Source organism: Lissotriton helveticus, chromosome 11 (genome assembly GCF_964261635.1).
Source record: "Lissotriton helveticus chromosome 11, aLisHel1.1, whole genome shotgun sequence".
Lineage (NCBI taxonomy): Eukaryota > Metazoa > Chordata > Amphibia > Caudata > Salamandridae > Lissotriton > Lissotriton helveticus.
Genome location: NC_136072.1, coordinates 481,306,704 through 481,883,419, shown reverse-complemented (window position 1 = coordinate 481,883,419; position 576,716 = coordinate 481,306,704).

Below are 576,716 nucleotides of genomic sequence, written 5' to 3'. Positions count from 1 at the left end.
AGTCAAACAGACGCCCCCACGCTGGGCTGAGGGGGTGGCTCTGCACTGCCGATTTGTGGCACTGCAGGATGCCCGAGGTCCCTGCAGGGGACCCCATAGGAGGGCAGACCCCGTAGTAGGGTCGTGGGGAGCCGACCGCCCATTCCGGTGGGTGGAGGTGGTGGGGGCGTGAACAACTGAGAGAAGGGGCGTCACCCTTGGGACAGTATATAGTGGTAGCCCCTCCCACCTCGCGCCCTCTTTGCTGCTGCCCCCCTCACTAGTCGGTCGCTCCTTAGGCTGCTCCTCGCCAGCCGTAGGGTCCTTAGGCCTCCCAGCCCCCTCCCATCCCCCGACGGACACGAGGCCCGCGCTCTTCAGCTCCTGTTAAGGTAAGCGGATCAGAAGGCCTCCCCCTGGGCCCCGTCCTTGGGTATAAACCGAGTCGACAGGGCTCCGTGGCTATGCCACGGGGAGTCTTGAGATCCGTGGAATGGCGTCGTGCGGGGTCTGTTGTGCGGGTCTGGGGCACCAGTGTGTCGATTGGCAGCGCGGTGCGGGGGCTAGACTCAGGGCTTAGGGACACCAGCCGGCACACATTCATGCGGCTGGCCTATACGGGGGCACCGGATGCGAGTGTTCGTCGGAGGGGACGACCGGAAGAGCACTGGAGCTCAGCGGCGGTAGCAGGCCGTATGAAAAAACCGGCGGTAGTTGCTTCACCAAGGATCAGGGGGCAGCCAGAGCGGTGAACCGCGGAGGAACGCAACATGCGACCTCCGCCGGCCCCACGACCGGCAGGGGCTCGAATAGGTTTGAATTAATACATTAGTGGCGCAGTCACAGCGGGAACCGGGGCGGAGCGCAACAGGCGATCGCCACCGGCACCACAATCGGCAAAGCCTTAGTAAGGTTAAGTGCATGAAGGAATTAAGAGTTCAAGGTCTGGGGGCAGTCCTAGCGGGAGGCGGCGGAGCGCAACATGTGGTCTCCGCCAGCACCACGATCGGCAGCAAGGTTCAAAAATGTGTTTGTAGCCGGCGCGCGGTGGGGCTGAGAAGGCAGCGCGCTCGAGCTATGATCGGAACGCCTTCAGGCACAGGGTCGGTTGGGCCAACTACAATTGGCCGGGTTAGGAAAAATCCTCGGCTTTATATTGCTCGTGACTGCCGTTCAGCTGCGTATAAAGAAATGTAGCGCTCGTGAGTAGTTTTGACCACGCTTACCGGCTCCTGTAGATGGCTGGCGTCAGAGGCAGGCTATCTTCACTTCACCGGCTTTCTATTTAGCTTCCGGTCGGCAAGCATTTCCTGCCGGCGCCCAGCGTACGCCGGAACATGCCGGTCAGGCGCCAGGAACCTGTTCTAGACCTGCCGGCCTGCTAAGTCACATCTCTTCTGGTGGCTTAAAGTACTCGGAAGGACCTGGGGCTTTTAGTTGTACTGTTGAGAAACCCCGTCACTGACCCGGTGGGTTGCCAGTTGGTACCTGGACCCGTTTCCAGCTTGTGTGACTAGCCGTCATGGAACTTGGGACTCGGCTCGGCGCAATAATAAAGAGCGTTAGTAGAGGCTGCAAATCGCAAGTGTGACGCTCACTCATTCTCACTCAGCACGCACTCTATCAGGAAGGGCAACACGTGGTGTGATTTATAGGGCGGAGTTTACGTAGCGATGCAGGCCAGATGGCTCGTTTTATCATGTACCTTTCCAGTGCTTCTTCGCAGGTGCGGGCTGAATATGGTGCAAAAGTACCAGTCCCCGGTCTGTGGGCACCGCGGGGCGCTCCCGCAGCATGGGTGCCTCGGCGAAGGCTCCAGATGCAGGGCATCATCGCCTACCCTAGCCTTGGCTGCAGCCTGCTGCCCTCGCTGTTCCTGAGATGTGGTGTTAGGGCCAGTGCTGCCGAGTTTGAAATAATTTGGGGCACCAAGTTCGAGTCTGGGAAGATCACCTAATTTCTAAGGCCGACAGCAATGAAGGGGACCTTCAGCAGGGTTAGAAACGGTCACATTAAGCACCCTAATATGGCAATGCATGGTTGTAGGAAGAAGGAAGGGGCGTAGCGGAGTTTACACGCCCGGGCCTCTACAAGGGGCAGGGGACCTCGTTCCCCCCCACCCCCCCTTTTGGGCCGAAAGCGGCGTGCAAAGGGGTTTCAATGGAATGCCTTTCACATGAGTTCGGGTACAGAAGGCCAAGCTGACAAGGCTTTTAATTCGTTTGTCTGCGGGACGGTGTGCAATGACAGGTTATGTGCTAACAAAATCGTTTGAAGCTATTCATTGTAGTCATGTTGCTTCGTCTTGGTACATGTATAATGCGTGTTCCCCATTTCAGGCAAACGGGGATAGACAATCCATTAAAAGCAGCAAGAGCACGGTACCACCCCCACAAGCATAAGGTAAGAAGGAAAAAGGTGGGGGGCGCCGAATTAAGGAAAAGGAGTCTCTGATAACGACAGGGGGGACCGGTGTTCATGGTCTGGTCTCCCGGGGTCCTCTGTAGGGACACTGGGTGGGGCAAAACTTAAATGATGTTTATATCAATCAATACAGGAGCGAGACACACAGTCGACGTCGCCGCACCGTATTCGTGGGATAGTGACACCCAAATTATACCCGAGGCCGCGTAGGTCAAAGTAAGTATGAGAAGGGTTAATAGAACGCCAGCAGTTAGAAGGAGGGTAAGGGTTCACGAATCCACGGGGGATTCGCTCAGATGGTCATTACTACTTTTTCTTGCAGGAGAGTAAGGCCACACAGGATGTCCGAACGGAGAACAGCTGGCGCAGGATCAGGGTCGGTTTCGGACGCACAAGCGGCACATGCGGCGATCTTCTTACAACTCGTGGAACGAATGGCCTGGCGTGGGCTACAGACTTGCTTAAGGCCAGCACATCAAACCCCTGTGGTAACAATGACATTATAGCGCTGGATGATGATGACACAGGTGGCGCAGGACACGCTAGAGCGTCTAAAAGGTTAAAGGTTCCTACGAACAAAGAATTCCCGCCTCCGGCGAAAAAGAAAGGCGGTGCAAAAACGACGGTTGCAGTAGTACATGAGGTGCCTGGTCCATCAAACATGCCTGTTCTCGGGCAACCGCCGGGGGAGTATGCCACTAGAAGCGATCTTGGTAAGATCATGTCCACCCTGGAAGTGTTTATGAAGGAGATGAGGGAAAGTGTGTCGTCTGGCGCTAGTGGGGGTGTAGTCCCTTCGAATGTATGGGGGAATGGGGCATCAACTCCTTGCTCAGTTGTAGCGGCCAGCGGGGAGCCAGAGGGCAGCGACCTGTCCAACCTGCCTTTCGCCCCGCCGGCACCTGTGCCAGCACTACCACCGTTACCTGCCACACCCTACATGTCACCAGAAGTACCAGCACAGCCAGTTCTACCGGCGCCACACCCATCGAACACGGTGCCCACCCCCCCGGCGGTGCCAATGCCTCCTTCGAATACAACGATTCCCCCCCACGACACCAGCTGCTTCTCCTACGCTGCCAAGCGATGTGTGGTAAATTAAATATTACCCTGGCATAATTTCTAGGCATTAACAATTAGCATGTATCAAATGAGAGGCAGAGAGTCCGTGGTGTCCAAGTTAAAAGGGCTTTATTCCAATAACTCGAGTTAAGGGAGAATCTGTTCCATCACCACTGAGGTTCAGGAAGGGTCTTCTAACATTATTACAAAGAACAACACATATATACATTTTTTCTTGTACATAGGGAGGAACGCTCCAGGCAGTGCAAGAAAGAAAGAGATAAGAGCATGTGGGCGTGCATGAGGGTGTACACTTGATGAGTCACAGGTGGGTGATAGGTGGGTGGCTACATAGAGGAGGAGTTACATGGCAGGCTGGAACTTTGCCCTACTTGTGCACGCAATTTGAGCATGACGTGCAATTGACGTGTAACTGGGAGGAGAGCTGACTTTCAGTCTAGTAAAGAGGCCTTCAGTGTCAGGGCGACCAGCACGTCTTGTAATATCTGATATCTTGAGTCCGGGGATGTTTTATCTGAAGCAAAGGTTGCTCATCACTAGAATCAGAAAAAGCATATATTTCTTCGTTCATTGCATGGGGGCTGTGAGCTTTCTATGGATGCAAGCACTGTAATTTACTTCAATGGAGACAGAGAGGCTAGGCCCTATCTTCCGCGGACGGGTTCTGTTTACCTTCCTCACTGGGCAGGAATGTGACTCTGTACAGCAGGCAGATAACTGTTATTCATAATACAGTCTTGGCAACCCTTGCTGGGTCTCTTTCGGCTGAGCTAGAAGTATACAAGGTCAGAGATACGTAACTGCAGCTTTCAGTGTGTCAGGAGTCATGAAAACCCTAATTCAGAAAGTGGCTCAGACTGATCCACAAAAAGGGTTCATTACGATATTTATTTAAAAGTGCACAATGCAAATACATGGGCCTTCATGTTAGCTTAACGTTTGGGAAACTTGATGACAGGCACCTTAATGCAGGACGTGATTGCAGAGGCCTTGTGACTCAAGCCACTAAGAGAAATATGCATGGGTGACATGCACATACATGTAACATAGGGTACACGTAGGGGGCATCTTGGTCAGGCAAAATTTCATTTTCCTCATTCCCTCCTTGTCCCCTACTTAACCCTTCAGGATACATCTATATTCATGAGACCGTATAGTTGATCATACAGCATCATTTGTTCGTCCTTAACCCTTTGTATACTTGGATGTGGAACACATGCAGTTGCACACAGGCCGCAAATGGCCGGGCCACACTGCAGACAGAGACAGCAACCAAATATCATAAATAGGATCATTCCTAGGAAGGACAACACTTTCCATCCCCAAGCAGATATCACACCCCAGAGCCAACTGGACCAAGTCCATGTGCCTGGGTCTTGATGTATGCCATGAGCAATCTTGTGGAGCCTTGTTATCGCTGCATACACAGATGGCGCGTTATTTGGGATGAAAACGCAACAACTAGATCGGATCACGCTACAAGCTCCGCCCCTATCCGCCAAGATGACGTCTAGAACGAGTCGATTTTGAAGAACAACAAGTCTCATAGCAGACTGTTCCTGGGTCAAGTTCGCCAGGGCAGATGCAGTCACATTCACTACTGCCTCAAGAGTCCTTGTTAACTTGCGTATCAGTTTACTGTTTTGGACGGGACCTATGAAGAAAAAGAATCCTTTGTTGAAATCTGTATATTGCTCCCAAGCTGTTTCAGTCTGATCAATCCCTGAAGCATCTGTCTCTCTCCTTACTCTAACATGTTCTAGTCGTGAATCTCTATGATAATGGGATGGGGCCAAGAATACAGGTGGCAATAAGAATGCTATATAACAAGTCCCACCCCAGTCTAAGGGCAGATGTACATAGGCTGTCTGACCGCAAATGAAATAGGTATGGCGTGATGTTTTGAAAGAAGAAAGTCCTTTATCATTAAACTCTACTACAACTTTACACTCGCTGTGTCCCATATGTACTGAGCCTTTCTTATTAACACATAAATCACCTTTTGCTGGTAGAACTGAAATAAACGGTGGACCTGTATATTGCTTGGGCTGAACGTTTAACATTATAAAATTAACGGATGCATTTCCCTGCTCGTACTCTTCATTCTCTAGATCGGTTCCCTTCCTTTGGGGAAATCCGTCTTTGTCTGGAAAACATGCTTCATTCATTACTTTATTCAGGTTTCCATATATCCAGCCACCTGGATAAGCTATGTACTTTCTATCTATTGAGGTCATTAAGGCAAACCATGCTCCACATGAACCATTGTGTGAGAACGGTAGAGGATAGAAGGGCAGAACTCCCTTCGCCCTTTGATAAGGTGGCAGTTGGCCACATACCCAGCAATCAGTCGCATTGCTGGTCTGGTGAGAATGGTGTAACATTTGAATAAAAGTATTGTTACGCAATGAAAGTCGATATGACAATTCATGAGGTGGCAGTTCACTAAATGTATGCTCTATGGTGCTGTTACTGGAAGAGTGTATATGTGAGGAAATAGGAAAGAAAACATGTAGTAATAAACTGACACAGATTATAACAATGCACAGAATAAAAAGAATGATCAAAGTAACTATACATCTACTGTGTACTAACTTGCAGTATTTTGCTTTCATCTTGTTTTTCTTACTATTCTCGTCTGTGATCTTATACATGTCAGAAATCTAGTCTAACCGATTCACCACCGAGTGGACTTAAACAATTAAACTACGTCTGACTTACTAGATCTCAACTTAGACCTATACTCCTGCTGTGGAGTCTTTTCTAGTAAAGGCGGCGCAGGCGGCGCAGGCGGCGCAAAGTCTGTATTGTCTTTAATGTTTTTATTCTTTTCAAAAGTTCCAGATTGTCCAAAGTATCTCTTGCAGTGATGAGCGTGAAGCCATCCCTTTCTTCCCTCTACTTTAATCGCAGTCCTCGTGGTCAGTAACACCAACTTCGGCGTCTTCCAACGTGGCTCAAGGGGGCTTGAACGATCAAAGTTCCTCACAAACACGAAATCACCAGGGACTATGGCATGTTCCTTGACCTGGGTGTTGTCAGGGAAGGCGGCAGCAACCTGTGAACGACAAGAAAGTAGTGCAGACATCAAGGAAGCCAGGTAATCTGTCAGCATGTTACTGTCAACATCAGTTATTCTTTTAGGCATAGGCGTACCCCACATATTTGGCGGTCTACCGAAGACTACTTCATACGGGGATAGGCCTGTTCTGGAATGAGCTACCATACGCATGTAAAAGAGGGCAACCGGTAAGGCTACCATCCAATCCACGCCTTTTTCTGCACATATCTTAGCAAGTTTTGTTTTGATTGTCTGATTATGTCTTTCTACAAGGCCTGCTGCTTCAGGGTGTCTTACACAATGGAATTTCCAAGTATATCCTAACAGAAGAGACACTTGTTTCATTAATTCAGAGGAGAATGGCTGACCGTTATCGGAATATACGACCCGAGGCAATCCATACCTGGGGAAGTACTCGCGCACTAATTGCCTGGCTGTTGTCACAGCAGTATAATCTGGAACTGGATATGCTTCTGTCCATCTAGATAGTGCACACACAACTACCAAGACATACTTGTAACCTCTACATCTGTTCATTTGGATATAATCCATCTGGAGGACCTCAAAAGGGTGGTCAGGAGGATGAAATCCGCCTTGTTCCACCGGAATGCCTTTACCTGGATTGAACTGGCAACAGATAATACATGTTCGTACTTTCTGCTTCGCTGCTGCACGCATGTGCTTGTTAAACCAGATATTCTGCAAGCTGTCTATCATTGCCTTTTCTCCCAAGTGTGCTGAACTATGTGCTGTGTTTATGATTACTTGTACCATAGAATCTGGAAGAAACCATGTACCTTTTCCCTTAGTCATCCAACCTTGGTCAGTCTGGACCCCTCCTTGTTCAGTCCATTTCTTTATCTCATCTGCAGTGGCATGTGTCTGTATGTCGAGTACATCTTGAGTGGGGTCCCTGACTGTCATACATGTTGTCAGTAATGGTACCTCTGTCCTTGTCGTGTCTGTTGGTGTCTGGGCTGTCTGGGCTGTAAGTTTAGCTGTTCGGTCTGCCAGGTCATTACCCTGGGAAATGGTGTCTGTAACTTTGGTGTGAGCTTTGCACTTCAGGATAGAAATGGCTGTAGGTAAATGTATTGCTTCCAACAGGGCTTGAATGAGCTGGCCGTGCTGGATCTTGGTCCCATGGGAGGTCAAAAAACCTCTCTCCCTCCATAAGACCCCGAAATCATGAACAACGCCAAAAGCATATTGTGAGTCAGTATAAATGTTTACTTTCAAGTGCTTAGCTCTTATGCAGGCTTGTGTCAGAGCGATGAGCTCTGCTGCTTGTGCTGATAGTGTGTCTATTTTCTGTGTCTCTATGACTTTAGTAGCAGTGGTCACAGCATATGCTGCTACTAATTCTCCTGCACTCGTTCTCATGCATGATCCATCTACATAGAGCGTTAAGTCTGGGTCTGGAAGTGCAATATCTGTCAGGTCTTGTCTTGGTTTCGTCACTATATTCATTACTTCCACACAGTCGTGTGGCGGTGCATTTACTGTACTTGAGGGCAAGAGTGTTGCAGGATTCAGAATATTACAACGTCTGATCTCTATGTGTGGTTGAAATAATGTCAGTTCATATCCTGTCAGTCTTGCTACAGTCAAATGTTGTGTCTGTGTCCTGTTTAAGAGAACCTCCACTGCATGTGGAACCTGTACTGTCAGAGGGTGACCCAACACTATCGAGTCACTTTGTCTGATGGCTAGGGCTGTTGCTGCAACTGATTTCAGGCACGCAGGCAGAGCCTGGGCCACTGGATCTAGTGTACTAGAAAAATAAGCGCAAGGCTTGTGTTTTCCTGCTTGATCTTGTGTGAGGACAGATAACGGTGTTCCATCTCGTTCAGTTACGAAAAGCATAAAAGGTTTACTGTAACTTGGAGTCGCTAAAACTGGCGCTTGACATAATGCTCTTTTTAATTCCTCAAATGCCTAGGTGTGTTCTTGTGTCCAAGGGAGGACAGTCGGAGTGGCTGCCTCCTGTGTAGTTAACTGTATGAGTGGTTTGGCTAGATAGGCATACTGGGGAATCCATTGCCTACAGTATGAAGTGAGGCCAATAAATGCACGTACTTCTTTCTGTGTCTTGGGCTGTGAAAGGTTAGCAATGATCTGTATACGTTCTCTTGTTAACTGTCTACCCTCCTTGGAAAGCAAGTGTCCAAGATACACCACTTGCTTTTCACAGAATTGCAACTTGGACGGGGACACCTTGTGCCCTTTGTCAGCCAGAAAATGTAAAACTGCCAGTGATGCATTCTCGCATTCTGGTTCTGATCGTGCTGTAATCAGGATGTCATCTACGTACTGAAGTAGCGCAGTGTTGGCAGGCATGTGAACACTGTCTAGCTGTCTTTTTAATGCTTGACTGTAAATGCTAGGGCTTTCTGTAAAACCTTGAGGAGCTCTTGTAAAGACAAAGCTATGCTCTTTTAAACTAAATCCAAAAAGGTATTGGCTATCTGGATGAATGGGTACACTAAAGAAAGCATTCTTCAAGTCTATGACAGTGAAGACTGTGGCCTCAGAATCAATAGCAGTCAATAATGAAGAAATGTCTGGCACCACTGGATATTGTGGTACTACACATTTGTTCAATTCTCGTAGGTCAATAATTAGTCGGTACACTGGCAGTACACTAGGGTCAGATCGTTTAAGGATAGGGATGACAGGCGAGTTACATACATTCGAGTCAGTCTCTACCACTACTCCTCGTGCAATAAGTTTGTCAACTAATTTCAATAAGGCTGTTTCGGCGTCAGGTGGTAACTTGTATTGTCTAATACGTGGAAGTACTACTCCTGCTTTGAGTGTGACATGGTGTGGCATTATGTCCATGTAACCTACGTCAGTCGGTCCTTGTGCCCATAGAGTCTGTGGCACATTCTTGAGTCTGTGGTCAAAATCAGTCAGTACATAATGACCTTTAAAATCACGTAAGAACAGGCATACTCCTTCTGGAGAGCAGCAGATAACTGCTCCTAGGTCTTTTAATGGCTTCATACCAAGTAAGTTTTCTGGACATGACTTAGTAAGTAGCAAGTCTGTGGTACGTGACAGTGGACCAACTCCTAGGGAAACTGGTTTCGATACTTCATTAACAATAGGCTTTCCTGAAAATCCCAGGGAAACATTCTGTGAGCCTGAGAGAGGTGCCCCTGGAACCTCGTCATGACTGATGGTAGTCCTGCTCGCCCCTGTGTCAATCAGAAATTTTCGGTCTTGTCCTAGTACACGACTATGTACATACGGACCCTCTTGATCTACAGGAACCTCAATAAGGGGCAAGCCTACTTCCCTCTCGAGGCTGTTTCATGAGAACTGTTGATACTCAGGATAGTCAGACTGTGTGTACTGATACATTTGTGGTGTGCCCTGTACAGGCGGTGGTGGAGGAAAATCCGCTACTGTTTGTTGTGTGTTCTGTTGCGTGCTATTCTGTCTAGGAGTGTACTGTCGTTCTTTTGTCTTGCCTGTAGCTATATTGTGTTTCAGAATAGTGCAGTCCTTTACAAAGTGACCTGGTTGTTTGCAATAATTACAGTTCCCCTTGACAGGTGTCGTGCTATGTTTGTTTGAATTCGCCAGTACCGTCTGGGCAACCAGCACTTTCATTTTTGTCTCTTTCATGCGTCTCTTTTCATGGTCCTGTTCTTCTCTAATCCTGTTCTGGTGATACTGTAACATCTGTAACATTTGTGAAGGGCTGTTTGCTTGCCAAGTACTCTCAACCTTCAGTACTCTATTCTTGATCTGGGGCAAGGAAATCTCAACTAATTTGCTCACAAAAAGATGTGGAAATGACTCACTACCTGGCTTAAGGCCACTATTAATAGTAAAGCATTTCTCAAACCTAGAATAGAAATCACTTGTGTCCTCGTCTTGCTTTTGTTTACAGGCTGAAATAGCATCCCAGTCTTCCTTTTTAGTAATCAATAATCTCGGCAAAACTTGTATCAGGAATTCAGGCAGCTCTTTAGCTTTTTCCCCAAGACCAACCCCTGGGGCCCTGCCTTTTTCTTCTGTTTCCAGTGCATCCCAACTTAACTTTTTTATCACCCACTTCCCAGTCTTTTTCCTTAAGCTTTTCATAAATCCCTGCAGGTAACAGTACTTTTAATAACTTCAGAATGTCAGCGTACGTATAATCTCCTATGCGGAGGATGTCTTTTAATTCTCGGTGAAACCCCCCTGGGTCTTTATCATGACAAGGCAACATCTTTTTCATTTCTAGGATTTCTAATTTCGTTAAGGGGGTGTAAACATACACCCGTTGTAACTCATTGGCCGCATTCCTGACGGGATGAACCTCTCGTAGGGGGTTCTGTCTGTCTATGTGTACGTCATGTCTACCGCGGTGTGAGACTGGGGGTATGCATGTAGTCAGAGAATCTATGTACTTATGTCGTTGATCCAGAATAACATTAATTAATTCGGTACCTAAACCTGTCCATCTGTCTAGTAAAATGTCGTCTAGTAATTTATGCAAGTGACCAGGATCAGAATATTGACTCTCATACAACGTTATCAAGTGTTGGACCATGTAAATACCAGCCAAACGCTGTTCGTTAGGTGGAAGGCTTAAGAAAGTCTGAGCCACTATATCACTGCTGTATATATTGGAATTGGACACCCACTGGGTGGCTGACCGGGCCAACTCTATTTCTTGTTGTGTGGGAGGTCGCTCGTTCCCTATCCATTGTTTCAGTGCTTTTTCAGTAGCCTGGAATAGAGCTTCAAGGGAATACCTTTCTTTTATAGCTGGCCCTTGTTTACGGTAATCAAGGCACTTGGGTCTGTCAAACTGTCGCGCTTTTCCTACATAATTAATCTTGCCTTTCGGATCCTGATGATCCTCTACCTCTTCCGCTGATGACTCGCCCTTCTCGTCAGACTCTTTTCTGTGTCTTTCTATTATTTCCTTTCGTATTTTCTTGTACATGGCATCTATCTGTCCCTGTTTATCATGTCTACCGGCATCTATGTGCTCGCTCCATTCTATCAAACCTTGTTTTACATCTCCGTCTCCTTCGTCTTGTTCACTGATCAGGCAGTTAATAATAAAACGTAGGATATAGTTCTTAACCCCTACCTTTCTTTGTGCCATGGCTTGTGCTATGCTATCTGGTCCCTCCCCCGTTCTAATGAAACGGTACATTTTATCTAGGTGTTCTTTCATGTCTGGTAATGTCTCTAGATATGCAACGGCTTGTCTTAGCCTACGTGAAATCACGACCATTGAACCTTTTCCTGGTTCTGGATCATATACACACAAAGGAATGGCTGCATCTACAGTAGGCACTCCTCCCACTGCCCCGGGACCTACGTCATCTTTTACTAGCTGCTGCTGAAGTGCTGGAGCTGATCTGCTGGTGGGGGTGGAGGGAAACCTCCATTAACGTAGTCCGGAAGGGAATCGTCTAGATACGAGGAAATGAACGCCTCCGATGCTGTCGGCTTTACTCTACGTTCTCTATATGGTACAGGTGGTGGCGTTCGCGACCTACTGGGTCTCTCTGAGGTGGTCACTCTAGCTAGTTCTTCTGAGAGGACGGGATAAATACCAGTAATGACGGCATTTCTTTCTCTATCAACCTGTTCTGTTTTGACCCGTTCCCCCTCCTCCCGCAATTCTTTTTCTTTGGCTTTTTCCCCTGCTTGTTTAGTTCTCTCTACTTTATTAAATTCTTTCTCTATTCTCCTATGTGACTCTTTGCGCCACAACTCGATGGCATCTTTCTGAGAGGGTCTTGATTTCTTTTTCCATAGCGCTTCCTCTACTCTCATAATGCATTCTGAATCCCATGTTCCTGAGATAGGCCATCTATACTTTTCCTCCAGGTCCTTTGTATAGTCTACCCATAAATCTAAAAACAAGATGGCGTCTAATCCATGCTTATTATACATATAATGACCAGGTGTGTCTCTAGGCGGGATGTTAACTGACTCTTCTAGTATACCTTTTCTGGTCCCTATCTGACGAAATTTGGAAAACAGTGGCATGTTGAAACCAACACAATGGAAATACAATACACAAAAATAGACTGAACCAATCAACAATCATTCACACTAAAACATCATAACATTAAAACAAACATGATCTAAACCAATACAGAGAACTAAACATGTACTTGAAAAACTATATGCACTGGGATACAGTACCACCATACCGGTCTCAAAAATGAGACACGTCTTTACCGTGCCCACGTTTTACCGTGGACCCGTCTTGACCGTGCTCGTGTGAACGAACCCGTCTTTACCGTTTTCACGAATAACGTGAACCTGTCTTTACCGTGCCCACGTTTTACCGTGGACCCGTCTTGACCGTGTTCATATAAAATGAACCCGTCTTGAAACTTTATGCATTCCCCATAGTGGTACTCACCGAGAAGCAAAACTTGAAACTTGAAGGCCTCGGACTTCTACGCATCTACGTCTACGTCTACGCATGCGCCTCGGAACGGGTGGACCTCTGGAAACCTCGGACCTTGCTCTCTCACAAGTCGGGCTCTGGTTGAGACGATCCGCAATCCTCACCGCCTCGTATGGATGCCTGGTCACAGTCCGTCCTCCTCCTGGGCCTGAGGGAGTAACGGGAAATCCCGATGGCGTGTACACTTTAAAGTCCGTCACGGCTGTAGAAGGGGGCAAAGCTGGACCTACAACTCCGGCGCGTGGGGAAAGGGATATGTCCCTATTCGGGCGCCAAATTAATGTGGTAAATTAAATATTACCCTGGCATAATTTCTAGGCATTAACAATTAGCATGTATCAAATGAGAGGCAGAGAGTCCGTGGTGTCCAAGTTAAAAGGGCTTTATTCCAATAACTCGAGTTAAGGGAGAATCTGTTCCATCACCACTGAGGTTCAGGAAGGGTCTTCTAACATTATTACAAAGAACAACACATATATAAATTTTTTCTTGTACATAGGGAGGAACGCTCCAGGCAGTGCAAGAAAGAAAGAGATAAGAGCATGTGGGCGTGCATGAGGGTGTACACTTGATGAGTCACAGGTGGGTGATAGGTGGGTGGCTACATAGAGGAGGAGTTACATGGCAGGCTGGAACTTTGCCCTACTTGTGCACGCAATTTGAGCATGACGTGCAATTGACGTGTAACTGGGAGGAGAGCTGACTTTCAGTCTAATAAAGAGGCCTCCAGTGTCAGGGCGACCAGCACGTCTTGTAATATCTGATATCTTGAGTCCGGGGATGTTTTATCTGAAGCAAAGGTTGCTCATCACTAGAATCAGAAAAAGCATATATTTCTTCGTTCATTGCATGGGGGCTGTGAGCTTTCTATGGATGCAAGCACTGTAATTTACTTCAATGGAGACAGAGAGGCTAGGCCCTATCTTCCGCGGACGGGTTCTGTTTACCTTCCTCACTGGGCAGGAATGTGACTCTGTACAGCAGGCAGATAACTGTTATTCATAATACAGTCTTGGCAACCCTTGCTGGGTCTCTTTCGGCTGAGCTAGAAGTATGCAAGGTCAGAGATACGTAACTGCAGCTTTCAGTGTGTCAGGAGTCATGAAAACCCTAATTCAGAAAGTGGCTCAGACTGAACCACAAAAAGGGTTCATTACGATATTTATTTAAAAGTGCACAATGCAAATACATGGGCCTTCATGTTAGCTTAACGTTTGGGAAACTTGATGACAGGCACCTTAATGCAGGACGTGATTGCAGAGGCCTTGTGACTCAAGCCACTAAGAGAAATATGCATGGGTGACATGCACATACATGTAACATAGGGTACACGTAGGGGGCATCTTGGTCAGGCAAAATTTCATTTTCCTCAGATGAAGAGGAGGTGGTGTTGGACGCTCCTTTATTGTCAGGCCGATCCTCTTTGTCCTGGGAGGTCCCGCTGGCAGCGAAGGAATTAATATGGAAACGGGAGTTCATCGATATTTTCTCACTACTTATGTTAGGTCAGCAAGGTGCGGACGGACGTAGGGCAGGGTTAAAAGAACATGACAAAAAAGTTCAATTTCAGCCCTGGCCAGAAAAGTCTATTGACACGTGGTTGGAAGCATTTGCGATATTGTCTTCTGTCATCATGGAGAAGTTTGCGGACCAGGGACCGGCTTTAGTCCAGTATGGGAGACTAATCCATAATGAGGCGAAAAAGTGGGGAGGGTAGGTTGGTTGGATTACGATAGGGAATTCAGGAAGAAAATGTCCAGATCGCCTAAGATGCGCTGGGACCACAAAGAAGTTCAGCTGTGGATGGACCATATGGGGTCCAGGGCGCTCCAAGGCGTAGCAACAAACAGTAAAGGGCAGGACGCGCAGGTAGTGGCAACTGAAAAGAGCAGCACAACGGTTCAGGCAGAGCAAAGGATTCCGCCCTTTCGGGGGGGCCAAAGGGGGAGGGGTCTAAGAAGGGGGGGCGGGAAGTCACCGGCGGGGTCATGCAGGTTGTTTAACAGCGGGCACTGCCACTGGGGGAGATCCTGCAAGTTTACACACACATGTAGCAACTGTGGCGGGCAACACCAGGCAGGAACATGCAGGACGCCCAAAGGACACAAGCAAGGTAGTCATCACGGGGGGAGGGGCGGGTCCTGGCATAATAAGTAACCCGGCGCCGTTAGAAACTAACCTCCCCGCCCCAAATCCACCCCCCTTACCGCTGCCCACCAAGCCATCTACAGCCCCGCACTGCCCAAGCACTGCCCCCCCCAGTCGGTTAGATACAAGGACCATCGCAGTGAAAGGGCCCTCACCAATAAAACTGGACCGACTAATTAGCCTGCTGAATAAATATCCCAATAGATTGGATGGGAGACTGCTCCTGGGAGGGTTTTCTGAAGGTTTTGTTATACCGTACATAGGGGCGCCTGTGGCACGAGACGCTGAGAATTTGCAATCAGCCAGGGACAATGCGGAGGTGGTGAGAGCAAAGGTTTTTAAGGAGTTAGAGCTGGGGAGGGTTGCTGGCCCATTTTCACAGCCACCGCTCGAAAACTTCGTGGCATCTCTCCTGGGGATAGTGCCCAAAAAGAGCCTGGGGCGTTCAGGCTGATACACCACCTGTCCTACCCTGAAGCCGAGTCGGTCAATCACAACTTAGAGGAAGGGGTGTGCTCCGTCTCGTACTGCTCATTCGATGTGGCCATGGACCTCATACGTAGGGCTGGCAAGGGGGCCTGGCTGGCGAAAGCTGACATTGAGTCGGCTTTTCGCCTCCTGCCAGTGCATCCCAGCAGCCAAAACTTGCTGGGTTTTAGGCTGGGCGATGAATATTACTATGACAAATGCATGCCCATGGGCTGCTCCATCTCATGCGCATTCTTTGAGGCCTTTAGCACCTTCCTACAGTGGGTACTCCAAGAGATGGATGGGGTTGAGAGCGTGACTCATTATCTCGATGACTTCCTTTTTGTAGGCAGAGCAGAAACACTAGACTGCGCGGAGGCGCTGGCGAAATTCCAAGAAATGACAAAATATCTGGGAGTGCCACTGGCTTCGGGGAAGACTGTGGGGCCAGCGCAAGTATTAGTTTTCCTAGGCGTAGAAATAGACACGAAGACAGGGGAGGCCAGGCTTCCAGCAGACAAAGTCACCGAACTGGCAGCTCAGATCAGAGTGGTACTGGGGCAAGATAAAGTGTCACTGGACGACATACAAAGCCTACATGGCAGACTAAGCTTCGCCACAAAAGTGATTCCAGCTGGGAGAGCATTTGCGCGTAGGTTAGCCAGGACAGCAGCAAAAATAAAACGCAGACACCATCAAGTGAGGCTGTGCTTGGGGGTCAAAGAAGACCTTAGGATGTGGGGGGACTTCCTTGAGCAGTTCAATGGCTCCGTGATATGGAGGGAACCCTGGACCAGCAGCCAGGAGCTGACGTTGTTTACTGACGCGTCAGGCAGGGAGGGTTTCGGCGCAATCCTCGACAGGGAGTGGTGCGCAGCGGAATGGCCCAATGCATGGAGGAAGAAAAAGATAACTGCCAACATAACGGTATTGGAACTCTTCCCAATTGTCGTGGCTTTCCACCTCTGGCCTGCCTTGTTAACTGCTAAAAGGGTGGTTCTGTGGTCCGACAACATGGCCGTGGTCCAGGCCATTAACACCCAGTCGGCCTCTTTTGCACTTGTGTTATGCTTACTTAGGGAACTAGTCAAAGTATGTCTGTACAATAACGTGGAATGTAGGGCTAGGCACATCCCAGGAGTACAAAATACGGCTGCTGACGCACTCTCACGTTTTCATTGGCAGCGGTTTCGAGAGGCTTGGCCGAGAGCGAGGGAAGAGATGACACCTTTCCGGGCTCAGCTCTGGCACCTGCTGCGGTGGCGCAGCGCATTAGAGAGCTAGGCGAGATGTCCCTGGCACCCCGGACCATGAGAAGATATCAGACTTACGTAAAAACATTTTGTGAAATCATGGGCCCTTGGGAGCAGGAGGCTTCAATACAGGTTGAAAGGGTGCAGGCATTCATGGTCTGGGCGAAAGATGAGGGGAAGAGCCACTCATGGATGGCCGGTCACCTGTCTGCTATCGGGCATCATGCCAGGCTGTTAGGTCAGAAGGACCCAACCACATTATTTGCAACCAGGGCGGCGCTCAAAGGCTGGGCAAGAGTGATGCCCAAACAAGCAGACCAAAGGGCCCCCATAGATTACGAGACATTAAGAAACATGCTAGATGCCCTTCCCACAGTCACCCACTCTGCTTATGAAGCATCCCTCTTCGCAGTGACATTCAGCCTAGCATTTTTTGGAGCATTTAGAATAGGTGAATTGGTGGCTCGCTCCAAGAAAGAGATGAATTCTAGGGCTCTGCTGATGAGGGACGTACGACTGACAGCGGAATCAGTAGAGATTTACTTACAATTCTCAAAGACAGACCAGGCAGGCAAGGGTAGAAACATTTCATTACAGCGCCTGGGCAACGACAGGTACTGCCCGGTGGCCCTGCTAGCTGCATTCTTGTCTTACCGTCCACATACAGAGGGGCTGCTATTGATACATTTAGACGGCTCCCCGGTCACGAAATATCATGTGGAGCACGTGATGCAGGGGTGCCTATTCTTAGCAGGCTACACGACAAAGGGGGCCAAGTTCAGCTCCCACTCTTTCAGGATAGGGGCGGCTACCACAGCATTCAGGGAAGGTCTTCCATCCGAGGCGATTAAGAGAGTAGGGCGTTGGGACTCCAACTGCTACAAAAGATATTTGAGACCATTGAGTGTAATACGCCCTGTTAGCAGAACTATGGTAGAGAACATGTAGACAAAGAAAGAATAAGTACGTAGGCCATGCTTAGGTGGCAGTTTAAGGTACAATGTGTGTTACAATTTCAGTTGCCACATTTTGGTGGTTGTTTTACTTTGCAGTGCTTTGAAGAGTTCAAATAAACTATAATCTTGCAACCTATTGTGTTTCATTGCAGGAACAGAGGTGTGGGTGATGGGGCACTCTTATGGCACAAGACTGGCGAGATGGGTGAATGCAAACACTTGGAAGCATGGCTTCACCAACACTAATATATCTTGGTTTGGCTTCCCCGGAATGCATTGGGCGGCACTTTTAGCGACGCTGCGTAGGACCTTGATGGAGAATAGGCGGCCGCCGAACATCCTAGTGGTGCACCTGGGGGGGAACGACCTGGTAACATTAGGCAAGAGGTGTTTGTTAGATGTAATGAGGAAAGACTTGAGCATTATGAGCAGTGAATTGGGACAATGCAGCGTATTATGGTCAGAAATATCTCCAAGAGCAATATGGCATGGGGCAAAATCGCAGGAGGCGCTAGAAGTTTCCCGTAGGCGCGTAAACGCAGCGATGCGTAAATTCAGCGAACAGTGAGGGGTAGGTTTCATCAGGCACGGCTTGCTGCACGCTAAATCCATTGGTTGCTGGGAATCTGACGGGATACATTTGTCCAAAGTAGGCATGGCAATATTCCTATTAGATCTAGGGGAGGCGTTAAAAACAGCCGGATGCAGATAGAGGAGGATAAAGGGCTAGGTAGTGGGGGCTCTGGGTGCAGCGGGTGCCACGCCCAGGGCTGTGGAAGAGGTACAAGGCGATCCCCATACAGGACAGGCGCAGGAACAGGACCTGAAGCCCCAGTGCGAAACGCACAGTGCTGAGTCATACATAATCCAAGGGGCCCTTCTTGGGGACTTGGTTTCGACGGCGCCCCGTTAGTCCTTAGGGCGGTTGTAAGCCTGAGCAACCGGGGGCTTGCCGATAACGCCCCGCCTGGATGGAGAAAGTGTGAGTTAACTCTCCCTTGTCCGGAGGGTGGGGTGGGTGGACGATAGGTCCGCCGGTGGGAGGATTTCCTCCCAGGTACCACACCGGTCTATGGCGCTGGTGTCCGCTTCTTTGGCTCAACTTCAGGCGCCCTGCAACAAGGGGTTGCGGGGTGTAGGGGGTCGCCTGTCAGTTAACCCATTCTGTTATTTGTACTACAAATAAACCTGCAACTTCTTCATCCCAACATGCTTGTCTGTGTGTCATTTGGTTTGGGGAGGTTGTGGGCAGAGGCGTACCGATGGAACTACTATGCAGGATGCCCGAGGTCCCTGCAGGGGACCCCATAGGAGGGCAGACCCCGTAGTAGGGTCGTGGGGAGCCGACCGCCCATTCCGGTGGGTGGAGGTGGTGGGGGCGTGAACAACTGAGGGAAGGGGCATCACCCTTGGGACAGTATATAGTGGTAGCCCCTCCTACTTCGCGCCCTCTTTGCTGCTGCCCCCCTCACTAGTCGGTCGCTCCTTAGGCTGCTCCTCGCCAGCCGTAGGGTCCTTAGGCCTCCCAGCCCCCTCCCATCCCCCGACGGACGCGAGGCCCGCGCTCTTCAGCTCCCCTCCCTGCTGCTTACCCGCTGAAAAGGGGGAAAGTGGGGAGGGGGGTTATTAACAATGTATTTATGTTTTCTAGGTTGCAGGAGGAGTTACAAGGCGATCCCCATGCAGGACAGGCGCAGGAACAGGACCTGAAGCCCCAGTGAGAAACGCACCGTGCTGAGTCATACATAATCCAGGGGGCCCTTCTTGGGGACTTGGTTTCGACGGTGCCCCGTTAGTCCTTAGGGCGGTTGTAAGCCTGAGCAACCGGGGGCTTGCCAATAACGCCCCGCCTGGATGGAGAAGGTGTGAGTTAACTCTCCCTTGTCCGGAGGGTGGGGTGGGTGGACGATAGGTCCGCCGGTGGGAGGATTTCCTCCCAGGTACCACACCGGGCTATGGCGCTGGTGTCCGCTTCTTTGGCTCAACTTCAGGCGCCCTGCAACAAGGGGTTGCGGGGTGTAGGGGGTCGCCTGTCAGTTAACCCATTCTGTTATTTGTACTACAAATAAACCTGCAACTTCTTCATCCCAACATGCTTGTCTGTGTGTCATTTGGTTTGGGGAGGTTGTGGGCAGAGGCGTACCGATGGAACTACTATGAATGGTGCAAAATGAGCCCGCACTTGGTCCGGACTTCGCCCAGGCACGCTCCGCACCGCAGGAGATGAGTGGGAAACACAGGAACAGCCCCTCCTCCTGTGGATCAGGGCTCCTGGGACTACACGTCCCCACCACCTCCACTGGCAGCAACAACAGGCAATCACCTTGTCTTTAGTGACTCTGGCCTGCATATGGTGCCCCCTTCATCACACACGTCCTGATGAGTCCCTGCCACTGGCAAGAGTCAAGATGCTGTCTACAACAACTGTAACAAACAAACTGATTCACAGCCCGAAGTAAGTTGGGATTCAGGCATTCAGGCATACATTGCCAGCAATTTTGAAAGAAACTTTGGTGTTGTTTCATTGTAGAAACACAAGGGCTTATTTATGAGCCCAGTGACTTCACTTTTTGTGATGTACCAGCAGGGTAAAAAAATGCACCATGTTGCATCATATTTACAAAGTGATGCATCTAGGAAGATGCGTCACTTTGTAAACTCCTGCACCACATTATACCTGCGCCAGGAATAATGTATGCAAGGTGGGCGTTTTGACGCAAGTAAGCCTCATAGAAGCGACGCAGTGAAATCTATAAGATTTCACTGCACCACTTCTAGGATGCAAATCCGTCAATATCTTACGCCTGACGCAGGCATATTTCACTTGGGACTTGCCCAGGTGTAATGACCCATTGCTGCAGTTGTGTCACTTTTGAGACACACTCTAGCAATGCGTCATTTTTGTGCCTACAGATACATCAGAAATACTGACGTATCTGTAACTCCTTGCGACATGATGCTTTATACTGTTAATATGACGCATCCTTGGTGTCGCAAGGAGGGCGCAATGAAAAGTGATGCATCACTGTTTTCTCGCAGCGATGCATCACTTTTCATAAATGAGGCCCACAATGTTTTGTTCTTTACTTTTTCTACATTTTCTCCTATTACTTTCTATATGTGCTTTTGTCTTTCTTCACTTGGGACACATTGCACACTTTTCTGAAGAGATTATTATTGCAATCTTTGCGGACTCTGTATTAAATCTTTCACATTTCAATGAGACCCAAGAGAACCACTGTCTGTTTTATAATGGAAGTGAATGCACTGAGCAAGAATGCTTAGCGAGCATGACACTTTCACTCCTACCCTTCCCACCGGGTATGAAGGATTAGAACAAAACAAAGCTTTTTGATACAGAAATGTCTACAGAAATTTGCTGAATAATTATATGTTTTACAGGAATTTTAAAGAAATTGTATATTCCATTTTTTTTCTCCATTTACAAGCTTTATTTCGTCATTATAGACCATAAAAGCAAAAGGTAAAATACATACATCTCAGGGCAGTAAAAACATCAATGAACATTTCCAAATATAACCAAGTACAAATGAGTTGATCAAATTTCATGGCAGTTGAAAAAAAGATATTAAAATTTAAGAAGGATAAAAACAATGATTTTATAAGGTAACAATGTAAAAACAGTGGGAGATAAAATGGGGACATTTATCAAGTACAGGGGGAGTTTAAAAACTTGTAGCGCCTGTGCCACATGGAGTTGAGAAAACGGGACACAGCAAAAACAATCGGAGGTAGAGTGTCAGTTCTCAAAACTCTAAAGACCTCCTGGCACTGCCTGTACCCCAAGTTCCTGCATAACGGTAGGAGCTAATACCTCCTGGGTGCATTATAGCCAGGACAAAAGAAGAAAACGTGAATGGCAATTTAATAGGTCTGTTAAAATTGAAAAGCTACCCCACTTAATTTCCACTTCTTTTCCTTTTTCCTTTTTTCATCTTCAATTTAACTTATCAGCTATACAATGTCACAAACAACCTAATTAAATGTGATATAATGTTAAAATGAAATCTTCCACTCACGTTACATAGACAGGTCTTACAGTCTTGACTAACACCTTATGCAGCTGCTCTAAATTTCATTAAGAGTAATAGAAGGATATCAAATTAAATTATAAAATGAACTGACATTACTCATGAAATAACTATCATATTAAAATGTCAGCTGGCACTAAAGAAACAATGCTATAAAACTAGCAAAAAGTTTTCCCAAACCAGCATGAATTATGAAATATCAACTTTTACTATTTTGGGAGTACACTTATTGTGTACCCAAATACCGAGTTTCTTTTTTAAATAGGCTCGTTTTATCCTCAAACATGAGCGTGTGATTTTCTGAAAGTGCACTATGTCCCCCACATACAATTTGTATCATTTTTGTAAATAAACCAAGTGTTGTTAAGCTCATGCTGTCCAGGAGTTGCCGGAGATCTGAAGTGTTAGCACAGTGGGCTATGCTCCATCCTTGGCATAGTGATAGTAGAGAGTTTGTACAAGAAAGCCTGTACCAGTGACTCATATCAAATATGTACTGGCATAAATACACAAGAGCTGTGCACTATTTTTAATATTTCTATTTCTATTCGTCATCTTAACAAATGCACTAAATCACTCTGTCATTTTAATCAAGTGCTTCGGTTCACTGACAGAATATCAACAACTAAAATATTCCCAAACCACAATATCCAGTTATAAATATAGATGTCAACATTTTTTACATCCTATAATTATAACGGTAAGTACTAAAACATGGGGAAAAATATTAATGCCATAAAAATAGTTGTACAAAATATAGTTTTTATATATATAAAATAAATTAATAAATATTGAATATATTAAAGAGTAAAATGCATTAAAATAAATAAATTAGATTTAAAATACATTTGAACAAATATAACAAAAAACGTAATTTTAAAACGTTAAACACATATATATATATATATATAGTGATAAATATATATAAACATGTATATATGTACTTTAAAACAATTAATAAACCAATAATTTTAATATATTTTTTAAAATATAAAATTAAACAACAATTTAACAAATAATTGTATATGTATACATAGAATACCATACAATCTATTAAAAATATTATATTACAAATTAAAACATTAAACTATTTAAAAATCTTTAAACTTACATTTCTCACCCCACTGCAACAGTAGGGAAAGTGTTGGATAGCGGAGGGGTAAAAATCACTATTCCCACTCGAATGAGTGCAACAGTAGGGAAAGTTTGTACAGCGTAGGGGTAAAAATCACTATTCCCACTCCAGTGAGTGCAACAGTAGGGAAAGTGTTGGATAGCGTAGGGGTAAAAATTACTATTCCCACTCCAATGAGTGCAACAGTAGGGAAAGTGTTGGCTAGCGGAGGGATAAAATGTATTATTCTCACTCCACTCAGTGCAACTGTAGGGAAAGTGTTGGATAGCGGAGGGGTACAAATTACTATTCCCTCTCCAATTAATGCAACAGTAGGCAAAGTTTTGGATAGCGGAGGGGTAAAAATTACTATTCCCACTCCAGTCAGTGCAACAGTAGGGAAAGTGTTGAATTGCAGAGGGGCAACATTTACTATTTTCACCCCAGTCAGTTCAAAATTAAAAACAAACAAAATATCATTAGCAAAGTAAAAAGGCTTTTTAAAAAAATGAATAAAAAATATAAATATGCTATAAAATAAAAACATATTTAATATTAAAAACACACAAAAAACATATCATACTGTTAAATACATATCACAAATACATACAAATATTATATTAAATAAAAAATTCAAACAAATCCATATTTTTATTTATAAATTAATAATTAACAAAAACATTAATATATTAAATATATTTAGTCTATTTACTTCCTACCTTATAACCCCACACAATCCATATAACAAAATGTATTTGCATAACATAATTCATTTTCAATTAAACAAATATTATTAATTAAAAAACAAGTTAAAACACATAACATGTAATTAACTGCCAAGCCTTTACACCTATAACCGACACAACCCACAACTAAAATTAAACTGTAAAAAATGAATTACACAATTAAAAACAAAATTCAATTAAATACCAAATTGTAATTAATTAAAAATAAATTACTTCCCACCCTTTACCCCTATAAACCCCACAACCCACACCTCAAATTAATTACGCAATTACCATAATAATTGTAAATTAATTAGTATTAATTAAAAACGAATTATTAATTAAACATACATTACTTCCCACACTTTACCCCTAAAAACCCCACAAACTGCACCTAACAGTTACCCCAAAAAACTAAAAAAACACTATGAAAATCATCAAATATCAATTAAATAATCTTAATAAATAAAAATATTAATTCATTTATCATAATTTAAGTACTTCCCACCATATTCCCCTATAAATCCATAACCCACCACAGAACTAAACAATGGAAAATGTTGACAAAATAAAATTTGGAACTACTAAAAATGTAACACATATATTATAAAACATTACCTACTCCTTATGCAAAAAAATACATCACATACATTTAAAATATGTACTAAAATACATAACACTAATTACAAAATTGATATTTCTTACCTTAATGTCGATATTCTTCACCACAATAGTCTTGCTGTCGATGTTTCGGTGTCATATATTTAAAACTCGATATTAGTGAAAGTCGACATTTCCAACTCGACATTTTGACTGAATACCCATCAGCAGTCAGCCCCTTATCCCTAAGTTCAGTCCCTTGCTTCCTTGCCTCGGTATTTCACCACATTTCATATTCTGCCATTGTTAGATCTGGGGGTCTCTAGTTAGCAGAGGTAGGTACCACTGTCCAAATAGGGACCCTTGCTTCTAGTCAGGGCAAGGAGATAACCCTCTGAGATAACCCCTGCTCACCCTCTAGGTAGCTTGGCACGAGCAGTCTAGGCTAACCAGAGGCAATGCGTAAAGTATTTGTACCAACACTCACAGTAACACAGTGAAAACACGACAAACTGACTCCACAACAGTTTAGAAAAATAAAGGTATTTTAATCTAAACTACACAAGACCAAAACGACAAAAATCCAACATACACAGTTCAAGAATATGGTTTCAAAAGAGTTCTTAAGGTTGCGTTAAAATTCTTTAGGTTGCAATGGAATTCTCTACGTTGCGATAGAATTCTCTACAGATGTGTGAAAAGTTCACAGTTGCGTCATGTTTACTCACAGTACCTTTAAGTTGCAACAAAGTTCCAAAAGCAGAAGCTGGTGCGGTGGAAAACAAGCGATGTGTTGCTCCTGAGACCCTGGGGAGGCGTTTGCGACAGCCCCGCTGCAGCAGTGGGCATGTTGCGACGAATCTGGTCTGTATGGGGAGGAAGGCCACTTGTATGGATTCCGGTTCGTAGGTTCCGTAGGAAGTCTGTTCTCGCAAAGGCGCGATGCAACAATCTCGGAGGGGCTGCGACGATCTCTGGGGCGACGATGCGCGGTCCAGCGGTGATCCTCTCTTTCGCAGCTCCTCGATGCAATGGTTCTGGGACGATGCTCGCAGCGACGTGATGCGGTCTGCAAGCAAGCGGTGCGGCGATCTCACCCAGCGACGACAGGCTCTGCGACGACACTCGCAGCGATGTTCGACTTTCCCGCACCGGTCTGGTGCGTCCCGCAAACGAAGGATGCAACGGCTCTGACAGCGGCGTCAGGCGCTGCGACGATCTCGGCCTTCGTAGCGGTGGGAAACTTCTCGCACTGTCGGGGATGCGCTCCGCAAGCGAGCGATGTGACACTTTTTAATTTCAAAAGTCTCTCAAGCTTAGTTTCAAGCTTCCCAGCACAGGTACAACTTCCAGAGGCCCCACAACTGGATCAAGCACGCTAGGAAGGACAGAACTCTCTCAGCAGAGTTCAGGGAAGCTGGGGGTGAAGTCATTTTGTTCCAGGGACTTGTGAACAGGGAGCCAGCTCTACTCAGGCCCTTGGAGATTCCTTCAAGACAGGGGACACAGCTCAGCAGCAAAGTCCTTCCCCTCTCCTTGGCAGCAAAGCAACAGGTCAGTCCAGCAGAGCAACAGCAGGACAGTCTTCCTTCTTCAGTTTCAGCTTTCTCCTTGGCAGAGGTTCCTTCTTGATTCCAGGATGATCTAATTTTCTGTTGTCAGGGGTCCTGTACTTATACCCGTAAAGTCTTTGTTCTCTCTGTGCATGTGGGCCCTGAGCCCGGTCTAAACCAGTTCTGGGTGTTTCCTGAGTACTTTGTTTTGCTGTCTTCTTCCTTCCTTTCAGAGTGAGGGGCAGGGTCGTCAGCCGCCCAGCAGGAGGTGGAGCCAGCATTGTGGAAGGCAGGCACAGCCCTATTCAGGCCCAGGTGCTTACTCCTCCCACCACTCCAGTTGCAAATGCAGTCATTCAGCCTAGGGCTGACTCAGCCAGCCTCCTGGGGAATCCCCAGCCCCTGTCACTCTCAAACCAGACAGTCAATACACAAACAGGCCCAGGCACACAGAAGGGTCAGACAAGAGAACAGCAACTTTCTAAAAGTGCTGTTCTCAAACACAGGATTTAAAAACAACCTTTCCTAAAAGATGTGTTATTAAATTCTGAGTTCAGGGATACTAGATACTTATGTCCTATCTTGTTCCTATGGGAAGAAATGCTGTTAACCACTGTAGCAGGCATCCCCCATGTTAATCTATGGAGCAAGATAGCCTTACAATAGTGAAAAACGAAAATGGCTGCCATTCACTATCAGAGCATGTCACCTGCACTAGTACATGCTCTACCTTTTACGTATGCTGCACCCTGCCCAGGGGGTACCTTGGGCCTTCCATAGGGGTGACTGATGCGCACAAAAAGGGAAGGGTTAAGCCTGGTCAGTGGGGACACTGACCAGGAGGACATGGCAGTTTCTAAACTGCACACAGGCACTGCAGTGTCAGGCCTGAGACACTATTTTATAGCTACTCCTGTGGGTGGCACAATCAGTGCTGCAGGCCCACTAGTAGCATTTGTCATCACCAGCCCTGGCACACCCAGTACACTTTACTAGGGACTTCATGGTGATACAAATACGCCAAACATGTATATCCAATCAGAATAACAATTTACACAGAGAGCATATGCACTTTAGCACTGATCAGCAGTGGTAAAGTGCGCAGAGTCCTATTGCCAACAGCCACGGTCAGGAAAAATGAGGGAGGTAGAAGCAAAAAGTTTGAGGATGACCCTGCAAGAAGGGCCAGTTCCAACAGCCATCATATGTCAATGATAGAAATCATATGACAGCTATGATTATCACAAGCCAGGAATTGCCATCAAATGGCGGAGTTGCTCATTGAAGTCTATGAATTGCCATTGTGGTAAGAGGATGGCCATCATATGCCAGTTACTCCAATTAGATGGCACAAATTGCTATCCTGCCACCATACATCAAGAACAGCTGAGCATACCTACCAATTCCATGACTCAAATCATATTTTGGGGATTGCCTTTACATATGAGGGATTGGCATCAGATGCCCACGATAGCCATCAAATGACAGCATGTACAATTTAAAACAGAGAATGCCATCACAAGCAAATAGTCGTCATCATAGGACAAGAAGCACCATCACAACCATGATATTAAACCTTACAGAGGTCTAAAGAAAACACTCCACTGTTCATAAAACAATATACCCCTACAAAAAACACATAGCACATTAAACTAATGTCCATCCAACACCAGGCATGTAATCAGGTTTAAAGGAATGATATGAATCTTAACAAAATGACATAATTTAAAGTACCTAATGCGCATGCAAATTATCTCAAACTGGACAATGCACATACTGATCTTCATATGGTACGTACCTAAATTGTTAAGCATTTCCAAGTACACACAGTAATCAACAATGACGGATATGACTCACAAACGTCTACAGTATAGCACCATATTAACATCCCCCACACTACTACATAACCATCATTATGATCATGATCTTTATTTCGGCTTGAAGAACCATAAAAGAAGATAAGAACAAGTACATTAATTTCAGAAATACGCAACAAAGTTGCAAACTCAATTTGCTACAATACAGTAAACTGGACTGGGATAAGTTCAAAAACAGATTACATCCTTTAGCACAATGGTTGATGAATCTAACAAAATACCCTCAATTATATATCTGCATAACAAAACAGAGTGCCAGAAAGCAAAAACCTCGAAAAATGACCCAAGTATCTCCAGATGGGTTCTCCATGCCATCCAGCAAACAAGAATAAAACCAATAGGAGGGGGCTCATATATAGTAGTTATCACCCAAAAATGTAAATGCTTAGTGCAGATTGTCACACAACACAATAGATTTAAGAGTTTATAGGATGTTTTATGCTAAAAACGATTTTTAAGATAATTAAAAACAAGATAAAACAATAGGTAAAACACAAAGAGCATAAACTGTTTTACAATCCCCTGGACTGAGCAGGTATAACTTTATACAATTTGAGACCTCCAGCCCCCTCTTAATGCTTCTCTTCAGGTGAACTAACAACAGTGGCACAAATGCACTTGGACCGCCATACCCAGGATGCCTGGAGGAATCTTGCAACTGCAAAAGCCACCAGCCTAGAGGTGTCAGATCTTAGGAGTCTGGTGGCAACCACGTAACTCCTTAAACCAAGGGATCTACACAGGGGTAATAGCCATTTTTTCCTCTGGGCATCATACACCGGGCAGAAGAATAAAAAGTGAGATTGGTCTTCTCAAGGCCCCTTACACGCCAGGCATTCTGTACTCTGGTAGCACGCATTTGCCCACTTAGCATGACAAGCCATAATGGGTAAAGACTGATATCTAAATTGTAAGAACAGAGTGAGAGTTCTTGGATGCTGTGTGTTAAAATAGACGTCTCGGAGTCCCAGACCCTCCTCATACTCAACATCTATATTCACCCCACATCCAAACAAAAGAAGACCCGAACAACTAATTACCTCACTAACAACATTAAAACTCACCTATCCAGATGCCAAAACCATTGTGTCGGGTGACTTCAATATGAATCTACAACACGCCAGGAGTAAGGGTAAAACGGAGGCCACACCAGCCCTAATACAACAGGACACATCTGGCAAAAACTGCGCGGCCCGCTTGAAAGACCTTTCAATGTGTGTACCCAATGGCCAATGTCTGACTGATCGGCCCGCAGCTTACACCAGGGTTACACAAAAAACATGCTCTACTATTGATTACACCTTTACGGATTATGATCTCCTCCCGTACATCGTGAACTTCCAGATAAAAGACAGGGCGGAGAGTGACCACCAGCCGCAATCCTTCACTTTATTAAAATCATTCACAACCCCCGAGAAATCAAAAGCGTTATTAACATTAACACACTGCTACAACTTAAAAGGACTCCGCTGGAATAAAGACAACATTGAAGATATTACAAGTACCTACACCAGTCTTTTGGAAAAACACAAATCTGAAACATTAACCATAGAAGCCTGGGAGTCTTTTATCAATGAAATCAATAAGAAATTCTCTAAAAAAGCCGACTTTTATAAAGCAGGATACAAAAAAGGGGCAGCCTGGTTCAATAATAGCCTGGGGAAACAAAAACAACTAAATAAATACATCAGACAACTACGATCTCAGGGACCAGAACGCCACCAGGAGCTCCTGCTTTTAATTGCAAAAACAAGAAAAAAGTTAAAAAAGGATATCAAATTTACCAAAAAAGAACATCAAGAACAAATGTGGGCGTAACTCCTTTATGCTTGTAGATTAGGGGACTCTCTTTTGGGAACAAATCAACCAACTAATCAATGGCCGGAACTGACATCATAATTCGGACATATTGGAGGCCACATGGAGAGCTCATATCAAATGCCTATACAATGAAACTATACCCCAATCGGCCCCTAATTGCTAATTACCATCAGGGAAGGAAGCTGGAGGTCAAGGCAAAGCCAACTATATAACGAATTATGAATGCCCTGATGATTTTATGCTGTTCCCGGAAATCCAAGTTCTGAAAATGATAAAAAATCTAAAAAACGAGGGAGCTCCAGGTCCGAAAGGACTACCAAACGCTCTGTTCCGGCATGGCCCTCCATTCTGGTCTGAAGTTCTGACTCCTCTTTTCTCCAAAGTCACAGCTAATAGTCTGATCCCCGAGTCCTGGAGAGGAAGCATCCTTAATCCAATCTATACATCAGGTTCCCGTTCACACCCCTCCAACTATAGGCTGACTGCGCTGATAGATGTGGAGGCAAAAATGCACGCATCTAATCTCCTTGTAGAGCTAGACGTTTTGGCCAGTCAAACAAACCTAATACCTCCCACGCAAACTGGATTTCGGGCTGGGATGGGCACCCTTACGAACATCTCTGCGGATACTCTTTTAGCCAATCAAGCCTTTGTAAAATCAAGGCTCTTGTATGCCTGCTTCGTAGACCTGAAAGCGGCTTTCGGTAAAGTTCCAAGAGCTTCCCTATGGGCAAAAATGCAAGCCTGGGGGGTCCCTCCAGGCTCCTGGATGCCATTATCAATCTGTATTCCCACACGTGGGTTCAAATCAAGAAAGGAGACAGGTCCAGCATAACCGGTAAGATTCCAACATCAAATGGGTTAAAACTAGGTTGCGTTTTAGCGCCGTGCCTGTTTAACATTTACATGTCAGATCTCAACAAGTGCCTCCAGTCTATCCCAGCTGACTCCCCAAAACTGGGCAAAATACAGACACCGTGCCCCCAATACGCAGATGACATTGTAGACGTGGCTTTTTTCACAATAATACCTCAGCTAGTTTCAGGAAGCCAATGCTTAGCGCCAGGACACCCAAGGGTAAGCGCGTGCTCTATAAGTGTTACTAACATAACATAACATAACGTATTGATATCACAAACACCAGTTGGCCTGCAGAAATTTATCACTGGACTAGAAGCTTATATCACCTTAAACCATCTTACAATCAATCATCAGAAGACAAAAGTCATGTGTTTCTCCAAACATAATTAAACATTGAATAGGCACTCCTTTTCCTGGAAACTGGGCGAACAACCACTGGCCTGTGTTACTTCCTACAAATATCTAGGCTTCTTGCTCGATGGCAAGCTCAATTTTAAGCTACACGTGGAACAAGGACGCACAAAAGTGAAACAATTGTTATTTGCCTTTAAAATCCTGAAGAAAAAGCTTATAGGTTGTTCTACCGGTCATCTGCTAAAAGTGATCTCCACAAAATTCCTACCTTCCATCTCGTATGGCTCAGAAATTTTGAACACTAAAGATGCTACTATATTAAATACAGCACAATTGACATTCTTTAAAAAACTGTTTTTTATACCTCCACATACCTCGCAGGAACAAATCCGTTTAGAATTCGGACTAAAAAATCAGATCATGGCCAGACAAGGTGCCCTAGTAAATTATTATTGGAGGATGAGGGAGTCAGAAGGCAACACCCCAGCCCACCGATGTTGGGTTGAGATTGAAAATCAAGGAAGACTAGGTAATTCGACCACGACAATTCTAAAGGAATCCTTTTACAGCTAGAGGAGGCTTGGTTAACACCATTAACGTATTCTCGTCTTAAAAACGTCGTGAACTCCGTAATCAAGCGGACCTCTTTGTCAACTGATAAAAATGAACTTCGCAAAAAAAATCACGCTTGGGCTGTGATACAGGCCTACCAGAGGATTAAGCCGCAGCAGTATCTGACCGAACACCTCTCCTACCATAAAAAGCATTACCTGATGTTGCTACGTATGGGATCATTCCCCTCAAAGGATTTGACCCCAAAATGGAAATTTACATGGCCATCCAAGAAATGCCGCCTCTGTCATCAAGGGGAGGAGTCACTATTACACTTACTATGCATATGCCCTATCCTACTGAAAATCCGTAAATCCATTCTTCGGGAGGTTTTTCGGAATGAACAAATAAAAACTTTCAGAGCTGCAGTCATCAGGTGTCCTGGAGGACTTTCGATTCCTCTCTCCTGCAGTGCTATAAAACTTTGGAAAATAGCTGCTAAGGAACTGGAAAAATTGATTTAAGCGAACCAGTTAACAAATAACCTACTGGCCGGCATTTAAAAAAAAATGTATTGAATTAGTCGTCACCTTTTTAACTGTGGTCACGTCTCACGCTTCTCACGCTTTAAAAAAAATTGTTCATTTAATGTATTGTGTTTTATGATGGTTTGCCATCCTTTTACGATTTTCTAACGAATCAATAAAACTATATTTGACTTGACTTGACCAGAGTGAGAGTGATCTCATCGATCGTATACTCATAGCTAGGTGACAACTTAAATTCCAGAAAATCTAGAGTCAAAGTGCCTCTACTGTAACCTATGACCTCTTTGTGTACCATATGCCAATAGGTCGATTTAATTAACATTTTGGAGCCAGAAGTGAGGGCCTCTGGTGCTTCCCAGAAACTTCCCAGACCCAACTTCCTAAACAATGACCTAATGTGCAGTAGCCACGGTGTCTGCTGGATGCGGGGAAGAACTAAAATAGCTTTGAGGGTGTATCTATAGGCATCCAAGCCAGGTGAAGTCCAAATCCTATGCAAATACAGTAATAGGCAAAGATCAACCTTCCCAAAAATTTTCCTGAATGCCAGATCTAAGTGTAGTGGGACCAATTGAGTGCTCTTTGGGAGAGTAAGTAGGTGCCTGATCAACCTATTCTGCATGACATAATTCCACATGTCATAACGCAACATAAAAATTTGATATAGAACTTGAACTGCATGAACACAAATGTGTCAGGCTTTTTCTCTGGAGCCCACAACTCTACCGGTCATCAAGCAATCTCATGGTGAGAATGCTATTGTGCGGACTAATCAGGCAACTGACTATTTGCCCTTTGACAAGCTGTGGATGAGCAGCTGCTGCCTACCTCAAGGGAGGTAGAATTAAGGACGTCTAGGTACAATACAACACACGCTTCACAGTTGCATTGAAGATATCCATATTCAATGACAGTTGTGTCTACACACTCGTGTAATATTAACATGGCCACAGTAAGAATACGGTTATGAGGCCATGCAAGATAAGGTGAAATGAAGGGCAGACACAATTAAAAAGTTAACTGATCACCTTTCATTTGATGAATTTATCTGGTTGTAATAAAGTGAAAACATCTGCAGGAAAGTAGTAATGTCCCCAACTGATTGTTTCTTTGAAGCACCAAGAAAATCGAGACTTATTTTAAATAGAATTCAAGGAAGGTCGAAATAATAATGACTTCATTGTTCTGAAAGCATCTGCATAATCAGTTCTGTCAAAATTTGTGTTACACCAAAGACGCTTTTCAAAATTGATGTTATCTCTTGAGGAAACTCAGGGCCTTCTTACGGGCTTTTTAATGAGTCTGGTGGTCCACGGCCTGCCAGACTTGTGAGGGCACAGTGATGGCAGTCTTCGGACTGTCCCATTACGACTAACCCTGGGCGAAGCACTACGCTACGCTCGCGGAGTTTGCAAAGTTTTTGCAACTTCGCACTACGCGAGCGGCGCGTAGCACAGTGCGAACATGCGTAGTGCAGCGTAGCGTAGTGCAGCGCTCATTTTTTGCTTGTTCGCGGTCCTGAACGTCATGTTCGCGACCGCGAGCAAGCAAAATGACATCCCGGCGAGATTCTCAACGCGAGGAGGTCAGGTTTCTCATTGTGAGTGGTTGCGCATGCTCGCGACCGCTCTCAATGAGAAACTACCTGTTCGCGTTGAGAAAGCTGCCGCTCGAGTAATAATCTACTCGAGCAGCAGAAAACTACAGCTCGCACTGTGCAAAATGCCGTTTTCAATGCTTGCACAGTGCCGGATGCTTGTCCGCACTGTGCAATCATTGAAAACGCATCTTGCACAGTGCGAACATGCTACTATGCAGCTCGCGTAGTGCTACATGAAGTTCGCGTAGTGCGAAGTGCACTTCGCGTAGCTTCGCGTAGCGCTACTTCGCGAACTATGCCCACTCTTAATTACGACCAGGGCATTCAGGCCATCCTGGGACCATCACAACTGCCAGAGATCCGGGATGGCGCGTTGAGGAAACAAAGGGGTTCCCTACAGTGCCTCCTTGGGCTTTACGCCATCAGGGGCAGCTCCTTTGCTATCGCAGAGGAGCGTCGCCCCACTGCTTTCAAGCAGTGTGAGAAGCTGAAAGGTAAAATGATAAGAACTTTCAGTTATTTTATTTTATGTTTCCTGCCTCTTTGTGGGTGGGTGGGTGGGCAGGGCTACTCTGCTCATGGAGCAGGGCTGGGGAGGAGTGGTTTGCCCACTCCAAAGTGCGCAATGACTGTTGCCCAAACCAGTCATGCACCCTTTCCCCGTTCTCCATGCAGGCTTCATAACAGCCTGCATGGAGAACATGCCCAGGCCCCCATTCCCTGGCTGAACGACCAACCAGGACAGCGCCCCCACGAGTCTAGCAGTCCGTGGACTACCAGACTCGTAATAAAGCTCTCAGAGTGTAGAAGAACTCAAACGTTAGAAGGTATGCTCTCTTGAATCTTTCATTGCCTCCTAGTGAGTACAATACATACATTATGCCTATGTATTGTAGAATACTGTTCCACAAGGGTGTTTCTGAAATGAGAGACATACTTTTAGAGGCCCAAAGTGTGGACACAGATTAAAACTGAAGACCTATTCTAAAGCATATCTAGTACATGCAAAAGAAAAGAGGCACACATTTTCTTACAGGAAATGTACACATTGGGATTGTTCTGTGAACAGTGACTCATTATATGTTTTACACTAACTATTATACCCTGAGATAAGGAAGCACTAGTGGTAATAAAATGGTGTTCCTGTGCTTCTGTCCAAAGCAAAACAAATATTTGTTGGAAAATATGATTGTCACTAGGATCTGGTGATTTGTTTATAGTTTTCTTTCATAAGAAACATTTCTACTTTGCGTATGTTTGAGGTCCCTTTTGTGTGAAAATGTGTTGAAAGGCAAAATAGAAAGATGGCACTGCTCCTGACTTGCATGCAATGCCAAATAATTTGTATTTTCGTCCTGCATATCGTATTGCAAAAAGCTACATTATTTGATCAGCCACTGCTGCATCATTTTGTAGTTTTGGTGTTTACTAAACATTACCGAAATATATTTACAGAATAAAATATACGTCTAATAATTGAAAATGCACAATACAGTACACAAGCAATGAAACGTAGTACAAGAAATGTATCTCTCAAACCGAGATCACTGGTTCTTTACACAATTTAATGCAAACACTAAATGAATTGAACACAAATGTTGGAGCAGTTCTGTGACGCGAGGCACAGCGCCACAAAGAATAAAGATATGAGAATGTTAAAGTTTGTATTAAAAGGTCCCGAAGCCTTAATAATTTCTGTTTTGTTGTTTGCCAATAAGGTTTCACTTCTACAAAAAAGGATATTTGATTTGAAAATATTGAAATGGTCAGCAATGTTCTCAAAATAGGTGACCAGGATCGTAAGCTTACTAAGATCAGTAAGTTTCAGAATGGAGAATTCACAATCCCCTACCAAAATAAACACCGTGTCACCAGTAAGAAAGCTAAGCTTACTGTTTGCGACTCTAATGTTCACGAACATCTAAAACAAAGCAAGACAGCTCAAAACAAATTGCAAACGATTGACAGTGTACCTAGTAGCCTGAAAAATGAGTGGATAGTCGCTCAAAGTTATAAAAGCATTTCTCCACAAGGAAAATGGTTTCCATGTCGAGAAAAAGAAGTTACATGTGCTAATTCTTGTCCGCTGTACTTACACTCACATATAGTCCGACCTGCGGACAATACTCAGGAGTAGATATAGGAAAATAGATTCATATGTTGATATGTACGATTTGCATTAATCTGCATACATATTCTAGTGATTTCCGCTGTTCCCTAACAGTCGGAAATCTCTGTAAAGTGTACATTTAAAAATCCAAAGATTTCTTTAATTTTTTGTCATATTTTTCTCCAAAGTATACATTAGGAGAATGAAGCTTTAGTCAGTTATAGAACTGGAGTATATGTTTTACACAGTGTCCTTTAAAAATGTGAATTACAGTGAAGTAAGAAGGAATGATACAATAATGGGTAACATCTGTTTGTAAAGCCAGCAAAATCATTCGAGGAAGTACAAAAAAAGCGATGCCAGTGACTCAGTCGCAGAAGAGAAAAGCAGGGTAATTTCTTCGGTTATTCCATCTCAACAAAGCCGGAGATACACTGTAATTGTCTCTAAGTGGGGATAACATCTTAAAATAGCATTATCCATTCTATTCCTTGTGCTGTTTTGATTAGTCTTTTGAAGTCAAAAACAAATGCACGAACGTCTGTCACTTTACAGCGCATAAGTGATGACAGAATTAAGTAAAGATGTAGTTATTCTCCAACAAACCAGTTTAGACATTTCAGTCCCACTTGTTCGCTTGTAATGAGGTGCACAGTATATTTCAGCAATCTCAGATATTATGAAGCCACCTGTGCTGCAAAGTATTCTGCATGATTCATTAGCCTTTGTCAAAAGTTAAGCATATTTCTATTTTTCTCACTTATCCTCTTAAAGGGCCCGTGTTATGATTTTCAATTTGCTTGTGTATTTCCACTAGTTTGGAGCAGAGCTTCACTTCTCATTCACTGCTTATGTTTATCTAAAACTATGAGGCATATTTACAAGCCCCTATCGCGACCAAAACGTCACTCTTCTCGATGTTGTGGTGGCGACAGGGGCTTCGATTTATTCACAAGGCGGGGTTAAGCCACATAACGCCTCCTTGTGAATTTGGCCCCCTTTCACTCTATACTTAGCATGAAAGCATTGGGCAATGGGCTTTGTGGCGGGTGTTCCACCGCAACGCCCATTGATTTTGATGCTGCCCCATATTTACAAGGGAGGCGTAAATATGAGGCAGTGCAAAAGTAAGACCAGGGAAAACCTGGTCTTACCCTGCAGCACACATAGAAACAGCAAAACGCCATTGATTGTTTATGTGCAGGAAGGTGTCCCTTTCTGCAGATAAAGAATCATTTAAAAAAATGAAGTTTTGCAAGTTCTATATGTGCTGCATTAAGCAGCACACATAGAAGTTTCAAAACGCCATTTCAGATTGTTTATGTGCAGGAGGTGACACCTTCCTGCATATAAACAATCATTCCCCTCAGCGCATGCACCCTTGCACCATGGGCCAAGCAGTACTTTGTTTGGTTAGTGGCAAGGCCTTTTGTTAAAAATTCAGATTGGCCTGTTAGGACTTTGTGGTGTGTGATGAGTGTGGTGACTGTTTAATTGTAGTTGGAATGTTTGTGATTGTATGTTTGAACAACAGGATTGTTAGTGATTGGAGAGAGTAGTGTGCAGTGGATATTTATTTGTTCTGTATCATATGTATGTATATATCCCCTATATGTTCGTCAAATGAAAAGTTTTGAATACTGAAAATAAAGGCTCCTAATAAGCATATGGGTGCTTGGTTTGGATATCCTTGCCCCACTCATTCAGTGGTTTGAAATTTCCATCAGTACTGGCAGCATATTTGGTTTTTTGAATTGGTGCTAGGCAGCTAAATTAGTGCAAGCGCAGGGGGAAACGTAAGGCTGCACCATATTCTTGTAAATACGGTTCAGCCCTGTCTTTCAGAAGTGGCGGATTGCAGCGTTTAGCCAAGGAGGCTAACATCCCCTGGCGTAGTATCCTCAGCAGTGCCAACAACCATGGGTGGTTGGTATACGCTGAGGCTCCTAAATGGAAGACAGACAGAGGTGCAACAATGAGTTACACACTTTCAGATTATACTATCTGACATTACCCACACAAAGTTAGGACGGATCACACTTACCTACAAGCTAGGCCCTCTCTGGTAGTGGATGTGACATGAGCTGGGATATGGTGCTGTTCTGCGGTATGAAGTAATCATGTGTAGATCCTGGGAACTGGGCAAAGACGTTTGAGATATGCAAATCCAGTAAGCAGACATCTTGCACGTAGACAGAATGGAAGTGCTTCCTGTTGCGATACACTTGTTCCCTGGCTTGTCGTGATACTAAGGCACGGGTACTAATAGCAGCCACGGCCCGTGGAGGGAGTTTCGGTGGGGTGGAGAGGCGGGGCGGGAGAGGGGCAGGGTGGGGGGGTGAGAAAAACCGGAGTATGGATAATTGAAGGTAAGTAAACAATTTAATTAATAAAACGAATTTCGTAGCGCACCCTGCATCACATTTTGCGATGCAGGGCATGCTACGAAATTCGTTTTATTTATTAAATTGTTTACTTACCTTCAATTATCCATACTCCGGTTTTTCTCACCCCCCACCCTGCCCCTCCACCGCCCCGCCTCTCCGCCCACCGAAACTCCCTCCACGGACCGTGGCTGACTAATAGTATGGCCCGCGGGTCGCCAGCGGCCCAACACACCTTCACTGGTGGCCCGCAGACCTTGCCTTGCAGATTCCACGGCCGGCTGTAAACACAGAAGATGGCAGCAGGAGCATATGTAGGGAATACCTATTTAATACGTATTCACTGCGTATGCTCCTGCGGCCGTCTTCTGTGCTTACTGCCGGCCTCTGTGACGTCATGGCACCTTCAGAAAGCTTCCCAAAAAGCACTTTAAAAGTCAGCTGTAAGTGCTTTCTCAGCTGACTTTTAAGGGCGTTTTGGGAAGCATCCTGTTTGGACAGAGACAAATAGAGACACAGAGACAGATAGAGGCAAAGAGACAGACAGAGGCAGAGAGACAGACAGAGACACAGAGACAGATAGAGACAGAAACAGACAGAGATAGAGACAGGGACAGGCAGAGACAGGGACAGACAGGGACAGACAGAGACAGGGTCAGCTAGAGACAGAGACAGATAGAGACAGATAGAGACAGGGACAGACAGAGACAGATAGAGGCAGAGACAGATAGAGGGACGCTCATACGGACAGGCAGAGGCTCACCTCATTTTGCAAGGACAGTTCTTCCCTCACGGCTTGCCGCTCCCGCTCCGCGGGAGCCGCTGCGCACAGGAGTGCGTTTGAAATCCACTGCACCTGGTCACTGGAGGCGGAGGCAGGGGCGCGAGGTAAGGCGTGGGCTGCGAGTGTGCAGGGACTCCAACATCCAGGAGTCCCTGCGAAGACCACAGATTGACCATCCGGTCCGCTCTCCCCGCCGGCCCGCCCCCCGCCCACCTGCGAGTGTAAAAGGCGCTTTCCCCTGCTAAACCCCTGGGACGCTCATACGGACAGGCAGAGGCTCACCTCATTTTGCAAGGACAGTTCTTCCCTCACGGCTTGCCGCTCCCGCTCCGCACAGGAGTGCGTTTGAAATCCACTGCACCTGGTCACTGGAGGCGGAGGCAGGGGCGCGAGGTAAGGCGTGGGCTGCGAGTGTGCAGGGACTCCAACATCCAGGAGTCCCTGCGAAGACCACGGATTGACCATCCGGTCCGCTCTCCCCGCCGGCCCGCCCCCCGCCCCCCGCCCACCTGCGAGTGTAAAAGGCGCTTTCCCCTGCTAAACCCCTGGGACGCTCATACGGACAGGCAGAGGCTCACCTCATTTTGCAAGGACAGTTCTTCCCTCACGGCTTGCCGCTCCCGCTCCGCGGGAGCCGCTGCGCACAGGAGTGCGTTTGAAATCCACTGCACCTGGTCACTGGAGGCGGAGGCAGGGGCGCGAGGTAAGGCGTGGGCTGCGAGTGTGCAGGGACTCCAACATCCAGGAGTCCCTGCGAAGACCACGGATTGACCATCCGGTCCGCTCTCCCCGCCGGCCCGCCCCCCGCCCACCTGCGAGTGTAAAAGGCGCTTTCCCCTGCTAAACCCCTGGGACGCTCATACGGACAGGCAGAGGCTCACCTCATTTTGCAAGGACAGTTCTTCCCTCACGGCTTGCCGCTCCCGCTCCGCGGGAGCCGCTGCGCACAGGAGTGCGTTTGAAATCCACTGCACCTGGTCACTGGAGGCGGAGGCAGGGGCGCGAGGTAAGGCGTGGGCTGCGAGTGTGCAGGGACTCCAACATCCAGGAGTCCCTGCGAAGACCACGGATTGACCATCCGGTCCGCTCTCCCCGCCGGCCCGCCCCCCGCCCACCTGCGAGTGTAAAAGGCGCTTTCCCCTGCTAAACCCCTGGGACGCTCATACGGACAGGCAGAGGCTCACCTCATTTTGCAAGGACAGTTCTTCCCTCACGGCTTGCCGCTCCCGCTCCGCGGGAGCCGCTGCGCACAGGAGTGCGTTTGAAATCCACTGCACCTGGTCACTGGAGGCGGAGGCAGGGGCGCGAGGTAAGGCGTGGGCTGCGAGTGTGCAGGGACTCCAACATCCAGGAGTCCCTGCGAAGACCACGGATTGACCATCCGGTCCGCTCTCCCCGCCGGCCCGCCCCCCGCCCACCTGCGAGTGTAAAAGGCGCTTTCCCCTGCTAAACCCCTGGGACGCTCATACGGACAGGCAGAGGCTCACCTCATTTTGCAAGGACAGTTCTTCCCTCACGGCTTGCCGCTCCCGCTCCGCGGGAGCCGCTGCGCACAGGAGTGCGTTTGAAATCCACTGCACCTGGTCACTGGAGGCGGAGGCAGGGGCGCGAGGTAAGGCGTGGGCTGCGAGTGTGCAGGGACTCCAACATCCAGGAGTCCCTGCGAAGACCACGGATTGACCATCCGGTCCGCTCTCCCCGCCGGCCCGCCCCCCGCCTATCACGCCCATTATATCTCGGCCCAACACTTCCGCAGCGCGGGACGCAGCGAAGACCGGGCAAAGAGCGGGCCGTTCTAGGCCGTTAGTGGCCGGAAGAGACCGGACCGGGCCCCCCCTCTAACGCCCCCGTTAAATTGCCCCATTATTCACCCCATTATGACTTCTAGAGCACTAAGGAGTAAGTCTGTGCAACAAGGCACAAGTACTTTGGAAAGATTTTTCCCCAAGGCGACCTCCCAAATCAGCAAGTGCCAATCACTCGCGGACTCTCATTGTGAGATGGGGCCTGAAAATGTGTTCCTGGACCCTGGGGATCCAGGTACTAATGATGTTAGTACACCCATTACCATGGACGCCACCCATATGTCTTTACTGGATAGCATTGACCAGACTATTGAGTCGGTGCTTCGACAGCTTAGAACTCCGGTATCGCAGAGGGACCAAGATTCGTCACGGCCATCGGGGACTTCTGACCATTTTGTTGCTCTGGATAACACGAGTCCAAACATGTTTGAAGCGGGCCAAGTGGCCCTGACAGCTGACCCCGCAGATAGTGGGGAGGCGCAGACCCTAAAAAGGAAAAGGCCTGCTGAACTAAAGAGGACAAAAAGGGCAAGAATGGTTACATCTGAATCATCACTCGAAGAAATCACAGATATTTCGGTCTCCCCAGAGCTTAGCGTATCTGGGTTTGGGTCGGGTCTTGTGGCCCCGACAGCCCCTGTGCTACCATCAGTGGCGGCGGGTCCATTTATCTTTGGTGGGGCATCCTTTAACAGCTCAGATATAGTAATTAGCTCACTTACAGCTATTATTAAGAATCTGTTAATCCCCATCTCAGCTAGATTAGAGGCTATAGAGAATCTACTTAAGTCTCGGGAAAATAACCACACTTGGAAAAGCCCTGATATAGCTATCAATGTCCCTATACCTACCGTGGAACCTCGTGGGAATAGTTCATCTCCATCCATAGTGTCCCAGGTTTCCAGTAGGGTAGTGCCCAGTGCAGATGGTGCGTCTACTTCTCAGTCGCGTACCTCGCTACCTCCAGCACCCAGGCCCCCTGTTCCGGCCCCAAGGCGATCCAAGTTACCACCTGCGCCGCAACTTGCGCCGCAGCTAAGGGAAACAGTTGGTCCTATAATTGCCCCGAGCGATGGTTTTGCCCTCCCCCCCGACAGACGTAGGATGGTCAATCTCCCCCCAGAAGCTGTTCCATATACGGCAATCATGGTGGGAGTTCCTGAGCTAACTAATGATGTTAGGGAGTCTCATGACTCCCTACGCAACAAGGTTATAAGTTGGCTCAGTATCAATAGACCGCTGCCCCCAAACTTGAAGGGTGAGGTCCTGATGGTAAGGCGGATCCCATGGATTGGTCCTACTATAAAGAACAGGACAGGGGACTGCATTGTCCTAAGTTTTAAGAGCCCACATGTTGCTAATTATATCTGCAACTGGCTTGTAAGGCCTGATAAGTCTAAAATAGAACTTGTACCCCTCTCTTATTTTTACCCTAGTGGTAGTAACATGGTGGGAGGGAGGGAGAAGAGGTGGACTAGGGTGGGCTTTGCTGTAGATGGCTCCCGCTACAGACCAAGGCACCCCCTACCAACACCTCAGACAAGCTTCATACATCAAAACAGGTTCTCCTGTTTGGACCAGGTCGATTGACCACAAGCCAGGATAGGCATGTCGGTCCCTGTGAGGACGGTGGACGATGTGCAAGGTTGTGTGGGACCTGGTGCGGATCCCTTGTTGGAACCAACCCGGCCCCACACCGACAATGAGCGAGGGGCTGACACGGATGCCAATCTGTGCCAAATGGGCTCATCACCTGACATCGGGCCTGCCCATACTTTGCAAGCAGGGACAGTGGTGCGGGCTGGCCCTTCCACCAACTCAGTTTGTGGAGCTGGCTTCCTAGACGTTGGTTTATCCGTGCTCCCCCCGCAAGCTCCTGCTGGAGCTCAGGGCACTCTGCCGCTTGACCCTGGATTGAGAATTCTCTCCTGGAACGTGGCAGGAATTGCGAACAAGGAAGGCTCTCCGGAATGGGATTGCTTGGTAGAGGGAGGCGATATACTCCTCTTCCAGGAGACTTGGGCGAGGGCCGCTCAATCCAGGAGAGGGTTTGAAATTTTCGAAATCCCTGCCAAATGGGCTGGTAGGGGGAGGCCATCTGGTGGCTTGGCAATCTGGATCGCGAGTCACATTGGGTGCCAGGCGGAGCAGGTCCACACGAATTCGCAGGACATCCAGTGTGTGCGGCTCATTTGGCCTGGCAAGACGCAGTGGGCCATTGTCAATGTCTACTCGCGTCCAGTGCCCTCGCTAAATGAATCACCTACCTTAAATGATTTGGCCTCCTTCTTGGGCCAACTTCCAGGTGATCTCAAGGTGGTGCTTGGAGGAGACTTCAATTGCCACTTTGAACCTCTGGAGGGACTACTGGATGGTGTCCTTACGGCCGAGGATGACCATTGGGGGGTCCCACCCTCAGCTTCTCCTCACCCTAAAGTCTGGTCCCCCCTAGCCTTACAACTTATGTCCCTTACCCTGAATTGCGCACTGAGGGCGTGTAATGGTCGTACTCCCTCCGATGCCCCCTCAGTGTGCACTTTCAACAGGAGGGGCCATGAGTCGAGGCTAGATTACATCATGGTGGACATTACTCTTTGGCCCAAAGTGCTTGACTTCAGGGTAATTAAGAGGTCAGACAGTGACCACAATGCCCTGTGCCTAAATATCCTGTGTCCTCTACCTAAGACGGATCTACCCCCAGTCGGTCTAGGGGACGATCCAGGGGACTTGACCATCACTACAAACAGGCGCCGGGTTAAGTGGGGAAAATTGGTGAACTCGGAAGAGTCCATCAAAAAACTATATGAGGCGGCCCTCCCCAGCTTCATGGAAGTGGATGCTCTCCTGAATGGACTGAGAACCCCAGATTTCCATGAGAAACTGGGAAATATTCACCAGGATTTAGTGAGGGACTTGGCCGAGGTCCTCCATCCGGAAGTCCCAATCCGAAAGAAAAGGACTCCTGTTCCCTCCTGGTATACCTCAGATTGCAGGGCCGTAAAATCTGAGCTCGTTGCAGCAATAAAAGAGGGGTCAGATAAGACTAAAGTATGCGACCTTAGAAAGCACTATAAATCGGTGCTGGCGGCTGCAAGGACCGAGTGGGACTGGAACCATTGGCAGGATCTTTATGATGCCCTTAAAGTAAGGGACTCCAGGAAATTCTGGGCCCTAGTAAATAATGGGTCAAGGGATCTTGGTAAAGCGATTGAGCCTAATATAGCCTCCGCGGTCTGGGAGGATCACTTTGGGGCTCTTTACCAAGAAACTAGTTCCTGCCCGGCTGCAGAGCTGCAACTGCCCTTGGGTATTCAGGAGGCTGGAATGGATCTATCCCTGGGGGAAGTGAAGCTCGCCCTAGAACGTTTAGCAGTGGGGAAGGCGCCAGGCTTGGATAGGTTACCCGGGGATCTATTTAGGCACCATCCGGACATCTGGGGCCCTTACCTTCTTATTCTTTTCAATGCTATTCTTGGAGGTATGGCGATTCCTGAGTCGTGGTTGGGGGCAGAGATCGTGCCCATCCATAAGAAGGGTTCTACTCTGCTCCCTTCCAACTACAGGCCTATAAGTCTTATAGATGTGCCCCAGAAGGTCTTTGCGCGCCTCATCTTGGATCATCTCCTGGACTGGGTCGAGGACAACGACATCATGAGCCCCCTTCAGGCTGGCTTCAGGAAGAACACGTCGACCATGGACCAAATCTTTCGCCTCCTTCTCCTGTATTGGAAGACGGTCACGCTAGAGGGAGGTCGACTGTACATGGTCTTCGTGGACCTGAGGTCAGCCTTCGACCTGGTCCCAAGGGGGAAGTTGTGGGAGGTTCTTCAGAAGCTAGGAGTTCCCCCCCACCTCCTCAGAATCATCATTAGGCTGCATAAGAACAACTTTGCGGTAGTGAGGTGTGGGAGGGATGGCAAGCCCTCGGGTAAATTCCCAGTCCGCCGAGGTGTCAGACAGGGCTGCGTTCTGGCTCCGACGCTGTTCTGTCTGTACATCAACAGTGTCATACAACACCTTGACGCTGTTGGGGACAATGATGCCCCGGTTTTGGCAGGAAGGAGGGTTCCGGCAATAATGTTTGCCGATGATACCCTCCTTCTTTCCAAATCCCCCATGGGGATCCAGAGGATTGTGGATGGTTTTGGCCACTTCTGTAGACAACATGGGTTGGAGGTGAACACGGATAAAACCAAGTTCATGATCTTCAACCCCCCTTCCAAGACCAGACCCAATCCAAAATTGGGGGGAACTAGCCTTGAAAGGGTCTCCACTTTTATATATCTGGGGGTTTCCCTACAAGAAAATCTGACATGGGACTCTCAGGTAGCAAGATCCAGGTTGAAACTTTCCCAGCTAACGGGCGCTCTCCTCAGGGTGTCCAATAGATCTACTTTTAAACCTGTTAGTCCGGCTCTTGAAATGTACAGGACCCAGGCGAAGGCAGCTGCCTTGTATGGCAGTGAGCTATGGGGTCACAAAGCTGGGAAGGCTATGGTAGGGGTGGAAAACTGTTTCTTTAGACGCTTACTTGCTCTCCCGCAGGGCACACCACTCCTCCCTCTAAGACTCGACCTGGGCATTCCGTCGATCACAGAGGACCTACGGTCGAAACCCATGAAGTTCTGGCACCGGGTATGGTCCACCGATGAGCTGCACCATTATAGGCAGGACCTTATACACATCATGAGGCTGGACGTTAATGATAAGATCCCTTGGTTGGCATACATCAAGTCGGAATGCTCTAGCCTGAAACTGCCTGACCTTTGGGACGATCCTGCTCAGGGCTGCAGAAGGATTTCACGCAAGTCCCTCGCTCAACTCTATAAGAATGAAAGCCTTGTTGATATGGCCAATGCACATGACAGCGGAACTCTGACGGGGCGTTTTTTAGCATCCAAAAATTCGTATGCCTTTGAACCTTTTATGGATTTTATTTACCCGCTTCTGGCGAGGAAATTGTTCCTGCAATGGAGGTTTGGCACGCTCCCTACTAAAGTTTTTACCTACAAATGGGCGTCAGGGGGCGACAAGCTTTGTCCATGCTGCAAAGCTAGGGATGAAGACGACCTGCACATAATGTTCTGTTGTTATGCCTATCGGAGCCCGAGGAGGCGCTGGTTAGCTCCACTATGCCGGAACCTGGGCTTCAGGAACTATTTACAGGCTTACAGGGTCCTGAAAACTAACACCCTGGGCCACATTGTGTTTGCGGTTTCTAAATTCCTAATGGCAGCATGGCTAATAAGGAAGAAAATGTCAGGTTAACTTATTTTACCTTGTACTTTCTAAACATTGCAGCCCAATTGGTTTTATTGTATATATTGTGTTTTATCTGTATGTATTTTTACTGCTTCTTTTATGGCCTATGTGGCCGAAATAAAGAATTTTTGGATTGGATTGGATAGAGGGAGAGACAGATAGAGACAGAGAGAGATAGATAGAGGCAGAGACAGATAGAGACAGAGGTAGAGACAGAGACAGATAGAGACAGGGAGAGACAGATGGAGACAGGGACAGCTAGAGGCAGGGAGAGGCAGGGACAGACACATCGAGGCGGAGACAGATAAAGACAGGCAGAGACAGGCAGAGGCAGAGACAGATAGAGACAGGGACAGACAGAGACAGATAGAGGCAGAGACAGATAGATGCAAAGACAGATAGAGACAGATAGAGATAGAGACAGACAGAGGCAGGGACAAAGAGAGAGAGAGACAGATAGAGGCAGAGACAGATTGAGGCAGAGACAGGTAGAGGCAGAGACAGGTAGAGGCAGAGACAGACAGAGATCGATAGAGGCAGAGATTGATAGAGGCAGAGACAGATAGACAGGGACAGACAGACAGAGACAGGGACAGAGAGACAGATAGGGGTAGAGACAGATAGAGAAAGAGACAGACTGAGACGGACAGAGATAGAGACAGAGATAGATGCTGGGACATATAGAGGTAGAGACAAATAGAGGCAGAGACAGATAGACACAGATATAGGCAGAGACAGACAGAGATAGAGATCGAGATAGAATCAGGGACAGACAGAGACAGACAGAGACCGATAGAGACAGGGACAGAGACGGATAGAGGCAGAGACAGGGGCAGACAGACAGAGAGACAGATGGAGAGACAGACAGAAAAACAGCAGAAGAGAGAGGGAGAAAGAGAGAGGGAGACGGAGAGAGGGAGACGGAGAGAGAGAGAGGGAGGGAGACAGAGGGATGGAGACAGAGGGAGGAGGGAGACGGAGGGAGACAGAGGGAGACGGACACAGGGAGACAGAGGGAAATTGACGCAGGGAGACAGAGGGAGACCGAAGCAGGGAGACAGAGGGAGACGGACGTAGGAGGACAGAGGGAGGAGGGATAAAGACAGAGGGAGACAGACAGAGGAAGGAGGGAGACAGCCTGAGGGAGAGAGACAGAGGAAGGAGGGAGACAGACAGAGAGGGACAGACAGGTAGAGGGAGAGAGAAAGGGAGAGAGAGGGAGGGAGAGAGAGGGAGGGAGACAGAGGGAGAGAGAGGGAGGGAGACGGAGAGAGAGAGAGGGAGGGAGACAGAGAGAGTGAGAGGGAGGGAGACAGAGAGAGAGAGGGAGGGAGACAGATGGAGACAGAGAGGGAGGGAGACAGAGAGGGAGGGAGACAGACAGAGGGAGACAGTGGAAGGGAGACAGAGGGCGGGAGACAGAGGGAGGGAGACAGATGGAGAGAGGGATAGAGAGAGATGTGTGTATGGTGTCTGGTGGCTCAGTGGACAAATGCACCCGCTGCAGGGGCCTGTGTTCAACCTCATAGTCCCAGTTTTTTTTGCTCTAGCCCCGCCCCCCCCACTGACCCCCACCCCCACCAGTGCGGCCCTCAGCTACAACCCACACTGTAAATTTGGCACCCCAGAGAAAGTTAGTGAGTACCCATGTACTAAGGCAAATGGGTGCCATCAATGGATCCAATGACATGTGGAATAGACCAAATCTACAGAAATCCATTTTCATAGCTGCTAAATCCTCACCTCTGGAGAACTCGATGTACCTGTCGACATGTCTCAACATTGCTGTAAGCACCTCTTGGTGTACACAACTGAACATTGCTTGTGACATCCCATCTGAAATAGCGCCAGTGAATTGAAAGGAACCTGTGGCCAGAAAATGCAATATTGACATGAGTGTTCCATTTGGTGTGATAGGTGTGCGATAAGTGATGTGAGGTAGGAGGTCAAGGTGCAACTGATGACATAAATCCGATGAAATTTCTGGATGATGTCTTTTTTTCATGATTATAAGGTCTGGAAATGGGCTGTACACTGGAGGCTGGCATCTCCTCCCCCTTTAAGGGTACCTATGTGAGGAGTTATAACCAAGTGGTACATTGGTCACAGTATCCAGTGTAAAATATATGAAGAATAAGCCTAAAGTCCTGTGACAAAGCATAACAGCTTTATGAACCATTACACATATTTCACATCATCATTGTCTACTCTTAAACATCCACCAATAATCCCCAATGTTGACTTCACTTGTCTGTGACAGAACTGTGCACATCATCCCTTCAGAAAAGTTAGATTTGCACAATATCAAGATTTTTTTTTACATTTCATGTGAAATACCCCCAACCCTTGTGGACAGAGCACCGCGCACATTTTGCCATATTCACAGTAATGCACTACACAGATGATGTTTTGTACTGGACATGACATGTGAAGGGAGTTTTTTAAATGTAAAAATTTTAGTCCTCATTTGTAGTGGTGGGGATGCACGTATACTTTTAAAATGGCGGAAGCCTGACCTCACATATAGGACATTTGGGACAACCACCGGTGGCAGACGTCACAGCCATAGGTTACCATTGGTGACAGTGACGATCACGGACCAATGGCTGTATGCGCCTATGCTGATGACGTACATGTATGCCGCGGTTTACAAAAAAACTCACTAGCCTCCTGACACTGTTGCTATCAACACCTCCTCCACTTTACCTGTTGTTTGTCACCTCTGGGAGCAATCATGCCAGACCAAGCAGGTGAGAGGGCTCGTCCATTCTGTCCAAAGGTGCTGCAGACCCTAGTTCAAAGAGGTCCTTCCTCTGCATGGCCAGCTCTATGGCCCACAAGAGGTACAGGTAGCTATATTAAATAAAAAATGTTACTCAGGTCGACTTCTTCCTTTCTGTTCCCCATGGTTACAATGTGGCTCTGTGTTACAGAGTGTAACCATATTGTGTTGTTTGGCTAAATGGAGTAGTCCCTACATAGGCCAATCATTTAATGGATTATGAGGCACTGTACCTTGTGGAGTGAACATCAGCATTGTAATGCCCAATAATCCCTATATTGTACTCTTGTAACATGCATAGATATGTGCATGTCAATATTTCATTGTACCTTTCATGACTTCCCACATCACATCATGGTATATGTGCAAAGATATGTATAGAGGTTACACCATGAGCTCTGTCTGCAAACTTTTAGGAGCATTTGAGGATGATGTTAGCCACGTGTACAGTCCCACAGATCACTCATCCCACATCAGGCATGGCACAACTGCTGCCTGTGAGGTAGCTATACCCCACAGACCCCTTCTGAGTGCCACACAACCTTATGGGCACATATTAGGTGGGCAGAAGATTCACTTTTTATGTATTGCATTGGTGGAAATGTGTTGTTCATGTGGGAGTAGTATGCTCACCCTGCAAAGAGCAAGGCCTGGCAATAAGTTGTGGGCAGTCTGGCCCATGGGCCAGGCTGGGGCAGTTACTGTGGCAAGACAACTGATGCACAGAGTAATCTCCCTGTAGACCTGCAGATCTATGGATGTTCCCAGAATTCACTTTTTACCACTAGTAGCCCTCATAGCTGTTACATGGACCATAGATGGGATGGTGACTGAGATAACCCCCTGACCTGATACTCTTTTCATTGACCCATATTGTTAATGTGTGGAGTTAACCTATGCCTCTCCACTTACACACACAGATCTGTTGTGACTTTCCTATAAGTCATGCTTCCACTGTACAGGCCTCTTGAACATCCAACACATGAACAGTGTAGATAGTTTGCAACCTTTCAATAGATTTTGAAATGTCATTTGTCAGTTTTGTCAGATTACATCCACCTACACAACACATGCAATGGTATGTTAAATGTCATCCCTGTTTCAGTGCCATATATGTCAAAAGGTGTGTTCTGTGATGGTGGTACATACCACACAAACGTATTGTATGAAGTATGATATCCCAGTAAGTAGTCCACATGTCCACACATCCCCCAGAGAGGAAGCTCTCAGTGACACACATGCCAGCCCTTTCATTGTGACTTTAAGGTGTGCACACTTCTGCTCTATGGACCACCTGCTTCAAGTCAATGGGCCTGGCAGTAAAGGTGCTCTGTACAATCATGGAAATGTAGTTTACCCTGTAGAAGATAAAAATGGTATGTTGTGTGTCATGGTACCTCACATCAAATTCCATGTAGATGGCCCTGGCCTACATGATGTTAGTGGGCTGAATCAGCCAGTGTAGGTCAGGACCAGAGTAGAGGTGAGTCAGCAGATGGCCACACAAGTGTGAATTCATGCTTTAGTAGTGCTTAGAATGCGACATTTCCACATGTATTGTGTTGACTCTTGATGAATATGTGTTTTAGGTGTCAACCATACAGATATCCTAACACTTCCAGTTACAATCTATTTCTACATCTAATGCATCCATACATGTCAACGCCCATCAGAAAAATGCCATTTGGAGAGCCATTGCCCAGAAGGTACGGACCCTGTGGGTCTTCAACCAGCATACTGCCTACTGCAGGAAGAGGTGGGAGGACCTGAGATGCTGGACTCAGAAGATCGTGGAGGTCCAGCTGGGGAAGTCCTCCCCACATCGGAAGGGGCACGCGCCTTGGCCCTGACCTCTCTAATAGCCCACATACGGTCTTGCATTTTCCGAGCTGTGCCGGAGAATTACAGAACGATGATGCCCTTTTGATGCGATTTATCACCATCTAAGACCCTTCTACAGTCATTGTGAGTTCAACCTTGGGTGGACCATTCCCTGAAGACCTTTCCTTCATTAATTATGGCTGTCCCTCCTGTCACCTTGTCCTGAGGAAGACCCTTTATGCTTATTAGTAAATCACGCATCCCATTGGATCGAAACGTCGATGTGCTCGTGACAATCCTGACCCTTGTTTCTCCGCCTCACGTGAAACGGAAATTCAAAATCCCAAGCGGTGCAGAGCTTTATGTACCAATGGTTGCATGTCCTTTGAATGATCAATTTCAGCGTTTTGTACAGCACTGCATATATTTTGTTCACATTTAGCACTTCGTTCGCACCTTTTTCACCATATCACTTGCGCCGTTGGAACAAAAATATATGTTCATGAACTTTGACAGCCTGTTAATGTCATTTTTGACACCATAAAATTATAAAAACATATGGATGTATCCTTAAATACAGACTTTGATTGATTTAATGCTGGTGTGTTTTTGCCTTGTTGTTGTTTTTTGATTGATTACTACTGAAAGGCTTGAGTATCGGTACTTGTTATTATTGATTATTGATCAGTAGACCTAGAAGTAATTCTGCACCCGACAGAACCAACATTTTCAACATTCCTGTACACCCAGGTTCAGAGGTGCACTGGGTCACCCCATTATACTAGATGCATATACTGGCAGTGGCCTACCGGGAGCTTGATGGGTAGTTGAGGGCCCAACAGCAGCTACAAGGGGGTGAGATCAAGCCAGAGTCATATATGTTACTTTGCCAACTTTGTGTGTTACAGTCAGACATTTTCCAAACAGTATTGGTAGTGGTCCATGTGCCACACAAAAGATGAGTCATTCTTTGTGTAGGTCTGGTAGTAGGTACCTAATGCTCTGCTTTTCCTATTGTCATTCTGACCAAGAAACCAGCAAAGTCCTGTCCACATCCATGTTTCTTTTTGTAGCAGACACCTGACCGAGTGAAGTGTTTAATCATCTCATATTGCTAGTTGTTCTGGATGACAATTTTACCACATGGGCAACTTGTCATCCTTGTGTGAGGAGTACTATTTCCTAACTACTATCTTTCATGTGATGGTGAGCCTATTACGTGGGAAATGACATGGAGTGGACAGTCCATGCTGTGACTGTGCAACAGTTGGCATTGGTAAGTACCGGTAATACACTGAAATGAGTATTCAAAAATCACTGGTGTCATCTGCATTAGTGCCTACATGTTGACCACTGTGAATTTGCAAACGGATGTTTCATCTGAGATAGTGTTTCACAACACTCATTCACTGACTGGTGATATGCACAAGGGAGTGAGATGTAGAACTGTGGCGATGTCTACACTGGCCCTTACAAGGCAATCTGAGTTTGCAATGTCAGAGAGTGCTGTGATGTGCCAGCCTATTGGGACTACAGTGATCCCACATCTTCATGTCATTTATATTCAGGGACACCCAAAACCTTCAAAGGTTTATTGGCTTTTAGTTGTACAATCTATAAATGGAGTTATCACCTGTATTAAGCAGGATTGGGGATGTTCAAGTGCTATATGAAGATTTGTGCTGTGTGAAATCCGAGTAACTAACGCCAAAATGTTTAGACCTCAAGATTTTCTGGCAACTTTATATGCTACATGTGAAACATAGCTAAACTACTTCTTTGCAGCTTTCATTAGACTTTTCAAGAAGTGTGCATATGATGTAATTTGGAGTCCAAAGCCTCATCAGTGTGCGATGAGCATTTACAGGGGACATGATGTCTGCCACAACACTAATTGATGGTAAATTGATGTTTTACTTGACCTTCATGACATCATGATGTGTTATGAGGTATAGGTAGATCTGTTGGACCCTGGGTCTTTTGTGAGCATTGTGTACATTTCAAATTGTATCTATCTCTTAGATTACATCAGTTTTACAATGATATGAGTCAAGTGCCAAGGCATGCAAGGTAATCAACTATATTAGTATGGACATGAGGATGAAGTGTAGCCAAATCCATCAATGCATTTGGGCATGTCTGGGGCATGGCATGAGTGGACCCAACTGTTTGCAGGTTATGTAGCATGCATCCATGAAAGTTGTATGATATGCGTACTTCATCAATGTTTTCTGTTGATTTGTGATGGTCAGTTCTGGAAACGCAGTCACAATAAATCCATGTTACAAGTTATTTCAGATACATTCAGGGCAAGTGAAGGAGAAGGGGCCAACGTCAGCGTGGACACAGCAGGACACAGTGGTTCTGGATGTGAGACCTCAGAGACAGAGGGACCCAGTGACCAGGAGGGAGTGAGGAGTGCCATGGAGGATAGCAGCTCAAGTTCGCCATCATCTGAGTCATCCTCCAGTGGACACTCCTGAGTGATGGTGGACCCCACAGGATTAGTACCACTTTCATTATTGTCTGCCATCCCCAGTTCCATCTCCACCCTCTCTGTTGTCCCCCAACAAGATAGCCAGTGCTCTCTCCTAAGAGGAGAGTCATCTCATTCACTCAAGGCACATCAGCTTCTGTCCCTGGTAGCTCTGCTGCCCTAAGTGAGGAGGCTATTGACTTCCAGAGGACCATCTCTGTGGGTCAGAATGCAGTCCTAAATGCCATCCAGGGGCCAGGCAACCAAATGACAGAGATGGTTGTCTACCTGAAAGGCATTCGCACTGCAATGAACGGCCTACAGAGTTCTTTTCAGGCTCTGGCCTCCTCCCTTACCTCAGTCTTCCACCCACCCCAAACTTTGATCCCACCTCCTGGCCCTTCCCCATCCAAATTCCCTATTTCCATTCCTGTCCCAAGCCATGAACACTTAAGCAAGCACACACGTAAACAGACACAAGCATCACAGACAAAGCATACAAAAAATAGGAACATGCAAGCACTCAGCAAACACTCACCCCTCACCCATCCCAGCATGCCCCAGGCACCACAGCAACAGACCCCTTCACCCCAACACCCATACCCCTGGATACTACATCAACAGACACAGACACTTCCACACCCACAACCATAACCACAGGCACAACAGCAACAGACACAGATCTCTCCACAACCATCCCCCCAAACACCACAGTAACAGACATAAACTCCTCCACACCCACAACCATACCCCCAGGCACCACAACAACGGACAGAGACCCCTCCACCCCCACAACCATACCCTTAGGCACCACAGCAACTGACGCAGACCCCTCCACACCCACAACCATACCCCCAGGCACCTCAGCAACTGACACAGACCCCTCCACATCCACAACCATACCCTCAGGCACCACATCAACAGACACAGGCTCCTCCCCAACACCCAGCATGTCCAGAGCACACAAAGGCAAAAACACAAACACTTCCAGTCACCCACACAACACACTCCCACAAAACAAACAAAGCAGACAGCACACACCGCTCATACTTCCACGGCCTTGACCTCCCAAACCAAACCCCATCCTGAGCATCCTACCTGTTTTCTCCATGAACATGTGTCATTTGCCCTTGCTTTTAGCCCTGTGGCACCCGAACCTACCCCTCCTAAAATCTCAAAGACCCCTCCCAAAGCCCAACCCATCTCTTCCACATCCCATTCCACCACAGAGAAACTGGATACCCACCTCACTGAACCCAGCCCAAAAACAAAAAAGACAAAAAAAAACTCCCAAAGCTCAACCCATCCCTTCCACATCCCACTTCACCCCAGAGAAACCAGATTACCACCCCACTGAAACCAGCACAAAACCCAAGAAAATATCTCCCATACCTAAACTCACCCCTCTCTAAAACACAGGCCCCCTCCTAAGTACCATGTCTAGGTGCTTGCTATGCCCAATTGATGCCCCTTTGTGAGGAAGTTCCCTTGCAGTGTCAGAAAGGGCAAGTTTGTTGGCACAGAATTGTGCTATGGCACACGAATCGTACATGGACTGGCCATTGGCCTTTGTTGGACATTATGACTATCAAAATTAAATTCATTCAATCTTATCCTAGTTTTGAAGACATTGGGTCTGCCAATACTTTTCTAATGATTTGATGTTATTATATAGTTAGTGATGTGTGACTACAGTTGTGTTTGTTTCATCCCCGATTGCTGATCCAGTTGATGTGGATAGTATCATGTGACCTTGGACCCAGTGCTGGAGTTACACAGGACAAGGGAAAAGTTGGATGGACGTTTATGTGGTATGAAAACCAAATGGGGCAGACATTACATCGGGTGACATGTTATGTGGGAAGTAATTCAGCTTGCCCTGGCCCCTGTCAACAACATTTAGGTTGCACTTCTCTCTAGGATGTAGGTTGGACATGTGTTGAAATTGTAGAAATTAAATATTTGTTTAACCACACATGGAGGCTGTTAAATTGACATACCTTTGTGGAGTTTTGAATGAAAATATGTCCATTTTCCAGTGTGTACCTTACATACTTTATCTAGATGTGTGAGAAATGCTCTTAGTGTTGTTTGCTTTCCTGACTTGCACTTGCACATTACCTACACATGCATGCACTTGGTTATGGTATTGGTTATCCTTTATATACCTCCATTCACAGGTCCTGTGCACATTGAGCTTTAAAACCATGTGCAAAATATACTGTGTCCCAGGGCTCCAGCCTTTCAGGGTTCCCCGTAATAGAGGCATACCTATTCAACAGAGAGTGTTTCCTTTGTGCCCTTAGAATGCTTCTCACACTAATTCTGTGAAATAACATTTACTCACATTGCCGTTTCATGTGGGTGATGTGTGAGAGTCCAGTACAGAGTTGCAGCAGAGAAGGTGTGTTTCACTTTAATGACACATCCATGCAGATGTATCTTTGACATCAAAACAGGTCCTGGGATGTGTGCAATGTGAGTGTGTCAGAGAGATGAATAGGTGTGATATTGATGAGGAGGTTCTGTTGTGTTACACAATTTAATGCTCAAATCACTATCAATGATTATGAGTTGTAAACACATGTCCATTTATGCACAATGTGCCCGTGCCGTAACAGTGATTTGTGGACTGGGGGATTATACAGATGTATTTGGATTATGCATTTAAATTAAACCCACACAGGTTCCCAGTAAATATGTTTGACAAACCCACCCCAGCATCCTTGCCCGGTCCATGGTGGAACATTGTTTTGCTGGAGAGACTATGGAAATAGGTAGTAGTATGATTTACCTTTGGTTGCATCTGCGACGGTGAGGGTTTGATATGTGATTAAGCAGTTACAGCAGCCGCTAGACGTGTATGATCAGTTTGATCGTGGCCAGGACAAGTACAGGTGAGTAGAGGTGAGTTTTTCCCTTATATATCTTTCTTTCCATCTGCTTAGATGTAGTGGTTGTACCGCCACGTTTATGCCGTCTGTAAGGCAACTAGTAATTAGGCCAGCAGTTGTACTGGAGGTCTGAGTTTCCGACAGACTCACTCGCCTATTCCGATGCAGTTAGATTTGCCTGGCAGTTGCGGTGGCACAACAGTGGTCTATCATTTATGTAACTGCATGTCACGTAATACGGCGGTCGGACCGCAAGCGGTGTGGCGGTCAGGCCGCCACTGGGTGTACGGCGGTCTTGGGACCACTAAACTCATAATCAGGCCGTTAGTGTTCATGACATATTTGTATTGAGGGGCGGCAAGATTATACCACCCAGCTCTATCAGAGTCAAAATTGTTTCAATTTGCCATGAAGAACATTCAGACACAGCACATACAAAACATAATGTGAAGATGTTATACTGGTGGCTTAGAGTGGATATCAAAAAAGAAAGGTTTGTAAGATCCTGTGTTGAGTGCAAGAGTGCCAACAAATCACAGAAAATCTTGAACCCTCCAATGTGTTCATTAGGGTGTCCTAATTTGCAATGGAAAGAAGTAGCGTGAGACATCATAGGACCTACTAAATGGCATGATGGTTCCTGCAAGTACATTTGGCATTTATGGATGGGTGCCGCTCGAGGCTGTGGACGGACACTGTCACTGGAGAGCTGGTCTTACCTTGTCCCTGGGAGCTAAAGCAACTCGTGTGGACGGCGGCAGGAAGAGCGGGGACTGCGAGTCCCAGGAACGCCGGCGGCTTGGTTGTCTGCCGCACCTGTGAGGACTCTTCCCCCTTGACCCCGCTTCCCCCTGTGAGCTTAAACCCGCGCCTCGCGGCCCCCGCTTCGCGGGAGCCGCTCGAGGCTGTGGACGGACACTGTCACTGGAGAGCTGGTCTTACCTTGTCCCTGGGAGCTAAAGCAACTCGTGTGGACGGCGGCAGGAAGAGCGGGGACTGCGAGTCCCAGGAACGCCAGCGGCTTGGTTGTCTGCCGCACCTGTGAGGACTCTTCCCCCTTGACCCCGCCTCCCCCTGTGAGCTTAAACCCGCGCCTCGCGGCCCCCACTTCGCGGGAGCCGCTCGAGGCTGTGGACGGACACTGTCACTGGAGAGCTGGTCTTACCTTGTCCCTGGGAGCTAAAGCAACTCGTGTGGACGGCGGCAGGAAGAGCGGGGACTGCGAGTCCCAGGAACGCCAGCGGCTTGGTTGTCTGCCGCACCTGTGAGGACTCTTCCCCCTTGATCCCGCCTCCCCCTGTGAGCTTAAACCCGCGCCTCGCGGCCCCCACTTCGCGGGAGCCGCTCGAGGCTGTGGACGGACACTGTCACTGGAGAGCTGGTCTTACCTTGTCCCTGGGAGCTAAAGCAACTCGTGTGGACGGCGGCAGGAAGAGCGGGGACTGCGAGTCCCAGGAACGCCAGCGGCTTGGTTGTCTGCCGCACCTGTGAGGACTCTTACCCCTTGACCCCGCCTCCTCCTGGGATCCGGGCAGGACCATTGGCTACAAGAAGAAGACAGCGTAACGCGCCACGCGGGACGCGCGCGGGCTAAGCCCGGGCAAAGGGCGGGCCGTTTGAGGCTGTTAGAGAACGGTAGAGACCGGACCGGGCCACTCCCCTAAGACCCTGTTTCCCTGGTTCTGTTCTCTGTCAATTTGGTCGACTATCAGTAAGACGTTCCATCATGGCCACCAGGGAAACTAGAAGCAAGGCTGCTTCCACTCTCTCCGGAACATTGGACAAATTTCTTTTCAAAGCTAATCTCGTATCTAATAAAGGTACCTCTGTATCCGAGGAAGGTGTTGATAGTACCTGCTTATCTTCGTCAGGTTTATTAACAAACACCAGTACACCGCTCCCGCTTGATGTGACCCACCTCTCCCTAATGGACAGTATTGACCAAACTATTGAGTCAGTCAATCAGTCAGTCAATAAGTCTTTATTTCGAATAAAAAATTCATAAAAGACAACCAAATACATGTATATAAAAACATTTCTCAAATTTGGTAAAATTGTACATTAAATCCCCCAATACATTAACAGTTAAAAGGGAAATGACTTAGATATAACCGTTTGGTAACATTAAGACAAATTGAAAGAACAATTTACAGTTTCTTGACGCGAATGAGCCACAGCCAGCCCAAAAATTTTGCAATACAAGTCACTGATTTTGTAGTTCGTAAATCTCTTAATTTAAGCAGGGCTGCCTGGCTACTTCTACAGTTGAGTGTTTCGCAAACTGGCTTCAACCATTTAAGTCTAGGTGATCTGTACACAGGACATGCAAAGAATATATGGCCTAGACTTTCTACCTGATCGGGACAAAAAGGGCATTTGTTGCTTTGGTTTTTTGCCCACTTTGCTGTAAAAAATTTGATAGGCAGAGTTCCCACTCGGAACTGGTGGTACAATTTGCAATCAAGTGTTTTGCCTATCAAGTCCCAATAAGGTTTGAGAAATGGGGATATCTTATGCATTAAAAACTGACCTGTTAGGTTGGTCATAGAGGAAAGTGTGATCAAAGCAGATTTTTTATCAGCCCAGTACAGGTCTCTAAGTCCCACTTTCGATGGGAAGATAGAGCTTTCTGGGTGCAGCCATAGCTCTGGGAGGCCCATAGAATATAATATTCGTTTAACCTCCCGTAGCCAAGGAATCTTCTGTGAACCCCATAGAGCCCTAACCTCACCTAGTTCTTGGGCAAACAAGCTAAGCTCTTGGCTCGTCCAGAGGCGGCGCCAAAGAGCTATAAGGCGGTATTGAGCCATCTCGTCCAGAGGTCTACAACCCAAATCTAGGAGCAATGGTGTTATGGGGGAAGATTGGGGGAGCCCCACTAGATTCCTAAGAAACTTATTCTGAGCACTAATAAGAGCCGGCAACCCTTTATGTCCCCAAATATCCGCACCATAAAGGGTGGCAGCATTCACCTTGGCCTCATATATTTTTAGCACCGGTGCGATGCGTTTTGTCAGGGTTTTTTTCTGCTCCTTTAACAGACATCCTGTGAGGCGGGCAAATTTAAGAGTTAACACCTCTAGCTGGGGTTTCCAGGTTAGTTGGTGGTCCAAAGTCACGCCCAAATAAGACATGACTTTAACCTGTTCTATTGGGACACCCTCTAATGTAAATGAACTGGAGATGGGTTTATTTTTGTTAAAAATCATAAATTTAGTCTTATCAGCATTGATCTGGAGGTCATTTATGGCACAAAATTCAGAAAATCTATTTAAAGCAGCCTGTAGGCCGCTTCGAGTCCTTGAAAGGAGCAGGGTGTCATCAGCGAATATTAACATGGGATACTTTGACCCCCCCAGGATAGGTGCATCAGTGTTAATGTCTTTAAAGAATGCGACTACCCGGTTAATAAACAGGAGAAACAAGGTAGGGGCCAGCACACAACCCTGCCGGACACCTCGTTCAACAGGGAAGCTAGTGGTCACCTGACCCTGATTGCCCCATCTTACACGTGCAAAGTTGTCCTCATGAAGGCGCCTGACCAGATCTAGTAGCTCGGGAGGAAGTTCCATATCTCTCAAGGCATCCCAGAGTTTAGCTCTGGGAACCAGGTCGAACGCCGACCGGAGGTCTACAAAAGCAGCGTAAATGATACCACCGCCCAGAAAGACTACCTTCCAATAGATCATGGTCAGACGAAACACCTGATCAAGGGTACTGGTGCCTGATCTAAACCCTGCCTGCATGGGGGAGAGTATGTTGTTTTGCTCCATCCACCCCTGGATTCTAGCAAGGGCCATTCGTGAGACCACTTTCTGCATGGTGTCGATCAAGCTAATGGGACGATAGTTTTTAGGTGAAGATCGATCCCCTTTCTTAAAAACCGGAATGATCTCAGCCCCTTTCCAGGACTGAGGTATCCTTTCCCCGGCTGTAATAGAGTTTGCTAGAATAGTTATGTAGGGGACCCACAAATCTAAGTTCAATTTAAAAAGGTCAGCTGGGATGGCATCAATGCCAGGTGCTTTCCCAGACTGGATCGAGCCTAGTGCATGCTCCGTATCCGATCTGCTAAAGATAAGTTTATCCCCATATGAGGCTGATATGGACCCTAATAAGGGACTTTCTGCCAACTGAGGGACATTTAGGTTAATGAATTGGGCAGAGAAAAATGTAACCCAATCTGCTGCAGAGACATGGTTTTCAGGGGATAGTGTGTCCGTACCCCTGCCCCGCCTAACTATCTCCCAGAACTTAGTTTGGTTGGAATTCTCACATGCATGGAGGAGGTCTAGCCAATATGAGTCGTCCCAATCTCTTTTTGCCTCCCAGATGGTACGTTTGTAAACCTGCCTTGCTGCCCTGATATCAAGTGTGTTTCTAGATTTAACAGCTGCAATAAGGGTGCCATGGGATTCTCTACATTTTGTGTTATACCAGCCCTTCGGTTGAATTGCCTTCTTTTTACGGCACGGCCTGGTAAGTAGTTCCTTGATGGCCGCAAAGCATGCCTCGTGGAGGTCAACATTGTGGGAATTGGGCGTGTCAATGGGGGAAGGTACTATCATTGTATCTTTAGTGTGTAGGACCAATTCTTCAATCTGATTAACAAGCTCAGGGTCAGCTGTCACTCTGGACCATTTGACCCGCCTTCTGTTGTCACATACGGTGAGGTCAGATGTGAGACAATCTGATTCCACCTGAGGGGGCCCTAGTCCTGGGACCATAAGTGACAGTGAGAGAGGATTATGATCACTCTCCGGCCTGGTGTCAATAGTCATATCTATTACTGAAGCCCAAGCTTCGATATTGATTAATATGTAATCAATACGACTAGTGCAGGACCCAATATCAAAAGTTGGCTTTCCCTCCTTATCAGAAAGGCTACGACCATTGACTGCACGGAGGCCCCATTCTAGGCAGAATCCAAGCCAATTAAGGGCAGCCTCTGTTCCCTTAACGCCCTTAATAATTGATAACGGGGGGATATTCCAAGTAAGATCTTCTTCTAAGCAGACATCCTCGGCAAGGTTCAGGATCGGTTCAAATGAGCAGTTCAAGTCGCCAGCCACTATTGTGAGCTGGTCGCTTTTGTGCTCATTTAAAAGATCTTCCAGATCATTAATGATAGGTTGTTTCCGACCACCCTGACAGCCTCTAGCATAGATATTGATGATGATTAGATCCGTGCAGTTCTCTTTGCTTAAGGATATGCAAAGAAGGTCTGGATTCGTCCCCTCTAATTCTCTAACAGTGAAACCCAAGTTTTTCCTTAGCCATATGGTAAGACCACCCGAAGCCCTGCCCTTCGTTCCCTGTACAGCTGGTTTATAGAAGTTTAGGTAGCCAGATCTAAACAATGGGGCAACTGACCAGGTTTCCTGGAAGAGGATGATATCATGGGATGAGATATAATCTACCCAATCATCATCTTCAAGGCGCCCCCGAAGCCCCGCTATATTCCATGAAGCTATTTTGATTTCATTTACAGAATTATTAGTGTGGCGGGTTACAGGATTATCGGTGTTACAAGTTACTGGTAGAGCTGGGATCGCGACCTCAATCAGGGGGGGGATAGTGGCATTAACAGGTGTTATCTGTTGTACAACTGGTAACGTGAGACAGGCTACACTAGCTCCTTTTGTGGAGTTCATATTAGGATCGGCCATCTTCCTTGTTGGATTGACCACCCCGAGTCAGTCGACCTCCTCAAGGCAACCAAACATATTAGATGTCGGAGCACCCTGCCACCAAGCACTGTGACTGGGTCCCCCAATTCTAAAACCCCTATTCCCAGACTTTTGTATTGTTGTCCATGCCCCACCCATCCTATGCTGATTCCTAGGGGGGTAAAAAAAAGTGAGGGGTCTGACTACAACAGTATGATCTTCTTTGCTAGGGGCCCATGAGGAGAGGTGCCGTGCAGTGTGGGGATCAGCAAAAGTCACCACAATGCAGTCACCCATGATAGATTTGTGGCTCGGCCCAACCCAAGGTTGAGTACATGGCTTCTCTGGTGGTTAGGGAGCTGTCTATTTGTTTCGAGCCAGTGTATTACCTTGTTCTTGAGGGACCAATGGTCCTCTTTCGCTAATGGGCCAAGGGTAGGTACACCGGCCAAAACTATAACATAAGGAGTAGCCTCCGGTGGTAAGTCGATATAGCCACCGCGGAAGTTGGGTCTGTTTGGATCAGGAGCAGGAGGTGGCTGGATATTAAAAGTTTGCTGGTTGGATTGCGGATCAGCTAGGGGCACTGGTTTAGGACGTACAGTGGTCTGCTGGGAATATGGGTCAGCCCCAGCACGAGAGACAGTGTGCTTAGGTTTAACTGGCGCTGAAACATCTTTAGCAGGGCCAGACCTAGCTTTTGGGGTGGTGATGATAATATTCCCAATTTGAGTGCGGGGTTTAGGTATAGGTACAGGTTTGGGCCCTAGGGAGGGAGGATCAGATGCTTCTACTTGTAACGGTTGTGGGGGTACCTCTCCCTGTGAAAATCTTGCTTCCATCTGCTTGAGACTAAGGCTGGCCAGTGTAACAATAGTCCTATCCATCTCAAGCAGATGATTTTCCATTCTGGAAAGTTTGAGTTCCAGGGGGGTAAGTAACTTCTTAATAGTGTCCCAGACCGTTTGTACGAATTCCTCATCGCCTCTCTTGTCCCTCCCGTCCTCACTCAATCTTCCCTCCCTTAAACCATCTTTGCTTAAGCCAGATAGGCATTCAACCTGTTCAACCCTCCCATTTCCCACCAGAACATGGTTAGTGACACTTGCATGCAGATCTATATAAGAGTTATCTGTGAGGGGTTTATCACTTGCTGCCTCTGAAACAGGTGCACCCAATTGTCGGCGGCAATTAAAAAACTGGGCTCTCGCAATTTTTGCCTTTTTACGGGCAAATGCAGATCTAGCCAGGTTTTTCTTTTGCCGCAGTGCCATTTTTTTAACATTTTTGTTATCCTTCGTAACCGCCCTAGGCATCTTACTAGTTTCTTGCGGCCTAACACCGGCTACACAATTGGGTGGCTCTTCCTCCTCCGGGGGATTTGGTGAAAGATCCTCTACTTGATCGCATGGTGACAAAAATGGGCGGTGATGTATATCTGCCTGTGTGAGCAAAGAGCGAGGGCCTACTGTGCGCTCTGGGGTGAGGGCAGAGGCAAATTTGCCTAATGAAGATTTCTTCGAAGAAGCAATGGTTAGGGACAATCTCCGAGCAGCATCCAACTCCAGGGAAACCCTATGTTGCATTTTTGTAATTTCGGCATCTATAGCCAAATTAGTCTTTGTTAAAAAGTCATCCAGAGTCCCATTAGATTTACTGGCCCCCCTAGCAGTGTTACTGCGTGTTACGCGTGTACACATAGTGGACCAGGTGAAGATAAGCCACAAATAGCAGAGTACACGCTGACCGCTAGTGATGGAGGTAGCAAAAGTGCAGCCAAGGGACGTGGCCCAGCCCAGCCCTCTAAGACCTCGAACGGCCCGCTCTTAGCCCGGTCTTCGCCCCGGTGCTGCGTCCCGCGCTGCGGGAGATTACGTCTATTATGTAGGAGGAATGTTAGGCGGGGGGCGGGCCAGCAGGGAGAGCGGACCATCAGCTGTTCCCCGGTCTCGCAGGGACTCCTGGTCACTGGAGTCCCTGCACGCTCGCAGCCCCGCCGAGCCTCTTACCCGGACCGCCTTGAAGGACCTCCTTAATGTCTGCTGTGCACACTGAGCCGATGCGGCACCCGCGAAGCGGGTGCGGCGAGGAGTGGAGCCGGTCTGCAGGGTACGCTTGTCCTGACACACACCGTCAGTTTCCCAGTGCCTCCGCGTTCGAAATAGAGTTAGTGTCCCACAGGTGCAGAGTGGAACACGCCTTTAACCAGCTACGATGGGCGGGGGGTGGGCCAGCAGGGAGAGCGGACCGTCAGCTGTTCCCCGGTCTCGCAGGGACTCCTGGTCACTGGAGTCCCTGCACGCTCGCAGCCCCGCCGAGCCTCTTACCCGGACCGCCTTGAAGGACCTCCTTAATGTCTGCTGTGCACACCGAGCCGATGCGGCACCCGCGAAGCGGGTGCGGCGAGGAGTGGAGCCGGTCTGCAGGGTACGCTTGTCCTGACACACACCGTCAGTTTCCCAGTGCCTCCGCGTTCGAAATAGAGTTAGTGTCCCACTATTGAGTCAGTTTTGCAACAACTCAGGACACCGTCATCTGCGCCAAGGGACAGAGGCACATCACGCACTACTAATGATGTAGAGGTTTCCTCTGTCACAGAGATTGCGCCGCCCGGGGATCAGGCGATGGTTGACAACCTGTCGATGCATACGGGTGATAGTGAGGATCCCGTAACTAAAAGGAAACGAGCCAGTAAGCCCAAAGGTGCTAAAAGGACCTAAATCGATCATGTAATACCCATTGTGGAGGAAAACTTGGGTGCACCTGAGTTTCTAAGCTTGGGAAAGAATGGGGCCACTCCAAGTGTTCAACCTATTGCATCTACACCTGTGTTCACACAGCCATTTGTATTTGGTGGGGTTGCCCCTAACACCTCAGATTCCCTTATTGCCTCACTCACCGCCGTCTTCAAAAGTCTTGTGAATCCTCTTATCCTCAAATTGGATTCAATAGAGTTGAGATTGACATCAATTGAGAGATTCAGTACGGGCATTGGAACACAGCCTGGGATTGCAGCACATTTCGATAGAACACAAGGGAGTGGTATGGGAGTCTCCTGTCCTCCCCTGTCAACTATGGTTAATGTTCCTTCAACGTTTATAGCTCCTACTGGGGAAAGAGTAACAATATCACAGTTCCCGATGCTCAAACCGCACCTGTACCACTCCCCAGGTCAGCGCCCCCGATCCCTCCCCCTAGAAGGTCAAAACAACCAGCTTTGGCCAGACCATACACCCAGGAGAGACCAACAAATGTGCTAGTTCACAGCTCTAATCTGCAGGATAGCCCCAAACCAAGGCGTATGGCAGTTAACCTGCCCCCCGAGGCGGTGGGCTATACTGTGATACTGACGGGGGTACCTGAGCTGGCCAACGGCGTAAAGGAGTCCTATGATTCCTTACGCAACAAGGTAATTAGCTGGCTTAATATCCAAAGGCCACTTCCATCTGATCTGAAGGGAGAAGTTCTTTTGGTTAGAAGGGTCCCGTGGATTGGGTATACTGCCAAGAAAACTGTGGGGGATTGTATAATTGTCAGCTTTAAGAGCCCCCAGGTTGTTACCTATAGTTGCAACTGGCTTGGCAACATAGGTAACACATCCATTGATTTGGTCCCCCTCTCGTATTTTTATCCTAATTCGTATAAGCCATCTTCGAGGAGGGACGACGGGTGGACACGGGTGAGTTTTGCTGTAGACGGGACTAGATACAGGCCCAGGCACACCGCCCATCCTACTATACTTAATTTCGCCCATCCAAACAGATTCAACTGCCTTGATGAGGTAGATTGACTTCGAAGGGGTTTTCCTCGCAATCTTGCTTAGTCAGCGTAGTTGAACCTTTAGGACAGGGGATGGGTGCTGTCGCGACTGACAATCCAAATAGAAAATTGAAGATTGTGGTTTGAAATTGCCTGGCCCAAGGGACCCTGCAGTGACCTGCTCTGTAAATCTAAATCAAACTGACAATGTTCAAACCCCCCAAGTTATCTGTGCTTCTAACATAGCAACTACTGTCCAACCCACCCAGGAAATAGAAGCACGGCGGCCCGCACTCCCAAATGCGGGCACTACACCCGATATACCTGATGGGTCCCTCTCTAAATCCATCTCTGAGACACCGAAGGTCCTCTCCTGGAATGTGGCAGGTATTGCAAATACATTACATACACCAGACTGAGAGCTCTTATTAGACTCTACTGATATCTGTCTCTTCCAGGAGACGTGGGCTAGGGACCCACTGACTAGAGTGGGTTTTGCAGTCTTCGAAATTCAGGCTAGGTGGAGTGGAAAGGGGAGACCTTCGGGGGGTCTAGCGATTTGGGTGGCCAGTCACATTGGATGTATTGCGGAAAGCATCCCTACGCTTTCGCAGGACATCCAGTGTGTACTTCTTAGGTGGCCCAATGCAGTAAAAATGGCTATTGTAAATGTCTATTCCCGTCCTGTCAGTGTAGCTAAGGAATCTCCCACCCTGGAAGACCTATCGTCTTTTCTGGGGTCACTGCCAAGTGACTACAAAATTGTGATGGGCGGAGATTTCAATTGCCACTTCGAACCTCTGGAAGGGTTAAAGGAGGGCGCCCTTACCTCTGAAGATGACTTCTGGGGTGTTCGACCCTGCTCATCTCCCCATCCCAGATCTTGGTCCCCACTCGCAGTGCAAATCATGTCCCTCACCTTGAACTATGCACTGAGGGCTTGTAACGGTCGTACCCCGTCAGACAGCCCCTCATTGTGTACCTTCAATAGGAAGGATCATGAATCGAGGTTTGATTACATTTTTGTCGACCTCGCTTTGTGGTCCAAGGTCCATGATTTCAGAGTATCCCTCAGAATCGATAGTGACCATAATGCTCTCCTATTGGATCTGAAACATCCCGCTCCTGTCCCTGAGTCACAACCTGCCAAACCCTATGACGATCTAGGTAACCTGGCTCTTAGTTCCAATAGGCGAAGGGTAAAATGGGGGGAAATTATAAGTTCAGATGAAAATATAAGAACATTTTTTGACATAGCTCTCCCGAAGTTTATAGAAATAGATGATCTAATTGAAGAGCCCAGATCCCAAGATTATAATAATAAATTGGCAACCATTCATGAAAATCTAGTGGGATCTTTAGCGGAGGTTTTCTATCCAGTGGCAGCCCCACGGCGCAAGCTGTCCCGAGCATCATCATGGTATAACTCATCCTGCAGAAAGGTTAAGTCAGAGTTAATTGCCTCCATTAAAGCGGGCGCAGACAGGACCACAGTCGCCAAATTTAGGAGTCAGTATAGGGAAGCCATGGTCTTGGCCAAAAAGGAGTGGGATTGGAACCACTGGCATGACCTCTCCTCTGCATTAGAAACCAGGGATTCGAAAAATGTTTGGACCCTGGTGAACAATGGCACGGGGGAGGTCAAAGCGGTAGTGGAACCCAACATCGCACCATCCGTATGGGAAGCCCACTACGGCAAGCTGTATCAAGATATTGAACAGCTCGCCTTTGAAGTGGCCCCTAGTGATACATCTATTTCCGCAGTTGGCCTAGAATTTACCTTTGGCGAGGTGGTTAGTGCAATAGAGAGATTGGCAATGGGGAAGGCCCCGGGATTAGATAGATTGCCCGGTGACCTTTTCAGACAACATCCTGAGATTTGGGGTCCGTACCTCCTTATTCTCTTTAATGCCATCTTCGGAGGTATGGAGATCCCCTGTACTTGGCTGGGAGCAGAGACAGTGCCAATTTATAAAAAGGGTTCCCCTCTTCTCCCAGCCAACTATAGGCCGATCAGCCTCATAGATGTCCCCCAAAAACTCTTCTCTCGTCTCCTTTTGGACCATCTCAATGATTGGATGGAGGAAAATTAAATCTTGAGTCCCCTCCAGGCTGGCTTAGGAAAAAACACGTCCACCATGAACCAGGTCTTCCGCCTCATCCTCCTGTATTGGAAAACGGTGAGGATTGAGGGGGGAAGGCTATACATGGTGTTCGTGGATCTGAGGTCAGCCTTTGATCTGGTTCCACGAAAAAAACTCTGGCAGGTCCTCAGGGAGTTGGGTGTCCCATCCCAATTGTTGCACGCCATAACTAGGCTCCATGATGGCAATTATGCGCAGGTTAGGTGTGGGAGGGATGGAGCGCTGTCATCAAGGTTTCCTGTTCTCAGAGGGGTAAGGCAGGGTTGTGTCTTGGCGCCAACCCTGTTCTGCCTCTTTGTCAACAGCGTCATATTTCACCTTGATAACGTTAAGGACAACGACGCCCCTCTTTTGGCCGGCAGGAGGGTGCCAGCTGTTATGTTTGCTGACGACACCCTCCTGCTTTCCAAAACTCCCCTGGGGATCCAAAGGATTCTAGATGGATTTGATCTTTTCTGTAGACAACATGGTCTAGAGATCAATACAGAGAAGACCAAGTTCATGATCTTCAATCCATCTACAAAAACCAGACCCAATCCCACTCTGGGTTCAGTCAGTCTAGAAAGGGTCACAACTTTCTAATACTTGGGGGTAACATTACACGAGAACCTATCCTGGAACCCCCAAATTGTAAGATCTCGGCTTAAGCTGTCTCAACTTTCCGGTGCAATTTTGAAGGTTGTAAATTCCTCAACCTTCAAACCAATAAGTCCGGCGCTGGAATTATATAAATCGCAGGCCAAAGCGGGCGCATCCTATGGCAGTGAGTTGTGGGGGCATCGAGCAGGCTCGGTTATTGCCAGCGTCGAAAACAACTTTCTCAGACGTCTTCTGGCCCTCCCCCGGAGTAAATCTCTGTTTCCCTTGAGACTGGACATGGGTTTACCATCTATCACTGCTGAGCTGGAGTCTAAACCAATAAGATTTTGGCATAGGCTTTGGTCCACCAGTGAGCTTGCCCAGTATAGGAGTGACCTTGCCCATGTAATGGACCTGAACCAACGAGACAAAATTCCCTGGCTGACCTTCGTAAAAAAAGAACTGTATCGGTTAAAATTACCTGAACTATGGGAGGCTCCTGAATCGGGTTGCCAAAGGCTCTCCCGTAAACGCTTAGCTCAGATCCACAAGGAGAAAAGCTTGGATCTTCTCCTGACCTCAACTAAACACGGCACCCTAACTGAACGTTTCCTACAATCCAAAAATTCATATGAATTCGAAGGTTTTATGGACATCATTTACCCCATTTTAGCCAGGAAGCTGTTTATACAGTGGAGGCTTGGCACTTTGCCAGTCAAAACCTTCACTTGCAATTGGCTTCACGTGGATGACAAAATCTGCCCAGGCTGCAACTCCCATGATGAAGATGAAACACATTTTCTCTTTTTTTGTCCTGCTTACCAGAGACCAAGGAAACACAGGTTGGTCCCCTTATGCAGGAATCTGGGTTTTAGGAGCCACATGCACGCGTACAGAGTATTAAGAACTAGTACCCTGCCCCACATAGTTTTCGCAGTGGCGAAATTTATCTTTGCTATGTGGCAGATCAGGAAAAAACTGTTAAATGCACAACTGTTGTAAATATGAAAATTGTTTCCATACCACGGACTGTGCTTCTGTTCACGCCATGAATTGTTTTCCCTAATTATGAATTGGTTTCTTTCCTTATCATGTTTTGAAAACCCTGGCAATCAGTTTTTATGATGTGTTATTATAATCGTTCTTCTTTTTAAATGTCTAAATGTATTTGCAATGCATCTTTTATGGTCTAGAGGACCGAAATAAAGAATTTTTGGATTGGATTGGATTAATGGATATGTATTCAAGATGGATGGAATTAGAAGTGGACACTGGTACAGTGATCAAAGTCCTGGAAAACTTTGTTTTAGAGTTTTCTGACATTTATTTTAAAGGACAATGGGATACAATTTAAATCTGAGGAAATTAAGAACTGTATTAAATTTGCAGGTATTGAGCACAGATTCGCAGCGTTATGTCATCCTATGGCGAATGGTGTTGTGGATAGAGTGAACAGATTGATTAAGGGTATTTTACAATTGGCTAATCAAGGAAGAACATGTTGGGATGCGGAATTGAGAAAAATGTTATGGACTTTTAGAGTTACTTCTCATGTTTCAGTGGGCGAGAGTCCATTTGGATTGATGAGAGAACGTGTACCACATTCCTCAGTGAATCCTGGTTGGATGAAAAGAAGGATGAAAATAGTTTGGTATGTAGAGGAAGTGAGAAAATGAATTCTAGCATCTCAGGAGAAGAATAAGTCATATTTTTATTCCAAACATGCAGCACGTCAGATGAATTCAAAAGTGGGCCAGTGGGACTTTGTCAAGTCATTTAGGAAGGTTGCTAAAGGAAGATGTAAATTTAGTTCGCCTAAACAGTTTGTGAAAGAAATGAACAATCCTGTGGAATTGGATAATGGCAATATTGTCATAAGAGTCGAATAGTTTTGGCAAAACATGACAGTGGTAAAGTTGAGGACATGAAGAACAGGATTTGGAATGATTTTGCAGACAAGGTTTGGTACTTCAGTATCTTACCTGAAGTGTCACGAGAAGAGAGCATTATTGACGAGGGACTCTATAATTAGTATGAGGATGGAAGTGTTCATTAGGGAGAGGGTGAGAATCATTGAAGTCAGAGAGTCAAAGTACCTGAGGATGTTGATATCAGTACATTAATGGGTGAAGAGAAGGGTAATGTTAGAACAAGCATCTTTGGTAGAAGCATCAAGAAAGCTAAGAATTTGAAGATTATAATTTTAGTATGTAAATATATCAAGCATTTATTGCTGAATATTAGTATTCTGTGTTTAGTATTTTGGTTTATTTTTTATTAAAGGGAAGGGATGTGTAGTAATGTGTTTAGATTATGTGTCATTGCAGAATATAGAGTGTAGAATGTCAGGATTGTCCTCTGTATTTAGGATGAGGGGTTGGAATATTGCGGGGAGTTGGAGAACTGGGAAAAGACTTGTATGTGTTACCTGCGTCCCACCTACGAGGTTATTCTGAATAAAGGACTTGAAATCACTGTTCATCATCACTACACTTTCCCTAAAACAAATACCACTTTGAGCAAGTGAAATGAACGTGAAATATTGCTCACATCAGTGTGACCATGAAAGTCAGTCCACTGTGGTGTCTCCTAAAAGGTTATTCTGATCCCTGGATATGTTGCATATTAATAGGTTCTTATGTTTTCCCTTGTTACTCTTGGTGTTGTACTTTTCCCCTTTCCATCACCGGTTTTTATGCGCATGGGCTCACACACTGGTTGTGGTATTTTCATGTAGGGCGTTTTGGGGCGTTTACCTCACATTGCCAGGATAATGACAAGGGGGTGCCCCAGGGATCAATCTTGAGGCCTACATTATTCAACTTATATGTATCCCCCCTAGCGCGAGTGATCAGGGATCATGGCTTTGATACTGTGTCCTATGCTGACGACACGCAGCTACTTATCACTTTGGGCCCTAACCCTAGCAACACCAAACTCAGATTCCAAAAGTGCATGATCTCAAATAAGGACTGGATGACTAACAACTTCCTAATGCTTAATGCCAGTAAAACCGAGATCGTGCTTTTCGGAAATGCCCACAAACATTGGACTGACGATTGGTGACCACCATCGCTGGGATCCTGTCCCCCTCTCAAGTCATCGGTTCGAAACTTGGGAGTGATAATTGACGACAAACTGTCTATGGCCAACCATGTTAACAAGATAGTGCATACAAGCTTCGGATTGATGCGAAACCTCAAGAACATTTTTAAATGGATCCCCCTCTCCTCGCGTATGCCTTTAGTCCAAGGCCTAATAATGAGCCCGCTGGACTATGGCAACACACTACTTGCATCCACCAATGAGAGTCTCCTGGCTAGACTCCAAGTCCTGCAAAACACCGCAGCCAGAATGGTGCTTGATTTCCCCCCCCCCCCCGCACACCCTCTGGGCCTAGTCTCAGAACACTTCACTGGCTCCCGATAAGAAAGCGCATTAAATTCAAAGTCTGCTGCCTAGTCCATAAAACCACAAATGGACATGGCCCTAAATACCTAGAGAAGAAACTTGTAAGCTATTGTCCGGCCAGAACCCTTCGGTTCACTAACAAGTCTCTCCTATTTGTCCCTAAAGTTCGCACTGTCAGAAACGGCGACAGGTCTTTCTCCAAATTAGCCCCTGATGCCTGGAATGCTCTCCCCCTCCACATTAGGACCGAGCCCAACCACTTGAAATTTCGAAAATTCTTAAAAGCATGGCTTTTCTAGCTTCCTGGCTCCGCAGTAACTCCTTTTCTCATCTGCAAGCGCTCTGAGACCTACGGGTGATTTATGCGCTATATAAACACAAATACAAAAATACAAATACAAATAGGACATGACGGTTGGAAGGGGGTTATTCTGAGGGAAGTGTACTTGTAAACGAAAATAAAGTGTTTCTTCTATTACCGGGATTACTGTTTTCTCTACACCACCACATCATCAGCGGCACTGAAGGGAGAGAGATCCCTGTCAGGCAGATGACGATTACGCTAAATGGCTTATGAAGGCCAATATTTGTCTAAATGTGTATGTTTGACAAATATATGCATATATAGACTTGACCTTAGTTTGCAGGCCCTCCAGGCCGCCAGAGGAGAACAAGTCACTGGTGAATTACTGTGTGGGAACTCTTTTTTTTCTGCAGCTACGTGCAGGCCTCTGCCCATTTCTAAGGGACACAAACACTACCCTAATAGGGTAGGTTTTCAGATGTACTGTACCGTAGAAGATATAGCTGACAATAGATATTGATTGGGCACATTTATTTTATACACACCTTCATTCCCATTCAGGTCTAAGGTTGGCATTATCTATTTTTGTCCAGACGAATTGCCGAAGATCCAGTTGTGCCACAATAGAAAGAAACATGTTGACTTTATTTTTCATACTTTAAGCTGTCAAGGGTCATTATTCCAAAGGACAGTGTTTATTTGTTGTTACTTGTAAGGGGACTACCTTATTAAACTAACTTCAGGACTCCTTAGACATTTTTAACAACACTGTTCCACCCTACTCTCACGATATCCTCACTTGCACTCATCATTACGGCAATCAAATCAGAATACCTCTGACAAAGAGCCCCTTCAAGGAGCCTGTTAGACACTGCAGCACAGGTCCAACAAGGAGCAGCCCAATCATGAAGCATGACACCCTTTTAGGTGTGTAAAGGCATTCACTTCTGATCAATACATCCCCTGATCCAGTTGACCAACCCCGACAAACAGCTTCTTCTCCCCCAATTTCCTCTCCCTGGAGGAACAGCATCCTTCTATGTTTAATCAGGGCAATGGGGGCAGCACCAAACCTACACTTGTGCTAGACTCACTCTAGGCCCTGCTGCTGGTCGGGGCATGAAAGAAAGCACTAATACACTCAGTCTTTGGCTGGGACTGAACCCAGGCCCGGTTCTAGTGGGTGGGCCGGGTGGGCCAGGCCCACCAAAACATGAGCCTGGCCCACCCAAACAGGAGCCTTGGCCCTCGCAGTGAAGGCTTGAAGGCAGGCGCGCAACAGCATTGGGCTCAATGGGCTGTCTGTGTGTGTGCCACAGCTTCCCGGGCGCACACACACATACAGTTTTTGAGATTATCACTGCCGCACCAGAGTACTTCACAGGTCTTTAAAAGACAATTTACATGTTAACGAGGCTTTGTTGATTTTTTCACCCCTTCATCTCCACATGGTGAAAGGCGACAAATCCTTTCTTTGACAACGCTAACCTTTGCCTACAGTTCTGCTGCGTGGATATTTCTTTTTCTATGCAGCGCAGGAGAAAATAAGTTTGTTTATTCCTATTCACCTTTCCTGGCCCCTGCAGCTGCTTATCACATCAGGCTGTGACACAAAGTTTAACTAATGGAGTAGTAGGTAAGAGAATGTGTTACTATTTGTTTTTCTTCTAAAAATCTGCACAGGCTCAGCAGGACACATACTTCGTGTTCACTTCATTTAAACAGGTTTTATCATTATCATGGCTGAGGCAGGACAACAATAAGACAATACAAAATGCCCAGATAACGCTGGTGATTATTGATCCTGCTGTAGAGCAATCATTTGTTTGTTAGCAGTTTTTTAAATGCAGATAAACTGTATTTTATGTGGAAGCTCAGTGGGTTACTGCCTTTGTCACAGACATCCTTGTGTTACTTGCAGTTCAGAAGTTACAATCCTAACATAGGGCAGTGACCAATGAACTGTCATCAAAGAGCTACATACAAACATGAATGGTATAGCTAGAACTTCGCTTTTTTTGTTTTGTGATATAGTTAGAACTTCCTCAGTCTTTCATTATTCTAATATTGGTAAAATGAGTATGTTTGGGCAGATATACATTTTTATCAGTAAAGCTGACCCCCATGGAATACTCTTTAAATCCTAAGGTTGTGTTTCCCCAGACCAAACCCTCTTAAAATATACTGCCCACCAGTATGGATGACACGTGATTCCTATACCTTGTAATCCTCAGTGGCTTATGTGTCATTCCCTGTAGACTAAATTTACATACTTGTATGATTCATTGTCTAATGTGTGCGTGGTGTAAAATACTGACACACACTACACTGATATGTGTAGCGCTGTAAAAAAAAGAAAATGCATATGAGAGAAGGACTACATAAAGATGAGGGGTACTGTTGGAGGGTGGCAGTGAGGGAATCCGAGGAGGAGGTAGAGGGAGGGGCTATGGAGCGATGAGGGGTACTGTTGGAGGGTGGCAGTGAGGGAATCCGGGTAAGAGGTCATGGGGTAGAGGGGGCGCAAGGGAGAGATGAGGGGCACTGGTGGAGGGTGGTAGTGAGGGAGTCTGAGGAGGAGGTCATGAGGGGGAGGGGCCACCGAGAGATGAGGGGCACTGGTGGAGGGTGGTAGTGAGGGAGTCTGAGGAGGAGGTCATGAGGGGGAGGGGCTACAGAGAGATGAGGGGCACTGGTGGAGGGTGGCAGTGAGGGAATCCGAGGTCAATAGGGGGGGCCATGGAGGGATGAGGGGCACTGTTGGAAGGTGGTAGTAAAGGTATTTACGGAGAAAGAGGTCAGAGGTGGGGCGCCAAAAAGGACTTTCGCACCAGCGCTAAAGCCGGCTCTGTCATGGCCTTTCTGTTTTTGTTTATTTACTTAGCAGTCGGGTCATAAGGGCTTCTGTGGAACATACTTTAAAGTGCGAGCTAATTATATTTACTGCTATATTCAATGTTTTAAGTTTGAAGGTGATTTACTAATGTTTTTACTGGGAAAAATTAAAGTGGAGCCCGATGGTGCCTGATATGGGGCTGGGACCCAAGGTCAGCTGTGAGATAAGGTGCACTGGAGGGGGGTGGTAGAAAGTGGATAATCAAGCCTGTAAGGGAGTGCGTTGCAGAGTCTGGGGTCAGGTGGAGATAGCAATGAAGAGGGATTCTCCCCGAAGGCTGTCACAGAGGGAGCCCGAGAAGTGTCACTTGCCTGATACTCCCATCTCAGAAACCTCCTCTTCCCATCAAAGGAACATTACATTGAAAAAACACTTTTTGAGAGTGATAATATTTAGAAAGAGATTTGGAAAAGAGTGTGTTTTACTGGGACTTGTAAGACTAAGAAGAGATAAAGGAGGGCCCTGAAGTAGGCCAACCCAGACATATATGCAACAAATCGAGCCTGCAGTGGCCCACCCAAATGCACCCTTGGCCCACCCAAATAGAAATTCCTGGAGCCGGTCCTGACGGGAACCACGAGCGGTTGGTCCCCATTTATTTATTTATCACCTTGGCTGTGCCGGCAGAGATTTTGCCTGCTGACGTCATGGCTCTTACAGGAGCCCGGGTGGCTCAGTACACTTAATATAATTTAAACAGAAAAACAGCATTGTTCATAAATCACAAAAGTGCTGTTATCTTACCACCCTAAAGTTTACCTCTCTCTCTCTTTCTCTCTCTCTCTCTCTCTTTGTCTCTATCCAACAACTATATACCTCGTTCTCCGTCATTTCCTTAGGTGTTTGTATTAATCTCTACTTTTTTCACCACTGTCCCTCATACATCTTCATGTCTGCCTATTTCTCGTTTGATATACATGTGTATTACCCCGCTTATATTGCGTGCCCTTACTTTCACCTTCTTTGTCTATTTCGCTTTTCTCGTTTTCCTGTTCATATCTCTAGTGTCTGTCTAATTCATCTCCTCCTAGTGTTGGTTTAATCCTTACTGGAGTCAATTTTTCCACTTTCTCTTTGTTTCCAACTCTCCCCAGTGCGGTTCACATTCTCCATCCAGTATGTTTACTGTCATTCTCCTTGTCATTCTCTTCTTCACAAGGTTTTTCAATTTATCTGGAAACTACTTTTTTGTTCTCTTTTTCTCATTTTCTCAACTGCTCGCAGCTTCTTTCACAGTTTCCTTATTTTTCTTCCTCTTCACGTAGAACCTCTAACTCACGCCTCTTTCCAAGAGTATCTTCCTCCTAATTTGTCCAGTGTCTATCTTTTCTATTTTCTTTCTTCTCCTTTACAGTTTATTATGTCCATCTGCTGCTTTCAATGATTACTCTCTTCACCTTCTCTTTCAACAACTTCTTTCACTTATGTTTCTTTCTCCAACTGCTTTCTCCATTACATATTTTTTCCATCTCTCTACCGTCTCTCTGAGTCTTATCCTGGTGCGAGTGTCTCTTTCATTCTCCTGTATCTCTCTCGAAGTTCTACTCTTTATACTGATTAATCATTTCAAAACAGTGCCTGTCTTCTAGAGTGCCTTTTTCTACCACCTCTCTACAATATTTGCCCAGCTCTTTCTGCTCATTCTCCCAGCAGTAGCCATTTTATGTCTCCGCGTCTTTCCAGTCACTCTCTGTCTTTGCAAGCCCCCTATTATTTATTTTCTCCTCCTCCTTGTAGTGTCTTGCAGGCAATAATGACAGACACTTACTTGAGGTTTACGGAGCTTTATTAACACACTCCTTACTCGGCCCTGCCCTTTCCTGTTCTTGCTCCTCCTCTTCTCCAGCCCCGTAACTCCACCCACACCCAACTACTAGACTGCTCACATCATTACATCTCCCCCTTTGTTAACAAATGAATGAACACTGACTTGCTTAGAGTTCTTCAATGAGTCTCTTGGGCTTTTGAATATTCCTTCGAGGTCGGAGACTCACGCCTGCATCTTCAGACGCAGCTTCTATATGAGTTTCAGGTCTCTGTACTGCACCCATTTGATTAGATCCCTCTGCATCTCGTTGATCTATTGTTCTATCAAGAGCCTCTTTCATGACAGGGGTACACTTTTGAAAATGTGAAACATTTCGGGTAATCTGTCTATTCTCAGACTCCGCAGTAATCATTGTACCCTTCTGCTGGGTAATGACCAAAGGTTCATCTTTGAATTTACAGTCCGTTTTCTTTAGCTGTTCTTGTGTAACCACCACACAATCTCCTGCGTGCAAAGATGGAGACTTTGCTCTCCTCCGAGTGTCGGCATAGGACTTCATTTTGCTCTTGCCGGCTCGATCAGCCAGCACCAGCTCTTGATGGACACGTGCCGGAGACACTGATCGCAAAGCTCCTTCCCATGTCGGGATCCGTGTTCTAATGGGTCGCCCCAGCATGAGAGTGGCAGGACACTTTCCTGTGGTAGCATGTGGTGTCGTTCGATATGCTCGCTGGACCTCATTGAGAGCCACTTGCAAATCCCTTTGGTCCAAGGTAGCTTGTTGAAATGTCTTTTTTAAGGTTGCCATGAATCTTTCAATAGTGCCATTGGCTTGTGGCCACAGAGGCGTGACCTTGCGATGCCGGACGTTGAGGTGTTTCGCGAACTCACTAAATTCATTTCCATTAAAAGGAGGACCATTGTCTGTCTTGAGTTCCTTGAGGACGCCCCAGGCAGCGAACACTTCATCTAGCACCACAATCGTGCTGGAGGCATTGGTGGAGGATACAAACTGTGCTATTGGAAACCTCGAGTATTCATCCATAATTGCCAGGACGTATTTGCCTGACTGGAGTGGTCCATAAAAGTCCATGGCAACTTCTTGCCACACCCCACTGGGTAGCTTGGTCATTTGAAGAGGAGCTGGGGAATCTCCGTGACTGACCAATTGACACTGGGGACAGTCCTTTAAGGTGAGCTCCACCAGTTGATCAAGCAATAGAAACCATACTCGCTCTCGGAGAGCTCTTTTGTCGCGACCACTCCACGATGGCCCTCGTGGGCTAGGTTAATAACACCATGATGTAACTGCCTCGGGATGACAATCCGATGATCTCTCAGTAGGAGCCCCTCTGAGGTGACAGATAACTCTTCACTGATATGCCTGAAAGCTTGCATCTCTTGGCAGACTTGAGGATCATTCTTTTCTTCCTCACTGTCATGTCTCCAGCGATGTGTTCGCAGTCGGCGCACCACTTTCTGAAGGATGTTGTCTTGTGCAGTGGCTTCCTGTATTGGAGAGGAGTTCTTCCTCCGGTGACTCATTTTTAGAGCATTCCTACGCGCATTACGCATAATTAGTTGTTGACTATGGACAAACTAAAGACTTTTGGGTTCTCAGAAGATCAATACAATAGACTTATGAACTTGAACCCAAGGATTGGTGGCTCTAAAGGGCTTAACAATACTAGCCACGAACAGCTAGTTAAGATCTTGAACTTAAAAAAGAAATTGATTAGAACAGAACTTAATGCAGAATTTTTGATTCATTATTTGAAAGAAGGAGTTATCCCGATAGGGCTACAAGTACGAAATGAGCCTGGTTTATTCATTGAGCACCCAAAATTCATAGAAACTTGGACACTGATTGCCAATCGATGTAGCCGAGATTGGCTTATATTAATTATAGAAACGGCCCAAGAAATTATTGAATTGGAAAAACAAGAAATAGAAAAACTTGAGGTAACATTAAAACAGTCCCCTGCATTAGAAGATGCTAAAAAGAAACTCGATGAAATTAATCTCGATGTAGAGAGATATAGGGAATACCTAACCAATAAGAAACTTAAAAAATTTAAGAAGGATGTTGAAAAGTACACAGAAGAGGGAGTGTATCCATACACACAGAAGGATTACTTTACAAATAAGAACGAACCCTGCTGGGAACGTCCTAACTATCAAAGACCGGTTTACTCTAGGAATAATAATAAACGCATTACTTTTTCCGAGAACTCTGGTTCCAGCAGCGAGGAGAAGATAGAGAGACCACAGGAAAATAGAGGCAGCTCTAATTTTGAATGGGAACCTTTTTTAGAGAGGCGACCGAACCGCGGGCAAAGGAACTTCAGAGGGTACAATCGCCCAGAGATGCCGCGGTACCATCAACCTCAAAACAGCTCCCGGGAGTACATAGCAACCCGGAGCAAACAATACTGGAGGTAGGCGAATTTCCAATTGTGAATCTCTCCAGTAAGGCCCTTAGTAGTGTAGAGCAAGAGGTGCTTCAAAAAGGTTTTAGTTTCGCCCCCACTAACATCCATTCCCTATTTAATATAGAAAGTGACCTTAAGATGTTTTTTAGGAAGATCCGGTTAAATAGATTTTTTCAAAATCGTAATTACGATCCCCCTCCCAGTGTCACAGGACTAAAACCTAAATCAACCTTTTTCCCTAGTATCCAACAACTGGACACAAATGTGGAAATATTCGAGAAAGTAGTAGATGTTGAGGTTAAAAACCTATTTGCTTCTTCCAACAATAAACGATTCAATAATAACCTGTCAAAAGAACAACGTGCAGCCCTCACTAGGTTACAAAACTGCAATGAATTAACCATCAAACCCGCAGATAAGGGAGGGGGTGTCGTCGTCTTTGACACTCAGAAATATGATAGTAAAATAAGAGACCTCCTGAGCGTAAAAGAACATTATGAAAAAACTAAAGTATTGGAACTTAGCAAGTTAAAAGGAGAAGTTGCTAGTCTCCTCAGTGAAGGTCGAGAGAATGGCCTTATCAGCGAAAATTAATATAAGTTTCTCTTGAACCAACACCCAGTGACCCCCGCCATTTATGGACTTCCAAAAATCCATAAAAATCTGGCTGATCCACCAATGAGACCCATCATTAGTGGGATTGGTTCTATATTAGAACCACTTAATCGTTATGTGGATTTTTTTCTACAGCCGATTGTGAAAAGACAAAGGTCTTATCTCAAGGACACCTCACATGCAATATCTGTATTCAAAGGTAGAGGGTTCAATAGGGTGAGCCAATTCTTGGTCACCCTAGATATTGAGGCCCTCTACACGAATATTCCTCAAAACGACACCCTTGAGGTCATTGCTTCGATCTTAGAAACAGAGGATTTGAGAGGAGGTGATAACAATGTCATCATGTCGTGCATTTATCTGATTCTAAAGAGAATTTTTTTTCTCTTTAAGGATGAACTTTACCTCCAGATTAAGGGAACCAGTATGGGGGCCACATGTGCCCCCAGCCTGGCCGGCCTAAACGTGGGTGACTTTGAGACGAGACACATATTCAACGAGGCTGCCCCGTTCTTTGAGAACATCTCTTGCTGGCACCACTACATTGATGACATCATCTTCATCTGGAGCGGTGCCAGCGAAGAGTTAGTCAGCTTCTTAGAATGGCTCAATCTAGGTGATCCGAATTTAAGATTCACCGGACACCATAGTAATTCCAGGGTGGAATTTTTAGATATCATCATCAAGGAGGAAAATGGGAGTCTTCTAGTTGAGCTTTTTACTAAGCCAACAGACAAAAATTCATTACTACACTACTCTAGTAATCATCCGAAGGCACAAAAGGACAACGTGCCCTTCGGAGAGTTTCTCAGACTGAGTAGAAACTGCTCCAATTTAGAGGATTTTTATAAACATTCTGAAGTCACCAAGAGGAAGTTAAAAGAAAGGGGTTACCCTAATAAACTGATTAAAAATTCTTTTAAACGTGCACGTTTCTACAATAGAGATAGCCTGTTAGATCAAAATAAAAAATGACCCAATACCAACATGGATAGAATAACCTTTTTGACCCAATATTCACATGTTAGTAACCAGATTAAAAACATAGTAAACAGGAACTGGCTTATTTTAAATTTCAATTCAGAAAACAAGCTTAGTAAACCCCTCTTTTCCTTTCGGAGAAACAAAACACTAAGGAATTGTCTTGTTCACACGTACAAACCTCAGAAAGAAACACAGCTCACACTGACAGGAACGATGGCATCAGGTAACTACAAGTGCGGGAATTGTTCTATTTGCCCCCACTGTATTGTCAACAACAGTTTCGAATACAATGGTAAAAAGCTAACCCCAAATACATTCAACAACTGTCCCAGCCAGAATGTAGTCTACCTGCTTGTCTGCCCCTGCAACTTAGGTTATGTAGGGGAGACAAGCAGAGAATTACGTACGCGTGTTTTAGAACACAAATCGGCTATTCGCACAAACAAGTGCAATGCGCCATTAACTGATCACTTTAGAGAATTGAACCATTCTTGTGAAGATTTGAGATGGTTCATTTTGGAAAAAATCAGAACAACTAGGCGAGGAAGAGATATTGATAAAATGAGGAAAACCCGAGAGCAATGGTATTTTTGCCATCTTAATACCATCCTTAAAGGTTTGAACACCAGAGAAGATTGGGCCAAGTGTATTTAGTGTATGCTGTATTTAGGGAGGTCCCCTACAACAAACCAACTTACAGCAACAACTTTCTCTTAGTGAAACAGGGTGTTTCTAAATAGAGCTGTGACTACCTATTGTGTATCCATTAAGTTGGGTTTTGGTTACCCCAGTATCATCCCTTTCCCTTTAGACATCGGGCCTATTGTTCAGATTTCTAGAGATAGGAGACCTTTCCCTTCTACATTTTATAGAAAGGTTTAAATAACAATTGAGAGATCTTGTATTGTAGGCCGAATGAAAATCGTACGGGGAAACTGCTGTTTCTCCTAACATATCATTCAGTGCGTGTCTTTCAATCTATAACGATGATCGAATCTAGATTGATTTTTATTTAGAAGTAACCTTACTCTGTTCGGTTGACACATTGACTAGTTAGTCGGATGTTGTACCCTTATTTATACTATCACCATTGCCCTTTAAATGGGTTTATGGCCTGGTGAGTTGCGCTGCATCGCCACGTTTGACTCCGTTCTGACGTGGCTGGAGAGGAGCGCTACATTGCGGACGAGAGAGGGAACTCTGCTAAACAAGCTTGTGAAACTTTTCCCTCGCTAGTCGGCGGACCGCTCAGAGGAGAGATTGATGATTCTCTGTATGCTAATAATTAGCTTTGGTAAAATCAACTCCGATAGGTACATTATTGAACCAATCCGAATCCCAGACATGGAAATTTAAACCGGGCGTGCTTGAATCATTATCGGTACACGCCACGGAAAACTTAGAAGCCGGGCTCTAAGATCCATTTAAAAAGGTAAGCTGAATTAGGAGAGCGTAAATTATTATAATGTCAAATTAGAGCTAGAGTACATGGCCTTCGTAAATATTTTGTTTTACAAGATACCGCTTTTATCTTTATAGCGGTTGATCTCTGCAACGAGTGACAGAGAAGCAATAGGGCTGCGCCCTTAACTGTCGAAATAGGAGCTTAACTTATGGCTCGATTTGTCAGCAAAGTCATCTCCTAACATCCGTCGATACAGGTATGCCTGTCCCCCTTTTGAATAGTGTTACTAAAGATAGACGGTGCAGGTGCTCGGCCACAGAAATAGTTTTAGACTGACTTCCTCATTATATATTTATTTACAGGTTATCCCCTGGTTTATGGTTAATAACACGAGACGCTTTAAATCGGTCTGTGTATGGCGATGTTATTTTAAATCAACAATCTATATACAACAACTTCGACCACATCAAGGTATTCACTCATGATTTCGCATAATAACAGATATAATTGGATAGTGATATAGGTTGTATATCATGTTCTGTTATCCCCTTATGTCCTCCATCTTAGGTCAGATACTCTGATTCCGGGCATTGCGCCGTATATCCGCAGATAGAGGGACGCATTTGGGAGCTTATTCAATTCCCATAACTGTTTACACAAGGGTAAGATATATTCCCTCAGCATTAGACGAATGAACTAAAACAGTACATTCATGAACATTTCTTCCCCATCAATAGAGGCTAGGTTCAAATATTTTAGCATGCATTCCTGAAATTAGTGTTAGCATGATTGGTCCTAGACAGACTTGTATAACCTAGTAGGCTTTAATTAAATGCTGTTCCAAGTTAGTGCAGACACCATGTATATAGGCTAATTGGGTCTCTATTGGGCTTCTCCCTGAATCATAATTATAAAGGATTGTTTTTATTCAATACATCTGAGGACTATGTTATTTTTGTGTTATTTAATCTCGATGTAAGAAAGGTCACAGATAGCATGTTTTAATTAAATGCAAATGGTTGTTAACAAATGTGATATGTGTAAGAGATCTAGAGACTCTTTCTAATCTATTGTATATTTATTTTAGGGAAATTTTAACGACCCCCTGGTCACGACAGACATTGTGCAAAGTCTTGATAAAGGTGGTCATAATCTTGGAAATCCACCGAAACGCGTCGACGCTTTCTTGTCCTGTATAATTCAAGACTCTGTCATCGTTGTCGATACATTGATTATTAGAGTACATAACATCGATGTTAGAAACCAGGAGTCCGAATATACGATTAGTATAGTACAATTTTATGTCTTACTGTTTCTGTCTTTGTGTACCAATTATGCGGGTCATAATTGAATGTTATGATTTGTTATGAAATGTTTTTATTTAGGTCCTAGCATAGTTTTGTCTAGTACCCACTGTATTTTATTGTATGTATACATAATAAATTGTGATCCTTTTCCTTATTAGTTTGTGGATTTGTATTACTGTTTTTAATTTAGGTATGAATTGTTTATGACATTTTATTTAAAGTTCAGTTCAAGGGAACGTCGCTTTCACATTCCTGTATCACTTCCAAAGGAACCGCCGGTGGCTGGGCTAGGCCCACTACAAAGTGTATGTATTCTTCAGCTATTGAAGGAGGTAAGACCTGGGATGCTTGAGGGTGTCGGGACATATAATCCGCAGGATTCGCTGCCTTTCCCGGTTTGTGTATTATTGTGTAGGTGTATTCCTGTAGGCGCAAACCCCACCGTTCAATTGGAGGTGGCATCTTGGCTCTGGGGTTTCCAAAGATGGTGACCAGTGCCTGGTGGTCAGTCACCATGGTGAAATGTTTGCCATAGATGAATACATGAAAATGCTTGCAGGCCCATACGACCGCAAGACTCTCTTTCTCGGGTTGGGAATAGGCCTTCTCGGTGTCCAATAGGCTGCGGCTGGCGTAAGCCACGATGTGTCGTTGGTCAGTGTCATTGTCATACTGAGCCAGGATTGCACACAGCCCCACTGGGCTAGCATCCACCGTTATCTCCGTCTTCCTCTTGGGGTTAAAGTATGCCAAATTGTCAGCTGATTCCACAGCCTGTTTAATTCCTTGAAAGGCCCTCTCACGCTGGGAGTTCCAAACAAACGGTTGTCCTTGCTTGGTGAGGGCTCGTAGTGGGTGACTAATGGTGGCGTAATCTTTTATGTATCTGGCACAATAGCTCGCCATGCCCAGAAAAGATCGGATGTCACTCACATCTTGAGGGCTCTTGGTAGCATTGAGCGCTGTCACTTTCTCAGGGTCGGGCTTCATCCCGGCTCCCGAGAACACATGTCCAAAGAATTTAAGAGTGGATTGATGGAACTCACACTTGTCCTTATTTAGGGTAAGGTTAGCTTCCAGGAGAGCATGGCATACTCGATCTAATGCTTGGTCATGTTCCTGTGTGTTCGACCCATACACCAAGATGTCATCACTGTAATTCAGTGAGTTTGGTATGTGTCTGATGGTCTGACGAATGACTTCTTGAAATATTTCTGCTGCAGAGGAGATACCAAAACTCAGCCGTTTGTATCGAAACAAACCCAGATGAGTGGCGAATGTTGTGATGTATAGCGACTTCTCATGTAGTTCCAACTGCTGGTACCCCTTGTTTAAATCAAGTTTGGAGAAAACTCTTGCTCCATTCAGTGCTGATATCATGTCACTCAGGTGCGGCCCTGGGTGACGCTTTCTTTCTGTGGCCGTATTGGGAAGCCTCATGTCCACACATAGACGCACCTTTTCGCGAGTGCCTTTCTTTGGGACAATAACGACCGTTGTTTTTAACTGTTTCAGTCAGGGATTGAACAGCGAAATCCCATGGGAACATGCCATTCATTAATACATTGACCACCCATCTTTATTGTCACCATCAGGAAAGTCTAGTTCGCTTGCCAGAAATGAAAGTTTTGACAATTAGATTGTTGCTCATTTCAACTAACTCAACGAAAGGGGCAAATATTGTAGACAGAACAGACACTTTTTGTATATAAATAGAAACAATTATGTCTGTGCAATGGCTGTTTTTTCCCCCTCCTCCCCCTTTTCGGCCTTCTAGTTGCTTCAGAGTTCAATCCTAAATTGGAAATGAAGTCTGAATCACTAGAAATATATATCTTTGACCAACAATTGTAAACACACCAACAACTTTGTGTTAAACAATACCATTCTCTTTTTATTAGTCCCTCTCCATTTTATACCACGGACCAATCCATGGGGTAAAAACTCAGATAATAGTGCCACGAAAGATCAGGATCCACAACAAAAGTTAGCTAGTCCATTAATTAAGTTCAGTCGCGATCCTTGCACCTCTTAGTAATGGACGCCATGGATCAATCGAAACAACAGAAGTGAGCTAGTCCGTCCTCTATTTTTAGCCTTTCAGTGACGGTAGTCCCACTTCTCTCTCTTGTGTCAAATAATACCATTTTTCAATTCCCCTTATATCAGTCCTACTGCATTTTCTAGCAGGGATCAGCCCATTTGGCATAAATTTAGACAATAGCGCATTATTGCGAAAGATTGGGACACACAATATAAGCTAGTCAGTACATTAATTATCTTCAGTCGCGATCCGTGCACCTTTTAGTAATGGATGCCATGGATCGTTCTAAAACAACAGAAATTAGTTAGTCCGTCATCTATCTCTAGCCTTTCAGCAATGGTAGTCCTACTTCTCCCTCTCGCAAAACAAACATCCCTCCAGCTGAAGGTGATTTGAATTAAAAATACCAATATAAAAGCGAGAGACCCACGGAGAAACCTCATCTACCATCTCCACCGGTCGAGACACAGGACGTAACCTGCGCAGTATCTCGAGGGAATCAAGGAGCCCTGCCGTTTATCCTCGGGTAAGTCTTGACAGATCGTCCCTGGCCATTGATTAACTTAACTCTAAAAGAATAAGAATATATCCTTTTTTTTCCTAAAACCATCCTCTGTGTGTTTCCCTATAGGCAGGGAGATCTTTTTAAAACATTTACTATTGACGATACGTCATCCTATCAAAACGCGAATCCTTGCAGTGCGAGTGAATAAAAGAGCCTGCTCCTTATCACTGGGTAAGTCAAATTTGACCCGCCTTGCCCCTTAACTTAAAACATCAATAGGGAATAAAAATAAGTCCTATTTTATATGTATATTTGTTTACAGGCAGGAATCTCTCTTATAGATATAAAATCAGTCACCAATGTGTGCACTTGTCAAGAGTCATCCATCGCTCTGAACAAAACGCGAATTTGTCGCATCTTTTTAAAGGATTTAAGGAGCTCTGCTGGCTTTTGCTGGGTAAGTTACAATGGACTCGCCTGATTCTTCCCTGTTTGGCCTCATAGTGAATTGACCGCCAGAACGTAACAGTATATCTTAACTCGAAAATTTGTCTGTTATTTTCCTAGGCAGGGAGATCTTTTAAAATATTTTATTGAATATAAACCAAGACGCCAGTCTGCATGTCTGCATATCTCTCCAAATGAGTGAAGGAGCCCTGTCGTCGAATGTCGAGTAAGTCCAACTTTGAAATATTGCATGACCTTAATGCATTCCTGTCTCAAATACAGGTTTGTCTCATAGTTATCTCTAATATCCCCTCTTTTAGGTAGGGAGGTCCTTCAATATACTATATTTGATCTAAACTACATTCGGGAGCCATCACTCAGCGTCATTAAAACGCCACCAACTACATCCTTTTGGAAAAAGAAAAAATAAATGTACTTTGACGCATAAATTGAGGGTAAGTTAGGTTGACTATACCCCTAATACGTATTGACATAGATATATGCCTTGTCTATCTGTAATCTCTCCAATAGGCAAGTTAAAATATGAGCCTGATGGGTCCAATTCTCTAATCCATAGTTTTAAATAAATAATCATGGTAAGGTGTGACTTTCTAAAGCCTCTAAAAGAAATATGTGCCCATTTGAAGAGAATTAATTATAATTTTTGAAATCTCTTCTAAGCTTTATCAAAGACTGCCTTGAAGTTTTATAAAGACAACAATACGATACGTCACATCAGCCGCACCGTATTAATCGCAGTGCACAATTACGTGTAAGTATTTATTTATCTGTTCTAACCATAATGACTGATATGTCTTAGGAAATACAGAATTAGGCTGTTAACTTCCTGTAACCACCTTGCATGTATAATAGAGAATAGTAAATACCCTTATAACTAACCATTATTCCACCGAAAGGAACTGAATGAGTAGGGAAATGAACAAAGGCAAAATAGGTCTACTAAATGCACTATGTTATTTAGTTATTTAGTAAAATGAAAGGGTTCACACTATGGCTGTATTGTTGATGATAAGTACAGTTGTTTTTAACTTGTCATATCATTAGTTGTAAATAATTGTATTTTTTGTATAACTTTTTTTATTTTTAGAATATCACGTGGCAACTCCAGAAGAAGGCGCTGGTCGCCGAAACGCGCGTAGAGAACCATTAGGCCACTCATTTCTTAATATTTGATTATATTTTGTCTCTTTTTGTTTTTTATTATGTATTAGTCATTGTATAAATTAATTTTATGCACTATGTCAGATTTATGAAATTTTCATTGTATTACAATTTCTTGCTTAACATATTTTTAAATTTGTTCTTTGTCACTGTTTATTGTGTTTTTAAATTGGAGAATAAAATTGTACTTTCAGAATAATTGCCAGCTTGTGTCCCTTCACATTAATCATTGTCCTCCATATCTTTAGTTGCCTAGGTTGTTTTTTGTCACATGACAATAACGACCGGTGACACCCAGGGTGTGGGACCGTCAGTTCTTTCAATAATGTCTGCTTTTAACAACTCCTGAATCTCATCTGCCACCGCTTGCTGGAGATGAAAAGGTACTCGCCTGGGATGTTGGGCAACAGGACGCACTTGTTCGTTACTGTGTAGTCAAATAAAACATTTGTTCATTTTTCCAAGCCCAGTGAATAACTTGGGGAACTTACTGATGATGTCCGGATCATCACTGACTCGGTATAAGATCTCAACCAACCGGAGGCGCTCCGCTGTAGGCAGACTGAGGAGACAATCAGCCTCTGGACCCTCAATGACATGAATATATGCAGGCACAGAGGTGGATTCGTGTTTGAGCGTCGTTGCAAATTTGCCCAGGCATGGAAGCAGTTTCTTCGCCATTCAGGTGAATACTCTGACATGTGCCGGACTCAGGAGGGGTGGTGGCTTCATTTTGTTGTATTCTGTCACGGGCATGTAATTTAGTGACGCTCCGCTGTCTAACACAAACTTGGTCGCATGTGTCCCCACTTTTATATCCAATGGGGGATATTTATTTAGCTGATCCGGGTTCGATACCATGCAGACATATTCATCCGTGTATTCTGACTCCAGAGATGTCGATCTCGATTCTCTCGACGGTGACCTTCTCGGCGACCTTCTCGTCCATTGGGATTTGCGAGACTCCCTGCTGGAGTGGGAAGAGCCAGAGGATGACATCGCTCTATCCTGTACAGCTTTCGCATGATGTCGCTTTGTATGTGGGCGAGACGACTTTGTAGCTTCACTCATTCTTTCTTTGCTATATACTCCACACATCACCTCAAAGTGATTTTTTCAACCGCACTTTCGGCATTGTTGACCCATTGCTGGACACACATCTACGTGTGGGAAGTCATACCCACATCGATAACATTTTCTTGAGCGATCTGGTTTTCTTGAGTGGTCTGATTTCTTGACTCTCCGGCCAGACTCATAGCATCCCCGTCCTTTGTATTGATGACGGGACGCCGGTCGGGACCTTCTCTGTCGCTCGTTTGATCTTCTGCGAGTGCTGTTGGATTGTATCCAATATGCTTGTTTTCTTCTCTCACTACGCCCCGTCTCCATTCTTTTGGCATGTTCCTCCGCTTGATCATGCACCCTTGTCATTTCCTCTATCTCATCGAGATTATGGCTTTTCCTTAGCAGCCGCTTTCGAAGTGTCTCTGAGTGACGACCTCAATGACTCGCAGTCGGATGGCATCCTCCGTTGAGAACGCGTCAAAGTTGCAATACTGAGACTGTCGGCGTAGCCTAGATATGAACGTGCTCATCATTTCCTCCTTGTCTTGACGGGCTTGGTGGAATACATATCTCTCACAATCCACATTTCTTTTGCGTATGAACTTTTTGTTTAAAGCATCTCGCACTTTGTCATATGTTCCTTTATCGTCTGTCGGCAACTCTTTAATCACTTTGCAGACTTCTTTTCCCACCAGATTGCGCAGTGCAATTGGTTTATCTCTGTCTCCCGTGACTTTTGATCCTTCAATATAATCCTCAAAGTCTTCTAGCCACTCCTGCCATCTGGGGCCCATGCTTCCGCCAGCCACCAGAGTCAGTGGTTCCGGGGGGCGCAGATGTGAATCTCCAGTCGCAACCGGGGCAGTTGCTGCTGCACCGCCACCATTTCGATGCGGTGAATTTGACATTTTTGTACTGGTGTATCAATGAGGCTTTTCCACTTGCTAGTGCTTGTTGTTCTTTGCCAGTGCTTGTTTGACTCTTTCCAATGCTTGTTTAGCATCTACCAATGCTTGTTTGCTTGCCTCTTGTCTTTACCAATGCTTGTTTTGCATTTACCAATGCTTGTTTGTTTGCTTTTTGTCTTCGTCAGTGCTTGCTTTGTATTTACCACTGCTTGTTTGCTTGCTTCTTGTCTTCGCCAATGCTTGTTTTGCATTTACCACTGCTTGTTCTGCATTTACCAGTGTTTATTTCGTGATGTCTTGTACTGCCTGACCTCAAAATGGCCGCTTGCAATCCGCACATAGAGGATGTCCTAATGGTTGCCTGTTTCCAAAATGGCCCCCGCTAAGGGAAATCTCGGTCCCCACGAGATTTCAGCTTCATTCATTCTCTTCAGGCTAATTCAGTCATCGGGACTCACCGATCGCCAGTCCTGCAGTCAGCAACACGGTGGCAGCGCTCCACACACCCCCTCTTGCTGGACCATCCAGGTAGGATCGAGGTGATCGGGGTGGGCTCCCGACTTCACTTCTTCACTCTCGGGCCATTTCCGACGCCATGCCAAGTTGCACGCATCTGGGGTGAGCCCCAAACTTTGGCACGAAGTAGCGCTCAGCTCTGATTCTTCTCAGCGCTCACTCAGGCTGGTCAGGCAGGGCTCCACGCGATCGACGAATCGCGGAGCTGATGCACTTACCGCTGGCCTTTGGCTTCAGGCGGCGGTTTCTCTGGGGGCACACGTGTCGCGACGGCGACCACGTCTCTCGTGCTGCCTGGGACAGGACGTTTCCTGTTAATCATTCAGGGATGGCAGATCACATCATCCCACCCTCGTCACCAGCTGTAGTGTCTTGCAGGCAATAATGACAGACACTTACTTGAGGTTTACGGAGCTTTATTAACACACTCCTTACTCATCCCTGTCCCTACTCTAACTGCCTTTTCCTGTTCTTGCTCCTCCTCTTCCTCCAGCCCCGTAACTCCACCCACACCCAACTACTAGACTGCTCACATCATTACACTCCTTTCAGTGTTTCTTTCACAGCCTCCCTTTCCCAAATGTATACTTCCCGTCCCTCGCAGAGATTTTTTTTCTCCATCTCTGACGAGTGCATTTTTTCCGTGTTTTTCACCCACCTCCCACACCCCCGCCATCTCCCACCCCATCCTACTCTCTCCGTTTCATCCTGCCTCTATCTAATTCTCTAGTCCCTCTGCTCTCTTCTCTCTACTCTGTTTTTGTGCTAGAGCCCGTAAATCACAGTACTGCTGCCTGTGTCAGCTGCTTTCACCACATATTGTTTTTTCTGGCACCGGAAAGACTTGCACCGGTACCTGAGCAGATATGCTGGAGAGATATTATGAGGGAAATGTCCAGGCTCAGGTTTGACCATCAAAAAACACATCCAATATGTACTGCAGACGAGTGCTCTGATACTACAGTGTGGCAAATAAAGCAGAAACTGTCGACAAGCAAAAGCTTCTTAAACATGAGCAGTAAACTAAGTAAGACATTTCTTGATCGTGGTCCTGCAACTCTAAGGTGAGTGATATTTTCCTCTGCTCACTGGTATGTGATAGAGTTGGTATGGGGATTCTTTGCATCGTGCTTGTGCCGTGGATTATCCAGCTGGGCTGCTCTGTCTACCTCATGCCAACAACTAGCGGAACCCGCTTCGCGGGTCCCGCGTCGTGGAGGAGGTCTGTGTGGGACTTGCTGAGACTACCAGGAGCCTAGGGGCAGCGCAGGGCTGCGAGCGATAGCGCGGGGACTCCATCTCCCAGGAGTCCCTGATTGGCCAATTCGAAACACCTGGCCCGCTCTCCCTGCTAGCCCCGCCCCCTGAGCACCGGTCACCTGAAAAACTCTCCCAGATTGCCGAGCGGTGGGGTTCTTTGCATCGTGCTTGTGCCGTGGATTATCCAGTTGGGCTGCTCTGTCTACTGTACGCCAACAACTAGCGGAACCCGCTTCGCGGGTCCCGCGTCGTGGAGGAGGTCTGTGTGGGACTTGCTGAGACTACCAGGAGCCTAGGGGCAGTGCAGGGCTGCGAGCGATAGCGCGGGGACTCCATCTCCCAGGAGTCCCTGCTTGGCCAATTCGAAACACCTGGCCCGCTCTCCCTGCTAGACCCGCACCCAGAGCGGACCCTATCCAATAAGATCAAGACCTACCACCGCTGCGTGGGAGCTCGCGGGAGCATCCCGGGACAAGGGCGGACCGTCTGTGGCCGTCAGGGGCTGCAGGAGGCTGGGCTGGGACCACTTTCTGACATCCAGCACCAAACTATCGGACTAGCCTGTGTAAAGGTATAGTGACTTGTTATCTTGAGGAGCTTTGCACACGGATATTATTACTAGTATTTTTCTGTTCCGTCTGCGGTCCAGTTGTGGTGTACGCGACCTTGCCTCATCCATGTGAACTACGACCGTCAAAATATGCCTTCACACCAATCTACACTGAATCCCCTTCCACCTACGGCAGGGGTTGTAATTTTGGGTACTCTAGACAAGTACTTTTCTAGGGCTACTTGTGAGATTGACAGAGAGATTGCCTTAGCTGAGAGACGTGCGGAGCGCAGGCAATCTATCGAGCGTCTCAAACTCCCCTTAGAGAAGTGGGCATCCCTAGGTTCCCTGGTGTCGGTTTCCTCTTCTCCACCTTTAACCGACCCCGACTTGATTATTTGTACACCCTTGGAAAAGCCCTACGAGACATCCCTGTCGCTCAGTCCTGTCAGGGGGGAGAGTATGTTCGATCCGGTTCCCTTGACCGGAAATTAGCTCTTGGCTCTCTGGGTTCTACTAACATTTCTCCCGTTATGCTTACCCAAAACACCACTTCTACTAACGAGGAATTTACTGCTTTACCAGTCGTGTTAGCCCAAGAAGTTTTCCAAAAACCCCCGCACTCAAAGGAAAAGGCTTACTAGTCCACGAAAAAGTCGTCATCCCAAACCCCTTAATAAAATTAGGAAACTTGGGTTAAGAGTGGGAGCATCTCAAAAGTCCAAAGGGGCGGTTCTAGGTTGTGATCAGGCTGATACGGGGGGGGTGTCTCCTGGAGAGACATTAGGTAAACCATGCGACACTCCCGCGAAGGTTCCTGCCGAGACCACATCCCCAGATATACCATTAATTGCCCAGATAGAGAAATTGATGAAATCTCTATTGACCCCTATTGTGGAACGAGTCAAAAGGTTAGCAGATCGTTTGGACAGCTTTGAACAAGTAACACTAGATAACTTTTACTCAACTAAATCCCTAATCAAATTACACTCTAGGACTGGGGCTGGTGATTTAGGGGGGGATCAAGTGGCTAGGGAAACCTCTACCATTCCTCAAGATCCGTCTAATGTAACGGGATTGGTTAGTGGGGTGCCTGTAACAGAGTCCCTTCCTCCTCCTGTTGCTATTGCCAAAGGGGGGCCTCGCAATCCAGGTCAAATCCACAAGAACACATCTCATTCACTAGACCAACCAAGGGCCAACAAAACACAACATAAGAAGCATGTAGAAGCTGAGGCAACTGATACAAATGTTACTGCTAAACCGAGGAATTTTGGCACTGGTAATTTTCATGAGTTAGCCCAATCCAGAATGCCCAGCACTATTTCTCCCCTCACTAGCCAGCCTGACACATTTCCTACCATAGTGCCCCGTAGAATACCTCCAATGAATCTCCCCCCAGACTGCCATCCCTTTGTTGCAATCCTTACCAATGTACCACCTTTGTTGGTTGGCCATCAAGAATCCTACCAGACGTTAAAAAATAAAACCATGCACTGGTTAAGGATTAATAGACCACTGCCCAGGGAAGTAGATGGGCTGATTCTGGGTGTCAGATGGGTAGGATGGGTAGGTTGTGGTCATAAGCGTTTTGAGGGGGACTGTGTGGTGGTTAACTTCAAGGACCCCAGGGTAGCTCAGCTAATTTCTAGCCAAAATTTAGGTACTAGTAGTGTAGGCATTGGAGTAGTTGATTTGACATTTTTCTATCCGAGACCAGTTGGCAAGCATTTTTGTACCATCCCGGACGACATAGGTTGGCATAACTTTGCTCTTTCCGGATACAACCCTTTCCCTGTGCCCTTTCAGCAAACTCCATGGCTGGGGACATACGGAAGGATCCCAGGTTATTGAAACGATACCTTTTGTGGGGTAGTTCCTCTGCCCCCGGGCCTGAGTCCTCGGTCGGATCCCAGTGTTTCGGTGACCACTAACACTAGTTGGATATCTTTCCCTATTGAGTGTGGTCCCCTGGCACAGGGTGTTAGTCCTGGCTGTGGGTCTAAGCAGGGAAACAGTGCCCCTCGTTCACCCCCTGAGGGGGAGTGGGTCTCAAACCTTGTATCCCAAGTAGAGCCACCTCTGGTTGTTCCTGTCATGAAGATTCTCAGCTGGAACGTTGCAGGGATTAAAAGGAAGCTGGCTGTTCCGGATTGGAACACCTTTGTGGAAGGTTACTCCATTTGCATCTTCCAAGAAACCTGGAGTAGGTAGCCTTGCCACAAGGTAGGATATTCATCCTTTTTCCTGCCAGCAGTACCATCCCCTTCCGGGAAAGGCCGCCCTTCTGGAGGTCTTCTTATATGGGTTGCCATTTCACTGTCAGATCATCCAGCGTGTGACTGATTCACTTGATCTTTTGAGCATATCCCTCAAAGGACCCAAGAGAGGGCTAGCCCCAGACATCTTCAATATCTATGTTAGGGGCACAAAGGGAGGTCTACTCTCGAATATAGTCACAGAGTTAGAATCCCTGTTAAGGAGGGGCTCTGATAGTTCACATGTTTTAGTTGCAGGAGATTTTAACTGCACGTTTGAGCCTCTTGGATTGGAGGACTTCTTGGGGACTGCTGACGATGACAATAGGAGAAGTATACCAGCTCTGACCTTACCTCCGATCAGAAGGTGGTCTCAAGTGGCGGTCCAAATCTACTCCTTAAACTTGGAATTCGATCTTAGGGCAGTGAATGGTAGGACGTCTCTGGATCTGTCTGGAGCGCACACCTACAATAGGGTGGACCACACGTCCAGAATAGACTATATCCTCCTCGACGTAAAATCTTGGGGCCACTTGCTGGATATGGAGGTTCTCCCCACAGTAGAGAGTGATCACAACCCGCTCTCCCTTGCTCTTCGTCCTTTTTGGACGGAGTACTTGGGGGTATATGCGTCCCCTTCAACGCTTGCCCATCAGGAGCTCCACCCCTCCAATTGCGGTAGGCGGTTAAAATGGAGTAATATTATCATGGACGAAGAGAAAGAGCTATCCATTTCAACAGTTCTGGTTACGGCCCAGTCAAAGTTAGCTGTATCTACGTTACCTCCTGAGGAGGTATCATCGCTTTTTTGTGCTACCACCAAGGCCCTGAGTGAACTTTTTTACCTTCCAAATAAGGCCTCTCATGCTGATATGGGTAAATATAGGCCGAACCCACATGGTTGGTTTACGAAAAAGTGTAGGGAGATGAAAAGCTCCTTGATTTGTGCTGTGAAGAGTAAGTCCTTGGCCGATATACGATTGGCAAGGAAAAACTATTCGCAGACTGTGCTTGCAGCAAAGAGAGAATGGGGGGATAGCTTCTGGGTGGATCTTAGGAAAGCAAGTTTGGAAAGGGATGCTAGAGGTTTCTGGAACCTCATAAGATCTAGGGACAGGCCAGACAGCACATTGATGACGTGCAACATCCCTGCCCAGAGCTGGTTTAATCACTTTTCATCCCTCTATGTTGCAGCCGAGCCACTTATTAATATTGCTCCTTTATTGGGGGGCTTGCCTAACGGGATTAGAGTACGTTCCCTTTACCGTTAGAGAGGTGATGGATGTAATCAAAACCCTGGTGCCGCTGAAAGCAGCAGGGCCTGATGGGATACTGGGAGATTTACTACGGACAAGCCCAATGGAGTGGGGGAATCTTGTTTCTTCACTGTTAAATGCCATTAGTGAGGGGGCGCCCGTTCCCGAATCCTGGAAGGGGGCAGAGGTTGTCCCGATATTCAAGAAGGGATGTCGGGACAACCCTGGCAACTATAGACCAATAAGCCTTATCGATTCCTCCCAAAAAGTGGCAGGGAAGGTGATCCTGAGAAGGATGCTCCAGTGGATGGATGGACGACAATAACATCTTGTCGGACCTCCAACCTGGGTTCCGCTCTGGCACTGGGACCATCGAGCAGGCCTTTAGATTGACTCTTCTCCATTGGAAGGTGGTGGTGCTGGGAGGGGGCAGTCTATATTTGGCTTTTATAGACCTAAAGACTGCCTTCGACCTGGTTCCAAGGGCGAAGTTATGGAAGGTCTTGCTAGACTTAGGGCTGCCCCGGTACATTCTTTCCCTATTGGTAAAACTACACGATGGCAATTTTGCACAGGTGCGTTGGGGTACGAAGGGTGAAAAAACTGAAAGGATCCCCATGGGAAGGGGCATCCGTCAGGGATGTGTTTTGGCGCCCACCCTCTTTTCGCTTTATGTAAATGGTGTGGTTGATCATCTGCTTAGAAATCCCTCGGACGCTCCTTCCTTGGCGGGCAAGCGGATCCCTACACTGCTTTTTGCAGATGACACTCTGCTTATTTCAAAGTCCCCCATGGGTCTTCAGAGCCTTTTAAATAGTTTTCAGCAGTCTGTCTGTTGAGAGGGCTGGTGATTAACACAGACAAAACTAAGTTCCTGGTTATGAACCCCCCCAAGAAACTTGGCAGACTCCCGACTTTGAATTCCGAGCCATTGGAGAGAGTTTCTGAGTTTGACTATCTGGGCATCCGCCTCAATGATTCCCTTTCCTGGAATTCACACATCCATAAAATGCTACTGGGCCACAAAAGGGTAGGAGGTACCTTACTTAAGAAACAATGCTCCTCATCCAGCAAACCCCTTGCCCCAGTTGTGGAAATATATAAAGCGAGAGGGGTTAGTGCCGCTCTATACGGGGCGGAGCTGTGGGGCACCTGCAACCTGGATCCACTAGCCAAATCAGAAAACAAATTCTTGAAAGATCTGATGGCTTTTCCATGGAGCACACCAACAGTGCCAGTGCTACTGGACTTAGGTTGCGGACCTATTAGGGACCAAGCACAACTTCGTCCCCAGCTCCTTTGGGCACGGTTATGGCAGGTGCCCGAATTAGTTTCTTATGCGGAGGCACTATCTGAGGTTGTGGCCATGGCAGGGTGGTCCAGGATTAAATGGCTGAGGGATATCAAAAGACTTTTAATGGAAATAGGGTTACCTGATGCATGGTCTATGAAAACTGCGCCACCTAAGGCTACTATCAAAAAGTTGTATTGGAACTGGGTCTCTGCAAAACTACATCATGACTCACGCCTCTGCAACGCATCTGTAGCCTTTGTTGGGATCAAGGATGTGGTAGCATACGAACCCTACTTAGACATTATCTCCATTCCGTTTGACTGCACCCTGTATTTCAAGTTTCGTGTGGGGATTCTACCAGTAGGTGAGGTAGTCACTCGCTGGAAGCGGCCTCATCAACAGCAACTTTCACCTTTTTGTACATCTTGTCCCTTTCGAATAGAGTCTGTAGCCCACATCTTCTTTGAATGTCCGGACTATTATGCTCCGAGGACTCGTTGGCTAAAACCACTTTGCAGACTCTTAGGCTTCCGCCAGTGTTTAGTGGCAATGCGTATTTTAATGACTGACACATCCCCTATGATTGTATGTGCTGTGTCAAAATTCTTAAAATGGGCTTGGTTGATTCGTAATTGAAGGCTTTCCTTATCAATTTAATCCTTGTTTTAACTTTCATTTTTTTCATGTTTTTACTCATTGTATTTAAATAGATTGTATATGAAAATTGTTGTAAACTGTATTTATGCAAGCTTTTATGGTATTTTTACCGAAATAAAGCCTATCAATCGATAGAGTTGGTTAAAAAAAGTGGCAGTAGTGTCACAGGTGATACGTGATACTTACTATGACCACAGGTTAGATTGAGAGAAAAAGCAGACCTGCTTGCCAAACACTTGTGAAAGATTTCCAAATCACCATGAAGAGCTCACAGATTGATTAACCTGTATAATGCTACGATTTTGTTACTCAGGTAAAATTACATAACATATGTAAATATAGTTGTTTTGTTTTTGCTTCACTATTTGAAGGAAATACCTTATTACAAGTAGTGATGTTAGGTAGATGCTCTTCTTAGTGAATGCGCTGCTAGTTTCTAGAGGATGTCAGGCGCTAGTGGGAAAAGCTGTAAAGTCCGATTTTTTATTTACTAAGTGAACTGGCCTCACACCCTGGTGCAGGTGTTCTAAAACGTATGCACAGGCATAGGTAGAGGCAAGGCAGACAGGGTTCATATATCCTGCTCTCTTGGTAGAGTCCTTTAGAGCCCATCTTGTGAGTCACTCCAATCAACCACATGGGTGAAGAGCAAGATGCTTGCTGGCTTTGACTGGTCCCTGTGCCTCCATTGGGTGATTACTGAGAACCAACGAACAACCAAATATGGATATGCACCTGATACTTATTCACGCATGTATGTAAATGTATGTACTTAGCCCAAATGGAGTGGCAATCGTGCAGTGAAAAATGAGTAACAGCCTAGAGGTACGACGAATGTTTGCCCCATAGAGGCAGGTTACAGATGAATTGTAATAGTGCAGGAGGATAATGCAAGTCTTGAGCTTATTTCAGAACTGCAGAGTTAGAGAGGTTCTGATGTCAGTGCAGAGAGGATGCTATTCCATATCCTGGGGGCTTAGTGGTAGAAGACCTGCCTTCTGTCGTTATCTTTTTTTGTATTTTGTGTCTCCTTTCTGGAGGTGTTCTGACTTCTGGTAGGGCAGTGTACACCCGAGGTGGGTAGTTTCCAGACCAAATATGTCATGGTATGGTTTCTGGGAGCCTGCAGCTTGTTTTGGAGAGGAGGCGGGCCTGGAGGGGGAACCGCTGTAGTTCCTTCATCTTTGGGATGATGTGTGCTTCGTCATTTAGTATGCCTTAGAGGGGTGCCAAAGTCATGCCTTTGAGCAGAACGTTGCCTCCGCCCAGGTGCACGAGGACCAAGGCTTCCATTGTTGATCTGTCAGACTTACTGCCAGGTCAGAAACTTACTCTTTCCTAACTTGTTTTGAGTGGGCAGCCTGCAAGTCTTTTACGTGCCGATTACAGCCTTGTCTTTTGTGAATCAGGGACATTGTATCGCTGATTAGTTCACAGTTTGTTGGACTAAAATCTCTTCACTGTCTAATTTCGGAATCAGGATTTAGGAAAATAGAATGTCTCCTAGAGTGCATATATCTATGATAAAAGCTAAAATACCTTTTTTTTTTATTTCTTGGTGTTCTTTATGACGTACACAGCCTCTAATGCAATTAGGCTCGCACCTTTTCAATGGCCAAATATACCCCGCAAATGTAGTTAACGCAGTTCCGCGTCGTTGATCATTTAAAAGCATTCAGTTCTATTTCTATGCAGCAGTGTGTGACCTCCCCATTTTTATCCACGAGACTCTCGCTTCTGCACGTGGTCAACATCAAGCAATTTGTCATGTCACTGCTTAGGGAGTCCCAGGGCTCCAGCTAGCAAATGAAGGTTTCATTTGAGGGTCCACAGGGGATCGGGGTGGCTGTCTTAGTCTCAAAGAAAGTTCTGATTAATGTGCGCGCGCCTGTGCGGACTGCTGCCCATATGTCCAGGAGGCTGGGCCGTGTGTATGGGAGAAGTGCGAAAGCACATAAGGACCAGGCAAGGGGACTGGAGCAGCAAATACATGCGCAGGGCTTCAAAGCCAACTGCAAATACTGAATCCGATTTCGACTTTGCTCATGATTCATTCATTTGGTGACTAAGCCACCACACACTTGCGTTCCACTTCCATTCTAATAACAAGGTCAGCTCATCATGGAGTTGCCATTCATTTCAATGGAAATTACAGTAAAAGTCTTCTAGTACCTTAGCATCCAAGTGGTTAAGACCGGAAAGCCTTGTAGCAGTGATGGAACTGGAACTATACCTTGTGGGCAGGAAGATGGAGAGGAAGGCAAAGTGACAGGGCCGATCCTTGGCACCGACCTATGAGCCACAAGCATATTGTAACAGCCATCATTGAAAGATAGGACGCTAAGAAACACGCACAAACGGATAACACCACATATCGAATGCAGCAAATACAACCCGGATAGTCAACCTGACCTCAGACTCGTTCAATTTGTCATAAATATTGCAGGATCAACTGCTAGTCAGGAACGATGATAGCACACCATTGCAATATAATTTTACATTCTTACAGGCATAAATACACCATTAGGTATACATATACATGAATGCCTTCCTCATGATGTCAGATGATCCCTCACAAATATTTTTTCATAGGAAAATAGACATGTATATTCACTGAAAAAACCATAGGTTTCAGGGGTGTTATAGTTAGCTGGACATTTCACTCATACAAAACCATTGAAATTCCTCCGTTATAATTAGTTGTACTAACTGTAACTCTCGCGCCCGCAATCCACTGGTGATTATGTCACATATTACATCATTCATGACATGGTCAGTGACATCACTGATGACATCACTGATGCCATCTCAAATGACATAACTGATGACATCATCCAGTGAATGTGGTTTGGTTCGATATTTAAATAAGTATTTCTATATATAGCAATCTGCATTGAAGACTGAGTGGATGTATAAGTGTCTGGGGGGAGGATTTAGTAGCATTAAAGTGTCTCACTAAATATATGGGATAGTGATTAAACTGTGTGCATATCTGTATCACTCTATCTCTTGTTGTGTAAACTACTACATACGTTGGTTACTAGCTATGCGAAAGTCTATATTAGATATTAAATACTTAAGTGAGTAATTGGATGGGATAGTGAATGTGTGTGTAATTGGGTGGGAGGTATGTGACTGTCCAAACATGTGTAAATAGTTGATTTAGTAGGTATTTGAGGTTAAGACTGTATGTGAGAACAGTTGTTTGGGTGAGTGAATCTATTTATGGATAAATATATTTCTCAATGATACATGTCCAACAAAGTAGAAATATAAAAGGCAGTTGCTGATATATATATATAAGTATACATAAGACTCAGTGATTGTATGAGTGACTGTATCGAAAACTGTATACTTGAACTAGTGATTTTATAACACACTAAGTAGGATTTCCTATCTATATGAATAGATAAAGGGGTTTTTGTATAAATATGTAGCTTAGTAAATATAAGTATGATCAATTATTTGCATAAGTGAGTAGGATGACTGCATAAGTGAATAGGATGTGTGCTGGTGTGTATTGTCGCTGTAGGTGTATAAGTATATTTAATAGTGTTCTATTGATCTTTGTTAGCATGTACGAGTGAGTATATAGGTAAGTGTTTACATGTGTGTGTAGATGTAGGAATCACTGAGTGAGTTTTTGGAAACTTGTATTGGTTTGTCAGTGGTTTCAAATATGGTACTCCATATTTTATAATGAGTGTTGAAAGGTTACACTAGTGTATGATGAGATGTATCAGATTGTCACATTGATGATACTATCAGTGATGTCATCAGTGATGTCATTTGAGATGGCATCAGTGATGTCATCAGTGATGTCACTGACCATGACATGAATGGTGTAATATGTGACATCATCACCAGTGGATTGCGGGCGCGAGAGTTACTATAACGGAGAAATTTCAATGGTTTTGTATGAGTGAAATGTCCAGCTAACTATGACACCCCTGAAACCTATGGTTTTTCAGTGAATTTCTAAGGTTTTTTAAATGCTAATTCCTAACTATAACCTGCTTTAAACCTATGGTTTTTTCATTGAATTTCGAAGGTTTTTTAAATGCTAATTCGTAACTATAACCTGCTTGAAACCTATGTTTTTTTTCAGTGAATTTCGAAGGTTTTTTAAATGACAATACCTACTTATAATGTTGACCACTTTCCCATATTTTCAACAAGTAACCAAATCTGCAATGCCACCTAACAATCAGGCAATAGTCCACTTACCACTAACAAATTAACATCAACTCACACCCATGTTTAAAGAGCAATATGTGATAGAGTTTTTAATTATACACTTCCCACACCCAACAAAATCAAAATACCCAGCGCCACGATCACCACAACCATACCCACGGACCCCTCCCCCCTACTACCTCAGGGCTGCACAAAACAGTACTTCAGACCTTTCCAAAATAATGTATCTTCTCAACAGTACACTAGCTCAATCTACAGAGATGTGGCAACCAAGTATGTATAAGGGAACGAACTCGAACATCAACAATAATGTACCCAACGCTAAGACTACCCGTGAAATATTATACACAATTCACTATAGAAATCAAAAACTTTTCAGTGTGTACATATACCATTGATACTAAGTATGGACGAATTTTGCGGATTTGCAGTCTGCGAAATCTCGCGAAATGGCAAAAAAAATCAGCGAGTTCGCGGGAAAATCCGGATTTGCACAAATATATAGTATAGAGTTCTGTTTCTACCGGCTAATCAGTAAGTGCTAGCTCGTTGGGTAAATGTATAGTGCTTTTCCTACACTGCAGCTGCGTAAAGGGCCAGAAGAGTTGTCTCCAGTGACCATGTGCGTCTGTAACTTTGCCACCGCGCCGAAAGGCGCCGAGGTCCCTCGAGTGAGCTGTCCATCATGCCTCTTGTTTACAAAGGGTCAGAGACCAATCAGAGCAGCAGATGAGAAGGAAGCAGCCTCCTGGTCACACAGGAAGTACATGGTGATTGGGCTTGAGAAACTCTTGGATGCAAAGACCTCCATCAAGGATTACATCTAATTGTAGACGGTAGATTTAGGGAGGAAGCACACCTGCCTAGCCTCGACCATGCTGTGCTCACTTGTTGTTTGGGCTGATTATAATGCGTTACTGAATTTGAGCTTTAACTCGGGCATGTGGAGAAAAAAAAAATCCGCCCGCGAGCGGATTTGCGGATTTTTCGGCAATTTCACGATATTCTCGGATTGCGAAATTGCCGAAAATCCACAAATTCCGCGAGCGGAACGGATTTTGCGCCCATACTTGATTTGATTTGATTTGATTGATTTGATTTTACATCTTGTAAAGCGCAGCGTATGCCCAAGGGCGTCTTGGCGCTGGAGCTACCTAGAAGCTAAAATTCCAACTGATTTGATTTTATCTGAACTTATTAGTTTTTAAACAGCCAGGTTTTCAGCAGACTTCTGAACAACATCAGGGAGTTGCTATTTTTAATCTCCAAGGGAAGGGAGTTCCATACCTTAGCAGTTCCAACAATAAAACTCCTCCCCCCAGCGTAACTGCTTGTACCTCGGGACTACCATTAAATGTGCCTGTGCTGATCTTAGATTTCTAGAAGGAGAGAATTTCCTGAGATGGGTTCTCAGATAAAGAGGCCCTTTCCCCTGTAGTGCCTTAAATGCAAGACACTGAGCCCTAAATACAATTCTCTTTCCCACTGGCAACCAGTGGAGATCCCTCAATCGATGTGTTACAGGTTCATGTTTAGGGATATCCAGGATTAATCTTGCTGCTGCATTCTGCATCCGTTGGAGCCTAAGTAGGAGCTGTGCCTGAAGTCCCACGTATAGAGCGTTTCCACAGTCCAATCGAGATATGGCCAATGCAGTGACCACCGTTTTTAAAGTATCCACAGGGATAAATGGACGGATCTTACAAATAATTTTTAAGATGCCCCAGAAGGTGGAGGTAAGCTTGTTAATTTGACCTTCAAATGTCAATCTTTGGGCAAATATTACCCCCAGGTTTCTAACCTTTGTGACTGGTGCTGGGCAGTCGCCCAGATCAGCCGGCCACCACCTGGGGGACCAGAAGGAGGTGTTAGACCCTAATCGCAAGACCTCTGTCTTGTCGCCGTTCAGTTTGAGGCAATTATTCTTCATCCACGTATTAATCTGTAGCATGCAGATATTAAAGCGGTCAGCCGTCTCATCAATGTTGTTGGATACTGAGATCCCCACCTGTGTATCATCGGCATATGATATGACTGAAAAGCCACATTGTCTAATGATTGCTGCCAGCGGGGCCACATAAATGTTAAAGAGAGTGGGACTCAGGGATGAACCCTGAGGCACCCCACATGGCAGCTTGAATGGTTTAGAAGCCATCCCATCCATTTCTACCAAAAATGTTCTGTTTGTTAAAAATGATGTCTGAAATTTGGTGGCACTATCTTGAAATCCCAGTTCCTCTAATCTACCAATCAGGATGTCATGGTTGACCGTGTCGAAGGCCGCCGATAGATCTAACAAAATCAAGGCGGCCTTCTTCCCTTCATTCATTGATACGTGTAGTGTACTGAATAGTGGATACAACCATATAATCTCAGACACTAGGGAATATTACAGTCATGTACCTGTATTCACCCCCCTCCTTTGAAACAAAAGCGGAGTGGGCTAGTCCAACGTAAACAACGTCAACGTAAGACTATAAATAATTAGGCTACGCCTTGGGCGTGGTTCACTTCTGCAAAGAGAAGAGACTGCGCCGCAGCGAAGGTCCCCACCCTGCCATGTGGCTGCCGCCATAACCGCCTGCTTCCTCAATACAGGCCGATTGCGAACTCAGCGCCACACCACCACAGACTTATGTCTGTATCGACTAGTGGTTTCCATCGACACTGCAGACAGCAGGGTTCACAACTTGAATTCAACTTTGGATGTAAATTTGTCTTCAGTATCTGTGCTGAGAACTGCCTTCAATCTATTCCGCGGTCAGTAGAGTTGACAACCTGATACCAGTTGCGCATCAGCACTACAGAAAACATTGAATTCAGTCTTGATTTATTTAAAACAGAGACAAATGCACTATATCCTCAGATTTTGTTAAAGTTTGAACAGTAGGAAATTCAGCTTTCATTGATTTAATATAGAGACAATTATGGACAGCATGCAAGTTAGCCTTGATTTATGAAAGGAAGAGTCAATTTTATTAATGGATGCCACAAAAGATGTTCATCTATGTCTGTACTAAGTACTACCTTCATGTGTACACTGCGAACAACAGAGTTCACCACATGATACCAGAAGCGGTGAAGCACTACAATCAACATTGAATTAATTCTCGATTTATTGAAGACAGAGACAATTCTACTGTGTCGTCAGATTTTGTTAACGTATGTGTCAAAAAAGCATTTGTCGATGTTTCTGGGGACTCTTGCCAAAATGTACTCTGCCGAAAACAGGGTTCACAACTTGAATTCAACTTTCCATCTACACTATGAACAGTAGGGAATTCAGCCTTGATTTATGTGATGTAGAGACAATTCTACTGTATATGTTGAGATTTTTTTTACATAAGTCACAAAAATCAATCGTCGATATCTGTGCTGACAACTGACTTCGACTACATTGTGAGGGCTCACGATTCAGGTGGAATGGCGATTGCACATGACTCATTCCAAAAACCAAGAGACATTGTACCAGTGCAACCCGCCCGAACCACGAATCATCGCAGGGTGCGCACACGCTGAGTGCTTCAGGTACCACTAACTCACTGCACCACAAGTCATCTCCACGTGACCTTATTAGGGCAGAATTCACTAGGCAAAAACATTGCTCCCAGTACGGCCTGCCCGGACTACGCATCATCGCAGGTTATGTATACGCTCAGTCCCAAAGGTACTACTAACTCAGTGCACCATAATCCATCGTCACATGGCTGTGTTCAAGCAGAATTCAAAAGAGAAAAGATATTGTTCAGAATGCGGCCCCCCTTTTACCACTCATCGTAGGGTACGTACAAGCTCAGCGCCAAAGGTACTACTAACTCAGTGCACCAGAAATCATTGCAAAGAAGAGTGAACAGTTTTATGTCACAGTGAGGCATACTGTCACTTTTAAATGGAATTCATGCAGAATTCAATTGACAAATTACTTCAATTACTGTGCCTCCCCCCTGACCACGCATCATCGCAGGGTACGTACAAGCTCAGCGCCAAAGGTACTACTAACTCAGTGCACCAGAAATCATCGCCACGTGACCGTATTGAATGAGATGACTTATTTAGGAGAAAATATATCAGTGTTTGGAGATATACTTCAACTTACTTCTGTGAATGGACAACCAATATTTACTAGAAAACTTGATTTTAAAGACTTTGCTACCAGTGCGTCCTGCTTGGACCACGCATCATCGCAGATTCCACAGAACTTTGTTGCTTTAGGTGCCACTAACTCTTTCCACCACTTATCATCGCTGTGTGCACATACACTAAATACCAATACTGTGCAGCTCTAATCAATGTCACGTAGTCGTGGGCTCTTGCTCACCGCTGCCTCCTGCCTACACTGCGGTCATCAGAGCTTACAATTAATTACACTGTTGATTTATTATTTGCAGACCACAATACCAAACTAAGTATATTATTTATCAAAACCTATACAATATCCCTTTATGCTTCCTTTAACAATTTTTTTTATATCACATATAGATTTTCTTGAATAAAAAAATTCACGCTGCAAGTGTAAAGGTACACTTAGGGCCTGATTCTGATGTGGGTTGGAAAGCTTTCCCACCCAGGGCCCAATTATGATGCGATTAGGAACATATGCTCCCATTGAAGTCAATGGGAGTCCAACCAAATCATATTGGGAAGCATCCGGATGCATTGTACTTCGTCGGTCGGACTGTCCCGATCCGAGTGGGTTGGAAACCATTTCCAACCCAATTCAGTCGGGAAGCATTTCCAACCCGAATCAGAATCAGCCCCTAAATGATAGTCTACACTGTGGATAGCATAGGTCACAATTTGAACCTCACTTTTTCTTCATTGGAAACCTGAATTTCTTTTTTGGAGACAAAAATGGCTACACCACTGGAAGAATCATCTGATTCTGATAATTTTGTTGCTGAAGAATTCATAACCATCAATAGCACTCTTTTGTCCTCCTCAAAATCCATACAATCCAGAATGCAACATTCAATTCTTTGAGTGCAACCCGTTCAGACCATGCATCATCGCAGGATGAGCACACGCTAAACACCAGACATACCACTAACTCAGTGCACCATAAATAATCACCACAAGCCTTTATGAACGCAAAATTCTGTAGTAGAAAAAAACTATCCCCAGTGCGGCCTATCCGGACCATGCATCATCGCAGGTTACGTATATGCTCAGTCCCAAAGGTACTACTACCTCAGTGCACCATAATTCATCACCACATGGCCGTATTCAGGTAGAATTTAACTGATTCTTCATTCATTATATATAAAGTGCAGTACCAAATAAAGTAACCTCCCTCAAACCTACACTAAATCGCCACTTGCCCTTACTAAGCCAGAATTCACAAGACAAAAAACATTACTATCAGTACGTCCTGCCCAGTCCACACATCATCGCAGGATCCACAGAACCTTGTTATTTCAGGTACCACTAACTCAGTGGAAACCAAAATAAGTATAACACCTATCAAAACCGAGACAATATCCCTTTAGTATGCTTCCTTCAATTTTTTTTTTATATCACTTATAGACTTAGTTGAATAATTAAATGCACGCTGCATACATGTTCGATCTTCCACTTCCACTATGATTGCTGATGATGCACTCCACCCAAAGATGTACAATGCGAACAGCAGGGTTTACAACTCCAATTCACCTTTGCATCTACATGATAGACAGTACGAAATTCAACCTTGATTTATTTAATGCTGAAACAATTTGTCACGGGGGTACAGGACAGGGCGAAGACTTTAACCCCTATTCGTTTCCACCCTGTGAACAGGACTCGTACAGTCCCTTTAACGTTGCCTGGGCTCTCCCAGAGGAGGAGACCTCCGGCTTGGCGTCACCAGCTTTCGACCACTCAGGGACCGAGGCGGCGCTCAAAGACAACCTCTAGGAAGAAGACGGCGCGAAAGCCGGACGGAGAACGGGAGTGGAGACGCCGGAGCCGAGCAGCTTCATCGAGGAGAGGTCACGCCATCAAGAGGACGAAGAAGACAGACAGCCCAGCGGAATCGACACGCCAGGAGGCCACCGTTATCATGAGCCGCCCCGCCGCACTTCTGGAGAAGTGTGGCTGGACAAGGTACGGGCCGGTTAAAGGGACTGTTTCTGTCACAGGGTGGGACGGGGTAGGGGAGGTTTGAGGGAGGTCACAGGGCCAGGTATGTCTGTGTTGTTGTCGTACCCACATCCCCGAGCACACTCAGCACTTGCCGATTGAACCAGATAAAGCTCGACAAACTGGTGGTAGTCCCTGGTGATTCCCTCACTCCCCGTCCCCCCTCTTCCACGCCCAGGACCCCAGAGCCCAACAGTAACCTCGGGGTTTTCTTCTTTTCTTTTTTTACATGGCCTTACTGGGGAACTCACGCTGATCGCCTGGCAGAGTACTGAAGGCACGACACCGAAACCGGGAAGGACTTTGGATCCAGTCTATTGTTTGTTCACTTTCGCCCCTCCCGAGAAGGAGACTGTTTATGTTTGAGTGGTGTTGCCCCTCCATATACGGGGGCTGTTTATTTTGACTGGTGTTCTTTTGAATGAAAAATAAAAGCACCACCAGCGAACTCTCACGAGTGGTCCCGCCTTTTGTTAATTTACGACCCCCCCCTCCTGCCTAGTTGACAAGTGGTGAGCCAGATAGGAGTCTTCCCGGTACAGTACCACCATCTGATACAGGATGGAGAGCCTTATTCAACAGATGAAGGAGGGTCAGGAAAAGCTCGAGTGGGCCATCGGGCAGACGTCAACACAAGCCGAAGCAGACTGTGCAACATTCACTACGGCAATACAGAATTAAGCCGACAGTCTGCTGAAACTAGCAGAAGGACAAACCCATCTCATGGCAGTTTTTGGGCAGGGAAAGACCACCGCCCCCCCTCCTGAAACCGTCGTGCCGCTACAAAAGTATACTCCTCGGGACGATCCGTTCGCCTTCTTTCTGAACTTTGAAAGGGCTGCCAGGGATAGCGCCTTTCTACCTTGCCCCTCTTTTAACAGGTGAGGCGCAAGCAGCATATCAAATGGTAAACAAAGATGGCACCACTGCCTATGCACTGGTGAAACAGTACATCCTAGACCGCCTGAGTGTTGACGAGGAAACACATAGGCTTAAGTTTCGGCAAGAACGGGGGACCCCCGGAGACCTCCCCAAAACGCTCTTTTATAGGTTAAAAGCAACAGCAGATTTGTGGCTCAAACCACAGGATTCAAGTATGGAAGAGGTGATGAACAAAATATACCTCGAACAATTCCTGGAAGCCTTGCCTTATGGGACCCAGCGTTGGTTAAAGCAACACGCTGGATTGACTCTTGAACATGCGATAGAAATGGCTACATGTTATGCCCGTGCCCAAGGTCGACCCCCCATAAAGGAACCGGAGAAAACCAACCGAAACATACCGGGAAAACAAGACAAGAAATTTATGAAAACCCCAGTGGAAACCCCACGACCTCGTTTCCCTCGACCTGAGTTTCCACCAGCTTCAGGTCCCCAATGCTATGATTGTGGGGAGTGGGGACACATAGCGCGCTATTGTCGGAAGAAAAAGGAAAAAGAAGAGGAACCCATGGACGTGAGCTACGCCCCCCGTTCTCTCCTGTATGCCCAGGAAACAGGGCTGGTGTTTTATGTGAGTGTGATCATTGATGGGAGGGTAGTAAAAGCATTGCTTGACTCTGGATGTAAACATTCAGTAGTACGGAAAGAGTTTGTCTCCCCTTCTTGTACTCTGCCAGGGAGAACCGTTCACATAAGATGTATCCATGGGGACATTAAGGAGTATCTTCTGGCCAAAATAACCCTTTGTAGTACCTCAGGAAAGGAGAGGGAGGTAGTGGTTGGGGTTTTAGCTGACCTTCCTGAACCGGTCATTATTGGGTTCTATTCAAGGACTTTTGAGCAGCGTTATTTCAGTGCATCCATCTGAGGATTGAGTAGTGGCACCACGGTTCCCACAATGCATCTGGGTGCAACATCGTTAAATTTGAACTGTGGTGGGTCACGTTAAGCACTTCCTCCCGTCATTGCCTCTGAGGAAGAAGACTACGGACTTCGAAACGCGTCAGGCTATATTTTGACGAGAGACTGCCTATGTTACTGCTGGTGTGATACGATCTATACCTAATAAATGAGGTTGTTTTACCTGGTGCTGCTTGCGTGCCGCTTGTCTTTGGGCATTCTTGGAGCGATATATATATATATATATATATATATATATATTATTCACAAAAAGCTCCACGCTTAAGGCAGCACTCCACGCTTTTTGAAATAAAAGGTTTTGTGAAACTTACCTTCGTGGAGTGCTGCCTTAAGCGTGGAGCTTTTTGTGAATATATATATATATATATATATATATATATATATATATATATATATATATCCCCTTCACGAGTGCTGGTGGTGGAGAAGCACTGTCAGCAGGCGGTCCGAGCCGGGCACCAGCAATCCCAATAAATTCTTTTCGCCAATCACATCTGTCAGAAATGATAGCCCGGACACTTCTTCTGTGCAAAAAATATAGATTTAATGGCAATAACAACGCGTTTCGGCGATTAAGCCTTGATCACGCTTACCATCTCGCCACACAAACTTCAATTTAAATCTACAAACCAGTGCAATTAACATAGAAAAAGGACTGTTCGGCAGGTGTGCTCAACACAGAAGTACCTGTGTCGGCCATCTTGGTATGTCTTAAACGCTAGAGTAGTAGCAATGAAACACATCTACATACATTATAGAGAAACAGATTTACATCTAATATTCAATGCAGACCCAGCATTCTGCCCAAGTGGGCAAGTCCCAATATACAGCAATATATAAATAGATATTGATGGTCGGAATAAAGATATAGCGCCCAAGTGGGCCAAAGCGCCACATACATATCTAAAGCCCCGCTGGGTAATCCAAGGCAATCAATATCAGAAGTGTGTATCAACAAGAAATGTTAAGTCTGGCCCCAGTGGGCATCCATAATAGATGTTGTTTTTCCTTCAACAGAAAAAGTTCTTCACACCAAGTCTACTCTGCCAAACATGTTCTAACAATCTGAAAGAAAAAAGAAGGTTAAAATTACTGGAAGACATTACTAACAAGTTTCAATGCCGCTTCTACTTTTACTGTAAATGTATTGCAAGTTCTTCATTAGAGTTCAGGCCACCGGGTATAGTACATTCGAAATCAATGATATAGGTAGATTCAACTTTTCTCAGAGAGAGTTCTTGATTTCCCCCTCTCATTCCCAAATCAATTTTGTCAATCACCACCATGCGAAGTTTTGTTTCATCACTAAAGTGGTGTGTCTGGAAATGTCGAGCAACAGGGTATGTTTTAGTTTTGTTCTTAATTGCACGCAGATGTTCCAAAACTCTTTTCGTGGCTGTGTGTTTACTACTTCCAACATACCACTTATTGCATGGACAGATTAAAATGTACACGCAATGTGTGGTGTCACAGGTCAGGTATTTTCTGATATAGAATTCCTTTCCCGTAGTTGGAACCACTAGTTTCTCACAATTGACACTCGCCCTGCATGCTTTACACCTTCTACAGCATTTATATCCCGTTCTGGTAGTGATGTTTCTAGTGAGTGTAACATGATTGTGGCTAAGTTCGTCTTTGAGGGATCTGCTTTTTCTGAAAGTAATCTGTGGATTACTTGCCAAATCAGACTTGAGGTGTTCATCATTCAATAAGACATGCCAATGCTTGTTGAATATAGTTCTTATCTCATTGGCTTGCCCACAGTAGGTGGTAATGAATCTTACATTTTTACTGCTTTCCGATTCTTTGGAAGTATACAGCAGATCATTTCTAGCCATTTTGTCAGCTCTTTCACATGCACTTTGAATGGTTTTACTGTTATACCCACGTTCCCTGAATCTGTCACACATCAATTGCTTTTCAGCTTCAAATGATTCTGTTGTACTACAGTTCCTTTTGGCCCTTAGCAATTCCCCATAGGGGATGCTTTGTATCAGGTTGCGGGGATGTGAGCTGTTGGCCCTCAGTATGCTATTGCCTGCCGTTTTCTTACGGTGTAAAGTAGTTTCAATGATGGAGCCATTGATGGTCACAGATATGTCAAGAAAATCAATTGTCTTTCTGCTATAATTGGCAGTAAATACAAGATTCAAATCATTCTGATTTAGTTTCTTGACAAAGTTAGTAGCAGTTTGCTCTGTGCCATTCCAAATAATAAAAATGTCATCAATATAGCGCAGCCACAGGGCAACCTGGTTGTTGAATTCTTCCAGTCGTCCGGCTACCTGCTCCTCCCACCAGCCCATGAAGATGTTAGCGTAGCTGGGGGCAAAGCAGGTACCCATCGCGGTGCCCTGTGACTGCCTGTAGATGTCCCCATCAAAAACAAAAAAATTATTGTTCAGGCAAAATTCGATCATTTGCACAATCATATTGGAATGATCAACCAAAGAGATAGACCGGGTCTTAAAAAAGTGTTTTATGGCATTCAAACCTAGTTGGTGCTTGATGCTAGTATACAAGCTACCAACATCCAAGGTGATAAGCATGTAATTGTCTTCCCATGGTATACCATTGATACTGGTCAAAAAGTGGGTACTGTCCCTGAGATATGATGGTAAAGCCAGGACATAAGGTCTCAAGAAATAGTCAATAAACCTTGACGTATTTTCTAGCAAGGAGCCAATTGAGGACACAATAGGTCTTCCAGGGGGGTCTATCTCATCCTTGTGGAGTTTGGGCAGTAGGTACAAAACCGGGATCCTTGGGTGTGGGCAATACAAAAAGTAAAACTCCTCCCACTCCAAAAGGCCCTTCTCTCTCCATTCGACTAGCAGCTCCCTGTATGTTACATTCGAGTTCAGCACCTCATTCATGCTCGATTTAGAATAACACAATACGTCCTGTAGTTGTCGAGTGCCCTCTGCTAGGTATTTTACTTTATTCAAAACCACCACATTGCCCCCTTTGTCTGATTGGCGAATGACAATACTGTCATCCGCCTTCAGACTGTCAATTGCTTGGATTTGTGTTTGTGACAAATTCCTACGATAGGAGGGAGTTTTATTGGGTCTCAGTTTTTTCAAGTCTGTTAAAACACCCTTTTCAAACAGCTCAATGGCTTCACATTGTATGTTAGGTAAGAATGTCGATTTAGGTTTAAATTCACTTCCCGGGTTAGAATCAGTATTGATCCCCCATTCATTCCAATTCGGGATCTCTTCAGTACATTGTGTATCACTGAGTAACACATTGCCCATCATTACATCCTCAATATTCAGATTACTCACAGTGTCTTGTGCTATGTTCGTCTTATTCCTTCCTGGTTTGGTGTTAAACCACTTCTTAAGTTTCAATTTCCTTGAGAAGAGGAACAAATCAATCCTGGTGCGAGCAAAGTTCATGTTGGTAGTTGGGCAAAAAGAAAGACCCAGAGAGAGTACATCCTGCTCATCTCTGGACAGAGGTCGTTGAGAGAGATTGATCACCGTCATTGTGTCTTCTGTTGTTTGCTGCCCCGTGTTTCCACTCCCATGGGGGCGCTCTCTGCGTTTTTTCCGCCTTGCTTTGGCTTTGCGGTTCCTCTCGTTTTTCCTCTGAATCCTCTGCCTCTGCCCCTTTGGGCGGCCTGCTCGTGGCCTTCTGTCCTTGTTTGATTGATTGCCTGAAACTGTAACAAAAAATTCTTCTGGGTTCTTTGGAGCTCCGGTGTTAACTCTTGGTTGAGGGCTGATAGAGAAGCATCCGATAGATTGTCATCCGAAATGTCGCTTTCACTGATTGATACCACAGGCATTAATGGTTGCTTTGGTTTGGCTCCACCCTTTGCAAAAAGGTGATCATATTTCTTGTGGAATGTGAGGGTACGACCCGCCTGATAATCCTTAAAGTCCCTTAAGAATTTTCTTTGCTTCTTGGCCGTTATCTCTTTCTCCAATTTTTCTAATTTGGCAGTTAGATTTTTCATGAACTCATCCAGTGCTTCTTTACTCACCAGAGCACCTAGTTCTTCTGTAATTCTATCAATTTCCGCCAAGATTTTCGCTCTGTCTTTTATGGCGTATTTGATAAGAATTCTCATCATAGTTAACGAGCAGGAGGCAGTATTCTCCGACCATTCTTCAAGCATCTCAATGTCAGGGTCTTCATAGGTGGGGATTGTGAATAACCTCAAGCCTCGAGGGACTCTCTTCACATCCACATAACGCTGTAAGCTTTCAGCCTCCCACCATTTATTGAGCTCCTTCTTGTATAGTTTTGGAACATCTGCGTGCAATTAAGAACAAAACTAAAACATACCCTGTTGCTCGACATTTCCAGACACACCACTTTAGTGATGAAACAAAACTTCGCATGGTGGTGATTGACAAAATTGATTTGGGAATGAGAGGGGGAAATCAAGAACTCTCTCTGAGAAAACTTGAATCTACCTATATCATTGATTTCGAATGTACTATACCCGGTGGCCTGAACTCTAATGAAGAACTTGCAATACATTTACAGTAAAAGTAGAAGCGGCATTGAAACTTGTTAGTAATGTCTTCCAGTAATTTTAACCTTCTTTTTTCTTTCAGATTGTTAGAACATGTTTGGCAGAGTAGACTTGGTGTGAAGAACTTTTTCTGTTGAAGGAAAAACAACATCTATTATGGATGCCCACTGGGGCCAGACTTAACATTTCTTGTTGATACACACTTCTGATATTGATTGCCTTGGATTACCCAGCGGGGCTTTAGATATGTATGTGGCGCTTTGGCCCACTTGGGCGCTATATCTTTATTCCGACCATCAATTTCTATTTATATATTGCTGTATATTGGGACTTGCCCACTTGGGCAGAATGCTGGGTCTGCACGGCGATAGTACCAGGGCTTAAACCTGCATGAAGTTTGAGTCGGAATCTGTAAAGCGGGGCAAGCAAAGCACGAGTGCAGAGCACCTTCCCACCAGGGTTTTATTGGATTAATAATTGGTATTGAGAAGCACACCCACATGGGTAATAACTTATGGGACTACAACATCCAGTAGCCTGAGGTGCAGCCGCGCCTACCGGGCGGGGTGTTTGAACCCTTTAATATGCGACATTGAAGCGCGCTTGCTCATTACTCATCAACATGCCACTGAAGAAAGGAGAACTATTCCTGAAACGCGTCTGGCGCTTGTATTTTTTCTGATGCCTGTACTTGGAGGCAGTGTTTGCTGGCAAGACATCGACTCTGAACAATAAAATAAACTTCGAGAAACTTTCCTGTGGCCCCTCTCGCTTTTGTGCTCCTGAACTGTGTTTATATATATATATATATATATATATGACCTACTGATGATAGCCAGTGGGTATATATAGTTAGGACCTAGCTACCATAGGAAATCCGCGAGGAATTTGCGTGTAATTTTCCAAAATTTAGGCCAGCTCCGCTCTGCTTCTTCCCTCGAAGTTTCGGGGGGATTCGTCATGCGGGGGTCGAGAAAAAAGGCGGGGTTCCCAAAACGTGTTTTCCCCATGTTAATTTCCATAGGACGAATAGACAAGGCTACAGCCCAAACCGCTGAATGGAATTACACCAAACTTTGCAAAATTGTAGGGACTGGTACGCAGATGTGCCTTTTCTATATTTAGTGAAAATTGCTCCAGTGGCTTTTATGAAAATTAACTTCACAAACACATATATATCTGGGCGGAGCCTAACCACACATCTCATCGTGAGATCTGATTGGCTTGTCAGCACTTCATCCAAGAAGTGTTGGCAGCCATCTTGGGACCAATATACATGATAGCACCTCATTAAAAAGCATTGTAGTTAATAGTTACATTATAAATCATTTGTTGATGGTACCATACTCATTTTAGGAATTGTGGTGTGTTCTAAGGTGATTTTACCATGTGAAAAAGCCTTCTGCTGGGATATCATGAATCATGTTTGAAAGAAAACTATTATCTCATGCTTTTCCCACAGTGGTTTGGAAGGGGATCTATAAGCTAAACTGAAAGCATATTTTCTGTAAATTCACATTATCTTTCTCAGTCATGTGAGAATGAAGTCTGACATTCTCAGTAAAACATGTACAACCAACAAGGACAGAGACTGTCAGTTGATTCCTTTGTGTTCTACTGCAGCCTCCTAGAGTGTTCTCAAGAACAACTGGAGCGCTAACAGTCCTACTTATTACAAAGCTATGGTATGGAATAAAGTGGTAACTCTTAAAACATTTAATTTAAAAAGGAACAAAATGAGGGGGTATATTTTGCCATAGAAAGTATGATTAGTGCTGCAGAAAGAAAAATTAGGGCACATTTTGAGTGACTTCTCAAATCCTCTTCTATTTCATTAAGAAATTCTGACATGCAGTCTCCCAAGATGGCCACCAGAGACAAAAGAGCCCAAATGTAGCCCAAATATCACCCAGATGTAGCCCAAGTATAGCCCAATGACAGAATGTCCCAGAGTGTTCTAAAAAACAACTAGAGCGCTAACAGTCTTACTTATGACAAAAGTATGGCACACCAGAAGCCACCTTGATTGGAATGAAGTGGTAAGTCTGAAAACATTTAATTTAAAAAGGAACAAAATGAGGGGGCTCATTTTGCCATAGAAAGTATGATTAGTGCTTCAGAAAGAAATATTAGGGCACATTTTGAGTGACTTCTCAAATCCTCTTCTATTTCATTAAACAAATTCTGACATGCAGACTGAAACATGCACTTTGAACACCAGCAGCAGACTTCCTTGGTGAGCAGTAGCTTTACTACAGTGATCTAATGAGCAACTAGAGTGCTAACATTCAGAATTTATGGCAAATGTGTGACACATCGGAATGCCTTCTTGATGGAACCAAGTAAACAAGCATTGAAAATAGATCTCGCCCTCGTTAAAGTTAAAGCCATTCTGTTTGTAATGAGGTGGCTTTTTAGCTTTGCTTTTATTAGTGTTTTTAAAACTTTCGTGTAAATAACATGCATATGTATGCATTGATGTAAATGTATGCATGCATTTATATTTGTATTTATATAGATATGCAGATTATATATGTTTATATATGTATGTATATATATATACACATACATATATATCAATGCATATGCATATATATGCATATATATATGTGTATATATATGTGTATATGTGTGCGTGTAGAGAGAGGTAGAGAGGTAGAGGTGTAGAGGTAGAGAGGTAGAGGTAGAGAGGTAGAGGTAGAGAGGTAGAGACTAGTAGAGAGAGGTAGAGAGGTAGAGAGTAGTAGAGTGAATAGTAGAGTGAGTAGTAGAGAGTGAGTAGTAGAGAGTGAGTAGTAGAGAGTGAGTAGTAGAGAGTAGTAGAGAGTAAGTAGTAGAGTGAGTAGTAGAGGGCAGTAGAGAGTGAGTAGCAGAGAGAGAATAGTAGAGAGTAGTAGAGAGTGAGAAGTAGAGAGTGAGTAGTAGAGAGTAGAGAGTAGTAGAGAGTGAGTAGTAGAGAGTAGTAGATAGTGAGTAGTAGGGAGTGAGTAGTAGAGAGAGAATAGTAGAGAGTAGTAGAGTAGTAGAGAATGAGTAGTAGAGAGTGAGTATTAGAGAGTAGTGGAGTAGTAGAGAGTAATTAGTAGAGAGTAGTGGAGAATATTCCAAAGTTTGGCACAGCACCACTTGCACAATAAGTCCAATCAAATCATATCACTTAGAGTCCTTATTAAAGCGCTGAATCTTGGGGTATATTCAAATGCTTTTATTTTCCTTAAGTTTATGTACCACAGCCAGCCAACGCGTTTCGTTCTGTACAACAGAACTTCTTCGGGCGTTCTTATTTCCTTCAAGTTATGTCGGTATCCTGTTGTCATATAACAAGATATTTCTTCCATATGTTAGACGAGACGTAAGTACATTCTTATTCAAAGTGACTAGGTATCAATTTTACCCACACAATTCGGGCAGACTTGAGTAATTTATAGCATCCTCAAAGTGAGTCTTTCAAAAATTCCAAAGTATAGGACATGATAATCCAAATCCAAATGTTTCTCAAGAAAAGTCATTTTCAATCGTTCGGAATATCGGCGTTTGGGCAGATATGACCCAGGGACCCCCAGTATGCAAGGGGAATTAGTCACCCCTCTGCAAACGCTCCAGTGGCCTGCGTTACAGAGAGGTGTAAAAAGGGGCATAGCCTCATTACACCTCTGTGCAATGCAGCCCCCTGGCGCATACTGGAGGTTCCAGGTGGGCTAGTTGGCCCCCAGGGACCCCCAGTATGCAAGGGGAATTAGTTCCCCCTCTTCAAACATGCACGGGGGCTGCGTTGCAGAGAGGTGTAAAAAGGGGCGTGGCTTCATTACACCTCTCTGCAATGCAGTCCCCTGGCGCATACTGGAGATTCCTGGTGGGCTTTCAGGTCTTATATAGTTAGGAATTAGCATTAAAAAAAACTTTGAAATTCACTGAAAAAAACATAGGTTTCAGGCCTTATATAGTTAGGAATTAGCATGTAAAACCCTTGCAAATTCACTGAAAAAACCATAGGTTTCAGGCCTTATATAGATAGGAATTAACATTTAAAAAACCTTTGAAATTCACTAAAAAAACATAGGTTTCAGGCCTTATATAGTTAGGAATTAGCATTTAAAAAACCTTTGAAATTCACTGAAAAAAGCATAGGTTTCAGGCCTTATATAGTTAGGAATTAGCATTTAAAAAACCTTTAAAATTCACTCAAAAAACTATAAGGTTTAGGGGTGTTATAGTTAGCTGGACATTTCACTTATACAAAACCAATGAAATTGCTCCTATATAGTTAGTTGTACTAACTATATTTCGCGCACCCGCAATCCACTGCTGATGATGTCACATATTACATCATTCATGACATGGTCAGTGACATCACTGATGACATCTCAAATGACATCACTGATGTCTTCCTCTTCACCATAAATTTGAAACCCTTAAAAAGCCGAAAAAGAATAAAAAAGTAAAAACACGCTCCAAGAAACCACGAAAAATGAAAGAAAGTGTAACAATATTAGTTTAATCAACTAATACACACTTTTCTTTTGAAAAAAAACGCATCCTTCTCCCAAACGTAACCGCGATAAACAGGAACCTGCAAAAAATATCAAAAACATACCCACCCACACAAAAACCCCCAAAGCATGCAATTAATAGAATAACGTCAATGTAAAACATAAAAGCAACACATATTTAATAACATAATAAACTAAACACACTAGGCCTAAAAAACTAACAACACCTCCGTAAAAGTACACCAAAAACATGACTAGATAACAAAAAGAACACTACAAACCTCCTAACTACACTTAAACATAAGTATTTTCTAACATATAATACTTAAAATTCACTTTACCTTGCTCAACACGCTGTAGCTTCCAACCGCGAGCTTCTCTAGTCCTGAATGAAGCAAAATAACATTACGCGTCTAGAAAATAGTCCCAGTGAAATAAAAATGGCTACTTAAATATATTAAATAAAAGGTTAAAAATGTAAAACATGGATTATACTTAACTGTAAATGTTACAAATATTTTTCTCTATGTTTAAAAATGCCTATGTAATTAATTACCCTTTGTAAATGAATAATAATAACTAATTACAAATGAATATTAATATTATTAATAATATGTTTTTCTTTATACAAAAAATATACAAAATACATATCAAGCATTTACAAATTGTAAAACAATACTTACCTGTTTTGAAAAAAAATGGATACAATAAAACAATGTAATAATTAATAATATTAATATATTTTATATATCAATATTAGTAATTAAATATTGAATGAAACACAATTAGAAGTTTCTTTTACTTAAACTGTTAATCATTGTGAAAAACAAAATCATTCTGTTGCAACATTTTTCTAACGTGAAATACATTGTATATATTTATAATAATCAAAAAATGTAATACTTGAATGCAAAAACTGTTATAAATGTTAACCAAATATATATGTTTTTTTCATTGATTATAAATACTTATGTTATAAAAAATTATAATGTTATCAAATATTGTTTATCTAAAACTTCAACATTAATAAAAAAATATGTTCATATTTTCTATATTTTGACTAATGTATAATCCATACTGTAAATAAAAAAAATTAAACTACTCCTCTCTACTTAATTCTACAAAAATAAAATATGTTTTCCCAATAAAATTTGTTTGTATTTACATTTTTGTGTAATAATATATAATAGTTTACTTACATGTTTTTAATCTACAAGTATAATTTAATTACGTACATTTTAAATTAATTTTTTTTCTCACTAAACTATAACACACTTAAGTAATATAAAAAAAGTATATAATAATTACACATAATATACATTTATATTATTCTATACTTTGTAAGTACACATATTAAATTATTTCTACAAATACCAATATACATTTTTTAAAACAAAAAGAAAAAATAGACACATTATAAAAATATAATTAAATATAATAAAAACTTTTAAAATATGTCCTACAGAAATACATATACTTTTTTATTTCCAAAACACTTAACTAAAAAGAACAAAATATAGTTGACACTAACCATATATCACTTACTCTTCATACTCCAGTTAGGTGAAAGTCAGGGAAGGTGCAGGAAACTGACCATATATAATTTACTATTCCCACTCCTGTTGGGTGAAAGTCAGGGAAAGTGCTGGACAGTGACCATATATAATTTACTATTCCCACTCCAGAATGGTGAAAGTCAGGGAAAGTGCAGGACAGTGACCATATATAAATTACTATTCCCACTCCAGTTAGTTGAAAGTCAGGGAAGGTGCTGAACACTGACCATATATAATTTACTATTCCCACTCCAGTTAGATGAAAGTCAGGGAAGGTGCTGGACACTGACCATATATAATTTACTATTCCCACTCCAGTGGGGTGAAAGTCAGAGAAGGTGCTGGACAGTGACCAAATATAATTTACTATTCCCACTCCAGTTAGGTGAAAGTCAGGGAAAGTGCTGGACAGTGACCATATATAAATTACTATTCAAACTCCAGTTACGTGAAAGTCAGGGAAGGTGCTGGACACTGACAATATATAAATTACTATTCCAGCTCCAGTTAGGTGAAAGTCAGGGAAGGTGCTGGACAGTGACCAAATATAATTTACTATTCCCACTCCAGTGGGGTGAAAGTCAGGGAAGGTGCTGGACACTGACCATATATAAATTACTATTCCAACTCCAGTTAGGTGAAAGTCTGGGAAAGTGCTGGGAAGTGACCATATATAAATTACTATTCCGACTCCAGTTAGGTGAAAGTCAGGGAAGGTGCTGAACACTGACCATATATAAATTACTATTCCAACTCCAGTTGGGTGAAAGTCAGGGAAGGTGCTGGACACTGACCATATATAATTTATTATGCCCACTCCAGTGGGGTGAACATCAGAGAACGTGCTGGACAGTGACCAAATATCATTTACTATTCCCACTCCAGTTAGGTGAAAGTCAGGGAAGGTGCTGGACACTGACCATATATAATTTACTATTCCCACTCCAGTGGGGTGAAAGTCAGAGAAGGTGCTCGACAGTGGCCAAATATAATGTACTATTCCCACTCCAGTTAGCTGAAAGTCAGGGAAAGTGCTGAACAGTGACCATATATAAATTACTATGCCAACTCCAGCTATGTGAAAGTCAGGGAAGGTGCTGGACACTGACCATATATAAATTAATATTCCAACTCCAGTTGGGTGAAAGTCAGGGAAGGTGCTAGACACTGACCATGTATAATTTACTATACCCACTCCAGTGAGGTGAAAGTCAGGGAAGGTGCTGGACACTGGCCATATCCAATTTACTATTCTAACTCAAATTTAATTAAAGTCAGGGAAGATACAATACACTAAACAGCATATTTATTTGAAAATAAATATATATTTTAAAAATAGATGAATTACTATTCCAACTCCAGTTGGGTGAGAGTCAGGGAAGGTGCTGGACACTGACCATATATAATTTACTATTCCCACTCCAGAAGGGTGAAAGTCAGGGAAAGTTCTGGACAGTGACCAAATATAATATACTATTCCCACTCCAGTTAGGTGAAAGTCAGGGAAGGTGCTGTCAACTGACCATATATAAATTACTATTCCAACTCCAGTTAGGTGAAAGTCAGGGAAGGTGCTGGACACTGACCATTTATAAATTACTATTCCAACTCCAGTTTGGTGAAAGTCAGGGAAGGTGCTAGACACTGACCATATATAAATTACCATTCCAACTCTAGTTGGGTGAAAGTCAGGGAAGGTGCTGGACACTGACCATATCCAATTTACTGTTCTAACCGAAATTTAATTAAAGTCAGGGAAGATACAATACACTAAACAGCATATTTATTTGAAAATAAATATATATTTTAAAAATAGATGTTTTGCTTAATTTTACTAACATGTAATAAAAATGTATATTTTATTAATACACATTATAGAAAACACCCTACATTAAGCACTAATAACACAACATCCCACTCCTAAAAAATAACTATAAATTAAAAAATGTAAACAAAAATTCTAAAAATAAAAATTCAAAATTACTAAAATAATTTCTAATTTTGAAAGAATTAGAATTTAAAATTTTAAATGTTATTCTAAATTAAAAACAAATATTTTTAAAACACTCCCCACCCTTATCCCCTAATAACCCAACATCCTGCTCCTCAAAAATAACTATAAATTCCAAAATTATAATACATTTTCCCCCCAAAAAGTGAAATTATAAAAATATTTTCTAATTTCAAAACAATTAGGAATTAAAATGTTATATAAAATTAAAAACAAATAATTTTAAAACACTCCCCACCCTTATTCCCTAATAACCCAACATCTCGTCCTTGAAAAATAACTATAAATTCCAAATTTAAAATACATTTTCCAAGGATAGAATTTCGAAAGTATAAAAACATTTCTAATTTCAAAACAATTAGAAATTACAATTTTAAATTTTATTCAAAATTAAAACCAAATATTTTTAAAACACTCCTCACCCTTATCCCCTAATAACCCAACATCCCACTCCTAAAAAATAACTATAAATTCCACAATTATAATAAAATTTCCCCCCCAAAATTTGGAAAATGTATAAAAATTCTAAGTTCAAATCAATTACAAATTAAAATTTAAAAATGTAATGCAAAATTAAAAGCAAATATTTTTAAAACACTCCTCACCCTTATCCCCTAATAACCCAACATCCCGCTCCTAAAACATATCCTAAAATACATTTTTAACAAAATGATTACATATATTAATACAATTAAAACAATTATAAATTAATATTTAAAAATAACTAATTTGATATTTACTAAATCGATATTTTTAACATTCTATATATTTAATTTCGATATTTTTAACAACACTAAACATTTGATAATATAGAAAAACGATATTATCAATTCAATATATTATGCTTCGATATTTATTACTTTAAAATGAAAGTGATATTTATAACATTGATATTCTTTTATTCGATATTATGGTAATATCGATGTTTTTACTTCGATATTACTTACATTGGATATTAAAAATTCGATATAATGACTACTTACCCCAGAGCACACCACCCAGAGCCCAAATGAGGATCCGCTAACGAGACCACCAACAAAAGGTCAGTTTGAGAATCTTGGCCAACGAGCAAGTGAAATAAGCCAATATATCAGCTTAGACTACTCTCTGGTGCATCCACACCTCTATCCCCACAGTGTCTGTTTCACCACGTCTGTGCCTCACTCTCCACTTCTGTTGTGTATGCAATTTGACTAAACCGTAGTATACCACGTCCCCAACTGTAATATCTTACTGCTGACTGATCATTGCCCTTATCAACTTATCAACTTTGGCCCTGTCAGTGATTTTTAGTAATGGAATCGACCTTTTCAGAAGCCTGCTTTACAAAGTTGTTGACTTTCAGCCCTCATTTCTGCACTCTTGTTTGTGATCATATTGAAGGTGCAATGTTGTGCGATGTTTTCGAGAGTTTCAACAACAGTTTCCTTAGATGTGCATGCCTCCTGGTATACTGGGTTCAAAGTGTGCTGTTCCTAGTTCACATTCCTCCTGGGGATGATGTGGACGCACATTGGTTATTTGAGGTTTTTACATGTTTTTTATAGAGACTGTTTGGAGAAGGTGCCTGTCTTTGAGTGTCAATAGAGCAATTAGAAGCTGTAGCTTTTGTTTGTCTTGCAAATCTGCCACTTCAAGAAATGTATTTAGCGTCTCCGGCCACCGTTCTACTTGTACCCCAACCTCCTTGCATTAGGGACAACCATATTTTAGGTAGGGGGAGAAGTCCGATGAGATTCTCTCTTCAAGTATAGAAATGTGGTGGGGCGCTGAGATGGCTATAGAGAACCATGCCTCTGAGTAGCCTCAGGTGATGCTGCCCGCTCTGCCCCCAGCAATGGTGAATTGTACCTTGGCGTTCTTCGAGTAAGACGCTGCAGGAAAGACGTTCGAAAAAAAAAAACTGCGAAAACACACGCCCTCACCGGCTCTCCTGCTGCGGGCTTCCCCCCGCTGGGGGATAACGTAACTGGATGTTTCACGCGAATGCAGCAGGGAAGTCGTTTGTGTGCTTTTCAGCAGAGAGATAGCAGGAAGCTGCATGGGAAGCAGTACGGTTTTGGACTTTGCCGCAGGGTTTCACAGGTCTCTCTACTAACCGCGGATCTGCTGGCTCCAAACGTCTTAAGGCGCTGGGGATGAAAAGAGTCGATAGCGCCAGGGTTTTATCTTGAAAGAAGATGCCTGAACTCTGAAATTCAAAAACAACTCCAACGCCAGGATAGACAGTAGAGAAGGACTGGGTGGTTCTTTGGCTGGATGCAGAGGAAGATGAAGAGGTGCTGAGGCATGGAGGTACGGAGTAGCAAAAGTTGGAAGAACGTGGGAGGCACTTGGTCTGATGTACATAATCTATGTGTATAGCCCCCTGGATTTTTGTGGAGACCTAGGAACAGTGGGTGCAGTCAGGGGACACCTGGATAGATTTAAGGGGAAATAAGAGGGCCGGAGAAAAATAAATAAATGAGTAAACATCTTAAACATTCTACTGCAGTCACCAAAGTTGACTCTGCAGCCTGGCTGATAGCCAAAACTCGCTTAGTCTAGGCAAAGGCAACCGCACAGATAGCTAGAAAGGAGCATAGTGCCAATCCCCATGGCTCAGATGTCAGCTTTGAAAGTTCAGAAGAAGGGATGCCCCCCTCTCTGTCCCAGAAATTGTTAGAATATGAGATTATAGTGGCACCTAATCTGATGGGTTTCCAGCATCATCAGCTAAACAACGACAAGATACCCCAGTTGTTGATGGTCACAAAAAGGAGTTAAAAGGTGCAAAGGAATTTCCTCTCTTCCTGAAAAAAGTGTCCCTACCACCTCCTCCCAGATCGATTACAAAAAAAGCAAATGTGCCACCAGAGACATCAGGCGATTTACAGGAAGGTTTAGCACAGGACCTGATAACATCACAGTGCTCCCAGCTGTGTGGACAGGCCCCATTTCCATCCCCTAAGAAAACCCCAGCAGTCCAGGACCAAGACTAGGGGGCTCCAACAGAACCATCAAATTTGGCAGTAAAGAGGGCTCTTAGCCTGACCCAGGTAATTATACTTCCGTCAGAAGGCAACAAGACGCCAGTAAGAGAGGCACAATATTCTCCACCATCACAGGATTTAGCCTAATCCCAGTCTCAACTCAGACCTCAGTCTCAGTCTCAGCCTCTGATATGGGGGATCCCGCCAGGTCACTCCTTCCTGGAAATGGAGAACTCATCCACTGAGAATCTGAACCAGGATGGGATGTCATCACAAATTAACTGTAGCAATGCGGGAGAAGCACCCTACACGCATCAGATGGACATAAGAAATATGTTCAACCTTATTCTGGAAGAGGTTAAGGAAATGAAAAAATCACAAAAACTCGAGATTGCCTCTTTACATCAACGGCTAGGCAAAATTGAAGCAGCAATGGCATGTCTCCTAATCAAATTGCAGGAAGCTGAAACCAGAATCTCATTGCTGGAAGACCAAATTAATGAGATGCCCGGGAAGGTAAACGAAGCAGCAAAAACAAAAGTTTTTGGGAGAACAAGTTAGAAGAACTCGAAAATCATTCCCGGAGGTCAAACCTTCGTATAGTGGAGGTCCTCGAAAGAATAACTATAAATTCCAAAATTATAATACATTTTCCCCCCAAAAAGTGAAATTATAAAAATATTTTCTAATTTCAAAACAATTAGGAATTAAAATGTTATATAAAATTAAAAACAAATAATTTTAAAACACTCCCCACCCTTATTCCCTAATAACCCAACATCTCGTCCTTGAAAAATAACTATAAATTCCAAATTTAAAATACATTTTCTAAGAATAGAATTTCGAAAGTATAAAAACATTTCTAATTTCAAAACAATTAGAAATTACAATTTTAAATTTTATTCAAAATTAAAACCAAATATTTTTAAAACACTCCTCACCCTTATCCCCTAATAACCCAACATCCCACTCCTAAAAAATAACTATAAATTCCACAATTATAATAAAATTTCCCCCCCAAAATTTGGAAAATGTATAAAAATTCTAAGTTCAAATCAATTACAAATTAAAATTAAAAAATGTAATGCAAAATTAAAAGCAAATATTTTTAAAACACTCCTCACCCTTATCCCCTAATAACCCAACATCCCGCTCCTAAAACATATCCTAAAATACATTTTTAACAAAATGATTACATATATTAATACAATTAAAACAATTATAAATTAATATTTAAAAATAACTAATTTGATATTTACTAAATCGATATTTTTAACATTCTATATATTTAATTTCGATATTTTTAACAACACTAAACATTTGATAATATAGAAAAACGATATTATCAATTCAATATATTATGCTTCGATATTTATTACTTTAAAATGAAAGTGATATTTATAACATTGATATTCTTTTATTCGGTATTATGGTAATATCGATGTTTTTACTTCGATATTACTTACATTGGATATTAAAAATTCGATATAATGACTACTTACCCCAGAGCACACCACCCAGAGCCCAAATGAGGATCCGCTAACGAGACCGCCAACAAAAGGTCAGTTTGAGAATCTTGGCCAACGAGCAAGTGAAATAAGCCAATATATCAGCTTAGACTACTCTCTGGTGCATCCACACCTCTATCCCCACAGTGTCTGTTTCACCACGTCTGTGCCTCACTCTCCACTTCTGTTGTGTATGCAATTTGACTAAACCGTAGTATACCACGTCCCCAACTGTAATATCTTACTGCTGACTGATCATTGCCCTTATCAACTTATCAACTTTGGCCCTGTCAGTGATTTTTAGTAATGGAATCGACCTTTTCAGAAGCCTGCTTTACAAAGTTGTTGACTTTCAGCCCTCATTTCTGCACTCTTGTTTGTGATCATATTGAAGGTGCAATGTTGTGCGATGTTTTCGAGAGTTTCAACAACAGTTTCCTTAGATGTGCATGCCTCCTGGTATACTGGGTTCAAAGTGTGCTGTTCCTAGTTCACATTCCTCCTGGGGATGATGTGGACGCACATTGGTTATTTTAGGTTTTTACATGTTTTTTATAGAGACTGTTTGGAGAAGGTGCCTGTCTTTGAGTGTCAATAGAGCAATTAGAAGCTGTAGCTTTTGTTTGTCTTGCAAATCTGCCACTTCAAGAAATGTATTTAGCGTCTCCGGCCACCGTTCTACTTGTACCCCAACCTCCTTGCATTAGGGACAACCATATTTTAGGTAGGGGGAGAAGTCCGATGAGATTCTCTCTTCAAGTATAGAAATGTGGTGGGGCGCTGAGATGGCTATAGAGAACCATGCCTCTGAGTAGCCTCAGGTGATGCTGCCCGCTCTGCCCCCAGCAATGGTGAATTGTACCTTGGCGTTCTTCGAGTAAGACGCTGCAGGAAAGACGTTCGAAAAAAAAAAACTGCGAAAACACACGCCCTCACCGGCTCTCCTGCTGCGGGCTTCCCCCCGCTGGGGGATAACGTAACTGGATGTTTCACGCGAATGCAGCAGGGAAGTCGTTTGTGTGCTTTTCAGCAGAGAGATAGCAGGAAGCTACATGGGAAGCAGTACGGTTTTGGACTTTGCCGCAGGGTTTCACAGGTCTCTCTACTAACCGCGGATCTGCTGGCTCCAAACGTCTTAAGGCGCTGGGGATGAAAAGAGTCGATAGCGCCAGGGTTTTATCTTGAAAGAAGATGCCTGAACTCTGAAATTCAAAAACAACTCCAACGCCAGGATAGACAGTAGAGAAGGACTGGGTGGTTCTTTGGCTGGATGCAGAGGAAGATGAAGAGGTGCTGAGGCATGGAGGTACGGAGTAGCAAAAGTTGGAAGAACGTGGGAGGCACTTGGTCTGATGTACATAATCTATGTGTATAGCCCCCTGGATTTTTGTGGAGACCTAGGAACAGTGGGTGCAGTCAGGGGACACCTGGATAGATTTGAGGGGAAATAAGAGGGCCGGAGAAAAATAAATAAATGAGTAAACATCTTAAACATTCTACTGCAGTCACCAAAGTTGACTCTGCAGCCTGGCTGATAGCCAAAACTCGCTTAGTCTAGGCAAAGGCAACCGCACAGATAGCTAGAAAGGAGCATAGTGCCAATCCCCATGGCTCAGATGTCAGCTTTGAAAGTTCAGAAGAAGGGATGCCCCCCTCTCTGTCCCAGAAATTGTTAGAATATGAGATTATAGTGGCACCTAATCTGATGGGTTTCCAGCATCATCAGCTAAACAACGACAAGATACCCCAGTTGTTGATGGTCACAAAAAGGAGTTAAAAGGTGCAAAGGAATTTCCTCTCTTCCTGAAAAAAGTGTCCCTACCACCTCCTCCCAGATCGATTACAAAAAAAGCAAATGTGCCACCAGAGACATCAGGCGATTTACAGGAAGGTTTAGCACAGGACCTGATAACATCACAGTGCTCCCAGCTGTGTGGACAGGCCCCATTTCCATCCCCTAAGAAAACCCCAGCAGTCCAGGACCAAGACTAGGGGGCTCCAACAGAACCATCAAATTTGGCAGTAAAGAGGGCTCTTAGCCTGACCCAGGTAATTATACTTCCGTCAGAAGGCAACAAGACGCCAGTAAGAGAGGCACAATATTCTCCACCATCACAGGATTTAGCCTAATCCCAGTCTCAACTCAGACCTCAGTCTCAGTCTCAGCCTCTGATATGGGGGATCCCGCCAGGTCACTCCTTCCTGGAAATGGAGAACTCATCCACTGAGAATCTGAACCAGGATGGGATGTCATCACAAATTAACTGTAGCAATGCGGGAGAAGCACCCTATACGCATCAGATGGACATAAGAAATATGTTCAACCTTATTCTGGAAGAGGTTAAGGAAATGAAAAAATCACAAAAACTCGAGATTGCCTCTTTACATCAACGGCTAGGCAAAATTGAAGCAGCAATGGCATGTCTCCTAATCAAATTGCAGGAAGCTGAAACCAGAATCTCATTGCTGGAAGACCAAATTAATGAGATGCCCGGGAAGGTAAACGAAGCAGCAAAAACAAAAGTTTTTGGGAGAACAAGTTAGAAGAACTCGAAAATCATTCCCGGAGGTCAAACCTTCGTATAGTGGAGGTCCTCGAAAGAATTGAAAGGACCCAAACTCTTCAATGGGTCAACATGTTTATTTAACAAAAATGTCTTCCCAAATTTTAAGGAGACTTAACTATTTCAAGGGCACATCAAGTTCCCGCTCACCCCTTCCCAAACTCAACGATACCACAAACAATTTTGCTGAACTTTGCAGACTTTCGTGTTCAGGAGCGTATTTTAACAAAGGCGATTCAGCAGAGACAGTTTGTTGTAAATGAAACCTCTGAATGCCGAATATTCTCTGACATGACAGATGTGGAAGTGCGCAGGCAAAAGGAATTTGTAAAGATTTTATATCTATTTAAAGCTCAGGGTGCCCAAGCTTCAATAGTACAACAGTCAAAGTTGTGGGTTTTCGTTAAGGGGAAGTTCCATCTATTCTCAAATTTGAAAGAGGCCCAGGTCCTACTGAAAGAAATTTCGGCTGGATCTAGAACCTTATTTAATACAAAAGAAAGGTTTTTTTTGTTGTTTTTTTTTTTGCTGGGGGCAGCAGGGTCACCTAGGGTGTGGCACCAAGACACCCAAGAGGTTAGCACGGTGGGTTGAAATGTGGCTAGTGTTTTTTTCTCCATATTTCTGTCAGGGGTTCCTCTTTTTCGGGGTGGGAGGGGTTGGGGGAAGGGCCATTAGCAGGAGCAGCAGCAAAAGGAGCAGACAGTGGTATATACAGGTACTTGTTTTTGAGCAAACAAGAAGCTTATTTAAGAATTGGAAATAGAAATCGCTAGTAAATGTAAGATTCTGTCAGTCAATGCCAATAGAATGTTCAACAAACAAAAATATGGCGGGCTCATTAGGTGGCTTGCCTCGTTTAAATCCCATGTCTTGTTTTTCAAAGAGACACATTTAAAAACTAATTCACCTAAATTTTGTTTACCTAGGGCATTTTTGGTCGCCTTTTTCGCATGAACAAATTCAAAGGGATCCACGGGGGAGATGGTTATGGGTAATGGCAAAGTTGAAGGGGAGGATCTTAAATTTCATAAATTATTATGGCACGGTTACAGATGATGCCTCAGGACTGGTCAAAATAATATGCTCCTGAGGGGGCCCTCCAGGCAGATCATTATCGGCGGGGATTTTAATTATATACAGGACCAAAGAAGGATACCTTAAATAAAAATAAAAACCAACTGAAACCAAATACCAAAATAATCTTTGAGGTTATCAGGCATGATTACCATCTAATAGATCCTTGGCGGAATATCAATCCCGATAAAAATAGCTTCACTTGTCATTTGCACCACTATCAGACTGCTTCCCGAATTGATTTCTTCCTAACATCAAGATCCCTTCTTGTTTTAAAGGCAGATATTGAGATCAACCCCTTCTCTGATCATGCGTATATAGGGCTTGAGCTTGAATTTGGGGAAGGGAGACGGGAGCGACCCAGGTGGCAGATGGAACGCCTCCTTCTCCAAGATCAAGAATGGGTTTTAGAGCACGGATCTCCAAATATTTTAAGATCAATGAGGAGACGGCTGGCCCCTTCACGGTTTGGGGGGGGTTTTAAGGCCGCAGCTCGAAGACAAATAATCTGCATTTTGGCAGTTTAGTAAATTTGAATTAATTGGGGGATATAAAATAAATCGAAACAAAACTGAAGTTCTTGTTCTGAATTCAGAGATAAACTTCCTCTCACCCTGTCTCAGGGTGCAAGCCGCAAAGCCAGACCCAATTAGATATGGGGGGATCTTTGTGACCAACCAATATCAACAGTTATATAATCTGAATTATGTTGGAATGCAAGTTAAAATAAAGAGAATATTAGAGCAGTGGCTTTTACTCTCTTTGACCTTGGTGGGAAGGGTATCACTTATTAAGATGTCCATACTTCTGTTACTCATTTTTCTATTTATTAAGGTAGCTATTAAAATACATTTGTTTTTTTTAAAGAAATTGAAACCCTGATTAGACAGTTTGTCTGGGGGGAAAAAGTACCAAGGGTTCAGCTCACATCACTACAACTAACGATTGAACAGGGAGGTCTGGCGTTACCCCATTTAAGAAATTACTACAATGCTGCTTTTTTGGATTTACTAGCAGGCTTATTGGGTTTAAATGGCTTTCAATATGACTTCTTTGTGAACAAAATGGTGCAGGAAACCAGTTCTCAGACTCCAATATTTTTAAAAACCTCCAAACTTCTGAAAAAACTAGATACAAGTCACTGAAGGACGATTCCATCAGACTTCAGTCTTTTTTTAAAGTGACGGGTTCCTCCGGGTTACTATACTTGAAATTGAGGGAATGTAAAAGTCTTGGCCTCCAAATTCAATCATGCCACTTGAAAAACTGGCAGGCTGTGGGATAGGGGATCTAAGATACTTTTCAATCCAGAATAGGCTGATCTCGTGGCAGGAGGTGCTGCTGAGGAATGGGAATCAGAGGAAGACAGCCTTTTTTGAATATCTACAAATTATTCATTTCGTTAAAAATTTGAATGGTGTTTTTGATACACCAAATAAACTTGTGATAGCCCTTTTTGGGTCTAAATTAAGTGGCGTAGGGAACTGGTATCATCTATGAAATAAGGGCCAACTCCCATTGATAGAGAACCATTTGGAAAGGGTGGCCCGTGAAACACAATGTACTTTTTCTATTAATGAATGGGATGCTCTATTTCATCGAGGAAGCAAGTCTCTGAGAGCAGCCAATTTTAAAAGAATGGTCATCCTATCCTGGTGGCTGGCCTACCTTACTCCGAAAGCACTAAAGAAAAGGTTTCCAGAAGCCGAAAATAGGTGCTTCCGAGGCGAGGCGGAAGGAGAAGGGGGCTGGGTCCATATTTTTTTTACATGTCCTAGGTTGGGATCTTTTTGGGAGGCAATCTTCTCGGCCCTAAACTGGGCTTTCGAAAAGAAGGTATTGCTGGAGCCCGAGGTTGCCCTCATAGGAATTTGTAGAGATTGAACAATTTTAACGGAAGCAACTTTCCTTTCTATTACTTGCTTGGTAGCCCGCTCCTTAATCCTCCAAAATTGGAGGTCTAGGGAGGTTCCCACTTACGACAAATGGTTGAACAAATTGGCTTTTGAAGAAGCCAACGCGAAACAGATGGGAGCTTCCAGTAACTTCAACAAGAATTGGAAGTTTTTAAGTAATTTGGAAAAAACGATAGAGGGATGGTACTACCTGGAATCTAGCATCTAACTGCTGTTTTATCATTCTTATAATGTTTGGAGGAATTAGAAATATGCTCTGTTAAGCACTTTAGTACTTTAATATCGCAACCTAGCATCTTTGCACTAGCACTTGCACTTTTTCTTTTGCACTTTGGTATTACATAACCTTCTATCGTTCTGTTTTAGATATTTGTGATCGCTGTGTTTTAAAAATGTTTTCCTGCGACCACTTTGCCATTGCTTTTAATTTGGAAAGATGAAGTTACCGTTTTTTGTGCCGATTAGTGCTAATGTTTGCTCATATGTTATTTAATGTTCTTGATGCTCTGCTCAATAAAACATTTTTTTTTAAAGTATAGAAATGTGGTAGTGGGGCTCTCTGCTCCTTTAAGTGTAATATTGTTGCTTACTGTGTGTGCCACACTATCTCCAAAACATGTCTGCATGGTATCTTTCTGTTGAGATTGCTTTACTCTGAGACTATCACAGAAGCCTGACAAATATTGTCACAGGTGTTAACACAGATCCATCTTAGTACTTTGTCACAATACCTTGTGCCATTTTATTTCCATCAACTGTTCTGAATGGGAGTTGTGCTTTCTTTACTCCTCTCAAGTTTTTTTTCAAAACCGTATTTATTGAGAGTTTAAGCAAGATTCGGTACAGCCCTCCACAGTCAGGAGGAGACTGTCAACAACAGACATGTAAAAGGCATAGCAGTGAACCCAGAGTTGTAGAAAAACATACCCTAATCCCCTCCCATCCCACCCATCCCCAAAAACGCCCTTCAACACCCCCCCCAGCTACCCACCCCTTATCCCACCCTAACCCAGTGCACGCGTTCACAGTGTAGCAACATGAGACGGAAAGCAAAGGCGGTGTCAGCCAACAGTCTAAGGTACGGGGTCCACATCAGGGGGCAACACATCATCAATATCAGCCGGGGGATCAAGGGCCAGACCCCTGTAGTCCGCCCATCTATTCCAAATTTTGTAATGTTTCCGGGGACACCCTCTGGCTTCAAAAACAGGTAGTTCTAGGCCCATAAGAAAGTCCAGTCCCGCTTTCCATGCACTAAGTGGGGGGGCACGTTCGCTCTTCCAGGCCTGGGCCAGATCTCGCTTGGCCACCACCAGTCCCAACAGCAGCAAGTGACGTTTGTAAGTGTTACCCCCTACATTCTCCAGGACATGAAGGAGACCCAGCCTAGGGGTACGGGGCAGGTCCCACCCCAACACCTCCGAAAGGCAGTTCCAAACCCCCGCCCAGAATCTGGTCAGCCTCCCACAGGACCACACGGTATGGAATAGCGTCCCCCTCTCATCACCGCACTCCTCTCAAGTTTTGAATACTTTTTAAATAGGTATGGTTATTTACCTATATATTCCAAATTATATGAAATTATGTCCAGAACCGTGCAGAAACAAGGTGTTGCACGCAGGAGGTGCCACCATCACTCAAATGAATAGTATTATGGGGCATATTATCAAGGGCGTTTATCTCCCTATTACCTAGCTGTCGCTAACACCAGTTAGCGACAGCTAGTAGGAGATAGCGACCATCTTGGGCCCCGCTTTGCATGTCAGTGAAATTTATCACTAATGACATGCAAAGTGGGCGTGCCAAGATGTTACCGATTGGAAACAGTCGCTAACATCGCTATCTCCTATTACCAACTTTTGGAGATATTCGCGCTAAGCGTGAATATCTCCAAAAGCTAACACCTGCCCCTGAGCAGTTCTTAGCCATGTTATCCAATGGTAGGTGGATAACATGGCTAAGAGCATTTTCTCGGTAATGCATGAATATCGCGGACTTTTCAGCAATATTCATGCATTTCTGACGATTTTTATCACTTAGGAGATAAACCTTGAAAATAGCAAGGTTCCTAAGCGATAAAAATCGCCGCAGCACGGCGATAAAAATATTGCCGCTAAGCCAACATAGCGATGATTATCGCTAGTTGTTGGTAATATGCCCTTATATTTGCTAACCTCAAGGGGATGGATGGCTGAGTGTACTTCTGGAATTCGTACTTGTGACTGGCAAATCATTTTATGGCCTAGAGGCATCTATCTTACTCAAAGTATGAAATTGGATCTGTCTATTAGTGACCCTTTCCTTTTCTATTTGCTTTGCAGTTATGTCAATTTTGCTTTGATTCACAAATTGAGTGATTGGTGTATTGACAGTGCATAGTGCTAGAAGCCAGAGGTACCTGTCTCCAGAGTGAAGAATGGAATCACCCTAAGTATTTTCGGGATTTAATTGTAGTTACTTGCCTAAGCTAGCCCTACTTCCTCTCTCCTTATGCCATGAGGCATAGGCACCTGGTGGCCTATTTACAGGCTGATTTGCGTTCCTCGTGGTGCAAGAGCGACGCTAACCTTGAGTCAGATTTATGAATTCAAACAAGGCCACTTTGCGTGACCCTGAATTGCTCCATAAATCTGGAGTAAGGCAATGCAGCAAAAATACTGCTTCGCCTTACTCTGCCCTGGGAATGCATTCCATGGGCGTTGAATGGGTGTCGCCATGCAACTCCTCTGGTTTTTTACAACTTCATAGATTTACCAGAACCCGTAATCTTGGGAATGTGCCAAAAAGATATGCCTTTCCAGGAGAGGCATAACGAGGAGGTATATCCTTATTACTCCTTGTTACTTCTGAGCGTGCTGCATTCTGCAGCACATATAGGTAGAAGAATATGCCGCTCAGGATTGTTTTTGTGCAGAAAACTGCACAAAAGCTACCCTGAAAACCAACCCATGCAAAGCGGGCACCCATGCAACATGGTGCAAGGGTGCCTGGCAAGAGTGCCTGCATTGGTGCTTGGCTGCCAAAAGGGCACCAGCGCAAAGGAAAGGGAATGTGTATTGCCTTAAATACAGCACATTCCTGCCCTTTCACGCAGTGCAGCATAGCAAGGTGACGTGCTACGATCCACTGCCTGATTGTGCTGCCACTGCATGACTTTTTTTTATAAATAGGTCCCCCACTGAGGAGAGTGCAGGGCCTCTCTCTCCCATGGAAGCACTTTGGAGCCTGCAATGCCTTCCATTGGGCTGCTGTCCCTCAGTGAGGCCGAGCAGGAGTGCTACTCGATGCTGCTTGCCAGGCGGAGGGGGGCAGGCAGAAGGACTGCAGCCGGGGGCAGCAAGTTTAGCGAGCTCTTCAGGTAAATGCAGCTCCCCGCAGACACTCTGCACCAGGTGGGAGCATGCTGTTGGCCAGGCATGATGCTGCCACATTCAGCTTCCTGTTGCTACTCAAGCCCCCTGCGAAGTAACCTCTCCAGCACAGCAGCATTACTACCCAAAACATAATCTGCCGCGGACCACATTACTTGCAATTACATATAATGACGTTTCATTTTTTAAAAAGTCTTTATATACGAGTTTCAAGTGCCTCGATTCCCATATTTCCAACTGCTTTGCATATTTGTTTATATTTTTCAATATAACCCAACAGGATTTTTTGCAAATCCTTATTTTACTTAAAATGTCTTCGCAGGTTGCTTACTTCACATATCTTCTCATGTAAATGTACAGGTAATTAGTTACATTTTCCATGTGCAGAGAATGCCTCACTGCTGCATTCACACCTTTCTGATGTTAAGCAGGACACAAATATATTTTGCTCTCTTCAAATATATCCTTGGCTCATTGTTTGGACGTGCATGTTTTGACCATACTTTCAAGATACCTGGCTGCAACACATGTAGGTTTCATAAGACAACTCAACAGTGCATCCCTGAGGGTTATTTTCAAAGTAGTTTGATACTTCTGGTCTGCATGGTCTACCAATCAGCCACGGCCAGCACAGGTAAGAGCAGTGGGTTGGGGTTTGAAGTCGATAGACAACGAGATAGGTAAAATAAAAAAATGTAACCACTTACCCTGCGCTCGCCGCATCGCCCACTCGGTGATGCGGTAAGTGCAAGGTAAGTGTTTTTAATTTTTTTTTATTTTAGCTATCCTGTTGTCTTTTGACTTCCCATCCCCTGCCCCACCCCACCGCCCACCACTCTTACCTGTGCCGGCTGAACCTGCTACAAACTTCAAGTTTGTTCACACTTACATTCATCTATGGATATTTTCATGCCCCAAACTTGTTTCAGATTGAATTCTATCAAAGGCATAGTAAATACGATTTCAGGGAACAATGGTGGAAGCACCCTCAAATTGATGTTGATGTAGGGGAAGAGTTTTCTATAACAGGAAATATTTTCTCCATGGATTAAAAAATTAATCGGTGCAAATAGACATTTGTATAATGTCTATATGCAAACATACTTATACATTAGCTCATTCCTTGCAGTCTGCAGGTGGTCCAGATTTTCAGGATTACAAATAGAATTTCTTGAAAAGTGGAAGAATGTCTAAAAATTGCTCCAAACATAAGATTAAGCGTACAGAATCAAATTTCCGACTTGCTAAACAGATCCTTTGGGATTCGAGCCCTGGAACTTTCAAATACCTTTTTTTGGATGCTGTTGACATTTAAGGTGTGTAGATTTTGGATCAAACAGTGGTGGCAGACCTCACTTTAGATGTAAACAGAAACAAATCTGCAGATTCAAAATAAATGGCAGTAGACTCAGTGGCTGACTATATGATATAAAACCACCGAGTTGAGGTGTCCAAGGGCTACATTAAGCACCTTAATTTCAATCACCATGGAATAATAAGTGGCCGCGGAGGCAAAGCACCAGGGCTAAGGAGGACCACCGGGTGTCTGCAGTGGAGGTAGGCTGCTGGAGCAAGGGGGAGGGGTGGGCCCGGGGGTGTTTTACCTTCCTCCTCCATCCTCTTCTCACAGTTTGGCTTGTCGCATATGGAAAAACCTATGTGCTTGATTAGCTGAGGCAGAATTGATTGGGTCAATAGAGAGCAAGGAGAGCAGGCACTCCATGTTTCAAAAGGATGGCGAGCGGCCAGTGGCATTGTTGCTTGTACGCCATTATTAATTTCTTCTCACCATCACTGATTGCAATGTATCTTCCTTGTCAGTGCCCCCACCCTCCCAACTTCTGTGAGGTGCGGTGCAGCAACGAGGGAGCAGAGGCCAGCTGGAGCACAGTGGGGGGCAATCTGGAAGAGGCCGGACCCGCATGGCTGGAGCCACCCAGTGGGAGCAAAAACCTTGGCAAATTTAAGAGGCTGCGAGGCAAATGGTAAACAGCTTGCACATGGCAGTGGGAGCTGCTCGCATCATATCATCAGCGGCCCCCAAACGCAGCAGTAGACACCACGCTACTGGTGGCTGCAGACAGGGTACAGAGGTGATGCCAGAGTCCATGCAGGGCAACAAAAGCAAAAAAGAAAACACAGGCTCAGAAGTAGCCCGAGCGGTGAGGGCACAAGCAATTAGCCCCCCTCATTCTGCATTGTTTACATTGCAAGCGGCATGATAACTGCAAAGTGAGCCTGCAGTTGACCAAGCCAGTGAAGGTGCCTGACACCTTGGTAGCTTTCCTGTGTTTAACATGATGGATGGCAAGAAAGGGGTAAGGAGCTGAAGCAAAGGAGAGGGGGCAGCCAGGAGGCAGTGCCAAAAAACAGATCTATGCAGGGCAGAGTAGGATGAGCTTGAGCAGGCAAACTGGTATGGTGATCATCAAGTGGCAGCAGGGAACTAGTTGAGGGAACCCAGACACAGGGAGCAGCTCAAGGGGAATGCGGAGCTGCAGCGCCTGATTCAAAAGGCGTTCCTGGTGGCGGGTTACCCTGCAGGGAGTTTTGATATCCATTCCTTCTGGATTTGGTGGCCAAAAATGTGGCAAGCCATGGTATGGGACAGCAAGAAATAAAAAGACTGGGCAGATGGTGGTTTGGTGCTCACTGGGCATCCTTCAGGCCAGACAGTTACTAAGGCCACATTTGTTCTCTGATTCCAGGAGTGGCTGATGGCACCCAGACGGTATGCCTGGTCTGGCACGCTTACATCACCAGGGTCCAACATTGGGAAAGCTTGCTGAAGAACACAAGTGTGATCTGGCTGGGTAGGCCGGGGTTGAAATGGGCTCAGCTCTTGTAATTAGTACCAGTGGCACTGGACGCGAGAGGGCCACCAGATATCATAGTGATTTATTTAGGGGTAATGGTCTTACAATGTTGGGCAGGTAGATGCTACTGGCGAACTTGCAAGCATATTTGTTAGAGATATGCAGGCTGGTGCAGCCCATGGAGATACTGTATTGGGAAATCGTTGCCCATTACTAGAGGTGAGGGGCCAAAGACCATGGTGCAGTTGAAAAGTCCAGAAGAAAGCTGTACATCTCAGGGTATGGGATGGGAGTCTGATAGTTATGGAATTATCAATTTGTGGATGCGAGATTACTATGTGGAGGACCGGGCTTACATCTCATGGGTTGGTATGGGCATGGTCCTTCTTAACATTGCATGGGCCCTGGAGATTATAGGTTGCTCAAAGTGATGAGTACAGGTCCTGAGTCTGCACTATTTAACCTGCCCAATAATTTCTGAAGGGTGACCATTAGGCCGGTAGGGGGTAAAGAGTTGTCAGCAAGGTAGTCCTTGGGATGCCTCATGGCAGAGATGCTGAATGGCAGCAAAGGAGCCCAAAGCAAAGGAGAGTGGCAAAGCAGGGATGGCCCATTCATGGTCAGAGAGGGACTTTCATGGCGCGCATCAGTAGCAAGGGAAGCCTCGATCTGAGCCACAAAAGATACAATGAACCATCACAATGGTGCAGAATAAAAAATGATTTATAACATAGTGGTTAAATACCATGGTCTAAGTGATAATGTCAAAGTGATGGTTTATGGTTTAATGATTGACGATGCAGCTACTAGACAAGAAGTAACATGATATGTTTGTGTACTTTTGACAGCTTTATGAGAACTATGACATTTAATGACTGAATAATTTGATGATGCTTAATACTTATGGCTTAACATGCTAGATAATATCAATAAACGGAGTCCTTTATCACCACTTGAAGTTGCTCTTCAGATTTAAGAATAGAAAGAGTCAAGGAAATTTGTACATTGCTAAGAAGGGACCCTCAGTGTTAGGGTGGCATGATCAAGGCAAGCTCGGAAGGATGTTAAATCCTAATGGTTCAGAACCAGATTTGATTGTAGATGATGGGGAGGAAATAGGCAAGGACATGTTGGGAACATTCTCTAATGTATTTTCTGGTAAAATTGGTAATATTACTAACTTTGAACATTGTATCAACTTTAAAGAGACTGCAAAACCGAAAATTCATAAAGCAGGGAATATCCATGTATTGGTAAAGGATGAGGTATTTTTAAGAACTAGATAAATTGTTACAGGCAGGGATTATTGAGGAAATTGATGCATCTGAATGGTTATTTCCAGTCGTGATCGCCAGACGGAGTAATGGCAAAATCAGATTATGCATAGATTTATGCTACCTCGATAATAACATTGTCATAGACAAATTTCCCTTGCCAAAATTATTGGATATGCTTGCTTCAGTGGATGGTGCTTGCTGGTTTACTTCCTTAATATCTGCAGGGTATCACCAATTCTCTTTACAGGAAAATTGTAAAAAAAATACACTGCATTCACCGCAACTATGGGGTTATGCACCAACTCTTTGGCAAGATCAAAAATGTAAAATGCTTCCAGGATGACATCTTGGTATATGGGACGTCCAAACAAGAGCATGAATTGTGGGTTAGAAATTATGTATGAGAGGAATCTTAGAGTTGAGTTTTCTAAATGCAAGTTTGCAAAAAGTTCAGTTTCATACCTGGGGCATGTAAAGAGTGAGAAATGAATTTCCCTTTAACCAGAATTAATTGAGGCCATTACTAAAGCACCAGCTAATTCCAACAAGGAGGAATTAAGATCCTTTTGGGGTTTTGCTGAGTTTTACTCCAAGTTTGTTAAGGGGTTTTCCAGCAAGATCTACAATTTAAGACAATTCTTAAAACAAAAGAATACATTTTGTTGGACTTCTTTGTGTCAGAAGGAATTTGAGGTAATCAAAAAAGACATTGCTAATGCTCTTTCCTCAAGAAACTTCGATCCAGAACTCGAAACTGCTGTTACGGTGGATGCAAGTAACAAAGGTTTAGGTGGTGTGTTGAACATTAGAAGACATCTGCGTCAGCATTTCCAGAATACCCTATTTGATGCTTGCATTATTTACCCTACATACTATATCATATTGCTATGATTATGAGGTTGCCGTTGCCTTTGAGCGCAACGTAAACCTTTCAATATTTTTTCGATGTTTGTGTCCAGGTTTTACTTTACGCTTCCAGTTAGGAGAAGATCAGCTGCCCATGTAAAAAACCACAGTACAGCGGTAGCCTTTCAAGGGATAAACTGTTGGTCTGATTCTAGTGCTTATCAAAATTATTTAATGTAGCACTATCCCCCATGCAAACAATGTTTCTTTCCATATTTTCATATCCCCAGATTATTGCATGCAGTCTCAAAAAGCTTTCTCTGAATTTCCATGAAAATTGACAATAACTTAAATCTATGAATTGTTGCTTCTCCTTTTCTTCCAAATGAAACTCTCCTTACTTCTTACGTTTCATCCTCTGCATACCTCTCCTCTATGAGGGCAGCCTACTCTGTCACATGTGTGTTTGCCTTAATGCCTATTATTATATTTCTATAAATTATCCAGAGGTCATTTTGAAGATCACCTTTCCTTTAAAGGTCATCCCCAGCTACCTAACAGTACACCTTCTCCTGAAGCTTCTATTAATACCACCAAACTTTTGCATCAATTCACATAACTTCATCCCGCTAAAGATCACACCTAACTCCTATTAAGTAGTCAGCTGGGAGGCATTTTAAATCAATGTATTTCTATTTTTTAATTGACGTCCTTTTTAATAATAATTGAATGAATGATTGTATCTGCTAATTTAATAGTTTTTACGAAATTATATACATAAAAAATATATAATAATGACAATAACAACAACAAAATAATAGCAATAACAATAACAACCATAGTATTACTAATAATAATAATAATACTAATAATAATACATTTATGGAAATATAGTTTATATTTATTCATTTTTCATTAATTTAGGATAGGGAATGAGTTTTCTAAAGTTTTACATTTTCTCTTCTCTTGCTTACACTGGAATTGAAATAATTCTGACCTCAGCTCCCAGACAGTGAGACAAAGTAAGAATAGGTGTGGGTAGGATAGGCCATCCCTCACTTGACGGGGTGGAGCTGTCACCTACCACACTAGTACATCACAAAGACTCTGCCTTGGCACATTCACAAAGGGTTTTACACTAGTCTTGTGTGCCCCCAGGCAAGCTAGGGTCAGGGCAGGAGGGAAGGGAAGGGAATTCCAGACGCCTCTGTAGGGGGACGATTCCAGAAGCTTCCCCCACTTCAAAAGGGCCATCATGTATAAGAAGTGGACCCTCTGGCCCAAGTCTTCAGTACACATCTGGACCTGTGGAAGACTCAGAAGGGCTGCAGTGCTGTTCTGCTCTAAGCAGAACAGTTAATCAGCTGCCCTGCAGCCCTGCTGCCTTAGTGAGAAGGACTGGACCTGCATATTGAGCCCAGGACCCCCAGAGTGACTCCTAGGGCTAGTTGGCTGAACTCCTGATCTGAATCTTAGGGACAGAAAAGGCTCCAGCCACACTGAACAGTGCACCCAGACGTTGCCTATTGTGAGTCCTGCCCCCCACAAGTTGTGCCATTCCTGTACTGGACCCTTGGAAGTGGGCCTGAAGATACTTTTCCAGCCCAACTGTGGTCCCAGTAGAACCAACACAGAGCAATGTATCGCCTCGCAGTTCCACATCAGAACTGTTTCTGTGCAACGCATCCCTGCACAATGCATCCCTGACACAGACAGGATAATGCAGCACCTCGGAACTGTTGCTGTGCAATGCATCCTTGATTTAGGACCTCACATCAAAGACCACAGCTCCTCTGAACGACTGTGCAATACACAGCCTCGACTCAGTGCCTTGCATCTCAGCCTCGTAGCTACTTGGAACCACTGCTGCACAACTCATCCTCAACACAAGGCTGGTCACTGTATCTGAACCACGCTCCATCACAGCCACCTATACAGCCATTCACACAACAAGTCAATCACTCAAACAGCCATTCAGATACCCACTCACTCACACAGTCACTACACCCCCCCTTACCCACCCATTCAGCCACTGACACACCTGCTCACTCACCAATACAGCCACTGACACAACTTCTCACTCACCCACACAGCTACTCACACACCCACTTACACACCCATACAACCACTTACAAACGCATTTACACAAGGCTAGAGTCACACAACCACTCACATAATATATGTTATAAGTAGTACCATCCAGTAGCAGTGCACCTAGTATACTAATTTAACTGTTGTAGTAGGTTAGTATATGTTTAACACCATAAACTCTTAAAACACTTTAACTCACTTGATGATGTCGTGAGTGATGTCACTGACCATGTCATGAGTGATGTAATATGTGAGGCCATAAGCAGGGCATTGTGGGGGCGTAAGTTATAGTTAACTCAGGTAACTATATCTGCTGAATTTCACTGGTTTTGTACAAGTGAAATCTGAGCCTAACTATAAAATCCCTGTAACCTTTGCTTTTTTCAGTGAATTTCTAAGGTATTTTTAATGTTATTTCCTAACTAGAATGTCCCTGTAACCATTGTTTTTTTTGGCCTCATTGCAGAGAAAAACCACCTCACAATCTCACGCACTGAATTTCTCTGGAGTAGTCCGAACTCCATGTGATAAAGGGATCACCATCGACGGATACAGAGATTTCAAATTGTGCCGCCCATGGAAATAGTTCTCCTTCCTTCACATTCAGCCTTTGACCCTTTCTCACCACCCTCAAAAGGGGGGAGCATAGAGGAAAATGAGATTTATAGAGGCATCAAGGCTTAATCATTGGACTCCTCTAACTTTGTCGACCTTTTCTTTATCAAACTTTCATCTTTCACACCGGTCCAGTATCGGAAGCCAAAAGTCACATTTAGTTGGACCCATCCTATCTAGGGAGGCTATGTGTTTAACAGAGAGAACCCAATTTTCAAATCTTGGAATATTAGCAGACACCCATAACTTACCATTGTTTTTTTATGTGAATTTCTATGTTTTTTTAACAAGTAGTCGTGTTTGCAGTGTGGTGGAGAAAGGGGGGCATGGCCTCAGCAATCACACTGTTAGGGACTTACTGGTGGCAACAGGAGTGTTTGTTGGCCCCCAAAAACCCTCACATTGAATGATACTTCATTCCCCACCTAGTAGAGCACCAGAAGGCGTGTTTCCATGGTGGAAAAAGGGAGCGTTTTCTCCAAAGACCTCTCAGCAATCCTGCTGACTGGGACTTAGTGGAGGTAACAGAGGGGTTCCTGGACCCAAGTACCCTCAGCATCCAAGGGGAGTTCATCCTGCAACAAGTAGTGTGCCAGAAGGCATCTTTGCAGAGTGGCGCTGAAACGGGGGCGGGCCTCCAATCACCTCTCTGTACCCCAGTGTGTTGGACTTACTGGAGGTAACATGAGGGGTTGTTGGCCCCCAAGAACCCTCTGGTGCCAAGGGGACTTCAAACCCTGACCAGCAGAGCACCAGGAGGCGCGTTTGCATGGTGGTGGAGAAAGGGGATGTGGCCTCACGCAGTCTGAGACTTACTGGAGGTAACAGAGGGGTTCCTGGCCCACAAGAACCCTCTTCAGCCAAAGGGAGTTCAGCCCCAATCAATTGTGGAGTAGTGCTGAAAGGGGGCAAGGCCTCCGGCGACTTGCCTGTCTGCCTTTTTTTATTTATATGGGGAAGGGGTTTTTGGGCCCCCCTTCTCTGGGCAAATTTCAGCCCCACGGACCCCGTCCCCCGGGGCCAGGCCTCTGTTGAATGGGAGAGGGAGGCTGTGCTATTTAAAATACTTAATGCTCTCGCTTGCTGAAAATAGAGCATTTGCTATGGAGGAGCTATAAAGCTACGGCCAAACTATGGCTGGCCATCTAAGGCTCCTTGGACGGGGTGGGCAGCCCCCTTATTTGATTTCTGCATTTGCCCACATTATTTTCAAGAAAAGCCCCAGGGTGTTGGTGGACCCCAGGGCCGGTGGGGTCCAACAGGCCCCCAGTTAAAAGTAAATAAGCCCCAGGGAGGTGGTGGTCGCAGGGCCAGCAGAGAGGCAATACTGGCCTCCCTACATTCATTTATGAAGGTGCCTCAGGCGGTGGTGGTCCCCGGGGCAGTATTGAGCCCCATGAGGGGGATCTTGTGCACCACTGTTCCTTATTACCAAAATGCCCCAGAACCTGGCCTACCATGGGGCTGAACACTAAGAAAGCGCAAGAGTCCATGGTTTGTTGGTTTAAATTAAAAATTACATTAGGATCAAAAACATTTAAAAAAAAGCTTTTTGGGCCATCCCTGTGGGACCTCCCCACAAAGATGAAACAGGGAAATTCCACCCTGCCCCTTTTCTTTAAAAAAAATGTTTTTATGGGACTCGGTTCAAGCCCAAGATGGCTGCCAACCCTTCCTGGTTTGAAGTTCTGGCCGGCAATCGAACCTCAGCAAGAGATCAGAAAGGGTTGCAGATCCTCTGTGTCCTTATACATACAATTGGAAATTACTTTAAATAACTCTGTAACTACTAAACAGATTTACACCAAATCACAAACATACAGTTCCCTGCACCCACATCCACCTTCCTGCCAAATTCTGTTCAGCAATTCGGACTGTAGCCGTGTCTAACATTTCCTATGGAAAATAACATGGGGGAAATGTGTTTTGAGAGCCCCCTTTTTCCCGGCCCCACTTGACGGATCACCCCGAACCCTTCAAGGCAGCAGCTGAAGTGAGTGGCAAACAAGTTTTAAAACTTTTATGAGGATTCATCAAGCGACGCTAAAGTTACTGGCAAATGTAAAAAACGCTCTTCAGATGGAACTACATCTTAACTATAACTACCTACTGGCGACCATTTTATATATATATATATATATATATATATATATACACTGAAAAAAACATAGGTTTCACACCAGTTATAGTTAGCTGGAAATTTTACTCGCATAAAACCATTGAAATTCCCACGTTATAGTTAGTTGGACTCACTATAACTTGCGCGTGCAATGCACTGCTGATGACGGCACATATTACATCACTATGACATGGTCAGTGACATCACTCATGACATCACTGATGACACCATCTAGAGAATGTGTGTCTTTCTGAAAAATAAATATGTGTTATATATGTATATGTAAAAGTTGATGGAAGAATAAATGTTTAAATAAGTGTCTAAATGGATGTTTTAAAAAAAAAAAAAATTGATTGGTTAACTGGCTTATTAAGTGTATCTTAGTGAATACATATATTAGTGACTAATGTTTAAATATTTAAATATTGTGGTATATAAATAAATAATACCGGATCTATTTTTAAATGAATGAATGAATAACAGATAGCTCAATAAAATAAGAGTCAAGATTCGAGGTAGTAGGAGTTTCTGCAGGTTTATTACAGCATAAGGACAGGATCAGGACAACCTGCATAGGATGACCCAGCAGCTGCTGGGGCTTGGTCTGGGATGAGCGCGCTAACTTTTAATAACAATGCATTGACTTATATACATAGCGCAAACACATAGCATTACATTGCAGTAGGCGTAGCAGTGGGTGGAGCAGAAAGCGTGACGCGTAGCAGTCGCGAAAGATAACAGTAAAAAGAGGTGTAACTGGGAGTATACTTAGACATGTGATGCAAACGTAACAGAATATGTCATGAATGGGGCGGAAACATTGGAGGGGGCTACCTAAGGAGCCGGGACCTCTAATCTAATGGTGCGCGAAAACTGGCAATGACGTGTTACTAGGAGAAGCTGGGGGCTACGAACTCTGTGCTAGGAGCAGAGACTAGAGTCTGGAGGGTCGGAGCGACATGTACCTAAACCCTATCTAGTATCTGATGTTTAGGGAACATGTTGATATAAACTAGAAGTCATGAGGGGAGAAGCTAACTTGACTCTAAGACTGGACCATGCATTATTCTACATGTAGTGCGTGATGAAGAATATTAAATGACCATTAAATACAGTATTTCTCTAACGTGGAGACGAGAAGGCTAGACAATGACGGAAACTATTGATGCAGTTCAGTAGCTTAGGAATGCAGAAGAGGAGGACTGAACTGATAGCTGGAATCATAACATACTCTTGGCAGACTCAGAGGCAGAGCCAAGCTGCACCGGGCACTGCGAGGCAGGAAGTAAGTGAAGGGTCGAGGATACAGGTGGGGGCTGTATCGCTCCTCAGCGAGGCTTTCAGGAGACAGGAGCTGAATCTGTGGTCCGGGCCCTGTTGAGGCCTAGAAACGGGGACTTTATAATGAAATAACGTGCACACTGGGAAACGTGGCAACATAACTTTACATAGGCCTGATATTCGTAGTATTCACGAGGACTGGAAACTAACATACTAGAGGTGGACACAACTGTAATTGTGTCATTAATCGGACATGGGGAATAACATATGCATATTGGTCATGCACACATAACATATGATGGATGAGGCGTAGGGACACAGAACATGGCAAAATTTACTTTTCCACATTCCCTCCTTGTCACTACGTTTCCATCAGGAAACATCAATATTCATGATACCATCTATCATTTCATACAGTACCATTTGCTCGTCTCGAATTGTCTTGGAACGGGATTTAGAACGGGGCTTGGGACTAGGAATACAAGAGGTAGCACACATGCTGCAAATCGCAGGGCCACATTGTATACAGAGGCAGCAGCTAAATATGATTGCTACTGCAATACCTAGAAAGGACAGGACTTTCCATCCCCATGCGGAAATTATATTCCAGAACCAACCGGACCATGTCCAGGTGCCTGGATCTTGATGTAACAGATGGGCAATTTTATGGAGTCTGGTTATAGCTGAATAAACAGACGGCGCGTTATTTGGAATGAAAATGCAGCAACTAGATCCGATGACTCTACAGGCCCCGCCCCTATCGGCCAGTATGACGTCAAGGACGAGACGATTTTGCAAAACGACAAATCTCATAGCAGATTGTTCTTCGGTTAAGTTACCTAGAGCAGAGGCAGTCTCATTTACTACAGCTTCAAGGGTTCTTGTTAACCTACGGATCAGTTTACTATTCTGGACAGGTCCTACAAAGAAGAAGAAACCTTTATTGAAATCTGTATACTGTTCTAGAGTAGTTTCAGTATAATCGACAATTGGGGACTCCCTTCTATGTCTAATGTGTACTAGATGTGTGTTTCTGTGATAATCAGATGGGGCTAGGAAAACAGGTGGCAGTAGGAAAGCAATATAACAGGTTCCCTCCCAATCGAGGGGCAGACGGACATATGCGGTCTGACCACAAATAAAATAAGAGTGACGTGAAGCTTTGAAAACAGATTTCCCACTGTCACTATACTGGATAACAGTAGTACATTCACTATGACCTATATGTATGGAACCATAACTACGGACACATAATTCGCCTTTGACTGGTAATACTGAAATAGCAGGTAAGTCTGGAGTAGTATCAGACTGAACATTCAGGACCATGAAATTCGACGAATAATTACCTAAATTATATACTTCATTTTCTAGATCTAAACCTATTCTGTGGGGGAAACCTTGCTTGTCTGGAAAACATGTACTGTTAAGAAAAGACATATCTGTTGAGGATGACGTTAACGTGGACCATGCTCCACACGAACCATTGTGTGAGAATGGATAAGGAAACAGTGGCAGAACTCCCTTCGGGGTCTGGAAAGGGGGGAGTCGACCACACACCCAACAATTAGTAGCATTGCTGGTCTGGTGTGAGTAATGTAACATACGGATAAATGTGTTGTTACGCATAGCGAGGCGGTAAGAATATTCGTGAGGAGGCAGAGCACTAAACGTGTGCTCTACTGTAGTATTAGCAGACATATTTACATGAGGAACTGGACAATACAGATAGAACGCATAGCTGGTGCAGGAAATCATTATGCTGATGAATAATATGAAACTCAGAAAAACGATACATCTGATTGAACTTCGACTGACTCTCTCACTATGGGGGTCTATTTTATACATGTCAGAAACAGTCTAACCGTTTCACCTAGGGGAGGACTTATACAATCAAACTGACTGACTTATTTTACTAGACCTGAGCTTTAACTTATACTCCTGCTGCGGAGTTTTCTCTAACAAGGGAGGGGTTGTAATAATGTCTTGTGCGGGACAGTCCTTAAGAGCAATGTTTTGACAGTCTTTCGAATCTTGGGAATCCTTGGAAATGTTCTTGGAGACTGGTTTCAATCCATTGAAAAGTTTTACATGAGAAAGATGGACCCACCCCTTCCTGCCTTCCAACTTGACGGCAGTACGGGTGGTCAAGAGGACCTGACGTGGCTCCTTCCAACGTGGTTCCAGCGGACTTGATCTGTCGAAATTTCTGATCATCACCAAGGAGCCTGGAACGATCTCGTGCGGTGCCACCTCGGTACTGTCTGGAAAGGCGGCAGCAACCTGTGAACGACATGAGTTGAGGGCAGACATCAAGGAAGCTAGGTAATCTGTCAGCATATTACATGAAACATCGGTAATACTTCGGGGTCTAGGAGTACCCCACATGTTAGGGGGGCGGCCGAATACGACCTCATACGGGGACAGACCTGATCTGGAATGTGCGACCATGCGCATATAAAACAGGGCAACTGGCAGAGCTACTAGCCAGTCCACACCTTTTTCCTTACAAACTTTAGCAATGCGGATTTTCAGGGTCTGATTATGTCTCTCTACGAGACCGGCTGCTTCAGGATGGCGTACACAATGGAACTTCCACTGGTACCCTAACAAAAGGGAAACGTGCTTCATGAGTTCGGATGAAAATGGCTGGCCGTTATCAGAATATACGACTCTAGGGAGTCCGTATCTAGGGAAGAATTCACGAACCAACTGCTTGGCAGTGGTCGCGGCTGTGTAATCTGGGACTGGATATGCTTCTGTCCACCTGGACAAAGCGCATACAACTACAAGGACATACTTGAAACCTCGACATCGCTCCATCTGAATATAATCCATCTGGAGGACCTCAAAAGGGTGGTCAGGGGGCTGGAAACCACCTTGTTCCACCGGGACACTTTTACCTGGATTAAACTGACAACATATCATACAGGTGCGGACTTTCTGCTTGGCTGCAGCTCGTAAATGCTTGTTGAACCAAATGTTCTGAATACTGTCTAACATAGCTTTTTCTCCTAAATGGGCTGGACTATGTGCGGTATTGATAATGACTTGAACCATAGAATCGGGGAGAAACCATGTGGCTCTACCCTTCGTTAACCATCCTTGATCTGTCTGGACCCCTCCTTGTTCAGACCATTTCTTGATTTCAGAGGGAGTAGCATGTAACTGGATATCTATGACATCTTGTGTAGGGTCCTTAACTGTCATGCAGGTAGTCAGATCTGGAGTATGTGTCTGATTAACTGGAATGTCTGGAGTCTGTGCTGTAAGCTTGGCTGTGCGGTCTGCTAGATCGTTACCTTGGGAAATAATGTCAGTAACTTTCGTATGTGCTTTGCATTTCATGATAGCAATGGATGTCGGTAAATGTATGGCATCTAACAGGGCTTGAATAAGGAGACCATGCTGAATCTTGGTTCCATGAGAAGTCATGAAACCTCTCTCCTGCCAGAGCACTCCGAAGTCGTGTACAACTCCGAATGCATAACGTGAATCTGTGTAAACATTAACTTTCAGGTTCTTGGCATGTATACAGGCTTGTGTCAGAGCGACTAGCTCTGCTGCTTGAGCGGACAGGGTATCAATACGGTGTGTTTCAATAACTTCAGTGTCAGTAGTCACTGCATACGCGGCGACTAGTTCTCCTGTACTAGTTCTCATACATGAACCATCCACATAAAGTGTCAAGTCGGAATCTGGTAACGGAATGTCTGTCAGGTCTTGTCTTGGCTTTGTCGTAATGTTAACTACTTCCACACAATCATGTGGGTCTGGGTGTGAACTAACTGATGGTAACAGTGTAGCAGGATTCAGGACGTTGCAGCGTCTAATTTCTATGTGTGGCTGGAACAGTGTCAATTCATAACCTGTTAAACGTGCAATTGTCAAGTGCTGTGTTTGTGTTCGGTTTAAAAGAACTTCTACTGAATGTGGAACTTGTACTGTCAGGGAATGCCCTAAAACTATGGAATCACTTTGTCTGATAGCTAGTGCTGTGGCTGCAACTGACTTGAGGCACGCAGGCAACGCCTGGGCGACTGGATCTAATGTGCTCGAAAAATAAGCACAGGGCTTGTATTGTCCTGCTTGATCTTGTGTGAGAACAGATAATGCTGTACCTTCGCGTTCAGTAACGAAAAGTGTAAAAGGCTTACTGTAGTTCGGTGTAGCTAGAACTGGGGCTTGACATAGGGCTTTCTTTAACTCGCTGAAACTAAGTGTATGGTCAGATGTCCAAGGGAGGACAGTCGATACGGCTGCCTCCTGTGTCGTTAACTGTATCAGTGGCTTGGCCAGAAATGCATACTGGGGAATCCATTGTCTACAATAAGAAGTAAGGCCGATAAAAGCACGTACCTCCTTCTGGGTTCTGGGCTGGGGAAGACTCGCTATTAACTGGATACGGTCTGGTGTCAACTGCCTACCCCTCTTGGACAGCAAGTGTCCTAAGTATATCACTTGCTGGACACAGAATTGAAGCTTCGAAGGTGACACCTTGTGCCCCATCTCGGCTAGAAAATACAGAACTGTAAGGGATGCTCGCTCGCAGTCACGTTCAGAACGGGCTGTGATCAGGAGATCATCGACATACTGGAGCAGGGCAGTGTCAGTTGGCATGTGAATGTTGTCTAATTGTCTCTTGAGTGCTTGACTGTAAATACTAGGACTTTCTGTGAAACCTTGAGGAGCGCGTGTAAACATATAGCTCCTTCCATTTAAACAAAATCCGAAAAGAAACTGGCTGTCTGGATGAATTGGAACACTAAAAAATGCATTCTTGAGGTCTATGACAGTGAAAAACATGGCTTCGGAATCAATGGCTGTTAACAGGGAAGAAATGTCTGGGACAACTGGGTACTGAGGAATAATACATTTATTAAGCTCTCGTAAATCAATCACTAGTCGATATACTGGGGGTGCATTCGGATCAGTACGTTTCATGACTGGAATGATCGGAGAATTACATACATTGGAGTCAGTTTCTACAACTACTCCTTGAGCCATGAGCTCGTCAATAATTTTGGATAAGGCTGCTACAGCCTCAGGTGGCAATCTGTACTGTCTGATTCGGGGTAACACTACACCTGGTTTGAGAGTCACACGATGGGGTGTGATTTGCATGTAACCTACATCAGTTGGACCTTGCGCCCATAAGTGCTGCGGAACATTAGACAATCTTGAATCAAAATCTCGTAATACATAGTGACCCTTAAAGTCACGTAGGAACAGACGTATTCCCTCTGGGGAACAGCAAATAACTGCACCTAATTCTTTCAGTGTCTTAATGCCTAATAGGTTTTCTGGACATGACTTAGTAAGTAACCGATCAGTAGTACGGGACAATGGACCTACTTCTAGAGTAACTGGCTTTGATATCTCATTAACTATTGGCTTTCCTGAAAATCCAAGGGAAACATTTCTTGAGCCTGAGAGCGGAGCCCCTGGAACTTCGGCATGATTAATTGTGGTCCTACTTGCCCCTGTATCGATCAAAAACTTTCTATCTTTCCCTAATACTTGACTGTGAACATAGGGACCTTCTTGATCTACAGGTATCTCGATGAGAGGCAAGCCTACCTCCCTCTCTAGGCTGTTTCATGAATATGACTGGTACTCTGGATACTCAGACTGTGCATACTGGTACATCTGCGATGTAACGTGCTGTGTTGCAGCAATAGGCTGCGGTACTGTAACTGTCTGTTGTGCATTCTGTGACTGAGGAATCTGTGAAACTTGTTCTTGTCTAGGCGGACGTGGTCTTTCTTTAGTCTTACCAGTAGCTATGTTATGTTTCAGAACTGCACACTCGTTTATAAAATGACCTGGCTGTTTACAATAATTGCAGTTCCCTTTAACGGGAGCTGCAGGATGACTGGCTTGATTCGGACCCCTCTTCTGACTGTCTTGAGGAACTGTTTGTGCAACTAGCACTTTCATTTTTGTGTCTTTCATACGTTTTCTTTCGTGTTCTTGCTCTTCTCTGATTCTATTCTGGTGGTACTGGAGCATCTGGAGCATCTGGGACGGGGTATTTGCTTGCCAGGTGCTTTCGACTTTCAAAACTCGATTTTTAATTTGTGGACTTGAATTCTCGACTAATTTGGTAACAAAAAGGTGAGGGTATGACTCACTACTTGTCTTGAGACCACTATTAATACTGAAACATTTCTCAAATCTAGAATAAAAATCACTAATATCTTCATCTTGTTTCTGTTTACAGGCTGAGATTGCATCCCAGTCTTCTTTTCTCGTTGTCAATAATCTGGGTAAAACTTGAATCAGTAATTCTGGTAATTCTTTACATTTATCTCCAAGACCGGTACCTGGTACTCGTGCCTTGTCTTCAGCTTCTAGAGCTGTCCAATCGATCTTTTTCTCTCCCACCTCCCATTCTTTTTCTTTTAACTTTTCATATACCCCTGCGGGTAACAGGACCTTTAACATTTTAATGATATCTGGGTAAGTGTATTCTCCCATACGGAGCATGTCTTTTAATTCTCTATGGAACCCTGCTGGATCTTTGTCATGACAGGGAATTAATTTCTTCATTTCAAGAAGTTCCATCTTTGATATTGGAGTGTATACAAACACTCGTTGCATTACGCCACCCGCCCCTTGGACTGGGTGGACTTCTCGTAACGGATTCTGTCTGTCTATGTAGAATGATTTACTTTCTGGGGGTGAGACATGAACAAAATGCGGGTTCAGGAACGTTCTATATTTGTGGCGCTGTTCTAGAATGACACTAATTAAATCGGTACCTAGACCTCTCCATCTATACTGGAGTAACTCGTTCAGGATATCATGCAACGGACCTGGATCAGAATGTTGACCCTCATACAGAGTAATGAGGTGTTGGATCATATACATACCCACCAGACGTTGCTCGGCTGGGGGCAGTTTCAGAAACATTTGTGCCACTATTTCGTCTGGAAAAGTGGTAGAATCAGTAATCCATCGGACTGCTGATCGGGCTAGTTCTTGTTCATGCATAGTACTTAATTCACTGTAACCGACTCGTGATTTCAGAATGTGATCGGTAACTTGAAATACTTGTTCTAGGGAACCTTGTTCTGGTGCTGGATGATGAAAAATAGACTTGTGTTCTAGGCGTAAATGGCGATCTGGAAATCTAGATTTTCCTACATACGCTATTCTGGCGGGATTCTCGTCCTCTTCTTCAGGATCAGAGATACTTTCTTTCTCGCTTACTTGTGCTGCTTTACGCTGTTCGTGTAACCTTATTATTTCTTTACGAATTTTCTTGTACATACTCTCCATGGCACCGACGGTCTTGTGCTTACCCTCGGCTATATTATCACTCCACCTTGTCAGGATTCTCATTTCGGCGGGATCTTTAGACGGGTAATCTTGTTCTCTTATTAGACAATTGATCAGGAACTTTAATATCATGAGCTGGATCTCGGCTTTCCTGTGAGACATAATCTCGCCAATACTTTCTGGATCATCCCCTGTACGGATGAAACGATATATTCTGTCTAGATCTTCTTTCATATTCGGTAAGGTGACTAGATACTCGGTCACTCTCCTTACACGTACGGAATATAAAACCATATTATACTCGCCTGGGACTGGATCATAGACACATTCGCCAAGGGCTTGTCTGATTTCTGTGACAGACTTATTACTTTTAGGAGTACGCTGTGATGCTTGGGCATGTAATTCGAGTGCTGATAAACGCTTGTGTGGCGGCGGGGTTTGAGGAAGACCTCCTCCCGCGGCCCCTAAACTGGAATCGTCGACTGACATTCTTCGTCCTGGCAGGGTCGGTAATTGTAACGTGGGCTGGACTTGTATGGCGGACTGGACCGGGGGTACCGTAACAGGTACTCCGGTGTCTGGAGGAGCGGGAAGTGCCTGGTTTACAGGGACTGGCGGAGCGCGAACAGGATTTGCATATTCGGGGACTGTGTCGTCCAAATAGGACGAAATAAAAATATCAGCTGCGGTCTGTTTGTGACGTAGCTTGGTCGGAACTAATGGCGGCGGGAAATTACTGGATGCCTCTGGGGTCGCTTTTGGCAAACCTTCGGCAAGGAGAGGATACATACCCTTAATGAGGGCATGCCTCTGTCTGTCTGACTGTTCGGTTTTGACTTGTTCACCTATCTCGATTAATTCTCTTTCTTGGGCTCGTTCCTGGGATTCTCTACTTAACTCTGACTTTCTGACTTCCTTTTCCGTTCTTCTATGAGCTTCCTTGCGCCATAACTCGATGGCATCTTTCTGTGACTGTCTGGCTTTCTTTTTCCATAATGCTTCTTCTACTCGCATGATACATTCGGCATCCCATGTACCCGATACGGGCCATCTATACTTTTCTTCTAACTGTTTGGTATACTCTACCCATAAATCTAGATACATTATGGTGCTTATGCCATGTTTCTGATACATAAAATGACCTGGACTGTCCCTAGGCGGGACAGGAACTGCTTCCTCTAATAGACCCTTTCTAGTTTTTAACTGACGTAATCTTGAAAAGAGCGGCATGGCTGGACTGTAATCTGGACACAATACAATACACAATGAAACACGGAATCACATCACACTCATACCACAACATTAAAATACATAAAGAACATTATGAAATAACAGTTTGAACAGAATATTACCTGGAATACTGAGAACAGAAACAGAACAGATTTTCTCGAGAACGGAACAGACTAGAGTTACTGGATGCACTGCTGTAACAGTACGGAACATACCGGTCCCACAAAGGGACGCATCAAGACCCGTATCCACCTAGGTGAACACTTCGTTTGTGAGTCTGGGCACCACCAACCCACGGACCAGGAGTCAATTTAGATTGGTCCTGTCTAGATACTACCCCAGCAATGGTACTCACCGGGCAGCACGGAACGGAAGGCCTCGGACGGGACTGGACTGCTACGACGACGAACTTCGGACTTCAGTTACGGGTGGGCCTCCGGATACCTCGGACCTTGGACTCTCGGCTTGGGCTCTGGTCGGGACTCGCCGCGTTCCTCCACCGTCTCGTTCGGATGCTGGACCGCCTCCTCCGTCTCCTCCGTGGGCCTGAGGGATACTTGAAGCAGAAATATCTGCACGTGGCCGGTATGGTTCCGTCACGGCTGCAGAGGGTCAGGGGGTCGGCGTGGCTTCACCGACGCGTGGGGAAAGGGCAAGTCCCTGTTCGGGCGCCATTATGTGGTATATAAATAAATAATACCGGATCTATTTTTAAATGAATGAATGAATAACAGATAGCTCAATAAAATAAGAGTCAAGATTCGAGGTAGTAGGAGTTTCTGCAGGTTTATTACAGCATAAGGACAGGATCAGGACAACCTGCATAGGATGACCCAGCAGCTGCTGGGGCTTGGTCTGGGATGAGCGCGCTAACTTTTAATAACAATGCATTGACTTATATACATAGCGCAAACACATAGCATTACATTGCAGTAGGCGTAGCAGTGGGTGGAGCAGAAAGCGTGACGCGTAGCAGTCGCGAAAGATAACAGTAAAAAGAGGTGTAACTGGGAGTATACTTAGACATGTGATGCAAACGTAACAGAATATGTCATGAATGGGGCGGAAACATTGGAGGGGGCTACCTAAGGAGCCGGGACCTCTAATCTAATGGTGCGCGAAAACTGGCAATGACGTGTTACTAGGAGAAGCTGGGGGCTACGAACTCTGTGCTAGGAGCAGAGACTAGAGTCTGGAGGGTCGGAGCGACATGTACCTAAACCCTATCTAGTATCTGATGTTTAGGGAACATGTTGATATAAACTAGAAGTCATGAGGGGAGAAGCTAACTTGACTCTAAGACTGGACCATGCATTATTCTACATGTAGTGCGTGATGAAGAATATTAAATGACCATTAAATACAGTATTTCTCTAACGTGGAGACGAGAAGGCTAGACAATGACGGAAACTATTGATGCAGTTCAGTAGCTTAGGAATGCAGAAGAGGAGGACTGAACTGATAGCTGGAATCATAACATACTCTTGGCAGACTCAGAGGCAGAGCCAAGCTGCACCGGGCACTGCGAGGCAGGAAGTAAGTGAAGGGTCGAGGATACAGGTGGGGGCTGTATCGCTCCTCAGCGAGGCTTTCAGGAGACAGGAGCTGAATCTGTGGTCCGGGCCCTGTTGAGGCCTAGAAACGGGGACTTTATAATGAAATAACGTGCACACTGGGAAACGTGGCAACATAACTTTACATAGGCCTGATATTCGTAGTATTCACGAGGACTGGAAACTAACATACTAGAGGTGGACACAACTGTAATTGTGTCATTAATCGGACATGGGGAATAACATATGCATATTGGTCATGCACACATAACATATGATGGATGAGGCGTAGGGACACAGAACATGGCAAAATTTACTTTTCCACATTATATGTATTAGTGTTTCACTTTGTGTATAAGTGGCTGTATGGATTGGTGAGTAGCTACATGTGTTTGTATATAGGTTATTAGATTTTTTTTTGTATCAGTATGACTGTCTGTATGGTTTGATGGGAGTATTACTTAGCACATAGATGCATGAATGACTGACTCTCTTTTTGTATGTGTTTTGAAGACAACATATGTGCAGGACTGTATGGGTGGATGAGTGTGTATATGTGTGTGTTAGTGAGTGAATGACTGTCTCACTAGTGTGTTTATCAGTAACTACATATGTTTTAATCTAGTATATGTGAATATTGATGTATATAAGTGAGTATATGTGAGAGTAAGAGATTGTAAGAGTTCCTGTTAAAATAAGTATGTGTTTCTATAAGTGATTGTTTAAGAGAGTAAGTATGTGTACGTTTCCTTAGAAGTAAGGTGGTAGTGTGTGTATAGCTGTATATGCAAATAAATGGATGTTCAATAGTTTATTTGCATGTGTGAGTATGTGTGTGAGTAACTTTTCTGACTGTCGGTGTGTAACAGGATGTATACGTGTATCACTACATATGATGAGTAAGTATATGTATAAGTGACTATATACAACTGTTGGTGGATGAGTGGATGTGTATATAGATGGTGGAATTACTGAATTGGTTGTTGTAACTGGTATGGGTATCTCCATTTTTTTGAACATTTTAGTTTCTATTTTTGAATATGTGTTTCAAGGGTTACATTACAGTGAAAGGAGGTCTGTCACTCTGTCACAAGGATGGTGTCATCAGTGATGTCATGAGTGATGTCACTGACCATGTCATAGTGATGTAATATGTGACGTCATCAGCAGTGCATTGCACGCGCAAGTTATCATGAGTCCAACTAACTATAACGTGGGAATTTCAATGGTTTTATGCGAGTAAAATTTCCAGCTAACTATAACTGGTGTGAAACCTATGGTTTTTTCAGTGAATTAATTAGGTTTTTTAAATGCTAATTCCTAACTATAACTGGTGTGAAACCTATGGTTTTTTCAGTGAATTTCAAAGGTTTTTTAATAGCAAACCTCTATAGGTATGAAATGTAATATTTTTTGTAATGAATTTTATATTGTATATTTTTGGAATTCAATTTTTTTTATGTATATATTTTCTCTTTTGTTCACCTTGGTGCGCTGCCGGTGCGCGTACCGATGCGCTCACCAGTAAGCGCCCCGGTGCGTGTACCGGTGAGCATCTTGTTAGCACTATTGTCGCGATCGAAAACATCATCGTAACGTATCGCGAAGCCGCGTGATGCGTCTTATGACGCACGGCGTAAGCGCATCCAGAAGCCCCTGAGCGCATACGACCGCGCTACGTAAGCGCACCCGGGCGCGCCCCGGGGTGCGTAGCGTAAGCGCGTCGGGTCATGTGACCTGAAAATAACACTTTTCATTGGTTCAGAACACTTTTGGTTTCCAAATGATGAAACATCGGGTCATGTGACCTGAAAATAACACTTTTCATTGGTTCAGAACAGTTTTGTTTTCCAAATGATGAAAGCCCCCACCTTTTTTCCTCATTCTCACTTTGTTGTTTGAGTGAGGAAGACCTGCTTCTATTGATAGAGAAATGGCTACAGTAGCAGCAGCAGCTGGAGCATCTGTACCACCACCACCACCACAAGGACCACCACAACATCACATTGGTGGTCAAGAAGAAGAGGAGGAGGAGGAGGAGGAGGAGGAGAGAAGGCAGTTCCTGCCTGAAGACAATACCCCATATAAACCTAGGGAGCACTTTATATGGGAGTTTTTGAAAATCCCAAGGGGTGCAAAGAAAGTAAACGCTGCAAAGGTGACCTGTCTCATCTGTGGCGCTGTACTATCCAGGGGGAACCCTGCAAAAAAATATTCATTTGGGAATCACACAATGATTCGCCACATGCAACGATTGCAGCCCAATAATTATTCTGCAGCAGAGGTGAGAGAACTGTGCAGAAACCTTCCCCAATCGTCTTCCAGAAGCTCAACTAGTAAAGAACCCACTCCATCGGGTCCAGAGGCAAGGCAGATGGTGCCAAACATACAAACCAAGTTTGGTAGATACAAAATCGTTTGTGTATTGTGTGGGAAAACAATTATGTATGGTGAGCAAAATATCACACTCATCAACCTTGCTGGTGATAACCACAAGTGCCCGAAGCAACCTTAATTTTTTCCTGATTTTTTTTTGCTCCAGTTGAGCCGTTTACAATTCCCTGTTTTTTGTTTCTCTCCATAAAAAATACAAATTTTTTTTTAAACTGTTCAGAAAAGCCAAAAAAAGTAAAAAATGTTCAAAAAAACAATAAAAAATATATAAAACAACAAAAAAATTTAAAAAACAGTTCTTTTTGCTACATTTTTTAAAAACTGTCATTCTTTCTTCTCCAGGGTACGCTCCCCGGTACGCTCCACGGTGCGCGTACCTGGCGCTCCACCCGCGAAAAACCTAGGGGGTCAGGGGGGGTCTACCCTGCCCCCTTTTAGTCATTTCCCCCTTTGTTTTTACCACCTCTTGTGTCTCGATCCTACCGAGACACAAGATGGCGGCCGCTCCGGACTGTTTGGAATGTTGACATACACCAGAGAGCCAATCAGCTTTCCGTTCGCGTACTCGCCTAGCGCGCCCGGTGCGCTCCCCGGTGCGCGTACCGGGGCGCGCTTATAGATATATATATTTTTTTGAACCTAAATTACTCAAAATCCACTGGAGCACATATCTGGAGACATAGCAAAGGCACATCGGGCTACCAGTCCCTACAATTTTGCCAAGTTTGGTGGGAATCCATTCAGCCGTTCGGGCTAAAAGTGAGTCCAACCGCCCTATGGAAATTAACATGGGGAAAACACGTTTTGGGACCCCCCTTTAATCTCGGTCCCCGTTTGACGAATCCCCCCCAAACTTTAAGGGAAGGAGCGGAGTGGAGCTGGCCATCTAATTTGAGAAATTCGCAAAAAATTCGTCCGCCGGCGCCAAAGTTATTCTCAATAGAATGTTGCGGATTTCCTACGGAAACTAGGTCCTAACTATAACTACCTACTGGCGACCGCCAGTAGGTAATAAATATATATATATATATATATATATATATATACACACACATACACACACACACACCCACACACATACACACACCACCGGACCCCAGTGAACCACTACCTCCCCGCCTCCCCTATACTGTATTGCTGTATTTAAAAAAGGAAGGGGGGCTGCACAGAAGCCTCTCATAGGGCTTTTAAAAGTCCTGTGGACCACCACCTCCCCGGGGCTTAATAAATCAAAATGGAGGGGGTCCATGCAGACCCCCGCCCCTGGTGACCACCACCTCTTCGAAGTCAACTAATTTATTTAAAATGAAGGAGGGGCCCACGAAGGACCACCACCTCCACAGGTCTAGCTCATACACAACAAAGGATGGGGGCCATGCAGCCCTCTTCCTGGAGTCAATTACTGGCCTGGGGACTGCCACCCCCTCAGGTCAGCTCCTGCTATGTCCTGGAGTCCTCAAACCTGGGACATAGCTGCTTGCTTTTGCTTTTTGTGACAGCTCCCACCAAGCAAAAGCAAACACTCTGCTTCCAGCAAGCAGCAAGCAGGAGCTGTCAAACCGCTTCCACTTGCTGAAAGTGGAATTAATCTATTTTCCTGCACACAGACATGCAGGCAGGGAAAAAGATGAAACTATTGCTCTCGCACGCTGGGAGTTGCATTCCAGCAGTTCCCTGCATGCAAGAGCAATGCCGGCTCCATCAAGAGGTGGGGAGCCAGCTGGAACTACAGGGGCCTTGAGGCTCCCCCTGCAGTCCTGTAACACATTGGGTGCCCTGAGTGAGACCAGGGCACCCAGTAACACATGGCCGGGTCCTGGGGAATAGGATACCCAGTACCGAAATCAGCCTGGGGAGGAACATTGCTGCACCCCTCTCAATTCAATTAAGGCTGGGCCCCAAGGGTGGAGTCCCCAGGGATGAAATTGGCCCAGGGAGGGGGGCCGCATGGCCCTGTCCCTAATTGAAAAAAGGCCTGGCCCATGGGGATGGGGTCCCTGAGGCTGAAAACAGGGCAGGGAGGCCACACAAAATAATGTGACAACTTCTCCCCTATTCAGTTAAGTCCGGGCCCCGGGGGACGGGTTCCTTGGAGCTGTATTCAGCCCAGGGAGGAGGGGCTGTGTGGCCCTTTCCCCATTCAATATATATATTTAAGGCCAGGCCCCGAAGGATTGGGTCCCTGGGGTCAAAATTTGCCTGGCGAGGTGGGGCTGGGTGGCACCCCTCCCGCATTCAATTAAGGCTGGTCCCCAGAAGACTGGGTCCCTGGGGCCAAAATCAGCCCGGAGAGGGGGGCCGGGGCTAGTCTGGCACTGATGCTTATTTCACAAAAATGTAACCTCAACAGTAAGCATTTACACATATAAACATAGCAGATGCCCACGTTGAAGCTCCGCTTCTGTAAAGGACATATTATCCTAACTCCTGAGCCTAGCAAGGCAAAGCAAGTGTGTTTTCTCCGCAATTCCATACTGAAAAATGATCTGAAATCCTATGTGGTTGTGACGTCAATGATCTATTAGAGAACAATCTGCATGTGGCTGTAAGGAGCGGGTTCTTTCTTGTCGTATTCTGGTGAGAGCAGAGTCCATAGATCTCCATTTAAATTGTTAGCAGTATGCAAATGTGTAAATCAACTGTATGCTACCCCATTTGGCCCTTCCCACCTTAGTAGTAGCCAAAGGTCTTCCTGCCTTTTGCCAGGATGATGAACATCTTAAGAAGCAGCCCCCAGCATGTTTTCCCGGTGATTTTGGTGAGGAGTTCTTGATGCGGAGGAATATGAGAACATCTCCACCAAGCAGAGATATACTTAATTCATATAATTAAGAGGAAGAACCCTTGTTTGGTGGAGATTTACATCTTTTTGTCTTCTCTAGAGGAGGATTCATGTTATCACATATTTCTGGATAAAGTCTCACCAGGAACAATTACATTGCCTAAAGTACACAAGGTCACTGGTTACATTTCCTTGTGCTCCATTTTACGGCTGTAGTGTTGAATACGTACTGAACATTTACACAAGGAAGTAGCACTTAGTAATTGACCAGTAGAAAAAACTTCACTTGGGTAGATATTTTTGCAAAACTATGGACTCTTGTTGGATAAAAGGCAGGTATGGCTTCTTTGTGGCCGAGTCACTCACACAGCTGACACACACACACATAGACACCACTCACATACTCAGGCACTCACAGAACCACTGAAAGACCCACTCAGACACACACACCCACTCAGATAAACTCAGACACTCACGCACCCACACACAGGCCCATACAGCCCCAAACACTGCCACTCAGACCCATTCAGACACACATACATTCACTTACAGACCGACTCAGATAATCATGCATCCACTTACAGGCCCATACAGTAACTCACACAGCCACACACATGCACAAATACTCCTACCCATACACTGTGCCATAGACTGATTAAGCCACAAAGAGACTGTCACATTCATGCATACAGCAATGCAGTCACTGACAAACCCATGCACTAACTGATACAGCTACTGACAGACACAGGCTCACAGGGTTACAACATCTGGAATACCCAGTCATACTCTGATGCAGAAACTAATAAACCTAGGCACATACTAATACAGCCAATGACACTCAGTCACATATTGATACAGCCACTTAAACATTCAGCCAAACACTGACACAGCATCTCAAACACCCATATAAGTACTGATACAGCCAGTAACACCCCCAATCCCACACTAATACAGACACTAATATAGCCAGCCAAACACACATCCAATAATGCACCCAGGAACATACTGATGCATTGACTGACACATCAAGGCATACACCAGCACAGACACTGGCATAGCCAGGCATACACCAAATCAGACACTGACACACCCAGCCAAACTCTAATGCATCGAATAGCACACCCAGGTATCCACTGATATATACACTGACACACCCAGAAAATTACCAATGCAGACACTGACATACCCAGGCATACAGCAGTGCAGACACTGACACATCCAGACAAACTCTAATGCTTCTAATAGCACACCCAAGCACTCAATGATGAATATACAGACACACCACGTACATACTAATGCATTCACTAACATACTAAGGCATACAGCAATGCAGACACTGACAAACCCAGGCAAACACTAATGCATCCAATAACTCACCCAGGCACACACCAATTCTTACATTGCCGTACCCAGGGACATATCAATGCATACACTGACACACCCAGGCATACAGCAGTGCAGACACTGACACCCGCATCCAAACAGAAATACATCCAATGAGACTCCCAGGCACACACTGATGCACACACTGACACACCAAGTCTCACACTGATATAGTCACTGACACATTAAAGTCCCATCATTTTTCTAGAAGGGTTTTTAACAGTTTAAAAAAAATGTATTTGTTGAACAAAAAGTGAAGAACTTAGTAAAAGGGTAAGATTGGGAAATGCAAAGAAGCAACTCACTTCAGTCATCATAAAACATGACGTGGTAATTGGAAGCAAAGAAAAATAAAAAACATAACAGCGATGCTTCTTCACTGTATTCAAATGTGCACCCACAGAGGATATTGATACAGCAACAAGCATGTGACACTTCGCACAGTGAGTAACATCTCACTCAATTTTTGGCAGGTAGCTTTTATTGCAATGACTGTAGATTATGATGGTTCTCCCAAGGGTGCTGTACAGGTGGGCTGTCCTGCTGCACTTGCTTTACCCGCATTATCCGGTTGTAGACACTTTTTCAAATTGCCTCCATAAGAAACTTGTACCATATGAATACTTCTTTGCAGTACCTCTCGATAACTGTTTGCCGCTAATATTGCACTGTACATATTTTGCTATTACCTCCTTTTCCCCAGAAGGTATTGTAAAGTGCTTCTAGACATCAACTTTCTTTTCTTCGAGGTGATATATCGCCTCCCTCATCCTCCATAGGTTGTGAATGTTCATCTTGAACTGAAGATGTAGCTTTAGTCATTCTCGGAAAGCAGAGCACCACTGGTTCTCAATCGTCTTTCTAGAGACTTCACTGGAGAACTACCTGTATTTGGGTGTGGTTATCCACAATGTACATGCGTGGTGTTCCAATATATTCAATCAAAAGGGAAGGTTTTTGAGTGTGATCTGCTGAATTCGCAAAACGGGTATGCAGATTCACAGATTCTTGAACCTTGTAAAATGGGTAACTTTCTTGAAATACAGATAGAGGATGCCTTATAAATACTTGTAAATATGCTCAAACTGATGTCACTAATGAAAATGGAGGGGTATACATATTTAATTTATTTTATAGAATTTTCAGCAAAGCTGCGGATTCATTCTGATTACATGATCGGGATTGAAAACCATAGAGTACCAGTCCCATTTATGTTTTTGGAGCTGCTGAGGTACTGTGGAGCAAATAAATAATTTGAAAAAAAGTTGTTTCATTACATTAACAAAAAATATAGATGTTTTACATTAAGTGTGATCTTTTCCTTTTAAAACATATATAACGTATATGTATAAAAAGAGAATGTAGTTCAAAGACAAAAAAACTGAATAAGAGAAAATAAAAATAAATTACAGTATACTTAGTATTAAAAATAAACCCTAGGAATTAACCCAAACAATCTGGAATATTACTGGGACATAATACTTTAGAAATAGAATTTGAAAAACCTTAGAAATTCATTGAAAACAACAAAGGTTACAGGGATATTATAGTTAGCCAATAGAATAAAAAAAAACTTAGAAATTCACTGACAAAACCAAGGGTCACAGGAACGTCTTAGGAAATAAAGTTAAAGAAAACTTAAAAAATGTATTGTAAAAAACAAAGTTTACAGCTATGTTATGGTTAGGCTTGGATTTCATGCACACAAAACAATTGAAATTCAGCCGTTAAAGCTACCCGAGCTAGCTGTAACTTATGCCCCACAATGCACTGCTTATGACCTTACATATTACATTACTCATGACATGGTAAGCGAGATCACTGATCACTTCACTGATGACATTTCAAATGACATTGCTCATGACATTATCCAGTGACTGTCAGTGTTTTAAAAAAGTTACTGAGTGTTCAATATATATACTAATGTGTATTGGTGAATCGGTGGGTGACTGTGCAAGTGAGTGATTGGGTGTGGATCACTGAAAGAATATCGACTACCACAATATCGAGTACCCAAAATATCGAGGTGAAAATATCTACTACAAAAATATCGAGTTTGTATGTACAAACAGGTAAGTACAAAAATATCGACTACAAAATATCGTTTACAAAAATATCGTTGTAAAAAATATCGACTTTACTAAAAACAATGTTTAATTACATTAATATAAAAAATTAATTACTAAAATATAATTAACAATACTTAAAATAACTTTTAATAATTAAATATTTAATGAAAGTAAAAAAAAATATATATTTTTAATCATATTTCTTAAAACATATATATATAGTAACAACATTTAATTAAATAATAGGCAATATTGTATATGTACCCCAAAAACCCAAAACTGACCCTGAACCCTAAAAATACCCCTTTACCCAAAAACTAAAAACTGACCCTGAACCCTAAAAATAACCCTTTACCCAAAAACTGAAAACTGACCCTGAACCCTAAAAATACCCCTTTACCCAAAAACTGAAAACTGACCCTGAACCCTAAAAATACCCCTTGACCCAAAAACTGAAAACTGACCCTGAACCCTAAAAATACCCCTTTACCCAAAAACTGAAAACTGACCCTGAACCCTAAAAATACCCCTTTACCCAAAAACTGAAAACTGACCCTGAACCCTAAAAATACCCCTTTACCCAAAAACTAAAAACTGACCCTGAACCCTAAAAATACCCCTTTACCCAAAAACTGAAAACTGACCCTGAACCCTAAAAATACCCCTTTACCCAAAAACTGAAAACTGACCCTGAACCCTAAAAATACCCCTTTACCCAAAAACTAAAAACTGACCCTGAACCCTAAAAATACCCCTTTACCCAAAAACTGAAAACTGACCCTGAACCCTAAAAATACCCCTTTACCCAAAAACTGAAAACTGACCCTGAACCCTAAAAATACCCCTTTACCCAAAAACTAAAAACTGACCCTGAACCCTAAAAATACCCCTTTCATTTAACATAATTAGCAATTAATCAATTAAATAAAATTAATTACCAATTACATTTTAATTAATTAACAAACATTTTTTAATTAACAATTAATTAAATATTACTACCAATTATTAAATTAACATATTTAATAAATTATAATTAAATTACTTCCCACCCTATTCCCCTATAAACCCACAACCCGCTAGAGAAAATACATTATTTTAATTGACATAATTAGCAATTAATCAATTAAATAAAATTAATTACCAATTAAATTTTAAATAATTAACATATATTATTTAATTACCAATTAATTAATTATTACTACCAATTAATAAATTTACATATTTAATTAATTATAATTAAATTACTTCCCACCCTATTCCCCTATAAACCCACAACCCGCTAGAGAAAATAAATTATTTTAATTGACATAATTAGCAATTAATCAATTAAATAAAATTAATTACCAATTAAATTTTAAATAATTAACATATATTATTTAATTACCAATTAATTAATTATTACTACCAATTAATAAATTTACATATTTAATTAATTATAATTAAATTACTTCCCACCCTATTCCCCTATAAACCCACAACCCGCTAGAGAAAATAAATTATTTTAATTGACATAATTAGCAATTAATCAATTAAATAAAATTAATTACCAATTAAATTTTAAATAATTAACATATATTATTTAATTACCAATTAATTAATTATTACTACCAATTAATAAATTTACATATTTAATTAATTATAATTAAATTACTTCCCACCCTATTCCCCTATAAACCCACAACCCGCTACAGAATTAAATTACACAATAATTAAAAAAATAATTAATTAAAAAAAATAATAAAATAAATTGACACTTTTCACACATATTATAACATAAACACACTATAAATAATTAAATATTATTTAAAAAACTATATTTTTTACTATCTAGATTATATACTTGGATATTTTCACTGTCTATATTATTTACAGTCGATATTACTTCACTTACCTTAAAAACGATATTTTGGCTGTCGATATTCTGTCTAGTCGATATTTTCTCCAAACGATATTTAAAACTCGATATTCTGTCCAGACGATATTTTGGAGTCGATATTATGTCTGTGCACCATTGGGTGTCTCATTGAATGTATGAGTGAGTGACTGGTTGTGTGAATTGCTGTATCAGTCTGTCAGTTGGTGTCTAAGTGGCTGCATGAATCTGTAAGTAGGTATGTGAGTGGCTGTATTGTGAGTGATTGGTTCTCGGAGTACCTATATGGTGTCTGTGTGTGTGGGTGAGAGGGTGCGTGACTGCCTGTATGGATGAGTGAGTGAGTGGGTGAGTCAGTGGCTGTATAATTTAGTGAGTATGTGTGTAAATGGTTGTATGGGTGAATGAGTGTGGGAGTGGATGTGTCAGTAGTATATGGGTAACTAGGTGACTGATGGGGTATAAGAGTGATTTTACGGTTAAGTGGGTGAATGCAAGAGTGGCTTTATGGGGTGAGTGTGTGCTTGTGCCATAGATGATTGAGTATGTGTTAGTATCTGTATGAGTAGGTGTGTGTGTTTGTGTGATTGTATGGGTTAAGAAGTAGCTGTGTGACTGACTGTATGGGTGAGTGAGTAGGTATGTGAGTAGCTCTATGGGTAACTGACTCAGTATGTGAGTGGCTGTATGGGTGTATGAGTGGGTTTGTCAGTGGCTGTATTAGTGAGTGAGTGGATGTATGAGTGGCTGTATGGGTAAGTGAGAAGCTGTGTGTGTAGATCTATGAATCAGTGACTTGGTGTGTAAGTACTGGTATGGGTCTGTGTTAGATTTGGGGGTCTCTAGTTGGCAGAGGTAGGTACCTTTGACCAAATAGGGACCCTTGCGTCTAGTCAGGGTAAGAGGCTAAACTCCTAAAATAACCTCTGCTCACCCCTTGGTGGCTTGGCATGAGCAGGCAGGCTTATCTCAGAGGCAGTGTGTAAAGAATTTGTGAACACATACAGTAATACAGTGACAACACTACAGCTGGACACCACACAGGTTTTATTATAAAAATAAGCATTTTTATATAGACTTAACACAAGACCAAATGACAAAAATCCACAGTACTGTACTCAAAAACAGACGTTGAAAGGGAAGTAAATAGCTCAGTTCTCTTAGATTGTAAATGCGACAATTTACTCTCAAAGTACCTGGGATGCGTAACGCAAAGAAAACAAAAGGGTTGCAGGGAAGGTGATGCGTCGGTTCCTTACACTCAGGGGAGTGCATGCATCGGTTCCTTACTGCTGTGCAGGGGAGTTGATGCGTCAGTTTCTTACTGCTCTCCGGTACAATGCGACAAGATGGCACCTCGATGCGATACTTCTCTCCGGTGGGATGCGACAAAATGGCGTCTCGGTTACGATGCAACAACACTGATCTTATGAGTCCGGCAACTCAATGATCTTTGAAGCCAATACAGGCCCTGTGACGTGCTTCTCCGGGAATGCGACGTCAACCTCTGCTGCAGCAGATCGCTTCTCCGGTGATGCGCCGTGCTTCGACGATGCAATGATGATAGCAGCAGCGGCAGTTCATTTCTTCGGCGATGTGACGACAGCTGCTGCGGCAGCGACATGCTTCTCATCGTTGCGTCGCGCTTCCAGCTCCCAGCAACACACAGTCTCTCAGAAGGCCCAGCACAACAGTAGGCACTTCAATTCCCAGCAAGGGAATTCAGGGGGAGCTGGTTGGTGAAGTCTTGTATCCCTGAGACTTCAGGCAGGAGACAAGCTCTAGGTCATGCCCTTGGAGATTCTTCTTCAAGTTGATGAAAAGCACACTCAGTCCTCTTCTCCTTTCTTTGGCAATGAAGCAACCACTGCAGGCCAACCCCCAAACACACAGCACAAGGGTAGTCTCTTTCTTCAGCTACCTGGTTCTTCTCCTCAACAAAGGTTTGTTTTGATTACCAGACGTGATATAAAGTTCTGGGGTCTGGGTCCCCCCTTTTAAACACCAAAATCCTCTGTCTCTGAAGGCAGAGAGTGTCTGTACCGAGTCCAAACCAGTTCTCGTCAGTCCTGGAGCACTTTGTTTACAGGACTCCTTCTTTCCTTTGACAGTGTGGGCCAGGGTCATCAGACACACCACAGGAGGTGAAGCCAGCAGTGTGGAAGGCAGGCACAGCCCCATTCAGGTCTCAGGTGCTCCCCTCCCACCACTCTACATGCAGATGGGTCTATTCCGCCCTGTGCTGACTCACCCTGTCTCCTGGAGCCCCCCAGCCCCTGTCACTCAAAAACTAGTCAAGGAATACACAACCTAGCAGAGGCAGGCTTAGATAGTTAGGCAAGAAAATACCTACTTTCTTAAAGTGGTATTTTCAAACACAGAATGTTAAAACCAACTTCACTAAAATATGTATTTTATCATTCTGAGTTCAGGCATACTAAATTCTACCTTGTTCCCTGAGTCAGTTCGGATTATAAGATGTTAAAATCATACTGGCCATTCTGGCCTATGGGGAACAGGTAGCCTTAAAATAGTGAAAACGAAAATGGCTGAAATTCACTATCAGGACATGCCACACATATCAGGGCATGTCCTACCTTTTACATACAATGCAAGGGCCTACCTTAGGGGTGACTAATATGTAGAACAGGGAAGGTATAGGGACAGGCAAGTGGGTCCACTTGCCCAGTAAGCATGGCAGTACCAGACTGCACACAGGCTCTGCAATGGCAGGCCTGAGACACCATTTGCAAACTGCTCCGGTGGGTGGCACAAGCAGTACTGCAAGCCCACCAGCAGCCTTTGATTTACAAGCCCTGGGCACACGCAATGCACTGTACTAGGGTCTGACAAGTAACGCAAATAAGCCAATCATGGAGTCACTAATCCATACATCAATTTAACATAGGGGGCACATGCGCTGTGGCATTGAATAGCAGTGGCACAGTGCCCAAAGCATCTAAAACCAGCAAAACATAAGAGGCAACAGCCAAATATGGAAGGGAGACCCACACCAGTGATGCCAGGTATAACAGTCTGTGAATGGGTTTGTGAAGGGTTGTTTGGGAGAGGGAGTGGGTGTATGAAAGGTTCTATGGGGTGTGAGTGGGTGCATTAGTGATTATGTGGATATGTCATCAGTGATCCCATTTGAGATGTCATCAGTGATGCCATCAGTTATGTCACTGACCATGTCATGAGTGATGTAATATGTGAGTTCATAGGCAGTGTATTGCAGGGGCGTGAGTTATAGTTAGCTCAGCTAACTATAACTGCTGAATCTCACTGGTTTTGTACGAGTGAGTGTTCTGAACCTAACTATAACGTCTCCCTAAACTTTGTATTTCTCAGTGAATAGTGAAAAGCGGTTGTCCGTAGCTAGTTATAGTTAGGACCATGTTTCCATAGGAAAAGTGTTTTTTGACTTGTCTATAACTTTGGCACTGTTTGATGAATATTCACGAAATTTCCCCCAAAATGTACTCCAGTATTTCTTGATGTATATGGAAAGTTTTGAAGCGATTCGCAAAGCGGGGGCTGAGACAATGGGGGTTTAAAAAAGGGTGCATTTGCAATGTTAATATTTATAGGAACCTGTCAACACGACTACAGCCCGCACCACTGAATGGAATTACACCAAATTTGGTAGAAAGGTAGATATTGTTCTGCGGATAGTTTTTTTTGTTTTTTGGTGCAAATCCATTCAATAGTTTTTGAGAAATATAAGAAGAAAATTATAGTGATATCTCTGGCTGCGGATATTACACACCGATTTTGTGATGAATCATGACTGAGTGTGTCAACAGAAATGCTCGGATTCTCTAGACGTAACCTAAACAGAAAGTTGCGGCTGCCACTTCATTGATTGGGAACAGTTCCCGGGGCTGAATATTTTTGTGCAAGCTAGCATAAGAGGTCAGGGTGTAGGTTCTCTGACCCCATGTTTGCAAAATGGGAGTGTTAGTGACACAAGTTATGGGTCCAAATTTGATTTTTTAATCATGTGCGATATTCTTGACAATGATGCAGCCACTAGCGCAGCCCCCACGTACCATCACAGGGACATTGCGACTATCACAAGGTCTTCGCAAAAATTGGTTGAACTATAAAGCAAAAAGTATTTATATCTGTATAGTATACTTATGCATCCAGTCACAGACCCACTCAGGACCTCAAGGCACCCACTAAAAGAGTTACTCTGAGAGTTATACACCCAGTCACAGACCCAGTGAAAGGCATATACATCCACTCACAGACCCACTCAAACACTTATGCATCCACTCATAGATCTAGTCACAAACTCATATATCTACTTACATACCCATTCAGACACTCATACACCCATTCACATTCTAACTCAGACACCCACACATCTACTCACATACCCACTAAGACACTCTTGCAGTCACTCAGTGACTCACTGAGAAACTTCTGTGCATACTCACATATGCACTCAACGACTCATACACCCACTCACAGACCTACTTAAAAACCTACGTGCTCACTCACATACCTACTTAAAGACTCACACATCCATTCATATACCAACGCAGACACTCATACACACACTCTCAACCCCACTCAGACACTGTTGCACCCACTCATAGATTTAGTAGGAGATCATGCACCTACTCATATACTCACTCAAAGACTTATATACCCAGTGAGAGACTCACTCAGAGACTCATGCGCCCACTTACATACCCACTTGAAAACTCATGCACCCACTCCTATATCCATATAGAGACTCATGCACTCACTCGCATACCCACTCTGACACTGATTCACTCACTCACATACTCATTCAGACACTTATGCACCCGGTCACAGATACACTCAGAGCCTATTACAGTGACTCACAGACAAACTCAAACACTCACACACCCATGCATACACCCACTTACAGACTTATGCACCCACTAATGAACCTACTCATAGACTCATACACCCACTCCGAGACCCACTCAGACACTTAAGCACTCATAGATCCAGTCACACACTCATGTACTCACTGACATACCCACTCAGACACTTATACTTCCATTTACATACCCACTCAGTCACTCACACCCCCACTCTTGTACCTACTCAAACACTCTTGTACCTACTCCCAGACTCACTCAAAGACTCATAAGTCTACTCACATACACACTCACAGACTTATATATCCACTCACAGATCCACTCAGAGACTTACGCACCCACTCACATAACCCAGTGAATCCTTAATACACACGGTTATAAATATATTGAGAGACTGATACATTTTTAATAGAGGTATTTAGATAGTGATTCTTCAAGTGTGATGGTTAGAATGAATTATATTGTTAGAATTTTTAAATGTGGTCTTGATTATTAAATTCCTGATTTTGCTTTGCATTTTTTGAAACGTATCTGTAATCGTCGTGGGTACCAACGTCACTGCGACTCACGGAAAATAAGTTATGGTGATGCTTTTTATAGAAACTCACTAGAAAAACATGATTTTGAACTGTACTGTAATAAATCTCTATCGCCAAAAATACTATATTATATGTGCATAAATGTGTTTTTTAGTTTGTAAAAAAGGCACGATCATTACGGTTACTGCCGTCATTGTGACTCCCGGCGTCACCACAAAAACGGAAAATAGGTTTTAAGATGGTTTCTATAGAAACACACTAGAAAAACATGGTTTTAGACAACCAAGCAATACATCCCTAGTATGTAAAATACTGTAATATGTGTGCACATATAAGTTTTACACTTTAGGCAGACTGTGTGATCGTCGCGATGCCCTGATTAACCGTGAAAATGGAAAATATGTCGTAGAGATGGTTTTCAAAGAAACTTAGTAAAAAACATGAGTTTAAATATGTTTTTTAAAGAACCATGGATATAGTTAGATGTGTAGTGCAATGTTTAGAATGGATTTTTTTAGTTCTCATTTTTGCATGTGCTGGTGGTCGTGGAATGTCAGCTTTTGTTTTGTGATTTTTCGACTTATTCACAACTATTGCAACATCGTTACGAAGATCCCCAAAAACTCAGAAAAGGAACTTTATAAAAAAATTAACAATATTTTGATTACTAGGGTGGCTACACATAAGACCAGATGCAGAGTTTCAAGTTACTTAGAAACACCCTGATACCTTTGTCTTTAAAATGCACTCCATCATTTCTATAAATTCCATGCATTTCAAAATGCAGGTTGTTGTTATAGATTGAGCCCATGTTATGGTCTCTAAGGAATTCAAAAACTGTTTTAGATACACGTTTCCTGGCTCTGTCAATCCATGGACAGAATTGATTAGACCACTTCCACTTTTGTCGTTGGCATATGTCAGAGTACACCAAGACAGAGTGAGGGAAAAGCATAACCAATTCAGTAAAGGTATCCTTCATTAGGATGATTTCCAGTCCTACCCCAGTCAATATGCCTAGGTAATTGCCACCACAGTGCACAATCATAATGTCATGTGCTAGTAAATCCACAATGCTTTTAAGCAAAAGCAGCAACTGAACACACTTTAGTCTGCCCAATCCAATTAGAGCCTACATTAGCCAAACCCAAGTCCCAGTCAATATTTCCCTTTCTTGCAAACTTACCTTCTAAGCAGACATTGCTGGGTCCCTCAATGTACACTCTAAGCCCTTTGAAGTGAAGCAGCAGTAGCAGACAGGAGAAGGCCAGAGCTGAATGAGGCATTTGGTACAATGAAAGGCAGTTAGATGCTTGTGTAGTGGTGATTTAAAAAAAATCATTTTATTGGATGCAGGGAATCTGTAGGTGAATACAAGTAGATAGTGTTTGAAAATTAATAGTAAATAGATGTTCATTGGTTCTGGTAAATAAAAAAACACAGACTTGGATATGCTTTACAGTATGTGCAGTAAACCACGCCTGCTGTTTCTATGGAGAATGTGCAGAGGGTGTATTGGGGGAAGGGTGTTAAAGAGACAGATATCACTTTTTTTATTTGGAGAGGTTTAGGGTGACTGTTTTAAAAGGGAGTTAAGATTCCCCAGTGAGAATTTTGCAATTAAGTATAGTATAGTGATAAAAATATGATAGTATAAAGGAAAGTAGGTTTCCGTCTCCTATTTTTAACGCGAATTCATCACGATCATTGCGATTATTCACAGAAAGGCATCCACTTTGGGCTACCTCTAAACAGTAGTGAAAGGGTTAACAGACATTAACCATTGAGAAATGCAGTTATGACAATGAAATATAAAAGGAAAGTTTTTATTTGGTGACTTTTGCAGTATCAGGCAATGCAGATTTCAGAAGGTTGCCATTTGTAGTTGCTTTGTATAAGAGTGGTGTGGAATTCTTGTGCTAAGGTTTTACAAAACCTGAGAGTATTGCATCTATCTAATAAAAGAAGATAAAGTGATTTTACCAACAAACCTAATATTCTGCTATGCCATTTCCATTTTTTATATATATAAAAAAAGATTGAGAAGGTATATTTCTATAATATATTGTAAAATAGCAGTCTGAGGTGCAGAGTAGTGTTTCTAAGGTTAGTTTACAACGTGCTTCCATTGACCTGCATGTTGCAGTTCTTCTCCATTACTCTATTGTGTAAGTGGTACAAAGAAAGAATGTATACTAATGGTTAAACATATATAATTATGTAGTGTAAGATGTGATAGTTTTACATAGGTATACATGTTGTTCTGCTTAAAACAAATGTATTTATTTGAATAGTGGGAGTTTTAGTCCTATTTGGTCCAATATAAAAGAGGACTAGAACAGTTACAATTGAATGTGTAAAGCATGCACTGTGGGAGTACATAAATTATGAATCTGTGAAAGGTTAAAGCTATTTTTACATACTCTTTAGTGTAGTTATTATTATTCAAAATGAGATGTGTAATATTATACTGCTAGACATAGTGAAACATGGGGTGTTTAAATATGGATTACAGTTAGTAGTGCATATTTGAACATTTTTGATTTTATTGCTGATGAATCTTATATTAAGAACGATACATTCTACAAAAGCGGTGCCTACAAAAGAATAGTATACAACACGCTAGGAAGAAGCCTTGAGGAAGCCCGAATAGGGTGAAACACGCGTCGTCTGTGGAGCATTGCCTTTTGAGAAATAAAATTTGAACTGTTGATATAACATGGCTCTCTGGGAATGACAAAGATTATTCCGAAAAAGAACATTGATTGAGAAAGAGTGCTAATCTGCACAGAGGATAAAAGTGATTACATGTGATGTGCACTGGTGTTTTGTTTTTGATATCTTGGACCTATTACAGTTGACCCTGTGCATACAGTCTTATTGCTAGGCTAACATTTACATTTAAAATTGCTAATGAAGGCATAAACTTCTCTTTTACCATGTGTGACTCACCAGTAAGGTAGGCTGCAGCTAGTTGATAGGGAGGTTGCTATATGCTCAAAAGGTAACACATGTACTGTGAAGTTTTAGTGAGCTACATGTGGTGCTAGACACCCATGTACCCAATTATATATCCAACCTGCCACCGACACTTCAATCTGAAATACCCAAGTAAAAAAGTAGACAGACACTAAAATACCCATACAGACTGTGACAGATGCAGGTCGTTGCTCACAAGGTTAAATAACATATTATTAACTTAGACACCTAAAAGGCAATTCTTGCATCCCCTTACAGACACTCCATTAATAGGACCATAGATGTCAGGAAGACAGGTAGTGATATACCAAGAAATGTACATAGATATGCAATGACACTCCCACATAGGGAGTGAGATACTCATTCAGATATCTGCTGAACAACTGGCAATATCAAGTCTACCATCCAGAGAAGTAGCCCTTCCATTAGGCGTCAGGACTATTACAGTCAAGGCTATGAATGTAGGCTTACTGCTAGTGCTATCTTCTGATTACAAAAAGTCCTATGCAATAACAAACAAGAACCTAAGAGGTCTAGAAGCCAAGCATCTTGCTGGCAAACACTGGCCGTTATATATCAATATGTCAGTGGGTGCTATAGTCACCATGTAACAGTATCTAAAAGATAGGAAGGGAGAGAGAGAGACACATGTGTGAAGAAAAAGAGTTGTGATGTCTAAGACTCAATTGGAACACTGATGAAACCAGATCCAGTACACATGGTTTGTGAATAACCATCAAACAAACCAGGTGATCGTTCCTATCATTTGGTAGTCCACCCTGTGACCTGGCGGGTCCTTCGATCATCTAGACCTCATGCCACACAGTCATAGTAAGTACTGTATATTGTCTACAGTGAATACTGAACTTCCAATTGTTGGTCTGATTGTGATGGTTAGTGAAAAGTAATAAGAAAACAGTGCAACATACTGTAAAGTGGTGAGTCTAAAATAGGGTGATATGTCTAAACAAACACTTTAATCGAGAACAGGCACATCCCCTAATTAAAAATAGGAACAGCGCAAACAACAGTATAGAACAAATGACTGTCGCAGTTCGGGCCAACATGTTTCTGCCTACCGGGCAACTCGTCCCTTGGCTTTCATCAGGGCCACTGCTCTACAATAGTTGCTACTGTTGTGTGTAAATGAAATCAAACATATAATCGGTGAAAAGATATACGTAGGAACGATACAACCTGTACCTACAGTTATATACACATCCTCCTTGTCAGTGGACGCTCAACGTGATCTGGAAAAACATATATGTGACATAATTTTGACGCACAAATGTCCTCTCAAATCTCTCTTATACATTTGATAAACAATTCAAAAAAGAAGAAAATATAATACAAATTAACTGCTCACCCAGCATGACAGGGGACTGGACCTCACCTCACCTGGACCGTGCTCAGGTATATGATGCCCGCACTGTGGAACAGAAAAATGCGAACAGGGGAAGGCATCAAAAACTCAATGCTTAATGTGAAGTCTAAAGATGTCTTATTGTATTCCCTGCTTTAGTACGTCACATCTTTCCGCCTATTAAACTCAATGGTGGAAGACAAAAACCGGAATCTGGCTAAGACCCCGTAAATTAATGTGAACACTCAAATTTAACTTTGTTCTAATCTAGTATATATACTCTGAGTAGTGCAGGTAATCTAAATATGTATATATACGTAGAATGAAACATATATATGTAAGATGATAGCTAACAACATATCCATAAACTAGCAGAATGCATGTGGTTATGGACAATAACCACTAGTACCACCGAATGGTGTATACGACATCTCACTTATTTGAAAGTCAGCATAATAAATCTAGATAGTGGGAAACTAGTATATTACCCTGACAGTAGCAAAGATAATGCAGTTTACTTTGTTGACCACTGTTAAGTGCCAAACTAACTCGATTTGTTGAACTCACCTCTCCGTCAGTGCCACCAAACTTGCCTGAGGCTTGGGGGAGGCACCGAACAGGAGAAGGTGTGGGTTTAAATTGAAAACAGCAAAGGGGACTACTTTATGTTTGTATTTGCCTTCACATTCCCCACTATTGTTGTGCCTCTGTATTAAATCCTACTAAAAAAGCCAGAGTGTAGGCAAAGACCCTGTCATTACTTCATGACAAATCGCCCCATATAGTTAAAACAATGGGAGCTTAATCGCAATGTTTAAATGGGTACCGAGCGCCCGTATCAATCCGCGGAACTACAGAATGACGTCATAGCGGCCATTTCTGTAGTTCCAGCGGTGCGAGTGCTCCGAGCTCGTTTTTAATCCAATAATCACAATCCTGATAAAGTAGGGTGGCCACTCCATCTTGGGGATCCACAATCGATTTTTCTGCTGTACTAAAGTGTCCTGCCCACCAACCAAAGACAGTGTTATTGGGAGAGGTGGGAATGAGAATAAAAGAACTACCAAATGACAACAAATCGGCCATTTTAGTAGTTCCTGTCATATGTAGTACAGTTAATGAGAGCTCTACCACAGGTAAAAATAGAAAGTGGACAGGATCTAGAGCCAGTGGTGCACAGATCGAAACCTGGTGTAAATTTTAAATTTTAAATCTTAAATTTTACTGGTCAGAAGGGGAACTATGTTATCTTGATCAGAACATGAATAGTAGAAAAAAACTATTCCTGAATTAAACAGAACACAGTCTCGTGGTGGGCACATCTCAAAAGTGTCTCCCTGTGTGTTGAAAGGAAATTAGACATGGCTTAAAGTACTCTTGTACTAACTCACCACTAATGAAGACTGTAGCTAGGCCAAAGAGCAAAATTCTAAGTGCTTAAAAGTTAACACTTGTACACTGAAGATTCAGGGCCAGATGTAGGTAATTTTTATTTACCGACCTCTTAAATACCGAGTCACACCGACTCGGTATTTAAGAGGTCGGAAAATAAAAATACCGAGATGTAGGTAATTGCAGATGTGCAATTACCGAATCGGAAACAGTCGGTAATTTCCGATGTGGTAAATACCGACCAGTTAATGCCCATGCATTCCTATGGGCTTTGAAGCCCATAGGATTGATTGGGCATATACCGGTCGGTATTTACCACATCGGAAAATACCGACTGTCACAAGGGTGCAGGGGGTGTCACTTTGACACCCTCTGGCACCCCCAAAAGAGGCTCGGGTGCCATGTGGCAGGCATACCTGCCCTAAGGGCAGGTCTGCCTGTCATATGGCATAGGTGTGCATGCACACATGTGCATGCACACCAGAAACGGTATTTTACCATCAAGTAGTATTTGATGGTAAAATACCGATGTGGTACTGCTTGTGGGACTCAGAAGAGTCCCACCTACATACCAATTGTCCGGAATCAGTAATGATACCGACTCGGTATTTTACATACTCGGTAAATTTACCTACCGGTAAATTTACCGAGTCTGTAAATTACAGGGACCTACATGTCAAATTGCTTTTACCGGGTGGTAACGGCCGAATTCGGCCGTTACCACCCGGTAAAAGCCTACCTACATCTGGCCCTCAGTGAGCTATATGCAGTCTTATAGACACAGATCCCAATTATATATTCACCCTGCCACCTAGATTTGAATCTCACATACCTAAGGAAAAAAGCAGAGAGAGACTGAAACAGCCACTCAGACTGTGACAGAAGCTCCTAAAGATTCACTCATATAGATAGGCACAACTGTTATTTATCTGGTTCTAATGGGGGTAGTTGCACATACACACAAATAACCCAGAAATAGCTCTTGCATCATGTCTCCGGCCTGGTACACTTGTGCATGCAGTTTTATGGCTAGGTCTACCTTTATATTTAAAAGTCCTAGAGAAGGCAAAAAGTGCAGTTTTACATTGCCTAACTCAACACTGAGGTAGGCTGCAGCTAGTCCATAGGGTAGGGTGGTATATGCTTAAAAGGTAGTACATGTACTGTGGAGTTTAAGTGAGCGCTATGCACTTCTAGAGACCTATGTGCCGAAATATATATCCACCCTGCTACCCATACTTCAATCTGACATACCTAAGTAGAAAGGCAGAGAGACACTAAAACACTCAGTGACGTACTAAGATAAGCATCTAAAGATTCACTCATGCAGACAGACAGAACTGATATGTATCAATTGCTAATGGAAGCAGTTCCACACAATTAAATAACCCAATACTCACTAACATAGCCAGAATGCAATCCATCCAGCCCTTGCAAACACATTTACAGAAGCAAAGATCTCAGAAAGAGAGGTACTCATATACTTAGAAATGTATATATACATGTACCCAAAGTCTCAGATAGGAACTCAAACTCTCATCCAGATATTTCCAAAGACATGACGCTATCAAATCTACCATGCAGAGAAGTAACCATTGCATTATGTGTCAGGCCTGATATAGTTGAGGTTGTGCATGCTGTTTTAATGTTAGGGCTGTTTTGACGCTTAAATCTTGGACAGAAGATATCAACTTTTCTAGTACTATATATAAGTGAGTACTAAGGTAGGGTGTAGCTAGGGCATAGTGTATGGAGTTGTGTGCCTAAAAGGTAAAACATGTAGTCTGAGTTTTAGTGAGCTATATACACTCCTAGAGACCCGAGTGCCCAATTAACTATCCACCCAAACTTTAATCTCACATACCTAAGTAGAAAAGCACAATAAACTCCAAGTCACCCCATGAGATAGGAAGAGAAGCAGCTAAATATTCACTCACATAGACAGTCAGAACTGAGATGTATTTTGCGCTAAGGAAGGTAATTGCATACTCACTAACATGATCCAATACTCAGATATACATCCAGGAGGAAATCCATGTAGCTTCTTAGAGACACTTTTAGAGAAGCAAATATTTCACAAAAAGAGAGATAGATTCAGTAATAAACTTATCTACATATAGAATGAGAGACCCAGTTTCGAACTGTGACACTCATTTAGATATCTAGTAAACTAATGACACTTTTAAGCCTTCCGTACATTTGTTATATCTTGGGTCCGCTATACTTGAGCTTGTACATGCAGTTTTACTGCTAGGTCTCTCTTGTCACTTAAATCCCATCCTAAACTGTTCTTCTGCTACGTATAAATTACCACTGAGGTACTGTACAGTTACGCTGTAGGAGAGGTTGACCTGTGTAGTCTGAAGAATCAATAAGCTATATGTGCCTATATAAAGTAAATGATTAAATAGTTTAAAAATGTAATGCGATACTATGTCATTAACTGATGAATGTATTTGAGTTTTTTTCATTTTTAGACATTAGTATCTAGTTAACTACAGAGAGTTACAATGCCATCAAAGTTATAGAAGAAAGAAACAGCAGCAACAATAGTATCTCATCAGAACTGAGAAACAAAAGGGAAAAATGAAGAAAAACTGGTGGAAGAGAAAATAATTGCTGGTAATAGGATAGCCAGAAACCGGTCCTTGGATTCTTGATTCCGGTCTCGGAAAGACATGGCTTGGTAGTTCAAACTGGACTGTTCCCATGAGGCACAGGGTCAGAGCTGATTTGCATATAGCCAGTGTCTAACCAAGGGTGGTGTGGAGTGCAAAAAAACGATGGATTTAGGCCCAGATCCTTGTACTGGGATGAATGTATGACATTGTTCTACATTCTGTCCATCAACTGTGTTTTTTGCAATTTTCACCCCGAGTGGGCTGGGTATGCTCAGACGTGAGTCCCAGGCTCTCCACACCACTGGAGTCAAGCTATCCAGGCTGATGAAGGCTGATAGCCAGAAACTGGTCCTTGGATGTTTGATTCCGGTCTGGGAAAGACATGGCTTGGTAGTTCGGACTGGACTGTTCTCATGAGGCACAGGGTCAGAGCTGATTTGCATATAGCCAGTGTCTAACCCAGGGTCGTGTGGAGTGCAAAAAAACGATGGATTTAGGCCCAGATCCTTGTACTGGGATGAATGTATGACATTGTTCTACATTCTGTCCATCAACTGTGTTTTTTGGTAATAGGATAAAGACATTTCTTAAAATAGTATGTACTCAATTGAAAATGTGGAGAATAGAGTTAATACACAATATATGACACACTCAGAAAGGTGAACAAATACATGGAAAGAAGACTGAAAAAAATGAGAAAAGGAAACACTTTTCTTAGGATAAAAAAGCAATTAAAAAAAACTAGATTTAGAATGTTTTGCAGCAGAGTGAGACAAAATGTAAGTAGAAGTCTGAAAAAGTATAAAAGAAGAAGAGAAGCAGTTAGACAGAAGGAACACAGCGAGGGAGTAGTTGATACGGCGTTGCTCTCAAAAGGAAGCTATTTGTTTTGATACTAAAGAGAATGAAAAAACTAGAAAAAATGCTATTGACAATCAAAAGACAACTGAGGAGGCACGATGGCGGCTGACTAGTCCGCCGATACAGCCTCTCCCTGACCAGTTTAACCACAATCTCCCATTTAGGACGCTACCGGAGCTGCCTTAGGTCAGAGCAAGATGATCTGGGCTGTCCACAGCCTGTTACTTACCCGGTTTTTGCGGCGGTTGTGGTGTCTGTCTCTGGAGCAATCCGTTTGACATGTCCTCTGCTCTCTGCCTTTGACTCCAGGACGAAAAGCCGCAATGACTCCAAAAGCCTCGAGAGGGTCTCGGATGGGCGCTCTGTCAGCTTGGTGATCCCTGGGATCTTTACAGCTGCTCCGCACACAGAGAGTGACCTCCAGCATCCAGCAGTACATACTGCTAAGCCAACAGTGGGTAGCTCCGAGAAGCTCTCTGCTGCAAGCTAAGAAACAGAATCCTGCACCCATATTCAGACTAAAACCCACCATCAAAAAATGACTCTACTGAAAGCCAATCCTGTAGTATCCTCTCTGCCAGCTGTGAAAGTTGTCAGCATCCCTTCAGAATCACATATAGACCTGAGCGCCTCACCAGGGGACTCTACTGACCAAGGCCATGGGTTCACTGGGCTTGAGGGTGATTCTCACACCAGGAAAGCTGAAGGAGGTTCATTTCCCCTATTCCAAGAACCCACCCTACCTGCCAAAGCAGTTTGTACTGATAGGGGCATGGCTGACCCTCAAGGTACAGGGCCCTTAACCTACAAAGAAAGATCTGAGGCCGCACTGATCTATCATGGGCAAAGCCATCAGGCCCAGGCTGGTCCAGGGAACGAGTTTGATCCTGGTGATACATTTTTCTCATTATTTGACCCTTCCAACTCATCTGGCGATGAAGAATCACACACTGCCAAGCCAAGTTTTGGAGAGTAACTCGCCTGTGAGTGGTTGGAGTGACTCAAGTAGCTTATATCTGGAGGAGGAACAGACTCCTGCGGTGGGCTCTGCTTTTTGCAGGATCTGTAAGAAATCTCAATCAGATGCAAGGGAGCAGCAGGGAGGGTACTCTATCATGGGATTACTAATTTTCCCTTGCGCTGGATGCTTCTGAAGAGTGCTTCCCATACCGACACAATCCAACTCAGCTGCTCAATAAGGGTGGAGGAAGTCTCGCTGAATGCCAAATATCAAAGTATTAAGGTACACCGTGAAGAGACAAGATCAGAAAGTCAGAGAACCCAGTCCGCTTGTCACGAAATGCAGACCGCCATCCACTGCATTGCAACATCTTGTTCTGAGTTTGCTGTACGGACAGAAGAGGCAGAAAACCGCTTCTCCACACTAGAAGATGAGCTGACGGCCCAAAGAACACTGACTGACTTGCTTAAATCCCAGAAGGATGACACCCAGTGGAAGCTCGCTAATTTAGAGAACTATCAGCAACAGAATGATTTCAGGACACCAGGATTCCAGAGGGCATTGAAGTCCCAGATGTCTGCAAGTTTGTGGTAGACCTTTTCTCAGGGGCCTTTCCAGAACTATCTCAATGGGTCTGGGATCGCGAAGTGCAGAAGGCTCATCGCTTCCCATTCAAAATCCGGGCTCGACCTGGTCAAGATGGTGTAAAACCAAGGGAGCTGTTAATTTCTTTGAATAACTTTCTTGCTTGTCAGGCACTGTACAGCCTCACAAGACCAGACAGGAAAAGGTCTAGGAAGGATCACAAGTTATTTGTGGGACCTGACTACTTTCAAGTTACTGCAGAGAAATGGTAGCAACTTAGACAGTTAATTTCAGCATTTCAGAATGAAGGGGCCCAGGTGTTTTTATGAAATCCTGCTAAGCTTAAGGTTGTCTTTAAAGAAAACAATTTTTCCTCTCTGAAATTAGAGCCAAAGAGTGCCTGGAGACCCTAGTGACTTAGGCAATGTGCTTGGTGGATGTATCCTAAACGGGGAACGGAATAATGTTTATATCTATTTCACTTTTTTTTGGTTGATCTCAGGTTATAATCAATATCATTTTGTGACTTCCATCACAACGAGCCTAAGTGGTTTGGTAGTCTCTATGGTTGGGTTTTGGGTGGGTGGCTCCACAGAGTGGGGAGAGGAAGGATGGAGTCTCGGGGGCATCAGGATGAATGGAAGGGGTGGTGTGGGATGGGGGGTTGGAGGGTAGACACAGAGTGTTCTGGGTGGGGTCAAAAGAATCCATTTCATGACAAGCAGTAAGCCAGAGAATGACGAATTGGTGTGCAGTGTTGTCATTTGGAAAAAATTGTCTGATGTTGCATCTTCTCTCGCTATATGTTTATGTTGTTCTAAGGAAGGGAGGAAGGGGACACTGTTCTCTTGATGTTTTAAATGAGGTCGGTAGATAGAATCCCCATTTGCTCTATCAATATATGTGGGCTTAATGCCAGAGCAAAAAGACATAGAGTAACGTTGGAATTAGGTACAATTCAGTCAGGCATCATCTATTTACAAGAAACCCAGGTCCCATGGGCAAAACACAGGGCTCTGTCTGAACTAGGATACACCCTTCGAGCCTGTACATTCCAGAGTATTTCGACCCGAGGTGTGGCCATTCTTAATAGACATTCTATTTCCTCTGCTGGAAGGGTTCTCTCAGACAGCTATGGTTGGCGGCTGATTGTAGAATGATGTATTGGCATAACAAAATGTACACTTTGCTCCGTATCTGTCTCAAATGTTGATGAGGTGCAAGTTTTTAATTTTCTAAACTTGGAGCTTGCATCCTGGCCAGCCCCTCTGATCTTGTGCAGATAATTGAAAATTCATTTAGAAGTGTCACACACTCGAATGACGGATCTATGATGTTACAACGCGTTATTTTACAACGCAGACCGTTACATCGCAATTTTTACAACGCAGGATCCATTACAACGCATGGCATTACAACGCATGGCATTACATCGCAGATGCTATTACAACGCATGGCATTACATCGTAAGTATAGGTAAGTATACCTTTTTAAAAAAAATGTAATTATTTTAATTTAATTAAATTATTTTAATTAAAATAATAGTAATTATTTATTTAAATTAATTTTAATAAAAAATGTAATTAATTTTATTTAATTAATATAATTAAATTAATTTAATTTAAATATTTTTTTGATTGTAATTAAAATAAATTATTTAAAATAATGTATTTAATTTAATTATTTTAATTAAGAAATGTAATTAATATAATATAATTAATTTTATTTAACTTAAAAACACCCCTGTACCCCAAAACCCAAACCCTGCCCTGAAACCTAAAAACACCCCTGTACCCCAAAACCCAAACCCTGCCCTGAAACCTAAAAACACTCCTGTACCCCAAAACCCAAACCCTGCCCTGAAACCTAAAAACACCCCTGTACCCCAAAACCCAAACCCTACCCCAAAACCCAAACCCTGCCCTGAAACCTAAAAACACCCCTGTACCCCAAAACCCAAACCCTACCCTGAAACCTAAAAACACCCCTGTACCCCAAAACCCAAACCCTACCCTGAAACCTAAAAACACCCCTGTACCCCAAAACCCAAACCCTACCCTGAAACCTAAAAACACCCCTGTACCCCAAAACCCAAACCCTACCCTGAAACCTAAAAACACCCCTGTACCCCAAAACCCAAACCCTGCCCTAAAACCTCAGTACACCTATACATATACTCCTATACTCATATTTATTTAAAAAATTACTTAAATTAATAAATTTAATTTATAATATTTAAAAACATAAATAAATATTTTTATTTATTTTTATTTATAATTAATATTAATTAAATCATTTATATAATATTAAATAAAATTAAAATAAATTATATACTTACCAATACTTACGATGTAATGGTATGCGTTGTAATAGCATCTGCGATGTAATGCCATGCGTTGTAATGCCATGCGTTGTAATGGATCCTGCGTTGTAATAGCTGCGTTGTAACAGCATTACGACGTAAAAGTTGCGTTGTAAGTGATACACACCCGAATGACAGCTGGAAGCTATACTGGTGGGAAACTTAAAGTTTACAGGGCACTACGGTGCCTAGTTATAGACCATGGCCTAATAGATGTTTAGGCAAAACACAGGCATCCTGATCCTAGGTTCACTTATTACTTGGTTCCGCAAAATAAACTGTATAGATGAGATTACCTTGTTATGTCTTCTACGCATGTGGCCGGGGCCAAGATAAACTCCTTTCTGAGAGTCTTTTCAGACCATAATCCTTTGATACTTGATATTGTGCTGGCAAACTTTATCAGACCTCGAGGCAGTTTTAGTTTTGATAGAAAGATGTTACTCGAGGCAACCTTTGTCAGCCACTTTAGATAGTGGTTAGTGCAGTTCTTACGATTTAATCACTATACAGCCGCCAGCCCGATTGTCTGGGATGCTTTAAAAGCCAGAAAAAAGGGGAAAAGTTCTTAGCTTCAGGTTGTCTCTGCAGAAGCAGAAAAAGAGAGCTATTCAGGAACTATTGGATGATCTAGCTCAGGCCGAATTTACGTTCCCTATGTGATTACAAAATAATCAGGATATCACAGAGGCATAGAAGTTGGTCATGGCATGCAAGGCTAAATTCAGCAAGCATTGGAGCTTGGAGGCCACGCTTAAATACTCACTATACAAAAGACAATGCTGTGAATATGGTGAGACAGATCAGGCAAAAAGAGGTGGGGAGGAGTATTGTAGTAATTAAGGCCCGTCTGGCAACCTAGTGGAAACACCCCTGGAGATTCTGTCTGTATTTAAGAATTTCTACAAAGAACTCTATACAGAAGGAATGGTACGCTTTAGAGAGGGCTACAAGGAACGGCTTGGTGATCTAGACAGTAGTAAGCTTATAGAGGCAGATCAAGCCCTTCTAGATGCCCCTTTTTCACCGGAGGAGATCTAGGAGGCCATCTGTTCATTGGCGCAGTGCAAGGCAGTCGGCCCTGATAAGCTTCTTCTCGAGTTTTGTAAAATATTTTTCTCAGAATTGTGAAATTATATGCTGAGTATGTTTCTAGCCACTCAGCATGGACTGGCTCCTCCTTCTTGAGATCAGACAAACATTGTTATTTTTAGAAAGAGGGACAAACCCCCCATGCTGCCAGGTTCATACAGACCTATATCTTTGCAGAACTGCCATGGCAAGATCTATGCCAAGATCTTTGCCAGTCACTTAGCAAAAGCTATCACCCCGCTCGTGTCATACAGACAACATGGCTTTATTCCAGGAAGAATCACGGTCAACCACATAAGACAGGTTGCGACACATTTTGATCTGGCCAACATACAGCAAGCTCCAATGTGTTTGATCCTATTAGATGCTGAGAAGGCATTAGACCGTGCCTCCTGGGACTTCCTCTGGGCAGTGACGTTCTGGTTAAGGTTTGGCAACAGGTTTAGAACAGCCGTTAAGGCTAGGTATAGAATGCTCACTGCCAAAATTTGTGTTATGGGTCTTCAATCAGATTCATTCTCTATTACTAGAGGTACAAGACAAGGGTGTCCCTGTCCCCCCTCCTATTTGCCCTATATATTGGCCCTTTCTTAAGGTTATTGGAATACAGGATGATTATCAAGACTATTTTTCACAGGCAAGAGGAGTTTTGGGCATTTGCATATGCCAATGACAAAGCTATTGCCACTCCAGAACAAGTATGGCACTAGATGAAATTGTGAGGGTAGCCAAACAGTTTGGATTCGTATCAGGCTATAAACTAAACGCAACTAAAACCCAGATTGTCTGTTCTGAACAAGCTTATACGGAGGATCCGAAGATGGACGATTAGGCAGTATACCTGGAGATTAAAATTAGACCTTGTCTCGATAAATTGGCAGAGGTTAATTGGTCCCCTCTCCTTGGGAAGATAAAAAGGGAGCTCAATAGAGGTGAATGTCTGCACCTATCACTGGTTGGTAGACGAAACACCATAAAAATTAGTATTCTGCCAAAAGTCTTGTATTTCTTCCAAGCATCCCTCTAGAACTTGAGAGAAATCAGCTTCAAAGACTACAGGCAATCTGCTCCAGTTTTATTTGGAGTTTTGAAAAAACCTCAAAGAGCCACAAAGTATATGACTCTCACTAACAATGGATGGGAAATTCCCAATTTTACACTGTACTACTGGGCTTCTCTTTTACAGAACATGGGTATTATAATGGGGGAGGATACGATAGACGTAGCTGAGGCCCCATCCATATATCAAATATTGCTGGGGGCTGCAGCAAAGGGATGCCTGCTGAAGAATTTGGAGCCTAGTTGCTACAAAAAAAATAGATTTAAGCTCTTGATAGCCGCCCACAAAGGGCTAATTTGTTATTACACAATAACTTCAGCCTCTTTAGTATTGCCCTCCATCTTTTGGGATACAGTGATGGGAAGATGGAGGTCCAAGGGGATAAGTAGACTAGAAAATATAACTCTAGGGGCATGATGATAAAGTATCCCCTAATCGAAGCAATTTGTATGAAAAACAGAATTGGGGTATTGTATAACATGCTTTTAGAAGTTCAATCAGATGACTTGGAGATTCAGAACCAAAAATGGAATTTAAGACTTAATCGGGAGGGAACCCTACTCCAGGATGCAATTGATATGGCAGATAAAATTTTGCTCTCAGTGAATCTTCAGGCCCAGCACTATAAAACTATCTTTAACCTGTATTTCACCTCTGCAATGATAGCTAAATGGGGAGGGCAAGCAGATGGAAAATGTAAATGCTGTAGGCTGAGATTCTTCATTTTTTACTTTTGTGCACGAAACTCAGACTGTTAATCGAGGGGATAGAGTTGTTTCTGACTGATACTATTGGTACACCTGTTACTTTTACACCCTCATTGATGTTGCCTGGTATAATAGACAAGATGTTGTCTAATCAATCATTATGGGAGGTACGGTATCTGCTATTCATAGCAGCTGCTGTTGCCCGATTATATATTACATCTAATTGGGTAAATAGAGCGCCTCTGTCTGTTGAAATGTGGAGGGCTAGATTTTTGGCAATTTATAATTTGGAGTATAGTCTCTATACCTGTAAGGGACACAAGAAACAACTCTTAGGGGAAAAAACCTTGTGGAAATTGGTTGTACGGGTGAATCAGCAGGAAATGTAGCTGTCATTATGAATCTGCCAGTTGTTTTTATTGATATGCTCCTTATCATCATGTTCGTTCATGTTGTCACTAAATTCCGACAACAGCTAATGAAATATTGTAGAGCTCCTTCTTCCCTATTATTCATTGTCAATGTCTGTGTGGCTTGCTTTCAATAACTCTTGTATTATTGTCCTTTCTTTTTCATGGAATGGCTTAATAATACTTTTTTTCTTTTAAGACAATGAAAAGACGAAGCCAAAAGAAAAGAATTGTGAATAAAACACACTTTTGCACAGTTTTTAGTGGTGAATTGATACATAATTTGCGTACTGAGCCTTTCTTTAATGAAGAAGGCTACTTGCAAGACAACACTTTGCAGTTGACGAATCTGGACGTTGTTATGAAATGAATAATGGTACTCCTATTCTAAAAGAAGTAATGGTAACTAGAAATGTAGAGGAAGGGTTTGTTGAAGAGGTGCAAGGAAGGTGTAGACCGACTCCTGTATAAAAACGTGATTGTAGTAGTGTCTGCAGTATTCAACAGCAATCAATTGATATATTGAGAAATTTCTTGTGTAACTTTTCAAGGAAAAGTCTAAAACAGAATATTTTGGCTTTGCAAGGTTTAGATCCATACAAACTGAGGAAGTATACTAATTTACAGGGACACTTACTAGCGTGTGTATCAAAGAAAGTGTGCCAAACCACCTTCCATCATTTAAGAATGTTAGGTGTACACCACTTAAAAATGCAAACGTTTGTTAGGAGGCTTTACTATGTGAAAACTCCTGGTCTATGTTTAGGAGAAATCAATAAAGTTCTTTTGCATGGTACTGTAATTGAGGAAGAAAACATTTGTAGTGATGTTCAGTTCTGTTTCTTTGGACCGGAACAGGAATGTAGGGAAAATGAAGAGTCGGTAAGAACAGGAGTTGCAGAACAACTGCAAGAAGTTGCAGAACCGGATGCTTGTTTCCGGTCCATGGAAGACATGGCTTGGCAGTTCGGGCTGGACTGTTCCCATGAGGCACAGGGTCAGACTGATTTGCATACAGCCATGTCTGAAATGGGGTGGCTGAGTGGGCTAAAGAATGGTAATGGATTAAACCCAGATCAGTTGACTGGGGGTAAGTGTTTGATTTGTTCAAACTCTCCGTCCATCATCCCCTTTTGTATCGCTTTGTTCGACCTAAGTGTGGCAGGGTATGCTCAGACGTGAGTCCCTTGCTCACTTGGCCACTGGATTCAAGATAGCCTGGCTGATGAGTATTATGAATCCGAAACCGGTCCCAGGATACTTGTTTCCGGTCCATGGAAGACATGGCTTGGCAGTGCAGGCTGGACTGTTCCCATGAGGCACAAGGTCATACTGATTTGCATATAGCCATGTCTGAAATGGGGTGGCTGAGTGGGCTAAAGAATGGTGATGGATTAAACCCAGATCAGATGACTGGGGGCGAGTGTTTGATTTGCTCAAACTCTCCGTCCATCATCCCCTTTTGTATCGCTAAATTATTGTGAGAGGCACATTAAAAAATATTAGGCATTGATCTAAAGACACCAGCAGAACTCTGCCCATTGGACCCTGCAAACATTTGAAGACATTTTAACCGCAGATTTTAAGGTATGATTGCTGTTATCTGCAATAAAACTAATCCACCTCTTGCTGAAGTGACTGATTGCTTTTGGCGCAAAGAAAATCAAGCCAGTGGTGCACCACATATTCACATGCTATTATGGGTAAAAGATGCCCCAAAGTTTGGAACAGACACTGATGAGTCTTTGTGGTCTTTCATAGAGCAGTATGTGACTTGCATCATCCCAAAGGAGAGTGTTGACAAAATGTTAAGACAACAAGCTCCATGATTCCAAAATCATAAGAGTGGGAAATACTGTTGTAAAAAGTATAGATGAAAAGGAACATTTTATACAAGGTGCCGTTTTGGATTTCTACGACCTGTAATCTCAGAAGGAAGAGTTAACAGCTTTTTGTTTGCAGTCAGACACACACTCACGCAGAAATCACCAAAGAACACATACATCACCAGAAGAGCAGAAGCTTCAAAATACGTCAATGACTACAATCCTGTCATTTTGAAGATGTGGAATATTAACATGGATCTACAGTTTGTTGCAGATAATTAAAATGCTGTTGCTCTGTATGTCAACTCTTATATAACAAAGTCAGAGAAAACCGAGATGAAGGAGATATGGGAGGAGATTTCAGCAGATAAGACTGTTACAAAGAAATTGTACAGTTTAGTTTGAAACTGTTTCTTACAGAGAGATAGGCTCTTATGAATGTGCAGACAAGTTAAGATCAGCTAGTTTTATTCTAAATCTAGAAGAGTTTTATGGGTGAATTTAGGGCTTGCTAATACTCGTAACAGAGTACTAAAGTCTTTTCCGGAGATCCAGTATCTTGCGGAATATGAGACTGCTGGATACGTACTGTTCGAGAAGGAGTACTCATCTAGAAAGGATGTATTTGTAAGAAATACTTCAACATTATACATACAGAAATATTGTCAGTGAAAACAAAGAAGAAGGAAAATTTGCTGTCAATGGATGTTTGTTTTGGTCGGACATAAAAAAAGAAACTTAAGCAACCATGGAAAGCTAAGTTGCCAAACACCAGACATAAGAGAGATTTTCTATTTAGCCCTGTTGCAGATGTTGAAGCTATGAAAAACTGAAAGCAAGCTACTTGGGGTATTTTGACTGTTATGAAGACTCATTCAACACTGTGAAAGACCCTAATTAGTGGTTGTCTTTTCAGTGTATCTTCAAATGTTGAGAGATGTGTTGAGATTGAACAAGAAGAAACAATTGCTGCTGAGATAGCAAGAGAGAGTTCTTAGAGCTGACAAAGTTCAGTACCTGGAAGTCAAGATACTCTAGGACAGCACTCATTCAAAATGAAGCTGCAGTAGCTATGAATGAGGTTGAAATGCAATGCTGCAAGCAAGACAGGAAACTGTGGATCCAGAACATCTAATACCGCAATTGAATACAGATCAGAAAGACATTTTTCATTAAGTAAAAGGTAAAATAGAAAATGGATTTCTGCATGAGAAAATAATGTGTGCATGTTCTACATATAAACCAGTTCTGTTGTACATTAGTGGTCAAGATGGAACTGGAAAAAGCTTTTTGATTAAAGAACTGAAAAGGTATCTACAGAAGACAACAGATTCTAATTTGTTGTGCATAGTTACTGCACCAACAGGGTTAGCTGCACATAATATTAAAGGAGTTATCCTTCATTGATTATTAATGCTGCCTGTTGAACACAACAACAAATTAGAATACAACAAATTATCTGTTGATGCTTGTCATGATTGATTAAGTCTGCATGGTATGTAAGCTAATGCTAGCTTTTATACCTTTAACACCTTGGCTGCTTGAGATATTTTCCTCCTGTGCTGGGCCATAATGATAATGGGTGTGGTCATGACAAGCTCAGCTCGTCATGAGCACCCTAGAGGTATACCTCATGACGAGCTGAGCTCGTCATGAGCATCAAAGGGGCTAAGAATGCAGCAAATATTAAAAAGTGACTACGGCGTGCTTTTTGGAGGAAAACATTTAATAGTCTTTGGCGACCTGCTACAACTAACTCCGGTCAAAGGACAACAGGTATTCAAGACACTACAACATAATGAAACTAAGAATTCACTGGAAAGTATTAGAAATGTAAACATTCCGGAAAACTTTGAAAACAAAGAGTTAATCAAAAATATGTGCCAAGCATCAGATATGCAATGCAGAGCTGTACTACAGGACATCAGAGTGGGAGTCCTCACAAAAGTAGGAAAGAGAGGATTACAAACCCATCTCATCAATAATCTGTTTTCAACTAACGTTTCAGCTGCTGAAGTAATGTATAATGTTGTTAAGGAGGAGAAGTCTATTGTTTGTTTAATGCCAACCCCTGAGGTGTGTAGTAAATTCAATGAGAAATTACCGCAACTGGAAAAAGAAGAGATCATCGAAATTAGAGCAAATAATAAAATGGAACATTAAGGAATTACAGTGCTACTAACAGAAAAACTGCAATCAAAATTGGATAGTTTAGAGTTTGTGCCAAAAACTGAAGAATTAGCTAACAGTTATATATCTATAAAAATTGTTGTGTAATCTTAGGTCGCAATTTAAATGTTGAAGAAAGTCTAGTGAATGGTGCAATGGGTAAAATTATGAAATGTATTAATTATCAAAACAGAAATAACGTGGAATAATTAGCCATAAAATGTGATGACGTTGGTGAAGTTAAGCAGATTGGTGGATTCGCTGTTCGTTTCCTACTTGTGAAAGACTATGTTCAGTGAAAGCAGTTCCCAGTGTCTTTAGCATATGCAATAACTATGCACAAAGTGCAAGGATTAAGTGTACATACAGCTCTTGTTAATATTAGTAGTATTGTATTCAAAGAAGGAATGTCATATGTAGCTTTGTCGCGAATTAGAACATTGTCTGATTTATTGCTGATTGATTTTGATGAGAAGAAAGTAAGTGCTGACATGATCTGTGTAAGGGAATATAATCAGTTAAGAGGTCAATATGCTCTTCATTTAGGCTAGTATCCTGTATTTAACCCGTTCCATGCTCGTGACGGAACCGCTCCGTCACGAGCCTCGGGTGGGCTGTGCTGGTGACGGAGTGGTTCTGCCACGCCCCGCTTGCCTCGCCTGCGCTGCATTGATTTCGCACCTGCGCTGCGCTTTCTATTGAGCAGGTGGGGCCATGACGGAACCGCTCTGTCACAAGCACAGCCCACCCGAGGCTCGTGACGGAGCGGTTCCGTCACGAGTACGGGAGCGCCGCGCGGCTCCCCTCCCCCCTATTGCTGCGGCGGTATAGCCGCCGCAGCTAAGGGGTTAAAAAATCAATAATGTGTCCAAAGCAGAAAATATTAAAGTAATCTATCAGAATTGTCCAGAAAGATGAAGAAAGCAGTAAATGACAAGGACCTAAGAAAGGAAAACTTCAACATAATGAGGTAATGGAAGGCTATCAATTTGATAATAAATCTGGAGTGAACTGTTATGCAAATGTAGTGTTAAATGCACTGGACCATTTGCCTCATTTTACAAATTCCATTGAAGAAAAAGAAGACAGAAGAATGTCTTCCGAACTATGTAGTTTACTTGAAGAATTAAGAAGTGACAGAACTATTATACATTCTGCTTCTGGAATAAGAAAATTTACAGATGAGTAGTATTTTCTCAAAATCTTCAGCAGGATGCTCAAGAATTTTAAATGGTAATCCTAGGACTATTAGAGGAAGAAGATGTGAATTACAATAAAATATTTAGTTTAAGCTATAAATAGAATAGGAGGGCAGCAGTCAAGAAGGAAACTCCAACGGGCGTCTAAGATTCCGGGGCTTCAACAGCACTCCCTCGGTAGAATTCAAGCAAGCGGCGCATAAATCACGGCAACACCTCCGGGGGAGCGGGGAACTCTCCTGCAGCTGGGACACTTGGGAAATCTTTCTGGCCCTTACCTGATGGTCTCCTGCGCTGCCTGACAGCCTGCCTTCCGCCTCCCGCCGCCGCACATCAACAGCTTTCCGTGTGGCCGCCGAGCTTCGCTCGTGCTTTGTTTGGGATGGAAGTGCTGCCTCTGACACTACAGTGGGGAACTGTAGCAACGTTGAACTGTGAACTCTGAACTGGACATCCACACACAGGTTGAGGACGGGACTGCGAGGACCAGCGTGCAGTGCGGCGTTCATCGGCCGAAGCTGGTCCTCTTCCCGCCCCTCCTTGCAGATTAAAAACGCCACGGAGAGCTCACCTGTTGGATGCCACTTGCTTGAATTCTACCGAGGGAGTGCTGTTGAAGCACCGGAATCTTAGACGCCCGTTGGAGTTTCCTTCTTGACTGCTGCCTACCTCTCACGGCCCCCACTTCGCAGGTGCCGCTCGTGCTTTGTTTGAGAAGGGAGTGCTGCCTCTGACACTACAGTGGGTAACTGTAGCAACGCTGAACTTCGAACTCTGAACTGGACACCCACACTCAGGTTTAGGACGGGACTGCGAGGAGTGCGGCGTTCATCGGCCGCAGCTGGTCCTCTTCCTGCCCCTCCCTCACTTCCCTCCATATTACAGCTAGTCACTTTGCGCACGCGGGACGTGTGCGGGACGTGCCCGTTCTAGCCCGTTACAGACTGTGTGGGACCAGACCGGGCCCCCCCTCTAACCCCCCCAGATTGCGAACTGTATGTATTCTTCAGCCTTTCTATATTGCAACTTTTTAAAATAGTTTTTTCAAACCACAGTGAGAGGGAGGAAAAATGGGCATACCGTGCATCCAAACATTGTGCCAAATGAGATCCTGGGACACAGAAGCCTAGAGATACTGGTTAATCCGGCGGGGGGAACAAACGGAAATGAAACTGATAGTCAACTCCTGATAAATATGGGAGAGGTACTTAAACGTTATCTTTCTCCGCTAGAAACCAGACTGTTACACATCGAAAAACAGTTAGCTGAACTGACAACCCCTTGCAAAAAATCCTCTAGTTGGTGGGGCACTAATGAAAGGAGGAAACAAACCAACTAATAGCAACTCAGCAACCCCACAAGTAAAAAAAACAGTGACTGTAGAGGTAAATGCTAAGTCGAAAACCCCTAACATAACTAAAAAGAACACTATAGAAAAGCCCAAAGAACCAACTGTGCAAATTAGCCAACAGGATAACATCCCCAAGGTCCCTGTGCCAAATTCGAATAGAGATTGGAACGGGGAAGCTTGCGATGGCAGATCTGCTGTTAACTTGCCCCCTGAGGCCAGCCCTTTACGGTGGTAATGACAGGTGTCCCTGAGCTGGCTAACCCTAGAGTGGAACCTACTTGGTCACTAATGAACAAGGTTCATCATTGGCTTAATGCGAACCGACCATTACCACCTTATGGGTCAAGTAAAATCTTAATGGCACGTAGGGCTCCCTGGGTGGGACATGGAATAAAAACAATTCAGGGCGATTGCATCCTGATTAGTTTCGAGTATCCTCATATGGTAGATCATATTTGTTTTGGGGGACCCTAGAAAAAAATGGAGGTATAGAAACAAAACGTCTCTCTTTCTTTTAGCTACCCAGAAATCGTTTTGGCACAGACTATGCAGGGAATTGGAAGGGACTGAACCATCAAGATAGGCGTTGTGATTGGGAGGAGTGGGGAGTCAATTTCAATAGAAAACCTACCAGGGAAGCAGCTTATGAAGGGAATTGGAATGGAAGGGGCCATCGAGTCAGGGGAGGAGACTGGGAGGAGTGGGGAGGTAATTTTAATAGATACCCTATCAGGGAGGCAGCTTATGGGGATAGCTGGAGAGGAATCCCGACTACAAACAGGTATAGTTGTTTAGAGATGGTCGACTGACCATCACCAACAAAGGGCCCCTCGACTGACAATTGTGATCAAATTGTCCCCACCTCCCCAGCGGCCAGTCCCTCAGTTACTGACCCACAACTCCTAAAAATTATCCATTGGAATATAGCGGGCCTTCGCCCCAAGGTTGAAGATGGAACCGCACTGAATTTTCTGCAGCAGTATAATGTGATTTGTCTGCAGGAGACATGGTCTACAACCGAGCTTCACCTGATAGGATTTAAGACATACTTCACGCCAGCAATGGTAGGAATCATGGGTAGGCCCAAAGGAGGACTGACCATTTTTATAGCCAATACGATACAAGCCCTGAAAATAACGGTAGTACAGCTGGATGTAAACTATCAGTTTCTCCGTCTCTCTTTTAATAACAAAGAGATTATCCTTCTCCTTAATTTTTATAACAACCTTTCGGAGGCACAGGTCTTGAAGGTCCTGCTCAACCTGCGAGATAAACTCTCGCAGCTCACACAGGATCATGGAAGCGGAGTAAGCGTAAGTATAGTATGGGGGGGGACTTTAACCTTCACTTCTGCCCACGAAGTAGTAGTCACATCTGTGGGTTGGTGGATGAATATGATAGCCCCATCCCCCACTTTAATCATTCTAGCCTCGGGTCGTTCCTGAATGAAGTTCTTACAACACTAGGTCTTATGATAGTGATGGAGCGAGATTTAGAAATGCATTCATTTCAGCTCGTGAAGTTACACTTCCATAATTAATTAATAATATTAATAATGTGTGCAGTGAGAAAACTAACCAACCTAGAATTAAAGTCACATTTTCATGAACACGCGGGAAATTAATATGTGTGCTCATAAACGTGCATTATGTTGCATTTTCATGTGTGTGGAAATAATGAATTCATTTTGTCTATTGTCATGTCAGAAACTAAATGCGGCTCTTTATTAATGGTATGTGCTTATTTCTGTGTGCTCATGTTTTGTTTTTCTGTCTTCAATGTTGCAAGAATCTGTTTGTTGCTTTATTTGCTTCTGCTAGGTAACATAGATTAATGGGTTAATAATTAGCAAAGGTGGGTGGGTAACAGAACAAACTTTATTTCTTGCATTAATTATTCTTGTGTGTTTGTTTATGCACTAGTTTATGGAAAAGAGGCTTGAGGCCTACTTCCTCTTAACGTGCAGTTGACAAAGTTCTGCTCAGAGAAAGCAAGAGCCCAGTGTGGAAAAATCCCTGCCAAGTTTTAAAAGGAGAAAAATACAAACGTGATTGTTCAGTGAACTGACTGTACTTTTGGTCAGTGTGGCCAAGGCCAGGAACCGGCAGAGAGATTGACAAGCTAAGGAAGTCGCGGACATTCTATTAAATGTTGCAAACCGGAGGAAGCTACGTGACTCGAAAAATAAAGGACAATAGAGTCTACGAAAGAGTCGGAACTGGGTTCTAAAGAATGTGATGACATTATGGTATGTCATTTGACAGCCAATCAGAATTCTGAATAGCAGAAAAGTATTTAATGTTTCGTAGATTAGTTAGTTAGAAAGGTATAAAAACTCTTCCCCCGGGAGGAAGAGCGCTGCTGTTTGCTGACACCAGTTGGGCGTATCGTGCTGTCGGACTTTTCTTGGAGCACGTAAGAAACCCTAGGGCTTTGATTTTTCCCTTATACTTAATGGAGTTAGTGTAGCTAGGGATTTAGGCTTAGGAGATGCCAAACTGTTATTTATATTTGAATTATGCTATTTGATTTGCTTGAAACTGTCATTACCTTTTTGCTAAAATCTCAAATAATAATGCTTGAATAAAAAGATTCTAATAAATAAAATGCACTTTCTTTAAATAATGGTTAATAAATAAGATTCTTAAACCACAAGCTGGCCTTGTAATTTATGAATTTTAGGTTACCATTAGCAGATCTATTTGCCTCAGTGGCTTAATTAATTATAGGGTTTGTTTAAGTATAATGAATATGTCCTACTGCAGTTGTATATACATGTATATATTTGTGAATAGGTTAATTAGGTCACATGATTCAGTTGCTCAGAATATGTCATGTTAGTTTATGGGCCTTGTGAATGATTTATGATTAATGGTGAGTATTGTGGAGTTGGGTAGCGTTGCTTATGGCATATTTTCTATAGGGGCGCTGGATCAATTAACTGGTAGCAGAGATACGGTTGCTATGGTAACCAACAATGTTACATGCTAATTACATAGGATCGATGTCTAACATATGTTGCAGTTTTGTCACTCGTTACATGTAGTCGAAAGATTTTTCCTGCAGTGTGAAAAATCCTAGTTGTACCGGTACAGAGTGGTGTGACATGAGTGAAGTTACACAGTGCATTTGATCTGTTTCAAAATAGTGGTATTATTATTATCACTAGTGTTGTGGTCGTACAACACGTGTTAGGGATATAGGTGTGCTAGGTAGAATGTATAGTGAGGATTGTCTATAAAATCGTAGCTCTGAGTATAGGGACAATGAGCCCGTTCTTAAACTCACTGTGAAAAGAGTAATGGAATATATCTAAGCTTGAGTGAAGGGTAAGGTAACGTTGTTTATTTTACTGGCGATTCAGGATTTCTGTGGTTGGTTAAAGTCCTGCCAAGATTTCATATGTGTGGTTAGGGAAAATTTCCGTTTGAAAGTGCGTAAATGATTTTGTAATTCCGTTCAAGTCAAACTTTGAATTGCTACTTTATGTGCATTCGGAGGGAAACAGGTTCGTTATTACTTGTTAGAAGGGTAGAATAAAAGTTTACTTTATCGGCGAATGTATATTCTGTGAGAGTAGCGTCGTCTATTCCACGAAAACAATACTTGTACGAATGAAAAACTGTCACTTTATTTAGCGAAACAGACAAATGGTTTGTTCTTTTGTCGTTATTAATTGAATCTCATTGAAAAAGCGTTCTTAAAATGGCGCTGTGAAAAGTTTTTGTGAAGGAGGATTGAGCTCTGGGAGTGAGACGCTAGAAGCCGCAGCGGCTGTGTACGTCACAGGGTCCGCGCTGTGATTGGTTAACATACGTCACAGCTAGCGCACTGATTGGTTCACGTGACTCTGACGGGCTGATAGTTGATTGGTTCATTGGGAAAGCAGTAATTCTATTGGTTGAGCAAGGTGGTGACGTGGCTTAACCTGATTGGTTTATTTGTGTGTTTCGCGCACGGATTGGCTGATTTAGCGGAACATCCAGAAAACATTTACGATCATTTTAAATTGAACAAATTTGATTAAAACATGAGTTATTATTATAAAAAAGAGGAGAAAAAGCTTACATTGCTTCAGAGGTTTAACATTTTTATTTCACCCGATAAGAAAATTGAAACATGAGGTGGAAAGTTACTTCATAAATACAAAACACCTGCAGCTTATATGGAAGGTGAATATGGTTATCATACTTGCCTTTGGTTTGATGCTTGGATGCAGTACACAAAAAATGACGGTGTTCTAGCTTGGCCAGAAGATGGTTCATTTAATATGAGGATTTTGAAAAATTTAAGAGAGAAAATGACAGCTCTTGTTCCGAAACCTAGACCAACACAATTTGAGGCTTTAGTTGAATGGGAGGATGAGATTTTTCAACTTCAGCGGGAGACAAGTGGTTTAATGAGACCTCCTAAATCATCAAATTATATAAGGGAAACTCATGAGGATAGAATGCGACGTTGGAGACAGGCAGATATGTGTGATGGTCTCTATACAATAAGAGAAATGGTTACAGAAATACCAGGTCAAAAGAAAACCCAGAAGAAATCAGAAGATCAGGTTTTAGAAGAAATTTATATAACTAATAAAAAGCAGACTCCTTTAAAATCAGCTTGTACATGGTCTACCCCGATGGTTTCTACAGGAACCACACCAAGTGCACCTCCATTAAATGATGAATCACCCAGATTATACCCGAATAATTCTGAATCTTTTGAAACTCCTGAAAGGTTGGAAACAAGAACAAATTCTAGCGTTTTTAATGAAAGCAGAAATTTACCTGAAACCCCAATGGGAAGAGAAGTTCCTAGAAATTCAATGGGAGCTGGTAGAGATGAGGAAGTTGCGAATGCTTCAGAATATTTACGATCAAAAGAGGAATTAATTCGACAAATAACTAAGGGCATGGAAGCAGTGACAGTTCCAGTAACGATTGGTCCTGTTCAACCTGTTTTTGATCAAGGGGAAATTAGGCAACCAGGTTTGACAATTCCATTAAATGCAGAAATCCAGAAAGTAGCTGAAAAATTCTACTCAGAATTAACTGAAATACATCGAGAAAAAACGATGATGCCTGATTTAACTTTTAACCCAGGTTCATTATGCAGAACACCAATGTGTGCAGAGTCAGATACTGAGTCTCCAGAGAAAGCAGATTCTACCTCAAAGCTTGATGTTGCGAGATTAAAAGCAGATTTAGAGGAGTTAATAATTGGCACAATTGGTCCTGACAGTTTGAAGCATTATCAAGATGATGAACTCTTGTTTATCTGCAAAAGCATTCAATGGAAAACTAAGAATAAATATGATCAATTGGAAGAATTGGCTGCTGAGTTAGAAATTGACTTGAACAGACAGAAGAATTTGACAAAACATTACAGGTTAGATTTCGCAGAAAAGGATATTGGGAATTTCAATACAATGGGAAGAATTATGCATATAAAATATTTGATTGTGTACATAAAAAAATTGGGTGACTTGAGTAAATGGAGAGTGAAGTGGACCAAAAGGAAGGAAGAAGAAAGGCAAGAAAGGTTGGCAAAGCAGTTCCCAATGAGAGAAATTGCGGGTGGTGGTTATGTTCATGTTCCCTGGTCAAGACAGGACATTTTGTTATTCACAAATGATTTCCCTCGGCTGAGAGAGAAGCCTGTGGAATGGTACCGACAGGTAGACAGATTCATCAAAGTTTCGAAAGTTCTGTGGATTGATCTGGATGGATTTTTTGACATTGTTGTCCCATCAGATCTTTGGACAGAATGCAAAATTGCTGTAAGTTGGCCCAAAGTAGAACCAGCCAGAGACAAGGAGACAGGTGCTTCAGCATCAGAGGTCATGAGTCTGTATGACAAAGTAATTTACTGGCTAAAACAGAAGATTCCCCCAAAAGAAGTAGATTGGGTAAAAATAGACAGAACAAACCAGGAGCCAAAAGAATCAGTTCATTCATTCTATGAAAGGTTATTGCTGGTTTTCAAGCAGTACAGTGGCTACGAAAAATTAAATGAAAAGGACATGAGCCACTTCATTTACAGATTTGTTTATGGTCTTAGACCTGAAATTGGTGAAATGATCAGGAACAATATTGTTGGGTGGCAATCAAACTCAGTTGATGATATTCTGAGAAAAGCAAAATACTGTAGTGATGAATTAGAAGCCAAGCAGAAGAAATTAAAGGAAAAAGCAATGTGGGCACAAGTGAAAGTGGCTGAACATCAAATAGCAAGCCTAGAAAATAAAAATGTGAATTTTAACCAGAATCAGGGTCAGGGAAAGTTTAAAGGAAGCTTTAACAAACCAAAATTTAATGTTAATATTGAAGAACTGAAGCAAAAATTGCCTTGTTTTAATTGCGGCGAGAATGGACACTGGAAGCGTGAGTGTAAAAACCCGCCCAGAAATTTTAAAAATGCATCATTAAACCCACAGATGCAGAACGATGTAAATCTGCAGCAACAGCTACACCACTGTGGTGGTGTTCAAAGGTTTAATTCAGAGACAGGATTCTGCGGTGGTGATCAGGTAATTAGAACACAAAGACCAAATTTGTCGAATGCTTCTGGACAATTTTTGTTGACAGAAAACCAAGGGAGGGATTCTGATGACTACTTATGACGGTGCCTGAGAGAGGGGGAAGAGTGTGTACTTGGAGCCACTCTTGAGGTTGACCAGTCTGGTCCATTTGTAAATGGTAAAGTGAATGATGTAGAAATCACTTTTCTTGTGGACACTGGTGCTCCCCATTCTACTGTTAGATCAGTGGAAATTGAAAACCTGCCTCTCTCTGGGGATACCATCCAAGTAGTTGGTGTAGCTAATCAGCAAATTAAAACAGATTTGACAGAGCCTGTGAAAATCGAGATTGGGAAATTCAAAGACAAACACAGATTTGCAGTCCTGTAAACTTGTTGGGAAGAGACATCCTATGGAAGATGAACTGCAAAATATATTGCTCACCGGAGGGTATTGAGCTTCAAACAATGGAGGAAGATGGGCTTTATAAATTAACAATGTTAATGGTTGAAGCAGAGAAAACGAAATTATTTCCTGTATTTGACAAAGAAAATTTGCCTGAAGAATTGAAAAAGACAGTCAAGTCAGAAATGTGGGATTTATCTGGAAGTGAGATGGGTTTGATGAAACATGTTGATCCGGTTAAAATTACAGTGAAGCAGGGTATAGATTTTCCAAACATTCCTCAGTACAAAATGAAGGCAGAAACGATTGAGGGTGTCATTCCTGTGATTGAAAAATTCATAAAGCAAGGTGTTTTAAAGGAAATTGGGAGTAGCCCTTGTAATTCACCGATCATGGGGATCAAAAAGCGAAAGGGAACGTACAGGATTGTTCAAGAACTGAGAAAGGTTAACCAGATAGTTGTTCCATGTTGCCCAGTTGTTCCAAATCCAGCAGTGATTCTTTACCAAATTCCACATGATGCAGAGTGGTACACTGTCATTGATCTTTGCAATGCGTTCTTTACTGTTCCATTGCATCCAGAGAGCCAGGAAATCTTTGCGTTCAGATTCCAAGGTCGCACATTAGCATGGTGCCGAATTCCTCTAGGGTATACAGAAAGTCCTTCTATCATTAATGAATTGTTAAAGAAATCATTGGAGAATCTAAATTTACCTGGAAGGTCAACATTGGTCCAGTACATTGACGTCCTTCTTGTTGCAGCAAAAACAAGAGATAACTGTGTTACAGATACTATTATCCTTTTGAATCATCTGGCAGATGAGGGACATAAAGTGTCACCTGCAAAATTGCAGTTTTGTAAACAAGAAGTAAAATATCTTGGTCACAGAATTGCAAAAGGAACAAGACAAGTAACAATTGAGAGAATTAAAATGATTCAGGGAAAGCAACCTCCAAGAACACAGAGACAGGACAGAATGTTTCTAGGAATGGTTGGCTATTGTCGTCAATGGATTAGTGGATTTTCGGTAATTGCGAAGCCACTGCAGAGACTGACAAAATCAGACATGAAAGATCCAATTGTCCTAACAGAAGTTGAGATGGAAGCTTTTGAAAAGCTAAAAAGAAGTTTGTGTGAAGCTCCAGCTCTGGGCATGCCAGACTATGAAAAGGATTTTGAGCTGTATTACAGTGAAAGAGAAGGATGTGCATTGTCTGTGTTGATACAGAGACATGGCAAATTGAGGAAACCAATTGCATACTTTTCAGCATTACTTGATCCAGTTGCAAAAGCATTACCAGGCTGCTTAAAAGCAGTTGCAGCAACAAGTGTGAGCCTTGAGCAAAGTGAAGGAATTATAATGGGATTTCCTGTAAAAGTCTATGTTCCTCATTCAGTTGAGATTCTCCTTACCAGAAGCAAAACGCAGCATTTAACAAGTAACAGACTCACTAAATATGAAAAAATTATCCTGGGATCAGATAATGTTTCAATAGCAAGATGTGTGAATATAAATCCTTCCACATTATTGCCTGATGGAATTGTAACAGAAATCAGAAATGAAAATGACATTGATCATGAGTGCTTGGATGTTTTGGAATATTGCACCAAGCCAAGGCAGGACATTAAAGATGTACCATTGCCTGTTTCAGATCATGTCTACTTTGTTGATGGTTCTTGTTTGAGAACAGAGGAGGGCTTTTTGAGAGCAGCCTACTCAGTCTGCACAGTTGCTGATGTTGTGGAAGCATCATGTCTTGAAGGAATTCGTTCAGCTCAAGTAGCAGAATCAATTGCTTTAATTCGTGCATGTGAAAGAGCAATAAATAAGAAAATTACCATAATTACTGATAGCCAGTATGGGTACGGAGTTGTGCATGATTATGGACAGCTCTGGTCTCAGAGAGGCTATTTGACATCAGCAGGTTCACCGATCAGAAATGCAAACCTAATTAAGAGATTAATCGATGGCATTCAATTACCAGAGAGAATTGCTATTGTGAAATGTGCAGCCCATAAGAAAGGGGAGGATTACATCACTAAAGGAAATGCTTACGCAGACGAGATCGCGAAGTACTGCGCAAGAAATGATTTTGCAATAAATCGGGAGAAGAATAATGAACATGCTTTGAGTTCATTAATGCTAACATCAATAGTTGAGACATGGCAGGGAGTGAAGGATTTACAAGATGAAGCTGATGATGAAGAGAAAAACACATGGTTGAGAGCAGAACGTAGACAGCGAGATGTGGATGGAGTTTGGACTTACAAAGATGGCAGAGTAGTTTTACCAAACTGCATGATTGCTGACATGGCCAGAATGTATCATGGCCTGGGACATATTGGAAGAGATTCAATGGTTTGACTTTTCAGAGAAACTAGGTTTAATACCAAATTCCGAACCATTGCGGAATCTCTTTGTCAGAGGTGTTTGAATTGCCGACAAATGAACCCGATCAGGAAAACCATTGTGGGAATGGGAACCATAGGACGGGAGGAGGGTCCATTCACCAGATTACAGTTGGATTTCATTGAGATGCCACAGCATAACAAATTGCACTATGTTTTGGTGTTTGTCTGTTTGTTTTCAAGATGAGTTGAAGCGTTTCCAACACGTGACAATGATGCAATTACTGTTGCAAAGTTACTTTTGAGAGAGATAATACCAAGGTACGGTTTCCCAGTGACTGTGGAGAGTGATCGAGGAAGGCATTTTGAAAACAGACAGTTAAAACTGATTTGTGAAGCCTTACACATTGAGCAGAAGTTGCATTGTGCATACAGACCAGAGGCATCTGGAGTTGTTGAGCAGATAAATGGAACGATTAAGAACAGAATTGCCAAAATGTGTTTGGCTACAGGCATAAAGTGGACAGATGCTCTTCCACTTGTTCTGATGACTTTAAGAAGTACACCAGATAAAAAGACAGGATTAAGCCCACATGATATTCTCATGGGCAGAGTCATGAGACAGGCATTCATACCAGTAGGGAAATTGTTGACCATTAATGATAGTGCAATTTTAGAATATTGCAGGAAACTGTCTGATGTGGTGACTTCTGTGTCTAATCAGGTGGGAACTGAAATACAGTCAAGAGACAAAGAGCAAGCTCATGATCTGTCACCGGGTGATTGGGTGAGAACAAAAGTTCACCGAAGAAGAAACTGTTTGGTACCAAGGTGGCAGAAGCCGAGACAAGTAATTCTTGTAACAACGAATGCAGTGAAGTGCAGAGGCATAAAAAGGTGGATACACGCGAGCCATACCATTCGTGTGCCTACACCTGAAAATTCTGATGAAGAATGTGATACCACAGCTGATTCAGAAGAAGAAGAACCTGAAAGAAATCCAGATTCTGAAGATCGACAAGCAGGTCGACATCTGGAAAATTCATCTGTGAATGGAAGCCTGAATGAAAAGGATTTGAAAATCATAGTTGTAGATTCTGAAAATGATGAAGATCTGCTAGAAAAAGAAGTAGCAGAAGAATCTGATCAAGTTCGGAATCAAGACCAGGAGAGTATTGAAAGGCAGGAAAGAAGCTCTGAAAGCAGGAACAAGAATTGTGAAACTGGGAAGTTGAAGGTAATAGAAGAAGAAGAAGAAGACGAATTGCCAAGGGCCAGTTACAAGGATAGAGTTCCTAACGGAGTGAAGTGGCCGAGTAAAGAAGAACCTGAGTCAAGAACTCGAATCTCTGATAGTGAATCTGAAGACAGTGATGAAGATTCTCAAATAAGAAAATTCAGAAAAAGAGCTTGGAGAACTGAATGGAATGTGACTGAACCTAAGAAAAAATTACTAAGACAAGGTGATAATTGGCCAAGTGAAAACGAAGGGCTGAAATTCAAATTGATAAATAAATCCAAGGAGCAGATTAATGAGATAACTAGTCAGGAAGATCCTGAAAAGAAAAGTGAGACCGGGAAGAAAATAGAAGTTATTTCTAGAAAAACAAAGAGAATGTTAAAGCCAAATCAAAAATACAAATCGCCTGAATGGACGTACATCATTATTCCACCTGTAGTTGAGGTGAATAGTAGCAGTCAGGAAGAAATTGAAAAAAATAGTGACAATGATTGAGGCATTTTTCTGTTAAAAATTTAGGGTTTTGTTTCTGGCGTAAGGCTGAAGAAATTGTGTCAGGTGACACAAGGTCGAAGAAATTGTGTTAGTTGGAAAACAAATTGTGACGCAAGGTCGAAGAAAAGCTGTTTGAAGGGTTTGGGTAAAATAAAAAAAAATAAAAAAAATTTGAAAAAGGGGTGGTGCTAAAAATGTTAGATATTTTTGACATTTTAAAATTTTTGTTTTCTTTTTCTCTTTACAAGCTTTGTGAAAATGCCTTATGTTTTTGTAAATAACAGCTCAAGATGCTCCATCTTTAAAAGATGCTGTAAGATGTCTCTGATATGTGTGCTCTTAATAATTCTGCTCTGGTTAGTTTTAGTTGTCATCTTTCCTTTCGGGATCGATAAGGAGATGTACAAGGTCAATATGACGAGCAAAGCTTCAGTTAAACAAGACAAACATAGTGCAACAAGCAAAGCTAATAAGGTTATTGATCACAGACCAGAGACTCGTCAAGATAGGTCTGTTGGTGATTTTTCTAGCAATACATTTTCAAGACTCCTGGCTGAATATGTTAAAGTTATGGAAGTCAAAGACTGCTACATCTGTGTGAAATTGCCTGCCTCTGTTTCAGAGGGAGTGACATATAATATGCTTCCTCTTACTTATGGCATAACCTGTAGTGTAATAGCTAGCTTATTTTATCAGACTGGACGTTTGGAGTATTACTATTCAAATTATGATGACATTTTTGCAAACCTGAAAATTGAGAAAGGCTTAAACAAGCACAAGCAAACGAAACAGATGAGGGAATTCTTTATAGTAACTAACAAACTTACCTACGAGTATGCTTTTAGAAATAATTTGACATGCAAATTGAGAGCTGAGGAAAAATCTTTCCTGAACCTTGTTGAGGAGAGAAGGGCAATCTATAAGAGAAATGAGACGGTCAAGCAGACCAAATCGAAATTCTGGCAGAAGGAGGATGAAAGACTAAATTGCAAATCTTTTGACAATGTTGCAATACACATGGACAAACCAATTAGTGGTAAGCTTTGCATTAGAAGAGATAACACGCTTTTTGATAATTATTTTGTTGGGGCTAGCAATTGTGACGACACTTACCAAATCATGGGGGGTTGGGGATTCAAAGGTGGTAGAGACCCAATTTTTCCTGGAATTTATTTTGTTTGTGGAGACAAAGCCTATTAGAACCTCCCAGACCATTGGAATGGGACGTGTTTTGTTGGACTTGTTTTTCCGAAAATATTTCATGTTGACAGAAATGCGGAAGGCTCATTTGAAATTAGTAATCATGTAAATAGGTTCAAAATAGAAAGTTTCTCAGAAATTTTGGGAGACATTTTTGAAGCGGTGATACCTTTGGTGGGTATTACTCTGAATGCAGGAAGAATCAGAAATTTGTCCACGATTGTTGACAGATTGTCAACTGATACAGCTGGTGGTTTCCAATTAGTGGATACCGAGGTTATTGCAATCAGATCTATGGTAATGCAAAACCGTCTTGCCCTGGACATACTCCTAGCAAAAGAGGGAGGAGTCTGTGGCATTTTACATGTCCAACATTGTTGTACATATATCCCTGATGAGAGTAGAAACATTGAGATGTACATCAAAAATATTACAGAGATGCATTCAGAAATTGTTTAGAAGAGGATGATTTTTCAGAACATTTATCCAAAAGATTACAGGCAATCAAAACCTGGTTTCAAGAGATTGGTGGTTCAATTCTTGGCAAGATTCTAACACCTTTATTTGTAATAGTTTTTGTGATACTTTTGTTAAAGATCAGTTGCATGTTACACAAGAGAAAGAAGTATCCGAGGGAAAAGAAGAAAATTTACAAGATTAGAAAGGAACAGGAGAAAGAGATGGAACTGGAAGAGTTTCGTGAAGCTCAATATGAAAGTTGCAAACAGACAGCTGAGACAAGTCTTTAGAAATACTAATACAGTTAAAACAAATCATGTTCATTTATAGAAAAATGTTGCTACATTTTTGGGTGTAGTTTGGTGATTTAGAAATCACCAGATGAGGGAGTTGATGGAGCGAGATTTAGAAATGCATTCACTGCAGCTCGTGAAGTTACACTCCATAATTAATTAATATTATTAATAATGTGTGCAGTGAGAAAACTAACCAACCTAGAATTAAAGTCACATTTTTATGAACACGCGGGAAATTAATATGTGTGCTCATAAACGTGCATTATGTTGCATTTTCATGTGTGTGGAAATAATGAATTAATTTTGTCCATTGTCATGTCAGAAACTAAATGTGGCTGTTTATTAATGGTATGTGCTTATTTCTGTGTGCTCATGTTTTGTTTTTCTGTCTTAAATGTTGCACGAATCTGTTTGTTGTTTTATTTTCTTCTGCTAGGTAACATAGATTAATGGGTTAATAATTATCAAAGGTAGGTGGGTAACAGAATGAACTTTATTTCTTGCATTAATTATTCTTTTGTGTTTGTTTATGCACTAGTTTCTGGAAAAGAGGCTTGAGGCCTAGTTCGTCTTAACGTGCAGTTGACAAAGTTCTGCTCAGAGAAAGCAAGAGCCCAGTGTGGAAAAATCCCTGCCAAGTTTTAAAAGGAGAAAAATACAAACGTGATTGTTCAGTGAACTGACTGTACTTTTGGTCAGTGTGGCCCAAGCCAGGAACCGGCAGAGAGATTGACAAGCTAAGGAAGTTGCGGATATTCTATTAAATGTTGCAAACCGGAGGAAGCTACGTGACTCGAAAAATAAAGGACAATAGACTCTAAGAAAGAGTCGGAACTGGGTTCTAAAGAATGTGATGACATTATGGTCTGTCATTTGACAGCCAATTAGAATTCTGAATAGCAGAAAAGTATTTAATTTTTCGTAGATTAGTTAGTTAGAAAGGTATAAAAACTCTTCCCTCGGGAGGAAGAGTGCTGCTGTTTGCTGACACCAGTTGGGCGTATCGTGCTGTCGGACTTTTCTTGGAGCACGTAAGAAACCCTAGGGCTTTGATTTTTCCCTTATACTTAATGGAGTTAGTGTAGCTAGGGATTTAGGGTTAGGAGATGCGAAACTGTTCTTTCCATTTGAATTATGCTATTTGATTTGCTTGAAACTGTCATTACCTTTTTGCTAAAATCTCAAATAATAATGCTTGAATAATAAGATTCTAATAAATAAAATGCACTTTCTTTAAATAATGGTTAATAAATAAGATTCTTAAACCACAAGCTGGCCGTGTTATTTATGAATTTTAGGTTAGCATTAGCAGATCTATTTGCCTCAGTGGCTTAATTAATTATAGGGTTTGTTTAAGTATAATGAATATGTCCTACTGCAGTTGTATATAAATGTATATATTTGTGAATAGGTTAATTAGGTCACATGATTCAGTTGCTCAGAATATGTCATGTTAGTTTATGGGCCTTGTGAATTTGTATGATTAATGGTGAGTATTGTGGAGTTGGGTAGCGTTGCTTATGGCATATTTTCTATAGGGGCGCTGGATCAATAGCCAATAAAGTGAACCCAGTTTTACATCAGTTTGAACCAACGTTCCTGGGGAGGGATCATGAAACAACAGTTGATTACATTTTAGTATCAAATGTCCTGGCTAACAGAGTCAGGAGTTTTGATGTGTTAGTCAACACATTAAGTGATCATTCTGCCCTTAGTCTCGATTTGTCCTTAATACATTCTCAGGCTTCCTCACAATGCATATTAAGTGCGCTAACTCAGAACACTCTGCATCTGGATAAGATAAATGGATATTCCCTAAAATGGGAAAAGGTGGATCCTGGGGATTTTACAGAAAAGGTGATAAGAGCAGCCTACCCATTTATTCTTAGGTGCCTAGATTTAGCAGCCTCAGAGGAGGAAGTATTAAATAATTTTGCGGTAATTCTAGTTAAAATCAAGGAATTACTGTTTTTAAAAATTCAAAGAGATGAACCCAGGAAAGTAGGGTGGTTCAATCACAGCTGTACGGTGGCGCACACAAAATTAAAACTGGCCTTGAATAAAACAAATAGAGACCAACAGACTATAATTGAATTTAGAAAAGAATATAACAGTGCACGTAAAAAGAGGAAGAGTGAACTAAAGCAAGCCTAATGAGATCAACTCCATAAGAGCTCTACAGAAAAAAACAGTGAGGCTTTTTGGAGAGTGGTAAAGTCCCCCTTTCTAGCAGATGAAAGTAACATCCCAAGAATTTAATTAGCGATCGAAGAATCAGCTTGGGTGGCCCACTTTTCCAAAATATTCCAGAAGGGCCCAAAACAGATAGGAACTGATGTAGTTGCAACTAGTAGCCTTTCTGCTATTTCATATCCCATTAAGTTAGAATTTGACATTTCTGAGGCGTTATTGGCACTAAATGCCAGCAAAAACGGGAAAGCCCCAGGACCCGATGGGGTCCCCGTAGACCTATTTAAATATAATACGGATCTTTGGGCCCCAATGTTGACCAAGGTGTTTTAGGCAGTTATGGAGAAGGGGCTGCTGGACTCCTGGACCAAATCCATCATGGTCCCCATATTTAAAAAGGGGGATCGGCAGGAGGTATCCTGCTATCGCCTTATCTCACTGCTGGATTCGTTGGGCAAAGTGGTGGGTAGAGTGGTGCTCGAGCGACTCCAGCAGTGGGCGGACGATGGTGGGATCCTCTCCGACCTTCAATTTGGGTTCAGGGAGGGCTTTGGTACCACAGAGCAAGCCCTGAACCTATCAATGTTGCTGGGTAAATACTTGCACGCAAAGCAGGGCAGGTTATACCTGGTTTACGTTGATTTGTCTGCCGCTTTTGATTGCGTCTCCCACGCGAAGCTCTGGTCTGTCCTGTTACATATGGGAGTTGATGTTCTCCTTGTAGATTTTTTGAGGGAATTATATTCTAAAGCCTCCGCGAGAGTACGATTTGGCGTAAAAGGTGAATTGTCCGCGTCTTTTGATGTAGAGCGTGGTGTCCGCCAAGGTTGTGTCCTGGCCCCCTTTCTGTTTTCACTATATACAAATGGCTTGGAGGTGGCAATGTTGAGGGGGTGTCAGGACCTACCGCAAGCAAACAAGCGTCCAATTCCAGCTCTGCTTTACGCGGATGACGCCGTAATATTGGCGCGTACTCCCTGCGAATTGCAGAAGGCTTTGGACAGGTATGCAGACTTCATGGGGAGTCTAGAATTACACATAAACATAAAAAAGACCTATGTAATGATAGCGGGCACAGGGAAAAAAGGGGTCAAAGACATATTTCTTGGTAAAGAAAAATTAGAAACTATGGCCCAGTATCCCTATTTAGGGATTTTAATTGATGACAAACTGAACTGGAAAGCCACAGTTGAGGCAAGAAAACACCTCCTCATGAGAGCTATTGTAGCACTCATAAATTTTTCCCAGAAGCTAGGTAAAAGGCCCCCAGTAGAACTGCTAAAAATCTACAAAGCAAAATGTCAGGCAATAGCCTTGTATGGGGCGGGTGTGTCGGGGCATGCGAACATCGGCACCTTGCAAGTGGTAGAGAACATATTTTTAAGATTCTTATTAGCGGCCTCAAAAAGTGTCTCTACGTTTGCATGCCATACGGAGTTGGGGATTCCTTACTTGGTGGATCTAGCAAAAATCCAACCGCTTTTATTACGGCGACGAATTTGGCTACCCGAAAAAAATCAGTTAACGAAGCAAATCATGGCAGACTCTATGTCATTAGATCGCTCACTTAAAAATAAATGGCTCTTGTATGTGAGAAACTTTTTGTTCGATCTAGGGCTAGGATCCTATTATAAAAGACCAATTGGTGAAATCTCGAAGAAAGACTTGAAAATCAGGGCATTGGGCCACTTAGAAGAACTACGGATTACATGTGAAGCAACAAAGGCTTCTGTCCAACATGCAATAGCAGTCCAGACTACCCTGTTAATCCAGCCATACTTAACATATGATTTTAAAATATTTGAGCGGCTTCTTTCAACGAGATTTAGGCTAAATATTTTCCACCGATTAGTCGCCTTCCCAGTGGAAAACACTTGGGATCCTATTCTCTCATACTGCCCTTGTGATGGAACTTCAGAGCAGTCAACTATACATATTGTCCTGTTTTGTAAGTTTTATCATGGCCATCGTAAGATCTGGTTGATACCGTTGTTAAAAGCATGGGGTATAAGTCGTTGTCGCCCAGCCATGTTGAGATTGCAGTTTTTAGAGTCTGAATGTGTTTCCAATCATATAGTAAACTTTTTGAAATGTATTTTTAAACACAGAAGAAATTTGTGATGAGCTCTTTAAATGTAGTAGAAATTTGTCAGAAGCCTTCTTAACCATGATATTGATGATTTTCTTTTTCTATGTAGTAAATAAGACGATTACGGATCCCCAATGATTTTATGGATAATGGCGTGCAAAGTGACTTGAAAATGTATTTGTATTTTAATGTTACTTTTATGGTTTTCTATTGTGTAAAACCGAATAAAGATGAATTCATTCATTCACAATAAAATATTTAGTTTAAGCAATAAATAGAATCATAACTATGAACATTGTGAATTCACCTCTATCACTGAAATCAATTCAGAACAATTCCTCTACTTGACATTACCAGATTTTAATGCTGTGGACTTTGAAAAATTAACCTAAAATGCCCATCAAGATATGACCTGCCAAACTGCAGATCAGAAGTTAGGTCTACGTTGTTTCTAGGAAGGTATGGAAAATATGTCATAGTCAGGCTTCAACGATGCAGAGTGGATGGAAGTTAATTAGAACTGAAATTATAAACTTTGTAGCTCGACAAATTTCCATTTCAAAAATAACTTTTACAACTATAGCATTAATATTTCATGAAGAAGTTAATATAATCTCTGGACACTGCACAGTACATTTAACATGTCAAACAGGATGTACAGAGTACAATGACATACAAGTGACATTCAAACCAAGGCTACCTAAGAGGTTACCAAACTCATATCTGCTATTACTAGAACCAAAGTTTTAAGGATAATTTAGGATAACAAAATGTGGAATTGTGTTCACATGCATATGGATTACGTGTTTCTGAGACATTATTCAGCCTATTAGGATATTGTCTACAGCAAGTTGTTAGAAAGAGTCTTTTTAACTGCGGGAAAGGAATTTATAAAACATTAAAGGGCTACATTCTGTTATTACAGATACAAACTAAATGGAGGTATTATAATACCAGCAGCCTTAAGTAGTATCTAATAAGTCTCTTCAACACTTAAAAAATGTCACTCTTTTTTTCTGCTACACAACTTCTACACACTACTGTGTATTATGTTTTTCGTACATGGAGAAAGAACATGTTAAACATTATCTGCAGCCGCGGCCAGCAGTGGGAGTACCTGCAGGGCGGTGACGTGGGGAGGGGGAGGTGCAGGGTGGGGGGTAGTAATGTATGGATTACAGAGCTTGCCAGGTAAGTAAACATTTAAATGAATAAAACGAATTTCCTTGAGTGCACTGCATCCCCAAATGCGATGCAGTGCGCGCAACAAAATTCATTTTATTTATTTAAATGTTTACTTGCCTGTAAAACTCCGTATCCATACATTACTACCCCCCACCCTGTCCTCCCCCTCCCCATGTCACCGCCCTGCAGGTACTCCCACTGCCGGCCGTGGCTGATTATTTGGCCTAACAGGATTAATGCTAACAAAAGAATATTTAAAATGGAAGACTATTTCATAATTGTTGGACAGTTTGTACTAGATATAAAAGTATCAGGAACAGTTTTAAGATATAGTTGCATTTGTTAAGGTAGCAAGTTATCAGCAAGCCACTATTGACAAAGTTGTAGTGAGTGGAATGCATTGTACCACATATTTGTAATGATGTACTGTGCACAATTGTTTTTTTTTTACAATCCATTGATTGTTTTTCACCACTGTTAGACTATGATGCTTCACACATACCTCTTTTGAAAGTGAAGAAGTATAAAAGCTGAAAACAGTAAAAAACAGTAAAACATTTTACTATGTTATATTAAAGTTTTACCAAAAGATTAGTGTATATTGTTTTGGTTGCCTAATTTTGAAAATGGAATCCTAATACATTTTTTCTGTTTATATTTTTTCACAGTGATGGCATGGCAGATCGGGTATATTATATGTGTCATGTCACTAATCTAGTGATGGATTCATCGAGTCACTAGTCATACTCATCCTATTACTGAAAAATTCACTTGTACACATGGAATGACCTAGGTAGTGCCCATATACGCAACCAATTATCCACACACTACATATGTAGTTCAAACACCCAGACACTACTGATGCACTCATAAAATCACTGAGCACTACTCATGCACTCATCCAAACCCCCATGTACACCCGTATGTAATCATCCAATCAACCAGGCACCGCACTTGCACTCATTCATTCACCTCAGCACTACACTTTACCTCATCCAATCACCCAGCCTCTACTCATGCACTCTTTCACAATCACCCAGGCACTGCACTTGCACTGATCTATTCACCCCAGCACTACACTTGCACTCATGCAATCACCCAGACTCTACTTAGGCACTCATCCATTCACCCAGACACTGCCCTTGCAGTCCTCCATTCACACAGGTACTACACTTGCATGTATCCATTCACCCCAGCACTACCCATGCAGTCATCCAAACACTCAGACACTGCTTATGCAATCATCCAATCACCCTGGCATTGCACGTGCACTCATCCATTCACCCCAGCACTCCACTTGCACTCATCCACTCACCCAGACTCTACTTATGCACTCATTTATTCACCCAGGCACTGCACTAGCACTTATCCATACACCAAGCCACTAAACTTGCAGTTATCCAGTCGCCCAGGGACTGCGCTTGTACTCATATATTCACCCAGTCACTGCACTTGCACTTATCCATTCACCCAGGCACTACAGTTTTTATTATCCATACACCTTGGCACTAGACTTGCACTTGCACTCATCCAGTCTTCCAGCCACTACTCAGGCACTCAACCAGTCACCCAGGTGATACCCATGGAGCCATCCAATTCACTCAGGCACTACCCATGCCATCATACCACCCAGCCACTACCTATGCACTAACCCATTCACCCAGGCACTGCAGTAGTAATCTATAAAAGAACACACTACACTTGCACTCATTAAGTCATCCAGGTAATACCAACAGCACTCATCTAATCATCCAGGCACAAACCATGCACTTATCCAATCACCCAGGCAGTGTACTTGCACTCATCCATTAACCCCAACACTACACTTGCACTCATCCAATCACCCAGACTCTACTCATGCACTCATCCATTCACCCAGGCACTAGACTTGAAGTCATCCAATCACCCGGTGCTCGGCTTGTAGTCATCTATTCACCCAGGCACTACACTTGCACTTATCCATTCAACCAGGTACTATACTTGCACTCATGAAATCAGTCATGCACTATACTTGCACTCATCCATTCACCCAGACACTACTCATCCAGTCACCCAGGCACTGCACTTGCACACATCCATTTTGAACTACAGTTGCACTCATCCAATCACCCAGACTCTACTCATGCACTCATCCATTCACCCAGGTACTGCACGTACACTCATTCATTCATCCAGGCACCACACTTGTCCTTATCAATTCACCCTGGCACTAGATTTACACTCATCCAATTACCCAGACACTGCAGTTGCGCTCATCTAATCTTCAAGCCACTACTCAGGTACACATGCAATCACCCCGGCGGTACACACGGAGCCCTCCATTCCCTCAGGCAATACCTATGTGGTCATGCAATAACCCAGGCACTGCACTTGCACTCATTCATTCACCAAGCCAGTGCACTTGCACTCATCCAATCATCCAGGCACAACACTTGCACTCACCCAGGACCTATTCCATTCACCCAAACACTGCACTTGTAGTCATCTATTCACCCATACAGTAGACTTGTACTCATTCAATCATCCTGGGAAAAACCATGCACTTGTCTAGTCACCCAGACACGACACGTGCACTTATCCAATCACCCACACTCTAGTCATGCAGTCCTCCATTCACCCAGGTACTGCACTTACACTCATCCATTCACCCAGCCACTATAGTTGCTGTCATTTAATCATCTAGGCACTGCACCTGTACTCATCCATTCACCTAGGCACTGCACTTGCACATTTCCATTCACCTTGGCACTAGACTTGCACTTATCCAATCACCCTGACACTGCACTTGCACTAATTCAATCTTCCAGTCACTATTCAGGCAATCATCCAATCACCTCGGCGGTACTCATTGAGTCATCCATTCACTCAGGCGCTACCTATGCAGTCATGCAATCACCCAGGCATTGAACTTGCACTTATCCATTCACACAGGGACTGCAGTTGAACTCATCTAATCATCTAAGCACTGCACTTGCATTCATACCATCTCACAGGTACTACCCATGTACTAATCCATTAACCCTGGCACTGCACTTGTAATCATTTATTCACCCACGAATTACACTTACACTCATTAAGTCACCCAGGCAATACCAAGGCACTCATCCAATCATTGTCGCACAACACATGCACTTATCCATTCACCCAGGCACTACACTTGCACTAAGCCATTCACCCAGTACTACAGTCCACTCACCCAATCACCCAGACTCTACTCATGCGCTCATCCATTCACCCAGGCACTGCGTGTGCACTCATCCATTTACCCAGTCAGCACACTTGCAATTATCCATCCATCCCAGCACTACAGCTGCACTCATCCACTCAGCCAGACTCCACTCATGCAATCATCCATTCAACCAGGTACTGCCCTTCCACTCATCCATTCACCCGGCACTACATTTGCAGTCATCCAATCACCCAGGCTCTGTGCTTGTATATATTAAGCCAGGCACTACACTTGCACTTATCCATTCGCCCAGGCACTGTACTTGCACTCATGCAATCATTCAGGCACTACACTTGCACTCATCCATTCACCCAGGCACTGCACTTGTTCTTATCCATTCAGCCTGGTACTAGATTTGCACTCATCCAATAACCCAGACACTGCACTTGCTCTCATTCAGTCTTCAAGCCATTACTCAGGCACTCCACCAATCACTTAGGAGGTACCCATGGAGTCATCCATTCACTCAGGCACTACCTATGTAGTCATGCAATCACCCAGGCACTGCACTTGCACTCATGCATTCACTGAGGCAGTGCACTTGTACTCATTCATTCACCCAGGCACTAGCCGTGCACTCATCTATTCACCCAGGCACTACACTTGCACTCATTCAATCACCCAGTCACTACCTAGACAGTCACCCAATCACCCAGGTTCTGCACATATACCCATTCAATCACTCAGGCAGGACTGATGCAGGCCTCTAAAAATATTCTGGCCCCTTGCAGATGCACTGATGCAATCATACAGGCATACTCTCATTCAGCATACTTTTTCTTTTTTTAACTGACATTTGGGGCCCGATTATGATGGCGGTCAGACTTTCGTCCAACCGCCATCCTCTCAGGAATGGGACCGCCTGACTAGCTGTCGGTGGTCCCACTACCAGTATTGTGATGCGACCGTTCTCTGAAGGCGGTCGCAATGTGTATATTTTGTACTGCTGCATGTGCAGCACATACCGCAATACAAAAAATAAAACGTTTTGCATATCTCTGCAGTATGTGATAGGCACCATGCGGTGCCTGCCACATGGTACAGGGATATGTAAGAGGGCACCATAGGTGCTAGCCAGGGCCCATATCAGAAGGCCAGGGGGGCCGCTACGGGCCCCCAAGTCACTTTTTGCCTGCCTTTTCATGACGGGTTAACCTCCATGAAACGGCCCGTGGAAAGGGACATTATAATCCCTACGGCAGTGCCTGAGCAGACACCGCCACTGTTCTAGGGATTGCAGTTCCTCCGACGGTCCGATGAGCTCAAGGAGCTCATCAGATCTGTTGTGGATGGTCTCTCCACCTGCCTCCCATCTGCCCGCCATCATAATGTGGCGGGCGGTGAAGCAGCGTTCGAATGCAGTGGGACTGCCACCGACAGCCTGACGGTGGCCTTTCCACTACCATCATAATTAGGCACTTGGCTCCAACAAGTACCTTTTTTTTTTAGAGTGTTAAATGCTTATATTTTTTTCAGGTTTTGGATGCTGAGGAAAATGTCCAAAAGTAGCATTTGTGATTCTTAGCAGCAGTGTGAATGGCTGTGATTGACTGCTCCCCCACACTCAATACTATTCTGCAGTTTATGCAGTTGGTTGCAACATGACTTAATTCAGGAGTCATATCTTTAGCAGTAGAGGTTACATCAGAAGGAACTTGCTGGCTAGGTGTGATTGATGGAGATGATGCAGAAGACGTTGCTTCTCTCTTTTTCTCTTGGTGCTCTCTTCAGGCGATTTCCATGGAAAGTTTTAAGATAGTACAACATTGATGTCGTCCCGCAAGAGTACTTTTTACTGGTACCTCTAAAGCGAGTTTTATCACATAGAGGCCTATTACAATGTTGGTCGTAAGGCTTCAGACCTTAGGTTTGATGCAGCCGGGCAGAATTGAAACTGGACTGTCATTCCAGCTGGCTTCCAATGGCAGTTGGAACCGGCACGTAATCCAAATGGAAGGCTGTTTTCGCAGTCTGGATTAGGAAGCATGATTTCCGACATGCTTTCAATGCCGGTCTTTCAAACAAGGAAACCCTTTCGGAAAGCGTGTTTGGGGGCCCCTAGCTGGGCCCTTTTTCCCTTGTGGCCTCCGGTTGGGGGCCAAGGGGGCACTGTTAATCCCTGCTCCCAGTAGCAGGGATTACCACAACCTTCCAGATCCCTATGGGAGCATGTACTACTGCTGGTTTACAGCTGTAATCCATGATTCCATAGGGAAATGCCAAAATGCGACAGAACAGTGTTCGGTTGCATCCATATCAGGTGGTCGGGACCGCTAAACGGAGGTCAGTGGGACCCATTTCCGAGACGTGTTGAGTGGATTTAAGTCCGCCTGACAACCTAATCGTCCCCTTTGTGTGCATTGACAAACTGCGCTATTGTTTCTGATTCTCCTGATGGGATTCTAAAAAAATCCCAGGCAATTCTGGATTTGTTTTGAGAAGCCCCCTCCTCTTCAGATTCTCCTGAATGAATCTCCTGAACTTCCTGCTGCTCCTGCTGGACTACATTTTCGCCCTCTCAAGGCTGAGTTGACATTTTTTCATTAAAAGACACAAAAAATGACTATTCTAGATGCAGCCACGAGCTCTATCTGAAATGTGCTGACAGAAAGACAAGAAAAGGTGAATGGATGTGTACTTCCTGCCACATGCATTAAAAGTGTAATATCAAATCATATTCTCTTCTGGTGAGGTCACATGATATTCGCAATGTCGGATATCATCGCGAATACCAGAAATTATAAAGAAAAAACTTTTCCTGTAAACTTTGTACACAAAAATAGGTGTCATTGATACAGGAAAAAACCTCTACTGCTCAAAACCCAATATAAAATGTTCAAATATGCATTAAACACTTTCTGAAAATCAAGCTCTAGTCATGAATACCAGATGCTTTGCGGCGTCCAATGACATAGCGAATTCTGGAAAATATTTTAAATTGCATTTTTAACATAAAAAGAATGGAAAGCATAAACTTTGTTTCTTTTTTTAGAAAACCTCTAGGATACAGCAAACTCCAGTTTATCTTAATATATGCAAATCTCAAATACTAAAAATGGCACAAGCATCACGGATGATGATGTCACCGTGGTGGCTAGTGAAACTGCAGAGGAGAAGAAAAAATCAGGAGCTCATTTGAACTGAAAATCCTAAAGATACAGCATTTTATAGAGTGAACTACAAAACCCCAAGTGATCATAACTATATCTGAAATTGATTAATGTATGTTTTACACTGTTTATAAATTCGCTACATTTCAAGACGTGGTCGCGACACTCACAACGGTGTTGCTCATATTTTAAAACCTAAACAAATAAGAACAAATAGGAAAAAATACAAGTCATACAAAAAAATTAAAGAGGGTCATTTACACATTTTCCAATAATAAATTTCAAACAAAATATTGGAGGCAGGCACATCTTCACCCCAAGATCTAGCCGCAACCAGACCCTGTTGCCAATAATCTGTTATTGAAAAAATGAAATAAAAAATGTGTAAAGTAATCAAATGTTATAATGAACAACACAAGTAAAAAAAAATTTAAAAATGACATTTAAATTCACTTGGAAAAAAGTTACATAAACGTTAAACTTAGCAGATATACATTTAAAAAAAAAAGGAAAATCACTAATCACTTAAAAAAACAAAGTGTACAAGGATGTTATACTTAGGTATTGGCATTAAAAGAAACTTAGAAATTCACTGAAAAAAATCAAACATTACAGAGATGTTATTTTGAGGAGTTACCATTTAAAAAACCTTACAATTTCTCTGAAAAAAACAAAACTTACAGGGATATTATAGTTAGGAAGTGGCATTTAAAATATTTTACAAATTCATTGAAAATACCAAAGGTTAAGGCTCCTCTAAGATCTGTTTAAATGCATCCCAGATCATAATATGGAATGCATTTAATTCATTTCTTAGCGGAGTCTTAATTAGCCTCGTAGCATTTAAGAATAAAGAGAAGAAAAGCAAATTAGCACAGTTAGAAGTTGACATACTAGAGAAACAAGGGAGGTTGAAGATAGTTTTTGACGAGGATGATCAGAACAAAATAAGGGAAAATATATTAAAAAGGAAACAAGAATTAGCTTCATATTTGGAAGACAGGGTGTGGAAGAGATGGCAGGTCAGTTCCCTATTAAGCTATGAATTCGGAGAAAATAGCGGTAAACTGTTAACATGGAAGCTGAAAACTGAGTCCAATAGAAATAAGATCTTGGCAATTTATAAAGTCAATATGAAGAAGACCTCTCCCCTTCACCCTCCCTTGTAGACATATATTTAAGTAAATCACAACTTTCGAAACTGGATGTTGACTCTAGAGAATCCTTAAATGCAGCTATTACAGTTGAAGAGGTCCTGCAAGTAATCAAGAGCTCGAAAAGAGTGAAAGCGGCCAGCCTGAAGCAATTCCCATTGAGATATATGTAGTTTTGAAAGAACTGTTGGCCCCAAAATTAGCAGATCTTTTTAACTCCATTTATCTAGAAGGTTCTCAGATCCCTAATACTTGGAATGAAGCAACTATTTGTTTGATATTAAAACCCGGGAAAGACCCTTTCAAATATGAGTCATATAGGCCCATCTCACTCCTCAATAATGATTATAAAATATTTACCCAGATTCTGGCACAAAGACTTGGGTCTTTTCCTAATAACTTAATCCATCTAGACCAGAAGGATTTCATGAGGGGGAGACAGTTAAGTGATCTGACTCACCAACTGATTGGTGCCATAGATATTGCAGCTCAGGAAAAAGTCCCCCTTGCGGTTTTTACATTCGATACAGCAAAAGCTTTCGACCGTGTAAATTGGTCATCCCTCCAGAAGGTTATCCACCATTTCGACCTAGGGGAGAATTTTTCAAAGGTCATCACAAATATAAATTCAGCCCTGGTAGGGAAAATACTCGTAAATGGAAGAGTTTCAAAAGGTTTTCAGATCAGAAGAGGCACAAAGCAGGGTTGCCCACTTTCTCCACACCTTTTCAATCTTTACATTGAACCTATAGCTAATATGATAAGATCTACTGAAGAAATCGTTCCTTTTAGTTTTAAGGGTTGGGCTCTGAAAGTGGCGTTATACGCTGATGATTTAATGCTCTACACGAGTAACTTGAACGAATCGCTGGTTAGCATGAATTGCGTATTATTGGACTTGGGAGGTTATCCGGTTATCAAATTAACCACCAAAAAATAGAAATTATGCATTGGAATATAACGCTATCCTTGACTGAGTCTAAAAATAAAATAAAATATTTGGGGATTGACGTTCCAAGAAGTATCGAAGATGTGGCACAAGTCAATCTTGACCTTAAAACTAAAGAAATGAGGAAACTGTTAAAATCATGGAGTAGTTTACATCTCACATTTTTGGGGAGATTAAACATCATCAAAATCAAAATGATTATCCTACCAAAGTTCACATTCATATTCAATGCAATCCCTTTGGAGTTCAATTCTGTGTGGATACGAAAGATACAGAGTGAAATCAGCTCCTTCATTTGGGCATCTAAAGGGGTAAGAACAGCCTGGAGAAAGCTTTGCCAAAAGAAAAGTAGGGCCCTGCTTTAGCCATATATTATAAAGCTTTTCCTTTTAAAAACATCAGAATTTTATTTCTTGCCCGGGAGTCATATCCCGCCTATTGGAAAGCTGTAACCGATCACGATCAATGTCTTTATAAATTCGGCCATCCCTAATACTTTAAAAAGATCAGACTGAAGGTATTAAGATCAGCATATAAAATGTGGTCAGAGATAAGGAAAGTGTGGAGGTTTTCGTATTATAGTCCTCTGGCCCCAATATGAAACTCGCCGGGCACTCCAGAATGCCTGAAAGACGCCCTAGCACAAAGACTTGGGTCTTTTCCTAATAACTTAATCCATCTAGACCAGAATGATTTCATGAGGGGGGGACAGTTAAGTGATCTGACTCACCAACTGATTGGTGCCATAGATATTGCAGCTCAGGAAAAAGTCCCCCTTGCGGTTTTTACATTCGATACAGCAAAAGCTTTCGACGTGTAAATTGGTCATCCCTCCAGAAGGTTATCCACCATTTCGACCTAGGGGAGAATTTTTCGAAGGTCATCACAAATATAAATTCAGCACTGGTAGGGAAAATACTCGTAAATGGAAGAGTTTCAAAAGGTTTTCAGATCAGAAGAGGCACAAAGCAGGGTTGCCCACTTTCTCCACACCTTTTCAATCTTTACATTGAACCTATAGCTAATATGATAAGATCTACTGAAGAAATCGTTCCTTTTAGTTTTAAGGGTTGGGCTCTGAAAGTGGCGTTATACGCTGATGATTTAATGCTCTACACGAGTAACTTGAACGAATCGCTGGTTAGCATGAATTGCGTATTATTGGACTTTGGGAGGTTATCCGGTTATCAAATTAACCACCAAAAAATAGAAATTATGCATTGGAATATAACGCTACCCTTGACTGAGTCTAAATATAAAATAAAATATTTGGGGATTGACGTTCCAAGAAGTATCGAAGATGTGGCACAAGTCAATCTTGACCTTAAAACTAAAGAAATGAGGAAACTGTTAAAATCATGGAGTAGTTTACGTCTCACATTTTTGGGGAGATTAAACATCATCAAAATCAAAATGATTATCCTACAAAAGTTCACATTCATATTCAATGCAATCCCTTTGGAGTTCAATTCTGTGTGGATACGAAAGATACAGAGTGAAATCAGCTCCTTCATTTGGGCATCTAAAGGGGTAAGAACAGCCTGGAGAAAGCTTTGCCAAAAGAAAAGTAGGGCCCTGCTTTAGCCATATATCATAAAGCTTTTCCTTTTAAAAACATCAGAATTTTATTTCTTGCCCGGGAGTCCTATCCCGCCTATTGGAAAGCTGTAACCGATCACGATCAATGTCTTTATAAATTCGGCCATCCCTAATACTTTAAAAAGATCAGACTGAAGGTATTAAGATCAGCATATAAAATGTGGTCAGAGATAAGGAAAGTGTGGAGGTTTTCGTATTATAGTCCTCTGGCCCCAATATGAAACTCGCCGGGCACTCCAGAATGCCTGAAAGACGCCCTAGCATGTCCTCTGAAAAAAGCAGGAATAGAGAGGTGGGGGGACCTTCTTGAAAACGGGAACCTTAAACAACTGGGACGTCTTAGCGGAAAGAACCAATAACGAATTATCAAGATTCAAATACTACCAAATGGCCAGTTGGACCAGAGGACAAGTAATATTACCGGACCCGGACAGTACGCTAGAGGAGAACCTACAAAAAAAAAACAATTGGAAAGAAAGTTTCATTCTGGTGCTGGCACTTGATTGAGGGAAATCAGGCCGACTTTGATACACCTGAAGACAGTTGGAAGAAAATCTTTCCGGATAAAGACGTGCAACATTCTTGGCAAGTATCTTGCACTTTTTTATGGCACATTATTGTTTCTGAACCTCTTAGGAGAAACCATCTTTTTACTTTGCATAGGTCGTAATGGACACCCGAAAAATTGTCCAAGATGAACACATAGATGATGAAAAAATGTCCAAAATGCGGAGAGATGAAGGCCAATGACATAGACATGCTTTTTACATGCACTCACCTTGACGTTTACTGGCATGCAGTCGGTAAGATTGTTGATAAAGCTCTAGATTTCAACGTCAAGGTAAGCTCTTTCACTATCACTTTTGCCATTTTAGACACTGCTGAATCTAGCATTAATTTAAATAAAAAGCAGAACCACTTGCTATTTATGTCTATGCTATTGGCTAGAAGAGAGCTGTGTAAAAATTGGATTCTACCATCACCTCCTGAAGTAGACGATTGGGTTAGGGCAATGAACAAATTCAGAAAGCTGGAAGAATTGAGAGGGAATAGTAAACGTACAAACTATTGGGAATTATGTGACAGGGTTAGGTGGTAGGGTAGGGAGGGAAGTCCAATGATTTAAACAAACATGATCAAGCAAGTTCTTTCTATGGTGGCACCCCGCTCACACAAACTCAATGGAACTTGCTGGTTCTTATGACATGGCTAATTTTCGCCTCTCTGGGTATTCACTCGTGCATGATTCGGAGGTGACCCTGTTGCCATTAGCATAAAGATCGTATAAATGAGGATTAAAAAAAAAAAACCTTACAAATTCTCTGAAAAAAACAAAACTTACAGGGATATTATAGTTAGGAAGTGGCATTTAAAATATTTTACAAATTCATTGAAAATACCAAAGGTTAAATGGAAGTTATAGTTAGGACTTGGCATTTAAAAAAACTTACAAATTCACTGGCAAAACCAAAGGTTACAGGGACATTATAGTTAGGCTCAGGTTTCACTCGTTATAAAACAGGGACATTTAGCAGTGAGTTATTTGAGCTAACTATAGCTCGTGGCTCCGCGATGCACTGCTTATGACCTCACATATTACATCACTCATGACATGGTCAGTGACATCACCGATGACATCACTAATGACATCTTAATGATATCACTGATGATATCATCCACAGAACCACTCACACACCCATTCACACCCCTATACAAACTCACATATACCCACTGCCATTCCCTCACAACCACTCATATACCATTTCACAGACCTGTACCTGTACTTACACTCCCACTTACTGATCCATAGATCTACACACACATCCACTCACTCACTGATACAGCCACTCATATACCCACTCGCTCATTGATATAGCCACTTATACTCCAATACAGCCACTCACACATCTAGCCATACAGACATACAAACACAAACACTCCCACTCATACACCAACATAGCCACACTGAGTCAGTCACCCATTCAGTCACTCACACACCTGCACACTCACCCATAGTCACTCATATAGCCACTCACTCAGTGATACAGTTTCTCACCCACCCACTCACTTACTCATACAGATACTAACACATGTACTTACTCTCTTATACAGTCACTGACACAACAGCACACTCACCCATACAGCCACTCTCACATTCACTCACTCACCCATACAGCCACTTACACATTGACACACTCATCCATACACCGCATATGCACCCACTTATTCACCTATATAGCAACTCACACACCACATCACTTACCTTTATAGCCTCTCACATATCCACATATCCACTTACTCACCCCTACACCACTGGCATTCATACATTCATACAACCACTCACACACCCACAAACTAGAGCCACTCAGACATCTACTCACACACAGATACACAGTCACTCACATAATATGTGTTACAAATAGTATTACTCTTTAGTAGTACACAAACTATACTTATTTAGGTTTTGCAGTATCTTAGTATATATCTTTAACACTCAGAATCTTTTAGAAAACACTCACACTCACTGGATGATGTCATCAGTGATATGATTTGAAATGGCATCAGTGATGTCACTGACCATGTCAGGAGGAGGGTAATATGTGATGTCATAAGTAGTGCATTGCAGGGGCATAGGTTATAGTTAGCTCAGGTAACTGTAACTGCTGAATGTCACTGGTGTTGTGCAAGTGAAATGTGAGCCTTAATATGACTTCACTGTAACTTTTGGTTTTTTCAGTGAATTTCTAAGTGTTTTATTTCTATTTCCTAACTATAACTTCCCCGTAACCTTTGTTTTTATAAGTGAACTTCTAAGGTTTTTCAAATTCTATGTCCTAACTACAATGTCCCTGTAACCTTTGTTTTTTTCAGCAAATTTCTAAAGTTTTTTAAATTAATTTTCCTACTTGTAACCTTGAAAATGAGTGTATGAGTGAGTACAAGAGTGCCTCAGTAGGTGTCTGACGGAGTATGTGAGTGTTTCAATAGGTGTGTGACTAGGTGTGTGTCTGAGTGGGTCTGGGACTACCTACATAAGTGCCTCACTGGGTGTGTGAGTGGGTGCATCACAGTCTGAGTGAGTCTCTGTCTGTTTGAGTAGATGTCTAGGTTGGTGCATGAGTGTCTGAGTAGGTCAGTGACTGGGTGCATGGGTTTTTGAGTGTATTTGACTCTGAGAGAAAAACCTATACCATGCCAATTGAAGCTTGCGGTGAGAAATCACAGACAGGGTGTGCACTAGTAGCCATCACCCGTTTTTGAAGGACTATTCCTTTAAATGGTTGAGAAGGTTGTATCAGTACTTTTCTACATTTTTCAGAGAATGGAGGAGTACACCCCTGTCAGTGCCATGAGATGTTTAAGTAAATGTGCTGGTATATAACTGCCTGCTATACTACCTCTATGGCTACCTGAATGTGTATGTAATTGGCTGCACAAATTCTTCAGTGACTGTGTTAGACAAATGTAAGTGTCACTGTAACTACCTTTGAGTCTGCTACATGCATAAATAGTTTCTGGTGAGTGACTGAATGTATTAGTACTTCTGTAGCTGTCACTGTAATTGAGATTGAGGCTCTATGCTTTTGTGAACATCTTTGTCAATTGTTTACGGATGGCATACTCTATATAGCACTTTGCATAGAGGCTTGCAAAGGCACAAGTAACATATTCAACTCAAAAGGACACCTGTCAATGTCTTTAGGACAAAACAGCATTGTGTCCTACCTACAGTATATATTGGAAGTGTGTTATGTGCACTAAAACATGGTTTTGACATTTCAGAAATACCTATTACATGCTTGTTGAAGCTTGCAGTGAGAGTGCATATACCGGGTCTGCACTAATGATCATCACCCATGTTTGAATACTATTTCTGTACATGGTTGAGAAGGCTGTGTCAGTATATGCCTACATAGCTGAGAACGTGTAGGGGTACACCTCTATCACTGCTATGATATTTTTAAGTAAATGTGCTGGTATGTAATTGCCTGCTGTAATACCTCTATGGCTGTCTAAATGTGTATGTAAGTGGTTGCACAAATACTTCAGTACCTGTGTTAGGCACAAGAGAGCTATGTAGCTGTCACTGCAACTACCTTTGAGTCTGCTGCATGAATAAATAGCTTCTGGTGAGTGACTGAATGTATAAGTGCTTCTGTAGCTGTCACTGTAAATGAAGGACAAGCTTTATGCTCTTGTGAACATGTATGTCAAATGTTTTAGGTATGACATACTCTATATAGCACTTGGAATAGAGGACTGCAAGTGCAAAGGTAACTTATTCTACTCAAAAGGACATATCTCAATCTCTTAAGTACGAAACATCATCCTTTATTGCATTGCTACAGCATATCTTAGAAGTGTATTATGTGCACTAAAACAAGGGTTTAATGCTTGAGAAAGACCTATAACATGCCAAGTGAACCCTGGAGTAAGAATACATAGCCGGGGTCCGCATTAGTAGTTATCACCTGTGATTCACAACTATTTATCTGCATGGTTTAGAAGGCTGTGCAGTACTTTCCTACATATGTTTGAGAGAGTAGCGGTACAACTGCATGAGTGCCGTAAGATGTTTAAGAAAATGTTCTGGTCTGTGACTGTGTTTTAGTAGCTCCACGGCTGTCTATATGTGTATGGACATGGCTGCACAAAAACTTCAGCACCTATGCAAGGGAATAGAGAGTTTTGAACGTGTGACTTCAACTACCTTTGAGCCTTCTGCATGCATAAGTAATTTCTAGTATGTGAATGAATGTATATGTGCTTCTGTAGCTGTCTAATTAGGTTGCAGAGAAGGTCTATGCTTTTTTGAACATTTATATCAGTTGCTTTAGGGGTGCAACGCTATGTAGTACTTCGCATAGGGGCCTACAAGGGCTCAAGTAAATTATTCAACTCAAAAGGACATCTGTCAATCTCTTAAGCACAAAACAGCGTCCTTTACTGCATGCATACAGCATATCTTAAAAGTGTGTATATGCACTGAAATGTGAGTTTGACACTTCACAAAGACCTATAACATGCCAAAGTGAAGCTTGCAGTGACAGTGCACAGACAGGGTCGGCACTAGTAGCCATCACCCATTATGAAATACAATATTTATTGTTGGTTGAGACGATTGTGTCAGTACTTGCCTACATATCTGAGAGAGTGTAGACGTACACCTCTATCAGTGCCATGGGATGTATAAGTAAATGTGCTGGAATGTAACTGCCTGCTATAATACCTATATGGCTGTCCAAATGTGTATGTAAGTGGCTGTAAAAATACTTCAGTGCCTGTGTTAGGCAATACAGAGCTACGTAGGTGTGACAGCAGCTACCTTTGAGTCTCCTTCATTTATTAAAAGCTTCTGGTGAGTGACTGAACATATATGTGCCCTATAGCTGTCTCAATAGCTAAAACAGAGGCTTTTCGTTTTTCTGAACATGTATGTCAGTTGCTTTAGGGATAGCATACTCTATGTAATAGGTGGCAGAGGGGCACCTAAGTGCACACGTAACTTCGTGAACTGAAAAGAACATCTCACATCTTTTGAGCACAAACCAGCATGCTTTAAAGCACACCTACAGAATATCTCACATGTGACTTGTGCATACTGAAACTTGGACTTAAGACTTGACAAGCAGCTTTTACATGGCAAATCAAGATACATGTGAAGGTGCACACACAGGGCCGGTACTACCACGCATCAGCCATGTTTCAAAGAGTATATCTCTATATGAATGAGAAGGTTGTGTCAGTTCTTGCCAACATATCTGAGAAATTGTAGGAGTACACCTGTAGCAGTACCATGAGATATTTAAGTAAGGGTGCCAGTATGTGACTGTCTATTTTAGTATCTCTATGACTCTCTAAATATCTATGTAAGTGGCTATAAACAAACACCTCATTCCCAGTGTTATGAAAAAGAGAGCAGTATAGATGTGACTACAGCTATGTTTGAATCTGCTGCATGCACAAGTAGTTTTCTGGGTAAGTGACTGAATGTATATATGCTTCTGTAGCTGTTTGACAAAGCAGTGTAACAGAACTACAACACCCAGAATTCCAAGAAAAACACCCTTTGAGAACAATACATCATATACACATATAAAATATTAACACATCATCTGATGCCTTGCTTACTAAAAGAAAAGTTTAATTCTTAATCTCCTGTTTTTACTACCAATCACACCATGTAGTAAGCAGCAAATGTACAACATACTAAATCAAAGCAACAGGTTGCGAACAAACTTCTCACACACCTAGTCTGCAACTCAGGCAAACTGTCAATCATTCTCATACACTCATCTGTTATTAAACATACAAAGCCAATCACAAAACCATTCATAAATTACCTCATAGAAGGTATGATTATGATGGCGGTGGGACCGCCACCATCAGTTCGCCGGTGGTGGTCCCACCGCCATCAGACCCTGAAGGACCACCTGCCGCAATATGAAGGCGGTACAAAAGGGGGTGGTGATGGACGGAGCATCTGAATCAATCAAACACTCACACTCAGTCAAAAGATCTGGGTTTAATCCACCACCGTTCGTTAGCCCACAATGCCACCCCAGATCAGACATGGCTATATGCAAATCAGTCTGACCCTGTGCCTCATGGGAACAGTCCAGCCCGAACTGCCAAGCCATGCCTTCCCTGGACCGGAAACAAGCTTCCGAGTACCGGTTTCTGGCATTACAGCCGTCTTCAGCCCGGCTTGCTTGAATCCAGTGGCAAAGTGAGCAAGGGACTCACGTCTGAGCATACCCTGCCACACTTATGGCGGCCAAAGCGGTACAAAAGGCGGGCAGATATAGGGCGGGTGGAGAGACTGACCACCATGCATCTCAGGGGATTAAGGAGCACGTTGGACTGTTAGAGGAATTGCATTCCCTACAACAATGGCAGTGCCTGATCAGGCACTGCAGTAGGGATTACAATGTCCCTTTCCATCAACTGTTTCAAGGCGGTTAACCTGCCATGAAAAGGCAGGCAGAAAGGTACTTAGGGGCCCGTAGCAGTCCCCTTTTCCCCGGGCCCTCCGATATAGAGGTGCCCCCTACATATCCCTGCACCATGTGGCAGGCACAGCATGGTGCCTGCCACATATTGCAGGGATATGTGAGATGTGTATATTTTGTACTGCGGCATGTGCTGCAGCCTGCAGCACAAGCCACAATACAAACTATACACATTGCGACCGCCATGAAGGCGGTTGCATTGTAATGTTTCCAGCACGACCGCTGACTACTAGTTCTGCTACTACTGGTTCTGCTTCCGTCATGGTGCCGGTCAGACGTAAGTCCTACCGTCATTGTAATGGAGCCCATAGTTCCAATATTTTCTCAAAAATATTTGATAATCTCTTCTAACATTCTCACATACACATATACCTTTTCAATAATGTTTCCCTCCATATTAAATGTAATACACATACCTGACAATGTACTTTGTGGATCAATTATTACTTTTTGGGTGTTATCAGAATGTAAAATCTAAGCATAAGAATGGCACATCACTCTCACACAAAGCAACCATTAATAGCAGTATTTTTTACTTTGCACCCTCTGATAGTGTGGAATGCTGCAAATAAAAAAAATATATTTTATTATTTTTATTTTGTCACTCCATTCCTGAATGGTTAGTATATGTTAACCCTTTCAAACACTTTCATAATGAAGCCCAATATGTGTGGGTGCTTTCTACACCTCTGACATTGGGCTATATACTTCAGCTACATTTGGGCTCTTTTATCTCAGATGGCCATTTTGGGAGACTTATTTCCTACGAAGCTCCCTAAACCCCTTGTTTACTGTAGTATCCTCAATAGATGTAATATTGTTCTTTTACAGACTAGGAGTCCCAGCATGCAACAAGAAAGGGAAATATATCGCACTGAGCGAGAGGTCCACTGAAGGCGGGACAATCAATTAATCTTGCAGCACTTAAGGCTAAACTGGAACTGCTTGAGAGGTAGCCATTTGTCAAGAGACCTTTGAAAAAGAGACAGCAGTCTTGAAACGTGTTAGGTCTGAATAACAATTACTGAAGAGCAATTGTGCAAGTTTACTCCCTTGGAACGGAAAAACCGGCTGGTTTAATTTACTGTGAGTGCTCCCCCAGAAGCTCTTGGGCGTTTGGTGGTCAATATATATATATTACCTACTGGCGGTCGCCAGTAGGTAGTTATAGTTAGGACCTAGTTTCCATAGGAAATCCGCAACATTCTATTGGGAATAACTTTGGCGCCGGTGGACGAATTTGCGCGAATTTCTCAAATTAGATGGCCCGCTCCGCTCCTTCCCTGAAAGTTTGGGGGGGATTCGTCAAGCGGGGGCCGAGATAAAAGCGGGGTCCCAAAACGTGTTTTCTCCATCTTAATTTCCATAGGGCGGTTGGACTCACTTTTAGCCTGAACGGCTGAATGGATTCCCACCAAACTTGGCAAAATTGTAGGGACTGGTAGCCCGATGTGCTTTTGCTATGTCTCAAGATATGTGCTCCAGAGGATTTTGAGTAATTTACGTTCAAAAAAAATATATATCTATGAGCGCTCCCCGGTACGCGCACCGGGGAGCGCACCGGGCGCGCTACGCGAGCACGCGAGCAGAAAGCTGATTGGCTTTTGGGTGTCTGTCAACATTCCAAACAGTCCGGAGCGGCCGCCATCTTGTGTCTCGGTAGGATTGAGACACAAGAGGTGGTAAAATCAAAGGGGGAAATGACCAAAAGGGGGCAGGGTAGACCCCCCTGGTCCCCTAGGTTTGATGTGTGGGCCATAAAAGGGCTTCGCGGGGCAAAACAAAAAATTTTTCTTCGATTTTCGTGGGGGGAGCGCCCGGTACGCGCACCGGGGAGCGTACCGGGGAGCGTACCTTGGAGAAAAAAGAATGACAGAGTTTCCAAAAAATGTAGCATTTTTTTATAAATTAGAGGTAGTTCTAAAAAGAACTGGTTTTTTTATTGTTTTTGTTGTTTTATTTATTTATTTTAATTTTTTTGAACATTTTTTACTTTTTTTGGCTTTTCTGAACAGTTTTATATTTTTTTGTATTTTTTATGGGGAGAAACAAAAAACAGGGAATTGTAAATGGCTAAGCTGGAGCAAAAAAAAACCAGGAAAAAATTAATGTTTCTTCGGGCACTTGTGGTGATCCCAAGCACGGGTGATCAGTGTAATGCTTTGCTCACCATAGCATATTGTCACTCCACAAAATATGCAAACGATTTTAAAATTGGAAAGCTTGGATTGAATGCAAGGGATCATCTCCCTTGCCTCTCGGCCCGATGGGGTGGGTTGGTTACTTTGGGAGGTGCTGGCAGAAGATTGGGCAGGGTTTCTGGCCAGTTCCTTGACCTCTGCCCTAGCATAGTTATTAGGGTGCCGGCGTTGCATGTGCCAAATCATGGTGTTGTTGCCAAAAGAGTATTTTTTGTTAGGGTTCCCCCTTGAAAGTTGAAAGCCACAGATTAAACAAGTCGCCTTTGGCGCATTAAGTTTCTTCTTGTCCTTTGGGATGGAAAAAAACTGCCAGATAAAGTGCTCCTTTGGCTTATATGGGGTAGTATCTTCTGGTAGCAACCTCCCCTCCTCCTCCTCCTCCTCCTCCTCTTCTTGTTCTCCACCACTGTGGTGTTGTGGTGGTGGTGGTGCAGATGCTCCTGCAGCTGCTGCTACTGTAGCCATTTTTCACAAAATAGGTACAGAGAGGTCTTTCAACAGGTCTTCCTCACTCAAAGTACAAAGTGAGAATGAGGAAAATAGGTGGTGGCTTTTATCATTTGGAAAACAAAACTGTCCTGAACCAATGAAAAGTGTTACTTCCAGGTCACATGACTCGGGCCTTCATCATTTGGAAACCAAAACTGATCTGAACCAATAATAAGTGTTATTTTCAGGTCACATGACCCGACGCGCTTACGCTACGCGCCCCGGGGTGCGCCCGGGGGCGTGTAGCGTAAGCGCGTCAGGACGCGCCCGGTGGCACTTACGTTGCGCGATCGTATACGTTCGGGCGCTTCCGGGTGCGTTTACGCCGTGCGTCATAAGACGCATCACGCGGCTACGCGATACGTCACAATGATGTTTTCGTTCGCGGCAATAGCGCTAACGGGACGCTCACCGGTACGCGCACCGGGGCGCGCCGTAACACTGCGCTCACCCGTGAGCGCATCGGTACGCGCCCCGGGAGCGCTCCGGGGCAAAAAATAAAAAATAAACATAAAAAAAATTGTATTACATAATTATACAATATAAAATTCATTATAAAAAATATTACATTTCATACCTATAGAGATTTGCTATTAAAAAACTTATGAAATTCACTGAAAAAACCATAGGTTTCACACTAGTTATAGTTAGGAATTAGCATTTAAAAAACCTAATAAATTCACTGAAAAAAACATAGGTTTCACACCAGTTATAGTTAGCTGGAAATTTTACTCGCATAAAACCATTGAAATTCCCACGTTATAGTTAGTTGGACTCACTATAACTTGCGCGTGCAATGCACTGCTGATGACGTCACATATTACATCACTCATGACATGGTCAGTGACATCACTCATGACATCACTGATGACACCATCCTTGTGACAGAGTGACAGACCTCCTTTCACTGTAATGTAACCCTTGAAACACATATTTAATAATAGAAACTAAAATTTTCAAAAAAATGGAGATACCCATACCAGTTACAACAACCAATTCAATAATTCCACCATCTATATACACATCCACTCATTCACCAACAGTTCTATATAGTCACTCATACATATACTCACTCATCATATGTAGTGATACACCTATTCATCCTGTTACACACCGACAGTCATCTAAAAAATAATCTGACACATACTCACACATGCAAATAAACTATTAAACATCCATTTATTTGCATATACAGCTATACACAAACTAGCAATTTACTTCTAAAGAAACTTACACATACTTACTCTCTTAAACAATCACTTATAGAAACACATACTAATTTAAACAGGAACTCTTACAATCTCTTACTCTCACATATACTCACTTATATACATCAATATTCACATATACTAGATTAAAACATATGTAGTTACTGATAAAGACACTAGTGAGACAGTCATTCACTCACTAACACACACATATACACACTCATCCACCCATACAGTCCTGCACATATGCCGTCTTTAAAACACATACAAAGAGAGAGTCAGTCATTCATGCATCTATGTGCTAGGTAATACCCCCACCAAACCATACAAACACTCATGCTGATACTAAGACAAACATCTAATAACCCATATACATACACATGTAGCTACTCACCAACCCATGCAGCCACTTATACACAAAGTGAAACACTAATACATATATTTAAATATTTAAACATTACTCACTAATATATGTATTCACTAAGATACACTTAATAAGCCAGTTAACCAATCAATTTAAAAAAAATCCATGTAAACACTTATTTAAACATTTATTCTTCCATCAACTTTTACATATACATATATAACACATATTTATTTTTCAGAAAGACACACATTCACTGGATGGTGTCATCAGTGATGTCATGAGTGATGTCACTGACCATGTCATGAGTGATGTAATATGTGACGTCATCAGCAGTGCATTGCACGCGCAAGTTATAGTGAGTCCAACTAACTATAACGTGGGAATTTCAATGGTTTTATGCGAGTGAAATTTCCAGCTAACTATAACTGGTGTGAAACCTATGGTTTTTTCAGTGAATATATGTATATTTATGCACATATACCTCCATCTCCAACATTGTTGGTGGAGTGGTGGAGGCCATCCATTCCCAATGTGGAGTGTTTTGGATTTATGAGCTCTCACATCTTCCAGAGAGTCATGTCGCTGGAATTTTTTTTAGATCACTTGCTGCTTGCACTTTTGGAATTTCTCCAAGAGGCAGAGACGGGATGTATTGCCTATTAAGTAAGAATAGTATTAGCTCTGTCATTTCTCTTCCCTTCTCAATGAGCAAATGATCAGTTAGACAGACGTGCTTTGATCTGACTGCTTCCATGTCCACCATTAGGACTGGATAACATGAGCTGTTGTCCCTGCCTTTATGTATAGTCTACGAGGGACCTACTTACTCTGACCAAGCTCTGGTTGGTACTGACAATGTTTCCAATTTCGAATTTTATTTGTGAGCCATGTTAGTTCTCTGCCACATCCAGCTTCCCCTGTGTAACAGCTTGTTTGTTTGGGATGGAGGAAGTCCTGTATGAGCTTTAATAGGTAGCCCTTCTGATTGATGACGAGCACTTCTGTTGTATCTCATTGGCCTTTGTGGCATGGCATATGGAATCAATGTTCAGCATTAGTTGCACAGACGCTTAATAAAAATTGCGCACAATTCTCATTTGACAAAAATCCCTCATCCATATACAATTTTTCTATTTCCTGTAGAAATGAAATATCTCATGAGTCAATAATGTTTTGTTACATTTTGTGATTTATGGTCTGCCAAGGTTGCTTCTCATGCCCGCATAATTTACAATAACTGTTGCACGGCAAGAAAGCTTTTAACTAAAATTGCTCTTGTTACCTTGGCTATAGAATCTGCCTCGGAGATCAAGGAACTGACTTTATTTGTTCTGGGTGAGATCTGTAGCAATGTTTTAAAACAAGCCGTGACATAAACTGTAATCTAAGTGTAAGGAAGAGCTCCTTTTGGAACAACAACATTTCAAGCAGAAGGGGGTGCTTAAGTCACATTATCAGTTCTGCCGCATTGTCTCATTTTGCGTTTACAGAACTTTATTGTTTGGAGATCGCATTGTTAAAGGATTGAAAGGAGATGAAAGCAAATGCAAAGGCCGAAAATTAGAAGGTAATGTTCAGAGAAATACATGGTTAGGGTGTTTAGACAAAGGAATAGAATGCACTCATATGGGGGGGGGGCGGGTGAAGTTGTGAAGCTTTTAGTTGCTGCCCTTGCAAATTACTACTAATATCTTTGTGCCTTCATGATTGCTGCTTTTACTCTTGTCACGCTTGAGTACAATTGTCGCTTTTGCACCAATTTACGCTGCACATATCCTTGTTTAACACAACAAAACCGTTCTTCTCGAGATGTACTTGTCTGAAAACAGGTCCTCATTCTCCTTAAGTGGATACCATTTTGCTATTTCCACATCCAGAATTACTTATACCAAGGGAATAGCTATTTCGAGGTGAGGGATACTGTTCCATTCCAAGTCTACCCCTACAAAATGGGTAGCAACTGCAGAAGTTGTTTACGTACTGATTCCTAATTTTTAGGATTATTTTCACGCCCTCACATTTCTTATGATTCAACCAGGTGAAATGTCCGCAAATGAAAAGACCAGAAACACAGTTTTACAGGTTGCTTCTACTCATGGTTTGCCTGATACCTCCTACAAACACAAAAATCATGATTACCTTCTGACACAGAAAGCCGGGCGCAGTGTTCTTTTCATGAGCTGTAACGTTTGTCCATAAAAATCCCTGACGAAGGGAGATCCCCAGAGAAGAATTCAGATAGGCTACATCTGGAGGGGAATATTTTGCATACGTTTGCTTGCTTGACTGGGTTCGATTGGTGTGTAAATGATCTTGTAATGTGTTGAAAATTATCTTACAAAGCGAAGGCTTTGTTCAGAAAAGGGTGAAGATAAACAGGGAAAATGAACACCTTTTTGTGATGGGTGAATATCAGGGGCCTCATTTATGAGGCCGTGCGTCACTTTTACGCCTCCGGTGCATCACTTTTACGCCGCCGGTGCGTCACTTTTTGTGACGCACCAGCAGCGTAAAAAATTTGCCTAATTGCACCATATTTTCAAAGTTACGCATCTAGGTAGATGCGTCACTTTGTAAACCCCTGCGCTACATTATACCTACGCCAGGTATAATGGGCCTTATTTTATGAAGGCCTTGCGCCACCGGTGCGTCACTTTTAAAATGGGAAAAAGTGACGCACCGGTGGCGCAAGGCCTTCATAAATTAGGCCCAATGTATGCAGGGTGGGCGTTCTGATACAAGACAGGGTCATAGAAGTGACGCAGTGAAATCTATAAGATTTCACTGCGCCGCTTCTAGGAAACAAATGCGTCAATTTCTTACGCCTACCTCACAGCAGGCGTAAGACTGATGCAGGCCCTTTCACATGGGGCTTGCCCCATGTGAAAGGACACACTCCAGCAATGCGTCACTTTTGCGCCATACAGATACGTCAGAAATACTGACGTATCTGTAACTCCTTGCGCAATGATGCATCATACTGTAAATATGACGCATCATTGGTCTCGCAAGGAGGGCGCAGTGAAAAGTGACGCATCGCTGTTTTCCCGCAGCGATGCGTCACTTTTCATAAATGAGGCCCAAGGAATTTAGTAACACTTCATTGGCAAAAACAAAATGCACAACAGCCCTAGACTGAATATTGTGATACATGGTTGGGACGTGCTGTTACATAATTCCAAGGAATTGAAAGGGTTCGGATTCACTAACCCAGACTTCAAATACTCTGCTGCAAGGATTGAATGCAGTGATGCAGGGAAAGAATTCGCTCATGAAAGCTAACAACATAGAGAAAAATAAACCATTGATATTAAGAAGGGAGGCAGTGAAATCAATTGATATGCGAATTGAATGCACTGAAAGCAGGATGAAATACATTGGTACAGGGAGAGAATGCAGTACTATAGGGACAAACGACAGTCATCCCAGTAATTTAGGGCCAGTTGTACAATCATTCAATTTTAGGATTTGTAACCTGTGGCATTTATCAGATCGCTAAACTATATGGGGCTTATTTACAAGCCCATTGTGCTGCCGGTGCAGCACTTTTATTGACGCACCGGCAGAGCAATGTGCTTCCCCACATTTACAAGGCCATGTAAAGGCACCCTGTGGGACTTTTCATGGTCTTGTAAATATGGTTCTCTTTCATGCATAACTCTGCGTGAAAGGGGTGTTCCATGGGTGTTCCCACGCAACAACATGGACCTTGACACATTCCCAGATTTACAACATTTTGTGTAAACCTAGGAATGTGTCAGAATTCTACGGGTGGGCGTAAGGAGGTGCAACAGCAGAAATACGATAATGTCTCTGTTTTTTCTCTGCACGCATAGAAAGAGGAAAATGCTTTTAATGAATGTTTTTGTGTAGGAAAGTGTCATACCTTCCTGCACAAAAACAATCATCCCCTCAGTGCAGGCACCCTTGCAAAATGACGCAAGGGTGTCTGCGTTGGTGCACAGCTGCTGTTTCTGCACAAGTGCTGGAGAAAAGAACAGGAATGCGCTTTAACTTGTAGATCTTTTATTTTGACGCTCTACAGTGCAGAAAAAAGGCTTGCTGCGCTGCCGTGCATCCAAATATTGTAAATGAAGCCCCATGGGTGTTGCTGTGGGTGTTCCCATGCAACATCTTGGACTTGAGACATTCCCAGATTTACAACATTTCGTAAACCTGGGAATGCGTCAGTCTCCTACGCCTCTCCAGGGGAGGCGTAAGGAGGGGCAACGAAGAGAAATACTTTTTATTTCTAATTGTTTTTTCCTCTTTCTATGTGTGCTAAGATGTCCCTTTCTGCACAAAAACAATCATCCCCTCAGTGTAGGCACCCTTGCAAAATGACCCTATGTATGTACGTAGGGTATGCAATGCAGAAATATTCGCAGTTGGCAAACAGGGAATCACAGACTGTGGGTCAGTAAATGTCACAAATTGTGATCAGCATCTTGGTAGTTACTGAGGACATCACTAAGTGAGACCCCTGCCACACCAGAACAAAGTTGAGTAGAACACTTCTAAAATGAACCAGGAAAGCTTAGTAAAATATCCACTTAGGGCACACCCCCCACACAGGAGGAACAGAGGCACCAGAAAGAAGATTTCTGACAAGGAGTTAGACATGCTATTATAGGGAGTATCAGTGCAACAAAATCATCTCTTTGGGAAGACAGCAACAAAAGTCCACAATTTAAGAATTACATATATATGAGATACAATTAAACCCATGTAAACGCTGTGGGAAATAACCAACACATTGAAGAGGTGAGAAAAAGATGGCATGACAGCAAGCTATACTTGGAACAAGGACAAGTGACCTCCAAAAACTGTTTGAGACATCTCTGGGTGGACAAAAAACAAGTCACTCACTCCAATAAGTGATTGGGCAATAGGCGACTGGTGTACACAGACATATTCTCTACTTCAGCATAGTGGGCTGTGTGCAGAACCTTCTCTGTGTAAATGGATCCATACACTGTGGTGCAAAACACATCACCACTTAACATGGATGTGACATTAAATTTAAGTGCATCTAATTTTTAGGTCTCGCCTATGCCGCGTGCATGAGCTGCATAGGAAAGAGACCTAATGCCATCGGCACAGCTTTGGGGGCAAAAACGTGCACGCGTTGCATTGCTTTCAATGGCAACGCATCCACATCTGGTGATTTCCTTGCGGGAGTGTGTGGCGCCATATGGTGGCGCCATATGGTCTCACGCTCCTGCAAGGGAATCGTGCAGGCCCCCTCCCCTGCTGCTTCACGAGGCGTGCTCTTGTTTGTAAGGGGCACGGCGGGAAGTCATTAAGCTGCGTACGTGCTGAGGACGACGAGCTGCAGTCTAGTTAACATTAGATGAGTAACTGTCTTATTTTTAATAAGCTTTGAGCATCATGACTCTTTTTAGTTGTTTCCAAACTATGACACTGTAGCGCGGTGGAGAAGGAGACAGGGCGACAGAGGGGCTTTTGGTGAACAGAATTTATTATTGGATTCAATTGTTTCAAAAGTTAAACACAAAAAAAAGAAAAAAGACTTAAGGGATCAATAAAGTTCTATCCCGAATAAAGGACCAGTTCCTCGCCCTAGGGTCAGTCTTTGTTCCCTTACGTCAGGGAACTTTGTCTTAGGCTCTCAGAGGGCTGAAGATGGCAGGGTGGCTCTCCGAAGGAGCTCCCGGAAACTCAGAAGGAAACAAACTGAAACGAAGATTTAGTAAGGAGGAACTCTGGAGAGAGCAATGCTGTAAGGGATAGGGAAGTGAGGGGGAATGTACATCAACCGACACCAGTGACAAGAAGCTTCCACTCTGTGGGCACTCAGTCTTGTGCAGGAAGCTCAGCTTCAGAACTCTTGCGGTCACACCCGTCCTCACCTCCTCGTCTCCCCCTTACCCCAAACGACCCCCAGTTGTCCCCGTCCTTCTGAAGCCACGACCCTCTGGGGCCATGGAGGGAAGCAGCGCGCTGCCGGAGAAGGTCTGGCTCCCTCTTTTCTGGCTCTGCCTCTGGGTAACCGTCTGCATCCGAGTCATCGGGTTCCGCTTCTGTTCCAGTAGGAGTCCAGGGGTCCAGGAATCCAGGACGGACAAGGACAGTCTGGGCGTCCCGTTCTCTTCTCGCCGCCTTCGGTACGTCCTCCGCGGGATTCCAACACGAACCTCTGCCTCTTAGAGGTGTTTCTCTTGTATGCCCTGGGTAGTCAGCTGATGAAGCCACGTGACTGGTTTGAAGGCTGGGTTGCCGGGGAAAGTTAAAGAGACAGTGTTCCACAGTCATGAAAGCTGGAGTCTGAAAACAAAGGAGAGGACATGGGGAAAGATAAGGAGGCGAGTGCTCATGTTATATTTCCAAAGAGGTTTCATCTGGAGGTACCTCCTAGTCACAAACACTGATCTCACAATTACTGGAGCTGCTTCTCTCAAGTATTTCTGAATCATACACTGTTTCGCCGACCTGTATTGTGTGGCCAGTCAGCTTCCTTTAAACGCAGAGCTGCCCAATCACCCAATGCCATATGAAAACGACTCTCACAGCCAGTGACTGTTTAGCTAACAGTCCTCTGCGTGCTGGAAGGTTTGAGCCTATACTCATAATTGTACAGGCAAAACTTCAAGTCCCAGAAAGCAAACCACCTCATATGCTGCACTTGTCCTTGACTACAGAATAAGACTTGCTTGAAGGTGTTACACAATGCATGGGGCAACTTGCCAGCTATGCAATACATTATATATTTTATGTTCGAACCAAGTTTGTTTTTCTTGATTCTCCAAACTGACACTGATGGTGCAGTGCTGCTTGATTGTTGCAAGGCAAATCTCAAACAATTGTGGTGGAAATGCCCAGTACTTTGCTTGATGCGCTCGGGGCAATGGAGCGCGGCGTAAGATAAAGGGAAAGAGGTGAGGAGTGCACAACTAATGTGAGAAACACTGGAAGAGTCATACTACGGCACAAGAAAGGATGATGGGAAAAGGTGGATGACTTTGTGTTTGTATTGTGACTTTTGGCAAACACTAACATGACAGTGGGACGGGCTGCGGACCATTGCCTCTGCGCTCCTTGTCCCAGCTTTTTTATTGTCAGTTCTATTTTCTTGTTTACGGGGCCTGGGTTTGTCTGCTTGAGTCCCATTCCCCAGCTGCGGTGTTCTTCGACACATGTGGTGGTTTCAAGCAGCCCTTGCGGCTTTAAAACCTAGTCCTTAAAACTGACAAATCCACTACTCCAAGTGATTGTACGATTTACTTTTGTTATGTGATCCCTGCATATGTTTCAAAGACAACATAACCAATTCAGTTTCTAGGGAAAGAGTAATCAGGCAGCAATATAATATTATTTCAATAAATCACCCGAAAAACAGCTTTTTGGGATTATGTTGGGCCTCATTTTATTTTCGTGAAATATGTTTCTCATACATCTATATTGTCTAAGTGCAAGGGGAGCAATGTGTGAGTGTTCAGGGTGTGCGAGGTGTGAGTGTGTGTGGGGTGAGAGGTGTGCAAGTGCAGGGTGAGTGGTCAGTTAGTGGTTTGTGAATAAAGGGTGAGCGATTTGTGAGCATGTGAGTGCAGAGGAAGAGCTGTGTCAATGGTGTGTGAGCACAGTGTGAATGGTGTGCACAAAGAGTGGCGTTCATGGGAGCTGTGCATGAGGGTCAGGAAAGCAATGTTTCTTCCGTGCATGACCACGTATATACTCTGCTGTCAATGCCTACAAATTATACAAATTGGTATTGGGCCTAATTTAATTGCTCCCAACACGCAACTTGCATGGATGACAGTACGCACACACAACCACACCCACAACTACACCCACACACACAATCAAAACCACACACAACCACACACACAACCACAACCACCCACAACCACACACACAGCCGCACACACAACCACACATACACACAACCATGCACTCAACCACCTACACACACAAACACACACAACCATACACACAACCACACACACACACAACCACACACACAACTACACACATAACCACAACAACACACAACCACACACAACCACACACAAAAACCCACCCAACCACACACAACCACACACACAACCACACACAACCACATACACAACCACACACACAACCACACACACAACCACACAAACACAGCCACACATACACAACCACAAACACAACCATACACACAACCACACACACAATCACAACCACAACAACGCACACAGAACCACACCCACACCCACAACCACACCCACACAACCACACACAACCACACACAAACAACCACACACACACACAACCACACACACATACAACCCCACACATAAACAAAACCACACAACCACAGACAACCACACACACACAACCACACCCAACCCCACACACACTCATAACCACACCCAACCCCACACACACAACCACACACAACCACACACACAACCACACACACACACAACCACACACACACAACCACACACACAACCACACACACACACACAACCACACACACACACAACCACACACACAACCACACACACACATCCACACATACACAACCACAAACACAACCATACACACAACCACACACACAATCACAACCACAACAACGCACACAGAACCACACCCACAACCACACCCACACAACCACAACCACACACAACCACACACACACAACCACACACACACACAATCATACACACATACAACCTCACACATAAACAAAACCACACAACCACACACACAACACACAACCACACACACACAACCACACCCAACCACACACACACACACAACCACACACACCCACACAACCACACACACAACCACACACACACACAACCACACACACAACCACACACACACAACCACACACACAACCACACACACACACACAACCACACCCATACACACCACACCCAACCACACACACAACCACACAAACACAACCACACACACAAAACCACAACCACACAGACAACCACCCACACACAACCACAACCACACACACAACCACACACACAACCAGACACGCAACTACACACACACAACCACACACACACAACCACAACCACACACACAACCACACATACAACCACAACCACACACAACACACACAACCACACATACAACCACACCCACAACCACACACACCCACAACCACCCAAACACACACACACAACCATACACAACCATACACACACAAAACCACACACACACAACCACACACACAACCACACACACAACCGCAACAAAAAGTTTTATGAAAAATTGACTATTTTAAAAATTCTGATTCCACGAGAATCCGTGTCCTCCTCAACACCCTGTTTTTTTGGCTGTCAGCTATGAAAAGGAGACCAATATTGCCCCCATTTTTATTATTCTGTATCCTCAGTTGAATTCTGGGGTGCTTTTTTAACTTGTCTCTAGTTCATTGCGAATCTTACAGTTACTAATTCAAATTGTGCTAGCTTTGGCTTATTTACAAGGCAAACTTTATCTCAATAAGTTGCTGTACCAAGCTGCAAGTCCGCTACGGAAGGCCATTTATTTGCTAATTATTTTCCACATAAGGTTGCAAGACCATAAAGTGGAGTATTCAAGATTTTGAATAGTTTCTTGTTTGAAGATGTTACTCTCTCCTGCGCACCCCACTCCTGTACTAAGTTTACGAGTAACCTGGCACCCGCCTTTCAGAGGTTCTTGCATCCACCCAAGTCTGGCCTGGCACTGGTGCGTCCCAGCCTGGCACACACCGGATGATGATCTTTGCACCTCTTTCTAGACCCCAGCTCACTACTGTTTGGAGTCTGTCACTCACCCCTCACCTCCCTGGCACTCACCCTTCACCCCTCAGGCCTGGCAGTCACTCCTTGCACCTGGCACTCACCCTTCCCCCTCTCTGGCACTCAGCATTGACTCTGCGTGACACTCAACTGTCACCTCCCTGACACTCACCCATGTCCCTCTTGGCATTCACTACTCACCCCCTTGGCACTCACCCTTCACCTCCATGGCACAAGCCCTTCATCCCCCTGGCCTGGCAGCTATCCTTCACCCCTTGCACTCACCCTTCCCCTCACTGGCACTCACCCTTGACCCTCCTGAGTCGTACGTCTCACCTCCATGGCACTCAACCTTCATCTCCCTGGCACTCACCCTTCATTCCCCTGATCTGGCAGTCAACCTTCTCCTCTGTGGCACTAGCCCTTCACCCCCCTGGTCTGGCAGCTACCCCTCACTCCTGGCACTCATACTTCCCCCTTCTCGGCACTCACCCTTCCCCTCCCTGGCACTCACCCATGACCCTCCTGACTCTTACGTCTCATCTCCCTGGCAGTCACTCCTCACCTCTCTGGCACTCATCCTTCACCACCATGGCCTGACAGTCACCCTTGTCCCTCCTGGCATTCACTCCTCACCTCCCTGCCACTCACCCTTGACCCTCCTGGCAGTAGCCCGGTTTCCCCCAACAACAAAAAATAACAATCATTGGCATAGCCAATAGCTCTCGCCTTTGGGACCTTATTAGTGTTTAGCCACGCAACAGTTGATGTTGTTGCACCAAGGATATAGTGCTGCATAACTAAATACTTAGAAGGTCCCAAAAGCGAGACCTATTGGCTATGCCAATGCTTGTTATCTGAAGAGAGCAGTGACATAGTTGTATTGCATCGTATTGTAGGATTTGAATATTGCTTTGTCTCTTACATTTATGCAATTGCCGTGGTGTGTCATATACATACTGTGTGGTGACATTAAGGAAAAGGATCATGATTATAAAGCTCAAACTACAAATACCTACTGAAGGTCATTTGTGCCCTGCATGTTCTGCTTACTATTCACAAACTCTAGTCACAACAGATGTATGCCCTCCCCTCTCATTGTTTGGCTACACTGTGCAGCCTAAACCACCACAAACCACAGCATAGTCTAGTGGTAGTCTACAGGAAAGGTTTTGTTGAATTTTGGGTGAGTTGCTATGGTTTGGACATGATTACCACTGCTTGGACTTCACAGTATTCTGCAAGTGTCCTTTGAGACTCATGCATCAGGATGTTTTGTACACTGGAGTTTCGCAATTTGGTAATCATTTACATTAGCATTTTGCGATGTTCCAAATTTTCAATTTGCAATGCAATTTTGGGAATTTTGGAATTCAGACCTTTAGTGCAACATGCTATTCTTGCAATTGAAAACTAGTTGGTGAGTGGGCTATGATTCACAAAGCATTCATACACCTGGTCCTACCTGTATTAGACTAAATGTATTTGACTGTGTGGAATGCCTTGCTATGCGAAAATATATGGGAATCCAATTCATTCTTCATTGCTCCTACGGGACTTTGTCATTAGGGAAAAGTGCATCTGGTTATCTTTTTCATTTGTCTGCGTTAGTGTATGGATATCAGCCATTCATACCCATGAACAATTCTAGGGGTCTTCTAAATGTGCATGAAGGGTGGCACATATCAGCATACTGAGAAAAGTTTATCATATAGATCTCTTTTCTCCTTATTTTCCTGACATAGGGTTTCCTTGGAAATGGAATATTTATTTTGTTGGCATAATTAAATGTGGAGAGATTTTTTAATCACCCTTCGACATAAACAAGCAGTTAAATAAGTGATTCTGATTTGTAAATTTATATTTCCCAGTGGCTCATTTTTGAAGGGAAAAGGCATGATCACAGTTTCTGAAATTTCCTCCTTAACGCATCAAAAGTGGAGATAGATGTAACACTCCATTCACAAGCTGGTGCAAACTGCTGACATCGCCAGTATTCCCGCAATAACTGCCCCAAAATGTATCCCGATGGTGGACACCACCAACTAATCCTAATGAGATGCAAAATAGACATTCCCGTGCAAAACACATGAAAAAACCACAACACCACTTTCACAACGAATTGCCAGATCTGCGAAGCGCAACAAAAACAGGTGATAAGCCGCAATAGCACCAGGGATTTAACACCTGCCTTTTGTTGGTGCTAAGCAGGACGGCTACCCACAGCATGAAAGGGAGGCCAGCCAAGAGCCACACCTGAAGACCCACAGATGCCATGGAGACAATGATGGTGCAGCTCCAATATACATGAGGGCCACAACACGCTGACAACTAGACAAGTGACCTGCACACCACCAGCGAGTATGCCTGCGACAGGTGGCTATGTGGGCCCCCCTCAGAGCATAAGCGGAGTGGTCTGGCCTGGCGTACGCCGGACCAGCGCAGGGCTTGCAACAATGACTCGGGGGCTCTGGGCATGGTTCAGTCCATGTCCGGAAAAGGAAGTGACTAATGCATATGTCTCTGTTGTAGTGTCCACAGCACCCGGAACACAATAGGCAATGTAGCACACTGTGACTTGCATCCCACTAGATGAGCATCATTGACATAGGGGAAATCACTGTCCCTACATTCATCCACACATTCATACATGAATGATGAAAGACATGACACAGCAGTGCGTTACTGGATGTTTATTGCATATCTAGTGGAGTTTTGCAGCTGGAGTGGTACAGGGCCATGCCAAGCACACTACACAAAACAGGCCCGTGGAGGGCTAATAACATTCACTATCTCCCCCATCCAAACGCACAGCTGAAATGGCCTGCTGGGCCTTCATCTAGGGATTCTAGTTTTCACCTTGTAATCCATAGTAATCCATATAGTAAACATTTTAGTTCATCTTAAATTCAACCTTTTCTCTCCACACGCAGAGTAGTTTTGCCAATTTCCACAGTTTCTAATGTTTAAGCTGGGCCATCCGAACCTCTTGCAAAAAAACACAAAAAGTGCAAATTCGTCTTAGGCAGTGCTGTTTATTTATAAACCCAATGCATTTCGGGCAGCTGGTGCCCTTCGTCAGGGGTCACTACAATACAAGTAAAACAGAACAATTATTAGTATTTCAACTTCTAACATAATCACTATTCCACAAGTAATTGTGCATTTATTCAGAAATGTTCCATACGATATAACATACTTCCCAATGTAGCGCTTTAAGATCTAAAACTGCCGAAATTCTCAACCATTTCCCAACTTGTTCTGTTTCCCACACCAATACTTACCCAAAACCTATTGTTTGGTATCTCCTCATTCTCTTATGTAAACAAGATCTTAATGTGGCTTCTAATTCATTCACAAATGCTTTAATATGTTGGTTCATCCGCCTGACTTGCAACTCTTTCACTCTCGCTCCTAACTATCCTAATGCACAAACTCAAACCAAACCAGTTATTAACCCAAATAACAACCGCACCCATATATTCTCTCCATTCATAAACCATATTCAACCTCCTTCTCCCCACAGTACTCATACTAATACCCCACGCTCACCTCACATTTAAACTCTGTCCCCCTGCTCACCTGGTTTAATTACTGATATCAACTCATAATCAACTGTGATTCCATTAATCCCTGTCCAAACACTCCGTTCTGATCCATAAACCGTTCACACTAATTTCACCCCCACATACCCAATCCGACTCCTTATGATGTTCCCCCATAATCCTAAACCAGATATCACCTCCCCTCTCACTCCCCAATAATCAACTCATTCACTCACCGCACCCCATAAAACAATCCCACAATCAGCTCTCGTACCGATACATTCCTAAAATGTTTTCCTATGTATGCACTCGCTCACGCTCGGCTCAAATGTCAACAATGTTATGCTTTCTGCACTACAATGCCACTGGTCCACACCTGCCACAGACGTTGCAAACAACCGGCCTCGTATTCTTCATCAAACAAAATGAGTAAACCCACCCTGGTTCCACCTCTTATTTAAATGTAGCTTTCCTTCCCCATTGGTCTACAATGCTTTACATTTCCCGCCAGAAGTATTACATCGTCGTGGACTCCATCCCCCACAAACCATTTCCGTTGTCAAAGCAGTCATCCAAACATCATAATCGCATAACTTTGTGGAAATTCAAGCTAATTATTCATCATATCTACACATTACACTGTCATTCGGTCCTCATGAAGGTTTACCAATTGATGTATTTACAACACTGTCTTGAAAGATGAACTACAAGTTGATTATTGGGGAGTGAGAGGGGAGGCGATATCTGGTTCAGGATTATGGGGAAACATTTTAAGGAGTCGGAGTGGGTATGTGGGGGTGAAATTTGAGTGAAGGGTTTATAGATCAGAACGGAGTGTTTGGACGGGGATGAATGGTATCACAGTTGATTATGAGTTGATATTGGTAATTAAACCAGTTGAGCAGGGGGACAGGTTTTAAATGTGAGGTGAGAGTGGGGTATTAGTATGAGTACTGTGGGGAGAAGGAGATTGAATGTGGTTTATGAATGGAGAGTATATATGGGTGAGGTTGGTATTTGGGTTAAAAATGGGTTTGGTTTGAATTTGTGCATGAGGATTGTTGGGAGTGAGAGTGAAAGAGTCCCACATCAGGTGGATGAAGCAACATATTAAAGCATTTGTAAATGAATTAGAAGCTACATTAAGATCATGTTTACATAAGAGAATGAGGAGATACCAAACAATGGGTTTGGGGGAAGTATTGGGGTGGGAAACAGAACAAGTTGGGAAATGGTTGAGAATTTCGGCAGTTTTAGGTCTTAAACCGCTACATTAGGAAGTATGTTATATCGTATGGAACATTTCTGAATAAATGCACAATTACTTGTGGAACTGTGATTATGTTAGAAGTCAAAATACTAATAGTTGTTCTGTTATACTTGTCATTATAGTGACCCCTGACGAAGGGCATCAGCGACCCGAAATGAATTGGGTTTATGAATAAACAGCACAGCCTAAGACAAGTTTGCATTTTCGTGTTTTTTTGCAAGAGGTTCGGATGGCCCAGCTTAAACATTAGAAACTGTGAAAATTGGCAAAACTACTCCGTGTGTGGAGGGAAAAGGTTGAATTTAAGATGAACTAACATGTTTAATATATGGATTACTATGGATTACAAGGTGAAAACTGGAAAGACTAGATGAGGATCCAGCAGGCCATTTCAGCTATGCGTTTGGACGGGAGAGATGGTGCCCCCGAGTAGTGAATGTTATTGAGCCAGGTGCCGTTTGGGCATGGCATCAGCTAAGCTGCACGCATTCAGTTTCAAGTTGGCTAAACAATTAGAAAAGAAGTAGAAGCCGGTGTCCGTCCCTACTTTTGAAAAGTCCCGTGGAGGGTCAGCAAGAGTCCATCTAGGATGATAAGTACTGCGGAAGAGGAAGGGTACAGTCTGCAGTCTGGTCGCCGTGTCATTGGTCATTAAACAAGATATGGCAGTCCATGTCGCGGTCCAAGAGGAGTGCAGCGGAGTGTATCGGGGGTCATTGGAAGGTCATGTGCGGCACCAAGCAGAAACAGGCCAGGTGGCAGAAATGAATGCTAGTGCCTCCTTCTGAACACAATCCCATTCACGTCCTCGGATGTGTGCTCTGTCCCACCTCTGGGTGTTGCAGTACTGGCTGTGGCACTGTGTGCCACTGACACATTAGGGGCCGGGGAGGATTGTTGGACGCACTGTGTGGCAGTGACACATCAGGTGCCGGAGTGGATACACCTGCTGCACTGTGAGGCACTGACACACCAGGGGGTGGAGATGTGGATGGTGAAGGAGCAGCAGCATTCATCAGTGCCATGCCTTGTGGCAGCAATGCCATTATGAGGATCTGCAGGGCATGGTAGATCCCAGCTAAATTTTGCTAATGTGCTCGTTGGCTGCCATTATTTCCTCCTCCATTTGCCCCATGTCCTCCATGAGCCTCTGCATGTGTGCCAGTTCACGGCTGGGATCGCTGGAACCACTCTAAGCAGGCAGATGTTCTCCTCTCTGCATCATGACTCCAGCGATGTCAGTCAGGGCTCGTTGGAGACCATGGAGCGGGCCGTGGGTGTCCGTTGGGGACTGGAGCTGGTCGCTGATGGGACCTAGACACCCAAGGATGGCGTCCAGTTTAGTAGCCATGATGTCGAACCCCGCCTGCACCTGCTCAGCTGTCTCCCTCTGGCCCTCCAGCACACGGCATTGGAAGGCCATGTGTTGTTCCTGGGGGTCTTGGGAGACTGCCGGGGCTGTGGGTGCCTCCTGCTGGGTGGTTTGGGTAGAAGGTGGGGACTCCTTGATGCAGCTGGGCTGCCCTGATCCTGGAGGTGAGTAGCGGATGATGTCAATGATGTCTTGGAGGACGTTGGTGTTGATACTGGGGGTGTCCTCCTCCTCATCAGTGAATAGTGCCTGGGACTGCTCTGCAGGAGATGTTGATGGTGCCCCTGCAATGTGAAGGGGAGATGGTGTATTACAATGTGTCCACATGTATGTAGCCACATGGTACATGTTGACATTCAGACAGTATGGCATTGTACATTGTGGCAGTCTGTAGATCAGGGCCATGACCCAGAGTCATTGTGGGTGTGTATTGTGCTCTGCTTGATTGTGCATGTGTGTCACCCGTCCCCCCAGTACGTGGTGGTCACACACCCTGTTACGGTTGTGTTTTGTCCTGTCGAGCAGTGTCCGGTCCCCTGAATCCGGCTATAGTCTCCACACTGGTGACTGTCGACACCAGCTCCTCCATGTCGTTCAGCACGAGCTGTGATGCTGGGCTCCTACCTCCAGTCTGCATTGCTGCCTTCTGGTTGGCCGCGAGTTTTTCCTTGGTCTTGCGCTTGATGTCAATCCATCGCCTCTTCACCTCGTCCATTGAACTCTTGTGCTCTCCGAAGGCATTCACCTTGTCCATGATGTCCCACCATATTCCATTTGTGGTGCCCAATGACACGTTGGAGGTAATGAACAGTTGTTGATGGTGTTCCATCACCTCCGTGATTAGGATCCTGTTTTCCTGCGGACTGAACTTCGTCTTCCTCTTCCTTTTGTCCTTGCCCTTCCCTGTCCCTGAGGTCCCAGGCTGGTCATCCGGGGTGCTTGTGGGGTTGCGCTCGTCCTCTACGCCTGCTCCGGCTGCCTCCATGGTGCTTCGTGTTGGTCAGTTTGTGTTTGAGTGTTTTTATCTACTTTTGTAGTGATTTTTCCCACCTGCCATGTGTGTATTGCAGGCCTGGCGCTGCTTATCGCTGATTTCCTCATCGCGCTTTGGCCCATCGCCTGTTTTTCGTGTTGAAGTTTGTGTTTTTATCTCTGTCCAGGTGGTTGTATCATGGACATTGGCCGCGGTTTCGGCAAACTATCATATGGTACCACCGTGTTGTGAATTCCACGTTGACACTGGGTTATTTTCCCGCGATAGGCTGCGATGTGGAAAGTTGCGTTACCATTTTTTGGTGATGTTTAGCACACGTTCTTGTGAATATACCGCTAAGACTCTTTGTAAATCCATGGTAAAATTGCTCACTCGAACTGGTCGCCTAACTTTCGCTGTGTTTTGGAATCTTCAACAAATCTGGGTGTCCAATAGAGACTTGGCTTGGTTTATGGTTTTCTGGTGAAAATAACGCATCAATAGGTAACCTAAAGATTATTTGTAGGTTTGGTGTGCTGCAAGATAGTGAGGCAGAGCTTCTTCACAAGTGGAGCAAATTTAGAACAGATTCTTCTTGAAAAGGTGTAGTCTGTAGTGTTCTTTTGTCTTTGTCTTTGACTTTCACTTACGGTAAGGGAAAGATTACTTTGCTGTGTTTATTTTTAGGTTACATTTTAAGGGTTGACCTTTTTCCATCTGTTATGTAGTTTTTCTGTTCATTTTCACCTGCTGTTATTTCCCATCTTTTTGTGTTCTGTGTGTGATTATTATTTTTTAATAGAGTTTTAAAGTTTGACATGGGTGTGGGATTATGGTCATTCCCGAAATAAGCAGTGCTCTTCGATGATAGATTTTGATGTTAACATTCATGCCAATAGACTCAATTCAGGCTGAAGACGATTATTGAAGCAAAACTTGGCTTTATTTTATCTGTCTTCTTCCTGAAATTGTCTCGGCTTCAATAGAAGTCATTGGGACACATATACGAACCCAGATGATGAGGTAGAAGGAGCCGTCCTGATTGGATCCCGGTAGACATTGCCCGGAGGTGTTCCTTCCTATCTGTGCAGGAGTGCTCTAGAGTAGTATATCTGTGAAGGACACAGAGTTGTGCACGGGGAAAGCTTGTTTTTATACTGATTTTGCATGGGAACTTTAAGGCTTTTTAAAATTCCTCCTGTTCAAATTCACCCTCATCTTGTTCCCAATCAGCCTTTAATTTCTGGAGAGCATCAAGGGAGTTATTGATTATTTTCCTATAGATGGTTACTTTTTTATTTAGAGGGTTCATCAGCAGCATTCTTCTATGGGGAAGCATCCTCCAGTGTTGTCCCTCGGAAGATGGGTTTGTGTAAGGCATGTCTGGCCAGCTGGTGTCCATAGCATTTTGTGGGTGCCAGTTGGTAGTCTTTGCTGAGAGTTTAAAAGAGAATTACATCCTCATTCGCCTATATGCAGCCCAGTTTTGAAAGTCCTATTATGTCCCATCTCATGAAGCCTGTTAGGTGTCACTGTCCAAAAGCGGTGCCTGCTCTGTAAGGGTCCCCTTCCAAACTAGGAATGCTGTTGCTTCTATCCAGACAGATACCACTGTGGCAGTGTGAAATGGCAGTGCTTTGGCTAGTAGGGTCCTATACAGTATTGTGGACTGCCCACTGGCCCCCTTTACATGTCCTACCAGACCGCAGGCTCAACTTAGGGTGCAAACATCCAGTCATTTATTATTCTCAGTTATGCCACCCAACAGTATTTTCGGATATCTGGTAGAGCTATACCTCCGTCATATATTCCCTTGGTCAACTTTTTAAGAGCAATGCGAAGTGGGTCTTCATTCCAAAGGAGTAGTCTTATTTCGGGGTCTCCTTTTTAGGTTTGAATCTTTTATTGATAATTTAAGTTTATGCATCAAACAGTGCCTTCTGCAGAAAGCCATGTAAAGCTGAGACATTCAGTAGGGCACATAGCAAAAAGCAAAATCCACTACCTCCCCTCCCCCACTCCCTCCCAGGTCTCACCCCAAAAGCTCTCTCAACCCATATCATAATTTTATCTCCTCAGGGCCTGTTTGGTATAGTGTTGGTGGGGCCAAATCAGGGCCTTTGGGCTGTAGTGCTCGGTGATGCAGGTGTTATGGGATCTTGTGAAGGCTCCGTGAGGTGTAGGATGTGGAGATATTTGGGGCATGTGAGTTCCCTCATTTCGGTGAAAAGTAGGGAGAGAAATAGGTGACGAAGGTCTGTGAAAGAAGCACAATTCCCCTGAAGTGAGAGAGTTATCAGTTCCATGCCCTGAACTTGCCACAGTTTGTGCAGCCACCCCTGGTGTGTGGGTATCCGATCTATGACCCAATGAGACTGTATATTTTGCAGTGCTGCTCCTAGAGCTATTCCCATTTGCCTGCCTTTTTGTGTTCTAAGGAGGAAATGTAAGCGTGTCGGGCAGACCCAAGACGACATACGCTGGAAAGCGGGGTATTTGCATATTGAAGTGTTTGTCTATATCATTTAAGATTTGTTCCCAATAGGAGGATATGATGAAACAGTCCCCTAGTAAGTGTGTCAGTGTGCCTTCTGAACCACAGTTCCTCCTACAATGGGAGAAGTGGTTGGGGTTGTATCTGTGTAATCTGGGGGGCTTAAGGTACCAATATACATTCTGCGCAGTATGTCATGCCTGGTAAAACATATTTCCCAATTCCTTCTGTGAGAGTGTTTACCCCAATTCTGTGTCCCAGCGCCATTGCCCTGCTGAGGGGGGTCACTGTTTCTGGGGGCATAGTAGGTGATAGAGTTCGGTGATAAGATGTGAGGTAGTCTTCTTGGTATGTAGCCATTTTTGTATATGTGGTGAGTGGTCTTCGGGCCCCTGGATGCACCATGGGGTGCATTACCCAGTGTCAACCTGGTAGAATTATACCTATTGAACTCTGGCATAGCGAGGTGGGAGCAGAGGACTTCAAAGGTCAGTGGGCCTTCCATATCAAAAAGGTGTCCTATTGACCTACACCCTTCTTTTATCCCAAAGTTTGAAAGTGGTCTGATCTAGCCCTGGGTTAAATTCCGTATTGTTTACTATTGGTGTGAGGGGTGATGAGAAGGAGGTGAGGCCATAACATGTTGCGGTGGAATCCCAGGGGCCTCATTTATGAGAATTGATGCATCGCTGCGTGAAAGCAGCGATGCGTCACTTCTCAGTGCGCACTCCTTGCGACATACCTGATGCGTCATATTTAATGTATGATGCATCATGTCGCAAGGAGTTACAGATACGTCAGTATTTCTGACGTATCTGTATGGCGCAAAAGTGACGCATTGCTGGAGAGTGCCACAAAAGTGACGCAACTCCAGCAATGCGTCCTTTCACATGGGGCCAGCCCCATGTGAAAGGGCCTGTGTCAGTCTTACGCCTGCTGTGAGGCAGGGGTAAGAAATTGACGCAACAGCATCCTAGAAGTGACGCAGTGAAATCCCATAGATTTCACTGCGTCACTTCTACGAGGCTTTTTGCGGAGGAACGCCCACCCTGCATACATTATACCTGACGCAGGTATAATGTAGCGCAGGGGTTTACAAAGTAACGCATCTGCTTAGATGCGTCACTTTGTAAATAGTGTGTAACAGAAGGCATGTTTTACGCTGCCGATGCGTCACAAAAAGTGACGCATCAGAAGCGCAAAACTGAGCAAGGCCTCATAAATGGAGTAGTGTGGCTCACTGGTTAGAGGCGGCAGACCCGGAAGCAGAAGTCGGCCCGGGACCAGGGTTCGATTCCCGTCGCGGCAGGGTCGTGGACCAGGGTCAGTGGACTCGATAATTCTCACCTCGGTGCCTACTCTAACTAGGGGTCCCACTCGGCAACTCTGGGCATTAGCTTGCCTAATCTCCACATCGGTCCCATCAACGCCGGGGATGTCTGGCTCTACATTGGGGATTTCCAGCAAGGACCATCCCACAGGGAAAGCCAGGATGGGTTCCCCAGCGGTATACAGCGCCAGGACACCGGCTGGCAACAGTGCGCTTTACAAGTATACACATTACAAGTATACAAATTATAAATAAGGCCCCAGGCCTTTAGTGTCTTGTGGGTGACTGGTGAGCCATGTAGTCCTGCTGGGTGTTGGGACGTGTGCAGAAAGGGAATGCCCCACAGTGTCCTTCTCGCAATTGCTCTTTCCATAAAGAGCCAATGTTTTTCTGATTCCCGACAGGACCATTCCAACAGGACACGAAGTTGGATGTTTTGTTAGTAACAGGCTATATCGGGAACTCCCAGTCCTCCCTCTCCAGGGGGCCTATAACAAAGCTCTTTGTTCATCGTGGGCTTTTTGGCAGCCCATACGAACCAAAAGAATTCCTGTTGGAGCGATTTAATAACTCCAGGAAGGGACCTCCACCGGAAGCGTTTGAAAGACGTCTAATATTTTGGGTAGCAAATTCATTTTAAGCACCGCAACTCAATCAAGTCAAGACAGGCCAAAAGGCTTCCAACTGCGTTGATCTTTGCAAACCCGGGAAAGGTGATGCTTATAATTCAGGGTAGCTGTACCTCACACAGTCATCATCAGTCTGCTCTGAAGTTGGCCTCCTGCACACGCCTGCCTACTGCCAGCCTCCCGCCCGCAGTATTAAATACCATTAAAAAACCTTAAATTACATTTAAAATAAACGTACCTTATCGGAGACGCATCTGTCTCTATCGCGCCTTCTTCTGGGAACTGCGCATGCGCGGGAGCCTGCACATGTGCATTCCTGGCGAGGAATGCGCTTGCGCGGGCTCCCACGCATGAGCAGTTCCCTGAAGAAGGTGCGATGGAGACGGATGCGCCGCCGATAAGGTAAGTTTATTTTAAATGTAATTTAACGCTTTTAAATGTTATTTACTACTGCGGGCGGGATGCGGGCGCCGCGTAACGGATCTATGCGGAGAGTGCGGTGATTGGTTCAATCTCCCTGCCTTTCTGCGTAAGTCCCTTACGCCACATAGGCCCACCTCTTATGGAGATTCCCTCTGAATCGGACCCTGGTGATCAGTGGGTTCTCCAGCACTCTATGGGCCATAGGCTCCATTTAATCCACAAACAACAGTGGGGAGATTGGGCACCCCTGCTTTGCACAGCAAGGGATCGGGAAACAATCGGAGTGGCCGTTCACTCACACCATAGCATGGGGTGGCTGTAGCAACTAATAGCCACTCACGAAAATGATCCCCCGTCCTGAACTGCGCGAGAGTGGCCTCCAGGTACTTCCAATGCACCCGGTCGAATGCTTTTTCAGAATCGACCAACAACACCACTCGCTCCGCCTTTTGATGTTGAACCTTGTCAAGGAGCTGCAGTAGCCTCCGCGTGTTATTACTGCATTGTCTAGTGACCACAAAGCCAGACTGATGCGGGTCCACCGATCCCGGCATCGTTGATCCTAGCCTAGCTGCTAGGATCCCTGTGAAAAGCTTTCAGTCAATGTTTGACAGAGACATCAGTCTGTAAGAGGCACAGTGTCGGGAGTCTTTGCCAGGTTTCAGGATTACATTACCATAAACATCGTGGGGGGCTGTCGGCAGAGTTGTCTATCACGTTGAAAAGCCTAGTGAGAACAGGAACTAGGTGCAAAAGGTCTTGTAGAAAGTGGTGCAAAACCCGTCGGGCCCGGAGATTTACGGGATTTTAGACGGGCTATAGCCATTACCACTTCCTCTCTACAAATCGGGCTATCGATGCTGGCTGCCTGTTTCTGTGATAATCTGGTAAGGGTTACCCCCTGTAGGTAAGTAAGAGAGGCTTGTTCTGAGAAGTGCTGGGATGTATATATAGTTTCGCGTAGAGATCCCAGAATGCTTGCATTATGTCTGCGTCTCTGGACCATTCATTGCCGGCCTCGTCAAATACAGTGTGGGCAGAGGCCACTTGATGTTGGGCGTGTAGTTTATTAGCCAGGAGACGCCCACATCTGTCTCCCCTTACATAAAATTAGGGTCACAGCCTGAGGGTAGCATATTTGTCTTTATCTAAATCTAGGCCAACGAGCTGCGAGCGTGCTGCTTCTAGTTGTTGCCAGACCCGAGAGGCCGCAGTCCGCTTGTGCATGCATTGTAACTCTTACAGTTGTTTAGTAAGGCCCTCTTTCTTGTCTCGTTGAATTTTGTTATCTGCTGCAATGAGTTCCCCTCTAGCGAATAGTTTGAGTGTTTCCCAGAACATAGTGATGGACATGTCAAGGGTGTCGTTAAAGGTCAGGAATTCTATGAATGCCTTATCAAGTTGCGGTATCACCTCTGGGCGATGTAAAAGTGTATGTTGGTCTGTCTGGATGGGGGATCGCCAGCTTGAGGGTCAGTGCGGCATGGTCGAAGTGGGAGCGGGGTTCAATCTCTGAAGTCAGTGTACACGACAGTAGTGATCGGGACCCAATAAAGTAATCCATTCTGGCATACATTTTGTGTGCATGCGAGTAGAATGTGTAATCTGTGGTTTGTGGATGTAGGGCACGCCAAATTTCCACCATTCCTAGGTCTTGCAGCCGCTCATTCCCTGCCTTTGAAAGAGCCCCTGCCTGCCCGTTCCACCTCGCTGATCGATCTAATTGATTATCAAAAACTGTGTTCATGTCTCCCCCTAATATGAGTTGCCTATCTGGTGAGGTTGTTAAGTCCATCACTCCCTGTCGTAAAATGCCTCCTGCTCCTCGTTGGGTGCTCATATGGAGCCAAGGGTATAAGATTGTGCATTAATGGTGTGTGAGAGGGCTAGAAGTCTACCCTTATTTCAACCAGTTTCATGCCTACCTTACCCCCAAAGGTGCGGAAAATGAGGATAGCGACTCCGGCTGTTTTGGCTGAGTGTGGGGAAAACTATTGATGCGGAAAAGCCCTCAATCTGAGTCTGTGCGTGTCTCTGGTGAGGAGGCGGGTTTCATGTACCAGGCATATTTGCGCTCCTGATTGTTCTAAATAAGATAAAATAGCCCTTCGCTTGATCGGGTTGTTCAGCCCCTTTACATTTAACGTCAGGATTTTAGTGTTTGCTAGCATGTGAATTTGGGCCGGAGTTGAGAGCTGAGCGGGTAGTCAATGTCTACCCAAGGGCCCCCATCTACGAACGTACCCAAGAAGTTAAGAAAACATACCATGTGCAAATCTGTGCCTAAGATTAAGGCTAAGAATTTGCGGAGCCCGGGGGTAGGGGAATAATAGAAAAGAACCTCAACAAATACACCCATAAGTCGGAGGTACAGCATCATGTAGTGAACTACAGTCCAGAGTATGAGCTCCAAGAAAAAGTGGACAATGAACGGGTACCAGTGGCCGGCATCTCCCTGCTCCCACTCAGGATCATCCCCAAGCAGTCATAACAGGAGAACCAAAAGGGGGGATTCTTAAAGGGTCCGCCGGTTCCTCTCACTTATTCCAGCGATTGTTCACCAGGGGATACCCTGTCAGGGTCGCCAGGAGTGATTGACATTCCTTGGCCATAGTGTCTGGGTTAGGGCGCCGATTGTGGGCTGGGGGTTTAATTGTCATCCACCCATGACCACTTCGGCGATTTGTATTCATCTTATTTTGTTGCGGTTCTTCCACCAAGTGGACCTCCATACCCAGGAACCTGAAGGCCTCAAACACTGTTCAGATTTGCTGGAGTTCTCCATTAAAGGGGAAGATTAATCGGAATGGGTGACCCGAAGAGTAGGAAATGCCAGCTGTTCTTGGGTGTGTGGTGATGGGCTGGAAAGCTTTGCATTTCAGCAGAGTCGAGGCAGCAGAGTCTTGGTAGAGAGTGGGTTTCTGGCCATTGTATTTAAATGCAGGATTGTCTCTGGCAGCGCATAGAATCTGCACTTATAGCTGAAAGCTATGGACACAGGTTAGGATGTCTGCTGGCGGGGCATGGGCAGCCCTCCGGGGCCCCACTCTGTGTGTGCAATCTAGTTTAGTGCGGAAGTCTGCTAGTTCCCCCAAAAGTGCACGGAAGAGCTCGGACACCATAACCTCGATGTTTGTGTCCTCCGACCCAGGCGCAATACCTCTAATGTGTATGTTGTTGCGCCGGGACCAGTTTTCGAGATCTTCAGTGTGCGCTTGGAGGTCGAGGCTCTGTTCACAGAGGCAGATGACCTCTTGTTGGAAGCCTTCTAATTCCTCATCCCTGCTGGACTCATGGTCTTCCAAAGTGTTGACTCTCTCCCCTAGTGAGACTAGGTTCCATCAAACTTCCCTGAGGTCTGCTGATAGGTCACGCTTCATGAAGGTGAGCTCCTCTTGGAGGGAGGCACAAAGCGACTCCAGGAAGGAATGGCTGACCGTCCCCTCCATTTTGTCGGCCCCCTCCACTTCTGTTGTGGGCTTCTGGGGAGGGGGTTTCAGATTGCGAATGGGTCGTCTTGAAGAGCTTATCCTTTACCCACCTGTCCTTCTTCCATCAGCCAGAAGCCATATCTGGGAACGTACCCCTTGTTTCTAGCGATGTTTCACCACTCCCTGTTGTGTGTAGGGTCGTTAGGCAGTGCGGTCCCGGGGATCTTGGGCTGCCTCATCTCTGATTATGTTGGGTGATTATCCTTGAGAATCAAGGCATTAGAATGGAGGGGCTGTAGTGGGGTCTGGCTCTTCCCAGAGCACCCCCTCAGTTCGATGCTTGGGGTTGGCTCACATTGGCCATCTTGGATTGTCCTATATCCTTCTCAGGCCTCATTGTCCCTGTCCGGTCGCCCGGGCCACCTTCACACCTCATCCGCAAGTGCTGCTTCCCTCTTCCCTTGCATGGGTGAGCGTCATGGATGCCTGAGGGGGCCTCTTCAGGGAGAGAGAGAATCCCATGCAGAAGTGTTGTAGGCCTCAGGGCCTTGCTGTGTACTCCGGACTCAATTTCAGACCCCTCCCTGCTGCTGCTCATCACCTCTCGCAATCACCATCCTGCGTTGGGAGCCTTGAAGGGCCCAAGTGACACCCCCAGGTGTCCGATCTGGGCCTTGCCTTTCGGTCCAATGACTTTGCCCGACTTTGCCCGACCTCAAGTTTCTAATTGAAACTGTGATTTCTGCCACCTCAATTTCAGCCTCTAGGTTCTTTTTGTTTTCTATTGAGAGGCTTGGTAGTTTTATGTCTCTCAGGAAGTCCCTTGTGTTCTCTGCAATTTGGGGGATTGAGAGGGCACGTATTGTGTCAGAGTGTTCCACAAATGCCTTTGCAATTTCCAAACTGTCTCTCACTCAAACCTTTTTTATTTTTAGTTTGCAGTTTCCAGTTCAGAGTTCAGTTCCTATATGCCAACCAGGCTATTAGCTTCTCTGATTTATAGCTCACCTCATAAAGTTTGTGTTGTAGGGATAAATATATCACTCTAGCATTATTCTACACCACGTCTTTATATTCTCTTGGTTTCAATTTACAACTGTGTCGCGTTTCACCCCAGCCCTGCTGTGTCTGGAGTTTTCCCCATACCACTGCTATTGCCTGACCTCATAGTACCATTTTGTAGGATTCCCATAGAGTGGCTGCTAAGTCGATCAACTCTGAGTATTCTTTATAGATGTGTTTCGTGGTACTCTTGAGTAGACCCACAGTGTCTTTATTTTTTCGATACCACGGGTCTATGGATCAGACTCTATTTGCGTCCTGCATCTTGAATGTGTTTCTCTCCATATCAGGGAGAGGTCTGAGATTCCTCACACTAGGTGCCTTGCCCCCGTAAACCTTGTCATATGTATGTCTTGTGTCAGGAAAGAGGCTAATCTGGAGGAGCTTTTTTGAGCTATTGGGTAGAACGTGCACTGCCTCTGTAGAGGTTTATGAGCCTATTTATTTTATTTATTTATTTATTTAATGTGATTTTATATAGCACGAACATTACCCGAAGGTGGCAGAGCACTTTACATGAGAACCAGTTGCGAATTATAAGGACTTGGGATTACACGAGTTACATAAAAGATACAAACAGAATAAAATTGCAAATGTACAAGTTGTAGAGTCACACAAGGAAGAGATACACACAGAAAAACTGCAAACGTACAAGTTGCAAGTCACTCAAGGAAGAGATACAAATGGATATACTCTAAGAGTCACATAGGAATGGTAGAGAGTACAGGTCTACTACATATACTAGTGGTTAGAGTTATCTCTGTATACATATATATACAAATAGTAGATTTCTCAGGTCAAAACCCAAAAAACCAGGAGAGCAGAGTTCCATTAAGTGGGGTCGGAGGGGGGACGTAGTCACAGCACCAAGGGAGGGTGGGAGGGATACAAGGGAATGGAAAAAAGGCAAATCAGAGGATCGTCAAGGGGGAAATGAGGTAAAAGGGTTAAAGGACGAGGGAATGGACAAGATGGCGGGTCAGGGTCCAGAGAAAAGCGGCCAAGAACAGCAGCAAAATGGCGGGCAGGACAAAAGTAAAGAAGTCCATTGGAGTGACCCAATAAGTATGAATCAAAGTGCCAAAAGAAGTCCGGGGGGTATACAGTCCAAAAATCAAAGACAGGAAGGGAAAGGAGGCATGCAGGCTCGAGTCCCCAGGAGCAACGTCGAGGACAGTCAGCCGGTCTTGGCTCCCGCATCCCCACACCTGGGAAAAGTTCACTGGGGTCTCCACAGCCGATGAAGAGGTGAGGGAAAAATCCAGGAAGATAGCCTGCATGGGGGGGGGGGAAGCGGGCGACAGTGAAACTGGCAGGTAGCCGGTGGGGGCAAAGCTGTGCCAAGGCTGGTGCCGCTCTCAACAGCGGTGATTTGGTCCGAGGCAGAAGCAGTGAACAGCAGCGGCAGCGGGACGTGGAATGTCCCGCTCCAATGTCCAGCTGGGTAGGGGACGGTCATGGGAGAACCCATGCCCGACTCCTCAATAGCCAAACCAGGCGGCTCCAACAGGAGTCCTAGTTCTCTACGGTCCCCTCTCTCATTGCCCACGCACGTGGGGTGTCCCAAGTCGCAGTATGGAACCCGGGGTCTGTGAAGCGTCTATCCTCCCACAAGATCCTCGGCACTCCCAGAATCAGCAGCCTGCTCCACCAGCAACGGCAAGTGGAATGTCACTGCAGCGTCTGCTCCACTCCCTGATCCCCTCACAGGAAGTCGAGGATCCTTGCCACTCGTGGGCGCCATCTTGGTGAACGCCGGGGTCCGTCCGTATTTGCGGCTCTCCTGATCGCAGGGACAATTCAGCAACCGTTGCAAAAACTGCCAATTTGTGCCCCGCGTGTTCAGCCCGCCGATGGAGTGCTTCATGGCAATCAACACGCGGGTCAGCCACAGCTGGAGGCTCAGGAGAGCAGCGCGGACTGGGAGCCGAGACAAGCCACATCCATCCGGCTCCCAGCCCATTCCGAATGTCTACCAAAGCCTACCAAATGTCAGCCAGTCTGACAGCTTCCAGGAAGTCTGGCAGGGGACTGGATGTTTTATGTGGCTCTTTCTCAGTTCCTCTGTCCAATTTTACATTACCTATGGCATTAAAGTCGCCCCCCCCAGGACCAGTATGTCCCTAGGCATAATAGTATGTCACACAGGTTCTGAAAGGCTATAGTGTTGAGCCGTGGTGAGATGTAAACTGAGCAGAGATTCAGGACAAGATCTTCCCAGAGTGATGTTTGTATCACAATTCTGCCCTTTTGGTCGACCATGTCCCCAGGGAGATGAATTGTGCCAACTATTTTTGGAGCAGTCCAACAACTCTCTAGTTGAATGTATAGCCTAAGTATGCTTGCATTGTGTAGCCATGTCTATCTGGTACTTTGCAGTGGTTCCCTTTCAAATGTGTGGATCATTATAATATTTGGGGCATGCCATTTGAGATACTGCAAGACAACCCCTCCCTTTTATGGTTTCCCAGACCATTGACATTCAAGGATAGGATTTTCAATGTATATGTGTGTGTCATGTCGCTTACGTGTCTAGTGGGTCTATGGCTATCTTCTGAACCAGCCTCATACAGAGGGATCTCTGAGGGATGACCACTATCTGACTAATATTTCTACTTCTTGTGATCAGTCGGTTACTATAAAGAACATGTTATAACCACAACTAAATGCACCCACTTGAAATAAGCCAAAACAATTCAACAAAAGAAAGGGGTGAGAGGTATTTACACCAAACCCTTCTCCTCCCAAGATATGCAAACACACGTCAACAAGGTTAGGCAATTATCATTGGTGAAATGCAGGGCCTTCACTCACACTGAAATGTGGCATGCTTCATCATGGGCTTCCCACACCCTGGACCAAAATGAGTCCATGGTGGGCTCAACCACAGATGTGGGAGCAAGGTTTTTATAAAACTCCATGTCAAACAGTAAAATAGAAAGTGAATAATTAAAACTACCTAGAGCTATATTAACATTCTAATTTATTAATGGATGCCCTGATAGTAATAAAAACCAAAAAGGAGACGATAACCGGGGATATTATTTACCCTGTCATCCCGTGAGATTGGTGAAGATGTTTCAGCCATCTTCAAATGTGCCCCAAAGGTCAGCAACCATCTTCAGGACCTAGAGTCTCAGGGTAGCGCAATAAAAGCCCCAAATACTGGAGGTTGTTCTTAGTTAGTCCTACTGTTCTCTGTAATGTACAATGAGGTTCTCTTAATAAACCTGTTGTATTAAAAAACAAGCAATTATTTAAAATTTTAAAATATACTCTCTTACATTATTGCACTCCTGAGAACACTGCTCTGTAAAGAAAAAGGACAAACAAAAACCATGTAAAGCCACAACAAAAGGGAAAACTAATTACATATAAATATATATCAAGTTATATAATGGCAAAAAACTACAGCCAAGTTACTGAACAATCAAACACATTTATGTGAGTGATAAAGTATGGCATTTCCAACCTTTTCCATCTTACTAACAGACGTGAGAATCAGCTTAATTACCCAGACGTGAATAAATCCATATCCCAAGTGAAGAAATGGTTCAACTCATTATGTCCTTGTCATTCTCGTGCTCAATTTATGCTAGGCATCAAATTAGAAACATTATTTTACCCAGGTGCTGTAGGACCATTGTCTAATCCGGGGAACCCAAGGGAGCGTCGACCTGTTGTCACACTCTGGGAAGACATGTGAGACATTATATCAAGTAGTCCATATGATAAGAAGCAACTAATGTCATTTGCATATCTATTGCCGGTACCCAAACTCCCTATGGAGAGATCCTGACTGCTCCAGCATTACTTATTTGCCTTAATTGTCTCAATCGTTCCAACACTGACGGTTACTCATGTAGTCAAATTTTGTCTCACCCTCTATACAATCACGTTATAGTCACTAGTATTAGGATTGCACCAAAGCCACCCATTCATAGAATGCAAATCTAGCGAGGCTAGAAAACAAACCCATAAAAACAATGTACTACCCCAAGAGCAAGACGCTGCCGTAATTACTGTGATTTTCTTTCCCCCCCCCGATCACACCCTTATATTCCAATAGACGATTTAACGCGGATGGCCCTATTCACTGTGAGGATGCATTATAACTTCACCACATGATCGATGCTCTGCACATTTACCAGAGAGTTCTCTGTATAAAGAAAAGGCATCACCAATATTACTTGCCAAACCATTTTGAGTAGTATTCGATAAACCAAAACCAACATTGCCCCTCTGTAACTCTCCCCTCCCTGCTCCCCTGCAATGCGGGCTTAAAACTGCCCGCCTCTCCAACTTACAAAGAGCCTGTCTCCCCACTGAGTTCATATCATTAACAGGTGGGCCAGGTGTGGGCTATTCTGCCACGACCCTCAGTCCAATCCCTCCAGTGTCATGCCATCATGACAGTTCTCCCAAAAGAATCATATGTCACAGCTCTGTGGTGTTTTCCCCGTGTGAGTTAAAGTAGCTTACTTTCCAGGATTCGGTGGCTTCTTCATCTCCCCTCCCCTCTGTATTTTAGGCTCTTACTGCCAAGCCCAAGGCGACCTCTCTAATCTCGTTGACATCATGGGATGATGGTTTGGAGTCTGGTGTGCATTCACGTTCTGTTTCTTCTCTGCCTCGTCGATTGTGTTCCTGTCTTCCCAGTCGACTCTTGGGTTGTTTGGCTGGGCACCAGGCTTCTAGCCAGTCCCACACCTCGTTTAGCATTCCAAAATGCCAGGTTTCAGAAAACTGAAACTGCGGTTCACCAACAACAGATACTCCACTACCACATACTCACCTGGGCCCATAAACTCACAGTTGTTAAACCCCTGGGGGGTCGAATTTTAGGCTCCTACTGCCAAGCCCAAGGCAACCTCTCTAATCTCGTTGACATCATGGGATGATGGTTTGGAGTCTGATGTGCATTCACGTTCTGTTTCTTCTCTGCCTCGTCGATTGTGTTCCTGTCTTCCCAGTCGACTCTTGGGTTGTTTGGCTGGGCACCAGGCTTCTAGCCAGTCCCACAACTCGTTTAGCATTCCAAAATGCCAGGTTTAAGAAAACTGAAACTGCGGTTCACCAACAACAGATACTCCACTACCACATACTCACCTGGGCCCATAAACTCACAGTTGTTAAACCGCTGGGGGGTCAAATTTTATAAAATTGCACAAACTGTTTAGGATTAGTTTATTCAATAGCTCTGTTGAATTTTCAACTAACCCTTCACAGATCAACAAGTTCTTTCCTCAGGTCGATGGACCATTGTTTTGAGGGGATTTTGAGGCCACTCGAGTAGAAAATCTACTCGAGCAGCAGCAAATCTACTCAAGAAATGGCCCTCTGACCATGGTCGTCAGTGACCGGGCACAATCCAAAATTGCACTAGGGGATGCCAAATCTCGCTCTAGCTCGCTTTTCTGGAGAATTGCAGAAATACATTCTGCCACACAGCGATTGGCAGAATTTGGCTGGAACTCCACGTTACAAGAGTCACTAGGAGTTGCCAAATTCCACCAATTCCATGGGCAGAATGGAAAATTCCACCCACCCTAATTCCAGACCGTTTTCATAGCTCCTCGTTCCTCAAATGGGGGTAGTTGTTGATATTCATCCCTTTACAGGGACTTCTTTACTTTGTTTTGCTTCCAAGATAGTGGAAGTTTTACTGTCACACATTTGGCTCTAGAGCGTCACTCATAACTGAGCTGAAAAATTGGCAGCTATGTCTTCGATCAGCAAGTTCTCATGCACCACAAGTAAATGAGGTACCAAGATATTTATATAACCCTTATGGACCTCACCTGTCAGGCAAGTCATTCCTTGTGCTGCTCCCTCTCTTTATTTTCATTACAGCAGGTTTTATTTCTTGAACTCTAATGGGTTATTCAGTGGTACTTGCATGTCTTCCTATATGAAGGACTGTGCAAGTATGCTGCAGTGGCATCAGGAGCTTTTCAGGAACTAGAAGTATATGGAACAAAATTAAACTACATGCGAATGCCCTGATCTGGGAGTTGGTGGACACCAAGTCCCCATCAATATTCTTAATCCTCACTAGGGCTTTCTGGCCTCTCAACCCTTGTAGTATTGCATGAAGACCCTGCTTGGGCACTTTCCCTCTCCATACTTCCTAGCTTCAATCTTCCTGCCCAAATATCTGACCTTTGTTTCTTGAAATAGGTCTAGTTTTTGTTCGATTGGATCCAGAGTTACACTGTAACCAATGATTTCATGTTCTTTGGTGAACAAAGCAAAAACAAGGAGATGATGGCTGGAGCGCTGAAACTTTTCAAACACTCACCCCCAGTCACAGATTTAGGTTGAATCCATCATCGTTTTTTAGCTCACTGCGCCACCCCAGTTCGAACACAGCTATATGAAAATCAGTCTTGACCCTTTGCCTCATTGGAACAGTCCAGCCTGAACTGTCAAGCCATGTCTTCTGTGGACCAGAAACAACCATCCTGGAACTGGTTTTGGGCTAGCAGCCCTCATCAGCCAGGCTATCTTGAATACAGTGGTAAAGTGAGCAAGGGACCCATGGCTGGGAATACCCTGCCAACTTATGGTGAACAAAGCAAACACAAGCAGATGATGGACAGAGCACTGAAACTTTTCAGACACTCACCCCCACTCACAGATCTGGGTTGAACCCATCATCGATCTTTAGCTCACTTCACCACCCCAGTTCAGACACAGCTATATGCAAATCAGTCTTGACCCTATGCCTCATGGGAACAGTCCAGCCCGAACTGCCAAGCCTTGTCTTCCCTGTACCGGAAACAAGCATCCTGGGACCAATTTCGCGCTAACAACCCTTATCAGTCAGGCTAGCTTGAATACAGTGGCAAAGTGAGCTAGGGACCCACGTCTCGGCATACCCTGCCAACTTAGGACGAAAAAAGCAAAAACAAGGAGATGATGGACAGTGTTTGAAAAGTTTCAGCACTCTGTCCATCCTGTCCTTGTGTTTGCTATGTTCTTTGGTAAGTCATTCATGTCAGCTTCCATCAATTGAAATTGTGCCCACAGTTTCTTCAGTACCCATTCTTCATGAGATATGTTATACAATAATATAACATGAGCGGTGAGGGCATGGCACGTGTGCATTAGTCACAATTTTAGATTATTTTCAATGTTTGATGTTGACACTCTACTCTCAGCGGTCCACCGCTGAAGGTCACTATTACAATACCCAAATGATTTCAGTGAAAGGAGCGTCTTACCAGTATCCCCAATTACATCAGTCCCAAATTTGACAAATGTCCAAAGAACAATCGGCAGGCCAGGTTCCAGTTTGTAGTAAAAATCTTTTACATTTAATTCCAGAATTCACAGAAAGACAAAATAATATTCATTATACAGCACTCCTTGACATCCTACGCGTTCTGTCCATTGCTGGACGTCATCAGGGCTAGTATAGATTCTGCACTCGATTGGTCCTTAATATAATAACATGTGTTATTCCTATTGATCTTAATTCATTACGCGTTTTGTCCGTTGCTGGACGTCATCAGACCTGCAAGAAAAAAATACATATCAACACTAATCTATACAATTATATTGTCACATATTTAACAAAGATATGAGATATGTAGTAACCACATGCAAACACCTTCAACACCTCCCATATATTAGTAATTTTTCCAACCAACCCACATAATGCTTAAAGAAGGCAATGATCTCCTCCCCAGGCGTTGATCTGAAAGATGCATCCATGAGACTATGGGCCAGATGTAGGTCGCCAAATACCGGTCGGTAACGGCCGAAATTCGGTAATTTCGGCCGTTTCCAACCGGTTTTTGGAATTTGAGATGTAGGTGCCAAAAAAGTTCCGAATCGGTAAATAAGAGTCGGTATAATTCCGATTCTTAATTCTCCGAATCCTTATTTACCGAGCTCTTATTTACCGAATCGGAAAATAAGAAATGGTAAAAAAGGGCCATTGAGATGTAGGAAAGGGAAAAAATACCGAATCCGATGAAATTCGGTATTTAAGAGTAGGTATTTACCATGGATTGAAAGCAGGTGGTAACCAGGTGCAGCCTTTAAAAAGTGGCCCAAAATGCAACAGTTCTGCAAGAATGGCGGCATTTTATGTCATTGCGAGGCGGCAACGGCTACAGGCAGCAGGAGAGAGGGTCTGGATGAGGGAGGAGCAGGTCTACAGGCAGAGGATCACCCTATTTCAACTGAAAGAGCCAGATATACTGCAGAGGTACAGGCTGCACCCCAGAACCATCCTGGCCTTGATTAGGGACCTCCACTATACCTGGATCACCCAACACCCAGGGCCCACTTTATCCCCCCCCCCATGTGCAGGTGCTCTGTAGCCTACACCTGCTTGCCTCTGGGAGCTGCCAGAGTGTGATTGCTGCAGTTGGTGGTGTGTCCCAGAGCTGCCTATCACGATTTTTCCGGAAGTTCCTGGAGGCCATGACGCAGAGAATGGAACATTACATCCGGTTCCCTGACACACCTGTGGAACTTGCAAAAACAAAAACTGATTTCTATCAACTGGCACACTTCCCTCACGTGATAGGCTGCATAGATGGCACCCACATTCCACTCTGTCCACCTGCAGCCACTGAACACATCTACAGAAACCGTAAGACAATGCACTCCATCAATGTGCAGGTGATATGCAATGCTTTCAACATCATCACAGACATAGTGGCCAAATTTCCAGGTAGTACCCATGACTCCTACATCTTCCAGAATAGTGGGATATACACACGGCTTGTTGCTGGAGAATTTGGTGATGGATATCTGCTAGGTAAACAACAGTGACACACCCTGATAGTCATGGCAGATGTATGTGTGATGCATATGTGACTAATGGTGCTCTATTTTCCCCCATAGGTGACAGTGCATATGCCCTGCGTTCCTTTGTGCTCACACCCTACCTCAATCCAACTACCAGGAGTGAGAGGCGTTATAATGTGGCTCACAGGTCAACTCGCAACATAGTGGAGCGCACATATGGCCTACTCAAAAGCAGGTACCGCTGCCTTCACAAGAGTGGAGGTGCACGGCAGTACACCCCCATCCTGTGCTGCAAGATAATAGTGACTTGTGCCATGTTGCACAATCTTGCCACCAAAGAAGGCACAGGGGTGGAGGTGACACACCACGAGGACATTGATGATGACCAAAAACAGGCAGAGCCCCAAGCAACAGGAGCAGCAGCAACAGATGGTAGATTGAGACGGGCAGAGATCACACGTCGATATTTCTAGGTAATGTATGACACAGAGACAGGTATTATTTATTATTTATTATTTATTATTTATTTATTATAGAGTTTTTGTATAGCGCGAACAAGACCTGTGGGTATCAGAGCGCTTAACATAGAGTAGGTGAAAACATAACATAAATATTGACAGTAAAAAGAGTCACAGATATGAGGTAGATGAAATGCAAACATTCTTGACACATGTGCTAGTGTTGATAAAAATGAGTTGCAGCTCCAATTGTATCAAAAGTAAAGTATATACACATAGGTGAGGTAGATAGTTATAAATCCCTGAGGGATGCGGTTATAAGGTCATCTAAAGATAACGTTTGGAGGTATAGTGTCTGAAGAGTGTAGTTTAATATTCACTACATCATGTAAAGAAATAAAAGCCATTGTCCATCAATGTCCGTGCCCATGACTGTGTGTGCTCAGTTGCCGTCACTGTGAGCAGTCCTGTGGAGTTCAGGCAATGTTCAATGCTTACCGCCACCCAATACATTGTGGGATTTACGTGGCTGGGTTTCCATTTCTTGGCTGGGGCCCGCCTCAGCATTGCTGCGCCTGAAGCTCCTGCGCACCTCTGGTACTGGTGTGCTGGAGCCACTCCTGCTGGTGGACCCTTCTGTCTTCTCCACACCCGTGTCACCAGCAGTGCCTGTTTGAGTGGTGAGCATATGCTCCATCGCAGAGGTCACTCTTCCCATGCCCCGTGTCAAGTCTGTGCAGCAGTGCACTATTGCATCCTGCATGGTTATTGAGCGGCGGCACAGTAGTGATGTTGATGTTGCAAATCGGTTAAGTGCCTTGGACTGCTGCCGCATACACTGCTGCTCCCTGCGACGCTCTAGATGGTCCCTGTCCAACTTATCAGACAGTACACCCATGTATGTTGAGATGTCTTACATCCCCTTGGCAATTGACTCCAGGCTACCAGCAATGTCGCCTATTCCCTTGTCTATGTGTGACAGTTTGTAGTTTATGCTGCGCACCTGCCTGTGCACGGCCAACATTGCCTTAGCTGCAGGCTCTGTACTTTCACCATTGCGGCCTCCAGGCCACAGAAGACGCTCTCTCCTTCCTGCCCCTCACCACCCTCACGTGCCCTCCTGCCAAGGACACTGGTACACGCAGCGCCTGCTGTAATCTGCGGCCTGGCCTTGTCAGCCACAGGTGCAATGGTTTGAATTTCGCCCTCTTCATCCTCCTCATCTGAGGTATCCAGGATCCTCAGAGGGGGCACATCAGGCCTACTTGCCCTTCCCTGCATGAACGACCTGGACGTTGGTGTTGGTGTAAGCGGTGTGGGTTCCAACGCAGGGGTTCCAAACAATAGGGAGGATTGCGGCACAGGTGTTGTGGCTCGCTCAGGTGTTGAGGCTTCCTGGGATGTGTTGTTGCCTCCTGCTACAGCGCTATGACCTTTGCTTTGTTTCTCTTTTTCTTTTCTGTTAGTTGCTGGTGCACTCTCCTCCCTTGCTGGTGCTGTACTGCTGTGAAAACATATGGACATAGGATCAATGGTGTTGTTCACCTGTGTGTACTTTTTAAATAAATTGTTTACACACATTTGCCTAGTGTACATTGTGAGCTTGGAGATGTGTGTGGCATGCCTTGCTGTATTGTATGGTGTATGCATTGCATGTATGTAACTATGACTAAGTCTCCCATGATGCATTGCTGGCCCCCAGTAAAAGCTGTTCAGGAGTGTAATGATTATACACAGTGGGGAACGGGTTCAGGGTAATGGGTTTGGATTAGGGTCCAAGCCTCTTACCTTGTTTCTTTGTTGCTCTTGCTGAACTGTCCAAGTCAACTATCCCATGGATGCATTCTGGCTCCAGGGTTGATTCCACTAACTCCTCCAGCTCAGTCAGTTTTGGTGCTTTGTTTCTACCACCTCCTGTCACACCAGCCTCCTTTGTATGGGCAGCAATCTTCTTCTTGGTCATGATGCGCAGGTCGTACCATCGTTTTTTTATGTCGTCTATCTCCCTGTGCGTCACCCCAATGGCATTGACCTTTGCCTGTATGCCAAGCCATATGTTTCTCTTAGCAGACTCTGCAACATGTAGAGACTGTTTGCCAAAAATGTGGGTGTAGTGACTCACAATTTCTTCCACAAGCACCTGCAGTTCTGCTGAGCTGAACTTCATTTTTCTTTTGCGCTCACCACCATCCTTTTGCCCTTCCTGAGACACCATTCTGTTTAACAGCTTTGCTCTGGATAGTCAGATCCTCTCACCTCTGCTCTGTTTTTTGTTCAGTTGCTCTGCACCTGCCTGGGTGTGGCCACTCCCAGGTACTGGGGAGGGGTGCTTCATTCTGATTGGTTGGTAACTCTGGGCCTTGGTTTTGGGGTGTGCAGGGTGTCCTTGATTGGTTAGCAGGCTCACATGTCAATTTCAAAACTGCAGATTCGGTATTTACCGAATCGGCATTTACCGATTCGGAAATTGCAGAATCGGTAAATCCCATTCATTCCTATGGGCCTGAAGGCCCATGTGAATGAATGTGAATTACCGATTCGGTAAATACCGATTGGATATTCCGAATGATACCGATTCAGTAACATTTAGCGAAATTTTATCTACATCCCGTTTTCCGATTCTAAAATACCGATTCGGTATCAGTCGGTATTTAAGAGTCGGAAAAAAGATTTACCTTCATCTGGCCCTAACTCTCTTGACACCATGTGTTCCCTAGGCACTGTAAGCAGAAGATTTTCATATTAGCCGATACTTCGACGTGATCAGAAAGTATTCTGGTGTAATCCCCACAGTATCATCTACACTCATTCAATCAATATATATCTTTATACTGTTACATACAAAACCATGAAAGCATGTATCTAGATCATAAAGGCAATATCATGAAAACAGTGCGTCCATAAAGTAATACATACAAATATAGCAGCATAATTAATCTTCCAGTACGCTCCTGAGGGTAATTTCAGCTCTTAAGAAACATAGGGGCATATGTACAAGCCACTATCACCACCACAACGTCACCTATATTGATGGTGTGGTGACAATAGGGCTGCGCCTTATGTACAAGGCAGTATTAAGCCACTTAACTTGGCTTAACGCTGCTTTGTACATAAGGCACCCTTTCACGCTATGATTAGCATGAAAGGGGAGTGCAGTGGGTGTTGTGGTGGGTGTTCCATCGCAACACCCATTGTATTTTACCCAGCCCCCTACGTACAAGGGTGGCATACATAGGACGCAGCACCAAAATTGAGGCCAGGAAAATTCTGGCCTTACATTGGCGAAATGAGGAGAAATGCGTTATTTGTCCTCGTTGTTGCTTTTTCCATGTGTGCTGCCTTGTGTGGCACACAAGTGGAAGTGGAGAAGTGTGGCTGTGGAGACGTGTGGCTCACTGGTTAGAGGAGGCAGACCTGGAAGCAGAGGTCAGCCCGGGACCTGGGTTCAATCCCCGGCTCGGCGGGGTCTTGAGTCCTAAAATGTCCATGGACTCGACAATTCTCGCTCCGGTGCCTACTCGATTCACGGGTTCACACTCTGCGACTCTGGGCAATAGCTTGCTTAATCTCCACAACGGCCCCTCGCGGCAGGATGCCTGGCTTTCACCATGCGGATACCCTGCTGGGGTTATCTCACAGGGGAATACCAGGACGGGTTCCCTAAGCAAGCGCTTAGAAACCGCTTAGTGATTTGCGCTATATAAATTCCTGTACATTTACATGAAGAAAGCAAAATGCCATGATTTGTTTATGTACAGGAAGGTGTCCCTTTTTTTACAGGAACAACCCTTTTTAAAAAATGCAATTTTGTAACTTTCATGTGTGCTGCATGAAACAGCACATGTGAAAGTTAGAAAATGGCATTTTAGGATTGTTTATGTGCATGAAGGGACACCTTCGACACATAACCAATCCACCCCTGCACACAGACACCCATGCACTCTGGTGCATGGGTGCCTGCGTCGGCGCTAAGTTGTTAAACCTAGCACCATCACACGGGGAAACGCAGGTCTGTGCCACATTCTTGTAAATATGGTGCAGCTTCTGTGTTTCCGAAGTGGCGGAGAGTGTCGTTAAGCCAAGGAGGCTAACGACACGCTCCGCCACTTCATTGTACATATCCCCCATACTATGTTAAAAAGACTAAGGTCATCAGGTAACATCCGTAGAAACAGAAAGGATGGGCAAACTTATAAAAAGCCTCTATCTTTAAGTAAAGGAACAATAAAAGTTCTCCGGGCACAGTATAGAATTTACAGAACAAAATAAAGTGCATCATGTCCTGCGGAGCCCTAGAGTTGCAGCCGCAGGTACCAAGGAATTTAAAGTTATGACAGCCTCTTGGGGGGGCGCTAAAGATATATGTAATAAACTAAATCTAAACCTAGTGAGCAAAAATCTTTCTCTGTAATTTTTCATCAATGCTAAATAGGGCTTCATATCATGGGTAGTAGTTACCTTAACGTACTTTCGGTCAAAGTGTTTGAACAGTTCAGGCTCCTCCCTTAACATTATGTTTGGTTCTAGGAAGTGGTCCTTTACCCATTGAGTATACCCTCTGGACTACAAAATAACTCCGCACTACCATCTTCTTGAATGAGTCCCTGATATACTAAAGCCAAGAGATTTTCAGAGCATAATCAAGTGACAGGCAATCCCTTAGTATTAAAAGATTCAAGCTCAGTTGCTCCTTGGCCCATACCCTGATCCATCACAACAAAGTATAAAGGACTTTCAGTTTACTAAGATACTTGACTCCCAACTCCTCATGCACGCAATACATGGATGTACTTTGGGGGACTGTGGACCAGGGGTAGGGGCGGACCGGAATAACAGGCGTGGAGGCCGGATGTATTTCGCTATTTTAGCTTTTTTATTATTGTCCAGTACCAGGGTAGCCAAAAAGGGGTTGCAAAGGGTGTGAGGCTGGATGCTTTGAAGTCTTTCCCGCAGAATCAGCTGGACAGGGTTGTTCTCAACTGGGTGGGCCGCCTGAGTGAAGAGGTCTTTGGGATGTCTTCTGGTCCACGGACGGGATCCGGTTTCGCCTCTGAGGGGGAAGAGAGAGAACACGGCGATTAGTCCTTTTGGTTTGGACCGTCGGAGTACTATCGCCAACACCCGGGTTGTGAGGGGACCAAAGAGAACGTGAGGACGGATATGGTAAGGGAGGGCACAGAGAAGGGGGAAAAAGAAAGGGGAAGGGGAAGAGCGTGCCGAGGTGAGGGAGGAGTGTAGGGGCTATGGTACAAAGGGCTAGGTGAAGTGACACGACTAACTATTATATACAGTGCAGAGGTGTTCTGTCAGTGATGGATACTTATGTACAGCTAGATTTACAACTATCTACAACTATCTACAGAGAGGCACGGAGAAAAGATAACAGTGTACTCACGTGCCCCGCCGCAACTCTCCAGCGAGTTGCGGCCGCTCTCCAGCAACCTCCTGAGGACTCCACCAATCTTCGGTCCAGACGTCCTCTTCTTCGCCTCCGCTCCTCGCACTCCTTTCGCTCTCCTCCTCCGGTTCTCTGCACGCTGTCTCCTGCCACGAGTCCACCGCCTGGAACGCTCTCCTCTCTTCGTCGTCGACTTTTCTCTGTGTCGGGCCGGTGCTGAAGGTGGGACTTCCGGGGTCACCGGAGATCGCTTCCGGTTCGTTGCGCGACCCTGCTGGTCGCTTCGTTTCCTGTAGGGAAAGAAAGAGAGGAAGAGTCCTGGTCGTCAGGGACGTGGGAGGGACGGGATCAGAGGTCGTGGCATCCCGGTTCGGGCGCCACCCGGTTACGGTGAGAGGCGCTCCCCTTCCACATCCCCTTTCCCTAGCTGTCTTTCTTGTGGGGGTGGTAGGTGGGGGATTACGGGAGAGATAGTCCGCATTGCCCTGTTCTGCCCCTTTTCGGTGCAAAGTTTTGAATCTGTAGGGTTGCAGGGATAGGAACCACCGAAGCACTCGGTCGTTGTGGCCCCTTTTTTTTCGGGCCATCCTTTCCAATGGAGCATGATCCGTATACAGGATAAATTCACGACCCTCCAGGTAATACCGAAGGCTTTCTACTGCCCATTTAATGGCCAGGGCCTCCTTTTCAACTACGGCATAATTCATTTTCCGAGGGAAGAGCTTTCTGCTGAGGTAGAGGATAGGCCTTTCCACCCTTGTTTGGTCCTTCTGGGACAGGACGGCTCCCAAACCCTGGTCTGAGGCATCAGTTTGTAGAATGAATGGCAGTGTATAATCGGGGCTGATCAGTACAGGTTTGGACACAAGGGACTGCTTGAGCCTGTTAAACACTTGCAATAAAAGGGGAGTGGGGTGTAGTAGCAGTGCTTCTGTTTTTGTGCTCTTTTTTAGTAGGTCTGTCAAAGGGACGGCGGTTTGGGAAAAGTTGGGGATGAACCTCCTATAGTAGCCTAACAGACCGAGGAAGGCACGGAGGTCTTTCTTTGTTTGTCGGAATGGTATTAGCTTGATTGGCCTTTTTTTTTATCCTGAGGTCTGATAACGCCCTCCCCAAGCAGATAACCCAGGTATTTAACGGTTTGGGCAGCAAGAGTGGTTTTGGTGGGGTTGATGGTAAATCCATTTTTCCCAAGGGACATTACTACTTGTTTCAAGTGAGACATATGCTCCTGCCAATCGTCACTATAGATGACGATGTCATCCAGGTAGGCTCCTGCATGTCGGGCATGGGGTTGCAGGACTATGTTCATGGCCCTCTGAAACGTCGCAGGGGCCCCATGAAGCCCAAAGGGCATTACCCTGAATTGAAACAGGCCATCCGGCGTAGAGTACGCCGTTTTTATCTTGTCTTCCTTTTTCAGGGGGATCTGCCAGTAACCCTTGCAGAGATCCAGGGTGCTGATATACCTGGCTTTGCCTATGCGTTCAACCATTTCTTCTACCCTTGTTGAAGGATAGGTATCGAAACTGGAGACTTTGTTAACCTCCCGAAAGTCTATGCAGAATCTCGTGGAGCCATCTGGTTTGGGGACAAGGACAATGGGCGAGTTCCAGCTACTGATGGAGGGTTCTATGATGCCCATTCGTAATATCTGGTTGGTTTCTTCTCTGATAACCGTCCGGCGTGCTTCAGGGACCCGGTAAGGCCGTTGTCTCACGGTTTTTCCAGGTTCCGTGGGGATGGCATGCTCAATGACGGTTGTGTGCCCTGGTACGGAGGAGAAGACCGCCTGTACTGGGGATAAGGCGAATCTTAGTTCTTGTTTATTGCTGTCGGGCAAATCAGGGTCCAGACAACACTCAAACGGCAGGGGTTTCTGGTCCCGTGTGCCGGCCAGGACAGGTCGAGGTCCCTCCCATTTCTTCAGGAGGTTTATGTGGTATATCTGGGTGTGATTGCGGTTATTGTCCAGCTCGACCTCGTACGTGACCGGAGTCACTCGTCTTAGGACGGGAAATGGCCCTTGCCACTGGCCTAGCAACTAGTGGTCGGAGGATGGAATGAGTAACATAACTAGGTCCCCGGGGACAAAGGACCGCGCCTTGGTTCCTCGGTCATACTGATATTTTTGGGTTGCCTGAGCGGTTACCATGTTTTGCCTTACTATCTCTCTGATTTGCCCTAAGTGTGTTTTAAGGTTTGCTACGTATTCAGGCAGAGGTCGGGTTTGGTCTGGCTCGGCCTCCCGAGCCATATCCAACAGGGTTCTGGGTGCCCGCCCATACAAGAGCTTGTAAGGGGAATAACCGGTACTGCTTTGGACTTTGCATCTTATAGCGAATAGGGCTAAGGGCAACATTTCTTCCCACCGGCGGCTCTCCAGGCCTAGTAGTTTCTTGAGGGTGGTTTTCAGGGTGGCATTATACCGTTCCACCAGCCCGTCGGTGGTAAGCAGAGGTCCTTATCTGTTTGATGCCCAGGTAGGAACATACCTGGCGTATAAGAGAGGAGACAAAAGGAGTACCTTGGTCAGTCAATATCTCACGGGGAAAACCTACCCGGGTGAAGATGGATATGAGAGCTTTAGCAATGTTCTGGGTGGTTGGGTGGCGTAAGGGGACGGCCTCGGGAAAACGGGGGGCATAGTCTACCAGGACAAGAGCATACCTACACCCACTTTTTGAGAGTAACATGGGGCCTATAAGGTCCATCCCTACCCTGCTGAAGGGGACATCGATGAGAGGGAGGGGTTGGAGGGGTACTTTAGGGGGCCGGTATCGGCTGTTCTTCTGGCACACAGGGCATTCACGACAGTATTGACTAACTTGTTTATATACACCAGGCCAGTAGAACTTTTCCAAAATGGTCTGTCCTGTTTTATCATCCCCGAAATGACCCCCTAACAAATGGCTATGAGCCAGGAACAGTACTTTGTCACGAAAGGGATTGGGAACGAGCAGCTGAGGGGGTTGTTGGGGTCCGCCTTTCCTGTACAGCAGACCGTTCTTCTTGAAGAAATGAGGTCATACTTGCAGCGGGTCTTCGTTCTCCAAGGCACGCCCCCATGCGTCCTGTAACACAGGGTCTTCTTGTTGGGCGGCACTTATTCCCGTTCGGTTTCCCAAGGATGATTGTCCAACTGGACAGGATAGGCTGTGGTGTGTGTCCTCTTCTCTTTCTTCTTTTGGCCCCGGGATTTCGGGGTTTTGGTTGTTGGCTCTACTGGGGGAGGGTTTCGAGAAAAAGGAGCCTCGGTCTACCACTTCTCTAAGGAGTCCGTAGCATCGTGGAGCAGATGGGGGAGACCGCTATAGTCGCTACCCAGGATGACTTGTTCTGGTATATTTGGTACCAGCCCCACTGTAAGCGGGCTTTCTTCATCCGTGGTGTGTTGTACTCGGATCCCGGTGGTGGGATACCTCTTTGTGTCACCGTGTACACATTGGATGTCCACTGTACCGGTCACAGGCCCAATAGGAGTTGGCATCTCCTGGGGTCTCAGGACACTTTTTCTGCAGCCTGAATCGGCGAGGGCCATCAACGGGTGGCCGTCGATCTTCACGGGACAACGGAAAGGAGGAGGACTGGCATCCGTGGCGAGACAAACATAGTTCCTGGCCAGCCCTACCTTCATGGGCTCTTCCTTCTGCGGGAAAAAGCGGGCAATATGTCCATGCCCTCCACAGTGGTAGCATTGAGGCCCGGGAGGATTGGGTCTAGGCAATACCGGGAAGGGGAACAAGGGAACAGGTTCAGGTTTTCGGGGTGCTGCAGGCCTTTGGGCGCGAGGGTGACTTCCATGGGGCATCCGGGGAGGGTGTTCGTCTTTCTTCTGGAATTCTTGTGCTCGACTGTAGGCGCTAGCAATCTTCACGGCGCTGTCCAGTGTTAAGCGGGCGTGTTGTTGCACCCATTTCTGGGTGGCGGGATGGAGAGAGGCCAGGAATTGCTCCAAATAGATTTTGGACAGAATGTCCTCCTTTGAGGCCATGGCAGGCTTCAACCAGCGGTTGGCCAGATCCTGGATGCGGAAAGACAAAGCCCGGGGTGTCTCCTGGGGTCCTTCGTGGGCTTGCCGCAGTCGAACCCTATACGTCTCCTCGTCGATACCTAGACGTTCCAGGATACAGGCCTTTATGTCCTGGTAAGGCGTTTGTCCCTGTACGTTGGCCTGTTGATAGGCCGCCTGCAGTTCCCCCGTTAGCAGAGGCCCCAAGTAGTGGCCCCAGCGATCGGCCGGCCAGGCAGCGGCTTGTGCCAGACGCTCAAAGTTTGTAAAGAAGAAATCCGGGTCTTCTCCCGGGACGTACTTTTGTAGAACTACAGAGGGCAGAGAGGCCACTGGTCTCTGCTGTCCCATGACGTCGGCTAGCCTCCCGAGGGCCTGATCCTGAACGTTGCCCTGATCCTTTAGGACGTCATGAAGCTGGCCTCGATCGTCTTCAGCCGTTTTGAGGAAGCGTTCCATCATCTTCCCTAATAGCTCCTGGCTTTCTGCCAGCTGTTTAACCACGGCCTCCATGCTTCCTGTAGATCCCACTTCTGACACCAAGTGTGGACCAGGGGTAGGGGCGGACCGTAATAACAGGCATGGAGGCCGGATGTATTTCGCTATTTTAGCTGTTTTATTATTGTCCAGTACCAGGGTAGCCAAAAAGGGGTTGAAAAGGGTGTGAGGCTGGATGCTTTGAAGTCTTTCCCACAGCGTCAGCTGGACAGGGTTGTTCTCAACTGGGCGGGCCGTCTGAGTGAAGAGGTCTTCGGGATGTCTTCTGGTCCACGGATGGGATCCGGTTTCGCCTCGGAGGGGGAAGAGAGAGAACAGGGCGGTTAGTCCTTTTGGTTTGGACCGTCGGAGTACTATCGCCAACACCCGGGTTGTGAGGGGACCAAAGAGAACGTGAGGACGGGGATGGTAAGGGAGGGCACAGAGAAGGGGGACAAAGAAAGGGGAAGGGGAAGAGCGTGCCGAGGTGAGGGAGGAGTGTAGGGGCTATGGTACAAAGGGCTAGGTGAAGTGACACGACTAACTATTATATACAGTGCAGAGGTGTTCTGTCAGTGATGGATACTTATGTACAGCTAGATTTACAACTATCTACAACTATCTACAGAGAGGCACGGAGAAAAGATAACAGTGTACTCACGTGCTCCGCCGCAACTCTCCAGCGAGTTGTGGCCGCTCTCCAGCAACCTCCTGAGGACTCCACCAATCTTCGGTCCAGACGTCCTCCTCTTCTTCGCCTCCGCTCCTCGCACACCTTTCGCTCTCCTCCTCCGGTTCTCTGCACGCTGTCTCCTGCCACAAGTCCGCCGCCTGGAACGCTCTCCTCTCTTCGTCGTCGGCTTTTCTCTGTGTCGGGCCGGTGCTGGGGGTGGGACTTCCGGGGTCACCAGAGATCGCTTCCGGTTCGTTGCGCGACCCTGCTGGTCGCTCCGTTTCCTGTAGGGAAAGAAAGAGAGGAGGAGTCCTGGTCATCAGGGACGCGGGAAGGATGGGATCAGAGGTCGTGGCATCCCTGTTCGGGCACCGCCCGGTTGAGGTGAGAGGCGCTCCCCTTCCACAGGGATACACAACAGACATCTAAGAAAATTATTTACTGCTTTCTAGGGTTACTTTATAGCCACATAACCGCAGATATCACTCTCATAGGATACCTAAGAGAAGCGCTTGGCCTGGGTCATCTTAACTAGTGCCTTAAGTGGCCTACTCCCCAATCTTGTTGCAAAGCTAAATACAGCTACATTGGTCCTATGAAGTTCCTCCTTCTTTGCTGTAATTAAGGGTTTCCAACTCATGTTGGAGTGAAACAATACCCCCAAATAAGGGAAAGCCTTAACCTACGCAAGAGCATATTTATTCACACTGAATATTTTAGATCTTGTTGAGTTAGAACCTAACACCATAATAAAAGATTTAGTCAAATTAACGGACAGGTCCAACTTACTCATAAACCCATTAAAGGATTTCAAAAGGCTTTACAGATCCTTAGCTGTCCATGCCATCAATACCCTGTCATCCGCATATAAATGTACTGGGAACAGTTGAGGCCGATATGGGGGCAAGATACCTTGATTTCTACTAAAAACTGTTCAAGCCCATGTATACAAAGAGAAAATAAAAAAGGGGCATGTATGCGCCCTTAGCGTACCCCTCTCCTCATTGTAAAATTGTTAGTGCATGTACAGTAATTCATGTATCTAACTGACGCTGTTGTGTTTGCTTGGAGGTTATGTAAGAAGTAGATTATATTAGGGTTTACTCTCATTCTCAAAAGAATGCTCTACAACAAATTGTAGAGCATTCAGCCAAAATCCAATGTAATGTCCATAAAGGTGAGAGGGACTGGCTCGGAGCGGGCAACAGTATATTTGTTTTTTAACGATATTGAGATTCAAGCATGGATCGATTTAAATGGTCTAAAGCCGTATTGTGAATCTCGAAATAATGTTGTTCTCCTCTGTCCAACAAGATAGTCTATTCAATAACACCTGTCTCAGGACCTTCACAACAGAATCAATAAGCAATATAGGTCTGTAACACTACAGGTTGTCTTTGTCGCCCTATTTAAAAGATGGCCCTTACAACTGCTGTGAACCAAGAGGAGCGAGGACCATCCCTGTCTGCCGCTTTCAAAATTAGAGTCGATGTGGGACACCAAAATTCCACATTGCTAATAAATAAGTCCAGAGGGATGCCATCAGGGCCTGGAGTCTTATGTCTAGTAATAACCATAATACCCTGGTTGATTTCTTCTAGTGTAAACTCAAGGTTCAACCTCTCCTGAGTTGAAATCCCTGACTTGGAGGACACAGAGGCAAGTGAACAATTGTATATACGCTTGAAGTGAATAACCCATTGACTGCCGGTAATATGGTGACATAAATAAAGGGCTCTATCTTTTGCAAAACGGGAATAGGTAATGATACTCCAAAACGCAGAACTATTTTTCCAGGTACTCGCTTGCATAAGACCGTCCAAAGCCGTTTCCCTAAAAGCCTTTTTACGCCTGTTAACTTCCTCCTTATATACATGCCAACAGATGGCTACCTGCCCACCATCTCTAGGTGTCCTTTTCAGGGCACACTTTAGGGCCCATAGGACCTTAGTACAACTGAAGTCAAACCACTTTGGGGCAGGTAAAGAGGGTTTACTAACTGGTGAGTATAATAGTTCAGCTTCTTTTTAGAAATGCTCCAGAAGGCAGTTAGAATCACATAATTTGAGGCATTAGGATCAAGGCAGGTTAAAAAGTCCTGGACGCAACTGTAAAACAGGTTGTGTTTAAAACGCTCATGCTCTACCATGGGCCATCTTAGGTGATTACCCTGACAATTTGGCCAAAGCTCAGCTTAAGCCTTCCCCGTTTTGCTAACAGCTGAACACAACCCACCCAGGGCAAGAGAGAGCTGGTTGTGATCACTAAACACATAGGGGGATATTCTGAAGAACACGTTAGAACTTTAGCAAAATTAGCTTAACGCAACTTCCAACATCGCAGTCTATTGTGGGAAAATTACGCCGTGTTAACTAAGTATTCACAACACGGGAGTACCATGCGATAGTCTCACGATAACGTGTCAATTGACCGCGTTCAAAAAAACGCAACGCCGCAAAATGCAAAACATGAACGCACAAAAAGCTGTGATGAGGCCAATCGCGATACAAAAATCTGCGAAAACCAGTGACAGGCCTGCAATTCACACTTGTCAGCTGGGAAACATCACCATAAAAGTAGGAAAAAAACAGACAAACAAATGCCAAACAAAAGTGAAGCATAATGGATTTTGCCGGAGCAAGTACAGAGGAGAATCAGAACCCCACAAGCCCCCCGGAGGACCTGCCTGGGACCTCGGGGTCAGGGAAGGCCAATGAGAAGAAGAGTAGGAAGAAGCACTTCAGTCTGCAGGAACACAGGATCCTGATAACGGAGGTGGTAGAACACCATAAACAACTGTTTGTCACCTCCTCTGTGTCATTGGCAACCAAAAATGGACTATGGCAGCCCATCATGGACAAGGTGAATGCAGTATGAGTGCTAAAGAAGACATGGAAGAGGTCAAGAGGTGCTTGAATGATGTCAAGTGCAAAACCAAGCTGAAACTCGCCAACAACTGGAAGGCAGCAATTCAGACTGGAGGTGGGAGTCCTGCGCCACAGAAGGAGCTGGACGATAAGGAGGAAATTGTGTCCACAGTCATCAGTGGGAAGACAGTGGCAGGAGTTGGGAGACCGGACACTGCTCAACATGATCGTACACAACCGCACCAGGGTGAGTAACGACCAGGGACTGGGGAGACGGGGGGAGATGGGCACAATGGCACACATGCACAATTGAGCAGAGTACATCTGTGGACAAACCAAGCCCCAGCCCCCATCTCCCAGCAAGAGACCAATGTATCCAAGTATGCATCATCTCAGCACTGTATCAGCACAGAAGTCAAAGGCACATCACATGAAATAGAGAAGGGGCAGCAAAATCAGAGATGCAGGGCCGACCCCCGAAATGCAGCACACACACATAACATGCAGAGCACATCAACACTGACAACAATGTGGTACAAAACGCAACACGTCCACAACAGAACACAGGACACAACTGGTGCCAACTGGTTGTAGACACTGGCCAATCACATTTGGCGTTGCAGGAAAATGTGAGTTGATAATGTACAAGCACAAACACACACATGTCATGTTGTTGAAATGTCCACTGTCCCCCATCAAATAGGCAGCACCTCCCAAGCAGCCACAATGTACAAAGTCATGCAGTCTGTATGAAAAGATGTACAATGCGACAACATACATGTGGACAAATTGTTAAACTGCATCACCCCTTCGCAGTGCAGAGGGACTATCAACACCTCCTGCAGAGCAGCCCGAACCTCTTTTCTCTGATGATGAAGAGGACCACAACAGTTTCGACTTCGAGGCCCTCCAACAGCTCGTGGACAGCCTCCGCAGCCCACTTCCAGGAGCTAGGAAGCCCAGCTGCATAGATGGGACCCCACCCCCTGCACAGACCACACAGAAGGCAGCACCCATCACCACGGCTGCCTCCCAGGACCCCCACGAAGAACACATGGCCTTCCAACGCCGTGTGTTGGGGTGCCAGGAGAATCTGGCTGAACAGGTGCGGGTAGGCTTCGACCACATGGCAGACAAACTAGATGCCATACGTGGGTGTCTCAGTCCCATCAGGGACCACTCCCAGTACCTAACGGACACCAACAGTCCTCTCCATGCACTCCAACAGACCATGACTGACGTTGCTGGAGCCCTAACTCAGAGAATAGAACGACTGTCCAGTCAGAGTGGCTCTAGCGATGTCACACAGGAGTTGGGAAATATGCGAAGGTTAATGGAGACCATGGAGCGGGCATATGTTGAAAGAACAGCTGCCACGGCTGCACACCAGCAAGTGATTGCTGGGTTCCTCAATGACCTCAAGACCATCCTCATGGCATTGCTGCCACAAGGCTTGGCGCTGATGCATGCTGCTGCTACCACTACATCCACATGTCCACCCCCTGAAGTGTCAGTGCCACACAGTGCGGCAGACATTCCACCCCCAGCTCCTGAGGTGTCACTGCCACACAGTGCAGTAGACAGAACACCACCAACCACACGTGAGGCACATGCAACAGCAGTGGACGAAGATGCGGATGAACCTACCTTTGTGGTATAAAAGACGCAGTAGCATTCTTCTCCGCCATATGGCTGGTTTCTGCTTGGTTCTGCCCTCTACATCATCACCTTCCCCTGTCCCCTGATGCACTCTGCGACACTCACCTTGGAACTCGACATGGACTGCCATATTCTTTTTGATGGCCAATGACACAGCAATCAGACTGCCGACTGAACTCTTCCTCTTCCTTTGGACTTGTAATTCCCTGAATGACTCTGGATGGCCCTCTACATGCCAAAATCTTCATGTGGGGTTTTCACGGCCGTGTACTGCTCCAGATGCAACACTCCACTGAATGTGCTTAACCCCTTAACTGCTGGGCCTTTTCCCCCCAGTGCTGAGTCCTTTTTTGGCTATTTGTAGTAGTTTGCGATTAGGCCTCTGTAACTTTTTTACCATATAAGGAATCCATGCCAAATTTGCGTCCTTTTCTTTCAACATCATGGGTATTCTAAAGGTACCCAGGGTTTGTGGATTCCCTTGGAGTGGTCCCAGAAATTAAGCAAAATACAGTGACATTTTTGTTTTTTTCAGAAAAATCGGAAAAACGGGCTGCAAATGAAAGCCTCTGAGTTTTTCCCTGCAAATGTTATCAAATAAGAGTTTGTGAGGCTGAAATCACCATTTTCCCAGCTTTTAGGGAATGACAATCTTTTGTAAGAGAACCAACATTTTTCACACAGTTTTGGCATTTTTCTGGGACATAGCCTATTTTTGCTATTTTTAGTGCTTTCAACCTCCTTCTAGTTAATGGTAAAAATGAGTATGAAAGCAATAATGGATCCTGGGAAGCTATACATTTTAGAAAAGTAGATACAATTTTGAATTCAGAAAGGGGTCATTTTTCTAAATTCATGAAGGTTTCTTTATAGAAACTAACAGTTAAATATTGGAAAAATTTAAAATTTGTTGGAAAACTTCTTGTAATTATGACAGCTCTTTAAAAGAAATATACAGTTACATTTGTTGGACCTTCCTGGTTGTGGGGATATATAGGACTTGTAGGTTCACCAAGAATCCGACGAACCCAGAGCCAAAAACTGAGCAGCAACTTGCAATGGTATTTTATTATGTACCGGGTATAGAGCAATTTTTCTGGGAAAATGGATACATAGAAAAATCGGTATGAAAGACACCTATGTATTTCTGAATTGGGTACAACTTATAGAGTTGAGATAGGCAAATTTGATGTCGCCTCCCTACGTTTGGGGCCCTTGCCAGTCACGGGTACTTGGGCCTCCCACAAAAGTGAGGCACCATTTTTATCGGAAGACCTGGGGGATCGCTGAGTGGTAGGAAATTTGTGTGAGTCCGGTGATGCTACACTTTCCCACACGAAAATGTGTGAAAAAAATTTTTTTTTCAGCTAAAATTGAAGTTTGTAAGGGATTCTGGGTAAGGGAACGTTGGGGGATCCACGCAAGCCATACCTCCTTGGAAGCCCCCGGGTTTCTACTTTTCAAAAATGTGTGGGTTTGGTAGGTTTTCCTAGATGGCCGTCGAGCAAGGGGCCAAAAACCCCGCTGACCCCCCTTGCGAAAGCAGGTGGTTTTGAGATGAGAAATTTGATGTCGCCTCCCTACGTTTGGGGCCCTTGCCTGTCGCGGGTACTTGAGCCTCCCACACAAGTGAGGCACCATTTTTATTGGAAGACCTGGGGGATCGCTGGGTGGTAGGAAATTTGAATGAGCCCCTTGATGCCACACTTTCCCACATGAAAATGTGTGAAAAAATTGATTTTTTCAGCTAAAATTGAAGTTTGCAAGGGATTCTGGGTAAGGGAACGTTGGGGGATCCACACATGCCAAACCTCCGTGGAAACCCCGGGTGTCTACTTTTAAAAAATGTATGGGTTAGATAGGTTTCCCTAGTTGGCCGCCGAGCACCAGGCCAAAAACCGAGGTGACCCCCTTTGCAAAACCAGGTTGGTTTGTGATAGTCAATTGTGAAGTTGCCTGAATACGTTTTTGGCCCTAGCCTGTCGTGGGTACTTGGGCCTCCCACACGAGTGAGGTACCATTTTTATCGGGAGAACTTGGGCAACACTGGGTGGTAGGAAATGCATGTCTGCCCGACGATGCCAAAACTTTCCCACACAAACATGTGTGGAAAAAGTTATTTTTTTTAACTAAATATGAGGCTAGCAGGGCATGTTAGGTTAAAAAAAAGCAGCAAGAGCCACGCAAGTCATTCACCTTTGTACTTCCCCCTTTGTCTACTACTCAAAAATGTAAAGGTTTGCCTAGGTGAGGTTTGAGGTAGGGCGGAAAGTCCCCTGCTACCCATTTTAACATAAAAAAATCTAACAAAAGGCCATTAAACCAACACAAATATAAATCTAACACTAATTTGATAAAGCAAATCCACCACTTACACTGATTGGTTTTAGCACCTCCAGAAACGCTGGCTTCAAAGCACAAATACTTAAAGTATTAAAATATTGAAGCCAAGCCTTCTGAAGGGGAGCCATAAAGCCACGTCATGGCACCAACCACTTTATGGTCCATTCACACACCATTCACACACCACACACAAGACTTCCATACCGCCAGCCACGGGCCCAAACAACCATATCACTTGCACTCACACAAACATACTGCCGCCATGCAAGGGCCCATCACATTCATATGCCACAAGACATAATGACTTTGACTGTATTTTACCACCTGTCACGTCTCAACATCGTTCTTCAAAAATGTTCCCGAACGCATGCCCAGTGAACCTATACTAATGGCTTCCATGACAGCCACACAAGGCTCAGGAAGACATGTCTTTCATTCACCTTTAGTGCACTCACTATGCTAAATCCAACTCCTTCCAGCTTGCGGATGCACGTTGGGGGTGCTCGAGTATGCCGCAAAGCCATGTCTCAAGCTGAGCAAGCATATCTACCTTTCAAACTAAGGCAAACATGCTGGAAATGTTCAAAAGATAACATCATAAACTATGAACGGAGGAATGTGAAACAAGGGTAGTCCGTGACAACGTAGCTTATGTCCAATAAACCGTTATGGGCAGTGACTGTAATGCACTTATCATACAGCAAACTGACCATCTACTAAGTTTTAATGGAGGATGAACATGGCAAGCAGCATTGACCCATAAGTGCTACAGGAAATTCAGTGTGAGTGTGGCAGCAATGGATTTCGATCCATGGGGAAGAAGCCAGAACGTGTATCTATACTACCTTTACTATCTGCCTTCTACCTTTGCAATATCCATCGGAAAGCATACCTACCATAGCTGTTCTAACCCGTTTGTGTCTGTCCTCAGAGTCCACACCAACCCTGTCAAATTGTTAAGAAACCCTATACTAATGCCTTCCATCTCTAGCTCCTTGAAGCTTGAGTGAACATTTCTCTCACGAGCTAACAATGCTCTCACAATGCTCTATCCAACTCCTTCCAGTTTGTTGATGCAAGTTGGGGGGTGCCCGAGTATTCCGCAAGGCCATATCTCGAGCTGAGCAGGCATATCTACCTTTGAAACTAAGGCAAACATGCTGGAATTTCCAAAAACTTCCTAAAGAGAGCATCATAAACTACAATGAATGGTTGAATGGGAAACCCAGGTACTCCATGACAACGTGGCATATGTTCTGTCCACCAGTATGTGCAGCATGGGGACTATAATGCACTTGTCAATTGGCGAACAGAACAACTACCACGTTCTGAAAACAGATAAAAGTGTGGCACACAGACGGTAGGTATCCATTCACACCAACTGAACGGTTAACCTATTGGCAGTTCCACCTCTGTCAATTTCCCAGTATTTTGCTTTAGTGTGATACAACATAAAGCAATTAGGAAAACATAAGGCGGGTTTACTTAGGCACTGAGGACAGTAAACACGAGTCTCCTCCCTCTTTCCCTGCATCGAGCACAATTTACAACAACGACATGGTCGCTCCTTTTTGCCTGTTGCACGAATTTTATCGGCAACGTGTCACTCCTAAGAGTGGTCTGCTTAATTCAGACACTCTGTTCATCACCACCCACTTTTCTGTATCGTTTTTGGCCACTATAGGTGTGGCAGGGTATACTCAGACATGAGTCCCTTTCTCACTGCTCCATCAGGATTCAAGCAAGCCGGGCCGAAGAGGCTGAAATGCCAGAAACCGGTCCCCGGTAGCTTGTCTCCTTTCTGGTGAAGAATTGGCTTGGTAGTTTGGTCTGCCCTGTTCCCATGATGCACTGGGCCAGGGACAGACTACTTTGCATATAGCCAGGTTCTGAGCTGGGATGGGGCAGTGAGATAAATAACGGTGATGGATCAAGCCCTGATCTTTGGACTGGGTAAGAGTGGTCTGCTTAATTCAGACACTCTGTTCATCACCACCCACTTTTCTGTATCGTTTTTGGCCACTATAGGTGTGGCAGGGTATACTCAGACATGAGTACCTTTCTCACTGCTCCATCAGGATTCAAGCAAGCCGGGCCGAAGAGGCTGAAATGCCAGAAACCGGTCCCCGGTAGCTTGTCTCCTTTCTGGTGAAGAATTGGCTTGGTAGTTTGGTCTGCCCTGTTCCCATGATGCACTGGGCCAGGGACAGACTACTTTGCATATAGCCAGGTTCTGAGCTGGGATGGGGCAGTGAGATAAATAACGGTGATGGATCAAGCCCTGATCTTTGGACTGGGTAAGAGTGGTCTGCTTAATTCAGACACTCTGTTCATCACCACCCACTTTTCTGTATCGTTTTTGGCCACTATAGGTGTGGCAGGGTATACTCAGACATGAGTCCCTTTCTCACTGCTCCATCAGGATTCAAGCAAGCCGGGCCGAAGAGGCTGAAATGCCAGAAACCGGTCCCCGGTAGCTTGTCTCCTTTCTGGTGAAGAATTGGCTTGGTAGTTTGGTCTGCCCTGTTCCCATGATGCACTGGGCCAGGGACAGACTACTTTGCATATAGCCAGGTTCTGAGCTGGGATGGGGCAGTGAGATAAATAACGGTGATGGATCAAGCCCTGATCTTTGGACTGGGTAAGAGTGGTCTGCTTAATTCAGACACTCTGTTCATCACCACCCACTTTTCTGTATCGTTTTTGGCCACTATAGGTGTGGCAGGGTATACTCAGACATGAGTCCCTTTCTCACTGCTCCATCAGGATTCAAGCAAGCCGGGCCGAAGAGGCTGAAATGCCAGAAACCGGTCCCCGGTAGCTTGTCTCCTTTCTGGTGAAGAATTGGCTTGGTAGTTTGGTCTGCCCTGTTCCCATGATGCACTGGGCCAGGGACAGACTACTTTGCATATAGCCAGGTTCTGAGCTGGGATGGGGCAGTGAGATAAATAACGGTGATGGATCAAGCCCTGATCTTTGGACTGGGTAAGAGTGGTCTGCTTAATTCAGACACTCTGTTCATCACCACCCACTTTTCTGTATCGTTTTTGGCCACTATAGGTGTGGCAGGGTATACTCAGACATGAGTCCCTTTCTCACTGCTCCATCAGGATTCAAGCAAGCCGGGCCGAAGAGGCTGAAATGCCAGAAACCGGTCCCCGGTAGCTTGTCTCCTTTCTGGTGAAGAATTGGCTTGGTAGTTTGGTCTGCCCTGTTCCCATGATGCACTGGGCCAGGGACAGACTACTTTGCATATAGCCAGGTTCTGAGCTGGGATGGGGCAGTGAGATAAATAACGGTGATGGATCAAGCCCTGATCTTTGGACTGGGTAAGAGTGGTCTGCTTAATTCAGACACTCTGTTCATCACCACCCACTTTTCTGTATCGTTTTTGGCCACTATAGGTGTGGCAGGGTATACTCAGACATGAGTCCCTTTCTCACTGCTCCATCAGGATTCAAGCAAGCCGGGCCGAAGAGGCTGAAATGCCAGAAACCGGTCCCCGGTAGCTTGTCTCCTTTCTGGTGAAGAATTGGCTTGGTAGTTTGGTCTGCCCTGTTCCCATGATGCACTGGGCCAGGGACAGACTACTTTGCATATAACCAGGTTCTGAGCTGGGATGGGGCAGTGAGATAAATAACGGTGATGGATCAAGCCCTGATCTTTGGACTGGGTAAGAGTGGTCTGCTTAATTCAGACACTCTGTTCATCACCACCCACTTTTCTGTATCGTTTTTGGCCACTATAGGTGTGGCAGGGTATACTCAGACATGAGTCCCTTTCTCACTGCTCCATCAGGATTCAAGCAAGCCGGGCCGAAGAGGCTGAAATGCCAGAAACCGGTCCCCGGTAGCTTGTCTCCTTTCTGGTGAAGAATTGGCTTGGTAGTTTGGTCTGCCCTGTTCCCATGATGCACTGGGCCAGGGACAGACTACTTTGCATATAGCCAGGTTCTGAGCTGGGATGGGGCAGTGAGATAAATAACGGTGATGGATCAAGCCCTGATCTTTGGACTGGGTAAGAGTGGTCTGCTTAATTCAGACACTCTGTTCATCACCACCCACTTTTCTGTATCGTTTTTGGCCACTATAGGTGTGGCAGGGTATACTCAGACATGAGTCCCTTTCTCACTGCTCCATCAGGATTCAAGCAAGCCGGGCCGAAGAGGCTGAAATGCCAGAAACCGGTCCCCGGTAGCTTGTCTCCTTTCTGGTGAAGAATTGGCTTGGTAGTTTGGTCTGCCCTGTTCCCATGATGCACTGGGCCAGGGACAGACTACTTTGCATATAGCCAGGTTCTGAGCTGGGATGGGGCAGTGAGATAAATAACGGTGATGGATCAAGCCCTGATCTTTGGACTGGGTAAGAGTGGTCTGCTTAATTCAGACACTCTGTTCATCACCACCCACTTTTCTGTATCGTTTTTGGCCACTATAGGTGTGGCAGGGTATACTCAGACATGAGTCCCTTTCTCACTGCTCCATCAGGATTCAAGCAAGCCGGGCCGAAGAGGCTGAAATGCCAGAAACCGGTCCCCGGTAGCTTGTCTCCTTTCTGGTGAAGAATTGGCTTGGTAGTTTGGTCTGCCCTGTTCCCATGATGCACTGGGCCAGGGACAGACTACTTTGCATATAGCCAGGTTCTGAGCTGGGATGGGGCAGTGAGATAAATAACGGTGATGGATCAAGCCCTGATCTTTGGACTGGGTAAGAGTGGTCTGCTTAATTCAGACACTCTGTTCATCACCACCCACTTTTCTGTATCGCTCCTGCAGCCTTGCCACGTCCTCCAGAATACATGAAGTGGAGGCTTCAGCTTCTGTAGCAGTAAGACTTTCAATCACAGACAACTGAAAGTCAAGGAAAGACATGAGTCTTCCTGCGGTGGTCTCACGATAAACAACATACGCATTGTATGTTGCCATCTGCATCAGGTGTGTTAACAGTTTCTTATACCAAGTGCGAGTTTTACGACTCGCATTGTATGGCTGAAGAACCTGGTAATTCTTGTCCACTCCGCCCATGTACTATTTGTAATCAAGTATACAGGTGGGCTTGTGGACTTCGGCCATCTGACCCCAAACCGTGACAGGGAAAGTGCTCTCAGCATGAATTGTAGTGAGCACATACACGTCACGCCAATCTGAGAACTTGACTGCGAGCAGTTCGTTGGAACGCAACTCAAGGCTCTGGCATTTCTGGAGCTTCTTGCAATTAAGCTCCTGTGGAAATCCTTTGCTGCGACAACAAACTGTACCGCAAGCCACAGTGCCAGCTTTGTAGAACTCACTGAACAGCTCTACTCCTGGATAGAAACTGTCCACATAAAGGTTATAACCTTTGTGAAGAAGTGGCTGGACAAGCTCCCATACAATCTTTCCTGTGACCCTAGCATGGGAGGGCAACCTACAGGGTTAAGAGTTGTGTCCTTCCCTGTCTACACTCTCATGCTGTACACATAGCCAGTCGAGCTCTCACACAGCATGTACAGCTTGATGCCATAGCGAGCGCGTTTGCTCAGAATGTACTGCCTAAACAGCAGCCGCCCTTTATGCAAGATCAAGGACTCATCAATGGCTATATTCTTTCCAGGAGTATAAACCTCTGAAAACCTGGCAGACAAATGATCCACGACAAGCCGAATTTCGAACAACCTGCCATGGTCTGGATGGTCCCGGGGCAATGCAGCAGAATTGTCATTGAAAAGCAGCATGCGCTGCAAAAGCAATAAACGATCTCTGCTCATGTATGGTGCAAAGATGGGGGTTAACCAAACCGTGCGAGTAGACCAGTAGGATAGCAAGGTTGGTTTATGCACTACCCCCATTTTAAGCGTGAGGCCTAAAAAATGTCTTCAACTCCCCTACAGAAGTGGGAGTCCTCTTGCGCACCCTAGAATGAGGCCCAAGAGGGTCTCCTTGCTCCATCAGAAATTGTTCGGCCCGCAAATTTGTTTGCTGCACAATTTCGTCTAGGAAGTCAACCCCAAAAAAGAGATGGAAGTAGTCAATTGGCAAAAAATTTGCTGTATCTACTTTACATCCAACATCGCCAGTGAAAGGTGGAATTTGGGGCTGAACTAAATTGGGAGGCTGCCAAGACAGCAGTCTGTCTGTGCTTGCAGCCGCACGTGCCTGCACTCTGGGTTGATGTAACCGGATACAGGTGTCCTGCTGCACAGACTGTGCTGGAAAAGGGACAGCACAACTGACATCGTCTCCTTCAGAATCGCTGGACGATGAGTCATCGGATTGAACTGCGCTGACTGAAAATTCACTCCCAGATTCGGCTCCATTGTCCTCTCCCTCAGATGCTGTCTCAGTATCTGCTGTATCAGTCTGTGATCCTGCCTCAGAGCTGGACTCCAGAGCCAGATTTAGGGCCTGGGTGGCATTCATCTAACAATGTGCCATCTCTTTTAGTGCCTTAACTATCCTTTTAAAACACTAACCTATGTAGAAGGCAGATAGATTGTTGGTTTTAAAGTGTAAGTGGGTGTGTGCGAGAGTAAAGTGTTTATATCAATAATGACGAAGTCACCTTACCTTTGCGAAATCAGTACGCTCTCCAAAAAGACTCAGAAAGAGAGAAAAAAGACACAGTATTACTTTACCTTGCCACATACCCATCATCGCAGCCTTTTAGCTCTGGTGGGAGCCAGTGCGACCATTATTTTGGTGCCAAGATGCCTACGTGTGCACGTGTGCTTTACAATTGCACACTATGACCACCTTTGATGCGCCCACTACCATTCTTGCAAACGTGCCCCTCATCTCTCCATAGCCCCTCTCTCACATACACTTAATCGGATACAAAGTGTTTCTACTGTGTGGCTTTACTAATCCACTTAGCTGACTACATAATACAGATCTGCAGCACTAAGAAATATCTCTGTATATATATATATATATATATATATATATATATATATATATTCACTAAAAAAAACATAGGTTTTACACACCTTATAGTTAGGAAGTAGCATTTACAAAACCTATGAGTTGGACTCACTATAACTTGCGCGTGTAATGCACTGCTGATGACATCACATATTACATCACTCATGACATCACTCATGACACCATCCAGTGAATGTGTGTTTTTCTGAAAAATAAATATTAGTGAATAATGTTTAAATTTTTAAATATATGTATTAGTGTTTCACTTTGTGTATAAGTAGCTACATGGGTTGGTGAGTAGGTACATGTGTATGTACATGGGTTATTAGATGTTTTATTAGTATCAGTATGAGTGTTTGTATTGTTTAGTGTGGGAATTACTTACAACATTGATGCATGAGTGACAGACTCTTTTTTTGTATGTATTTTGAAGACTACATATGTGCAGGACTGTATGGTTGCATAGTGTGTATATGTGTATGTTAGTGAGTAAATGACTGTCTCACTAGTGTTTTAAACAGTAACTACATATGTTTTAATCTAGAATATGTGAATATTGATGCATATAAGTGAGTATATGGGAGAGTAAGAGATTGTAAAAGTTCCTGTTTACATAAGTATGTGTTTCGAAAAGTGATTGTTTAAGAGAATAAATATGTGTAATTTTCAATAGAAGTAAGGTGGTAGTGTATGTATTGCTCTGTATGCGAAAAAATGGATGTTCAATAGTTTATTTGCATGTGTGAGTATGTGTGTGAGCAACTTTTGGATGACTGTCGGTGTGTAACAGGAAGTATAGGTGTATCACTTCATATGATGAGTGAGTATATGTATGAGTGACTATATAGAACTGTTGGTGAATGAGTGGGTGTGTATATAGATGGTGGAATTAGTGAATTGGTTGTAACTGGTATGGATATCTCTTTTTTTTGGAAAATTTTAGTTTCTTTTTTCTTTTTTTGAATGTTTTTCAAGGGTTACATTACACTGAAAGGACATCTATTACTCTGTCACAAGGATGGTGTCATCAGTGATCTCATGAGTGATGTCACTGACCATGTTATGAGTGATGTAATATGTGATGTCATCAGCAGTGCATTACACGCACAAGTTATAGTGAGTCCAACTAACTATAACGTGGAATTTCATTGGTTTTATATCAGTAAAATTTCCAGCTAACTATAACTGGTGTCAAACCTATGGTTTTTTCAGTGAATTTCATAGGTTTTGTAAATGCTACTTCCTAACTATAACGTGTGTAAAACCTATGGTTTTTTTAGTGAATTTCATAGGTTTTGTAAATGCTACTTCCTAACTATAACGTGTGTAAAACCTATGGTTTTTTCAGTGAATTTCATTGGTTTTTAAAATGCTAATTCAGAAATATCTCGTGTATGCAACCTATACTTTTGTCAATAAAGTTCTGGCAATATTTTTTTCGTAAACAAGCCGTTTTCTTCACTGTTCAAGTTGCATTGAGACTCCTTGTAGAGCGATACAGAATTAGAAAGTCTGCACCTTGCCTTTTTTTGAACGCATTAAAATTTGTCTGTAAATAAAAATAACCTTTCTAAACTTTCGTGCGCGACCCGGTGTGCGCACTCTCGGCAACAGTTCTCAATAAAATGGACAGCACATTTCCAGGCTTTCGTGCGCGACCGACTGCGCGCACCCGCCTATATATTTCGTGAAAACTTTGAACTTATTGAATTTCTTCATAGACCCATCAAAGAACTTATAGTACGTCAAAGAGACTAAACCTAGGCTTCTTTTTTAATATTATGAAAATTTTCATTAAATGGAGCCGAATGTCTTTTTAAACTTTCGTGCGTGACCGAATGTACACACCTTGGTATATATTTATTTATTTATTATTATTTTTTTGGTTCGTAAGAGTTTTAATAACCTTTGACATCATTACAAGCACTTCGCCTACAACCCGGAGGCCGGCTCCACTTCTATTCATATTCGTACATTATGACACACAGCTATTCAGCCGACAACCAGCGGTCCGGCAGCAATAGTATCGGATCATTCTATACAGCCAAAGAAGTATCAGTAGCCCGAAGTAATAACTCTCACTTTTGTATTTTATAAAACAACTTAAAACTTACGATACAATATAGTGGGATACAACCCATCAGTCTGTCCCATACATACAACCTGTTCACCTGCATTTCCGCTCTATCATTCGTGTGTGTTCCGAGTGTAAGTGCTGTCGGTCAGTAGACTGCCCCGCCTTTCAGGGTGCCAAAGAGCTCCTCACTACGCACATTCACCACCTTCAGTCATCCGAGTCCTCCCCATCTGAACTATCCCCTTCATCTTCTGTTAGAGGGTCACAAATGTCTCCCCGGTATTTATTCCAGGGTGTCCATACCGCATTCCATTTGCGTGGGTTAGCCCTCTTTTTGTATATCGCCCTTTCAGTTACCATAATCATATCCATGTTCTTGCACCATTGATCTAGTGTAGGTGTCCCGCCGCCCCCCATTTTTGTGCTACATCCCGCTTCGCCACCATGCAACCCACCGTCGTCCACACCCTCCCCTGGCGTGTGACGTCCGTCGGGCCCCATATGTGCAGCAGGGCCATACGGGGGTCCGGCACCAGTGTCGTGGCAAGCGTCTGCACGATGGTGCGCACTATGCGCCTCCAGTAGTCTGCAATTTGCGGGCACTCCCAGAGTGTGTGTAAGAAGGTACCCTCCCCACCACATCCCCTCAGACAGTTCGGGGTATCAGTTCTGTGTAGTTTGTATAGGGTTGTCCTAGTGAAGTATATGCGGTGGAGGACCTTTAGTTGGACCAGACGGAATCTCGCTGAGATGCCCGCCTCTCTGGGGGAGGCCAGTGCCTCATTCCATTCAGTGTCATCCATGTCCCCCAACTCACCCACCCACTTTTCTCGCAATTTAAGTAAGGGGTCCGGCAGGTTATGCAATTTCTTACGGTATGTGAGTGAGGTGGCGCCCGTGTGCATAAAATCTGTCAGCAGTCTATCTTCCAGCGGCGAAGATTCCGGTATTACAGTCCCCGCTGGTATCACTGCCATGAGTGCGTGCCGGATTTGGATATAGCGATATGTTTCAGTGGGGCCTAGTTGATACGTCTGTTGCAGTTGCGTGAACGGGATCACCCCACCCGCCGCCCACATGTCACCGACTGTTGAGATCCCTATGGTGTCCCATGCGTCAAATCCTTTGGATTGCCTCAGGCTGCCAAGCGCCCTGGTGTCCCACAAGGGCGTCATGTTAGTTATGACTCCCTTCCATTTAAGCTTCGCTTGTGCGCTGTGCCACAGTGTCACTGTGTGTTTTGTCGGCCCTATGAGCTTGGTCGCTTTCCCTCTATGATACAGCGGCGCAAGTAGACCTGGCATTCCCAATTGATGTCTGTCTGCCATGTAAGCAGGGTCATCCTGCGGGGCATGAAGCCATTGATTAACAACTTTTAATTGTGCCGCCCAATAATAAAGTTGCATGTGGGGCAGAGCTATCCCTCCATCGTACCAGCCCCTCGTGAGTTTAACATGCGCTATTCGGGGCGGGTGCTCGTCCCACAGCAGGCTATTCACCAGCGCTGTCACTTGTCGGGTATAATCCGCAGGTATCAGACTAGGGGCATTCTCTAACACATATAGGAAGCGGGGCAGCGCCAGCATTTTGAACAGCGCTGCTCTACCTAATAACGTCAGCGGAAGGGTATTCCAGTGTCTGACATCTCCCTTCAGTCTAGTCAATGGCGGCAGCAAGTTTTTCGCGTAGAAAACTGTGGTGTCACGCGTGACGTATATACCCAGGTACTTAAAGGATGAGCCCGCCGTTAGTAGGGGGCATCCATTCGGCAGCGTGGGGGGGGACCCCGCAACACATACATGACAGACTTGGTCCAGTTTATCCGATATCCCGATGTACGCCCGTGTTCCTCACAAATTGCCAGCAACGCAGGGATCCCGTCGTCGGGGTCCGTGAGGTAGAGTAACATATCGTCAGCGTATAGGGATACCCTGTCTTCCCATCCGCCTCCCCATACGATCCCCCGCAACAGTGTCGTGGCCCTAAGCATCACCGCGAGCGGTTCAAGAGCCAACGCAAAGAGTAATGGCGAGAGCGGGCATCCCTGCCTCGTCCCCCTGCTCAGAGGTATCTCACGGGAGATATGTCCATTCGCCGTCACTCGTGCCACTGGAGTTGTATACAGAAGTCTCACCCAGGCTACATATTTGGGGCCAAAGCCCATATGAGCCAGTACTGCAAGAAGGTATCCCCATTCCACCATATCAAATGCCATCCTAGCATCCAGGGATAGAATGACCGTCGGTGCAGTCAATAGCGAAGCACGGGCCATTGCTCCATGAACTCGACGGAGGTTCAGAGCTGTGCTTCTATGTGGCATAAAGCCTGATTGATCCGGGTGAATGAGTTGGGCAAGGTGCGGCATCAACCTGGTGGCTAGGAGTTTCGCTAGTATTTTAGCCTCTATATTGAGGAGTGAAATCGGGCGATAGGAGCCACATTCCTCCAGCGGTTTGCCAGGTTTTGGGATCGCCACGATGATGGCCTGTCGTTGATCATGGGGCAATACCCCCCTGGCCAGACTGTCCGTGTACATGGCTAACAGGTGTGGGCTGAGCGTGTCCGACATCACCTTACACCACTCAACCGGGATACCGTTAGGGCCCATAGCTTTCCCTGAGTTTATCATATTTATGGCTCCCTGAACTTCCTCCACTGTGAGGTCGGATTCGAGGTCTTCCACAGCATCCTGTGACAAGGTCGGCGTGGGCACATCGCGCAACGCTGCCTCCGCCATCTCCGTCGTGACCCTATCCTCAGGGGTATACACCTCCTGAAAGTGGTCCGCCAGCAGGTCCACTATCACCGCTGGTCGCGTGTGCAGCTCTCCATTCCTGTCCGCCAGTTGCAATATACTCCTGGCTCCTCCCCCCTTCCTTTCCAGCCATGCCAGTAGTTTACTTGCCTTGTCCCCCACATCATAAACTGTCTGTGTTGAAGCGGTTATGTGTTCTAGGGCCTTCTTCTTCAGGGGGTCAGTGTGGAGTTGTTCACTTAGCCGGAGGGAGTGTAGGGTGTCGGGGGACGGATCCTTCGTGTGTGCTGTGTGCGCCTCGGCCAGGCGGAGCTCCAAGTGTGCGGTTTCTAGTTCCTGTGTGCGCCTGTACCCACCGATAGTCGATATTGCTTGGCCCCTGAGGACAGCTTTATATGCTTCCCAAACGGTAGTGGGGGAGTCCACTGAATCCACGTTTTCAGCAAAATAGCTATGAGTTGCCTTTTTTAGTTCCTTTTTTATCGCTGGGACTGCTAAGTATCCCGGTCGTAACTGATACAATCGTCTATACACCCGTTCCTGACACGATAGTGTGAGGGTGAGGGGGGAGTGGTCAGATATACCCCTTGGTTTGATTTGAACTGCATCTATGCCAAGGCGACCCTCCCCTAAAGCAAAAAAGTAGTCAAAGCGCGAAAGGCTATTATGTGTCGCCGAGTAGTGTGTGTATTGTTGCTCACTGGGGTGCATCGCGCGCCACAAGTCTACCAATCCCTGTGAGTCCACAAACTCTCTGAATCGGGAGGCGACCGGGGCATTCTGTCGCACCGGGAATCTGTCCTGAGCGTTGTGCATTACCGCATTAAAGTCACCCCCCACAATCATGTCACCCTCCGGGAGCTCCAGTAGGAACTTCCCCAATGCAGGAAGCGTTATGTTGTGTAGTGCTGGGGGGATGTAGACCGATACTATGGTTAGTGGTTTACCCTCCCACTGGCCCCAGGCTGCCGCAAATCTGCCCTGAGCGTCCGTTTTTGTGGAGGTGAGTAAGAACGGTGACGATCTACGCATCAGAATCCCCGTCCCCCTCGAACCCGAGGTAAAGTCAGAATGTACCACCATGTGATATCCCTTCCTGTTCAGTGCCTGACTAGCTGTACCCACCAAGTGTGTCTCCTGCAGTAGCACCAATGCTGGTGCAGCCCTCTTGATGCTCTGCAGCACTAAGCCCCTCTTGATTTTGTCCCCCAGACCTCTTACATTCCAAGTCATAATCTGCAGCGGAGCCACCCGTGTCAGCTGATGGGGGTCTATCCCTGTATTGTATGCCTGTGCGTTGTTTGCCATGGTGCAATTCGAGGTGCAGCCGACCTGACCGCCACTATGTAAATCTTAATCATAAAGCGGGAAATGTCAGTGTCCTTGCGCAGAGCTATCTCACATTGTGTTCTTTCAGCCTGTGGTAAACATGCATCCATCCCCTGTATCGAAGCTTGTACTTTCTGTAGTAACTTAACAACAAATAACATCACCTGCACTGAGGTACAAACTATGTAACTCATCCCCTCTTGAATATCCCCCCTCCCTGCCCTCATGCCAAACGGACCCAAAACTGCCCGCCTCCCCAACCTAGCAGAGTGCTTAGCCCCTAAAGAAAACATGATACTTGCTCGTTGAGGGGAGGAGTGCCCCACGACCTGCGGCCCCTCGTACTCTCTGTGGGGGGGCCTGCACCCAATGTCCAAGGGCAGTCTCTCATGCTGCAGTTACTCATATTCACCATCTTGTATCCACCGGGTGATCATTATTCTAGCGCCGAAGCATCGTCCAGTCTGCCCGACTCATCTGACCGTTCTCCCTCCATGCGGTCAGGGGCCGGCGAGCCAGCGCGGCCCTTCTCTGCCTGTTCACCCTTTTTCCTGTTCCCCCTGCGGTTGTGGGCGGTCGGCCTCCATCCATCAAGCCATTCTCTCGCCGCCTCAGGATTGTCAAAGAACCAAGTCTTGTTTTCCGCTATGACTCGCAGTCTGGCCGGAAATATCATTCGAGTACGGAATCTCTCGGGCTCTCAGTTCCCTTTTAATATCCAGGAACGTTTTCCTTCGACGCGCGACCTCCGCGGTGTAGTCCGGAAAGAAGGCAAGCGTCGCATTCTGGATCTTGATCGGAGGGGATCTCCGTGCCGCCTGCAATATGGCGTCCCTGTCGCGGAAGTTGAACATGCGCGACAAAATGGATGTAGTAACTTAACAACAAATAACATCACCTGCACTGAGGTACAAACTATGTAACTCATCCCCTCTTGAATATCCCCCCTCCCTGCCCTCATGCCAAACGGACCCAAAACTGCGGTGTAGTCCGGAAAGAAGGCAAGCGTCGCATTCTGGATCTTGATCGGAGGGGATCTCCGTGCCGCCTGCAATATGGCGTCCCTGTCGCGGAAGTTGAACATGCGCGACAAAATGGGTCTTGGAGGGGCTCCCAGCCGCGGTCTGCCCCCTGGTACTCTGTGCGCTCTTTCCACCGAGAAGAACGTCGATAGACCCTTGGGCTTCAGCTCGGTTTTGATCAGTTCCTCAACAAATAAGTCCGTCGCTTCTGTGCCTTCCGATTCCGGAACTCCCAAAATTCTAATGTTGTTGCGTTGTGACCTCCCTTCCTGGTCGTCCAGCTTGTCTTTCAGCGCTCTGTTCTCTGCCTTGACACGTTCCATCGCCGTCTGTAGCTCCGACACATCCTCCACCAGCGATTTGGTAACTATCTCCAGCGAGCCCACCTTTTCCGAAACTTTGTGAAGATCCGCCCTCAGTAAGGTGATCTCTGTGGAGATGGAGCCCACCGTAGTCTGCACCTGTTGCAAAGTGCGCATCACATCGTCCAACGTCGCCTTCGAACCTCCGCTGGCTCCTTCCCCATGTGCTTGCCGGGTGGCCCGCACTCAGTTGGTGAGGACGCTCCCTTGTTGTAGGCATATTTCTCGAGGCGGGTCTGCGTCGCATTCCCTCTGGACCCCTTCCCAGCCATCACTCCGGAGAGGATCACGCGTGTGTGTTATGTCCGTGGCTGGTGACGCAATCTCAGAGATTGTGCAGTCTTGTGCCACCTGTTGCAGTCTTGCGACTTATGGCCCTACCTTGCTCCGGAGCCCAAGGGGGAGATAATGTGTGGAGCAGGCCAAGGTGTCCCGCGCAAGCACACCGGGTCGGGGATTGCAGTTAACTTACTTCCCCACGGTGTCCGATGCGTCTCACCGTTTCAATCAGGGGGTAAACGCCGTCTGTTAGGTGTCCACCGCGCCCGGCCTCCAGGCGCCCACTCCTGCGGTCCCCTCTCGCACTTCGTCCCCACACGGATGGGCAGATCTGCCCTGTTAGTCCCACGAGCCTCCGGGACCCAGCCGCCACTCTCGCCTCCCTCGACGGACACGCCGGGGGAGGTCAGCCAAGTGTTTCGATGGGGTGGGGGGGCTCTTACCCCAGACGTGGGCCCTTCGCCCGTCCGCTCTTCGCGGGATGTTCCTCACTCTTCAGGGCCTCAGGTCCCAGGCCACGCCGGCTCGCCAGCGCCCTTCACCCCTTTCCGCGCTTTCCCTTCGGCAATTATTGTAGGACCCAGCGGGTGTCGGGCACAGCAGGCGGAGCCCCAGCGGCGGCCCGGCCGTCCCTTTCGGCTTGCCTTGGTCCGTCTCTGCTCCGCAGTTCTCCGATCGGGCACTTTCGGTCCGGCTAGCCCTCACGCCTCGCACTTCCGGTCGGGGTGGCCCAGTACCTGCTCCCGCGGCTTCGGATCACTGATCAGGCCGCGCCGGTCACCAGTGCTCAGTCGGTCTTCCCGGTGTCGGATCTTCGCCGGAGTTGCAGCAGTCGATTCCGCCCGGTCTCGGGCTTCAGGCACTCCCCAACAGAGACGGGTAGTGTGTCGGATGAGAAGACGGATGGTCGGAGAGGCCGCTCTGGTCACGGAGCTAATCCTCTAAGCCGCCGCCATGCTTGGCTGCAAGCCACGCCCCCCCACACCTTGGTATTTTAAAAAAAAATCTAAAAGGTTTTATACTTTAACAATTGTATGCTTGAATCGAGCTCAGAAGATATATTAAATCCGGATATGTTTGGATTTACTCCTTTTCACGTTTTGAAACTTCGCTGAATTAGACCGCTACTTCCAATTGACGTACGTGACCAGATACTGTCACCGTGTACACGTCCTGAGACGCGCATGTGAAGTCATGTGACTTGAAAACAACACTTCCAATTGGTTCTTAGTAGTTTCTATTCTGCAATTTACACGGAGCACTCCACCCACTTCCCTCACTATCTTTTGTACTCTCAAAAGAGAACAACGTTCAACATCTTTCGGAAAACTTTGCTGAAATGGCTGCCGTTCCGCATTCATCTTCCGAATCTGAAGGAAATGAGCGACTACCTTTAAAAAGAAAAAAGGAATCTTTTATTTGGAAATTTTTCACTTATCCTGAAGAACAAAAGAAAGTGAATGCGCCAAAAGTTACCTGCACGATATGCAAATCGGTTCTCTCAAGAGGAAATCCAACAAAAAAATATTTCTTTTCCATACATACCATGGTGCGGCATGTCAAACAAGTGCACCCTGTGGAATTTGCACAGGCATCGACAAGAGCCCTGGCCACGCTATTCCATCAGAGGTGGCCAGCACATCTTCTGGTGGACGACCTGTATCTCCATTGAGTGCTGTGATGGACTTGAGACCATATCTTGCAAAGGTGCACATGAAATGCAACGAGTGTGGAGAAATTCTTCTGTACGGAGAGCAGAGCCTCATTCTTACTAAACTAAAAATTGAGAGTCATAAATGCCCCGAGAAAAGATAAATTTCTTCATTTCATTTTGATCCTGTGTCACACATGAAAATGTTGTTGCAAGTTTAAAAAATCAAAAACAACATAACACTTGTTTAAAAAAAAAAAAAAAAAAAAAAAAAGTTCTTTTCAGAACTAACTCATTGTACCAAAAAGAGCTCCAGGAGCATATTATAAAGAGGGTTTATCTCCGCTTTTTTGGCTTTCGTTCGTGCGCGACCGTGTGCGCGCACCCGCCTATATATTTCGTGAAAACTTTGCAATTGCAACTTATTAAATTTCTTCATAGACCCATCAAAGAACTTATACTACGTCAAAGACACTAAACCTAGGCTTCTTTTTTATTATTATGAAAATTTACATTAAATGGAGCCGAATGTCTTTTTAAACTTTCGTACGTGACCAAATGTAAACACCTTGGTATTTAAAAAAAAAATATAAAAGGTTTTATACTTTAACAATTGTATGCTTGAATCGAGCTCAGAAGATATATTAAATCCGGATATGTTTGGATTTACTCCTTTTCACGTTTTGAAACTTCGCTGAATTAGACCGCTACTTCCAAATGACGTACGTGACCAGATACTGTCACCGCGTACACGTCCTGAGACGCGCATGTGAAGTGATGTGACTTGAAAACAACACTTCCAATTGGTTCTTAGTAGTTTCTATTCTGCAATTTACATGCAGCACTCCACCCACTTCCCTCACTATGTTTTCTACTCTCAAAAGAGAACAACGTTCAACATCTTTCGGAAGACTTTCTTTTCACGCGATAATGTGAAATACTGAGATTGTTACAGGATTTTCTATCAGATATGTGTTCCCATTGCTGTTGAAGCACTAACACCGTGGAAAATTCCACCGATAGCAGTGATATTTTTAACGCCGAGCACCGGCGATTTTTATCACTTAGAAGCCTTCCTATTATGAAGGTTTATCTCCTAAGTCTCTGATTCTCAAACTGTGCAACGCGGCTCCCCTGTGTGCCGTAATGAGGTGCTAGGGGCGCCGCGCACACTCTAGTGTGACTAACCATCCATAAATTCCACGGACATCTCTACCCTGTTATCTGCAATTGTGAACATCAAAAGGAGCTGCGCTACGCCCCTGTGAGAGGCCTCACTCCCACTGCTGCAACGGCTTGGCAGTCCTCCAGATGCACAGGAACAGCCCCTCCGATCCATTGAAGTTCTCTGTCGTGAGAGGCCTCACTCCCACTGCTGCAACGGCTTGGCAGTCCTCCAGATGCACAGGAACAGCCCCTCCGATCCATTGAAGTTCTGTGTCGGTCTCAATACCACTTACGAAATGAAAATAAGCACTGAAGAATATTCAAGCATGTAGTACTCCTCCTGCTACAGCATACAGAATGCATTCTATTACCTATAAAAAAGTGAAACACCCACGCTACAATCATATAGAATACTTCCTCTAAAGAAGCCTGTGAATAACTTTAAAACATCAGGTTAACCTTTTTTTACTCTCTCATCATTGTTAAAGATAAGTATTTACAATACTATATTAAACAATGCCATGGTTGTTGCTTTTTAATTTTAAAAATCTTGCAATCTTTCACAAACCCAATACTCATGGCTTCTTTTTCGTGACAAAAATCTTGCAATATTACATACCTACATAGAATAACAGAAAAAACATAACACTACAAAGGCCGAACACTCTACTAAACGCGGATTTGTAACCTATGGGGCAGATTTATGTTAACTACTTCATACCCAGATATGCACCAGTTAATGTGCACCACAGTATGCTAGTGCTCCGTTACCCATGGTGTGCCACATTTGAAATGTGGCGCACCATGGTACAAAAACACCATACATGCGTAACACATCTGTGCTGAAAAAGTAATACATTGCTAGAGTTGCATCGCAAGTGTGATGCAGCTCCAGCAAGGCTCACCAATGCACTATATTCACAATGCTGCGTCAATACCTACGCCTGCTTCAAGCACATGCACAGTTTTGAAACAGCATGGGCCTGAAAGTCACTGAGTGAAATATCATGCATTACAGTCAGCCACTTTCAAGACACATTCCTTCAGAGGAACACTTACCGTTTATTAGAGGTAGATCGTCCGACTCCACCGGAGGACACCCCTAATAAAAAGGACATATATATAAAATGCGGACTAGCCGCTGTATCGTGCTAGCAAACTTTAACTTAAAAATCGTTAGAAAAAACAAAAGGAATCGAGCAAAATCAGTAGGCCACTGATAGGATCTCTTTTTGACCTCGCTAAAATAGAAACATTAGGAACAACCCCTCATGAGAAATATGAAACTAGTGAGAGAAACCGAGCTCGACGCCATGATGGCTGCAAGACAGCTCGGCTCCGCCGCCCACCCCGCCCAAAATAACGACAAACCCTATGCAAATATTATAAATATATACAACACACCAGCAAAGTAACAGGGTAAAACGTTTTATTAAATAACTATTTACATGGCAGCCTGCTGCAACATGAAAACAACACTTCCAATTGGTTCTTACTAGTTTCTATTCTGGAATTTACACGCAGCACTCCACCCACTTCCCTCACTATCTTTTGTACTCTCAAGAAAGAACAACGGCCTACATTTTTCGGAAGACTTTGGTGAAATGGCTACCGTATCTCATTCATCTTCCGAATCTGAACAAAATGATCGACTACCTTTAAGAAGAAAAAAAGAATCTTTCATCTGGCAATTTTTCACTTAACCTGAAGATGAAAAGAAAGTAAATGCCCCAAAAGTAACCTGCACGATATGTGACTCGTTTCTCTCAAGAGGAAATCCAACAAAAAAATATTCCTTTTCCATATATACCATGGTGCGGCATGTCAAACAAGTGCACCCTGTGCAATTTGCAGAGGCATCGACAAAAGCCCTGGCCACGCTATTACCATTAGAGGTGGCCAGCACATCTTCTGATCGACGACCTGTATCTCCATCGAGTGCAGAGATGGACTTGAGACATTTAACTATATATGGTCTGTAACCTATGGTTTTTTCAGTGAATTTTCAAGGTTTTGTAAATGCTAATTCCTAACTATATATGATCTATAACCTATGGTTTTTTCAGTGAATTTCAATGGTTTTTTAATAGAAAATATCAAAAGCTTTTTTGTGGAAAATGACTAAAATTAGGTATACATAAGCGGCGTTCATTTATGTTCACCACAGCCACTGTTGAAAGTAAAGTGAAAGTCGCGAAACAGTTGCCACGCCATCTAGTCCCTTTTAGGCCCCATCATGCACGTAAGTAACAGCCATTTTGTGTGTCATGCCCTCTCTGCCCACTGCCAATAGCCTATGATTGTTCGAAATTGGTTCTCTTTGGGTGATTCCCTATTCACAAATAAGCACAGAGTCGCAATACTCTGTTTAGTTTTTGCAGATAGTGAAGGATAGGTAGTGCAGACTTTTGTCCCCTTTGTAACCCGTCATGCCTATCTCTGCCCCGTTTGTTGGTAGTTGGTTCAACCCGGACCGTTTATGAGAGGTAGATCGTCCGACTCCACCGGAGGACACCCCTAATAAAAAGGACATATATATAAAATGCGGACTAGCCGCTGTATCGTGCTAGCAAACTATAACATAAAAATCGTTAGAAAAAACAAAAGGAATCGAGCAAAATTAGTAGGCCACTGATGGGATCTCTTTTTGACCTCGCTAAAATAGAAACATTAGGAACAACCCCTCATGAGAAATATGAAACTAGTGAGAGGAACCGAGCTCGATGCCATGATGGCTGCAAGACAGCTCGGCTCCGCCGCCCACCCAGCCCAAAATAACGACAAACCCTATGCAAATATTATAAATATATACAACACACCAACAAAGTAACAGGGTAAAACGTTTCATTAAATAACTATTTACATGGCAGCCTGCTGCAACATCGATCCAAATGCATGACGCTGTTCCTGTCGAGGTAGCATAGCTGGCGGCCTAGGGGTGGAGGACCGTTGTGCAAATACCTCGGGGACGACACCATGCGCCAAGGCTCGTCCCCAGTACATCCAGAGGTGATGTCCGACAAGTTGTGTGGGGGGATGCCTTGCTGATGCCGCCACCCCCGCCACCTTCTTGTTGCCTGATCCGGCCAGCTCAATCGATCGAGCATGAGACTCATGCACTCTGATCTCCTTGTCCTCAGTCAAGCATCAATAGTAAGATTTTCATAGGTGAGTGTAGGTTCATAGTTTTCCATCCACAGACTAAAAGCCTGGAGTGGGAGTGAAAAAACCATAACTAGGTAAGAAGGAACGCAGAGGCTGTAGGAAGGACTCTGGATATGCTTGGTCCCTGAGATGCTTCGATGTCACTGCCTTGCACAAATGGCATAAGTCCTGGATGTTGGGTGCCATAGTTGAGGGTTTGACCTAAAGACACGTCCTGCGGTGCCCTGGTCCAACCATCACATATACCTGCGCCAGGAGACGGCGTGGGGTGCACTGGAAGGGAGAGGCGGCGCAAACGAGCCTCCCCCACCTCCCCAGGTGGAGGTTTCTCAGCTACACCCCTAAAGACACATCCTGCTGTGCCCTGGTCCAACCATCACATATACCTGCACCAGGAGACGGCGTGGGGTGCACTGGAAGGGAGAGGCGGCGCGAACGAGCCTCCCCCACCTCCCCAGGTGGAGGTTTCTCAGCTACACCCCTAAAGACACGTCCTGCGGTGCCCTGGTCCAACCATCACATATACCTGCACCAGGAGACGGCGTGTGGTGCACTGGAAGGGAAAGGCGGCGCGAACGAGCCTCCCCCACCTCCCCAGGTGGAGGTTTCTCAGCTACACCCCAGCGCTTCAGTCGACAAGCTGAGTTGCGCCCGCTCCTGCGGCACATTGCCTCACTCGGCCAGCTGAATTACGCCTGCTCTTGCTATTACAGCATCTCACCTGCCATCCGGCTGAATTGCACCCACTCTTGCGATACAGCGACAGGCGGCTGCCACGGAGCTCAGGAAATGGTGGTCGGCTCCACAGACTTGGGCCTGGCCTGCAAGGATGGCTCTGGACAACCCTGGAACTCGGACGCTTGACTGCTAGGGCATGGGCCCCATTCCCAAAAGCGTCCCATCAGCCTTGAAGATTCCTCAAGAGTCACCGGGGCCCCCGACTCCCGCAGAGTTCCGGTGGGGAGCGACTGCCATGATTGCTCGCAGAATGGCCACGACGTAGCCACGGGGTGCTCTCATGCTGATGCCAGCTTCAGTCTGAAACATCCAGAAACACTGTGGACTACCAATTCGATCAGTTCCGGTGGAGCTCCAACGACGTATCGCGTTGTTGCATAATGCGTCATATGACACGCCGCGTTAGCATTATCTGAAAAGGTTGTTATTAAACGGAACTTTCAAAAAAGAAAGCAAATCTAATGATGGATGTTCCGTTTAATAACAACCTTTTCAGATAATGCCAACAGGTTGAAAGGAATATTGTGCCGAAACTGGCACATCTTAAAGACAGATCCCATCATCGGTACAGACATCCCAAGAAATCCTCTGGTAAACTTTAGGAGAACAAAATCCATCAAAGATTTACTGGTGCACAGTCACCTAGACGCCCCCACAACGAGGACAAACACTTTAGCAGAGATGAAGGGGTTCTTCCCCTGTGGCAAGTGCAAGGCCTGTGCTTACAGCAAAAGGGTCTTGGGCTTTGAACTTCCAGGTGTGAAGAAGAAGAAAAAGATTGGCTCCTTCATCACCTGCCAGACACCCTATGTGGTGTATTGTCTAACGTGCCCCTGCAATTTAAAATACATAGGGAGCACTATAAAAAGGGTGAAATTGAGAATCCTGGAGCACATGCGGGCTATAGCCAACAAGGACATGACATCACCTGTAGCCAAGCATTTTGCAATTAAACATCGAAGTAATAGGGATCTATTACAGTATTTTGGGGTGGACCAGGTACCAGAGCATGAAAGGGGTGGAAACCGGCTGTTGAAATTGAGGCGTCTTGAATCACGTTACATTATTGACCTGCAAACGAAAATTCCAATGGGCCTAAACAGTGGGGAAGAACTGGCCATCCACCTGGGTAAATAGACTATTTAAATGCCGGGGCCAACTAAATTAATTCAAGAGGAATCTGGTTCAACCTGAGGGGTCCTCAGGTATAACCTGGCGGCTTCTAGTGATAGGAGCCGCCAAAGCCGATCCACGGCAAGATTCTCAAGGAATGTTTCATTTATCAGGCAACACTACATCATTTTACTAATGGTCGAGCAAAGAGCCTAAACGTGTATACTTAGTATGTGATAAATTGCATTATGAAGTATAAAAGGATAATATGTATGTCATTAAGCTGCACACGTTTTTATGAATTTTTGTTCCCTAAGAAACGTCGCGGATTTGATTGTGTATTTGTTTAGCCGATTCACGGCAAGATTTTACCAAGTTTAAATTTACAAATGTAAAGTAATTTTGCCTGTAGAATAAGTATAAAATGTTTTGCTTGTTTTGCACATTCCAATATGGCGCCCGTAGACTGTGAACGGGTAGTCCTTTCTCAGTTTCCTCTTGAAATCACGCATTGCGTTTAAAATGGTTCCTGTGCAACATCTTTGTTGTCACATTGATAAAGGGCTTGACCCGAAATGCGTCTGTAAAGGAACAATAAAGGAAACACTGCAATATACCCCGCGAGTGCTGCTACTTCTTTCTCGGTTGGGAGAGGAGTTTTGGAGCAGGCATATTACATGGCGCACCAACCGTGTCTGCGGCACCCACCGCCAGAGCCCCGTCGTCATTGGTGCGAACAGGAGCGAGAATATATATATATATATATATATATATATATATATATATATATATATATATATATATATATATATATATGTATATATATATATATATATATATATATATATATATATATATATATATATATATATATATATATATATATATATATATATATATATATATATATATATAATTCACCAAGGTCTGCCCCTGTAGAAATGCCACACACAAAGGAGTTTTTGGTCCATATTTATTGCAGGTTTCCAAACAGAATTGGCTCCTTCCGCCAATGCTAATCTCATGCCATACGCGTTTCGGGCAGCAGGTCTGCCCTTGATCACTGGCTTGTAACAATCACAGCTATCTTGAGGATCTGCCTTGATAAGTGTAACAAGTCCCGCCTCAGTGGGCGTGCCACACTGGCCTTCTGGATCTTGTAGTTCCTCAAATATTAACCCCGGTGGGTGCCGTTGATAGTTACAACATTATTGTTCATTGTTACCCATGTGGGTTGCTCGGTCGTAGGAGACCTCATTCCTGCTGGCAATAAAACACCACAATTCAGGGCTCCTTGTCCCACTTCATCGTCGGGAAATCCGGCGTTGGAGGTCCGCTCTTCGAGCGGCGGGGCGTTTCCGCGGCTGAGCCAGCCGCAACAAAATAATTCACCAAGGTCTGCCCCTGTAGAAACGCCACACACAAAGGAGTTTTTGGTCCATATTTATTGCAGGTTTCCAAACAGAATTGGCTCCTTCCGCCAATGCTAATCTCATGCCATACGCGTTTCGGGCAGCAGGTCTGCCCTTGATCACTGGCTTGTAACGATCACAGCTATCTTGAGGATCTGCCTTGATAAGTGTAACAAGTCCCGCCTCAGTGGGCGTGCCACACTGGCCTTCTGGATCTTGTAGTTCCTCAAATATTAACCCCGGTGGGTGCCGTTGATAGTTACAACTTTATTGTTCATTGTTACCCATGTGGGTTGCTCGGTCATAGGAGACCTCATTCCTGCTGGCAATAAAACACCACAATTCAGGGCTCCTTGTCCCACTTCATCGTCGGGAAATCCGGCGTTGGAGGTCCGCTCTTCGAGCAGCGGGGCGTTTCCGCGGCTGGGCCAGCCGCAACAAAATAATTCACCAAGGTCTGCCCCTGTAGAAACGCCATACACAAAGGAGTTTTTGGTCCATATTTATTGCAGGTTTCCAAACAGAATTGGCTCCTTCCGCCAATGCTAATCTCATGCCATACGCGTTTCGGGCAGCAGGTCTGCCCTTGATCACTGGCTTGTAACGATCACAGCTATCTTGAGGATCTGCCTTGATAAGTGTAACAAGTCCCGCCTCAGTGGGCGTGCCACACTGGCCTTCTGGATCTTGTAGTTCCTCAAATATTAACCCCGGTGGGTGCCGTTGATAGTTACAATATTATTGTTCATTGTTACCCATGTGGGTTGCTCGGTCGTAGGAGACCTCATTCCTGCTGGCAATAAAACACCACAATTCAGGGCTCCTTGTCCCACTTCATCGTCGGGAAATCCGGCGTTGGAGGTCCGCTCTTCGAGCGGCGGGGCGTTTCCGCGGCTGGGCCAGCCGCAACAAAATAATTCACCAAGGTCTGCCCCTGTAGAAACGCCACACACAAAGGAGTTTTTGGTCCATATTTATTGCAGGTTTCCAAACAGAATTGTCTCCTTCCGCCAATGCTAATCTCATGCCATACGCGTTTCGGGCAGCAGGTCTGCCTTTGATCACTGGCTTGTAACGATCACAGCTATCTTGAGGATCTGCCTTTTCTCGTAATGATTCATGTGGATATATATATAGGTATATATACATTCAGAAACACAAAGGATGCTGCACTCCAGAGATTGGTTTCAGCATTGCTTTATTTTCACCACGACAGGTGGTGGTGAAAATAAAGCAACTATGAAACATGTCTCTGGAGTGCGGCATCATTTGTGTTTCAGAATTTCAATATTGGGTAAGGTTTCTACCCGTTGCTGCCTGCACCAAGTATTGAGCGGGCTGACGTTTTGAATTTATATATATATATGGACCAGGGCTTGGTTGCGATATCACCGCTTTACTATTCCAAATGAAAATCAAGCTATATTATAGCACAAAGGAAGCCCACCAATGACCACCTCTGCCATGGATTCCCTCACAAGTTCCATAGTGCCCCTCAAATCTCAATAACCACTGTGTTTCAGATTCATTTACTTTTATAGCAACACTCACACCAGTGTACCGTGTCAGAGCACTTTACACCACACACACATTGCACAGAGACATTTGTACATCAGTTTATAGGAAATGCTACATCATACAGGACATGGTGTATCATAAAGGCAATATAGTTTGAGTCCTTATTCTGGGAAAGCACGAAAAACAAAAGGGCACAGAAGCAGTAACCCACTAACCTCTTTACATATGCACTTTCCTATGGGCATGCCTATGGCTCTCTTGGAAGCCAATGGTGGACCCCACAGAAATGACCATATTTTCCTATATATATATTTTCATCATTGCCCCCACAGGGGGTCGGCCACTGAGCAGAAGGACCGACCCCCTGCCAATATCACTACCATCTTTCTTTACAACATTTTTTTTTTCAATATTTGAGGGGCGATCTTGCCCCCCAGGAAAATCCAGGCACATAAATTATCAAGTATGCCCCCATACTTTAAGGTAAGGTAAGGTAATTTTATTATGCATAGTTAATTAAAACCAGTGCAAACATTTTACAGAACAGGTTAAATATCATAAAAGAAGTTGTATCTTTAAAACGTCATTAAAAAAGCAAACAGTAAAAGCCCAATACAAAGTTCCAGATGCATTCCTTTAGGGTAAGAGCAGGTATCAATAAGTTCAAATTGGCGTCTATATGTTTTACTGTGTAATGTTTTTTGGCAGTTTCTGTTAAATTAGCGCTAGGAACTTTACATACCTGCAGTTTAGTTTTGTGTTTGCAGGGTTAAGACAAGCCAGTACTGCTTGCCTTCTAGTGCGAGTTCCTAACTGTTTAAGCTGGTCCTTTAAGAACAGCTGGCGTGCTGGCCTGAACTCTTGGCAGAGGCAAGTCATATGAAGTATGTCGCCCTTCTCTGTATTGCAGAAGGTGCAGGCATCGTGGCCATTGATCCTGAGCCATGGTGGAAAGTGCTCTCTAGTAGGCAAGACCCCTAGTCTGTATTTCAGTAACTTCAGTTTTATTGTCTTGGGATAACCCTGGCTGAAGTATGGTTGAGGTGTCAGGGATTTATATGTGTTTATGGTCATCCATGCATGGTTTCTTTTAGCAAATGACTCTTTATCCTCTAGTAGTGAAAGAGTTTTGACAGTTTTCCAAACCAGTTTTTTGAATGCTTTGTGTCCGAGTTGCATATCCCAGATCTCCGTTAGTTTGGTGGCCCCCAAGGCTGTCCTCAGGTAAGATCTTGCCTGAGATGCGTCCCTGCTTTGAATGTCTTGCCATAACAGCTCATTTAAAGTGTTAGTAGTAGCAGAACGAAGTTTATGGCAGCAAATGATGTAAGCTCCCTGTCTTGCAAGAGCTTGTTTTTGTAGTCTCTCCCACGTAGAGCCTCACTGCCATAGCAGATGGATGGTAGTAGCTTAGCCTGGATGATTTTCAGATAAGGAGTCAAAATTGGTCCTATTAGTTGGTTAGCTATGCTTTTTAAGGTGGCGGCAATACAAGATGCTCTCCTTTTCGCTTCCAGCTTTTGCTGTGAGAATGAACCGTCTTGGTCTAAGATGACTCCCAGATATTTATAGTCCGAGGCTGGCTCAATTTTTTGGCCGCCCAGAGTCCATATCTTCTGCGGTTTTTTGTGTATGTTTATTGACATAGTGCGATTTTTGCTCAAGTTTTTTTTTGTTTGTTTTCCATGGCATAACTATGCATTTGAATTAATAGTTGCTTGAGGCCGATGTAGGTATGGCTCAGTAGCACGACATCGTCTGCGTACAGAGGGTTGCTCAGGGATTTCCCTCCCAGCCTCGGGGAATGGGAATTGCAAGTGTTTAATATGCCTGGTAGATCCGCCATATACAAATTAAACAATATTGGGGCGAGCACACAACCTTGCTTAAGGCCTTTGGTGGTGCGGACTTTAGATGATAGATGTGTGCCGCCTCCTAGCTTCACCTGCACCCAGGTATCAGAATGGAGAAGCTTCAGCATGCTTAGCGTGGAATGCGGTATTCCCCATTGTGCCAGTTTCCACCAGAGTCTATCTCTATCAATGTTATCAAATGCCGCACTGAAATCAATGTAGCACATGTGCAGCGGCAATTTCCGTGTTTTAGCTGCGTCGATCATTAGTGAGATGGCCAGAATATTGGTAGTTGTTCCAGTGTTTTTCCGGAAGCCAGTCTGGTTTAAAGGTATAATCTCATTAGAGTCCGCCCATGAGACAATCTCCTCCAGGATTGTACCCGCAAAGTATTTTGCCTCGTTATCAAGAAGGGCTACTAGACGGTAGTTGTTTGGATCCGTTTTATCGCCTTTTTTGTATATGGGGACGATTGTCGACCCTCTCCAGGATTCTGGGATTTTATTTAGAAGTCTGACTTCCCAGAATAGCGGTTGCATGATAGTGGCCCATTCTGTGCTCTTTTCCTTGAATAAAGCTGGCGGTATGCCATTGGGACCTGGAGCGCCTTCTTTCCTGCCCTTGCGAATTTGTTTTGATATTAATGATATTTGCTGAGAGGCTGATGCGACCATGATATGTTCCGGTAGGCCTTGCTCCTTCTTAATCTGACACTCCGACGGGGGCGTTATGCAGTGGGGCTCTTTTTTGTTGGATTCTTGAGCTCCTGGCTGTTCCAGGTGATTGTTGAAATGGCTGGAAAGGTGGTTGATCCATGTCTGTTCCATGATGTGTGAGCCTGGTTCTTTATATTCTGGACGCAGAATCCTATTCACCGCTTGCCAAAAGCGTGCGCTATTACTGCTTTTGGTGTCAAATAGCAGTTTTGCCCATGTTTCGTTTTCAGCCTCTTGTTTTATGTTCCATTTTGTGCGTTTGAGTTCCGCTCTTTGTTTCCTCAGCTCTATCCGAAGGTATGAATTCTCAGCTGATGATCTTAGCTTCCGTAGAGTTGAGTTAATTTGTTTTTTATGTGACCTTAGTTGTGCTCTCTGACCTCTTTTTAAGTTGGATATGGTGCCCTTATTAGGAAGATTGCTTTTTTGGATGGGCTTGGTTGCCAGATCTCGTAGCAGAGACTCAGTGAATAGCTCCCAGTGTTGGATGTGCCCAACCTCATTGGATTGTAGTGTGTTATGTAATGTAAGGGCAGTTTCTGCCAGAGATGTTAGATTGGTTGGCGTGCATTTAAGTCTTTTTTGATTGATGGAACCCACAGGGGGTCGGCCACTGAGCAGAAGGACCGACCCCCTGCCAATATCACTACCATTTTTCTTTACAACATTTTTTTTTTCAATATTTGAGGGGCGATCTTGACCCCCAGGAAAATCCAGGCACATAAATTATCAAGTATGCCCCCATACTTGATTGCATGTCCCCCACAGGGGGTCGGCCAATGATCAGAAGGACCGACCCCCTGTCAATATCAGTACCATTGAGGGGGCGTGGCTAGCAGCCGACAGGAATGGTCGCTCTCTAACGCGGCTCCCGACCCCGTCCTGCTTATCCGCCGCATTTCATCCGTTCTCTGACCTGAGGTCCCCCCTACAGCCACGGGGGCCTCACAGCAGTCCTCAGTGCCAGCCCTGGAGCTGTGATTGTACTGGTTTTGTGCTGTAAGAAAAAGCGGAGCACATCTACTGGGTGAAGGTCCGGCTGGGGGCAAGATGGCGCCCGTATCGGAGCTCCGACTCCGCATCTGACCGTGCCCGCTGTTGCTGCCTTGTCCTGCGACGGAGCTGGGGAGCGGACCCTTCTCCGACGCACCGGAACCCTGCAAGTGCCTTTCTGGGCTGCCTGTGACTGATTGGCCGGTTCCTTGCCAGATCCACGCGGCCCGAACGGACACAGTGAGACTCCTCCTACGCTGGGGTCCGCCTACTCAACACCCCGGCTTCAGGGCCTGTAGCTGCGGGAGCTAGGTGCCTCTTCCCGAGTGGATCCCGACTGTGCCCCGACCAGCTGTATTGTACCGATCGCCGCAATTCTGCGACCTCCTACACCGGAGGTACGTCTGAGGCTGGGCTCCTGCTGAGACTCGGGGCGGCACCGATCCTCTGTTGTGTCCGGTTGCTCACTGCTGCGCCTGGCTGACACTTACTCCCTCCCGCTTTCCGGCTGCTGCGGGCTCGCGCATCCCTGGGCCCTCCTCACATCGCCCCGGGTGTGGGGCCTCTACTTACTGGCACGTGTTGTCTCCCGGTCTGCTCTTACCCCCTACAGGATCGGCCTGTGTGGCCTTGGGACTTCTGTGGCGATTTCGGAACCTAGACCCTGTGACTCTGCTCTGTGGCCACCGATCCTGGAAGGCATTGAGGCCTGTGCGCCGCGTTTGGGGGTGCTCCACTCTGAGACGACGCTGTGCCAGCACGCAACAGTGACCCAGGCGGTACCGCACTGGCAATTGTGGGCTGGGCGACTTGTTCGGCTGCCTTCCACCTGCAGCCCTAGACGCAACCTGACCCTCCTGGGTGCCCTCGAGAAGCTCCTGCGCCATTGCTAGCCCGGATTCGCCCTTTGCTGTGGTGCCATCTTCGGACTGGGTGGCCCCGAGCCGTCATAGCCCTGCAGCGTTTCCTGGCGCCTGCCCGGATCTCCTCCGTGCCTCTGCGCCACTCCTGAGCTCTACCCGTAGCCGCTGCTCGCTGGAAGCTCTGGGGCCTGCCATTCTTTGGGCACTGGTCTACCTGCCCTACTTGGACTAACAAGCCGAGTGTGTGCCGCCCCTCTTCCTTCATTGACCATATCTCCTGCCACACTCTGACTCCCCTTGGACCCTGCGCGCTGCATCCTTGACATCTTTATTCCCCATGGCGTCGTCAAAGGCGACCAGACCCTCCAACCAGAGGCAGCTCAACAAGAACTCCTGGGGCGCTAGGGGAGGCGAGAAACCTGCACCCTCCCCTGAGACCCCGAGTCTTGCGTCCCCCTCGCCAGGAGCGAAGACCCTTACCCTGGAGGACGTTATGCAGGCGATTGCTGGGGTGAGGTCATCCCTGGAGACGCGGATTGACTCGGTCAATATAGAGGTGACGCTGCTGAGGGCTGACCTGCGGAAAATGGACTCCAAGGTCAAAGATGTGGAAGTTAAAACTGCGGCCCTGATTGACGATATTTCTACCCTCCAAAGACAGGTGGAACAACTCCAGAAACAACAGCAACAAATGAGCGAGCTCCTGGATGGTTATGAAGGAAGGGCGCGACGTAACAATATTCGAATTTTGGGCGTGCCGGAACGGATGGAGGAGCCAGCAGCAGACCTCTTTGTCGAAAACCTGATCACCACCCACCTCCGCCCGAAGAAGCTTTCAACCTTCTTCTCCATTGAGCGAGCGCACAGGGTCCCTGGTGGCAGACCCAAGACAGGGGCTCCCCCACGACCTATTATTGCGAGGGTCTTCAATTTCCGCGACCGTTACGCCATCCTGCAGGCAGCCCGGGCGGGACCGTCTCTTCTCCTGGAGAATGCCCGCATTACATTGTTCCCGGACTATACCATGAAGGTCCAGGCTAGGCGCCGTAGCTTCCTGGAAGTCAAGAAAGCTCTACGGGACAAGCAAATCAAATATTCCATGCTTTTCCCGGCGAAATTGCGGGTGGAACACGACGGCAAAGCGTGGTTCTTCTTCTCGCCGGAGGAAGTATGGGACTGGCTGGAGGGCTGGCGCCGTGCTGGGAGATCTCCGAGCCGACGGGAAGCCCGTGACGACCAAGATGATCGTGCAAGTACTGAACAGATGCCTGGAAGCCAGGACCTCTTTACCGGTACAAATGATGTGGGGGACTAGTGTCACTACACCTTGGGGAACCGGCTATGCACGGCCTTTGGGGTGCTGATTGGCGGGTATGCTCCTCTTAAGGGGACTTCATTGCAGGGGCCTCTTTGACATTACAGTCCTCCACGCCATGTCAGCATCGGCTTCCGGATGGTGTGTTCTTCGGCCCGAGGTGAGGCCGCACTGACTACTTACCAGGTACTCTATTTGATATGTGAATGTGGCACTGGGATTCGTATACCGTTTGACTTCTTCCTGTGTTTGATGGTCACATCACTACTAGTGTCAGGCGGGGGTGGCACCGGCTCACCAAGCACCCCTAACATGGTTGGGAGGGCGACAGGCACTCTGCCTAGTTGGGGTGTGGATAGTTTCAAGTCCGCGGGCAGGGAAGCAGGGAGGGGGGATGGATGGGGGGGTGGGTGGGTCTGGGTTTCTACTGTTGTTATTGCATTGTCATTGTTTTCCTTGTGTTTTTTTTGTTGATTTGCAGAGTCCTCTTCTGTCACATTGGTCAGGTCTCTAGATCCACTATAGGTCTTAAGCTGACTAGTGGTTTGCCCCGTGGGCTAACTGGTCCACTAGGGCCTTGTGAGCTTCCTCTTCCTCACTGTGGCGTTGCCTTCCCGCACTGGTATTTCCGTCAGCCCTACATTCACTTCTCCTTCCTGATGATTCCCTTAGTTCATAATGAAGATGCACCCCCGCTCTCGAACCCTCACGATCCTGTCCTGGAATGTTAACGGGCTGGGTCATAAGATTAAGAGAAGTGTGGTCCTCCAATACCTTCGTCGCCACTCCCCCGATATTGTCCTCTTACAGGAAACACACCTGGTGGGTAACACTTGCAGGGCTCTCCAACGAGGGGGCTATACATTATTAGTTCACGCGGGCTTCACCTCGGGATCCCGCGGCACGGGGATCCTAATTAAAAAGAGTCTGGCACTTACTGCTTCCAAGACGTGGGCTGACCCCCTGGGCCGCATTGCGACTGTCGAAGCTACATGGGAGGGCCGCCCGTTGAATCTGGTCTCCGTCTATATTCCACCTACACTCGTACAGGACTCCCTTAAAGAACTAGGCACTCGCATATTGGGCCTCCCCGTCGGTACATTACTGATCGGCGGTGATTTCAACCACACGATGTGCGATGACCTAGATCGCAGCCCTAAGCGTAGCTCTCATCGGTCGCGCTCCGACTTATTCGACTTTGCTCAGGCCATGGGGTTGGTAGACATGTGGCGACACCAGAACCCGACTACAGCATATTTTACACATTATTCAAACGCACACAAAAGCATGTCCCGCATTGATTATTTGTTCTGCCCCACAGCTGATCTCGGCTTCTTCCTCCGACCACGAGGTCTTCCGCGAGGCATCTCCGATCACTCGCCCCTAAGTGTAGATCTGACCTACCATCGTCCATATACCCGGGGCCCTGTAGTTATTAGCCCCTGGCTTATGCAGATACCTGATATTAAAGACGCCCTCTTTGAACGTACCAAATTTTACTTCGCTGAAAATGTCGGCTCCGTTGACTCCGCGGTGATACTCTGGGAGGCATACTTGGCAGTCGTAAAGGGCGAGGCGCTGACACTGAAAACGGGCTACCTACGTAAACATAATGAACAGATCCATCGGGCAGAATCGGACCTCGTCCATCTCGAAATGGCACACAACACCGCTCCCACTGTCGACAGCGCTGCTTCCCTCCGTACACAACAACTGGCCTACCAAGCGCTGGCCCAGGAGAGGGCGCGAGCCCGCCTGCTACACTCGCGCCACCGAGTTTATGAATTCGGAGATACTGCTGGAAAAATGCTCGCTTGGCTTGAGCGCCGGGATCAGGGCTCTAGGTGGGTACCCTCCATCCTTAGGCCGGATGGGATCACAGTTAATGACCCGCAAGATATTGCGGAGGCTTTTGCAGACCACTTGGAGAAGGTGTATACTGCGGGTCCCTCCTACACAACAGAAGAATCTAGACAACTCCTGGCGGAGATGCGTCTTCCGCTTATTTCTGATGAAGATAGGGCAGCATTGGACGCTGACATTACAGTGGAAGAACTTACGTCGGCACTATTTGCCGTTAACTCCGGCAAAGCTATGGGCCCAGATGGAGTCCCAATCGAATTCCTCAAAGGCATGGCCGGAGAGATTACCCCACATCTAAGAAATATGTTTCTGCGAAGTCGAGACGATGGTGACATCCCACTGGCTCAGCGGCTGGCCTCCATTGTTGTACTCCTCAAACCGAATAAACCACCCGATTGTTGCAGATCTTATCGACCTATCTCCTTGATTAGCGCAGAGGCGAAGGTCCTGGCTAAGATGTTGGCTACTCGTCTACTTCTAGTGCTCCCCTCCCTTATCCATGATGATCAATCTGGTTTTCTTCCAGGCCGCAACACAGCATTGAACCTGCGTAGAGTCAATAATGTCATGAGTCGTCAATCGGTTATCCAACAGGATGCGGCCATTTTATCCCTTGACGCTACAATGGCGTTTGATTCGATCGAATGGCCCTACCTCTTCGAGGTCCTAACCCGCTTTGGCTTTGGGCCCCAATTTATCAGCTGGGTACAGCTTTTATACACGGACCTCCTTGCCCAGGTTAGGGTCAACGACCACACTTCGCGCCAGTTTCGTCTCCATAGGGGCACCAGGCAGGGCTGCCCTCTATCCCCGTTACTCTTCGCTCTTACCCTCGAGCCCCTCGCGCATTGGGTCCGCACAGACGTCTCCATCAGGGGTCTCCAGTGGAGGGATGAAGTGGTGGACAAAATCTCCCTTTATGCCGACGACATCTTGATTTATGTGTCCTCTTCCATCAACAGCCTGTTTCACGTCCTCACTAATTTTGGTAAATATTCGGGTTATTCCATTAACTGGACTAAATCCACGCTATATATGTTGCATGGCCCTCCTCCCCAACTGCCCCAGGGGTTCTCCATCGCGATAGCCACTGATGGCTTTCAATATCTTGGTATCTTCATCACACCTGACCCGAAGGTATTTCATGACCGGAATTTGCTAGGCCCCCTATGCAGACTCCACAGCGACGTACACATTGGCGATCCCTCCCGCTGTCTCTTCCGGGCAGAGCGGGTCTGTTTAAAATGCTAGCTCTTCCGCGCTTTCTCTATGCCCTGCAAAACTGCCCCTTCTTGATCCCAGACTCTTATTTTCGCATGGTGGAGGGAGAGCTTCGTCTTCTACTGTGGGACGGTGGTGCCGCTCGGATTGCCCTGTCTAAATTTTTTCAGGGCTGGTACGACGGAGGCCTTGCCCTGCCCAACCTCCGCCTCTACTATTGGGCGTCACAGTTGGTGGCCGTCAACCATTGGATACACGGCTCACCCCTTAATCCGGCCTTCCTCCTTGATAGAATCCAAACTGGACGGGAGGGCTACTTGGGAGCCCTCTACAGCAAGCCCGCTAAACATAGATACGTCGGCCCTATGGCCCACACAGTTGCACTGTGGCACAAAGCCAATAAGAATCTGGGGTGGGCTGACACACTCACTAAAGCTACCCCCTTGTGGTCGTCACAACGCTTGGGATCCCTCTGCTTTTCCCAGGGATTCGGTAACTGGGACATGATAGGGATTTCTGAGGTGGGGGATCTGGTCCACAAAGGTTCTATTCTGTCTTTTAAGGCTCTCCAGACCAAGTACTCCTTGGCGTCCACTGAATTTTTTCGTTATCTGCAAATTTCTCATGCCATTCGGTCCGCCATTCCAGACCTCTCTTCGATTCCTCTTATTTCTCCCCTAGAAGACAGATTGTTATCAGAACCGCTCCCTGAGAAGGCTATCTCCTACACTTATCGGAAACTGTGTAATAACCTTCCCAACTCTTTCCCGTCACTGCGAGTCAAATGGGAAGCTGACCTGGGCCCCTTCGATGAGGAAGAATGGCGTTCGGCCCTCATGTCCCCTAGACAAGCGGCTATCTGCCATAGGTTTCGCCTGATACAACTGAAGGTGTTGCATAGGGCTTACATGTCTGCTCTTACTTTGGCAAAAATTGGACGGCGCCCTGACCCCTTGTGCCTGCGAGGCTGTAACTTACCTGGCACCTTCTTTCACATACTGTGGGACTGTCCAAGAATACAGGAGTTCTGGGGCCGCGTTCTCACGAAAATGAGTGACTCTTTGGGTAAACCATTGCCACCGCTGCCGAGACCATGTGTCCTCTCTGTCTGGGGTGCCAACGACCTTAATGTTCAAGAACTGCAATGGGCGACTCTGGGTTTTCTACTAGCCAAACGCTCCATTGCAATGAAGTGGGGTTCCCGAGATAGACCCTTAGTGGTGGGATGGGTGGCTGAGATGGATCGATGCATGATAGCGGAGAAGACTGTCTACAAGATACGTGGTTGCCCTAAGGTGTGGGACAGGAAGTGGGGGCACTGGAATGTATACAGAGGCGAACTGTGTGATTCTCTGTCTGCTGAACTGGCTATGTCACGTGCTGGACCGGTGGGAAGGATTCGACATTAATTATTGCTGCGTCCTTACTGTGATGTCCCTTCCTATTTGATACTACAAGTGTGACTATTATTTGACTCTGCTTTTTTTTTTTTTCCATTTCATTTTTATTTTATTTTCATGTTTCACTTCTGTGGTTGTTGTTGCTTTTATAATAGAAAATACTGAACAGTTGATTATACTGCCTTACGATCGCATCCCTGGTCTTATCATCACGTCTTGACCTGTACTTGCCGCCGAGCCTCCGGGATGTCGGCATGCGGGCTGTGTCCGATTCTGTGTTTCAGTGGCTACTATACGCTGCCGGCCCCAGGGTTGTAGGCAATCACCAGCTGTGTATACCATACCTATTGCAATAAAAACTGTTTAAATAAAAAAAAATATCAGTACCATTTTTCTTTTACTTTAAAAAAATGTCAGAATCTGGAAGTCACTTCCGCCTCAGCTCCGGACCACCACCTCCTCCCAGGCACTCAAAACTGACTGCAAAATTCTCCTCCTTCAAAGACACTTCCAAATTTAATTCACACCCTCTCTTTTATCTGAAGGAACACCTTCCATTATAGAAAATTCTATTCTCCATGACTATGTAAGTGCCTCCTGTGTATTCTTGTGGTTTGAGTGTCTGCCACTTATTGCAGTATTATCCTTCTACTTGTGTTTGGTACTCTTTTGTAACATGCACTCGTCACTTTTCTCTTGTAACACACTGTTTTCTAATCTTACATTTTGTTTGCTTTCGATACTTGCACAAGTGCCACCATTGCCTACGTAACGTTTGATCTTGTGTTTGAGTATCTGCCATTTATTCCAGTATTATACCTCTACTTGTACTTTGTATGCTTCTGTAACTTGCACACATATCACCTTTTCCTCCTGTAATGTACTGTTTGCTACCTCTTGCATTTGTTTGCTCACAATTCTCACTTTTGCCTCATGTAACCTAACGTTTGCTTTTGTAAATTGTTCAGTTATAATTTTCACATCATGTATCAGTACAGATCCTATCGTGAAGCTCTCTGACTTTTGTAACATGCACATGTCACTTTTCTCTTGTAACACTTTTTTCTACTCTTACATTTTGTTTGCTTTCGATACTTGCACAAGTGCCACCATTGCCTACGTAACATTTGTTCTTGTGTTTGAGTATCTGCCATTTATTGCAGTATTATACCTCTACTTGTACTTTGTATGCTTCTGTAACCTGCACACATATCACCTTTTCCTCCTGTAATGTACTGTTTGCTACCTCTTGCATTTGTTTGCTCACAATTGTCACTTTTGCCTCATGTAACCTAACGTTTGCTTTTGTAAATTGTTCAGTTATAATTTTCACATCATGTATCAGTACAGATCCTATCGTGAAGCTCTCTGACTTTTGTAACATGCACACGTCACTTTTCTCTTGTAACACTTTTTTCTACTCTTACATTTTGTCTGCTGTCGATAATTGCACAAGTGCCAACATTGCCTACGTAACATTTGTTCTTGTGTTTGAGTATCTGCCATTTATTGCAGTATTATACCTCTACTTGTACTTTGTATGGTTCTGTAACCTGCACACATATCACCTTTTCCTCTTGTAATGTACTGTTTGCTACCTCTTGTATATGTTTGCTCAAAATTGTCACTTTTGCATCATGTAACCTAATGTGAAGCGCTCACACACCTTTGGGAAAAGTCTGCACTATATAAAAATACCTACATCAAATAAATATGTCCCCCACAGGGTGTCGGCCACTGATCAAAAGGACCGACCCCCTGCCAATATCGCCGCCATTTTCTTTTTCTAAAAAACGGCGTATTTTTAAAAATAAATTGGGGGGGGGCGATCGCGCCCCCCAGGGAAAGCAGAGATAAATGAATAAAAAATGTGCCCCTGGGGGGGGGCGACCGATCACCACAAAGGCCGACCCCCTCAAAGACATCCCCGGTGTCTAGTGGGGTTTCCTGCCAGTGGATCGCTGCGCTGCTGCGATCCACGGCCAGGAAACCCTCTCAGGAAGGCCTCGTTTGAAAGGGGAGACTCGCCCCTTTCAAATGAGGCCTCCCTGAAAGCTGGGGAGGCCGTTTCCAGCCAGCTTTCCCCCTCAGAGTTGAGTGCGGCCTTACCTGCTGCTGTCCTCGGCTCCGGTGGGGAAATCAGTGACGTCAGAGCGCCTCGCGGCGCGCTGACGTCACAGATGGGCGGGGGGAGATGCGGAAACCCTTTCACGTCTTCCCCAGTAAAAATATATTTTTTTTAAAAACACCGGTGCAATGCACCGGACCTTTAATTGTAACCCTCCCTGGTGACATCCAATGGACATGCGCAGCACCAGGGAGGTAGTGCTTCTGTCGGCCATTGGCCGACAGAAGCACCAAAGGGGTTAAACATTCCTAACACACATATGTGTCATGTCTATGGTCTTTCAAGTGTGGAAGTTTGGATGAATGTAGGCTAAGTGAATTCCTTGGGTCACAGGGTGACACATTGCCGAATGCGGTCCGGGTGGCGCTAACACAACAACAGGGACACACGCATTAGTTACTTCCTTGTCCCACCCCATACAGAACCAGGCCCAGAGCCCAGGGTCATTGTTCACACCCTTACGCTGGACTGGCATACGCCAGACCAGCCCACTCTGGCCTGGCGTACGCTCACAGGGGGGGAACGGCAACGCTACATGTCACAGGTCTACCTTGTAGTGATCTGCTGATCAGCGGGTCTAGTAGTCCGCATGCCACAGCCAATCCCTCATGGCTGGTGTACACCCACACCACACCCATCCAGCACACGCATCACAGGACATGTGACCCTGCCAATAAAAAGGGTCGGGCACACGTGCTCGATGCCATTTTCAAACTCTCTCTGTGTGTATCCGTGTGGTGTTCATGTAGGCATGAGGGCCCAGGGCCCTGCAACATCACATTCCCCCGGCCCGGAGGTGACATGATGGCATCCGCACCACAATACCCAATCATACAGGGTCCATGGCTTGCGGGGCACTGACTTGGTGGCACCGGATACACTGCGGCCGGCACAGGCACACCGCACCTTAAGTGCTGAGCAGGTATGCATCCTGCGATGATGCCCGTCCCGGCGGGCCGGACTGCTCAGGATTTGTGTGCCCTGCTGGACTGCAGTGTAGGCCAGAGCCAGCGGGCAGCACGAGCCTACCGCCACGTGGAGTCGCCTCCAGGATCACAGAGTTAGTGGCACCTCAAGGGCTGAGGGGATGTGCAGCCTGCGATAATGCTGGGTGCACTAGTATGTCCTCTGCCATGCCGAAATCAAGACCCAGAATCAAATGTGAGACCTGGCGGCCTGCGGCGCTGGGCTGCATGATGTGAAGGGTGCCATGTTCATGGGCCCCGGGCTTGGGGCTTGCACCGGCACATGGTGGGTCCACATTGCAACACGCCGGTGGCAGAAGGTGAGCAGGGAGGCCTGGGTGCGCAGGGGCTGGCATGCACCGTTGGGCGGCAGAAGGGACTGGGGTGCAGCTGCCTGGGTGCACAGGGGTGGGCATGCACCTCTGGGTGTGGGAGGGGCTGGGGTGCAGTTGCTTGTGTGCACAGGGGCAGGCATGCACCGCTGGGTGGCAGGAAGGGCTGGGGTACAGCTGCCTGGGTGCACAGGGGGGGACAGGCGATGATGTTGTTTGCAATTGTATGTACTTTGCCATTCATGTATCTGGACTCTGTTTCAGATGAGGGATCTGTTTCAGATGTGAGACCTGGTGAACTGCACTGCATACCGGCACATGGTTGGAGACACACCGGTGTCAGCAGGTGAGCAGTGAAGTCTGTGTGCGCAATGTCTCCCCTTCTCTGTCCATCTTTCTCTCTCTCCCCCTCTCTTTCTGTCTTTCTCTCAGTCCTCCTCTCTGTCCGTCTTTCTCTCCCCCCTCTCTGTCCATCTTTCTCTCTCCCCCTCTCTATCTGTCTTTCTCTCTCTCCCCCTCTATGTCCATCTTTCTCTCTCCCCCTCTCTGTCCGTCTTTCTCTCTCTCCCTCTCTTTCTCTCTCTCTCTCCTTCTCTCTCTCTCTGTCCTTTGATGAGCGCAAGTCACACCTTCTCATCTGGACGTTTGTCTTGCAGGCTGTGACTTACAGATCGTCCCGAGAAGAGCCACCATGTGTCTACATTTCTGTTCTGTGTTTATTTGAATGCATTTTAATTGTTAATTCGAAGGTGAATATTTGATGTTCATTTTTGTGATGCATGTCATCAAATGTGATTGTGCGACATCAGGTGGATTATTTGGTACATGTTTCGTGTAGTTGATGTAGCATGTCTTTGCCTGGAGGGTGGGTAGCCGGGGATGGGAGGACCTGGGGGTGGTGGCAGTGGGTGCCGGTTGGGGCTCCTAGTCGCATGATCATTGGCTCCATTGCATTTGTAGCCCTTCAGGTGTGGCAGTGGGCTTGACTCTCTTTTCTGGTGCAGGCTGTCGTCCGACTTTACACCAGGTCAGAGCAGGTGTTGGTTTACTGCTGCTAACGCGGCTTATCGCCTGTTTTGGGTTCTTACCATCGATCTGGCTGGTCGTGGAGAATGTTGCAGAGTGGTGTTGTCGTGGCTTTTTGCACGGGAACGCCTACTCTGCATCTCATTAGCGATAGTTGCGGGGTCATCTGTGGCGATGTTTTTTGCGGCTGCTATCGCAGGTTAACTGGTGATATGGGCTGTTTGCACCATCTTGTGAATAGGGCAATGTGTTTATTGCCACTTTGCCTGCGATAAAGTGCTGTTAACTCGGCGATAACTCCTTGAGTATGTGCCCCATGGTGGGAAATGTTACAATTAAAAATCCTAAGATACAATAGTGCCAAAACAAAGATATAATCAAGAAAGGAAGTGCAATCCCTTCCAGTAAAGGTAGAAATAACTTCCGACTTGCTAGATTTAACCAACTTTTCCAAAGAGAAGGCAAGGTTATAGTCATTTAACAAGGTCTTGAGTTCGATCTCTTCTTTAGTGTGCTTCATGTGTAGTCCCACAGATATTATACACCTGGAGGATTTGCTCAAATCATCAATGGGGCTTTCGCATAGATGAGTATTAAAATCCCCAGCGATGATTAAATTCATCAGCTCTTCTTTTTTTTTTGACAGCAGCTGAATAATTAAGACCAGAGTGTGTATATTAGAGGATTCTGGTGACCACATTTTTGCATTATGAAAGTTAATCAAATTTAAAAATAGGGACCCTGAGAAGGTTTCTTAGAGTTTGCAGGATAAGTGTCCCTGGGTGCAATTCCTCAACCCGCTCACCAATCTCTAGATCTCTGGACAGAGGCACCATTTGCCCTTCCAATAGCAGAGCGGATTGCTGGGGTAAAGTATGTTTTAAAGCACTCCAAAAAGAAGGCGTTTATAGTCTTCCAAATCACTTGTAAACATATTAACTGAAACTCCTTAATAAAAGTTAGCCAGCTCGTATTCTTAAATGTAGAGGCAAGTTCTGCGATGTTCCAGCTGAACAACTTTTTCGATGGCTGAATCAGCATAGGGACCAACAGAGGAGCATGCTGGGGTGGGAGTAACTGGCGCTGATGCCGGGTAGGGATGCTTGAGTCAACTACAGGAATCAGAGGACTCAATGGGGTAAATCTGTTGGAGGTCACCAGAGGAGTAAAAAGGCTGTTTAAAAGGATGACCATGACTCTGTGGCCCAACCGTTGTCCAAGGTGCAGGACATACTACTTCAGGTCTGTAAAAAAATTCTAGCGGTCAAAGTTGAAACCGGCTGGTCATTCCGGCTGGATTCCGGCAGGCTCCAGGAGCCCATCGGCCAGTCGGAGACTGCAACGTGATCCCATACAACAGCGTTTCTGCCATCAGTATTACGATGTCAGTTTCCGACAAGCTTTCTATGCTGGGCTTTCCGACATGGAAAGCCTGTCTGAAAGTGACTTTGGGGTCCCTATCAGGGCCCCCTTCTCCCTGCGGCCTCTGGCTGGGGCCGAGGAGGCACCTATGGTGCCCCCCTGAAAATCCCTGCACCATGTGGCAGGCAAAGTGAGGTGCCTGCCACATGGTGCAGGTATTGGCATGTGCTCACATTTAACTACGCAAGCTTGTGCTAAGGCCTGTTTAAGGCCACTGCACAAGCTCCCATTGAGAAATGGGAGTATGTCATCGCATCATGTGTGGTCACATTGTAATTGCAGTGTTGGGACTCCAACTGACATTGTAATCAAGCCCTAAGTGTTTTCTTACCTCTCCCCAACCAGCTAACCAAGTAATACTCAAAGTACGGCCCTCTCGACCTTTACATGTACCCCCCTGGAATACAGCAACATGATCTGCTTTTTAGTTGAGGAGCTCTAATATTCTGAAGAAAAAACATGTTAGATAAACAGGCAAGCATTTATCAACCTGCAAATAAATGTTTGGCCGTTTATTTAACATTTTGTAGACCTCCTTACTCAATCCCTGAGCCACCCAGACCCCCTCCTGCCACCCTGCTGGCATCCGTGCAGTCCTTAGACACACCATAGACTGTACTTTGTGTCCCTGGGCAAATATTTGTGAGTACCCATGAGCTAGCCCTTCTGACCATATCATAAATGCAGTGGTGCCAATCCAATGGGACACTTTGTGTTTTGATTGGGCGTAAGATTCAGACGTATGTCCGGTTAAAGACGGCACATTTCCTAGAATCACCACATATAAAGAGCGTACCTGGTCCGTAAGTACATCCACTGTTAGATGAGGGACTTCATCAGCCCTCAGCTCTTTAGCAAATTCTTCCTCTACGTTCGTAATTTCTTCATTTAAACCCCACAAGGCAGAGGACAAAAAGTATAACACGCTTGTTTTGCTTGACCTGGCAGGGTTTTGGAGGAACTGTATCCTTGCATGGGGCATGGACCCACCGGTTTTAAATTTCCGCATCTGCCAGTATACACTTCAGAGAAAGAGACAACTGTAGGTGGTCCTACCCTTAGTCACGCTTAATGACACCACAAAGCTTGGGCCTTCCTGAGGGTTCAAATCCTCCCCAGACCAATCCTCATGAGCCATATCAAAGCTGAAGGGTGTTTCTTGGCTCAAACAACTCACTCACCTAACCAATTCAGCAGAGTTAGCTGGAATTTTGGAGGCCTTTTTAATACACACTTCCCTCTATCAAACATATATACAAGATTTATGACCTTACCAGGGCGCATGTGTTGTAACCGCTGGGATGAAATGCAAAGCCAAGGGGAGTGACCCTGCCCTGCCTCTTCCTGGTGCTGATGGTCAAAGGATGGGCCCAAGGATTTTCCCGGGTGTGTCCTGTGTCGCGGGAGGTTGTCAGGTGCTTTTGAAATGGACAGCATGGAGAAAAAAGGGTCAGCCCCTCCTCTCCTGGTCACAGTGTTTGTGGAACAACTAGTCCAGAAGCCAAAGTAAATTTCTCCTTGCACTTCCCACACCACAAGAGGTGGTGGGGTGCTTTTGAAGCGTGTGGCGCATGAAAAAGAGGGTCAGTTCCTCCTCCCCTGGTCATGGTGTTTGTGGGACGAGTCATAAAGACAAAGTCAATATCTCCCTGTACTTCTGGTACCGCAGGAGGACATTGGGCGCTTTTGAAGTGCGCTGGGGAAACAAAGTCAATTTCTCCCTGTACTTCCCATATCATCTTGAAAATGCTTTGTGCTTGCCAGAATCCTTGTTCCGTACATCAGCAATTGTGCTGACTTCTTCATCAATACGGTGAGCTACACACCTCCCCTTTCCCATATACATACTTAGCAAGTGGGTTTCCACAGTACTATAACTTCTGCTTTTCTCTATCATTTTGTTTGTCCATGCTGTAAAGTACCGGCCCTAGGTCGCCAGGCACTAATAATATCCACACATGTACAGTTACATGGCATCTGGAACTGGCCTAGGGCACTTGCTCCCGGACCCTTTTATTAGCAGGTTCACATGTCCTGTGATGCCTGTGATGGGTGTGATGTTGTAATGTAAGCCGACCCACGGGGAGTGGCTGGTACAAGAGATACAAGAACATGGACCAGCTGGTCACTGTATCCCTCCCAAACTTTATTAAAAATAGACCAACAAGTCCAACCCGTGGGAGAGAATAAAACAACAACAGACAACTCCACAGAGTCTATTCGACTGCTTTCAGAACAGGATGATGGTACAATTGCAGTCAGAATTACCAGTTCTCTTTGGCACAGTTCTAGTTGGCATAAATCAGCAGTACACTGTGAATCCTGTCCTCCCTGGTCTCAATGCGTGTAAGATTACAACCACGGTCTAAATGCACAGTTTACTATGATGGTGCATGTGGAGTGATAGTGAAAACTGTGGATGTTACGTTTCACAAAGCTGTCCTTGGTCCATGAACATCAAGCCTCCTAAGAAGGATGACATCCTGTTTATTGTTGCTGAGTCTTCCACAGATGCAGCAGTGCTTTCAGCTGCAGGATGGTGAAGTCATTTCCAACATTCTTCTCTCACCAGGGTTCCCTATCTCATACTGAAATCCCCCTCTCACGGGATTCCCATGAGGTCCTCTTCACCAGGTTTCCACAGGTCTGTGTGTACTTTGTAGTGTCGCTGCATCTCCGTACTCTAGGCTCATGGAGGAAGCGCTAAGAGTCCCACCTTCAAGTCACTCACTCCGCCTAGAGGATTTTTGTTTCCAAATCGGATTACTGCTGCCATCCAGACCCTGGTGCACCGGCATTCACAGGGCAGTCTTTGGAGTAACCAGCGTCCAATAAAAGATCTTTGTGCGTCCTGGGACCTGCGGGGTAGCTGCTGCAGACGCATCTCTTACGTTGGGATTCCTCTCTCTCTGGTAATCCCTGAGGCTCTTGCCCCTGGATCTCCACGGTCTGGTGTGGATTGGTCGGATCCTCTTCTAGACCCCATGACTGAGGTCTCTCAGGACGTCCGAGCAGGATCACAATGCAGTCGCCTGTATGACCCCAAAGGTGGATGGTACAAATGATCCAGCTTGCTCTCTTGTGCAGGCGCCAGGTTTGCTTGGTGTAACCAAAGACTTTTAGACAGCCAGCCTCTCATCTTGCCACAGATGTTACATAGGGGAAGGTGCAACACCGCAGCTAACTTACCTTCCAGGCCACAGAAGTTCCTCCTACGTGGCCCCATTTTCACAGAGATGCCTTTTCCACTGATGGGGCCCTGAAGCTGCACGATGCTCTGCAGCAGCCCCACCTGCTTACTCCTGGCAAATCAGCAGCCAAGTAAAAGTTGCAGTGCCGCACTTCACATCTTGGCCAGCAGCCTAAGTTTTCTGCTGCCTTTGTTTTCATTCACTGCTGTCCCTCCAGGGACCTCTGACCCACGTTGAAGGCCCTGGGCAGGCCGCCCCGCTCTTACGGCCGGAAGAGAAGCCCGTCCTCCATGCTTCCTCTTACTTGCCATTGGTGTCCAATCACAGGCAGCTAGGTCACGCTCAGTGGGCTGAGGAACGCCGATTCAGGCCTCCCTCTGGCATTTCCGCTTGCCGCCTTCGCTCACAAGGCTGACGCAACTAGCACGTCCCTCATGGTGCACATCAACCAGGTGAGACTGCCTTCTCACCATGCACTGTCAGCAGTTATTACATGTGTGATGTGCCCCGTGGCTCACTTTTTAACTAGGGTTTTCCCTTGCAGTACTTGTCAGGGACTGTCCGGGACTATGTCAGGAACACAGTCAGGGAGTTGGGCAAGGACTGGGAACTGGGTAGAAAATGTACACAGAAAGAGGAGTACAGTGCTGCCCAGGATCACAGAGGAAGTCATAGGAAAAAAGGAATCCAAAAGGGAAGCCTGTACAAGTGAACAAGAATGCTAAGACTCAAAGGATGAGCACTCAAGAGGCAATTTAGCATTCATAATAACTACACCCAGGATGGACATGCAGACATTTATACATGCATATATATGCACACACACAACATTAACAATAAAGGGAATTTGGGGTAAAGCACTCTGGAGCTCCACATGGTAAGACTGAAGCTCAGTAAGTTACTCACCCACAATTGCTGTTACAGATACTGACTGGAAATATCCACATATAGGATATGCATGCAAAGGCAGGGTCTGTGGAGCTGATACCTATGGTGATGTTATAAATGTAACTCGAAGACAATACTCACAGTGAACAAGAAACACCACCTAGGTAGTCAACGGTGCCCACGGACCCTGGCGATCAAACAGGAACAGACAAGGCAGAGGAGAGGAGTTGGCCTAACGGCTAGGGCGCTCAACCTCGGACCTGGGGAGCTGGGTTCGAGTCTCGGTAACGACGCCAAAACCTCCTGGGATTCTGGGCAAATCACTTAATCTCCCCGTGCCTAAAATGAATGTGTGTCCGTCCTCATGTAACGTAACTGGTGCTATGTAAAGCGCTCTGATACCTGATTCGGTTCGGGTCTAGTTCGCGCTATATAAAACTCTGCAAAAAAAAGGCAGTAGCAGCAAGGGTGTAGAACTAAACACAAGCACAATACACAAGGAGCTAGCAAGGAGGAGTGCTTAATAGGAAAGGAAGGAAATCACAGGGCACACTTGGCAGAAAACAAGTAACAAACATACAAGGTAATAGAAGCAAGACAGCAGAATAGAGAGACAGCAAACTAGGAACTGGAACCAAGGAAATTGGAAGAAAGGCAGGGACTGGAAAAGGAGATACAGAAGGGGAGGCTACAAGGGTATTACAAGAATAGTGTTGGTTCATGAATCAAGAAAACAAAGTAGCACTAAATGCAGTGGTGGATCAGGAACTAGAATTGAGCAAAGCTCAAGAGTCAAGGTAGGACTGTAGAAAGTGCTAGTTCAGGACCAAGGGAAACTGCTGCAGCACAGAAACAAGGAATACAGAAGCTCAGGAGTCAAGGTAGCACTGCAGACCGTGCTAATTCAGGAACAAGGAAAACAGCAGCAGTTCAGGAATAAGGAAAACTAAAGCTCAGAAAACACTGGAAACAAGGATATCAAAAGCTCAGGAAATACTGGAAACAAGGATATCAAAAGCTCAGGAACCACTGGAAACAAGGATATCAAAAGTTCAGGAGCCACTGGAAACAAGGATATCAAAAGCTCCGTTCCACTGGAAACAAGAATATCAAAAGTTCAGGAACCACTGGAAACAAGGATATCAAAAGCTCAGTTCCACTGGAAACAAGGATATGAAATGCTCAGGAAACACTGGAAACAAGGATATAAAAAAGCTCAGGAACCACCGGAAACAAGGACATCAAAAGTTCAGGAACCACTGCAAACAAGGGTCTACAACCTTTACACTGCAGTCAAAACACCGCAGTGCCAAACGACGCATCTTTTGCAACGCAAGTCGTAACCACGACCTGCGCTGGAGGGTGCTCTAGACTAAGGAATAGTAGATTTACTATTCCAACACCTTCCCTACTTTTACATAGGCTGGAGTTGGAATAGTAAATCTTACTATTCCTAAGTCCAGCACCCTTCAGCGCAAGTCATGGTAACGACTTGCATTGTAAAAGATGCGTTGCGATGTACCGCGATCATTTGATCACGTTGTAACATCGTACATCCGAAACAAGGATATCAAAAGCTCAGGAAACACTGGAAACAAGAATATCAAAAGCTTAGGAACCACTGGAAACAAGGATATCAAAAGCTCAGGAAACACTGGAAACAAGGATATCAAAAGCCCAGGAAACACTGCAACCAAAGGTTGGTCTCACCAGTACACAGCTATAATGAACAATCTTGGACTGAAGGGAGCTGGGGCTCAAAAGAGCTCACAGTAATAACATGCATCAGGTGTGAGCAGGCTAGCAGCAGCCAGCCACAGGTGAGCAGAATTCCGCCTCCCACCCTTGGCCTGCAGGGGTGGAGACAAAGCAGTGAGCAGGGAATTCTAGGTAACAGAGTATTGGAGAGTTGTGCTGGGGCTTGAAGATTTAAATGTTACTTCTTTGGAGTAATTCCAATCAATCACGTTAATTTGTGCAAAGCGTATTTATTGACACATCAGATGAACAGCCAACACATGTTTCACCCCTGATTGGCCAGCAGGCCTGGGGCTTCTTCAGGGCAATTGTAATACGATTTTTTAAGTTCCAGCTCTTAACGTAGTCAGGATGGGTAAGGTTCGATCTAAAAGTCACGGCGTAATGCCTGGTCTGTCCAGCTCCGGTTTGGGTAACTTGCCGGCAAGAAGCCCCAGGCCTGCTGGCCAATCAGGGGTGAAACACGTGTTGGCTGTTCATCTGATGTGTCAATAAATACGCTTTGCACAAATTAACGCGATTGATTGGAATTACTCCAAAGAAGTAACATTTAAATCTTCAAGCCCCAGCACAACTCTCCAATTCTCTATTCAAACAAGGGGGTGAGGGGTGTCCCCCTGCTGAGGGCGGAAGCATAAACAGATTGGGAGCTCATTAAACTGGCTAGTAAGGGTCTGTGATCTTGTTACCCCTTCAACCTGTGCAACTGTAGGTAACAGAGTGTCAAACATGAGCAGGCTGGCTTCAAGCATGAGCAGACTGACTTCCACAAAACCCGGCATGGATTGGGAATGGATGGCCATTTACAAGTAGAGTCCAAATGGCTGGAAGTCAGTATGTACATGAATGGGAGGGTCTGGAAGCTTATTAGAACATGGGAGAGTCCCACAGTTCAGCCCCCTGGTAGTGGGCATGAGAATGCAGGGAGCAAGTCATGACAGTACTTCAATAAACAAAGGTTTAGTCATAGTATATTATCTTGACTACCCCCTACTATGGATTGTATAAAATAAAAAGTATCTGTGTCATTCCAATTCCCTTCCAAACCCTACACCTTTATTATTCAGTAAGTATGTTTACTGCAGCTTGGCAATGTTAATGCACCATCTATTCAGATCATTTAGGGCCTTTCTAGCTTTGATTGAGAATTTGCAACCCTAGACATTCCATGTCAGGTGTTTAAAATCAATGCCTAGATCTCTCTCTACCCCAGTGATTCTTTGTGGGATATGTACATGAGCAGAACTCCCTTCCCTTCCCACACTGCATGATTGGTAACTAGCCTTAGTGCTGAATGAAGGATACATAATAAACACTGTAACTTTCCCAAACCAACTGCACTCACAACAGAAACTATCAGAGAATTCACAACATATTTCCTGCCCTAACAACAATTAACAGGCATAACCACATCAACTTTATCTTACTGATGAATGCCATGTGGGCTACCAGCGGCCCTCCCTCCATGGCCGACACTTATTGCAGACTGTACAATAAACCTGATGAGTTTTAACCTTACAAAAAGTCTACTCAGGAGTCTACTGCCAAATCAGACACCTCATTCCTGGTCCTCATTGCCACTCTGCTCCCTCAGTCAATGTGCATCCACCCTTCCTGCACGTCCTTTGGTAGAATTCTCTTTTCCACATTTGACCTTCCTAGTGAAGTGAAGTGAAAAGCATCAGACTCCGTTCAAAACTTAGCTGGGTACATCATCAAGATCATTAAAATCTCAAAGCATTTCCTCATCCTGTTGAAGGTCTTCCTGGAACTTTGAGCTGCAATGATAATGTTGGGGAATATGGGGCCAGATTCACAGAACTAACTTAAACAAAATCCTAAATTTACTTCTTTTGGTATTCACAGAAGGCATTTAGTAGTCTTAAATTAGGATTATGTCTTAAATTAGGATTTTGTCTTACATTAGGATTTTGTTCTAAATTCGGATTTTGTCTTAAATTAGGATTTTGTCTTAAATTAGGATTTTGTTTTAAATTAGGATTTTGTCCTAAATTAGGATTTTGTCTTAAGTTAAACTTAAGTTTAACTTAAGTTTGTCTTAAGTTTGACTTAAGACAAATCCTAATTTAGGACAAAATCCTAACTTAAGACAAGATCCTAATTTAAGACAAAATCCTAATTTAAGACAAATTCCTAATGTAGGACAAAATACTAACATAAGACTGCTAAATGCCTTCTGTGAATACCAAAAGTAGTAAGTTTAGGATTTTGTCGTAAGTTAGTTCTGTGAATCGGCCCCATGGACACTCATTCTCCTTTCTATGTAAGGCGTCCTTTCTCTTTAATCTCTCTAAGACTCAGAGCGCTATCTTTATAGTTCATCAATTGGGCTATAGTTGGACACAGAGGTTGGTCTGGGGTAGGTCTTGGAGCTGGAAATCTATAAGGTTCCTCCACTACAAGACACTACAAAAACGTTGGATATTCCTAAACTTTGCAAGATTGTTTCTTCTCATATGAGCCGCCAAATCTCCATTTTTATCTGGACCTTTAAAACCACCCGTCTAGTTTATGAATCAAGGTCTGGATCAGTGATAGTTCAGAATGTTCTGACTGTCCACCTCATCTAGCCAGTCGCTCTGCTTGTCCAGCGTGCATTTCATATCCATCCAGGGCATCCTACTTAGTGGGAATTCCTTTAATAGGTACTTTATTTCGAGTAGGACAGTTTTCAACTCAGACTTATCCATGTCTGATCTCTGCAATATTGCCTGCGTCCAAGATGTCATCAAATAGGGAATTTCGAATGACCATGCAACATGCCTTGTCTTTCATATGTCTTCTTTTCTCATATTTACGATCAGAAGGGAAGAATTGTAAGCCCTAAGCCATCGCATGAGGCAGAGACACCTGCAATCAATGAAAGTTTCTAGGTATTCAGAGGAAAGGAAGCACGAATGTATGCACTGACCCTATAAGTTGTTTCAGGTGGCTTAAGCTTGTTTCTACAGCGAGTTGGCTTTCTTCCTCCCATCAACAAATGAGCAGAATGGCCTTCTTTTGGCCAGTGGAGCCAAGGCCTCAACTTCTGACCGTTTGGGATTCCACAATGAGGTCAGCTACCCCGTCTCTAGTGCAGTCACACTGCTACGCAGTTGCTAGCTCGGTCACTCAATCTCCTAGGGCATCCTGGTATGCCTCGCTGTCGCTCATCTGTGGCATCCCAATCTCACCTCAAGCACAGATGTCCCCATGGGCACGAGACACAGCCACGCCCCAGAGCTTCCTCTAAAGTGCGTTTGCAAGCCCTCGCCAGTCTACTAGGGACCACCCTCTGCCAACAATGTGCTCAGGTGCTGCAGGCATGCTGATTCAGGGCAGATGCCGTCTAAGACGCCCCCTTGATCATTAGACACAAATGACAGAGCAAGAGCAGTAGTTCCCATGGTACTTCACACAGCTCGGTATCATGAGTTTACTTTGGGACCATTGATTACTTTGGGATTCATCTTAGTGTGAATAATCTCGAGGTAATTAAGGGTCTCATATATTTGAATCTATAGTTATCTACAAGCTTTGTTTTTAATTCTACCCTTTGTTTATTTTTTTACAGGGGTCCTCTTTTTAATTTCACCCTCTTCCCTTGTTCCTAAAGCTGAATCCTTTTGATGTACTGCTCCACTTACACTGCTTGTCCCTTCCTATTTTTTAAATTCTGATTATTTTACTATCCCAGTGTAATGACCTCAGATATAGTGTAGTGCCCAGCAGAACTGCAGTAAAACACAGCCATATCAGCTGTGACATTCTGGTCCTCCCAACCATTTTTTAATCTAAATAATACAATATTTCTAATGTCATAATTACTTCTGGTATTGTATTTATGAGGGCTCTTATATCTTCTGTGGTTTAGTGTTGCAGAGGAAAACTGTTTGTCTATCACACAATTCCTGTAGTGTACCCTGAGCTTCAACTGGTAACAACATGTTTGCACTGGACGTATAAACTGTTGTAGAGAGCAAAACAATAATGCATTAGGGGAACTATTGAACATATATTTAGATAATTCATGAGCTCCCTAGCACACATGCCTTAAAATAGACCACTTGTTAAAAGCTTTAAAACATAGCTGTGTCAGAAGACAGTCTCAGGCTGCTGTTAGGTGGTTGTCTCTGGTGATTTATTATCAACACATAAGTCCAATATAGAATGTGCTCACTGCAAATTAATAGAAAGTGCTATGCCACATTTAAACCACATGGTGTCCATATACTTAGGAATATGTGCTTCATAACATATCATTAAGCCACATTTTTGCAAAGATGTCTTAGGAAACTACCACAATCCCAGACAGTCAGGCAGACATACATACACACACAAACACTACACAAAGACACACATAAATGCACTCTCAAGGTTTTACATTTTACCTACAGATGTATGACTTACTGAGTTGAAACCCCGTCACTGAATTATCCAGTGATCTGCAAGTCACTTGGTTTAATCCTGGTAAATCTGATTTGTCATTTGAAGGTAAGTACTTTGAGAACTGGAGCAGCATAAGTTAGTGCTCCATTCTTTTATACTTTAATCATACTCATTGTGTACTAGCCCTAATATTTTGTGTTCAACTTGTTAACTCCATGGCTGCACTTACATTTAGTGAGAAACACATGTATAGCCAATTATAATTGATGCATTTACTCATGTTAATTCTACCCAGTTGGCGGCCATCTTACCCTCTTGCAGTTGACATGCTTGTGCCTAGGCCTCAAAATATTTATTTTACAAACGCATTGCAAGTTTCATGTTTTTCGCTCCTCTGTAGCTGCATATTGAGGAGTGCTCATTAGTAAGAATAACATCTTTGTTTATTGTAGTGAACTGTTAAATAAGGCTCGCCTGTTTGAAATTTGATTCTGGATATGGAGTGTGTAGGGATGGGAAAGTGCCTCAAGGACCAGGCAGACTGAACTTTTGCTAAGTTGAGGGTCGCACAGTTGTACATTCTTTGTTCGATGTTGGGAACCTGGGCAGTCTACCTACTCACAGAGAACATTGTCTTATGATTCGACCATCCAGGGGAGTTTGTGGGATGGCGCTTTCAGAACCTTCTACTGGGTGTTAACTGTGTGTATCTTAGAATAGTTTAGCAGACCCTGTCCTGACTTCATGGAGGGAAGACATTTTCTTGAACTCTGCTGTTTCTTTTTATCCAGGGTGTTAAGCTTCATGCTTGGTACCCGAGCCTAGTCCGTGAACCTTAATTTGGTTCTTCAAAGCTGACACCTTCTGCTTTGAATTTTCCCTTGCCACTTTCGAAGCTCTATTTAGATTAGGACTTTTATGTAACCTATCTACTTTGTATTCTGTGGTTTGTACCTTGCTATATTTTGCATCTTCCTATTTATAATATACAAATTCAGACTGAATAATTAAAATGATATAAATGTCTTTTGCATACATTGATTTTACAGATGGATGGCTTCATAGCCCTTTTGCTAATAAACCTTTGCGGCTTGGACAACATCCTCTCTGCCATTATTGTGGACCCAAATTGGTTTCACTGCCATTAAAATGTATTGCTGATGCTTTCATATGCTTCCAGTCAACAAAGGTCCATTCAACCAGTGATAGATCCTCTACAATGACTACACTATAATATCTAGGTACAGGAAAATCCGCTGTAATACCAACGCCTGTCTTTATAGTGCTTAGAAGTGGCAGGATGAACTACTTAGAAAAGCAATCCTGAAGGTATCTCTCACACTCTTTCATTCTGTGATACCATGATTTGGCAAAACCCTGTCAATATAGTGAGATAAGGTCAGAACCTAAGATTTCCTTTCTGATAATGGTTCCATGGCCACGGTTCTAATTAGGTTTTATTGTCTACGATGGGCTTGCAAACCAAACTCTGCTGTTATTTAGGGACTATTGCAACTTGTTTCAATGCCACCCTTCTTCTGCCTTACAGGAAATTAAGTAGGCTCCGCATATTTTAACTTTCTCTGCTCCTTTCATAAGTATTAAAACTCACAGCCCAACACAGCAGCCCATACCCAGGGATGGTAGACTTTTCTCATGGAGAAATTGTACTACTAGTTACGATGGAAGGAAGGTGACCTCTAGAAACATGAACGCATATGGCAGACTCTGCGGAATATGTTTGGTATTTCTTACCTCATAAAAATTCTGAAATAAGTAAACACATGTATTACTATTTTGATGACGTGTTAAGCCTTCGAAAACACCCCTCATGACCAGAAGTCAATGTTTGTGGTCTGGCACAAAAAAAACAATTATGTGAGCATCCCCACAGAGGGGCTCTGACTCCGCAACATGTTGGGAGCTAGGAGTACATGTTTTGATTGGACAGAAGTTGTGTGCTTTCACAAAAAAAGTGCTTGCCATCCACCGAGTGTGGTTATTTTGTTCATTTATCCATGTGCACAAAAAAACAACCAGAGAGAAAGGGTCAATGGATAACTCTTATACCCCTTGTACGTAATGTAACAAAAAAACAACAGAAGAGTATCTAGAAAAGGCATGAATCTATTCATAGAGGTGAAGGAGAATACACCACCACCAAAGATTCCGAAAAAGTTTTCCAACAGTTAGGAAGGATGTTAATGAAAAAATAGAACCCTCAGGCACCAAAAAGACCTTTGGTTGCCATTGTCTTCATTGGGTCCTGCATGTGGAAACGTGGATTTCGACGTAGACACAACAAGAAAGTGCATGTTAAAAAGAGTATTTGACTGCCACCCAAATAGAAAGATTATTTTAATGTGGGGGTAGTTCAGACTCTGTTAAAAACGTGATAAGAAACGGACATATAGGTGGTTGGGTTATTTTGAACCACATGTCCTGGAAAGGTCGACATGTTTCAGCTAAGTGAGCCCATCGTCAGCTCAGCATTCCTCAGGACCATACATACCCACACCTCCGAAGAGGCACACACTATGGTGCCAGAGATTTCGGAGGGTAGATAGAAAAAAAGGGGGACTACACAAACTTTCGTGGGTCCAAGCACCGCAAAAAGTCACGTGCTGTTCTTCCAAATCGTTTGGACTGGGAAATCTGCAAAACAATATTAGCATAAAACAGGTAAGAGTGTACATTCGTACCCCTTTAAAAGGAATACTTTTCAACTGATTGGCATATTTTGTCATTTCTATGCACAATTATAAACATCCTTCCATAATTAAATCATTACAGCATGCTCAATAACCACTTCGATATTGCATAGTCTCATTTAGAACAATCCAATTCAAAACCATTGTGAGCAAGTGGATTAATCAATGTGAAAAACCACACCACAGAAACTAATAACAAATTATGATATGTTTCTGATTTCGTCGTTTTATTAAGCCCAACTTAGACTTTTCATAAAACGTTTTCATTCTTTTCTTCTTTAAAATGTGTTAGAAGTGCCCATATGGTGGAAATTTTAAAACGAATATACCCCCAGTAAGTAAACTTACTAAATGTATTTAGGAGACAGGCCCCGTGGGCTCGTGGCAGGGGGAACCTTCACGGCCGGAATGTAACTGGGAGAAAACACACCGTAAAAAATTCCGTCAAGGTCAATTTTGGGCGCATTAGAAAAAGCACACACAGTCTTAGTAATACAATCGTTAATTTGCTTGAGAACAACTTACTTCTCGCCGAGCGACTACCCGCCTAGAAACCTATTCTGGTCACATCCACGGCCCGAATACAACGGCTCCATGTTGGTGGCTGTTTTTATGTTTTGATCACTGCGTACACGACGCAACGTAAAGTCACGTGGTCGCTAGTTTTGGTAGTTCTTAGTTGCCTTAAAGGGGAAAGCTACTCGCTATAAAGTGCACGTAATTTTTTATGAATAAAACTTTTTTTGTCTCCTGCAGGATTTAAAGTGCAATTACCAAAACGTTCATTACGATGTTTATGTTTATCTGTCTCATATGTAACATATTGGCAGAAAATTTTATTTTGTAATCACTATGTCCATAACGTTGCCAGGAGTCACGTGGTTACTAGTCTGAGTGATACTCCGTTTCCTTAAAGGCAAAGCCATTCATTGCCAATTACACAGCTTTTTTTGAGAGAAAAAAACTTTGTTGGTCATTTATAAATGAATGTTATTATCAAAACGTGCACTGTGATGTATGTGCTTATCTACCACTTTTTTATAATGTTCAACACTGAGCAGAGAGATTGATTTACAAAGAGTCAGTGTTTTAACTTTCCATGGATGGATACACAAGTGACGGTAGGTAGAGTCTGTCAGAATTAACCCTTTCAGTAATGAAACCTAAACCCATCAGTAGGAGTGTTTACCTCCGCATTACTGACCCCCAGAGGATGTCATCATTTAATCCTTCTGTATGTGTAGAAAGACGGTAAATCCACCTTTGTTCCTTTTCAAAGATGGATTTATCAGTGCTCGTATTTAATTGTTCTATTACCGTCCATCTAATATCATTGGGGCAGTGTCCTTGGTCTAGAAAATGTTTGGTTAGTCTTGTTGTCCCTTTTCGGCATCTCACATTACTGCGATGTTCGCAAATCCGCGTTTTAATTTTTCGTGAGGTCATGCCCACGTACTTTAAGAGACAAGGACAGGTTACCAAGTAGATTACATTTGCTGAATTACAGTTCGTATGGCTACGAAGATGCCATAGTTTGCCTGCTTCCAGATTCAGTGTCTTTGACGCAGTAGTAAGATGGCAAACACTGCATCCGCCACAGGGGTAGTGCCCTACCACAGGAGGCATTCTCCAGGCAGTCAGCACGCTCGGGTCCTGTATAGTGTCGTTAATTCTGGGACGAGTATGCACCAAAGCATCCTGTAAGCTTCTTTCCTTTTTGTATGAAAAAAGCGGTTTTTGCCAAACCCGCCCTTTGCTGTTTATGATTTGCCAATGTTTACTGATAGAACGACTAACAGCATTAGATATATTGCTGTATGTCGTCACACAGGTTAGAGGTATATCTGTTTTGTCATCTTTTTCATATTCCTCCAGAAGAGCATCCCTGTTTTGATTTCTTGCCCTCTTGCAACTTTGTTTTAAGATCTTACTAGGGTAGCCTCTAGTCAACATTTTCTTGGTTAGATCTTGGGCTTGTTGATAAATCTTTGACATCACTACAGTTTCTTCGGATACGTAAATATTGTCCGAAAGGCAAGTTAGTCCGTAATTGACGCGGATGAAAACTTGAAAAGTGAAGCAAATTGTTTTTGCTGGTGGGCTTGTAGTAAGTCTTGGAGGTCAGTTGATCCCCGACCCTAGTTATTGTTACATCCAAGAATACAATTGATTTCGGATGGTATTGATGGGTGAATTTGAGATGAGGGTCACAGGTATTCACCCAATCGAAGAAAGCTAATAAGCTATCTTCAGAGCCTTGCCAGATTAAAAGCACATCGTCAATGTACCTCTGCCACAGGATAACATTGAGAGTGTACGGGTTAGTTGCCACTAGGATGTGGGTCTGTTCAAAGTTGTGAACATACAGACCCGCAATACTAGGGGCAAAAGTACTGCCCATTGAGGTCCCTGTCTTTTGTAAGTAGATCTTATCCAAATATTGGAAAAAGTTCCTTTTTAATGCCAATGTGGCACACTCAATGACAAACGTGCGGGAAGTGGTATAGTCCCACATGGTCTTATCAAGGACATCCGCCAAAACTTTCAGTGTTGCATCCTGCGGAATGCAAGTATACAAACTCTCTATATCCATAGAGACTAGGAAACATGGTTCATCAGGCATTTTTATCGTTAGCAACAAGGCAAGAAGGCTTTTGGTATCCTTTATATACGTACTGGTGGATTGTATTAAAGGTTTAAAGAAAAAGTCGCAGTACTTTGACAATGGCTCCAATTGGGAACCAATACCAGAAACTATAGGTCTCCCTGGCGGTGGGAGACGATTTTTATGAGTCTTTGGTAAGCAGTAAAAATAAGGAATCCGCCCTTCAGAGTTTGTCAAAAAATCAGCTTCATGTTTACTTATGAAGCCGTCACGCTCGGCTGTCATGACAAGCTCCAAAATTTCATCCTTCAAAAAGGGGGAAGGTCTTGATCAAGAACCACATAATTCGAGGTATCGTCAAGAAGACGTCTGCATTCTCTGTCATATGCATCAGCATCCTGAATAACAATTCCCCCCCCTTTGTCTGCGCTTTTGATAACGATGTCAGTTTTTTTTGCAAGAGATTCAATTGCTTTATATTGACCAGCAGTGAGATTTTTAAAAGGGGTTGGTTCTGTTAGTGCCTCTACCTCATGGAATACTGTCTGCTCAAATGCAATAAACTCTACCGGAATTTGATGTGCTAAAGGTGTGAAAGTAGATTTATTTCTAAAAGTAGTGTCACACATTGCGGATGAATTGTCCTCTGATTTCTGTGATTCAAAAAAGACCTTTAGTCTGAGCTTCCTAAAAAAGTCATTTAGTTCACAGAGTAGTTTAAAACGGTCAAGGCGAGGGGTAGGAATGAAACCCAGTCCTTTTTCTAAGACCGCAATCTCATCAGTATTTAGGGTAAATGATGACAGATTTGTGATCAGACTTGGGCATTGCTCGGGCCCGCCCTCTGTTCCTGTGTCTTGCTTCGTGTGTTGTCGCCCACTGACTCTGTTGTTGCCCAATGGACTTGGTTATTAGTTTCTGTGGTGTGGTTTTTCACATTGATTAATCCACTTGCTCACAATGGTTTTGAATTGGATTGTTCTAAATGAGACTATGCAATATCGAAGTGGTTATTGAGCATGCTGTAATGATTTAATTATGGAAGGATGTTTATAATTGTGCATAGAAATGACAAAATATGCAAATCAGTTGAAAAGTATTCCTTTTAAAGGGGTACAAATGTACACTCTTACCTGTTTTATGCTAATATTGTTTTGCAGATTTCCCAGTCCAAACGATTTGGAAGAACAGCACGTGACTTTTTGCGGTGCTTGGACCCACAAAAGTTTGTGTAGTCCCCCTTTTTTTTCTATCTACCCTCCGAAATCTCTGGCACCATAGTGTGTGCCTCTTCGGAGGTGTGGGTATGTATGGTCCTGAGGAATGCTGAGCTGACGATGGGCTCACTTAGCTGAAACATGTCGACCTTTCCAGGACATGTGGTTCAAAATAACCCAACCACCTATATGTCCGTTTCTTATCACGTTTTTAACAGAGTCTGAACTACCCCCACATTAAAATAATCTTTCTATTTGGGTGGCAGTCAAATACTCTTTTTAACATGCACTTTCTTGTTGTGTCTACATAGAAATCCACGTTTCCACATGCAGGACCCAATGAAGACAATGGCAACCAAAGGTCTTTTTGGTGCCTGAGGGTTCTATTTTTTCATTAACATCCTTCCTAACTGTTGGAAAACTTTTTCGGAATCTTTGGTGGTGGTGTATTCTCCTTCACCTCTATGAATAGATTCATGCCTTTTCTAGATACTCTTCTGTTGTTTTTTGTTACATTACGTACAAGGGGTATAAGAGTTATCCATTGACCCTTTCTCTCTGGTTGTTTTTCTGTGTTTAAGCAGCGTGCAGCTGCGAGAGTTTATTATACCTAAAAAGTTTTATTAAAAAATACTTTTCTTCTTCAATTTGGGAAGTGCACCATTTTTTATATAATTTCACGATGGATGACGCAGGGTTATCATACTCAAGGGAAGAGGCTGATGCGATTCTTAATGATCCATCCCTCTTCTCTGATCCACTTGTTGCTCAAACAATCTCACAAACGTCTGACTGGGACAAATTGGGGGAAGAGAAAAGAAGTCGCATAAGAGCCATTCTACATGGCACAATGATGAAGGAGTATATAACTAAGAAGATTGCTCCTAAAGGTCTTCTGGTGGCTAATGCTCCTCGTATCTTCCTTGAAGACAGTGTGTTTCGTAAAGAATGGGCACAGATTGCCTGGCATTGTACACATGATTGGGCACTCTTAATTATTAAAACGGCCTTACGCCTTTCAGAGGCCCTCCTAGTGGAAATACAGGCAACAGAGACACATATTAAAACAACGATAACAGGCTTTAAGAAGAAACTTGAGGAGTTTAATAAAGAACTTAACGAATATAAAGACAACCTTGCTCAATCCAAAATTCAGAAATTCCAGAAGGACCTGAAGAAATGGTCATTTGACAAGACCTACCCCTACGCTAGTAATGACTATATACGACCCAACCGTACCAACTATAATTCTGACACCTCTGATGATTCCAATTGCAGTGGCTCAAGCGGTGGTAATCCAACAAACAAACAACGAGGTAGGGGCAGAGGTAGAAAGCAATATAACACTCCACAATGGCCACCTTTCCAACAATTTGATGGGATGGGTTTTCCTCCAAATCCATATAATCAACCAATGTTTCCACCCAATATGGGTTGGAATCCCCATTTCGCACCTCCACAACATTTCCAAACAAATATGTATCCCCAGCCTTTTTTAGGTTTTGGCCGGAGGGGGCGGGGCAGGAAGAGAGGCGCGAACCAAGTCCATTGGGCAACAACAGAGTCAGTGGGCGACAACACACGAAGCAAGACACAGGAACAGAGGGCGGGCCCGAGCAATGCCCAAGTCTGATCACAAATCTGTCATCATTTACCCTAAATACTGATGAGATTGCGGTCTTAGAAAAAGGACTGGGTTTCATTCCTACCCCTCGCCTTGACCGTTTTAAACTACTCTGTGAACTAAATGACTTTTTTAGGAAGCTCAGACTAAAGGTCTTTTTTTAATCACAGAAATCAGAGGACAATTCATCCGCAATGTGTGACACTACTTTTATAAATAAATCTACTTTCACACCTTTAGCACATCAAATTCCGGTAGAGTTTATTGCATTTGAGCAGACAGTATTCCATGAGGTAGAGGCACTTACAGAACCAACCCCTTTTAAAAATCTCACTGCTGGTCAATATAAAGCAATTGAATCTCTTGCAAAAAAAACTGACATCGTTATCAAAAGCGCAGACAAAGGGGGGGAATTGTTATTCAGGATGCTGATGCATATGACAGAGAATGCAGACGTCTTCTTGACGATACCTCGAATTATGTGGTTCTTGATCAAGACCCTTCCCCCTTTTTGAAGGATGAAATTTTGGAGCTTGTCATGACAGCCGAGCGTGACGGCTTCATAAGTAAACATGAAGCTGATTTTTTGACAAACTCTGAAGGGCAGATTCCTTATTTTTACTGCTTACCAAAGACTCATAAAAATCGTCTCCCACCGCCAGGGAGACCTATAGTTTCTGGTATTGGTTCCCAATTGGAGCCATTGTCAAAGTACTGCGACTTTTTCTTTAAACCTTTAATACAATCTACCAGTACGTATATAAAGGATACCAAAAGCCTTCTTGCCTTGTTGCTAACGATAAAAATGCCTGATGAACCATGTTTCCTAGTCTCTATGGATATAGAGAGTTTGTATACTTGCATTCCGCAGGATGCAACACTGAACGTTTTGGCGGATGTCCTTGATAAGACCATGTGGGACTATACCACTTCCCGCACGTTTGTCATTGAGTGTGCCACATTGGCATTAAAAAGGAACTTTTTCCAATATTTGGATAAGATCTACTTACAAAAGACAGGGACCTCAATGGGCAGTACTTTTGCCCCTAGTATTGCGGGTCTGTATGTTCACAACTTTGAACAGACCCACATCCTAGCGGCAACTAACCCGTACACTCTCAATGTTATCCTGTGGCAGAGGTACATTGACGATGTGCTTTTAATCTGGCAAGGCTCTGAAGATAGCTTATTAGCTTTCTTCGATTGGGTGAATACCTGTGACCCTCATCTCAAATTCACCCATCAATACCATCCAAAATCAATTGTATTCTTGGATGTAACAATAACTAGGGTCAGGGATCAACTGACCTCCAAGACTTACTACAAGCCCACCAGCAAAAACAATTTGCTTCACTTTTCAAGTTTTCATCCGCGTCAATTACGGACTAACTTGCCTTTCGGACAATATTTACGTATCCGAAGAAACTGTAGTGATGTCAAAGATTTTAAACAACAAGCCCAAGATCTAACCAAGAAAATGTTGACTAGAGGCTACCCCAGTAAGATCTTAAAACAAAGTTGCAAGAGGGCAAGAAATCAAAACAGGGATGCTCTTCTGGAGGAATATGAAAAAGATGACAAAACAGATATACCGCTAACCTGTGTGACGACATACAGCAATATATCTAATGCTGTTAGTCGTTCTATCAGTAAACATTGGCAAATCATAAACAGCAAAGGGCGGGTTTGGCAAAAACCGCTTTTTTCATACAAAAAGGAAAGAAGCTTACAGGATGCTTTGGTGCATACTCGTCCCAGAATTAACGACACTATACAGGACCCGAGCGTGCTGACTGCCTGGAGAATGCCTCCTGTGGTAGGGCACTACCCCTGTGGCGGATGCAGTGTTTGCCATCTTACTACTGCGTCAAAGACACTGAATCTGGAAGCAGGCAAACTATGGCATCTTCGTAGCCATACGAATTGTAATTCAGCAAATGTAATCTACTTGGTAACCTGTCCTTGTCTCTTAAAGTACGTGGGCATGACCTCACGAAAAATTAAAACGCGGATTTGCGAACATCGCAGTAATGTGAGATGCCGAAAAGGGACAACAAAACTAACCAAACATTTTCTAGACCAAGGACACTGCCCCAATGATATTAGATGGACGGTAATAGAACAATTAAATACGAGCACTGATAAATCCATCTTTGAAAAGGAACAAAGGTGGATTTACCGTCTTTCTACACATACAGAAGGATTAAATGATGACATCCCCTGGGGGTCAGTAATGCGGAGGTAAACACTCCTACTGATGGGTTTAGGTTTCATTACTGAAAGGGTTAATTCTGACAGACTCTACCTACCGTCACTTGTGTATCCATCCATGGAAAGTTAAAACACTGACTCTTTGTAAATCAATCTCTCTGCTCAGTGTTGAACATTATAAAAAAGTGGTAGATAAGCACATACATCACAGTGCACGTTTTGATAATAACATTCATTTATAAATGACCAACAAAGTTTTTTTCTCTCAAAAAAAGCTGTGTAATTGGCAATGAATGGCTTTGCCTTTAAGGAAACGGAGTATCACTCAGACTAGTAACCACGTGACTCCTGGCAACGTTGTGGACATAGTGATTACAAAATATAATTTTCTGCCAATATGTTACATATGAGACAGATAAACATAAACATCGTAATGAACGTTTTGGTAATTGCACTTTAAATCCTGCAAGAGACCAATAAAGTTTTAATCATAAAAAATTACGTGCACTTTATAGCGAGTAGCTTTCCCCTTTAAGGCAACTAAGAACTACCAAAACTAGCGACCATGTGAGTTTACGTTGCGTCGTGTACGCAGTGATCAAAACATAAAAACAGCCGCCAACATGGAGCCGTTGTATTCGGGCTGTGGATGTGACCAGAATAGGTTTCTAGGCGGGTAGTCGCTCGGCGAGAAGTAAGTTGTTCTCAAGCAAATTAACGATTGTATTACTAAGACTGTGTGTGCTTTTTCTAATGCGCCCGAAATTGACCTTGACGGAATTTTTTACGGTGTGTTTTCTCCCAGTTACATTCCGGGCGTGAAGGTTCCCCCTGCCACGAGCCCAAGGGGCCTGTCTCCTAAATACATTTAGTAAGTTTACTTACTGGGGGTATATTCGTTTTATAATTTCCACCATATGGGCACTTCTAACACATTTTAAAGAAGAAAAGAATGAAAACGTTTTATGAAAAGTCTAAGTTGGGCTTAATAAAACGAAGAAATCAGAAACATATCATAATTTGTTATTAGTTTCTGTGGTGTGGTTTTTCACATTGATTAATCCACTTGCTCACAATGGTTTTGAATTGGATTGTTCTAAATGAGACTATGCAATATCGAAGTGGTTATTGAGCATGCTGTAATGATTTAATTATGGAAGGATGTTTATAATTGTACATAGAAATGACAAAATATGCAAATCAGTTGAAAAGTATTCCTTTTAAAGGGGTACGAATGTACACTCTTACCTGTTTTATGCTAATATTGTTTTGCAGATTTCCCAGTCCAAACGATTTGGAAGAACAGCACGTGACTTTTTGCGGTGCTTGGACCCACGAAAGTTTGTGTAGTCCCCCTTTTTTTCTATCTACCCTCCGAAATCTCTGGCACCATAGTGTGTGCCTCTTCGGAGGTGTGGGTATGTATGGTCCTGAGGAATGCTGAGCTGACGATGGGCTCACTTAGCTGAAACAGGTCGACCTTTCCAGGACATGTGGTTCAAAATAACCCAACCACCTATATGTCAGTTTCTTATCACGTTTTTAACAGAGTCTGAACTACCCCCACATTAAAATAATCTTTCTATTTGGGTGGCAGTCAAATACTCTTTTTAACATGCACTTTCTTGTTGTGTCTACGTAGAAATCCACGTTTCCACATGCAGGACCCAATGAAGACAATGGCAACCAAAGGTCTTTTTGGTGCCTGAGGGTTCTATTTTTTCATTAACATCCTTCCTAACTGTTGGAACACTTTTTCGGAATCTTTGGTGGTGGTGTATTCTCCTTCACCTCTATGAATAGATTCATGCCTTTTCTAGATACTCTTCTGTTGTTTTTTGTTACATTTATCCATGTGCCCATGGTTAAACATTAAGGGACACATGCATGACATTGTAATGCTATTAATATGTCTTAGATCATTTGATAATTTATGGGATTTTTCTCTGGCAGCAGAACAGATGGGAGGATGGCAGTCATTAACCTATATGGATGTTTGGGTCTGGCTTGCTAGTGCAACTGTCACCCGACATTTTAACCTATACCAATATTATTCTACAGTTCTTTGCATCGACACAAATAAGTATCCCTTCCCATCCAATTTATTTGTAATCATTTACATTACCATACAACATTGCTTTCAAGCGAGGCTGATTGGCATTGACATTCTTGCTATTCTATAAACTGAGATAGCTCAGTGATCTAATCACTCACTGCTAACTTCTGTCTTTAACCTGCACATCAAATCTACCGGGGGTGGCTCAGCCTTCAATCCTTACAATGTGGATGAAATGACAACCACTGAGCTGGGTAAATGAGGTTTTTATCAACATAGCCAAAGCTTTCAGCATATCTCTCTCAAACAGAATGCTGTCCTGATAAGCAGCAATTATAGGCTTTCAGGTTCTAGCTATTGAGCCCTAAATATGGGTCCAAAACTGCAGCTGGATATATCTTAGAGTAACTGGGACAACAGAAGGGAGGGGCAGCTGAAGTGGGTTGCAGGATGCATCTTTCTCTGCAGGGTAGCCTGCTTTTATGATGTATTTATAATGAGGCAAATAATGCGTGTCACCACCAGATGGCACCATTTACAGACACTGTCTCAAAAACTTTGGTTTCCTTTAGAAGGAGATCATAATACACTAAAGAGGGGCTCGCAAGGGCCCCTGCATGATATCAAGGCCTCAGGCCCAACAAAAGCTTCTGGCACGTCTGCATAACAGTTGATATATGTCCTTTTTTAGGTACTCATGGGGTATGTATATAGCACAAAATTACCCGAAAGACAGCGGAGCCCCACATATGGCCAAAGGCAAAAACCCAGACAACATGTGATAAGAGGGACGACTGTGAACTATTACTGCATCATGATTTCATGTTCTATATTTGCTGTCAGTTTAAAACAAAACAGATCTTGGTTTGACCCAGACCTACCTGAACCATGAAACACTCAAAAGTGGTAGCTTGACTTGTGGAAATAGGGGCTCACTGCTACTCTCAGATTTGCAAACAGAGGGAAAAGGTGTGCCTGCTGGAGTGCTGTTGAAACATACAACAAAAAATAGAGGGAACTTTGAGTACCAATCCCATTAAGTTTGCACATTTCCTTGCCTGACGGAACATAAGCCAAACATATTATTAGACTTAGATTTTGGCGGACAAGGTCACATTTGTGGCAGAGTACTCTGTCTCCAAACTCTAATGTAATGTGCCTCCATGTCTGTCTTGGTTGCCATGCTGTCTTAATTATTTTTGTAAGTATATAGGCTACAGCTAAAGAGGTATTGACTGGCTGCAAATGTCATTGTGTCTGTGCCTTCCAGTTCTTCCATTACCAGCATAGCTCCAATTTAGTTTCCACATCTGTGGGACGGATGAAGCTAGCAGCTCATGAATTAGGATGTACAAATTGATTGCTCATTGGTGACCATCCGATTTCATCATCATCCTATCCTTATCCTTCTGCTTACTCCCGGGACTTGGTGAAAGACCATGGGTATCCTACTAAGGAGTTGCTTAGCTGTTGGCATTGTATTGGTCCAGAGGCCTGGTGGTGTCTTGACCAAGGAGCCACCTAAGATGGACGCCAAAGAGATGAGAGGAAATGTCTGAAGGCCTGCAAGAGAGTGTGGCAGAAAACAGATCAGCAACTGTAATGAGGTTAGAGAACTGCTTTAATAGCAGGCAGACAGCCCTATATAGATAATGAATATATATGGGCTCAGGTCATTGCAGAGTATCCCTGTGTACCGTCTGGCTGCTAGTAACTGAAGGTGGACTGGGATGGTCTAATTATAAGTTATGTGCCAGATGTTCTAAATGTTGATATGTCTGATAACAGTCCAGTTCATTTGTTTGCAACTGAGATTTATTTTTTTAATTATAAACTAAAACCTCTTTAGGAGTCAGTACATTTTTACAAGCTCCTAAAATGACTTTTCAACTCAATACCAAAACCCTATTTGGAAGGGGTGTGTTGTAGGTGTGCCTTCAAGTATCAAGGTTTAGTGACTGAAATCCTGTCTCAAAACATTGACAAGTTATCGACTCCAAAGTAGGAGTGGTAAAGTAATGCCAAATTAGTCCCCTTTACAACCCTTTCCAAAAGTAATTAAAAGGTTGTTGTGGAGTAGCATGTGGTTCATACAAACGTTTCACAAAACAAGATGTTTCTTTTTAAATTCAGCAGTTTCCTTTAAGGAAAATGGGCTGTATTAAAAAAGAAAATACTTTATTGAAAGGCGATCACAGACACGTTGGTCTGCCTACTCTAGCAGGCCACCATATCTATGTTGGCCACCAATAGGAGCAAGTCACAATATGCAACCTACCTCGTTAATGTTCATGAGGCAGGTCAAATTGCGACTCATTACAATTTAGTGAACTGACCTGGTTGATAGATCGGTCCATTAGATGATTTACTGGTTGCAAAAATACTGGATGCAAATTGCAACCAGATTTGTGCGACTATTAATTAGTATCTCAGGCCCTGCATGGCACTGTTCCTGAGTGGCTAAAAGCAGCATGAAAAACAGTGTAAACTAATTGGTTGGAAGTATCAGTACTGTAGAATCAGGAAACGTGCTAGTTGGGAAGCCAGTGGCAACAATGCTTACATTCCTAAACCAATTTGGATAAAAAGACAATGCAGGCTGTTTCGGAGCAAATTAACTTCAGAAGACAAGGGGACCAAGTTGCCGGGATGTACATAGTGATTTGCCAGTATAACACTATTTAGTAAAGTAAAATAGAAATATGGGCTCCAAGATCCACATTAAACAACTTAACTTAGTCAAAGGTGGCCCCTCCCACCGCAGGACCTACCTAATATAGGCTGCTGTGCTGCCATGCAGCAGACACATGAAGTGGGCCCACTGCAGATGCACCAAAGGCGCACAAAAGGTAAACCCATCTGCGCCTGTCCCCACCTGTACTGCATCCAGCGCCACAACCCCTGGTCCTCCCGCCCACACAAATACACCATCGCTGAGGTCTACACCCTTGATGCTGCAACAAACCCTGTAACTGCACCGACCCACGCTCCACGGTAGGACCTTTCACATGCACCCACTGCCACTTCACATGCCACACACACCAGTCCACCAATCACCCCACCTCAAACACACCACAGACACCACCTGAACAAAAACACCAACGTGCATGCACCTTTCCCAAAACACACTCACTATGCAAACACACCACCACCAGATTTGGGACCTCCTCTCCACCCTCACATCCGATGTCCTCTTCCATCAGTGAGACCTGGCTCAGCCCCACTTTAGCACCCAACATTGCCACCACCATACCCAAAGGACACAGGATCACCCACCATGACTGTATCAACAAGCTTGGTGGAGGGATAGCCCTCATACACAAATAATCCATCCAATGCACCACCACAAATGATGACATCCCCCCAGCCATGGCACACCTCAACTTCTGACTCCAAACCAACAACAAAACCACCAACAGAGGCACCCTTGCCTACCGTCCTCCAGGACCAAGTCCAGTCTTCTGCAATTTCATCGCCGACTTCAACACTCCCTCGCTATAGTCTCCAACAACTACATTTTCCTCTGTGACCTGAACTTCCATCTCTTTAATCACAATAACATCAACACTACCAACTTCCTCGACAGCATAAACAACATCAGATTCACCCAACTCGTTGACGACTCCACACACACCACAGGCCACACACTAGACCCCGTCTTCAACTCCAGCCACCGCATCAGGTACTGTTGCACAACATAACTCACCTGGACTTCCCACTCCATCGTCCACTTAAACATCACCAGATCACGGACCTCCACCCCCAGTCTGCTCAAAGCCCCCACCAAAGCAGGAACAATGTCTCAAAGAACACATGGCTCAACGTCCTCAACACCACCCATTCCATCTCCATCAACAACCTAGACCAGAACGTCAGTAGCTTCAAGAATTGGATCACCAACAGCTCCAAAAGCATTGCTCCCCTCAGCAAAAAACACCCGCAGATGGTCTGCCAAGCTGGCTAGCTGGAATACTGAAGACCTCAGAACCGCTAAATGACACTGTAAACAATTGGAAAAGAGATAGCGCAGCAGCATGGAGATGACCAACAAGACCGCCTTCAAGACAGCCCTCAACTTCTACCAGAGACAGTTGAGACAATCAAAGAAAAAGGGCTTAGCCTCACACATTGAATCAAGCTCCAAAACAGCAAATAACTCTTCAGCATCGTTAAAGAATTCTCCAACCCCTTAGCTACAACAAACATTACCCCTTTGCGGGAACTCTGAGACAGCCTTGAAAACTTCCTCCATGACAAGATCGCAAATACCGCAGCCCAAAGCCCCCAACTTCTTCAAGCAATACAACAACCTCACTACCACCACAGACATGCGACTAACCGAATGGAGCCAGCCTGCCCCACAGCACCCCCCCCATCCTGAACTTGGTTCACACAAGGGGCCCCAAATGACCAATGCCCTCACCACATGTTCAACCTAGGTGATGCCAGAATCAGCCACGTACTCACCAACTTGTTTAACATTTCTGTTGCCATGGCCACCTTCCCTGAGAACTTAAAACATGCAGAAGTCAATGCCCTACTAAAGAAACCATTGGCAGACCCCAGCATACTAAACCACTATCGACCGACCACCCTACTCCAGTTCCCAGCCAAAGTATTAGAAAAAGCCATCAACTAACAACTTATCTCACATCTGAATGTAACCTCCTACTCGACTCCTCCCAATCCAGAATCCGCAGCAACCACATCACTGAGACAGCCCTCATGGTGGCTACAGACGACATCCAAGCCCTTACTTGACTGAGGAGAGACTGCAGCTCTGATCCTCCTAGACTTCTCTGCAACCTTCAATACGGTGTCCCAGCACACACTCCTCACAAGGCTGCACAACACTGCCATCCAAGGAACCGCTCTCAGATGGATTGCTTCTTTTCTCACCAGGAGAATGCAAAAAGTGCACTTTCCCCTTTCACCTCCCATCCCAAGAAAATATTCTGTAGAGTACCCTAAGGATCCTCGTTCAGCCCCACTGTATATGACACCTTTGGCCAGCATAGCCAACACCCACAGATTCAACATCATATCCTACGCTGATGACACACAACTCATCCTGTCCCTCTCTGAAGACACGACCAACACCAAGACTCACTTTCACAACTGCATGACAGACATCGCCAACTGGATGAAGGATAACTGCCTGAAGCTCTAGTCGGACAAAACATGAGGTACAGGTTTTTGGAAACTAAAGCTCCCCATGGGATACATCCTGGTGGCTCTCAGAACTCTGACCTACTCCTACCCCCACTGACCACACTAGGAACCTAGGAATCCTTCTGGACAAGTAGCAAACCGTGACTACACAGGTCAACTCTGTCTCCTCCTCCAGCTTCTTTATCGTCTGTATGCTTTATAAGACTTTCAAATGGCTACTCCAAAGCTCAAGACACACATTCACCGAGGCCCTCAACTCCAGCTGACTGGACTACAGTAACACTCTCAATGCAGGAATTGCAGCATACCTCCAACGACGACTACAGACCATACAGAACTCCTTAGCCAGACTCATCCTGGATCTCCCTACACTAACCAACATCACCCCCTACCTCAGGGAACTTTGCTGGCTCCCTGTACAGAAAAGATGCCAGTTCAAACTCCTGAACCATGCATACAAGGCCCTAAACAACTGCGGACCTGCCTAATTGAACCACCGTCTGAACTTCGATCAGCCCACCAGAAAACTCCGCTCTGCGTACCTTTCTCTAACCCTCACCTCCCACATCCGGCGCAGCCGATGCGGAGGATGCTCCTTCCCCTACTTAGCAGCAAGGACATGGAACAAGCTACCTTTTCATCTAAGGACTAGGGTGACCAACCGTCCGTAAATTTCACGGACAGTCCGTAATTTCGGCCGTCTGTCCGTTGTCCGTGAAGGATTCTTTAACGGACGCCATTTGTCCGTAATTTTAACCGGGCACAGGTCCCACCACCCTAACGCCGGCACAGCTTGCACCCACCTCCCTTCTTGACTCCCATGCTGTTCCAAAGCTCAGATACCAGCATTAGAGAGGCACAGCGGGATGGCAACCCTCACACCTCCAGCCCTTGATGAGCTGTTAAGAGGTGCTTGAAGGTGACTGAGAGGGAGGGGCTGCAGGTTCAGGAGCAGGGACATCTATTCACATGCAAACAGCCCTGAATGCATCATGTCTCTGCTATTTAGAGGGGGGCTCACACATTCCATTTCTACCCAGGGCCCCAAACATCCTAGACTCGGCCAGATTACGCCCCTGATTACACAGAGGCAGCATGTGCTTCTCTTCACCGAGCTTTCTTACTGTCACTATATTGTAAGCAAGCCTCGGTTCTTCAAACATGCAGTCTATTATGTAATAAAATAAAGAACTGGCACAATCGCACCTACACTGATTAACAAAGTATGGAGGACAATCAGTTAAACCAGTTCTCTTAGAGTATCTCCTGTAAGTACTGTACATCACAGTGGGGGATGGCATTTTGGACAGAGAGCCTGTCTTCTCGTTGTCTTGTGCAGGAGGGGGAGACGTGCCCAAGATGATACTAGAATACTGCATGCCCACCCCTTTGCCCACCCTGGTGGATCCTGTTCCCTCTCCTGTGATGGCTCCTGCCCTCCCTTCAGTGATGGCTCCTGTCCCCCCATGTGGTGGCTCCAGTCCACCCCCCGCCTGTGATGGCTCTTGTCCCCCCATGTTGTGGCTCCAGTCCACCCCCGCCTGTGATGGCTCTTGTCCCCCCCCTGTGGTGGATCCTGTCTCCGCCCTGGGTGGCTTCTGTCCCAGTCCTGGAACGGCCCCTGCAGCGAGGGTGAAGTTCTTGATGGGTCTCTTCTCAAAAGGGCTCAGCTCAAAATTAATATGGAAAGGTGGGCGAGTGAGTAAGTGAAGGGATGGGTGAATGGCTGGATGAATTCGTGAAAGGGTGAATGGATGAATGAAAGATTGAATAAATGGATAATGAGAGAGGATGGATGGATTGATGAGTGAGGGGAAGGATGGAGAGAAAATGTAAATAGCTGGATGTATGGGTGGAAGGGTAGCTAGATGATGGATGAGGGGAAAGATGGATGAGGGGGACGATGGATGGATGAGGAGAAGGATGGATGGAGGGGAAGGATGGATGGATGAGGGGAAGGATAAATGGATGGGTGAGGGGAAGGATGGATGGTGGATGAAAGGAAGGATGGATGAGGGGAAGGATGGATGGATGGATGAGGAGAAGGATGGATGGATGAGGGGATGGATGGATGAGGGGAAGGAAGGATGGATGGATGAGGGGATGGATGGATGAGGGGAAGGATGGATGGATGGATGAGGGGAAGGATGGATGGATGAGGGGATGGATGGATGAGGGGAAGGAACGATGGATGGAGGAGGGGAAGGAAGGATGAGGGGAAGGATGGATGATGAGGGGATGGATGGATGAGGAGATGGATGGAGGGGAAGGATGGATGGGTGGGTGAAAGGATGGATGGATGGATGGATGGATGATGAGGGGAAGGATGGATGGATGGATGATGAGGGGGAGGATGGATGGATGGATGATGAGGGGGTGGGTGAAAGGATGGATGATGAGGGGAAGGGTGGATGGTGGATGAAAGGAAGGATGGATGAGGGGAAGGATGGATGAGGGGAAGGATGGGTGGATGAGGGGATGGATGGATGAGGGGAAGGATGGATGGATGGATGAGGTGAAGGATGGATGGATGAGGGGATGGATGGATGAGGGGAAGGAAGGATAGATGGATGAGGGAAAGGAAGGATGAGGGGAAGGATGGATGGATGAGGAGATGGAGGGGATGGATGGAGGGGAAGGATGGATGGGTGGGTGAAAGGATGGATGGATGGATGATGAGGGGAAGGATGGATGGATGATGAGGGGGAGGATGGGTGGATGATGAGGGGGAGGATGGATGGATGGATGATGAGGGGGAGGGTGGATGGATGGATGATGAGGGGGTGGGTGAAAGGATGGATGATGAGGGGAAGGGTGGATGGATGGATGATGAGGGGAAGGGTGGATGGATGGATGATGAGGGGGTGGGTGAAAGGATGGATGGATGATGAGGGGGTGGGTGAAAGGATGGATGGATGATGAGGGGAAGGACGGATGGATGGATGGGTGATGAGGAGAAGGACGGATGGATGATGAGTGGGTGGGTAGAAGGATGGATGGATGGATGATGAGGGAAAAGGATGGATGGATGAAGAGGGGAAGGATGGATGGATGGATGGATGATGGGTGGGTGAAAGGATGGATGGATGGATGGATGGATGATGGGTGGGTGAAAGGATGGATGAGTGAGTGAAAGGGAGGGTAGATGGACAAAAGGATGAATAGATGTGTGAAGGAGTGAAATGATAGATGGATGAGTGATAGGGTCAATGGATGGATTCATGAGTGGATGAGTAGATGGATGGATGGATGGGTGGGTGGATGGATGGATGGATGGAAGGAAGGATGGCTAAGTGAAAGGGTCGATGGAGAGAGAAAGGGAGGATGGATGGGTGACTAAAAGAGTGGATGGGTGGAAGGATTAGTAAGTGAAAGGATGGCCGGATTGGTGAAAGGGTAAATGGCTGAATGGATGAGTGAATGGATGGATGGGATGAAGAGTGGATGGATAAGTGTACAGATGGATAGGGTGAAAGGGTGGATGGATGGATGGATAATGGAGGATGAGTGAAAGGATGGATGAGGGGATGGATGAAGGGATGGATGAGTGAAATGATAGATGGAAGGATACATGATGGATAGGTTTGCAAATGGTAGAATATGTTTGGAAATGGCTGGGCTTACTTATATACTATTGTGCGACCTCTGATGTGTCTGTAAAACATACCTATTGTCCTGAAGTTTTGTCCTGAATTTTGACCTCCTGTCCTGAATTTGTATCCTGAATTTTGACCCTTTGTCCTGAATTTTTACACTCACCGTCCTGAATTTGCACCAATGCCAGTTGGTCACCCTACTAAGGACCTCCCTACTCTTTCAGAGTTCTGAAAGTCCCTAAAGAGCTGACTATTCGACTAATCAACTGGACTCCAACAGCGCCTGGATACCCTCACAAGTGACAAGAAGCGCTCTACTAATCTTCTGATTGATTAATTGATTGATTGAACTAGCAGTTGAACTCTAAATGCTTACAATACCGCAACATATCAACACCTGGATCGCTTGTCAGTTTTATCTGTACTGAGGGGGTAACGAGCAGAAAGGTAAAGCAGAACCGAACGGCCCATTACAATCAGGTCATTGCTTCTTTCAGCCTTAGAAGAGAAGTGAACAAAATGACGTATACATTTCGTAGGGAAGATGAAGTCGCAGTGCCAATCTTTAATAACGGAAGGCATTCATTTGCAAAAAAACTGACGCCTGTGTCACCAATTCTTCTTACAACAGTCCTTTGAATATTCACATTATTGGCAAGGCTCGCGCACCCGAGCTACAGGCGCGTGCCATTTGGGATATGTGGAACAAACTGATTGCAGAGCAAGAAGTATGGTTGTCAAGCAGACCTCTGGGGACCTCCACGGCAGCCCATGCCACGCTCCCTGAAGGCAGGAAGGAGACAATCAGGAAGATTTGCAACATAGGCGAGCCTCAAGGTCATTGGGGGTCAGAAGCATTTTGTAATTCTACGTGCGCATCGGGTGACCTTCAGCTTCTGGGATCACTGTCTCCGTTTAACGAAAGCGACGTTTATTGATCCCAGGGCAGTGGACAAGGAAAACATTCCTGCAAAATAGGCACACCTGCCGATCCCAAGAGTACCAAGGATGTCAGGAAAGAGCTAGGACAAGCAAGGTAGCATGATCACAGTAGCATACAATTAATAGTGCCAAATTCGATGTGGCTTAGGGAAAGTTTCCAACTTGTCGAACCTTGAAAAAGTGGGTTTAACACTTAAACCGTAATTAAACACAGAGGTGCTTCTTTCCTCCAAACAGCAATCTGATATTTCTAGGGTATGAGCATGGATTGGTGTTTTTTCATCAGTATTGAACTCTATTTATTATTGTTTTCATTTATAGATGCCTTTTTATAGAGTGCACCTTTTTGCAAAATTTCCATATGATAAATAAATACATCCTGAAAACACAGCCAAGGCCCAGGTGAACGTTTTCATCCAAACGCGGAATCACCCGAAATTCTAAGGAATTTGCAGATTCAGAGCCCCGTTTAACTTTCTCAAATTTCGGCAAGTTGAGTTAATTCATTAAAACACAGTATTTATTTATTTAATTAAATGCCCTGCACTAGAGGGGTGATGAACAGCAGGGCCATACACAGGTCTGCCAATAGCATTCTCCTGCTCCAGCTGCAAAGCTGCCTCAACGATCACTGTAAACAGCTGAAAGCACCGTTCAGCTGCCCAGATCGCATTCTCTTTGCAATTGCCCTCAACATTTTTTCCATTATGCCCATAGCTCGAGAGATATAACAGAACAATTGTTTTCGTAGTTGTCAAAATGTCACTTCCAGTATTTCTATATCGCTTACACAAAATAGAAAAATGGAAATAATGAATATACTTTCCGTTATATCTGTGGTACTTTAGATATATACAGACATCTTGGAAACACTGTTGTGTTTTAGGCGCCTTCTCACTCTTCTTGTATTATTCACGCCGGATTGATTTAGATGCTGTGCTGGAACCGAGAGGGATCCAGTATGATCCAGCAGTCATTATTGCGACGGATCTTGGGCGCCCCCAGCGAAATTAGCTGACTACGTTCTGATGTAATTTGCCGATTCTGAGACACATTCAAAGGTTCCTGTACTTATTGTGCTTTAGGTTCGGAGCAGCAACCTGACGAAGTGCATGAAGGCAGCCTCTTATTTTCATTTTCAGCTCAGCCGAAACAAATGCCTTACTTAAAGTGTCATCAGCACTCCTTTTGTTTAGTCTCATCCTGACTGGTAGATAGAAGCTGAATACCTTGATGCCAACGTTATTGAGGAAAGAAAATCACTCAACTTATAACTTCACACATGCCTAAAACAAGGATTTGGAGCAAGGTGTGACTTTACCAAGCCCTGTGTGTAAGAGATGTGCACGTGCTGTAAGAATGCCAGAGGTATCTGTCAATATGACTAATATAACCGAGGGACTTTTCCCTTTTTGCAGGGTCATCCCAGGTCTTTTTGCCTTCCTCCTGTATTTTTTCAAATCTGTTGTTGGTGGTTTTATGACCCTGGGCACTTTATCACTGCTGATCAGTGCTAAAGTGCATGTGCTCTCTATTGTAAACTTGGTACGATTGGTCTACACCTGTTTGGCATATTATCAGTCCCTTGTACAGTGGTATTCCATATACCCAGGGCCAGTAAATGAAATGCTACTGGTGAGCTTGCAGTCATGCTAGTGCCACCCACCAAAGTAGCCTTTCAACATTTTCTCAGGCCTCCGCCACTGCAAGGCCTGTGCACGCAGTTTACTGTGATGTGCCATATAAAGTTATTGCCACATCTGCAAATCCCCTTTTACAACATATCAGTAATTCCTAAAGTAGTCCCTAGCTAGCCCTATGGGCAGGGTGCAGTGTGGGCAAAAGGTAGGACAAGTGCCTTAACTGTGTGGCATGTCCTGGAAGTGACAAACAGCCTATTTGGTTTCTCACTTCTGTGACGCTGCCCTCTCATTGGAATGAATTGGGGATTTCCTGATATGTGCTTCAGTGATAATTCCTGATCTGAGAGAGGTAGCGTGATCAAGTTTCGTATGTTTGGAATAGTAGTGATATATCCTGCTTATTGGTGAAAGCAGATTTATTATTACTATTTTAGAAATGCCACTTTTAAAAGTACTAATACCAAAGAAGGGTATGGCTCTAATCAGTAAGGCTGAGCCCTATAAACTCAACAACAAGAGGAAATGCCAATACTGATACCTTATTCAAACCAATAATTTCTCGAGAATGCATAGACCACAAGACAATGCATCTGAATGCTCATTAGTAGCTATTTATTCAAATGTACTTATTTATACTTCTCCAAAAATGTTATCCTTTTTATAACAAATACTGTACAAACAATGGGGATGGACACAAAGGGTAGTGAAGGGAATTCACACATATACATTCATTCTCACAAACTCACTCATTTCACAACACACCTGACACATTCAACCTAAAAGGTGCTAGACAAAACCGGAATTAAATACACCATTTGAATAGCACCAGACTGCCAATACATACTATTTACACTATTAATTTTTCTTAAATACACCTTATCCAATTCCGTTCAACATATACAATTATTCAAATTAAATCACAATGGTTAGGTGTTATACTGCCACAATCAATTAACACAAGAACTGATTGGCAGAACCGATGGTCTACGCGTTTCGAATCCCCTTTAATTCATGGGATTCTCCTCAGGACCAACAACAATCTGTGAAAGAAAAAAGAAGACAATATGTCTAAACAAGTTTTGATCAGATGTCTAAAAGCGATACACTGCCGTGTTTAGACTGCAGCTTACCAGTATACAGAAACAGGAATGCTTTCCTATCAATATCTTTTCCAAAAAACTCTGCAGCAACTCTGGAAGGTTAGAGAGGGGGAAAAAAGCAAAAAGGGAAGAAAGGGGAAAAAAACATGAGTGTACCTGTTATGTAACCATGTTCCTATTACACAGAAACTGATCTAATCCTCGTGCGGGCTTACCTATATATGTCCCACAGTGTCCTTCAATTGCTGCTTTCTTTCTTGAATGGACCCACTATCAGCCGATGTGGGCAGCAGCTGCCTGGCAATTGAATGAAAAGGACACAATTGTTGTAGGTACTCTGTGTAAAGTGGAGAAAGTGACATCCCTTGGTGTTTCCCTGTAGCCCTCTAACTAGCTTAAATTAAGCACCCTCTTATCTCCTGATGCCAGTTGGCGCGGAGAAGGCTGTATCACTTGCTTTATGGCTACAATTGTTTTCTTAGTTACCTTCCTGATTAGAAAAAATAATGAAAAGACGCAATAAGTTCAACAGCCCACTTCTACTCGAATAATGTTTAGAAGCCGGAATCGGGTTTTGGCTTACCGGGAAGATCTAGTAAAGGACGCGAACGGGGTCGCTGTACTATTCAAACGTAGGCCTCGGTAACAGGAGAGTGTTGCCTGTACTCCCGCAGGCTTCATGGGAAATGAAGTCCGATAGGGCGGATTCGCGCATGCTTGAATGCGGTTCCTAGTACAAACTGAAAAATGGAAAAGTGGACAAATATCTCACGAGTATAAATACTTGTATTTAAAACCACAGAGGTGTCCAAAAAAGTCCCATGTTACATTGAGGAGCTGACCTCTATTCAGACATTCATGAATTTATCTAGCGGATTTGAATCGGCGTGGACTTCTCAAGTGTTGCTTGGAGATGTAGTCCAAATCCTCATTTCATCTCTATATTATGAACATCCCTATTAGTTGAACGTATGGCTTAGGCGATGTACTGTGAGACCCTAACATTGCTAGGCCTAAATTCTCTAGTAACCCTGTACCATAAATTTATAAAAAGGGGGGAATTCCTAAGTTCAGTGGAGGTAATACCGCTAAATGAAACAATTCTCTTGTGGAGTTGATAAACATGGAAACATGTGTTCCGGGAAAGGGGTGAACCGTTTACGTCCTCTATTGACCCTAATTTCCGATGGCCCAGAGTTGTTAAGACACTGACTTTTATGGGTCAGAATCGATTAGAATAGAAGTGACTCAGAACTGGATCACTGTGTGTAATCAAAAACTGGACAGAAAGCCAGTCATACTATTACTAATCATGTCCATCAAAATAGAAGCAATGAGGCAATTCCATAGTTACAATTTATATATTTCTGAAATCTCATTGAGGCCAGACAAAGCCGTGTCGAATTTTACAATCAAGAAAGCCTCTCTTTGTGATAGTTTTAGCTCTAAGTCCCCTCCGCGGGGATCTCGTTCGACCTTAGATATTACTGTCCATCTTAAGTCGCTTACTGTGTGACCCTTCTTTATCTAATGGTTTACAAGTGGAGCTGTCTCCACGTTTGTTTTAATTCTCTATTTATGTTGGGAGATTCTTTGGCGTACTTCCTGATTCGTTTTGCCAATGTAGAGTTTTCCACACGGGCACTTAATTCCATACATCACATATTTTGTTTTGCAGTTGCTGAAGTTATCATGTTTCCAGAAAATTCCTCATTGTTTAAACAATGACCCCTCCGTGGTGAGTTCGCAACAAACACACATGCCACATTTGTGGTGTCCTAAAATGGGTGCAAGGCCCCTTATTTGTCTTAATGAGGGTTTGGGATCATTTTGAATGGCAGCTCTTACGATGTGGTTGGAGATGCTACTTTCTTTTTTTAAATGCAAACAGTGGTGGTGACTTTAGACTGGCTTCTAGATTCTTAATTAGATGCCAGTTTTGAGAGATGGCTTTTTTCAATTTATTTGAATTTGGGCAAAACGTCGTCACGCAGACTTGTCTTTGTATCTGAGGTTTAATCTTTCGTTCAAGGAGACATTCCCTTGGTGTCCATCTTGCACGTTTCATTGCATTTTTTACTAATTTTTTGGGGTAACCTCGTTCCCGCAGTTTAGCTGCCAGATTGCCAGCATGCAGATTAGAGTCATCATTGTAGAAACAATTTCTTCGAATTCTTAAAAAGTGGCCATAAGGCAAGTTTTCCCGTAGACTCCTTGGGTGATTACTTGAGAATAACAAAGCCTTATTTCTGTCCATGGGTTTTGTGTATAACGTTGTTACCAGCCCTCCTTCGGCGGGGTATACCTCCACATCCAGAAAAGATATTTTATTTGCTAAATGTGAAATGCTAAATTGGATATCTACTGTTCTTGCATTTAGCCAATTGTAGAAGAGCATTAGTTGTTCCTCTCCTCCTGTCCTCACCAAGAAGATGTCATCAACGTTTTATTGATGACATCTTCTTGGTGTATACTGGTAAGCTGCAGTCTAAACACGGAAGTAGCACTTTTAGACATCTGATCAAAACTTGGTTAGACATATTGTCTTCTTTTTTCTTTCACAGATTGTTGTGGGTCCTGAGGAGAATCCCATGAATTAAAGGGGATTCGAAACGGGTAGACCATCGGTTCTGCCAATTAGTTCTTGTGTTAATTGATGGTGGCAGTATAACACCTAACCGTTGTGATTTAATTTGAATAATTGCATATGTTGAATGGAATTGGATAAGGTGTATTTAAGAACAAGTGTAAATAGTATGTATTTGTCAGGCTCCACCGTTCGATCCTCAGGATGGTGCAGATGTAGTTAAGAAGCCCACCTCTAGATTGCCCCAAATCTGGCTCGTGAACCAACACAGACTTAGAGGAAATCAAGCGAGGGGCGCGGGGAGGGAAGGGGACAGCGGGGAGGGAGATCTTGTGGGAGACAAAAGAATGAAACAACCGTAAATAACACTCTACTACGTACAGTATAAGCAATGATAGCGTTATCACGATTTATTCCTTCCCCTCACCTGAAAAGCAAAATACGTTGTGCTTTAACCATAGAAGAGAGAAGAGGGCAGTATAAGGCCGCTACACACTCATAGCAACTGTGGTGCGAGGCTTAACCTTTATCACTCCGTGAGTACTGACCCCCCCTACTCTCTCCTGTAATATAGAAACAAAGAAGTTGTTGGAGTCTTGTATCCCAAGAACACAAAGGTCAACACAAAGAAATGAGTTCCAAAACAAGAGGACATCCAGTTGTAATCACATAGGTACGTTTAACAGTTCTTTGTGTGTTGACACAGTTCGTAATAAATGGTAACCAATAGTTGTGGCCTTATCCCAGTGTGAGCAATCTCACTGTAAATCCTCTGAAGCAAATACCTCTTTGCTTGATACTCTTTAATCAGCTTCTCTACATGAGACCGAGTTGCGGGTCTCATCCACTAGAGGAAACTGATTCTCGAACAGAGTCCCAGACCCGGTTCAACTCTGCATGAGACCGTTGGTATTCATGGTCTCCTCCAACAGAGGAATTGATCTGGACTCGGAAATAGTCGCAGAAGCAAAGCACCGCTCTCAGAACACTCCGAGCGGTCAAAGGAAACACCGAGTGATGTCACCCGGCTGGAAGCGATCTTAGGGTTGGTGCAGGTGCACACTTACCGCCTCTCCGTGGTTCTCTGAAAGAGCTGCTGGCCTGAATCCGCCAACAACACAGGTCTCCTAAGAATTATCGGCACTCTCCTCCTCGGTCGCCGCTATGATATTGCGGCCGCGGAGATGACGCCGCTCATGTGCTGCGTGCCCCGCAAGGAGCCTGGGTAATGTAGTTCTGCCTGCTCCCGTACTCCGATGGCAGACAGTGATTGCCGGTAACCGAAGCATGACAGAACATCCCTCTTCCGACATTCACTGTTTGCCAGAAGGCTTGCTAGGGTGCAAGCGATGGAATCGAGCCAGAAAGCGGGTAGCGTGAATAGCATCCCGGGGCTCCCATGAGTCCTCCTCCGGGCCATAGCCATTCCAAGACACCAGGTACCAAACCTTCCCCCTCACCCTTTTGGAATCCAGGATCCCTTTCACCTCATATTCCCTTTCATGCTGCACCCATATAGGAACAGGAACTTTTTTCACAGGACGGGCAGAGGGTTTCAGCAGCGACATATAGAACACAGGATGTATACGGAAGTGGGCAGGCAATCGCAGTTTGACTGATACAGGGTTGACATGTTTTAACACTCTGTAGGGGCCAATGTACTTGGGGTTGAACATGCTGTGTTTCTTAAACTTAATGTTTCTGGTGGACAACCACACCCAATCCCCCTGTTGGTATCCTATCCCAGGCCTAGGGTGTTTGTCAGCTTGTGCCTTGTAGCCTGCCTTAGCCTTATCTAGATTCCTGCGAGCCTCAGTAAAGGTTTTGCGCATTAATAGCATTCTGTTGCGCACTTCCGGAAGCCTGGTTGCTGAGGAAGGTAGAAGAAAAGGAAGGAAACGTGGGGGGAAACCATAAGTACAATAAAAGGGCGTGAGTTTAGTGGAGGTGTGAATCGCGTTGTTATAGGCTATCTCCGCTGTGCATAACCAATCAACCCAGGCATCAGTGGTGGTGTCCACAAAACATCTCAAGTATTGTTTGAGAGTTTGGTTCAACCTCTCGGTCTGACCGTCTGTTTGAGAATGGAAACTTGTAGAGAGGGAAGAAGTGATCTGCAGTTTAGCGCACAAAGCCCTCCAAAACCCTGCAGTAAACTGAGTGCCCCTATCCGAAACGATGACTCTAGGGAGGCCATGGAGTCGAACAACATGGGTTAGTAGGATGTGTGCCAACTGGACGGAGGAGGGGGCCTGTTTACATGCAACTAAATGGCCCATCTTAGTCAGATAGTCTATGACCACTACAATAGCCGTCTTTCCTTGATCCTTAGGAAGCCCTACAACAAAATCCACAGAAAATCTTTCCCATGGCAATTCGGGTGTAGGCATTGGTTGTAGCAGTCCCTGTGGTAGTCTATGGTCTGTTTTCATCTGCATGCAGGTGATGCATTCTTTTACCCAAGTGAATACGTCCAAACATATAGATGGCCACCAAAACTGTCTCAGCATAGTTTCCCGAGTCTTAGTGGTTCCCATGTGGCCTGCACATGGAAGTGCATGACACCAGTTGAAAGCTTGTTTTCTTAGGGCGTTACTGGCTAGAAGCACCTGTTTGCCTCTTATGGGAATGCCCCAAAGTATGCGCCACTCCGGATGTCTCTTGAACCATTGTTTCCATTGGAAGGTTTGTATCCCTTTCTGTATTTTCCAAAGAAAGTCTTCGGTTTGGACAACTCCTAGCACTTTTCTGGGTTCAATGATGGCCCTCTCTGTAGGTATTCCGCAAAAACCCACTTGCTCTTGGCGCGTGAGTGCGTCTGCTTTCTTATTATCCGTTCCCGGACGGAAGGTGATAACAAAGCGGTATTCCGCGAAGAACAACATCCACCGTAGCTGCCTCGGGGTTAGGTGTCTTGCTGCTCTCATATACTGCAGATTTCGGTGGTCTGTAAAAACCGTAACTGGGTGCGACGCCCCCATAAGCCATTGTCTCCATTCCAGGAAGGAATCCCTAATCGCCAATAGCTCCTTTTCGGCTATTTCACCTCGCCATGTAGTGTAGTTCCTATTATCCCAATAGGCTCTGCGCATTGGAATAATATCTTCAATAGTATAGACGTAGGACAGAGGTTAATTAGGTCTTCTATTGTCGATATTAGACTTAAAGTTTAATGTTTGCCAGCTAGCTCAGAGTTCACTAGAAACTTTCTCGAATAGACAAGGAGGAGTTTAACCTCCCTGGATAGACAAGAAGGGATTTAGTTTCTGACAACCATAGAACATGACAACTTTGCTCTCCTCTAATCAAGAGGGTATCTCTAGAGTCGTGTGAAAACAAAAGACAACTTATTTTACTCAGTCAGTTCAGTGCATTCTTAGTTTCACCAGATTGTAGAGAAAAGGAAGAGACGGGCGTGTTCAATAAAAATATGTTATTTATTGATCAGTCTCTTTTCTCATACAAGAGAAATGAATCGCTATTATTGCAATACTTATAGTTAAGTAAAGTGCATACAGTAATAACAGAATTATAAAATAATACTGTAAAAGCATTGATATGGTTTCTTAGCCATATGATACTTAAAATGGATAAAATAGATACATACATATATACATTGACTAATCGTACTCAACTGGTGCTTCTAACTACGCCTACCCCAATGTACCTGACCTAAGCCTAATACGTGGGCGGGAGTAGATAAGTAGCAGTTTAAGTTAAGTTTGTTTTGCCAAGGGTCTGCTTCAAGAATTCTCTACAAAGGGTTATTCAGTTCAGTACCTGGGATTTAGAAGGCTGGAGGGTTGGTATCTCTATCTCAGGTCTTGATATTCCAGCTGCCTGTGAGGGCGGCTTGGAAGTGCCGGAGCTGGATTTCTCGGCAGGAGAAAAGGCAGCGTCTCTCTCTCAGCGCGTCAGAAAGGAGGGGCAGCGTCTGTGGGCTTTGCTGTCAGCTGGGCTCCTCGGCAAGTCTCGCTGCTCCAATCTTGTCACCACCTCGTTATGGCGCCCAACTGTTTGGATAGGCGATAAATCTAACATAAGACATTAGAGTAACTCAGTCGTGCTTTTTCACACAGACCCTTTTTCCCCATAATACTCCAAAGACGTCTGGAGTGGGTGAAAGGTTAAATCCGCTAAACTTTGTAGGAGGAGACTCCTATGTATGGTTCTTGGTTTATTCAACGTTGAAGGATACACTGTTCCAAAATATTGTGCATCTAATCTTTGTTTCCATAGAAACCTGATCTGCAAATAAACAAAATCTTCTTGACAGTAGAATGCCAGAAAATGAAGAAGAAATGGAGACAGCTAGAATAGCAGCTCAAATCCTAGCGGCTGACAATAGTCTCCTACAGCAAGACCCGGATGCAATACTCATCCCGGTCAACATAAAGAAATCTATAACTTTAAAACTTATAGAAAATGGACTGACACCGAGAGGGGGTACAGTCATATTCGTAATTGAGGCACACGAATATCGGCAGACAGAGGTATTCTATTCATGGATAAACTTTCCAGCAGCAAACGCTGTAACAAAGGACTTCCACTATTATAAAATAGAGGAACCTCCTAATGAGTACACTCCTTTCGAGGAGGTGGAAATACCACTCAAATACCAAGAGCACCTGCTCTGGTTTAATGGCGCCCTAAAACATAATAATCACATCACCAGGCTCGGTCCACTAGGTAGACCAGGAGCAACGTGGCCGGTCCTATCCGGATACACACCACATCCAGACATTGAAGAAATGTCTGCACCAGAACTTTTAGCACAGCTAAAACAATTAATTAAAATACATAGACAATTAGTCCAATATGTAATGCGGACTTCAACAGTCCAACCAGCTATTAAAATTCCACAGCTGATCCCTCACCAGGGGAACACAAATAAAATTACACCACAAAACATACAGTCCTGTCTAGGTAAAGTACCCGCAAAACGGGAACAAATTCCATTCTGGTTAGCACACAAAATCACTCAAATAGAGGCGGTATTTCCAGATACCACCCCGGTTGAGAAACACAGGATTCTGACTATCTGTCTTCCAATGGGAATCGCACCACATGTGGAGGACTGTGACACTTGGGGTACAGTCTTTGCTTCCATTTACACAAAAACACATGGTGTTCCATCCATGTCAGTAATAACAGATGTGCTAAAACAAATTCAAGATGAATACGGTCCAGAACCTGCTTTAACTCTTGGTATGAAATTACTAAAAGACTTCAAGCAGGTCTCGGCAATATTATTAGCAAATATAAAGGGAGAAGCAGCAAATATGGCGATCCGCCAGAGGTTGAAAGAGACAGATATAGCAGACCAACCATTTGAAATTGCCAGAATCATAGAAAAATCCTATGAAGAACTAGGAAGAGATAGTTTGGGTGGAAAACCGGTGAAACCCCAACTTAATGAAAATCCTGAAAAGGTATTTAATAAAAATAATCTAAACACTCAAAAAAAGAGCTGGGATGGAAATAAACAATCCACTCCTAAAGAAAAAAGATTCCAGTCCAGAGGAAGGTCTCCTCGGTGGAGAGAAAGATCTCCGGACCAAGGACACAAGTCTCCCCAGAGGGAGCCCTCTGAGAAAAAATACAACCTTAGAAATAGGGATAATCTGAAGAAACCTGATAGATATCAAGATATTGATACACGTCCCTCTCAATCTTTTCATACTTCCTTGCAGAAATCGGAAAGAAGAGGACGATCAGAACACAGGGAAGAGCACGTCAAGTCCAAAGACAAGGAACCTGCTCATCAAAATAAAAAATTACAGTTTCCAAAAAAGAAGGTAGCCAGTATTAAAGTAATCAACCATGCCGAGAATACTGAGGACACAGCTGAAAAACGGAGCATGGGCTCAGACAATGCTAGACAGCGCAGCAGAAGTGAGCATAGCTCGCAAGATCCTTATGAATCATCTGGAGACAGTGGACACGAATGAATACATTCAGGTGGAAACTGCAGATACCAGGGTTAGCAAACCTCATAAAATATATGAAATAACATTGCGTATAGAGGGGGATAAGACTAGGAAAATAAGGGGTCTCTTTTGGGATAATCTCTCGAAGGGCTATGATATCCTTCTAGCTGAAAGAGACTGGCCACCAGAGTTTGTCAGGGAGTGCCCTCATGGCGAAGAAATAATTATGCCTGCCTTCTCAAATCATATTCCAATTCATAAAAAATATACACTTGCAAGAAAGTGGGCAGTAGCCCAAGCTCCTGCATTATATAAAAACCATGTGGGATGGGATGAGGACTCTCCTCCTCACAAAATCCAGTTAAAATCACAACCTACTGCTCAGAGGCAGTACCCAATTAAGCAAGAAGCTAGAAAACGGGTAAAAGAGATCCTAGATCAACTTGAATACCAGGGGGTGATTGAAACTTGCACCTCACAAATGAATAATCCTTTGTTTCCTGTCTCCAAACCAGACAAGTCATATCGTCTTGTTTTGGAGTACAGACACCTTAACTCATGTTGCAAAACCTTTGCAGTACAAAACTCGCATAGTGCTGCACTAATGAATAACATAGTGCGCAAAAAATACAAAACAACATTAGACATCTCTAATGGATTCTTCTGTCAAAATATAGCACCAGAGAGCAGATATTTGACCGCGTTCTCAATAAATGGCGCGCAAAAAAAATTCTGTTGTTTGCCCCAGGGGTTTAAAAACAGCCCAGGATTATTCTCAGCAAGAGTAACAGAGTTACTACAAATATATGATGATGAGGCATTATCTTATGTCGATGACATCTATCTAACAGATGATGACTTGGATACTCACTTGAAGAGAGTGAACACCATAATACTTGGGTTCGCAGCAGAGGGTTACAAATTCAACTTTAAAAAGTCAAGAATTGCCCATCTAACTGTCCTGTTTTTAGGATATGAACTATCAAGTGAAGGCAAAAGCCTGGCTGACAATTTCCTAGAGAAATGTGCTATAATCCAAGCACCTAGAACACTAAAAAACTTACAATCAATTCTAGGTTTCCTGAATTTCGGAAGAACTTACATTATAAATTATGCAGAGAGAGTTAAACCTCTCTACGATCTTATCAAACCAGATTTTAAAAGAATCAATTGGACTCAAAAACACACAGAAATTTTGAGATCTTTACAAACAGATATGTTAGTTAAAACAAAATTACAAACACGTGACAACACACGCAACCTTGTGATTCGAGTCATCCCAGGAAGATGCGGATTCACATACCTGACCTCTAATGAGGGAGAGAAGGTACCAATTGCATACAAATCACATTTGTACACAGAAGCTGAAAAAAGGTTCAGCATTAAGGAAAACATTGTTCATGCGGTTCAAACAGCTGTAGCAAAAGAAAAATACCAAGCCGACGGTAGACAGGTTACAGTCAGAACAGCAGAATCAGCTTTTGAGGCATTAACAACACCATGTAATTTACCGACAACGGCACTGAATCCAGAATGGATACAATGGGTAAATTCTGTTGCTACAGACAAAGTAAAATACTATTTTGACCCGGAAATGAAAGAATTAAAATATCTAGAGTATGAGAGAGAATACCCTCTGCCAATCGACATTCTGCCTTTACGACAGTACGCCTGTGAATATATACAGACGGTTATGCTCAACCCTCAGTTTGGGGAGAGCTGGCTTACAACGCCACATGCGAAATTGTAAAAGAAGTGTGGCGCGGAGGTAAATTAAGACCTCTACTTACAAAAACACACTCAGTAGAAAATAATTCAGAACAACAAACTGAAATAATATCGTTAAAAATGGCGCTAGATAATGCCGATCGCAAATTCCCGACACTTATAGTGTGCGATTCGTATTACTGCGTCAAATCATACAATAACGATTTACAAAAATGGATTCAAAACGGTTACAAAGATGACACAGGTGCAACAATAAAGCAAAAAGTGCTTTGGGAACAAGTAGTTCTTTTACAGAAAGAACTACCAAAAACTCACGTGATACATTCACTGAGTCATCAGCGTGATGGCGTTCACGTTGCAGGGAATTTATTGGCTGAGACAGCCACAGCTGTAGCAACTAAATCGGCTTCCGTAGCTACAAAAAAGCGTACAGTAAAATACATTGACGGAGAAACTGTGCTGGCAGTGAAAACATCATCAAAAGGCGACTGCTCAGCGCTACCGATCAATTACCCACTCAATTATACATACATAATCGATGCAAACTCAGTCCCTTTTGCTCGAATCCCTGGAGTGGGGGATAGAGTAATTCCAAACACGGACAGGAGAGGCTTGTTAATAGCAGACGCACATATGGGTGAGGGTCTCAGACACCTTAAGCTAAAAGATTCTCTGGAAGAATTACAATCAGTGTACTGGTGGCCAGGCATGAGCCTGCATCATCAAATTTTTGTAAAAAACTGCCCAGACTGCAACAGAGATCGCAGTGGCAAGAGAAACGGTTTACTACCATGGCGTTTCACTCCAGAATGAATCAAATCAACAAAAAAATAATAAAAACACAGTATGAATAATGCGTCGTATTAACATGTAGAGACTATCTTCACTTATAATGTAGACCCCAAATTTCTGCTGACGTCGGAACTGTTATACAAAGATTTGCGAGTCTAGAATGGCATATACGCTAGAAGCATGTTACGTTCTGACCAAAATCTTTCCTTTAGCTCTAAAAACAGCTTATGGGGGTGACTGGCCAGAATGAACATTGCATTGCGGGACTCTTCTCACTTCCTTCCTGAGGGAAACGGGATGGTGTAAAGAAAAAACCAAGGCATAAAGCAATCTATAACAGCAAAGATATTAGGTTCAGGAGTTGGGTGGGTCAAACATCTAATAAGTGTCCAACGTAGTCTAAATAACCTGCGAAGAAATTCTCTGAAAGGACTCAGTCCGTACGAACTATTGTTTGGGACTAGAATGTTAATCCAGGACTTAGATAGTCAGACTTCAGTGGTTAAAGAAAAATGCTTTGATATCAAAGATCGCTTGGCTATTTTACAGGACTTAAATGAAACAAGAAATGACCTGAGCAACATAAAGTTGAAACAGCAGCCAGCAACCACTGAAGAAAAACCACCTGTCCCAGCAAGGCCTGTCTGGATTCCAAAAGTCGGGGATCTGGTCAGAGAGAAGATCGCGGTAAAGAAGGAATTTGGGCCTTCTTACAGAAAAGCAGTTCCTGTCTTGTCTATCAACGGGACAAGATCAGTAGTACTACCGCCCCTTGCTGGTAAAAAGGAGAACCGAGTCATATCCATCGACCTGGTTAAACCACAATCATGTGGCCGATAACAAATAGTAGGCCAAGTGGACTCCCAAGAAGTAGCAGAACACCAAAGTTTGCTACATCCACAGAGGTTCAAACTGAAAGACTGATCACATTTGGAAAATCTACAGTGAAACAACAAGGACTATGCAACAAAGCAATGGAACTTGAACCTCTTAAAACCCAAATAAAAACTTTTCATCAAGGAACAACAACCTACGATGATGTAACTACAGACTTTGCTAATGAAATAAAGCAAAATCTAAAAACAAGAAGTAATCCAGAAGCAATTGGAACAATTGACAGAACGGCATCCGGCTACTTCATCAACTTCGATGAGGTTTCAGAAGATCCAAGTGAACCAGAAATACAGACATCAACAAAAACCTTTAAAGACAAAGCAAAGGAACTTTTTCATCAACTAAAGGGAACCTATCTGACTTCTCCATGGATTGAAATTTGGGTGACATTAGGTGCATTTATCCTCATACTTTGGCGCATCATGGTACTATGCTTGGGACATTTCATTGAGGGAAAATATGCTAAAATGGACACAGCAAGCCAGAAAATCAACTTGGTCCTTAAACCACACACATCTTCACACGTCAAGAAAAGAGAACTTTCTTCAGTGAACTTCACAGCCAATCCTATACCAGGCGGTGTAGCATGGGACAATACTGATTATGAAATCTATGGCCCGGTTGAAATCCTGAAGTATCCACATCAATTTAAGATCTCGTTAAGCGACTTTGTAAAACCAAGCACATTTGCTGATGATTGGGACTTTGAAAGTATAAATGATATGATGTCTGACCTAGTAATGTCTGCTAAATTTACAGAACATGATTATTTGCAGGGTTCGTCTAATTATGATCAAATGTTCTGCTACAACCACTATGGTAACCATTTTCTACATAAATCTGCACAACCTAGAAATGTTTTAAATTATACCCAATGGGAACATTTTGCTACTCCTCCAAAGGGTAGTTCTAAAACATTTTATGATAAATATTCATATTTTTCAGGGTTTAACACAAGTAATGCAGAAACATTTTATTTCAAATTGTCGAATAAGACAGGTATGAAGACCATGCTTACAAACACGAAATTGATATATTCAGATTCATTTTTTGAGCAAATGAATACATTTGGTTTTGATTTCTGGAACAATAACATTGAAACAAAAACTGTTTGGGGTACAAAAGATTGGCAAGTACAAGGTATAGAATCATTGTTCAGAGCCTGCATGATCCCAGAACAAATTATATTTTTGAATGACACTATTCAACAAACTACCTGTCTTGGCTTAGCCAAAATCAAAGACTTAAACAAACCGTCTATTCCAAAGCCAACAACGAACAGTAATAGCTCTATAGATGTTGAGATAGACGTAAACTATATTTTAAACCAAAACAGAACACATCCTGATTGGAAACAATGGTTGATCTGGCCCACTGATACAAATAACTGTCAAGACAGATTCCTGAACAAAATACAGGGGTTCAAATTGACCAGGCCAGACCCTATATATTCCCAAAGACAACATCCAGGGATAGTAACTACTTACAGTGTGGGCAAACTCTGCCTTCAATGGCTACAAACATCCACACTGGCAGAAATTAAGCAACACCTAACTTTACTTCAAGAGGGTGCTGACTTGCGTGATTTCATTATGGGACCACGCAAACAGCGTCAAAAACGTTTCATAGCGGCCTCTATATATGCAGCTTACAATGAAGCCTGGAAAGTAACTCAAATTGAGACAGCAGAAAAAATACGGGAAATTGACCGTATTAATTTGGAAAAATCATTTTCTGTTGTGGACAATGGGTTAATGACTCTGTCCTCCAGAACATATTCACTGGACAGTATTGTGTCTTCAGCAATCGATATAATATCGCAAGACTTACTGATGTTACAACACGGTCAGTCCCAATTGCGTTCTATTGTACAACTAGGCTGGACGTTACAAAATCTGCGCTCAGGCTATGTGCCTTGGCGTTTAATCAACACAACGTCACTATTTAATATCTTTAACCTTACTGATAAACAAATCAGTTTGGCACAGAAGGGTGCTGACTATACAATTCTGAGCATTGAAAAACTTGAGAGATTACCATTGACAATGTCAGAACGACCTGTCATTGAATGGAAAATACATGGGATAATAAATATTCCGATAACAACTTTCCAGTTTCAATACTGCCAAAAATATATACAGGCAGGCCAGTATGAAAGGTTGGGTAAAGGATACATTAAGTCAACATGGAACTTGCCCTATACACACGCATGTGTTAGTAATAAAGGACAAAGTGTGTTCCTTAGTGGCAATAATTGTGAAAGGTCACTAAGCGGTACACTTCTGTGTCAGGGTATTAGTTTGCATGGAGCATGTGAAGGGACTTCAAATAACCTTTCATGTCACCAGCTAGGCACACCTGCAACACAAATAGAACCCTTCTTTAGGAGACTCTCGAACGGGAGTTACATTCTAATTGTAGATCGCAGATGTTGCAGTCTGCTGCCCGGAAAACCTTATCTCATAACCGTGACTACGAAGGTCATGTGCTGTGAACGAGTATTGTTCCCAAACGATGCCCGAGACAGGGAGGCAAGGTTATGGCCCAGTTTGAAAATTTCTTCTATTCGAATTGATACTTTAAGCAGAATGAAGACAGTGCTCCTACAGACGCCAACCATGTTAACGTCATCAAAAGAAACATATGATCTCCAAGTTGCAAGGACAACTGCTGAGATTCATTCACTGTTATCAACCAATTCCCCCATACATTTCGCAGAAATACTGAGCGAAATCTTAAATATTTCTGATACAAGTGGGATCGCGAGTGTATTTAAGACAGTGTTTTCGGGAGCTTTAACCCCTTTCAAAGCCATCCTGGGTATTTTTCCTCATTTTGTCCATTCCATCTTTGGCGGACTTCCTCTCCTTTTGGGACTAGTGGCAGGCATCCTATTTTTGATCCTGTTACTTCGCTATGGCAAACCACGTCAAAGACAAGGCACCAGCGATAATGGAAGAAACAATCCGAGCTATTGGCTACCGGGACCGCATAACTAAAGTCCTTGGACTAGCACGGCTACGAGATTTAAACATGACTTGGTTTCTTTCATTTAGACCGATGTGGCAAAGTTGTGTTATGCCTGTATTAAGGTGCTTGCTATGCGGCGAAGAATGCGTGTTGGACACCTGTCTGACACTACAATCGGATGTGCCATTGGACGCAGAGACTTTGTTGGGTCCGGTAACGGCTCATGCATTGTGCTGTCCCCAGCGGCTACCAATCCTGATGACGGCATTCGTGGAGACTTCACCACTACGATTGAAGAGTCGTGAAGTACAAGATGAAAGCAGCATCGATCAGGTACGACCTTCTGTCAGCTATGCTGATCGAAACATCAATGAAGGCAATCATGCTCATGAATGCATGTTACAAAATTTTTCCGAGTTAGTGGAACTTTCGCAAGAAGCAGTTGACAGTTTTTTCAAAAGTCTCAACAATATGATGTTTTCACCAGAGCAGAAAGAATGACTTTGAACAAACTAGCACACGGCGTTCCATACACCCTGTATTTGGCCTTCAACTTTGAACATAAAGCAATAAGAAATTTTCTCACCAGTTTTTACGGAGAGCGAAACATTTTTATCCCCCTTCCATTTCCAAAAATATTTACGATTTTTTGGGACACTTATCTTCTGCTTAAAGTAAAACTATTGTTAGAGAACAACATTTCTAAATTTAGCTACTCTAGAGACATTAGCTACCCTCTAGCATGTTCACAAATATTATGATTTTTGTGATGAGATGGTCTCGACCTTTTCTTCCGTATTAAGAGCCATTTCATGTGTAATTTCCACATTTCATTCATACTGATTTCAAAATATGCGTATTAGATTTAGCATTATTATACTGCTTGAAGTGCATATAGTAACTATACTCATCTTTTCGTGTATTTCGCATTTCCAATTTTCAGAATGCATTTGATTGTATTTTGGGTGGTTCGGTATACACATGCACTACTAGTTTTGTTTACTATGCCTAGATTTGTAAATATGGACATAGATTACGTGGAGTGGGTGTGATGTATTTACTATGGGTACTGTATCGATCCCCCTTTTTCTGACCCTTGTCTGGTTAATAATTAACTAGCAGCCATTCAACTGCACAGAAACCCGTTATCTGATTAGCCAAACAACGGCACAGAAGCCCGTTATCTGATTAGGTCATAGCGCTTGCCATCTCATTAGGCAAGCACTATTTCTCCAGCCCCCTAATAGGCATACGGTGTTCTCAAAACAAATCAAACCTACCACGACCTGGGAAATCCCCACAGCCATTGTTTTGATTTAGCCGAGAACTTCAGTAAAGAATGTGCGAACGACCAGTTCGTATGACATCCTTATTGACGTATTTATGTCCATCCTTACGTCAATCTCTGCACCTTTCAGGTATAAATAATACCGACATTGCCTTAAGCAAACACACGAGGTGGTGACAAGATTGGAGCAGCGAGACTTGCCGAGGAGCCCAGCTGACAGCAAAGCCCACAGACGCTGCCCCTCCTTTCTGACGCGCTGAGAGAGAGACGCTGCCTTTTCTCCTGCCGAGAAATCCAGCTCCGGCGCTTCAAAGCCGCCCTCGCAGGCAGCTGGAATATCAAGACCTGAGATAGAGATACCAACCCTCCAGCCTTCTAAATTCCAGGTACTGAACTGAATAACCCTTTGTAGAGAATTCTTGAAGCAGACTCTTGGCAAAACAAACTTAACTTAAACTGCTACTTATCTACTCCCGCCCACGTATTAGGCTTAGGTCAGGTACATTGGGGTAGGCGTAGTTAGAAGCACCAGTTGAGTACGATTAGTCAATGTATATATGTATGTATCTATTTTATCCATTTTAAGTATCATATGGCTAAGAAACCATATCAATGATTTTACAGTATTATTTTATAATTCTGTTATTACTGTATGCACTTTACTTAACTATAAGTATTGCAATAATAGCGATTCATTTCTCTTGTATGAGAAAAGAGACTGATCAATAAATAACATCTTTTTATTGAACACGCCCGTCTCTTCCTTTTCTCTACAATCTGGTGAAACTAAGAATGCACTGAACTGACTGAGTAAAATAAGTTGTCTTTTGTTTTCACACGACTCTAGAGATACACTCTTGATTAGGGGAGAGCAAAGTTGTCATGTTCTATGGTTGTCAGAAACTAAATCCCTTCTTGTCTATCCAGGGAGGTTAAACTCCTCCTTGTCTATTCGAGAAAGTTTCTAGTGAACTCTGAGCTAGCTGGCAAACATTAAACTTTAAGTCTAATATCGACAATAGAAGACCTAGTTAACCTCTGTCCTACGTCTATACTATTGAAGATATTATTCCAATGCGCAGAGCCTATTGGGATAATAGGAACTACACTACTACTACTACTACTAAATCAAAACAATGGCTGTGGGGATTTCCCAGGTCGTGGTAGGTTTGATTTGTTTTGAGAACACCGTATGCCTATTAGGGGGCTGGAGGAATAGTGCTTGCCTAATGAGATGGCATGCGCTATGACCTAATCAGATAACGGGCTTCTGTGCCGTTGTATGGCTAATCAGATAACGGGTTTCTGTGCAGTTGAATGGCTGCTAGTTAATTATTAACCAGACAAGGGTCAGAAATAGGGGGATCGATACAGTACCCATAGTAAATACATCACACCCACTCCACGTAATCTATGTCCATATTTACAAATCTAGGCATAGTAAACAAAACTAGTAGTGCATGTGTATACCGAACCACCCCAAAATACAATCAAATGCATTCTGAAAATTGGAAATGCGAAATACACGAAAAGATGAGTATAGTTACTATATGCACTTCAAGCAGTATAATAATGCTAAATCTAATACGCATATTTTGAAATCAGTATGAATGAAATGTGGAAATTACACATGAAATGGCTCTTAATACAGAAGAAAAGGTCGAGACCCATCTCATCACAAAAATCATAATATTTGTGAACATGCTAGAGGGTAGCTAATGTCTCTAGAGTAGCTAAATTTTGAAATTTTGTTCTCTAAGAATAGTTTTACTTTAAGCAGAAGATAAGTGTCCCAAAAAATCGTAAATATTTTTGGAAATGGAAGGGGGAAAAAAATGTTTCGCGCTCCGTAAAAACTGGTGAGAAAATTTCTTATTGCTTTATGTTCAAAGTTGAAGGCCAAATACAGGGTGTATGGAACGCCGTGTGCTAGTTTGTTCAAAGTCATTCTTTCTGCTCTGGTGAAAACATCATATTGTTGAGACTTTCGAAAAAACTGTCAACTGCTTCTTGCGAAAGTTCCACTAACTCGGAAAAATTTTGTAACATGCATTCATGAGCATGATTGCCTTCATTGATGTTTCGATCAGCATAGCTGACAGATGGTCGTACCTGATCGATGCTGCTTTCATCTTGTACTTCACAACTCTTCAATCGTAGTGGTGAAGTCTCCACGAATGCCGTCATCAGGATTGGTAGCCGCTGGGGACAGCACAATGCATGAGCCGTTACCGGACCCAACAAAGTCTTTGCGTCCAATGGCACATCCGATTGTAGTGTCAGACAGGTGTCCAACACGCATTCTTCGCCGCATAGCAAGCACCTTAATAGAGGCATAACACAACTTTGCCACATCGGTCTAAATGAAAGAAACCAAGTCATGTTTAAATCTCGTAGCCGTGCTAGTCCAAGGACTTTAGTTATGCGGTCCCGGTAGCCAATAGCTCGGATTGTTTCTTCCATTATCGCTGGTGCCTTGTCTGTGACGTGGTTTGCCATAGCGAAGTAACAGGATCAAAAATAGGATGCCTGCCACTAGTCCCAAAAGGAGAGGAAGTCCGCCAAAGATGGAATGGACAAAATCAGGAAAAATACCCAGGATGGCTTTGAATGGGGTTAAAGCTCCCGAAAACACTGTCTTAAATACACTCGCGATCCCACTTGTATCAGAAATATTTAAGATTTCGCTCAGTATTTCTGCGAAATGTATGGGGGAATTGGTTGATAACAGTGAATGAATCTCAGCAGTTGTCCTTGCAACTTGGAGATCATATGTTCCTTTTGATGACGTTAACATGGTTGGCGTCTGTAGGAGCACTGTCTTCATTCTGCTTAAAGTATCAATTCGAATAGAAGAAATTTTCAAACTGGGCCATAACCTTGCCTCCCTGTCTCGGGCATCGTTTGGGAACAATACTCGTTCACAGCACATGACCTTCGTAGTCACGGTTATGAGATAAGGTTTTCCGGGCAGCAGACTGCAACATCTGCGATCTACAATTAGAATGTAACTCCCGTTCGAGAGTCTCCTAAATAATGGTTCTATTTGTGTTGCAGGTGTGCCTAGCTGGTGACATGAAAGGTTATTTTAAGTTCCTTCACATGCTCCATGCAAACTAATACCCTGACACAGAAGTGTACCGCTTAGTGACCTTTCACAATTATTGCCACTAAGGAACACACTTTGTCCTTTATTACTAACACATGCGTGTGTATAGGGCAAGTTCCATGTTGACTTAATGTATTCTTTACCCAACCTTTCATACTGGCCTGCCTGTATATATTTTTGGCAGTATTGAAACTGGAAAGTTGTTATCGGAATATTTATTATCCCATGTATTATCCATTCAATGACAGGTCGTTCTGACATTGTCAATGGTAATCTCTCAAGTTTTTCAATGCTCAGAATTGTATAGTCAGCACCCTTCTGTGCCAAACTGATTTGTTTATCAGTAAGGTTAAAGATATTAAATAGTGACGTTGTGTTGATTAAACGCCAAGGCACATAGCCTGAACGCAGATTTTGTAACGTCCAGCCAAGTTGTACAATAGAACGCAATTGGGACTGACCGTGTTGTAACATCAGTAAGTCTTGCGATATTATATCGATTGCTGAAGACACAATACTGTCCAGTGAATATATTCTGGAGGACAGAGTCATTAACCCGTTATCCACAACAGAAAGTGATTTTTCCAAATTAATACGGTCAATTTCCCGTATTTTTTCTGCTGTCTCAATTTGAGTTACTTTCCAGGCTTCATTGTAAGCTGCATATATAGAGGCCGCTATGAAACGTTTTTGACGCTGTTTGCGTGGTCCCATAATGAAATCACGCAAGTCAGCACCCTCTTGAAGTAAAGTTAGGTGTTGCTTAATTTCTGCCAGTGTGGATGTTTGTAGCCATTGAAGGCAGAGCTTGCCCACACTGTAAGTAGTTACTATCCCTGGATGTTGTCTTTGGGAATATCTAGGGTCTGGCCTGGTCAATTTGAACCCCTGTATTTTGTTCAGGAATCTGTCTTGACAGTTATTTGTATCAGTGGGCCAGATCAACCATTGTTTCCAATCAGGATGTGTTCTGTTTTGGTTTAAAATATGGTTTACGTCTATCTCAACATCTATAGAGCTATTACTGTTCGTTGTTGGCTTTGGAATAGACGGTTTGTTTAAGTCTTTGATTTTGGCTAAGCCAAGACAGGTAGTTTGTTGAATAGTGTCATTCAAAAATATAATTTGTTCTGGGATCATGCAGGCTCTGAACAATGATTCTATACCTTGTTCTTGCCAATCTTTTGTACCCCAAACAGTTTTTGCTTCAATGTTATTGTTCCAGAAATCAAAACCAAATTTATTCATTTGCTCAAAAAATGAATCTGAATATATCAATTTCGTGTTTGTAAGCATGGTCTTCATACCTGTCTTATTCGACAATTTGAAATAAAATGTTTCTGCATTACTTGTGTTAAACCCTGAAAAATATGAATATTTATCATAAAATGTTTTAGAACTACCCTTTGGAGGAGTAGCACAATGTTCCCATTGGTTATAATTTAAAACATTTCTAGGTTGTGCAGATTTATGTAGAAAATGGTTACCATAGTGGTTGTAGCAGAACATTTGATCATAATTAGACGAACCCTGCAAATAATCATGTTCTGTAAATTTAGCAGACATTACTAGGTCAGACATCATATCATTTATACTTTCAAAGTCCCAATCATCAGCAAATGTGCTTGGTTTTACAAAGTCGCTTAACGAGATCTTAAATTGATGTGGATACTTCAGGATTTCAACCCGGCCATAGATTTCATAATCAGTATTGTCCCATGCTACACCGCCTGGTATAGGATTGGCTGTGAAATTCACTGAAGAAAGTTCTCTTTTCTTGACGTGTGAAGATGTGTGTGGTTTAAGGACCAAGTTGATTTTCTGGCTTGCTGTGTCCATTTTAGCATATTTTCCCTCAATGAAATGTCCCAAGCATAGTACCATGATGAGCCAAAGTATGAGGATAAATGCACCTAATGTCACCCAAATTTCAATCCATGGAGAAGTCAGATAGGTTCCCTTTAGTTGATGAAAAACTTCCTTTGCTTTGTCTTTAAAGGTTTTTGTTGATGTCTGTACTTCTGGTTCACTTGGATCTTCTGAAACCTCATCGAAGTTGATGAAGTAGCCGGATGCCGTTCTGTCAATTGTTCCAATTGCTTCTGGATTACTTCTTGTTTTTGGATTTTGCTTTATTTCATTAGCAAAGTCTGTAGTTACATCATCGTAGGTTGTTGTTCCTTGATGAAAAGTTTTTATTTGGGTTTTAAGAGGTTCAAGTTCCATTGCTTTGTTGCATAGTCCTTGTTGTTTCACTGTAGATTTTCCAAATGTGATCAGTCTTTCAGTTTGAACCTCTGTGGATGTAGCAAACTTTGGTGTTCTGCTACTTCTTGGGAGTCCACTTGGCCTACTATTTGTTATCGGCCACATGATTGTGGTTTAACCAGGTCGATGGATATGACTCGGTTCTCCTTTTTACCAGCAAGGGGCGGTAGTACTACTGATCTTGTCCCGTTGATAGACAAGACAGGAACTGCTTTTCTGTAAGAAGGCCCAAATTCCTTCTTTACCGCGATCTTCTCTCTGACCAGATCCCAGACTTTTGGAATCCAGACAGGCCTTGCTGGGACAGGTGGTTTTTCTTCAGTGGTTGCTGGCTGCTGTTTCAACTTTATGTTGCTCAGGTCTTTTCTTGTTTCATTTAGGTCCTGTAAAATAGCCAAGCGATCTTTGATATCAAAGCATTTTTCTTTAACCACTGAAGTCTGACTATCTAAGTCGTGGATTAACATTCTAGTCCCAAACAATAGTTCGTACGGACTGAGTCCTTTCAGAGAATTTCTTGGCAGGTTATTTAGACTACGTTGGACACTTATTAAATGTTTGACCCACCCAACTCCTGAACCTAATATCTTTGCTGTTATAGATTGCTTTATGCCTTGGTTTTTTCTTTACACCATCCCGTTTCCCTCAGGAAGGAAGTGAGAAGAGTCCCGCAATGCAATGTTCATTCTGGCCAGGCACCCCCCATAAGCTGTTTTAGAGCTAAAGGAAAGATTTTGGTCAGAACGTAACATGCTTCTAGCGTATATGCCATTATAGACTCGCAAATCTTTGTATAACAGTTCCGACGTCAGCCGAAAGTTGGGGTCTACATTATAAGTGAAGATAGTCTCTATATGTTAATGCGACGCATTATTCATACTGTGTTTTTATTATTTTTTTTGTTGATTTGATTCATTCTGGAGTGAAACGCCATGGTAGTAAACCGTTTCTCTCGCCACTGCGATCTCTGTTGCAGTCTGGGCAGTTTTTTACAAAAATGTGATGATGCAGGCTCATGCCTGGCCACCAGTACACTGATTGTAATTCTTCCAGAGAATCTTTTAGCTTAAGGTGTCTGAGACCCTCACCCATATGTGCGTCTGCTATTAACAAGCCTCTCCTGTCCGTGTTTGGAATTACTCTATCCCCCACTCCAGGGATTCGAGCAAAAGGGACTGAGTTTGCATCGATTATGTATGTATAATTGAGTGGGTAATTGATCAGTAGCGCTGAGCAGTCGCCTTTTGATGACGTTTTCACTGCCAGCACAGTTTCTCCGTCAATGTATTTTACTGCACGCTTTTTTGTAGCTACGGAAGCCGATTTAGTTGCTACCGCTGTGGCTGTCTCAGCCAATGAATTCCCTGCAACGTGAACGCCATCACGCTGATGACTCAGTGAATGTATCACGTGAGTTTTTGGTAGTTCTTTCTGTAAAAGAACTACTTGTTCCCAAAGCACTTTTTGCTTTATTGTTGCACCTGTGTCATCTTTGTAACCATTTTGAATCCATTTCTGTAAATCGTTATTGTATGATTTGATGCAGTAATGCGAATCGCACACTATATGTGTCGGGAATTCGCGATCGGCATTATCTAGCGCCATTTTTAACGGTATTATTTCAGTTTGTTGTTCTGAATTATTTTCTACTGAGTGTGTTTTTGTAAGTAGAGGTCTTAATTTACCTCTGCGCCACACTTCTTTTACAATTTCGCATGTGGCGTTGTAAGCCAGCTCTCCCCAAACTGAGGGTTGAGCATGACCGTCTGTATATATTACACAGGCGTACTGTCGTAAAGGCAGAATGTCGATTGGCAGAGGGTATTCTCTCTCATACTCTAGATATTTTAATTCTTTCATTTCCGGGTCAAAATAGTATTTTACTTTGTCTGTAGCAACAGAATTTACCCATTGTATCCATTCTGGATTCAGTGCCGTTGTCGGTAAATTACATGGTGTTGTTAATGCCTCAAAAGCTGATTCTGCTGTTCTGACTGTAACCTGTCTACCGTCGGCTTGGTATTTTTCTTTTGCTACAGCTGTTTGAACCGCATGAACAATGTTTTCCTTAATGCTGAACCTTTTTTCAGCTTCTGTGTACAAATGTGATTTGTATGCAATTGGTACCTTCTCTCCCTCATTAGAGGTCAGGTATGTGAATCCGCATCTTCCTGGGATGACTCGAATCACAAGGTTGCGTGTGTTGTCACGTGTTTGTAATTTTGTTTTAACTAACATATCTGTTTGTAAAGATCTCAAAATTTCTGTGTGTTTTTGAGTCCAATTGATTCTTTTAAAATCTGGTTTGATAAGATCGTAGAGAGGTTTAACTCTCTCTGCATAATTTATAATGTAAGTTCTTCCGAAATTCAGGAAACCTAGAATTGATTGTAAGTTTTTTAGTGTTCTAGGTGCTTGGATTACAGCACATTTCTCTAGGAAATTGTCAGCCAGGCTTTTGCCTTCACTTGATAGTTCATATCCTAAAAACAGGACAGTTAGATGGGCAATTCTTGACTTTTTAAAGTTGAATTTGTAACCCTCTGCTGCGAACCCAAGTATTATGGTGTTCACTCTCTTCAAGTGAGTATCCAAGTCATCATCTGTTAGATAGATGTCATCGACATAAGATAATGCCTCATCATCATATATTTGTAGTAACTCTGTTACTCTTGCTGAGAATAATCCTGGGCTGTTTTTAAACTCCTGGGGCAAACAACAGAAATTTTTTTGCGCGCCATTTATTGAGAACGCGGTCAAATATCTGCTCTCTGGTGCTATATTTTGACAGAAGAATCCATTAGAGATGTCTAATGTTGTTTTGTATTTTTTGCGCACTATGTTATTCATTAGTGCAGCACTATGCGAGTTTTGTACTGCAAAGGTTTTGCAACATAAGTTAAGGTGTCTGTAGTCCAAAACAAGACGATATGAATTGTCTGGTTTAGAGACAGGAAACAAAGGATTATTCATTTGTGAGGTGCAAGTTTCAATCACCCCCTGGTATTCAAGTTGATCTAGGATCTCTTTTACCCGTTTCCTAGCTTCTTGCTTAATTGGGTACTGCCTCTGTGCAGTAGGTTGTGATTTTAACTGGATTTTGTGAGGAGGAGAGTCCTCATCCCATCCCACATGGTTTTTATATAATGCAGGAGCTTGGGCTACTGCCCACTTTCTTGCAAGTGTATATTTTTTATGAATTGGAATATGATTTGAGAAGGCAGGCATAATTATTTCTTCGCCATGAGGGCACTCCCTGACAAACTCTGATGGCCAGTCTCTTTCAGCTAGAAGGATATCATAGCCCTTGGAGAGATTATCCCAAAAGAGACCCCTTATTTTCCTAGTCTTATCCCCCTCTATACGCAATGTTATTTCATATATTTTATGAGGTTTGCTAACCCTGGTATCTGCAGTTTCCACCTGAATGTATTCATTCGTGTCCACTGTCTCCAGATGATTCATAAGGATCTTGCGAGCTATGCTCACTTCTGCTGCGCTGTCTAGCATTGTCTGAGCCCATTCTCTGTTTTTCAGCTGTGTCCTCAGTATTCTCGGCATGGTTGATTACTTTAATACTGGCTACCTTCTTTTTTGGAAACTGTAATTTTTTATTTTGATGAGCAGGTTCCTTGTCTTTGGACTTGACGTGCTCTTCCCTGTGTTCTGATCGTCCTCTTCTTTCCGATTTCTGCAAGGAAGTCTGAAAAGATTGAGAGGGACGTGTATCAATATCTTGATATCTATCAGGTTTCTTCAGATTATCCCTATTTCTAAGGTTGTATTTTTTCTCAGAGGGCTCCCTCTGGGGAGACTTGTGTCCTTGGTCCGGAGATCTTTCTCTCCGCCGAGGAGACCTTCCTCTGGACTGGAATCTTTTTTCTTTAGGAGTGGATTGTTTATTTCCATCCCAGCTCTTTTTTTGAGTGTTTAGATTATTTTTAATAAATACTTTTTCAGGTTTTTCAATAAGTTGGGGTTTCACCGGTTTTCCACCCAAACTATCTCTTCCTAGTTCTTCATAGGATTTTTCTATGATTCTGGCAATTTCAAATGGTTGGTCTGCTATATCTGTCTCTTTCAACCTCTGGCGGATCGCCACATTTGCTGCTTCTCCCTTTATATTTGCTAATAATATTGCCGAGACCTGCTTGAAGTCTTTTAGTAATTTCATACCAAGAGTTAAAGCAGGTTCTGGACCGTATTCATCTTGAATTTGTTTTAGCACATCTGGTATTACTGACATGGATGGAACACCATGTGTTTTTGTGTAAATGGAAGCAAAGACTGTACCCCAAGTGTCACAGTCCTCCACATGTGGTGCGATTCCCATTGGAAGACAGATAGTCAGAATCCTATGTTTCTCAACCGGGGTGGTATCTGGAAATACCGCCTCTATTTGAGTGATTTTTTGTGCTAACCAGAATGGAATTTGTTCCCGTTTTGCGGGTACTTTACCTATACAGGACTGTATGTTTTGTGGTGTAATTTTATTTGTGTTCCCCTGGTGAGGGATCAGCTGTGGAATTTTAATAGCTGGTTGGACTGTTGAAGTCCGCATTACATATTGGACTAATTGTCTATGTATTTTAATTAATTGTTTTAGCTGTGCTAAAAGTTCTGGTGCAGACATTTCTTCAATGTCTGGATGTGGTGTGTATCCGGATAGGACCGGCCACGTTGCTCCTGGTCTACCTAGTGGACCGAGCCTGGTGATGTGATTATTATGTTTTAGGGCGCCATTAAACCAGAGCAGGTGCTCTTGGTATTTGAGTGGTATTTCCACCTCCTCGAAAGGAGTGTACTCATTAGGAGGTTCCTCTATTTTATAATAGTGGAAGTCCTTTGTTACAGCGTTTGCTGCTGGAAAGTTTATCCATGAATAGAATACCTCTGTCTGCCGATATTCGTGTGCCTTAATTACGAATATGACTGTACCACCTCTCGGTGTCAGTCCATTTTCTATAAGTTTTAAAGTTATAGATTTCCTTATGTTGACCGGGATGAGTATTGCATCCGGGTCTTGCTGTAGGAGACTATTGTCAGCCGCTAGGAGTTGAGCTGCTATTCTAGCTGTCTCCCTTTCTTCTTCATTTTCTGACATTCTACTGTCAAGAAGATTTTGTTTATTTGCAGATCAGGTTTCTATGGAAACAAAGATTAGATGCACAATATTTTGGAACAGTGTATCCTTCAACGTTGAATAAACCAAGAACCATACATAGGAGTCTCCTCCTACTAAGTTTGGCGGATTTAACCTTTCACCCACTCCAGACGTCTTTGGAGTATTATGGGGAAAAAGGGGTCTGTGTGAAAAAGCAGGACTGAGTTACTCTAATATCTTTCGTTAGATTTATCGCCTATCCAAACAGTTGGGCGCCATGTAGTGTAGTTCCTATTATCCCAATAGGCTCTGCGCATTGGAATAATATCTTCAATAGTATAGACGTAGGACAGAGGTTAACTAGGTCTTCTATTGTCGATATTAGACTTAACGTTTAATGTTTGCCAGCTAGCTCAGAGTTCACTAGAAACTTTCTCGAATAGACAAGGAGGAGTTTAACGTCCCTGGATAGACAAGAAGGGATTTAGTTTCTGACAACCATAGAACATGACAACTTTGCTCTCCCCTAATCAAGAGTGTATCTCTAGAGTCGTGTGAAAAAAAAGACAACTTATTTTACTCAGTCAGTTCAGTGCATTCTTAGTTTCACCAGATTGTAGAGAAAAGGAAGAGACGGGCGTGTTCAATAAAAAGATGTTATTTATTGATCAGTCTCTTTTCTCATACAAGAGAAATGAATCGCTATTATTGCAATACTTATAGTTAAGTAAAGTGCATACAGTAATAACAGAATTATAAAATAATACTGTAAAAGCATTGATATGGTTTCTTAGCCATATGATACTTAAAATGGATAAAATAGATACATACATATATACATTGACTAATCGTACTCAACTGGTGCTTCTAACTACGCCTACCCCAATGTACCTGACCTAAGCCTAATACGTGGGCGGGAGTAGATAAGTAGCAGTTTAAGTTAAGTTTGTTTTGCCAAGGGTCTGCTTCAAGAATTCTCTACAAAGGGTTATTCAGTTCAGTACCTGGGATTTAGAAGGCTGGGGGGTTGGTATCTCTATCTCAGGTCTTGATATTCCAGCTGCCTGCGAGGGCGGCTTGGAAGCGCCGGAGCTGGATTTCTCGGCAGGAGAAAAGGCAGCGTCTCTCTCTCAGCGCGTCAGAAAGGAGGGGCAGCGTCTGTGGGCTACGCTGTCAGCTGGGCTCCTCGGCAAGTCTCGCTGCTCCAATCTTGTCACCACCTCGTGTGTTTGCTTAAGGCAATGTCGGTATTATTTATTCCTGAAAGGTGCCGAGATTGACGTAAGGATGGACATAAATACGTCAATAAGGATGTCATACGAACTGGTCGTTCGCACATTCTTTACTGAAGTTCTCGGCTAAATCAAAACAATGGCTGTGGGGATTTCCCAGGTCGTGGTAGGTTTGATTTGTTTTGAGAACACCGTAGGCCTATTAGGGGGCTGGAGGAATAGTGCTTGCCTACCGAGATGGCATGCGCTATGACCTAATCAGATAACGGGCTTCTGTGCCGTTGTTAGGCTAATCAGATAACGGGTTTCTGTGCAGTTGAATGGCTGCTAGTTAATTATTAACCAGACAAGGGTCAGAAATAGGGGGATCGATACAGTACCCATAGTAAATACATCACAATAATGTTGCTCTGATGTGTTCAACTTACGGGACATAAAAGCGATAGGATGGAGATATCCTGTGGTAGCATGACGTTGGGAAAGTACAGCCCCTATTGCGATGTCGGAGGCATCCGCTTCCACGACGAATGGCAACTTAGGATTGGCATGTACCAGGACAGGTGCCATGGTGAAGGCTACTTTTAGCTGTTCAAAAGCTCCCTGTACTTCCGTTGTCCATACAAATGGAGTGTTCTTCCTGGTTAACCGGGTGAGAGGAGCAACGAGGTTGGAGAAATGACCTATGAACCGCCGATAAAAATTGGCAAAGCCCAACAGGCTTTGGATGTCCTTGACAGTTTTGGGGCGAGGCCAGTCCAAGATTGCTTGCACCTTCCTCTCGGCCATGACTTGACGTGTGGGGGTGAGCATCACTCCAAGGAACTCCACCGTTTGGACATGGAACTCGCATTTCGTGAGCTTGCAGAATAGATGGTGTTCTTGTAAGGCCTGCAGGACTCTCCGTACATGCGGGATATGGTCTTCTAAGGAGTCCGAGTAGATAAGAATGTCGTCTATGTATACGACTACGAAGATGTCCAGGAAGTCGCGCAGCACTTCATTTAAAAAGAATTGAAAAGCGGCTGGGGCATTTCACAGCCCAAAGGGCATCACTAGATATTCGAATAGGCCGTACCGCGTCTTGAAGGCCGTCTTCCATTCATCCCCCTTTCGCATGCGGACGAGGTGGTAGGCCCCTCTAAGGTCAAGTTTGGTGTAAATGCATGCGTGCCTTACCTGTTCCAGCAACACCGGTATTAATGGGAGCGGGTATTGGTTCTTGATAGTAATTGTATTCAATGCCCTAAAGTCGATGCAGCACCTCAATTCCCCGTTGGCCTTTGGGATGAAAAAGAGGGACGATGCTGCGGGAGACCTTGACGGGCGTATGAACCCCAACTCCAGGAGCTTGTCTAAGTAGTTTCGTAAATGTTGGTTCTCTGGTTGGGTCAAAGCGTATATCCTGCCGCAGGGTACCACAGCTCCCGGGACCAGGTCAATGCGGCAGTCATATTCTCTATGAGGCGGAAGCACCTCTGCCTGGGTTTCGCTGATTACGTTGCCAAAGCTGTGGTAGGGAGATGGAAGTTCTACCTCCTTTACTGCGGCCGTGGCTATGTGCAATGTCGTAGCTACCACTACCGATGGTAGTATGGTTTTCATATGACAGTTTGTCTGACAATAGCTCGACTGAAACTGCAGAGAGTGATCAGTCCAGTTGATCTCCGGTTCGTGTTTCTTCAGTCAAGGCAATCCTAAAATAACTCCATACAGAGGGGCTTGGATGATGTTAAACAAGAGCATTTCTCGGTGGTATCCTTCATAAATCAGCTCGTACTCCTGGGTATGTTGACGGATGGGACCAGATTCCAACTCATGCCCATCGACCGCAAACACCTCTTCAGGTGTTGTTTTACACAGCAACCGTACCCCCAAACGTAAAGCTTCTTTATTGTCCAAAAAACAGCCCATTGCCCCCGAATCCACCATAGCTCGAAGACTCTTAGTTTCTTGGTTGATGCGGATCTCCATAGAGATGAAGAAATGATCGGGGTCCTGGAATTCTTTGGTGTCCACAGAAGGGATGATGCAAGTGCTTGAGCTGATCCCTTCAGTCACACTCAAGCGTTGTAGTTTTCCGCCCCCTTCTCGACTACAGCCATCTGGCCGGGACGGAATCGTCCGGTCTTGGGTTTCACTGGGCATTCCCTGAGAAAATGGCCTTTTTTGCCACAGTATAAACACAGCCCCTGTTTTCTCCGGAGGTCTCTTTCGCTTAACGTGAGAGAAGCCCGTGTACCGTTCCTACCTCCATGGGTTCGGGTCTTCCAACCGATTTCTCTACTACATGTCCCTTGTCGATAAAGGAGGTCTAGGTTCTTTTATGATCCCCTTTCCGTTCCCTGAGTCGATGGTCCAGCCGGAGGGCTAGGTCAATAAGGGCCGCACACGTCTGTGGCTGAGGGTCTACTTGCTCCAGGACATCTTTCATGTCTTCTGTAAGACCCTGGTAAAATATCACGGATTGTTTAGCTTCAGGCCAATCCGTTTCGGCGACCAACCCCCGGAAATGGTTCAGGTAGGTAACCAAGTCATTAGAACCTTGTCTGAGTTTCAACAGATCTTTGTCAGCAGAGAAGGTTTCGGCCCGCCGATCAAAAGTTTTCTCAAAGGCAGCACGAAAGGAATCCCAGTCAAAGAGCATGGCGTCTTCTCCCCTCACTATAGGAACTGCCCTTTGCGCTGCCTCTCTACCCAGATATGAAATAAGAAAGGCCACTTGGACCTGGTTGGTTAGAAAGAGTTTGGGTTTACACGCAAGGTGGAGCATGACTTGTGTCATGAATACTTGTACTTTCTTCTTATCCCCGAAAAACTATTCAGGAGGGGCTAGAGGTACTTGGACGGGCATTTCCACAACCACTGATGCCGGGCGAGGAGGAGTACCTGCATAAAAAGGGTTACGTTGCATCAAATCTACCCTTGTCTGCAGAACCGCCGTTTCTTGGCGGGAGGCTGCTAGCTCTGTCTGTACCAATACTAAAGCCGCTAACACGTCATCTAGGGTGGCCATCCTTAATTATCACCACCACCGGGAGGAAATACGTTTCGTGGGCCGATAATTCTGTCAGGCTCCACCGTTCGATCCTCAGGATGAGGCAGATGTAGTTAAGAAGCCCACCTCTAGATTGCCCCAAATCTGGCTCGTGAACCAACACAGACTTAGAGGAAATCAAGCGAGGGGTGCGGGGAGGGAAGGGGACAGCGGGGAGGGAGATCTTGTAGGAGACAAAAGAATGAAACAACCGTAAATAACACTCTACTACGTACAGTATAAGCAATGAAAGCATTATATCGATTTATTGCTTCCCCTCACCTGAAAAGCAAAATACATTGTGCTTTAACCATAGAAGAGAGAAGATGGCAGTATAAGGCCGCTACACATTCATAGCAACTGTGGTGCAAGGCTTAACCTTTATCACTCCTTGAGTACTGACCCCCCCTACTCTCTCCTGTAATATAGAAACAAAGAAAATGTTGGAGTCTTGTATCCCAAGAACACAGAGGTCAACACGAAGAAATGAGTTCCAAAACAAGAGCACATCCAGTTGTAATCACATAGGTACGTATAACAGTTCTTTGTGTGTTGACACAGTTCGTAATAAATGGTAACCAATAGTTGTGGCCTTATCCCAGTGTGAGAAATCTCACTGTAAAGCCTCTGAAGCAAATACCTCTTTGCTTGATACCCTTTAATCAGCTTCTCTACATGAGACCGAGTTGCAGGTCTCATCCACTAGAGGAAACTGATTCTCGAACAGAGTCCCAGACCCGGTTCAACTCTGCATGAGACCGTTGGTATTCACGGTCTCCTCCAACAGAGGAATTGGTCTGGACTCGGAAATAGTCACAGAAGCAAAGCACCGTTCTCGGAACACTCCGAGCGGTCAAAGGAAACACCGAGTGATGTCACGATCTTAGGGTTGGTGCAGGTGCACCCTTACCGCCTCTCCGTGGTTCTCTGAAAGAGCCGCTGACCTGAATCCGCCAACAACACAGGTCTCCTAAGAATTATCGGCACTCTCCTCCTCGGTCGCCGCCATGATATTGCGGCCGCGGAGATGACGCCGCTCATGTGCTGCGTGCCCCGCAAAGAGCCTGGGTAATGTAGTTCTGCCTGCTCCTGTACTCCGATGTCAGACAGTGATTGCCGGTAACCGAAGCATGACAGTATGGGCAGTTCTGGTGCTATTCAAATGGTGTATTGAATTCCGGTTTTGTCTAGCACCTTTTAGGTTGAATGTGTCAGATGTGTTGTGAAATGAGTGAGTTTGTGAGAATGAATGTATATGTGTGAATTCCCTTCACTACCCTTTGTGTCCATCCCCATTGTTTGTACAGAATTTGTTATAAAAAGGATTACATTTTTGGAGAAGTATAAATAAGTACTTTTAAAAGTAGGCATTTTGTGTGCTATGTGTCTTTGCGCCTGCCTAATGTGCATTGACTGTCTGGTTCTGTACTCACAGGGGAGAGGGGACGTGCATTCACTCCAGCCAGTCCCTGGGTAGTGGGGGGTTGCGGTGTGTCCTGCTATGCCTGGGTGACTCAGCACTAGGCTGGATAGGCTTGGTCTGCATTTGGAGTAATGGGAGGAGTTGCACCTGCACCTAAATAGGGATGTGCCTGCCTTCCACAATGATGGCTCCACCCCCTTGTGGTGTGTCTGCAGCCAAACCTAACACTGTGAATGGGGGGGTGTTGTGCACTTGCAAATGTAATTTTAAAGTGCCCCTAGAACTGGTTTGGACTGGGCTCAGAGCACTGTGCCAGGGGAGAACAAAGACATTTGACTATAACTATTGGGGCTGTGACCCCTTGTGGGTTGACCTGTAAGAACAGAAGGAGAGGACTGCTGTGTGTCAGGAGGAACCACCGTCTGAGACTCCCTACTTGTGGGAGTGAACCTGCTGCCCGTTGGGTAGCTGAAGGGACAGCTGCTCTGCTAAAGAGACCTTGTGTGCTGGCCTGCCTGGGTTCTGTTATCTAGGATTTACCTGGGCTGTGCGTCTGGCCTTGGATAAATTGGAGCAGTGCTAGGTGAGCACTGTGCTTTTCCACCCTGTGAGTGGTGTTCATCAGCAGCGCAAGTGGAGCGCTGGAGGGTGCTTCCCTTGTAACTTTCAGCGCCTAGAGGAGACACGCTGCAACCTTTGTTTTTCCCTTGTGGATGGGAAACCTCCGGAGTGCCTCTAAACCAGAATGGGCTGGGCCCCAACCCACGGCTCTAGCACCGCGCCAAAGCAACCAGAAGCCAGGCAGAGGCTGAGCCTGGTTGTGGACAGGGCTGCCCTTGAGGAAGAGAGAGGCAACTGGAAGCCAGGCGTGGCTGAGCCTGGTTGTGAACGGGGAAGAGCAAAGCAGATGGAAACTTTGCTCCGTGTAGAGGGAGGCCCTGTAGCACGGAAAGAGCCGACAAAGACTCCGCCCCATGTTTTTCCGATCTCCTTCCTCCCCATCCGCGCTCCCAACCACAAGTCACTTATTGATGTAAAACTTAACTATACTGTTCTTGTTCTCATTATACTCTTTGTACTTTGGTTTTTGATCTGCTCATACTATTTTATTTGTATATTCTTAGTACTTTTGTTTGAATGTACTCTTATGGACTGTATAAAACACATTCACTGCTTTTATAGCGCTCTGATATCCGCTAGGATCTTGTTTGCGCTCTATAAAACTTTCAAAATAAATACTTCCTCATCAACAAAGACCGCGCCAGAAGACGCATTTGCAAAGGAGTGGAGAAAAGGGGCAGGACCGCCGGTGAGTTTTCAGCTTTGTTATTTTTATTTTAGGAAGGGGGCTGAGTGGGCCCCCTTCCCATGACCCCCCTTTTGGGCCCCGGGGACCCCATCCCCCAGGGTCTCACCCATTTCAAAAAAGAAAGCGGAGAAGGGCCACGCGGTGCCCCTCCCGAGACCGATATATGCCCAGGGATCCCATCCCCCAGGGCTCAGCCTTTGTCTATATTTTTAAAGGGGAGGGGGCATGCTTCCCCCTCCCCAGGCCGAGTTTAGTCCCGTGGACCCCATCCCCCGGGCCCAGACATTTTTTGGGGGGTGTTTTAAAGGGAGGGGGGCCAAGCGGCCCCACAAGCTGGGCCATTTTCGGCCCTGGGGACCCCATCCACCCAGGGCCAAGCCATTTCTTTTTATTTTTTTAAAAAGGAGAGGGGCAAGCGGTTCCCCTTCCAGCACATTTTTGGCCCAGGGACCCCAGCCCCCGGGGCATGGCTATCTCCTTTGGGGCCGCGGGGGAGGCTGAAGGCCCCTGCAGTCCCAGCCGGCTTCCGCCTCCTGCGTGAGCCGGCTTTGCTTTTTACCCCAAGGGAGCTGCTAAGATGTAGCTCCCTGGGGGTAATAAACAAAGTGCTCCACTTTGAACAAGTGAGAGCAAAATGCTCCCACTTGTTCAAAGTGCAGCACTTGTTTGCTATTGGATCCATCCCATAGCAAACTGCAATGTCCCGGGTGTGGGCACCCCAAGACATTGTTGGAGCCGACCATGTGGGGTGGCGGTCCCCAGGGTAATTTATGGCTCCATGAGTCAGCCCGCCCGGCACACCTCCAAAAGTATTTAAGCCCCGAGGAGGTGGCGGACTCGGGCTGTGTTGGGGGGCTGGAGCCCCCGCACACTTTTATATATAGTCCTGGGAGGTGGCGATCCCCGGAGCTGTGGGGGCCACGTGGGTCCCTGCATTTCAGATAATTAGACCAGCGGAGCTGGCGGTCCCCAAGGCTACATGGGGGGCTGTAGCCCCACACGCATTTTAATTAAAAGTAGCCCCGGGAAGGTGGCGGTCCCCAGGATTACGGGAGACCATACGGGCCCCCGCATCTTTATTAGTTATTGCCCCCGGGACCTGGCCCACCCTGGGGCCTAAAGGAAATGAAGCACTGGAGCCCGCTCTTTGTTTAAAAAAAAAATGTCTGCTGAATTCGCGGATCCACCGCGAATCCCGCTGAATATTTTTTTTTTTAATGCTTTTTTGGGCCCTCGGGGTTCCTGTGGGACCCCATGAACAGGCCTAGGGGTCAGGGTGTTTTTACCCTGCCCCCTTTTCTTGATTTTTAACCTTTCTTCTTGTAATTCAGTTCAGCTGGACTCCCTTTTTTCCGTCCCCGTTTGACGGATCTCTCCAAAATTTGCAAGACAGCAGGTGATGTGACCGTGCCAATGCTTTTGAAATTTCGTGAAGATTCATCAAACTGCGCCAAAGTTATTGGCAAATCAAAAAATGCTTTTCCTATGGAAACTAGGTACCAACTATAACTACCTACTGGTGACCACCAGTAGGTAATAAAATGAATAAGGGTTTATTAAACCCATTTAAGCAGCCTTAGAATAAAGAAAGATTGAGTAAAAAACGATAAGGTTATAAATATACTTCCTTGAGGTGAGTTCAAAGCTCACTGGGCTATATTGCAAGGAATGTCTACTTACTTACTGCCAGTCTTCATTAGTCCTGGTCCTTTTGTCCTGATCCCATTTATCACTAGTGAGATTGACCCGGCTGGCGATGTGCTTCTTGAGGGGTGAGCACAGCGCTGGATGCATGGGGTCTCCACTCTCTGCTGTTATGCACTGCGTGATGGTAGACGGTGAGCGGGGGCACTGCTAATCACCCTGGTGTTCCCCCAGATGTTCTGGTATTGACGGTGGGGGGCTCCGATGACCTGTCCCCCACACCGGCTTTAAACTCTCCGGGTCAGATGTGCGCTTGCTGAGCACAAGATGGCGGAGTGCTCCTCGGTGCTGTGACTGCGTCCCCCCTCCGACCCCACTTAATGGAACTCTGCTCTCATGAGCACAAGGTGGCGGAGTGCTCCTCGGTGCTGTGACTGCGTCCCCCCTCTGACCCCACTTAATGGAACTCTGCTCCCATGTTTTTTGGGTCCTGACCTGGGTGCATCTTGCCATTTTGAGATGGTTTCCATCGATGCCCACGACCCGAATCCACCAATTTGTGGATTCTTGTCCTTTCCTTTGGTCCATTGGATTCCATCCTGCCGACCTTCAGACATTTCTCTTTTGCTCGACTGCCTTATCTCTTTCTCCCCATCAGGTTCCCCTCTCTCCTCTCACCAATCTCAGCCTCCGACTCTTCTCCCCCACCTACCGCTCGTACCCCTTTTGATTTTTTTTTTAAATTTATTTTATTTCCCCATTAACTCTGTAAATAAGTGATATATACTTTTCCAAGCCTAATCACTGGTAAAATGTAATCCTGAGCAAATCTACTATTTGTATATATATATGTATATAGAGATAACTCTAACCACTAGTATATGTAGTAGACCCTTGTACTCACTACCATTCATATGGGATTCTTAGAGTTTATCCATTTGTTTCTTTTCCTTGAGTGACTTTACAACTTGTACATTTGCAATTTTCTCTGTTTGTATCTCTTCTTTGTGTGACTTTACGACTTGTACATTTGCAATTTCTTTCTGTGTGTATCTTTTATGTAACTCATGTAATCCTACCTCCTTATGTACCGCAACTGGTTCTTTTGTAAAGCGCTCTGACACCTTTGGGTAATGTTTGCGCTATATAAAATTGCATTAAATAAATAAATAAACCTACAAAGCATCTCCAATATAAAGCCCAGCAACTCAGGAGGGCAGGAGGTGCATGATGAATGGGACGAGGCTAACAGGACCAGGAGTAATGAAAATTATGGCTAAGTACAAGTGGTACAAAAGGGGGCGGTAATGGACGGAGCATCTGAATCAATCAAACACTCACACCCAGTCAAAAGATCTGGGTTTAATCCATCACCGTTCTTTAGCCCACTATGCCACCCCAGTTCAGACATGGCTATATGCAAATCAGTCTGACCCTGTGCCTCATGGGAACAGTCCAGCCCGAACTGCCAAGCCATGTCTTCCCTGGACCGGAAACAAGCTTCCGGGGACCAGTTTCTGGCATTCCAGCCTTCTTCAGCCCGGCTTACTTGAATCCAGTGGCAAAGTGAGCAAGGGACTCACGTCTGAGCATACCCTGCCACACTTATGGCGGCCAAAAGCGGTACAAAAGGGGGTGGTAATGGACGGAGCATCTGAATCAATCAAACACTCACACCCAGTCAAAAGATCTGGGTTTAATCCATCACCGTTCTTTAGCCTACTATGCCACCCCAGTTCAGACATGGCTATATGCAAATCAGTCTGACCCTGTGCCTCATGGGAACAGTCCAGCCCGAACTGCCAAGCCATGTCTTCCCTGGACCGGAAACAAGCTTCCGGGGACCGGTTTCTGGCATTCCAGCCTTCTTCAGCCCGGCTTGCTTGAATCCAGTGGCAAAATGAGCAAGGGACTCACGTCTGAGCATACCCTGCCACACTTATGGCGGCCAAAAGCGGTACAAAAGGGGGTGGTAATGGACGGAGCATCTGAATCAATCAAACACTCACACCCAGTCAAAGGATCTGGGTTTAATCCATCACCGTTCTTTAGCCCACTATGCCACCCCAGTTCAGACATGGCTATATGCAAATCAGTCTGACCCTGTGCCTCATGGGAACAGTCCAGCCCGAACTGCCAAGCCATGTCTTCCCTGGACTGGAAACAAGCTTCCGGGGACCGGTTTCTGGCATTCCAGCCTTCTTCAGCCCGGCTTGCCTGAATCCAGTGGCAAAGTGAGCAAGGGACTCACTTCTGAGCATACCCTGCCACACTTATGGCGGCCAAAAGCGGTACAAAAGGGGGTGGTAATGGACGGAGCATCTGAATCAATCAAACACTCACACCCAGTCAAAGGATCTGGGTTTAATCCATCACCGTTCTTTAGCCCACTATGCCACCCCAGTTCAGACATGGCTATATGCAAATCAGTCTGACCCTGTGCCTCATGGGAACAGTCCAGCCCGAACTGCCAAGCCATGTCTTCCCTGGACCGGAAACAAGCTTCCGGGGACCGGTTTCTGGCATTCCAGCCTTCTTCAGCCCGGCTTGCTTGAATCCAGTGGCAAAGTGAGCAAGGGACTCACGTCTGAGCATACCCTGCCACACTTATGGCGGCCAAAAGCGGTACAAAAGGTGGTGGTAATGGACGGAGCATCTGAATCAATCAAACACTCACACCCAGTCAAAAGATCTGGGTTTAATCCATCACCTATCATTAGCCCACTATGCCACCCCAGTTCAGACATGGCTATATGCAAATCAGTCTGACCCTGTGCCTCATGGGAACAGTCCAGCCCGAACTGCCAAGCCATGTCTTCCCTGGACCGGAAACAAGCTTCCGGGGACCTGTTTCTGGCATTCCAGCCTTCTTCAGCCCGGCTTGCTTGAATCCAGTGGCAAAGTGAGCAAGGGACTCACGTCTGAGCATACCCTGCCACACTTATGGCGGCCAAAAGCGGTACAAAAGGGGGTGGTAATGGACGGAGCATCTGAATCAATCAAACACTCACACCCAGTCAAAAGATCTGGGTTTAATCCATCACCGTTCTTTAGCCCACTATGCCACCCCAGTTAAGACATGGCTATATGCAAATCAGTCTGACCCTGTGCCTCATGGGAACAGTCCAGCCCGAACTGCCAAGCCATGTCTTCCCTGGACCGGAAACAAGCTTCCGGGGACCGGTTTCTGGCATTCCAGCCTTCTTCAGCCCGGCTTGCTTGAATCCAGTGGCAAAGTGAGCAAGGGACTCACGTCTGAGCATACCCTGCCACACTTATGGCGGCCAAAAGCGGTACAAAAGGGGGTAGTAATGGACGGAGCATCTGAATCAATCAAACACTCACACCCAGTCAAAAGATCTGGGTTTAATCCATCACTGTTCTTTAGCCCACTATGCCACCCCAGTTCAGACATGGCTATATGCAAATCAGTCTGACCCTGTGCCTCATGGGAACAGTCCAGCCCAAACTGCCAAGCCATGTCTTCCCTGGACCGGAAACAAGCTTCCGGGGACCGGTTTCTGGCATTCCAGCCTTCTTAAGCCCGGCTTGCTTGAATCCAGTGGCAAAGTGAGCAAGGGACTCACGTCTGAGCATACCCTGCCACACTTATGGCGGCCAAAAGCGGTACAAAAGGGGGTGGTAATGGACGGAGCATCTGAATCAATCAAACACTCACACCCAGTCAAAAGATCTGGGTTTAATCCATCACCGTTCTTTAGCCCACTATGCCACCCCAGTTCAGACATGGCTATATGCAAATCAGTCTGACCCTGTGCCTCATGGGAGCAGTCCAGCCCGAACTGCCAAGCCATGTCTTCCCTGGACCGGAAACAAGCTTCCGGGGACCGGTTTCTGGCATTCCAGCCTTCTTCAAACCCGGCTTGCTTGAATCCAGTGGCAAAGTGAGCAAGGGACTCACGTCTGAGCATACCCTGCCACATTTATGGCGGCCAAAAGCGGTACAAAAGGGGGTGGTAATGGACGGAGCATCTGAATCAATCAAACACTCACACCCAGTCAAAAGATCTGGGTTTAATCCATCACCGTTCTTTAGCCCACTATGCCACCCCAGTTCAGACATGGCTATATGCAAATCAGTCTGACCCTGTGCCTCATGGGAACAGTCCAGCCCGAACTGCCAAGCCATGTCTTCCCTGGACCGAAAACAAGCTTCCGGGGACCGGTTTCTGGCATTCCAGCCTTCTTCAGCCCGGCCTGCTTGAATCCAGTGGCAAAGTGAGCAAGGGACTCACGTCTGAGCATACCCTGCCACACTTATGGCGGCCAAAAGCGGTACAAAAGGGGGTGGTAATGGACGGAGCATCTGAATCAATCAAACACTCACACCCAGTCAAAAGATCTGGGTTTAATCCATCACCGTTCTTTAGCCCACTATGCCACCCCAGTTCAGACATGGCTATATGCAAATCAGTCTGACCCTGTGCCTCATGGGAACAGTCCAGCCCGAACTGCCAAGCCATATCTTCCCTGGACCGGGCAGCCTATGCAGGTAAGCACAGGAGGCGAGTCAGGGGTGGGGGGTTGAAAGGGATAAACAACGAAATAGGGAATATAAAATAAATAAATGAATAAAATCACTTACCTTGCGCTCGCCACGTCGACAAACCCAAAGGAGGATTGGCTGCTACATTTTTGATTAAAGTATTGTGGAACCAATTCACAATGATAAACTTAGACCAAAAGTCTAAGTTTTTTGCTATTCAGAAAGAGACTTACAAGTAATATCTTTACGACTGCAGCGTTTCCGCACTCGGGGAGGAATCTCCACACTCAGGCGGAATCTCTGCACTCAAGACGGATTCTTCGCTCTTGAGGCTGAGTAAGTGTAATTTGAAATCTCCCAAGAGGTATAGACGCCATCCTGCACGACCTCAGCGAGCTCACGCGGTACCCGCGAATCCGTTTTTCAACCGTATTGACACATAAGAAACCTATTTCATCAGTAATTCCTTATGATCGTGGACTGTTACTTATAAAATATCGTCGTCACATATACGTAAGCTCTGCTAAACACACGCTGAAAAGAGTCACAACGATCAATATAAAATAAATTTTTGAGTCTCCATCCGGAACCACGTAGTCAAACACACGCCGCCGATAACGCCTAATCAGCCATCAAAACAGTGACAACTCATCTTTATCCTTCTTGATTGGCTATACCGATTTTCAACGCGGCTTTTAAATAAGAAGAAAAAACGTCACCATTTCGGAGAAAAGAAATACATCGCATAGAGGAATCCCCACATTATGGAGTAGCCTTTCACCAGCATAAAAAAGGAAACTCGGCCTGACCATTTGAGAGCATACCCCCTTTGGACTAAAAGAGCTCACAATTTTCTCTGGAAAGATACATTATGAGTGAATTGATGGTAGTGTCCTGAAGAAGACACTCTCAGGGTGTCGAAACTCGTAGACTGAACCATCTCCACATTGTATCATTCCATATAAGAAACCATAACATATTTTGTTTCATATCAATTTTTTATATTAATCTTTTAATCACAATGTCAATGAATGTGTTCATGATAATTTTATACCAATTATTAAATTGATTCTTTTTGTGCTAATTTCAGTGCTTCAATACTTTTTATTCTATCTGTTGTCTGTTACTTTGCCAGTGTATTTTTGTTACCTGGGTGTTTTATTTCCCACACAATATTGCCCTGACCCAGGAACGGTATCCTTATCAGGGGGTCCTTGTTTAGTACTTAAGTGTAATTTCATACACCTGCAGACAATTAATACCACCTGAAACCCGTGCACTTCAAGCCACGACAAAGCAACACACATTCATGACTCTTGTTTTCCCACACCTAAACTTTACATGCGTGCTCTGCACCTTGCCTTGCTCACAGCATGCAACATTTGAGGGGCCGAAATCATTAGTGAATTAAGATCTATAACGGAATACTACTTTAAGGAAAATGGTGAAAGGGAAGTTTCTAAAATGATAGTCTGGGACGCCTATAAAGCAGTGCTCCGAGGTACACTAACAGGCATAGCGATAGGTAAAAATGAATTAAAGTAGCTAAAAATATCACAAATGTAAGCTGACATAGTAGAGAGGCAAGTCTTACTCGCAACTTCAACCATGGTAGAAGATCAGAATAGTTTGAAGAGCGAAATAATGAACCTGAAACAGGAACTGGTCTTAGATCTATAGGAAAGAATAAGGAAGAGATGGCAAGCTAGTTGAAAGGAAGTGAAGTTACACAGGGTTTAAATGAACTTCTTTTATTAGCGTCCAGACACCAGCTCTCCCGGCAGCAACTGCCGTCCCGGGAATTCCACACACCACAGCATAGAATACTTCCACGAGCACAATCGCGCTCGTGGAGACAGCTCATGTTATTAAAGGAACAGTACATCCCAACACATCCCCCTTCCCTCAATTGACAATAATAAACAAAATGAATGATCACAATTAACCCACCCCTTCCCTAAAACAAATAAAATACATGTTTTGATTCAATAAGTAATAATTATTAGCAGGAACAACTTTATGACTGAATTATTATGTATAATAAATACAATTGTTCAGTAAGTGACAAAATCTCGAAACTTTCCAGGAACTATCTTGCGTCTGGTGGAACATCGTTTAGTAATTGTACTATTGGGTTCAGCATTTGGATTAGAAGCAGGCAAAACCCGAGGAATGGTACTAGGAGATAGTAAATTCGAGTCAGAGGTGGGTAAATCACAAGACTTTATACCAAATTTGCTCTTCACAAACTCCACCTTGTGCTTAGGAACGATAGAAACACGGGATTTGTTCCAAATTTTACCATTCTCCAGAATTACTACATGGTCTTTAACTTCCTTGACCAGAACAGGAGGGGAAAATCGAGCCAATCCTTTACGCAAAAGTACAGGTTTCCTGATTCTCACCCAGTCCCCCGAGCACACTGGAGATGATCTAAAACTACCTTGAGTATAGTTGGCTTGAGTACAAGCTCTAATATCAGCCACTCTGCCTAGCTTGACTACATCAATGTTTTTCCTCGACATCCAATCTTTGTTCAATTCCGAACCTGCTACTCTACCTCTGAGTAAAGTAAAAGGTGAGACACCCGTGCTAGAATTGGGGGTAACTCTCAACGCCCACAACATGTCTGAAATTACTTTCCTCCAATTCAAACCATTGATGTTGGCTAATTGTAACTGATCCTTGATCACACGGTTCAACTGTTCAACTAATCCATTACTTGAAGGGTGATACAAAGAAGTGAGAATGTGCTTGATCCCAAGAGATTTAAAAAAACTTTCCATTTCACTCGACACCAATTGAGTGCCATTATCAGACACTAACTCTTCTGGCAAACCTTCCCGCAAAAAAATGTCTTTGAAGAAATTGATAACAGTAGCAGAATTCATGCATTCCACAAATTTAACCTCCGGCCATTTTGACATGTAGTCAATCAAAACTAGTGCATACTTTGGAGTCACTCCAAGATTGTAAAATGGACCGGCCACATCAAACGCCAATTTATGCCAAGGCAATTCCTTAACCTGTATAGGAGTCACAGGAGAGGGACTAGTAACTTGGGATTTATCACTAAGAACACAAGCACTACAATCACGAACACAGTGTTCGATCGCCTTGTCTACTCCAGGCCACCAAAAATCTTCACGTACCCTTCTTTTCATTGCACGTATGCCCAAGTGACCAACGTGAGCCAAATCCAAAACCTTTTTGCAAAGAGCTTCCGGAACTACTAATAAACCACCCCTACGTAAAACACCATCAATTAAAGACAGCTCATCACAAACCCTCCTGAAAGGTACTAAATCTGAAGACAAGGACTTGTCGTCGGGCCAACCATTGATCAAGTAATCCATTACGCAGCACAAATTCCTATCTTCAGTTACAGCCAACTTCCAATCAGTCTCCGACAGCGTGATGTCAACTTCCGATATAGAACTCACTGCACACACCATTTCCAAATCTTCACTACTGTGCTCCAAATTATCATGAGGGAGAGGCAACCTGGACAAACAATCAGCTACATTGTTCCTTATCCCAGGAACATATTCCAGATGATAATCAAATTCACTAAGCCTGTATTGCCATTTAGCAATGCGAGGAGAAGCCCTGCCACCACCTTTAGTAGTGAAGAGATCAACAAGAGGCTTATGGTCAGTCTTGAGTATGATGTGATTTCCCCAGAGAAAATTCCTGAAATGTTGTACACCCCACCATAAAGCTAACGCCTCTTTTTCAATGGTTGAATATGTGCTTTCCGCTCCACGTAAAGTTCTGGAGGCAAAAGCAATTACTTCTACATTACCATCCAACCTTTTCTGTGAAAGAACTGCCCCAAGACCCACATTGCTGGCATCGGTAATTACAATACATTGGTCATTGATATTGAAAAGCTTGAGAGGACGTGCTTGTACAATTGCATTTTTCAGTAAGGTAAAATCATTAGCACATTCTTGTGACCAATCGTACTTGACATTTTTCTTTAGCAAATTCCTTAAAGACACAGTCCTATCAGAAAAATTTCGAACAAACTTGGCGTAATATTCAACTAGTCCCAAAAAGGAACGCAGTTGATCCTTGTTCAATGGTTCTGGTGCATTTTGAATGGCATCTACTAATTTCATTTTTGGTTCCACTCCTTTGGCTGAGATGTGGTGACCCAAATAATCTATACTATCTCTGAGAAATTTACACTTGTCTTTTCTTAATGTCAAACCAAATTTTCTTATAATTTCTAAAACTGTTCTTACTCTGTTATTATGTTCATCCACAGACTTCCCATAAATGAGAATGTCATCCTGAAAGAAGACGACTCCCGCAGTATTTTTGAAAAGATTTCCCATAAGGCGTTGAAAAACTGCGGAAGCCGACGCCAGTCCGAATGGCATTCTCAAATAACGGAATGCACCCTCAGGAGTCACAAAAGACGTAAGATGTCTTGAATCCTTGCTCAACACAACTTGGTGATATGCTGAAAAGATGTCCAGAGTGGTAAAATACTTGGCACCCTCCAATGTAGATAGCATCTCATTTATATTAGGTAATGGTTGTCGATCAACCCAAATGCAAGCATTTAAGTCACGCAAATCCACACACATCCTAAGGGACTTATCAGCCTTGCGTGCTAAAACTATGGGAGACAACCATTCTGACGCCTCTATAGGTTCAATTACACCCAAGAGACGCAATCTCTCCAGTTCATTCTTCAATTCATTTCGCATGCTAAGTGGTACTTTGCGAACCTTGTGTGCCACCGCTTTAGCTCCCTCTTTCAAAATAATTTGGTGCTGAAAACCTTTGAGTTTACCCAATTTGTCGCAAAAAACTTCCGGAAACTCATGCACCCATTCACCATCACAAGAAACACTTAGGGAATGCACAGGCTCAAAATCAGGTAAGGAGGCATAGTATTGTTTAGCCTCACGTCTAGACAAAACCATATCTTCATGGTTGGGATCAAGGATCATACTAAGCTCACCCTGTTCGTGCCAACCTAGCAAATTGGTACCGTCTTTGACAACATAAATAATGGAAGATGTAATGTCACTTTTAAACTCGAGTTCACCTCTAAACTTTCCTAATACTTCCACTCTTTTGCCCCCATACGCAAACATTTTAATAAAGGACTGGGACAAAAGAATATTTCCTAGCATGTCTAAGTCTTTAACATTTACTATGGAAAAAGGAGAACCAGAATCCGCTAGAAATTTGATACATACACCATTCACACTAATGGAACAAATTGGGGACTTTCTTCTTGGAGATCCATTTATAGATGCTATTTCAACAACACCATCTGCATCCATGGGAGAAGAAGATAACATTAGTAACTCATAGCGCTCATCTTCATTATCAACATACAGACGTTCATCAATGCTTTTCACCATGTGTGAAGATCCTTTTTGTACACTGGTGGCCTTGCACAAACGTGCCAGATGACCTTTCTTGCCACATTTGAAACAAGATTGGTTAATTGCAAAGCAAAATTTAAAGTTTCCTAAATGAGATCTACTACCACAGCGATAACAAGACAATCCTTGTGCATCATTCCTGGACTTGTTGGCAGGAACTGGAGGACAAAAAGAATTGGTATTCGATGTCCTGCGCTCCGAAGTTTTGATTGCCGCTTTAGTGGTGATGGCGTTGATCTCAGAGGATTCTGCTGGGTTCACAATAGTTGGTGCAGGAGTACTCATTTCCTTTAAGCAGAACTGGGAATGTTCAACAGATTTGGCTAAAGTCAAAGCAGTTTCTAAATCAGGGTCGCCAGAAGATAAAAGTTTTTCGCGCACCTTCTTGTCATTGGTGCGCTCAATGAGCTGATCCCTGATTATTTCATCTCTAAATTCCCTGTAGTTGCAATTGACTGCCAGGATCCTCAAGGCAGCAACGAAATCGTCGATGGATTCTCCTGGCATCTGCGCACGTTGCAAGAACTTATGACGTTCCAAGACAGTATTTCGTTTGGGACTAAATCTTTTGTCCAGAGTTTTTACCAGGGAAGCATACTCATCCAATATTTGTGCATCGCCATCATCACTCGAAATTGATATTCTTACTTCTTCAAGAGGTAAGGTTTCAAGGATGGACCTTCCTTCAGGCCCCAAATTGTATACTAATAGCGCCTTCTTTTTTTTAGATGTGAAGACATCACCATCAATGGCTTCGATGTAAGCGTCAAACGTGGATTTCCATTGCTTCCAGGGCATAGGAGGAGGCCCCGAAGACTGCAAAAAGGGAGGTGGCGAGGCTACCTTTTCCATTTGCGTGGGGAGCTGCTGCCACAAAGTTCCTATCAAGAAATTTTTTTTTTTGCAGAACCCAAAATGTTTTTTTTTTTCTTTGTGTGTCCTTGGAGATATTCACTTGCTTCAAATGTTTTTTTTTTGTTTTTTTGTATGAGTCAGTTCTTGAGGAATTGTCGCAGATAAATACCTTGCCTTAACTGTGTTTTATAGTGTCATAATGCCCAAGTTCCGTATTGATTAGAAGAAACAATGAAATGTGTGCAGGTTGGTCGTCAACACGTCACAATGCACTTTGAACAGCAGGAATAACAAGCTTCACGATGTGCTGAGAATTTCAGTGACAGCGCGCGTCACAAAGGACATCCGAAGGTATAAATGCAGGAGCGTGGGTGCTGACGCGCATCAGAACTGAAATGACACAGGGTTTAAATGAACTTCTTTTATTAGCGTCCAGACACCAGCTCTCCCGGCAGCAACTGCCGTCCCGGGAATTCCACATACCACAGCATAGAATACTTCCACGAGCACAATCGCGCTCGTGGAGACAGCTCATGTTATTAAAGGAACAGTACATCCCAACACTAGTACTCTCTCAAACTATGAATTTGGGGAGAACAGCAGCAAATTGTTAGCCTGGAAGCTTAAAACTGACCTAAATAGAAACAAGATAACGGCCATCCGTAAAGAAAACGGAGGACAAATAATAGAAGATAAGGCAGGTATTGAAGAAGCTTTTGAACATTTTTTTCAGGCCTTATATGAGGAAGATCTATCACCTTCTTCCATAGCAATAGATACATATTTAGATAACTCACGTGTCATGAGGTTAGATGCAGACTCATGTAAAAGTTTAAATACTGACATTACCTCAAAGGAGGTCCTGGATGTAATCACCAATCTTAAAAAAGTAAAGCTGCAGGGCCTGATACCATACCTGGTGAGCTCTATGTAACTGAAAGATTGTCTCGCACCGAGACTAACAACCTTTTTAATGCTATTTTCATGGATGGCCTTCCAATCCCTAAATCATGGAATGAGGCGACAATCAGCCTGATATTAAAACCTGGAAAAGATCCCCTCTACTGCGAGTCTTATAGACCAATTTCACTTCTTAACGTAGACTATAAAATCTTCACTCAGGTTTTAGCAAAGAGACTAGGCTCCTTATCTGACAAACTTATTCACAAGGACCAGAAGGGATTTATTAAAGGGAGGCAGTTACACGATCTCACACACCAACTGCTTGGGGCAATCGACATAGCAACACAGGAGAAGGTACCCCTAGCAAATTTCACTTTTGACGCGGTCAAATCTTTCGACCGTGTCAATTGGGCATATCTAAAAAAAAGTCAATATACACAATAACTTAGGTCCGAATTTTTCATGGGTAATAACTAATATTTATTAAGCACCAACAGGGAAAATACTTATTAATGGAAGTACCTCAAATAGTTTTCAAATTAAAAAAGGCACCAGACAGGGGTGCCCCTTTTCCCACACCTTTTTCATTTATATATAGAGCCGCTGGCCAACGTGATCAGGACTTCGGATGAGATTATTCCTTTTAGCTTTAATAGTTGGGATTTAAAGGTGGCATTATATGCGGATGATTTGATGATTAATTCCAGTAGTCTTAACGAGTCATTTAATATTATAACTTATATATTGACAAGTTTTCGGGAAATATCTGGTTACCAAATAAACCATCATAAAACCGAGGTAATGCATTGGAATATATTTACTCCACGAATTGCTTCCAAAAGTAAAATTAAATATCTTGGGATCCAAGTCTTGAAAAGTATTGATGATATAGCCCAGACAAACGTAGAAATAAAATCTAAAGAGATGAGGAAAAGTCCTGGAGTTGCTTATCTCTTTCCTTTATGTGGAGGGCCAATGTTATAAAAATGTCCATCCTTACGAAATTCCCATTTCTTTTCAACACAATTCCTTTGGAGTTTGATTTACGGTGTTTGAAAAAAGTTCAGGGCAAAATAAATTCTTTCATTTGGGCATCCAAAAGTTTCAGGATAGCTTGGAGGAAACTGAACCAGAAGAAGAATCAGGGGAGATAGCTAGCCCGGACCTCATATCTTACTACAAAGCCTTCCAGTTTAAGAACATAAGACATCTTTTCCGAGGTTATGAGTCATACCCTCCTTACTCGAAAGCAGTGATTAATCACCACCGAATGTTTTTAAAAAAATTAGGGTAAAGATACCAAGAGCTGCTTTCAAACTTTGGACAGATATAAGGAAACTATGGGGGTATCCATACTATAGTCCCCAAGCTCTGATATGGAACTCTCCTGGAACACCTGAATGTCTGAGAGACTCTTTAGCACTCCCATTGAAAAGTGCGGGAATCACCAGGTGGGGACAGTTATTGGAATTTGTTGAATTATAATCATGGGACGAGCTAGTAGAGATGACAAAGAACGGAGTATCCAGGTTCAAATGTTATCAGTTGGCGAGCTGGGCTGAAGATCAAGCGTCATGGCCAGACTACGTTGAGTTTCTAGACCACGAACTTCATAAGGTCCCCGGGAAAAAAGAAGTGTCAAAGTGGTATTGGCACTTGGTGGAAAAGATGGAAGCCGAAAATGACACCCCGGATCTTAAGTGGAAGAAGTTCTTTCCAGCTCAAGACCTGCAACAAGCATGGCAAGAATCCTGCACTCTTTTATGGCACATTATATTTTCTACACCTCTTAAAAAAACTCATTTGTTTACTTTGCACAGATCCTATTGGACCCCCGAAAGGCTATCCAAAATGAATACCCAGGCAATTAAGAATTGTCCAAAATGTGGAGAGAGGGAGGCCAATGATATCCATATGTTTCATTCATGTCATCAATTAGACATATTTTTGAGTGAAATAGGTAAGATTATTGATGGAAGTTTAAAAATGTCTATTAAGGTAAGAACCTTTAATGTTACTTTTGCCATATTAGATACCAATGAACTTAGCTCTACTCTAACAAGGAACCAGAAACACCTCTTGTTTACACTTATATTAACTGCTAGACGCGAGATCTGTAAAAATGTGATTCTTCCTTTTCCCTCTAAGGTAAAAGACTGGGTTAGGTCAGTAGATAAATTCAGGAATTTGGATAGACTTAGAGGGGAAAGTAAGCGTACAAAGTACTGGGGTCTGTGGGACACTTATAGATGGTAGGATAGGAAGGGATGTCCAATGATTTAAACCAACGCAATCAGGGGCCGCATGAAGTTTATAGGGGCTAGGACGGCAATGTATAAACCCATGTAAAGATGGTAATCTGTTGGCATCAAGGCATGGTCGCCTACCTCTTCCCCAAGGGCGCATAGTAAGAGGTAACCCTGTTGTTTTTCACAATAAGATCGCACAAATGAGGACAAAAAAGAAAAAAAACATTTGAGGGGGAAGAAGAACTACACTGAGGCGGAAATCAATATGATTGTCACATTGGGGGCGTGGCTAGCCGAGCAGCGACATGGCCGCTTTCTAAGCAAGCTCCGCCGGCTGCGCTATTAATCCTGTTCATAATCCTGCCTGGGAAGCGAAGTTAACGCATCTATCCTGACTCGGAGGTTGCTGAGGGCGAGGAGCGGCTGAGGAGAAGATTTGCCGGTCCTGGTGCGATCCAACATAAAGTTCTTGGCCCCGAAGGATCTGCCGGTGTGCTGCGAGTGCGGAGCCCGCCTGGGACAGAGCCCTGCTTGGGAGACGCGACCCACTGCAGTCCGGTGCTTGGTAGGCCCGTCTGCGCAGACCGGTAATAACCACTCGAGACCCTGACATCGTGTAGGTGAGCGAGTCACCCCGCCTGATGTGATCTGGGCGCATGCATAAACGGACGACCATATCTCCGTGAGCGGGTGTAAAGCAGTGGCTGTGGTGTGTGCTGTTTGCCTGATCTTCGCGAGGCCTGGAGAACCGCCATCTTGAAAGCGGAGGGACGATCTGCTAACCTCGGTCGGCGAACTCCGAACATCCGTGCTCAGGGGAACCAAAGAATGGTCAAGCGGGGAGGATCTGTTGCACTGACTCTTCACAGTTTGGGCTGAACTTGTACCACCGTGGCCGTATAATCTGGCTAAGCAGCGGCGCATCGCCATTTCGCGCGCTTTCCGGTGTGTGTGCTTGGGGGCCTGACCCGAGTGGTGGAAGGAGTGCTGTGCCATAATTGAACTGGTGGGAACCCTGAATATCCTCCGATCGGCTGATGCAGGCAGGAGCGAAGGCAGGAGCCGCCGCCGATCTGCGCCACCTTCAACTGACACAAGCATTGCTCTCGCCGCATCGGAGGGTTACACTGGACACCCTTTTGAGTCTGGATCATTTGCTCATCGATTGTGCCGGGCCTGCAGGACACATCGCACCTGACACTTGGCCGGCAGATCTCGCCCCGTAACAACCGCCTGGGTGGACCTAGCTGGCGAGCATTGACCTCATGGGAGGTCGGTAATTAATAGCGAGCTGCGCACAGAGTTTCCCATACCTGAACCACTGCGGAGGCTCAGGGAAGTGCACATTGGTCCTGCATATTGGCTGACTGAGTTTCGATAGCGCCCACAGACACGACCACACGGTCGCCTGCATCACCCCCTAACAACTTACGACTTCCTGGCCAGGACCCTACTGTATTGATAACGATGGGCAAGGGCGACCCGAAGCAACCTAAGCTCACGTTTGAGCAGAAACGTCAAGCAAAACAAAATGAACAGGATCGCAACACTACAGAGCATAATGCGCCTGATGCTGAACAAGACATTGATGTTAAGGCGCCAATGCTGGAGGTGCGATCTAGTCTTAGAGGCATTGACACTAAACTCGACAACATGACGTCTCAACTTGAATCGGTTAAAACTCAGGTCGGAACACACGAAACGCGCCTAAACTGCCTCGAAAACAGACACACGGAATGCTGCGAATTCCAGCAGGAGTCCAAACAGCAGATAACTAATCTGGAGAAAGAGGTTGAACTTTTGCGCGCCAAGGCTGATGACTTAGAAGCGCGTTCCCGTAGATGCAACGTGCGCATAACTGGTATTCCGGAGTCCACCGCCATTGACAAGATGGAGTCCTTTGTCACGGTCCTATTGCATGAAATATTCGATCCACACTTGTCTCAGGTCTTCACAGTGGAGCGTGCCCATAGGGCGCTGGGTCAGAAACCATCTGTGGGTGCACCGCCAAGACCGATCCTTGCCAAGCTACTTAATTATCAGGACAGGGATCTAATACTGCGTCTTGCACGTGACAAGGGTAAAATAACGCATAAAGGCAACTCCATCTCGTTCTACCCTGATTTCACCCCACTAGTGCAGGCGTCCAGAAAGGAATTCCTCCCAGCTAAGAAGCTCTTAATGCAGGCTGACATAAAGTACTCCCTTTTGTACCCCGCTAAACTGCGAGTAGTGCATGATGGTACTACTCATTACTTTACAGATGCCAAGTCTGCTTTGAAATTCGCAAAACATGTTTGCAGTACTAGGCCAAAGAGAAAACATGCACAGCTGGGGGATGAAGCTGGTCGCCTTAGTGACAATGATTGATTCTACTAGACTTGTTTTCAAAACCTTCTGTACTTAAATAGAGAGCTCTTAATTCCGTTGAAAGAGTATGTTGGTTAAATGCACCATTATTATGCTATGGAGCACCGTTGGTTTGCAGTTGTTGCTATTTTGTGCCCTTGGGATTGCTAGGCTCTGATGCTGATCTCCACTGAGCGCCCTGCACGTTGGCTGCCGTATAAATTTGATATATCACAGTCAGTAGATAGCAACCTAGGCTGAAATGCGCAGCCACCTTGTGCAAACAGGGGTGTATGCTCAGGATACCACGCCCTCAAGGGGTGATTCCCAATGTTTGTAACTTTTCATTGTGTTTACGCTATGCATAGATTAGGGGGGGCTATGACACAACCTGGTTGGGGGGTTGCTGTGGGTGGAGGGGGAAGGGGTTGTTGGGTTGTTTGGTAAGTGCTAAGTACTACTCTCAATTGCGCAGTGTGGTCATTAGTCTTGGGCATGCGACTAGACAACTACTGTATAGTGGAAATGCAGCATCAACATTGCAATGGAAATAACAAGGGTGTTAACTTGGAACATCCGCGGACTTAGTGATGGCAAAAAAGCGAGATTGATGCATGGATATCTTATAAGACACAAAATAGACATTTGCTTTTTGCAAGAGACACACATCAACTCCACACCATCCCCCAGGCTTAAACACTCCAGATGGGGCTTGATTTATTCTGCCATCTACTCTAACTATGCCCGTGGGGTGGCTATCCTTATCCGTAGAGGACTAGATTGTAAGGAACATACTGTGCACTGTGACCCGGAGGGCAGATTTGTTGTGCTCTACGGCACCCTACTGGGAAAGCCATTGGTGTTGGCAGCGATGTATGGTCCAAATGTGGATGACCCAGAATTCTTCAGATCTGTATGGGCGCAAATAGCGTTGATGGATTGCTCAACTGTCATTTGGGGTGGAGACTTTAATGTTGTACTAAAGGATGATCTGGATCGCAAGGGAGCATCGAGGCCGTTGCACCCACACGCCAGGCAGGCATTGCTAGACATTCTCCAAGAGGGTTTACTGCTTTACATATGGAGGTCTAGGCACCCGAACGTAAGGGAGGGCACCTGTATTTCAAGTCACCATGCTGCCTGGTCGAGGCTAGATTACTGGCTTGTATCGCCTGATGTGGCTGCATGGACTGTGAATGTGTGTAATCAGGCTAGATCACTCTCTGATCATGCTCCATGCCTATTGGAAATCAGAATACCAGATGCTCCCACTTGGGCCTTCACCTGGCGCTTACCACCGCACGCATTGTTAGACACAGCATTTTCCGAAGAAATAAGAGCAGGCATAGTCCAATACTTTGAAACGAACGCGGGCTCAGTGTCAACGGAGTCTGTACTATGGGATGCATTTAAAGTGGTAATCAGGGGGCAGTGTATTGCACGTAGGGCAGGGGTGCTGCAAGCCATTAGAAATACGCTAAGCAAGATTGAAGGAGAACTAAAGGAGATGGAATCCCGTTTCTGCGATACTCCCACGCCTGAGTTAGCGGTTCAAATGACGGCTACACTCCTAGACTTTAACGAGGAGGCACAGCGGGAGGTAAAGTTCTTGGGCAAACAAGAAGAAGCCAGTAGGTACGGGGAGGGTGATAGACCCAGCAGGACACGGGCTCGCCTCATCTCCACCAGATCACAGTCCACATACATCCAACAACCTCAAACTCAATGAAGGAAAAACCGAAGTGCTCCTCATCTCGAACACAGATGAAAACCCCCAATTTCTAGAATGGCTCAAAGCCTTAAACGCCCTGAATGTTCCACTTGTTCCTACTAACTCCGTAAAATCCCTAGGGATCACCCTTGACTCTAAACTGGACATGAAAGAACACATCTCAAAAACTGCCAAAAGTGCTTTCCTGAACCTGAAACTCCTCTACAAACTGAAACTCTTCCTCCCCTCGAAAGACCTGAAACAGGCCACTCAGGCTCTGGTACTCTCCAGAATTTACTATGGCATCGCTACGCTGACTGGATCAGCCAAATCTCACTAGGGTCCTCTGACCTCTACCCTCAACGCCGCAGCAAGAATGGTCACAGGAACCAGGAAATACGAACACATCTCCCCGGCTCTTAAGGATCTGAAGTGGCTCCCTATTGTCCAACGAGCCAGTTTCCGCACAGCTTGCCTCACCCACAAAGCCCTGCATACAGGCAAACCTGAATATCTGGCCAACAAGCTCAAAAAGGCCGGTCAATCTAGGAACCTCAGAAGCTCCTACTCATTCCTCTGAAATCCCAGAAACACAAAACATCCAGCAAATCCTTTGCGGGCAATGCTTCCAAGATCTGGAACGCCATCCCCCCCACATATCAGAACGACCGCCTCCTTCCCGAAATTCAAGATGTTACTCAAAGCCCTCTTCCTTGAGCGCTCTGGATAGTAGTATGATCTCCACGTTTGACTTTTAAAGCCCATTTTCTCTGCGGTCCAAGAGCCGGATGACTCGCTTTTGACTCTATCCTGTTTTTGCGCTCCTGTTAATATTGTGAAGTCTTTCTCTTCACCAATGTGCTCCCTGCTCTGTTCTCCTTCCTCACTGCCTCTCTAATGCCTTTTTGTACGTGTTGTGAAGCGCTCTGATACCTTCGGGTCCAGCTAGCGCTATACAAAACTTTAATAAAAAAATAAATAAATAAATAAATAAATACATACACTCCATTAGGGACCCAGACGGGGAGATGGTGGTGGGTCAGGAAGCAGTTCTTCACACTTTCACAGAATTCTACTCTAACCTATATAAAACCAGACAAAATATGACTCCGGAATCCCTCGATACATATTTAGACACGATAGCCTTGGTATGGTTTAACAACGCCCACCACACATACATGGACGTCCCAATCACAGCTCAGGATAAAGCCAAAGTAATAAAGAGTATGCCGTCAAATAAGGCCCCTGGCCCTGATGGCCTCACAACAGCCTTTTATAAGACTTATTCAGAAGAACTGGCGCTGCGGTTACACGCAGTGTTCGCTGAGGTCCTTGAAACTGGAATTTTGGCTAAGTCCATGCGCGAAGCCCTAATAATAACGCTTTTAAAACCAGATAAAGACAGCCAGTTGTTAGATTCTTATAGGCCTCTTTCCCTCATCAACGTGGATGTGAAAATCTACGCGAAAATAATTGCTGACAGACTGCAGCCGTTGCTACCGATGGTGGCCCTGCCAGACCAATCAGGCTTCATACCGGGGCGCGCAACCTCCCATAACTTAAGAACTATATTCTCGGTGTTGCACTACCTTCACCCAACTGTACAAGCAGCGGTCGTGTTTTTAGATGCTACAAAAGCCTTCGACTCGCTGGAATGGCCTTATTTATTCAGGATCCTCAGCAGGATGGGATTCAGCCCACTATTCATTAATCTAATACACTGTTGTACACTTCCCCTACAGCAAGAGTGCAGGTGAACGGATTATTATCCAAGCCCTTTGACATCTCACGAGGCACGAGACAGGGCTTCCCCCTGTCTCCACTACTCTTCGCCATCGCCATGGAGCTCCTTGCCGCAAGGGTTAGACAACACCACACGGCGAGAGGCATACGTTTTAGTTCCCGTAGTTTATTGATATCTCTATATGCAGATGATGTCACTCTGTATGTCTCAAACCCCACTGAAAACCTTAATCCTCTACTTCGCGAATTTGTAAAATTTGAAGGCCTGGCAGGTGTATCGATCAATTGGACTAAATCGGTTGCATTCCCGCTAACAGATACTACCCCTGAAATGAGGTCCGACTACCCCCTACGCTGGGAAGCGGACTCTGTTAAATATTTAGGCATTTGGATTAGCCGTAACATACAGGATGTATGGGCCCTAAACTTTGGAAAAGCGGTGCACTGGCTGGAAACCAAAGTAGCTATTTGGAAAACACTCCCTCTGTCCTTAGTCGGGAGGATCGCACTGGCAAAAATGGTGGTATTGCCGAAGTTCATCTACCTATTTGAGAATATCCCAATCCCATTAACGAAACATTTTCACACCTGTCTGCGATCTTCCTTATTGTCACTGGTGTGGGCTGGAGGTCAGGCCAGAGTATCGTGGGCACTCTTGACACTACCACTCCGACAGGGGGGATTGGGCGCTCCTGATATGCAGCTTTACGCATTGTGTGCGCAGGCCCAATTTGTTCATTTTTGGGTATATCCCACGCCATACCAGCCTCCTGTTGCAGTGGAATCAGACTCTGTGGCCCCATTACCACGGAGTCTAGCCTTATATAGCAAAACACCACGACCCTCCCTGGACATTGATACAGCCAATATGCTTAGGTGGGTGTGGCGAGAACTCCAGATGAGAGCTCGGCTTCCGCTCCTGTATGCACCGGCTATCCCGTAGAGATGCAACCCTATGTTGCCCTGCTTGGCTGTAAGTGGAGGGGATATCTCTATACATGGAGCACCATTGCGTACATTTGCTGATTTATACCCGAATGGCACGTTTCAGGACCCCCAATCAGGTGGCGACGACGAGCCCCTGACTTTCAATGATCTTTTTACCTACCATAAGCTGAAATTGTCCTGTAAGGCGTTCTGGGGGCAGTTTCCTGAAGAACCTCCACAATTGCAAGCGCTCCAAAACGTGCTCGCTAGGGCATCCCCCAAAAAACTGGTCTCTAGATTGTACAACAGTATGCAGGAGCAAGCCTCTATTATAGTACCAACATCCATGCAGGCATGGAATGCGGAACTGAAGGAGCCTTTGACAGAAGATCAGTCGTCCTTTTGCTGTAAACAACTCACTGAGCTATCACCTAACTATAGACTCTGGCAAATTCATTTCAAGTTTTTACACAGATTTTACCACACCAGTTTTTCGGCACCGCATGGGACTGAAAGATGACACTAACTGTTGGAAATGTGGCGCCGAACAGGCTTCTTTCTTACATGTCGCCTGGAGCTGCATAATGCTTGCTGAATATTGGTCCGCCATTTTTTCTGCTATTAATCAGATCCTCCTTAGAGCAGATGACCCTTCCCCGGCTCTTGGTCTGTTGGGATATGTAATTGATACTGCACCTAATAATCGTAAACTTCATGCCTTACTGCTTCTTTACGCTAGACGACAGGTGACTGTACACTGGGGTCGTAGGGCATTGCCTAAATTTGATGCATGGTTAGCAGATGTAACTTATGGCCACACGCAACTAGATAATTATTGGGGACTCATGCCCTCTGCTTCCCGACCCAAAGACATTTGGGAACCGTTCCTGCACTGGACAAGTGCTAGAGTAAACACCCCCAGCTCTGAGCAGTCTCCCTCTGAGGTGATGGACGATGTTACTAGATGGGAAGATGTAATATCTGGGACTTTGGCTAAGTGGGGAGGCCCTGTCTGATGTTTGTTGTATAGGAATATGTAACTGAGATCTCTCAGTGTTGATTATGTTTCCGAACACTATGTGCACTTCTGCGTGTGAATGTCTCTACATTTGCCCGGACGAGTAATTGTGTGTCCTCTCGCTCGCTGTATTGGACTGCGTCACATGTCCGGATATAATGGCAATGTTGACTGCAAAGACTGGATATGTAATGATCATGCGCGTTGATCTGCCTCCATTTTACTTATAGCACTGAGTTTTGTCTGTATTGGTTTTGTTCAATTGTTGAAAGGGGGGGTAACCAGGGGGTAAAACAAGAAAATGTACACATCCTATGAGCCCTTCATTGCAGTGTAAAATCCTGATTTTGCATGTTCTTCAGCAGTAATGTAATAACTGTGCAACTTTGAATAAACAAATAAAAAATAAAAAAATATGATCGTCACATTTGTAGTGAGGAACTACAAAAAACTGCATGGTCTACCTCCATATTTCAACAGTACAAGACAGAAGGCAGCCCCTATGACAGCAGTTGGCAACTGCAGTCAGTGCATTGGGGGAGGATGTCCAGACTGTCACAGACATCAAAAAGAAGTGGCAGGATGAGTAGAGACTGTTGAAGAAGATGTTCACCAGGATAGAGGTGGCGAGAGCTCTCACAGTGGACCAACTGGAACCCGTCTCCATCTTACCTCACTTGAGAAGGACGTCCTTTCCACCATGCACCCCACCTGCTGCATGGGCTGCCTGTGAATGATGACCTTAATATGGTGCCAGGTAATGTGTGATGATGTAAACAGTGAATCAAAATGATAAATGTGTAAGTTACACTGCTAAGGCACCTATGGAAGTCACTTCAAGCTTGTTTAAATATTCATGGTGAGTTAGACTCTCATGTGTCTTATTTTCTCTATTGGATTTTAAATCCCAGACTCCTTTGAGATGGATATGGTAACTCTTAATTTCTGATTCACAAACAGTGGCCCATCTCTGCTGGTGTTTTTTATTTTACACTTGTAAATGGCACTGGAAAATGTGCATGCTTTAGTAACAATCACTGTTGTCTTGTAAATGCAATTAAGTAAATATATGAAAAGTTGTACATAACCATCATTTGTTGTTGTCTGTTGACTTCTCCTTTTTATTGCTACATACATCCAGAGTAGGTTCTCCCACTGGAGCACATGTTCCTGCACTTGCAGGGAGGCAGCATCACGGGACACATCAACCCATACCACCAGCACAAACTGGCAAGTAAATACAGCCAGAAAAGGGCCCCATTTACTATATAATGATCAGACACCCCTCAGATATTTTACATAGAATCCATCAATAGTCTCAACCATGTGAACTGATCTAGGAAATGTTGTTCATTACATGTAGCAACTAGAAGGTAAACTAAATACACTCCTATCATTTAAGACTCAGTGACCTTGGCCAGAAAAACACTGACTACAGTGATGTCTGCTCCACATACGGGTGTGAAATCTGGTTGGGCAACACACACTGGGAGGATGGTAGACCCTGGTAAGTACACTTAATAATACATTTATAAAAGGCTCATAGTCTTAAATATGGGATGAGATGCCAGCAGTATGTGGTGTGTGCCTAAAATCGCTGCTGTCACTCATCTTCATATGCTTAGATATAGCTCATAAGAGTATTCTACTTCATAACATGTTGGCTAACGAAAGGATGACTCTACATTTATGTTAAAATAATACAGTGTGGAGAGCGAAAGCAGCAGGTCCGATGTGATTCCAAATAATCTTTATATTTTACTAGTGAGGGAAGTGATCTCAGTTTGGATTTACTTGTTCAATTTACTCTAGGGCCTGCCCGTAGCAGGATCATGGAGTGAAGGAGTTAGTACATTGATGCTAAAGGCTGGGCTAATAGTAAAACCTGCTGCAGTATCAGTCATATCGCCCAACATCACTGCTTAATTGTGACTCTAAGGTGTTTTCCAACATCTTAGCTTCTTGGCTAAGCAAAGTCTTAAGTAGTGTGATAAATGAAGACCAACGTTTTTTTTTGCCCGAGCAACATCTGCGTGAGCTGACACTCACTGTGATAGACTCAATTGATCTACCAACCACACTAGAGTCACCTTTGACAATACTAACATCAGACATGGCTAAAGCATTTGACTGTGTTAATTGGAAATATTTAAGAACTGTTCTAAGACATATTGGGATAGGTGACTGGTTCCTGGAGGTATTATGACTGATCTATAGCTCACCAACTGCCCAGGTCTTGGTCAATAACAACCTTACCGCACAGGTGAAAATAGAAAGGGTGAATAGGCAAGGCTTCCCCCATTACCCTGTTCTCTTTGATTTGTATATTGAGCCTTTGGCTCGAAGTCTGTCAAAGAATAGGGACATTGTGCTCTTCACGGCAGACGCATTTACTAGGAAAATAGCGCTGTATGCCAACGACCTGATGCTTTATATGTAAGAGGATGTGAGTGCATTACTGCAGCTAATGAAGGAAGTGAAGCAATTTGGGGTTCTATTGGGGTACCAAGTAAATGAGTCCAACACAGACGTTATGTCATGAAATCAGAGCCACAGTAGTGGAGAAGTAAGATACCTCGGGCTAAATATTCGGCAGGTTTTAGAGAAAATGCCAATGGCCAACTTGGGGAGGATCAGTAAAGAGGCTGATAAGATATTGAAGAGATGGTTGCATCTGCCCCAAACAATATTTGGATGGAGAAATCTGGTAAAGATGTCTATATTACTCAAATTCACCTACTTGTTCAGTACAGGAAAAGATCACCTCCTTTATATGGGCTATTAAGGGAGTAAGACGATCCTGGAAAAAGGGGGTTTAGGGCTTCCAGACTTTCAACTGCACTACTAGGGTTTTCAGCTCAAAAACAACTGGATGCTACTACTCTACCCAGATGATTGATCTCTGGGTCTTATGTGTAAGGCGATTTTAGGAGGTATGTAGGAGGAAGACTTTTCTTACAAGTGTGGGCCACCTAAGTATTTTATGAAATTTGACTAAAGTATCTACAGGTGGCTGCAAGAGAGGGTGGTACAGGAGCAGGTCGCTCTTGGGGATTCCATATTACAGCTATATGTCTCTGGTTTGGGATTCATCAAGGATCCTAGCATGCATGCTAGACCACCTGGCGATACCCTTGAGGGAGTGTGATATTATGAAGTGGGGCCATATGCTGGAAAAAAGAAAGGGCCTGTCCTGGGACATGTGGAAGAGGTTAACAAATGGGGCACTCTCAAGATTTAAATTCCACCAGATTAATGCGTGGCTTAGAGCTGTATAGTGGTCTGAGACAACAACAGTAGAAAGCGAACGTCAGGACCTTAAAGCAAGGAAGAGGGATGTGTTGCAGCGCAATCAACATCACCTTGGTTCAGCCAAAGGAAATCTGAAACCTCTACACCAAGTTTGGGATGGATGCTTACCATTTGCAGAACTGGAGGCATTAAGGTAAGTATCTCTGAGCATGCTTTATTCGGTGATAAGCCTGCGGCACTAAGGCGGAAAACTTCTTTACTCTTCACAGGGTTCATTAGACTCAGCACAGCTAACCAAGATAAGAGGAAGTGAGGACTCCAGGTACAGAAGGCGTGGTGCTTAGAGTGCTGAGGATGTCCATATGTTTGCCAGTTGCCCGACCTTGGATAGTTACTGATCTGGTGTCGGTAAGACAATCTATCCAGCTTTCAGAAGGTCCCTAAAGGTAGGGCCAACCTTGATAATATTTGGTTTGCCACAACAGGAGGATTGTGACATGCCTTTTCAGGCAATACAATGGAAGCTGCTTTTCTATTCGATCCTCCTGGCTAGGAGGGAAATTTGTCAAAAGTGGTCCCTTCCCCAACAGCCGTCCTGGGGTGATTGGTGGAAGTCAGTGAGATATTTTAAAGAACTTGACTAGAATAGACAAACCACCATAGGGGAAGAGGGGTTTTGGGAACTGCTAAAACTAACTAAAGGTTGTGATTAGACCTTCAGATTATCACTAGCTGGCTGGTGAGAGTACAACTTGGAGTCACAGCCCAGTCAATTGACTGTAAGGAGCCTGGCATGAGCACTAGGGTAGTTTAAGTTATGGAATGTGCTCAACAGAGGTGACATGAGGAAACAAAAAAAGAATATTGTATGTACCAAATTGCTTACATTGTCTAATCTAAAGAGGAGTAGATACAACTGGGTTGAAAGTCTATACCATGGATACTCGCAAACATTTTCCCTGGGGTCAAAATGTTTGCTTGGTGATGTAACAGAGGGCCACACTGATATCAGCAGGGTGGCGTTTGGGGATTGGGGCCAGGGGGGATGGAGGTAGGGGAAGCAGAGCTTATACATCTGGTGGCTGAACTCCACAACCTGAAATCTGAACACCTGGGATTAATCCCAGCTTCTCCACGTAACCAAACTGTGTGATCCTAGGCAATTTTTATTGCACTTTTCCTCCTTTTTCTTGATACTCACACATAACAGAACCTTGAAATTTATGACTTTGGGATGTGTGCTGTACACAACTTTCTCCAGTGTTTGATTTAATAAACTATTATATGGTCATGTACAATAGGAACACAGGCCACCCAAAGAGTGCACATAACAACTGAATTACCTCTTAGTTCACTATTGGCATTGTTGTCAGGGTGGGGGGGAGTGAAAGAATGCATGTTTCTAAATTCATGTTTGAAAACTATCCCTAATAAACAAAATACTCTGCAATGCACTGATATAGTCTGATCTACTAAGGTGAAACAGTTCTGCATGATAATGAAATATACTTTTAGAATTTTGAAGAGACTTTAATAAACATTTGCCTTTGTGCTGCAATATGTCTTTAAAAATTATGATTTTTTAAAGCTAAGAGGTGCAGGACACTCTAGTTTCTTCCTTTCTTTACCTTTAAGTAACCTTTAAATCACTTTTGCCTTCTTATTTAACATCTCTTTAATTTTAGCACCATGTTGAGTAAACAGAAGCCAATCTAATCCAAAAATTCTTTATTTCGGTCATATAGACCATAAAAGAGACAGTAAAAAACAGCACATACAATAAAATACACATTATATTTAAGAGAAATACATATTATAAAATACTCCATCTCGGCGTGGGAATAATTAAGAGACTAAAAGTTCAAGAGGGTTCAGCAGATATTTTTTCCTGATCAACCATATAGCCATAAGAAATTTCGAGACAGCAAACACAATGTGACCCAAGGTACTGGTTTTCAAAATCCTGTATGCCTGTGCATACTCTCTGAACCCTAGATTTTTACAAAGTGGTGCTATCCAGCGTTTCCTAGGCCTTTGGTAGGCGAGGCACACAAACAAGATGTGAAGGTCATCTTCCAAGTGGGTTTTACAGCATGGACAAGATTTATCGGCCGTGTTAGACCACTTGGATGTGAAAGTTTTAGTAGGCAGTGTGCCAAGCCTCCATTGGACAAAAAGTTTTCTCGCCAGGATGGGAAAAATAAAATCCATAAAAGATTCAAAAATATATGAATTTTTGGATTCTAGAAATCGCAGGGTAAGGGTGCCACTGTGTTGCGCATTTACCAAGAGTGCAAGAGACCTGTCCTTAAAAATTTTTGACAGGGCTTTGCGCAAGATTGCTTGGCAGCCTCGCGCTGGGTCCTCCCAAAGGTCACGAAGATTCATTGTAGTCAGTTCATTTTTCACAGAGACAAGCCACGGAATTTTTCCACCACAATTAAGACTCATGACGTGGGTTAGGTCCTCCCTATAATGGTGCAGTTCATTCGTGGACCAGAGCCTGTGCCAAAACTTCACTGGTTTGGACACAAGCTCCTCTGCAATAGGGGGGAGACCCAGGTCCATTCTCAAGGGCAATAGTGGCGTTGCACGCGGAAGAGTCAATAAGCGCCTTAAAAAACTATTTTCAACTGTAGACAAGTCCTTCGCCGCTTTATGCCCCCAAAGTTCACAGCCATAAGTGGCCGCTGCCTTGGCCTGGGACCTATAGGTTTCAAGGGCCGGGCTCACAGGCTTAAAGGACGAAGAATTGGCCACCTTCAGGATTGCACCGGACAGTTGAGACAGTTTTACCCTTGAGCGTGCTATCTGGTGGTCCCAAGATAAGTGTTCCTGTAAAGTTACCCCCAGGTATATGAAAGTGGACACCCTCTCGAGACTGGACGTCCCCAGAGTGGGATTAGGTCTTGTTTTAGTGGGTGGATTAAAAATCATGTACTTTGTCTTCTCTGTGTTTATCTCCAACCCGTGCTGAGCACAGAAAAGTCCAAATCCATCCAGGATCCTCTGAATCCCCATGGGGGATTTGGAAAGAAGGAGGGTATCGTCGGCAAACATAATTGCCGGTACCCTCCTTCCTGCCAGGCAAGGGGCGTCGTTGTTATTGACATTTTCCAGGTGGGAGATGACATGGTTGATGTACAAACAAAACAGGGTTGGTGCCAGGACACAACCCTGCCTCACCCCTCGAGAGACGGGGAACCTGGATGACAATTTGCCATCTTTCCCGCACCTGACCTGCGCATAGTTGTTCTCATGCAGCCTGACTAAGATGTTAAGTAGCTGGGGGGGAACTCCTAGCTTTTCCAGCACCTCCCACAGCTTCCTGCGCGGGACTAGGTCAAAGGCTGACCTCAGGTCCACGAAGACCATGTACAGTCTTCCCCCCTCGATGATCACGGTCTTCCAGTAAAGGAGGACAAGGCGGAAGATCTAGTCCATGGTCGACGTGTTCTTCCTGAAGCCAGCCTGCAGAGGACTCAGGATGTCATTGTCCTCTACCCAGTCTAGTAGATGGTTCAGAATAAGACGCGCAAAGAGCTTTTGGGGGACGTCTATAAGGCTGATTGGCCTATAGTTAGTTGGGTTCAGAGGGGAGCCTTTCTTATGGATTGGCACAATTTCGGCCCCTAACCAAGAGGAAGGAACCACCATACCTCCTAGTATAGCGTTAAATAAAATTAGAAGGTACGGAGCCCAAATATCGGGATGGTACCTAAACAGATCACCGGGTAGCTTGTCCAACCCCGGTGCCTTCCCCAAGGCCAGACATTCCAGTGCGGTCTTCACCTCACCTAGAGAAAATTCCAGGGACATATCTGAGGGACAGGGAAAATCCAGCGCCAGCCCATCGGGCCATAGTGTGGTTGCATGGTATAATGCTCCGAAATGGGCCTCCCAAACAGAGGGGGCAATATTAGGCTCTACAGCAGGCGTGAGCACCCCAGTACCGTTATTAACCAGAGCCCAGAACTTCCTAGAGTCTCTGCACTTCAGGGCTTCAAACAGTTCCTGCCAGTGGTTCCAATCCCACTCAGCCCTAGCGCTGGCCACTGCTGATTTGTACTCCCTCCTCAGGGTTGCAACCCTCTCCCTATCACTCCCTTCTTTGATGGCTGAAAGTAGATCGGATTTGATTTTCCTACAGGTAGGAGTGTACCAAGTCGCAGTACGGGTAGCTTTCCTTCTTGAGGGCACCACCGGGTTAAAAACATCTGCAAGGTCCCTGACCAAGGTCTGATGGATACCGGAAAGTCTCTCATTATAGTCAGAGAGTCTGGGTTGACTAATGAGAGCATCCACCTCCTGAAACATGGGGAGTGCTATGCCATATAACTTATTCATGGCATTTTCATTATTGACCAGCTTCCCCCATTTCACCCGTCGTCTACTTGTGGTGAGGAGTATGTCCCCCTGATCACTTCCGGCGTCAGTGGTTGCTAGCCCTACAGCAGAGGTTGGGTGCTGAATTTCCAAGAGGAGAGAATTGTGATCGCTATCTGTTCTTAATGCCACTTTGAAATCTTGCACTTTAGGCCATAAGGATATATCAATAAATATATAGTCCAGCCTGGACTCGTGCCCCTTTCTATTAAATGTGCACACCGATGGGGTATCGGAGGGAGTGCGCCCGTTGCACGCCCTCAGTGCAAAGTTCAAGGTAAGGGAAGTGAGTTGTATTGCCAGCGGGGACCATGCTTTAGGGTGAGGCGAGGAGGAGGGGGGAACTCCCCAATAATCATCCTCAGCTGTAAATGGTCCCTCCATTAGACCCTCGAGTGGTTCAAAGTGGCAATTGAAGTCCCCTCCCATCACTAATTTCAGGTCAGCTGGTAGTTGACCTAGAAAGGATGAGAGTTCGACTAAGGTGGAAGATTCATTGCCCACAGCGACTGGTCGAGAGTAGACATTTACAATTGCCCAGGACCCTTTACCAGGCCAGTTGAGGCGAACACACTGGATGTCCTGGGAGAGAGTATCCATACTTTCCACCTGACACCCAATGTGGCTCGCCACCCAAATTGCCAACCCGCCCGAAGGTCTCCCCCTACCATTCCATTTTGCCGGGATTTCATAAATATCATACCCCCTCATATAATGCGGTTCCCTTGCCCACGTCTCCTGTAGGAGAAGAATGTCACTCCCATCGACCAGGGTCTCCCACTCCGGAGTACCCACCTTATTCATAATACCCGCCACGTTCCATGACAGAATAACCAGCCCTGAGCCTCGGGATTGCGGGGAAACGTCACTTAGTGCTGGGCCTTGAGGTTGGGGGGCGACTTCGTTAGTTGCGGGCACAATATCGCATGTGTGCATTGCCAAAGCGCCCGGCCCAGGTGTAGTAGGCTGCAAGGTGGATGATACAGCACGCTCCTCCTGTTGCGATATGGGGACAGAGCCTGAGTAGAGTGGTTCCTGCACTTGCACTTGGGTACATCCCTCAGAGATCCCCTCCTCATTGGGAAGAGCCTGGATCTTTACCTCAGCTACTGGGTGGAGAAGGTCCGCCCCTCTAACTGAGATCGCATGGGGAGATTTTACAGAGTGTTTTGGTATAACTCCCCATTGTGGTCAATCAACATGGTCCAGGCAAGAAAATCTGTTCTGGTGAACAAAGTTACCAAGAGCGGGGATTGGGTTATACTTGGGTCTGTACCGTGAACCATCAATTGCAAAGCCCACTCTAGTCCAGCTCTGCTCCCTCCCCGTGGGTAGGTTGGTCACATGTGGATAGAAATCTGAGAGGGGCACTAGTTCTATATTAGACTTATCCGGCCTTACCAGCCAGTTGCAGATGTAGGGAGCAACTAGTGGGCTTTTGAAGCTAATTATGACACAGTCCCCAGCCCTATTCTTGGGAGTGACTCCAATCCATGGAATCCTTCTGACCATTAGGACATCTCCTTTGATGTTGGGGGGGAGGGGTCTGTTGATATTGAGCCAGCTAATTACCTTATTGCGAAGTGAGTCCTGTGGCTCTCTGGTACCACCAGTGAGCTCAGGAACTCCCACCATTATTGCGGTATAGGGCACTGCCTCCGGGGGCAGATTAACCACCCTACGCCTGGTATTAGGACTGGAAATGTGACTAGAAGGTGCATTAGTGTCGCGCCCCACACTCCTTGACTCAGGTGCTACTGGTGGCTTGGATCTTCTTGGTGCGGGAATAGGGGGCCTACGGGTTTGTGAAGGAGGGAGTGGGGGGGCATGATTAATTGTAGTGCTATTTGGTACCCTCGTCTGGGCCTGTGTAGATGTTTCAACAGTAGGATGACCATTCCTCCCAGGTTCTCGAGGAACCAGCTGTGCGCTAGCATCCAACCCTCCACCAGAAGTGTTTCGCATATGCGCATTTTCTATAGCTGTGAGTCTGGCGTCTATAGAATCTAATTTTATAGATAGCGGTTCCAACAAATTCTTAAAAATGACCGTGAGTGAACTAATTAGAGCATCTGCAGGGTTGAGTGGGGGCCCCCCAAATATGAGTGGCCCCAAGCACCCTGGTTCAGCTGCAACATAAGGTGCATCTGGATGATCAGACTCAAAGCCCAAACCAATACTATCAGAAGATGCCGACATGTCCGTGCTGGCATCCAGTGTTAGAGTAGTCGTATCCACTTTAGCCCTTTTTGAGCCTGTTTTCTCTCTTGACCTTTTCCTTTTCGGTGGATGGGACCTTCCACGACCTACAGAGTCTGTTGCCAGTAGGGCCTGGCCCTCCTCCATTGACTCGATTGATTCCACACAGTTCACATACGGAGTGGTTTCCACTACCCCGGAAGGACACAAGGACTGACTGTCCCTTGGTAGAGTTGTCGGGGTCCTAAGTTGTTGGAGCACTGACTCAATTGTCTCATCAATGCTATCCAGGAGTGACATATGAGTATTATGAAGAATTATTGGAGTACTGGCTTCATTTGACGGAGAAACCAGAATTTCTTGAGACAGATTTTCGGTATTCGCGTCAAGCAGTGTCTCTGTCACTATGGAATTTTTCCTGGCCGCAGCGCTGGCCTTGGGGAAGAAATTTTCAAGAGTGTTAGCATGCTGTTGGGCAGACTTACTCCGGGATCCTCTGGAAGCCATGAAGATGATTCAAGCAAGAAGGGCAAACTTAGCAAGCAAGGGCAGATATCAGAAGAGGCCAGGAGTCAGAGGGATGGCCCGGTCCGGTCTCTTCCGGCCTCTAACGGCCTAGAACGGCCCGCCCTTTGCCCGGGCTTAGCCCGGCGCCCGCCCGCGCGCGTCCCGCGATGCGCGGCTGGGGAGGTTAAGATATAGCTAGTCAGGCCCTGGAGGCGTGGCCAGCTGGGAAGAGTCTCCAGGTGCGGCGTCTCAGCAGCCGCTTAGAAACCTGGGACTCGCAGTCCCGCTGCGCCGCTGTAGCTGGTGACTCTGCCTCTTTCCTCACCCCTGGAAGCCCGTTCAGCACACTCCCGTTGGTGAGTCCTTAATACTCCGCAGTCAGTGATTCCCCTCAGCCTCGAGCGGCACCCGCGGAGCGGGGGCCGCGAGGCGCGGTTTTAGCAGCCCAGGCAAGGCAAGGAGACGCCCAGAGGAGGAGGCGCGGCCAGCTGGGAAGAGTCTCCAGGTGCGGCGTCTCAGCAGCCGCTTTGAAACCTGGGACTCGCAGTCCCGCTGCGCCGCTGTAGCTGGTGACTCTGCCTCTTTCCTCACCCCTGGAAGCCCGTTCAGCACACTCCCGTTGGTGAGTCCTTAATACTCCGCAGTCAGTGATTCCCCTCAGCCTCGAGCGGCACCCGCGGAGCGGGGGCCGCGAGGCGCGGTTTTAGCAGCCCAGGCAAGGCAAGGAGACGCCCAGAGGAGGAGGCGCGGCCAGCTGGGAAGAGTCTCCAGGTGCGGCGTCTCAGCAGCCGCTTAGAAACCTGGGACTCGCAGTCCCGCTGCGCCGCTGTAGCTGGTGACTCTGCCTCTTTCCTCACCCCTGGAAGCCCGTTCAGCACACTCCCGTTGGTGAGTCCTTAATACTCCGCAGTCAGTGACAGAAGCCTTGTGCTGCTGTTGACCAGGGGGCTACATATAAAGGACGCCGGGCCGTACTTTGAATATCACTGGTCTATACCTATTACATATATATGCAAAATGTTTACTATCATCTTTGTATTGAAATATGGATATATCGCACATCACAGCTGCTGTCAGGACTTCCTCAGTGATCCAGAGTACAATATTCAGGGATTTTGGAGACATCCTGGCTGCAGCAGTCAGACCCACTACCATCCGTCCATCCAGTAGGTGTGCGATATAGTGTTGGAAATTATTGATTCCAAAATCGTGCACAATAACCAAATCCCTGTGAGAGGATATTAACAGATATTGCCACTATTTTGTAACATGTAAAGTTGGTGTAATCTGTTCCCAACATAACTAGTGATGTCTGTGTTAATTTTGCATGTTCACATATAGTTCATGCTGAACATTAAATATGGTGTCACTTCCTTCTGAAGCTGCTGGATCGAGGACCACATCTTGTGCCACACATCCAAGGAGCCAGGTTTAGCAGCTGACATCAAAGGGGATCTCAATAGTAAACAAAACTGTGGCTGGAGCTGGTGAGTCTGAATTTGCATTGCACATCTGCACTGTGCACCTCAGTGCTACAGTGTGAGCTGTCACAGTAGGCTTACATAAACCTGGTCACATGTGGAACATCAGATAGTTGCAAAGATTATTTGACGCAATTCTTGTGTTGTAGCATATGATACACTATGGCAAATACTTATCCTCTGTCTTCCAGGTGCTGGGGACAATGAGTCGCTTGAGGAATCTGAACCGTTCACCAGTGGAGGGCGAGAGACAATCCGACGATAGAACCCAATCCTACTCAAAGCAACTATAGCAGCTGCCAGCACCGCCCAAAAAGAGGGGGATGAGGAGGAAAAAGATGAGGAAGAAGAAGGCGATCTGGTACTTGTCGTGGAGGAGGAGCCAGATTATAAAAGTGTATTTTTGGACCACTCCGCAAAACATCGAACCTACACCAGGTCCAGGCAGCATTATACCTCCTACTTCACCTTTGATGACTGCCCATTCCCATACCCAGCACTCAGCCAACCAGCCTCTGCATCGACCTACCCCAACAAAACCATAAACTTCTTACATCCGTTGCGTCCAGGTTTGATGTGTTGCTTCCCCTACACAGAAGGGGGTACAGCTGTAGTCCACAATGGAATAGGGGCCTCAAGAGTTAAGGATGGGTCAGTGGCAGGACCAGATTGTGCTGGGGCTTACCCTGGGGACATCTTTTCCAATTCAAGTCCTTGTGAGTCAGGGGAGAGCCACATTCCGTCCCTCCTGGCTGGCGGTAACCCTATCAATGTCCCCCCTTCAGTCTCTTGAGGCTCCACCTCAGCTATTGCTGGAGATGTTGTAGGCTCCACCTGGGTGTGCTCCACCTGGGTGTGCCTGATGGTTGGTGCCCATCCTCCTCCTCCCCGCTGGTGGTATCCAGAGAACGTGCCTGCCGACAAGTCAAGGAACACCTGCTTGGCCCCTGGTCCTAGTCTGTTAGTTCTTGACCTGCCTGGCTCACTGAAATAGAAGGCAAACAATTATATAGTTGGTGTACAATTCATACCAAAGCACATGACTACATAAAGCAAGTCCTGGCTTTGTACTTCTTTGATTTCCCAAATCAATTATATGTTTTTTAGACCCAAATGTATGTATACTATTACTGTATTGTTCAGAATATATTCACTCAATGAAATCTTTCTCAATTCAAGTCAGTATACTCAGTCAGTATACTCTTCAGTATTTACCAACCATCATCTTCAACATTAGTGCAATGTGTGTTTATTGACATTGAAACAGTTATTTTCCAATGTATGTGTACAAGAAGAGATGAGACACAGTCTGGATGGTTATAACCACACCTAAAAGTGGATCCAGGATTATCCTGTAATGTGCAGTCTCAACAGTCTTACACTTACTATTAAATGAAAGGAATAAAGATTCCCTGGAGATAGCTGCCAACTTTAACAAGGAGGCCACTGATGTATCTTTAGTGGAGGCTAATTAGTTGGCAACTAAGATAGAGTGTGCCTCCAAACTAAACAAATGGTCTCCCTTGAATGTTGCATCCTTTCTGGCTGCTATGCTGTCTATAAAATCAGGATCCTCTCCCACGCGATAAGCTTAGATTGCTGGATACGACAATCTGAACTGCGATCATGGAGCCCTTAACACATTACTGAGCGAAGGGATGGTGCCTCAAAGAGGGAAACACGCTCTCATCCTCCCTCTTTTCTCTTTTAAAAAAAGCCAATTTGGATCCTTCTTGTGTGTCGAATTTTTTATTCTGAGTCTGCCCTTCTTGGCCTGATGGAACATCTAAGACAAAACCTAGATGAGGGAGGTATGGCCACATCCATTCTATGGGATTTGAGCATGGCTTTCGAAACGGTGTCCCACTCTATTCTGGTTAACAAACTAGAGTCAAGTTTCAAGTTTTACTTTTATTTTGCATAGTTACTAAAAACCATTGCAACATTTGTTTAGAAATGTGCGGTAGAATTATTATTATGCAATAGTAAAATCCATAGAACACATGTCAAAAAATACTGTACAATAAAACAACGTTAACAGTGCAGGCAGTGGCGAGATTCGTTGGTTCGCGAGATAAAGTGCAGTGCAGTCGCTATTCCTTGCTGATGCTGGGCATGCACGTGATAAAATGCCATATAGTGCATATTGTTCAATTGTTAGTGCCTGCTCAGAATTTATTCAAGAAAAGTGCTAGTGCTCTGTCCTTTGAGGAAAGCCACTACCGGTTTGTAAGTCAATTGCACCACAGAAGCCTCTTACTTTTGTGGCTGTAATTGGGCTGTTCAATTTTAGGCATTTTTTGTTCGTCCAACATAAGATATTTTACGAATCTGCAGTTCAGTTGCGTATTTTCTGGATTGAAGCAGGCCAACACCGCTTGTCTCCTGGTACGGTGCCTTTCTGCTTAAAGGGTGCGTTTAGTAGCTGTAACCGTTCTTGATGTAGTCCTTGCAAGTGCTGATTAGGTGTAAAATATCTCCTCGATTGGTGTTGCACAGCCTACACGTACTTTGGGTTGTGGCCCTCAAGTATGGTGGAAGATGCTGGGTGCAGGGGAGGATGCCCAGTCTATGCCTTAAGACTTTCAGGCCATATTATCAAGAACGGAGTTAAAATCATCGCTGCTTTAGCGGCAGGAAACTGCAGCTAAAGTGGCGATAATGGGCTTGATAATATGCCCTTGTGAATTCCCATAGACGCCCAGGTAAACACCAGTACCTGGGCTTCTATGGGAATTCACAAGGGCATATTATCAAGCCCATTATCGCCGCTTGAACAGCAGTTTCCTGCCGCTAAAGCAGCGATAATTTTAACGCGGTACTTGATAATATGCCCCTTCATTTTTATCACTTTGGGATAGCCCTTATTGAAGACCTTGTGCGGTGCAAGTGTTTTGTGAGAGTTTATGGTCATCCAGGCATGAGATCTATTTGAAAAAGTTGCCTTATCCTCCACCAAGGAAATATGTTTTATACATTTCCAGCCCAATCTTTTCAAAGTTGGATGTCGGAGTTGAGTATTCCAAAGTTCAGTGAGTTTGGTCATTTCCAAGGATATCTGGAGGTAACCCCTATGCTGGATTTCGTGCCACTCAGTTGGTTTAACGTATTTGGGGTGGCACTTCTGGTCTTGTGCCAGCAGATGATGTAAGACCCGTGCCTGGCCAGGGATTTTTGTAGGAGACTAAACCCCAACCTTAATTGAGCAGGTGAAGTGTAATGCGGGAGGCAAAACATGACCTTGTAAGCTTTGACCAGGGTGCTGTCTAGTACCTTGGCATCTCTCCCCCACAATGCTTCACTGTCGTAGATGATCGTAGGGAGTAGTTTGGCTGGACTACCTTCAGAAGCGGGCTCAGTGTCGGCCCCATCAATTTTTTGTGATTTTTTGCTATTTCCAGCCCTTTCATTCTTATTTCCTCTTTTTGGCGCGTGAATGTTCCTTCCTTGTCAATTATGGCTCCTGGATATTTGTAATCCTGTGATGATTTGAGTTGCTTGCCATCCAAAAACCAATTCCTCTGCCGGTTTCTTTTGTTGTTTATTGTCATTGACCGAGTCTTACTAAAGTTGATTTTTAAGTTGTTTTCTGTGGCATAGTTCTTCATTTCCATTAGTAGGTGTTGAAGACCCACGTAAGTGTGACTAAGCAGAACTAAGTCGTCTGCGTACATAAGATTGGTCAGTGTTTTGCCTCCAAGCAAGAGGTGAATGCCGCCACCTAGTTTTACCTGCACCCAGGTGTCTGTATGGAGAAGTGACAGGTTGCTTAAGATGGCGAAGACAGCGAAGACAGCAGAAGATCGAAAGATGATGCATCGCGGAACACTTAACTACATTAACCAGAGTCCTTAGGGGCGATACCGCCGGTGTGTGAGTAGTGTGCGACCCCACCCCCCTTTTTGTAACTTTAAGCTCCCTTGAGCCGCCGGCTGACGAGCCTGGGACCCAGCACCTACGCGCCTGAGTGGTACTATACCTGGCAGATATTTGGCAGCCATCGGCAACCCCAGTACACGGCCTATCCCTGCTGACGAGGGGTGATACCCCGAAACACGTGTCCAGGGATGGCGAAGACAGCGAAGACAGCAGAAGATCGAAAGATGATGCATCGCGGAACACTTAACTACATTAACCAGAGTCCTTAGGGGCGATACCGCCAGTGTGTGAGTAGTGTGCGACCCCACCCCCCTTTTTGTAACTTTAAGCTCCCTTGAGCCGCCGGCTGACGAGCCTGGGACCCCGCACCTATGCGCCTGAGTGGTACTATACCTGGCAGATATTTGGCAGCCATCAGCAACCCCAGTACACGGCCTATCCCTGCTGACGAGGGGTGATACCCCGAAACACGTGTCCAGGGATGGCGAAGACAGCGAAGACAGCAGAAGATCGAAAGATGATGCATTGCGGAACACTTAACTACATTAACCAGAGTCCTTAGGGGCGATACCGCCGGTGTGTGAGTAGTGTGCGACCCCACCCCCCTTTTCCCCCACAGTCTGCCCCTCTCCACATTATCGAATGATGCGCTGAAATCGATAAAGCATAGGTGTAAACCAAGATTGAATGTTTTTGCTGCGTCAATCAATAAGGGGATTGTGAGAATATTAGTTGATGTACCCACCATTTTGCGAAAGCCAGTTTGATTTAGTGGTATCATCTCATTTGCCTCTGCCCAAGTTGTGAGCTTCTCTAGAATGGTACCTGCAAAATATTTTGCTTCATTATCTATCAAGGCTACTAGCCGATAGTTGTTTGACTCGGCCTTATCTCCTTTTTTGTGGATTGGCTCAATTGTCGAGTACTTCCATGACTCGGTTAATTTGTTCAGAAGCCTGACTTCCAGAAAAAGAGGTTGCAGGATATCAGCCCAATCCTCCGACTTGGCATTGAACAGAACAGGAGGAATACCATTCGGTCCTCGTGCCCCTTCTCCCCTCCCTTTTGCAATTTGCTTTTTTATTGTGAGCGACAGTGCGCTGCTAGCTGCGCAAAGGGCTGTAATTTCTATGGTTAGCAAGTTCAGCTCCATGGTCTCTTTGTGTACTCCAAATTGTTCTTCTATTGGCCAACTATTAGGCTCTTGTGTTCTGGCACCTCCCGTTTGGTTATTGAAGTGCTTGGTGAAGAATTCCACCCAGATTTCTTCTGAGATATGTGACCAAAATCCCTTATGATGGGGGTGGATTATCCCATTTACTGTTTTCCAAAAACAGGCACTGTCATTGTGGTTTAACTCATGTAAAAGTTTTGCTCAGGTAGCATTCTCCATGTCTTTGTTAATATCCCATTTCAATTTTTTGAGTGATGTCCTTTGGTCCCTCACAAGTGAGCGTGTCCTAGCATCACCCGGAAGACTCTCAACATGCGCATTGTGCGGTTTAATTATTTTTTAAGGAACTTAAGACGAGCCCTTTGCCGTTTCGGTATCCTACTATTATGACACATGGCCTGAGAGTGGTTTTTTTGTTGAATTGGTGACATATCATTGTAAGAGTGTGGCTCTAAACTGCCCCCTTTGGGCTATTTGATCTTTTGAGCTTATCGCGAGAGATTTAAAAAGTTCAATTGCAGCTTCTACCTGAGGGTCTGTGTTAGTTGCAGTGCATTTGATCCTTCTTAAGTTGGAGGTGTAAGTGAACCCCAGGGTTAGATATAGCTTGATGGAACTGCATGCAGTGGCAATTAACTGCAGCTCTTGTGTGCGGTGGTCGCTCTCCCCCTTGACCCCCATTCTGAACCCCAGGATGTGTGGAAACAGTGAAAGACTTGCAAACGTGTAATCCAATATGGAACTCGTTGTTTCGGAATAGTGTGATTGGAGTCATTAGGCCTTGAAAGTTCAGGGTTGGGCTGGCTTTTCTCCTTCCTTGAGGACCATACATTCCAGGTCTTTTCGACCACTGCAAGATCTAAATCACAGGCTTTGACTTCTGCAGTTCCACAGGGCTCCATTTTGAGCCCCTTACTATTTAACATATATGTCTGCCATTTGTTGGACTTAATAGAGAGCTGTGGCCTTACCCTTTTTTCATATGCAGATGATACTCAGATCATCTTTTCATTATCTTCGGCAGAGATCCATCACCCGTCCATGCTGCACCTGGACATGATGAAAATGTCATCATCAATTAATAAAATCTCACTTAAACTCAATGGCGACAAGACCGAGGTCATGGCTCTACGTAATAACACCTCCCTTTGGGGCCCGTGAGATTTGCCAGAATCTTTAGGGACTCCACCTTTACCGTATACTAAGGTGAAAAATCTGGGCTTTCTTATGAATGCAAAGCTCTCCATGAAGCCGCCTGTGGCTAAGATAACTGCCACCTATTTTGCAGTCCTCAAATGGCTGAAAAAAATCCTTTGGTTAATTCCCTTAGCGGTTCAAAGAACTCAAGCTCTGGTCATATCCACATTGGATTATAAAAATGTGTTGTAACTGGGTGCGTACAAGAACTTGGTCCATCGCCTCCAAATTGTTTGAAATGCTGCTGCTAGGAGACTCTTTCGCCTACCCAAATATGCTCCAGTCTCTCATCTACTTCAAGAATTACACTGACTTAATGTTTCCAACGTACTGAGTTCAAATCACTGTGTTTCATTTTATAGGACAAATTTGGCCTGACACCACTTTACCTCCAGAAACTGGTAGCTCCCTATCAGCCCACCCGTTCCTTGAGCTCCTCGAGGCAAGCTGTCCTCATCAAACCAAGGTTCTGTTTAACCCACATGAAAGGCCATTGCTTTACCTACCTAGGTCCAAAATTGTAGAATTCTTTGCTGGACACTCTGAGAAATTGCTAGTCATTCCTCACCTTTTGCAAAAATCTGAAGACTTGCCTATTTTAATTAAATTTTTTTGGGGACACTTAATCTGCGCTTGCCCAGGTGGTGCTAGAGAGTGCACAGCTAGATGGCTGCGCATTAGTGCAGCTCTGACGGCCGTCTGCATAATCCGTTTAATATCCTCACCAAACAGCGGCAGCATGCTACATCAATAGTGGTAATGTGCCGCTGATGTGCTCCAGTGTCCGATAATATAAAGTTTGAGCACCTAACTGCGAGCAGAGAGCGTGGCTGGCCTGCAGTGAAATGGAGTCTGCCAGCCATCCCAGAAATCGCTGACACCATTGGACCTGAAGGTGGATATTGTACTGCACCCGATCCATTGACTGATTGAGCTGCACTCCTGCTGGAATATTATGAGGGCCCAGGCTGCTGCAGAGGCAGAGGCGCCAGAATCAAAAGCGGAGGAGAGAGGGGGGTGGCATCGTCATGCTCCCCAAGTGCAGCGGTGCAGATCGGAGCCTGAAAACGATAGGAGGGCTCTGCTCAGGGTCCGTTGGGGGCGGCGGCGTGTTAGGATACCCAGGCTGCCCTCTGCATTTATAGAGTGAGACCGCAGATAATGGAAACAACATTGATCAAGTGCTAGAGGCTGGGACTGTTAATTGTGGTGGATGCCGAAGATGCTCCCTGAGAAGCGGTTCTGCTGCGATGCCGCAGCGGCCTCGGACATTTAGCTGTACTGCCGCTCAGTGACATCTGCAGTGGTGTGCAGAGCGGGTCCACTTGCCCCCCCCCGGGGGTACCAGGATATTGGAAGAGGCCTGGAAGCTGTGCTCTATATCGGGGAGGCAACGGTGAGTGCAGCTACATAACTGACGGGAGGATTACGTATATGGATGCAGTGCTGGCGCAGAGTGGAGCACTGAAGTGACCAGAGGGTGACGGCCACGGTCACGGCATGGTACAGTGTGTGTTAAACGGACATTGTGGGAAATCACTATGCTGAGCTGGACTGGAGCCTGTGCAGTGCCCTGCCTTGAACAGCTTTGTAGGGGAGGCCTATTAAATTACCTACTGAACGTTATGTTCTGTGGAATGATTGATTTTAGCTGCATTCAGTTTCTGTATTAGTCTACAGTGCATGGATAAGAGTGAGCTGAGAAGTACAAAGAGGTCAGCTGGGTTGACACGAAATATCACTACTGGTGCGCGATCCTACAGCTGGGATTGGTGAAAATTACTAGAGCGCTTGGCATTATGGGAAAGCCAGACAAAACGCAGCCTCGTTTGACCTTTGAAATGCGCACAACTGGGCGCACACAAAGCAAGACAGCCTCAGACTCAGGCCCCCTCGGATAATGTGTCAAACCTCGAATCCACGCTCGTTGCAATGCAACAAAGCCTGCAGTTGAAAGATGGAAAAATGAACGCCCTCAATTTACGAATGGAACACATGGCGGCAAAGTTAGATTTACAAGGTACGAGATTGAGCGTGGTTGAACAAAGAGTGTCTACCATTAAAGATGATGTACAACCAGTATCTAATAAATCTCTTAACATGGAGAAAGTGCTTGCTTTAATACACGCCAAGAATGAAGACTTGGAAGTGAGGTTGAGGAGGAATAACATGCGAATAACGGAGCTTCTGGAGTCCACAAATGTCAGAAAGATGGAACTCTATGTTGAGGGGATGCTCAAGGACATTTTTGGTGCTGAGAATTTATCACCCATGTTGGTGGTGGAGTGGGCGCATTGAACCTTAGCGGCGTGCCCAGCCCAGGTGCTCTGCCACTGCCGATTATTGTGAGGCTGCTAAACTATCGTGATCGGGACAGGATTCTTATGCTGGCACCAGAAAAGGGGCAGATTATGCACCAGGGGTACGGGCTTGCCTTTTCCTCCAACTTCACTAGCACTGTTCAGGCTGCACGGAGGAAGTTCAATCCTACAAAAAAATTGCTCCAAGCTGAAGAAATTACATACGCTATACTGTACCCAGCGAGGCTTAGGATTGGCCCAGAGGGGGTGTCTAAGATCTTCACGAATCCAAAAGCCGCAATGGAACACGCAAAACGACTAAAGAAACTGCTACGAGACGCAGCGGATAACCTTGATATAGATGAATAATAGACTCAGGCCGGTAACTATGGTTGGATGGTAATGTATGGAGGGGGGCGCATGGCCCCAACTGATGGTCTGGTACGAGCAAGTGCCCCGCACTATTGTTTGATTTTGATATATTTGCAGCCCTTACTGCAATAATATGACTCCGGTGTGAACAGATCACAAGACTTGTATCCCATAAAGGTGCGCATCAAATATGTGAAAACTTGACTTGATATGTGATGCCAATGTACAATGTAGAGTGAAGAGGCATGTGCCGCGTTGGACAGTGGACACAGTTGGCCACCTCCCCACTACTAGTGAGAGGGCATTATGCACTCTTGTGCCCTCGTATGTGTGTTCCCCATTTATTCATTTTGGTCCTGGGGGTGGGTTGTTCATTGTGTTCTGCTTGGGTTGTCTTTGGCAAGTTGGTGGTGATGAAGTGGGTGGGGGTGTGGGGACAGTGGGATTTGGGGCAGATATTGCAGATTACAGCAGTAAGGTAATGTTTACAGTGTACAGTACGGCAGTGTGTGATAAGCAATACATCAATAACAAAATGTGCCTTAGTCTGGTACAGGTATTACAATAAGGATAATAACCTGGAGTGTACATGGGTGGAATAACCCCCCAAAAATTCGAAGTGTGCTGGTTTTTGGGCTAGGCAAGGAGTGCAGGTTGTGTTTCTTCAGGAGACGCATCTTACTAAAACCACAGAAGTATATGTTGGCTCTAGGTGGGTGGGGATTCGGGTGGCTTCATCATTCACCTCATATTCTAGAGGTGTGATGATTTAAGTAAAAAAAGGAACCCCATATACATTTAGTAGCTCGGAACAGGATGAGCAGCGGAGGATTGTACCTATGTTAGGCAATTTGGGGGGTATAATGGTACTGTTTGTCAATACCTATGGGTCTAATATTGATGATTCCACCTTTTTTAATGATGTATGGAGACGTATTTCCTCCTACCTGACAGCAATAGTCATATGGGGCGGTGATTTGAACGTTTGCCTGGATCCCAGATTAGATTGCTCTGCCAATTTGGAGGGGCGCGGGAAGCAGGTGGCTCTGATTATGAATGAGCTGAAGGAAGCAGAGGGCCTTATTGATGCATGGAGATCACGCAATCCAGGGATGCGGGAGGGTACATTTGTTTCTACAGTTCATGAATCATGGTCACGTCTTGATCTTTGGTTAAATATCCAGGAGGCCAAAACTTTCCTCATGGGTAAATTCCTTATCTAAGCTCTGCCGTCAACCACTTCAGTAGTGCCTGACGACTCCCTTTGCCGCAGTTCACCTATTCACACCACCAAGATTCGGTGGGGTTTTTACGGTCTCTAACTGTTAACGTAACCATCCACTTGTGTTTCCATTACTCCCCATGGGTCCAGCCCCACTGCCCCTCTCCAAATTTTTTTTTGTATACTCCTGTACATATATGCCTCTTTGTTTGTTCTCTTCTGTAAACCTTGTAAAGAGCTCTGATACCCTCACGGGTCAAGTTCACGCTCTATAAAACACTTAAATAAATTAATAAATAAAATCCCAGGAGGCATCCCACTGGATGGTATTGGTAAAACAATTGGCAAGAACATGGTCGGACCATTCACCAGCCGTCCTCCCTTACAGACACAGTTTTCAGTGCTTAAGTTAGGTTGACAATTCATAATTTCTTCTTGGAGAATGAGGGCTTGGTGGACAGTGCAGGCATGATTTAGGAGGCATTTAAAGTAACAATAAGGGGAGTATGTATGGGGGCCCAAGCTGGTGTGTTGAAAAACCTTAGGAATAGAATAAAACACCTAGCAGATAAAATGTGCATGCTAGAACAGGATTATGAGCAATGTCCCACAGCCACTGTGTATGCACAGATAAGAGAGCTGGTCTCAGAGCACAACTAGCCTGCAGATCAGGAGATACTCTATTAATCACTGCTTTCAAAGGCACGGTACTATGGGGAGGGTGGACAACCTAGTTGCTCGCTGGCGCATAGATTGGCAGCCCCTAGGGGACAGGAACACATTACTGAGCTTCTAGATGAGGATGATGTTGTTAAATATTCTGTATCTTAAATTAGTAAAATATTCATTGACTTCTATTCTAAACTTTATGGGGTAAGACAAGAGGTAGCTGCAGATGATATAGATGTCTATTTAGAGGATATAGCACTGGGATGGCTGTCCAAAGGGCAACATGAGTATTTGGTACAACCATTTAATGAGGAGGATGTCATCATGTCTCTGCCTACTTGTAAAGCTGCGGGCTGCATGGCCTACCCAGCAAGTTCTATAAAGCCTAAATAGATGAACTTGCTCCACAACTACTAAAAGTCTTTGCAGAAGCGTATGAGACTGGTGTACTTCCTCCTTCCCTTAGGGAAGCTCTGATAGTCACGCTCCTGAAACCTGAGAAAGTAGTTAATAGGTGAGACTCCTATAGACCGCTCTCCCTCATGAACTTAGGGCCATATGTAGGTAAATTCCAAATACCGAATCTTAAATACCGATTATTACCGAATTTTACCAAATCGGTAATAAGAATTCGGTATTTGGGATGTAGAAAAAATTCAGTGATATTTACAAATCGGTAAGCTTCGGTAAAGAAATACCAAATCCCCAACACCGATCGGTACAAACCTTATCGGTAAAATCCGAGTCTGTAAAATCTGTTTCGGTAAATAAAGATTCGGTAAATACCGAATCGGTAAATCAAAAAAAGAAACAATTAAGGAATCAGCCAATCTGGTGCAACCACCCCACCTCCCAACCAGGAAGTGGCCACACCCATGCAGGTGCACTAAATCTGAAGCTGCTGGAGAGGCTGGGAGAGCAGAGCAGAGCCCTTGAGACACTGGGATACTTACTCCAGGAAAACAGCACAATGTCAAGCAAGGACACTGAAAGGGAAGGAGCAGAGAGAAAGAGGAAGGTGAAATTCAGCACCATGGAGCTGCAGGTCCTTGTGGAGGAGGTAGTGAAGGAACACCACAAGTTGTTTGGCAAGAAGTCCCTGCAGGTGGCAGAATCTGCCAAAAGGAAGATTTGGCTGGCTATACAAACCAAAGTGAATGCCATTGGAGTGACCACACAGGACATAGACGACCTCAAGAAGAGGTGGTATGACCTCCAGAGCGTGACAAAGAGAAAAATGGCTGAGCTCCAGAAACAAGCGAGGCAGACAGGAGGAGGGAGGAACAGGGCACCTGCCCTGACTGAGCTTGAGGAGCTGGTGGAGTCCACCATAGAGCCAGACAGCGTCTGTGGGATTGGGGATGGAGACAGCTCAGCCCGAGCTGCCACCAAACAAGGTAAGAAGCATGCACAGCAATCACCCTTACCCCTTCCTCTTCCCTTTCCCCTTCCCCAATGTGGTAGTGTGAACCCCACTCCAGTACAGGTTTTAGTATACACCAGCAATGTGTTATTTTAGATGTAGTCAGTGAAACACCTACCATGTCAGACAACATACCAAACAACAAGGCATGCGACACACATCAGTGATGAGCAAGCTGAGGCAATAGCAACAGTGTTTCAGAGATGAGAATTTGATTGTATAAGCAGGGCTGCAGGACCACAGAGCAAATGTACGATTTCCTGTCCACAGGCGAGACATCTCGCAGGCGTCCGAAGAACAAGGAAGGTACTGCACCCCAGAGGGAAGGCACACAGGAGGTGAGTACCAGTGCCGGGCACATCACACAAGCAACAGCAGCATCACCAACACTGCCAGCCTCGCCACACCTGCCAGCGTCACCACAGCTGCTGGCCTCCCCACACCTGCCAGCGGCACCATAGCTGCTGGCCTCCCCACAGCTGCTGGCCTCACCACTACTCTTGTCCTCACCTCAACTGGTAGCGTCACCGGATGCAACAACACCTGCAGTGCAAAGAACCAGGAGGCATGTTGTGGGCACACTCCGTGAAATGGAGTCTTCCGCAGAAGACACGGTGGGGGGTGACACATCAACCGTGGCAGTTGAGGACAGCAATGCTCATCAGCAGTCCACCGCCGAGGGGGCGCACACAGATGCCAGACGCTACAGGGCCAGGGATAGCAGTCCAAAACAACATGGCGAGGGTCCTAGTGTCTTCTGTGGCCTGGAGGCAAGTATGGTAAAGGTGCAGCGCATGCAGGGGAAGGCCATCCAGTCGGCCCAATGACAGATGAAGCACCTAAATGAAAATGTAAATGACATTGAGAAGGGCATCAGCTCAATGGCGGAGGGAATGAGAGAGATGGCTGCGGGCATGCTGGACATGTCCCAGTCAGTGCTGCTGCTGTGCAGCAAGGTGGACGAGGACAGGGCAACAAGACGCAGGGAGAGGCAGAGGTCTGAACAACACACAGGGGCAGTGAACCGGCTAGCCACTGCCACTTCCCTGCTCTGCAGGCGCTGCGTCAACATGCAGGAGGGACTGGCACACTGCAGCAGTGAAGTCTCCAGGGGCCTTGTGAGGGTGACAAGTGCAGTTGAGGTGCTGCTAACTGCTCAGTCGGCAAATACTGGTGCTCTGGATGTGGGGGAAAGTGAGGAGACCACCAGTAGGAGCAGCATGACCCCCCTGTTACTGACACCCGGAGGAGCAGCAGGCAGCATGCGGCTGCCACTGCCCACCCAGCCAGTGAGGACAGCCAGCCAATGGCATCCAGCACCGGTGGGCATGCCCGCAGACACTGATGCTGCCCACACTCCCTGAACTGGAATGGGTGAAGTAACCCAGGACTTCCCTAATGGATGGCAACAATTGGACTGGCACATTTGGGCCTTTGTGTACTGGGGTAGTGCCAAGATATTAAAACTACGTCGTGTACATACAACACCTGGCTGTGTCTCCTTACTTATTTTTAAAAAGTTGCGTGTGATCTCTGCCCGTCTTTGTCTCCCATCTGTTGCTGGCGCCATTCCTGCTGTGTTGTGCTCAGGGTGTGCAAATTCATCATCATCATCCTCAATATCTGTTAATTCTACTGCTGTTCCTTTCCTAGTGGCAAGGTTGTGCAGCATTTCGCAAGTTGCAATGATTTTACAGCAGATGAGGTGTGAGTACTGACGTGCACCTCCGCTTTGTGGATGCAGCAGTACCTGCTATTTAACAGCCAAAAGATGCGCTCCACAACGTTGCGTGTAGATTTGTGTGCCACGTTGTATCGTCTCTCACTCAGGGTTGATGGGTTCAGGTAGGGAGTGAGGATGAATGAGCGGACGGCATATGCGCTATCGCCTATGTGGAAAAGAGAGAGCCATTAATCACATGCACAACAACACCTACATCTGCAGTATCTCTCAGGGTGTGTCACAGTGTTTTACCTAGCAAGTATCCTTCTACAAATTCCCCCGCTGCCAGGCATGTGTAGATCTCACTGTTCTGGAAGATGTAGGAGTCGTGGGTACTCCTGGGAATTTGGCCACGATGTCTGTGATTATGTTGGCAGCATCACAGATTACCTGCACATTTATGTTGTGGGTGGACTTTCTGTTCCTGTAGATGTACTCAGTGGCTGCAGGTGGGCAGATTGGCATGTGTGTGCCATCAATACAGCCGATGACATGTGGGAACTGTGCCATTTGGTAAAAGTCAGTCTTGGTCTTCAGCAGTTCCGCATGTGTGTCAGGGAAGCTGATGTAATGATGCATTCTCTGCATCATGGCCTCCAGGAACTTCCTGAAGAAACGGGACAGGCAGCTCTGGGACACCCCACCTACCGCAGCTATCACCCCCTGGTAACTGCCAGATGCAAGTAGATGTAAGCTACAGAGCACCTGCACATGTGGTGGTATGGCGTGCGCCCTTGGTGTTGGGTGTGCAGGAGTGGGTGCAGGTCCCTTATCAAGTCCAGGATGGTGTGGGGGTGTAGCCTGTACCTTTCATTGATCCCTGCCTCAGTAAGTTTGAACAGTGTGATCCGCTGTCTGGAGACTTGCTCCTCCCGTCTCCAGATCCTCACTCCTGCTGCCTGTAGCCGTAGCCGCCTTGCTATCACATAGAAAGCTGTGATTCTGATCACGCCTGTTTTATGGCCCGCACCTGGTTACCACGTGCTTTCAATACATGGTAATTACCGACTCTTAAATACCGAATTTCATGGATTTCCTAATTAACGGTTTTTCCTACATCTCTTTTATCGTTTTTAGCTTTTCTTATTTTACGAATCAGTATTTTCCGAATCGGTAATATCCGATTCGGTATATATGAATCGGTAGATTCCGATTAGATGATGAGGAATCGGTATTTAGAGATTCTTTTTTCCAGAATCGTTCCCTTCATCGCGCATGCCTATTTACCGGTCGGTAACGGTGAAATTTACCGAATTTCTCCATTACCGACTGGTATTTGGCTACCTACATATGGCCCTTAGACACTAAAATGTTGGCTAAAATGATAGCAGCTAGGTTCCAGCCTCTGGTCCCTAAGTTAATTCTTTTGGATCAATCGGCAGTTTGTCCCTAAGCTATCTACGGTGCACAATCTCCGCACAATATTTGCAGTATTGCATCATTTGGATCTAGAGACTCTGGCAGTTGCTGTGCTTCTCGATGCAGCAAAAACATTTTATTTGCTCCAATGGGGGTATATGTTTGTAGTGCTATGATTATTGGGCATGCCGCCTTTTTTTGTAAAAGGGATTCAGTTACTATACACTAACCTGCTAGATCAGATGCAAGTGAATGGATGGGTATCAGACTGTTTTGCAATTCGTAAGGGTACGCGACAAGGCTGCCCATTGTCCCTGATGCTTTTCTCCCTTGCATTGGAGTCGTTAGCATGCAAAATAAGGCAGAAGCACTCGGAAGCCGCACTGGGGTTCCGGCAGCGCCCATTAATCATTTCGCTATTAATCATTTCGCTATACGCAGATGACATGGTATTGTATGTTAGGGATCCAGATACACAACGCTTCCCCCTGTTGCAGGAATATGTACTATTTGAAAGGCAATCTGGGCTGGGGATAAACTGGGCGAAGCCTACAATTTTCCCATTGACTGGTTGTACTCCAAGGGTGGTGTCAGATTACCCACTATCCTGGTCGGCTGACCCGATGAAATATTTGGGGGTATGGGTGCGTAAAAACCCAGAACTGGTGTTAAAAATGAATTGTGGTGGGCTGTCAATGCAATTACTGAACAACTTTCACATTGAAAGCGTCTGCCATTGTCACTCGCAGATAGAATAGGTGTTGTAAAAATGACAGTGCTTTCAAAGTTGCTGTATCTATTTATCAATGTACCAAATAAGCTAAATATCGCCTTTTTTTCAAACATTTCAAACTTGCTTATTGTCCTTAATCTGGGCTGGTAAGCAACCAAGGTGCAGCTGGAGCACGTTGGCATTACCCTCCGAAAGAGGTGGCTTTGAGGCGCCAGATATACTTTTATATTACTTATCTGCTCAGGCGCAGTTTGCACATTACTGCCTGTTTCCGCAGAAATACATGCCACATTTGGCGGTGGAGGCAGATATTGTGCATCCAAGTCCATTGCCAGCTAGAATTCTCCATTGAAATACTGGCGGTAGTAGTCAGAAATTTAACCCAGTAGATTGCAACATATGGACATGGAACGCTCTAGCCAAACAAGTGGGCAGTAAGTACATCTATGCTCCAGATATGCCACTTAAGGCACAACCGGGGATATCAGTGGTGCAGGAGTGTGGTGCTCTTAATCTTCTTCAAAAGGCAGGGATTATAAAACTGGGAGACATGTACATGAACGGAACTTTCCTAACGATGGGAGAGTTTCAAACTGGGCAACAGTATACACTTATGCATGGGTTTGTCTATGCTAGATTGCTGGCGGCGGTGTGCGATCTGTGGCCTGATTTTCCAAAGGAACCGCAAATGCTGAGGGCATTGGAGGTTCTTTTGAGGGGTGGTGAATTTAATGGAATGATAACTAGAATATATTCTGCATCTCAACGTGAAAATGAATGGGAGGATTCCCCGTCATTGGACAAATAGAATGCTGTCTTAGAGAAACCCATAACACATGAAAATTGGGAAATGTGCTGTAAATTGACGGGACGTCTAACTGCCTCTTGTAATCTGAGAATTATTCATTTTAAATATATATATATATATATCAGATATATAATACGCCTGTCAGATTATTTAAATTAGGGCTGTGGGAGGATGCAAGGTGTATTAGGCTATCAGGATGGCGCAGACTATTTGCACTTGGCATGGTCATGTCCTGCCATATATGCATTTTGTAGTTGGGTTGTAGGAGCACTATCTAATAATATTGTTTGCGAACCGGAAATGTGCCTGTTAGGCCTGTTGTCTAAAGTCAAGCAGAGCAATAGAGAGATTGTGGCAATAGCTACACTTATCGCCAAGCGTGTAGTTGCAATGTACTAGAATTTCAAAGCTGTACCAACACTGAGAAAACGGGTTTGTGACCTTGTATATTGTAAGGAACAATTGAACATGTATGCCGAGGAGCCACCGGAGGCATCTAGCCCTATTAATGTTTGGGCTCCACTTACTGTTTACCTGCTAGCACACCCTGATATGGTTTAGATATATGTTATTATAGGTTTTGCATGTTATGAGAAATATTGGAAAAACTTATGGTATTGCATTGCGCTGCTTTCTTTAGGATGTCTAACTGTAATATCTGTATACTTACTTAGCATATAAGGCTGAGATAGGTTGGAGGGGAGGAGGGAGGGGGAGTGTTGTTTGAATAAATGTGGGGGGAACCATTGCAGCAGGTGCTGCTGAATCCTATATTGAAATAATTCACTATTGACAATGTATGTGACTGTGTGACTTGCTGTATGGTATTTTTGTGATTTAATAAAAACGTTAAAAAATAAATAAATCTGCGCCTGCCCTGCACCGGGAAACCCTTCGGGGTAGCTTTGCATGTTATAAGTTGCTAATAATGATAATAATATTAATGTTGTCTATTATGTAGTATGTTGAAGGACAGCATACATGCAAAATTGGGTGCACATATAAAAACAAGGCCTTGGATATGACTTTTGCAAATATATAATTCTAAATATTTGAATATCCCTTGACAACATTAGACACTCTACATGGCAACTGCCACATTTAGCATCTCAATACTGCTTTGTTTATGCTGTACATTGATAATTACATGTGCATAATAAGTATAGCTACCTAGATATTAAAACTGACATATATGCCATCGATTGAGATAATGTGTGTATTTCATCGCCCTTGGATATGTTTGTATCATTTTGGGCGAGACAAGTATCACAAATTCAGCCTTTACTTCATAATACATAAATATATCAGTACATAAATATATGATTTTGCCTGGGGAAAAAATTGAACAAAAAGCAAGCATGATAAAGCATCCAGCACCATAACCCTCTCATACATTCACTAGACATTGTCCAAGCCATTCCTTCACCATTGCATACAAGAGGTATAAGGCCCTTAGTTCACTAGTCATGATGATATAAGAGCATTTATTCATTAAAAAGCTATTGTAAGGGTAATTTACCTAGTTGTGCTTTGAACACTACAAGTCCCAGAATGCCTTCAGAAATCAGCATTCCAATTGCTCCAATGATACATAGACCTTATAAGTACTGCAGCCAATACTTTGATAAAGTGAAAGGTGACAAAAGACACATGATGTTAAATCTGTTTCACCACTCCCTTCATACTACCAGGACAAGTAAGGCAGTTTATGCGGTTACCAAGTCTCTGCTGCTCAAATTCCTCCAGTATTAGAGAGAAGGGGGGCAACCCATGAACCCAGGGACCTGGGCAGTACACTCATTATCAAAAGGTGGTCCCTATGAGGAAGTGTAGCCTTGGACTCCACAGCAATAGTGACAAAAATACATGTTATACAGATCTTATTTAATTACATGCCAAGTGCATTTGTTTATTTAAATAATAAGCCCAAATGGCACAACATTCATATTTTTCCTTTTGTTTTTCAAATTCTTCCAGTTGAGCATGGAGGGTCAGCCAGGCTGTCTTTAGGACCCTCCTTTACAGTGGGCTAAGGTGGGGCCTCTGTAAGTGGGGCTCGGAGGACACAGCCAATAAGTCCTTGGCCTTAATACAGGCCCAGCCAGGGCCGCCTCTAGGGCGGTGCGACCGGTGCCACTGCACCGGGTGCTGGCTTCCTGGGGGCACTGTGTTTGAAAGTTTATTATGTTTTTAACCTTTTCAGCGCGACCGCGATTCCCCCTCCGGTGCTGGGCCCTAATAAAAACGGGCGTGGTCATGACGGAACGGTTCCGTCATGAGCACAGCTCAACCGTAGCTCATGACGGAACCGTTCCGTCATGAGCATCGAAGGGGTTAAAACACCTGCGGCAGGGTTCCTTTCCTCCGGCAATTACCAGACCTCACAAAAATGTCAAGATAACTTGTGTGGTTAATTATCTTCCTGGAGAGAGATCAGCATTTTGTATAGGTGAGGTTTTCACTTATGTGAAGTTAGTGAAGGGGGTTAATATGCCTGCTGCAAAGAACGTGTACCAAGTAGATTACAGAGTACATATAATGTAAACATATTAGCAGCTTGCTGCTTTTAAAAAAGACATCTTTTTGTTACTTGCAATTTATAATTTACAATCCTAATACACAACAGTGAGCTATTAACTTTCAACATAGAACTGCATACACACTGCAAACTATACATTAGGACATTGATTAATGTTGCAAAAAGGGTTTATTTGGCTAGAAATCGATTCTTATTATTAAAGAAAATTCCCAACTGTGCTGTTTCTTTTTCTTACTTTCAGTTGGTGCTTCTCCACACCAAGCACTCTTAAACTATACTGCCTACAAGTATGGATGGCATGTGACTTCCACACGTTTAGTCCTTTGGCTTATGTAACATTTCCTATACACTGATTTACACACTTATGATTGATTGTCTCTGTGTAATGTGTGTGCGATGCAAAGTGCTCTGACGCCCTACACTGGTATGAGTGGCACCACATAACTAATTCAATGCATCTGAGAGAGAGTGGTTAGGGATACTTGGCCACTGTTACAGGGTGCTAGTGAGAGAATCCATGGAGGTGGTGGTCATTAGGGGGCATCAACAAACATTGTCGCACAGGGCGCCACCAGCGCTAAAGCCAGCCCTGGGCCCAGCATCGCAGGTCCTCAAACTGCTTGTGACACATCTTGGCCCGCCGATAGTACATGCCCACTGCACTGCAGCGAGCACCGATATCTTGCCAGAATCTGGTGTGCATTGCAATACTCAGTGGTACCTCTGGTCCCCCATAAAGCTGAGTGTTCTTATCAAGCACCCCCCTCAGGTTTTTTCAATTCATTTTCACTGAAAGGGGGTGCCTTGTCCTCAAGTCCCTCAGCCATGCTGGGGGCAGGTGCGTCAAACAGAGCAGCATGATGGCAGAGGATCTTGCTTGGTGGTGAGGACGACTCCGAATGACCATAAAATGGCTGCCTGCTAATTCTTGTATTGAACTTCTTGCTTTTTATTTTCTACTTATCATTTCTGGTATGAAAACTTTGGATTCTGGCCCAACTATGGAGTCTCTGCCCCGGGAGCAGAGTTTACACCCTCGGAGCGGACACTCCACACCCGGGCGGAGATTACACAGTCGAGCCAGAAAACATCGATTTCATAGAGAAAATGACAAATTCACACAGGCGCTTACAATTGCGCATTCAGTAATATCGGAGTACATCACATATATACAGCACAGAGATTGAAGGAGTGTGTAGTAATGTTACTATGGTATTTTGCTAGCCATCATGATACAAAATGGGTAAACACTAGATCATGGGCGATGAACATTCCTAGCCTCAATATGTCAACACCACAACTATTGTGTCTCAGAGACCAACATTAAATTCCTATTGTCATACTGTCCAATGAGGTTTGACACATGCAGTGACATTTATTCCCCTGAGTCCTTTGAGATGTTGTCAACACTAATCACTGACATGTGCACGAAATGTGTTGCATGGCCAATCTTTTGACTCTTGACAACAGCAGTTGTTTACATACATTATGTACGGCTTACAGAGTAGTCTCATGATTGGAATTTATGGACAAAGTTTCAAATGTCCACCAATCATCATTGACAACAGACTGTGAAACCACATAGAGGCTGTAACACAGCTGGTTTTCTCAAGAGAAAAAAATGTCAACCAGCTCGTCACCCACCTGCTTACCCTGCCCTCTGGTTTGGACGATGCCCGGTTCTCTGGATTCAGACTGAGGTGAGTGTCCAGAGGTATGTGTAAGCAATGATTTACTGCAATGTTGTTGAAGACACAATAGGCTACTGTTATCTTGCACATAACTTCAGGGGAGTAGTGCAGCAACCCCGTTGTGAAGTCAAGATAGGACACCAAAAGTGGCTCTATGATGGCTCATGTATGTATGTGTGCCTTATTGTACACACGCCGAGGTATAGTGATTACACGTCTGTATGTTGTGAGGAGATGAGGGGAGAGTGCATATGCATCATCACCTGAGGAGGAAAATGAGGACATATTTGCACGTCTCTCATACAGCTGTAGAGTTCATAATCTATGAAATGGTATTTGGGGTCATGTATGCCATGAGGATTACATATTTATAATGGTTGTGTATATTAAAACAACAAATATACATATCAGACTTGTCTGGTGCTAGAGTACTTATACATACAAAATATACTCCAGCGTCTAGTCGAAAAAGGAGAGAGAGAGAGCAGAAAAGGAATTTCCTACTATGAATCAAAGCATGTAAACTTACAATAAACATACAAATTTGTGTATATGGATTCCCATCATTCACCAAGCCTGGTGATTAGCTTCATCATTTTTGGTATCCCTGGATGTACACAATGACAGACAGGCTCTATAAATATCAGAGCCAACGAATGTCGGGAAGATATGTAAACCAAGATGAGCAAGATGTATAATGTGGGACCAAGTTTTCTTAGGGAGTGATGTTTTAAATGCAGTGCAAGATAATGAAAGTGCAAGAAAATAAAATTGGTGCGTGAACAGACTAACAAAAAATGTGATGTCAGACACGATCAAGGGTTAAAAAGACGTGAGTGCCAGGACTAGTTTTAATAAATAGCTGTCCTATGCAATGGTGGTCAACATGTTTCAGCACTTAACGGCAAGAAATACAGCCATGTGCTTTCGTCAGGACCTTAACAAGACAAAAATAATTTAGACTGCTATTTATAACACTTGGAAAAAGGATATAGTGTGAGTACTACTTCTCACAATACCGTTTCCATCACAATATCTTCAGTGTTTCTGAAAAAGTAAAATAGAAAAAATAACATGACACACATTTGAGTCCTAGGAACAACCAATATACATACTCTCAAAATATGTGGCCATAAAACATTACACCATCATATGTATGTCCACAGGAGGTACATACCCTGTTCTTACCTTAAAGATAAGGAAGATCAAGCCTCACCCCACCTGGCAACAGCTCAGGGTGTAGGAGGCACCGCTCTGAAAAAGGAAAAATACACCGAACTAAAATTCATGTGGTGTATCAAACCTTTACATCAAAACCACTCACTGATCCACAGCAGACAACACAGATAAAATTCGGTACCAGATGCAGTCACATATGTATGTAGTTTAAGGGCCTACATATTGTGAAGCAGACCCGGAATTACTGGTGTACTACGATAACATGTGTACAATTGCTAATAGTTAACAGTTCCAGAAGGGGGGGTTGTGCTTGTGTAAGAACAATACCTCCCACAATAAAATGCCAAGGACATCTGATCTAATGAAAAAATGCATCCATTTTACCGTTTATTGACTAGATTGGGGCTACGAGCAATCGTTAATGACCTCCTCTCGATATGGATTGATATATGCCATACGAGAACCCTGAGGAGATGACGCCCCTTCTCAGTTTAGCCTTCGAAATACAAAATACAAAATACAAATGGGGCAAGGGTGCCTGTACCTACCTGTCCATCGGTACCTCGGACGGTCAGCAGAGCCGTCGGGGGCGTACCGACCGGACGGACAACCGGGATAATATATCCCGTGTAACTTCAGAAGCCTTCCTGGTCTCGCGTCAAGTCCCGCGATAACGCGGGTAACGCGAGAAGGGGAAGGACTACAGAAAGGGTAGAAATCGACGTTTCTGTAGTTTCGACAGGCGCGCGTGGGGCCAAAAGGAATGCGCGGTTGTTCTGTATATTGTCACGCGATCCTCAATTATTAAGGGCAGTACCTAGTTACAATCATAGACACAGGGAAAAGGGGTTTATTTAAAACAGAAAGATATTATTTAGAACCGAAAAGCCATGATATTCACATTGCGAGCCACTGCATGCGAGGTAAGTTATATAATGAGGCAAATAAAGGAAGCCTCTTACGGAACAGTGTAGTTGATAGCCATAAATATAAACCTGAAAAGATCCTGCAGTGTGCAAAGCACATGTAGTAATTATGTGAGGCATTAGTGTAATCTCTGTATGGGTAAGAGTAAGGATATTACCGTCAAATATATTATACTGAGTTTAACACTTGCTGATCTCAAACCTACATAAGAGTGTTTAGAGCAACGTCCAAGGGATAGAGTCATTAAGTCCCATGGTGTCACTTTTGAGTCTAAAGACCCAGCGTTGTTCCTTGAGAAATAGAAATTTGGCAACATCGGTGACATGTCGAGGAATGTAAGGCTGTTCCAAAATGGTCCATGTCAATTCCTCAGGTTTGTGACCCAGTTCTAGGAAATGAGCAGTTAGACGGGTGGCTTGTTTTTTGCACCTTATTGTGCTCATGTGTTCCATTATACGCAGCTTGACTTTACGTGCTGTCATACCCACATAATGTAATCTGCAGGGACAGGAAATTAGGTATATCACCCGCTCACTATTGCAGTTTGTCAGCTTGTTCTGTACCCATGGACGTTCTGTGCCTATGTCAATGGTCTTGGATTTTTTAGTCATGGGACATACTTTGCAAGAACCACAGGGGAAGTGTCCCTGCAAGTTCGGTGTGCCCCAGATAGTCTCTTGAGCAACTGCTTTGATGGCAAGTGGCCTCGTGTGCACCAACTTGTCTCGTAAATTGCTGTTTCTCTTAAAAGCAAAAAGAGGAGGAGGCAGATTGTCACCCTCAACATTGAGAATTTTCCAATTCTTCAAGTTAGATTTTTTTACATCATTAGATATTGTAGAGAATGTATTCACAAATGTCAATCTCTGAGGTAAGGTCTGTTTGGTATTGACCTCAATCAGGCTCTCTCGGTGGTTATTACTAGCACGTTTAGCTGCTTGCCTGACTACTTTCCTTGGGTAGTCTCTCTCTATTAGATTAGAGGTCAGTGTTTTAGCATGTTTCAGGAAATTTTCTTTCGTGGAACAGTTCCTCCGAACACGGAGAAATTGTCCAAAGGGCAGGTTGTCCCTGAGAGCTGCCGGATGATGGCTCTTGTAACTCAACAGGGAGTTTCTTGCCATGGGTTTGGTATATAATTCAGTCTGGAGGCCATCAGGTGAGGCCAAAATCAGAAGGTCCAGGAAAGGTAGAGTGTGTTTACTCATCTCCACCGTGAATTTCAGGAAGTTATTCCTGCTGTTTAGCCACCCTAGGAATTCGTTGACACTTTCGGCATCTCCTCTCCAGACAACTAAAATATCGTCAATATATCGCCTCCACAGGCGGATGGAGTTACGATATGGGTTGTTCTGGTTGAGGACATGTTCCTGTTCGAACACATGAACGTAAAGAATGGCCATGCTTGGAGCGAAAACGCTCCCCATGCTCGTACCAGATGTTTGGAGGTAGATGGTATCCTCAAATTGAAAGAAGTTTTCTTTCATGGCTATTTGAGCACACGCCATTATGAAGTGTGGATGTGTAATAGACTCAAGGTTGCGTTGTGATAACAGCATATTTACCGAGTCCAGGGTCGTGTAAAGAGACTCTACATCGAATGATACCAGTATGTCTGTCTCGTAGTTGTATTCGATGCCTGGAATGAGTCTAAGGACATCATTGGTGTCCTGAAGGAAGGTGGGGGTTTCCTTCACAATGGGATTTAGAAAGAAGTCAACAAAGGTGGAGAGACTCTCTTCATAGCAGGGGACTTTAATTCTGTGTTCTCCGGTCTACATGATCGTCACCCCCCTAGGGACACTCCTTTGGCTCAACGATGGCTGGGTGGGTTTCTGGATACTTTTGGTTTGGTGGATTGTTGGAGACTCATGCCCCCTACTCAGCTTCAATACACGTTCCATTCCGGGGCCCATGGGAGTCTGTCTAGACTGGATTATTTCCTGATGCCTGCGGCGCAGTCGCCGGCTGTTCGGGAGATTAGACACCTCCCCCGGGGCATCTCGGACCATTCTCCGCTCTGGCTTTGTTTTGAGATGGGGGTGGAGGCGGCGGGCCGGGTGGCTCCTATCAATCCATGGTACCTCACCTCCCCCGAGACCCGTGGTCTCTTGATCAAGTCGTTGGACAATTACTTTCTAGACAACGAGGGGTCTGTCTCCTCTGCGGTGTCCCTATGGGAGGCATTTAAGACAGTGATCCGTGGGCAGGCCCTTTCCCTTATAGCTGAATCCAAGAAGGCGAGGAATCGGGAGGTGGTGGACCTTGAGAGGGAAATTGTTGAGATAGAGGCTGACCTGGAGTCGAATGTTACTCCTGGTAAACTCCACGCCCTGGGTCTGAAACAATTTGCTTATAGGTCTCTGGTAACGGACGCGGCTAAAATGATGTTTCGGGAACAACAGGGTCGTTTGTATGATGTGGGGGACAAAGCGGGTAAATTGCTGGCGTGGTTGGACAAGAAGGAGAGGGCGAATCGTGTGGTACCAGTGATTCAGACTTTGAATGGTGTGAGAGTGACTGACCCAGTTGGGATTGTGGAATGTTTTGCGGACTATTTTCGTGTGGTTTATTCCCCTGTGTCTGAACGTGATGTTGATGACTCTCGCCTCTTGTTGCGCGATATAGCTCTGCCCTGTGTTTCCGATTTAGACCGAGTCTCTTTGGAGTCCCCTTTCTCTACGGACGAGATAGCGACTGCCATTCGCTCACTCCGTTCGGGCAAGGCTTTGGGCCCGAATGGATTGCCAATTGAGTTGTACAAGCTACGTCCTGATAAGATGGCGCCCTATCTTCGTACCATGTTTTTGGAGTCCCGGGATCGGGGTATTCTCCCATATGATCAGCGTCTGGCTACGATCGTTGTTATTCCCAAAGAAGGTAAGCCCCGGGACCTCTGTTCGTCTTATAGGCCCATTTCCCTGTTGAATGTCGAACCCAAGGTTCTGGCTAAGCTCCTGGCTACCCGCCTCCTGACGGTTATTAGCAGCTTGATTCATCCGGATCAATCCGGATTTATCCCGCATCGCAACACGGCTCTTAACCTACGTCGTCTCCACGGAGCCATTGCGAGGGCAGGGCTTCTGACGGAGCCAGCCATTTTGGCTTCGCTGGATGCCTCGATGGCCTTTGATACAGTAGAATGGCCCTATCTTTGGGCGGCTCTTGAGAAATTTGGTTTCGGCCCTGGGTTTATTGGTTGGGTGAAATTGTTATATGCCGAGCCCTTGGCACAGGTTGTGGTTAATGGTCGAGTTTCTGTCCCCTTTTGTCTTGGTAGGGGGACCCGACAGGGGTGCCCCTTGTCTCCATTGCTTTTTGCGCTTGCCTTGGAGCCGTTAGCCGCGTGGCTTCGATGGGAACCTTCCCTCAAAGGGATCCGTTGGTCACCAGATTTTGGGGACCGCGTCTCGCTTTACGCGGATGACATTCTTCTCTACCTTACTTCCCCACGCAAATCTTTAAACGTCTTATTTGACGTTCTCACTTCGTTTGGCACTAACTCTGGTCTAGTTATTAATTGGGCTAAGTCCTGTGTGTATGTTCTCTCGGGTGTTCTGCCCCCATTGCCGGATAGATTTCCTATTCAGGTTGTCCAGTCTGGCTTCAAATATTTGGGGATTTTTATTACACTGGATTCTTCACTCCGGTTCGAGCGTAATCTCCTCCCCCCGCTTCAGAGACTGCGACTGGATGTGGCCCGCTCGCGTAAGCTACCCCTGTCTCCTCTGGGCAGGGCGGCCCTTTTTAAAATGATGTCTTTGCCACGATTCTTATACGCCCTTCAGAATTCCTACGACGACATTCCCGCAACCTATTTTCGAGAGATTGAGAGTCTCCAAAGGCAACTGATTTGGGACGGGCGCCCGCGTATTGCCCTTGCGAAACTTACCATCCCTTGGTATGACGGGGGTATGGCGCTCCCTGATATCAAAAGATATTATTGGGCTACCCAGCTGTCTGCCATTAATCATGCAATGTATTCCCCGGGTTGGGATCCGGCCTTCGAGATGGATAGACTCCAGCTGCCGGGAGGGGATTTTAATAGAGCGCTTTATTCCAGATCGGCCGGGCGCCGTCTTGCGGGCCCGTCCAGGATCGCAGTCAGTGTGTGGCGCACCGCGAATGTGAGTCTGGGTTGGGAGAATCGACTGACAATGGCTACTCCGCTTTATGCTTGTTTGGGATGTCTCTGGTCTACTAAGGGCTTTGACCGCTGGGATATGATTGGAATATGTAAAGTGGGTGATGTCTGTGTAAAAGGTGAAGTGAAGTCCTTCGAGGCCCTTCAGGCCGAATATGACTTGAGTGATAGAGAATTCTTTCGATATCTGCAGGTCCGACATGCTCTGGCCTCTGTTCTGACTCCTGGTGTGACCCTGCCCGAGTCCTCGCCCCTTGAGGATCGCATACTGGATGGCCACCTTCCCGATAGCACTATCTCCCTGATTTACAAGAAACTGATTAATAATCGCGCTGACTTACTGGTCCGACTTAGGGAGGTTTGGGTCGGTGACGGGCTGGACTTGGATGACGAAGATTGGCAATCGGCACTCTCCTCTCCGAAAGAGGTCGCCATCCCCGCCCGTCTCCGCTTGGTTCAGCTTAAGATCCTCCACCGGGTGTATGTAACTGGTCCGCGTCTGGTAGTGATGGGTTTTTCCCCGGATGGTTTATGCAAACGTGGTTGTGGGATGAGTGCTACATTTCTGCATATTCTTTGGGAGTGCCCTGCGGTGGCGGCCTACTGGACTGCTGTGCTTGCGGTGATGACTGCTGTGACTGGAATTGCCTTGTGGCCTGAGGCCCGACGGTGTCTGTTGAACGTGTGGGAACCCACCGACTATTCTGTGGCCCAAACTAGATGGGCGACCTTGGGATACATGGTCGCAAAGCGGGACATTGCGCAACTCTGGGGCACCTCTAAACCTCCCGATGTTTCGATGTGGGAAGATAACATGGATTGGTCCATGTTACGCGAGAAGACCGTCTATGTAGCTAGGGGCAGGCCCAGGGCGTGGACGAAGATTTGGGGTCAGTGGAACGACTATCGTGGGAATATTTGTACTCCTCCCTTTGTTGACGCACCCGATGTTACCCTGTCTCCCTAGGCTGATGTTCCCGAAATCTCTCATGCTGTTCTGTGATTTTCCTATCCCCGCGGTCCCCCCCCCCCACCTTGCCAGGTCCCATTGATTGTGCTTTTGTGTTCCTGATTGTTAGCTTCCCCTCCGCCTTCTGGGCTGACTTTGATTAGTATGCATTCGCCTTTTTGTAGTTCGTTGTTTTTATATGTATAAAAGGGAAAATTGTTGTGTCCTATCCGATAATTTGAGTGACAGTTGGAGTTTGACTTAAGTCTGACCACGGGAGAGATCGTATGCTTCTTACGTTGTGCTTTGCTGTTAGCGGCCAGCCCGTGTGGTTGTAGGCCCATCTTTGCAACTCTTCTCTGATTGCTCAATAAAAGTTTTTAACCCAAAAAAAAAACAAAAAAAAAAAACAAAGGTGGAGAGGGGTTCTAGTAAGGACCCGATCCCTGAAATGATCGGTCGTCTCAGGGGTGGTCGGTTGGGCTTATGAACCTTGGGGAGGACATAGAAATAGGGCATAACTGGTTTGTTGGTAACAAGAAACTTTGCTTCATGAGCTGTTATCCAACCCTCGCTTTCTGCCTCTTTCACAATAATGGAGATTTCTCCTTTGATCCTCTCTGTGGGATCCTGTTTAAGGGGACGGTAAGCATTTCTCTTCTCTAACTGTCGAAGACACTCATTTCTGTAGACCTCAGTGTCTAGGAGAACTATTGCTCCTCCTTTGTCTGCTGGCTTGATGGTAACAGCAGAATCCGACATGAGGCTACGAAGAGCTAGGTGTTCATCTTTAGTAAGATTAGAGAATTTCTTTCGTTCTTTCTGTAAGATGGCGGTGAGATCCCTATTAACTGCCTTTTCAAAAGTTAAAACCTGTGGAGATACAAGATTAACTGGAGGGTAGAATGTAGATGGTGGCCTCAATCCTGTATTGGAATCAATTGGTTCCACATCTGTTTGTTTATCCTTAAAGAAAAAGTGCAATCTCACTTTACGAAAGAAATTTGCCATTTCCCAAGTTGCTTTAAAAGGATCGCCATGGGTGGTACTTACGAAACCCAAGCCTCTGTTGAGTATCTGTTCCTCACTCTCAGTCAATTCTCTTGAGCTCAGATTAATCACTAATCCGACTCGTTGCTCGTCCCTGCTTGCCCCTGTTTGTTCTTCTTGGAGCTGCGCAGAGTCCGTGGTGACCGGGGTGGACTCCAATGAACTTGTGCTCTCTGGTTTCTTCGTCTGCCTCTCTGTTGTCCTCGGCCAAACCCTAAAAAATGCTGGTTAGGAAAATTGCCTTGAAAGTTTTGAAAGGGTGGTGTAGGGCCCATAGGGCCTATCGGTCCAGGGGGGAAGGGTGGTTGCCAAGGGTTGTGCTGCCACCACAAAGGAAATTGGTTAAAGGAACCCCCTCGCCAATTTTGCTGATACATTCTGCCCCTCCCTCTGCCTCTTTGTTTTGTGCCTTGAACTGATGAGTCAGAGTCGCTGGAATTAGTTTTATCATCAGACGAAGACCCATAGCCTGATCCTAGTTTACGCCCTTGGTTATTGAAATCTGGTGGAACATAGCCATCGCTAGTATAAGGGTATACTTTTTCAAATTTAAATTTTGCTAAATCCTTTTTGAATTTATCCATTTTTGAGAACAAGATGTTATCTTTGAAATCTTTATTGGTCTTATTAGATTCTTCCTGATTCTTCTTAAAGGACGTGCTAATAGTGGTCTTGATTTGATTCTCGAGTAATTGAATTTCTATTAGGATAGTGTCTGCCACGCGCTTGGCAGTTTTAATGATTAAAATTAACCAATCGCGCGAGCAGCGCCAAGCAATCATCGACCAGTCTTTCAAGAATTCTTTGTCCTTTAGAAAAAGTCGGGGTGCATTTGTCACTATAAGCCCTTAAGGGGCGCAGTTCCCTCTTAGGTACTCTGCCATAGTTAAGCCATGTACTATAGTACGTGAGTGTGATTTTTTAAGGCCAAGTACTTTATACCATTCATCTTCATTTATAGCAGCTGAAGAGGAAGGGAGGCTGTCCAGAATACTAGGCTTAAGTGCCAGGATAGATTCCAGCTCATTCTCATCATATGATAGACCACGGATCTCTGCCATGATCAGGTCTAAAAACTAAAGTAAGTAGTAAATATGTACCTGTGTACCGAAAGAAACTGTGGAGTTGCCAAAGACAGAAAAATGTAATGACGGAGCAAACGGTCCACTTTGTGTGTGACCGCTCCTAGCGAAATATAGGAAAAAATGACCCACAGCCAAAGCTGCACTAAATACCACATACAACAGGAAAGTTAACTAGGGTCAGAGGCCAAAATTTAAAGACGAACTGGAATATGTAGCCCCTAAACTAACTTGTACATACAAAATATACTCCAGCGTCTAGTCGAAAAAGGAGAGAGAGAGAGCAGAAAAGGAAGTTCCTACTATGAATCAAAGCATGTAAACTTACAATAAACATACAAATTTGTGTATATGGATTCCCATCATGATTCAGAAAAGGGGGTGGTGATGAACAGAGTGTCTGAATTAAGCAGACCACTCTTACCCAGTCCAAAGATCAGGGCTTGATCCATCACCGTTATTTAGCTCACTGCCCCATCCCAGCTCAGAACCTTACTATATGCAAATTAGTCTGTCCCTGGCCCAGTGCATCATGGGAACAGGGCAGACCAAACTACCAAGCCAATTCTTCACCAGAAAGGAGACAAGCTTCCGGGGACCGGTTTCTGGCATTTCAGCCGTCATCGGCCCGGCTTGCTTGAATCCTGATGGAGCAGTGAGCAAGGGACTCATGTCTGAGTATACCCTGCCACACCTATAGTGGCCAAAAACGATTCAGAAAAGGGGGTGGTGATGAACAGAGTGTCTGAATTAAGCAGACCACTCTTACCCAGTCCAAAGATCAGGGCTTGATCCATCACCGTTATTTAGCTCACTGCCCCATCCCAGCTCAGAACCTGGCTATATGCAAATTAGTCTGTCCCTGGCCCAGTGCATCATGGGAACAGGGCAGACCAAACTACCAAGCCAATTCTTCACCAGAAAGGAGACAAGCTTCCGGGGACCGGTTTCTGGCATTTCAGCCGTCGTCGGCCCGGCTTGCTTGAATCCTGATGGAGCAGTGAGCAAGGGACTCATGTCTGAGTATACCCTGCCACACCTATAGTGGCCAAAAACGATTCAGAAAAGGGGGTGGTGATGAACAGAGTGTCTGAATTAAGCAGACCACTCTTACCCAGTCCAAAGATCAGGGCTTGATCCATCACCGCTATTTAGCTCACTGCCCCATCCCAGCTCAGAACCTGGCTATATGCAAATTAGTCTGTCCCTGGCCCAGTGCATCATGGGAACAGGGCAGACCAAACTACCAAGCCAATTCTTCACCAGAAAGGAGACAAGCTTCCGGGGACCGGTTTCTGCAATTTCAGCCGTCGTCGGCCCGGCTTGCTTGAATCCTGATGGAGCAGTGAGCAAGGGACTCATGTCGGAGTATACCCTGCCACACCTATAGTGGCCAAAAACGATTCAGAAAAGGGGGTGGAGATGAACAGAGTGTCTGAATTAAGCAGACCACTCTTACCCAGTCCAAAGATCAGGGCTTGATCCATCACCGTTATTTAGCTCACTGCCCCATCCCAGCTCAGAACCTGGCTATATGCAAATTAGTCTGTCCCTGGCCCAGTGGCAGAAACCGGTCCCCGGAAGCTTGTTTCCTTCCCAGTGTAAGAATTGGCTTGGTAGTTTGGTTTGCCCTGTTCCCATCATGCACTGGGACAGGAACAGACTAATTTGCATATAGCCAGGTTCTGACTGGGATGGTGCAGTGAGCTAAAAAACGGTGTTGGATCTAGCCCTGATCTCTTGACTGGGTGAGAGTATTCTGCTTAATTCAGAAACTCTGTCCATCACCACCCCTTGTTGTTAAATATTTTGTCCACCCTAAGCGTGGAAGGGTGTACTCAGATGTGAGTCCCTTGCTCATTGCACCATCAGGATTCAAGCAAGCCGGGCCGCCGACGCCTGAAATGGCAGAAACCGGTCCCCGGAAGCTTGTTTCCTTCCCAGTGTAAGAATTGGCTTGGTAGTTTGGTTTGCCCTGTTCCCATCATGCACTGGGACAGGAACAGACTAATTTGCATATAGCCAGGTTCTGAACTGGGATGGTGCAGTGAGCTAAAAAACGGTGTTGGATCTAGCCCTGATCTCTTGACTGGGTGAGAGTATTCTGCTTAATTCAGAAACTCTGTCCATCACCACCCCTTGTTGTTAAATATTTTGTCCACCCTAAGCGTGGAAGGGTATACTCAGATGTGAGTCCCTTTCTCATTGCACCATCAGGATTCAAGCAAGCCGGGCCGCCAACGCCTGAAATGGCAGAAACCGGTCCCCGGAAGCTTGTTTCCTTCCCAGTGTAAGAATTGGCTTGGTAGTTTGGTTTGCCCTGTTCCCATCATGCACTGGGACAGGAACAGACTAATTTGCATATAGCCAGGTTCTGAACTGGGATGGTGCAGTGAGCTAAAAAACGGTGTTGGATCTAGCCCTGATCTCTTGACTGGGTGAGAGTATTCTGCTTAATTCAGAAACTCTGTCCATCACCACCCCTTGTTGTTAAATATTTTGTCCACCCTAAGCGTGGAAGGGTATACTCAGATGTGAGTCCCTTGCTCATTGCACCATCAGGATTCAAGCAAGCCGGGCCGACGACGCCTGAAATGGCAGAAACCGGTCCCCGGAAGCTTGTTTCCTTCCCAGTGTAAGAATTGGCTTGGTAGTTTGGTTTGCCCTGTTCCCATCATGCACTGGGACAGGAACAGACTAATTTGCATATAGCCAGGTTCTGAACTGGGATGGTGCAGTGAGCTAAAAAACGGTGTTGGATCTAGCCCTGATCTCTTGACTGGGTGAGAGTATTCTGCTTAATTCAGAAACTCTGTCCATCACCACCCCTTGTTGTTAAATATTTTGTCCACCCTAAGCGTGGAAGGGTATACTCAGATGTGAGTCCCTTGCTCATTGCACAATCAGGATTCAAGCAAGCCGGCCGACGACGCCTGAAATGGCAGAAACCGGTCCCCGGAAGCTTGTTTCCTTCCCAGTGTAAGAATTGGCTTGGTAGTTTGGTTTGCCCTGTTCCCATCATGCACTGGGACAGGAACGGACTAATTTGCATATAGCCAGGTTCTGAACTAGGATGGTGCAGTGAGCTAAAAAACGGTGTTGGATCTAGCTCTGATCTCTTGAGTGGGTGAGAGTATTCTGCTTAATTCAGAAACTCTGTCCATCACCACCCCTTGTTGTTAAATATATGGATTCCCATCATTCACCAAGCCTGGTGATTAGCTTCATCATTTGGGTATCCCTGGATGTATACAATGACAGACCGGCTCTATAAATATCAGAGCCAACGAATGTCGGGAAGATATGTAAACCAAGATGAGCAAGATGTATAATGTGGGACCAAGTTTTTTTAGGGAGTGATGTTTTAAATGCAGTGCAAGATAATGAAAGTGCAAGAAAATAAAATTGGTGTCTGAACAGACTAACAAAAAATTGATGTCAGTCACGATCAAGGGTTAAAAAGACGTGAGTGCCAGGACTAGTTTTAATAAATAGCTGTCCTATGCAATGGTGGTCAACATGTTTCAGCACTTAACGGCAAGAAATACAGCCATGTGCTTTCGTCAGGACCTTAACAAGACAAAAATAATTTAGACTGCTATTTATAACACTTGGAAAAAGGATATAGTGTGAGTACTACTTCTCACAATACCGTTTCCATCCCAATATCTTCAGTGTTTCTGAAAAAGTAAAATAAAAAAAATAACATGACACACATTTGAGTCCTAGGAACAACCAATATACATACTCTCAAAATATGTGGCCATAAAACATTATACCATAAACTAACACAAAAAGATGATGTTCGGAGTGCTGAAACACTTCAAATGCTCACCCCAGTCAAGAGATCTGGGTTAAATCCAAAGTTCTTATGCTCACCATGCCACCTCAGTTTGGACCCAGCCATGTGCGAACCAGTCTTGACCCTGCTCCCCATGGGAGCAGTCCAGCCCAAACTGCCAGGCCAGTTCTTCTATGTACCAGAAACAAGCATCCTGGGACCGATTTTGGGGTATCACCTTGTTGGACTGGCCTTTTTGCAGGGTCATCACAGAACGTTTTGCCTTCCTCCTGTAATTTTTCTCACCTGTTGTTGGTGTTTTTATGACTCTGGGCACTTTACCACTGCTGATCAGTGCTAAAGTACATGTGCACTTTCTTGTAAACTTGGTAAGATTTGTCTACACCTGTTTGGCATATTTAATTTACCTGTAAGTCGCTTGTACAGTAGTATCCCATATACCGAAGGCCAGTGAATTAAATGCTACAGGTGGGTTTGGTGACTGCTTCGCCACCCACCCAAGTAGCCTTTCAAACCTGTCTCAGGCCTCTGCCACTGCAGGGCCTCCGTTCACAGTTTACTGTTTTAGTGACGTGGCATGTAAAGTTGCTGTCACGTCTGAAACTCCCCTTTTACTACATATAAGTCACCCCTAAGGCAGGCCCTAGCTAGCCCTATAGTCAAGGTGCGGTGTAGGTAAAGGTAGGTCATGTGCCTTAACTGTGTGGCATGTCCTGGTAGTGACAAACAACCTATTTGATTTTCTCACTGCTGTGAGACAGCCCTCTCATAGTTTTGCATTGGGGATTCCCTGATATGTGCATCAGTGGTAATTTCTGATCTGAGAGGGGTAGAGTGACCCTGTGTGGTATGTTTGGAACAGTAGCTATAAATCCTGCTTATTGGTGAAGGCAGATTTATGATTACTATTTTAGAAATGCCACTTTTAGAAGTGGGCATTTCTGTGTGCCTATGTGTCTTTGTGGCCTGCTTGGATGTATATTGGCCATCTGGTTTTGACTGACAGGAGAGAGGGGATGTGCATTTACTCTAGACAGATACAAGGGGGGTTGAGGTGTGTCCTGCCTTTTCTGTGTGACTTAGCGTTAGGCTGAATAGGCCTGGTCTGCATTTGAAGTGGTGGAAGGAGTTGCACCTGCACCTGAATAGGGCTGTGCCTGCCTTCTACAATGCTGTCTCTGCCCCCCTGTGGTGTGTTTGGGATAACCCTGGGCATACTTCGTGTAGTAGCGATACGCGTAGCTGCACAAAGTGTACTACGCACTATGCGAGCTACGTGTAGCTACACGAACTGCGTAGTGCACCGTGCAAAATGCTGTTTGCACTGATTGCACAGTGCCGGATGCTTGTCCGCACTGTGCAATCAGTACAAACCGCATCTTGCACAGTGCAAGCGGTCGTTTTCTGCCGCTCGAGTAGATTTCTACTCAAGCAGCAGCTTTCTCAACGCGGACTGGTAGTTTCTCATCGCGAGCTGTCGCGAGCATGCGTGACCACTCGCAATGAGAAACCTGGCCTCCCCGCGTTGAGAATCTCGCTGGGGGGGGGGGGTTATTTTCCACACTCGGGATCGGCAACTTTATGTTGCTGATCGCAAACAAGGAAAAAGTCTTGCTGGGATGTCATTTTGCACGCTCGTGGTCGCCAACTTGATGTTGAGGACCGCGAGCAAGCAAAAAATTACCGCTACGCTACGCATGTTTGCAACTTGCTACGTGCAATTCGTGTAGTGCGAAGCAGCGCAAACTTTGCAAACTACGCGAGCGTAGCGTAGTACTTTGCCCAGGGTTAGTCAGGGACCAGGGCATACAATGTGAATGGGGGTGTTGTGCACTTCTACAGTGTTACAAACAACAAGGGTCCTCACCTAAAATACACTTAAGCCTAACAAAAATGACAAGGCAAGGGTTTTCAATTATTTTTTCAATTCCCTCGAGTGTGATCCATTCAACCACTCTGATTTGTCACAGTGTATCACTGATTATTTCTGACTAAAAAACAACAACCATAGCTACCATCCAGGCTCCCCACGCATTTCTCGAAACGCGCATGTGCGGGCGGCCGCGCATGCGCATTGGTATCCAAGACAGCAGCGCGAGCGAGAAGAGGGAGCACCGGGACGCAGCGGACAAGGTAAGTGCCTTTTATTTTCTTTTCTTTTAGTATTTGCACAAATTAGGTATGTTGGGGAGGGCGGGAGGGAGGCGGGTGGCGGGCAACTTCGCCACACCCACGGAGTGGGCGTAGTGTTGCCTGCTACGCCTACTTTGCAAAAGGCGAAGTAGGCAACCACTATGCCCACTCCGTGGGCGTAGCGAAGTTCTTCGCCCAGGGTTACCCTAAACCACTACTACACTACCCACACTACTACCATCCCTACACTACCCTAAACCCTAAAACACTACTGCACTACCCATACTACTACCACCCCTACACTACCCTAACCACTAAAACACTACTACACTACCCACACTACTCCCCCCCCTACACTACCCTACACCATAATACACTACTACACTACCCATACTACTCCCACCCCTACACTACCCTAAAACACTACTACACTACCCACACTACTCCCACCCCTACACTACCCTAAACACTACTACACTACACACACTACTCCCACCCCTACACTACCCTAAACACTACTACACTACCCACACTACTCCCACCCCTACACTACCCTAAACCCTAAAACACTACTACACTACCCACACTACTCCCACCCCTACACTACCCTAAACAATACTACACTACCCACACTACTCCCTCCCCTACACTACCCTAAACCCTAAAACACTACTACTCTACCCACACTACTCCCACCCCTACACTACCCTAAGCCCTAAAACACTACACTACCCACACTACTCCCACCCCTACACTACCCTAAACACTACTACACTACCCACACTACTCCCACCCCTATACTACCCTAAACACTACTACACTAAACTAAAACCTAAATCCCTACACTACATAAACACTATTACACTACCCTAAAACCTAAATCACTACTCAAACACTACTACACTACCCCAAAAACTAAGGGCTAGATGTAGGTAAATCTTTTTTACCAATTCTAAAATACCGAATTTTACCGATTCGTTATTTTAGAATCGGTAAATTAGATGTAGGTAATAATTCTGTATTTTTTACCGAATCAGTAAAATTCAGTAATTACCGAATCGGTATTTACCGATTCGGTATTTGCTATTGATTCCAATGGGCCTGGAGGCCCATGGGAATGAATGTCAATTACCGAATCGGTAATTACCGATTTGGTAAACACCGAAAAATTAAAGGTGGCAGGGTGTCACTTTGACACCCTGTTGCACCCCTGATTAGTGCTTGTGTGCCACATGGCACAGGTGTAAATGCACATATTTGCATTTACATAGGAATTCATTATTTACCACCAACTAATAATTGGTGGTAAATAACGAATCCTTAAAGCCCTGTAGCACTGTTTACAGTGCTACCTACATCTCAAAACACAGATTCTGTTATTTTACCGAATCGGTAAATTTACCGATTCGGTAAAATTACCGATTCGGTAGGTAAATTTACCAAATCTGTGTTTTTTAATGCCCTACATCTCAGTATCCAAATACCGGTCGGTAACGGCCGAAAATCGGTATTTTCGTCCGTTACCGACTGGTATTTGGATACCTACATCTGGCCCTATATCACTGCACTACATAAACACTACTACACTACTCTAAAACCTAAATCACTACCAAAACACTACTACACTACCCTAAAACCTAAATCACTACACTACATAAACACTACTACACTACCCTAAACCCTAAAACACTACTCTACACAAACACTACTACACTACCTTAAACCCTAAACACTACACTACACAAACACTACTACACTACCCTAAAACCTACATCACTACACAATTACTACTACACTACATTACACTAAAACCTAAATCACTACACCACATAAACACTACCACACTACCCTAAACCCTAATACACTACACTAAACAAACACGACAACACTACACTACCCTAAAACCTAAATCACTACACTACATAAACACTACTACACTACCCTCCCTAATACACTGCACTAAACAAACACGACAACACTACAACACACACTAAAATGTTTTTAAAAAACACACACAACACAAACATTACCGCTCTTCTTTTACACTACTCTAAACCCTACAAAAGAAACCCCAACCCATGTGCAAACCCACTTACCTCTCTCCTCTCCAGCGTCGCCGTCTCTGCTCCCGGTACCTGCTTCCTCCTTCCTACTTTCTGCTTGCTTCACGTCGTTATGAGGTAACGACGTGGATAGCCATTACATCGCATGCATTGTAAAAGCGCATGCGATGTAAAGGTATGCGCGGTTTAACCACGTGTTGTAACATCGCATGCGTTGTAACATTTGTGATGTAAAAGCAACGCTTAGTAAAACCCGCGTTGTAATGGCTGTTCCTCACAAAAACGGGCTGGCATTGCTGGGCCCGTTGGCCTGAAGGAGTCGCCGGGCCCCTCTCCAGTGTTATTGGCAGCTGCACCCTGTGTCATGGGCAGTTGCCCCTCACTTCTTGGGACATAAAGGGGAAGCCTCAGAGGCCCCCACTCCTCATTGGGAAAGGATTAGTAGTGGAGATCCCGGAGTGGGAAGGAACCTTCCTGAATTACTGAATTCCATGTGCAGATAGCCCAGGAGCCTATGAGGGAAAACACAGTTACTGCTAACTGTGTCGTAGGAGAACAGGTGCCGCTCTTACTATTGTTCTAACTCATGGTAATATAATGCTGGTCATTTGTGTGTGCTGTTGTGAATATGCATGCAATGTTACATTGCCAGGGATTCGCACCACGGGTAAAGTGATGTGATGGTGGTATGTACAATGTCGGTATGATATTTCTAGGATGTGTGAACTCTACAAGTACTTACTGTAGTGCACTGCTGGAGTTGTTATGACAACTGCCCGATTGACAAAGTGATTAGTGTAATCTATGTGACATCATGACAAGTGGCTAGTACACAGTGATTTATGTGATTGTGATCTAATGTGTGTTTAAGAATAATACAAAGGATATATTCTTATATAGCCTAATGTGTATTCTCTTTTGTGGTAGGCCTAGTGTGTCACTGGTGTGTGTGTGTTGTGCAAATGCTTTACACATTGCCTCTGGGATACGCCTGACTGCTCTGCCAATCTACTAAGGGGATGAGCAGGGGCTATCTTCAGTGTGTAACTCCCTTGCCCTGACTAGAGTGGTGGGTACTGCCTGCCTTAGGTGCATACCCTAGCCAACCAGAAAGAAACCCCATTTCTATCACACCCCTTATCAACCAGGCTAGCCTGAATCCAGTGGCACAGCGACCAAGGGACACACTTCTTACCCGAAAAGTCACTTGTTGCCAATTTCTCCAGCTGCCATCCTTCAGGCAAGAAGTAAACTGGGGAATATGTAGCTGTCAAATGTACTGCCTGGGAACACTGCAGGCACATCATTAAAGCAGGTACTCGCTTCATACATAGCCTGCACTTTGATGAAGTGCCAGCAGTGTCTGTTGCGGAAGATGTGTGCATTGTGGGAAGTGGAAAAAGAGATAGAAATCCCTAGCACCTCTTTGCCTTACTGTCGTTGTATGTGGCATATGTGTGTAGACATGCACTCTCCTATTGATGCAGATCAGTACCTGATGCAAGCATCAGGACTGGCTTTCCCGAGAAATACCTTCGATGTCACAGGACACTCTCTGGAAAGACCCAGTAGCAAAGAAATGGAGAGCTGCTAGGATCTTGACATAGTCTGGGATAGCGTGGGAGTGGCATGTTTCAGAGTCAAGATCCTGCTCCCTCTCACAAACCAACTCCATGATGACAACATGGGAAAAACAGTATCTGGACCTGACATCTTGGCTGGGCATCCCAAAGAGGTTGGCCTTTTGTCTAAAGAGCCTCTCTGCTCTCCTCCTACTCCTCCTTCTCCTCAGTCTCCGCAGATCATTCTGCCCCATGACAAAGGGGCAAACCGACAAACACATTCAGTGACATGTTAAAAGGTTTTAAATGGTTTGTGTGTGGCAGCTCTGAGTTTATGTATGCAGCCAGTCTGGGATTGGCTATTGAACTTATGACTTTCAGCTGAAGCTGGGTTATGGAGTTGGTAGCCACTGACACAGGTGTGTCAGGATGAAAGTTAACTTACTCCGCCTGAGATCGGAGTTTCAGCCCCGCCTGCGGAGCATTCCGCCCCGACTGCAGAGATTCTGCCTTGAGAGGAGATATTCCACCTCGAGTGCTGAAACTCTGCAGTCGTAAAGATACTACTCGTAAGTCCCTTTTTGAATTTGAAAGTCGTAAATGAAGTATTTAGGGGCATATTACCAAGGGGGGCGATAGGCAATTATCGCCGATTTAGCGGCCGTTTCCGGCCGCTAAGCGGTGATAATTCTATTAGCAAGCTGTCGCTAACTGATGTTAGCGACAGCTTGTAGGCGATAGCGAGCGGATTGGGGCCCGCTTTGCATGTCAGCGATGTTTATCGCTAATGACATGCAAAGTGGGCGTACCCAACCCGTTAGCGACTGAAAGCAGTCGATAACGTCGCTATCGCCTATTAACAAGGCAGACGTTGCGTTGGAAATATTCGCACTAAGCACGAATATCTCCAAAAACTAACACCTGCTCAGACCAGTTCTTAGCCATGTTATCCAATGGGAGGTGGATAACATGGCTAAGAGCATTTCGTCGCTAATTCGTGAATAGCGCTGTATTCTCAGCGATATTCACGCTATCACCGGAAAATGTATCGCTTTGGAGATAAACCTTGCTAATAGCAAGTTATCTCAGCGATAATTTCAGGCGATGCTTAGCGATAAAAAATTCGTTGCTAAGCCTAGTTAGCGATAAATATCGCTAATCGTTGGTAATATGCGCCTTAGTTCTAAGTTTACCTTTGTGGATCGGGCCTGTGTGTCCTAGCCTTCTAATGTGGTGATTTGCTTTGTATGCAGCATAAACTGGCTTGGTACATCCACAAATTACTAAGGATGAGGTAGGAAGGCCTTGATGACAAGTGGGAACAATATTGACCTAAAGGATGTCGGGATTCCGAATGAACTAGCGTGGCCGATTTGAAGAGGGGCAGGTGCCTGCCTCGGGACACAGGCTGGCAGATGCAGCGGCTCCCTGCCTACGCCTCGCTCGGTGCTGACAACGCGTTGTTGGACGCAGCACACAGCCGCGCGCAGAGCAGGGCGCGCGACGATCTGGGATCGCTGCCACTCGGCCTCCTGTGCATGGCACGCGAAGCTGTTCTGCAGTACTAACTCAGAGGCTGAAAAGAACGTTGCACAGCTGCCGGAGACATGCTTCGGAAAGTCAAACCTGTTCCATGCCCGGAGCTTTCTGAGTCGACATATGGCACGTTTGGTGCCAGGCCCGCAGGCCCCAACTGAATTTCGCGTCCACAGGGGAAAGATTCATTTCACAGAAAGAATAGATCAGCTTCAGATTGGAATTCCCTGTGATTTAATACACATTAACTTTTCATACAAAAAAAGTTGTGGAGGAAGGACGACCTCCTGAAAGCGGGAAGGGCCTGGCAGAATAAAACGAGCATTCCCCACAAGGCTATTAATCTTCGTCCTCTCGTGTATGCGCACGCGCAGTCAAGCCATCGACCCTTTCTTTTACTGAAATGATCAGGGGGTAGGGAAGGTGGCTCACCAGTACCACCCATCATGAAATAAGAATTCCCCCAATAAAATGTCACGCATAAGCACTGGCCGTGCGTGGAGGAGGTAGCTAAGCCCCAGGGTCAGCTGAAACGTGTCTTGGTTTGGTGTACAATATAAAGCATATTATGGAGAATGGTTGACTATACTTTTGTGTAGTCCAAATTTTCCAAATTTATGTAATTAACAAGAGAAAGGGAATTGTCTTGTAACTCTTAAATAACAAATGCTCATAATGCCAATTACTACAAAGTATGGGAGGCAGAAAAAGGCTAATGGCCAGATTCATAAACGTAAACTTACACCTTTTGTGTTAGTTTACATTTTTTTTTCGTATTCACAAACGACGAGTTTATAATAAGTTTACAACTTCGTAGACTTCGTGGAGAACACACATAAAACAAGCATTTACAATGCAATAGGTCTCGGGATAATTACGTTTGAGCTATTGGCATTGCTAAATATTGCAACACCAAATGGAGCATTTACATATACTTTCTAGGAACAGATACCATTAATTATCTCTTCCTCAATAAAGTTGAATCATGAGTTTCTTTTACACTCCTTCAACTAGCTTGCAATCCACAAAGTTCAAAAAATCAATTTACTGGTTTATATATTTCATTTAATAAACCATATATTTCTCAAGGAATTGATTGTCTTTCTTTTTTTTGTTACTCTATTTTACATATATATATACACCACTCCAACATATATATATACAATATACAAACAAACTTATTATGTACAAACTAACACAAACATCCTTGAACCTTTTTCAGGGTTCTTTTCCCACAATAATATCAACAAGGATGTTTTCAATTAATTACAAAAGAACATTCCTTATAAACAGGTCACCAAAACAATAATAGGAGGAGCATCCAAGGTATAGTCCTTTTTTAACCTTTCCTTATATTTGAACTCCTCCCAGTTTATTTCATATGTTTAAAAACATTTTTTGCAAAGGTGCCTTCCGAAAAACTGTTGACGCGTTTCAGCCTATCATGATTTCAGGCATTAAAGGACTTTAGGGCAAACAAGGTTCTGCCGTCATATCCTGCATCCATCTGCAGTCTTGGTATTAGAGTCTCATATCCATCACAAATAGACCACTTGACATTACCTCCATCAGCAAGGTCGGAGTCTTCACTCTTCTAAGTTCATTCCAACTGGTATTTCTTTAGTGCATTAGGAGTCGAACATACTCCCGGACCGCCAACACGATAACAAGCCAGGCGGTCCGGGAGTTGAACACCAACTGCAACAAAAGTCTATAAAATGTAGGCCAAAAAAATGTGTATGTATTTTTGTAGCAATGGTGGTATGCTGCGCTTTAGATGAATATGTTTATGCTATCGATTTTACTTGCACTTTCATTATGGCAGGCCAAAGGATACAGGCTATTTTCTATGGCCCGTTGATTATTTACCAAGGATTTTCCCTTTCTCTTCTTTTTGGAATTAAATACAACTTACAAGGGGTATGACATTTATTCTGTATATGTTGTTTATTTTCTAAGATAGCATCAGGGTCAGTCCCTTTATCCTTTTTACCTTCTACAGTATGTATTTTATGCCCACCCATGACTGCGTTAGGAGATCTCATTTCACAGTGTTGTCTCTTTACTTCTTTGGTCCTCACCATGTTCCTAGAGTTCTTCGGAGTAGCAATTCTTGGGGTAAGTCAATCAACCATGTCAAGTGCGCTATATCTTTTACTAGTGGGGAAACCCTGTTCCAAACCATAGCCCTCATAATCAAGACTATTTCTAAAACAGTTCACACCACTCCTCCCTTCCAGAGAACTTCCCTGTTGGGCATGATTTATTTTATCGGATTGGGGGCAATAGAAGTAAGTTAGATCAAATGACTGGATTCTGGTATTAGAAAAATGGGGCCACCCACCACAAATATGTTGTACAGCTTGCATGTCCTTAAAATTTACAATAATGCATTCCCCCAATATATTTTTTCTACTAGTGCCCACGCAATTGACTCTTCGTACAAATAGAATCTTTCTTTGGATATGACGAGGTAGGGGTCTATTGGCATTAAGCCAATGTATAGTTTTGTTTTTTAATTCTATGAACGATTCCTGACTACCTTTTCCCAATTCAGGAACCCCTGTCAAAACTATAACATAGGGGACAGATTCCAGTGGTAGGTCTATGTTTGGAAGCAGGGGCCCTTGATCGTTTTTTACACTAGTTTCATTTCTGCCCTTTCCTTTATTAATACCATCCTCCACTGTAGGATTTGTTACACTATTTCTCTTCTGTAAGTCCATTTTTTCCTGTGTGCTTATTGCATTCTTGTTGTGCAGTCCACCTTCAGCATCACTCCTTGACATGCCTTTCGTCAAATCAAATGCGGGTATCTGGGACGTAGGCATTGTCATTTGCACATTTCTTATATTTTTATTTTGGAGACAATTATCTTGGGTCACTGTTGGAGCTGTTGGATGATTCTTTTTATGAAGTTCAAGATTTAATAAGGTCAATTGCTCAAGTTTCTTTAATCTTTCTTCAATGACCTTTAATCTATCCATAATTGGTCGGATAGAGGATGTTACAATTCCTCCAACTTTTGCCCAAAACCGCTCATCCAGGACCAACGGAGTGCCAGCTGTGGTATTTATACTGGGAGTGTTTACTCTCTGTGAAACTGTTTCGGGGATAATTTGTTCTGCAGATATTGAAGCAGTACAGTTAGCTTTAGCGCTTTTTTCTTATTTTCCCCTTTTAACAGCCCCTCCATGCTTCTTCTTCGGTATTGCTTCTGTTGTCGTTCCTGACAAGGATAATTTGGCCCCAGATTCAGCTAACATCGATGCACGAGTTGATACCCCTTCCAGCGGCCTAATCACAGTATTGATGTTACTGAGTGGTTGAGCGTTAGGGAGCCCACATGTCATGTTGTTCGCTATATCTACAGCTGTTAGATCACTGTCCAAACTTATGGATAATGAGTCATTAATGACGGTTGAATTTACGTTTCGTTCCGGGGTTTTAGAGAGCACAATGTTACCCAGGGAAGAACGTGTTGAAAAGATGTCAGGTCCACACACAAGAAGCATACAACAGAACGTTTGGTGTAGGCCGGGTCTAAAGAACGTCGGCGCTCTGTCAGGTCAATTTCTCGTGCTAGCACTGATGTTGCTCTAACAATAAATTGATCGAGCGTGCCCGCCACAGAGCCCCCAAAAGTGGCCTTGCTACCTCTTCCGGAGCGTCCAGCCATTTCAAATTCGCCAACAGTTCAAATATAAATAAGTGGACTTACGGTTATTTTGAGTTCTCAGCTTTTAAGGGGGATGGCCCAGCCCAGCTGCTCCAGGCTCGAACAGGCTCAAACGGGCCCGCCCTTGGCCGGGGCTTCGCCTGGCGTGCGCACGCGCACGTCCCACGATGCGTAGAATAGGCAGGGTTATATACAATGGGCGGGAAGTGGGCGGGAAGAGGACCCAGCTGTGTGTGATAGTGAGGCTGCTGGTCCTCGCAGTTCCGTGGCAGAAGTACCGGTCAGGAAAGATCCAAATGCTCCCAGGTACACAGCAAACTACAAACTGCTGCGAGCATGTTGTGTTCAAAATGTATTTTTTGTTTTATAAATCGGATGTGTTGAAATATACTCAGTTATTGAGAAAAACGTCTTATTAATTGAACAGGCATTGTGCAATAAAAGTCGCACGCTCTGATCCTGCACTATGAAAGCAAATGACAAGACGGGCACCGAAGGAAGGAACAGGATGAAATAAAAGCGGACGTTTCCGGTCTTCTGAATATGTTTAAAAGTAAAGTGCGCCATACTGTGATTACTACAATAGTTAATTGTGGATGCGTTAACAAATGATGTGTGCACTGATGGCTGGTGGTGTGTGTGCCTGTAGAAATTGTGCACTGATGGTTGGTGGTGTGTGTGCCTGGTGGAAGTGTGCACTGCCGGCTGGTGGTTTGTGTGCCTGGTGGAAGCGTGCACTGATGGCTAGTGGTGTGTATGCCTGGTGAAAGCATGCACTGACGGCTGGTGGTGTGTGTGTGCCTGGTGAAAGCGTGCACTGATGGCTGGTTGTGTGTGTGAGCCTGGTGGAAGCGTGCACTGACAGCTGGTGGTGTGTGTGAGCCTGGTGAAAGCGTGCACTGACGGCTGGTGGTGTGTGTGTGCCTGGTGAAAGCGTGCACTGACGTCTGGTGGTGTGTGCCTGGTGGAAGTGTGCACTGCCGGCTGGTGGTGTGTGTGCCTGGTGGAAGCGTGCACTGATGGCTAGTGGTGTCTATGCCTGGTGAAAGCATGCACTGACGGCTTGTGGTCTGTGTGTGCCTGTTGAAAGCATGCACTGCCGGCTGGTGGTGTGTGTGAGCCTGGTGGAAGCGTGCACTGACGGCTGGTGGTGTGTGTGTGCCTGGTGGAAGCGTGCACTGATGGCTAGTGGTGTCTATGCCTGGTGAAAGCATGCACTGACGGCTGGTGGTCTGTGTGTGCCTGTTGAAAGCATGCACTGACGGCTGGTGGTGTGTGTGAGCCTGGTGGAAGCGTGCACTGACGGCTGGTGGTGTGTGGGAGCCTGGTGAAAGTGTGCACTGACGGCTGGTGGTGTGTGTGGCCTGGTCAAAGCGTGCACTGACATCTGGTGGTGTGTGCCTGGTGGAAGCGTGCACTGGCGGCTGGTGGTGTTTGTGCCCGGTGAAAGCGTGCACTGAAAGCTGGTGGTGTTTGTGCCCGATGAAAGCGTGCACTGACGACTGATGGTGTCTGTGCCTGGTGAAAAAGTGCACTGACGGTGTGGTTGTGTGTGTAGTTGTGTGTGTGTGGTTGTATGTCTGGTTGTATGTCTGGTTGTGGTTGTCTGTGTGGTTGTGTGTGTGGTTCTGAGTGTTGTTGGCACCTTCAGGTAATGTTTGTGCTATATAAAATTGCATTAAATAAAACCAGCCCGTGACATAAGACAAGCCGCCGTGCGGGGGAAAAAAACTGAAAAGTATCACAGCAACCACAAGCTGGGGACCACGGGTCAGACGGGAGTGGGTTTTCATTCTGGCTCGTGGGTAATATTAGCGCTTTACAAACTGCGCCAATGTGCATTCTGCGTAGTTTGGGTCAGCGCTTTACCATACCGAGGCATTAGGAATACCAACCTGAGGGTGGCGCTTTAGATACAGTGCCTGTGCCGGACCTGTTGGCTTCGCTGCTGGTCTGCGAGGGGTGTGACAGTGTTTCTGGTACTGTCTGACTTCCAGCATGTGAGGGGAGTGAGAGGATGTTAGAGGTGTGAGAGTGCTTCCGGTAGTGCAGGACTGTTAGTTTGGGAGGCGTGTGAGACTGTTAGTCTATGAAGGGTGTGAGAGTGTTGTACGTAGTGTGAAGGTGTGAGAGTGCTGTTAGTGGGAGACTGCTACTCTATGAGGAGTGTGCAAGTGTTGTTGGTAGTGTAAGACTGCTAGTTTGTGAGGGATATGGCTGTTGTGGGTATTGTGGAACTGCTAGTGTGGAAGAGCTGTGAGTGGCTAGTGATAGTAGGGGGATAAGAGAGTGGTGAAAGTAGCGTGGGGCTACTACTTTACACTGTTTTACACTCACCACCAAGCCAAATCGTCCGTCACCATCCAACTGCTGCTGCAGTCATTCTCTGAGGGTGTGCATGTTTATTTTGGACAGGATGTCTCACTCACATTACTGGTCCGAAATCATGAAGTAGGTCATTGATAGAAGTACACAGATTAAAGTACATTTTAGTACCGAAACTGCCTAAACTGAAAGCATGTTAAAAACAAGTATCATGAAGACATTGTCGTAATGCCTTCATTGTAAAGGCATCTCGTTGTTCACCCTTCGGTATAAAGGCTGTTTCCCCTGATATTACCACAATCATTGGCTGCAGCAAGCATACATGCATGCAGTCTCAAACATGTTCAAAACTGCCCCGGGTTGTTTGAAGACAAGTCTACTGTTTTAGGTATGTAATTCACTAAAGGGCCCAATCTGACCCCGCCCAACGTTTACCTGCAGTAGATACCAAAGTGAAGGTGTGCAGCACGCTATTGCAGTAGTGGTACAAAAGATTTATTTGGAGAGGATGTGGCGGAATGGTCAGAGCTCCCTACATAAATATGAATCTGTCCCTATATAATATAACTGGTGCTCAGGTAAAGCAATCCTAAACCTGTAGGTCGCATTTGCGCTTTATAAAAACTGCAAAACAAAATACAAGATTGGTCAGTGTCGGACTCACTAACCGAACGGGGTAAAACTGTGAATAGACTTGGTGGGAAAAAATATACATGTACAAAACAGAGTTTGACGTAAAGCATTAGGAGACAAGGGAATGAATGAAGTAAGAAGAGAATATGAAGTGGCCACACAAAATAACTGTGGAGAGAGCACGGGTATACAGATAGGAGCACACAAAAGGGCACTACGACGAATGTCACCCTCATAGACTGACTTCTCCAAAGATCCGTGCCTCATGACCCAGTGGCCAGTAATTCTGCTCTGTGTATGAGAAATGTATGGTTTATTTGATGGCAATGGCATCTACTTAATCCATATTTTGTTCATGAAGAATACTCTAACCTGCAGCAAAATCATGGAAACCGATAGCGCGCTTTACCCTGCCACACTGATCATTGGTGTCGGGGCATGTAATTGCAGTAGCAGGCTGGGGTTGTGGCGGTGAGCGTTGGGGGAGGGGAGCCCATGTCAAGGGTGGAAAGCAATTGTGGCACAAGGGCACGTGCATCCACAGGGCAGTAGTAACAACCATTGACAAAGCCAATAGTCCTGGCTGTTAGGTATAATATTACTTGCTGTATTACATTTCTGGGTGCGATGACAGAAACAGCAAAATAAAAGTCGGACAGCACACTGTGCTAAGAACGGGTTTTAGCTTAGGTGTTTTAAGCCACGCCTTTAATTATATAGACCACGCCACATTGAGAGACACCCCCAGTTTTTTCATCCCACTTAAAGCCCTGTGAATGGAGTAATTTATAGACCTTTGTTTTTGTGCAGCGTACACCTCGTGCTGATGTATTAAAAGGTGCTGGCATGTAATGAGGAAAGAAAAGAACCACTGTGGAAACAAGGAGGGCGCGGGCGGTACAAGAAGAGTACAACGGGGGTACAACCTGCAGAAACAGGAGTGCAGAGAGTGGTGCAGGCTGCTGAAAAGGGGGTGGGGAACAGGCGACAGAGAAAGAAGGCACAGGCTGCAACAGAAGAGGGGTGAAGGGGTGTGCAGGCCGCAGCGGAGGAGTGTGGGACAGGCTGCAGAAGAGGTTGGGGGTGCGGGTGAACTTGTAAGGAATAACAAGGGTGCAGGAAAGGGGGGCTTAAAAACAATGAGGAGAGGACAGGGAGAGAAGAGATAGGAGCGAGAGAAAATGGGCAGCAAAGGGGGAGGGAGGAAGTACCTGAAGCAACAGAGAAGAGAGGAGACCAGTTTGGCAGCAAACAGGGCGGTGGAGACAGAGGGAGGAAGAAAGCTGTGGTAAAAAATGTAAACTTCAAAGCAGTATTACAATTATTTTTGCAACATGCATGTGTTTCAGCCCCATGGTTCATGCTGCTTCTATGAAAGAAAATAAGGAATGGAGTAGGATATAAAATGCACATAGTAGTAGCAGCGTGTGACAGTCTTCGTGGCTCAATGCTGTTTGGGAGGTGGGAAGGGAAGTAGGAGAGGGGGGAGTGATAGGGATGAAAGCGCTAGCAGCCGCATGCTGGCAAATGATGACCTGAAGAGCGCGTGAATGGGAAGAGCGGCTGTGGGAGGTGGGAGGGGAAGTAGGAGAGTGCGATGTGCACATGTGGGGCGGGGGGCGGGGAGCGGCAGCCTTTGAAGTGTGATGAGGCACAGACAAATGGTGGTTTGTGTCGTAGCTGGTTTGTGCACGCGCATAGACACATAAACTGTGTCAAATCCGCCGTTGGTAGACTGTTCTTTGGCCCTTACTATAGTCTCCGCCAGCAATGCGCAAGCACATTGGTAGGCCGAGACCTAAAAAGGTAGACATGACCTTTTTTTGTGCGGAGTTCTCTGCCCTGACTCCTGTCTCTGCATTTGTGAACTTACTATAAACTTGTAGGGGCAGATTTACAATCCCCTTGTGGCATCTTTATGACACTCTCGCATCACTTCTGTGACGCAGCGGCATTGTAAACAATGCGCCACTATGCAACATATTTACAATGTGACGCATCTAGTGAGATGCATCACGTTGTAAAGCCCTGAGCCACATTATACCTGCATCAGGTATAATGTATGCAGGGTATGCGTTCTGTCACCTGCTTGAAGCAGGCGTAAGGAGTGACGCAGCACAGTAAATATAGGCCAGCCCTGAGCAGTGCTGGAGTTGCATCGTGCTTGCGACACGACTCCAGTACTGCGTCACCTATTCGCTTCCATCCTTGCGCCACGGTGTGCCGCATTGTAAATGGTGGCGCAAGAGGTTTCTAACGTCACGTAAAATAACTGGCGCATCCCTGCTGATATGCAGGGAAGCACCAGTTATTGCAAATCTGCCCCATAGTTTGTGGATACTAAAAAAAACGTAACTTACAAAAAAGTGTTTTTACCTTTGTAAATCAGACGCTCAGTTGAGATCTAAAGCTGTAACCCAAAGGTCACACACTGTGAAATACAGAAAGTGTATTAACTACTGAGATTTTTCAATAGAATTGGAACCCAAAGCCTGGAGACTGTAAGCAAGCATACAAACCCCAGAGCTATCATTACTGGGATTGGAGGGACCGCTATCCCTGTAAATTATACACATACAAATATTTGCAATGAGCGCATTAGCCCACCTAGTTCAGTTCCCGAATTTTAAAACAATTTGACAACATAGCTCTCATTCCAATATATTCAAAATGTTACATAATTTAAAATAAATGTAAATTAAAAATTAAGGAAAAATGGAAAAAGAAATTAAAACACCTCTCACGCCACAAGACGACCACTACAGATGTAATTTGAAGGTACACCTTTATTCTCATGCTTGTTGAGGACATTTCAATCAAACTTTAAATCAGATTACAGGAGCTACACGTTAGCAGCAAAACCGACAAAAGAGAATACCTTTTAGGCCTTCTTTTGATGTCATGTGGTGATTTGTAATGCGATTAATGTTTGTTTCTAAATGTCTTTGTGTGAGATGCTTCAAACAATAATTCACCATTTCTGCGTCAGTTATTCTTAACTGAAGCGTCAGTCTAGTTTTTTTTTTTATATGTTTCTCTGCTGTTCACCATGCTTTACCAGTCTGGGTTTCGCCGTTCTTGGGGCCTCATTTATGAAAAGTGACACATCGCTCCGAGAAAATAGCGATGCGTCACTTTTCATTGCAACCTTCTTGCGACCCCAATGAAGCGTCATATTTACAATATGAGGCATCATTGCGCAAGGACTTACAGATACATCAGTATTTCTGACGTATCTGTAAGCGCAAAAGTGACGCATTGCTGGAGTGTGTCACAAAAGTGACGCAACTCCAGCAATGCGTCCTTTCACTTGGGAAAGCCCCATGTGAAAGGGCTTGCGTCAGTCTTACGCCTGCTATGAGGCAGGCGCAAGATTTTGACGCAAGAGCGTCCTAAAAGTGACGCAGTGAAATTTCATAGATTTCACTGCGTCACTATTACGAGGCTTTTTGCGGGGGAACGCCCCCTCTGCATACATTATACCTGATGCAGGTATAATGTAGCGCAGGGGTTTACAAAGTGACGCATCTGCTTAGATGCGTCACTTTGTAAATAGTGCGCAACTGGAGGCATGTTTTACGCCGCCGATGCGTCACAAAACGTGAGGCACCGGCAGCGTAATAGTGACGCACGGCCTCATAAATGAGCCCCTTGGTTTCTAGCTTCGCAGATCTCAAAACACCATGACCAAAATTACAAACTGCCAAGGACTAAAGTACGCACACAGGATTACCATTACTAAGCTGTAGCACCTCACCCATACTTTACAATTAATAGGTAAATCCCTCAGAATGGAGAATGACTGTGCAGACGCAGAATCACTGTGTGGTAATGAGCAAAGCATTACCCTTTACAAGGGGTTTAATACACATGTTTACAACCTGCTCTGAGCAAGCAATAAACGCGTGGGGGCTTCAATGTGGCGTGGGTGTGGGATGGGGTTAGGTAGGGCATGTGTGGGAAGGGGATGGTAGCTTTGATTCTCCCCTTGCTAGAGAAAAGGGTCGGCAGTGACCAGGGGGTGAGTCTTGGTTGTTGTTCCTGCCAAAGCCTCATGTGATTGAATTGACTGGAATTACCCACTGATCAGTGGTGGCTCCTCGAGGGAGTGCTGCGGGGCTGTGGGGCGGGGCAGGGTGGGGAGTAGTAAACTCCGGCATACAGCTGAACCGAGGTAAGTACATGAATAAATAAATAAAACAAATTACATTGCGTGAGCTGCAGCTCAACCGGCGATGCAGCACACGCAATGTAATCTGCTTTATTTATTTATTTATGGACTTACCTCAGTTTGGCAGTATGCCGGAGTTTACTACACCCACCCTGCCCCTGCCCCCGCCCCACTGCCCAGCAGCACTTGCTCAAGGAGCCGCTACTACCACTGATAAAATTGGGTCCAGTATTGTCACGCCTGGGAAAATTAGGTGCCTGAAAACCCAGCCAGCCCTTATCAGGTCAAGTCGAATTCTATGTGGAAATTCCACTCTGCCTGACTTGTGTTCAGGATTGTAAACATCGTTTACCACAAATCCTTTTCCCCGCAGGCAATTACAGCACGGTCGTTACAATGACCGCGTTGTAACAACGCATACCATTACTCAGCAAGTCGGAACAATGACTTGCAGAGGGGTCAGAAGGTGTTGGATTAACATAACATAACAGGTGTATTTGTAAAGCGCACAATTACCCGTAGGTGTCCTGGCGCTGAATAACAGATGTTTATTGTTACCCAACTCATGGTACTCATTTTATCGACCTCAGATGGATGAAAGGCTGAGTGGACCTGCCAGGATTTGAACCTGTGACCATGAAGTCAAACACAGGCCCCTGCAGTAGCTGCTTTAGTCCACTGAGCCACCAGACCCGGCACCAGACACTTTCCCTAATGTAGCACATACTTGAGTCGGAATAGTAAATTATACTATTCCAACATCCAGCCTAGAGCAAGTCGTTGTTATGACTTGCGGAGTAATGGTATGCGTTGTTACAACGCGGTCACTGTAACAACTGTGTTGTAATTGCATGCGGGGGAAAAGTATGCGTAATTAGGTGTCATATTCATGTATTCCAGATGGCATCTGCACTAGATGTTATCTGCTCTGAGTAACTCTCAAAACTGCAGGGTGATGGTGATAAAATTTTGCAACATCTTGTAAGTTGTAATATAATGGTGGAATCTCTAAGCAGCTTCTGCTACCAGGGCTGAAGTTGACCCTGTCCAGTTCATGACCTATGACGTCGAAATGTCAAAAACCAAAAATACAATGGATTCTTAACACTAAATGTATTTAGTTGAACAGCCGTTTCTCTTTAAAAATCAGTTCACCAAATTTAATAATGCATGTATGATAAAAGTTCACCTCGAACTTGCTCAACTACATGTCTACTCACCTGCACCCACTGTATGAAAACTGATGTGACACTATGTATCATTTTGCCTGTAAGAGTGAATAATTATGGTAAGATAAAAAATAACCCAATTAAACAGGCGGTTCTTACACTAGTACTGGCCTAATTTTACCCAACGAACAGCAATTGCTCTATAATGGAGATCTGTGTAGAATATAGGGGCATATTATCAAGAACGGGCGTTACATTATCGCCGCTTTTATCGCCAGGAAACTGCCGATAAAGCGGCGATAATGTGCTTGATAATATGCTCTATGAATTCCAATCGAAGCCCATGTTAGATGTGAAGACATCTAACATGGGCTTCGATTGGAATTCATAGAGCATATTATCAAGCACATTATCGCCGCTTTATCGGCAGTTTCCTGCCGATAAAAGCGGCGATAATGTAACGCCCGTTCTTGATAATATGCCCCCCAGTTCTTCTTGCTAATTATCTATCCAGTTTTGTACGGATTATTGGCTCGCCCTGTGTTTGAAAAGTGCTACCACCAGCACAGTTCATGGTTCCAAACTTGGGTAGGTGCTAATGGAAGAAAGTCTTTCTCAGGGGCATAGTTTAATCAGTGAGCTTAGGGGAAGGTGTGAATCGCAAATTTCCCAGCTACAGGGTGAAGGTGTGAGGTGACCAGGGTTCAGGATGGTCTGTTCCTATGATGAGCAGAGTCAATACTGGTGTGCATTAGGTGGGACTCTGGAGCTGATTTAGAGTTTGGGGGACAGGTACTCTGTTGCAATGGCAACGGAGTGCCCTGTCTGCCAAACTCAAGGTCTGCCTGCCTGATTTTTATTGTGGAAGACCTTACGTTTTAAACCTACAGAGTAGAATTTAGTTTGTCAGTGTAAACCTTTCGTTGATGGCCCGATAACGTGCTTGACACTGAAAGTTAGACATCTGAGCCTACAACCTATTTAGAGTGGATGGTCGGATTCCTTCAATTTTTTACTTAATGTCTGTCAACATCACATACAGCTTGGTGGTAAGGGACAATAAAAAATTAAAATTACCCCCACACCAGGGTAGAAAACTGGTGTTGGAGGTTCTGATAAAAAAAAAATCAAACTCCCACTGTCAATTAAACTTTTCATACATTGACAAGAACTGCCATAATGGTGGTTCCTGCCAATTTTTAGTAATGTCTTCTTTGCTGGCGGATAGCTCTAAGGGGTATATTGACAAGAAATACTGCTAATCAGTTTATGCGTTGGTTAGTGGCAATTTTCTTAATGCTTTCTATTGCTGAAAACTATCGCCCTGTTAGCGACCTATTTACAATACGTCGCAACATGGCGATAGTATCAGCTAGCCACGGCGAAACTGCCGCTAACACTAGCGTCAAGGTGATAAAAAAATGTGATGCTTGCGAGAGAAAAGTGACGAAAGGCCAATTAATGGCAAAATAATTTATGTTAGTCTGCCTAACATTCACTTTCAGTCTCTAGAGGTAAATATAGCCTTTATATCAACATCTAATGAAAAAAACAAAAAAAACAATAGAATGAAGAATGGACTGGCCAGGTCCAAGTACCTCACATGTCAACAACTACCCCAAGCCCCCAATAGCCAGGATGACCAGCCAGAGTCACAGGGGAAGAGGAAATGCAGAATCAAGACCTCATTTCTGAAAAGAGATGCATCGCTGGGGAAAACCAGTGATGCAGCCCTTTTCATAGCGGAATCCTTGCGACACCATGGCAGCCGATGCCTGAAAGCGCGGACAGTCTACACGGCCCAGAGGTCTCTCTGAGTCTGCGTCTGAGGCCCAGAGTGGGAGGCAGAGGTGCTGTGGAGTTGCTATGGCCTGATGGTGGAGTTGGACTGTGTCGGGCCCAAGCTTGTGGGCCATGGCAGTAGACATTGAGGCGTCGGCGATCGCCCTTACCTGGTGGTGAAGTCTGGCCGGTCGCATGGAGACACGTTGCTGACCTGTGTGAGAGGACCGCCTGGCGCCCCTTGGAGCTGTGATCGGTAGAGGCGCTCCTGTTCACCAACATGGGTAGGTCTGCATTGCATAACACACACCACCACTACACCAGGGTGCATTGAGGAGCTTGTCAATGGAGGGCTGCGCCTCTCTGCATCACAGGCCAAAGGATGTGACACTGCCCAGACACTGTGGAGGGTGATGCCCCTGATCTATGCGAACTTGTGTGGTGGGAGTGCTGCAACTTCACGCCTAAGGGGACCTGTTGCATCACCTGCATCAGGAAATTCCCCAGCGGAGTTGGCGGCCCGAGTCAAAAGAATGTCGTCCGTATAAAGGGAAATTTTGAATTCCCTTAGACTGAATAGGATTCCTGTGATGCAGTAGTATGCAGAAGGATCTATAAATAGGACCAACAGAGAAGGAGAGAGGGGACACCTTTGTCTGGCGCCCAAGTTAGTCTGAATGATTTAGAAAGGTAGCCGTTAACGACAACTCTAGCAGCAGGATTGGTGTAGTTGGAAAAGATCGTCTTTAGGAAATCCGGGCTAAGCCCATTTTCTGCATGTAAGACATGGGAAGGTCCAATCCACCCAATCAAAAGGCCTTCTCAACATCTAGGCATAACAAAATTGCTAACACTTTTTTAAGGGAGGCCTCATCGATCAGGTGGATGGCTGTTCTAATATTGTTGTGAATCTGGCGCCTGGAATGAAGCTGCTTTGGTCAGAGTGCACCAGAGTATTCAGCACTGTTTTGAGTCAGGTTGCATGGATATTCGTGTATAACTTAGCGTTGACATTTAGTAACGCTATTTGTCTGTAGCATCCGCAATGTTGAACATCTTTGTGTGGTTTCGGGATGACCGACACCACTGCCTCTGCCATTGTTTGTGCAACCACCTCCGTGGCAATGTAGGAAACTGGCTCTGTATATACAATACCAAGGTGAGGTACAGTGTGCACAGAGCCAAGTGGAAACCCAAAGGTAGGCAGAGTTAAAGTTAGATAGCCCCTCACTCTCTATTTGTGGTAGTGTGGTCGAGCAGTAAGGCAGTATCAGAGGACAGTGTTAAGCATTTGTTGTACACACTCAGTCAGCAGATGAATTCACACACTCAAAGACTGAACTTCAGATCAATTGTTTTTGTATGAAAATATTCTTTTAATTATTTTATTTTCTAGAACCAAGCAAGCCTGGCACAGGTAAGCAATACATACTTTACAGTAGTAATGCAGTTTGTAAACAGTTTGAATTGAAATAGTATATGCACTTTGATTTGACTAACAGTATGGTTTCAGAGGAATGCAACACTTTGTAAATACTGTACATAGACTTGAATGGGCTTTCCAGTAAAATTACAGGTAAGTTACTTTTGAGATTACTTTTCCTACTCAGATTAGTATACCTGGATACTACTCAGGGACATTTCCTGTAAACAGGTAAGTAAAACGTTTTTGTTAGTTAGTGCAATTTGAAAGAATTTCTTTAGTTTTTCAAACTCCACATTTACAAACTTTTCCAAGAAAAACAGCCAATGTCATTCTATGGAGGAAAATAGCGTTATCAGTTTTAAGGTAAAGTATTGGTAGCGGGAGTTGGGGTTCTGGGGGTAGACTCAGGCGTCCCCCAGGGGCAAGGATGCACTCTCGTTAGACTCTCAGCTGTATTAGGGCAGCCAGGTGCAGAGTGCTGAGGCCCAATGTTATCCAATTACGGATAGCGTGCCTTCGGTTGGTGGCTGCTGATGAGCAGGCCACATGGTTGTGGGAGCAAAGCTCCTGCACTTTAGCTCAGGGTAAATAGGGAAACAAAGTAGCACCAAAGGTGCACCCTCAGCTGGACTAAGGCGTCCGGGTGCAGGGCGCTGTTTCGATATCGGGCGCCCTGTTGTTTTTAATGGGGAACCTCCGGTTTGCACAGGCACTGCCGGCTTGGGGACGAAGGTCTCCTCTGTGCGACCACCACTTTTAGAGGTAAGTTGGGAAGTTAGGGGTTGGTTAGACAATGTTTGTTTGGCCACACAAGACCGTGGAACATCGGGTGCAGGGGTGCCTTTTGGGTTTGGATCTTCTTACCAGCTCCTGGTCACGGTTGGGGGGACCTTCTGGATTCAGGCTGCAGGCGTCGGCTGGAGGCTGGAGGCTGGAGGCTTGAGGCTTGAGGCAGGTCAGGGGTCGCTGGATTTTGGGCCTGGATCGCCGGGGTAACCTCCTCATGGTTTTTGCCCACTCAAGCTCGGGCAGTTGCCGGCGGGTGCCGAGTGGGGTGGATTGGGGGTGTCCGGCCGGAGCCAGAGGTTGTAGATTAACAAATCCGGTGTTCACGGGAGACAAAGTCTTTGTGGGTGAAGGCAGGCAGGTCCTCCAGGGTTTTCGAGGTTGCTGGCTGCAGGACACCACAGTATTTTGCAGGGGTAGGATCGAGGTGGAGACAGCCCGGTAGGGCTGTGGCCAAGTCAGTGGGCGTCTTCCTCTTGGTAGCTGCTGCATGGCTGTTCAGTCCTTCTTTTTGTAGTTTCTTCTTGTCTGAGGAAGCAAGGTTCAGGGATGCCCCTAAATACTAGATTTAGGGGTGTAACAGGTAGGTAAAAGGCAGGGACCATTGGGTCCCTTCCCTGGGATGGGTACACCACCTATTATGCCACCCTCCAGTGGGAGGAGGACATGAGCCTGTCCCTGTTTGGATGAGTGTCCCCATCTGCAAGATGACGGGTACTGAGAGTTGTGTTCCGCCTCTCCCACCTGAGGGGTGGAATTGGCAGAGGTGGGCACCTCGCCTCCCTCACCTAAGGGGTGGAGTTGGCAGAGGTGGGCACACCTCTATTCCTCACTTGGTTTTCCTGTCGGTTCTCCCGCCCAAAGTGGTGATCAGAACCAGTGGGACCAGTTGCTGAAAGCAGCAAGTGGCCTGGGGAAGCTCACAAAGGCGAAAACCGCCTTTGAAGCTTCCCTTCATGAACCCTGCCAATTCCGGGGGGGGGGGCTTGGCACCTCGTCCCAGGATGTGCCTTGTTTCAGGCCCCAAAGAGCAGCAGGCTCTTGACCCAGGGGTCCAGAAACATGTCTGGTGGTGGCAGCTGAAAGCAGCCACTCAGCTTGGACACTAATGGTAGGTTAGTTACAGAGGGCATCGCTAAGATGCCCTCTGTGTGCATTTTTCATTAAATACCACACTGGCATCAGTGTGGGTTTAATGTGCTGAGAAGTTTGATACCAAACTTCTCAGTTTCAGTGTAGCCATTATGGTGCTGTGGAGTTCTTAATGACAAACCCCCAGCACCATATTATCTTAATGGCAGCACTGAACTTACAATGTCTAAGAATGGACTTAGCCACTGCAGGGCTCATGCACCTGCACCCTCATCCCTGGTATAGTGCACCCAGCTAGAGGGGTCACTGATCTATGCCAGGGCACTTAGTTGTAGGCATGGCACACAGAGATGTGTACCATGTCGACTCTTCACTTTGTTCTGCACCAAAACACGCAGCCTGCAAAGGCAGGGTGCAGGACCTCTAACGGTGGCACAATAAGTGCTGCAGGCCTTAGAAGCCTACTCTGGTCACAGTGCCCTGGGCACCTGTGGTACCATTTACCAGGGGTTGACCTGTAGCCAGAGATGCCAATTGGGTTAGGCTTCAATGCAGTTTTAGGGAAATGAACATAGACCCTGGGTACCTGATTAGCATGAGCCCAGGGCACACTCAGTCAAAACACATCAGCAATTCAGCAAAAAGTGGGGGGCAACCATGCAGAAAGACGGCACTTTCTCACAGACAAAACAGTGGTTGAACAAGTCAGTGACTTTTGGGATCAGTTGGTGGCATATACCTTATAGAATTTGCCAATAAGGCCATCAGCTCTTGGGGTCTTATTTGTTTTACGGCCTTGATGGCTAAACGCACCTCCTTAGGGAGAATAGAACCTTCTAATGAACTTTTCTGTGCAGATGTAAGCATAGCTAGGTCAATTGCTCCTAGTGTTCTGGGGACAAGGCAGTCTATCTATACAGATGGGCTCCCAAGCGAGCCATTATTTCTTTTGTGTAGTCTTTTTCTCTTTTACCTCATAGGAGTGTTGCCAAGGGTATGCCTACTTTGTTCCTGCCTACATAGCTCTATTTTTAAGGTGGAGCAGAGCGAGCTGACCTCTGGCTGTCATTAAGTGCTCGAAAGACGCAATGTGACCGGTGTTGTTGCCATTCCCATTCAAGCTCTCAGATTTCATGCTCAAGACTTTGTATTTTGAGCTTCCTTAACGGCTACTATGAAATGCCCCTAAAACCACCCTCATTGTGTTAAAAATATTTCTCTATTCGTTGTCCTATCTCCATTTTAGTGAGTGGGCCCCTAGCCCCTAAGGAAAGATGGATGCAATCTTTGGTTTCCATACTGTTTCTTCTTCCCTATGCCTAGTTGAATCCTGACAAAGGATTGGTCAGAGACCGAAATCAGGCTGATCTCTGCAACGTAGGTGCATCCCATAAGGGACTTGCTCAGTAAGATATAGTTGATCCTGAATGGGTGTGGGGTAAATGAGAGTACAATTTGTAGACCCTATTAATTGGATTGACTCCCGCCATGCATCCTGTACGCCCAAGTCTCCAATGGAGTTTCTCCGCTTCTTAGAGAAGGTACCTGCACGAGTGCAGTTGATCCACTCCCTGTTGGTTTGTGGATTCCAAACCATAATTAGGTCACCAGTTAATATGATGTCCCCCTTGGCCACCACCGCCAACCTCTCTAGAAAGTTGACCAAAAAACATCTTTAGAGGTATTCAGGGCGTAGACTGTGACCCATGGGAGATAGAAGTCAAGAAACATCCCCACCAGAATACAATGTCTTCCCTCCTTGTCTGCAGAACTGCATGCAATGGAGCCTGGAAGATTACGTCTAAAATATACGGCCACCCCTTTCTGTTTGGTTTGGGGTGAGGAGTGATAGCTCGTTGTATACACTGTGTGCTTCTCTTCCCCCTGGTCCCTGCAGAGAAGATGAGTTTACTGTAAGCAGATAATGTCTGGGTTAGAATCTCGAAGTGCTCATAAGACTGCCCCTCAGTTGAGTGAGACAAGTTAGATCATGGGTTTATGTGTGAGATTAAATAAATAGTTCAAATTGGTCTAAGGATCAGTAGAGTGATTTGGCAAAGTGGATACAATGGTGTTTCTCCCCATCTATCCCCAAAAACCCCAAGGAAGAAAGGAAGAATAGTCCCAAACAGATCAATAAATTTCATTGAAAAAAGAAAAAAAGAGAACAGATTTTATGTTGGGCCAAATAAACAGGTTGGTGTGAGCGGGTTACACAAGTCCAAGTGTCTCCCATATGGGGCAGGGGACCCATTTCCTCGGTACAACCAGCCCACCCTAGAGGTAAACAAGTTTGCCACAAAAGAGCCAGACCACCATGAAAGTATTACCGGTCTCCCTCCCGCCCGGCCAATGATGAAGATGCATATGATATCTGTGTTCATCCTGCCAGTGCAACCCCTAATGGGGTAACAGGTAGTCTCACCTTAACCGAGCACAGGGGCTGGGCCCACTCTCCCTCAGGATGCCCTGTCTGCGGTCAGTGCATAGTGTAGAGTTGCCCATTAGTCTGGTGCTACCACGTCCCCCTGGCTCTCGCCCAGAGTTCCTCCACATGTGCATAGAGGGTGGTGAAGGTTATCCTCAACAGTACCACCCGGGCAACATCCCGGATGTAACATCCTCATAAAGCCCGGGCCAAGGGTGGGCCCGTCCATGCCTGTCATAGCCCTGAGGAGGCTGGGCTGGGCCACCCATCTAACACTACAGGCTTGAAGCCCCAGGCCACATCTCATAAAGGTACTGTTGCCGGCCCACCCTTACAACTCAACATATTCTTGGACCCCTAGTCAGACTCATAGCCTGTCTTTCTATTGGCCATTGCAGCCCTTGTGGGGCTAAAACTGTGCTGTAGCACTATTGTTGAGGCCTGATTGTTTAACTGGTGTCATGAGAAAAAGGAAAGGGACTGAGAGTGGTCTGGAAGGTGCTATTAGGAAAAGATCTCAAAAACGGCCCCAGCCGCTGGTACAGGGAACTGGGTGTGAAGGGGGACCAGGAGAGGAAATCCGCGGCAGTATTGAGAACATTGTTACCAACTGTCAAGAGCTGCTAATTTCACCTGCACTAATTCCCTCCCCCCACTATTGATACCATCCACACCAAGTCCTCTTGTCCCCAAAACTCCACCGGAACTACTGCCATATGGTATGGGAATATCCCTAACCTATTTAAGAAAGCAGCAAGGAAAAGTAAAATGCCCCCAGCCGCAGATGTGTGCAATAGTCATACCGTAAGCCCCCTGTGTGCTCACAGGGAAGCAAGTCTCTCCGATAGCGTTACACTAGACGAGCTCCCTCTGAGTAATCGTTATGCCCTCCTTGCTGACGAGCCATCCACAACTAATGTGCACACCAACACGGACTGCACGCACTCAATTAATAACAACTTAAGTTTAAACTCTTTGCAGGGAACAAGGGAAGCTGATTTCGGCTCTATACCCTCGAACCTTGATCTCCAGAGGGAAATTATAGCCTTAAGAAGTAGCGTCAAGGCATTAACCATCTTGGTATCTCAGCTCTACCAGCAAATAGACAGAAGTAATAGACTAGACTTACTGCCACAACCACTACAATTACCTACATTATCCAATCATGCTGGCTCAGAGACGGAACTTTCAATGCCCCCTGGGAAGCAACCTGATTGCAATGCTTTGCCCTTATATTCTGACTATCAACCCACTCACAGCACTAGAGAAACTAAAAGTACATTCCTAGATCAACGTAGGTTAAATGTTGAGCATAGTAGGAAAAGTATGGTCTTGCCACAGGACCAAGTTGGGCATGGGCTAATGACAGGGCCAACCCTGCTGAGCATGGCCACAAGTTGCAATAGGGAATCCCTACCTCGCTAGCTTTCCTCACTATCTCATTGCAAGCAAAACAATCTGTTATCTTTACCAATTTACATGATCAATGTTCCTAAAGTAGACCCAAATTACATTATGAAAATGTTGAAGCCTTAAAAAACAAAGCCATCCATTGGTGGAGGCATATCAGTGGGTGCAGATCAGTAATTAGAGACAACATTGTATATGCCAAAAGGTGCGTCTCAAACCAGATTACAGTTGATACAATTGAGCTAACATTAGCTTCTGAGCACCTGGTGCACGACATCATTGCCCTAGAGACTATATCTTACCCAACTCCATTTACGGAAATTAGGCATCCCCTCAATACCCGACCAAGCTGAAAATGCGCGCCAGACTCCTGGGGATTCTCCTACCTCATCCCTATCGCAGAATGACTGACTAACCCCAGTCTCTAACAAGGTTCCTTTGAGTAATTCTACTACAGGTCCTATGAACATCACTGACCCAGTCATGTGTTTGCCTCTTTTATGGTACTGTAACCGAAATAAAGACTTTGATGATGATGAGTCTAAAGAGTCTTGAAAATGTTCTTTTTGAACTATTTCGGACCTTGATATATTGCCATTACATAGTTATTTAATAGTTCTGGGTTACGATTGACAAAACTGGGTAAAAGAAAGGGCTCCTGTTAGAAACGGGATCCCTGGCTGGCCAGGGCTTGCGCCAAAGTCAGTCTGAGACCACCATTCCCAAATCAGGGCAAGGGAGTTACACACCAAGATAACCCCTGCTCACCCTCTAGGTAATGTGATGCGAGCAGCAAGGCCAATCTCGGAGGCGATGTGTAAAGCGTTTGCGCGCGCACCCAGCAACAACACCCAAGGCCCACCACAAAGGAAACTCCACACAAGGTTATATAAAAAATAGCCTTTGTATTATAGTAAAACACATTAGATAAAAACACACACTTTACAATGTGCCAACAGTCACGGGCAGAATTTACAGGGGATTATGTACAGGACAGGGCCACCTGGACCACTGTCAGGGGTATGCACTTTTAGAACTAGCACTTGTTGTAATTAGCACGTTGTAGGAATAAAAATACTTGTAGGTATAACACTAGCACATAGAACATATAATGACTGTAGCATCAAAATAGTACATGTAGCACACAACCAGTAAATACTGGTAAAGGGTAAATACCTCCTACGCAACCCTAACCACCTTAGGACAATCACGCAGGGAACCAGGACCTTACTAGCAGGACCTATAGAAGGAAAAACAATCGCCTAAGCATCAAATACATAGCAAAGGGAAAGAAGCAAAACACATGATGCATAAAACATTCAGAGGTGCAGGTTTGAACAATTGCGCAGAGATCACATTAGCAAGTAAATCACAAATTGCGCAAGGTGCAAATAGGCACAACACCAAAACTGTCCCTCAGGCCAACTGGCCTCGCAAGGGCTGAAAATGAAATGCCCTTAGTCCAAAATGTCATGGCAGGCTGCGCAGGCAGCCAAGAACAAACCTAAACGTGGCAACTGCCCACTAAGTGCTGGGCAGCTGGAAAGACACTGATGGGGCCAACGTTGGAGCCTCGTGGGCTCAGGAACAACAATGGGGCCAAACACAAAGTGGGAGCCTCGCAGGCTCTAACCAACTGACTTGTGTCCCCCAAGAGCCTCGTGGCTCTAAATAAACAGAATGGCACCCTGAGCCTCTCTCAGGGCTCTAGAACAAATATGGGCTGGAGCCTCTCGGGGCTCGACAAACAAATGGGGCGCCATGAGCCTTTCTGGGCTCGAAGAACAACTGTTGGGCCCTGGAGCCACGGGGCTCCGAATTACCAATGCCCCGGGGGAGCCTTTGCGGCTCTCAATCAACAAATGCCCAGGAGGAGCCTCCGCGGCTCTAAAATGCAAATGCCCTGAGCCTCTCCGGGTCTTAAACAAGGTGATGCCTCGTTGTTGGAGTCCCCCTCCTGGGGACTCGAGATAGAACGGTGCCTCCCTTAGGCACTCAGGCTTACGCACAGAACTCCGCCCAGCCCGGGTCACTCACTGGACTGTTCTCTCCGGGGACTCCGCTTCTCGTCAGAGCTACGCTCTTCCTCTCTCAGCGGCGGCTCCTACCGGCGACTGGGGCTCTCTCTCCTGGGCTGCGGGGGCTCTACCCTCACTAGGGGAGCCCCGGGAGATGACGTCACACTCCTCCTTGGAGCACAGGAGCGCGGGGTGGGCTCCCGTCTGCTTCCTGTTTGCAGCATCTGCACTTCCGTCTCGCGGGCCCGCCCACAGTCAGGCAACCCGCTTTACTTCCTGCTCCCCCGGCTGCGGCGCTGATTTCAAGGGGTAGGCACCCTCTCTAATTTAAAGATAAAGCGAGGTGGGCACTCGCTCGGGCAACCAAAGTCGGCAAAAGTGCAGCAATGAGCGGGGTGGGCACCCGCGCCGCTAAGCCCCTCAAAACACGTGGAAAATGCCGGATGGGCACTGGCTTTGGCAGGGAAGAAACACAGCGCTCCCAAGCGCTGAAGGGCAAGATAAAGCGCTCTCAAGAGCTATAAGTAAAATAAAGTTCTGGAGGCCAGCTCACTGGGCCTCCAGGCAGGGAGGCAGTCACCAGTGGCGGTCCTCCAGGTGCCCAGCAGCAACAGCCCCCCTCAGCAAAAGGATCCTGGAAGAGAACAAATTGTAAGGGGACACAGCCCCTTCTTATACTGTAAAATCCTTTGTCTTTGCTCAGGGTGAAGGGAAAAACCAGTCGCAGCTGGTTTGTGAGCACTCTTGATGTGCTCAGCCCCTCACTCTATTCACTGGCAGGGTTAGGGACATTAGACGCACCACTGGGGGCGGAGCCAGCATTGTGTGGGGAAAGCCCAGCCCTATTCCGGACCCAGGTGCACCCCTCCATCACATCACTCATGCTAATCTCTCCACTCACCACCGGGCAGACCCATCATGACTAATGGAGCCTGGCACCCCAGCCAGCTCCAGCCAATCACATGCCAGTACACTCACTGCACACACACACCAATGTCTAGAAGTGGCACTTCCCCACTAGACGCATACACGCCGCATACATCATTGCGCAGCATTCAATCTCACGAGTTCGCACATACCAAACTCGAGCCTGCACTCCCCACACATCAGGAATTAACATGGACACACACATTCCCCATGCATTCCTATGGGAGGGCAGGCCAGCCTCACTACACGCACGCACTTTACTCTGGGACACAGGAAAAAAGTGCGCAGAGACCAAAAATCACTAACACAGTTCACATACTAAAAGCAAAAAGATTAGGGGTGAACCTGCCAGAAGGGCCAAGTCCAACAGCTCCTATGATGACCTATCCATGGGTAAGCACGAAACCATGTGCAGGTCAAATATGAATATTAAGGTCTGACAATTTCTTTTCGGTGGGTTCCAAATTCCTTTCAGCCACTGTTGGGAAAGCAAAGTGTACTGCATTGTAGACAGTTGCATCCCCTGCCCTACTTCCCCATCTATGAATATTTGGGATCTTCTTTTTGCATATTTGGTCCCATCCTCACACAAATCCTGTGTGTGCACGAAGGCCTAGACCTGCCTTGTGACAACAGTCTGGTCCTGAATTTGTTCTGAACCTGTAGAGGGTGCGCCAAGGATGCCCTCCATAGTGGGTGAGCTCTTCTGTCACTATCACAGATTCATGCACATAGAACAGTGGTGGCAGCAAATTGTGTTTTGTAGAGTTTTAGTTTGACCAGGCCTTTTTACTTGTCTAACAGGAGGGGGATCCTATTAGCCCACCATTACACATGATGAACTCAGAATCCTAGTGAGAGATTCCAAATTGATAGTTTATGCTGTTATTAATGAAAACAGAGTAGCAAAGGACTGTGGATTCCAATTTGGATACCCTGACTATCTTGTGCACATGATGGTGAAAAGTTTTCTTTCTTTCTCAGAGGAAGTGCATGGCTCATAGTCCTCAGATTGGTGGAAGGTAACCCAGACTATGAAGTGTGGAAAGAGGCGACAGACTCCCTATAGAAATTCAGTTAGACAATTTGATGCAGAAGGGCACTTGATCCATCTTCCTGGTGACTGCCATTTGTTGGATGGTAGCAGTTGAGGTGGGCTACAGTTCTTGGTGTCAGATTGTGAAAAGTGTTTTGAGGAGGATCCGCCTTTTGTGTCTTCCTGATCACTGTCACTGTGATAGACAGGTGCAGATAGTTCACACCTCTTTGTGCCTGTGTTGTGGGTGTTTCAACTTACAGAGGACCCTTAATTCAGGACTCACGACCAAGGCTGATCTAGAAGACAGCCTGAGACGGACCCATGTAAGTAGAACCAGCTCAAATCAGTCCTCAACGTACAGAATGAGAATACACATCTATTGTCTGCTGTTACTGTCATGAGAGCTGGAGCTGTTGACCCACTTGTTGTTACAGTTCCAAGTTCTATATGATCAAGGAAAGTGTTCTCTACAGAGTACACAGAGGACTACTGTGCAATCAGATCTGGTGTCTTCCTGACTGCCAGGTTCCCAAAGGTCAGTTGACATCAAATACCGTCTGATCTGGAGAAAGAACTACCTCTATAATCCTGAAACCTGAACTGCTATTATAGCTTAACCAAAGACTCGTTGAAACAAAGGTAAATCACTGACACTGGCTGCTATGCCTCTAAACCCCCATGATATTGGAAAAAGTAGGACAGGGGTAGAGGGAGATTGGGCTAGCTTTCTGAGCTGAATTAGCACAAGATCCACCGAGAAGGCAACTGACTCTGTTTTGATCTATGTAGTATAGTGGTCTGTTCTGTAATAACATACTTTTCTTTATTAAAGAATAGCACTGGGATGGACAATCAGTTTATTGCAGTTCTGGGAGTTCACTGAGTTCTTTGTCTGTTCAACACTAACCTTCCTTAGAAGCCAGTGACTGCTCACCATTGTAGTACTAAAAGGTACATTTTACAGAGCCATAGCAGGATGGACAATAGAGGCAAATGACCCCGGCCCCCAATGCCATCTCCCAGTAGCACCTGTCTGCCCTGTGGCCCCCCAAGAAACCTTCCAACACTTCCAACCCCTGAGCTTTATCCACTCAAATGAATTAGATGGTATGACAATTCAGTCTAGCAAACGATTATTGTTCCAATATGCACGGAAGAATCGGAAACTGGGACTAAGTTATCATTTTAATCAAATGTATTCAGCCAACCATAAACAAAGGAATGTGTTGCAAGGCTGAAATCTTTTTTTAATCTTAGATAATAGTTTACATGATTAAGTTGATACATAGCTGCCACACATTAGCCGTGATACTGAGATACCAGACAGCACCATGAGTCACACTTTTCTGCGTCATCGCATCCAAATCTGATGATGCTGCACTAAGTAGAATCCCATCTGTTTAAAATTAATAAACCCATCAACCAAAAATAGGACGAGGCTAAGAGTATATATAAAGCAATATTTATGCTCATTCTTCGCTCCTGGTATATTTGAAGTGGCTCTAGTCTGTCTTCCTTTGTTATATATCTGGAGAGAGGCTCAACAAAAGGACAAACAGAAGAGGAGAGAGTGGAGCTCCCTGCCTGGTACCCTGCTGAATTAGAATTTTTCTCACTCCTACCCCATCTAAAATTAAATCTCCTGGAGCACCCCCATGCAAAGTAATTAATACCCAGTGAATTAGGCCAGAAAACCCATACCAATCATACATTTTTTACATACATTCAGTTTACCAGGTCAACACCTCCTTTACATCAAAGAGCCAAACTGCTAGGGCCATCTTTTCTAGGCTGCAAAGTTGATCTCTTTCCATAGGTAATGCATGTGTGTGGCCAGTCATCGTTCCAGAATAAAACCAGTCTGATTTGGCTATATCAGTCTATGGATTTCATGAAGCCTTCATGAAATCTGTACACTTTCATTATTTCATGAATCTATATAGATTTCATTAAATCTATATAATTTCATAATTTAGATTCATAATCTAAATCTATATGAAATCTGAATATGGATTTAATGAAGATTTTCTGATGTATATTCAGCAGGACAAAACTGGGTCTTGACTCTTAACCAGCAAGGCTAAGCCAAATCAACTGAAACAACGACACAACTACCAGTACTGGACTAACTTAATTCCTATTTTCCAAACATCTGTTATGAACAAAACATATCAGTCTGTTGTAACTTACGTCACTAGTTTATTTTAGTCATTTTTTCACTAGTCAAAATATTTTTTTAAAGACATTTCTTGTGCATATACAAAATATATACAAAATATGTACAGACTAATACAAATTTTACAATAACAAGTTATTAAGTTAGTCCAGTACTGGCAGTTGTGTCGTTGTTTCAGTATATTCAGCAGAGTCATTTTATTTTGGATCAAATTTGTTTTTATTGGATTCAGCAAAGCAGTACAATACAATAATTGGATCAACATTGCTTGTCACTTGATTCCCCTCCCGTTGTAGCTCATATACCTCGGATACCTGGGTTATGGGGGCGACTGTCTTTTGTCCGTGGAAGTTCAGAAAGTGGGAACCTGAACAAACAGTGCAAGCTGAAACTTTTATGCCCATGCCCTTCCCGTGGCCCTCCCTAACCCCAACTGCCCCTTCCCTCCCACACCCATCCTCCTACCCCCCTCCCCTCAGTGTGTTCATCTTTAGCCAGTGTCTGAGGGGATTTGGTCTAGGCCATGTGTGTCTCCCTTGTCGTCCTGTTGTGGAATTCATCTGATAGTCTGAGGACTCTTAGATATTTGGGGCATGTGAGCTCAGTAAATTCCCCAGTGAGTAGGGCGAGTATGGGTTGCCATATTTCTTTGAATGTGTCAGATGTTTGCGTGAGTGAAGCTTGGATTCTCTCCATCCCCATTATGTACCATAGTCGATGCAACAGCAGTGTCATTTTAAGATATAAGTCATAGTCCTCAGGGCTTTTGCCGTTTTTAAGATTAAATCGATTTTATTGGTTCTCATTTAAATGGAATCAAAACAAAACAGCATGTTTCCTCGCCTACATCCATTGGCCAGCAAGGAAAGTAAACCAAAATGACTAGCAACTGGGAAGAGAAGAGGAGGAGAGGGAGAGGTTGATATCAAATGTCCTTGGGAGGAGTAGAAAGAGGGAGGACAGGGAACAAGGGAGGAAGATGAGATGCTCGCAAGCACTGTTGTCTCCCCACATAGCCAAGCAGAGAACCATAACAAGGGGACGATCAGTTCTAGTTAGGGGTCGCCTCTGGGAGGTGTAGCACTCGCAGGTATGCAGGGCAGGTCAGCTTCCGGAAGCTTTATTTTAGGAATAGAAAGCATGGATCCCATGTTTTCTCAAATTGGGGAAGCCTATGCCCGACAAAGACCATCAGTTTCTCCATTAGCAAGGAGGTCCCATAGTTTATATAGCCAGTCTGCATGCGTTGACACTGACTTCGTGCCCCATTTTAACCAGAGAACCTGTTTGGCTGCGCAGAGGGGCAGTGTGATGGACCTCCCCCTGGCCGATCGCAAGGGGTAGGTCAAAGCATTTGGAAGACCCAATAAAATATAACTGGGAAACCAGGGTAGCTCAGTATCAAACATGTTACCAATGTCTGCAGGGACGTCAGTCCAGTAATGGTGCAATTTAGGGCAGTGCCATAAAAGGTGAATTAATGTGCCTGTGTGGCCACATTTGCTCAGAAGCGTCACTGCCTCACTTCCACTTGACAATTCTTTCAGGTGTATAATACCAGTAGTATGTGATTTTAATAAAGATTTTTTTCCCAGAGGCACTGCAGGCTGAGATGCATGCACGATGCAAGAAGTACAACCATTCCTTATGGAGAACTGGTGTTCAAACTCTAATTCCCAGTTTGAGCGAGCGGGTCGGGTGGGCTGTTAGCATTTGGGAGGGTGTTGAGAAGGGCATAGCTATCAGAGAGAATACGTTTGTCACCATGTCGGGTGAGGAGACACTTCTCAAAGTGTGAGAGGTTTGCCTGCATGGGGCCATACTAGAGGATGTGCTACCCAGTGCTTGAGGATGGTGTAGTGCCAAAATTCAGTGTCTGGATGGCTATAGTCAGCTTTGCCGTGTAAATGAAACAGGCACCCAATCTGCTTACAATTAGCCTCTTGCCGTGAAGAGAATGTCATGCTGTGTAATGCCAAGGGGAAGTCCGGGTTCCCTATTATAGGTGTGAGTGGTGAAATGGGTGTGGAGAGCTGTTCAGCTAAATAGAGTCTGTCCCATATCCCAACAGTCGCCCTCACCAGTGGAGAAATGTATACACCTGGCGGGCGAAATTTCTTGAGAACTGTGTCTCAACTGTGCCGCCTGACAGTAGCGCACTAAATAGGGGATACACAGCCGCCCCGCCGCCACAGGCAGGCAAGCACCCTCCTAGCCTACATCGGCATTTGATGTCCCAGATAAATGTTTCCATAAGCTATTGGAGTTTCTCTAAGACGTGTGGAGGTGGTTGGAGAGGGAGCGTCTGCATTAAGAATCTTGGGAAGAAGGGACATCTTGATGGCCGCAATCCTACCAAGCCATGCAGTGGGCCTCCTTGCCTGGAATGAACTGTAGAGCAGGCAAGAAGGGCTGGGTAGTAGCGGTCTACCGTTTTTTCAAGAGTGGAAAGAAGTTGAATACCTAATTATTGAATCTCTTGAGTCGCCCAGGGTAAAGGGAAGAGATTCTCAAGCTCAGTCCTCTCCCCAAATGGACAATGAGTTAAGGGCCTGGGATTTCCACACATTAATCTTGAAGTCAGAGAATCTGCCAAATGTCTCAAGCTCTTGCAACAGGGGAGGTGGGGGGGGGGGCAAGGAACGACGAGGTTGAGTGATGGCCCCCAGGACATCGTCTGCGTACAGTGTTTATTTGTGGACCTGGAATCCCATAGTGAGTCCCTCAATGAGAGGGTGTATGTAGATCCACTCGGTGAGGAGCTTAATGTGAAGAGTGAATAAAAGTGGTGACAAATTACCCCCCTGATGAGTCCCTCTGGAGACTGGGGAGGGCTTGGACAACAACCCATTGACATGCACAGAAGCAGTGGGGCCGGCATAACTGGACCAAACCCAGCTGCGAAGCAAGGACTCAGTCCTGCCCTCTCTAAGACCATCCGAAGTGTAGAACTAATAGATGGTCGAAGCTCCGCTACACACTGAGATGAGAACAGTGTAGGCAGGTGGCATATGGGGGAGTTTCATTTGACTATAAGTGGGGAAGCCAAAGAGTAGGGGGCAGGATCCACCCCTTGGCAGTGCGGACAACCATCAACCCTCCCAGAGCCAAAGTAGGAAGCTTGTTTTTGTTGGCCTTCATCAGTCCAAGGCATGGTCTGGGGAGGGCTCTCGCTGGTGAAATTGCTGCAACAATGGCGATCGCTCTCTTCATCTGAAGGCTTGCTGTTCTTTTTCTGCACCTTGGGCCAAGGCGTCCACACAGTTCCGCAAGGGGAGGACTGGGACCTTTGCTGCTGCGAAGGTAGAGAGCCACCCCCCTGCTCCAACCCCAAGATCAGTCAGGCTTCGACCAGAGTACACACAACATGCGTCTCTCCTTTCCATGCAAAAATAATACAGGACGGATACCCCCATTCATATTCGACTCCTTCTCTCTGAGCAAGGTGGTGGCCAGCTTCTGTGACCTATGCCATGGGAGAGTGATGTGGGAAAGGTCTTGATAGATTCAAACGTTCAATCCCTCAAAGGTGACTGGCCCCTGATCCCTCATAGCAGACATGTTCTGTTCCTTCTGACAGTAGTGGTGAAGACAGATCTATATGTCCTGCGTGGTCCCAGGGAAACAGAAGGGCAGCCTGCTGTGTGAGTGCAGTCCAAAATGATTTTCTTGTTGGCGAGAGACTGCGTTATGTGGCGGAAAGGGCGGAGGACATCATCTTCCAGCTTACCATGGTCTGCCTGCAGAGGGACCCCTTTAATTTGGATATTAGATCTGTGGGACCTGTTCTGTAAATCCCCCAGATTCACACTCTTAGGGTGGTGGGAGTGCACCAGACACGCCCCAACGTAATTACCTCTTGCATGATGGTTCACGTAGTTCATAATTTCTCGCTCAATTCAATTCAAAGTGTTCATAGCCAGTGCTGTATTATTAGTTTCAATTTGTATCCCTAGACACGTGTTTCATGATTCCTCAATCGTCAGTAGGGAAAAAAGCAAAGTTCGTAGGTTGCAGGGCGTGATGCCTCATCTCTCAGGACCAGTTCCACTCACTGCATGAAGGCGCAGGCTCCCGACCTGTGCTGCCACCAGATATCACCTGGCAGATGACATTCACCTGGGGGGGGGGGTCTGGCCCAGTCTCCTGTCTATATGTGTGGCCAGTGGATGGGGTCCTGGGAGCTGTTGCACACCCGTCTCCAGGCACCAAGCTTCTGCGGCCTGTTCAGTACCGCAGAGCCCAAGTGCGGAAGCCGCCATCTTATAGAGTATCTGTTGGGCAGCTCCTTGCGATGTGTAAATGGCAGTCTCTCTCGGCAGCAGGTCACAGTCACCAGCTGTACCACTGCTCGTAAAGCCACATACTTTGGCTGTGAAGACCCCAAGCCCTCGTGGTCTAACAAGCACAGTGGAGCTCCGAAAGAGGGGTTCTAAGTGGTGCCATCCTGGACACACACCCTTACTTTGGGCGTTTTTTAAAAAGTCACCAGCTTTTCCCCTTGGAAGTGAACATTTGTGTTCCCCACCAGCAACTAAGGAATGCAAGAGTGCTTTTATTTGCAGAGCCAACTGTTCTTGGTAAATCTTATGCTTTTCTATAGATAACTCATCTTTTCTGTGCGCAATTACCGATGATAGGGTCTTGATAGAGTAAGTGACCTTTCCTCTGAAAAATTCTTCATTAAATTCAAATGCTTTAGTTCTCTAAACTTGTATCGTTCTTACTTATCTAAATCAACAGCTTTCTTAACCAGAGGTGGGGTCACTTAATCGATATAACTCTTCATACTACTTTTTAAAGATTTCTCCAATACATGCTTTCTCTTCCTCAACTATTCCAGCCCGAGGACCTGATTTGCAATTTGGCAGATGGGTACTACAATCATGTATCCTGTCAGCGTCATTAAAGAAGGATTGGGTTATTATGCATTTGCAATGAGTGGGACGGGAAATCTGTCGTGTGTGATGGAATACCGTCCACCAAAATCTAAATCAGGCACTAGATTTCCTTTATTTTGTTAATTTTATTTGTAATTGGTCTAATCTTACTTTAACAAACAATAAATGTAACAATTCTTCGAAGGTCTTTTGGAAAGCTTCAGATGATTATCCATTTCTCCCCTTATTGTAGCCATCTAGATCTCCTCTCTCAAAATGTTTAACCTAAGTATAGCTTGCAGTTGAGGCATTGCTGGTGACTGCTCTTTGAATACCAATTAATTTGTTAACGTAATTAACTTTCCCTTTTATTCCCAATTGTGATACTTGAAATCGGAACTTCTTCTAAACATGATTTAAAAGCATCCCTCACCACCACTTTCCTTGCCATGCAGTTACTTAACTCGAAAAAATAACTAATCAATGCTGGATCCTCTTTCAGTAATTGAGGGGCATATTACCAACAAGTAGCGATAATTGTCGCTAAATAGGCTTAGCGGCGATTTTTTTATCGCTGCCTATCGCTGGATATGTTAGCGGAGAAAACATGCAATTAGCAACGTTTTTCTCCATTGTGCTAAAATATCCAGCGATAGCGGCGAAATGCGTGAATATCGCTGAGAATACAGCGATATTCACGCATTAGCGACGAAATGCTCTTAGCCATGTTATCAACCTCCCATTGGATAACATGGCTAAGAACTGGTCTGAGCAGGCGTTAGTTTTTGGCGATAGCGGGAATATTTCCATCGCTACGCCTGCCTTGCTAATAGGCGATAGCGACGTTAGCGATTGCTTTCAGTCGCTAACAGGTTGGGTACGCCCACTTTACATGTCATTAGCGATAAATATCGCTGACATGCAAAGCGGGCCCCAAACCGCTCGCTATCGCCTAAAAGCTGTCGCTAACATCAGTTAGCGACAGCTTGCTAATAGAGCGATAGAATTATCGCCGCTTAGCGGACGAAATCGGCCGCTAAACCGGCGATAAATGCCTATCGCCACCCTTGGTAATATGCCCCATAGTCTCCACCAAAAGCGTAAAATATGCTCTCAAAATCTTCCGTGTGTGCATTGCCCAACCAAGTGAAATGCTGCAGCTAGCACAATAGTGGTATTACTTGCCATATTGTGTTCATCTTTATCACACAGCATTGGTACCAGAGGCTTAAATGACACAGACTGTTTATGATTGGGAACAGCCAAAATACAATTGTTCACAAGGAACTTATTAAAATGAAAAATTACAAGTTTAGCAAGGAGTTAGTTTCTTGCGCGATTTAAGCAAATAATGGTATGCAATAGAATCAATATGTATATCATTTGTTATAGTTACACAATATTGTTTCTTTGATTCTAGGGAACATATATGACTTATGAGTAACAGCCCACAGACAGCAGTACTTCTACTACACCCACTTCAGCCAAAGTGAGCATATTTTATTTGCAATCACAATCCTGTGTATTCACATTATATACAAATTTGTATTGAAAAGTGACTTGTGTGACCCCAGTGATGTGACCATAACCAAAACAGTAAAGCAGCCGCAGTGACAGTAATACAACAGGCGATTGGTTATTGGAGTGAAAGGGAGGTTCTTAGGATATCAGATTGAATCATTATTTCTATATTATGTTTCTAGTATTCTGAGACTCTCCCTTTTTCTAGTTCTCGATGCCATTTCGACTCTCTTGTGATACGGGGTCTCTTCAGGACGGGTATTCTGGGGACCTAGGCACTATAAAAATGCTGGAGGCGTAACTTGATTCAATCGTCTTTTTATGGTATGGTAACAGATCCCAGTTGTAGCCACTAAGGCTATAGTAATTCCTACAAGTAGAGGACCTGGGTGTTAACGAAATAGGCATCACAAAGGGGTTAAACCAATTGATGGGCACATGAAGTGACAGTAAAAAAAACTGTTTTCATTTATAGGTCGGACACCACAACAGAAGAACCAGAGTGAGGGCAAGTAGATACCTGGCCAGTTGAATCTATGACATAATATCGACAGACAGAATATAGACATACAAAAATATCGACACAAAAATATCGACATAAAAAATATCGGAGTTCTATCTACATAAAGGTAAGTACAAAAATATCGAAATTAAAATATCGATATACAATAATATCGATGTTTGTCTCTCTACCGGCCAGTTTTAGGTGCAGAATTTTGCACACTTTCATCTAAACATAGGATGAACCTTAATAATCCCAGGGAGGTAACTTGAATTGCCCTGAAGAAAGAACAAGACCAACTAGGGCCAATTTTAAAGGGCTGAAACACGTTGGCTTTAGGGCCATAGGACCATTGTATCCTCACCACCCTACTCCTTATTTTAAATATCCCTAATACCTCCACTAACAAAGGGATACCTGGAGTTAATGGAGAATTTCTAATCTTTAAGACCCCTGGCCTACTTCTCCTAAGTGCTCCCTGAAATATGTTTGAGCCCACCCTGACCTTTAGGAATAAGGGTGGACCAATGATGAAGCATAACACTACTAGAGTGTGTGAGGGTTATATAACAAAAAGGAATATTTTCCTCCCCCCCTAAGTGGACTGTGTACCACCGGAAGCGAGTAGTGCCCCATGTAACACACAATAACAGGGTGGGATATGTTTTTCGTTTGGCTAGAGAGAACAGAGGAACTAGGTCACAAGAACAAATGGAATAAGTACGCTAGTGTACATGCTTAGTTTCAAATAATGAAATGTACGCGAAATTACAAAGATTAATTGTATCACGTTGCATAGTTTCAGAGAGAAATTGTAATTTGAGATTCACCATTCAGGTAGTTTTAGAACACAAGTGGCATTTCTGAGTGAAACTACAAATCCGAACGCAAGCGGCAGTGAACACATGGACTTAAACCTTGGCAGTCAACAATCATTTCGGATAGATTTTTTTTACCCAATCCAAGCGGACCATTAGGGTAATTTGTGAGTAGAAACTATGGGGGATATTAGCAGCAACTTGTGCCGCCTATCGCTGGATATTATCGTGGAGATAACACGCTATTAGCAATGTTTATCTCCAATGCGATAAAATCTCCAGGGATAGTGGCGAAATGCGTGAATATCACTGGAAACCCCGCGATATTCACGCATTAACGCCACAGTGGACTTAGCCTGACAATTTACCTCCCATTGAAGAAACAGATAAGTTTGTTTTTAGCAAGTGTTAAATTCTAGCGATAATCGCGCTTAGCCCGACTTTTTTCATCACTTTGCCTGCGTTGTTAATAGGGGAAAGTTGTGTTAGCGACTGTTTTCAGTCGCTTTTAGTTGGGAATGCCTACCTTGCATGTCATTAGTGATAATTATCGCAGGCATGCAAGGCGGCAGGAAAACCGTCCACTATCGCCAGAAAGCTGTCGCTAACGGTATACAACCTTTACAACGAAACTTTTACAACGAACTACCATTACAACGCAACTTTTACAACGCAAACTATTACAACGCATTGCGCTGGGGGGCGCTCTAGGATAGGGAATAGGTTAATTTACTATCCAATAACCTTCCCTAGTGTCCACGGGGACTGGAGTTGGAATAGTAAATTAAACTATTCACTATCCAACACCCAAAAGCACTATGCGTTGTAATGAACTGCGATGTAAAAAACGCGTTGTAAAGGCAGGCGTTGTAACAGCCTGCGTTGTAACGTCATACATCCGCCGCTAACGCGTGTTAGCGACAGCTGGCTGATAGGGCGATAAAAAAATCGCCGCTTTAGCGGCAAAAAGTGCCTCTGAAGCGGCAATAAGGCCCTTGGTATTAAGCCCCTATGAGTGAAAGTATTTTGAATGCAAGCAACTGAACTACATTACATTTTTCAGGTAGTTTTTTCCCGAATGGACAGTTAGGGTAATTTCTTCAGTGCAAGATACATTTCACATATTTACATAAAACTTTGTGTCATTTTGCTGTAATTTCCTATAATTACGCTACACAAAATTACATGGCTAATGCCCAGCTCTATTAATATCTCTCTTGTTTTGGTGTATTGTTAAGCCTTCTACCATTTTAGCCCTCCATGCCTATTGTCTAGATTTGGTTCTGGCATTAGTCTTTCCTCTATTATGCCTTGAGTTTACCTTTCTAACTGGAGGTGATTGATTCCAACAATGCCTTTATTAAAGACAAAGCATGTAAACAATAATGTATAGTTAACATACCATTTATTTTTATCAATATAATATAATCAAATATATAAAATCGTATATGAAATGTATTAAACAATTCTACATTATGAAAATATGCAAGAGAATAATCATTTTAAAGTACTTATAAACATAACAAAAAGAAAACATACAAAATAACATAACAGAAAAATATGAAAGGAAATAAAACAAAGTTAAAATATATACTGGTAAATGAAATATGCTGAAAATATCTAATCATTAAAAAGATAAAGAACTAAAAAACAATTCACATGCACCATTGTAATTAAAATCCTAAACACACTGGGAAAAGTGCTTATATTTAAGGGGATTTTATTTATTATTGTAACTTCAATTAAACAGACATTGGGCAAAGTGTATACATGGGGCTGGGCATATTTACTATTCTAACAAACACTGGGGAAAGAGCAGGTATTGTTTGGGGTTAGATTTCCTATTCTAACTTCACTCTAACAGTATAACAAACATGAGGTTAAGTACATACAAACGTGGTCAGATTTACTATTGTAACTCTGGTCTCACAAGAATTTGGGAAAAAGGTATTTGTTGAGGAAGGAGGTTAAATTTACTTTTCTAACTCCATTAAAAACTTCATTAAAAAGCAGCCTCATTATTGATACATGATTTGGTGATGTGATATGAATGGAAACGTACGCATAATACATTTTAAATATATGCATCAGGTCTAGCTGCTGTGTGAGGTGTGGTCAACATGATGCTGACTTTTTGCATCTTGCATGGGGATGTCGAAAGGTGGCCGAGTATTGGACACTTGTGGTGAAGTGTATCAGGGAAATGTCGGGACTAGAGTTGCAGTGTACCCCGCTTGTCTGTTTACTGTGTGGTGTTGCACATGCAAAGGCAGAGAGCATTAGATTTGTACGACTGGCGTTGCTCATGGCTAAAAGCAGAGTGGCTGTTACTTGGGGTGGGAAGCGCTCATCAAAAATAGAACACTGGATCAAGGTTCTTGTATACTGCAAAGGAAATATGGAGACTTATGCAGAGGAATTGCCAACAGTATCAAGGCCAAATGATATCTGGGAGCCCCTGAGACAATTCCTCCAGAAGAAGGCAGCAGAGGCAGAGCAGGGTGACCTGAGCTAATTGGTACATGGTAAAGCACTGGGCGGTCCGGGGGCGCAGTATCAGTGCAATGGTAGGATGATGCTCTCGTATTCCTGCACGACTCTGTGTTATCGATCAAGCACGATATGTGTGTTTCTTTTTGCTGTTGTTATAATTTGCTGCTTATGTATTTTGTAGTATTTGTGATGGGGATTATGTTTATTATTATTTTGTATGATGATAACGTGCAGTATGACATTCTTTTGGTTTGTTTGTATTTTTTTTCTTTTTTGGGAAATAAAACTTTAATTAAAAAAAAGTTAAAAAAATTATTTGGTGATGTGAGCAAGGAAATCTCATAAAAATGTTAATGGTTCCACTTCAATCTTCTAAGCGAATTTCCAATTTTGGTTTTTTTCTGTATAAATTTTATTATTCAGAATTAATCAGGTCACAAACCCCTATGACAATCCAATGGGTATATACATTAATAATTATTATTATATCCAACACAAAATGGTGTAGCAAATAAGCAGTGTACAACTGACCTAATTACAGTACACTACTTAGCGCGTAACATGAGACATACAACATAAGGAGAAAAAGAAACAGGCATACATACAATCTGCATAATTATTTATTTATTTATTTATGAGTTTTATATAGCGCTAGCCAGACCTGAAGGTATCGGAGCGCTTTACAACATAGGTTACAGGGAGATCATTAGACAAATGGAAATTAGAGAAAACAATGGTATACATGTTGATTCCATGCAAATCGAAGGTCTCAGAGCACATTACAGCTAACATAGCAGGAAGTCACATAATATAGGAGTGAAAACACACTGACTCTGGAGGGGGACCCTTTCCAGGAGGGGGGGTACAGTGAGGTAGAAGTCTTGGTGTCAAAGTGACTGAGTGCTGCAATGGGCGAGAGTCTGCTGCAGCTGTCCATTCGGGAAGGATCGGTTGACCATAGGCGTTCCTCAACCTCAATCTACAATTCCTAGTTGAATCGTGACCATATTCTATCGAACCTCAGAAGTGATCAGATTCCCCTTACTCTAGAGAGTGCCTGTTTAGCATTATGTATTTGCTGAATGGTTTCCCACCATTCAGCAGCATGCTGAGGGATAACTGAAACCCATGATCTGGCAATACAAAGTCTGGCTGTAACTATAAGTATAGGCAACGTCGACTTAACCCAATATTAAACTCCATTCTAATACCGAGCATTATTTCTGTTGGAGTTAACTGGAGTTCGCATCCTAGACTTGCAGTAGCCAATTTAAACACCTTCTCCCAGAATGCCCTAAGGGCAGGACACATATATAACATGTACATAATATCTGCTGCTTGACATCCGCACTGAGGGCAGCTAGTTTTATCTGGATAGAGATTTGCACCCCACCTTATAAGTTTTTCTGGAGTATAACATAACATACACACAGTCTTGAATTGCGGCAATTTTAACTTGACTGAGTGCACAGCTCCCTCAACCATCTATAATACCCAATATATTTCTGATGGAAGAATCACCTTAGAGAGCACTTTGCTTCATTCAGAGCCTATGCTCGCTCAGCCCTTGGTAAATGGTACTGTTCATCTATTTTCAACTGGCTTTGAGGATAGTTGTCAAAATAGCTTATGCTTCCAAATCGATTAATACCTTGCCTTCAGTGTGGAATTAGTCCCTCATCAATAAGTATTTTAAAAAGTGTTGGCATGAGAGATTAAATTTAGGGGCATATTACCAACGATTAGCGATATTTATCGCTAACGAGGCTTAGCAACACATTTTTTAACGCTAAGCATCGCCGGAAATTATCGCAGAGATAACTTGCTATTAGCAAGGTTTATCTCAGAAGTGATAAAAATCCTTGCGCTAACTGCCAAATGAGAGATTATCGCTGGAAAACCAACGATAATCTCTCGAAGTTTGGCGTTAGCTTGATGATAGGGGCTCACAAACTTAGCCATGATATCCACCTTCCATAGGATATCATGGCTAAGTCAGGAAAATATGAACACAAACAAGCACTGTTTGGAAGCGACGCACTATTCACATGCCCCCTGGGGGTGCTCTATATCCAAAGGTAATGCATAATTTCACCAGACTTTAGAAAACAAATTGTAAACAACCCATAGTGTAAATGCATTCAACCAAAATCATGTGCACATATCCGTGCTGTTCAAAGATAAACACAAACTAAATGAAAAGCGTTTTGTTTTTAATTGCTCTTTTTCTTTTTTCTTATGCTTGGTTCTTCAAACAGATGATACATTACATCATGTACATCCCTTCTTTCTGTGCAGTCAGTCCCAATGCATTTCGGTATGGTTATACCTTCATCAGGGGAATACTACAATGAAAATCAATACAATAACAATAATCAAAATATGAATTCGAAATGAGGGAGCCCCAGTCACCACCTCATGTACATATAGACCCTTGTGCAAATTTGTCATAACGAGTACCGTCTTAGCTCTAACCTCACCTCCGTGGACTAGAAATGATCCTGTTAAACCCTCACCACCATGTGCAAAAAAGAAAGAATGAATGTATATAAAAAACGTGCGCTGTCCCAAGTTCATTCACTGTACACTCTAAGTAATGAATACCTGACTCTGCGCACTGGTAAACTCGAAGCTTGAAAAGAGTGGTGTTCCTAAATGAATCGAAAAATGGCGTCTTGAGTAAGCATTATCACCTGACTTCTATCAAAAAGCCAAAATAACCAAGCAGCGTCCTCCGCCTACCTTGCTGTGTTCGTTCTCCCGTGTACCAGTAATCTGCCCAAGTCCGCTTATCGCTATCTCTCTATCTGTAAAAAAATATATATGGCCATCACTAAGCACCCTCTGCATTATATGACAGAGTGTCTCACCGCCTAACTGCTGCCCCCTTCACATCCGCGTACCTGCTCCAAAGAAACTCCTCTCTCCTACTCTTCGTGTCGCGTCCTCGTGTAGTCGCCCCTCCGCCTTCTTTAAAGGAAACCCAGCGTTTCCGTGTGAACACTAAAAACGGACTCGTGCAGTAGCTCTTACTGTGGGCGCCATTGCTGCTGTCTGCGAATTTCGGCCTTTGCGAATGCTAATTAGACAAATGGTATGTATCAAACATGTTTGATGCAAAATAAGGAATAGCAAAATTTGCAATTCCTTATTTTGCGATTGCACTTAAGGAATCGCAAATTTTGCGATTTCTTAAATGCAATGTATCAAACAAAAAATATTCAAAAAATGCCACTAAGGAATCGCAAATTACCACCAACTTCTAGTTGGTGGTAATTTGCGAATTCTTTTCAAAAATCTTTTTTCCAAAAAACAAAAGGTGCCATATGACGCCCATACATGCCCTTAGGGCATGTATGTGCGCCATATGCCCCCAAATGTCTTTTTCAGGGGTGCAGCAGGGTGTTCTTGAGACACCCCTGCACCCTTGAAAAAATTCCTAATTTGCGATTAGCTAATTGCTAATCGCAAATTGTCCCTTCATTCCTATGGGCCTCCTGGCCCATAGAAATGAATGGGTAATTTGCGATTAGCAATTTGCTAATCGCAAATTAGGAATGGTAAGGAATCGCTATTAAATAGCGATTTTGTACATACATACCGTTTTGCGAATTCCAAATAGCGATTCCTTAAAATTCGCTATTTGGAATTCGCTTAACGGAAGTATGATACATATGGCCCTAAATCTGGTAAAAGTGGGGCCAGCCCCATGGCTAGCAATTTGGCACAAATCTTAGCATCTGCATTGACGAGAGAGATGGGTCGATATGATCCCATCTCTTATGGTGGAGTTCCCTTTTTCACCAATATTGCTATATTGGCCATTTTCCAGGTATCAGGGACTTTTCCATCCTTGACAATATGTTGTGTGCCCTTAAGAGTTGAGGAATTATAATATCCTTAAATGTTTTATACAATTCTAAACTGATTGAGTCTTCACCTGCCGCTTTACCAGAGGTCAAAGCTAAAATGGCAGCCTCTAACTCCCCAGCAGTAATATCCATCTGCAACAATTCTGTCTGAAATTGCATTTCCTTTGGCAGCCTACTACCTTCAACATAAGTCGCTACTTGCAACATGCAAGAGACAGAAGCTTGTTTATATAATTCTTTATAAAACATAGAAAACTGCTCAGCAATAGCTTGAGGTAGGGTATAAACAAAGATGTCACAACCTTTAATGCTCCGAATTTGGCACCGAGCCTTTCTATCCAAAATCTGATGAGCTAATACTCATCCAACCTGGTCCCCCTATTAGTATTGAAGAGCTTTGTTCCTGGAGTAAGTGGCAGCAATTCTTTCCCCAAAGTTTTGACCTAACTGGTATCACTTGTTGATGAGCTGAAAATAACAAAATCGTTTGTCAGAGCTCCCAGCCCTAATGGCTACTGCATGGGAAATTTCTAGCTGTAAAATCGCCAGGGCCAACTGATTTACATTATTTTGCATGCCCCTATTTTATGTATGAATACACTGTACCATGATTCCCCTTATAAACGCTTTCAGGATGTCCCACCCCAACAAAGGTGTAACTGCACCTGTGTTACCCTCCAGAAACCCAGTGAGAGAGCTGACAACACCCTTACATATTCTAAATTAGTAAGAAGGTGTCTAGGAAATGAAAATTGACACTATTGCCTCCCCATCCCTGATAGGCTTATGTATAAAATTAAAGGATTGTGATCCAATGAAACCTTAGGGCATATTTCCATTTCTACCTCTCCAAGAAATCCCCCTTAATACAAATCATATCTATCCTGTAATAAGGCTTGTGAGGAGATGCGTAATACGTATATCCTGGCAGAGCAGGATATAGTGTCCTCCTGGAATCAGTAAGCCTATGTAACCGAATAATCTCCAAGATAGCTGCTCTTGTTTTAGTAATTTGTGGAGAAGCAAGATGATTAGTTGAATCTATAGCCAATCAATAACACAATTGAAGCCTCCCATTAACAACATTTCACCAGACTAATCTAACAATTCCATGCCAAGAATATTCAACAACTAACAGTCATCTACATTAGGCCCATAGACTGCACAGATTACCATTTTCTGACTACACACCATTAATTGGGCAATCTCTAATCTACCCCAAACATCAGATGCAACCCTCAAAGACTTGCATTACAAGCTCTTTGCTACCAGTACAGCAACCCCTCATATGGGAGCCAATTGTGTCGTATGTACTATCAGATTATGCCCAGGTTGTTTGGTCAAATGCTGGTCTCTATGAGCCAAGTGTGTTTCTGTTAACACAATTGTATGTGGGCTATACACACTAATCTCCTCCCATACTAGATGTCATTTATTGGAGTAGTTCATGCCAGAAACATTCCAGTATATGCACTTTAATCTATGAATTTTCATTGTTTCAACACATAACCATCCCACCCTGTCCTGTATCATCTTGCATGTGTACACCTCCATTGAATTGCGACATGTCTTCTGATTAATTTGATTATTCTGACTATTTTCCTCCCCTTTAATTCCCCACCTGATGAATACCAAACCGTAGATCCATGGGTCTTGGTAAAGAACCCCTCCCCCACCCCAAAACAGCCCAGCCTTTTGCAGACACCCCCTCTTTCTGGCTAGGGAAACCTTACCTAACCTTAGGCTGTTGATGGTCGAAACAGCACCGAGACAAAGCCCACCACCCCATGCGCACACCAACCACTAAAATTACTGTGGCTCATAAAAGAGATAGCAAGTGCATAGATAAGTGCAAAAATGTAGCAGCCCAAAAGCAATGTGTGAGCAGCAAGCCCCATAATGTTTAAAAAATAGCATATTCTAATTAGCATTTCAATTATCCAGGTCTCCATTGCTTGGCTGTCCTTTAATATTGTTAAGATCTGCTGTCGCTTCTTGATCAGTAAACACATCTGAATCCACCCATTATAAATTATTTTGAGCTTTGCTGATTCCTGCAATAAGGCTGGCGCTGCCGTAAGAGGATCGAGCAGTTGACACAGTTTTCATCGCCTGTCCACTGTAGATTTGCTGAGGTCTGAATGAACAAAGATTTACATAGCATCTACTACAAATTGTAGAGCAGGATGTGCCTTCGTCAAGATTGCCTATCTCAGCAGAAAATTGCCTATGTAGGCTAAGATTTGATGAGGGTGCGCAGAGAATAGGTTAGAAGAATAGGTTAGAAGCTGGCAGTGTAAATCGACTGCCAGCTCGATTTACAGACAGCCGATGTGCCCATTGTATCTGTGAATCTATGCCCAACAAACACAAAAGTTGGTGTGATAACCTCAGACAAATGCTGTTTGCTTATTCAGTAACATTCCAGGTCTGTACCTGAGATTCAGTGAGTTCTCTGTATGCTGCTGCTTATTTGTTACCTATATTCAAGGCAGTTCCAAGAATTCGACGGGGATGGCTCACTCACTTAATGTGACATGCTTTATCATTGGCCATCTAGTCCCACCATGGTAAGATGTTTCTACCAGGGCGGACTCGCCCTCAGAATTGGACTTATCTGAGCGAATTCTTAGATATTGCTTCTCTCAGGACAATGATTTAGGTCCATATTATTACTTTAAAAAACATGGGATAATCCACTAAAGTATCCTTTAATATGGTGGGATCCCTGGGTCATTAAAATATTTCCAATGGGGTAAATACAGGAGGCATGTTTAGGTGTAATGGCCTGTATGCATCAATGTATAAAAAAAAAAAAAAATTCTGACAACATTTTTCTGCCTCTAATCCGCCGTAGGTCTAAGGCTGAGGTCTTCAAACTTTTGAAGGTTGAACCCCCCCAGCTGAATATTTTTTAAATGTCGGGCCCCCCCACCACCTGACAGAAATTTCTGGAATCTGGTACACTACATAATCGACCGCCTCCCGCATATACCGGGCCATATCCGGCAAATAATGTTCAAAACAATGAGTGTTTCCTCCTTCTCTATGACTTCCCTCACTACCACTCACCAACAATGCACCTCATCTCTCTGTAGCACCTTTCTGGCAAACATATAATTTTTTTATAGTGCTACTCATAGTTTCATCATACTCAGGGGCATATGTACAAGCCCCTATAGACACCACGCCATCACATTTTACGACGTTGTGGTGGCGATAGGGTTATTGCCGTATTTACAAGGCAGAGTTAAGCCACTTAACTTGGCTTCACGCTGCCTTGTAAATAAGGCCCCCTTTCATGCTACGCTTAGCGTGAAAGGGTGGGCAGTGGGTGTTGCGGTGGGCGTTCCACTGCAACAGGCACTGATTTTGATGTTGTGCCCTATTTACAAGGGCAGCGTAAAAGTGAGGCAGCGTTAAAATTAAGAGCAGGGAAAACCAGGTCTTAAGCTGGCGAAACAAGGAGAAATGCATTATTTCTCCGCATTTTTGCTTCATCCATGTGTGCTGCCTTGTGCAGCACACATGGAAAAAGCAAAATGCCTTGTATTTGTAATCTTTAAAAAAATATCCATTTTGTGATTTCTGTGTGTGCTGCATCAAGCAGCACACATGGAAGTGAGACAAATGGCATTTAAAGATTGTTTATGTACAGGAAGGTCCCCCTCCTTATGTACAGGAAGGTCCCCCTCCTGTACATAAACAATCTTTTCCCTGCACCCAGACACCCTTGCACTATGGTGCAATGGTGTCTGCATTGGCGCTACACTGCTAAGTGTAGCACCAGCGCAGGGGAAACGCAAGGCTGCACTATATTGTTGTAAATATGGTGCAGCCTTCCGTTTCTGAAGCGGCGGAGAGAGGCCTTAACCCATGACTGCTAACGCCTCACTCCGCAACTTCCTTGAGCATATGCCCCTCAGTTTTTTGATCTGCATGGTACACCTTCTTTGTAGCAGGCACATTAACCCTCTGTGCTGTGAGGGTGGCAGGAGTGATCATGTGAGTGCACAGTGAGGTATACGAATGTGAGAGTAGGGTAAGTGGATTGAATGTAGGGTGAGTGAGGTGACCATATGAATTTGGGTGTGCATGTTAGTGCAGAGTGGGACTAATGAATGCATGGTTAGTGATGGGCTTGTTTAAGTGAGATTGCAGATGAGCAGTGAGGGGGACAGGTGAGTGAAGTGTCACATGAGTGCAGTGTGGGTAGTGTGCTTGTGTGGCTGCAGGTTGAGGTACAGGGAAAACCGCGCAAGTGCATTGTGAGAGCAGAGGGATCACTGAGTGCAGGGTGTGAGTGCATGGAGGTCAGTATGAGGGAATTGTGATCGCTGTGAGTGCAGGGTGAGCATGAATGTGAAGGGCGAGAATTTGGAGCAAGTTGTCTGAATGTAGGGTGCATTCCCAGACACTTGCAGTAACTCAGCATGCTATTGACAGCAGCGCAGGGTTTCAGATATGTTAAACTATTGCTATTGCAATTATGGCATTAACAAGGGATCGAGGGTGGAGGAAATAAATACTGGGCTGATCTTGCAACAAACTTCCGGTTTTATGATTAGGGTTGCCAGCTGATTATTTTAATGTCCTAGGTGGTACAAAAATAAGCAGTCACCTAAAGCTCTATTTTCAGCACTTATTTGTGCATACTCTGAACACCAAATATAAATAGAAAGCACTTTAACCCCTTCGGTTCTCATGATGAGCTCAGCTTGTCATGGCATATACCTCTCAGGTGCTCATGACGAGCTGAGCTCGTCATGACCACACCCATTTTTATTACGGCCCAGCACTGCAGGGGAATTGCTCCAGCAGCCATGAGGTTAAATTGTGTTTTAGGGCTGCCAGAATTATATGATTGATAAAGAAAGGGAATAAAGTTAGAAAAGTCACATCATGACTTAATACATACTTCTTTATAACTCATATTTAGTGTCCAGAGAAGGAATTTGCAGGCTGTTTAAACACCTGACTGGGATTTGTCTTTTGGCAACTTAAAACCCTTTTAGCCCTGTGATCATTGCACTCCTGCCAGTGTAATTTAAAAAGCAACATTGTCACCTTTCTGGGAAGAGCTGTCCCTCCCTGGACGGGGTTAAATTCTGAGAGCTGAAATGCTTCAGCTGCAGTGGGAGGCAGGAAGCCTTCTCTGCTAAAACTGAAAGCAAGTAACAGACATTCATTTCATCTGCAGTGTGAGGCAAGGAGTCTCCTCTGCTCTGAAATTGTGGTTTCAGTTTTAGCAAAGGGGGCTCCTTGCCTCTCACTGCAGCTAGAGCATTTCAGCTGCAAGAATTAACCAGGATAGCCCCCCCAACCCTGTGCACACAACCGCACCTGAGTACTTCACAGGTCTTTAAAAGACCTTTTTCTTGTTAATGTGGCTTTAATGGTTTTCATCCCTTCGTAGGGCCCCTGCAGCTCCACTCTGCCGTTCGTTTGAAGAATCAGAGGACAAATGTGAGATTTTAGGGAGGAGTGCGCGCTCCCCCTGAGACGGTGTCGCACACCCCAGGGGGGCACGACCCATAGATTGAAGAACTATGGTCTAAGGCATTCATCAGGGTTGTGTCTACGCCAATTACAATGCAAATAATAAGTGCCTAGTGGGCTCACGTATGGAAAGAGGACCTACTTCTCAAGTGGTATCCTAATTAGTGATAACCTATGAGATAAATACAAAAGCAGCAGACATTGTTGGTCATGAAATAAGTGAACAAGGGGTAACAGTTTACTTAACTTAGCACGGTTCTATGACCACAGATATTGTCCCTGTTACCACTAACAATTAAAATATGTGGCACTAATTGACACATTAATTAACAACAGACAAGTGACTTGGAGGAGTAGGCTAACCCTAGGCTGTGATGACATACGTTAGGTCAGCCTGGTGTGGTTCATTCAATAATAAAGTGATCAGAGTGAAGACAAAAAATACATAAACACAATTTAAATACCTAGAGCTATTTAGCTAGGAGCTTCATAGTCCCAGCCATGAGATTGGGAAAGGCTTTTCCAAATAACTGCACTATATACTGTCTGGGGTTTATCATCCTCTTCCCTTCCGGAATACCAAACACTCGCAAGTTATTCCTCCTCTGGCGTATTTCAAGATATTCAATTGTAAACTTCACCAAAGCCAGCTGATCGTCATGACGTTTGACAGATTTAGCAGTAACTGATCCAACCTCTTCCACATCCATCACCAATTGCTGTAATTCAGCTACTTCTGCAGTCAAACAGTTACTTTACTATTGATTGCTGGATTGCAGTATTGCCAGCTCTGACTTGTGCATAATGCTGTTGTGCTTCTGCCCACTGTTGTTGCACCTCTTCCTGCAGGGCCTGCAGGAGCTGCAGTATTCAGTATTGAAGGTTTGGCTCCTAAGGATCATCATCAATCGGAGAGTCATTATGTATCCCAGGGGTGGATAAGCTGTATGACTGAATACCTGAGGAGCTAGGGCAAATAACCAGAGACAGGCCAGAGATCGGGTCGGGCATGACAGCAGAGGTGAGCTCTAGGTTTTGCGGCCTGCCCCCCTTTGATGATACTTGAGCTACTCTATCAGCAGTTGATTGGCAATAGATAGGCAAGTTCACCTCACCCTTCAGCATTACCCAATCTTGCAGGGGCTTCCCTTAAAGCTGCCACTAGCTGTGCAGTTCTCAGCTCAGCTGACCTTGCTTTTGCCAGATTAGAATCCTGTCAGTGCTCTATTTTGCCTTCTAGGATTATCCTGGCTTGTAGATTGTCACCTGATTCCTGGTGTATTAGCCTCTTCCTCAATAGGTCCCAACATTGCATCTGCTCTTAAATTTGCGTCCTCCTCCCCTGTAAAGCAGTCTGCTTTTGCTGACGCTGATGCAGCTACTGATGATAAAGATGTACTACTGGCTATAGTATCATTGGATATTTGCAATGACAAGGGAGCAGCAGTAGGTTCTGTTTCCAATGCATCACAATTACCCCCACAAAATTAACCCCAGCAGCCTCACAATTGAACCTGGGGTACTCACTGTCCTGTACATCACATCTGCCACTTCCACCTGAACAGCAGCCCTGGTGTTTCCTGATGATCCCCACAAAATCTGATCTTCAGCCTCATTAGGACTCACAAGGCACAAGCTGTGGGCCTCTGCTATAATGTTGCAACCCTGGGACTATTTAAACCCTGTTCCGGTTACAGTGTTGCCTTCAGTGAATCTGCAGCAGTGTTAGGTGAGGCAATCCTTTCACTGGGAGCCGCCGCCATTAAGACATCCACCAAAGAGGTTTGTTCGCCAGTAGCCAGAGATTCCTTGGTGCATGCCTAAGTAAGCTGGCTGCTGTGCCCTCCCCCCAGTAACTTCAAAATTGGCCATCCCGTCAATTAAGCCTTGCTCTCTACGGGATTAGATGGTGAGTGGGGTGTACTGCCTGCTTTCTCTGGCTGGCACATCTCCAAGTGCAGCCCCAAGCCCCAAGACCATGCCCCCCTCTGACTGTACTGGATCTTGGCAGCACCATTCTTACCCTACAAAACAAGAGCCAAAACCATAGCCAGGATCCTCCACATACCCTCTGTGAAAGGCTGCATGCGGGTATGTATGCTGTCTGACAGAGGTGGCTTAAACCACAGAGCTGCAACATTAGTAGGTCTTCTTTATTAGCAGCCTCTAAGCATTGATACACAGGTTTTACTGTCAATGCAGCCACTCTGTGTCCGGCGGTGCTCGTGGGAGTGAGTGGGAGGGGCTGGACTCTCACTGTGGGATCAGCCAGCAATCTTCCCCTGCTGAACTTCCAATATCCACGCCTCTTCTAGTTGATGAATCTTTGCCACCATGTTGGAATGGAGCACAACCCAAACACCTCTCTAAAACAAATGTTGTCTTCAACATTAGATGTTCAGTCAATAATGAGAGGTTTGGTGAAATTCTAAAGGTTTATTTTCTCTTTAAGAGATTAGTCTTTATATTTGTCTTTTTATTCAGATTAGTCACATAAATCCATATCTTAAATAAATATCGAGAAAATTAGGTTAGAATAAGCATCCAAAACAACAGCCTGTTCCATAAATAGGTAGTCCCTATCCAAATCTAAAGGACCTAACCTATTCTAACAAAAACACATAAAAAGTTCCTTTTGGAAAAGAGCAAGTACAATTTTAGAGTAAAAGGGTAACAGCTATGAAAAAGTTTGAACTCCCCATAAAGAGTAGTTCTGGAAACTCAGCCGAGTGCCCTAACAGCCGCAGTAGCAACCGTTAAAACAGGTGAAGGGATTAATCACAGAAGTAGCTATGATCAGCATAAAGTAGGAGTCTCCTTACAAAGGGTAAGGAAAGCAAGAAAAATCACCATCAGCAGTAGCTTACAGCAATCTTGGGCAAGAGTAACACAGTGAAGTGCTAAGGGGCATGGCAGGGAAGGTGTGCACAGAATACCTTAACTCTCTAGCTGGGAATATGTACTATATAGAAAAGCACAAAACATGTTGAAAAACAGGTGGTTATGTTATCTTCAGCCAATGAGGATGGATCTTCTGATGGTCCATCGCCTTCTCCTTTAAATCCCATGGTAAACATCCATGTGGATATATAGGGGCCTATTTACAAGGCCCTTGCGCCACTTTTGCTTCATTTTTAACATGGGAAAAGTGACGCAAAAGTGGCGCAAGGGCCTTATAAATCTGCCCCATAGTTTATTTGAATATAGCGACAACGTATTGCAAAGAGATACATCTACGAAGGTTCTGATGAGAAACTTTGCAAGCCTACTCTGATAGCTGTTCAGTATCCCATTGTGTAACAAGGGTCTGCTCTATGAAATGAAACATTAATATCTAGCATGTCCTGTTTAGATCATGAGAATTAAACCTACAACGAGCATTTCTTTAATTAATATACTTGTTCAAAACAAGCATTTGGCAGAGAAAAGTATCAAAATATAATGAAATCATATGGTGTGAGGAAGGAAAGAAATACATTTTGTAGAAAACAACACATTTCACGCAGATGTCGAGTTCTACCGTTCAGTTATACAGTAAATCAAATTTTATGGCGTAAAAGAATGATAACAATAGGAGCTTTCTGCAGAAATAAGCAGCATTTTTAACTTTTTGCACATTTAATAAAAGCACATGTTCTAGACAGCATTTTTGTAGGCATTTTCTCTGTCACTATTGAGGCACATTTATATATGACTATAAGGTTAAATGTTCAAACTAATTTTCAGCTTCCACAGTAACTATATTGGTCATTAAAAATGTTTGCTATGGACTTGTTAATTTTGGTTAGAGAAGTGAGTTTTTCTTCAGTTATTGATTTGGTCATCTGCAAAATTACCCTATAGGAGGATGTGCTTCTAGTTAGTACGTGCAAGCATATAAAAAGCCTTGTGAATTTTACAAAGGTCATTTATATAGAAAATAAAAAGGAGCTCCTTGAGCCAGTACAGAAACACATTCTTTTCGTGGGCAGCTGCCTTCATTCCACCTCCAGTCTAACCAATAGTGAAGAAGGAGAATTCATTGGAGGGGTCAGATTAACCCCTCCCATGCTGGTGACGGAACCGCTCCGTCACGAGCCTCGGTCGCGCTGTGCTGGTGACGGAGCGGTTCCGTCACAGCCCGCTCGGCGCGCCTGCGCGGCGCTGATTTCGCGCCTCCGCGGCGCGTTCTATTGAGCGGGCGGGGCCGTTACGGAACCGCTCCATCACAAGCACAGCGTGCCTGAGGCTCGTGACGGAGCGGTTCTGTCACGAGCATGGAAGCACCGTGCGCCCCCCCCTCCTCCCTAGCGGTGCGGTGGAATTGCTGCCGCAGCGAAGGGGTTAAACATTCTAACTCCAGTCTAACAAGCACTGGGAAATGTGCATACGTTGAGAAGGGACCAGCTTTACTTATCTAACTCCAGTCGCACAAATATTGGGGAAAGTGCATCCATGAGGGGGAGGGGGCTGATTTACCATTCAAACTCTAGTCCAGTGAACATTGTCAAAAGTGCCTTCATAGGCAAGTCGGGTCAGGTTTACTAATATAACCTCAGTCTAACTAATATTGGAAAAGTCTATATCTGGGGAAGGGGCAGATTTACTGTTCTAAACCCAGTCTAACAAATATAGGGAAAAGTAAATATATTAGGAGTGGGTTAGATTGACTATTCTAACTCCAATCTAACAAACATTTGAGAAAGTGTTTACATTTGAATGGGGGAGTGTTAGACGTACTATTGAAACTCCAGTCTGACAAACATTGGAAAATGTTTATTTTTGAGGGGGGGTGTATAATTGCACCTCCAGTCCAATAAAAACTAGAAAAAGTGCATAGATTTGTGGTTAGATTTACTTTTGGGCAGAGCGGTGTCAGGCTTACTATTCAAACTCCAGTCCAACAAATGTTGGTATAAGTGTCTTTTTGAACGGGATAATTCATTATCATACCTCCAGTCCAACAAAAACTACAATTTTGTTTAGATTTACTATTCTAAGTGTAACAAATACTTTGGAAAAGGAATCATTTGAGGTGGAATCAGGGTGGTGGAGGTGGTAAGATTTTGTACACCCCAAAAATATAAATAACCTTACAAAAAAAATCAAACATTGAAATACAAACTTAAACAAATACCTTATCATTTTAAAAGAAAACAAAAATTATTTTTAAAATAAAAATTATCCCTCAGATTTCCCCCCAAAAAGACAATGTTGTTGTTTCTCTGTTACTGTTTTCAGCTTTGAGACCAAAGTGCGGAGGATGAGAATGAAATTGTCAGCGTGTGTTTCTGCGCATCAAGCAGAAGATGCATGGGAGCAACGCTAGCTACACATGTGTACTAACTGTGGCTCTGAAGTTTGTCTGGAGTTAGAATATGTCATTGTTAACTTTCCTCTGGTAATAGCTCCTTCTCTGATCTGTTTTTGACGCACCAATGCCGGGTAAAGCAAAGTGGGAGAGATCAATACTAACCCCGACAGGTCATTCTATTTTTATCTTTTTGAAGTTATTCATAAGTCCTTCTGGCCCAGCCAGGGCTAAGAGTTCCTGTATTTAATGAGACAGACAAAAACAGGAGGGGCATAGGGTGACCCCTCCTTATCATAACTTCCTTCAATAGAGGAAGAGGAAATCTAGAGGGAGACATTTTTTCTTTTTAGGGTTTAGACCTTTGACAAAGGGTTGCCTGTTGGAGGAAGCGAAATATATAAAGTCTAGAATGATTAAAAGGAGGAGTTAATAACTGTTTAAACTGTTCCTCTCTACCTTGGTCTGGATTGTGTCCCTGATTGTCTGTCCCTGGACTTGAGGTCCTGAAAGAACACTGTCTCTCTTACAAAGAAGCAATGAGAGGGCGAGTGGGAGGAGGGCATAGCTGCAATTGGTGCTACAAGAGCTGCTGCACCAGGGACCAGATAACAGAGGGACCCATTGATCCCTGATAATTGCTGTAGCAGCAGTCAAAAGGGCAATTTTCCTGCTTGCACCAGGACCCATGCCATACTGACTATGGTGCTGAAGCTGGGTGGACTGATAGGTGAAGTGGGAACTTAAGTTCTGAAGGATCTGATTCCTTCTTCACACTAGCATGCAGTGAAGGCTCCTCCGCTATGGCGGAGCAGCGTCACCCCACTGTTTTCAAGCAGTGCGAGAAGTGAAAACATAACATGATAATAACTTTCAGTTATTATCATGTTATGTTTCCTTTGTGGGTGGGAGGGCGGCGGTATGCTCTGCTTACAGAGCAGGGCAGGGCAGGGCCAGAGTGAACTGCCCATTCAAGTGCGCAATAACTGTTGGGTCGGACCTCTCGGGCCGCCGAAAGCAGCCATGTACACTTCCCTGTTCTCCATGCAGGCTGCATTACAGCCTGCATGGAGGACATGCCCACCCCAGCGGATCCGGTGGCCAACCGGTTTGTTACTCCAGTGTTGGCCGACCGGCCCTAGATTTCATTGCGCCGCCATCAGACGGACTCGGGATTATCTGGTTCTTCGGAAGGGACCTTTTCACATATCTGTGCAACCAGTTGTCACCATCAACCCATCGGATGCGCACCGACATCGAAAGTTTACATGGTTCAGCGTGCCTGTTCTGATACCTCAGTTTTGGTACATGTTTTTGTCAGTAGGCCAGCTTCTTAGGTGGATATGTATCTGTGATGTATGCACACTTTACAAATGTGGACTTTACACTTTGGGGCACATTACCAACAAGTAGCGATATTTATCGCTTAATAGGCTTAGCGACGATTTTTTTATCGCTGCCTATCGCTGGATATGTTAGCGGAGAAAACATGCTATTAGCAACGTTTTTCTCCATTGTGCTAAAATATCCAGCGATATCGGCGAAATGCGTGAATATCGCTGAGAATACAGTGATATTCACGCATTAGCGACGAAATGCTCTTAGCCATGTTATCCACCTCCCATTGGATAACATGGCTAAGAACTGGTCTGAGCAGGCGTTGGTTTTTGGCGATAGCGGGAATATTTCCATCGCTATGCCTGCCTTGCTAATAGGCGATAGCGATGTTAGCGACTGCTTTTAGTCGCTAACAGGTTGGGTACGCCCACTTTGCATGTCATTAGCGATAAATATCGCTGACATGCAAAGCGGGCCCCAAACCGCTCGCTATCGCCTAAAAGCTGTTGCTAACATCAGTTAGCGACAGTTTGCTAATAGAGCGACATAATTATCGCCGCTTAGCGGCCGAAACGGCCGCTAAACCGGCGATAATTGCCTATCGCCACCCTTGGTAATATGCCCCCATGATTCTTACAGGTAGAGAATTTCTGTCCTGAGTAGTTCGGATATGCTCACCGCTACAGCCTCTGGCTGAGCGCGCTAAGAACAATCACAATGCTGCATTGCAGCATTGTGATTGGCTTAGGAGAGGGAGCCTGGCTGCCTGCTACCTGTTCCTAGAAGCGGGCTCAGGAGAGCGGCAGCACAGAAGATGTTGAGATGTTGGACCCGGCCTCGAGGTACGTATCCCCACCCCCCCATGGCGGGACAACCCCCGTATCCACCCCCCATCCACGAGCCATGCCGGCTGCCCTTGTAAGAATGCAAAGCCGCATAGACTAGCTCAGTCGGGAGGACCCTCATACCTATGAATCAAGTGTACGGAGGTCATAGGAGCAATCTAGGAACTGCAAGGACAATGAATAGGTTCAACATGAAATTACAGTACAAAGTTGGCATGGCCAGCCCAGTCACCTTGCATTATTGTATGAACTGCGAGGATAAACATCATTGCTTGTACTGAACAACATTACCAGCTAAACTGTAAAGGTGCTCTGAATGCAGAATTAGAGGCGCTTGGCCCATACCTGTCCTTCCAACATTCCCCAGAACATAAAGGTATCAATGCCACATGCTAGTCTATTCTACAAATATATTTAGGTGGATGAAATTAAAAACAAGGAAGCTGAAAAATGGACCCGGCTAGAGGACCCAGAATTGTGTGTGGTAGGGAGGAGAAAGCATCCTTAATGTCAAGTAAAACTTTCCGATGTGCAAGCCAGGGTTATTATCCTTGTATTATTTTCTATATTATTTCAGCGTATTGATTTTTCCCTCTTACAGAGCTCAATGTTAACAACATTAATCCCACGGTGGACTGCGTGTAGCAAATGAAAAAAATATATATTGTTTTTTTCCTGAAGAAAATCAATGCTGCCCAACTGAAGCCAATATCAGGAAGTAAAGAAGGAACCGAAACAGAGTACTTAAGAGCAATTTTACAGTTCTATAAATTTACTTTGGCTCTCATCATAAATATATACTGTCTAATTTCAGCATCTACCTGCCTCTGCTAAACATGGAAGAATTGAGAGACATATACACAGAAAGGGTGTCACACGCCTCATAAACATATGCCAGGCACCCATGCATTATTCACAATCGAGTTCAAGGAAAAACCAACATGCTTATGCTCATAGCACAAACTCAGACATTAACATGAATTCCTACATGGAGGGCAAACATACATTTGCTTGTAGTAATCATTAGAGAGACATAAATAAACCGCATTTGATTCATACAAACATGCAGGGGATCACTGTAAAAGTTGAGATGCTCACCATGTGTGCTGATGGAAAATGTAAGGTTCGTCACAGGCTGGTTTATATAGTCAACACCCAGGGAAAGATTAACTAATATTTCACACAGGGCAGGATGTAAAGTTGCTGCGCTGCACTGCATGAAAGGGAGACAGTAGAAATGTGCCATATCCACTAAGACATTTCTGCTGTTTCCTAGTGCCGGTGTACATAGCGTAAACGCAGGCACCATACCCTATAGTGCAAGGTGCCTGTATTACAGGCAGGGTTGCTTTTGTGTATGAAGGGATACCTTCCTGCACAGAAAGAATCCTGAAAGGCATTTTTTTCTTTCTATGCGTGCAGCAAGGTGCAGCACACTGACATGTGCAGACTTCCCGCCTGTGAAAATCAAACAGACGCAGAGAATGATTAGATTGTTAATATTTAAAGGACTATATTGGTATTCTTACACTTAATAATCATAACTATTTATAAATCATATCGACTTGAACAAATCTGGTGAAATTAGATTTATTTTTCCACATATTATGATGAATTTGTATGCTATTTATCAAGCGTGAAAACGGTTATTTTTTTCATCCATGGCTGCTAATCCAATAATATCAGACCAAATGCGAAGAGTGATGACTTGCTATAGCATATTTTCCATCTCTAGGCATCCCTCTAGGCATCCATACATGGCAAAAAAATCATATTAGAATGCATCCCCCTGAGTGGTACCAATGGCCTAATTGTGGGGTCCTGGCTCATGGCCTATATGGGATAGGATACATTTCCAAAGGGTTAAAATTAGTTTCACATCCTGATATTTAAACTATTGATTATCAGCATATTATAGTAAACTACAGAGTCAAACATTATCAAAGTTCAAAACCTTGCAGTCACTTAACCCAAAGCACACTTAGCTGGTCTGAAATAACACTTAGAGAAAATAAAAGAATAATTAGAACATTCAAAAGATTTAAAGGATATTCTGTATCCCACCTCCCATCTTAAAATCTTTCAAAGTTGTAAGAGATTGTTCCCTAAACTATTTTTTAAAATTGCATTTATCATTTTCAATTACATAAAACAACACAACGTTCAATGACAATTGAACAATTTGCAGTTAGAGCAACAATAAGAAACAGCAACGCACATGATTATTCCGCTAGTGTAGTGAGTAGACATAGTACACATTAAGGGCCAGATGTACGACCCACCAATTTGTGAGTCGCAAATTGCGTTGCATTTGCGACTCGCAAATTGGGATGCACAACAGTGCCTGAGACACTGTTTGCGATTCCCAATGGGGTTGCAAATTGCATGCCTCATGCATATTAATGAGGCTGACGCAATTTGCAACCCCATTGGGAATGGCTGGCACTCACAGGGATGGTGGCCTGCTGGGGTCAGCAGACCACCTTGTCTCGGGCTGTTTTTAAATACAGCACTTTTTTTTAAAAGACAGCACGTTTTTCCTTATAGGAAAACGAAATGCATTTGAAAAAAAAAATGAAACTTTTCAGTTTCATTTTAAGGCCAGGCAGTGGTCCTTGGGACCACTGTCTGCCCTTAAAAAATATTTTGAGAGTCACTCTCATAGGTGAAGTCATAGGCTCTACGTGCGAATCCTTGCTCCATCACCCTACTGTAAAATGGAAAGTGTAATTGACTTTGTGTCCTTACCATTGGGGTATTGCCAAGGTGTAATGGATGCTTGACAGATGTTTCAAAATTGTATATTTTGAAATGTTTCTGCCGGACAAGGGGCTGGATAACATTAACTGCTTTCTTGAGAGGAATAATGCATTAACAGCAAAGCTGAATTGTTCCCTATCAGTAGTCATTATCTGGGGTGCATGTGCATGCAATCACTGTTGCCTGCTAGACTGATCACTGGGCATCCTACATGAACCAGAAACTGAATGCACAAGGGCAACTGGAAATGATTGCAAGTTTCACGCAATATACCACTTGTGAAAACCACACATTTTACCAGTCACTCAATTGACTGTGTCACATATGCTTAATTTCTGCAAACACAGGAGAAAGATGGTAAGGCAAAGCTGAATGGGTTCCCCTTCCATGGGACACCCTGTGTGGTGTGCAGACAAAACATCTAATTTCTGAAGCACATAGTCACAGACTAAGCAAATAACATTTGCCTTAAAGGGCTCTCTGAACAGTTGAAAAAGTGCAACATGATAGGCTTGTTGACTGTTCTTCTGCCACAGATGCTTAATGCAACCATTTCAGACCTGTTTGAATTCCCAATGGACCAGCAGGTAGGACCACAAAATCTTGTTCCAGGAATTCAAACATGACCAACCATTGTTTTTCTCCTCCATCACCAACGCTCTTATTCAATGTTTAGGGCATCAGGAAAAATAATACTCCTTTTCTTGTCAATAATCATTCAAACCACATCTCAGTGGACAATTCCTCAGAAATCAATGTGAAGTAGAAAAAAAACTTTCTGCGTTAAATTGCAGCAATGGGGCATTAAATATAGGCTGCTAAACCCAACTGTCAGGATCATAGTAGTAGCTGGAAAGATAACTATATATACGGAATGTTATGACTTGGAGGTCTTTCTTGAGGCACCTGGGAACAATGCACTGGATAAAGGACCTGTACCACAGCATCACACTCAGATTTGGCATGTGATTTGTGTCATCAACACCAACTGGTTACACAGCTTCAACAACAAACAGATGGAGATGTTCCTTCGACAGTTTTGCAGAGCTGGTCTGCAACAGATTGGGGAAGAAAGACAGGGTCAAATCCAGATCATCTTTGAATGTAGACTATAAGATGGGAGACCATGGATCCACATACTCATGACACTCCTCTCAACACCTTCAATTGAAACAATGAATCACCATCTATTGCTGGTTGTTAATTAGATCATCTATAAATGTGTCAAATTTCTTAAATTAAAACAGCCAGGATGAGTATAGTTAATGTAGCACTAGCTGTTTAGTCATAACACACACAGGAATACTTGAGTAGTGCTTATCTTGAGAAAATGTAAGTACCTGCCCTGTTGGGCTGCATACCATTCACAATGCCCTTGCTACGTCCCTGTGATGCTAATGTACTGACATATACAAAGAAGGTACTGTTACAGAAGTATGTTAATGATAAGTGCCCTTGCAATGATTCCTTATACATAGTGGAATAGACTATCCGTTCATAGAACTAACTCTTAATCTGGGCACCCCGGCCCCATGATATTCTCCCCTGTTTCGGTTACACTTTGCTCAGACTCCGTGGTGGCCTAAGCCATCTTCTCCCACCCTGAAAACATGAGCACTGTAATTAGAACACATGGATTGTTTGCACATTTTGGCCTTAACCCCTTTTCTGACATTATGTGACAGGCAGATTGCACAGAGCTCTTAATATCCCTATGACTCTGTACCAACATTTCAAGTGCAAATCCATGATATGCATGACAATGCAAAGCAAAAGGTTTGGTTTAATCAGGGAATCTTAATTCAGGTTCAGAAGTCAATGCTTATTTAATGTTCACTAATGTATTTTTGGCTTCACTAGACCACTGCAAAAGTTGAGGAGTGTCTTTTCTGGCATAATCTGGTGACGTAGAGTAATAGATGCCAAAAATAAGTCATCTACATATTAAAAGAAAGTGGAACCTTTGGAGGGGGGGCCAACATATCTACATCCTTATTCCCGGACTGTGAAAAGATTGAGGAAGACTCCACACAACCTTGAAGAAGTCAGGTCAGCGAAAGTTGGGGCCCTTAGAATTTCGACAATGGATACCAACTTTCATCATGTATGGGGGTGGAGAAAAAAGCGGAACAAAAGACAACTAAAGTGACCCGTTGAGTGTTTGCAGGGATACCGTTTTTGGGGACCACAGATAAGCTTGAGATTTTCATATCATTAATAGCCCTAAGGTTCTATACATCTCAATAGATTGTGGCTTTCTTTCCTTTCATATTAGGAGAACCTGTGTATTAAACAATAGGTACTGAACCCCTATATTCAAACAAACAAGCTATTACAGGGCGCATTACATCCTTTACTTTAGGTTCTGGTGGGCACTGGCGTATTCTGGATAGCCTTTACTGAGGGTTGACCTTTACGAGTTCTAGTTAGTAGATGAATCCCACATCGTTGGCCACTATGAACCACAATGTGCATGATACCTGTGAAAGCAATTTAGTTGAATCAGGGTCCATAACCTTACTCATTTCACATTTTCAACTTACACTCTCATATAATAAAGCAGGTATCTGGTTTTCTTGTTATTGAGGAATATTTAAGAACACCCTTTCTGGGATACAAAACACAGTGCAATTGAGATAACATAAGATATCTCTGCCTAACATATTCATTGGGGCTGTGGCACTTAGCAAAAAGGAAAGCTTATCACTAATAGGTCCCACAGAAATGGCAAAGATACTAAATCAAAATATACTAGGGAAACTCATTGGTTGAAAATACCAGTTCTGTCTGTGGACATGCACAACAGAGGTAAAGAGGGGAATTCTGTGGAATCCCAACAGACTTAAGGACCTGATTGGTGGCTGCAGCATGAAGAAAATGTTGGGACAACCATTGCAGAACACAGAACTTGTACTTTGAGTCTTGAGAAGTATAAACAAGCATTTGCAATGCAATAGGTCTCGCAGCATTAAAGTTTGAGTTATTGGCATTGTGTATGACAATGCGTTGCATAAATTTTTTAGCATACTTTGAATTGGGGACCAGTTTGAGTGTGTGCAAGAGTGCTGTTGCTCACAGCTGTTATTATTCACGCAGCTCTAATGATGACACAGAGTGTATTTTCTTCAAACAATATTATCAGTTTTTAATCACTGAATAAGTTTTACTTAAGAGGGTCGGATATCCCTTTCACGACGGGAGGGGAGATTAGGAGACTGCAGCACTTAGTGAGTAGATGTGGTACGGGCAAGGAAGCAGATATGGTCTAGTGGGGTTGGGTGGAGCAGTGATAACTCTTAGAGCTCACACAGCTTGGGGTACAGACATGGTGAGGTGGGGCTGTTTAAAGCAGTGATAGTTGGAGGTCACATCGCATAGGGAGCAGTGTCTACTGGAGGTGCGTTGGCTCAGTCAGACCTGCATTCAAGCTTGACTTCCGAAAGTCAATGACTACAGAGAACCGCTTAAAAGTTAAGGACTCGGTGCTGAGAGCTACGGTCTTCCTGCATATCGCAGGTCTGGAGTCTCTCCAGACTGACTCAGCCTTCACTCCTCTGAAGTGAGGCCTTTCCTCTGGTCCTGGGGCAGCCTGTGCAGTATTCGTGGTGGGAACTCTCGCACTGTTCTAGGAAACTATTGCACGCCTTCCGCATTTTGCTAAAGAATTTTTGCTACACTTGCAACGGGAAAAAATATGCAACAAGAAACCACAAGTTCATAAAGGGACAGAAGAATATATTTACTGTTCATACATCAGTGGCGTGCCTGCTGTAGAGAGGGTTCTCACCGCACCCTTGAATACAGCGCCTAGAGCCCTAGACAGATGTGCGGTCTGCCACGCACAGTCTACAACACACAAAACAGAAGGCGAGAATCCGTGCGAGCGCAGAGATGTAACATGTTGTTCACCTTTTGGTATTACTGCTTGGGGTACAACTTGGCGAATACCGTCTCGAATCCGTGTTCACACCTATTCTCAAAACACACACTTAAGCTTAACTGACAACACCATTTATTATTTTACGTGAAATGCACAAATATTTCTTTCACCGAGCATGCATTTGGTTATCACCCCTGCCTGACGTGCCGCTGCCTCAGAGCGCCCGCCGCGCCTCCTCCAAACCCGACAATGTGTGCTAAACCCCAGGATCCCCGCCAGTCGCCTCACCCCGCCCCGCCACCTCCGAGGAGTCAGAAAGCGCTGGTTACCTTAGAGGCGCCTTCTTGGCCTTGCGTCGAGGAGCCTTGAACCACACCATGGAGAGGAGCATCGCTCGGTGCGGTCGCGGCGGGATCAGCGCTGCTGGCTGCCGGCTCCGGAGGCGGCCCCTGGATACTCATGGGAGGCGGAGGCCTCCGGGCGGCGCTGCCTATGATTGAAAGCAGGAAGTAATAGGCGGAGTCCCCGCTGCACGCTGGTCGATGGGATCGCTGGAGGTCCTCCCTCCGGCCGCGCGCGGTGCAGGCTGGGATCGCGGGGGCGGCTGCGGGCCCCGGGAGATAGTAGGTGGAAAGGACTGCGGAGGACCCGGCGGTAGCCCGCAAGGAGCGGCTCACACCGGGGAGGGGGGCACCCGGCACCAGCGAGCGACCCCGCCCCCCCCCCCGGATGGGAGACAGCCGGGGTGAGCTGCGGCAGCGGGCGGGGCCATAATTTAAGGTATTTATTTTATGACTGTGTAAAGCAGGAACCATGCCAGGCGTCAGAGCACTTTTCATATTTATTCCAGCGTGGGGAGCTATGTGACCCCCTCAGGGGAAGGGGGGAATGCCTGTATGTGTGCGTGTGTGTATGCGACGGCGGAGGGGTGGGGGGGGACGTCTCCCCGTGCGTGTATGTGCGCTTATGTATGTGTGTGGTGCTGTGTGCGCATGCGTGCAGGGGGAGGTGTGCCTGTATATGTTGGCGCTTCCCAGGAGACAGCCGCGCGCGTGGCCTGCGCCGATCGCCTTTTGAGAGAAGCGCGCGGCCGGCACTGTCTCCTGGGAAGCAGAGTCAGTAACATTAGATCTCGGCGAGTACAGTGCTTACGCACTGTATCGCTACGAGACCTAAAAAGGACATACCCTGACACCCTAGACCTTGGGGCTGAATTTATTTTTAAAGAAAGGTCCTTACGGTACTCCGGGACTCCCGCAGGACTCAACACGGCCCCTGTGTGGTCTTGCTGGATTCCTGTGGGACCAGGAAACACAAACAAAAATGAAAGCACAGCCTTTGGGAAGTGCAAAGCTCTTCATGGTGATTGCACTTTCAATACACTATGAAGGCCCATTATATGGGCAAGACCCTGCTATGCAGTCTGAGCTCAGTGTGCAGACTGTGCTTAGAACCCACTCCCTCTGGAGAAATAAGTCCCACTAGGTGAGAAGTTTATGCTTTGCACAGTCTGTGCTCAGTGGACAAACTATGTGCACAGCCCAGTCCCTCAAGAGACCTGAGCCCCATCAGGTGTGCAAGCCCAGACTACACATAGTCAACGCTCGATATGGAGAATGTGGGTAGAACCCACTGTCCCCCAGAGACCCAAGCCCCACTAGTTGGTCAAGCTTGTACTATGCACACTCTGTGCTCAGTGGACAGACTGTATGTAGAGCCCACTCCTTAAAAACCATTGAAGTTTGTAGAGTCAATTGACCAGCAGTATGGTGGTTAATGTCATCAATAATGTTAGTTGAGATGTCCTCTGGGATGTCACGAATGCTGTCATTTAACATGTAATGAGTGATGTGATATGTTAAGTCATAATCAGTGCATGGCAGGGGTTGAAGCTATAGTTAACTCAGTAAACTATAATGGTGAATTTCAGTGTTTTTTAGTTTAAAATTGTATTTTAAACTGATATTTTCACTATGGGCGGTGATTAACCAAAATGCATTACATACCATTTGACCTTAACATCACAGGAAGTGACATTGTATGATTCTTAACCCAGGCGTTTTCTAGTAAACCATATCGTGTGGCCCTAACATCACGCTCACACTTTCTTGCACCCCCTTATACTCATTCTTATTCATTCTTACTCACTCACTTGCATTCACTCTTAATCTCACTCATACTCACACATACTTACTGACACTCATGCTCAGGTTAACTAATGCTTTGCACTGTGTTTGAGTCACTTTTGTGACACAAACCTGATGCAAAGTGTTAGGGTGCGATTTTCTATCAAAGCAAGATAGTATCCCAAAGTAAAGCCAAAATTGCACTATGCACTGCATTACATTATTTTGTGTTAAGTGGGCGTCCAATGGGTGGTGAATGGGCATTCCAATGTAAACATCCACGGGGTTTTTTGACGCAAATCCAAATCTACAAACACTGGTTAAGAGGAATTTGCACCAAAGCATAATGAGAAAAATGTTTTCATGTCTCCTCATTTTTCCAACTTTGTATATGTGCTGCATTGTACAGCACACATACAAAGTGGGAGAAGACTTAAAGCATAATTTTTTTACTGAATGGCACACCTTCCAGTACAAAACCTATGCTTCAGAGAACCCTTGTGTGACTGCCAAAAGTGCACCAGCGCACAGAAAGAGAAACGATGCACCACATTTTAGGGAGATTTTGTGCATTATTTTTCTTTCTCCCTTTGATACAAGGCAGCACCGCATCTTTGGTGCAGCGTTGCCTTGCGTCAAAGAGTAGTACATTTTGGTCTCAATCTCACACAGTATCACTCACTACCTGTCACTGACTCTCATTCACTTTTACTCACACACACACACATACATACACATATGCTTACACATACAGTCATTCTCACACATGTAAACGTTCTTATCTCACATAAACACACTTTCACACGCAAGCACGCACACAACATACATTTAAACACATTTTTACTTACTATAGCTGCCAGCAAAGTGCCCATTCCCATAAGTGTGATCCATTTTTTATTACACTAATACTGCTCATTAGTGTATTATTCACTATTAGTATAACGAAGAACATGCTGAAAATAGGAAAGGCTGAGCAGCCTCTTTCATCTTAGAACTGATGTTGCCACCTCTGAGGCCAGGGGTCGGAAAGGCAGTGTCAGGGGTCACAGGAAACAAGGCGGGGGTCGCAGACACAACCTATGGTGACCCCTAAATGATGTCACTGATTTTTACCTAACAATCACCTCACTTTAACCTTTGTTTTTTTAGTGAATTTCTAAGTTTTTTTTTCATGTAAAGTAAGATAATATTACCCGACTTAACTATAATGTCTCTTTAACCTTTGTGTTTTTCAGCCTTATATACATATATTACTATATAAAGTAGTTAAATGGTCATGACTGGTGCCCCTGGGAATCTCCCATACCCCCAACCACCACCACCAGGCACAGAAACCTTCCTCCACCACTGAGCTAATCCACTCTTCCCATATATTTATTTAAGCCTTCTCCTTCTGTCTTATAGCTCACAAGTATGTCACAGCTACTGTTTTGCTATTTGGAGTGTGAAGTCATGCTGTGTCATTCAGTGTATTTCACTGAATTTCAATATTTTGATCGGGAAACAACCATCACAACACAACTTTCACAACGCACTACCATTACAACAAAACTTTTACAACGCAAGATCCATTACAACGCATTCTATTACAACGCATGCCATTACAACGCAGATGATATTACAATGCATGCCATTACAACGTAAGTATGGGTAAGTATTACACTTATCCTACTATTACACCCCCCTGAAGTTAGAATAGTAATTTTAACCCCTACACTATCCAACACTTAACCTACTATTACACCCCCCCGGGAGTTAGAATAGTAAATTAAAATATATTAATTAGAATAAAAAAATAATTTAAATAAATTAATAAACATTTTTGTAATTATATTAAAATTAAATTAATATTAATAAAATTAAATACTTACCTATACTTACGTTGTAATGGTATGCGTTGTAATAGCATCTGCGTTGTAATGGCATGCGTTGTAATAGCATGCTTTGTAATGGATTCTGCAGTGTAAAAGTTGCGTTGTGATGGTATGCGTTGTGAATGTATGCGTTGTAACGTCCAAAGAATACTGCTAGCATCTCTAAGGGAAAAGGAAAGTCTCCTTTAAGGTAAAACATGACTTCTGGCTCACCCCAAAAATCAGGGCATTTTTACACACAAAGAATGAGCAGATGTGAAGATTCCGCATAACATGGTTAGCGATAACACATATTTGGTAAATCAGAATTAAGATCGCCATTTAAAGTTTTTTAACACCTATCTATTGCTAAGGTAGAGGAAATCTTCTATTAACTTCCACAGCAACAGCAGTCCAGGGATGTAAAACACAATATTAACCTTTCTAGAACAAAGACTCATACACTAATATGCTACCAAACCTGGATTGGAACTTCTAGCAAAGTGTCCTTCAGAAAGATACATCAGGAACATGAGCAAAAGCTGCATTCACAATACATGCTCTTTAAGGAAAATAACCAATTTTATCACAGTGTGCTGTGCTCCCCCTAAACTGTGGGATAGAAGACACTTCAGAGGGACATTGATTGGGAGGGGGAGTGAACAGGAACAGGATGAGCAAAACACTAACAACTACATTCATCTCAATATAATAGAGTCCCTACGAAAATGTGGCATAACTAAACTACATTATTAATCCCACTTTTTAGTCTGACAATTAAATTGTTTCAAGTGCAACTTCATTAATTTATAGGCTACAACTATGGTCATCATAAAAATAATTAGTATGCATAAATTGTCCCCTGAAATTACACATAAAAAAAACCAACTTTGACAACCTCCTGTTACATTGTGGATTCTGCAGAAGTTCATATTTCCGTTGCATGCCCTTGATAGAGTACATGTTCACCTGCCCGTTTTACCACACTCACCTGGGCCCATAAAAACTATGTATGCCAATGAACAGGTAAACCTACACTCATATCAAATGTTGTTTAACCATTCAGGACCTATACCATTTGACTTACCAATCCTAGTCTCCTGGTACCTGAAATCCTAAAGGATCAAGGAGTTAGAATAATAGGTAGAAATATATCATTGTCACTCATATAATAACCACAGACTCTGGAAAAGTTTAAACTCTTTATCTATGTAAATAATTAAATGTCAGTGTCCGTACTACATTAATTGAAACTTGATCAATCAACAAGAATATGATTAAGTTAAGATGAAATGAGAAACTTTCATTAAGCATTGAAACATAGGGAGAGTAGAAAAGGGAAAAACAGTACAATGACGAACCAACATTAATTATATTTACCTAGAATGGTGTGAAAACCAACCCTGGACACGGGCTGGGCCAAAGGACAGAACCCCAAAGCGCATGTGCCAGCAGGAAAGCATAGGTGCAAACCAGAATCAGGACAAGTCCGTACCAAATATGATCAGGACAGGACCACCTCAGGCTAAGACCGGCACCCACAGATAACGTGCTACGCCTGCGTTGAACCTTCTCTGCAGCTAACAGCCAAACCCTAATTGGGTCTTCGAATCTCCCTTCCCATTAATCCCGATTGGGTTATCGATTCTTCTGACAGAGTGCTCCACCAGCACCTCTACTCTTGATTGCCTATTGAGTGCGTTGGATCCGTGACAGGACAAGTCGGACAAAAAAAAAACTAAGCCTATCTAGTTATACTATTTTCCAGAGCAGTGTACCACCCCCCAAATGTTGCAAGTGTGACAATCCCCAATTTTGATTGGACAAAAGGATGAGGAAAGGTCATCACACCATACCAAAATGAAACTTTTCTTCTGAATATTGAAATTAGCATTCGCGGCCATTAGTTTATTTTTCCCATGCATTTTATTCCACCCAACAATTGAATGTTCTTATAGGAATACAATGTTAACAGTTTGTCTTCCGCTTGGGATCATCAGGTTAGGTTCCCAGGTGCATCTTCTAGTGTGATCAAAGTTGGGCTTCAGTTCAATGACAAATGACTTAAATTCTTTCTTGGAGTTTGACATGCGCAGTGTGGGTTTCAAAATGGAGTAGTAGCACCTTCCAGGCCTGAAATGTAATACATGAAAAAATAGAAAAGAAACAGCTTCAGAACACAGAATAAATGAATGCACTGTATACCACTCATCTATATTCTATTCCCATTACTTTATTTTAACTATTGCATTAGGGATTAGGCAAAACAAACAGCTTAGCAAAAGCAGCAGTGCAAGCTTCATGCATGCTGTAACACAAAGCAGCCATCTTAATTCTAGTGCGCAGAAGCAAATGTTTTCCCTCCAAGCAAGATAGTATGTCATGTCACGTGAGTATGACAGACGCATGCGCAGTAGGAAAACCCGCGTACCAGCAGCCATTTTAGTGCAAGCGAATTATAGTTAGTAAAAGCACATTCGAAAGCTTCCCCTAGATGCTAGATATGTCATTTAATGCAATATTAATTAGACAAAACATGTTAATTAGTAGGTTATGAGTTTTTTGAGAGGGTTGAGTACAAGCAAGTCGCTCTATGTGCGAATCCTTGCTCCATCACCCTACTGTAAAATGGAAAGTGTAATTGACTTTGTGTCCTTACCATTGGGGTATTGCCAAGGTGTCATGGATGCTTGACAGATGTTTCAAAATTGTATATTTTGAGATATTTCTGCCGGACAAGGGGCTGGATAACATTAACTGCTCGAGAGGTGGTATTTTTTTGAGCCAATGACAATGTCTAGCTAGCGCTGGTCGGTATTTTTTATTCTGTCTGCAGAATTGGAGGAATTTAGCAACTGTGTGTTACTCATGTAACGCAGAATCACTAATACATTCTTCTGCTCCACCTGGCGGAATTAATCAGCACTGCTTATATTCTAAAAATGTACTAGCAGTGATCCCCACCTACTCCTCTTTGTTCTGAAGCATCTCCACAAGGTGACTGCCTGAGAACTCAAGGGGGCAAATTCCACTTGAGGTAGATCAACCTATTGTAATTGTCCACATTTAAAATCTAGCATTCAATACTGCTGGCTTAGTTTCTAAATGTGCTCATTATTGGCAGATAAGGGAGCAGGAATTAGGGGAGATAAAGTGATGCTCCCAGGATCAACTGTTTGGTTGAGTGGGAAAGCCTTTATTTGAAGATATGTGTTGTAGTTCTGCATCAGACCAGACAGTAGAACACATCTGCCGACAGATATGTTATCTGATAAGTTTCCACCCCATCTCATTAGGGCTGGAGTCAGCTTCCTGATGTGCACATCGATGGTGATGTTTGCTACCAAGGTCCTATGCACACAACAGGCATTCACTAGGCTATTGAAATGCAATAATAGAATGTAAAACTCTGTGAGGTTAAACAAATAGGCAGTACCCCTACAGCAGCTGCCCCTTCACATTCCTCCTACACCCTTGTACTACTACTGGGCCTAAAGCTTCAATGATTGATTGTGTCATTCAATCAATCAATCAGGGGAATTGTAAGCAAGCCACTCACCTGTGAGGGTCTTAAGGTGCTGGGAGGGGGGGGGGGGGGTGCAGCTCCGTTCAGTTGAAGAGCCAGGTCAGGGTGGGGGCGCATCTGATGTCTATCGGGAGTTCGTTCCAGGTCTTGGCTGCGATGTAGGAGAAGGCCCTTCCTCCTGTCCTGGTTTTGCGGCTCCGCGGGGTTTCGGCGAGGGCGAGGTCGGTGGATCGGAGGTTTCTTTTGGGTCTGTGGAAGGAAATCCTCTCATTGAGGTATTTGGGTCCGGTGTTGTGGAGGCATTTGTAGCCATGGGTGAGTATCTTGAAGGAGACTCTTTTCTCTATAGGGAGCCAGTGGAGGCTGCGCAGGTGTCGGGTGATGTGGTCATGTCGAGGGATACTGAGGACGAGTCTGGCTGCGGTGTTCTGTATGGTCTGGAGTTTGTGAAGCAGAGACTTGTTGATCCCGGTGTAGAGGGCGTTTCCGTAATCCAGTCTGCTAGTGATGAGTGCATGTGTGACGGTCTTCCTTGAATCTGAGGGGATCCATTTAAAGGTCTTTCAGAGGATGCAGAGGGTGTTGAAGCAGCCAGAGGCAATGGCGTTGACTTGTCGGGTCATGGAGAGGGAGGAGTCGAGTACGATACTGAGGTTTTGGGCTTGGTCCATGGGGGTTGGAGCGCTGCCAAGGGTGGTGGGCCACCAGGTGTTGTCCCATGCGGAGGGGGTGGGTCAGAGGACGAGGACCTCTGGCTTCTCTGAGTTGAGCTTCAGGCAGCTGCCACTCATCCAGGAGGAGACGTCCTTCATTTCTTCCTGGAAGTTGAGTTTGGTGGTGACGGGATCCTTGGTGAGGGTGAGGATGATTTGGGTGTCATCGGCGTAGGATACTATGCTGAGTCTGGGCTGTCTGACGATGGTGGCAAGCGGGGCCATATAGATGTTGAAGAGCGTGGCGCTAAGTGATGATCCTTGGGGCACTCAGCAGTTGTTTTCCGTGGGTTTGATTGGGCATGTTAGGCAGTTAGGACTGTCTGCCTCATATGCTTTTGAATTAAGATTACCTCATTTAATATCAGTCCGCTGAGGAGCATTCATCACAAATTTTATCAGCCTGAAAGTGAAAGACGCTGACTTGTCTTTATTTTCAGGCCACCACTTCACTGATGCTACATTCCTGGATAAAACGAACTGGTGCCTTTTTTAAAGTTTGAAGAAATTATGCATTTGAAATAGGGCAAGAGTGTATTAGTTTACTGTAATTTACTCTACTTTGTTTATAGCTTCACTAGTCTGTGACCTCGAACATTGGCAGTCAGTCAATAGAGAAAGGGCCAGCACCTTACGTCACATGCACCTGTACTGCTGCATTTAGGACTCAGGAGACAGACAATGCTGCTATAGACAGGGAGGGGTGCGCACATGCACCAGATTGGAGGTCCACGCAACCCTAAAGAGCATGTACAGGCAAAGCCGAACTGGCTGTAGTGATCACTGGGTATTTTCCGAGTGGGCTGGAAGGGTGGAGGACATTTTTTGAGCGCTGCGGCATGTTTTATTACTGGGGGCCAGTTTTGAAGCAGTGCTGCAATATCGGACCCCTGTACCAAAAGGGGCAGCAGTGCTTTACACTGGCATTCGACCCCCCACCCCCTTGGGCTGCTCACTAGCCCCACCCCCCCTCCCCGGGGTCGGTCCAACTGAATTGCCCAGGCTGGTTTGTGTTTCCAATCCAGCCCTGAGTACAGGAATTTGTACAATATTTCTCCCTTTATTTATTGAGAATGTATTGTTTCTTTACATATTTAACTGCATTTGAAACAGTCTCTTGAGACCAGTAGTCACTTCGCAGTGCTAGAGAAAATATATTAACGTATAATGTATAATATCATAAGTAAGTACTTGTTCAACATTGATTTTCATGTCAAATTAATAAAATCTATGTCACGGGCAGTCCACGCACAAAGAAGGCACAATCTTAAGAACACCTTGCGTGCTGCACCACATTTCTATAAAGGTTTGCTGCTTGCTTCACTGCCATGTTCCAATCATTATTGAATTTTCCAAATAACAGAATGCTCATGTTAAGGCAATGTCGGAGGCCGTTAATATAGTGGCCCTTATCAGAGAGAACCTAATGTCCAGAGGCAGAGTACTGACAGAGGTGGATGTGCACTCGTTTGCATCTGCCCCTGGCACAGTGGTTGGGGGATCATGAATGAAACGGATGAAGCAGCTACTTTAATTGGTTTTATTCCACGGAATCTCATAGAATTTTAATGGAATTCCATGGAATTCCCCAGAATAAAACTCTACCAATTCCTCCCACACCTATTTCCTAACCAGGTGCTATTTAGTACAATATCTCACAGTTCTAAGGACTGTAATTGCGTTTTTTGTTTTTATGTTTCCAAATGTTCTTTTACAAACTCTGTGTATCACGAAGTAGCACCCCTTGCTCATTTGTAAATGAATTTAAAGTTCTGAAAAGTCGTAGTATCTGAATGTGTACAATAGCAGGTATTCTGGCACACAGCATATATTTATACACTGTAGTCTTTTCCTGACCTTTTTACATTGTCATTTTGCCACAAATACAACACAAAAAGATGATGGACTGAATGCTGAACATTGTCAAACTCACCCTCAGCACAGAGATTTTGGCCTAAACCCACCCTTTTTCTGCTCACCATGCCATTCCAATTCATACCCAGCCATACCAGCCCAAACTGCCAGGCCAGGTCCTCCCCGGATCAGAAACAAACATCCTGGGACCGGTTTCGGGGTATCACCCCTCATTATCCAGGCTAACTTGAATCCAAGGGCATAGTGAAAATGGGTCCAACATCTGGATATATCCTTCCCACTTGGGCTGACTATAACAGCACAAAAAGATGATTAACCGAATGCTGAACATTGTTTAACATTCACCCCCAGTACAAAGATCTGGGCCTAAATCCATCGTTTTTTTGTTTTCTCACCATTACATTCCAGTTTGGACCGAGCCATATGCAAATCAGTCTTGACCCTGCTCCCCATGGGAACAGTCCAGATCAAACTGCCAGATCAGATCATTCCTTCCTGGACCGGAAACAAGCATCCTGGGACCAGTTTCAGGGTATCACTCCTCATCAGCCAAGCAAGTTCCCAAGTTGTCTACATTAGAAATGTTAATTCTCCTTTTTTGCCTGAAATGTACAAATCAGACAAAGCGCACACATTGATTGTTTGCTACCATGAAAGCCTTCTCACAGAAATAATGGAACAAAATAGCATACCTTAGAAATGGGATTGTACGTTAACAAGAGTTCCACCCAGAGATTGTACATGTCTAGATCACTGCTTGTATCTTGCTAGCTTGGGGACATCTGTTTTGGTTGTCTGGCCTAGCTACAGCAGGCTTATCAGGGGCTGCAATAATCACTCAGCCTTCAGCCCCAGTGCACAAGCATCTAACCGAGAAGACAGAAATAGTTCAGGGGTACATTCGGAACAGTGGCGCTACATAACAACTCTGACGCACCTCCTCGACTACATTCCACCGTCCAATTAAATATTTTTGTACCGAAGCCCATGTTCCTGCTTCCTGTCCTGCATCACGCACACCCCACGGCACAACAGCTGATGGGGTAGGGGAGAGGTTAAAAAAGAGAAATCCTTCAATTTGAAAAGGTCACCGAATGCGCAAGGCTGACAGTATCTAAAAATTATCCATTAATCTCTCAGTTTGGTTTGTCATTCCCCTTATTACCAACGGCCAGCCGCGTGATGAGAATAGACATCTAAATCCCCGTCCAAGACCGGGGGCCTTTATGAGCTGGCAGACCAAATTGGCAGTACATTCAGCGCATTAAATATTCATTGACTCATTTCAGGAAAGAAAGGGATGCTGATGGGAGGGTGAGGGGAGAGGAAAGCTTGCGGGAGGCAGCTCCAGGAATTACAATTGATTTCCGCGCCTTATCTGCCCACAGCCGGCTCCACGCTTTATTAGAGCGACGCCTCCTGCACTTTGTTCTTTCTGTCGCCATGGCACGAGGATAAAGCTCAGCGGCCTGTTTACATCCTCCCTTTGCCCCACTGGCGCTCCCTGGTAATGTGGCGGGAGGAGCACGAGGCCTTTTAGCATTTAGAACACGCGCCAGCGCCCCTGAGCCACATGGTAATGTTTAGGCCTACACAAAGGCCGCTGCTTCATGAGTAAGAGATAGGAATGTCCCAGGGCATCCGGGTTTTAATAAGACTGATGCAAGTCGGATCTGGGAAACAGGTTATTTTATTTTTTCTATACCAGATATAATTAGCCTACAGGAGACCGGGCTGTAACATTAGGTGGTTCAATGCATTGGATGCAAGTTCTCCCTGGGTCTTTGCTGGTGAACTGGGACGCAAGCTTTCCTCTAAAATGTAGAACTAGTTCTGGACGTGTCTGCTGTTGCTGTTAATTTCTAGTAGAATTTACTGTGAATGCATTGTAAGCTTGGAGGGTACCTAAACTGGCTGTTTTGAAAAGTGTACTATCATGACCAGTTCTTTTTTTTTGAGTTTAGAAAGCTTTATTGAATATAGTATACAGAGTAAAACATCAGTACAAAAGGAATTGAAATAGAATTGCGAGGGAGAATAATGTGGCTGATTGGCAAGATGGCCGCTGACACTCCGTAGTGCACAGTCACCGGTCTCCCTTCTCCCCCTCCTGTAGCTGTATGTTGGCCTAAGGGAAATGCTTTGGCCCCACACAGTACTTGATTTTGACGTTTTCACGAAACAACTGGACGACGCTAGAACACGGTGGCTGTCTCATTCGGCAGCTCTGTTACTATCGACAGCCTGGCACGGCTTTTCAAGGATCGTAGCGCTTCTGCCCAGACCCGGATCGAGCAATAAGAGAATGGCTCCACGGGGACTGAAGTCAGTAAAAACTCTAAGGAGCCACAAGGTCAGGCCGCTGCCATGGACGATGAAGCAGTGGACTGCCAGAGGGGGGTTTCAGCCTCGCAAGCATGCGGTACAGGGCTCCGCTCCACGGGGGGGGGGGGGGGGCTAGACGGCCCCTGGTAGCATTGGTGAAGAAACTGACAGATTACAAGACGGGCAGCAGCGGTGAAAAGGCAGATGGCAAAACCACAATTAGAAAGGGCGCTGGCGCTGTCAATCGCACACAGAAAGCTATCAGCCAGAATGGCACACAGAAAGCTCTCGCCCAGAATGGCGCGAAAGAACACCCAAAAAACAGAAACGCAACCCTCCGCCAACCTACCCTAGACAAAGCTTTTGCACTGAAGACGCAGGAGCCAGTACCATCAACGAGGACTCCGAAGGACGCTGAGAATGCGCGGAATGCGGATAGAAGCAGCACCTGAGCCTGCAGCAAGGATGCCGAGCAGTCTGTTTCCGGGCAACGCCGCAATACGCCGAGGCAGACGCAGCCCAGGGAGGCAGCCAGGAGTGCCGAGGCAAACCCTGGGAGTGCTTCGCAGAGAGGCCGGGAGAACGGCAGGAGGAGCATTTGAAAGAGCAATCCGATAGTACAGAGGCCTGTTCAGCGCCAGTGCTGGAGAGTCAAAACTGCTCTCGAGGTCGGACAGAAGGAACCGTGAGTACTGTACAAAGTGAATTAATGCTGCCCGATTTGACCAAGCCAACACAAGAGAAATGGGGGCCGAGCTCTCCAAATGGAGACTGTTATTTGTTGCTGAATGAGGACTCAGAGTCAGTATTTACTAGTGGGGGTGGTTCATTGGAGGAATCAGATTCAAGTTTGGCAAGTACATCTTCTGCCCAAAAAACACACAGCGAAAAAGGAGATCTAAAACTAGGGCTATAGAGAAGCCTGCTAGTACGGCGAGAAAATTAGCTTGGGATTATTTAGCCACATCGAAACTGTACCAAGATGGGGGCACTCTGAGAAAGCACGATAGTAGTAAAGGCTGATACCCTTAATCCCCATTCATGCCCGGAAAAGTGACAGGTCCCCCCCAGGGCCCCCCAGCCCCCCTCAGTGTGGCAGGAAAAAGTGTATGGTTTGCCCGGAAAAGTTTGGCAGGAAAAAGTGGTTTGTCCGGAAAAGTAGCCATGCATGGCTGCATGTCCTTAAATGTAGCAGGCCTCAAGCCCTTGGAAATACAAAGGGGTGCAGCATGGGGGTCCTCAAGGGGCGTGCAGGGGCGGTGCTTCTTTTGGAGTCCTCGACGAACCATAGTCCTATGACGCGTGTATGACATAGTTGTGGAGTAGAGGGTACGCCCTTTTTGGGGGACTGTTTAGGATGCATATAAGGCCTCCTTAGGAGTATCGTGCAGCAACCGGAATCCTGAATACGCCGCAGTTCCCACAGCAAGAAAAAAGAAAAAGGAATGAAGCGATACAACCCCGCCGTGAAAGGCCCTATGTGGGGTGGGTCCCAGACCACTATCAACAGATATTACAGCTGTTTGCCACCCCGGGTGGTGGATGAGAATGCTCAACAAGAATCATCTGGGGCTCAAGGCGGCGACGTTACTGGCTTTGACGCTGACCTGCGGCGGAGTATGGAAACCCCTCGGCCCAAGGCTTGCGACTGTTGTATATCCCCTATTAAGGGCGATAGCAGTGGGAGTGAAGACTCTTGTAATGACAGCGCGTCTGAGGGTTTCGAATTTGTGGAGTTGGACAGCTTGGGAGATCCGGTAGTTCTGCCTGTCACCCCCATCTATGAAGACCTTGGTTTTCAGGAGGATACGAATCCCGAGAAGGACGTCGTGCCGCCGTCGGGTACACCGGTCGAAGATGCTGGGTTTTCGGAGGACATTAGCGACTCTCAGGATTTCAGAGCGGCCGCCGAGGGGTGCGCCTACGGCATAACCGCTGTAAAAAAAGAGGTAGAACATCCAAAAACACCCGTCTATGAAGACATGGATCTTCGTGAGCAGCCGTCTGTTGAGAAGGTCGTTCTGCAACAACCCGGCACAAGTGGCGGAGATGCTGGGGGTTCGCAGGACATTAGCGACTCTCAAGATTTCAGAGCGAGCGCAGAGAGCTCTGAAATCTTGAGAGTCGCTAATGGCCGGCGAAGCGTCGAAGATGATGGGGCTTCGCAAGACATTAGCGACTCTCAAGATTTCAGAGCGAGCGCAGAGAGCTGTGAAAATGCGGAGGTTAGTAAGAAAAATGTTATGCATCGTATGGTACGTAGTGTTGTATTTTATTTCTCCAGCTAAACTAATGATCCGTCAATCTTTCTTCTTTTACCCCCTAGGGCGTAACCCCAAAAAGAACTAAGGTCGGGGAGGCTCCTATAAAAACAGACAGCATACATTTTTACTGTCTATGTTGTGCAAACCAGGCTGGAAGTTCCGCAAGTCAAAGTGCTGATGCTCCTGAGAAGCGGATCGTTGTCTCCAAGAGAGACGTTGTTGTAAAAGAAGTTATTGCATTAACTTACGACGATTTGAAGGCTGTTAAAGGTTTCGTAGTGGCAGTGGTGCAAACGTGTGTCAAACATGACTATTACGATCTTTGTTACGGACATAAGGCTGATGATCCCCAGCAGGACGCGCACGAGTGTCTGTCCGATGCATACCGAGACAGGGTAACCCGTTATATATGTAGTGCGTTAGACCCTCAACGTATGTATAAACTGCTAAGGGTAGTTTACTGGGTGTCGGATGAAAAGAAATATGTTCACCCTTCTATGGTTAAGATCATCACGGCGACACTCGAGGAAGCCCAACACGACCCCCATCCCGATTTAAAACTGCTGACTATGCGGGCTGTGTGTACGGTTAAGGATAGAAAGATGATAGAAGGATTCGTAGAAAGGCGGGTGTTTAAGCTGTATAAAAAAAATATAAGAATAAGGCCGCTGGCGCCTCGAAGACTATTTTAAATAAATGTCACACCTAAAGGACCCTGATAACGTGTTGTTAGAATGAATGTAGTAGTAGGATGTTACACCTCGAGGTGACTAGGGTTTAAGCAGTTCTTACGCCGTTTACTGTGAAAATGTAAAATACCTTCTGTTTATGATTTGTTAAGATTCACTATTTTTTAATAAAATGTCCTTACGCAGAACATGTGTCATTCAGTGGCTGGGGTGTAGCTGTTGATATCATGCCTGGGGAGCGGTTAAGAAAACTTTATTACGATACTGGCGGGGTGGGCGGCTTGGGAAGCGCCGAAGCTCTGTATAGAAGGGCTGTAACTGAAAACAAGCATGTAACAAGAGCCCAGGTCAAGACGTGGCTTTCAGGAGAAGAGGCGTATTCCCTCCACAAACCAGCCAGAAGACGTTTTAAGAGACGCCCAACAATCGTTAATGCACAATTAGATTATCAATGGCAGGCTGATATCATAAGCCTTCAAGATATAGCAAAACATAACAACGGCGCCCAGTATATATTAACAGTCATAGACGTGTTGTCCAAGTACGCCTACGCAGAAGCGTTACACGATAAAAGTGGTACGAGTGTCACGGCCGCTTTTAAAGACATCTTCGCTAGGGGGCGAATTCCTCAAAAACTACAAACAGACGCCGGTAAAGAATTCTTAAACAAGACATTTCAGAAATTATTAAACCATCATGGTGTTCAACATTTTGTGACACACACGGAGGTAAAGGCGGCCGTTGTAGAACGGTTTAACAGAACTTTAAAGTCTAAGATGTGGAGGTACTTTACGGCCAGCAACACCTACAGATACGTGGATGTTCTTAAGGCTTTTTTAGATGTATATAATGCCAGTTATCATCGGACCATCAAAACAGCCCCCGCAGAGGTGACTCCTAGTAATGTTTTAACTGTGTGGAGAACGGTGTACGGGCGCAATTTTGCTACAAAGGTCAAGAAGCCTATTTTTAAAAAAGGAGAGCACGTCAGGATTTCAAAATTGAAAGGCGTCTTCACGAAGGGCTACCAGCAGACATTTAGCGACGAGATATTTATAGTGGAAAGTGTGGAGCTCAAAGAGGGCCTGTATATTTACAGGTTAAAGGACTACGCTGGGGAAGAGGTATCGGGTATCTTCTACAAGGAAGAGCTACAATCGGTACCTGATGAACCGAACCGTGTGTATAGGGTTGAAAAGGTTCTGGAAAGGCGGGGGCGAGGGGTTAACAGTCAGGCATATGTCAAATGGAGGGGCTGGCCTGAGAAATTTAACAGTTGGGTGTTGGCCAGCTCTCTGAAGGACGTGTGAGCTAATGCCCTGTTACAAGCAGCTGAGAAGATGGAGACGAAGCCCTTTTATATCACCTTGCCATCCAACTCTTCAAAGGGCATGTTCCCCGGCAACCAGATTTCTAACTACATCGTGAAATTGGCAAAGCCTGTGGACCTGAAAGGGGATTGGGAGGTGGCCCTAACAGAAATACAATACCCTAGAACCTGGAATACCTTGACATCGAGCGAAGCAAAGTTTTTCATAAAGCGTGAGGACAATGTGAACATGCACGCAGGCATCCCGTTTGGCTACTACCCAACAGTTGCAAGTGTTGTCGACGCCATCAACAAATCCATAGCCGCCCTCGAAGGATATGCGAATATCCAGCTGACGCTCGGTCATGTCAGAAGGAAGGTGTTTCTTAGAGCCCCGACTCGAGGCACGACGTTTAACTGCTCCGGTAAATTGAAAAGGATTTTAGGCACAGTGATGAATGCGGCTTCGAAGGGTCTGGCGGAACAGGATCAATCTTGTCCCGATATTAACGGAGGGTTTTATACGCTCTATGTATATAGCGATATAGTAGAGGCCCAAAGGATCGGCGATAGCTACTCGCCGCTGTTAAGATGGGTCCAGGTACAAGGTGAAAATAATGGAATGGTCAATATCCAGTTTCATAAACCCGACTATGTCGCAGTTTCTAAAAATCATTTTGACACTATTTCAATTATGATCTACGATGATCAGTCTGAGCCGGTGGGGTTTAAATACGGGAAAGTTATTGTCAAGCTTCATTTAAGACCGAGACGCGACAGCGGCTATTAAGCAGGCATCATGGTGGTCGTGAAAACATACGGTGACCCTTCTATGTACCGGGACTATTACAGAAACCAAGCCGGCTATGGAGGGCCGCCGTACTTTCAAGGATCACCGGTTATGTACGGTGCCGGTTTAGGGGGGTTCTTCAGGAGTTTGTTTAGAAGAGCGATGCCGTTCCTGAGAAAAGGTTATGACATTGCAAAACCGCATATTAAGACGGCCGCTACTAGCATTGCCGGGGATGTGGTCGGTTCTGTTACATCGGCAGTTGCAGAGCGCATGAACAAGCAGCTGCAAGAAGGATCAGGGTTGGTGTACGCCCCGCGTACGCGTGTTAAAAGGAAGCGTCGTGCTTCGAGCCGCAGGGGCCCTCCGGCCCCCTATAAAAAAAGAAGGAGCTCTTCAAAACGCCCTCAGAAAAGAAGAGCTCCAAGACGGAAGAGAGCTGTGAGGAAGAAGAGAGCCGCCTCTAAAGTGAATATTTTTTAAAAAGCTTCATAAACTAAACCATGGCTTTTGTACATTGCGCATCTGGCGAGTGCGCCAAATCCGAGTTAGACCTCTTCACTCTAAAACCAACGCAGACAAGCATCGAAAACAGCTTCCTTATGGAGGTATCGCCTCTAGCCGCATTGACGCCTCTGGCCCCTATAGAGTTTTATGTGTCGGGGTCCACGGATATGTATTTGGATCTCAACAACACGCTGCTGCATCTTGTGTGTAAAATCACGAAAGCGGATGGGTCCGACATTGCAGCAGCCGCTAAAGTGGCTACGATCGCTTACCCCATAGCTACAATGTTTAATCAGGTGGACATCACCCTGGGTGATCGGCTCATCACGCAGAACGACAACATGTACGCCTACAGAGCCTACCTCGAGAGTATTCTAAACTACAGCAGCGACGCCCTTGACACACAGCTTTCAACGGGTCTCTTCTACAGGGATTCACACGCCCAGTTTGAAGTCACGGCTCTGGACGGCGCCAATAAGGGTTTTGTAAAAAGGGCGGGGCTGGCAGCCGGCAGTCGCAACTTTGACCTTCTGGGGCGCATACATTCAGACCTATTCTTCCAAGATAAACTGCTCATCAACGGAATCGATCTTAAGATCAAGCTCACCCGTAACAAGGACTCATTCTGCCTCATCAACGGGGATGCGGAACAGTACAAACTGGACATACTGTCAGCGAGTCTGTTTGTAAAGAGAGTGAAAGTATCTCCGAGCGTCAGGCTAGCGCACGCCGACGCTTTACAAATATCAAACGCCAAGTACGTTGTGGAAAGAGTAGCTCTGAAGGTATTCAGTATCGCAGCAGGTACCCGCTTAACACAGCAGTAGAACCTATTTCTTGGGCAACTACCCAAACTTATCATCATCGGCTTTGTGGACAATACCGCCTTTAGCGGGACCTATGCCTCAAACCCCTTCAATTTTAAACACTACGGCATCAACTACGCCGCGTTGGTCCACGAGGGCAATGTGATTCCCGCAAAACCCTACACTCCCAGTTTTGTAACCTCCAACTACGTCAGGGAATATCAGGGGTTGGTTTCGATAACAGGGAAGCACCAGAGGGACTGCGGCGTAGCCGTGTCACGCGAAGGCTATGGGGCTGGATACACGCTGTTCGCATTCGACCTGACCCCCGACCTGGAAGACGGCGATCACTACAACCTGGTCAAAAACGGAAATCTAAAAGCTGAAATACGATTCAGTAATCCTCTACCGACGAATGTGAACATGGTCGTATTCTCGGTATTCGACAGCATCATCCAGATCAACCACGCCAGACAGATTTTGTTTGACTATCTTTAAAACATTGGTGAAATGGACACTGTGCAGATCCTGGATGTATTAAGCAGGCATAAACACGCTAGGAAATACTTTTTAGGTGTTTTCCCGAGCGACGGGTTACCTGCTGAAATAGGGGTAGAAAGACCCCGCACCTTGGTATTTAATACCGATCCGCATTACAAGGGTGGAACCCCCTGGGCGGCCGTTTTTATAGAGAATGACCAGGTTATAGTGTTTGACAGTACAGCAGAGTTCCCAGAACACCGTCTATATACACAACCCATATTCAAGTTTGTAAAAAAAGTTGCAGAGCGTGTGGTGTATAATAAGGTGCGGGTGCAGGATACCACAGCCATGACATGTGGGGAACACTGTATTTATTTTATCAGTAAAATGTCAGAGGGTGTTTCTTTTAGAAATTTCTTAAATTTATATTCGAGGGACCTTGTTAACAATGACCGTATAGTTGTGAAATATGTAAAAGAAAACACAAGGGTATCGGTCAGACCTGCGAAAACCGAATATGTTGCTTGTCAAAATTGTAAGAGCTTATAACTTATGTTTTTTTAATGATGAACGTCTAAAAATAAAAACAATATTTTTTTTAAAAATCAGGCATTCAGTCTCTGTATTTTTATTGCTTATACATGCACCATAATTTTAGAAACAAACAGTTTTTAAAAATAGGAGCGGGAGACGGTATGAAAAGTTATAAAAGTGTTTATTACACAAAGAACTGTAGGTTGAACATTACAATGACAAACTCTGGCGAATAAACATATGAAGAGAAATCGGACACGTTTATACACATAGACTGTACATTTTTATTTAAAAACCATTAAGTCTGAATCCAAGTAGGGGTTTTGGACAAATGTCTTTTTCGCCGTACAGACGGCACCATGGGGGTACTCCACGAGGGGGATAGCAGCAGCGGCGCGTCCGAGCCTTCAGGTGATGGAGGGAGGGGTGTCTTTAATTGTTCAAGCAGACGCCGGTGCTCGTTGTTACCCACGAGAGTGGAGGGGATGTTGAGTTCAGCAGCGGCTCGCAAAAACTGCTCCCAGCCGCGAGGTGCATTTTGAGGCGTTAGGATTTTGGGGTGTGTGAGCCCTTTGACTAGATCGTACATGTGTGACCCTGCCACCGGTTGTCCTTTGTAGAGAAATTCTCCTCGATCATTCCAGGATGTTAGGTCTTTAGAAGCTGATAGTTTACTCATCAACATTTGCGCGGCCCCTCTATGCCTTTGACTTATATTTTTCAGCAGGTCCCCCACAAAGGTATCAGGGGTTGGCGACGGATCCGGCGGCGCTTGTAGGGGTTGAGGGGCATTCGTAGGGGGTGCTGCTTGTTCAGAGTCCGGGGTATATAGAGTCAGCTTGTTCTTTTCGGTATTCCACTGGCTGTAGTAACTTAAAAAGTTTTTAAGGGTGTTGGTGTAAAGGTTAGCTTTGTCGTAGGGGCTTAGATCAGTACGGTTCAAAATGTCTTTCATTTCAACATCCAGTCGTAGAGTCTCATTTCTGCGTATATCCCAGGCGTTGTCCGTGGAAGAGCCCAGCTGGTCCATTTGCTTTTTAGGAACCAAATACATTTTTGCGGCGTGCTCCATCAACGTGTCGGGATGAGGCTTGTGATTATTGGTATAGCTATACGCAGCAAAGCGCCTATAAACCCCCCAGACTGTTTCACCAGCTTCTTCTTGGTAAGGAGTGAGGCCCTTTTATTACTGAGCTTCTTGATAAGACCCCTCTTCTTCTTCAGAACCTGCAATTGACTCCCTGAGATAGGTACGTTGCCTTTTAGGGTGTTTAGGGCTATTTCTGCAATGGCAGACACTAAGTCATCAGAAGCAGCGCACAGGATGGCCTTTCTGTGTTGGGGACTGGCTGTAACCAGCATTTTCAGGAGAGCTAAATTGCGTTGTAGACGGGCCGACATGGTCAACACCTTGTATTATAAGGTCCTGGTTGTAAATGTCTCTAAAAGTCATCAAACCTACTTTTTATAGGACCTGTTCTTGACCCTTGGCGTGTAAACGACGGGTAGCTCGGGGGGAAAAATATCAGCCCTCAATCTATAGTCTTCTAGAGTTTCATTTTTTAAGTCGACCAATAGGTAACCGTGGGGTTTTGCTGTCGCGTCGTTAAAGGCGTCCATGAAGAAGTGGGTGTTTCCGGGGTACATCTGTATAGCTATGATGGCTATTTGTTGTTTGTCACGGGGGTTTTTAAATAAAACAAGATACGAGGCGTTGAGAGCTATAGATCTGCTGTTCTTACCCTTGTAAAACAAGTTCTGCACAATATAACAGATACTTAGATTGCGATGATGTGAATATTGAGTAAAAGCTCTCTCTAACTCCGGATGATCGCCCCCTTCACGCATAAGGTCATCGACAATTATCATGTTAACCTTGGCCGGTGGCAGTAACTCATCATCGTTGAGATTATCCGGTATCCCCTCTATAAATCTGATATGGGGGAAAGTGCGGGCCAGGGCTGTATAAAGCGGCTGCCAGCATGAATAAAGCCATACAATGTTATTAGGGGTCTGGGATAGAACAGATGCAGAGTTTTCTAAGAGCTTTTTTATAAAGTAGCTCTTACCGCAGTTTGAGGGCCCCGCTAACACGCAGGAGAATGGGTGTTGTAATCTGGTGTCCATGTTAGGGGATGGTTTGTCTCTCTAATGGGATCTAATAGCCGTACGGCAGCGTTTTATAACCGGGGGTCAGGACCCTTTTATCAAAAACAACGCGTAAGGTTTTATGTAAGGGTTGTGTTGTAATTTCCCACTTCTTTTTGGATCTGACTATGCACGGCTGGTTCACAACTATGGTTTTAGCATTTTCACAATCGGGTGCTACCGCGTATTCGTGCACCAGATTCTTTAGACTGTCGAAATTGATTTTTAGGCTATTGTTGACGTTTAGGGTTATGCCTTTGACCTTCATACACACTTTGTTCTTGTTTGTGCGGTAGGAGTATGATTTAGGCCCGGATGAAGAATATTCAATTATATGCTCATCCTTATCGAGCTCGCTGGTCAAATTACCAAGATAATCTCCAAGGGGAGGGTCTTCATCCCCCGGCTTACTCACAAAAATCACCGAGTCGGTATCGTGATACAAACAGCGGTCCTGGAGTTTATCCATGACCCTGTAAAGCTCGAGACGGGCGTGGGCTGTCGTGAAGCTTGCTATGAAGATGTTTACATTGTCACACGTTGTGGGGTATGCTTTGGTGTATTTCCAGCATAGGGCCGCGGTATCGTCATCGATAAACTCGCAGCTGGACACCTCGTAACATGGGGTAAAGAGGTACTTAAACAGTTCGTCAGGATCTGTTATTAAGGTCGTATTTGACAGATTTGTACGCTGAGCGAATTTTCCCCATAAGGAGTTGAGACATAGCTTGGCTAACTGTCGACGGGCGGGGTTGACCTCTATCAATTGGGGTCGTAACTGGATACCTTCGTGTAGGTAGTAGTCATCGATGTACTTCTGCTTTGCATCCTGACTAGTACACCATTCGGGATAGCCCGAGGCTTCCTGCTTGTCTCTGAGAAACAGATTAATGTACGGGGCAAAGAGTTGTGTAGAGGTCCTCTTAAAATGCCACACCTCGTGGATCCTTCCGAGCCTGTAACCTTTCTCTAAGGCAGCTTCTACCTCGATGCTGCACCAGGTTCCTGTGAGCATCCTTTGTTCTTCGGTGTGCCCGCAATCACCAGCCTCTTTAAACACAGCACATGTTCGACAGAGGGGGAACATCAGTTTACCATCGACTCTGTATGGTAACACAGGAAAGTAAAGCTGTCTTGGAGGATATATTTCACATTTGACTAGCCCAAAGTATTCGGATATGGGCTTAAAATCTCTGTAGATGATGGTTGGGTGTCCTAATGGGTATACCTTCATCTTGTTCACAAACGGGTACAGACTGGTGAAATCATAGTAGTGTATTTTCTCACCATCACCCGCTGCCCTGTACAATTGTATGGCATTTGTACGACCGCCGAATAAGGCGTCCCGAGGTTCCAGGGGTTCGGGTAAAGCACGAGTCTGTAGGAAAGAACAGAGCTCGGAGTCGGCTGCTACCATCTCTAACCATTCGTGCTCCCAAATAGTTCTCAAAGCATAGCCGCATTTTTCAACATACTGTGCCTTCAACAGAGTACGTCTGTGTAAGTGCTCAAATTTGGCACCCAACAATCTGTTAAACTCGTGAGGCTTGTAACATTGAGGGCAGCCGTGGTAAAAACAGCCGTTGTATTCGAAGGCCGTCGGCACTCCCTTAATTTTAGCGTACTCATCCAGGTAGTAGGGACCCACGCGGTGTTCACCACCCTGTAAGGCGTGGTGAATCTGTATGCCTTCTTTCTCAGAGATGTACATGAGCCATCGGATAGAGGGGGTTGAATAGCGTTTCTGTTTGCCGTTATAGAGATCTGATGGGACTAGAGCGATACTTTCTGGTTTTAAAAACATGTGTTTGTAAATGGACATACACATGGAGGCCAGTGTGATGTTTTGAAAAGGGTCGATGTATTCGATCGCCTTTGGCGCCTGATCCTTCTTGGATTTCAAGGCCTTGCTTTTCTTTACCCTTTTAGGCTTCTTGGGTTTCATAGCTCTAACCGTCGTTGGTCTTTGAGACTTCTTGGGTTTTAACGGCTTGACTTTCTTAGTCATCTCCACCACAGCGTCTCTGAAGAGGTTGCACGCCTGTCGCAGGATCATTACATCCGCCTGGCAATAAGCTTTCAACTCTGTTTTAAAATGAAACTCCTTATCCCTGTTTTCAGAGTACCATTGTTGAAAGTTCTCTTTCTCGGCAGGCATCATGTATTCAACCCCGTAACTGTCAGGAGGGGGCATGGGACCCACATAATCCTGGTTAGCCCAGGTATTAAAAAAGTGTGGAAAATAACCTTTACACCCCGGGAATCCAAAGGCTTTTGGAAGCTTGCTCAGTTTCATGGGTAAAAAATTCAGGGTGTCTATAAACCTTATTTGTAACTGGCCGGCTGTTAACAGCATCAGCTTGGAACCCTGAGTGATGAGTTCGACTTGTACCTTTTCACGAATCATATTTTGCAAAATAAAGAACGAGTCGTAGGCTTTTGAGTTGTGGGCCAGCATGGTGTAGCCTTTGAATTCTGTTTGAATGAAGGTGTTAAGGAAATCACCAACACACGTTCTACCTTCAAACTCCCAGCAGGCGTCGGAAGTTAGATGGTGTGCGTAAATATAGTTAGGCTGGTGTACGCCCGTCTCCTGCGTGCACTCTATATCAAACACAATGTATGCTTCGGTCTTGGTCTGGGATCTGCCTTTAACCATGTAGCACTGATGGTTGGTACCAGCATCAAAAGACATCCGACACCTGGGGCATTTCATACCCCTGCATTTGTGATCATCAGCCACATACCGACCACACTCAAAACAATCCATTTTAGGGCTGCATCTAGCAGCTTTCCTGTGGATGTTCAAACAGTCTTGAGAGCGACAAAACATCTTACAGGTGCGACACCTCACCATCGCGGTTGCGTCTTCGACGCACCCATCCCTCTGCCACATCTTACAATGCATTTCACACTGATGACGTTCCATATTGCTGTATATGTGGTCGCAGTGTGTACACACGTATCTGGCTCCCAGAAAACCTTTAAGGTTCAAGATGCCGTAAAAGTGGTTATCATGATGAAGGACATATACAGTCTTATGCCCCACACGGGCCCCTGTTGTAAAATACTTCCAAGAGCCGCTGTGATAAAGAACTTTCACGGTCACCGAGAAATAGTTTTCAAATAGGCCGATGTCACCAAAACCGACCAGCTGGTCTGGAGGTATTTCAAGAACCGTATGGGCTTCAGACGCTCTAGCCAGGATGACCGCGTCGGGGGTGTCGCGCCCCATCAACAACCCAGCGATGCTGGCGGCAAGACATGTGTTGGCAGTGGCATTGTTAAAGTCGAGCAGCCAGCGCTGCTTCTTCCCTATTATCTGGCTGTATAGCACGCTCTTTAAAGGGCGGGAAACACCACCCTCACGACCCCGTACAATGAGGGCTACGACTCTGAAACTGCCAAAGGCGACTAGTTCAGCATTGCTCTGTAAAAGCCGCGACAGGTTTTCTAAAAAGTCTACGGCGTCAAACACATCTCGCGATGCCCTTCTGGTGAACAGCGGACTATCAAAACCCTGCCCCTGGAAACGTAGCTGGAAAAAATCATTGGGCCCCACATCGCGTAACAACCTTTCAATGAGCGCTTGCACCGCCTGGTGTATAGCAAAAATACCGTGATCGGTGGACGTTATTCGGTGTAGGTTCGCAAACCTAAACTCCTCGTAGTGCTCGGTGGCCCTAAATCTCTCCACATTGCGCCTGTAGCTTCTAACGCTCTCTAAAAAGACAACCTCTGAATCCTCATCTTGAGGGGTTTGACTTTCTGGGGAGCTTGTTGCGGTATCATTTTGAGGGTTCTGGTTTAGTAGGGGATCTTGCTGTCTTTTAAAGCGCCTTGTAGCACATATTCTGGCTTTCTTTAGCTTCCTGATTAAAATCCGGCGTTGTTTAGCGCTACTGGCCCACTTTTGTTTTTTATGGGGCCCTGCTTTTTTAGATTCCAGACCCCAGCCTATCTGAGCAGTATGTACTGTACCTATGTGTGGAGTGTTTGTTGAGACCTCTGCTATAGAACCACAAACAGACTCCTCTAAGGGTTCCGGTTGGGGTTGTGTCGGGGCTCTAACACCAAAACCCTTCAAGGGGCCACCCCTCTGGCTGTCCTCTCCCGCGCTAGTGTTCTGGTGAATGGAGGGTATCGCTGTATATGATACGGCCTTGGCTTTTGAAACAGCGTGCCTCTGTTTGCGGTGTTCTATACACTTTTTATGACCGCGTAAGCGTAAGAAACGCAGGGATTTTGTTAGAACTGTTTGGACCTTACGGGTATATTTTGAGGTGCGTATTTTACTAACCCCGGGGGACTGTCGTTTCTTTAGGAGCTGGCGGCGTCTTAGTCACGGTTGTATAGCCCCTATGTCTGATCCTGCTTCCTGACATGTCTGGAGGATCACCCTTTTACAGAGGTCAACCCTTTGCAATATCTTCTGTTGTGCCGCCGCCATGGATTTGTCACAGCTACCCCCCAACCCCCATTTTAAGGTTGCGGTGACCGCTTGGCGCTTTAGTTTTCTGACAGCCAATTGTATATCCTTTACATATGCATCTAGTACCGGTTTGGGATTTATAGAGTCATATTTTGGAGGGTTAGGGGTGAATACAGGGCTTGTGTGTGTAGCAACCTCTAACGCTCCAGGGGCCTCTCTAGGGTCTTCAAACCCCCCGCCATTCTGTAACTGCGGGCCTGGGGGGATCATGGAAACAGGGTCCCAGTGCGAACACCCCGGGGCATTTGGGGACGGGATCATACTAGATGACCCCACCATACTATGATTGGACCATTCGCCCGACCCTGTACTATCAGGAGTGTATATTGCGGGGCTGGTTGGGTCGTAAACTCCCTGAGGGGGTATAGGGGACATATGAAGGGGTGCCTGTAATTGACTGTCGCAATAATCAAGGGTGCCGCAAGCTAAGGCCCTATCGCATGGTTGGGGAGGCGTCGGTGTAACACGCGTTTGCAAAACCCGTTGGTTGTTGTTAGAAGGGCCCTCGTACGCTGCTTCTGAGGTTCCCTGAAGTCTGTCTACCCTTTCACCTGAGGGTCGCCCCATTTCAGACACTTTGTCCCTAAAAACGGTGATAGGCGCCCCATCCGTTTCTGGGGTTTGGTCTAGGGGACGCGCCTCTGCATGATTCGTTAGTTTGATTAAAACTCCCGAAGGTTTCATAGGCGGATAAGGGGTCTGAGGTGTAACCGGTTTGCTTAAGGGGGTCTCAGGTGTTTCTACTTCTGACACATCTAACCTGTGCTTATTCCTAAGATATTTTCTTGAAAGCCTGCTGACTTTAGGGTTTTGTGGTTCTAACAGAGTTTCCGCAACAGGCGTCGCTGTCGCTGGGTCCTTAGAGAGCACAGGTGTAGTGGGCTCACTCCCCTGCTTAACTACATTTTTTAAAGATAGATCTAAAGGAGGCGTCAGGGGTTCAGAAGCCACAGGTTTCTTGCTGAGGTCTAAGGGACCTGGTTGGGACATATGCCCGCCCTTCTTCTTGAGGTTTATGGGCCCTGTATGGGGTACGGGTTTCATCTGCTTTTTGTTAAGGACAGGCTTGGTTGTGACGAGCTTCCCTTTTGAGGCCTTGAGATGTTTCAGATACGCTGAGGGTTTTTTACACAAAACGGGCTTTACAACTGCTGGGGTTGTGAGCACTACTCCACGGTTGACACCCACCCCTGGTAAAATAGATTGTCCTGTAAAAGGGTCCAACAGTTTGGTGGCGGCTTTGATTTGACATTTCTGAGATGTCCCTGTTCGCTGGTGTATATGGTGGTAATAAGAACAGAGTTTATCCTGGCGAACACGCCTACTCACACCTTTTGCTGTAGACCCCTTGTTCAGAACGATCTTTGTGATATCCGCCAACGGTTTCGTAGCTCTCTTAGCCTTAGGAGTATCAGCGCCGATGTTCTTTTGAGCTGCTCCTAGAAATGTAAAAAAAAAATATATATATATATTAGAAACACACAGGTATCTTGTATAAGATGCTTACACTACCCTCCGCAGGACCCTGGTACTCTAACTCTGAGGGGCCCCCTTTGGTTTTGAGAGAATAAAACTCAGAGAGTTCTTTTTTGTTTCACACCCTTTTGTAAAAACACACCTTTTAGATGGCTTTTCCCAGATCCTTTCTTTTTCACAGGGCCGTCTTTAGATGCTGTAGCTTTCCTTTTCACAGTTGTTTCTTTTGGGCTTTGGGACGACTCCTGCACAATCACGATGTCCTGGCGTGACTCAGCGGGACCTGTAAAGAAAAAATAAGCGCATTTGTAGTATAGGCCAACCCTTAGCAGACCCCTCTGAGGAGCGTTCCTATAGTTCACATTTGTTTTTTAGGGGTACTAGACCAGCCTCCCGGGTCTTAAACCTCTGAAAACCACCGCCCTTTTGATTTACCTGTAGGAAGGGGATTAGCCTGGGCACTCAGCGAAGCGTCTTGAGCCGCTGGTAGGAGCTGTAGGTCGTCAAGATACCTCTGTAGTTCGGGAGTCAGCCCTATAAAAAGTATACATATGTGAGAACACATTAGGAAAGCATGGCTTCTAAGATACAGGTGTGTGCAGTAACTCGGAAATAAGATTCTCTAAATGCATATACCTTTCTCTATGGTTTGCATTTGCGAGTCTGTGAGGAACAAATCCGCCATGTCAGAGTCTGTGAGGGTTAATACAGGCAGGTCCTGCGCCTGGGTAAATATATAAAAATGAAAAAAGCGGATGCTTTAAAACAAACCTCATAAACACGGTGTTACAGTTACATACAGCATAGAGAAACACGTCACACCTTGAAAATCAACACGAGTATTAGCGCTTACTTATGGTTAGCTGCATACAATAAACAAACAGCGACTTAGGCTTCTATATAATATTGAAAAAACAGCCATTTAAAGCCCAATGCCCTGGCCTTCAAAACTGCCCTAAAACCGCCTCCTTTAACCACAGCGTTCAAGGACACTTCCTAATTTAATTCACACCCTCTCTATAAGACTAAGGAAGCCCTGCCATTATAGGGGCTTCTGTTGTACGTGCCTATAGAAGGGCCTTTCTAGGGGTTCTGCCATTTTGTGCCGTATTATACCTCTACTTGTACTTTGGACGTTTTGTAACATACACACGTCGCTTTTCGCATGTAACTCAGTTTGCTACCTCTTACATTTTGTTTGCTATAGATACATGCACAGATGCCACCATTGACTACGTAATGTTTGTTCTTGTGCTTGAGTGCCCTCCATATATTGCAGTATTACACCTCTGTTTACCTTGTACGCTTTTGTAACCTGCACACATCTCTCTCCGCCTGTAATGCACCGTTTGCTACCTCTTGTATTTTGAGGGCATTCGATTGGCATTATTGCGTCATTCGTTGTAACGTTAGCTTTTGTATTTTGTTCACTTGTAATGCTCTCATGTACAAGTTTTGTTCCTCTTGTGAAGCCTCTGACACCCTTGGGTTAACTCAGCGCTATATAAAAGCGCATAGATAAGTAAATAAATAAACTTCCCCTCCGGGACTGCTGTGGTAGGGCCCGCCCCTTCAGTGACATCACCGGGATTCCCCCTGATGTCACTGGAGGGGCGGGTCCTACCACAGCCGGCCGGAGGGGAAAACACCATGCCGCCGCCATTGGGAGCTTCGTGGGAACCTCGGTACTGGCGCTATCCGCCCCAACCCTCCAGAGCCGCACCTTCCACACTCGTGCTCTGGGGGCTTCAATATTTAAAAAAAAGGGGCCCTGCGTCCCACACGGCCCCATGGTCCTCAGAGCACCCACCAACCCCGCCCCCCACCACTGAAACCTGGAGCCCTCATGGAGCACCACGGGCTACGTTTATTTATTATTATTTTTTTTTTAACACCGCCACCCTTGGTCACAGGAGCCCGCCCGCTCTGCGCATTACAGACCCACCGCAGCTCCGCATGGAGCACAGGGGCTCCGGTGGGGGTTGAATTTTTTTAAATGATGACCACGAGCCCCCACGCCCTCCGCACATACCCCGGAGCCCTCATGGAACCCATCGGGCTCCGGGGCTTCAATTTAAAAAAGCGCGGCCACACACCCCTCCAAACTCGGGCACAGGAGCCCGCCAAAGCCGCTAAACCCACCGGAGCTCCGCATGGAGCAGAGGGGATCCGGTGGGGATTCAATTTAAAAAAAAGGGTGGGCCTCGAGCCCCCCGCAGCCCCCACGCCCGCCGCACATGCCCCGGAGCCCGCGTGCAGCACAGGGGGCTCCGGGGTTGAATTTATTTTTTACAAACACCGAGGACCTCGAGCCCCCAGCAGCCCCCACAGCAGCCGCACATGCCCCGGAGCCCTCATGGAACACCGTGGGCTCCGGGGCTTCAATTTAAAAAACGCTGCAACACACCTCCAAACTCGGGCACAGGAGCCCGCCACAGCCGCTAAACTCACCGGAGCTCCGCATGGAGCACAGGGGCTCCGGTGGGGATTCAATTTAAACCGGAGCCTAGAGCCCATAAGTAGCACAAATGGACCACACACGGGACACTGTAGCCCCTCCAGCAGGCCTCAAACCCCCAGGTGCAGCGCATGGAGCCCATCGAGCTCCGAGGGCATTTTATTTTTTAAAACAATACCTCAAGCCCTACCACAGACCCCCGAGGGCCCCAGCACAGGGCAGGGGTGCTCAGGAGCCCCCCAGCAATACCCACGCCATGACCCACGGCTACTATGGGAAACCCTACAACTCGCCAGCGTCTATGCAGAGCCCAGGCCCATGTGGGTGAGTACCAACATGTGCTATGTGTAAAACAGTGCTTGTATTTGTATGTCATTAATATCACATATGGGTCTGGTTTCTATACCCTGTTTAACCCCTTCAGTGCTAATGACAAGGGTAACTCGTCATGGAGTTTCCATTGATTTCAATGGAAAGTCAATGGGAAGAGGGGGATGTACCTTAGCAGCCAAGTGGTTAAGTTGTTGTTATGCCTGTATCAATATGTATACCCTTAGCTATTCTTGGTATTCACTCTTAAATGCCCCCTAAAACACACCACCCTGTGTTTAAAAAATAAAAGCCAGCATTGTTCACCTTAAACATTCTACCAAGCCTCATTTAACATTACTTGAAACAGCGTAAAACCCAACATACACAGCGTTAAACACCCTTTAAAAATACATTGATCACATTAAATACAATGCCTCTTTTCACCATCAACATTACCCTTAAACAACACAGTCCTAAAACCTTAATTATTTGAAAACACTTTGAACACCAGCCTACACAGTTCTAAAACCCCATAAAAATACAAAATCATTACAGACTTGTTTCACAGTCCCCATTATTCATATTAAAGAGCATAACACAGATCCTTAAGCATTATTTGGAACAATGTGAGCACCAGCCTCTATAGCTAAAAAAAAAAAAAAAAAACATTTTAAAATACAACTCTGTTCACTTAAATGCAGCCCCGTACATTAAATAAAATCAGCCTACACCAGCCAGCCAGCCCATTATTTATTTACCTTTCTTAAGTTGTCGCAGGCAGCGTTGATCTCGGACAAGTTGCTCTGATCCATTGTAGCCTTTAATCTTTAGGAGTGGTGTGTCTGTGCAGCAGGACAATCCACGCACGCAGCTTGTTCCAAAGTGCTTTGAATGGTTGATTCTGAGGGACCCCCTGAAGTATACTTTTTTATACATGTATGGATCTGTTAATTGGAGGGACGTCCCCCCTTTACTGATAGGTAGTGCTTAGAAACTTGTAGTACGGGTCATTAAGGGTAATAGAACATTGTAGTGCTGATCATTATTGGTAACCGTTTTCTGACCATTGGCTTGATTTGCTAGCTGACGTTTTAAACTTTGACAACTGTTAATTAAACCTACGGCCTGCTGTGGGATGAGCGCCGCCAGAAGTTTTAGGGAGGCTGGTATGCTGATTGGAAGGGCGCCAGCCACTCCGGCTGAGATTGTTTAGAATGTTTTCCGGCCACCGCCTTCTTTTTGTTATGTGGTATCTTGTCCTGCTGACTGATGTTAATTAAAACTGCTCATCTGGTAATTAAACCTCCGGCCTGAGGCCTGATTTTGGGCTGGGCTACGACTGAAGCTTTTAGGGAAATGTTGTATGAGCATGTGAGGATCATTATTGCGTGCATTTCTGACCAGTGCATTGTTTTTTGCTCAAGCCACACTTCAGCAATTGACATTTGTTAATTAAACCAACTGGCATGGCCGTCTAAGCACCTATGTTAAGGACTCGTGCTCCTGGCCAAGGGGGCCTGCTGTTTTATAAACAAACCTATACAAATTAAGGCTCGGGCTAAGCTTGGGACTTGCTGATTAGTTTTTCCTGTTCACAATGCAATGGTAGATGGCCTTTTGTTCCAATGCTTTCATGCTGTGACTTGTGACTTTTGTTCCCTGCATTTGTACTTTGTGGCTTGCGAGCCTAATGGGTCCTCAGCTACAGCCCGGGCACATTTTCAAATTGTAACATGATTCTAAAGAAAGACCCTTTTTAAAAACCCTCTGCACCGCAAAACCTTTGTGTTAGACAGCCTTGCTGCCCCTGGTCCGGGGATTTGGGTATGCTTGAGTAGACAACAACTGCCGCAGCCCCCACAGCTCGCGTTTTTAAACCAACCCTTACATTTCTCTCTTACATGAATGCACCCTAAATGACGTGATAAGCAAGCACAGGCTTCACCATGCGCTCGGCGCTCACACACGGAAACAAAACCCATGCTGCACCCCTTTGTATTTCCAAGGGCTTGAGGCCTGCTACATTTAAGGACATGCAGCCATGCATGGCTACTTTTCCGGACAAACCACTTTTTCCTGCCAAACTTTTCCGGGCAAACCATACACTTTTTCCTGCCACACTGAGGGGGGCTGGGGGGCCCTGGGGGGGACCTGTCACTTTTCCGGGCATGAATGGGGATTAAGGGTATCAGCCTTTACTACTCACGATGGCCAAACTGATCCCTCTCCTAAGGCCCAACCACAGGCTGTCTCATTAGATTTGCTGTTTTCTACTCTAAAGCAGATGCATGGAGAAGCAAGGGTGGAGAACCGTAGGGCTAAGCAGGCAATAACCAAAATTCAAGCCTTTCTCAGGAAAGTGAACAAACTGTATGAGGATTTTGCAGATAGAGTAGCCCATGTCGAGGAAAGGACTGGGAGGCTCGAGGACGACGTGAGCAATTGGCAGTCCTTAAAACAGGCTCAGGAGAAGGTGACCAACGACGTACAGTGGAAACTGGAGGGCTTTGAAAATCGGCAGAGGCGGAACAATATAAGACTCCTAGGGGTAGCCGAAGGTGTTGAGGGGCAGGATACTAGAACATTTGTGACTGATTTACTCAAAGGAGCATTTCCTGAGTTGACTTCTTGGAACAGGGAGACCGAGGTGCAGAGGGCACACCGATATCCGCTGACCCTAAGGAAAGACTACGGCGCATCAAAAACAGTCAAACCAAGGGCAATTCTTAAGCGTGGGTGAAAAATCAGTTTCACTGGCGAATTTGCGAATTAATGACGATTTTGCGATTCGCGAATCGCGCAAAATTACCCAATAATTCGCAAATTCTCAAGCTACAAATTATTTTGCTTGGTCGTGCTTGAAAAATACAATATCGCGCGCGTGGCGTTGATTCTGAGCCTCCCGAGTTGTTTTTCTCCCGGTTTTGAGTGTGCTGCGCCATTTTCGATCTTGCTGCGTGATCGCACAAGAGTTTTTCGAACGCAATTACGTCATCGCGGCTTGCCATCTTGCACGGCGAGAGTTTGACAACGCAAGTACGTTATAAATGCCCGCAACGGCGCGCAGCTGACATCCGGCGGGAGGTTTGAACAGCTCGAGTTCCCGAAATTGCAAAAATTGCAATTCTGCACAAGAAATTCACCGCAGGAAGCATAAACCTTGTGAAAATGATGATTTTGAGCAGAATAAATCTTCAGATTGACAATTGGCTGCACTTTTTGGTGAAGGAGTCCATTTTTTGGGGTGGGGTGGGAGGAAGGAAATGCCTCAGAGTCTCCAAATTCCTGTTCCTGTCCAGCAGGCTCCTCCCAGTGATTTGTCCATGTACTGGCCACTTTTCATTTGGCTGTTGAGCTGGAAGGATTACATTTTCTTGCTGCTTGTGGATTTTTGTATTTGAGGAATTTTTGGACTTTGGATCACTTTTGAACTTGAGATTTTACAAGTAAGTTGGTGTTGTTTGTTTGGGGCATTGCAGTTGAGGCAACTCTAGTGCTAAAACTTTTTTCACAACTTTAACAAAATATATATTGTGGTGGTTAGCTAGCCACAGTATCCAGTAGGCCCAGGGTTAGTCATGGGTGCATGATACAACTGTTTCTCTGATTTTTTAAACTTAATTCTCATTTATGTCATGGAATTTTAGCTCACTGTTACATGTTTTTTATTTTTATTTTGGGGTGCCTGTAAAGCCTCACTAGCCAGTAGGCCCAGGGGTAGTGAGTGGTGCATCGACCAAGTCTTTCTGTGGGGTGTCTTGAATTTAAACATCATTGAGGGCATGGATGGCATGGGATTGTGGTGATTTTTATGTGTTTTTCGATTTTTGGGGGTGTTGTTGGGGACTGGCCATGTGGGTGGGGGCCATTTTGAGTGCTGGTACAGGCAGGGCCTGGCCATGTGCTGGGGGTCAAGGGGCCATTTTGAAGGCAGACAGTGTTCTCAGGCCTGCACCCATTTTACCTAGCTTTCATCCATTATGCCCAGGGGTACTCAGTGGTGCATGGGCCTAGTCTTTCTGTGGGGTGTCTTGAATTTAAACATCATTGAGGGCATGGATGGCATGGGATTGTGGTGATTTTTATGCTTTTTTCGATTTTCGGGGGTGTTGGGGACTGGGCATGTGGGTGGGGGCCATTTTGTGTGCTGGTACAGGCAGGGCCTGGCCATGTGCTGAGGGGCAAGGGGTCATTTTGAAGGCAGGCAGTGTTCTCAGGCCTGCACCCATTTTGCCTAGCTTTCATCCATTATGCCCAGGGGTACTCAGTGGTGCATGGGCCTAGTCTTTCTGTGGGGTGTCTTGAATTTAAACATCATTGAGGGCATGGATGGCATGGGATTGTGGTGATTTTTATGCTTTTTTCGATTTTTGGGGGTGTTGTTGGGGACTGGGAATGTGGGTGGGGGCCATTTTGAGTGCTGGTACAGGCAGGGCCTGGCCATGTGCTCGGGGGCAAGGGGCCATTTTGAAGGCAGGCAGTGTTCTCAGGCCTGCACCCATTTTGCCTAGCTTTCATCCATTATGCCCAGGGGTACTCAGTGGTGCATGGGCCTAGTCTTTCTGTGGGGTGTCTTGAATTTAAACATCATTGAGGGCATGGATGGCATGGGATTGTGGTGATTTTTATGTGTTTTTCGATTTTTGGGGGTGTTGTTGGGGACTGGGCATGTGGGTGTGGGCCATTTTGAGTGCTGGTACAGGCAGGGCCTGGCCATGTGCTGGGGGGCAAGGGGCCATTTTGAAGGCAGGCAGTGTTCTCAGGCCTGCACCCATTTTGCCTAGCTTTCATCCATTATGCCCAGGGGTACTCAGTGGTGCATGGGCCTAGTCTTTTTGTGGGGTGTCTTGAATTTAAACATCATTGAGGGCATGGATGGCATGGGATTGTGGTGATTTTTATGTGGTTTTCGTTTTTCGATTTTTGGGGGTGTTGTTGGGGACTGGCCATGTGGGTGGGGGCCATTTTGAGTGCTGGTACAGGCAGGGCCTGGCCATGTGCTGGGGGTCAAGGGGCCATTTTGAAGGCAGGCAGTGTTCTCAGGCCTGCACCCATTTTGCCTAGCTTTATCCATTATGCCCAGGGGTACTTAGCGGTGCATTGGCCTAGTCTTTCTGTGGGGTGTCTTGAATTTAAACATCATTGAGGGCATGGATGGCATGGGATTATGGTGATTTTTATGTGTTTTTCGGCTTTTTGGGGTGTATAACTGATGTTCCTCTGTCTTCCATTGCTTTTAGGTGCACAAGAGAACCACCAGTGCCAGGAAGAAGTCCTGCAGTGGTGTGTGCAGCACAATGTCACGCGACGTCACGTGTGGCCACAGACAAGACAACTCTGCAACTCCTGCAACTGCGGCCTGCTGTTCTGACATCTGAAGAAGATGGGCCCAAAGAAAGGTGGCCGTAGCGCCTCAGGGAAGAAAGTTGCCAGTGCTACTGCCAGTAAGAAGAAGCAAGTGGCACCACCTACCAAGGAGACAGGTGTGCCCACCGACACCTTTTTTGGGAGAAAAAACCTACGCCTGCAGCAGCAGCGGTGTCCGCCGGGGACCAAGCTGGAAGCAGCACCTCCGCCTCATTGGGGTCAGTGCCACCACGCCAAGTTAGGCCAAGACCATGAGTGCTGCTGCGGCAGCCACTTTGGTTGTTTAATCACCATCGACCAGTGATGTTGGCTCATCACAAGAAAGTACCATCCAATCAACGCCGGATGTAACTCAGCTGGCGAGTGTTCAACAATCACAGCCGCAACGACAACCACAAGTGCAACTATTACAAGCGCAAGTACATGGGCAAGGATAGGCGCAAGTACATGGGCAAGGAGAGGCGCAAGTACATGGGCAAGGAGAGGGGCAAGTACATGGGCAAGGAGAGGCGCAAGTACATGGGCAAGGAGAGGCACAAGTACATGGGCAAGGAGTGGCACAAGTACATGGGCAAGGAGAGGCGCAAGTACATGCACAAGGAGAGGCGCAAGTAGAGGTGCATGGAGACGTGCCACTAGAGGTTCATGGAGCGGCACAACTGCCTACAACGCTCGTTCCTCCTGAAGTAGGGGCACATCAGGAAATTGATATTCAAGTGGAAGAATCATCCCAGGAATCCACTGCTCCTGAGGATGATCCATTGCTTTCCAGAACCCCAGCAAGAAAAAGGTTAAGGAGGGCTGCTACTACTACAAGTTCTTCTTCAAGCCCCCTTCATTCTGATGACCTTGATCTTGATTGGAACCCACCAATGCAGTCTGACAGTGAGGCACGCCATGAGCCGACAAAGGTAGCTAAGCCTAAAAGGAAGGTTCCCGCAAGGCTTCGACTTATGGTTCCTGGCGATGAACACGAAGTGGTGCCTTCTGCTGCTGATGAAGAGTCTGACGATGACCCAGTCATCACAGACGTCACTCCAGCCACAGCGGGCATGCAGCAGACAGACATTTTCACCCTATCCCGAATGGCTGACCAGCGGGATGTGCTTAATGTGGGCGGCGTGGCACTGGTACCACCACCAACGCAGTTAACTACAACACCAACACGACCTACAGCTTCCATATTTTCTCATCAGAAGGGCCGGCAGGGACCTCCATCCAGCTCGACCTCCATTACCTCAAGTAGTGGTGCTGTAAGTGAACATCAGAAACAAATTCAGCCACGCCCATCCTTCACTTCATCTGGCATTGAAAGCAAAAGTAGCGCCTCCACCAACAGCAGACATCTCCAGTCCCCAGTTTGGGACTTCTTTACTGTTAGCAAAAAGGCAGAAAACATGGTCGTTTGTTCGATTTGTAAAGTATCAGTTAGTCGGGGTAAGCTTGGTACCAACTATGGTACCGGAGGCCAGAGAGGTCATCTCAAACAACAACACCCTATCCAGTGGTATAAGCACCTAAGTGACATCGAGGATGCCAAAACAAAAACAAATCCAAATGTATCCCTTGATATTGCCTCTGATGATGATGACGAGAGGCTGATCGTGCAGGGGGGAAGTGAAGAAGCGACAGACATTTTTTCTGGTACACCCAGTACCCCTGGCAGCAGCACTGCAGTGGTAGCGCCCACACCCTCTACCCCTGCAACATGTATGAGGCACACTAAGAGTCTGGGACAGACACCAATGCAAAAAGCTAAATCAATGAGCCTAACTGGTTTGAAGTCTGCATCATCATCAGCATCACGTAAAACGGTCCAGCGCACCATTAGCAGCATGTTTTGGTCGGATCCGCCATTTGAACGCAACCACCCAACGGTGCGTCTGTATAACGCAAAGCTGGCTAAAATGCTAGCGCTGGACCTTCTCCCTTTCTCTTTCGTGGAAGGGGTTGGTTTTCGTGAATTGGTTGCAACAGTCTGCCCTAAATGGAAGGTTCCTAGCCGGTACTATTTTGCAAGGGTTGCTGTTCCATCACTACATCAAGATGTGCTGGAGGTGATTGACGCAGCTATTCTGAAGAGTGCTGTTCACACTATCCACATGACAACAGACATGTGGACCAGTTGCCAAGCCCTTGATTACATGTGCATCACTGCACACTGGGTCTCTTTTGCAGGGGTCGAAAAACAGTTAAAACACAAAGATGTTGACACGGAGGAAGTTTTTCATGCTACTCGCAAACATGCAACAGTAGGCATGTTTGCCACGGAGAAATCTCACACTGCACCTAACCTTTTGGAGGAGTTTAACAGGAAGGTCAATGAATGGCTGCATCCAAGAAACCGCACAGTTGGTTATGTTTCCACGGATAATGGCAGTAATATAGTTAAGGCCATGGATAACGGTGGCTATTTCAGAGTGCCGTATTTGGCGCACAGTATTAGCATCGTGGTGCAAGCCTTCTTGAAAACAGAAGAGCCAGTCTTCAAAGTACTGACCATCTGCCGAAAAATCTGCACACATTTCAACCATTCTTTTAAGGCCCGCAAGCAGCTGAGGAGCCTTTAATATGAACGTAATCCAGGAGGTGGCAACACGTTGGAACTCAACCTTTTACATGCTTGAGCGTCTGTCTGAGCAGTGGGAGGTAATACATGAGTTTGTCTTTAAACTGGGTTCTACTCACAAAGACTTGATGCTAGAGTTGGAGGAATGGAAGCCAATTGCAAGCCTGACAGACATGCTTCGTCCTTTTGAGCGCTTCACGTGTGAAGTCAGCAGGGAGGACTGTTCTTTGAGCAAAGCTATCCCATTGTTGCGCATGCTAGAGCACCAACTGAAGGAGGTTTCTTCAACGTTCCGAGATGATGGTGAAAAGCGAGAAGCATATGGTTTGGTGGAGAAGTTATTATGGCGCCTACTTGACAATGAAAGGCTTAAAAAGATACATACAGAACAACATTACATTTGTGCCACTATTCTTGATCCACGGTACAAAAAGGCACTGCCCACCAATACTTTCATTCCTTTTTCTGAAGCAGATGTTTCAAAGTACAAACATTGGCTAGCTGTGTCAGCCACTCGGTTCGAAAAAGACCGGCAGAACCTTCAAGGAGGCAGCACAAGTACAACTGAATCAGCTGGCCATCCGGCGTCAAGTTCCACTTCTCAATCCGTGGCCGAAGGGAGTCACTTTCCCTCACAGCCGTTAACGACACCAGCAACCATATCATCATCCTCAACTGCACCAGGCCGCAAACAAATATTGTCGGAAGGGGATTGGCTAACTCAGCAAGGGTTAGCTCGGTCCCCTGATGAAAAGGTCGCAGATGGTAGGCATAGTGGATCAACCCTGGAGAACCTTGAGTCGGTGGTGCAGGCCTATTTGGATGACCCAACAGAGGTCTGTCATAATGAGAACCCATTGGGATATTGGTATACGAAAAGCTCAAAATGGCGACTGATCACCAACCTGGCTCTAAATTATTTGTCTTGCCCACTCGCAAGCGTGTCTTCTGAACGTGTTTTCAGTGCTGCTGGTGCCATTGTTACTTCAAAAAGGACCCGCCTTTTGCCCAATAATGTGGAGAGGTTAACAATAATCAAGACGAATCAGCCCTTTATACCACCCGATTACAAAATACGTGAATGCACGCAGGAAGAAGAGGACACCGACTTAGGTGACGACGACGGAAGTTCTTCTCGGTCACCAGACCTACTCCCGTCTCAATTCATAGACTTGGAGGACGAGCTCTGCTTCCCTGACACCGAGGACTGAAAATTACTTCCTTTTTTTCCGTACTTATTCACTTTTATTCCTGTGTATCTTTCTTTGTTTTGCTACTTTTACCACAACAAAACTCTAATCACCTAATCACAATAAGTCCATCATCAGCACTGTCTTCATCTTATTTTCCTTATTGATTTGAAGGTGACGCGGTCTGCATTCAGATGTTCACAAGTTCACAACTCAATCATGCTCCTCTATTCTCCTCCTCCAGACTCCCCCTATCCATTTCCCTCAATGCAGATGGATGGATTATGGAGAAAAAACAAACTGTCTTCGTAGACGAGTCCCCTCAAGTGGGACTGAAATAACTGACTGACTACATGCTTGCTGATTGTTGACAGACCTACTTCTGAAATTTACAGGAGAGGCTGCCCTGTGGGCCCTCACTTTCCGAAGAAGATGCGGACATAAAGTAGAACAGGTAATGAATAATGAGAAGATGGCATGCAGTGGACAGCAATGGCTGTCTGTCTCTGTTGAAACCAATTGCTGTTTGTTTTTTGTGAACAGCGCAATTTGCCATGTTTTCAATATACCACTATTGCAGGTTTTTGGGTTTATTTGGGGGTGTTCTAGATTTGCGGTGCTGGATCGGGGATCTGGGAGCACTGCTGGCACAGTCTAATGTTGATTGCATTTGTTTTTCAGGAAATCCATGGTGGAAAAGGGGAGTTAGGGCCTAGCTGCACAGCACATTTGGACTGAATTCCAGGTTGGCCCGAAATTTGCTAAGTGTCACTTTTTAAGGTTAAGCTTTTTGGATGTTTGGGGGTCTTCTACTTGTTTCCACCTGGGTTGACGGGTCTGGGGGCATTGCTAGGAAGGTCTAATACCGGATAAATGTGTTTTGAAGAAAATCGGAGGTGAAATTTGTTTCCCATTTTCAGGCATTTTGCTCACTTTAGCGTTTTCGGGGGCCTGATTGGGGGGTTCCTGGTGTTTGGGGTGGGTTTTGGGGTCTTGGAGCCACGCTGGGTATGGATACTTTTGATTGCAAGAGGTTTGAAGCAAATCCTTGGTGGCAAAGGGGAGTTAGGGCCTAGCTGCAGAGCGCGCGCGGAGTGAATTTGGAAATTTGCCTGAAAATTTCTAAGTCCCCACTTTTGTATATTTGCTTTTTGCCTGTTTGGGGGTCTTATACTTGTTTCCGCCTGGGTTGACGGGTCTGGGGGCATTGCTGGGAAGGTCTAATACCGGACAAAAGTGTTTTGGAGAAAATCGGAGTTGAATTTTTTTGCGTTTTTGCTCACTTGCTTGTCTTTGGGGTGCTGTTTGGGGGGGTTCCTGGTGTTTGGGGGTGGGGTTTGGGGTCTGGGAGCACTGCTGGCACAGTCTAAT